This window comes from Pleurodeles waltl, chromosome 10 (assembly GCF_031143425.1).
Source record: "Pleurodeles waltl isolate 20211129_DDA chromosome 10, aPleWal1.hap1.20221129, whole genome shotgun sequence".
Lineage (NCBI taxonomy): Eukaryota > Metazoa > Chordata > Amphibia > Caudata > Salamandridae > Pleurodeles > Pleurodeles waltl.
The window spans coordinates 501,003,641-501,580,356 of NC_090449.1; the positions used below are offsets into that span (position 1 = coordinate 501,003,641).

At 45.4% G+C, this 576,716-nt stretch overlaps 2 protein-coding genes across 5 annotated transcripts; one reads left to right on the forward strand and one right to left on the reverse strand.

Moving 5' to 3' along the window:
* Positions 1 to 191,171: 191,171 nt before the first annotated feature.
* Positions 191,172 to 193,337, reverse strand: UBE3D (ubiquitin protein ligase E3D). Its single transcript, XM_069210881.1, has one exon. It carries the CDS (start codon positions 192,963 to 192,965, stop codon positions 191,778 to 191,780), a length of 1,188 nt encoding a protein of 395 aa, XP_069066982.1. The 5' UTR covers positions 192,966 to 193,337; the 3' UTR covers positions 191,172 to 191,777.
* On the forward strand, positions 193,337 to 417,901 carry ELP6 (elongator acetyltransferase complex subunit 6). Of its 4 annotated transcripts, none has more exons than XM_069210886.1 (8): positions 193,337 to 193,371; positions 220,172 to 220,236; positions 279,476 to 279,554; positions 281,205 to 281,275; positions 294,863 to 294,987; positions 364,371 to 364,560; positions 411,573 to 411,719; positions 417,505 to 417,901. In XM_069210886.1, the coding sequence occupies exons 2-8, from the start codon at positions 220,183 to 220,185 to the stop codon at positions 417,631 to 417,633; spliced, it is 795 nt and encodes a 264-aa protein (XP_069066987.1). In that variant the 5' UTR covers positions 193,337 to 193,371; positions 220,172 to 220,182; the 3' UTR covers positions 417,634 to 417,901. The 4 variants fall into 4 exon arrangements, with proteins under 4 accessions (XP_069066987.1, XP_069066985.1, XP_069066983.1 ...); XM_069210884.1 differs by lacking the exon at positions 193,337 to 193,371 and adding an exon at positions 193,405 to 193,470; XM_069210882.1 differs by lacking the exon at positions 193,337 to 193,371 and adding an exon at positions 193,505 to 193,662.
* Positions 417,902 to 576,716: the final 158,815 nt, after the last annotated feature.

A 576,716-nucleotide genomic window follows, 5' to 3' on the forward strand; every position in this document is an offset into this window, starting at 1 on the left:
GTATGTTCTGCATAATAAGGAAAATATGTACGAGTTGCAGGAGCTACTAACAACTAAACAGATTACAAAGGTTTACAATGTACATAACAGACGCCAATTGAAGTTAATAGTTCAAGTGCAGCAGTCACATGCTAGAAAGTTGTGCACTTTGGGGAAGAAAAAGGTGCACCTCAGCAAGATCCTTAAAACCAGAGATGGTGACGATCCATGACGAAGCAAGCTAGGACTTGCGCACTTGGGTAGAATCCTTTGTACAGAAAAATGAGGTGAGTATTGAAGCACCGTAGGACACCAAGAAGAAAGAGCAGGCAGAGTTCTTTGTATAATCCAGTGGGACAAAAAAAAAAACAGTATTCTAGCAACGTAGAAAATTGGGCAGCGGCATGTGTAAAGAAATGGCTCCCTGTTGCAGTTACCCCCCACTTTTTGCCTGATACTGATGCTGACTTGACTGAGAAGTGTGCTGGGACCCTGCTAACCAGGCCCCAGCACCAGTGTTCTTTCACCTAAAATGTACCATTGTCTCCACAATTGGCACAACCCTGGCACCCAGGTAAGTCCCTTGTAACTGGTACCCCTGGTACCAAGGGCCCTGATGCCAGGGAAGGTCTCTAAGGGCTGCAGCATATCTTATGCCACCCTGGGGACCCCTCACTCAGCACAGACACACTGCTTGCCAGCTTGTGTGTGCTAGTGGGGATAAAATGACTAAGTCGACATGGCACTCCCCTCAGGGTGCCATGCCAACCTCACACTGCCTGTGGCATAGGTAAGTCACCCCTCTAGTAGGCCTTACAGCCCTAAAGCAGGGTGCACTATACCACAGGTGAGGGCATAGGTGCATGAGCACTATGCCCCTACAGTGTCTAAGCAAAACCTTAGACATTGTAAGTACAGGGTAGCCATAAGAGAATATGGTCTGGGAGTCTGTCAAAAACGAACTCCACAGCTCCATAATGGCTACACTGAATACTGGAAAGTTTGGTACCAAACTTCTCAGAATAATAAACCCACACTGATGCCAGTGTTGGATTTATTAATAAATGCGCACAGAGGGCACTTAGAGATGCCCCCTGTATTTTACCCAATTGTTCAGTGCAGGACTGACTGGTCTCTGCCAGCCTGCTGCTGAGACACGAGTTTCTGACACCATGCGGTGAGAGCCTTTGTGCTCTCTGAGGACAGAAACAAAGCCTGCTCTGGGTGGAGGTGCTTCACACCTCCCCCCTGCAGGCACTGTAACACCTAGCAGTGAGCTTCAAAGGCTCAAGCTTCGTGTTACAATGCCCCAGGGCACTCCAGCTAGTGGAGATGCCCACCCCTTGGACACAGCCCCCACTTTTGGCGGCAAGTCCAGGAGGAGATAATGAGAAAAACAAGGAGGAGTCACTGGCCAGTCAGGACAGCCCCTAAGGTGTCCTGAGCTGAGGTGACTCTGACTTTTAGAAATCCTCCATCTTGTAGAAGGAGGATTCCCCCAATAGGGATAGGAATGTGACCCCCTCCCCTTGGGAGGAGGCACACAGAGGGTGTACCCACCCTCAGGGCTTGTAGCCATTGGCTACTAACCCCCCAGACCTAAACATGCCCTTAAATTTAGTATTTAAGGGCTTCCCTGAACCTAAGAATTTAGATTCCTGAAACTACAAGAAGAAGAGGACTGCTGAGCTGAAAAACCCCTGCAGAAGAAGAACAGAAGACACCAACTGCTTTGGCCCCAGTCCTACCGGCCTGTCTCTTGCCTTCCAAAGAAACCTGCTCCAGCGACGCTTTCCAAAGGACCAGCGACCTCTGAATCCTCAGAGGACTACCCTGCTTCAAGAAAGACAAGAAACTCCCGAGGACAGCGGCCCTGCTCCAAAAAGACTGCAACTTTGTTTCAAAGGAGCAGATTTAAAGACCCCTGCAACTCCCCGCAAGAAGCGTGAGACTTGCAACACTGCACCCGGCGACCCCGACTCGACTGGTGGAGAACCAACACCTCAGGGAGGACCCTCCGGCGACTCCAAGTCCGTGAGTAACCAAAGTTGTCCCCCCTGAGCCCCCTCAGCGACGCCTGCAGAGGGAATCCCCAGGCTCCCCCTGACCGCGACTGCCTGACTCTGAAATCCCGACGGCTGGAAAAGACCCTGCACCCGCAGCCCCCAGCACCTGAAGGAACGGAACTTCAGTGCAGGAGTGACCCCCAGGAGGCCCTCTCCCGTGCCCAGGTGGTGGCTAGCCCGAGGAGCCCCCCCCTTGCCTGCCTGCACCGCTGAAGAGATCCCTTGGTCTCTCATTGAAAACCATTGAAAACCCGACGCGTGTTTGCACACTGCACCCGGCCGCCCCCGTGCTGCTGAGGGTGTACTTTTTGTGCTGACTTGTGTCCCCCCCGGTGCCCTACAAAACCCCCCTGGTCTGCCCTCCGAAGACGCAGGTACTTACCCGCTGGCAGACCGGAACCGGGGCACCCCCTTCTCTCCATTGAAGCCTATGCGTTTTGGGCACCACTTCGACCTCTGCACCTGACCGGCCCTGAGCTGCTGGTGTGGCAACTTTGGGGTTGCTCTGAACCCCCAACGGTGGGCTACCTTGGACCAAAACCTGAAACTTGTAAGTGATTTACTTACCTGCTAAAACTAACAATAACTTACCTCCCCCAGGAACTGTGAAAATTGCACTGTGTCCACTTTTAAAACAGCTATTTGTGTTTTATGTGAAAAGTATATATGCTACTGTAATTATTCAAAGTTCCTAAAGTACTTACCTGCAATACCTTTCAAATGAGATATTACATGTAGAATTTGAACCTGTGGTTCTTAAAATAAACTAAGAAAATATATTTTTCTATAACAAAACCTATTGGCTGGATTTGTCTCTGAGTGTGTGTTCCTCATTTATTGCCTGTGTGTATGTACAACAAATGCTTAACACTACTCCTTTGATAAGCCTACTGCTCGACCACACTACCACAAAATAGAGAATTAGTATTATCTCTTTTTGCCACTATCTTACCTCTAAGGGGAACCCTTGGACTCTGTGCATACTATTCCTTACTTTGAAATAGTGCATACAGAGCCAACTTCCTACAGCATGGAAGTCTCATCAACATATGAGGATATTACTCATTGAAGTCTCTCAGTATTTATTTCTCAGTATAGTTTACCACTGTTTATTTTCGTTCTCTCTTAATGTCGAATGTTTGAGAAGAAAAGGGAAAAAGAGAAAAAAAATATATATGCACCTGTAATTGACAGGGAGAAAGCCCAGCAAAGGGTTAAATATAAATGACATTCAGTCTTAAAAATAAAAACATTTATCAGGAGTCAGCTGTGAGAGAGTCCGAGTTGTTAGGTTAGGTTACCATGGAGACACTCTACAGACTGGGTTGAATGTAAACAAACAGCCAGCCAGTCAACCGTGAAGAGATAATGAGGCCTGAATAAATATAGTCAGTGAAGCGTGAAGGGAAAGTTAAGCCTCCCAGAGAGCTGAAAGTCTAATCACCATGAACAAGCCAGTTAAAAAAATGCAGTCATCTGGCTGAAACCAATCTTTTGAAAAGCGCTCCTTCCACGGTTATGTTGAGCTTCAACTCTAATCCCATCCTCGTTGCCAGTGAAGGAAAGTGAGTCCGAGGCACAGGAAACACAGGATACTTGTTTATTGCTGCTAAGTAACAATATAATAAAGCTCAGCCATAACAAGGAGCCACCAACTACCGCTCTCGCTGCTCTCCACCCTCTGTCCTCAGCATTCCACGGCCACGTCAGGGTTGACATCACCCTGGAATGCAGAGGATCAGAATACCACAGGAGGGAATTAAAAAAAGAAAGGGAGAGTAGGGAATGAAGCAAAGCATAGAGCAAGGCTGTGGAGGTACTGGGAGGTGATAATGAGAAGGGAGGGAAAGGCTAATGGATGGGGAAAATGGAATGTGGCATGGTCAGTGAGGGGAGAGGAAGTGTTTGGGGGAGAAGGTATAAAGGAAAAGAATGGACTGGAAAAGAAGAGACTATGGTGGAAACATTTGGGTAGGGAAAAGAAAGAGTATGTAATGTTTGTGCACTCCAAGTAAAGGGACTGAGAGGAAAGATAAGGAGAACAAAGGGAATGGAAGAGAAGGGATGGTCAAGGTACTAGGGATATGGGAGTCATAAAGATTTGCAATAATGAGAGGAGCAGTTAAGAGGGGAAGATAGAATGGGTAAGAAAAGGTGGGTGCAAAGGGTCAGTGACGGGACAGAAAAGTAAAAGAGAGAGGAAGGTCGAAGGAATGCGATGCATAAAAGAAAATTCTAAAGACAAGAGAGGGAAAAGAAGGGGAGACAAGAACCATAACAATAGGGAAGGGATCGAATGGAAGGAATATCATGAAAGGGTAGAGAAGCAGAGGGAGTAATGAACGGGGGTTGAAGGTGGACTTACAAAGGGAAGTGAAGGTATAAGAGTGAGAAGCATTTGGGAGGGCAAGAATGGGGAGGAAAAGGAAACAAGGAATTAAATGTTAGGGAAGGGACTGAATTAAAATGAAGGTATGCAAGGTAATGGGGGAGGAGAGGAGATGAGAGGTAGGGAAGGGAGGATCCAGGGAAAGAATGGAGAGAGGAGAGGGGGAAGGCAAGGAGAAGGGAGGGGAAAATCAAGAAAGGAGAGGAGAGAGAAGGGAAAGGAAGGCAAGGAGAGGAATGGGGAGGAGCGGGTGAAAGAATAGAAAGAAGAGGGGAGGGAAGGGAAGGGAAGGCAAGGTAAGCGGAGGGGCAGGGGTAAAATGGGGAGAGGAGAGGAGAGGAAGAGATGAATGGCATCGATCGAAAAGCAGACAGGAGCAAATGAAAAGGGCGGATATGTTAAGAAAGGCAAACGGTGTGCTGAGGAAGGTGATAGATGGGGAAGAGAGGAGAAGAGAGGGAAAGGAAAAGAGAAAGGGAAAAGGAAATGGAGAGGAAAAGGGAAAGAGGAAAGGAAAAAGGGAGGGAAAGGAGGAAAGTTAAGGGAAAGAGGAAGGGAAAGGGAAAGAAGAAAGGGAAGAGAAAGGGAAAGAGAAAGAGAAAGGGAAAGGTAATGTTAATGTTGGGGATGGGAGAGAACTAGAGTGGAATCGTGGGGACGTAAGGGACAATGAATACAAGAAAGAAGAGGTAAGGATGATAGTTACGGAACCATAGGGTAAGGAAAGGTAGGGGGAAGGGATGGTAAAGGTAAAAATTAGAGAAGGGAAGAAAAAGAAAGGTAAGGGAATGTGGAAAGTTTAGCGAGAGGAAAAGAAGTGAATGGAATTGAGGTGAAGTGAATGGGAAAACGGAACAGATGGAAGTGCATTGGAAGAGAATGGGAGGTATTTAAAGGAAATAAGGGATTCATGGATAAAAGGGTGAAATGTAGGGAACAGAGTGAAAGTGGGGAAATTAAAGGAAATAATTTGATGGTGTAAGTAATGGAAAGGGAAGGAACGCAGAAGATGGGAGGGGAGTGCAGGGAAACAAAAGGAAAGAATTGAAGGGATTTTAGTTATGGTATGCTATGGAGTGTTCAGAGTGAATTTAAGTGGTGGAGAGAGAATGGTGGGGAAATGATAAGGAGGGGAAAGGAAATGGAATGGAAAGTATACATGAATAGAGGGAAGGTTAGGGAAATGGATTAGATGGATATGATCAAAGAAAAGCAACAAAAAAGAAGAGGTGCAAGGAAGCATAGGCATTGAACTGTAGAAGAATGGAGAGGAGGGGAAGTAAAAGAGGGGGGATGTGCTGTGCTTAATTTGTGCTTGTTGTTTCCGGTGCGGAGCACCAGCACTTATTTTTGAGGTCTGCCACTTATTTTTCTGCCTCAAGCATTTACTGCGAGCAAAAGACGCATAAGGGAAAGATGGAGGAAGAGAAAAACTAAAAACAGGGAAAAGCAGGAAGCTGCAAGAGTGATCTGAAAGGGCAGGGAGAGGCTGTAAATGGATTAATGAGGACCTAGATGGCTTCAGGATTACGCTATCCCAGTGTTCTGTGCTCATACATTTAATTGCAGCAGCCGCATGTTTAAGAGGAGAGCTTTGAGCACGGGCACATTTTTATTTACAAATTAAGCACTGTTGTGGGGAAGGTAGATAAAGATATAGAAGGGTAGAGAAAGGGCAATGGTGGGAAGAAGAACTAAGAATTAGAGTAGTTGTATTTTCAAGTCAGTTTTCAGTTTGATTTTTGGTTTGGCTTTCAGCACAGATTCCATTTGGTTTATTCACTCACCTATGTCCCCTTGTTCCCACCCACTGACTTGTTGCTTTTTTTGACCTGGTCAGCCCATTCTGTTTCTGTTCTCTCTGTGTCTGAAGCTCCAACCATCCCTAGTGATCCTCTTTGGTTAGGGTCCTTGTGTGTAATGCTGCAACTCCATTGTTACAAGCCTTATATGCCAAGGGCATAACACAATGGAGAACTTGCAATATACCTCCATGTTTTGCTTCACTAATGACCGAGCTGAAACACTCATGCACTGACAAAAATCTCTGGAATGTGCTTCTTAATCCAAAGAAGACATTTATTATTTCACTACGCAAAGTTCCTAAAAGGAAATTAGCATGCTGAAAGCACACGTTAAAAAATGGTCACAGCAATGAAATGAAAGAATCTACAAATGATTATCCACTGCAATATACACAGCAAATATGTATCTATATTATAACGCAAAGCAAATAATAAATGAAAAAATATGTATCACCATGAGAAAAGGGCATCACTGCTTCATCTCCCTCCTATTCAGCATCAGATCGCCAGATCCCAGAATCGATCGATGAGAGAGAGTTCAATTATCCTCATGGGAAGGATGGCAAACTACAGCGTCCTGGATGTGCCTGAGATCTGCAAACACTCTCTGTCCCCGGTCCATCTGGTCTTGGCCTCTTATACATTGAACAAATAAGAGAGGAAAAGACTAGAGCATCCCTCTCACTGCAGAAAGTTATTTATTCAAAAAATGAATAGGCCTGCTTTGAAAATAACACATCGGGACTTGGCCACAATCCCAAGGTGCCAATTCAAAACAAGACCGTCCCTGCCGCCTGAGTACATTCTTATCAGCCTAACCCCTTGGTGGGAAAAAACACGAAGAATAAAAACATGAGCACATTACCACATGGAAAACTACTTGCAGCTTTTAACGTGGCAGTGGCTTATGCTAAAAGAAAGTCAATAGGCAAAATGAAGTTGGTGGTCACTAATGTGACAGTGTAGTGCTAGGCTAAGTGCAACGTGGAGTCAGTGGTTAAAACTCACATATCATGACACTCCATGACATCATAGTTCAGTGAGAATGTAATACATGTATTTCCAGGTTAAGGGAAGGCAGAGCAAGGTTAGGAGAATATAAACTAACCTTATATTAACTAATTAATTCCAAAAAACAATCCAACCATAGTCCTGAAAGATGACCCAGGGTTTCCTGACATATTTCCTTAGATGCATAGTTTTTTCTTCCCTGCTGTAGTAGGTATCCCAAGTGCAGGCTCTGCTACAGATTTTACTAGAAATACTACATAAAAATAATAACCTGTATGAGTGAATAAGAGGATTAAATAAACTCTACATATTAAACACAAATTTTCTTTCTAAAGCCTACACAACATGCACTTGACAGAAAATGCTAATGTTTGCAAAGTCCTAACTTCTATAGCTCAGCTGAAATTGCTTAGTCTGACCTTAGTCATGGTCCTTCACATAACTTTTCGTGATGCAAACATCCTACGCTAATGAAGAAGTAATATTCCTGCTGAACCGCTTGATCCATAATGGAATTACTGCTTTGCTTAACTAATCTTAACTTTTGTTTCTTCATGAATTAGCTTCTAGTGTGAAGATGTGTAAGTGGAACTGAAGAGATGTATCTGTACCTAAAACATACATGACTGTTCTTTGTTTCAGAAACCCAGTGTGGATGGGAACTTAAGTAGATATTTCAGAGTTGTTAAAGTTTAGTTAAATGTATCTTGTGTTTAGAATGCTCTTTGTTAGAACCACATTGACGGAAACTGTCCCTGTCTCATGGAAATCTCACATTCTTATTGGATGGAAAAATAATTTTATCTGTACAATTGTTAATCTTTTGTAATGTTGTATAATGTCTAAACAGTGTCCCGGGGAAAGAGAAGTTTAGCAAGGAAATCTCACATTCTTATTGGATGGAAAAATAATGTTATCTGTACAATTGTTAATCTTTTGTAATGTTGTATAATGTATAAACAGTGTCCCAGGGAAAGAGAAGATTAGCAAGTAATGGAAGCAGATGATGCTCTCGTTCTCGCCCCTGCCACTCGCATTCTCATTTTGAACCAGAGATAGCCTTAGTGGCTAAACAGACTTTCAGACGCTTGACCCTTTCTGCTATTTTCTATTTTAATATTTTGGTAAATTTCTGGCTCAGACTATTCTCTGTTGCTGAGCTTTCTAGAACTGCTAAACAAGACAACTCTTCATGATGTATACAGCTAAATATACTTTTCTACTTAAGAAATGAGATTAGGGATCAAATGGGACACATCTCATGCTATGTTCTGTATTTGTACTTGTCTTGATAATAAATTATGAACTAATGATGAATAAAAATGTTAAATTGTAAACTAAACTCTCATTATTGATTCCAGAAATAAATATAATTGAGACTTGTAATAATTGAATGTCAGATGTGCAGCTTCATCCCTTCTCACTTGTCTCTAAGGTCTATCGCATCGAGGTACAGTAATTGGCAGAGATTGTGTATTGATGATTTATAGATCTCCACGCTCTCACAAAAAGTTGGTAGCAGAAGTAAGGTTAGATAATGAGAGAAAGAAGCTGCAATTATTAAAAATTGCCTAAGTTAGATAAAAGCCCCACTTACCCAGAACCTGTATTTGAAGACTGATGGAGTGCGGTTCCTGAAGTGGTTGCTGATTGCAGTTGAAGATTTGTGATTCTACAGGTGTGAGTATCAATACTGTTATGCTTTGAAATTGTGATGATTAATGTGGATTATGCATTTTGAATTGTATTGAAAACTGTTTCTTGATGTTTTGAAGTGCATTGTTGATATTATGTGTTTTTGTTGGAGAACATATAAAGATTATCCGGCTAATAAATAATCTAAGATGCCAGGATAGATATAGATAGGAATTTATAGATGTTTAGTATTCTTTTCTGCTGGGGGAAGTGTAAGTCACGAGACATCATTGACTACACAACAAAACAGGGATATAATAAATTGTTATGGTTGTACTAATATTGATCAGTGCTTGTGAAACACGATGTGCAAAGGTGAAACAACGTTGATTAGATGATTTTCTGCAGTTCAAGAAGTCATCACTGTGAGTGAAAACCTCTGGTCGATTGAGAAATTGGAAAGGTGTAAAAACCATTAAAATTCTGATTGTTGAATGGTTCTATCATGTTCTTTAAAAGAAGCAAAGACTGATGTTGTTTTATGTTGCAGCTTTGTGTTTTGCAAACAAATTGTAGAGGAGGGTGAGCTGCTGCAAGGAGAAAGTTATTGCGTCATATTGTGCGGCACTGGTATTGATTAGTTGGTGTAAGGCCACGTTCTGATTGGCGCAATCATTTTTTTATTGGATTATTGAAGTGCATTGTGATTTAGAGAAAGGTGGTTCTGAGATTTGATGTATACAGAACCATTTGAAATCTTGTAATTTTTTTTATAGCTCTTAGAGGTTTAATAAGAGGTGATAACTTACTATAAGTTCAATAAGGGAGGGCTCGGAAGCATATCCTGAGGGTACGTTCACATATATGATGACTCAGGAAGGGCTACATATATGTGTTTGGCTTCATCAAGATCACTGAAAAAGAAGGTTCATGGAGCTTTGCAAGATGGGGTACATTTAATTTGAGAATTATTGACAAATTACAAGAGAAACATTGTGACATGAAGCCACCTCCTAGACCTACACAATTTGAAGCACTTAGGGCCAGATGTATCAAAAAAGTGGTCTTCGGTTTCCTAAAAGCGAATCCTTACGATTCACTATTAGGAAATCGCAAACTGGGATGTACAACAGTGTGTTTAATGTGTTTAACACTGTTTGCAATTTCGAAATAGGTCGCAAGAGACCTGTCTAATTAATATTCATGAGGCAGGTCACAGTTTGTGATCCATTTGGGAAAAGCAGACTACCATGTTTGTGATTGCTTTTAAATAAAGCAATCTTTATTTTTTAAATGCAGCCCATTTTCCTTGAAAGAAAAAAGGATGCATTTAAAAAAGAAAATGACTATCATTCTCAAAGGGGAAGGGGTTTGCTGGGACCCCTTTCCCATTTGTGAATGGGTTACCACCAACTTGAAATTGGTGGTAACTGTGAATGTTTTGTGACGGCAATCACTGTCGCAAAACATTCCTACATGCCAGTGCGAAGCAGTATTAGGAAGGGATGCCCTAAAACACGCCCCTTCCTAATACCGTATTGCCAAAACAAAATGTGATTCGGGAAACAAGTTACTGAGTCACATTTTGCTTTGGTACATAGAAAGAAGCATTTTTCCAATCACAAATGGCCCAATCGGCCGTTTGAGACTGGAAAAATGCTTTGTACATATGACCCTTAGTGCTTGGGAGAAAATGGCTCAAAATAGAGAGAGAGAAAGATACCAAAAACGGACACAAAGAACAATGAGAAATTATGCAGATACACTTTGGGATGATCAACATGAAAGATCAAGAAAGAGTATAATAGATAAAAGATTATGGGGGTCATTATGATCCTGGCGGTCGGCGATAATGTGGCGGTAGTACCGCCAACAGGCTGGTGGTACTTATCCCCACATTATGACATTGGCGGGTTGGCTGAAGCCAACCTGCCAATGTACCACTCCGACTGCCATGGCGGTAGCAGCCGCCGGGCTGGAGATATCCATCTCCAGCCTGGCGGCCACCATTGTACCACCTGCATGATTATGACCCTGCCTACCGCCATGGTTTTCGTTGCATTTGTAACGCCTTGAAAACCATGATGGTCCGTCCTATCAGTGTCAGGGAATTCGATCCCTGTCACTGATAGGTGCCCCCCACTGCCCCCTACCTTTCCATAGACCCCCACACCTCCCCACCTCCCAAAACGCCCCCTCATCCCCCTACATCCACGCCCCCTTCACACAAACGCAGACATACACTCATTCACACTTACATACATGCATGCATACATCCATTCACACAAACACATGCGTACACATTTCCAAACATACACGCAGACGCATTACAATTTCAAACATACACGCACTCACACTTTCATACATGCACACATGCAATCAACACTCCCGCATTCACGCACACACATACATGCACACACCTCTATACACACACACAACACACCCCAGCCCCTCCCCTGTCGGAGACCCGACTTACCTGGATCCAGGGGGTCTTCCGGCAGGAGACAGGGCGCTGCTACCGCCAGCAGCACCTGCCAGCAGAATGCCGCCAGGCCGTATTATATGTCATAACATGGCTGGCGGCGGTCTACTGGCATGGCGCTGCTGGTGGTAGCAGCGCCACCTTACTCCATCCGCCAGGATGGCCACAGCCGGATTTCCGCCCTTCTTGTGGAAGAAATCCGGCTGTGGTCATAATTTAGCCGATGGCTGGCAGCCACGGCGACGGTCTTTTGTTGGCTGTCGCCGCAGCGGTAGGCGTTTTTTACCACCAATCTTATAATGAGGGTGTATGTCCTATAATAACAAATTAAAAGGGTGATCAATCAGAAAAATGTGAGAAACCTAAAAAGAAAAAGATTAACGGGGACAAAGAAATTAGAGATGAGACACATTCTGATACTGATACTGATTCGGGTGATGATATTTTAGATGAATTATTAGCCATACATTTCCCACCTTATGTGAGTCAGTATCAAATATTGGAGCCAGATTGACTAATAATGTGACAATAGCTATGGCTCCTGTAGATCCTAATGCTGCTCAGGTTATTGGTTCGATGCAACCAATACAGCCAGCAATTGCACAACTAGTATTGACACAGCTGATTATAGAACAGCCTGTTACTAAACAGCCTGTAACTCTGCAAGTGATCACAAGTGTTGTAGCAGAAGTGGGAACTGGCCAAACTATAATGCCTACAGATCTTACAGCTTCTGTGATAATGACTTCTGCACAGATTAATGGATTGATTACGGTACCAGCAGTACCTGCAAAGGTAGCCTTTACATCATCTACTGCAGTTCAAGAAGCTACTGGAGATACACTGGTAATGTGATGTACTCCAACAACTTAAAATTCACAGATTACTGTGTGGACACCACCAAAAAGAATACAAGCCTTGGGAGAGGGAAGGCGATTTGTTACCATAACACAGCAACTACAGGGAGAAACAAGTTTGATAGGAGAAGGGATTTTTCCTCCATAGTTTGTGGAAGCTGTAAGGAAGGGTGGAAAAGCAGAAGAAGTAGAAAAAATGAGTACTAGTACAGGTGCAGAAACACAAAAAGCATTAAACATCCCTAACTAAAAATTGAATTAGAGGAAATAATTAGAGGATGTTAGGATCTAGATTATGTAAATCAGTATCAAGAAAAAGATTTGATTTACTTATGTAAAGAAACCATGAGGAAAGCAGCAACTATTCACAACAGATTAACAGAATTGGCAAATAAATATGTAGTTGACATTTCAAAAAGTGTTACATTACAAAGACGTTTTAGGGTACATTTGGATGATGAATGAAGTGAAAACATGCTTTCTTTAGGAATGCAAATTCACGTCACTGAATTAATGAACTGCATACGCAAATGGAGTGTTTTTGATAAATTAGAAAGTAAATGGTCACAGAAACATGAAGAAAAAAAAACAGAGAGAAGTAGCTGAGAGAAAAAGATAACAAATGGCAGTCTGAGGAAAATAAGGGGACCACTGCTTTTCCTTTTTGAGGGAGGCACCAGGTGGAGGTTACTTTGGAGTAGAGATCTTTTCCAAAACTGAGAGAAAACCCAATGCAGTGGTACACACAAGTTGAGAAGTTTGTCAAGATTTTAAAGGTATTATGGATTTATTTGAATACGTCCTTTGTTGACATGTGGGCTGATGGTAAGATAGCTGTTCAATGGCCAGATGAAGAACCAGCTGAAGACCCTATTGCACAGGCTCCATCTCCTACGGTGATGACCAAGTGCAATGAGGTGATTACTTTTCTGGAAGGCAGAATTCCACCAAAGGATTTGGATTATATAATATTGAACCAAATACAGCAGGAAGTGAAGGAATCTGTCCATGATTATTATGAGAGATTGTTGAAGGCATTTCAGCAGCATACGGGTCAAACGCATCTTGACCCTACAGATATGGGATTCTTTATTTCACAGTTTGTGATGGGATTGAGACCTGTAATCAGTTAGCATGTATAGCAGAATCTGATTTGTTGGCAGACACAATCCTTATATGAAGTTCTGAAATATGCAAAGTATTGCAGTAATGAGCAGTAAATGAAGCAGCAACATCTAAAAGAGATGTTAATATTAGCGCAAACAAAGTTGGTGCAAAAAGGGTTTCAGAGTCAGTTGTTTACGGGAAATTGTGGTGCAGTACTAGGTGTTAATATTTCAAGTGTAATACAAGCAGCTGGACTTCAAAAAGTGATGCAATGCATTCAAGGAGGCATGGTTGTATCTCAAGGTAGAGCTCCGATTGATTCCATAACAGGAGTTGATGTCAAAACATTGAAGAAAATGACTCCATGCCATCTTTGTAACAGGATGGGGCATTGGAAGTGCAAGCGTAGACTTAATCCAGATAGATTGAACAATAATAAGATGCAAGGAGTGAATCAAATGCAAAATGTGAATGCGCAACAAATGCAAGTGCCAATGCAAAATCAGATGCAAATGATTCCAGTTTCTCATACACCTATGGTTCAGCAGAACATAGGTAATATGAAAATGAACCCTAATCAGTTGTCTAGAGTAAATCAAAATATAGTGCAAGTGCATTATCAAAATGCGATTCAACAGTTTCCCTTGTTTGAGGATGAGGATTTGGATTCAGGCACATCATAATGATGGTGCCTAACAGCGGAGGCAGATTGCAAATTTGGCACAAAATTGGAGGTAGATCAAAGTGGCCCATTTGTTGAAGGTGAGGTAAATGGCCACCAAATATCATTTCTTATTGACACAGGCACTACCCGTTCCACTGTGAGAACAGCAGAAGTCCCAGACTTGGGCCCTCATTCTGACCTTGGCGGGCGGCGGAGGCCGCCCGCCAAAGTCCCGCCGGCAGAATACCGCTGCGCGGTCGGAAGACTGCCGCGGTTATTCTGAGTTTCCCGCTGGGCTGGCGGGCGACCGCCAGAAGGCCGCCCGCCAGCCCAGCGGGAAACACCCTTCCATGAGGATGCCGGATCCGAATGGAGCCGGCGGAGTGGAAGGGGTGCGACGGGTGCAGTTGCACCCGTTGCGATTTTCAGTGTCTGCATGGCAGACACTGAAAATCTTTGTGGGGCCCTGTTACGGGGGCCCCTGCAGTGCCCATGCCACTGGCATGGGCACTGCAGGGGCCCCCAGGGGCCCCACGACACCCCATACCGCCATCCTCTTCCTGGCGGCCAAAACCGCCAGGAACAGGATGGCGGTATGGGGCTCGGAATCCCCATGGCGATGGAGGATTCCCCAGGGCAGCGGGAAACCGGCGGTGCACCGCCGGTTTTCCGTTTCTGACCGCGGCTGTACCGCCGCGGTCAGAATGCCCATGGGAGCATCGCCAGCCTGTTGGCGGTGCTCCCGCGGTCGTTGGCCCTGGCGGTTTTTACCACCAGGGTCAGAATGACCCCCTTAATCCTCTCGGGAAACAAGATTCAAATTGTAGGAGTTACAAATAGACAGATTACAAATAGAATTTTGGAAGAAGTTCCAGTAAAAATAGGTTCATTTGAAGAAAATCATAAATTGTTGTTTGGGATTCAAGCCCTGGAAGCCTTTTAGGAAGAGATTTTCTGTACAAGTTAAATTGCACTATCTATTGCACGCCTCATGGAGTTGAATTAGAGACTCACAATGAGGATGTTGATTTTAAAATAGGTCAACAAGAAACAGTAGGGATCTATCCAATGATGACAACAAAGGATTTACCTTCAGATTTCAAAGTGACAGTGAATCCAAAAGTGTGGGATTTCACTGGAAAAGAGACTGGACTATTCAAAGGAATGAACCAGTCAGAATAAATACTAAGCCGAATGCAACTTTTCCAAGAACAACACCTTATCAAAAGACTCCTGAAGTAATAGTGGGGATAATGTCAATCACTGAGGACATGATACAGAAGGGGATTCTAATAGAGATAATCGGCTGTCCATGCAGCTCATCGCATATGGCATTACGAAAGCCAAATGGCAAATTCAGGATAGTTCAAGATGATACTGTAATCCCATGTTGGCCCATGGCACCGAATCCTGCCACCATAATTTACCAAATTCCACGCACAGCTGAATGGTTTACAATAATTTATCTTTGCCAAGCTTTCTTCTCAATACCATTACATGAAGATAGCCAGGACTTCTTTTCCTTTGTGGTCCGAGAGAAAGTATTAGCATGGTGTCACATCCCACAAGGCTATATTGAGAGTCTGTTCATTTTCAACCAGATCTTGAAAAAGAACCTGGAAGCTTTGATAATGCCCTGCTATTCAGTCCTGGTTCAGCATATTCATGATCCACTTGTAGCACTAGGGTTCACTGACAAAATATCAAAACCCTAAATATCGCAATACACAAATATTGTGTCAAAAATATAGAGCACAAAATATTGTTTTCCCATACTTATAATTGGAAATACAAAATATCTAAAAACATATCGTTTGGCACTCACATAAAAAAATATATATGTTTTTAAATACATATAGATTAAAATAGAAACATTAAAAATATTTACATGTAACACTAATAGAATGTAAATTAAATCTTTTTTATAAATAGATTTAAATATATACTTATTTAAACAAACACACACACATATATGTATATGTGTATGTTTATCTACACATATTTGATGTACAACTATTATTAAAATAATATTTTTTATTTAGATTATAATTTAATATTTTGTAACTGTAATATAAAGTATATATATGTATATATATATATATATGTACACACACATAAAAAGTAAATATAAAAAATACATTTTACTAAAATTATAATATATATCACAAACATTACTAGTTAGAAAAATAATTTAAAATACACAGAAACAAAAGAATATAATTTTAAACAATATAAACAAAACTATACATTTCTAGGAATAATACATATAATATTCCCACTCCACTCTGTGCAACAGTAGGAAAAGTGTTGGACTCAGGAGGGATCTCACTCCAATAAGTACAACAGTAGGGAAAGCATTCGACTCAAGAGGGGTAAAATGTACCATTCCCATTCCAGTCTGTGCAATAGTAAAGAAAGTGTTGGACTCTAGAAGGGTAAGATTTACTATTCCTTCTCCAGTCAGTGCAACAGTAGGGAAAGTATTGGACTCAGGAGGGGTAAAATGTTTTATTCCAACTCCAGTCAGTGCAACAGTAAGGAAAGAGTTGGACTCAGGAGGGGTACAATTTACTATTCCCACTCCAGTCTGTGCAACAGTAGGGAAAGTATGTCACTTCAAACACATACCCTGATACAGGTATTATTTTCATAAAACTATAAAACTATTAACATAAAGTTAAAAGTATACATTACAAAAATTAAACAACTAAAATAATTACCAATTTTAAAACAATTAATTTAAGAAAAAAGTTATATCATAATTATTACAATCATTTTCCACAGTATAGTAGCACATTAAACATGTATCTAAATTTTAAAATTATAATAATTACACAATTTACATAATTATTTAGCAATTAATTAGAAATAAATATTTTATAATTAATCAATTATTATTTAATTAACTTCCTGCCCTATAACCCTACAAAGCCAACAACCAACACCTAAACTGTAAACAAAAAATTATAATTACATAATGTACATAGTTAATTAACAATTCATGAATCATTAATAAATAATTAATAATATATTATTTAATTAGCTTCCCACCCGGTACCCCTACAGACCCGACAACCTGCACCTAAAATATAACTTAAAATATTATTTGCACAATGTACATACTTATTAATCAAATAAATAATTAATATGAATTAAAAATATATACATTAATTATACTTAATTAACTTCCCTTCCCGTACCCCTACAATCTCACAACCCGCTACAGTACTGTAAATTACTATCTTACAATTACATTAAAAATATCAATAACTTAAAATTACAAACTATATTTAAAAACATTAACATCTATTATACAACCAATATAAAACATAGACAATGAAAATATTGTTAAACTCATAAAGAAAAAGGTCACAAGAGAGTGTCAAAGCAATTATGCAAATTAGTCCTCTTACAACACAGAAATATCAAGATATTTGTGTGAACGGTTGGCTACTGTAGAGAATGGATACTCAATTTGTCCTTGGGGGCAAATTATTTACTGAGATTGACACACAAAGCTGTACCAGATCCAATTCCATGGGATAACAAATGCATGAAAGCTTTCCTAGAGCTGAGAGAAAGTCTTTGTCATGCCCCAGCACTAGGAATGCCTGATTATACTAAATATTTCATTTTGTTTTGCAATGAGAAGGAGGGATGCACTCTCTCAGTGCTTACACATATACACAGAGATACGAAAAAGCTGATTGCATATTCTTCTGCTACCCTTGATCCTGTAGCCACAGCTTTGCCTGGATGCCTTAAAGTAGTAGCTGCATTAAGTCAGATTTTGGAGCGGTGTAAAAACATAGTGATGGGACATCCTTCAACTGTAATGACTGCTTACCAAATCTAAATCTCAGCACCTGACAAACATAAGTCTGACTAAATATGAACAGCAAATCAATGTTGCCAATAATATTGTGCTGAAAAGATGTCATATTTTAAATCTGAGTACTTTACTACCTCTTCCTGAAAATGATGGGTCAGAGGAGCTTGAGCATGATTCCCTTGATGTCACAGATACATGCACCAAGCCTAGGCCAGATATAAAAGATGAGCCATTGATAAGCCCTGAGTTTATTATATTTGTGGATGGCTCATGCTTGCAAACAAATGAAGAATCCCTGAGAGCAGACTATGTTGTCTGTACAATCCAAGAAATAATAGACGTTTCATGGGTTGAAGGAGTTTCCTTAGCACAAGTTGCAGAATTGATTGTTCTTACTGGAGCTTGCAGCTTGACAGCCCAGATGAGAGTGACTATATTTACAGATAGGCAGTACGGGTTTGGTGTGATCCATGATTTTGGACAATTATGGTCACAGAGAGGTTTCAAGACCTTGTCTGGTTCACCAATACAAAACAGAGACCACCTGAAAAGACTACTGGTAGCTCTGTAGCTCCCAACTGACATTTCTGTCATAAAAAGTGCAGCACACAGGAGTGACAATGATTGTGTTACAGTCAGCAACAGATATGCAGACAAAGTGGCACACTATTGTGCGATTGTTGCTTGTACATATAATGGAGCATTTACAAATGAATCTGAAGAGAAAAATGTATTTTTATGTTAATGAAAATTTCAGACACTTGGAATGAATTGAACATGTTGCAAGAAAGTGTGTCTGAAGCATAACAACAGGGATGGATCAGAGAAGGTTGTGGGTAAGATGGAAATTACATTTGGGTTTCAGTTGATAAAAGATCAGTTTTACCAGATAGTTTACTATCCCAAATGACAGGACATTTCTTATGGGCCAACACATCTAGGAAGGGATGCCATGGTAAGATCCTTTAAGCAGTACTGGTTTAATGCTAGAGTCACAGCACAAGCAGATAATTATGTCATTGATGTGTGACATGTCAACAGATGAATGTAGGCAAACTAACAGAAGTTACAGTGAGTCACACAGGGAGATAAGGTGGTCTGTTTAACCAGATGCAGATGGACTTTATCAAGATGCCATTTTGCAATGGGCTGAGATATGTCCTGGTCATAGTGTGCATGTTCTCAATATGGGTGGAAGCCTATCCAATGAGGGGAAATGATAGTCTCACTGTAGCAAAGTTACTGTTGAGTTAGCTAGTACCTAGGAATGCTATACCAGTTTATCTAGAGTCAGATCAAGGTACTCACTTTAATAGTGAGATTATAAAAATGTTGTGTGCAGCACTGCAGGTTGAACAGACGTTTACATTGCAGTTACCACCCTGAAGCCTCAGGCATTGTGGAACAAGCCAGTGACACAATTAAATCAACGCTGGCAAACGTTTGTGCATTTAAGTCACTGAAATGGCCTGATGCTTTACCCTTAGTGTTGCTGAGTCTGCGAAGTACACATGACAGAAAAATTGGTTTATTGCTGCATGAAATACTAATGGGCAGAGCAATGTGATTACCTTCTGTTCTTGTAAACATTCCAGATGACATGGTACTCAATTATTGCAAAGGATTGGCTGACGTGATGCGTTCTGTCTCTCGACAGATTGAAGCTGTCACTGTGGATCCACACCGAGAGCAATGCCATGATCTCAGTCCAGGAGACTGGATTTTAATTAAAAACATATAAGTCTTATTTAGCGCCACGTTGGAAAGGCCTCTTCCAAGTTATTCGGATCACAAATACAGCTGTTAAATGTGCGGGAGTTTCAAACTGGGTGCATGTATCACATCCCTAGAGAACAAGAGATCCTTATGAAGAAATAGTGTTCTATGAACCGAGAACACTAGTGAATATATTATCATAAGTTCTCCAAACTCAAATTCAGAGAAGAAACTTTTGTGATCAGAGAAAAGGGAGAAGAACCTCAGACAGGTGAAGAAGTCCAATTGTCTGACATGTCACAGAGTGGCATTGGAGCCCTTGGCATAGGAGAAGAAGAAACAAGAAATCAAGTTGAAGTGACAGTTAGACTGCCCACAGAGCAGCAATGTGATACCTGAGAAGGTACAAGTTCTGGATTAAGGACCAGAAATGAGGCTCATGATGCTAAATGGCCAAAAGCTTATATTCATAAGAAATTGAAATTGAGTGTGTCAGTTGAGTCCATACCACCGACAATCAAAGTAAAAGCAGAATCAAGTGGTATAAGCAACACAGAAGAAGAACAACATATGCTCAGAAGATCTAGAGTACCTTGTCAACGATACTGAGCACCTGAATGGTCATACTATGTGAGTCAAACCTTGAACATTCCAATTTCAGATTTACTTGACTGTAACAAAGAATTGCCCGAACCTCCTTGAGAGTAAAAAGGAAAAGAAATTAGACTAAAAGAAAAATACTGAGACTCAAAGAAGGAAAGTAAGACAAATCCCTTTTATGAACTTCACAATAAAATAAAAGACTAGTAAAAACTAAAAGAAGATACGAATACACAAATAACAACAAAGATTATGGCTGTGTGAAGATGGATATACCGGCATGGCACACGTGCGGATAAGCGGCCTTGTGGTTTTTTGCTTTTTTGTTGTTATTGCCAGTTCTATGCCCCCATTATCTTTTGTTTGCTAATAAGATGCAGTGTTCTTAGTCTAATTTCATTTCCACTACTTGAGAGACATGCTCTACCATGGCAGCGGTCCCCGTTTGCACCGGCACGACACACGCGCATATAAGCGGATGTGTGTTTTGCATATCATTATTACTGCCAGACTCGTTTCATTACTTTCCGCAACGGTCTACGCTTTCCTGTGCCGGCCGTATATTATTTATTTTATACAATTTCTACGTAACATTTTTCCATCTTAGAAGAGTACAAGAACCATGAGGTGCAACAAAGGTCGTTCGTACTGAAAGTATACCTAATATGTCTGTCGCTTGGAACTCTCTGATTCTAAAAATAAAAAGGGAAAAGAATTTGTGTTTGGTTCATCTCCATTTTTCCCTCTCTTATGGCCCGTTGTGGAATTGACAGTAGTTGAAGTACTGTCTATAATGGGGACTTACAAACCTATGCCTTTATTTATTTATAATTATAATTATAGTTTTTTGAATTTATTTAATCAGTCTTGACTCTGATATTTTAGTTTTCAGAGCCTAGCCCATAAAATTACATTTTATTTTATCTTCCTTCCTTCTGATGGCCTATTTTCCTTTCTACAGCTCAGACTCATCATGGTCTTCGGTTACTTTTCTTAATTCATGCCATGTTATCTCGTAAACATCATTGACCACTGGAGTTCAACAACGCAACTTGATACTTCCACAAGTTGGAGGTATGTCTACTTCTCTCTTTTGCATGTATATGTGTCTTCCTTTTTGGACACAATTTTTTCATTTACTATTATAACTGTACAAGGAACGTGGTTGAAAAAAAATCTTTTAACATGAAATATGAATCATGATTTCTTTTTCTTTCTTCTTGTCTCTTTTGATTTTATATTTTCACTGTTTTCTGCCTGCCAACACACATTTTCTTATATTGGCACTGGCACTTCTGTAGTTAATTCTATTTACACACCAGCTATTGGAATGTTTTCACTCTCACTGGGGCTATAAAAGAGTTATACTTTTATTTGTGGTCTAACAAAGTACACCATCAAGCTGCGGCATCGGGCCTCTCTCTTTATTCACAATATTTGTTTCTATCTCGGCTCACATTTGGCATTGTAGTATTTGATGATACCAGCAATACGTGTGCCTGATGTATTCTATCTGTATATGTTCACAGCCTTGAAAAAGTAAATTCTGACGAAACACGTGTCGGCTGTTGTTTTCCGAACATGAGAATTGTATTGGCCTTTTGACACCATGCCCACTTTGTCTCACTGGGTCAAGTGATGTGCTTCCCGAGACACCATTGAGGAATAAACTGAAAACTCTACATACCTGTGATGTGCCGTGGTTTTTCTTTGCTTTATACAAGAAGGTACAATTACCTAGGTCCGAGGGAGCAGTAGAAGAGTAGGGATAATATTTTTAGATGAAAACAGGATAGGGTTAAGGAAGACTATAAGAAGATTACTGTAAATAAAGTTTAAAGAAAACTAATTTGAAGCAGGAAGAACTTAATTATATATGATGAAAGACAATAACTCTGCTGTAAAACACCTTTGCTGGTAGTAAATCTGATTGTAGAAAAGCATGTGTACCGTGAATAGATAAAGATGCAAAATCGTTTTAGGGATTTTATTTACACTCTTAGTTATAGTAGGAGTAGCAATAGTATTAGTATACACTTTACACCTAAATCTATGATTTAATTCCTAAATGCAACATCTACACCAAGTATTAATTAACATTAGTTAAAAGCATCATTTGCAGATTACATAAATGAAGATTATACAACAAATATTTATTCTAGACTAATACAAGAATACACTAGAAAGATTATTGCAAAGGATTGTTACATTTGAGTACACATGCCGTCTTCAGCCGATGAACATGTTTCCTATGACCACATTCTACTTTCCTATGCTAGCTCATAGTTTATTTCTTAGTTTAGTGAAAAGACAAAGACATTTTGAATACTGTTATTCAAACTTTGAAATTGTTCTTTCAAAGGGTCCATTAACGAAGAACAAGAATTTGCATCCCCAAGCTAAAGCAATGGAGACTGCATGGCATTACCTTAGTCCATTTCTTCCTGTTAACATAGTTTAGGCTTATGAGAAGAACCCGACATACTTAATGAATCCATTATAGAAAGCATCTGTCTTAATGTTAGAAGAAAGGGATAAACAGTTTGCAAAAAGTGCATATAAAAAGGAGGAAGAATGTATGAAGGAAAGAAGATTAGTTTAGAAGAAAGTTGTCTGTTCCTAGACTGAAATTAGATAAGAGACACAAGGGAAAAGTATTGTTTTTAAGAGAGGAATCGGTGGTAGAAAGACACTAGTAGAAAATAGTAATTGTGATTATATGTTTTAATTGTCTTGAGGATCATGGCAGATATTACAACAGGATGGTCCAACTATACGTGGAGTTTATTTTATTTGTGGAGAGAATGCTTATTTTAGATTACCTGCTGATTGGGACGGTATTTGTTATTTAGGCTTACTTTTTCCAAAGATGTATCATATACAGAACTTAGATGCATTAACACCGATACTTGCACATTGGACGCATGTAGTGAAAATGAAGGAACAATTAGTGGGAGATATATTTGGAGCAATTATACTTTCTGTTGGAGTAGTACTGAATGATGAGAAAATCAGAAAGCTTTCAACAGTAGTAGATAGATTAGCCACTAGAACTTCTGGAGCTTTACTAGTAGAAAACATAGCACTTATAGCTATCAAATCTATGGTACTTCAAAACGGTTATCCTTTAGATATATTATTAGCAGAAAAGGGTGGAGTCTGCAAGATGCTGAAGATAGAGCATTGTTGTATGTATATACCCAACAAGAGTAATAGTATGCAAAGAATATTTCTGATCTGAAACTTGATCTAAAACCTTTAGGAATCACTATTATAGTACAAAGCTTTGCCAAAGACATTTCTACTATTGGTAATTGGTTAAAGGCAGTAGGAGGAGAATCCATAAGACTATTTTATTTCCTGTATTGATAGTAGTAGCAGTATACAAAGCGATAAAATGATCTTAATAAAGAAGAGAAATACAAATATGAACAAAAGAATGAAGAGAGATGTAGGGGGTCGTTATGAGTTCAGCGACCGGTTTTTACCATCTGCCGAACTTCCGACGGGGAGGTTGCCGCCACACAGGCTACCTCCCTGCCGGCCCCATTAAAAGTTTTCCATTAGGCTGGCCGGCGAAAACCTGATTGAGGCCCGTCTGGCTTAGGGAACAAAAGAAGGACTCTGCCCGCATGTCAACTAATATTTGCCTGTGACATAAGCAGGCATTGTGAATTGCACCCCAATTAACGTATGATAATTGTATGAAAAAATTCCAGCAGACCTTTCAAGCAGGATGTTACCTTCAAGCAGGATTTGATACTTCAATGCCAAATAGGATACTCACAGCCCCACCTGCACATTCATTCAGGTTGAAATGGGTTATCTCTATCCATTTATGTCTACCTATTGTTTGATCCTGTGAGCAAATTCACACCTCATTCATGCTTATTCAAATGCTAATAACTGGCTGGCAGAAGTGGGAGTTCAAAGTGCAGATTTAGCGTCCAGGGACTTCAGGCAAGGCAGAAGTGCCTTTTCTAAAAGTCCCCTTTCCAAAACATGTATTGCAAATCTGACTTAACCGGTGACTTGGGCTTGTAATAAATATTTCAGAAAGTTAAAAGATGAAATTTGGAGCTGTTTCCTAGCTGGAGATGACTTTTATTACACTTAATACCATATCCCTATGCTTTCCTAAGGAACAGCCAACCCTGCTACTATAAAGTATCTTTTAGGACTTTTCCCTTTAATGTCATGTTTAACGTTAATGTTACATGTCCTACTGTTAAATACCATGCACCCTGCCTTTAAGGCAATAAGGCCTACTTAGGGGGAACATATTTATATTTATATGGAAGGAAAGTTTAGGCCTGTCAAAAGGAGTTATTTTGATAGGTTGAATTTGCAGTTTTAAAACAGCACAGCCAGGCTACAATGGTAGGCCTGGAGACATGCTTTACAGTGCCGCTGCAGGGGTGGCAAAATAAGTGCTACAGTCCACTTGTAACATTTAATTTACAGGCCCTGGGCACACTTGGTACCATATACTAGGAACTTATGGGCTAAGTAAATAGACAGATTTTTACCATGCTGAATGAAGGACCACAAGCACGTTGCCGTTTGCTAGCAGTGGAAAAGTGCAGAGTTCTATAGCCTGCAAAAAGAGGATTCAGGAAAAAGGCAATAAAAATAATCTGGGGTGACCCTACTGAAAGGGAAAATTTCCAACATACCATTTGAATTTTAAGGGAAAGATGCAATGCCCCTGCATGATATGTTCATGCCAGAACCATGAGCGAATATAGGCTTCTACTAAGCAGATGGATGGCTGCAACAGACTGCTCCCTCCTGCTGACACTGGCACTGCGGACGCGGAGGTGGTTCACGAAGAAAATGAAGGACAGACCCCTTTGCGTATCTGACCTACCACTGGTGGGACTTCTGCAATTGCAGGGGGTTTCTTCACAACCCAGCAGTTGGAAAGCTGGAAGGGGGAGGAGATATGCATGGTGGGAGACTGCTACTCCAACAGGAAACTTAGGAGCCTTGACTCCCTTGCAGACAAGGGCAACCTGCTGTGCTCAAAGTTCTTTACCAATGGGGCCACTCGGATCACTGACAGAATATCAGAAACAAAAATAGTGTGTGGAAAGAATATTGTGTCAAAAATATCGAAGACCAAAATATTGAGAAGGTAAGATGTACTATTCTTAACTCCAAATCCATGTACCTTAACAATATATGTAATGCCAGGGTACATATATATAGATTTATAAATAGTAAAACTTTGCTTGCCCATAGAAACTTACCTTTGCTATATTTTTATCCTTGATATTCTTGACACAATATTTTGTCCACACAATATTTTTTCACAGATATTTTGTCTAAACACCAGTGCAGTCATGGAGGCAATGCACAATATGTGGAAAATGGGGTCGGCAGAACCCCAGACTCATGACACCTTGCAGATGCTCCTCACGTTTGGGGGGACAGGAGGCTTATCTCATGGATATATAAAACAATGCTCTCAAAGTCCCTGGCACCTATGAACAGAGCCCAAACTGCCTGGGAAGGGGACCTTGAGAAAGGTCTGATAGACAAAGAATGGAACACCTTGCTACAGTACACAGGCACAGTGTCTAGGAACACCTATCTTAAATACATGCAACTGAATTACTCAACGCTACTTGCCTAACCCCACACAGACTAAACATTACTAGGGACACAAAAGATAAGTCATGCCCGAGATGTGGGAGAGCAGGTGTCAACTTCATACACACAGTGTGGAGCAGCCCAATCATAGAGGGATTATGGGGCAGGATTACGCATGACCTGGGACATGCAACAGGACACACATATGTAGGAGAGCTACCCAGGTGCCTGCTAGGCGTTGGTCCCAAGCCATTGCCTCAAATGGGGCCCTAGATTCATAGATTGGGGCTCCTACTTGCCAAGAGGGTAATATCGCTACACTGGAAATCTGCAGGAACCCCCCCTACACACACACACACACACAGACACAGCAGATGGGGGACTACTCTTACTAAATGGGCTATGACTGAAGGCTCAGCACTGTGACAAGAAAAAGGCAAGGGACTCTGCCAATACCCTCTAGCAGTTGAGTGGGAACACATACTTGACAGCTGCAATGGGAGGGCAGGGGATACTGGGGGACCAAACTCCCCCAACAAGGACAGCACACTGTGACAGGAAACTTCACCACATACACCTGTGTGTGATAACACATCTTAAACACTTAGGACATTTGCACAGGATGGAAAGGGATAGGTGGGAGCATGACACATAGGATAACAGATAGTGGAACAGTGCAGTTCATTGTTAAGAGTTTTACATTTCTGAAATATTAACACCTTCACCACCATATTATAAATGTGCACATCAGTTATGGCTACGTAATTTATAGAATGCATTATACTATCACATACAAATGTTTAAATGTGACAGCAATATACATACACAATGCTACGAGAAAAGCAAATTGCTGCTAACTATTTAATTCAAAATTAATGGAAAAGGCAATAAAAATACTTGCAAAAGTATCAACCTGGTTACTTAGAGTTACTTTTGGTGATCAACTCTGACATGAAGCCAGTCAGGGGGACCAGCAAGTTCCACAGAAACTTTAAAGCCTCACAAAAAGCAGTCTTCAGTCCAGTGTCAGTGGTCTCTTTCCATTGATTTCTGTGGAGTGGTCCTGATGGAAGGGATAGAGGATATTGAAGGTGCTCACGGATGTTGAAGATGCTGTGTGGTCAATGGGGATCTTCCTGGGGCTACTCGTCGGTCCACGGGCTTGATGGGGTGATCCTAGCCACAGGGGCATTAACGTTCCTCAAGTCCTCTCAAGCTTAGCAGAAGTCAAGTCTCCATGGAGTAACAGTTGCCTGGTACAGCAGTTCCAGTGGTTCCCTCTTTTCGGCTGTAACTTGCCTTCTGGGTGGCCAAGCTGAACTTGACGGCTCTCTCTGGCCCAGCAGACTCAGGGGCAACTTTTGAGCATCAGGTCCTGGTCCCTTAGACTGCCTGGCACTTAGGAGTGTAGATCTGGGAATCGTGGATACTAACTCACCCCAGCAGTCTTTTTCAGCAGTTGTGGCCCAGTACTGTGAACAGTAGGTCAGTCAACTGACCCTTGGAGTCTTTTGCTTCAGCTGGGCTCAGGAATAGATTTCTCCATGAGCAGGAAAAGCAGGCACAGTTATTTTCCTTGCTAGCCACCATGTGCAGTCCATGTCCGAGCAGCCTCTCTTTGCCAGGTCCTTGGTACAGCAGGCCAGTCCTTCATAGGTCCTTTTCTCCAGTCTAATGAGAATGGAGGTCTGGGTGCCAGGGGTATCCTTTTTATGCCCAGAAAATGCCCTCAAGGGAGGTTGTGGTCACTAGTCAATGGGCTGGCTACCAGGTTCTCTCCCTTCTGATGACTACTTCCTGTGAAGTGTGGCATCTAGCTATCACAGAAGGCTCCAATCTGCCCACTTCAAACTTGGCAAAACCCCTTTCTAGGCGTGCCGAGCTCCCTAGCTCAGCCCAGAGGTGTGAGTTACAAGGGCGCTACACGCCACTTGAAAACTAGTTTGACAACTGGCTTTCCCTCCCTATCCCTAGTGCCAGCCTTTCTGCCTAAACAATAGAGACACCCTTCTCCCAAGTGTTTCCCATTTGCCTTTCAAATGCAGCTTCTTCTTTGAAAGCTCACCTTTTGGGCTAACACCCTTTTGACCTGCTCCCCTATACAAGCTTCTATTGCATCCTCTCCTAGGAGCAGGGCAGTAGAGAGGGAGGGGTGCAGAAGGTTGCCTGTGAGGACAGTCTTTGTGAGCAACCGTAAATGGGCAGTGGATACATTGGGCAGCTAGGCCTACCTTAGTGGTGGCAGATATAATAAAATGGGAGGACTGGGCATTGCCATTACGTTAAATGGTAAAGTCGAGTTAGCAGTTAAAAACTGCTCTACCAGCCTGCAGTGGCAGTCTGAGAGACATATTTTACCTTTTTTGTATTCATGGTGGCACAACTAGTGCTGAAGTCCACGAGAGGCCCTTCAACGTAGAGGCCCTAGGTACCCCTGGTACTATAAACTAGAGACTTATAAGTAAGTTGAGCTATGCCAATTGGGTGTAAGCCAATCAAACATATACCATTTCAAGGGTCAGAGCACATGCACTGAGTCCTGATTAGCAGAGCTTATTGCATTCCAGAGCCATTTCACGAGTGCCCACTAGTACAAATGGGAGAAAAGTGTGTTTGAAACAAGCAAAAAATCAGTTTCCTCACAACTACACTATGAGAACCCTAAGCAAGATTATCTGTAGTAACCCCCCAAGCATTCTAGACAAGGTTGCCAGCAGAAATTGCAGGTAAGCATTATCAGTTTCAAATGCCTCCACTTGACTAATGAAGTAACATTCAAATATTCACATGCATTCTGCGACAAGACATAACTACAGTAATAAGTCTATCCAGTTCAGCTATCTGTCAACTATCAACTTTAAATATGTTTTGGCATTTCAGCCTTTTATCTTTGTCATTGTAGGAAGCTGGCCCTTTATGTGGTATGTGTAAAGGGTCCAGGTGTTCCCAGGTGAGTGGACAGGGTTTGCAATGCAATCCCAAAGTGCTCTATTTAGGGGTAGTGTGGTCGAGCAGCCTTAGGCTTGACACAGAGGATTTCAAGACATCTAAAACTACACATAATAGTCAATAAATGAGACAGAACTCAAAAATGGGATCCACACAAATTTATGAAAATAGCAAGTATCTTTATATATGTTTAGGGAATAGAGAAAAATTGTTCAGGTAAGTACTTTTTAAAAGAAGGAATCCTTTTCACTTTAAAAAGTGGACACTACAATTTCTGAGTTCTGAAATGTTATCCTATGGGAGGAAAAACAAGTTCTGCATTCAGGTACTGTATGACGACTTACAGGGCCAGTCTCTGAGTCTTAAGGTAATTATTGGGCAAGGGTCAGGACCACACAAACAGCTCACTCCGGGCAGCACTAGGGTGGCCGGGGGCAGAGGTGTAGTATGACTTTGGGTGCCCAATATTTCAATGGAGATCGGTCTGCGGGAAAAAGGGCTGCAGGCTCTGGCTAGGAGGCCAGTCGAAGGTCAAGCATCTCGGGGACATACGATCATCTTTGGTCCTCTTCTCCATGGGTCAGGGGTGACGGGTCCAGAAGTGTCCTTTGGTGTTGGGTTTCGGTGTCCATGAGGGGTGAAACGACAATGGACTAGGACTCTGGGGAGCTGGAGAACCTTGTTGGCACTGGTGGTCGACTTCACCATGGATCGTAGACAGCTGTTGCAGTGGTGACTTCAGGCGTCAGGTTTTGGCAGTTCCAGAGACTTCAGAGTCCCTTCTTTGGAGGTTTTTAGATAACAGGCCCACTCTTCACAGGAGGTCTTTAGTCTTTATTGAAGGCAGGCAGTCCGTCCTGGTTTCTGCAGTCACAGCTGCAGCACAAGCCAACTTTGGTGCAGATTCTGACGAGGGATGCAGACAGACCGGCGGGGTTTGTACCAAGTCATCTCCTTCTTTCCTCTCCTTCTGGTTTTGCGGCTCTTCTGTGTCCTTGGTCTCCTCAGGCTGTCGGGATCTGCTTCTCTGGTGCCAGGGGCTCCCCTAAATGCTGAATTTAGGGGTGTTTGAGTGTGTGTGGGGTAGTAGCCAATGGGCCACTGACCTTTAGTGTCACTACGCCCCTATATGACCACTTCCTGGGGAAAGTGGGTGTCAGACACGCCACGTCCAGGGCGTCCCTGAGGAGTGAGCCCTTTAAGGTGGTGGAGCACATAGCCTTTAAAGCTGCATGCCACACCATGTACAACCGCTTGTCATCTGAGTTCCCTGCCCCTGCACTTACCTGTTGAATGCTGCGTACCACGTCCCCAATACTCTCCGAATTTCCGTATTGCCTTTGTGAAGACTTCTCTGTGTTCCTCTCTTCTGCTGCCACAGCATCAGGCTTGTCTTGGTTGCGGCGGTTGTTGGCTCTTTGGGGTTTCCTCACGTGTCCTTCAAAAAAGGGAAAAGTAGAATCAGACTCAAAAGACAGCAGTATCCACAACTGGGTAACGCACTACAGCGCCTAATTTTAACTGTGGTTATAAAAACAAATCCTTGTCTGAATCAGGCTGTGGAGATGTTTTGTTGGCTCTTCAGATTTCTTATCACAATATCTGCATAGACAAAAGCAATATGACCGCAATTAGAATCTGATAAATATCTTTACTTGGTCTATCAGCTGGGTCCTATGTTCTGGACATGTAAAGCACATTTATAGAACACTAATTAGTTTTATGGTCTCTACTATATGTATGAACTCTGAAGGAGTATACAAAGTTTATAAGTGGCAAATTGTTAACTTGAAGCTATCTGTATAATAAGAAACATTGAGAATTCTTACTTATCAAAATTATACTAAGAGTCTGAAGTAATACTCCTGATGAAATATACACTGATGTGCAATATTAATCAAGTATATATCAAACAGTGCTTATGACATATGCCAGAACCGTATGAACTCTTCCTAAGAAATATAGTATAAGCGTCATTTGGGTTACTGAGAATAGGTTAGTTCCCTCCTGATGAACATCTTAAAGATGTGTAATATCCTTTCCCTACATACATTAGTTACTTACGTTTTTCTCAGCCGTTGCATTTACCTTGTGAGTATTCTCTTCTAGATTCAGTAATCAGAGCCTGCATAGTCTTTCCACATATAAGGAGAAGGGGGAAGGGTAGTAGGCAAATCAATGATATACTTGTGCCTATATGATTTCTACTATGGAAATGTAGACAATACTGATGTTGGTATTTATTTTAAAGATGCTGATAAAGAGCCAGACAATTCTGAAGTAGCACGCGGCAACCTGGTGCTCATCAGAATTCGTCCCTTCATCTCAAAGAGAGCCAGGTCGACTCCTTATACTGGGAGTGGTTTAACTATTTGGGCGAAAAAATATTTTCGCTGTGTCCATTTCACTCCTGTGAACAGGTAGGAGTCTGAGAGTGGGCATAACCCTGTCCCAGGATTCCTAAGTATGCCATCAGCATCATGTCCACCTCACAGTAGCCCACCTTAGGGGTGGTACCAGCCTGGGGTTGCACTCCTACCTGACTAGCTAATTTTCCTGCCTGTCCAGGTACCAAATGGGCTCTGGACAGGGGGGTGGCTTCCTCTCCTGTGAGGGGTGCCAGATTTGCATTTCAAAGGTGACAGTCCTTTGAGGCTTGCCTCCTTAGGAAGGCTAGTCAGCAGGTCATTCTGTCTTCCCACACAGGCCTTTGTTCTTGACCTCCTAAGAACAGAAGGCTCTCACCCTAGGGGCCCAGAATGGTGCCTTGGGTGGCAGGCTGGTAGAAACTGGTCAGTGAGCACACCAGAGGCTTATAGAGCTTCAGGGGGCACTTCTAAGGTGCCCTCTGGGTGCATGTATTGGTAAATCCAACACTGGCATCAGCGTGGGTTCACCAATACAAAATGTTTGATACCAAGCATCCCTATCTTCAAATAGCTGGGGAACTTCTATTGACCAGTGTCCAGCACATGCATTTAAAAAGGTTTCCATGGTCACTTACTGTGTCTGAGAATTGACAAAGACATTGCAGGGGCATATCTGCTTGTGCATATATGCATCACATGTAATATAATGCACCCTGCCTTAGGGCTGTAAGGCTCACTAAAGAGGAGGCTTACATATATTGCATTCAGTGTTAGGGGACATAGCACACAGGCTGTGTGCCAAGTCTTGTTTTCACTTTTGTCTGCACCAAGACATGCAGCCTGCAATGGCAGCTTGTTATGTGCTTGGGGTGGGGTCCGTAAGGGTGTCACAATTCATGCTGCAGACCTTAGGGACCCTCTTTGGTACCCCTGGCCCTAGGTACCAGGGGTACCATTTACTAGGGACTTACAGAGGGTGCTAAAGGTTTTGCCAATTGGGGAAACAACTGTGCAGTTTTGGGAAAGAGATCTGGCACTGGTGGCATGGTTAGCAGGAACCCAGTGCACTTTCACTCAAAATTACATCAGGTACCAGGCAAAAAGTAGGGGGTAACCAATGTAAAAAAGAGTCTCTTTCCTACAGGTATCATATCAGTTTCTGCAAATACATATATTTTTCTAACAAATATTTTCCATTTTGGGCAAACAACCCAATTTTTCAGAAACAAACCGAATACAAAAAAAATATTTATTTACTTTAAAATATCAGGTTTTTTTTTAGGGAATACACAGTCCCCAAACATCAGCTTATCATTTTCATTGAGTATTCAGATGTACAAATGTCACAAATGACAGATTCTGCTTTGAATGCCCAGGTGTTACAATTATAAGCCAAGGATGCTCACAATAACAACAAGGGTGCCTGTATTATGCAAACAATGCCCATCATTATACAAGGGTGACCATTTTTCCTCAAGGTTGGCCACCATAAAGACCAGGAAGCCTACCATATATTAGTCATGACAACTATTATGTGAGAAGCAGTGCTCATTAGGTCAGGGATGGCTAAATGTAAGCCAGTCGTGCTCTTAATATGTTAATGGTGGCTGCCAGAATTCCATGACTAGCTCACAAATGTCCAAAATAAGCTAGGATGACAATTAGTATGCTAATGGCATTATTACACCATGAACTGGCACAATTTACCAGAGATAAAACCCTTATGATAAGGGCCAACATACACACTTAGTGGTCCTTGACATGAGGTGTGGCTTTCAGACGCAACACTCTTTATTAGGAATGGACAGGAATCAGACAGATAACACACATACATTAATGCATATGAGGCTCTTAATTTTCTCTGCACTGGATTAATAACCAGCTCGCCTCAGGTCTTTGGCTGATCATGCACCCAATGAACACATTTTCACTCTGACTCCTGCAGTCCCATGTTCCTGTAGCTCAGCAGTAGTTATCGCTTTGGCTACTGCTGCCACTTTTCTTTCCTGAGCCATTGTTCACTTACATGTTGCGACTGATAAAGCCGCAGGTACAACATGGCCAATCTCCTTGTGGCTTAGTTAGATTGCAAGTAGATACAGATGGTCATGTGTCAGACCCCACAGGCAGACACAGTGTGTGTTTGAGCGTTATGATGAAGCCCTGGCATTGTTTGCTAGCTGTCACCCTAAGGGCAGAGGTTCCCAATCCGTGCGCCGTGGCACCCTGGTGCGCCTCCAAAACTACCCAGGGGCGCCACGACGTAAATATTCCGAGTGTAATTTCTTTCGTTTTTCAAGCTGGCTTTCAAACATGTTTTGCTAAGCTGAAACTCCCTCTAGTACCACTAGATGGCAGTGCAACATGCAAAATAGCACAGGAATTGCTCCTATCTGTCAGAACAGTTAACACAAACTATGAGCAATGCAGAAATAAAAACAGAGGCATGTGTTGGACTTAAGTATGTTTACGGTGTCACTTTTAAGGAAATTGTGGTATTGTTTTAATAATATATTTTATTTAATCCTGAAGGGCACTGTTTTTAGTCTTGTTAATGTTAGTTGGTGGGAAGACTTTTTAATATCTTTTGTAGTGTAGGAAAAAGTTCTTATAACTATGATAGTATGCAACATGTTTAATGCATAAATGTGTTTTTACTTTTTTGATATGGTGTTATGTGGACCTCCATTGGAGTTTTGTACCATAATAAGAACTGAATTGACAGGGACTGTGACACACGACAGTAGTGAGAAGGAATCAGAGACTGCAGACAAATACTGAGGTCTGAGACAGGAGAGTGCAAAGACTCCATCAGACACTAGAAGAGACAGAAGCAGAGTTAAGATAATGGTGGCTGCTGGTACCTTTAGTAAAGTACTTTAGTAAAGTACTTGAAAGTTAAATATAGTAGTGCTGATTAGTGGAGCTGCATTATTATATATCAAAAGTGGCTCCTTGACAGCTAGAATGACTTGAAGGAGAGCTCCCTGTGCTGGAGGCAATTTTTAAGGAACAAAATAATAGTTTTAAAGAAAACCATTATGCAGACCACAGTGCTGAAGAGCGTTGTTTCTGTCTTAACCAATTAAATGTTTTTTTTATTAAAGAACTGTTATATTTTTTTTATTTCGCTACATCTATGATTATAATACCTTCATAGTTCCAACCAAGAATTTTTGAGGGAACAAAATGGAAGAACTCCAGAGGGCGGGCTTATAAGACCCCCACCCCTCTACCCCACTCCCTAAAACAAAAATAACACAGTGGGGAGCCGCAGCCAACTGCCAATAGGTCAAGGGAGCCACGGGTCAAAAAAGTTTGGGGACCACTGCCCTAAGGGTATTGAGAGGAGCGGTACAGCCTTCTGTAGTATGCACAGACTCTCAATTGCGGGAAATAATGTGTTTCAGAGGTCACTAAAAGGAGATTAAAGAAGAAATAACATGCAAGACTGAGAAACAAGATCACAAGGTCAACATTCAAAGTGACTCAGACGTTCAAGCTCAAGAAGACATGCATCTTGGTGTAGGTTACCAGACTCTACTTAGGAGTAAAATCGGGAAATAATCTGTTTAAGACAAACTCCCCTGGTTCTTTTTTGAAAGCTAGAAGGAGGCTAAGGTCCAGATTTCCCTAATCTTAGGGTCAATCCTTAGGTCACCTGAAACCTCGTCCACCTGCTCTACATTTCATTTTTGTGAGATAAACTTTAGCGTTTGAATGAGGAACCTTCAATCTCTTAGCAAACCATGACTCATTCGACTTCTATACATTTAGGACGTGTAGCTAGAATACCCCCACTTGCGAACTGCTATCGTATGTACAGGCTTTACCTTTAAGATCTGACTTAATCACATGATTTCAGTCACTTGGATCTAGTGTCAGTCAGTCAAAATTCTTTATCCGGCAGATTACCATAAAAGCACAGAATTCATTATACATAAGAAAAGAAAATATTTTAATACACAATTCATGAAAATGTAAAAACAGCGATAATAAAAGGCCTCACCTATATAGATTACAAACTTACTTCAGAATATTAAATTCCATATTCTCATCAAATGCCTAAAAGGGATACTGTTGTCATTGTCAGATTTCAATCTTATACACTTCCACCCTAGATTAATATACAACTGCTTCCACCAATTCGTAACGTTTTCTAATAGCAAAAGCTACTTTAAAAAAGTTTAAAATAGCATAACAAATATCAATGGATTTCAGTTGTTGTACATACATCAAAGCATCATTATGGGATGTAATTTATAATTTCTGTAAAAGTGGCAATAAAAATGTACGTCTGGGAGCAGAATAGAGTGGACAAAATAAAAGAAAGTGACATGTGCATTGTTTAGAAAAGGTGTCACTGGGACAATTCGGAAGCACTTTTTGCCAAGAACTTTGCTTTGGAAAAGCCACTCTAAAATGTATCATATTTAGTCTGAATAGAACAAGAAGGGAGTATTCAGAGTAACTCAGAGACCAAGTTAAATAAGGTTCCATTCGGGTCGTGGTTGAGATCTGGACATAGGAATCAAAGGTTTTCAATTGCAAGGCCTCCTGTAATCTCTTGTTCGAAATGTACTCAGAGTATCGAGTTTTTACCAGTTCTTTAGCATTCAGAGGTAACAATTCTGGGTGAGTATACATATTCTCCAGGCCTAAATTCCAAAAAGTGGTTTGTAGATATGAGAGCCACGGAATCCTGTGAAAGTTGGCCATTTGGATACAATAGAGTAAACAGTCCCGAACTTGGATCTAGTGATCCATTGCTGTTTGCCAACCATTTTTAGAACAAGTGTGGTTGGTCTCGGGAACATTAAGGGACATTGGGTTCCAACTGTGAAAATCTAGTGCTTTTGAGGTGCGTGTTAGGGCCACCATCATATTGGACCCCAAAAGGATTACCAAGTACTCCACTCCAGTCCTTGACATTAGTTTTGTGGGTTAGAAACACAAAACACAACAAAAGAGTCAAATAATTAGGAATAAAAACAACGGTCAGTAATTTATGTATGTTAAAGGAAAATTATTTTCTTACACACCAAGGCCAAGTACAACAATGATTGTAAAATCAAAGACTATAATGTTGAACAATGGTAATTAGTTACCGCCATTTTTTCTCCTGCTCATGCTAACTGCTCACCTGATGTACCCGTCTCTGTGGCAAGACAAGAAGTGCTGAGGCACATAAGGGGTAAATCTCCAAATTTTAGCAAGCTGAGCCGCTAATTTTCAAGCCTGCCTGTGAATGCACTCATGAGCTCACCTATGCACCTGGTTGTATTTCTGATGAATATTTAGTTATTTGATTGACTCTTTCAATGTCTGTGGAATATCTGCATCTTGCTTTCCCTCAGGGAACTTTTCCCATTGCTGGTGTAAGAGAATGCCATTGTTAGTCTGCTCTGTCAGTCACAGACTACTAATTTTAGCAATAAGGAATTCACAGACTCAGTAGAAAACGGTAGAATTAATTTTCTTACATAGTCTTGGTACGTTTGCCAAAAAGTGCAATGACTGGACCAAGATCAGCGGCTGCAGCTGGACATGTCCTCCATTCGACAACCCAAGCACCAGAGGTAAGATGAAGACTTCTCTGTACGGCAGCTGTAGCAGAAGATGACCTTGTCAGCCAAGTCTGGCAACCTCATGTGATTCTATTTTGAACTTTAAGCCTGTTATGTACTTATTGATTAAACACCCAGGGTCTGATTTAGATCTTGGCGATAACAGTCCCGCCTTTGTTTTTTCGATGGAAAACCCGTCCGCCTACTAGGCAGTCCGCCCGCCTGATTTAGATGTTGGCAGTCCCATAGCTGACAACCTGCCCGCATCCCGCCAACACCTCCAGAACTTCCTAACCATGGTGACAGCAACATAGGAGAAAGTGGCTGACGCCAGGATGAGCAGATTTGGATGCGCCTTCCCACCAAGCCAACTGTGGCAGTGCTACCTCCACATGTGAGTTGGTGGATTGAGGGGGGGGAATGAGGTAAAAACCTACTTTTTTCCAGAATCCACTTTCGTTTTTGACTGGACACGACTGGGCAAGACCTTCCGTCACTACTGCCAACCGACCACGGAGAAAACTCAACTCCCCCGTAGTAGACTCAAAGGTATGGAATCCGTATTGCCAGTCTACATTGTGTGGTCACTGCACATAAGTTTGGGACAACTGCAGTCATATAGAAGTCACAGTAGTTTTCTTAAATTACTGTGATATGTATATGTTGGGGACACAATTGGGTCGGACATGGGTGGAGACACACTGGTACAAGGCATATATCACACACATACACAGATGTCATTTTGGTATCAGTATTCATTGCCAAATGAACGCTGGTACCACAATAAGATAACATCCACACTTGTCAACTATGTCCATGCGTGCACATGGCAAGGGGGCCTGTACCTGTGATATTGTGCTTCCAGCTGTGTATGTGAGTCAGTACATGTATGTGTGTGTGTGTGTGATTGGATTGGCTGGTTGAGGTGGAGGGAGCTGGAGTGGGTGATGTGGTTGTGTCTGATTGTGTGCATATGGGTCTGATGTTGTTGTGCATGTTTAATTGTGTGGCGTTGAGTAACATTTAGGTGAGTTGTGTGGTGGTTGTTGTGATGTGTGTAGTTGTGCTGTTGTGTGAGTGTGTTTGTGTAGATGAGTGTGTAGTTGTGTTGATTGTTGTGGTTGTGTCGTGTGTGTGTAGTTTCAACAGTGAGTGTATGTTGTGTCATGGATGTATGGCAATGTGCGTTTCCGGTATGTGTTGTGTTGCGGTGAAATGACACTGGATGATAGTGTGTATGTGATGTGATGTGTTGTGCAGTGTGTAGTGCATAGTGCAGGGGGACACATATGGCTAAGGTACACTGTGTGTGCTTGACTTACCTCTCTTCCATAGTCACTGCTTTTGTACGATGTGCATAGGGTCCCAAGATGGCCTCCCTTCATTAGCAATTCTCCGCCAGTACACCACTTGCAGCACTGTGTCATCTAAATATGGTGGGCGGGAACCTCCCAGCCTGACGGCTAGAGAAACCACTCTGTCATAGCAGTCTGCAGCTCAGCCACAATACATCTAAATATGGGGGTCAGAAAACCGTCTACTTGACGACTTACTCGGGTTCGTCGCTGTGGCAGATTGGCAGTAATACTGTCAAGATCTAAATCAGGCCCTAAGTATTTTTTTATTATTTTAGTACTTTACTTGTGAAGGCCAAATCATCTAGGTATGAGATGATGCAAAAACAATAAACAGGAAGGGAAAGGTGGAGTCCAAGGTGCTAGGAGGTAAGGTTGTGAGTGATAATCCACAGTAAAAGAACAAGGAAATCATGACTGATGGTTGCTTAGGTCCCCAGAATAAACCCCATTTCATGAGTGCTGTTGAAATACGGACATTGTTCATCTGCCCATGACCTTCTGTGAAACTCCACTTGTCATGGCCAGAGGTGATCCAATTGCAAGGCAGTCAGTGGGCAAGCATGAGCGCACCTTCCATTCTACGTCCTTGATTTAAGCTGGTACAGTAAGCTCTCAGGTGTCAATTTTCCCTTATCCTAAAATACCATTCATTGGAATAGGCTGCTGTGTTAGGCAGCAGAATACCTAAACCTCTGTGCCTTGGACATGACTGTGGTGTGATAGGTAAACATAGGAGCAGAAGAATCCAAGCCAACTAAGAATCCATCTAGAAGGAATCTTATCCCTTTAAGGTAAGCCCAGTATGGTAAAACTATAGGGATGTTTCAGGTAAACTGGTCAAGAGCACTAAGGATGACAGGAGAAAGACATTTCCTGAAGAAAGTACCTATAATAGTGAACGTATAAATAACCTTATCAGAAAGCTGAAATAATCTAAAAATAAGACTTTCCCAGAACAATTGTTGACTTTCCTGAATTGGCACGAGAAAACCTTAAAACGCCAAACAACATCCCAGGTAAAGAGCCTTCAACACACTCCAGAAAATCGAGATACCAAATTAGTAAGAATGTTGGGATTCACTTTCTTTTCTTTGATTCTACTGTCCCTGTTTTATTCATTTGCCAAAATCACTAATGATACTGAAGATGATAGAGAAGAGGATCTTTTAGGCATCCTCAGTTTCCAATCCCAGCTGACGGAGTGAGGGGAACACCAGCGGGAGCAACAATTGTCAGTGCAGCACTGGCCAATCGCACAGCAGGCAGGTATACACCACAGATTGCGTAGCTAGTAAGGGCGCAGGCAAGTGAAGTGGGCACACCAGGGGGCAGTGCCATTAGGAGCGATGCAGCAAGTGTGCGAATTAGATGGGATACTGGCATTTTGACTCTCAATTTACTGCCATCAACGATCACAATCAGTAACTCTTGTTCAGAAATAGCTCCTCAGGCATCAGCTACACAGTTTGAAGGTTAAAAGAGGGAGTCTACACCCAAGCGCCGAGAAATGGGCTATGAACCTACAGTATATATCCAGACAAACCCCATACCCCAGTGACAATGATTGTGTTGATTCTTTCAGACACCCAGATTTCCTCTTACCTTTAAGACTGTTATTGGACCCAGGAGATGGGGTTTCGGTCACCATACATGTTCCTTCATCTTAATCGGATCCCCTGAATATCGCCCTACCATTCCTTAAGATAAGCATGAACACCAAGAAATTTAGAGAAGAGTTACACATCATCCTTGAATGTTGTCATCCTAACTGAGCTGATGTAAACCAATTGTTGAAAGTTATGCAAGGAGAAGTTTGAGACATGTTGAGACCCAGACCCCCTGACCACAGCAAACCTCCAGGGATGGCGGGTGATACACTGACAACCTCTAAGGACGCCTTGATGAGAGCCATGGTGGAGGTACATGTGTTGAAAAAAATATTTGTACATAAATTATTTGAAGAATATTTTTGACTATCATTCTGGTATTGTGAACTCTACCGAAAATGCACAAGAGATATTAGCTGCAGCCCTTGTTCAAGGGTTTTAACAGAAGGTTCAAGAACAATTAAGAACAATGGGGGTCATTCTGACCCCGGCGGGCGGCGGGAGCCGCCCGCCTGGAGGGAACCGCCAGAAGACCGTACCGCGGTCAAAAGACCGCAGCGGTCATTCTGGGTTTCCCACTGGGCTGGCGGGCGACCGCCAAAAGGCCGCCCGCCAGCCCAGTGGGAAACAGCCCTCCATGAGGATGCCGGCTCCGAATGGAGCCGGCGGAGTGGAGGCTGTGCGACGGGTGCAGTGGCACCCGTCGCGTATTTCAGTGTCTGCAATGCAGACACTGAAATACAAAGTGGGGCCCTCTTACGGGGGCCCCACGACACCCCTCACCGCCATCCTGTTCCTGGCGGGCGGAACCGCCAGGAACAGGATGGCGGTGAGGGGGTCGGAATCCCCCATGGCGGCGCAGCAAGCTGCGCCGCCATGGGGGATTCCCAGGGCAGCGGAAAACCGGCGGGAGACCGCCGGTTTTCCTGTTCTGACCGCGGCCGAACCGCCGCGGTCAGAATGCCCAAGGGAGCACCGCCAGCCTGTTGGCGGTGCTCCCGCGGTCCCCGGCCCTGGCGGTATTTACCGCCAGGGTCGGAATGACCCCCAATGTGTGGAGTTTGGCAAAACTAAAAAAATTCTGAATTGGTTTCAGTAGTTAATTACTGTGTGGCTGTTCAATAAACAATTATCGAAACCTAAAGTAGTATTTTTACAAATGGAGTCCTTCAAATAGACAATGGAGTGAGGGCAGGGACGGCACTGGATGTCAGGAATAAGAGAGTTATGTGAAGTTGGGCTTAGTTTTAAGGAAAGAACGCAGTAGAATCTGCATTTTATGACCTGTAAAGTTGTGGAAGACTGGTTGATGGAGGCTGGGACATCAGGATTACTAACAAGTGAATTTCAAGGGGAGTGACTTTAGTCATAAGTGGCTTTATCAGCAATCCACTTCCTTTGGGAAAGGGCCTGTCAACTTTCTGCGTTATATTGGCTCCTTCGCCCTCACTCTAATTTGGTCATCCTATTTGTAATCCTCACCGTTGTTTTGTTTACCTTTTTGATTCCTTGACCCTTTTTCCTGAACTCTGACATGCCTCTGAATTACAATTTGGTACTGGTTGCTGTGTTTATTCTCTCTCTTCCAGCCTGAATTCTAGACATATTTTCGACCCAGAGTTCCACCGTTGATGGTACCGATTTCACTGTAGCCCACCTTTTTGAAGCCTGTAAACATTATCACAAATACCTTATTTTATAAGACAATTTCTGTGTTCAGTAATCATAGTAAAATGTAGTTTGTTTTTCATATCTTCAGTGTACGCTTGTCACTCCCCTTTAAAAACGCCATATAGAATCTCCTGAAGTCCGAGAGATGTACGATTGACAAAACTGCAAAACTCCTGCTGTCTCTTCTTTCTCTCATCCTCATTCTCTATCCTCTTCAGCGTTAAGCACGGGTCTGCTTTGTTCTGGGCAGGATGCTAAATTGCCATCAGACTCTGTCAATCGAGACCTGTGAAACCTGACTGTTTGTCAGGCCTCTCTGTTCTCTTCAACATGAGTTCTGAACGCAGTCACTGCAGAGCATGGCACATGCCATTACAGATATTCAGGGGAATTACAGAAGGCTTGTGATGAACAAGCTGGTTTACTAAGTCTCCTGAATTAAAATTCTTCCACCCAGTGGTGGCTGGCTTGTAGTTACGGCTGGGGGGTGGGGTACAATGATAAAATATATATTTTTTAAAGTCACTTACCTGCGGGCGTCTTCCTTTCCTCATGGCGCTCTCTTCTCCTCTTGTCATGGCAGCTCCAACGCGGCCACGGGGACCAGGAAACAGCACTAACAAATCCTGACGCTGCTTTCATGCTGGTAACCAGCATGAAAGTAGCATCAGGATTGGTGGCAGCAGGCTCTCTCAGCACTCAGAAGAGCGCGGGAGGCCTGTGCTTTCTCTAACCCAACTGTCTTAAGACAGCTGGGTTAGGAATGTTCAAAGTGCGCATGTCTGGCTGGCCGTCGCAAGATGGCCGGCCAAAGGGACATGCCCACTTCAAACAAGTGTACAGCTCCCTGCTGCCACTCGGCAGCAACTGCCCCACCCCATCCTGACACTCAGTTCAGTACTGAAAATCAAAATGGTAATAAAGAAAGTTTATTACAATTTTATTTTTCAATTCTGGGACATTTCTGGGGGCATTTTTGGAGCGGGATGAAGCTCCTCTACTCACATGGAGGGGGGATACCACTGCTCTCACCTCTGGTAATTCCAGTAATCCAGCTCCCAGTTCTTCCAGTTCCCATTTTACCTAGAATCCACGCTGACTCTGGTGTTATCCCACTCCAGGACACCTAATCTGGCACCACTAGAAATATTCACAGGTGACCCCAAGCTGTATCAGTCTTTTTGGCTCAATGAAATCTACATTTCTTAAATTACAAGCTCAATTTTCCACTGATACTGCTAAGGTTGCTTTTATCATATCCTATTTGTCTAAGATGCTTTAACCTAGGTTAAACTCCTAACCTAATAAAAGTCCTTAGCTCCAACAATATGGAACCTTTCTTGATCACCTTTAGCAGTATTTAATTGGAGACACATTACACGAGCAAGGCAGTCTATCTTATTAACCCTTCGACACAGATCAAAGGATATGATCACCTGCATACGTCAGTTCACTCAATTATAGTCAGAGGCATCCTGCATGGTTGAGACTTCTGCCACTGATTTTTACCATGAACTTAAAGATGCTCTTTCATTGGTAGCCAAAAGACCAACTACATTGAATGCCTTAAATGATTCAGTGCTTCATATTGATCACCAGAAGAAGGAACAGAATACAGAAAGAAGCAGAAACGGACGTCAATGGGTTCCACTGGCTCAAGCAGATACTGTGCAAACTCGCTCCTCTGAAGAGCCTATGTAAAATGGAAACTGAACTATACCTTTGTCCTTCAAGGACAGAAAATGAGGCTTATATATCTACCATGCAAAAGAGGGATATTTTGTAAGTAAATGCCCCCAGTTGAAGGGAAACAAGCACACTCCACCTTAAGTGACAGACCAAGAATGGTCAATTCCAAATTACATGTGTCTGCTGAAAGTAGAGTTTATTTCTTGGTCGAAGTTATGATAGCTGCTTTGTTCTTTCTACTGGAGAATTGGGCATTACTAGACTCAGGAGCATAAGTCTATTTTATGGCCCTTCAAGTGTCTCATCTTCATGATAGTCTCACAAGAAGAAAATAAACCCTTGCATACATTAAAGACTTGGGTCCAGATGTACGAAAGGATTTAGCCTTTCTTAACAGACCGAATCACAATTTTGGTCCATTAAGAAACTCCTAAATGGCCTTTCAATATGTACTAAGGCATTTAGGATGAGATTTCTACCCAGTAGAAATTGCATTTTGCTATACCCTTAATAGAAAATCGCCAATAGGGATTTCTTAAGAACACATACAAAGCATTTCCTAAATGCTATTACCATCAACTCCAAGTCGATCTCAACCATGTGCAATTTTTAAAAATGCATTTTTTAAAAGTTGCATGTAGCGCGCATGCCCCTAGGGCATTTGTGCACATAACATGTGCACCACCTGTTTTTAGGGTGCATCAAGGGAGGCCTTTGGGCCATAGTCACTCTTGGTATTGCATATCCTAGTTTGTGATTACCTATTAGGAAATTGCAAATTAGGAAATGTAAAACCATTCATACCTATCATTTAGGCCCCTAGGAACGAATGGTTTAGCATTTCTTAAACAGTGATTTCCTAATAGTGATTCTTACATTGTAGGAATTGCTATTACGAAATCTCTATTTTGTACATTACATTTTGCATTTCCTAAATAGCGATTTCTTAGGAGTCACTATTTAGGAAATGCAAAATAAAAATTCTGTACATCTGGCCCTTAGGTGGCTACCAATGTAAGACATTGTGAAACTCTGCTTCAATTTGATTGATATTCCCAAATTTCGTATAATTTTTCGGGACCTCTTGGTTATGACAACACAACTGGACAATAGATTGGAAATTTTCAGAAGTAGGGCTCACTTCAGATTATTCAAAATTACACACTTTTTCAAACAACAGGAGACCACCATTACATCCCTCATAAGGATGTTTGATTTTGAAGAAAACCAAATACGGAAATAAAGTTTCAGAAGTGTGCACAGCTTTTTAGGATGTGTTTTGTGGGAAGGGTGTGGATTCCTTACCTCATCATAGGGAGTACGACCGTGCAACAGAACTGATCTCAAACACCATGACTTTGCATGCTCGGCTATATCCTTTGACCATAAAAGAAAACAAACATTTAAAGAAATATATTGTGGAAAACGTAGCTAAAGGCTTCAGTAGACATTCCACATTGCCTGTAGGTGGTCCTGTAATATTTGTCTCAAAATTCAATGGGAAGCAGTGACCATGTGTGGACCAATGAAAACTAAACATCATGACAGTAAAGAATTGCTTCCCTTCAGCATCTAATTAATGACATCTTCACAAACATTTTGATATCTTTGTCATTATCTATCTACATAGCATTCTATTTTTTTCTCAAGATCTGTAAAATGTACCAACAGCATGGACAAGAAGATTTGAGATGTCTACTAGCCCATTCCTTATATGGTAAGTTAAATATATAAATACTTGAAGTTCAGTCTGTGCATTTCCTGGGATTCATCCTTTCAGATAAATAAATCAGCATGGATCCTAAAAAGGTGGCTTCAGTAGTGAAATGGCCTAAACCACACAATGTAAAGAATATACAGACGTTCTTAACGTCTGCCAATTTTTTATCAACACTTAACCAAATCCTTCTTTACAGTGGCAACCCCTATTGTAAAAATGATCAGAAAAGGAACCCCATTGGCTCAGCAATAAGATCTGTCCATTTGAAATCCGCCTCCACTGCAGCTTCAATCTTAAAGCATGCTGATCAAAGCCTAACATTTATCAAAGAGAATAAAGCATCTTCATATTTCTTGGGAGCCATACTGTCATAAAGAGACAGGCTGACTAAAGCTGTACATCTTGTTGCTTTCTTGTCCAGGACCTTAATTGCTGCAGAACAGAATTACGCTTTATATGATAAGGAACTACTGGTAAGCAAAGAGGCCTTTGCTCACTGGTGACATTATTTAGATGGGACTTGACATCCAGGAACAGGATAGACTGATTATAGGAATGTAGGGTATTCAAGTCGATGAAATGCACCAAATCCTGGCATGCAAGGTGGGTATTATTTTTCTCAAGGTTTCAATTTCAAATCACATATGGACCAGGGTACATGCATGGAAAGACAGATGTTTTGTCATGCTATCTGGAATCTAATAGACTTCTCATAAATGCTGTCAGGCAAGGGAAGGGGAAACAGAAAACATAGAAGACTTACCTGAGATCTGCAGTGCTCTCTCCCAACATCTTCACCTACAATAGAAAAATAAACCACACTTTTACTTTTTCAGGAAACAATAGAAGAGGAAATAGACACAGAAGAAAGACAGAGAAATGTTAAGAAGGAAGAAGAGAAAGTGAGGGAGGATGAGGAACAAGACAGATGTGTGGACGCCGAAAGAGACGAAGAAAGGGAGACACAAAGAATGCCCAGGAGTGAAGCATGACAGAAGAGGGGAAGGTCATAGAAAGAAGGACTCTGCTACAGGGAGGCAACTGGCCGCAACACGGAATCGAGAGTGAGAGCCAGGAGAGATTGGCAAGCAGCTACACCACCGTACTCGAGAGCTCACCCGACTGCAGAGAGGCTTTGTGATATTACCCCCCACCCCCACACTCCAAGAGGAGAGTGGCTTTCCCAGGTGTGTGAACGGGCGTGCAGTTGGCAGAGGAAGGAAAAGAGGGCAAGGGCCAATAAACTGATATTAGACATGGGGTGCGTCAATACGGAGAACCTTTCTGTGTTTATTTTTCCCAGGGCGGTCAAAAGAAGTAGTACGCTTAAACACAACCAGTGTCTCCCGTAATTACATTTTCACTGCCTTCCAAATAGTGATATATTTATATTTTTTCTTCTTTTTCCTCTCCCTTTCTTCTGTTTATTTTTTCTTCTTTACTTTAAATTAGAGTTAAAGGCAGATCGCTCCTCTAGGGATCAACAACAATGGATTAAGGAAGATTCCAATAATCACACCATTTTAGCAGGATTATTCTTTCATGAAAGCAAACAGTTTGTCCTTCATCTGAATTACAACAATACTATTATCTTAGTCACACTCCCACTGGAGAGCATTCAAACTATAGGAAGACTTGCAATTTCATTTCGAGACATTTCTTGGTGGACACTGAAAACACAGATGTGAACAAATATGACAAACAATGTTTCACTTTTGCCTAAATGAAGTCCTCCCATCAGAAGCCTGCATGAACTTTAGTTCTCTTAACCACTCCTGAACCACCTGTGAAAAATATCTCTATGGATGTTTTTACAGAACTTCCCTCTTCAATAAACACATTTGTTGGTGTTATTTTTACTGTCTTGATGTAAGCCTCTGATGTTGCCCATGAGTTTGGCCTACTGTGGTTACAGAGGAATTCCTTAACTTTGCTAAGAGAAGGTTTTGCGTGATGTGTTGCAACTCCCAAGGGAGCAGTAGTCAAATGTGCTGCTCACCAATCCATGTAAGATTAGGTGTCTCATGGGAACGCTTTTGCTGATAATACTGATAAAATTGCTGTCTTCCAAGTCTGATGCTATTTTTTTATGTTTCAAACCACTTATTCCTCAGGTCCATTCTAAAACATATGGGGGGTCATTCTAACCCTGGCGGTAAAAACCGCCAGGGCGAATGACCGCGGTAGCACCGCCAACAGGCTGGCAGTGCACCGCTGGGCATTCTGACCGCGGCGGTTCAGCCGCGGCCAGAAACGGAAAGTCGGCGGTGTACCGCCGACTTTCCGCTGCCCTTGAGAATCCTCCATGGCGGCGGAGCGCGCTCCGCCGCCATGGGGATTCTGACACCCCCTACCGCCATCCTGTTCCTGGCGGGTCTCCCGCCAGGAACAGGATGGCGGTAGGGGGTGCCGAGGGGCCCCCGTAAGAGGGCCCCAAAAAGAATTTCAGTGTCTGCCTAGCAGACACTGAAATTCGCGACGGGTGCTACTGCACCCGTCGCACTCCAGCAACTCCGCCGGCTCCATTCGGAGCCGGCTTCATCGTTGCTGGGTCTTTCCCGCTGTGCTGGCGGGTGGCCTTTTGGCGGTCGCCCGCCAGCACAGCGGGAAAGCCAGAATGGCCGCCGCGGTCTTGTGACCGCGGTGCGGTCATTTGGCGGTAACCGCATGGCGGGCGGCGACCGCCCCCCGCCGCGGTTAGAATCACCGCCATGGTGTCTCTACAGGAGTGAGCACACTAGAACAAAAAGGCAATTTGTACTTGATGCAGGTGTCATTGATATTCTGAAGAATTATGGCCAGACAAGGATGGTAAAGTGGCTAGTCATAGGATATAGTTATCCAGTCTATCCCATATATATCATGGTATTGCATGTTTGTTGAGGAGCTATAATCATGATGCGTACTCTCACTGATTTGAACCATACTTTTTATCCAACGCTCAACAATATTGTCATTCCTGGCTGCCATGAAAGCCTATAATGTTAGTAAGAGTACCAAAACCACATTGTGCTGTCCATCCTGTTCAATGGGGTCCAATCATCTATGTACAATTAGATTTAGAACCTTACCCATGTGCCCAATCTGATGCAATCACTGTGGCCAAGAGACTGATTTGAGGCTCTGTTCTCAGGTTTGGTGTCCAGCTTAATATTGGAAGTAACAAATCAAACCAGTTTGTGTGATAAGTGATCCAGAAACTGTGCAAAGCTTTATACGTTTGCAACATTTCCACTGTGCCAATAATCCTGAGTCATCCGGGAGAGTTTACATTTTAATGGAATACTGAATATATATGAGATATGTGCTAGACTTAAGTAGCCTGAATATTTTACCTTTAGCCCTTATGTTGATTAGAGCCAATCCAAATCAAAACTAGCCCTAGGATACCCATGACATGGACACATAAAATAATCAAGACCCACCCACGATTCTCCCCTCCACTTTTCCAGTGTCTCCAGCTTTACTTGACATGCACCTGTCTGATAATGTCACCTTAGAACATTGCAAACAGCGTATTACTGTCTAAAAACAGCTTCTGTTCTCACGTACAAGCTGCTCTGCCTATCAGCCTGATTGAAGCCAGTCATGGTTTGAAGCCCAGCATCTGGGTTCCTGTGGTGGTCCCTCAATGAAATGCATCGCTTCCGCCCACGTGCTGGGTTCCATTCCGGATTATACTTATGAATGAAAGCATGAGAGTCTTAAATAGCACAAAATGGTTGCCCTATGGTTTCGTAGTGCAAACAGTGATAGAGAACAAGAAGGAGGCTTAGCAGAAAAGATGGGTCTTAAAAACCTTTCTAAATAGTTGATAGTTTTTTTGTTGACAAAGATCGAGAGGAAAAGCATTCCAGTGGGTCGACACCACAATAGAAAAAGCCCAACCTCAGTCTGATTTTTGCAAAATGAGGTCAAGTCAACAGAGGCACCAAGCTAGACACAAGAGAGACCATGGGACAGTATCTGGTTAACAACTTCTGGAGGAACAAATGGGGCCATGTTCATAAAAGGCTTTAAGACAAAAGCACAATACCTTAAATTTGTTTTTCAATTCACATTCATTGGAGAGTTCGTAAGGTTTGAGAGACCATTTCTAACTTTCTAAATTATGATCAAACTTTGCCACCACATTTTGGATCCCTTACAGTCTCACTATGGAAGAGGCAGGAAGGTCTAAATAACAGCCTTTGGACTAATCTGATCTAGAATAAATAGCTGCATTTACTATGAAAGCTCTCAAATGAGAAGGAAAATAACATTTTCTTAAGAATTCTCATTTGGACCTTTTCCATTGGTATGGGCACGCTTCCCAAAGCGGAGGGCTGAAGAGCCAGTGACCAAAGGGTGTACCACCTACACTTTAGGTTTATGAGCCACTGAGTCACAAGAAGTTTGCAATTCATCCATTAAGGACGCCAACATCCATCCTGTCGTTCCTTTTTGGGTCTAAGAGAATGGTTTGTTGAAGCTCAAAATAAGTAGTGTGTCATCACCATAAAAGACAACTATGATTTTGGGGGGCTTGTCCAAAATGGCATCTGGGCTAGTTGCATAACTGCAAGTACCATCCCCATGCCAAAATGGGGTCCTAAGGATGTCCACCCCCGGGGATATTCAGGTGGGTGCCACAGGCCAGGCAAGTGGAGAAGGTCACTGGGTAGTTTAGAGGTGGGGGCAGGGCTAAAGTGACAGTTTTAGGTTACTGTCTGTAGGAAAGTGCCACTGTTGGCGTGGTTACCCCCCCCCCACACACTTTTTGCCTAGTGTTGATGCCAATTTGATTGAAAGTGGGCTGGGACCCTTCTAACAAGGCCCCAGCCAGAGTGTTCTTTCCCTAAAACTGTACCTTTGTTCCCACAATTGGCACAACCCTGGCACACAGTTAAGTCCCTTGTAAAAGGTACCTATAGTACTAAGGGCCCTGTGGCCAGGGAAGGCTTCTAAGGGCTACAGCATGTATTATGCCACCCTAGAGGATTCCTCCCCAAGCACATACACACTGCCTTGCAGGTTGTGTGTGTTGGTGAGGAGAAAAAGACAAAGTCGAGATGGCACCCTAATGCCCACAAATCACTCCCTATGGCATAGGTAAGTCACTCCTCTAGCAGGTCTTACAGCCCCAAGGCAGAGTGCACTATTCCACAGGTGAGGGCATAGCTGCATGAGCAATATGCCCCTCCAGTGTCTAAGTCCATTCTTAGACATTGTAAGTGCAGTGCAGCCATATTGAGTATATGGGAGTTTGTCATTACGAACTCCACAGCTCCATAATAGCTTCACTGAATACTAGGAAGTTTGGTATGAAACTTCTCAGCAGAATAAACCTACACTGATGCCAGTGTGGGATTTATTGAAAAATGCACACAAAGGGCATCTTAGAGAGGCCCCCGGCATGTTAGCCAAACTGCCAGTGTAGGACTGCCTGGTCTGTGCCAGCCTGCCACTTTGAGGCAAGTTTCTGACCACATGGAGTGAGTGCCTTTGTGCACTCTGTTGCCAGAAACAAAGCCTGTCCTGGGTAGAGGTGCTTCACACCTCCCCCACTACAGGAACTGTAACACATGGCAGTGAGCCTCAAAGGCTCAAGCCTCGGATTACAGTGCCCCAGCTAGTGGAGATGCCCGCCCCCCGGACAAAGCCCTACTTTTGGCGGCAAGTCCGGCAGGAAAATTAGGGAAAACAGGGAGGAGTGACCACCTGTAGGAAGTTGCCTCTGTATGTACTATTTCAAAGTAAGAAATACCATGCACAGAGTCCAAGAGTTCCCCTTAGATGTAAGATAGTGGCAAAAAGAGATAATTCTAATGCTCTATTTTGTGGTAGTGTGGTCGACCAGTAGGCTTATCAGAGGGTAGTGTTAAGCATTTGTTGTATATACACAGGCAATTAATGAGGAACACACACTCAAAGACAATTCCAGGCCAATAGGTTTTCATATAGAAAAATATTTTTTCTTAGTTTATTTTAAGAACCACAGGTTCAAGATTTATAATCAATACTTTAAATGAAAGGTACTTCACTCAGGTATCATAGGAACTTTGAATCGGCAAAATAGCATATACAGTTTTGGCAAAAATGGCAATAAGCTATTTTAAAACTAGACACAGCGCAAATTTCAACAGTTCCTGGGGGAGGTAAATATTTGTTAGTTTTTCAGGTATGTAAACCACCTACAGGGTTCAAAGTTGGGTCCAAGGTAGTCCACCGTTGGGGGTTCAGGGCAACCCCAAAGTTACCACACCAGCAGCTCAGGGCCGGTCAGGTGCAGAGGTCAAAGTGGTGCCCAAAACACACAGGCTTCATTGGAGAAGGGGGTGCCCCGGTTCCAGTCTGCCAGCAGGTAGGTACCCGCGACTTCAGAGGGCAGACCAGGGGGGTTTTGTAGGGCATCAGTGGGGACACAAGTCAGCACAAAAAGTACACCCTCAGCGGCACGGGGGTGGCCGGGTGCAGAGTGCAAACAGGCGTTGGGTTTGCAATGGAGTTCAATGGGAGACCCAGGGGTCTCTTCAGCGAAGCAGGCATGCAAGGGGGTGCTCCTCGGGGTAGCCACCACCTGGGCAAGGGAGAGGGCCACCTGGGAGTCGCTTCTGCCCTGGAGGTCAGATCCTTCAGGTCCTGAGGGCTGCGGGTGCAGGGTCTTTACCAGGCGTCGGGTTCTTAGAAGCAGGCAGTCGCGGTCAGGGGTAAGCCTCTGGATTCCCTCTGCAGGCGTCGCTGGGGGGGCTCTGGGGGGTCAACTCTGGCTACTCACAGGGTCGTAATCGCCGGGGAGTCCTCCCTGTAGTGTTGTTTCTCCGCAGGTTGAGCCCGGGGCGTCGGGTGCAGAGTGGAAAGTCTCACGCTTCCGGCGGGAAACGTGTAGTCCTTTAAAGGTTGTTTCTTTGTTGCAAAGTTGTTTCTTCTTTGGAGCAGAACCACTGTCCTCAGGAGTTCTTGGACCTTTTAGATGCAGGGTAGTCCTCTGAGGCTTCAGAGGTCGCTGGACCCTGGGGGACGCGTCGCTGTTGCAGTTTTTCTCGAAGTGGGGAGACAGGCCGGTAGGGCTGGGGCCAAAGCAGTTGGTGTCTCCGTCTTCTCTGCAGGGCTTTCAGGTCAGCAGTCCTTCTTCGTCTTCAGGTTGCAGGAAAACTATCTTGCTAGGTTCTGGGGACCCCTAAATACTCAATTTAGGGGTGTGTTTAGGTCTGGGGGGTTAGTAGCCAATGGCTACTAGCCCTGAGGGTGGCTACACCCTCTTTGTGCTTCCTCCCTGAGGGGAGGGGGGCACATCCCTAATCCTATTGGGGGAATCCTCCATCTGCAAGATGGAGGATTTCTAAAAGTCAGAGTCACCTCAGCTCAGGACACCTTAGGGGTTGTCCTGACTGGCCAGTGACTCCTTGTTTTTCTCATTATCTCCTCTGGCCTTGCCGCCAAAAGTGGGGCGGTGGCCGGAGGGGGCGGGCATCTCCACTATCTGGAATACCCTGTGGCGCTGTAACAAAGGGGGTGAGCCTTTGAGGCTCACCGCCAGGTGTTACAGCTCCTGCAGGGGAAGGTGAGAAGCACCTCCACCCAGTACAGGCTTTGTTACTAGCCACAGAGTGACAAAGGCACTCTCCCCATGTGGCCAGCAACATGTCTGGTGTGTGGCAGGCTGGCAAAACTAGTCAGCCGACACTGGAAGTCGGGTATGTTTTCAGGGGGCATCTCTAAGAAGCCTTCTGGGGTGTATTTCACAATACAATGTACACTAGCATCAGGGTGCATTTATTGTGCTGAGAAGTTTGATACTAAACTTCCCAGTTTTCAGTGTAGCCATTATGGTGCTGTGGAGTTCGTGTATGACAGACTCCCAGACCATATACTCTTATGGCTACCCTGCACTTACAATGTCTAAGGTTTTGCTTAGACACTGTAGGGGCATTGTGCTCATGCATCTATGCCCTCACCTATGGTATAGTGCACCCTGCCTTAGGGCTGTAAGGCCTGCTAGAGGGGTGACTTATCTATGCCATAGGCAGTGTGAGGCTGGCATGGCACCCTGAGGGGAGTGCCATGTCGACTTAGTCATTTTCTCCCCACCAGCACACACAAGCTGGCAAGCAGTGTGTATGTGCTGAGCGAGGGGTCCCCAGGGTGGCATAAGACATGCTGCAGCCCTTAGAGACCTTCCCTGGCATCAGGGCCCTTGGTACCAGGGGTACCAGTTACAAGGGACTTACCTGGATGCCAGGGTGTGCCAATTGTGGAAACAAATGTATAGTTTTAGGGAAAGAACACTGGTGTTGGGGCCTGGTTAGCAGGCCTCAGCACACTTTCAAATCATAACTTGGCATCAGCAAAGGCAAAAAGTCAGGGGGTAACCATGCCAAGGAGGCATTTCCTTACACCCCCCCCCCCCCAAACGAAAGAGGATGAGACTAACCTTTCCCAAGAGAATCTTCATTTTCTATGTGGAAGAACCTGGAAAGGCCATCTGCATTGGCATGGGCAGTCCCAGGTCAGTGTTCCACTATAAAGTCCATTCCCCGTAGGGAGATGGACCACCTCAACAGTTTTGGATTTTCACCTTTCATTTGCATTAGCCATCTGAGAGATCTGTGGTCAGTTTGAACTACAAAGTGAGTACCAAAGAGGTATGGTCTCAGCTTCTTCAGGGACCAAACCACAGCAAAGGCCTCCCTCTCAATGGCACTCCAACGCTGCTCCCTGGGGAGTAAGCTCCTGCTAATGAACGCAACATGCTGGTCAAGGCCATCATCATTTTCTTGGGTCAGAACTGCCCCTATCCCATGTTCAGAGGCATCAGTCTGCACAATGAACTGCTTGGAGTAATCTGGAGCTTGTAGAACTGGTGCTGTGCACATAGCTTGTTTCAGGGTGTCAAAGGCCTGTTGGCATTCTACAGTCCAGTTTACCTTCTTGGGCATTTTCTTGGAGGTAAGTTCTGTGAGGGGTGTCACTATTGATCCATATCCCTTCACAAACCTCCTGTAGTAGCCAGTCAAGCCAAGGAATGCCCTGACTTGAGTCTGGGTTTTTGGAGCTACCCAGTCCAGAATAGTCTGGATCTTGGATTGGAGTGGCTGAACTTGGCCTCCACCTACAAGGTGTCCCAAGTAAACCACAGTTCCCTGCCCTATCTGGCATTTGGATGCCTTGATAGAGAGGCCTGCTGCTTGCAGGGCCTTCAAAATCTTCTTCAGGTGGACCAGGTGATCCTGCCAGCTGGAGCTAAAGACAGCAATATCATCAAGATAAGCTGCACTAAAGGACTCAAAGCCAGCAAGGACTTGATTCACCAACCTTTGGAAGGTGGCAGGGGCATTCTTTAAACCAAAGGGCATAACAGTAAACTGATAGTGCCCATCAGGTGTGGAGAATCCTGTCTTTTCTTTTGCTCCTGGTGCCATTTTGATTTGCCAGTACCCTTCTGTCAAGTCAAAGGTACTTAAGTATCTGGGAGCACCTAGTTTGTCAATCAATTCATCTGCCCTTGGAATGGGATGGGCATCTGTCTTGGTGACAGAATTAAGCCCTCTGTAGTCCACACAAAACCTCATCACTCTCTTTTCATCTTTGGTGTGAGGTTTGGGGACTAAGATCACTGGGCTAGCCCAGGGGCTGTCAGAGTGCTCAATGACTCCCAATTCCAGCATCTTGTGGACTTCCACTTTGATGCTTTCCTTAACTTGGTCAGACTGTCTGAAAATTTTGTTTTTGACAGGCATGCTGTCTCCTGTGTCCACATCATGGGTACACAGGTGTGTCTTACCAGGGGTTAGGGAAAAGAGCTCAGCAAACTGTTGTAAGACCTTCCTACAGTCAGATTGCTGTTGGTCAGAGAGGGTGTCTGAATAGATCATTCCATCTACTGAGCCATCTTTAGGGTCTGTGGAGAGGAGATCAGGGAGAGGTTCACTCTCAGCTTCCTGGTCCTCATCTGTTACCATCAACAGATTCACATCTGCCCTGTCATAAAAGAGTTTGAGGTGGTTCACATGGATCACCCTTTTGGGGGTCCTGCTAGTGCCTATGTCTACTAGGTAGGTGACCTGACTCTTTCTTTCTAGCCCTGGGTAAGGGCCACTCCATCTGTCCTGATGTGCCCTGGGAGCCACAGGCTCCAGAACCCAGACTTTCTGCCCTGGCTGAAACTCAACCATAGCAGCCTTTTGGTCATACCCCATCTTCTGGTGTTGTTGGTTGGCCTCAATGTTTTTGCTTTCCTTTTCCATGTACTCTGCCATCCTGGAACGTAGGCCTAGTACATAGTCCACTATGTTTTGTTTAGGCTCATGAAGAGGTCTCTACCAGCCTTATTTTACAAGAGCTAGTGGTCCCCTGACAGGGTGGCCAAACAGAAGTTCAAAGGGAGAAAACCCTACTCCCTTCTGAGGCACCTCTCTGTAGGCGAAAAGCAGACATGGCAAAAGGACATCCCATCTCCTTTTGAGCTTTCCAGGGAGCCCCATGATCATGCCTTTCAATGTCTTGTTAAATCTTTCTACAAGGCCATTGGTTTGTGGATGATATGGCGTGGTGAATTTGTAAGTCACCCCACACTCATTCCACATATGTTTCAGGTATGCTGACATGAAGTTGGTACCCCTGTCAGACACCACCTCCTTAGGGTACCTAGTGGCATGATCCACTACCACTAGGATATACTGGTTCCCTGAGGCTGTGGGAGGTTCAACTGGACCCACTATGTCCACACCCACTCTTTCAAAGGGGACCCCCACCACTGGAAGTGGAATGAGGGGGGCCTTTGAGTGTCCATCTGTCTTACCACTGGCTTGATAGGTGGCACAGGAGACACAAAACTCCTTTACCTTCTGGGACATGTTGGGCCAATAGAAATGGCTAACTAACCTTTCCCAAATCTTGGTTTGTCCCAAATGCCCAGCAAGTGGAATATCATGAGCTAAGGTTAGAATGAACTCCCTAAACTCCTGAGGCACTACCACTCTCCTAGTGGCACAAGGTTTGGGATCTCTTGCCTTAGTGTAGAGGAGTCCATCTTCCCAATAGACTCTATGTGTTCCAATGATTTTTCCAGTGGTCTCTTCAGCAGCTTGCTGCCTAAGGCCTTCAAGAGAGGGACAGGTTTCTTGCCCCTTACACAACTGTTCCCTTGTGGGTCCCCCTGCGCCTAAGAGTTCAACCTGATAAGGTTCCAACTCCATGTGCTCAGTTCCCTCAGAGGGAAGAACTTCTTCCTGGGAAGAGAGGTTCTCTTTCTCTTGTTGTGTTGAAACTGGTTCCCCAGTCTTCTTTCCTTTTCTCTTAGAGGGTTGGGCCCTTATTCCAGGCTCCAACACCACTTTTTCACCCTGAGCCTTGCACTGTGCCCTTGTCTTGACACACACCAGTTCAGGGATACCCAGCAGGGCTGCATGGGTTTTGAGTTCTACCTCAGTCCATGCTGAGGACTCCAGGTCATTTCCAAGCAAACAGTCTACAGGGATATTTGAGGAGACCACTACCTATTTCAGGCCATTGACCCCTCCCCACTCTAAAGTTACCATAGCCATGGGATGTACTTTAGTCTGATTGTTAGCGTTGGTGACTGGGTACGTTTGTCCAGCCAGGTATTGACCAGGGGAAACCAGTTTCTCTGTCACCATGGTGACACTGGCACCTGTATACCTCAGGCCTTCTAGACTAGTCCCATTAATTAAGAGTTGCTGCCTGTATTTTTGCATATAAGGGGGCCAGGCAGCCAGTGTGGCTAAGTCCACCCCACCCTCAGAGACTAATGTAGCTTCAGTGTGGACCCTGATTTACTCTGGGCACACTGTTGATCCCACCTGGAGACTGGCTATTCCAGTGCTAACTGGAGTAGAGTTTGAAGTGGAACCTTTCTTGGGACAGGCCTTGTCTCCAATTTGGTGTCCCTGCTGATTACAGCTACAACACCAGGCCTTCTTGGCATCAAAGTTTTTACCCTTGTACCCAAAATTGGATTGTGAAGAGGCTTTGGACCCTCCCTCCTGAGCAGGTTTTTAGGGCCCTGTAGAAGACTCTTTACTTTTTCCCTTGGATGTCTCAACACTCTTCCCCTGGGGAGTCTTTGTGACCCCTTTCTTTTGGTCACCCCCTGAGGAAGTCTTGGTCATCCTAGTCTTGACCCAATGGTCCACCTTCTTTCCCAATTATTGGGGAGAAATTGGTCCTAGGTCTACCAGATGCTGATGCAGTTTATCATTGAAACAGGTGTTCTTTCACAAATAAATTGTACAGCCCATCATAATCATTTACACCACTGCCATGAATCCAACCATCCAGTGTTCTGACTGAGAAGTCAACAAAATCAACCCAGGTCTGGCTCGAGGATTTTTGAGCCCCCTGAACCTAATCCTGTACTCCTCAGTTGAGAATCCAAAGCCCTCAATCAGGGTAGCCTTCATGAGGTCATAGAATTCTGCATCTTTTCCAGAGAGTGTGAGGAGTCTATCCCTACACTTTCCAGTGAACATTTCCCAAAGGAGAGCACCCCAGTGAGATCTGTTTACTTTTCTGGTTGCACAAGCCCCCTCAAAAGCTGTGAACCATTTTGTGATGTCATCACCATCTTCATATTTAGTTACAATTCCTTTAGGATTTTCAACATGTCAGGAGAATCTCTGACCCTATTTATGTTGCTGCCACCATTGATGGGACCTAAGCCCATTTCTTGTCTTTCCCTTTCTATGGCTAGGATCTGTCTTTCCAAAGCCAATCTTTTGGCCAACCTGGCTGGCAGGAGGTCATCTTCATTGAGGCTACCCTCAATGCTTGCAGAGCTGTTGGACTCTCCTGTAAGAGAAGCAACATCTCTGACTATCACTTCTGGAGTCAGGGTTGGAGAAACCCCGGGCTCCCTAACTAGGAGAGGGGGTGGGAGATTTCCCTCCTCATCACTAGCTTCCCCCTCTGTGAAGATATCATCAGAGGGGTTGTTTTTAGCAAACTCTGCCAAAAGCTCCTGGAGCTGTACTTTGGTAGGGTTTGAAACAGTCTTTATCTTTTTGATTTTGCAGAGAGACCTTAACTGTGACATCCTAAGATGCAGTTAAGGGGTGAGGTTGAGTTCCATCACTATCTCTTCTGCAGCAGACATTATGGGGGTCATTACAACCTTGGCGGATGGTGTTAAAGGTGCGGTAATACCGCAAACAGGCTGGCGGACAAAAAAAGGGAATTATGACCGTGGCGAAAACCGCCAACAAAGACAGCCACTTTAACACTCCACCCGCCACGGCGGTACAGACAAGCAGCGTGGCGGTCACCGCCAACAGACAGGCGGAAGACAATGTACCACTCATAGTATTATAACAGGCCAATTCGCCACCGATTCCGGGGCAGATTCACCGTGGATAAAAACATGGCGGAAACAGTTTCTGCAATGGGAAAACTCTCACCTGAACACATACCATGAGGAAGGAGGACACCATGGAGGCGGAATTACAAATCCTACCTGCCCTTCTCTTCCTACTCATCTACGAAGAACAGCGCCGACGGCGGCAAAGACAACGGTGAGTACTGCACCTACGACATAGGGGAGGCAAAAGTCAGGGACACACACACGCAACACCCCCACCCCGACCCTCACCCACTACAACACACACACCAATGCATTTACAAACATCACAGTAACAACCCCCAAGCCCCCCGGAAGAATGCAAAGACAAAACGAAATCAGTTAAAACATTGTAATGTATCAATATAGATGTGTCAATTATATACAGATATATATAAACTCATACAAAGGTATATACAGTCCGAGAAGTAGTGCAGATATGCACATCTCAATGTCCGTGCACCACTAGGCAAAAAATGCATGGGCGAGGCCCACACAAGATACCTGTCTACAAACGGAGAGAACACTGCAGGGGCATCAGAGAGAAAAACAACAGGCACCTCAGGGGGAAGGGAAGGGGGGGGGCACCTCAGCCGGATTACAGCACCACGCCAGATCCATGACGGGGCTCCATGCCCATTGATGTATCCTGGGGAGTGCGAAGCCACAGTCTCTCAAGTATCTCCAATGGGTGGGTTGCCCACTGTTCAATCCTGGGGAGTGCAAAGCCACAGTCTCTCAAGTCTCTACAGTGGGTGGGTTGCCCACTGTTACATCCTGGGGAGTGCAAAGCCACAGTCCTTCAAGTGGACAACAGTCTCCACTGGTTCTGGAGGGGGCTTGGTGCCCAGAGTGCTTCATCCTGCCAAGGAATGAGGTAGTGGATGCCTTTCTCCACTGGTTCTTGAGGGGGCTTGGTGCCCAGAGTGCTTCATCCTGTGAAGGACAGAGGTAGTGGATGGATCTCTCCACTGGTTCTGGAGGGGGAATGGTGCCCAGACTGGATTAGTCTCCCCGTGACAGTTCCTGTCCCGTCACAGTCCCAGCTGCACATGGGATAACGATGCTTGATGTGGCGGTCTTTTCCTTCTTCTGCGGTGCATGCCCTGTTCAGCGGTGCTTGCCCTGTTCAGCGGTGCATGCCCTGTTCAGCGGTGCTTTGCCATAGCGGTCTCTGGACTGTTCAGCGGTGCTTGCCCTGTTCAGCGGTGCATGCCCTGTTCAGCGGTGCTTTGCCATGGCGGTGTCTGGACTGTTCAGCGGTGCTTTGCCATGGCGGTCGCTGGACTGTTCAGCGGTGCTTGCCCTGTTCAGCGGTGCTTGCCCTGTTCAGCATTGCATGCCCTGTTCAGAGGTGCTTTGCCATGGCGGTGTCTGGACTGTTCAGCGGTGCTTTGCCATGGCGGACTCTGGACTGTTCAGCGGTGCTTTGCCATGGCGGTCTCTAGACTGGGCATTGGTGTGTGGCATGACGGTCCTTCATTGCCCAGGGGGGCTGTGGCTGGCGGGGCCCTCCTGGGCAAGGCCTATGGCGGTGGTCTCCTGACCAGTGACGATACTTGTGCCCTCCTGGGCAATGACTCTGGCGGTGGTCTCCTGACCAGTGACGATACTTGTGCCCTCCTGGGCAATGACTCTGGCGGTGGTCTCCTGACCAGTGACGTTACTTGGGCCCTCCTGGGCAATGACTCTGGCGGTGGTCTCCTGACCAGTGACGATACTTGTGCCCTCCTGGGCAATGACTCTGGCGGTGGTCTCCTGACCACTGACGATACTTGTGCCCTCCTGGGCAAAGACTCTGGCGGTGGTCTTCTGACCAGTGACGATACTTGTGCCCTCCTGGGCAATGACTCTGGCGGTGGTTTCCTGACCAGTGACGATACTTGTGCCCTCCTGGGCAATGACTCTGGCGGTGGTCTCCTGACCAGTGACGATGGTGCTGGCGGTGGACTGGCAGTGCCTTGGCTCCGTGTCACACTGCCTGCCCTGGTGGCCGGTGCACTCCACACACCTTGAACACGCACCACTGGTACTGGAGGCTTTTTGGCTGAGGCGCTACGACGGGACTGATGAATTGGAGGGGTGGGGGTGGGGGCAAAAAGGTCAACTTTGCAGAGGGACAGTTACTGACGAACACTGGGATGGGTAGCTGGAGGGGGTCTGGGAGTGGAGGAAGAGGAGGTGGTTGTAGGAGGTGTCACTTTAGGTGTTTTGGGTGCAGGTACTGGAGGCTGTCGTGAGGTGGATGGATGTTGGGTATGTGGGTGCCCGCGTTTGTGTACTTTGGGAGGGGGTGTCACAGATACACTAGGAGAGGACACAGGGGACGTGTAAATGGTAGTAGGGGTGGTGAGTGCAGGTGAGCGGGGTGTGGTGCTGGGTGTTCTGGTGCGAGTCCTAGTGCCTGTAGATGTAGTGCATGCAGGTGAGAGTGTAGACGACATTGGGAGGGAGGAGGGAGACGATGAGGAGGGGGACACAGTGGAGGCAGTGGATGTTGCTGTGTCTGTATGTGTGTGATGCTTGCGTGAGTGCCTGTGGGATGTGTGGTGCCTATGTTTGCCTGAGCTACTTTTGTGTGTTGAGGTGTGTGCATGCTTGTCCGATGGTGTGCTTGGGATGGGCTGGGGTACAGGGGATTGGGTCTGGGTGGAGGAAGTTGGAGGGGGGAGGCTAGACACAGGGACAATGGCTGCCATCAGTGCTGAGGCCAGAGATTGCAGGGTTCGCTGAAGGGCAGCCTGACCAGAATGAATGCCCTCCAGGAATGCATTACAGTGTTGCAACTCCCTTTCTACACCCTGGATGGCATTCACAATGGTAGACTGCCCAACAGTGAGGGACCTGAGGAGGTCAATGGCCTCCTCACTGAGAGCAGCAGGGGTGACTGGGGCAGGGCCTGAGGTGCCTGGGGCGAAGGTGATGCCCACCCTCCTGGGTGAGCGGGCACGGGCGAACGCTGAGGGGCTGCTGGGAGGGCGGTGCTGGTAGGGGAGGTGGCGGCTGTAGCTGTAGAAGTGGGGGGCACAGATGGTGCCGCCACCACAAGGGAGCTCCCATCGGCGGACGAGTCCGTGTTGCTGGTTGGTGATCCGGTGGCCGACGTGAAGCTCCCCTCGCCCTCCGTCCCACTGGTGCATTCTAAGTCCGTGGTGTGGCCCTCCATGGCTATGTGGGATGCAGCCCCCTCGTGCTCCGGTGCCACTGTACCCCCACCTGATGATGCTGATGCACAAAAGAACAGGGAGAGCACAAAAAGGGGTGGGGAAACAGAAGAAAGACAGGTTGAGTGCATGGCTTACCGCTACAGTTGGCGGACAATACAGACACAGCAGCCCCCTGCACTACGCCGTGCTCCTGGCTTCTACAGATGCAATTCCTGGGATCTGGCCTACATGGCTATGGTGGACATCTGCACACATGGATGCCACAGGGGCATGTATACCTGTACTTGGCACTCTACTGCAGTGGGGTGGAGTGCCACATGGCCTGCATTACGGAGGGGCCTAGCCAATGGAAGTCGCCCTGGCCTAGGGAAACCCACAGCCCTCCTCCCCCACCCAGACCCCTCAACTACGCGCAAAGTCCCCAGAATGATAGTGTACTCACCCCCTTGTGTCTGCTGTGATGCCCTCAAGCGCCCATCCAACTCAGGGTAGGCCACCGCCAGGATCCGGAACATCAGGGGGTCATGGTGCGACGGGCACCCTTCCCACGTTGGGAGGCTATCCCCAGCTGAGCCTCCGCCGTCTTCTTGCTCCAGCGGCGAATGTCCTCCCATCTTTTCCGGCAGTCGGTGCCCCGTCTCTGGTGGACCCCCAGGGTCCGGACTTCCTTGGCGATGGCACGCCAAATGTCCTTCTTCTGGTGGGCTCTGACCTACATGACATACACAAGGGAAGAGGAGAAGTCATTACCAACTGCATCGTCGATGTAAGTGTCCCCCCTCCCTACCCTTGCCATGTGGCACATGCATTCACATGCATTCATGTTCCCTGAACTCTGCCCCCTTCCCTCTTACAACCAGCCCTCTCCACCCAGGCATAGCCCATACAACGTGCTCCCAGTGTACTTACCTGTTGGTCTGGAGGACCGTAGAGTAGCGTGTACTGGGGGAGGACCCCGTCTACTAGTTTCTCCAACTCCTGATCAGTGAAGGCAGGGGCCCTTTCCCCAGACGCAGCAGTCATTGTCGCTTCCAGACCGAGGTCACAGCAGCACTTGCAGTGTAGGTCCTCTCCTGTCGAAGATCAGGTATCGAGTGATTGAAGTGATAGAAAATGGCGGTCACGTCTGCGGCGGTGACGTCCGCGGTGGTGCGTATCATCACCGCCGGCGCACTTCGTCATTGGCTCCTGGGACCCATAGGGTCCAATGTCAACCAATGCAGCATTGCGCCGGGGTCTACCACCGCCTACCGCGACGGGGTACAACGCCAGCGCAGTGACCTCACATTCCCATTTGTCCCAGTTTAGAGGTCAGGCAGCCGCCATTTCAGGGGCCCACATGGCTTCATTTACTTCTCCATCACACATAGCTAGGCCTACACTCAACACACATACAGGAATGGTTTTGTGTTTGGTGTAGTGTTCTGTGTATCTGTGGGTACATACCTGGAAATTTTTTGACTCTGTGGTCGCTGTTGTCCTTCCTAGGCACCGTCAGCTGGGACAATTGAGAAGATGGCGGAATCCTCCGATGTGCCGACCGCTGGTGGACCTGTTGACAATGGAGGAGCGACATTTAATCATCACCTACAGGTTTGACCGTGCCACAATCCAGGAACTATGTACCCAGTTGGAGCCTGACCTGATGTCACCAATCCGCCATCCCACTGGAATCCCCCCTGACGTTCAGGTGCTGTCAGTGCTCCATTTCCTTGCAAGTGGGTCTTTTCAGACAACAGTGGCCATGGCATCAGGGATGTCCCAGCCTATGTTTTCCAATGTGTTGTCCAGAGTGTTGGCTGCCCTGCTGAAACACGTAAGGAGATACATCATTTTCCCTGAGGTGGAGGATTTGGCTACAGTGAAAGGTGACTTCTATGCCCTTGGACATATCCCCAACATCATAGGTGCTATTGATGGGACCCATGTAGCTCTGGTCCCCTCCCACAGGAGTGAACAGGTGTACAGGAACCGGAAGAGTTATCATTCGATGAATGTACAGATGGTATGTTTGGCAGACCAGTACACCTCGCAGGTAAATGCTATGTTCCCTGGCTCTGTGCATGATGCCTACATCCTGCGGAATAGCAGCGTCCCTTATATGATGGGTCAACTCCAGAAGCACCGTGTGTGGCTATTAGGGGACTCTGGTTACCCCAACCTGTCATGGCTATTGACCCCAGTGAGGAATCCCAGGACCAGGGCAGAGGAACGCTACAATGAGGCCCATGGGCGGGCTAGGAGGGTGATCGAACGCACCTTCGGCATCCTGAAGGCCAGATTCAGGTGCCTCCATATGACAGGTGGTTCCCTATTCTACTCACCAAGGAAGGTGTGCCAGATCATCATCGCCTGCTCGATGTTTCACAATCTAGCTTTGCGACGCCAGGTGCCTTTTCTGCAGGAGGATGGTCCAGATGACGGTGTTGTGCCAGATTTGGAGCCTGTGGAGCCTGTGGAGCCTGTGGACAGTGATGAGGAGGAAGCTGAGGAAGAAGACAACGACAACAGGGAGTCAGTCATACAGCAATAATTCCAGTGACACACAGATGAGAACATTTTCATTTTTACCATTACATTCACTGTCACACGTCTTCCTCTATCCTGTGTGTAATTTCATAGCATTATTTGGTAACTGAGTTGTACCTTTCCATTACAGTTTCACAGGTGTGGTTACCAACGTGTGTTCTCTGCTTGCATCCTTCAAGGACGTGTGATGTGTGACATAGGTATGTTGGCTTTACAACTAGAAACGCATTTTGACACTGTCATTGATAATACATTTTACCAAATCACAGACTGACTCCAGATTGTTTTGTGGTTCAAGGGTGTTTATTGAAGTGCTCAAAAATGGAGGGGCGTTGTACTATGGTGATGGGGGACGGTGGAGGAATGTCCATGGCAGAGTCCAGTCCATTGGTCACACAGGTGCACTGCCCATATGGGCATAGGAAGTGGAGCTGGGGCAGTTAAAGTAGTGACAGGGTAACAAAGTGGGACAGTGGGAGGACAATCAGGGTGGTCCCATTTCCTGGCGGGGGTCTTGCCATCTTGCTCTGTCCTGTTCCTGGATCTCAGGGACCGCTTGCGGGGTGGTTCTCCGTCTGCAGGGGGTGGGGTGCTGGTGTGGTGGTCCTGTGGCGGGGCATCCTGTCCACTAGCGCCGGCGGAGGTGGTGGGAGGTTCATCGTCCATGCTAGTGTCAGGGGCCCCTTGGAGTGCCACGGTGTCCCTCAAGATCTGCTGTATGTCCTTCAGCACCCCTACGATGGTGCCCAGGGCGGAGCTGATGGTCCTGATCTCCTCCCTGAACCCCAAATACTGCTGCTCCTGCATGCGCTGGGTCTTCTGAAACTTGTCCAGGACCGTCGCCATCGTCTCCTGGGAGTGGTGGTATGCTCCCATTATGGAGGTTAGGGCCTCGTGGAGAGTGGGTTCCCTTGGCCTGTCCACCCCTTGTCGCACATCAGCCCTCCCAGTTCCCCTGTGTTCCTGTGCCTCCGTCCCCTGGACCGTGTGCCCACTACCACTGCCCCCAGGTCCCTGTTGTTGTTGGGGTGGTGGGTTATCCTGGGTTCCCTGTAGTGGTGGACACACTGCTGATTGACATGTCCTGGGTAGGGAGGTATGGGCCTGATGGGTGGGTGCTGTGCTGGTGTTTCCAGAGGGTGGAAGGTCAGTGTTGGGCTGTGCCTGTGCAAGGGGAATCGACTGTCCCGAAGCCCACAATGGTCCGGGCTGGTCATCAGGCTCCAGTAGGGCAGAGCTGCTATCGTCACTGTGGGCCTCTTCTGTGGGTGGAGTGGAGTTGTCTGGACCCTCCGGTGTGGTGACGGTCCATCGTGATCCTGCAGGGGCATAAGTGCATGATTATTGCATGTGTGTGTGTCATGGTGTGCAATGGGTGGGTGAGCGTGTACCCCAGTGCTAGCATTCCAGTGTGGGGGCTTGTATGATGATGGTTGGGGGGGTGTTATGGGTATGTGCTGTGGGCATGCTTTAGTGAGGGGTGACCATGCTTTGTTGTGTCATGCAGGGCTTGGTGTTGGGATGTGTGGTTTGTGTTATTAGTACATAAGTGAGGAGTTGGAGTGATAGGGGAGGGTGTGAGGGTGGGGGTGTGTGATAGCATGCAGGTAGGGTGGGGGATGTAATAGTTAAGATTTGACTTACCAGTGTCCATTCCTCCACCGACTCCTCTGAGGCCCTTTGGATGCATGATGGTCAAGACTTGCTCCTCCCATGTTGTTAGTTGTGGGGGAGGAGGTGGGGGTCCGCCCCTAGTCCGCTGAACCGCGATGTTGTGCCTGGAGACCGCTGAACGCACCTTCCCCCGTAGGTCGTTCCACCTCTTCCTGATGTCCTCCCGATTTCTTGGATGCTGTCCCACTGCGTTGACCCTGTCGACTATTCTGCGCCATAGCTCCATCTTCCTGGCTATGGATGTGTGCTGCACCTGTGAGCCAAATAGCTGTGGCTCTACCTGTAGGATTTCCTCCACCATGACCCTGAGCTCCTCCTCGGAAAACCGGGGGTGTCTTTGGCGTGACATAGGGTGGTGTAGGTGATGTGTGGGGTGGTGTATGTGTTGATGAGTGTGGTGATGTGTAGTGGTGTGTGGTGTTTTATGCGTGGATGTTGTGTGGGTGATGGTGATTGTGCCTCTGTGTGGTGATGTTGTCTATTCTGTCCTCTCTCTCTGGCCTTCGTCTCTATTTTTTGGTTGTAGGGGTTTGTGGGTGATGTGGGTGTGTGTTTTATATTGTGTTGGGTGTGTGGGAGTGGTGTGTGTATGTGTATCAGGTGTGTGTATTTTGAATTGTCCAATGTGGTGGTGTTATGGAGATGTGTGTGTATTTTGAGCGCGGCGGTGTGTACCGCCAATGGAATACCGCCACTGAAAGACCGCCGTGTGGATTCGTGGGTCGTAATAGCATGGGCGTGTTTCTGTTGCCGTGGAGGTGGAGGTTTTGTTTTTGCCAGTTTAACACTGACCTTTGGTGTGGCGGAGTTGTGTGGGTGTCTGAATTTCGGCGGATTCCGAAATGTGGGTCATAATAGCTGTGGCGGGATTCCTCGGTCGCGGCGGTGTATTGGCGGTCTTCTGCGCGGCGGTAAGCGCCTTTTACCGCCAATGTTGTAATGACCCCCTATGTTTCTAAAAGTTGGAATACTTTTTAAGAATCTAAAACGATCTCTAGAACTTAATTCAAACTTTTACAAAACTTTTAAACTCTAAAAGAAATGCTAACAGGGACTAACACAAGGCCCTAGCAGGACTTTTAAAAATTTAGAAAAATAGCTCAAATTTCAAAAATCATTTTCTAATGACAATTTTTGGAATTTAGTCGTGTGATCAGGTATTGGCTGAGTAGTCCAGCTAATGCAAAGTCTTGTACCCCACCGCTGATCCACCAATGTAGGAAGTTGGCTCTGTATGTACTATTTCAAAGTAAGAAATAGCATGCACAGAGTCCAAGGATTCCCCTTAGAGGTAAGATAGTGACAAAAAGAGATAATTCTAATGCTCTATTTAGTGGTAGTGTGGTCGAGCAGTAGGCTTGTCAGAGGGTAGTGTTAAGCATTTGTTGTACATACACAGGCAATAAATGAGGAACACACACTCAAAGACAACTCCAGGCCAATAGGTTTTTATATAGAAAAATATATTTTCTTAGTTTATTTTAAGAACCAAAGGTTCAAGATTTACAATCAATACTTTAAATGAAAGGTACTTCACTCAGGTATCATAGGAACTTTGAATCAGCAAAATAGCATATACAGTTTTGGCAAAAATGGCAATAAGCTATTTTAAAACTAGACAGTGCAAATTTCAACACTTCCTGGGCGAGGTAAGTATTTGTTAGTTTTGCAGGTAAGTAAACCACCTACAGGGTTCAAAGTTGGGTCCAAGGTAGCCCACCATTGGGGGTTCAGGGCAACCCCAAAGTTACCACACCAGCAGCTCAGGGCCGGTCAGGTGCAGAGGTCAAAGTGGTGCCCAAAACACATAGGCTTCAATGGAGAACGGGGTGCCCCGGTTCCAGTCTGCCAGCAGGTAGGTACCCGCAACTTCGGAGGGCAGACCAGGGGGGTTTTGTAGGGCACCGGGGGGAACACAAGTCAGCACAAAAAGTACACCCTCAGCGGCACGGGGCGGCCGGATGCAGAGTGCAAACAGGCATCGGGTTTGCAATAGGTTTCAATGGGAGACCCAGGGGTCTCTTCAGCGAAGTAGGCAGGCAAGGGGGGGGGGGGGTCCTCGGGGTAGCCACCACCTGGGCAAGGGAGAGGGCCGCCTGGGGGTCGCTTCTGCCCTGGAGGTCGGATCCTTCAGGTCCTGGGGGCTGCGGGTGCAGGGTCTTTACCAGGCGTCGGGTTCTTAGAAGCAGGCATTCGCGGTCAGGGGGGAGCCTCTGGATTCCCTCTGCAGGCGTCGCTGGGGGAGCTCAGGGGGGTCAACTCTGGCTACTCACAGGGTCGTAGTCGCCGGGGAGTCCTCCCGGTAGTGTTGTTTCTCTGCAGGTCGAGCCGGGGACGTCGGGTGCAGAGTGGAAAGTCTCACACTTCCGGCGGGAAACGTGTAGTCCTTTAAAAGTTGTTTCTTTGTTGCAAAGTTGTTTCTTCTTTGGAGCAGAGCCGCTGTCCTCAGGAGTTCTTGGTCCTTTTAGATGCAGGGTAGGCTTCAGAGGTCGATGGACCCTGGGGGACCCGTCGCTGTTGCAGTTTTTCTCAAAGTGGGGAGACAGGCCGGTAGGGCTGGGGCCAAAGCAGTTGGTGTCTCCGTCTTCTCTGCAGGGCTTTCAGGTCAGCAGTCCTTCTTCGTCTTCAGGTTGCAGGAAAACTATCTTGCTAGGTACTGGGGGCCCCTAAATACTCAATTTAGGGGTGTGTTTAGGTCTGGTGGGTTAGTAGCCAATAGTTACTAGCCCTGAGGGTGCATCCTCCCTGAGGGCAGGGGGGCACATCCCTAATCCTATTGGGGGAATCTGCAAGATGGAGGATTTCTAAAAGTCAGAGTCACCTCAGCTCAGGACACCTTAGGGGTTGTCCTGACTGGCCAGTGACTCCTCCTTGTTTTTCTCATTATCTCCTCCGGCCTTGGCGCCAAAAGTGGAGCCGTGGCCGGAGGGAGCAGGCATCCCCACTAGCTGGAATGCCCTGTGGCGCTGTAACAAAGGGGGTGAGCCTTTGAGGCTCACCGCCAGGTGTTACAGCTCCTGCAGGGGGAGGTGCAGGTGAAAAGCACCTCCACCCAGTACAGGCTTTGTTACTAGCCACAGAGTGACAAAGGCACTCTCCCCATGTGGCCAGCAACATGTCTGGTGTGTGGCAGGCTGGCAAAACTAGTCAGCCCACACTGGAAGTCGGGTATGTTTTCAGGGGGCATCTCTAAGATGCCCTCTGGGGTGTATTTCACAATACAATGTACACTGGCATCAGTGTGCATTTATTGTGCTGAGAAGTTTGATACCAAACTTCCCAGTTTTCAGTGTAGCCATTATGGTGCTGTGGAGTTCGTGTATGACAGACTCCCAGACCATATACTCTTATGGCTATCCTGCACTTACAATGTCTAAGGTTTTGCTTAGACACTGTAGGGGCGTAGTGCTCATGCATCTATGCCCTCACCTATGGTATAGTGCACCCTGCCTTAGGGCTGTAAGGCCTGCTAGAGGGGTGACTTATCTATGCCATAGGCAGTGTGAGGTTGGCATGACACCCTGAGGGGACTGCCATGTCAACTTAGTCATTTTCTCCCCACCAGCACACACAAGCTGACAAGTAGTGTGTCTGTGCTGAGTGAGGGGTCCCCAGGGTGGCATAAGACATGCTGAAGCCCTTAGAGACCTTCCCTGGCATCAGGGCCCTTGGTACCAGGGGTACCAGTTACAAGGGACTTACCTGGATGCCAGGGTGTGCCAATTGTGGAAACAAATGTACAGTTTTAGGGAAAGAACACTGGTGCTGGGGCCTGGTTAGCTGGCCTCAGCACACTTTCAAATCATAACTTGGCATCAGCAAAGGCAAAATGTCAGGGGGTAACCATGCCAAGGAGGCATTTCCTTACACCACCCCAGCCAGGACCATCACTAAGGTATGCCGAGCTGACATGACCCCCTCCCTACAGAATCCTCCATCTTGGTTTGGAGGACAGGGACCAATAGGAGTAGGTTTGTGCCCCCCTCCCCAAAGGGAGTGGGCACAAGGAGGGTGTAGTCACCCTCAGGGACAGTAGCCAATTGGTTACTGCCCTCTGACCCACTAAAACTCCCCTAAATCTAGGATTTAAGTGCCTCCCTGAACCCGCCTCACCAGATTCCTGGTGATCTACCTAGAAGAAGAAGAACTGCTAAGCAGAAACCCCCAGCAGAGAAGAAGAAAGATGAAAACTGCTTTGGCCCCAGCCCTTCCGGCCTGTCTCCTGCTTCAAAGAACCTGCAAAAGACCAGCGACATGTCCAGTGGGACCAGCGACCTCTGCCAACTCCAGAGGACTGCCCTGCGCACAAAAGGACCAAGAACTCCTGAGGACAGCGGATCTGTCTAAGAAAACCTACAACCAAGGACTTCCACCTCACTCCGGATGCATGAGTCTTGACCCCTGTGCACCCGATGTCCATGGCCCGTGTCCAGGTGATCCACCCAGCAAAAGAGGGTTCCCAGGCGATTGCGAGCAAGTGCCCACACTGGGTTGACTATCCCCCCACGACGACGCGCGCAGAGGGAATCCCGAGGACCCCCCTGACCATGAAGCTCCGGACGAAGATATCCAACGCCTAAAGACACACTGCACCCGCAGCCCCTAGGCCTTGGAGAACCCGACCCCGGTGCCTCTACATTCCGCAGGCGGCCCTTGTTTCTGTCTGACCAGTGGTGTAGCCCCTGAGTGACCCCCGGGGTCTCCTCATAGACCAGCATTGAAAACCCGATATCCTGTCTGCACCCTGTCTGCACCCTGCACCCAGCCGCACCTGTGCCGCGGAGGGTGTGTGTTTGGTGCCTACTTGTGACCTCTTCAGTTCTTTACTAATACCTTCTGGTCTGCCCTCTGAGTTTCGGGTACTTACGTGCAGGCAGGCCTAATTCCGAGTACCCCGTCTCCATAGAAGCCTACGTTAAATTTGCTCAACTTTGACTTCTGCACCCGACCGGCCCCGTGTTGCAGGTGGTGGGTGTTTGGGGATAACTTGAACCCCAACCAGTGGACTTCCTAAAACCCGGAGACTGAAACTGTAAGTGTTTTACTTACCTGTAAAACGATCTAACAATTCTTCCCCCATGAACCGTTTCTGAAAATTGTACTGTGTCAAGTTTTAAAACAGATTATTGGCAATATTTCAAAAACTGTATTAACTTCCTATTTCAAACAAAGTACTGTTGATACCTGTGTGAAATACGAAACCTTTAAGGTACTTACCTGCAACTTGAATCTTGTGGTTCTAAAAATAATTAAGAAAATATATTTTGGCTATACAAAAACCATGGTCTGTAGTTAAGTCATTGAGTATGTGCTTCTATTGTCTGTTTGTGCACAACAAATGCTTTGCACTACCCTCTGATAAGCTTAACTGCTCGACAACACTACCACAAAAGTGAGCATTATCTACTTTAGCCTCGGTTAAGCCTCTGGGGAACCCCTGGACTATGTGCACAATATATCTCCCTTTGATATAGTATATAGAGAGCCAGCTTCCTAAAATGTCCCATAGGGGAATCCCCTTCCTAGTACAGGTGGTCCTGAAGGTAGAAGCTGCCCAGTTGTGTGCCGGTGTTAGGACATGGTTTACAGTTCTACGCAGTTGGTTTAATTTGTTTGTTTAAAAGATCATGGCTGATAAAAGTAAAGCAGTGAGGGAGGCTTTGAAAGTTTTGTTCGATGGAGGGAGGGTGGACTTGCTACAACCCAATGTGCTCTTGCAAGCGTGGGTTGGCTTGACTCCTCCTAAACGCTTGGTGGCATAGCGCAGCGGTAATGGCGTGCTCTCCCCCTTGTTCTAACATTAAAGTGAGGGAAATACATGCTGAACAGGAGGCTGAGATAATTAGCAGTCGGAAGGAAGGTGCGAAAGTGATACCCCTGGCCTTCGAGGCCGAGCGGGAGCCTAAAAAGGGGCATGGCAGGGCTCGAGCATGCACATCCGGGGGCCAGAGGTCTGTGAGCATCAGGCGTCAGGTGGCTGAATCGGGCACTGTGAAGAAAACGGACCGCGACAGCCTCAGCTCCGCCTTGGCAGAGAGCAGAGGCAGGGCCTTGTAGGTAGGGGGCAGCAGTGTGCTCAAATGCAGAGTCAGACGCAAGCACACGTGATGTAAGGGTAGTGCAAATTGAGGGCAGACTACAGTTGTTCTCCGAGTACGCTGCACAAGTCTATAAGCTGCAGAAGTTTAGCGCAGCACAGCCAAACAGTGATTGTGGTGGCAAACAAAGTTTTGGCAGTTTAGATATACTGGGGCTTGGGCAGACTGATTTGCTTCCTCAATGTAATCCTCCTCCACGGGTGGGGAGTAATACATATGCAGCCAGAAAACCAGCAATATTCAAAGGCACAGTAGCAGATGCATACAGTGCAGTGGATGGGGGACAGGTTCAAATTAACCAGTGCAGGAGTTTGGAGGCACACCCAGTAAGGCCCATAGGGGCTGGCGCAGGTAGGTGGGTCTAGATTGATGACGGCCCAGGACCACCCATCCCACATGTTGGGGTAACTTGCTGGGCAACATGGGGACAATTCCACAGAAATCTAGGAGCTGTGATGAAAAGTGACTAGAGAGGTTGGGAGCGGCCTCTGTGACCCGGTATAAAGAGAAGGAGGGGTTTGAGGTGACCTTCCTGACAGTGAGGGATGGAGTTCATTCTTCAAAACCACCCACGGCTCTGAATATTGATTGGAGGAATTACAATGGGGTTTGGGGGATGTGGAGAGGGAGAGGCCTGGAATGAGTGGTAGAGGGAATGAACAGGAAATGGAATGCGAATTAGATTATGAGAAGGAAAAACTAGAAGAAGATGAAATTCCTCATTGGAAAGAAAGGGATGGGGGTCAACATAAGAGGTCGGGGAAGGGACAATTAATATCTCTTCTACTGGTGTCCTTTAACAGGAAAGAACTCTGAAGGTTATACCAGGTGGGAAAGGAGCCACATTTGCAGTAAGAAGGGGACAAGATCATGATGAGGCAAATAAAAATAAGCAGCATTTGCAACAGGTGAGCTACAGTGGTGGAAAGGTTGGGTTTTTGTGAATAGGGTACAGGCCGCAAGCGTTGATGTTGGGATTGGTGCTGTGGGAGTAGATAAAGGGGTTGGCACGGATCTTGAGTTGGGGTACAAGGAATGGGTCGAGGTGAAAAGTGGGGATGATGATGTCACACAGAGAACGCAAAAGAGTGCAACAGACAAAAATACATCAGGGGATGGTAAAGAGACGGATACCACACTAGAAAGTGATTTCTCAAAAGGTGACAGCAAAGTTGAGGGTGCAAAAGGGTACAGACAAAGCAGTGGTTTTCAGTAGGCTCCCTTATATGGGTGGATCCATGCCCTTGGGTGCTCATCTTTCTAGTAATATGGAAAGGTGAGTTTATTGATGTGTACAAATTACTGCATCTGGAATTGCAGGCAAAGGAGAGGTCTTGAAAAGAAGCTAGGGACCACCATAGACACATGGACCTCTTTGTCTTTTAAATACGCAAAAGTCTATTGCAAGAAATGTATTGATCTGTGGCCATATTTAAATACAAGGACACTATTAGGAAGGCCCACGCGGAGTTTGGAGGTTATACTTTGCTTCATTACGATGAAGAGTTTAGGGCCAGAATTGTTTTGAAACCAGGTAAACCTTGGGGAGAAGTGGATAGTGAGTTATGGGTACAATGGATGTATTCCCAGAGAACACCACCCACCTTGCATACAGCCAGTGGTCTAGCAGTACCTTACTGGCCTTTTCAGGGAAAGCCCACCCCAAGGGGGGGTGGGGAAGATGGAGCAAGGGACAGGTCAGTGCAGCGGGGCCTGCTGAAACTTTAACAGAGGGTTTTGAAACAGAGCCCTTTGTAAAAAAATATAAGAGCAAATGTTCTGGGTGCGTTGGGAAACCCTCAGGTCCTTCAGTGTTTTTGGGGAGCAGCAGCAAGGAAGGCCAGTTGTCCAGGGCCGAGGTCGGTGTTTCATCGGTTGTGGCAACAAAGGCTTCTACTCTGGTTAAGTTGGAAGCACTGGGGAAATGGCTGGCTTCCTGTCACCACAGGGAGGCAGCAGTAACATTACAGAGGGTGGGTCAAGCTAAGCTACCAAAAGAGGTGTCTGGAGGCCGAATGGCAGACTCCTTTAATGCTTGACCTTTACCTAATCCTATGGTTTCCCCTTTGGGGTAGTGCCTAAGAAAACGCCAGGTGAGTTTAGGCTTATTCACCATCTATGTTGGACTGAAGGTGCTTCTGTGAATGATTTCATTGCACAAGAAGATTCAGCGGTGATGGAGTGGAAGAAGAAGGGGACCAGCTGCCTAGGGACAGAGGAGGGCCACGAGTGACCTGCCGAGATTCCGGTGGGCCACGGCTGCAGAGGGGTCCCCCTGGCAAGTGGACTGCAGGACCCGGGGCCCTGGTGCCAGAGACGAGTGGCTGCTGAGAACTCTGGTGCGAGTGCCTGACCTGCAGCCTGGTGTTGGTCAGGCCCGGGGGCCGTGCAGAGTGGAGGAGATGTCCTGAGGCCACGTGAGCCTTATGTGCCTCACAGTTACACCTTCGGGCCGGTTGGTGGCGGGAGCTTGTGTGGGCCCGGTTCTGGGGATGGGGTGGTGGAATCACCTCCCCTGTACTGCTGACAACGTGGGAAGCACTGAAGTGGGCCCCAGGGGCTTCAGCAACGAGGTGAGAGTGGTGGGCGACAAGGAGCCCTCTCACCGCCCATAGCGCATGGCTCCGGGCCAGCCAGGGCCTCGGATCAGGCCTGGGCCTGGACTTGGGCCTGCGGGCGGCTGCCCCTGGATGGCGTACAGGGCTGTGGAGGTCTGAGGGGGCCCTGGAGGAGGTGCTGGGGAGGCAGGAGCGGACAACGCCCAGACATTCCCTTTCCGATTGGGAGCACCTTGCCAGATGCTGGAGCTGGCTGAGCCCGAGGCATATAGAGGGAGAGGGGGGAGACAGCAGGCGGGACTGGCCCAGCACGACGCGGGATACTACCACGCAGCAACCTAAGGACTATGGTGCATAGCCAGCAGAGTGCCCGGATGGGGGTTACACAGTGCATGGGTCGGCTCCCCACCGCGTTGTGGACGGCGCCGGCCTTGCAACGCCACACTGGCCTGCTTGAGCCAGGAACGCAGGTGACCCAAGTATAACTCAAGCTTATCCCTGATCACGAACCACACAATATTTCTGGTTCTCCATATACCTATTTGAGCCTACTGGAAGTGGGAAAGATGTCTGAGGTCTGGTGAAACACCCCACGGGCGAGAACATACAGCAGCCTCATTGCGCAGACGTTTACTTAACTGCAACGACTTGGATCACAACAGAGGGCAGCAGACTCGTGGGCCTCCTTTTCATATAGAGTGGGCTGCCGGCAGACGCAACGTGAATTGAAGCAAAAACTGGGCAACACCTGTTACTTCTCGAACAATGGTCACCTCGAAACATAAAAAGAAACAGTAAGTCCAAGAGATGCTGACTAGATCCACACCAGCGCAACACAAACCTACGGACAACAGCCCCCAACCATCGCTACAGGCCAACAATGAGGGAATAACTGATGGTGAGCTTGCCTCGGTCATGAGGAGCTTTCTCACATCCTTGTTTGAATCATTAAGGACAGATCTCCAGGACCTTAAGAAATACCTTTCCCAGAAAATATTCGATCTTCGCTCATATTTTACCTCGATTGGGGAACGGGTCTCGGGCCTGGAAAACAACGAGATAGCGAAAGACGAGGATGTTGAGCAAATACGTCACAGATTTTGTGACCATGGGAACAACAAGACCAGCTGCAGATGTTGTCCGCGGACCCTGAAAATCATTCTTGTCGCCACAACATCCGAGTCAGAGGTGCTCCTACTGGAGCCGAAGGAGAGGACATTAGAGAGTACATCACAGCCCTGTTCTGCTCAGTCCTGGGATGGGAGGACAACAAAGAGATCCTGTCAGATCGCGTACATAGAGCTGGTCGCCCGGGCGGAGATGGATCGAGTCCTCCAGACATCTTAGTGTGTGTCCACAATGTCCTGATTAAAGAAGAGATCCTCCGGTTGGCAAGAAGCAAGCAGCATATTCAGTTCAGAGGACATACGCTATATCTATTCCAGGACATATCCCTGCTTACACTGCAACTGCGCAGAGTATAAACCTATTAAAGACCACCTTCAATCTTGCAACGTCTCGTATGGCTGGGGACATCCATTCAAGCTTATATTTCGCTGGGAGGGCCATCTACCCCAATTGAAGACAGTCAAGGAGTCCCAACAGGTTCTGGAGATGGCACATGATCCCACAGACACTGAGACCCGGGCCTCTGGGAAGACCCCCCTGTGGGGTGGCTCCGATAGAAACGAGCGGCCCGGCAGTGAAAACACAATAGACCATCATTCAAGGAAAGAGCACAGGAATGACAGGCAGTCCTGGACAGTATTACTTCCGGAACCAGCAAATAGTTGGAGAGAGATGGTGTCTTAACAGCGGCTATGCCCTGTGCCTGACTTTGGGGTCGCTGGTCCGGTATGCTATGACAACTGGGCCTGAGGCGGTGGAGATGAGGACTCTGTTTCATGTTTGGTTTAGCACATGCAGTTGTCTTTTCCACTTCCCCCCTCCTCTCTACATAGAGCGTAGCTAAAATCTGGTGAGCTCCAACACCAGCACAATATTCAGCATCACACCCAATACACTCCTCTTCATAGCATACAGACAACATATGCCCTTTCTACCTACCAACCCACCTGACACTTACATTTCTGAGCCTCAACGTCCGAGGCCTCAACAACCCTGTAAAAGGGTTGGCGATACTCTCCCTACTTGAGCGCACTGAGAGCCATATTTGCTTACTACAGGAAACTCATCTCCTTTCTAAAGATGTCTTTCAAATGCTCTCTAAACTATTCCCTCAACAGGGAATTTTTCCCAGGGGAATTTCTCACTAGGATAACCGAGATAAAGCTTAGATACCTAGCATATAGAGTACGGGTAGGTACATTCTGCTTCACACTTGCCACAATCTACAAGCCAAATGCGAAACAGGAGGCATTCATAACGGAAGCCCTCATCCCCATACACCGGCCACCCCAACACAGAGCTTCTTATAGGGGTTGACTTTAACCTAGTTATGGACAACAACCTAGACTGGTCAGGCCACCGGTATGGCCAGAATGATACTTTTTCCCCAGCAGGGCTACAGTGGCTTAAGGACTGTGGACTGTCAGATACATAACGAGAGGTAAATCTGAACATTCAGGACTACATCTTCTACTCGGGGTCACCAAAAACGTATACCCTTATAGACTATTTCTTAGCTTCCTCAGCTTTTCGAGTCTGCATTAGGGACACAACAATAGAACCCAGATCACTATCAGATCATGCCCCAATTTCTCTAACAGCCCAATTTGATTTAACTCACTTTCGCTCTTCTAATTGGAGATTTTGCGATTCCATACTCCAGTCACATAGCTCGGTGGAGGCCCTACCGCGGTCTATTAACGACTACCTTAGCATCAATGATAATGAGTTCTCATCCCTTTCGTCCATTTGGGACGCCCTTAAAGCAGTGGTGTGGGGAGAGGTGATATCTATATCCGCCACAGAGAATAAAGCTCAAAGAGAGGTGCGGCTGCAGCTTCAGCAGAAAGTGGCGGAATGGGAGCAAATCCACAAATGCAGGGGGACCCCCAGAGTTTGGAGAGAGTTAGAAAAAACCCACCTCCAACTGAGGCATTTAGATTAAGACCGAGGGGAATGTGTCATTGTAAGACTAATGCATAAATACTATGAGGGGTACAACAGCTGTGGGAGGTTGTTAGCCCATAAATTGCGGGCACAAGCCCAAGCTGCTAATATTAAAATGGCGCGATCCTCCCTTATGAGAGAGGCACAAACAGATACCCAAATCGAGGCTACATTTTGTATATTCTACCAAACTCTCTCTGTGGTTGACACAACTATAACCACTGACCCCTCCTCCTTTTTCGATGGGTGTGACCTCACATCGCTCCCCCAGGCCGACATAGACTCCCTGGACAAACCAATTCAAGTAGATCAAGTTATCTCGGCTATATCCCGACTGAAATCCGGGAAGTCACCGTGCCCGGATGGCTTTACACCACTCTCCTATAAAACCTTTTGCCTAGATTAAGCACCGTTTCGCAAAAGACTATTCAACTTGTTCGCTGAGACTAACTCCCTTCCTGATAGTATGCTTGAGCAACCATAACTATGATCCCCAAGCAGGGGAAAGATCCAGAGGAGTGTGGGTCCTATCGGCCCATTTCGCTTCTTAACATAGGCACCAAACTGTTTACAGGCATTCTAGCATACCGCCTAAACCCTCTCATGCCCGGGCTGGTGGACCCAGATCAAGCAGGCTTTATTCCGCATAGGCAATGTGGAGACAATACAAAATGCCTCCTACATCTTATAGATAAGACACACAGATCGCAGCTGGAGGCGTTGCTGTTGTCCATTGACGCAGAGAAAGCATTCAGTAGAGTCCACTGGCCCTGCCTTCTCGAGGTACTGGTTTGCTAGTTCGTTTTGGCTTTGGCCCTAAATTAATGCGCTGGATAAAATACGACTATAGGGAGCCCAGGGCTCTCTCTCCGGGTGAACAGCATGTCCTTTCAGCCTTTTCTGGTTAGGTGAGGGACGAGCCAAGGAAGCCCCATCTGCCCACTTGCTTTCCCCCTCTGTATGGAACCCCTGGCCCATAGCATACGTATGAATCCCAACATAACCAGTATAAAATTTGGGGGTGACCATCACCTTATCATCCTATACGCAGACAATGTGATACTGGCCCTGTCTGACCTGCTGGTCTCACTACTGGCCTAGACTGCATCTTTGCTAGAGTTCGGGGCTATTTCAGGACTTCGAGTGACTATGCAAAAAATCTCAAATCCTGAACCTCACGGTCCCCCTGCCCATGAAGCAGAGCTTCGCTTCTGATTCCCCTTTCTTTGGTCTTCCTCCCACATCCAATACTTAGGCATTGAACTTGCTAGCGCCTCTTCACGAACTGCCCACAGAAACTATGCTTCCCTTTCTAAACTCTTGATGGCAGACCTAGAGGTGTGGAGCAGACATAAAATATCATGGCTTGGCCGGGCAGCAGCGATTAAAATGACAAACCTACCTCATATTTTATACATTTTTCAAATGATTCCTCTTCCCCCTCCCCAGCTAAGACACTAAAAACACTGCAGTCTGCAATCCCCAAATGTATATGGGGCAGAAGACCTCCGCGCTTATCAAGGCAGATCCTTTTTCTTCCTAAGAGAAAAGGGGGACTGGCAGTCTCATGCCTTGCAAAATACTTTCAGGCTGCCCAATTGCGCTTCAATTTGGAATGGACCCGCCCATGCACTGAAAAACAATGGTGCTTCATGGGCTAAGCTACCGTGGTGTCCCACATTTGGAAAGAACCCTGGCTAAAGGACTCTACTCTTCCCCCATCACTAGCATGTCATTACAGAACTGGGACACAGTTGCTATCAATGCTGGATTAACATCTTTCTGACCACCTTTGACACCAATATGCACCAACCCAGACTTCCCCCCTAGCATGAACCCAGATTTCTTTTGCAGATGGCATGCCGGAGGATGCAAGAGAATAGGTAGTTTATTTAACATAGATGGCATTATCCCTTTTGATCACCTAAAGGAAGATTATGGGCCAACGGAGGCAGACAGATTGACATACTTACAGGTTAGGCAATGGGTGCTCCAGCCCTCGGTCCGACCCCTCACTGCGAGACCTCTCACACCATTCGAAAAATGGGCAATACTCAAGCAGGACGACAAATGACTGATCTCTGAGATTTACACACACCTAATCACCAAGGCACAGGTGCCCAAAACCATGGGCAGCGAAGATGGGAGTCAGAGATAGGGAGAGAGCTATCAGACGCAGAATGGGGAAACATTAACTATACAGCCCACCACACCGCATACAGTGCAGCGGGCACGGAGACAGCTTACAAAATTGCCTCGTACTGGTATCATACCCCAGCGCGGATACATTCCTGGGACCACTCCAAACAGGCTACTTGCTGGAGAGGGTGTGGTAACGCAGGCACACAATTACACCTGCTATGGCTTTGCCCCAAGTTGCAACGATATTGGAGTGGCATTTTAGATTAAATAGACACGGCTTTCCAAATGGAGATCCCTAGACTACCAACATATACTGTACTCTGCCTTTCTAACCACTAACATCCCCTCTGCACTCCATGAAAGGTCGACAGATGGCTTTGGCCATCAATGCAGCTTATCAGACTATCTTATCACTTTGGGGCACAGACAGCCCCATATATCCTGGCTTCATAAACCCTGGTACCTGCTGGGGATGGAGAAGCTCTCACTTGCAGCGGAGCAACGGCCTGCAGACTTTACTACCCTGTGGGCGCCCTTCATTCAGATTCTGTCTTCTGAATTTAATGAAATCTCATGCCCCCAAACTTAAAAGTCTTATGTCTGCTAGGGTAGAGCGAAGGACTGGCGCCTCACGCCCAAAGCCACACTTCTCATCATTGGGCGGGTGAGGGGAATTTGAAACTCCTCCAATTAACACTTGGGGGAGTAGCCAGTAGGGGTGAGCCAGAATGGGTACGAATAGGGAAGGGGACCTGTTCTTGTTTGTGTTAATATACTGTGTCGTCATTTCTTTTACAGCTTTCATTGTGACTAATTACGCTGCTGGCCTCCAGGTTGTGGCATCAAAGCTGTGTTATACATTTCTTAAGTGCTACTACCGCTGCCGGCCTGAAAGGTTGTAGGCCTACAGCTCTGTTTCTTCTGTTCTAAAAATTGTAATAAATAGAATTGATCCATAAATCTCCCTTTCATTTGCTCCCAGTGCACCCATCTGATTTTTCTCTGTTAGGAATGTATTTTCAAGAACAATTTTATGTTGACAAAGTTCTTCTTATGGGTTGTGCTGTTTCATACAGGTTGTTTGAGCTATGCAGTTCCTTCTTGCAATGGTGTTTTATGGTGCACTCTGGTAACGAGGGAGTCACTCATTATTTAGATGACTTTCTCTTTGTAGGTAGGGCACGTATGGATACTTGTGCTGCCGCTTTACAGAGTTTTCAAGAAGTGACAGAGGATTTGGGTTGTCAGTGGCCCCTGAAAAAACAGAAGGTCCTAGCACAAAGCTTGTTTTCCTGGGGTTCGAGCTAGACACCGAAAAATGGAAGCGAGTTTGTCTGCTACTAAAGTTCAAGAGTTGGTCAGATTATTACGCCAGGCATTGACAGCAAGTAAGATGCAACTTAGGCAACTGCAGCAGCTGTTGGGCCATCCTAATTTTGCTTGTCTTGTGGTCAGGGCAGGAAGTGCTTTCTATCATAAATTAGGTTTTGTGATGGAAAGCGCATCTCTCCCCATAGGCCGACATAGACTCCCTGGACAAACCAATTCAAGTAGATCAAGTTATCTCGGCTATATCCCGACTGAAATCCGGGAAGTCACCGTGCCCGGATGGCTTTACACCACTCTCCTATAAAACCTTTTGCCTAGATTTAGCACCGTTTCTCAAAAGACTATTCAACTTGTTCGCTGAGACTAACTCCCTTCCTGATAGTATGCTTGAGCAACCATAACTGTGATCCCCAAGCAGGGGAAAGATCCAGAGGAGTGTGGGTCCTATCGGCCCATTTCGCTTCTTAACATAGGCACCAAACTGTTTACAGGCATTCTAGCATACCGCCTAAACCCTCTCATGCCCGGGCTGGTGGACCCAGATCAAGCAGGCTTTATTCCGCATAGGCAATGTGGAGACAATACAAAATGCCTCCTACATCTTATAGATAAGACACACAGATCGCAGCTGGAGGCGTTGCTGTTGTCCATTGACGCAGAGAAAGCATTCAGTAGAGTCCACTGGCCCTGCCTTCTCGAGGTACTGGTTTGCTAGTTCGTTTTGGCTTTGGCCCTAAATTAATGCGCTGGATAAAATACGACTATAGGGAGCCCAGGGCTCTCTCTCCGGGTGAACAGCATGTCCTTTCAGCCTTTTCTGGTTAGGTGAGGGACGAGCCAAGGAAGCCCCATCTGCCCACTTGCTTTCCCCCTCTGTATGGAACCCCTGGCCCATAGCATACGTATGAATCCCAACATAACCAGTATAAAATTTGGGGGTGACCATCACCTTATCATCCTATACGCAGACAATGTGATACTGGCCCTGTCTGACCTGCTGGTCTCACTACTGGCCTAGACTGCATCTTTGCTAGAGTTCGGGGCTATTTCAGGACTTCGAGTGACTATGCAAAAAATCTCAAATCCTGAACCTCACGGTCCCCCTGCCCATGAAGCAGAGCTTCGCTTCTGATTCCCCTTTCTTTGGTCTTCCTCCCACATCCAATACTTAGGCATTGAACTTGCTAGCGCCTCTTCACGAACTGCCCACAGAAACTATGCTTCCCTTTCTAAACTCTTGATGGCAGACCTAGAGGTGTGGAGCAGACATAAAATATCATGGCTTGGCCGGGCAGCAGCGATTAAAATGACAAACCTACCTCATATTTTATACATTTTTCAAATGATTCCTCTTCCCCCTCCCCAGCTAAGACACTAAAAACACTGCAGTCTGCAATCCCCAAATGTATATGGGGCAGAAGACCTCCGCGCTTATCAAGGCAGATCCTTTTTCTTCCTAAGAGAAAAGGGGGACTGGCAGTCTCATGCCTTGCAAAATACTTTCAGGCTGCCCAATTGCGCTTCAATTTGGAATGGACCCGCCCATGCACTGAAAAACAATGGTGCTTCATGGGCTAAGCTACCGTGGTGTCCCACATTTGGAAAGAACCCTGGCTAAAGGACTCTACTCTTCCCCCATCACTAGCATGTCATTACAGAACTGGGACACAGTTGCTATCAATGCTGGATTAACATCTTTCTGACCACCTTTGACACCAATATGCACCAACCCAGACTTCCCCCCTAGCATGAACCCAGATTTCTTTTGCAGATGGCATGCCGGAGGATGCAAGAGAATAGGTAGTTTATTTAACATAGATGGCATTATCCCTTTTGATCACCTAAAGGAAGATTATGGGCCAACGGAGGCAGACAGATTGACATACTTACAGGTTAGGCAATGGGTGCTCCAGCCCTCGGTCCGACCCCTCACTGCGAGACCTCTCACACCATTCGAAAAATGGGCAATACTCAAGCAGGACGACAAATGACTGATCTCTGAGATTTACACACACCTAATCACCAAGGCACAGGTGCCCAAAACCATGGGCAGCGAAGATGGGAGTCAGAGATAGGGAGAGAGCTATCAGACGCAGAATGGGGAAACATTAACTATACAGCCCACCACACCGCATACAGTGCAGCGGGCACGGAGACAGCTTACAAAATTGCCTCGTACTGGTATCATACCCCAGCGCGGATACATTCCTGGGACCACTCCAAACAGGCTACTTGCTGGAGAGGGTGTGGTAACGCAGGCACACAATTACACCTGCTATGGCTTTGCCCCAAGTTGCAACGATATTGGAGTGGCATTTTAGATTAAATAGACACGGCTTTCCAAATGGAGATCCCTAGACTACCAACATATACTGTACTCTGCCTTTCTAACCACTAACATCCCCTCTGCACTCCATGAAAGGTCGACAGATGGCTTTGGCCATCAATGCAGCTTATCAGACTATCTTATCACTTTGGGGCACAGACAGCCCCATATATCCTGGCTTCATAAACCCTGGTACCTGCTGGGGATGGAGAAGCTCTCACTTGCAGCGGAGCAACGGCCTGCAGACTTTACTACCCTGTGGGCGCCCTTCATTCAGATTCTGTCTTCTGAATTTAATGAAATCTCATGCCCCCAAACTTAAAAGTCTTATGTCTGCTAGGGTAGAGCGAAGGACTGGCGCCTCACGCCCAAAGCCACACTTCTCATCATTGGGCGGGTGAGGGGAATTTGAAACTCCTCCAATTAACACTTGGGGGAGTAGCCAGTAGGGGTGAGCCAGAATGGGTACGAATAGGGAAGGGGACCTGTTCTTGTTTGTGTTAATATACTGTGTCGTCATTTCTTTTACAGCTTTCATTGTGACTAATTACGCTGCTGGCCTCCAGGTTGTGGCATCAAAGCTGTGTTATACATTTCTTAAGTGCTACTACCGCTGCCGGCCTGAAAGGTTGTAGGCCTACAGCTCTGTTTCTTCTGTTCTAAAAATTGTAATAAATAGAATTGATCCATAAATCTCCCTTTCATTTGCTCCCAGTGCACCCATCTGATTTTTCTCTGTTAGGAATGTATTTTCAAGAACAATTTTATGTTGACAAAGTTCTTCTTATGGGTTGTGCTGTTTCATACAGGTTGTTTGAGCTATGCAGTTCCTTCTTGCAATGGTGTTTTATGGTGCACTCTGGTAACGAGGGAGTCACTCATTATTTAGATGACTTTCTCTTTGTAGGTAGGGCACGTATGGATACTTGTGCTGCCGCTTTACAGAGTTTTCAAGAAGTGACAGAGGATTTGGGTTGTCAGTGGCCCCTGAAAAAACAGAAGGTCCTAGCACAAAGCTTGTTTTCCTGGGGTTCGAGCTAGACACCGAAAAATGGAAGCGAGTTTGTCTGCTACTAAAGTTCAAGAGTTGGTCAGATTATTACGCCAGGCATTGACAGCAAGTAAGATGCAACTTAGGCAACTGCAGCAGCTGTTGGGCCATCCTAATTTTGCTTGTCTTGTGGTCAGGGCAGGAAGTGCTTTCTATCATAAATTAGGTTTTGTGATGGAAAGCGCATCTCTCCCCATAGGCCGACATAGACTCCCTGGACAAACCAATTCAAGTAGATCAAGTTATCTCGGCTATATCCCGACTGAAATCCGGGAAGTCACCGTGCCCGGATGGCTTTACACCACTCTCCTATAAAACCTTTTGCCTAGATTTAGCACCGTTTCTCAAAAGACTATTCAACTTGTTCGCTGAGACTAACTCCCTTCCTGATAGTATGCTTGAGCAACCATAACTGTGATCCCCAAGCAGGGGAAAGATCCAGAGGAGTGTGGGTCCTATCGGCCCATTTCGCTTCTTAACATAGGCACCAAACTGTTTACAGGCATTCTAGCATACCGCCTAAACCCTCTCATGCCCGGGCTGGTGGACCCAGATCAAGCAGGCTTTATTCCGCATAGGCAATGTGGAGACAATACAAAATGCCTCCTACATCTTATAGATAAGACACACAGATCGCAGCTGGAGGCGTTGCTGTTGTCCATTGACGCAGAGAAAGCATTCAGTAGAGTCCACTGGCCCTGCCTTCTCGAGGTACTGGTTTGCTAGTTCGTTTTGGCTTTGGCCCTAAATTAATGCGCTGGATAAAATACGACTATAGGGAGCCCAGGGCTCTCTCTCCGGGTGAACAGCATGTCCTTTCAGCCTTTTCTGGTTAGGTGAGGGACGAGCCAAGGAAGCCCCATCTGCCCACTTGCTTTCCCCCTCTGTATGGAACCCCTGGCCCATAGCATACGTATGAATCCCAACATAACCAGTATAAAATTTGGGGGTGACCATCACCTTATCATCCTATACGCAGACGATGTGATACTGGCCCTGTCTGACCTGCTGGTCTCACTACTGGCCTAGACTGCATCTTTGCTAGAGTTCTGGGCTATTTCAGGACTTCGAGTGACTATGCAAAAAATCTCAAATCCTGAACCTCACGGTCCCCCTGCCCATGAAGCCGAGCTTCGCTTCTGATTCCCCTTTCTTTGGTCTTCCTCCCACATCCAATACTTAGGCATTGAACTTGCTAGCGCCTCTTCACGAACTGCCCACAGAAACTATGCTTCCCTTTCTAAACTCTTGATGGCAGACCTAGAGGTGTGGAGCAGACATAAAATATCATGGCTTGGCCGGGCAGCAGCGATTAAAATGACAAACCTACCTCATATTTTATACATTTTTCAAATGATTCCTCTTCCCCCTCCCCAGCTAAGACACTAAAAACACTGCAGTCTGCAATCCCCAAATGTATATGGGGCAGAAGACCTCAGCGCTTATCAAGGCAGATCCTTTTTCTTCCTAAGAGAAAAGGGGGACTGGCAGTCTCATGCCTTGCAAAATACTTTCAGTCTGCCCAATTGCGCTTCAATTTGGAATGGACCCGCCCATGCACTGAAAAACAATGGTGCTTCATGGGCTAAGCTACCGTGGTGTCCCACATTTGGAAAGAACCCTGGCTAAAGGACTCTACTCTTCCCCCATCACTAGCATGTCATTACAGAACTGGGACACAGTTGCTATCAATGCTGGATTAACATCTTTCTGACCACCTTTGACACCAATATGCACCAACCCAGACTCCACCCCTGGCATGAACCCAGATTTCTTTTGCAGATGGCATGCCGGAGGATGCAAGAGAATAGGTAGTTTATTTAACATAGATGGCATTATCCCTTTTGATCACCTAAAGGAAGATTATGGGCCAACGGAGGCAGACAGATTGACATACTTACAGGTTAGGCAATGGGTGCTCCAGCCCTCGGTCCGACCCCTCACTGCGAGACCTCTCACACCATTCGAAAAATGGGCAATACTCAAGCAGGACGACAAATGACTGATCTCTGAGATTTACACACACACCTAATCACCAAGGCACAGGTGCCGAAAACCATGGGCAGCGAAGATGGGAGTCAGAGATAGGGAGAGAGCTATCAGACGCAGAATGGGGAAACATTAACTATACAGCCCACCACACCGCATACAGTGCAGCGGGCACGGAGACAGCTTACAAAATTGCCTCGTACTGGTATCATACCCCAGCGCGGATACATTCCTGGGACCACTCCAAACAGGCTACTTGCTGGAGAGGGTGTGGTAACGCAGGCACACAATTACACCTGCTATGGCTTTGCCCCAAGTTGCAACGATATTGGAGTGGCATTTTAGATTAAATAGACACGGCTTTCCAAATGGAGATCCCTAGACTACCAACATATACTGTACTCTGCCTTTCTAACCACTAACATCCCCTCTGCACTCCATGAAAGGTCGACAGATGGCTTTGGCCATCAATGCAGCTTATCAGACTATCTTATCACTTTGGGGCACAGACAGCCCCATATATCCTGGCTTCATAAACCCTGGTACCTGCTGGGGATGGAGAAGCTCTCACTTGCAGCGGAGCAACGGCCTGCAGACTTTACTACCCTGTGGGCGCCCTTCATTCAGATTCTGTCTTCTGAATTTAATGAAATCTCATGCCCCCAAACTTAAAAGTCTTATGTCTGCTAGGGTAGAGCGAAGGACTGGCGCCTCACGCCCAAAGCCACACTTCTCATCATTGGGCGGGTGAGGGGAATTTGAAACTCCTCCAATTAACACTTGGGGGAGTAGCCAGTAGGGGTGAGCCAGAATGGGTACGAATAGGGAAGGGGACCTGTTCTTGTTTGTGTTAATATACTGTGTCGTCATTTCTTTTACAGCTTTCATTGTGACTAATTACGCTGCTGGCCTCCAGGTTGTGGCATCAAAGCTGTGTTATACATTTCTTAAGTGCTACTACCGCTGCCGGCCTGAAAGGTTGTAGGCCTACAGCTCTGTTTCTTCTGTTCTAAAAATTGTAATAAATAGAATTGATCCATAAATCTCCCTTTCATTTGCTCCCAGTGCACCCATCTGATTTTTCTCTGTTAGGAATATATTTTCAAGAACAATTTTATGTTGACAAAGTTCTTCTTATGGGTTGTGCTGTTTCATACAGGTTGTTTGAGCTATGCAGTTCCTTCTTGCAATGGTGTTTTATGGTGCACTCTGGTAACGAGGGAGTCACTCATTATTTAGATGACTTTCTCTTTGTAGGTAGGGCACGTATGGATACTTGTGCTGCCGCTTTACAGAGTTTTCAAGAAGTGACAGAGGATTTGGGTTGTCAGTGGCCCCTGAAAAAACAGAAGGTCCTAGCACAAAGCTTGTTTTCCTGGGGTTCGAGCTAGACACCGAAAAATGGAAGCGAGTTTGTCTGCTACTAAAGTTCAAGAGTTGGTCAGATTATTACGCCAGGCATTGACAGCAAGTAAGATGCAACTTAGGCAACTGCAGCAGCTGTTGGGCCATCCTAATTTTGCTTGTCTTGTGGTCAGGGCAGGAAGTGCTTTCTATCATAAATTAGGCTTTGTGATGGAAAGCGCATCTCTCCCCATCATAGGGTGTGACTTTCCGCAGCCCTGAAAGTGGAACTTGAAGTGTGGTTGATCTTTTTCAGAGGTTTAAATGGGGTGTTCATGTGGACTATGGAGGGGGATTGCCAGTGGCAGGTGCAAATATTCTCAGATGCTGCAGGTTTTGAGGGGCTGATTTATGAGCCCCTGGTGCCTCCTTGTGCAACATTAGCGTCCTATTTTTTACACTAATGTGGCCCAACGAAGCCAAAATCTCTGCATCAAATTATCAAAGTGGCGCAATGCATGCATTGCGCCACTTTGAAACCCTTTGCACTACATTATGACCCTGCCAGGCATAATGTTTGGAAAGAGGGCATTCCCTCATTATGGGGTTTTGAAAAAATGGCACAACAAAAAAGAGGTTTCTTTGCGTCATTTTTTTCAACACTTTTAACGCCTGCTCAGAGCAGGCGTTAAGAGGTGGCACGCCATTGTTAACAATGGGCTTCAATGGGCTTTGCAGGATTAGCGTCAAAATTGTCCTAATCCTGCAAATCTCCGAACTACCCTATCTTAGATACGGCGCACACATGGTGACATTAGGGGGGTGCTAAGGGGCGCAAGTAAAGTGGCACTGCACTGGGTGCAGCGCCACTTTTCTTAAATCTGTCTCTGAAGGTTTTGGAGTTTTCTCGGATGGCAAATGGTGTGCCGAACAATGGCCACAACATGGGAAACCTTAAGGTAGGAGTATTGCATTCTTTGAGTTTTTCCCATTATTGGTGGCCTTGGCAGTGTGGGGGAAGCGACTAAAGAGCAAATCTGTGCTTTCCCATGTGGACAATAGAACAGTGGTGGACCTAGTAAATGGTGAAAAAGTGAGACATGAGGCTGTTAAAACTGTTACAGCACATCATGTTGGGATGCTTAATGCATAACATTGTGTTTCGAGCTCAGCATGTGCCAGTTAGGGATAATAACATTGTGAATGCTTTATCTCGTTCGCAGTGACAGAGATTCCGTGGTTTGGTACCCGGAGGGGATCTGCAGAAGACATTGACACCTCAGGAGGTTTGGGACCTGGCACAATGAGGATTTAGGACCTAGTAGAGAAGTCTATTGCTCCAAGTACCAGAGATGCATACAGATAGCATGGGCAGAGGTTTTGGGAAGTGGAACTCGTTTTAGGCCTCCTAGAGATAAAGCTGATAAATTGCGCAGCGATGTGGAAATAAGGTTCATCATGTCCAACACTGACAACAAAATATCAGCTACTACGATAGCAGAGAGGTTGGTGAGCATCAGTTTCTATCGCAAACTTTTTGGGGGATACGAACCGTCTGCAGGTGAGTTGGGGAAAATACTTTTGGCAGGTTGGGCATGGGAGTTCAAGAGTAAGGGCCAGATGTAGTAAGCTGTTTGCATGGTGCAAACTGCGAAAATCGCAGTTTGCTCCATGCAAAAAGCCTTCGGCGATGCACATTCACAATTTGCGAGTCGGTACCAACTCGCAAATTGTGAATGCGACTCGCAAATAGGAAGGGGTGTTCCCTTCCTATTTGCGACCCGCATCGCAATGCAGAATTGCTCTGTGACCGCGAATGCGGTCGCAAAGCAATTTGCAGTTACCACCAGTGTCACACTGGTGGTAACTCATTCGCAAAAGGGAAGGGGTCCCCATGGGACCCCTTCCCCTTTGTGAATGTTCCCCAAAAGGTTTTTTCAGAGCAGGCAGTGGTCCAATGGACCACTGCCTACTCTGAAAAAACGAAACCAAATGGTTTCGTTATTTTTTTTATTTTGCAACTCGTTTTCCTTTAAGGAAAACGGGCTGCAAATTTTTTTTAAAAACTGCTTTATTTAAAAAGCAGTCACAGACATGGAGGTCTTCTGACTTCAGCAGGCCACCATCCCTGTGAGTGCAGGGACTCCCTATGGGGTCGCAAAATGCGACCCACCTCATTAATATTTATGAGGTGGGTCTTTGCGATCCCATAACGAGTCGCAGACGGTGTCTGAGACACCGTTCTGCATCCACATTTGCGATTCGGAAATTGCGAGTCGCACAGACTCGCAATTTCCGAATCGCAAATGTGGAAGTTGCTACATCTGGCCCTAAATCTTTAGTGAGAGAGCCGATAACTATGGGTAAGTTGATTAAATTGGTGCAAAGTTTACATGAGAGTAGTTATTCCAGTTTTGAAAGTAAGGTTTTCCACCTTTGTATGATATGGTTATTCTTTCGGGCTTTCAGGATTTCAGAGCTTTTTGGGGGAAAAAGAGATGGAGAACTGGTGGTTGAGCATGTGCAGCTATCAGGTGTCTGAATCCTTTTACCTGTTCCAAGGCAGATCAAACAGGTAAGGGCAGCCCCATTCTGCTTCACAGGATAGGAGGTATTATATGCCCGGTAAAAGCGTGGCATCAATTCGGACAGGTTAGGGAGGCTCAAGGAGTTTTTGTTTTTCAGCACCAAGATGGATCCAAATTGATGGCAGGGCAGGTTCTGGCAGTTATGAGAAAAGTATTGCTGTATATGGGGGACATTCTAGGCCATTTTGTGACACATTCATTTTGAATTGGTGCAGCCTCAGAAGCTGCGAGATTGGGGTTTTCAATCAGGGAGGCAAGAATGTTGGGTATATGGTCTTCTAACTGCTGTCCGCACTACATTAGAAGCTTAGACAGGTTATAAGGAGAAGGCTAATATCCTAGGTTGTGTGGCGGGACCATTGATGGCGGCTTTCTAAGTTTGGATCGCAGGGCATTTCTTTGCGAAGTGGGCGGCTAAGCATGCAGAGAAGCATCCATGGGGGTAAAATTTGAGTTTCCGATTTGAGGATGTGCATTTGGAATGGTGGGGTTGGTAAGGAATGAAATGGGGGTAGCTACTTCCTTGTTTGTTGAATTTGATTGTAAACATGCCTTGCCTAAAGTTTTACTTTTACATCTTGGGGAAAATGATCTAGTTAAGGGATCAAGATTGGGGTATAATAAGCAGGTCATGCTCTTGTATGCACATAATTTGGACAGCTTTTGTTCCAAGGCAGGTGAGGAGGGGGGCACTGAAGTATGCAGCTGTAGAGAAGGCAAGAATGAAGGTAAATTGGGATATACTTAGATTTTGCAGGGCCAGAGGGTCGGGATGGGCAGAAAACCGGGACATTAAAAAAGATTACTTTTAATTTTTTCAGCAAGATGGGGTACATTTTTCATTCTTAGGGAATGATTTATACCTTTTAGAGATAAGAGACACCTTAACTTGCCTACTGCAGACAAAAGGATGATATTAATGTCTGTTTGGAGATGGTCTCACATTGGGAGTGCTTCATTGTACCCACCTTTTTTAATGCTTCTAGTTGACACAATAATGGCTGTTAGGCGACAGCCATGTCATTATTTGTCTCTCCATTTTCTGTTAGGACTATTTGGCGACAGTCCGCCCTGGTCAAGCATTTCAGTAATTGGATTGCGGAAGCCCATAATGAGGGCGAGGACAAGAAAAACACCTGTGCAAGTTATTTTCTTGGAGGCAGAAAAGAAAGCTCAATACAGGACGGAAGGGTTGGGAGCCTGGCTGGGTAGGCGGGGCTTAGGGAATGCAGGGTACAGATAGTTGGGTTGAGTTCTGGAGGGCAGAGTAGGAAGGAAGTTGATTAGGAGGAATGAGTGCATGAAGACTTTGGGGTACTGTTTTGTTTGGAAAAAAATGTTTAAGGTGGGGTTGTTAGGATTTTTCCATTGTATTAGTGAGGTCGAGGTATTGTAATTATTGTTAACTTAAATGAGTCTGCATACCTGTTCTAATAAAGTGGCCTTTTGTTCTTAAACTAGTCTGGTTATTGTGCCTTCCCGCCTGATGGTTTCCCGGGTGTGGCGTCCTAAGGATGTCCGCCCGCAGGGATATTTGGGCAGGTGGTACAGGCCAGGCAAGTGGGGAAGGTCAGAGGGTAGTTTACAGGTGGGCGGGGCTAAAGTGACAGTCTTAGGTAACTGTCCCTTAGGGCAATCCCCTTCCTAGTACAGGTGGTCCTGGAGGTAGGAGCTGTCCAGTTGTGTCCCCTTCCCTCCCTTCCTCAAATTAGAGGATTATTTAGGCTTAGCTTCTTGAGTTGGTTGGCAGACTTAATTGTCGCTTAGGACAGGTTGCTGAAAAGAAAGAAAAAGACAGGGCGGAAAAGTTGGGGGCCTGGCTGGGTAGGCAGGGCTCAGGGAATGCATGGGACAGATGGTTGGGGTGGAGTTCTGGAGGGCAGAGTAGGAAGGAAGGTGATTAAGAAGAATGAGTGTTTGATGACTTTGGGGTACTATTTAGTTTGGGGGAAAATGTTTAAGGGTGGGGTGGGTGTTAGGATTTTTCCGTTGTAATAGTGAGGCCGGGTTGTTGTAATTATTGTTAATTTAAATGAGTCTGCATACCTGTCCTAATAAAGCGGCCTTTTGCTCTTAAACTGGCCTGGTTATTGTGCCTTACCAACCAATGGGGTCAGGGGGGTGTCTGTCCCCGGGGATATTCAGGCAGGTGGTACAGCCCAAGCAATTGGGGAAGGTCATTGGGCAGTTCAGAGGTGGGGCAGGGTGTGGCTAAGGTGATAGTTTAAGGTTACTGCCCCATAGGGCAATCCCCTTCCCAGTAAAGGTGGTCCTGGAGGTCGGACCCTCTCCAGTTGTGTACCCCTCCCTCACTCCCTCAAATTAGAGGATTATTTAGGCTTAGCTTATTGGGTAGGTCGGTAGACTTAGTTTTCGCATACAACAGGTTGCTGGAAAAGAAGCTCAAGACAGGGCGGAAGGGTTGGGGGCCTGGCTGGGTAGGCAGGGCTTAGGGAATGCAGTGGACAGATGTTTGGGGTGGAGTTCTGGAGGGCACAGTAGAAAGAAAGGTGATTAGAAGGAATGAGTGTTTTTGGGGTACTGTTTTGTTTGGGGGAATATGTTTGAGGTTGGGTGTAGGATTTTTCTGTTCTATTAGTCAGTCCGAGGTTGTTGTAATTATTGTTAATTTAAATGAGTCTGCATACCTGTCCTAATAAAGCGACCTTTTGCTCTTAAACTGGTCTAGTATTGTGCCCTCCTGCCCGATAATCCTATGAAATGGCAGCCTGACTCCCCCGTCTTGAGCAGAAAGAACGGGGGGAGTGTACGTACAGGGAATGCTACCCAAAACATTCAAGGCAGGTTTAGTGGCCCACATTGTGGATGATACGAACATGGCCCTTTCATCACTGGAGGTCAGAAAAGGACAGGTGCACCCTACACCGGCATTGGGTGTGGCCCCTTGTAATACTAGTTGTATTTAACCATCTTGACCACTGGCTCCATTTTGTGCTTAGCTTATCTGTAAACACCGTCACATTAGTGGCGCAGGTATTTTTCAGTGCACAGCTTGTGCAAAGTGTTTTCTCTCTTTCTCACCAAGGACGGGAACATAACATGGAGGAGTGAGGGAGATAAGAATGTACAAGGCTGAGAATGTTTATGGTAAAGCAGGGAACAGCTCGGTCTTGGAAGTGCACCTTGGGATTTGGCCGGTCTCTAAAAGTACTCGTTCAACACTGACCTGGTATAGCTAGGTTTTGAACAACAACTTACCCGATGGGAGGGGGGTTTCTAGAATCTTCCTCATAAGGTTGTTGAAAGTATATAAGGGGGAGGGAGCTTGACGGCTGGGAAGACAGAGCTTATCTGAGGAGGGACGCCTTGCTCAGAAACAAATCCCATTGTGGGTAGTTCTCTTTTTCTGGTCGTCTGGGTTCCATTACCTGAAGCTGGCAAACAAAGGGGTGATGTCGATGTCAAGCCCTATGGTGATGCATTTTTAATTCTTAATTTTAGCTTTGCGCATGTGTGAATAAGTACTATATAAATATTTGAATCTGGCGCAATTGGATATTGATATAGGAGAAAGATGCCCAAGTAATTTTAAACATAAATCAACATTTTCCCTGCCTGTTAATTGCGATGCAATTAATGTTTTTGAAAAAGATATAATAAAAGAAATGAAAAGATTAAGATATGTGAAAAAGTCGAAGTATGATCATTTACAGTTAAGGCATAGGAAAGCGATTGAATCATTACAGAATGATAAAAACATCATAATAAAGAAATCTGATAAAGGTGGTAATGTTGTAATATTATCTAGAGAAAAGTATATTAAGGAGGGTTTGAGACAGTTGCAAGATAAGAACAATTATTCTATTTCAAGTAGAGATTAAATGAAGGATGTGAAGATGAAGATGTTTGAGAAATTGGATGAATGGAGAGATCAGGGACTCACTGAATGGGAGGAATATCAATTCCTCAAAGTCGAATATCTCAAGATAGCGGCAATTTATTTCCTACCAAAGGTGCATAAAAATGCTGACGATCCTCCGGGTAGGCCTATAGTATCATCAATAGTGAGTCTTTTTGAGAATATTTCAAAATATGTAGATTTTTTTCTATGTCCTTTTGTAGAAACATTACCATCATACAGCGCCAGGGGACTGCGATGGGCACTTACTTTGCTCCCAGCTATGCGGGTTTGTACCTGGGTTGGGGGGAGGAACAAGTGGTCAGAAACATCACTGTTTTGAAGACCAGGCAGTTCTCTGGGTGAGGTATTTAGATAACATTTTTTGTGTCTGGAAAGGGAGTAAGGAATCAGCTATGAAATTTATAACAATATTGAATGATAACTCTTTAAATGTGAAATTTAGTAGTGAAATACATCAGTTGGAGCTTATATTTTTGGATGTGAAAGTTAGTGTTATTCATAACAAGTTAAAGTGTGAGCTATTTAGAAAAGACACGGCTGGAAACAGCCTTCTTCATGCCACTAGTAATCACCCTAGGAATTTGATCCAATGTATTTCTTATGGGGAATTACTTAGGGCAAGGAGGAAATGCAGTTTGGATACTACTTTTGATAAAGAAGCATGTGGTATGATTAAAAGATTTAGAGAAAGAGGATATTCAGAGAGTAGTATTGAAATGGCATTGAAGAAGGTTAAACAAATGAAAATAGAAGATTTATTGGTTTCCAAACCTAAGACTGATAAGCAAGATGACACACAAATTAGATTTATTACAACGTATCATAACAAAACAGGAGAAATAAGAAAGATGTTTAACAAATATTGGCCAGTATTGAAAACAGATGAAAACTTAGCAAAGATGATTAAAGATTATCCTACATTTACCTTTAGGAGAAGTAGATCCCTAAAGGATATATTAAGTCAATGTTTGATACCAGCAATGGAAAAGAAAAATCCTGTTCAGGGTTTTTTCATTTGTGGTAAATGTAAAGCATGTAAGCATAGTGAAAATTGTAAAGAAATTAATTTTATAGGGAACGTAAAACCATTTAAAATCAAGAAACATGTAACATGCCATTTGGACTATTCCATATATGCTTTGAAATGCCCCTGCAATAAATTTTACATAGGGAGCACTATACACATGGCGAAGAAAAGAGTATTAGAACACATGAGAGCCCTTAAAAACGAGGATAAATCATGCCCAGTAGCCAGACATTTTAAAGAATATCATGGCAATAATGTGAATGAATAAAAATTTGTGGTATTGGATAAAATCATGTTGAATTCACGAGGAGGGACTAGAACATTGGACTTAAAGAAACTTGAATCCTGTTTAATTATTGACTGTAACACCATGGAACCGGAAGGACTAAATAAGGATGAGGAATTATCCGTACATTTGATGTATTGAATGATATAGGGGGTCATTCTGACCCTGGCGGCCCAACGAGCGCGGAAGCACCGCCAACAGGCTGGCGGTGCTTCCGGGGGCATTCTGACCGCGGCGGTAAAGCCGCAGTCAGAAAATGGAAGCCGGCGGTTTCCCGCCGGCTTCCCGCTGCCCCAGGGAATCCTCCACGGCGGCGCTGCAAGCAGCGCCGCCATGGGGATTCCGACCCCCTTCCCGCCAGCCTGGTTCTGGCGGTTTTCACTGGCGGGAGCGAGTGTCATGGGGCCCCTGGGGGCCCTTGCAGTGCCCATGCCACTGGCATGGGCAGTGCAGGGGCCCCCTAACAGGGCCCCACATAGATTTTCAGTGTCTGCGTGGCAGACACTGAAAATCGCGACGGGTGCAACTGCACCCGTCGCACCCCTTCCACTCCGCCGCCATTCGGAGCCGGCATCCTCGTGGAAGGGGGTTTCGCGCTGGGCGGGCGGGTGGCCTTCTGGCGGTCACCCGCCAGCCCAGCGGGAAACTCAGAATGACCGCCGCGGCGGTCTTCTGGCGGTTCCCGCCAGGCCGGCGGCATCCGCCGCCGGCGGGGGTCAGAATGACCCCCATAGTGTATTCATATTGTCAGGTAATTATGCACAATGTAGTAAAAATTGGATAAGTATTTTGAATTTTAAATGAGGTGTCTTTCACAATTTGGTTTTAATAATATGTGTTTATTTTTTTGTTATAGAGAAAAGAAGAAAAATATAAGCGGCCATTGGAAATGCAGATGAACTACTATATCACTTAGAAAACTTTGGTGGTGAATTGGAATATTGAATTTCATATAATTTTGTACGAATTGAGTTTGATCTCTCTAGAATATGAATTGAATAGGAGTTAAAGTAATTACAAGGTTTCTTGCTTTAGAGATGACACAATGTTTTCCATATAAATTCTTGAATTATAATTGCCCATTTGGGTAATTTAATTAGTATTAAGACGAGAAGGTAATGCTTAAATGATTTATTGAAATAATAGGCAAAATATTGATGCTTAACATGAAGTGAAATAATTTCATAAAAGTAGCAATGAGAATAGCATACCATTATGATGACAGGCAAGGTTTGGAAACATTTAGATAGGTTGTACATAAGTAAAAGCCTTGAATAGATATATAGTTCAAATGACTGATAAATAAATATAGTAAATGAAACAAATGTATTAAAAAGCAAAGGAAGGTAGAGTACAAGTGATAATTGATGTTTTGGAAAACGATATAGGAAGTATAAATAGTTTTGCTCAACTGTATGAAAACCATGTTTAAAGATGGCCGCCTTATTTTGAATAAGAGTTGTAGATCGTTTTCTATGTTATTGAGTTGGTGTAGGGAATATATAGAAATTAAAATATGGACTAAAAAATACTCGTGATCAAGGGCGCTTGGACTCCCGAAACACGTGTCATCAAGTGACAGAGGCGTTCTTTCCGAGAGGAGGAAATAATAGAGATTGATGTTTACGGCGTTTGCGGCGCCGTCTCTGTCTGCCGTGTAGGTCGCGGAATTTACGCAATCGTTTGGGGAATAATATATATATATATATATAATATAACGATAATTCTTGAGTTATGTGATCATCATTATTTCACTGCTGTGATTATTTCTAGAATTGCACGTGTTACTGCATTTGAAATAAAGCTCACATTATTTGTTCTGTGCACGACACTTGGGAAGCGCTTTATTAAATTTATTACTCAGACTAAGAGTGCTGCATTCTTTGCATTCCATTTACTTTGTCTTCCTCTCAGTCTGAAGTAGAGCAGAACACCCTTGCTGCACATAAACACCATTGCTTACAAGATGAGGGCCGTGGGGCATGGAAGCACTGTGCAACGCCCCAAGTAAAACCCCAGAAGGGGAGCCGAGCCCAGATTGAAAGGGTGAGCTGCTGGATGCTGCGGGGGATGAAGAACGAACAGTGGGCCAAAAGAGACAGCCCCACCTCTGCTGTCTCCCAGGGTATGAGATCTCAGGTGCCCTTTACTCTGCTGTCACAGGGACTGGCTTGGACACAGCTCTCTCACCAGGAAACAAAAAAGAGGCGCAGATGGGCGTGTGTCCGATGCCAACACTGGAACAAGGCCTTAACTGCATTCAACTCACTGCACCTCAGAGGAGATTGGCCGTACAGGGCGGGGTTCTGTTGGTGCCGTTACTAGGGGCATGGCGAAGTACAAAGAGGCTGGGGGGCCCAGAGCGAACCAACGTTGTCTACTAAGGGCAACTGTGGAGTGAGCAGCATCAAAGGTGTTGCTTAGCTGACACAGGTAATAGTGAAGACACAACTGGGGGACTAAGAGAGCACAGACACAAACCAATGATACCTCTGGATGGCCCAGGGTGCAGCAGGGAGGTGGCTGGCTTATAATAGGCCTTGCTGTTAGACATTATTGTGACAGGGCTGATCTACATCTCGCCATAGGGACCTGCTGGCGACCAACATGGAGTAAAGCAGAGGGTTGCTGGAATCCACGGAGGCAGGGTTGTGCACTGAACTAGGGAGACAGCTTGACCCGCAATAAAACAATACATTACGTGGCACTCAATCACAGGCTCAAAAGGCAACCAAAAGGAAAGAGTGGGCACTGATATGCCCCACTAATGCTCCCAGGTGGTCAGGGCAGCGGCAGGGAGTCAGTTGGCCCCCAAAAGGCCCTACTGTGAGGGGAGCTACTCTGAGGCCTCACACTTTGGCGAACAACAGATTACTGGCCCATAATGGTCAAACAGGGAGCTCAACTATTCAGGTGGGCCTCAACAGAAATGGTTGGTGCCCCACCCATAATAGAACACATGCTCTGAGACCACAGTGAGAAATTTGCAGAGCACTTCACATCAGTGCATAATCTTAAAACATCTCTAGAACCAAAGCTTGATGCCCTAATGATCGATGTTGGTATCCTGCAGGACAATCACGAAAAACTCAAAGATAGGGTGATCACTCATGAAACTATCCTGACATTTTTTAAATCGCATATGACCACTGCTCAGTCACAATTGAGGCCTTGCAGAAACAATTGGAAGCATTGAGATGCAGGGCAGATGACGTGAAAGGCCACTTAAGGGGGGAGGAGCAACATCAGAGTGGTGAGGCTGCAAGAAAAAATTGCAGGACCAAGTATGGGTCTATACCTGGAGCAGTGGCTGGCAAATACATGCCTCGGAGGCAATTCAATTGCTTTTTGGTTCTGTGGAACTCGCACACTGAGTACAGGGCAGGCCGTCTTCTCCTGGTGCGCCTTTGAGGCCAGTTGTGGCAAAACTATTTAACTATCAAGACAGAGACAGCATGTTGTAAATTATCAGGTCCATGGCAGGTGAAGAATAGCAATGTCACCATTTACCCTCACCACACAGCAGAGGTGCAAAGACCACTTGAGTCCCATTACTCAGTAAAGGCTTCGCCTCCTTAGCCTCAAATTTGGTTTATTTTCTCCAGCGAAACTCAAAGTGCGAGATGGAGGTAAAGCGCTATTCTTCTCCTCCCCAAAGGATGCACGGAGTTGGTTGGAGACCAAAGAAGAGAGCACTCCCCCAGACACTGGGGATGCAGAAGAGGGATGGAAGATGCAGAGGAGCAGGCGCTGAGCCGTACAAAAACTCCACAGCCATCTGTTTAAAGAACAATCAGCAAAGGAGAGGGCACTGGCCCAGCGGAAATGTCATAATAGGGGGCCAAGCATACCGCCAGCACTGGTGGTATATTGGCTTCCGCGGCTTCCCGGTCTTTTTACAAGACCGCCAGAGTCGTACTGAGGGCCTATGTGCTCTTGGGTTGGAGTGGCATGGGAGGGGAACACCAAAAGGGTAATGACTTTGGGAGCACGGCCATGCAGTTTGCTGATCATGTGGGGTGCCCCCCCCCCATAATTCAGAAGTACCATATCAGTTGCTAAACTATTTTATGTTTTGGATGTACATTACACTGTTATGTGCTAGCCACGGAGAGGGAGATTAAAATGTACACCTTGCCTAATGACTCAGGATAATAGGCACAGTGGAAATCTTGCAGACATATAAGGCTTTGCACAGTTCCTGGATCACTTATCACACAAACTGGTTTGCTTTGTTACTTACAATACTAAGCAGAACACCAAACTTGGAAACAAAGCCTCAAATCAGTCTCTTGGCTACAGTGATTTGCATGTTTAGTTTATTTGTTGTGTGCAAGCATCTTCCCTACACCTCTTATTCTATATAAGATTCTCATGTATTCATTCATAAATATAATCTGGAATGGAACCCAGCATGTGGGCGTAAGCGATGCATTTCATTGATGGACTGCCACATGGACCCAGATGCCAGGCTTCAAACCAGGACTGGCTTCAATCAAGCTGGTAGGCAGAGCAGCTTGTATGTGGGAACAGAAGCTGTTTATAGACAGTGAATAAGCTGTTTGCAATATTCTCGAGTGACAACATCAGACAGGTGCCTGTCAAGTAAAGCTGGAGACACTAGAAAAGTGGACGGGAGAATCGTAGCTTTGCCTTGATTATTTTATGCAGCCATGTCATGGGGCTCTAATCAACAAAAGGGCTAACGGTAAAGTATTCGGGCTATCTAAGTCGGGCACATATCTCACATATTCGTTTTTCGGTGTTCCATTAAAATGTACACTCTGCCCGACGACTCAGGATAATAGGCACAGTGGAAATGTTGCAGACATATATAGGCTTTACCAAGTTCCTGAATCACTTATCACACAAACTGCTTTGATTTGTTACGCCTAATTTTAAGCAGGACACCAAATTTGGGAACAAAACCTCAAATCAGTCTCTTGGTTACAGTGACTGCATGTTTGAGTTTATTTGTTAAATGCAAGCGTCCTCTCAACTAGTTGTGACGCTTTGGCGGATAATAATTTAGTCTCACCATGACTACATAGACATAGGATACTCACATGGAATGTGAGGGATATGGGCATATTCATGAAAAGATACAAGATCAAGGTGTATTTGAAAGACAGCATATACATTTTGCATGCCTCCAAGATATACATCTCACAGTGCGAAAACTCACGAAATTATAGATGGTACGCGGAGTTCATTGGAATGACATATTCTGGATACACCTGAGGGGTCCTCATATGGGTGGCCCCAAAGGTCCATTTATACAGTTATACATACCGATATACATACACAGTGAAGGAGTTTGGAATTGGAGGATATCCTGGCTGGCGCCCCATTGTCCCTAGTGGCAATACATGCACCCATTACAGGACAGTCTTCCTATTTTGCCTCCCTACCACCTGCCCTCTTACGCAGCACACTGACAGGAGTGGTGTGGAGATTTTAATTGTGTACCGGTTTTGATAAGGGGCAGAGCCATATACCCCGCTGACTGGTGCCAGTCTGCTTTAGCTCCCAGCACCTTTAACATTGGGCTTAGAATGTGCAGGTAAAAGAGATGTGGCATTGTTATACCCTAAGGAGAGAGAATATTCATACTACTCAGTGATGTGTGCACTACATATAAGCGTAGTGTACTGCACAACCAACCTAGCACATAGATTTACACATGCAGAATACCTTAGGTGCATGCTATCTGACCATAACCAATTGATAGTCACCCCCACCTGGGGGAGACCCCGCCAGAAAATCGCCAGAAAATCACCACATGGCAACTGACAATGTCAGCACTGATGGATGACATGATCCCCATGCAGATAGGAGAGGTGATTGGGCAATATTTCACAGAAAATGAGCCCTTAGGGTCCAATGAGATTGTGTAGTTGGATACATGTAAAGAAGTGTTACAGGGGGTGCGGCCAGCCATCATGGCTGTGTGGACGTGATCCACAGTGGCTCCGTCGCTTAACCTGCAGACAGTGGCGAATCCAAGGACATCAACCGGTTCTCGCACCAGATGAAAGACCAGGGGAAAGGACTGACATGCTAAACTTCCAGGCAAGTAAAATCACCCCGAGCGGCGTGGCAAAGTTTTAGTGGCCTGCCTCGAAATGGCGGCAAAAAAGGCCCGGAACCGCTCTGCACGCAGAGCAGGCTGCAGTTATATCTAAGTGCACCAAAAGACAGAAAAGTGTGCAGGTGGCAGCAAGAAACTAGAGCAGAGTGGGGCCGAAGTATCAGAGTCACTAACCTGTGAAGAGAGGTCCCGTCCTGCCAGCGACCTATACAGGGTGCATGAGGTGACACAGCGGCTGTAGCTAAAAGCAGAGGCCTGGGAGGTTCTGTGCGGAGCAGTTGCTAGTTAGAGACCGAGAAGGGACAGGCATGGAGGGCAGATGGCAGGGACAATGCGGGCCACAGATGAGCCAGACGGAGCTCCAAATAGTCAACCATCAGCTGCACGATATGCCTGACTTAGACATGGTGGCCGCTATGAACTGAAACAAATCATTCTAGAACCGGGGAACCATGGATTTACCTTACTGCCAATTAGATGGCCGCAGCTGATTGAAAATACCCGAGAGGGGCCCCTATGTAAAGAGAGAAATTAACACCTGAGATGGAAGGGATGAGACCCTAGTTCTTGCCAGAGAAAACGAGAGTCACTGTGATAGGTTTATCTCTTTTGCATGAGTGCTCCTAAACCGGAGATATAACATTCTATATGCCACCAAAGAAGAATCAAGGTAATTGATTGTCTAATTACTTCCCTACAACGACAGCAAGGGCGACTAATGCCAACTCTCCTACAGGCGCAAACATGGCTCTCACCAAAGAGGACCTCTTCCCCTCCCTACGTGATTTTAAGTCTGAACTGAGGGAAGAACTTAAATCCAATATAGCTGCCTCATTTCACTCATTTAAATCAGAGATTAACACTCGTTTGTCCTCCCTCCAAACAGATATTGACTCAGTTGGCCAGCGTGCAATGGATTTTGGAAACAAAATGCCAGGATATTCGACTACAGCCTCTGGAACAGGCTTCGGACCACCTACATTCGAAACTACAGATGGCCCTACTGAAGTGCGAAGACTTGGAAAATAGATCTCGGAGAGAGACAACATTCAACTTAAGGGCCTAGAGGAAGGAGTGGAGGGGCCAGATCGAGAGGCATTCATTGTTGGTTTGTTTTCGGATTTACGGGGACGGGAACAACAAGAGGTGTGGCTGGAGAGAGTGCACTGGGTGGGACCTCAGCTCCCTAGGAATAGTAAAAGACCACAGGACATATTTGCAAAACTGCACTCCTTTAAACTCAAGGAACGAATTCTCTGAGCTGCGCTAACAAAGGAAACAATAAGCTTTCAAGGAGCGACATGCTCCCTTTACAACGACATTGCACCAGCCACTTTAGTGCAACGTATGCAATTTAAACCGGTAACAGTGGCACTTCATAAAGACTGAGTCAAATATTGCTGGACATATCCCTTTGACATAGCTTTCGAGCTTCATAACAAGCAACACCATTGTACATCCTTTGAAGGGGCAGCTTCAGTGCTGGGACTTTCCAAAACAATGCTCCAAGAGGCGAGAGAATGTACTGCAGGATTACCATTGACTCAAGCAGCCAAAACATAAATGGGAGATTGGTGTGTTCAGAAGAGGAAACAGAGAGACAACAAAAGATGAACTGTTCTTGGAACTTCATGCTATTCGATTATGCTAAATACAACTGAGACTCTGTAAGCATGTATGAACTATACAAATGGCCACCATGGGTGGGATCTCACCACAGGGCGAGTGGCCGAGACACCACATATGAAGCTTCCTTCACATCATACACTCGGATATTACTGTATAACTGTGGGTTATAGCGGTGGCTATGTGCCAATACACCCATCTAGTTTCTCATATCAAAGGACTTGATAGTCCGTAAAGGGTTTATACCCCTAACTTCTGGTTGGTTTTTACTGTTATGTTTTATACAGTTAAATGGATGGCCGGAGATAGAGAGATGGGGTGATGGGAGGGATGGGAGGGGAGACGCTGAATGGTCAATAGCTGCTTGGAAAGGGACACATTTTGCATCCTTTCATCTTGTACTTTCATATGGTCTTTAATGCTTTAACTTGGAATGTAAAGGGCTTGAACTCCCCCGCAAAGTGACAACAGGTATGGAAGTATATCCTGGATAGGTGCCTAGATATTATAGCCCTCCAAGAAACCCACTTGAAGGGTAGCGAAGACCACAGGCTGTGACATAAGACATATTCCTTAACCTATAAATCATCACCCACTACTAAACACAATGGGGTAGTGCTCCTATTCCATAACTCCTTAAACTTTCAGGCTGCGGGCAGCAAATTTGATGAAGAAGGGCGGACATTGATGGTCAAGGGGAGATTGGAAGGCTGAATATGCACTATTGTAACGCTTTATGAACCAAACACAGGCCAGTCTGAGTTTCTCCTCTCTCTCCTATCGTTATTGGGGGGATTTGCAGAGAGGGACCTCATTATGATGGGTGACCTTAATATGGTCTGGGTTATCACTGTAGATAGTACTCACCAACATCGGACATATGCAGGTACATTCACAAAAAAACTAAACCGAGTCTCCGTCAGTTAGGCCTGTTGAATGCCTGGAGGGAATTTCACCCCACAATGCGGAATTACACATTCTTCTCTCACACACACAGAATATATTCGAGAATAGATCATGTCTTCATTAGCCAACAACTAAAACATTCTATACTGCAGGCTACCATTCACACCATAGCCATCTCGGATCATGGGCCAGCGGAGATATTGCTGGATTAGTGCCCATCGGCCCGAGGGCGCGCTGGTGGTATTTCCCAGTTATACTGACACAAGACCGTCTCTTTCGAGACAAGATCCGATAAGCGATTCGGGAATACTTTCAATGAATAATAATCAGGACACATCCCATTCTATAAATTGGGATGCATTCAAAGCAGTGACCCGGGGTAAATGTATATTGTTAATGTCTACTCTGCTCCAACAAAGGATCAAAGAACGCATAGCTTTGGAAGCAGAACTGACAAAAGCAGAAAGAGAACATAAATCCATGCCCTCTCTTGTTCTGCAGAGAAAGGTAACAGCCTTGAGAGGTAAACTTAGGACCATATACTCCAACAGTGCAGAATTGACACTTTTTCGCCTAAGGAAAACCACATACGAACAAAGTAATAGAATAGGTAAACACTTGGCGAGACAATTAAGGCTTAAACAGGAGAAAGCATATATCAGCCAAATTAGAGAGACCTTGGGAACAATTCACCACACTGAAAAGGAAAAGGTAGAAACGTTTAAACAGTTTTATAAAACACTTTATATTGCTAATAGCATGGATGCTGATGCCCAAGGGGCCTAAAGGAGACCATATCCCTACCTCAGGCCCCTTCAGCCTATCACAACACCGTAAATGGCCCTATAACCAGGAAGGAGGTACAAAACGCAATAAACACTCTTAAACTTCAAAAATCACCAGGTCATGACAGATTCATTGCACACTTCTATAAGACATTCAGGTTGGAGCTTGTCCCTCACCTGACGGACTTATATAATTATATTGCAGATTCCCAGACTGTGACTATGGGGGAGGCTCTAATTTCAATTCTCCCGAAAGCCAGGAAAGACCCACAACTCTGTGCCTCCTATAGGCCAATTGCCTTACTGAAAGTAGATGCTAAATTGTATACAAAAATACTGCCCAATAGACTTGAAGACCTTATGCCAGAATTAATACATCCAGATCAGTCCCGATTTATTAAAAGCAGACAGATCCATGATAATCTGAGATGGGTGATACATTTATTTGAGAAGGCTAATAAAAAAACTATACCAATGATTCTATTGGCACTGGATGCTGAAAAGGCCTTTCACCGAGTGGACTGGAGTTTTCTTTTCCAGACACTACGTAAGTTCGGATTTGATGAACGTTTTATTAATATGATCCTTTCTAATTACATTTCCCCGGGATCCAGACTGTTAGTAAATGGGATAGCTTCGGAACTCTTTAGACTCTCCTGCAGTACTAGACAGGGATGCCCCTTATCCCTTTTATTGTTTGCCCTAAGTATTGAGCCTTTTGCATCAAGGGTACAGGGACACTCCTTTATTTGCGGCCTCCCCTTTAGCTCAGTAAAGCATAAAATGTTTTTGTTTGCAGTTGATGTTCTCTTATCCCTCACTAATCCCACAACATCTCTCCAAGCCCTGCAAACTGAACTCCAACTGTTTGAATCAATGGCAGGGTTGCAAGGTTAACCTTAGTAAATCTTTCCTAGTCAATATAACTGTCCTTCGAATAGAAATGGAGGGCATAGCGGCGTCATCTCCTTTCCAAAGCGTGAAAAGAGAAATCACATATCTCGGTATAAAGATTACTCCCAAAATTGCAGAATGATATAAAGCAAATTTTCCCCCTTTACTAGGGCAACTAAAAGCAGATTTTAAGCGTTGAGCCCCAATATACTTGACATTAATAGGACGCATACATGCAGTCAAAATGATTGTACTACCACGCATCTTATACTTCTTCCAAGGACTCCCTATTGATTTAGAGAAGGGCTTTTTACCGGCCATACGCACCATGGGGACAAACTTCATCTGGCAGGGCCGTAGAGCCCGCCTGTCACACCGGCTACTGACATGCCCTTGAGAGGCTGGTGGACTGGCTCTACCAGACATTGCAAACTACTACAGAGCATCTCAACTAAGAGTTATCATAGAATGGTCCCTTGAAGCCTCTGAGAAACAATGGCTACACATGGACAGAGCAGTGGTGGGGAGGACAATTTAGGACGTTCTGTGGAAACCCAAAGGAAATCGCCCCAAAAACGCATTTATAAGCACTCCGACGGCTACCACGTTGAAAGTATGGGACAAAGTAACCAGCACAAATAGTTTAATGACTTTTGCATCACCTTATACACCTATCCACTACAATGAGGCCTTTCAGCCAGTACACACCAAGGTCCCTTCGATAAATGGCGGGACGGCAGATGCCTGATTATCTCTGATATGTTTCACGGTGAGGGTATCCTGAATTTTGAGAATTGTTGTCACAACTTTCACTTGCCTCCCAACGAGATTTATCACTATAACCAACTGAAACACTGGGTTCTTATCCCACCAATAAGTGAGGCTGCCACTAGGGAGCCACGTCCAATAGAACAATTTGTAAAATGAGCGGGGGCCACTCGAGGATCAATTTCCTTCCTCTACTCACTATTGCAATCCACCACGCGCACCCCCATGCCCCACTAGGTTACATTAGGGGAACACATCCTAGGTAAACCGAACACCGTGGGGCAATGGCAAATATTATGGACAGATATAACGAAGTGTAATCGATCAGTAGGCCTATGGCAGGCATGCTACAAAGTGCTTTATGATTGTTATTTATACCCTGCAAAACTGCGAAAAATCTTCCTGGATACTTCAGATCAATGTTGGAGGGGATGGGGTCTTTTAGGAGATTTCCAACACATATGGTGGGATTGCCCAACAATCTGGCTGTATTGGACGGAAATCCTAGCCCAAATCAAAGAAATCTTGGGATACCCAGTGCCATGTACTCCAGAACTGGTGCTTCTGGGCCTCCGCTCTCCAACCCTTAAACACCAAACAATCTTTGACTGCTCTATTATGTGGTTATTTTGGGGGGCAGCCAAAATGGTGCTGGCAGCAGCTTGGAAGAAATCAGAGGCCCCTTCTATATCTCAATGGCATATCCGCCTCTGGCAAGCTCTTACAATGGAACGCATCACAGATATAATGGAGAGGCTAGAAAAGGCTTTGATTTTATCTGGGGTCCACTTGTCCACTTCCTTTCACAAGGCTCGCTGCTCTTTTCATGCCCCACTCGCACACAAGCACTGCATCTTTTCTAAACATAAAATGCATTCTTCCTCCTAACACTATGATGTAAATATGACACTCACCTGCTGTTCCGCACGACGGGCCGCTCCTCGGCCCAGCCCGCTGCTGTGCCGCTCAATGACCATCCTTTATGTTTTGAAAGTTATATAGGTTTTTTTCTGTATTTATTTTTTAGTTTACCTGAGGCACTCCTGAGGAATGAGACAAGTACAAGAAATTGCATGTACGTTAAGGTGATACTAAACAAAATGATATACTAGCTGTGGCTGAGTTACGGATGTGAGTTGTAGATATGTGTCTGATTCTAATTTTATGAAACTGTATGGATTATTGGCTTTCCATATTGCTATTGGACCTATCTGTTTGATGAAGTAACAATTAAAACTGTGCCTTAAATGTTTTTTTCAATAAATACATGGTGACAAAAAAAATGAAGTGTTACGGGCGATGTGCATGAAAACAACATATGGGAAGGGAAAAAATGTTGCGAGACAAGGTACTGGGAATGGAGGGTCGAATAAAAGTTTTAGAAGACTCATGTGTGACACACCCAGACAGACAAACGGATTTGGTCCAATTAAGGAAAGACTATAGGGCAGCCTAGCACAGGCTGTCAAGTATAGATGAATGGGAATACCTTAAAATGGCAACATGAACTATGCTACAAAACTGGCAGCTTGCAGGCCTGGTTGCTAAGGGGCAGAGCTCTGCCCTCACACTCATAAAGACCATCTGTTCTGGAACAGGCCAGATAGGGAACTCCCAACAAGAAATCAATGCTGTCTTTGAATCATACTATAAAGATTTGTACAGAGGCACCACAAGGATGATACATGTGACTGCTCTGACATATTTAGAACAGATAGAGACCCCTGTCATTGACCTTCTGCAGAAGCTAAAACTAGAGTCTGCCTTAACTCCAGAAGAAATTAAATTGGCAATCATGCAGAACTGACATGTTTCTCATCGAGTTCCATGCTACACACAGTTGGCACCACAGTTGCTGAGTGTTTGGGATAGCTATGAGGAAGGGTGTGCTATCAGACTCAGTGAGAGAAGCCTTAATAGTGGTACTTCTGAAACGAGGATAGGACCCCCTACAGGTGGCATCTTATTGCCCATTAGCAATGTTAAATTAAGATTATAAGGTGCTGGGTAAAGTATTTGCTAACAGGCTATCCCTAGTAGTCGGCACACTTGTGCACCCAGGCAAGAACGGATTTATTCCAGGACTCAACACTTTCCTCAGCCTGTGCAGATTGTTCCGAAATATGAACTGGGAGCGACCCACGAAGACACATTGCTGGGTTGCCTCCTTAGATACTGAGAAGGTCTTTTACATACTGCGTGGTTGTACCATATGGCAGAGCTGTGTAGGTTAGGTATGGGCCCCGATTTTACACGGTGGGTGTCATTGTTATATGCCATGCCAGTGGCACAGGTGTGAACAGGAGAGGTTATATTGGACCCACTTCCAATCAGCAGGGGCACCAGGCAGGCATGCCCCCATCACCTATTTTATTTGTCCTGGCCATGGAGCCATTTGTATGCCTTCTGCAAAACAGTGTCGTGCAGTGGGGTATTGCGATACATGGACTCCAAGCACATTGTGTCACTATATGCTGACGGCACTTTAATTTATCATGGGACAGACCTGGAGATGCTGCCACAGGTAAATATTCTGCTCAACGGGTTTCGGCGGCTATCCAGGTTCTGGATTAATTTGGACAAATTGTGCTTATTCCCGCTGACCCCAGCGACCGAATCCAAAGAGGGGCCTTCCGTAATGTAGGAATTCAATGGAAACTAGATCAAATATTTGGGAGTCAGAATCTCTTTAAAGCGAGACTGATCTGACAGAAATGTAGGATGAGCGTGAACTCGATTAGTCGATCGCTCCCCCTTTGGACTCAGGTACCTTTGTCTCCGGTGGGAAGGGTTTCTATCTCGAAAATGCTGATACTACCTTGGCTTTGTTATTATTTCACCTTCATACTGATGGTCCTAAAGAAATTGTTCTTCAATGACCTGCATCAATTACTTACCATGCTGGTTTGGAGCAACAGTAGGCACCAAGTTCCACTTGATAAGTTATACTCCTCGCAGGAAGAGGGTGGCCTTGTAGCACCTAAGTTCAAGCTGTATTATGCTGCGTCACAATCGCAATGGCCGATTGCACTGGCTGGGCCAGGCGCCAACTGCAGAGCATGGGCGATATTGGAGGAACTAGAAGGGCTATCCCTCCTGCACTGGCAACTATGTCTACTCTACCTGGTGATGCAGGCAATATACTACTACGAGTGGCTGTTTGGTGCTGGAGATGGTTCCTTCAGGGGCGCAGTAGGATAACACCTTATGTCTCGAGTCTTCCCATGTAGGTAGTCCTGCAGTGTGCTTCAATTTGCACATTGTATCGGACAAGGGACCTGACGGAGGTCAGGGTACAGGTCTGGGAAGATCGAACTGTGGATGATACATTAAGAGCCTTCAAAGATTTGATGATTACATACGGCCTTGGGCCTGGGACATTTCTGCTATATAAAGCCCTGAAAAGAGTGATGTTGTCTACATGGGGAGTGGATCAGAATATGCCTTGCATGGTGGCACCACTAGAGGTGATACTGACTAATTGTGGAACTAAGAAGGTTACAGCGTGCATTCAGAATGCACTGTGGCAACATTGCACTAAAGGAACTTTGAGACTCAAGGAGTGGTGCGCAACGCTACACAGGGACATATTGGATAAGACGTGGGCCTATTGCTTACAATTCGTTAAACAGGTTTCAAGAAATGCAAGATTTAGATTTGTGCAAATGAATTACATACACCATACATATTTCACCCTGGAGAGAGTTGGGATGATGTATCTTGAGGCAAGGACCTCACACCGAAGACCTTATACCCATGGTGTGGTCCTGTCTGACGATATTTCAGTTCTGGTCACAGTTAGTACAATGCATATCCGAAGTGACCGCGTGCATCCTCCCTTTGGACCCCCTCCAATGCTTGCTGGATGTGAGACCTGTCAAGAAAAAGGCAAAGGGTCTTGCATGCTTTTAAAGCCTGGGCTTGATCCTGGCGAAAAGATGTCTAGCCATGAATTGAAAGTCTGAGGCGGTGCCGCCCCTGAACCGGTGCCAGACCAACATGGGTAAATGGGCTAGGGAGGAGTTTGCCGTTCACACATTTCTGTGGTCCAGGGTAGACGGGATGGACTACCTGGGGCTCTTGGACTCTTACCTGGACAAACTAGATCCTAAAACCGATGAATGACCCCTTGAACAGAGGACTTTGTTTTACACGAGCTTTGTGGTATGGGACTAAGGGAAAGGAAGAGACACTGGAAGCTGCTGAGGAGGGAGGGACACAGGAGGATATGATGACTGCTGAGGACTTATTTGGATGGAAGGTGACGGAGGTGGCTGTGTCCTGCTGTAGGGTCTGTACGAGAGGGGCGGTGACGGTGACACACATCACGGTTTAGGATAGTACTGTAGTTGAATTTACTGGGTTCTGTTTTTATTTTATTGGATACAGTAATAATGTACTGACCACCTACGGAATCCAGGGGGAGTGGGGGGGGGCGGGTTGTGTAAACATAGGGCCTCCTCATGTAACGCCATGCTCCTTCTTTGTCTGAATAGGATAACGGTGGATATCCGACATTCACCTGTAACAATGTGCGGTTGGCAATCTGTTGCTGTAGTAAACATGTTAATAAAGATATAAACAAAGAGACTACTATGATTTCAAAAGATTAGGCTTGTGGTCTAATGTAGATAGTAAAAAGGATGGGGGAAAACAAAGAGTCATGTGGCCTCCAACACCATGCTGGAAAAGATGAGGATTTGTGCTTCACTAACACCGCTGTCAAGTGATGATTTCACTTCGATCCATTTATCGCATTTTAAGCATTCTCCAGATCCAACAGGTGCCAAACCTGCTGACAAAGGAACTCCTGCCCCGTCGGCATACCACAGAGACACAAGTAAAACGGCAACCTCCTCCTACCGACAGTTAAGGTCTGTGACCGCTTCAGTAGGAAGCCTCCCAGTTGCCTGATTTATCTCTCGGTCTTGCCGGCCTCTTCGCAGCAAGCCTGTCCAATTGGTTCTTCGTGTGGTTGTTTCAGGTAGAGGGTGAAGGGGAAAATGGGACATAAGACGTCAGTCGCACAGAGCCTACTGCCCTCTCCAGAAACAATCAATCTACAAAGGCAAAATATTCTGGCAGGGGGACCAATATAGGCGAGACCTAAATATTTCCTTATGTTGGCTGTGTTTCCACGTGTCTGCTGGCTCAAAAGGGGGATGCCTATGATTCCAGTCCCCCTTGAATGGAAACAGCTGTGTGAGGGCTTACACCTGGGCTGGCACTGTAGTCCTGAACGTGATAACTACACCATTGGTCAGCAAAAGGCTGTAAGTGCTTAACAATTATAGCCCCGGACCGCACTGAATAACATAGGCAGACTGAGTAGCACTCCGAAGAAATTAAAATGAAATGTTTTTGCAGATAAAAAATGAAAAGTCACAATTATCCTCAAGTATATCTATGAAATGCCCGATGCATTTCGGACGAAGTGTCTGTTGGGGAAAATTCATCACAAACTGTACAGTTGTTTTTAAACATAAAACGTAGCTTCAATCAACATGAGGAAGAAACGTACTAATTTAATGAACTATGAGAACCTCTCATGGACAAGCCACTGTAAAGACTTCCTAAAAGGGTGATGATGGGATGGTGAAGTGAAGTTACAAACCCCACCAATAGCTGTATAATCCCATCTGCAAGCAAGACAACCATCAACACCGTAAACACCATGTTGAAATAAAGGGTGAGGACACAGGCCCTCATTCGGACCATGGCGGGCGGCGGGCGCCGCCCGCCAAGCGGTAACCGCCGAATGACCGCGGCGGCCATTCCAACTTTCCCGCTGGGCCGGCGGGCGCCCTCCAAAAGAGCGCCCGCTGGCCCAGCGGGAAAGCCCCTGCAACGAGGAAGCCGGCTCCGAATGGAGCCGGCGGAGTTGCAGGGGTGCGACGGGTGCAGTGGCACCCGTCGCGATTTTCACTGTCTGCTAGGCAGACAGTGAAAATCTTTGTGGGGCCCTGTTAGGGGGCCCCACGACACCCGTTCCCGCCAGCCTGGTTCTGGCGGTGAAAACAGCCAGAAACAGGCTGGCGGGAAGGGGGTCCTAATCCCCATGGCGGCGCTGCAAGCAGCGCCGCCATGGAGGATTCCCTAGGCCAGGGGAAAACCGTCGGGAAACCGCCGGTTCCCCTTTTCTGACCGCGGCTTTACCGCCGCAGTCAGAATGGCCCTGGAAGCACCGCCAGCCTGTTAGCGGTGCTTCCGTGGTCTTCGGCCCTGGCGGTTTGAAACCGCCAGGGTCAGAATGACCCCCACAGTGTTAGAAATCCCAGAAATTGATGTGAACCACGTTAAAAGCGCAATCAAGGTAAAAAAGCAGATCATGCGAACCCCAAAAAACGAAGTAGACAACAATTGAAAAATGTATACCCAAAGTAATCAACAAAGTTTAAAACTGAGCGGATAACATAAGGTGTGAGGGAGAGGGTTTTCTTTATCTCAGTCCTCAGGTACAGTCATTAAATAACCCTGCCACTGGTAATATGGAGCTTTGCTCGTCAACAAAGAGAAATGAAGAGCTACCATCTACTTGATCAGTAAATCATTAAAGACTTTAAATTCATTCAATAAAGAGAGTGAGTTAAGGGGTTTTATTTTCAGATCTTTTAGTATTTCACATATATTAATTAGGCATTAGCCTTTAAATCTCAGCAGTAAAAGTTAATATAATCCAGTCATCAATATTTAATTAGAAAACAGAACAAAATGTCTCAGTCAAAATAGTAATAATGCAACAAACGTGTTCCTTAAAGGAAACTCCCTTTGATAGGTAAAATTGATATTAGGAGGAAAAGAAAATGTCAGTTCAGAAACCCAATGAAGAGTTCTGTTAAAACAGAGAGGTCAATGCACAAGCATAATGCCATGCAAATCAGACTGGAAATTATTCACAGTCACAAATCAGCAGGCTTATAGAATTAGGCTAAATAATTTCTCATGTGGAGAAGTCTAGAAGTTCAGAGACGAGTATCCAGCCAGAAAGTCGGGGAAGGGATCCGCCCTACAAATTTAACGTTGCAACATTATTTTCTTTCATCTTCTTCTCCCACCAATAAAATATCAGCAAACTCCTGGGAATAAGCAAACTCCCCATTTTCTCAACAGAGTATAATAGACTTTTAGACATTTGACCTTAGAAAGTTACAACATTTCTTCTTGTGGTTCAAAAACTTCTTCCCATGAATCATTGCTTTCTGTAGCTTCACCTCCTTCTGGTGAGAACCTTACTTTTAGTAGTCTAATAACAAGTGTCTATTCACCAGCTAAGATTAGGCTTCTGAAGTTGCAACATCTGCAGCAAACAGAAGAAAACATAATTGACAAACACCTATTCAATGTGAAAAACAGATGTTTCTGTGTGAATGCATTATTTTCAGTGTAACATGGCATTGACAGGCTAACTTAATTCAGCACTTTATTTACGTGCAGGCCTATAATGTTATACAGTTCCTGCTAGGATAATAGGACTGCATATTTAGGACGGCAGACCTTCAGAATGTGGGAGACACAGTCTATCCACACCATCAGAAACTGTTGGCCCAATTTAGGCTAGCTCACAGTGCCTCATCTACACCCCAACCCTTCCAGGGGCAAAGGTGCTTATGGCAACTTGAACATGACACTCTGACTCCTCAAGGAAGCAGTGGAAACAGATCTCAGTCATTAGTTGTATTATTCATGCATGCCCAGGCAAGCCACAAGAGAGATACGAGATGAGTTTTTTCAACACATTTATTCAAACAATCGTAATCTTGCATAGAGAGAATGAGCCTTGATCATTAGGCATATGAAACAAAGCAAAGTTATTAGCATAATGAACATGGTAGAGATAATAAACAACCCAACCATGGTAAATGAGTTCTAGGAGTTCTAGAGCTTCTAGAGGTTCCTACCTAACCCTAAAACTATACTGAGAGGATAGCAGGTGTACCCTTCTGCCTGTCTGATCTATAGGATTAGCCTTGGCCCCATACCTGGAATGGTATCAGGAGTCAGCCTGCAGTGTGAATGGCAATCCTCTCAGGAAGCTGGTAGATTAAAGACAGGAGAGTTGCATGCCGAACACAGTGCTCGTCTCAGGATTGGCCCAGCTGGAATGCCCCTCTGCCCCTTCCGGATCAGTGCACCATTTACATAATAAAACCACACTGTGTTAGAAGCACAGGTCTGATGCAATGCAATGTCTAGATTTTAGAAGCTGTCTCCTGAATGGGCAACACAAGCACTAGGATATCAAGTATTCCTAACCTTGGAGAGAATTAACGAATTACATTTTGAAAGGCTAACTAAAACAGGCAATTTGTCCAATATATTCCTAGAAGAATATCATACAGGCAAAATGGAATGAAGTGTGTAAAATGCCATTGCTCTAAAGCGATGTGGCAAAAACGTGTGTAAAATGTGAAATATAAAAAGAAGCTAAGAAAACAGGGGAACCAGCTCAGGCCCAAGAGGTCCTCACAACAATAATATTTAAGCATGGTTACCACACGTTTTGCATTTAGCATATGTTTTATTTAAATGTAAGCTTGTGCACATTATTAATAAAGTGTTTTAACAGTGGATAAAGTGGCGGCAGCAAGTGCATATTACTACAATGTTTATATGAACAAGGAATTTGTGCCTGAAATTTGCTCACACTTCATGTGGAGTGTTTGGGGAACCCAGTTAGCATCCATAAATGCTATGTAGCTAACAGAACAAAAGAGTGTGTGCATTTCATAGATAACACCTGTGTCTTTTGTTCTTAAAACTGTGGTACAGTGAGTAACTAAGGCTGGACAAAAGAGTGTGTGTATTTTATAGATAACATCTGTGTCTCTTGTTTTTAAAACTGTGGTAGTGAGAAACTAAGGCTGTCACGTTAGAACAGGAAAAGTAATAGAAAACAACAACTAAAGAAATGGTGTAAAAAATCAAGAAGGTAGCACATAATACAGTTGTCTAGGCAAAGAATTGTCATGTTGCTCATGTTCCCGGAAAAATGTGTTGTAGTCTTGATGAACAGAAGTGTTTTCCAGAACATGTCATAACTTAACAGAACTGACTGTGGAAGATAAATTGGAATGGTCATAGCTAGTATATTCAACCCTACAAGGTAACTATAAGGCAACTGTTGGGTCTTGTCAAATCTTTAGTAAATCAATTAAGTATAAGGCTGGTATTACTCACCAAGAAAGCACAACAAATCAATATGAACATTGTGCCCTTTAGGTTGTATTGTATGAAGTCTTTGCACTCAAAAAAGTTCCAGCTGCAGTAATCTCTTTCTGGTATCCCTTTCTGGGTCACTGTCAACTTGTTTAAGAATCTGAAACTTAAGCTGTTAAATATTGTGTTTGTTTTTATTGAACTGTGTGACCACTATGGATTTCTCAGACAGATACTGCTCTTGTGTTCTGTAAGTGTAGTTGTATCTTCCTTTCAGTCAAGTCAAAGAAATCTTTATTTGGCCAAATGATTTTGACCATAAAAGAACATACTAAATGATACAATACGTTAAAAAAAAAAAATAATCTAAAAAACAATCTATCAGCAATACCCTAAAAAACAAACTGCATAACATTCAAAGACACTTAAGAAGCATAAAATAGTCTCTGATTAATAGCAGCAATGATAAAGTGCAAATTTCAATGGAAGAAAGAGACTGCAAAATTCTAAGCCCATCTTTGTGATAAGTAAACCGATTAGGTAATAAAATCAGTGTCAAGAGCTGCAGCCAAAATGATTCATATAAAGTGAAAAAGAATATAAAGGGCATAGTAGATGGAGCAGTTTTGGCATTACAAGGGCAACATGGAAGAGAAGAGGGCCTTGAGTCTACACTGGAAAAAGCCACGAGAAAGTGCACCAAATTGATTCTGGATTGTGTAAGATAAAATCTATATCGGGACCTGTAAACTGTTTTCAGCTACCTGGATTTTCCCCGCAGCTAAATGACCCCAAACTCCTACTCCGTACATGCCCAGAGCAAGACATTTGCTGTTATACAATTGGATCATCTCCCAAACCGGCTTTTTTCCCAGCCTTTTTGCAAACCTAAAGATGGCGTTAGCCATCGGCCCCATTTTTTGTGCCCTGTTTGCTAGGAGCCTGTCCCAGTGCCCATTTATATCTAAAAAAAATGCCTAAATAATTAAAAGTAGTGGCTTTTACTGTAGGTACTGTTCCATAAAAACATTTTTAGTTTGGTGTTTCTAGGACCACATTTCATAATAAAAGACTTCCCTTGATTTATTTTTAGCTTTAAACCAGACATAAAATCATTTAGCAATTTTTGTAACCCAACAGCTGTGTGCACTAAAAGAACCACGTTGTAGGAAGTTGGCTCTGTATATACTATCTCAAAGTGAGAGATAGTGTGCACAGAGTCCAAGGGTTCCCCTTAGAGGTTGATAATGGCAAAAGTAGATAATACTAATGCTCTATTTTGAGATAGTGTGGTTGAGAAGTAGGCTTATCAGAAGGCAGTGTTAAGCATATGTTGTACACACACAGGCAATAAATGAGAACACACACTCAAAGACTTAACTCCAGGCCAATAGGTTTTTATATAGAAACATATTATTTTCCTAATTTATTTTAGAACCATAAGATTCAGAATACAAGTAAGTACATAAATGGTAAGGTACTTGGCATAGGTAAATATGGAACTTTGAATTAAAACAGTAATGTACACAGTTTTGGCAAAAATGCCAATAAGCTATTTTAAAAGTGGACACTGCAAAAATCAACAGTTCCTGGGGGGAGATAAGTACAAGTTAGTTTAGCAGGTAAGTAAAGCACTTACAAGTTCAGTCTCCTGGGCATAGGAACCCCACTGTTGGGGCTTCAAGTAAACCCCAAACACCCAGCACCAGCAACACAGGGCCGGTCAGGTGCAGAGGTCAAAGTAGGGCCCAAATAACATAGGTGCCTATGGAGACCAGTGGTGCTCCGGTTCGAGTCTGCTAGCAGATAAGTTCCAGCGTCCTCAGGGAGCAGACCAGGTGGCGTTTGTAGAGCACGGGGGTCACAAACAGGCACACAAAATACACCCGCAGCGGCACAGGGGTGGCCGGGTGCAGTGTGCAAAGTAGGTGGCAGGTTTTAGATAGAAATCAATGGAGAGACCCAGAGGTCACTCTGGCGATGCAAGCAGGGCACAGGGGGGCTTCTCAGGCCCGCCACCGACTGGGCAAGGGTGAGGCCTTCCTACTGGTCACTGCTGCACCGGTGGTCGGTTCTTCACGGGCCTGGGGACTGCGGCTGCAGTGCTTCTTCCAGGCGTCGGATCTCTTCGTCCTGGCCAGTCGCACTCAGGGGGGTCCTCGGGATTCCCTCTGCAGGCGTCTGCAGGGGGGTGCAGAGAGGTTATCCCAGGGTGGACACATTGTCAGAGTCGCCTGGGGATCCTCTCTGGGTCATTGGTTTCTCTGGACACGGGCCAGGGGCATTGGGTGCAGAGTGGTGGTGGAGATTCCCTTTAAAGATGGTTTCCTCTTGCTTTGTTGGACAGGTCTGCTGTCCACAGGAGTTCTTTATCCTTTGTAGTTGCAGGGCAATCCTCTGAGTCACAGAGGTCACTGGGCCGGCAGGATGAGTGGGTTTTTCAGCTAGGCAGTCATTCTTCTTTGTAGGTCGTCAGGAATCCGAAATTCTGGGATCAGGGTTTCCCCTAAATACTGAATTTAGAGGTGTGTTAGGGTCCCAGGGCAGTAGCCAATGGCTACTGTCCTTGAGGGTGGCAACACCCTCCTTGTGCTCCCTCCCTTTGGGGAGGGGAGCACATCCCTATCTCTATTGGGCTAAATCCTCCAAAGCAAGATGGAGGATTTTCCAAGGATGGGGTCACTTCAGCTCTGGTCACCTTACGGGTGGACCTGGCTGAGGGGGTGACTCCTCCTTGTTTTTCTCATTATCTCCCCGAACTTGCCTCCAAAAGTGGGGGCTGTGTCTGGGGGGCAGGCATCTCCACTAATTGGAGTGCCCTGGGGCATTTGAGGCTCACTGCTAGGTGTTACAGTTCCTGCAGGGGGAGGTGTGAAGCACGTCCACCCAGTGCAGGCTTTGTTTCTGGCCTCAGAGAACACAAAGGCTTTCACCCCGGGGGGTCAGAAACTCGTCTCTCAGTGGCAGTCTGGCACAGACCAGTCAGCCCTGCAATGAAGGATTGGATAAAATACAGGGGGCATCTCTAAGATGCCCTCTGTGTGCATTTTGTGATAAATCCAACACTGGCATCAGTGTGGGTTTATTATTCTGCGAAGTATGATACTGAGAGAGCGTAGCTTATATAATCTATATTAATATGAAATGTTTATGAATCAACGTGTGATAATGCTGCATAGAAACTATAATGATAGTCATTTTTCTTAGACGTGCACTTGAATTATGACCACGGGGAGTGGCCACCAATGTATACGTAGACTAATAATAATGACCAAAATGTTTATATTATGTTTAAATAAGTTTATACTAATGTTTGCGTTATTGAATCTGTATTGAAATCCTCATAGGCTTTAAGTTAGCATGAGCCGAAGCTTAACTGCCCTGGCTCTCATATTAAATGCATTTTTCTATTTTTCAGTGTTCTGACTCACAAGGGGACATGACCCCGCTTGTTCTTTTCGTCAACTTGGAAGATGAATGTAACCATGCTAGATCCGTTCCCATCACTTTCTCTCGTTTACAGAATAAAATGTTAAAAGTAAATTGAAACAGTGTAAATTAATGTAATGTACAAAGTCATTCAAACCGGTGAAGACAATGGAACTGCTGACCAAAAGATGTGCAAAGAATTACAGAAGGATGAAATCATACCGGACGTACCACCTCTAAAGACATCAATTACGAAGACCAATCAAAGACTTGTAAAACAATATGGTGTGAAGAATTGGATTACCTAATGTGTATTTTGATAGGTTAAAGATAGTGGGGTATAACAAATGACCAATAGAATTTTGGGGGAATGTACAACTGAAAAGGGATAAAAACCCATGTCCCGGGGAGTCATGGGGAATTAGGTAGGGAATGCTATTGATTTTATCCAGAAACTCTGTCACTCTGTTTAGTGACTTGGCGGGTTACTTAAAACCACCCTCGCCTTTAGAATTGTCCACTTTACACTTTACCTCCTTATGAGGAAAGTGCCCTTTTGCCCCGTAGCTGAGTTCTGACTGTTGGCAATTTGACTGAAGTCCTGAGGACGAAGACTGAACCTGTGCGCTGACCTAAACTTTGGAGGGTAATTGTGACAATGCAATTGTGATTTGTCTGTTTGCTTTTCCTTTATAGGTACCAACTGCTGCTTTTGACAGAGACCTTAGCTAGATGTTTTCCAAATTGGTGTTCTAAATTGTTTTGCATGAAGCCCAACATGCGAATGCTAATCAGTGGTTAGGACAGGTGTTCACCAAACTGACGCAAATAGACAAACGACCGAGATTATGCTTTGTTGAACTGACGTGTTACTGATACTCTGCTAAATTGATCTATGTTCATGCTGTGTTATGTTCTGATGTTTGTGATTCTCGCTTTAATGAAAGCTTACCAAAGTTGCCATATCGTGACTATGCTATTATGTTTCTTGGTGTTGAGATTAACACATTTGCTATTAGACTGTAATTAATAGGGAATAAAACTCATAAAATTCTACTAAACAAGGTGTGGTTATTCATGGCTGAAAGGTCATGGTAGTGTCTTTGAATTGATTAGTGACTTTGACTAAAGTGAAATGCATTGTCGTGATAAATATTGATGATATTAGTGATGTATTGATTGATATATTGATTAGCTATCTCGTCCTAAGGTGTCTCTCAACTGGGTCAAAAGATTCATTGGCCTAAAATGAGTCCTGATGTGTAATAAAATATCATAAAGGGACGCGTTACCAGTTCTGGTAGCAGAGCGACGGTTTGGCCCTTTGGGGCCCTAGGACGGAGAATCATTGTTTAAATTGGTTTTCTGAGATAATGCAAATTGAAGGTATGATGTGTTTCTAAATTCACCATGACTTTCCCGGGACCTCGGAGCCTGCCTAAGTGAGTTGGGGATGTTCTCAGTGTCATAGCATGTATGGTGTAGGGTTTGCGCTTGCTCAGCTTATGCATTTTGCAGGTGATTTGTGAAGTTTGTGTTTATCTAGGCCAGGTAATGTTGTTTTAGTAGGAGTGGGCGTACTCCGCAGTATGAGAGTAGGGAAGTCGGCGTACTTCATATGAGTGTGGCGCTTTGTGCTAAAAATTATCCACGTGGTTGGTTGTTCATTTACGGACCCGTCGTGGTCCAAGACTCCGGAGTATATTGACAAGTGCGGGAGACACTTGGGTTTATGTTGTAATTTGTGCGGTTTAATAGGTCAATCGGGTGTGGTTGACAAGTTGAGTTTGAGTCAAATTGTATGTGTGAAACCTTCAATGGAGATTTGGCAAGTTCTAAAGTGCACTAGAAACGAACCATTGACAAGTCGAAAGTAGGATTTGCGGGTCGAATTCTGCTTGCGTATGCGGGAATTGAGAAGGAGAGAGTAGCGGCCGAGGCTTCAAGTGAAATCTCTGTAAAGTTCTGAAGCGAATGTAATATCCTTCCTGTAGTAAACCGGGAAATTTGTGTTGTTGTTAAAGGTGCTCGCAGTAATTTTGCATTAGTTATGTGTGAATTCTAGTGAGGGGTGGACGAGCCGCAAGATTTTGTCAGCTGCAGTGTGTGAGTGTGACGTCAGTGGTGCCGCGCTAAGATAGGTCAGTTATCGAGAGGGGTCGCGCACAGATTGGCTGCCGTCCGTGAGAGGCAATAGGTTGAGAAAGGTGGGTGAAGAGTATCCTGGGAATTAAAGTCACTTTTTGATTAAATACAAACAAAAGAAAAGACGCAAAAGATTAACTTTGTCAAAGCTTTTAAGAGTGCTCTGAAAGGAGACACATACATTATGGCGAGTGAAGGGGAGCCTACACCGCCTGAGGGAACTCCGGCTTACATAGTTATGGAGGAAAAAGGTGTCGCGCCTTGTTTATGGATGAAACAGTGGCGCAAATTGACAGAAAAAGAGGGATGTTTGGCGTTCCCAGAACATGGGATGTTCAATACGAGAGTTCTAGAAAATCTAAGGTGGATGTTAAGTGTACAGAAACCACCTCCGAGGCCAGCTCAGTATGAGGCTTTAGCGATTTGGGATTTAATGGCTCTTAAACAGAGACAAGATAAATTCCAAAGAAGAATAAAAAGGGCAGAAAAGATTTATGCGGAAGCTAGGTGGGATAATGAGAGCAAAATGTGGAGACTGGGAATAGTTGATGGATTAAAATTGTTCCCAGCTGTAACACAGGGAGATGAGATGCAGGGAAAGAAAGCCACCTGTAAAACAGACAAAGAGGGTCATTCTGACCCTGGCGGCCGGTGGCCGCCAGGGCCACCGACCACGGGAGCACCGCCGACAGGCTGGCGGTGCTCCAATGAGCATTCTGACCGCGGCGGTTCAGCCGCGGTCAGAAGCGGAAAGTCAGCGGTCTCCCGCTGACTTTCCGCTGCTCATTGGAATCCTCCATGGCTGCGGAGCGCGCTCCGCAGCCATGAGGATTCTGACCCCCCCTACCGCCATCCAGTTCATGGCGGGAAAGCCGCCATGAACAGGATGGCGGTAGGGGGGGTCGCGGGGCCCCTGGGGGCCCCTGCCGTGCCCATGCCAATGGCATGGCACGGCAGGGGCCCCCGTAAGAGGGCCCCAAAATGTATTTCACTGTCTGCCTTGCAGACAGTGAAATACGCGACGGGTGCAGTAGCACCCGTCGCACCTTCCCACTCCGCCGGCTCGATTACGAGCCGGCATCCTCGTGGGAAGGTCGTTTTCCCCTGGGCTGGCGGGCGGTTTAACTGGAACCGCCCGCCAGCCCAGGGGAAAACTCGTAATACCCGCCGTGGTCTTTTGACCGCGGCGCGGTAATTTGGAGGGCGGGATCCTGGCGGGCGGCCTCCGCCGCCCGCCAGGGTCATAATGAGGCCCAAAGACTCTAGTAAGCCTAAAGAAACTAAGAGATCTTGGGAAGAAGAAGATGATTTAGACGATGAAGAATTCCTGAATCAAATATTACATGATCGCCCGCCACCTTATGTGGTAAGCGACAATGTTCCAAGCACTAGCGCAGGTCCTGGGAACCAGACGCAATAGAAGGGAGTTACTGATACAGCACAGACTAGTGATACTGGTTCGATACAGAATGGTGTCAGTGTACCCACTGCGCCAGACATGCAGATACAGTTGCAACCTCCACCGCAGATACAGAGAATCTATCCAGACGTTCCGGTACTAGAGACTACTACAAACCTGATAGTGCCACCAGACCCGATATATACAAAATCGAGGTTAGTGCAGATTGAGCCAACTCCGCAATTGCTGCCCCAGCCACAGCCACAACTGATACCGGGATATAATCCAACAGCAGGACCTCCATTAATACCTGCCCCGGCTTCAGAAAATCAGACCTTTGGAGTCACTGCTCCACGAGGTTTGGGACCAGGTCAGACACCAGCTGCCATACCGTTGCCAATTACTGTTGGTCCACCTGTACCACTATATGCACAGGGTAAACATGAGACAAGTAATCAAGGAATGGGGACCCAGGAAATGATAGGAGGGGGATTCACAGGAACCCCTCGATCAATATCACCAAGATCACAAACAGCTGAACACCTCAGGTCTCTGTTAAGCCTTAGTCCGATTGGGGCTCCTATTGGGGCGATAAGACAAGTAGGGTCAAGTGTGTTAGCCCCTCAGACAATGAGTGTGGAAACATCACAGACTCCAATAATGCAAGCAGGAAATATCTTGTTGCAAGGTTTTTCTGTTCAGCAACTAAACGAGTGGCTAGGAAATAATAAACCTTCACAACTTGCTGCAATAACGGCAGAGAGGGATGATTACCTAAATTTTGTGAGACTGGGCATGGAAGCTGCTGAATTAGTGGACGGAACAATGGGAGTGAACAGATTAGAGTCATACACAGAAGCAGAATTGAGATATCTGTGCCCTAAGATCACTAAGGAAGTAGGCAAGGTATATCAGAAATTAGCGAACCTGGCAGACAAATACAATATTGATATTGAGAATACTAAACATTTGAAAAGAAGTTTCAGGTTAGACTTCGATTCAAAAGATTTCGAGCATGTGAGGTCTGCCGGAATGAAAGCGCATCTAAAGGAAATATTGCAAAGTGCGCAAATCTGGGGACCATTAGAAAAATGGGAAGGCAGATGGACTAAGAAAAGAGACAAGGAGAAAGGTGACAGCCCGGGTTCGAGTAAAACTAAAACTACACCAGATTCGGAATCAGTAAAGATACTACAGATGAGAGAAACAGTTGGTGGAGTTTTAATTCATGTACCGTGGTCCCGAGGAGAGGAGACATACTATCTTTTACTAATGATTATGCCAGGTTGAGGGAGAAACCGATCGAGTGGTAGCAACAAACAGATAGGTTTGTGAAGCTTGCGAAATGTCTCTGGGAAGACCTGAATACCTTGTTTGAGATTATTGTTCCGCCCGACTTATGGCTTGAGTGCAAGAGAGGGGTAGACTGGCCGACGCAGGAGCCGGCAAGGGATAAGGTGACCGGAGCACCCTCTGAGGAGGTGATGAAGTATTATCATAAAGTGATTGAGTTTTTGAAGCAGAAAGTGTCGCCGAAAGGGACTGATTGGCAGAAAATTGACCGGACCTCACAGGAGGTTAAGGAATCAATACATGCTTACTATGAGAGATTGTTAAAGGCATTTAAACATTACAGTGGTACGGAGACCATTGAACCGAAAGACATGAACCATCTCGTGTTCAGTTTTGTTGAAGGGTTGAGACCAGAGGTTAGCCAGATGATTAAGAATCATTTGATCTGTTGGCAAGCGAAGCCGATTGATGAGGTATTGCAGTATGCGAAATACAGGAGTGATGAGATTGAACTGAAGCAGAAAAAGTTGAAGGAATAAGTGATGGTGATGCAGATAAGGGCAGCGCAGGCAGGAATGTAGGGAAATGGAGTTCAACAGATGATACAGCAGCAACCGCAAGGGAATGGTGTGTTTCAGGCACAACCAAGAGGTCGAGGTTTTGTGAATCGCGGTCCGGACTTGAATACTGTTGTGGTTCAAAATGATGTTCAAGGGATGAAAAAGATGTCACCATGTCACGCGTGCGGGGGCATGGGGCATTGGAAGCGGGAATGCCCAAATGTGGTGCAGGATGGTGTCGTTCAACAAAGCACTAACGTCGAGGTCCAAAATTGAGAAATCAAAACCCGAATTTTCAAAATAACATGGTACAGATGCAAGGGTTACAGCCCATGCAGCAAATGCAAATGCTGCGTGTTCAGCCAGCGCAAATGCAGCCAGTACAACAGCAGGTTCCCATGGTACCTAGACAGCAAATGCAACTACCAGTGGCTCCAATGGGACAGCAACAGGTGATGCTTCCTCAGCAGGTCACAGGTCAGGTGATGAGCCAAAATAATACAGTACAGCAATTCCCATTGCGTGGTGAAGATGGAATGAATGAGGAATGGTCGGATGACAGTTCAGACAGTGAAGAGTGCAGGCTTGCAGCGTCCCTAGTGGTAGGTCAGAGGGGACCCTATGTAGAGGGAAAGGTGATGGGTCACAAGGTTTCATTCTTGGTTGATACCGGAGCTACACGCTCCACAGTCAGGAGTGCAGAAGTTCCGAAATTGCCACTTTATGGGCGTACCATAAGAGTGGTCAGAGTAGCAAATCAGTACTTGACAAATCCGATTACAGATCCAGTACAAGTTGAGATTGGCAACTTCCAGGGACTGCATAAGTTTGTAGTCTGCGATTCAAGTCCAGTATCCTACTGGGAAGGGACTTACTGTGCAAGACGAAATGTTCGATTACATGTTCCAATGATGGAATTGAGGTGCAGACAAACAGTGATGATGAAGGAGATGATGGTCAGTTCGCAGAGTTAGAGACAGGAACTACAAATGAAGATTACCCTTTGATTACATTGTTCCCGATGCTTACAGTGATTGACTTACCTGCCAAGTTACAGGGAACGGTGACAGAGAAAGTGTGGGATTTGACATTAAAAGAAGTGGGACTGATAAAAGGAGTGGAACCAGTTAAAGTACAAGTGAAGCCAAATGCAGTGTTTCCCCAGGTGCCACAATATCACATGGCACAAGATGTTCTTATCCAAGTGGCACAAATAATTGCGGACTTTGTAGAGCAAGGAGTCCTGAAGGAAGTATTGAGCAGCCCATGTAATTCACCGATAATGGGTCTGAAAAAGCCTTGTGGGAAGGTTCGAATTGTACAGGACTTGAGAAAAATAAACAAGATTGTGGTGAAGTGTTGCCCCATAGTGCCCAACCCAGCAGTGATTATGTTTCAGGTCCTGTGTGATGCTGAATGGTTCACCGTTGTAGACCTGTCACGAGCTTTCTTTTCAATACCTCTTCATGAGGACAGCCAGTTTTTATTCAGTTTCAAATTCCTGGACAAGGTGTACAGTTGGTGCAGAATTCCTCAAGGGTTTTCTGAATCACCGTCCATCTTCAATCAGATACTGAAAAAAGACTTAGAGTCCCTAGTACTGCCTTTCAGTTCAACTCTTGTACAGTACATTGACGATTTGCTGATTGCATCCAGGACAAAAGATGACTGTAAATATGACACAATTGCCTTACTGAATCATTTGGGAAAGAACGGACATAAAGTGTGCCAAAGAAACTGCAGTACTGTCAGAAAGAGGTGAAATACTTAGGACACTTGATTGAGAAAGGGTCCAGAAGAATATCAAAGGAAAGAGTGACTGCTATTTTGCAAATGAACCCTCCGACAACCAAGAGTGATGTCAGGATGTTTTTGGGAATGGTGGGCTACTGTCGCCAGTGGATACCCAACTTCTTGATTATCTCAAAACCATTGATAAAGTTGACAGGCAAAGAGATTAAGGATGAGCTGTATACCATAGCTTTATCCAAGGAAGAGCTTGAGTCATTCATGGAATTGAGAGAGTGCATGTGCAGAGCACCAGCTTTGGGTATGCCTGATTATACGAAGCCGTTTCTATTGTTTTGTCATGAACGTGATACTTGTTCTTTGTCTGTCTTGACACAGGTCCATGGAGGTGCATATCGCCCTGTAGCATATTTTTCAGCTACCTTGGACCCCGTTGCAGCAGCCTTACCAGGTTGTTTGCGTGCAGTTGCAGCAGTTGGTCAAAGCCTCACACAGTGTGAAGGCATAGTGATGGGACATCCCCTAACAGTAATGGTTCCGCATTCAGTTGAGATTTTGTTGACTCGAACCAAAACCCAGCACATGTCAAATGCCTGACTTAACAGATATGAGACAATTATATTGGGGTCACCTAATGTTTCACTGAAGCGATGTACTGTATTGAACCCGGCAACTCTACTTCCTGTTGAGAATACCGAGATTAATAATGAAGAGGAAGTGGAGCATGATTGTCTTGAGGTAACATAACTATGTACCAACCCCGACCTGATATTCAAGATACGCAGTTAAAAGAAAATGACTGCATTATGTTTGTTGATGGATCCTGCTTGAGAGACTCAGTTGGAATGCTGAGAGCCGGTTACGCTGTATGTACCATAGCTGGTATAATCGAAGCTTCCTGGCTTGAAAGAGTGTTTTCCGCACAAGTGGCAGAATTAATTGCCCTTACTAAGGCATGCCACGCAGCTGAAAATCTGAGGGTCACTATCTATACTGACAGCAGATACGGATTTGGAATTGTACATGATTTTGGCCAATTGTGGTCACAGAGAGGTTTCATGACCTCCTCTGGTTCCCCTGTGAAAAATGGTGAACAAATTAAGGATTTGTTACATGCGATTCAGTTACCTCTCAAACTTTCCGTGGTGAAATGCAATGCTCACGTTAAGTCACAAGACTTTGGGGGTCATTCTGACCCTGGCGGTCATCGACCGCCAGGGTCGACGACCACGGAAGCACCGCCAACAGGCTGGCGGTGCTTCCATTGCTATTCCGACCGCGGCTGTAAAGCCGCGGTCGCCCAGCCGGGTCCGGCGGTTTCCCGCCGGATTTCCCCCGGCTGGGAGAATCCTCCATGGCGGTGCTGCTTGCAGCGCCGCCATGGGGATTCCGACCCCCTTCCCGCCAGCCTGTTTCTGGCAGTTTTCACCGCCAGAAACAGGATGGCAGGAACGGGTGTCGTGGGGCCCCTGGGGGCCCCTGCACTGCCCATGCCACTGGCATGGGCAGTGCAGGGGCCCCCTAACAGGGCCCCAGCAGGATTTTCACTGTCTGCTTTGCAGACAGTGAAAATCGCGACGGGTGCAACTGCACCTGTCGCACCCCTGCAACTCCGCCGGTTCCATTCGGAGCCGGCTTCAATGTTGCAGGGCCTTTCCCGCTGGGCCGGCGGGCGCTCTTTTGGCGGTCGCCCGCCGGCCCATCGGGAAAGTCGAAATGGCCCCCGCGGTCTTTCGACGGGGGAAGGTTGGCGGGCGGCAACCGCCACCCGCCAAACTCAGAATGACCCCCTTTGTGTCCATGGGAAGCGGTTATGCAGATCAAGGCGCGAGGTTTTGCGCATTGAACTGTATATCGTTCAAGGATCAGTGGGAATTGTTACAGCAAACTGAAAATGACACATGCCTGAACCTTGCATTAAGGGTGATCGATACACTAGATGAGCTAAAGACACTACAGGGTCGTGCTAGCAAAGAGGAAAAACGCTCCTGGCAAAGAATGCAATGCGTACAAAGAGCCGACGACTTATGGGTTTCAGAGGAGGGGCCAAACAGTCTTCTGTCACAATTTGCAAGGCTCTACCATAGACAGGCACATCTTGGGAGAGTTGCAATGATCAGGTAATTCAAGATTGACTGGTTTAATCCCCAATTCAGACATGCCGCAGAGGTTACCTGTCACAGGTGCATCATCTGTCAACAGATGAATGCCGGAAAAGGGACTGTGGTAACTCTGAGCCACATAGGGAGAGCTGGTGGTCCATTTAGCAAGATGCAAATGGATTTCATTGAAATGCCTGTTTGTGGAGGATTGAAGTACGTGTTGGTGATTGTGTGTGTTTTCAGCCACTGGATTGAAGCTTACCCCACACGTAGAAATGACAGTCTTACAGTTGCAAAGCTGCTGCTTAGGGAACTAATATCCAGGTTCGGGTTCCCGGTCTCTATAGCATCAGATGGGGGCAAACACTTCGACAATGAGGTGATTAAGCTCTTGTGTGCCACATTAGACATTGAACAGAAGCTGCATTGTAGCTATCGTCCCGAAGCATCAGGATTAGTAGAGCAAATGAATGGTACCTTGAAATCGAGAATGGCGAAGATGTGCGCAGCTACCAATATGAAATGGCCAGATGAATTGCCCTTAGTGCTGATGTCGATGAGGAACACCCCTGATAAGAAGACAGGATTATCACCGCACGAGATCCTTATGGGTAGAGCTATGAGGCTGCCTGCAGTACCTGCAAATGCTCTTGTGAATATCACGGATGATATGGTGTTGGACTACTGCAAGGGTTTGGCTGATGTGATTCGCTCTTTTTCTCACCAGGTGGAAGCTAACACATTGCCACCGATCAGTGATCCAGGTCACACCCTGCAAGCCGGTGACTGGGTGGTTGTCAAGAAGCACGTGAGAAAGTCGTGTTTGGAGCCACGCTGGAAGGGGCCATATCAAGTAATATTGACAAAAACCACTGCTGTAAAATGTGCAGGCGTTCCAAACTGGGTACATGCCAGCCACACAAAGAAGGTAACGTGTCCAACTGATGAGGAACTTGAAGTTTCCGACTCAACAGTTCCAGAGAGAGAAGTCTCAGGGCCTGAAAATAGCCAAGAGAGAACTGAGACTGCACTGAGGACAGCCTTGTCCCTCAAACAGTAAAAGAGTTCGAGAGAGGTGACAGTGTGCCTATCTCAGTAGAGGCAGCAGGAGAACTAAATCAAGGAGAGGTTCTCTCAGAAGCAGACGGATATGGGTTAGAACTTGAACCCGTTACAGATCCAGAAGAAGAAGAAGGCGAAATGGTAGAAAGAGATCAAAGTACACCGGCATCCCCTGAGCCCGTTGCAGGTCCATCAAGAGAAAACACCATACTACAAGAGGAGGGTGCTGTTCAGCGTCCTGAAAGATCAAGCAGGAAGAAGACGCATAAAGGGGATAACTGTCCAGAGAAACAGACTGCAAAAGAAAGGAGCGTACCAGGTGAAACGATAACAGAAGAAACGGATACATCCCGAATAGAGGATCTGAGTGAAGGAGAATTACAAGGTGAACGCAGACTGAAAAGAAAAAGAATTGCAAATAGAAGGTACGCAGGTCCTGAGTGGGCATATGCAAAAACATCTGAATGGCAACAAGAATTCTTAGCGTTCTGTTTTGATCGAGAAGTACCGGGCCAATACTACGGTACCTGAAGTAACTCAAGGAAAAAGACTTTGTTAAAATCGGAAACTGAAAAACTAAAGAAAAGAGACTTATAAATTACCGGATGCGACACTGATAATCTGATTTGACTTTGAGAACCTGATTATGACAAGCTGCTAACCTGATTTGACAAAGGGGTCCTGGAGTGAGTGAAACGCTGTAAATATACGCAGAGAGAAAGAGACTTTGCATCAAGGAAGAAAAAAAAAAGAGAAAAGAAAAGAATTTTTATATCATCCTCAAGTTAATTGTTGTTTTGCTATCTGATTCTTTACAGACATGGCCTGTAATAGAGGTAGTAACAAGAAGGGTAAGGTGTGTGGTTGGTTGAGTCTTATATTAGGTATTGTGTGTGCAATAATAATTGTGGGAGTGATTGTGGGAATGCCGTGGTTGGATAAGAAAGTGACTAACAATGCTTCAAAACCTGAGACTGCAACACTAACACCGTGGGAAAAGTTTGAGCAGGATGCAAAACACTTGCATGAGGGAACTAACTCAAAGGGGGAACTTTCCACTACTGTATTCTATCGCTTGCTGAATGAGTACGTTGAGACCATGGATGCAAAAAACTGTTATGTGTGTACCAAGATTCCTTCATCAGTGCAAGAGGGGGTCACTTACCATAGCCTTCCACTAACCTACGGGATAAGTTTTATCTTGCTATTAACAAGATTCTATAATCAGGAGCATGTGCAATATTTGTATTCAAATCTGGATGTTGTGTTTTCTTTTGTGCCTGTGATTGAGTTTCTGAACAAGCTAGCTAAGGAGCATAGTATAAAATTAGTTAGAGGTTTCTTTGAAACAACGCTTACATTTGGAACAGCTTATGCACACCGCAACAATCTGACTTGCTTATTGACACCTGTAGAGAAAAGCTTTTTAGATCACATTGATGATAGACGCAAAGCATTAAAAGAAAGATTAGAAAAAGGATTAGAAAAACGCACATATGCCAATGATTATGCTTACACTGCAATAAAGACACAAGGCAAACTAGCTATAGATGCATTACATGTAGGAAGGCTTTGTATATATAGGCCGAAATCCGAGCAGGACACTTTATTTGTGGGAACGAGTGAATGCAGGCATGTGTTTTTGTTTCAGAGTAAATGGACATTCATGTTAAATGGACAGGATCCAGCGATCCCTGGGATCTATTACATCTGTGGACTTAATGCTTATTACCGTCTTCCTAAAGGATGGTATGGGACATGTTATTTGGGAATAGTTTTTCCAAAGATTTACCAGATTGATGACTTAAAGCAAATACCTAAAACGTCTGAATTACAACATGCTAGACAAAAACGAGAGACAGCGGCTGCTGTCGTCGGAGACATATTTGGAACAAGAATTCCTTCAGTAGGGGTTATCTTAAACTCCATAAAGATTCAAAAGTTGTCTACTATTGTGGATAACATGCTGACAAATTCTACAGAGGCTATACTCCTGATGGATACTGAACTTGCTGCAGAAAGAGCTATGACTCTTCAAAATCGGCTTGCTTTAGACATTCTTTTAGCAAAGAGTGGGGGAGTCTACAAGATGCTCAACGAGCGTCATTGTTGCTCATATATACCTGACAATAGTAAAAAGATTAGAGGTATGCTTACTAACTTAACTAAGGATAGTGTAGATTTGAAGGATTTGAAGGAACCTGGAATGTGGGAGAAATTTGGAAAGGGAATTGCCAGAGTAGGGAGCTGGTTTAGCAATATTTGGAATGGGGTACTTGCAAAAATATAAGGGGGTCTATTAATTGTTCGGGCCTGTTTATTAGGACTATGGGGGGCATGCAAAATTAATGATAAAATCAAAAGAGATTGGACAAAAAGAAACAAAAGGAATGAGGAAAGTGAAAGGGAGAAAATGTTTAATGAAATTTGGGAGAGTTCACACAAGGGACAAGATGTCGAAATGCGTATTATGCATAAAGTGAAAAATTAAGGTGAAAGGTTAAAGGGAAAGGTTTATGTGATGACGAACGTCATCAGAGGAGGGACTGAGAGAGCGTAGCTTATATAATCTATATTAACATGAAATGTTTATGAATCAACGTGTGATAATGCTGCATAGAAACTATAATGATAGTAATTTATCTTAGACGTGAACTTGAATTATGACCACGGGGAGTGGCCACCAATGTATACATAGACTAATAATAATGACCAAAATGTTTATATTATGTTTAAATAAGTTTATACTAATGTTTGCTTTATTGAATCTGTATTGAAATCCTCATAGGCCTTAAGTTAGCATGAGCCGAAGCTTAGCTGCCCTGGCTCTCATATTAAATGCATTTTTCTATTTTTCAGTGTGCTGACTCACAAGGGGACATGACCCCGCTTGTTCTTTTCTTCAACTTGAAAGATGAATGTAACCATGTTAGATCCATTCCCATCACTTTCTCTCGTTTACAGAATAAAATGTTAAAAGTAAATTGAAACAGTGTAGATTAATGTAATGTACAAGGTCATTCAAACCGGTGAAGACAATGGAACTGCTGACCAAAAGATGTGCAAAGAATTACAGAAGGATGAAATCATGCCGGACGTACCACCTCTGAAGACGTCAATTACGAAGACCAATCAAAGACTTGTAAAACAACATGGGGTGAAGAATTGGATTACCTAATGTGTATTTTGATAGGTTAAAGATAGTGGGGTATAACAAATGACCAATAGAATTTTGGGGGAATGTACAACGGAAAAGGGATAAAAACCCATGTCACGGGGAGTCATGGGGAATTAGGTAGGGAATGCTATTGATTTTATCCAGAAACTCTGTCACTCTGTTTAGTGACTTGTCGGGTTACTTAAAACCATCCTCGCCTTTAGAATTGTCCACTTTACCTCCTTATGAGGAAAGTGCCCTTTTGCCCTGACTGACGGCGATTTGACTGAAGTCCTGAGGACGAAGACTGAACCTGTGCGCTGACCTAAACTTTGGATGGTAATTATGACAATGTAATTGTGATTTGTCTGTTTGCTTTTAATTTATAGGTACCAACTGCTGCTTTTGACAGAGACCTTAGCTAGATGTTTTCCAAATTGGTGTTCTAAATTGTTTTGCATGAAGCCCAACATGCGAATGCTAATCAGTGGTTAGGACAGGTGTTCACCAAACTGACGCAAATAGACAAACAACCGAGATTATGCTTTGTTGAACTGACGTGTTACTGATACTCTGCTAAATTGATCTATGTTCACGCTGGGTTATGTTCTGATGTTTATGATTCTCGCTTTAATGAAAGCTTTCCAAAGTTGCCATATCGTGACTATGCTATTATGTTTCTTGGAGTTGAGATTAACGCATTTGCTATTAGACTGTAATTAATAGGGAATAAAACTCATAAAATGCTACTAAACAAGGTGTGGTTATTCATGGCTGAAAGGTCATGGTAGCGTCTTTGAATTGATTAATGACTTTGACTACAGTGAAATGCATTGTCGTGATAAATATTGATGATATTATTGATGTATTGATTGATATATTGATTAGCTATCTCGTCCTAAGGTGTCTCTCAACTGGGTCAAAAGATTCATTGGCCTAAAACGAGTCCTGATGTGTAATAAAATATCATAAAAGGACGCGTTACCAGTTCCAAACTTCCCAGTGTTCAGTGTAGCCAATATGGAACTGTGGAGTTCATTTTGACAAACTCCCAGACCATATACTTAATATGGCCACACTGCACTTACAATGTCTAAGAATGGACTTAGACACTGTAGGGGCATAGTACTCATGCAGCTATGCCCTCATCTGTTGTATAGTGCACCCTGCCTTAGGGCTCTAAGGCCTGGTAGAGGGGTGACTTACCTATGCCCCAGGCAGTGTTTTGTGGGCATGGCACCCTGTGGGGGATGCCATGTTGACTTTGCCTTTTCCTCCCCATCAACACACACAATCTGCAATGGCAGTGTGCATGTGTTCTGCGAGGGGTCCTTTAGGGTGGCACAACACATGCTGCAGCCCTTAGGGACCTTCCCTGGTCACAGGGCCCTTGGTACCACTGGTACCTTTTACAAGGGACTTAACTGTGTGTCAGAGGTGTGCCAATTGTGGGAACAATGGTACATTTTTAGTGAGTGAACACTGGTGCTGGGGCCTGGCTAGTAGGGTCCCAGCACACTCTCAGTCAAGTCAACATCAATATCAGGCAAAAACTGGAGGGTAACTGCAACAAGGAGCCATTTTCTTACACACGTCATCTGCATAAAGCAGTACGGGAACTGCGTGAGTACCTATCCGAGGAGCATCTTTTCCACAGATCTTTAGAGCCGTTTTTAGTGAGTTTATAAAACTAGAAAAAGAAAGGGGGCTAAAATGCAGCCCTGCCTAACTCCCTAGTCACACTTATTAGCTCAGTGCAATTGCCTGATCAAAAGCATTGCACCCCTATTACAGAGTCACGATGTTGGCTCCAAATCAAATTTAATAAAGGGGGCTCGCCACCGGCCTGGCTCGTCAGATCCCATAACATTTCCTTGTCCACAAGGTCAAAAATGCAGGAGAGGTCCATAAAGGCCATGTGCAAAATGCCTCTCCTGGCATTGAAATATTTAACTTTATTTAATTTAAGATTTAGGTCTTGCTCTACAGTGCCCAAATCAGGGCGAAAAACATATTGTACAGGACTGAAAAAAGAGTTTACCTCTGCCCAGGATTCCAATCTTCCCAGAATAATACGGCCTAGGATCTTTGTTGTTGAATCGATCAGTGAAATCAGTCGGTAGCCCTTTGGAGAGTTCCAATTGCCCTTTTTAAAAATGGGGACAGTTACGGATTCACTCCATAAGACCATCTTTGCTGCCGCCCTCAAAACATTAGTGAGAAAAGGGTTCCAAAAGTCTATGTCCATTTTGAACATATCACCCGGAACCCCGTCAGGGCCAGAGGCCTTCCGATTTTTAGCACTCACAATAGGTTCTGTAACTGATGGTAGACCTAAAAGCTCCTCTACCCAGGCATCATCTGGAGAAGGTAAAACGAGCTCTTTTCTTATACTGCCACTTTCCTCCAAAACATCAGGGTTAAAATTAAAATTTAGATGGTCCACCCATTCTTGAGCCGTGATGTAGCAGACCACCTCTGTTAACTGGTTGTCTGGAAAAAACAATGATTGACTATTTCCCAAAATAAACTAGCATCCTTCACTAAAGCTGCTTTTGAAAAATCCTCCCAGGTTCTCCGCCTGATGTCACCCTTTCTCTGCTGGAGGACATGTGTGTAGCTTAATTTGGGAGCTTTAACGCCAGGTAGAATTTGTTACTGCTTTTATAACTTTTAAAGCTGCCGTGTATTTGTGACTAAACCATGGGCAACCCTGCCTCTCTCTAAAGGGTTTGTTTAAAATGAGCCTACTCGATATGGCATTTGAGATTGTCCGTAAATCACCCAGGATTTGGATGAGATCATCAACACAGGAGAGACATTAAAAACACTCCTTGCGATGAGTGTGGACCAGAGTGGTAAAAAACATATTTTGTTCGACAGTACCCCACTTTAGACGCACCCCCCTGTTACTGTGTAGCTAATAGGGCAGGAGTTCTTGTTAGGGGGCCATACTTGCTACAATTTCAGACACAGGGGATTATGATAATTAAAAAGAAGTGAAAATACCTCATAGTCCTCTAGCAGCTGGACCAAATTCATTGATAGCAGCACAAAATCAATTGTGCTACCTTTCCCTTTGCCTATGAAAGTGGGTGGATTATCCTTTCTACTCCCATGATGATCAGAAGAAAACGTTAGATCAAAATGTAATCCATTTTTTTAAGGCATCACCATACTGTGGGTGTATAAAATGATTCAAGTTAATATCTTGTATATTAGTACAACCACATATCCTGTCCCCATCAAGATGGCATTTAGTGATATTAAATTCACATGCCCATATAATAAAAGTACGTACATTAGTTTTCTCTAGGTACTCAGAAATGTCCCTACTCATCTCGTCAATTATATGTGTAAGTTGAACAGTAAAAAAAAAAAATACATAGTAACCTGGTCTGGAAAGCGAATGGTTAGGGGCTGGCAACAAGGTCTTGAGGCAATGAAATGAACCTCCCAGAAGTTAACAGCACATGCCACAAATGTGGCCAGTTCCGCCGTCCCTCTACCAGCAACAGACGGGATGGCATTTGTACAGAAAGATTTAAAACCATTGATCGGAATGACTTTAGAAGCCATAGTCTCTTGGCAACAAACTGTATTGAACTTCTCGATCGCAAATAACCAATCCTCATTTCAGAGTTGATGTCTTCTCCCTGCTATATTCCAGGAAAGGGAACAAAAACCTTCATTGTTTTTAGAGTCAAGAGTGCTCGGAAGGCATTGGTTTCGACCTGGTCCAGTTTCAGGGTTAGGAATAATTGCCCTCTGAAAAATCCAATTTCCGTTCCTTGGGTGCAGTCAGTCCATTTCATCCAATCCTGACAGGGCCAGGTACCTGCTTCTCAAGGGTACAGGAGGACTTTGTGGAAGATTATTACGAGAAGACCTCAACCAGTTATGCGAGGAAACCGCCTGATCTAAATGTCTGTAAAAGTATCCAAGAGGAATTATTTTCACAGTGCTCAGTTTGGTCCTCCCAGCACTTGCTAGGGCGAGGATATCGTCAGTTATTTTAGGTCTACGAAAGTTTACAATTACTGTATCACCCGGGTAACCCCTTTGTAATGGCCCAATTCCACCCTCCCGCTGAATAAAAAGAATCTCTTTGGTCAGGTCCCGACCGCAGGGCACTGTACTCCTCGGCCAGCGTAAAACCTTATTTCTAAGTGACTAGGTGGTTTCAGGGAACTGGCGCACAATCTGGGGACATTGCCTAAAATACCGACGTACGGACCGGAGGCTGGGGGGAGACTGGTAACAGGTAACTCACCTGCCTTGACAGGAATTCCCTCGCTCCTTGTCCCAGTGACAGAAGCTGCAGAGATAGATGTACTGCGTCTTGGGCTGCAATTTGTACCAGACATGGTTGGACATTCGGCAAGGGTATTAAATCTGGGGTTTCTATACGTTTGTGTGTAGCCACACGCTGCTCGCAGGGTGTTATTTGGGGCTGAGGGGGTGGAAATCTGTGATAAAGGCAAAGCATGATTAGCCAAAGTCTGAAATGGCCCCTCCATTCTATAATTAGTTGCCCCTGATTAAACAATATTACTTAGAGAAGACTCTATGGCAACAAGGCAATCAAAGACAGGGCGCAACTTAGTGTCCAGAAGCTCAGGTAAAAGGGACTTCACACTGGCTCAAGAGGCAGAGGCTAATATTGTATCAGGTGGGCCTACTGATTTAGATTTATTCTGCTTGGTTTTTGGAACTTTTTTCCTACATTTTTGATAGCGGCCCTACAGTCATAGGGCTTAGGGGGACCAGGCTTGGAATAAGACCTGTGGTAAGACCCAACCTGTCAAAAAAATGTGATGTTGGCAAAGCCGTACTCTACAACATCGGAAGAATTAGACACATGGACCTGGGCTTCTACAACGAATCCTTCACTTCTTACAGGATCTGCCATACGGAGTTCATCCTGTAAATCAGCTGATAAGGAGAGGTGTTGCTTCGCTAACTTTATCTCGTTGGCCACAAGATTGACTGCTCTAACCAAAAAGCTGTCAATGGTCGTTCACAGGTGTTTTTGTTGGAGATCTAAGTTATTTGCCAGAGTTGCCTTCCTTTTTCCCCATGACTTTACCCAAAAAAGAAAAGAGAATAAACGGATAAAAGAAAAAAAACACTAAACAAAAGGGACAGTGTAAAATATAGGCCCTCATTATGACATTGGCGGTCCAGCTCCTCCACGCTGGTGGTGGTGGTAACACTGCCGACGGCGTGGCGGTGCTGGACCACCAGATTATGACCACAGTAGTGAACAGGCTGCAAAGCAGCCAGTTCACCACCTGAACCGCCAGGGCGGTCGACCGCCAACGGTGTTTGGAGCCTCCTTTCCGCCAGGGATTTCCTGCGCCAACCCTGCCAGGAAATCCCTGGCGGAGAGGATACTGGCAACAGTAATTTATATTCCTGTTGCCAGTATGTGACTCCCGCCAGCCACCCCCACACAGCCACTGTCCCCCTAAGCCCCTAGAGACCCTCCACCCCACCCCATCCAAGCATGCGCCCCACACATACACATGTAATCACGCATTCATGCACTCATACAGACACACACATACACTCACCCCCACCACCCCCGCATCCATTCACACACTCACAATCACACACATACACTCACATAAACACCACCCCCCACCAATCACACAAAAGCACACTCCCATGCATGCAAACACCACTCATTACCCACCTTCCCTATCGGACGGGCACTTACCTTTTCACAGTGGACATCAGGGAGGGGACGGGATCCTTGGGGCCTGCTCTGCCGGCACTGCCCCATCACCACAACACCGGCACGCCTATTACCAACTCGTAATAGGCGTGGCAGTGTTGTGATGTGGTGGCGGTGCAAGTGGAGCAGCCTCCACTACCCTGCCGACCGCCAGTATGGCTGCTGGCAGCTCTCCGCCCAAATTCTGTGGGAGAGCCGCCAGCAGTCATAATATGGCAGTCGGATGACCTCCATCCCTGGCGGTCTTCGTTATAGACCGCCAAAGTCATAATGAGGGCCATAGTCACAAAAGGGACCCAATAAATCTGTAAAAATGAAAATATTACCCACTGATCAGCCACAGATCCGTAAAAAATATTGGAGCAGGCTCAAGAGCAGAGGGATCAAGGACTGGAAACAAGAAAGCGGGCGCTGACCTGGTCTCTGTCAGGCTATGATGGGCTAAGAGGGGGCCAGTCTTGGCCTGGGCATGCACCTGGACGTGTCCCATTCAGGTCCTGCGCCGCCGGGTTTAGCAAGCTCTTTTATAGCGTGTTTCGTCCAGCAGGCCCCTCCTCAGTCCCAGAGCATGCTGAGTATGCTGGGGATACAGTTTTATCTAGTCTATAGATTTCTTATAATTGGTTCAATGTATCCTCTGTTCATAAATCTAGTAGTTTGATCTTTTATAGCTCCTTGGAGATTTTGTGGAGTCTGCATTCTTATCTTGATTTTAGTGCATTAGGAATAAGGCACATGTTGTTTAGGAGATTCTGAGTGAAAACTAGGGTAACGAAGAATGTTATTTTATGTGTTGTTTTCTGTAAATATTTGTTGAAATGGTATTGTCCTGTAAAACCACACGCATATCAAGGTATGGTACTTGATTTTCAGTAATGCAGTGAGTGAATTAATGTTCTGTGTATACATTAGTAAACCTCCAGTCCAGTCAGGATTCTTATAGACTTATTATTCTTCAAACAAAGCCATAAATACATTAGCATAGCTGGATGTTTCCAAATAACCAACTGAAGTGCCAATGATTTGTAGAAAATTTGTATTGCCATCTAAATTAACTGTGGTAAAACGTAAAACGAAGGAATTTTAAGATAAAGACTCTGTTAGCATTAATTTTAAACTATTGAGTAGTACCCAATCCACTGCTTCCAAATCCATTATGAGGGATTCCTATCTATTGTGCACAGGAACATATCTTCATGTTGTGGTAATGCTCGGACCCCAATTTGTTCAAAGCAATCACGGTATCCTCTAAATAGGATGGAGTTTGTTGTATCAATGGTTGCAAAAATGTGTTAATATATTTGCCAATTGGAAAATTAATCAAGTGGCAACCCGAAAAAAATGATTAAAATGGAAGATCATGTAGACACTAATGAACTCCATTTTCTCTGCATGGTCCAAGATCGTTTTCAAAATTCTTTGAAACACTGAAATATGAGCTTGATCAAGCACATACGTAGATTAGTCACTAATATGTTCATCTACCTTTCCTGGATGGTAAAAAGTAGCCGTAATGACCTAAGCCCCTCCTTTGTCAGCCTTTTGAATGTTTATGGCACTGTTATTTGCTAATGCATGAATGGCATCTCTAAGGATTTTTTTTGTCATATTGGATTTTTTGTGTTCTGAAATGTAAATTTCTTTAGATCTGCGTAAATCAGTATTTCAAAGTTATCCAGAGTTTTGTGAAATGTGGGTGCCAGTTGTGTGCTTTTGCATTTGAATTCTTTATATTCACTTGCAGGTTTCTCTACATCAAGATTGAACATTAAATAAATAGTTAACTGACAACCTTTGGAGTGCCCCGGGAACCAGATATTTGAATTAACTACACAGTTGACATCACTCTTGAGAATTTAACTGTGCATTTGCTTGCCTAATGAAGAGCTTTTACCACATGTTCTTCATGTGGCTTCTGATTAGTTTGTGACAAAGGAAATGTTAATATTTTCATGGGAAGTATGTGAGTGCAAAGTAACTATCACACATCAGCTGATCATATTCCTCATCTGAATTTCATCCAAGTAGAGATTACAAAAGTATTCTTCCTTGTCACATGCAGTTCACTCTAAGTGGTGTTTCTGAGCAAACTGAAAATACTGTATTTATGGCAACAGCGGTTTAGCAAACCAAGGTTCAGATTGCATGTTCCATAATATCTGTTCCAAAATCTAAGAATCATTAGAACATTGGAATGCTGGGGGCTCCATTGAAAACAATGGAGTGCTGCGGGCTTTTACTGGCCGGTAAAAGCCCGCAGCGCCAACATTCCAATGTTCGCTTTGTTCACAGCAACAGCTGTGAACAAAGCCTCACGGAGCCCGAGGGGATTTTAATCCCCCCAGGCTCCGTGAATTTTTTTTTTTTTAATAGAACATTCTGCCCTGTGTGGCAGAATGTTCTAATAGCCTTAGAACCCGCCGTAGCGGGCTCTACCGGCTATTAAAGTCCCTCTCCCTTGTTAAATGCCCTCGCCTTCGGCTCAGGCATTTAACGCGGGGAGCGGGCCTTTAATAGCCAGTAGAGCCCGCTACGGCGGGTTCTAAGGCTATAGTAGTTGTAAGGAAATGCCTCCTTGGCATGGTTACCCCCTAACTTTTTGCCTTTGCTGATACTAAGTTTTGATTGAAAGTGTGCTGGGACCCTGCTAACCAGGCCCCAGCACCAGTGTTCTTTCCCTAAACTGTACTTTTGTTTCCACAATTGGCACAACCCTGGCACTCAGATAAGTCCCTTGTAACTGGTACCCCTGGTTCCAAGGGCCCTGACGCCAGGGAAGGTCTCTAAGGGCTGCAGCATGTCTTATGCCACCCTAGGGACCCCTCACTCAGCACATGCACACTGCCTCACAGCTTGTGTGTGCTGGTGGGGACAAAATGACTAAGTCGACATGGCACTCCCCTCAGAGTGCCATGCCAACCTCACACTGCCTGTGGCATAGGTAAGTCACCCCTCTAGCAGGCCTTACAGCCATAAGGCAGGGTGCACTATACCACAGGTGAGGGCATATGTGCATGAGCACTATGCCCCTACAGTGTCAAAGCAAAACCTTAGACCTTGTAAGTGCAGGGTAGCCATAAGAGTATATGGTCTGGGAGTTTGTCAAACACGAACTCCACAGTTCCATAATGGCTACACTGAAATCTGGGAAGTTTGGTATCAAACTTCTCAGCAGAATAAATGCACACTGATGCCAGTGTGCAATTTATTGTAACATGCACATGGAGGGCATCTTAGAGATGCCCCCTGAATACCAATCCGACTACCAGTGTAGGCTGACCAGTTCCTGACAGCCTGCCACAAACCAGACAAGTTGCTGGCCACATGGGGAGAGTGCCTTTGTCACTCTGGCCAGGAACAAAGCCTGCACTGGGTAGAGGTGCTTCACACCTCCCCCTGCAGGAACTGTAACACCTGGCGGTGAGCCTCAAAGGCTCACCTCCTTTGTTACAGCGCCCCCGGGCGTCTCAGCTAGTGGAGATGCCCGCCCCTCCGGCCACTGCCCCCACTTTTGGCAGCAAGGATGGAGGAGATAATTAGGAAAACAAGGAGAAGTCACCCACCAGTCAGGACAGCCTCTAAGGTGCCCTGAGCTGAGGTGACCCCCTGCCTTTAGAAATCCTCCATCTTAGTTTTGGAGGATTCCCCCAATAGGATTAGGGATGTGCCCCTCTCCCCACCGGGAAGAGGCACAAAGAGGGTGTAGTCACCCTACAGGACAGTAGCCATTGGCTAATGCCCTCCCAGACCTAAACACACCTGATTCCTGCAGCCTGAAGAAAGAAGTACTGCTGACCTACAAGCCCTGCAGAGAAGACGGAAGACAACAACTGCTTTGGCCCCAACCCTTCCAGCCTGTCTCCTGACTCGAAAACCTGCAACCAGCGACGCATCCAATAGGGACCAGCGACCTCTGAAGCCTCAGAGGACTGCCCTGAATCCCAGGACCAAGAAACTCCTGTGAGCCGCGGCTCTGCTCAACCACAAGCAGCAAACTTGCAACTTTTCTACAACTTTAAAGACCTCACTCTTCCTGCAGGAAGCGTGAGACTTCACACTCTGCACCCTACGCCCCAGCCCGAGATCCAGAAGAACCAACACCACAGAGAGGGCTCCCAGGCGACTGCGACCCCGTGAGTAGCCAGAGACAACCCCCCTGGACCCTCACAGCGACGCATGAGAGAGAATCCAGAGGCTCCCCCTGACCCCGACTGCCTGTAACAAGGGACCCAACACCTGGACCAACCACTGCACCTGCAGCCCCCAGGACCAGAAGGAACCGAACCTCAGTGCAGGAGTGACCACCAGGCAACCCTCTGCCTAGCCCAGTCGGTGGCTGGCCCGAGAAGCCCCCCTGTGCCCTTCCTGCACCGTTAGAGTGACCCCCGGGTCGCTCCATTGTTTCCTATATAAAACCCAACGCCTGCTTTGCACACTGCACCCAGCCGCCCCTGTGCCGCTGAGGGTGTGTTTTGTGTGCCTACCTGTGTCCCCCCAGTACTCTACAAAACCCCCCTGGTCTGCTCCCGAGGACGCGGGTACTTACCTGCTGGCAGACTGAAACCGGAGCACCCCTGTTCTCCATAGGCACTTAGGTGTTTTGGGCACCTCTTTGACCTCTGCACCTGCCCGGCCCTGAGCTGCTGGTGTGGTAACTTTGGGGTTGCCTTGAACCCCCAACGGTGAGCTGCCTATGCCCAGGAACTGAGACTTGTAAGTGTTTTACTTACCTCACAATCTAACCATTACTTACCTCCCCCAGGAACTGTTGATTTTTGCACTGTGTCCACTTTTAAAAAAGCTTATTGCCATTTTAACAAAGACTGTATATGATATTGCTTTAATTCAAAGTTCCTAACTTACCTGTGTGGGGTACCTTGCATTTTATGTATTTACTTCAAATCTTGAACTTGTGGTTCTTAAAATAAATTAAGAAAATATATTTTTCTATATAAAAACCTATTGGCCTGGAGTAAGTCTTTGAGTGTGTGTTCCTCATGTATTGCCTGTGTGTGTACAACAAATGCTTAACACCACCCTCTGATAAGCCTACTGCTCGACCACACTGCCACAACATAAAGCATTAGAATTATCTAATTTTGCCACTATCTTACCTCTAAGCGTAACCCTTGGACTCTGTGGACACTATTTCTTACTTTGAGATAGTATATACAGAGCCAACTTCCTAAAGTAGTACATTTGGGATAACAATGTCCCTGCATGGTAAAGGGGCCTGTAGTGACCCGACCGCTTCTGAAACTAGTAACACAATTTTTGATAGATTAGTCAGCATGCTAACCCACTGTGTGTGTGCTGAAGCCTAGGCCTGCCTATGGTAATCCTAAAGTCCTGACCAAATCTGTGACTTTGAGCGGCCACACAGATCAACTTTATAGCCTTGGGACTACTGTTGATATTCTGGGTTGTTGACATGAAGCAGTGGTGGCAACATACTGATTTTCTGTGGATTTTTTTGTGTAAAAAAACCCAAACATTTTATTTACTTGCAAAGTTCCAAACATCTCATCACACATGGAACAACATCAGCATTAAAGGATTTCACGATGTGTGCAGGTACTTGCCTGAAAACTATGATATATAAGCAATAGGTAGTTGTTGAGGGAGGGTTCCCGCCAGTGAATTAGCATATCTATTGTGTGTATGAGAGTGGCCTCCTTGGGAGGGAAGGGGAGTTATGGGAGTAAAAAATATTCCCATGGCAAACTTGGTTCGGTAGGGGTATTCTACGGGGGGAGGGGATAGGAGGGCCTGCTAACCGGGTACTCGAGTATCTTCATCATATAGATGATTGTGGTAGATATGCACTCAGTTTAATGTCTACCAACTGTGTGGGGTGATAGTCGGATTGATGTGGAATGTCCTTTACCAACATCCTCCTGTGTTATGAAAGATATATCTAGCAGTTACAACCCAGGGAATTCAACAAGAGCAGTTCACCGATCAAGTATCATGGAGAGTGGGATGATTTTCTGTGGATTAATGATAGTGAATTGACCTTTCATCTGTTTCAGGAGGAGAGTAGCATACCAATCCTACTTGTGGAAAATTCCTCTTAGATGTGATACCCAGACCCTTGCGCTGACGTGTCAAGTGTGTGTTTGTATGATGTGGATCATAACAAGACTCTGTGATGCAGCCAGAATCTGATTGCAGTGGAACCACTGTTTCCATTTTGGGTAGTTCCTAGTTTCACATGGCACAGGCTAGAGGATGGGAGGCAGCTTCCATAGACAGTGGAAGTGTATTGCCTGAATTCCTGGAGCTCAAAGAAAGAGACCTAGTCACTGAAATGAAGGAGAAGCAGGGCAGTCCTACTTCAGTCCTTCTCCCAGGTCAATTGAGGAGAGGAGTCTTTATTCTCAGAAAATGCCACCAGAGCAGGATGTGGTTGGTAGCCAATGGGCTACCAAGTTCCCTCTCACCTGGGCACCACTTCCTGTGGAGTGCGGCAGCTGTGTATCCGAGGATGCACCATTCTGCCCACCCTCAAGATGGAGAGACCCTCTCTCTCATTGTGTGGATCTTACTCGCCTACCACTGGGGTGTGGCTGCCTCAGGGCTACTCGCCCCTGGGGAAACCAGTTTGGCAACAGGTTTCCCTTCTCTGCTCCATGTGCCACTGCCTAAACAATGAGGCAGCTGTCTACCCTAGAGTTACACATTTGCCCTTCAAAGGCAGCTTTCCCTTGGAAGTCTGCCTTTTGGGGCTAACATCGATATGGCTTCCTGCAGGAGGGAGGGAGGTAACACCTCTATGACCTGCAATCCCTCATTGTTCCTGTTCCTGTGGGTCATTGCCACATCTCTCCAGGAGGGCAGAAACCTGTCTTGTGGAACAGTCTTCGTGTGTGCCCAGGAAGGCACAGTCATTTTAAAGGCAACAAAGTTGCAGGTTTGTAAAAGCCTCCCACTTCAACAGGTTACATTAATTTCAACTTGAAATTCATGTTGAACTTAATGTTACGAGTTGTTTGATACCTTGGAGTAAAGACTTTGGTTGCACAATTCAGAAGTTAGCACAGTTGATGGGGTCAGCTTCTAATCTTGCACTCTCTAATCGGGCTACGAAGCATTTCATTTCTACAATAAAAATGGCAATCAGTGTGAATGAATGAGAGTGAATGTGAGCGAGTGAGTGAAAATTAGTATGACTGAGAGAATATGTGTGGATGTGCTTCAGAATATGGTGTTATGCTGATGAGTCGTCCGTTGATTCTAGCATACTGAAAGTAATTTAAAAATACTGGCATTCCAGTTTGGAGGCGTTTGTTTGAATATAGGGCACACACAGAGACATGCTGGTGATGCCATATTTGAAGAAGCTCTTCTTATGAAGACTCTAAGGCTTGTTTTGCAAATGTATGTGAAAATTGTGCTTTTAATGCACCCAGACCTCAATTTTTTACAAGTTCTCAGGGAAGAACACTCCAAAAGCCCCTCGGGGCTACGGCTCACAAGCGTTGCTCTTTTGCTACATTTCGGGGCACTTACAAGGTCATGTCAGCACCATATCATAGCTGTATCTAAAATAGACATTTCTCTGTTTTGTGTTGTTATATTAATCATGAAGTTATTATGGCACTTCAGCAATGTCCATTATTATAGTGTCATCAAGGTTAAGGTCGTGAGACATCCTTCTTTCGAAAATTCAGGTGTAGTAGGCCATATGATGTCATTTTCTGTGATTTAGTTTCCGTCCTACGGTGTGTGATGTCACTTCCGCTACCCCTCGCATTTTGGTGAATTTATGTCCATGGTTTTAGCAGATCAGGCAGAAAGAGGGGGCACATCTGAGAGTGTCCTAACAATGGATCAGCAGGTGACTATATAGGGAGAAATGTTACACCCAGATGAAAATGTAACCCTGTAAAGTAAAACTCTGCATGGGGCAAAAGGAATGCCAAATTGTAGGCTCCAGTGTCAGCAGGTGTCAAGGAAGCCTTGCGCGAGGCCCAAGGTATCATAGGGTGCGAAACATACAGAGAAAAGCTAAAATTGATCCACTGCACCCTGCTAGGCGTGCATGTTGGTTCCTCATTCACTCTGTGCCATGCACAGAGTGCATACACTTTTACCTGTAACTCCTGCTATTGGAAATGAACGGACCCGACGGACGGGGAGAAACTATAACTAGTGTGCTTATTTTCCAAAATGAGACAAGTAAAATGTTATTTCATTTCACAATAAATTACGCTGCAACCACTGTCAGTCCCACAATGCCCGGAAAGAACAGGCAGTGGGCCCTGTCTCAAATAGGGGACTCTTTGGGTGCTCATTTAGACCTCTAGGAGCAACATAGTGGAGTCTCAATCCTTGGATGCTCAACAGTGACCATGCATCGAGCTAACTGGCGTGGAAAAGTCGAAAGCGTAGGGAGACTATTTAAATACGGCAACAACACAGAGAAGCACGCCCTCTAGAGCCCTGCAAAGGGTATTCCATCCAAACACAGTGTTAATTTTGAAAGAAAAGCCACTGAGGAAACTTCCTCCAAAGCAGGGATGATGCGTTGGAGGAAATTCTGCTTGAAGACTCTCCACTGTGTATGAAGCTTCCTCCAGAAACGAAAGGACCTTCTGTCCCCACACACCCATAAAGGTCCTTAAGACTCCTCCCGGGTGATGTGCGGGGGCAGGGTAACAAAATACTTTCAGCCACACAGAGCCATTTAGTGGTGATCACGTCAGAAGCATAAAAGGAGCTTTCACGACAGTATCAGAAATTATACTGACATTATGTAATTACAAGGACACTTTCCCGAATCCGGGCCAGAGGGGCACCTTTGTAACTCCGGTTACACGCATTAGAGCGCTGGTATCATGGTTTGATGTAGGTAGATTTACTCTATTTCTGGAAACAGCAGGTTAACATTTGGTGGGGGGTGCTTGCGGGCTCATATATAGCCAGCTATCCAAGGCAGAGTAAGGTGGAGCAGCAAAACCCCACTTTGAGATATACAGAAAAACACAGTCACAGATCCTACATGTTTAAGCATATACCGAGGACCACAGAATATTGTGAACCAACTAAAGAGCTGTGGACAGACACGGAGGGTAGAGAGGAGCCTGATCTGCCACTGCAGCAGTGAGGAGAAGCCGTTGTTGAGTCAATACCTTAGGAGGGACTTAATGGTTAATGAGGTAGAGGAAAGGGATAGCCTCCATATCTGAAATATATGGTATCACCCGCGAAGTAGCGATGTCATGGTGACACGATGAAAGTTCTCCATTGTGACGTAGCCTTGGTATAAAAGTCTTGTCACCAGACAGCTGCAGCCCTGGACAAGAAGGACCCCAGCGAGAGAGGACCACTGCTGATGCAAGGACCCGGGCAAAAAAAGGATGAGTTCGGGGACAGGACAAGGGGGGCAAAGGTGAGTAAATAAACTAAACAAAATCAAACTGAAAGCCAAACTGTAAAAACCGACTTGAAACTGACTTAAAACTGAATTACGATCACCGACTGCCCTAAACCGTAATTCATTCACCCCACACACCACTCAGGATCCTCCTAATTCAGACATCCTCCTGTCATCACCATTTCATCAACAACTCCACCCTCTTCTGTTCCCTAACACTCATTCCCATCTTCGTCTCCAGTACCTTCCTATCACTTTCCACTTTCACCTTCATATCGCCTGGTCGCTGTGTCTTAGCCATCCCATCCTTGCCCCTTTCTTTCTCTACCCTTCTGTATGACTTTCATCTTCCTTACCTTTCTCCTACCTCTCTTCATACCCCTCCTCAGCATTCCTGTAGCATTCCCTCACTATACTTCCTTTTATCTTCTTTCCTTTTCTGACCTTTCCTCCCTTTCAAGTCTGTCCCATCCATTCTCCTAGCCGTTTTCTGTTCACATTCCACTCAATTTCCTTCCCTTCAATACCTTTTCCCCACACCTCTCTCCCCACCAATTCATATCTTTTCAGTTTAAATCCCATCCCTTCCTTTTGCTTCAATTTTAGCCCTCACGTCCCCTTCATGTTACTTCCCTTCCACTCACCTCTTCCCCTCCTTTCCATTTTCTTCCCTTCTCTAATCTTTCCTTTACTCTTCAATCTCCTTACATTTACTATCAGTCTGCCCCCCTAACCAACCTCACTTCTTCTACCCTTCAATCAGTCATTTATATCCCCTTCATTCCACTCTTCTTGACTCCCATTCCACACATTTTCATTCTCATACCATCTCCTTCTTTTCTGATCCCTCCTCTTTCCCTTTCGTTCCCCATCTTTCCACTTGCCTTTCTTACCTTAATTTTACCTCTCTTTTGCTTCCATCTGCTTCTGTACCCTTCCCTTTTGTGTCCATCTCTTAATTTCCCTGTTTCCCTTCCCTTGCCTTTCATTTCATTTCATTTCCTTTCTCACCTTCCAATCCCTTTTCACCCCTTGCTCTAAGTCCCTCTCTTTACCTTACTTCAATCAATTTCCCATCTCCTTTCATCCCCTTGCTCTACTTCCTACATTTCCTTTCCCTTTCACCTCTTCTCTTTCCCCCTACCCTTCCTTCTCCCAACTTCCCACCCCTTTCACCCCTTTCACCCCTTTCCTTTGACCCCTTCCTGTCATCTCTTCTATTTAATCTCTTCCCTCTTTTCCAGTTTTCCCTTCCGTTCCCTCAATTTGACTTACCTTTACTATAATTTACTTACTTCTCTTCCCTTCACTCTGCTTTCTTTTAATTACTCTTTCCTTTTCGCTTCCTCCGACCCTTCCCTTTCTTGTCTTCCCTTCCCTTTCCACTCTTTCTTTTCCTCACATCACCTGCCCCTTCCCGTTTCAGCTCTGTTTTTCCTTCACTTGCAGTTTCCACCCTCTACCCCCATTCACCCCTGTGTTCAGGTTCCCTCTCCTTCCCTTCCCTTCCCTTACTTCCTTCTCCTTCCCTTTCTCACCTTGCCACCCCATTTCATCCCCTTGCCTTGTTCCTTATACTTCCCTTTCATTCCTTCCCTTAACTTCCCTCCCTTTTTTATCCCCTTGTTCTGCTTCCCTATCCTTCCCTTTCATCCTTTCCCCACCTCCCCATCCCCCTTTATTCCCTTCATCCCTTCCCTTCCCTTCCCTTCCATCCCTTCACTTCCTTTTCATTTCACCCCTTTCCTTCATTTTTCTTTCATCCATCCTTTCACTCTAAATGTCTTTCATCCCTTCCTTTCCCCTTTATTCCCTTTCATTCTTTCCATTCCCTTTCATCCCTTCCATTTATTTCCCTTTCATCCCTTCCCTTCTTTTCCCTCACATCCTTTCCCTTTCTTTAACTCCCTTTCCTCTCCTTTCTTTAACTCCCCTCCCTTCCCTGCTCTTCACTTCGGCTTTCCTTTAATCATTTTCTTACCTTTTGTCACCTTCCAATCCTTTTTACCCCTTGCTCTACTTCCCTACATTCCTCTTCACCCCTTCCTTTCCCTTCCATTTTTTCCCTTTCCCACCTTCCCATGACCTCCCATCCCCTGGCTCTGCTTCGCTTCCTTCTCATCCCTTCCCTTTTACCACTTTCCTGTCCCCCTTCATCACCTTACTCTATTTCATACACTTCCCTTTCTCCTTTTTCTTTCCCTTTTACCACTACAATTTTGTCTCCCAACTTCCCATTGCATTTCATTCTTTTGCAGTTTTTCCCTTCCCTTTTATTCCTTCCTTTCTTTAATTTTTTATCACATACCAACTCTACCTTCCCGTCCCTTTATCCCCTTGGTATTTCTACCTAATTTTCCTTTTCTTTCACTCCCTTCAGCTTCCGTACCTTTCCATTTAATCCCTTCTTTTACATCTGTTTCCTTATCCCATTCCCTTCCCTTTTCATTACTTTCCTTTCTTTTCCTTTCTTCACAATACGTGCCCTATCCTTAATAAGCTCTGTTCTTCTTTCCCTTCCCCTTCCCTTCTTCCACCCCCTTTCATCTCCTTGGTTTGCTTCCCTATCTTTCCCTTTCATCCCTTCCCCACCTTCCTGTTCCCCATAATTCCCTTTCATCCCTTCTCATCCCCTGACTTTCTTCCCCTTTCATTTCTTCTTTTCTTTTCTCTTTCACCCCATCCCTTCCATTCCCTTTCATACCCTTTCATCCTTTCCCTTTATTTACATTCCACCCCTTACATCCCTTCCTTTTAACTTTTTTCCCTCCCTTGCCTTATGATCCCATCCATCCTAGCTTATCCCATCTTATCCTTTCCCTTTTCCCACATTCCCATCCCATGTTATCTCCTTGACCTGCTTCTCTACAGATCCCTTTCATCCCTCTCCTTTCCTTTAATCTCTTCCCTTTCTTACCATTTTCTCATCTAACCATCTTCTTTCACCCTGTTGCTCTACTTCCCTACCTTTCTCTTTCATTCCTTCCCTTCATTTCCCTTTCAAGCCTTTCCTCACACCTTCCCATGCCCATGCCCTCTTTGCTGTGCTTCTTTTTCATCCCTTCCCTTCACTTTCATCGCTGTCCTGTCTCTTTTCATCCACTTGATCTACTTCCTACCCTTCACTTTCTAGTTCATACCTTCCTTTTCATCCATTTCCCTCTTTTGATTTTATCCCTTCCCTTTACCACCTCCTGCTTCCTTTCATCCACATCCCATTCTTCCCACCACTTTCATCCCTCCCCTACCTTAAAGTCTCCTACCATCCCCTTGCTTTGCTTCCCTTCCCTTTCATGACTTCTCTTCTTTAGCCTCTCTTTTAATACAAATTAATTTCTTGTCCCCTTCACTCTGCTTCCTTTCTGTTACCCTCTCCCTCTTCCTTCCCTCATCCTTTCCCTTTTTTCTTCCCTTCACTTTCCTTGCTGTACCTTTCCCACCTTCCCATCCCTTTCTTTCCCTTTTGTCCCTTTTCTTACTCTTTTATCCCTTCCCATTTCTTACTGTCCTTCCCTTCCCTTTTCTTACCTTCCCTCTCTTCCCTCTATGTTCCTCCCTTGCCTTTCTTTACTCTGCAGTCCCTTTCGTCTATTTAATCCACTAGCCCTGCTTCCATATCCTTCCCTTTCCCTCTTCCCTTCCTTTCCCTTTCATCCCTTCCCTTCCTTTTCAAACCCACCCTTCCCTCTCAGCCCTTCCGTTTCCTTTCATCCTTTCCCTTTTATCCATTCTCCTTTCAACCCTTCCCAACCAATTTTATTGCCTTGCTCTGCTTCTCTACATTCCAATTCGTTCTTTCCACTCTGTCTCTCCACTTTCTTTTCTTTCCCCTCTCTTTCCCATCTTCCCTTCCCCTTTCGTTCCATTTTACTGCTTCCCAACCCTTCCCTTTATTCTCCTTTCTTTTATTCTCTTGCTCTGCTTCCCAACACTTCCCTTTCATCCATCCCCTTTCCATCCTTCCTGTACCATTTCATCCCTTGCTCTACATCCATTCCCTTTCATTCCTCCCTTCTCTCCATTTGCTTCCCCTTCAATATCATTTAATTCTATTTCCCCTTTATGCTGATTCAGTCCATTTCCCATTCCCTTTTCCTTCCCTCATTCCCAGCCCTTTTCTTTCTCACCTTCCTTTCACTTCACTTCTTCTCAACCCTATACTCTCTTTCCTTCCTATCTCTTTCTCACCTTTCATTCCCTTTCATCTTATCCCGTCTCTTCCCTTCCATCCTTTGCTTCTTTCATCCCTTCCCTTCCTGTCCATTTAATTCCTCCCTTCTCTTCCCTTCCTTGCCTTCCTTTCACTTCCTGCCCCTTTAATCCCCCCATGGTCTGCTTCCCTACCATTCACTTTCATCCCTTCCCTTCCTTTTTAGCCCTTCTCTTCCCTTTCAGCCCTTACCTTTCATCCATTCGCTCCCTTTCCATTTCATCCCTTCCCTTTCATCCCTTCCCTTTCATTCCTTCTCTTCCAGTTCCATATTATTGCCTTGCTGTGCTTCCCTACCCTTCCCATTCGTCCTTCTCCCCTCCCTTGGATCCCTTCATTTTCTTTCCCATTCATGTTTCTGTCTACTCTCACCCTTTCATCCATTAGCTCTACTTCCCTATCATTCCTTTTATCAAGTTCCTTTCATTGTCATCCCCTTGATCTGCCTCCCCACCATTCTCTTTCACCCCTTCCTGTTCCCACCTTCCCATACTGTTTCATCCTCTGGATCTGCATCCTTTTTTCTCCTTACCCATTCATCCCTTCCTTTCACTTTATCATCTTCTGGCCTCTTCGTTCCCTTGCTCTGCTTCAATACTGTTCCCTTTCTTTGCTTTCATCCATTTCCTTCCTTTCCCTTTTATCCCTTCCACTCAATTGCCTTGCTCTATTTCCCTGGACTTCCCATTCTTCCTTCCCCCTCTCTCCTCCCTTCCATTCCTTTCCTGTCTCTTTCCCATTTTCCCTTCCTGTTTCATCCCTTTGCTGTGCTCCCTTCTCTTTCAATCCTCTTTTTTATATCCTTCCATTTGATCTCTTCGTTTTCATATTCATCCCTTGCTCTGCTTTCCTACCCTTTCCTTTTGTCCTTCCTTTCCCTTTCCCACCTTTCCATCCCTTCTCAACCTCTTGCTTTGCTTCCCTATCCTTTTATTTCTTCTCCTCTCTTCCTATCCATCCCTTACCTTCCATTTCACACATTTCCACCCCCTTTAATTCCCTTACTCAGCTTCCACACCTTTTCCTTTCTTCCCTTTCATCCTTCCCTTCTTTCTCTCAGCCTTTTCATTTTTCTTTCCTCTTCATCCTGTTTCCTTTTTATTGCTTTCCTTTTACCTTACCTCATTCACTTCCCTTTCTTTTTTCCCTTAACACCCCTTCCTATTCTATACTCCTTTCACCTTCATCAATTCCCGTCCCTTCTCATCCCCTTGCTCTGCTTCCTTAGCCTTCCATGCATCTCTTCCCTTTCCCACCTTACCAATTCTTCTCATCCCTCCACTGCCTTAGCTTACCCTTTGACCCCTTCCCTTCCCCTCCTACATTCCCGCACCCCCCTTGTTGTGAGTTCCTCCTTATATCCATTCCCTTCTACTTCATCTCTTCCCTTCAAACTGTGTGTCTCCCCTTAAATTTCATTTCATTCCTTGCCTTCCCTTCACTGTACTTCATTTCTCTTACCGTTTCCTTTTTCCTTCCCTCAATCATTCCCTTCTTGTATCTTCCTATGCTTCCTTACCTTCATTTCCCTCTTTCCTGTCCACTTTCATTCTTTTTCATCCTTCCCTTCCCTTTTTCACCTTTGTTTCCCTTTGATCTCTTCCTGTCTCTTCCCTTTTGTTCCCTTTATACCTTAATACCTACATCCTCTTCGTTTCATTTCATTTTATTCCTTTCATTTGTTTCTCCTTTCTTCCCTTCCTTTTCTTTTCCTTCCCTTCATTTTCATCCCTTTCTATCCCCTTTATCCCTTCCCATCCCCTTTCATTCCCTTGTGCTACTTCCCTACCCATCCCTTTCATACCTTCCTTTGCGTTTTTTTATTTTTCCTCCCTTCCTTTGCCTTCCATCCTTTCCCTTCCATTTCCCACCTTCACGTCCGATTTCATCCCCTTGCTCTGTTTCTATTTAATTTCCTTTCATCCATTCTCTTCCCATTCACTCATTTCCTTCATTTTGATCCCTTCTCTTTTCTGCCTTCCCATCCCTTTTCATCTCCTTGCTATGCTTCCCCTCCCCTAACTTCCATTCATTCTCTTTTGTTCATTATTTTCCGTTTCCTACCTTTCCGTCCACTTTCATTGCCCTGCTCTAATTCCCTTTCTTTCCCTTTAACCACTTCCCTTTTATCTTTTTAGTTCCCTTTCACCCCTTTCCCTCCCTTCTTCCCTTCCCTTTAATTTGTTTGCTTCCCATTTAGTATCATGTAATTTCTTGTCTCATTCCTGCTTCCTTTCCTTTACTCTTTCCCTTTTTCCCTTTCTTTTTTCCTTCCCTACCCTCATTTCCATCCCTTCCCTTCTATTTCCTTTACTCCATTCACCTACAATTTCCCAATCACATTTTCTCCCTTGCATCACCTCCCCACATTTTCCTTGCCTTTTTTCCCCTAAATGTCCATACAGTTTTTCTTATGTTTTCCTTTCTATTCCAACACATCCTCTAACCTTCTCTAAATCTTCTTTTTCATTTCCTTTACATGTCTCCACCCTTGCTTTCCTTCTCATCTTCTCACACTTTCCCTTCCATTCTTGCACATTTCCTCTCCTGCAATCCACTCTCCTTCAATGTTTCTGTGTTTCATCCTTTATCCCCTTCTTTTGCCCTTGCGCTTCCCCTTCATTTCACATGTCCAGTCCCTTCCCCATCTTCCTCCCCCCTTTCTTTTTCTTTCACTTTCTTTTCTTCCGCCACCTCCTTTCCCATAATCTCCCACCCATTCTTCCTCCCTTTCCTTCCCTGGCTTCCATCCTCTTTCCTCTTAAACCTGCCATGTCCTCCCTATCTCCTATCCTCTTCAAATTCCCATTTCTTCTCATCTACTCTCACCTTCTCCAGCCTTTCCTTCCCTTCCCTACCCAATCATTTCGTCCATCTCTATCCTATTTTCCCATCATTACCTTAGTATTCCCTTTCCTTTCCTTCACTTCCATTTACCCCCTCTCCTCCCTTTCCTTTCCCTTCATTTTTTCCTTTCCCTTTCCTTTTTCTTCCAACCCTACCTTCCACTCCCCACCACTTTCCATCTCCCTTTCCTACTACCCCTCTCTTTTGACCTCACTGCCCTCTCCTCCATTTACATACTTTTCTTTTCTCCGATTCCCTTTCTTCCATGTTTCATACCATCTACCTGATTTACATCTTCTTTTTCATATCAGTCCCGTCTCTTCCATACACTTACCTTACCCTCCTACCACCCCTTCCCAATCTTTCCCTTTCTCTCTTTCTCCTCTATCCCTCCCTGCATTTGCCTTTCTCCCCTTTGTTTGCCTAGTGTTCCCACTCCTATTGGTTACGACATTACTGTCTTTACCTTTGCTTTTACTTCCCTTTCTTTTCTTTCCTTTCCCTTCCATTTCTTTACACTTCCATTCTCTTCTGTACCTTCCCATTTTCTCTCTCATTCTCTTCTGTATCCTCCCTTTTTCTCACTCTCATTCCATTCTGTGATTTACCATTCCCTTTTCCTATCCTTCCTGTCCACTCTTTTCTTTTCCTTGTCTGCCTTATGCCCTCCCTGTGCTTCCCTTCATTCCCTGAAACATTTGATCCCTCTGTCCCTTTCCTTTGCTATTGTCTCCCTTCCCTTTGTTGCTTGTCTTCTCTTCCCTGCCCTTCTCTTCCCCTCTCTAACTCCCCATTTAAATTATTCACCTTCCCTTCAATCACCTTCCCATCTAATTCTTACTACTCCCCTCTTTCTCCCATCTTCCCTTCCCTCCATCCTTTTCCTCCTTTCTCTCAGGCCTTCACAAGCCCTGCCTTCCTCATTACATTTCCCCGAAATTCCCATCCTGCTCCCATCCTTCCATTTGTCTTTATCTTTCTTTTCCAGTCCCTAACCTATTTTCTTATTGATTTCCCTCTTCTTTCTCCTGTTCTGCTGGCTTTCCCATTACTTTGCACAGTGTCTCCTCCCATTACATCCTCTCCCTGTTTCATTCTTCCTTTCCTTTCTTTTTTGTTTCCCTTCCAATTTTCCTTTTCCTTTCCTTCTCCTTTCCTCCAATCCTGAGCACTCACCTCTATCAGTGTTTCTCACCCATTTCACCCTTGCCCATTCTCTTTTCCTGTCCACTCTATGCCTATCTCCTTTCCTTAATTTTGCTACCATCCCTATACCACCCCTCCTTTCACTCCCACCCCCTTCCAGCTCTTTACCTCTAATCCTATAGGCAGTTCCCCCCATTACCTGTATTTCCCTTGCCTCCAGGCTCATCTTCTCATCTGTTTCTCTACCTTTTCACCACCCATTCTTCCTTGTCTCTTCAATACCTAGCCTCCTACACACCCCTATATTACCCCAAAGTTTTTTTCCTCTATTTCCCAAACATTCCTTTTTCATCCCTTCGCTATCTACTCCACTTTTTCACCCTTTTATTTCTCTTCCCTCACCGTTCCTCTTTTACCCTTTTATTCCCATCCCTTTGCTTCTCTACCCTTACTCTTTGCTCCCCTCTGTTCTTCAAACCTTCCCTCCATTAAGCTTCCAGACATTTCAACCTCACCATTCCTTTATGTACTTTACTTCCTTTCCTTTCATTTACCTTAGCAAATCCCTTTTCTGCTTTTTACTTCCATCTTCCTCTACCCACCCATTTCTCTATCATTCCTTTCTGTTATCAACTTCTTTTTCATCTCTTTCATGCCCTTCTTTTCCATTCCCTCCTCCGTTAATGCCTTTCCTCCCATCCCTTCCATTCTCCTTTATATCCCACCACTCTGCTTCCTTTTCGTTTTGCCCTTTCCATCTTTAATGTTATCCTTCCTAATTTTCTCATTAATTCCCCTCTCATTTCATCCTGCCCCCATACATTTTCTTGCATCCCTTCTCTTCTCCATCACCTCTCCTTTCCCATCTCTTTGCATCTTTCTTGTTCCATTCCCTAGGATTCACTTTTTTCTATTTTCTTTCCAGACTTTTTCTTCCAATTTCCTTTTCCCTTCACTTTCAGCCCCTGTCTTTCCACCTCCTTTTTGGTTTATTTTTCATTTCTGTTTTCTCTTTCCTAATCTATTTGCTTTTTAATTTGTTTCCTTCTTTTCCCTTCCCTACTGTTCATCGTCCTTACCTTTTCTCTCCGTTCCAAACCTCTCTCCCTCTCCAATACTCTCTCTTTCCAAATATTCCTCTTTCCCTTTCAATTCCCTTTTCCATTCCCCTCTTCTCTCCCTTCACTCTCCCTTCCTTCCTGTTCCCTATGCCCTTAACTTCTCATTTCCCTTTTTCTTAATCTCTTCATCAACCCTTCTCACTTTCCCTGTTTCAACCTACTTACTCTCCGTGCCTACTCACCCCTACCTATTTACCATTCCACTTCGTACTTCCCCATGTGACGTCTGGACACAACCAATTCTGACTTGGCTGAGTAATCTTTGGGAGTGAGACGTACATGCCAGAAGCTGATTCCTTACGCCAACTGAGCCCTATAACCACCTGAAAAGTAAATATAACCCCAGATGAGAACAGCGCTCAGTGAAAAGGGGAAGTGGAGAAAAAAATGCAAAAGATGGCGTCCTTAAGGACCCCTTCAAAGTGAATGCATCAGTTCTCGGTACTGCTGATTCCTTCAGTGTTCAAGTATTGTTGTGCGTCTACAAGACTAAAATATGTTGTTTAGAATCTGCCCTTCTAAGGCATAAACATAACCATACATGGAGTTTAAATTGCTTAGTGGATGTTATGTATGTTTTTAAGTAAAACCACCTATTGTCCCACTAGAATCTATCAGCAGGAGCCCGTAATAAGCAGTGCATATTCTACAGGAAATAAAGAACTACAGAATATAGATAAATTGAGTTCCTCTGATTCATTAACTAACAAGGACATTACTATAGTACCCAAGTTTACCTAATAAGATATAGGGATCATTATGAACATGGCGGTAAACACTGTTGTCCGCCGTGGCGACGGTGAACAGAAACCCGCCATATAAAGATGCCAAAAACAGAATCCCTCAAAATTTCTGCTACCACCAGCCACCGCCAGGGCCTTGTCGGCAGAAAGGCTGCACATCCCACCCCACCACCGCCAAGCGCACAAATCCCCACCCTCCAAATAATGATGCACAAATCACCGTGGCGGTTAGTGGATGCCGAACGACCATTGGCAGTACAGACTGCCACGGCCGGCAATGGCACTCAACAGCAAGAAAAGCACACATTGGCAAGTTTGAAACCCACACACCTGACACACATTCACAACACCATAAAACACGCACAGACACACCCCACAATCCTTTGCATCGCCAATAGGAGAAGCCAGACTTACAACACTACACGCAGGAACTGAACGGAACATCACACAACTCACACACCCAACCACACAACAGCACCCTCACCAATATCCACACAACACAGCATCCACAACACACACCATGGCACCCCTAAGCACCCATGCTTCACAGAAAGGGAACTAAGAACAATTGTGGATGAGATACTCAAGGTCGAGCCACAAATCTTCGGGGTACAGGTCCAGCACACACCCATCGCCAGGAAGATGGAGTCATGGCAGACAATAGTGAACAAGGTCAACGCAGTGGGAAACCATCGATGCACGAGGGACAACATCCGCAAGAGATGGAACGACCTGCGTGGGAAGGTGAGGTCCATGGCATCCAGGTACCACATTGGGGTACAGAAGACTGGGGGAGGACCCCACCTACACCCCCCGAATACACCGACTGGGAGGAAAAGGTACTGACCATCCTGCACCCTGAGGGCCTCACTGGACTCACTGGAGGAATGGACTCGGGTAAGTCATCTACAATTACCCCATATCCACCACACCTGTAATGCATGCATCAGCTCACCCCTTCAACTACCACCATGATCACACCCCACCCGGGCCTCAGTCACCACATCCAGGCACCTTGCATGCCCACAAACCCACCAACAGCCCCTCATCCCTCCCCCTGTGCACAGCCACCCACTCCTGCAAGGTATCACAATGGCACTACACCACCCACAATGCACAGCCACATCCCAGGCAAAATGCAATGGTAACCCCACAAACAGTCCCTGCATGGCCCAACATGGAAAAAACTACACAAAATAGGACAGAGCTATGCACCCTCATCCGAATTAGTAAATGCAACATACATGTCCATTCCCCCACACTGGCACCACCACCCATGCCACCCTGACGGAAAGGACAAGGAGTGCCAGTGCCCCACACGGAGACAGGCACCACTCAGGACACTGGAGAGGGAACTGTGGACACTGAGGAATACCCTGGTCCATCACACAGTCCTGGACTGTCACCCTCCAGCAGCCCCACCCAGTACACCACTTACACCCCTACCACCTAGCTACCAACATCTACACATGCCAAACAACCTCATACCAGTGTATCCAGGCCACAGACTGGTGGAACACAAGTACAGAGGCCACAGTCTCCACCTATCACCAGGCAGGAAGATGATGTCCCCAGTACAAGTGGTACAGCCAGACCTGTGCAGGGGACACAGGCACAGGGGGCTAGGCCCAGTGGGAGGGTATCAGTGGCCCAGGGGGAGGCCAAAGGATGGATGCTGCAGCCCAGGAGGTGATCTCAGAGATCCTGGGAGCATAATCACCATAACCAAGACAAGATGGGCCAGATCCTGGCCATGCTGGAGCAGAGTCAAAGGCTGCAGATAGCCCAACATCAAGAGACCATGGAGCAGTGGAAACAGCCGAATGCCACCATGGCCACTATTGCAGGGGTGCTGCAGCACCACAAACCAACCCAGCCTGAGACCCCCACAAACTAGGAAGCCCCTACCACTGACCACGGCACAGACCAGCCATCAACATCAGCAGCAGCAACTGGAATGGTGCCACTGTCAAAGGACAAAGGAGACCAGCACCCGTACCCGTACAGCTCAGCACCAGACACTCAAACAGTCCCTCAGACCCAGATATGGCACTGGAACACCTGCCAAGACCAAGGCACCCTCAAAGAAGTGACTTTGACACGAACTGTCTGTGCCACTGTGCAACTATCTTTACCGGCCAATAGCAACTCAACAACTTGCAAGGTACAGATGTACCTATACCCACTGCCACCAATCGCTGAGACCATGTAGCCAGTATGGACATCCACCATCAGCCCACTCCCTATCACTGTAAAGAGCACCAATGCATCCCTGACAACAATTAAAACACATGTACACCAATTTCTATGTCCACTGTCATTATGTTGCATCAATTGTAAGTGTGAATGCATTTGCCAGTTAAATTAAAAATCAGACCTTTATTGCAGGAATGGCACCCCACGCACAACATTGTGTGGAGTGAACAGAAATGTACACCATGTTGGTTATCATGTCACATGGCACCTGAAATTCATGTAACAGTGTCAATGACTACAGACACCACATCCCCATAGTGAATAAATCAGACTGACAGTATGCAGTGCAGACAACACCATCAGTGAACAGTACCTCATAATCACTGGAAGTATAGTTGGATCAGTTGGTTCCTCAAGTTAACATCTTCCCCCGCATGCAGCAGGCCACCACTATTCTACACACCTTCTCAGTGCCATAGCACAGGGATCCCCCAGAGAGATGAAGGCAACGGGATCTAGCCTTCAGGAGACCTATAGTGCGCCCTTTCACCATCCTAGTACGTCCATGGGCCTCATTGTAATTCCTCTCTGCATCTGTCCTAGGATTCCTCACTGGTGTCAGGAGCCAATGCATGTTGGGGTAGACAGAATCACCTGCAAAAGTGTGCAAAAAAGGACTGTAACAAACTACCATCAGTTGCAGACAAGATGGCTGCCAGCTATGTGCAGAAAAAGTGTCAAACATGCTCACCTATGAGCCATCCTCTGTCCCCTTGTAGTTGTTCCATCATGTGTGGCACACTGCTGTTCCTCAGGACAAATGAATCATGGGCTGATCCAGGGAACATGGCATTCACATGTGAAATGTACTGGTCTGCAGTACACACCAATTGTATGTTCATTGAGTGGAAGTTCTTCCTGTTTCTGTACACCTGTTCACTTTACTCTTGGGGGATGAGAGCTATGTGGGTGCCATCAATGGCACCTATCACATGGGGAATGTTGGCAAAGGCATAAAAGTCTGATTTGATGGCAGGGAGTTCAGCACTTTGGGGAAACTTCACATATGTCTGCAAGTGTTGTACAATTTCATCCAGGAATTTTGTCAGGATAAGGCAGAACATTGGCTGTGAGAACCCTGCACCCATGCCCACTGTCACCTGAAATGAGCCTGTGGCCAGGAAATGGAGTACAGAGAGCACTTGCACTTCAGTAGGGATGGCATGCTGATTCCGATTTGCCGGTCTCAGTACAGGATCCAGTAATGCACAAAGTTCATGGATAGTAGCACAAGTGAGTCTGTAATTGATAATGATGTGAAGTTCCACCATGGTCTCCAAATCAACAAGAGGTCTGTACACAGATGGGGCCCTCCCTCGCTACATGGATCTGTATCTAGGAGGAGTGGAGAACACATGTGAGGGACACACATTAATTTGCACAACCTGTTGTGTATACAACACTGCTGTCCAAATGTAGGTTACACATAAGCATTGTAGGAAGTACAGTTGCAGTGACATGTTTTAACTGATACGTCTGGACTGTTGTGGTCAGTAAATAGTGATTTGGGCATACAAATGAGTGCTGGGGTCCATAGGGCCTGCATGGGGCCCATGACCAGGAAATATCTGCGTAGTATTTGCAAAATGGCATCCCCCTGCCATCCAGATATGTAGCAGTGGAAGTGACCTCATACCGCTAACGGTTGTTGTAATGGCGTAAGGCGGTGTTCACCGCCGTGCACCCATTCATTGGTTAGCATGGTTGTCAATGGGGAATATGGGCCTGTCATAATCACCGCCGACGGTGACGGTGCACATCGCCACGGAGTGTACGCCATTTCGTCAGCCCTGGTTCACTTGACTACCGAATTCCGTGCATGCAAGTACTCCACTGAGTGTGCTGCTGTGTCCTGACTCTGGTTACCCAAATGGCACGAGTCACAGGGGAAAGGGCCCCGGCCTTCACCACGGAGGAGCTAGAGAAGCTGGTGGATGGAGTCCTACCCCTGAATGCCAAGTTATATGGGCGAACAGAGGTGCAGGTGAGTAGGCGGATGGGGTGCATGGATATGTGTGATGGTGGTGGATGCCTGTATGCACGTGTGCTCGATTTGTATCTGCAAAGGAGTTGAATGTTTGACAATCAGCGTGAGTGAGGTGGTGGCATGATGTTGTTAGGTGTTGGTCCCATAGGGGACGTATAGCCAGCGGTATCAAATGGGCATTGTCTGACCTCTGTGTTACCTTTCTGTGTGTCCCCTACAGGTCAGCGCCCATCAGAAGAGGGGGTTCTGGCAGGCCATCGCCAGGGAGGTGCAGACCCTGGGGATCTACAACCGGCGTAGCACCCACTGCAGGACGTGGTGGGAAGACCTGCAGCGCTGGGCCAGGAAGACTTGCGAGGCCCAGCTAGGGAAGTCCTCCTAACGAGGAAGGGGTGCCCGTCGGGCCCTGACCCCCCTAATACGCTGCATTCTGGCGGTGGAATATCCAGACTTGGATCGGTGCTTGACGGCTGCACAGCAGACACAAGGGGGTGAGTACCGAGACCATTTTCTGCCTCCTTGATGGATGCCTGAGGGTGCTGTAGTATGTATGCTGTCTAGTGGCAGGGACTCTGACTGGTGTCTTATAGCAATACGGCCCCCATGGGAAATTAGATGATTAGGGGCAGGTCTGCAGTTCCTCATGTCCTTCTGTAATGTGGGAGATGGTTGTATGCTAGGGTTGTGCCCACTAGTCAGGGGCATAGGCATGACTATAGCTGTAGGTGCTGCGTGTTTGTGTATTAGCTGGGTGGGAGTATGAGTGAACCAAATATGTACATCTATTCAGGTGTTAACATATTTCTCTCCTGTTTTGTCTCCCCACCCCTGTACTCTTGTGTTGTCTGTGTATATCAGTATCATATGGCGAGGGAGCAGTGGCACCGGTGAGTGGGGATGCAGCGGCCCACGTATCCAAGGAGGCAGAGTCTACCGACGCCAAGGGGACCAGTGGGTTGGAGGGCGAGGGGAGTACCACGGGGGAGGCAACTATCACTGGAGGTAGTGACTCTGGTACCTCCTCCGATGGGAGCTCCCTGGTGGGGGCAGACCCTAGTGGGCCCACCTAATCTTTGACATCTTCCGCCACCTCCCCATACCATCACCGCTTCCAAGTTGTTCCCTATCCAGTTGCCCGTACCCGCTCACTCAGAAAGGTGGGCCTCTCCTTCGCCCCAGGCACCTCATCCCCAGCCCCAGTCAGCCCTGCTGCCCTCACTGAGGAGGCTATTGACCTCCTGAGAACCATCTCTGTAGGGCAGACAACCATCGTGAATGCCATCCAGGGGTTAGCATCCCAGATGCAGCAGTGCAATGCATACCTGGAAGGCATTCACGGTGCCAGACATGACCTACACAGACTTTTCAGGCTCTGGCCTCCTCTTTGACGGCAGCCAGTGTCCCTGGTCTGTCCGTCCCCCCTCCAACCACCTCTACCCCTTCCAGGACCCCACTCCCTTCACCCATCCCAAGCACACATTCAGACAGCCATGCACACACCTCAACACACAAAAAACATACAGAGAAAAACAAGCACCACACTTCCCACCACAGGCATACACACAGCCAACATACAAAGGCACACATGACAACATCCACTTCCCCCAGTCTGTCCACCTCTCCTGAATCCCTGTCTGTCACCTCTACATGCACACTCATAAGCACTGCACCCTCATTCACTGTTGCTGGCCCCATTCTTGCAGTCACAACAACATTAGACTTCCTGTCATGCACCCCTGACACCACACCTGCACTCACCACAACAACTTTGAGTGACACTTGCAGCATACCCACCAAACTTTCAGACACCCAGACAACATCCATTTACACTGGCAGCCTGTCTTGTCACACTGTGTCCACCCCCACTCCTCCTAAGACACTCAGAGTTTCCCAGACACCCATCCAACACACATCCCCCACACCTCAGCATACTGTACAGGCACCTGCATCTACGTCACACACACCTACACCTGTTACAACCACTCCCTCTCCCTCCACTCCCACACCTTCCTCCATGTCCACCCCGACTGCCCCTAAAAATCTTTCCCTGTCCTGTGTTGACCTTTTCGAACCCACTGGCCCACCTTGTCTCGTCCCTAAACATGCCCACCTCCTTGCCCTGTCCACTCCTTCCACGTCCCAGTCCGCCCCTTTCCGGCCTTCCCATTCCCATGCCCCTTCCTCAGTGTGCAAGAAACCCCGTGCTGGCCCTGGTCCATCTGCCACCCCCAGTCCAAGCCTGCTCCCCCACCTTCCAAGGCTACACCAAAACCCCCTCCACCTCCCAAAAGTAAGCCCAAACTCCCCCCTCCCAGACGTAAGTCCCCACCCCCGACACCCCTTGCCCCTGTTCCCTGAGGGGCCTGGCTGCCGCATTGATGTCCCTTTATGGTGGAGTACCAATTGCACATGTGGGAGTCAAGCCATTTGGGCCCATCAGCCTTTTTGTGTTGGACTAGCCAATGGCCTCATTTGGACAATCTGCTATTACTACATCTGTAATAAAGTTTGTATGCCCAGTGTTGGTGTTGGCACACTCTGGATACGTGGTTCATCATTTCAGTGTGGGGGGGTGTTGTGCACATGTGTGTACTTTGGGCAGGTTGTCTTGGCCTTGTGTCGGGTAAGTACCTCTTGCTCAAGTGTGTATGGCCTGTGATGTTGTGAGGGGTTGTGGGTGCGTTGCGGGATGGGTGGAGTGGGTGGGTTAGCAATAGTGCAACCTTCAACAAACAAAGTATTTAGGTTGTTTTACATAATTGCAGGCACTGAGGAACTCTCGGGCAGCTTTTACACTGCTGTGCCCGAGAATCTAAACCACTTTTCCGTACCATCCATTTCATAATTAACATTTTCCATATTGCCTTAGCAAACCTTTCAATATTGTTTTTCCCTCTTATCTGATCCCTCACTTCTGCCCCTCAGCTTTCCTCTCTCTCAATTTTCCATTCTGTTGCCCAAAAGGGATGCAAAGAAACAAATATGGAAAGCATAGGACAGGGAAAGGATAACAGAGGTAATGCATAACTAATGGTACAGGAAGAAAAGGAACAGAAGGGAAAGAAGAGGAAGGGAAAAGAAAACGAAGGTCAAGGGAAGTGTAGAAAAGGACAGGGTAAATGCCTAAGGAGGTATTGAAAAGGGTGAAGATAAAGAGAGAAGTGTGATGGAAAGGGTCAGTGGGGGGGGAGGTGGAAAGGACAGGGCTGGTGAGGAAAGGTAAGAAACTAAAAGGGAAGTGCAAGTGGATGAAAGGAAGAGGAGTTGAGAGGAGGGGAGAGAAGGGACAATGCCGGAAGAGAAGATGAGATGATGTGGTGGAATATTACAGAAGACCTGGGAGGTAAGGGTAAGTAAGAGGATAGGGAAGGTTGGTGAGAGGAAGGGAAAAGCATTTAGAGGAACTGGAGAGGGGAATGAAAGTAGGAGAAGATGAAATATGTTATATATCTATTTGTATAGTGCAGCGGTGTTTGGGAAGTTTGTGGAAGCTTATGTAGTTGTTGAGGTATGTGGAGCTAATGTTATGTAAGGCTTTGTATGTCTGCTTGAGAAATTGAAGGGTGTGTGTTTGTGGATTGAGAGCTAGTGGAGCTCTTTGAGGTGCATGGTGATGTAAGTGAGGTGTGGGAGGTTGGGGATGAGCCTGGCCACAGTTTTGTATGGTCTGAAGTATTCTGGTCAGTTGACTGTTGATTCCAGCACAGTGTGTTGCTATAGTCCAGCTTGCTGGTGATGAGGGCTTGGGTAACCGTTTTGCGAGTGTTGGTGATGAACCCTTTTGGGGATGTTCTTCAGCATCTTGAGTGTATGGAAGAATGAGTTGGAGACTACATTCACTTCATTGATTATGGTGAGTTTGTTGCCAATGACTATTCTGATGTTTTTTGTGTGGTTTGCTGGGAGGAGAATAGGTCCAAATTTGGCAGGCCACCAGATTCAGTCCTAGGGCAGGCTGTCTTTGCCAAATATTAATACTTCCCTTTTGTCTTTGTTGAGCTTGAGGAAGTTGTATTTCATCCATCTGGCAACTTTGATCATGCATGTAGAGAAACTGAATCGGGTGGTTGGTATCTTGTTGGAGAGAATATGAGCTGGGTGTTGTTAGCATAGGATATGATGTTGATTCTGTGGGAGCGGATGGATCTGACAAGTGGAGAGGATTGGTAGTTCATAGATGAAAAGGAAAAGGAAAGGACAATGGAAAGGGAGAGGGAGAAAAGTAAGGAAATGGTAGAGAGGAGGAGAGAAAGGAGGAAGGAAAGATGAAATAGAAATGCAGAGAAACAGAAGAGATGAAATGATAAGGAGTGAAGGTGGGCTAGAGAAGAGGAGTGAAGAGGGAGGTGGGAAGGAGGGAGAGGTAATCAGTTGGCTGGATAGGAGTTTGAATGTAAATGTGAGAGGGAGAAGATGGAAGAGGAAACGGGGAGGGAGAGGAGGAGAAGAGAAAAGGGAAAGGGGAACATTTGGCAAGAGGCAGAAAGTGAAGCATACAGCATGGTAGATGGAAAGAGGTATTAGGAATGGTAAAGATGGAAGAGAAGGAAAGGGAAGGAAAGTTGGAAAGACCAGTAAAAGGAGTGAAAGATAGAAGGGTCTTAGAGCTGTGAAGGCTGGGAAGGGTTGGTTGAGGAAGTGAAGGGAAGGTGAGAATGGAACGAGGGAAGGGAGCAGCAAATAGAGCAAAAGGAAAGGTATAAATAAGAGGGGAGAGAAGGGACTGAGGACTGAAGGCAAGAAGAGGCAAGGTGGTCTGATAAGGAAGAAGAGGGAGGTCCTTTTAGGGCAACGAAGGGGAAATGGAAAATTAGTGAAAGGAACGAAAGGGAAGAGAATCTGGAAGGTTGGTGAGAAGAAATAAAGGAAGAGGAGGAAAAGAAATGGAAGGGAAGGTGAAATCAACACGAGAAGAGAAAGGGCAATGTAAAGGCAAGTAAAGGTAAGGACGTGAAGGGGAGAAGAAAGGAATAAGCAATGGGTGATGCAAGAGGGAAGGGGAGCTGCGGCGAAGGGTAAGAAAGCAGAAGCGAGGTGAGAAAGTGAAAGGAAAGACCAGAGGTAAAGCGTAGTGATGCTGCATGGAGTACCGGGGACTGATGGTGTCATAAAGACTTCCGTTAGGGTAACAAGATTACTGGATTTAGGCAGCAGCACCACCAAGCGCGGAGGAATGAGTCCGATCCTGTGACAGCTGTCGGCCTAACCCTTTCGGCCAGCTAGCAGCACCTCACCAGTACCCAAAAGTAAAGTGATTTGTGGCAGCACTTTGCATGACATCTAGATTTCTCAGGGAAACCCTTGGTGGAACAGCTCTTATCCCTTTCTCTCAGTCACATGTGTCTCACACATACAAAGACAAATGGAAGCAGGACTAGGTTTAATATGTTTTATTGAATCAACTGCATTCTAGGTAAAAAGGCATAACTTGCTATTATAAGGATAATAAAACACAATAAAGGCAAAGCAGTGACAAGAAAAGTGAAACTTTGGAAAACTCCCACCATACTGTTACAATGATGATTCAAGAATCCCTATCTACACTGCTGATATTCTACACAATAACATGGAAGTGTAAGCCCTAATCTGCCCATCAGCCCCCCCGGATGGAACTCATCTCTCATAATTGTGGTTGTAGGTAAAAGTAGGTCTGTTGGTCTACTGAGAGTCCCTACCCATGGAAGCAGAGAAGGTGTCAGACCTCAGCAGAAACTGCAAAGTCAGAGTGCAGCATACATCGGCAAGAGGCTGGAATTCCCCTCTATCATATGGGGGCAGTGAGATGTTTTTATAATACAACATCTGGTGTTCTGTGAAACTGCCCTGATGTGACAACACTTATGTTTCTGTGTATAGGAGTTGGGGACATGATGAACGCTTTCTGCCGGCAAGAACTTGTAACTTATCACATTCAGCCTTGAGCAAAGTACAGAGTGAAAGTATTGTGCAGTCAAATGAACAATCGAATTCTGCTGGAAAGAATGGCTGATAAAATAATAAAAACATCTCTGCGAAAATGAAGCTCTTGCTAAAATATTAGGAAAAATACAAATGCATGTATCAGGTTGAAAGGGCACATGCGGCAGGCCTAAGCTAAAATAACGTGTCTGTGTAACTATCAAAGTAACTCACGACAATGGTACTCCACACTGGATCGCTAGTGCAATCTCCGTTGATACTGGACCGATATTTTAAGAATTTGGAGTAATACATTTATTCTGCTGATTGGATATTAGATTTTTGATGATCGTAACTTCGAGATCTGTAGGACCATAGACATATATTGTTGATTTGATGCTAGCCCTGATTAAGTTTGCTGGTGTATTTGCAGCATAGATGAAACACATGTTGGCTCGAAAATGTCAAAGACTTCTGAAACATTACACAACAATAAAGGATTTTAGCGGAACCTTCAAAACAGAACGCTACATTGGATTATTTTGGGAGTGCTTGGAATTTTGCTTATGTTTTCAATTCGATTTTCAATTTGACGTTTACTTTGGCTTCCAGTTTTTCTTTCAGTAGAGTTTTCATTTACTTTATTCACTCACCTTTGTCCCCTTTTCCTTAACCCAGACCTTAGATCAGTCCATTCTGTTCCTGTTTTCTCCATGTCTGCAGCTCTGCCACAATGGTTCTTTCTGGCTGTGTCCTTGTGCCCAATGCTACAGCTCCCTGGTACAAGCCTTTTATCCCAAGGGCATGTCACAATAGGGAATTTTTTATATATCACATGACATCACTGCTCCATGGGTGATGCCATCTATTTACTTGCTAAAGGTAAGCAGCGGAAGATGTGGAGAATATCCTATTTCTTGACAGAATTAACTGTTAACTCCCTGAAACAGATTCAGTGATGAGCCTTAAAAGATGATTCTGTGCTACCTAACATATTGCCTCAAGAGAGCTCTCCTTTTCTCTCTGCGGCAGTGGCACCCTTGTAGTGACTAGCATGTAATGGAATGTAGTAGCAATGTGGAATCTAGAATGTAGTGATGTGGGGGATGAGAAGGGTGGAGGAGAATGTTATGAGTCATTCTTCTAGAGGTGCATTAAAGCACTTACAGCTCTATATATATATATATCCTGTACAAATAAAGAAGGAATTAAGTCATCTGATCGCTGTGAGGATTTACTACACTGTTTTGGTGACGAGCGAGGACTATGAACTTCGTGAGATATATCAGCAGGTGGTGAAATCCATTGATTTTTCACAAAAAAAGAGGACCTTGAAGAATTTCGTAGACCAGATTGTGAATTTTATTTTCTGTTTTGCATACGGTCTTGGGTGTTAATCCTGACATTGAATACTGAATACCTAAACTGAAGTCTGAAAACCGCAGGACTTACTTGGGCTTCATCTTTTAAATGGTCAGTGCGCACTCGCTGTCATTGCAGCTTTCCTCGCCTGCTGTGATGTTTTTGTAACGGCTGCTGTTGGTGGGTGCTGGTGTGTTTGCCGTGGAGCGCATTTCTTTGGATTTAAGCATGTAGATGCACGGCACTTTTTAAGCGTGTTTAGATGCTCAGCACGTTTCAAACAAGCCCCACCACTTATGAAAACAAGTTTTTTTTTTTGTTTTTTTTTGCCAGACTTGTTATTTGCGGCAGATATCTTGATGCACTCACAATCGCGTGTGGAAGTAAATACTGCCTTTACAATGTGGGTGTTTGTTTTTACTATAAATAAACAAGTTATTTTTATTATTTTTGTTGGATGGTGAGCACCTCAAGTGAGTACAGGAATATATACAGTGACACAATTGTTTGTTGTTTTTTTTTATACTGGAAGAACATGTCAACTAGTGGAGACCCACCTAGTGGTGGCTTGGCACAACTACATTTGAATTCACCAAAATAATTTTTAGCAATTCCAGGCGAGCCAGTGGTGCAGTGGAGTGAGTGGAAGGAATATTTCCAAAACTCTTTGGATACCCTGGAGGATCGCAAAGGTCCACTCACACCAGAAAGAAAAAAAAGGATTCTCATGTATTGCTTAGGACCAGAAGGCTTACGTATTTACAATCAACTACAAAAAGAAGATAGAGGAAGTGGAGATGGTGATGTTTTCACAAATGATATGCAAGATCTTTATGGACATTTTTCACCAGCTGTATACACTGCGGTTACACGTCATGTGTTTTTTCAAAGAAAGCAGGAAAAGCATGAGAACATTGATGGCTATGTTTCCTCCTTAAAGAAGTTAGTGAGATCATGTTGATTTGGAAATTTGCATGATGAATTAGTACGAGACCAGATAGTTATGTACACTAAAACCAAAGCTATACAAGAAAGGTTATGGGTTGAAGGGGAAGCAAATCTTAATGTCAATATTGCAATGGTAAAAAAAGCAGAATTATCAGATCGTTGCTCTAAAGCCACTTTAGCACAAGAAAAAAGTAATGTAGAAATGGTAAATAAGGTTTCAGCAGGAAGACAAAAGTATAAGCCTACTGGATGACGTGATGTTGATGTTATAAAAGGGAAAAAAAGGGAGACAACATAAGTCAAGTTAAAAGTTTTAATACCTTTAATGGAAGTTGTTATCGATGTGGTAGCATGTTTCATTCGGCGAGATTGAAAAGTGCCCAGCGAAAAATGCAAAGTGTATTGAGTGTGGCATAGTTGGACATTTTGCCAGTTTGTAAACAGAAGTTCAAGAAGAGTGGTGACAAGAAGGTTGCATGTGTAAAAGAACGTGATGAAGAGGAGTCATCAGGAGAGAGTGAGGAAGCCGATGAAAGGGTCAAATACAAAAGAAGTAGTAAAGTAGTGTTGAATATAGTTGAAGGAAAAGGTACTAAGCCATTGTGTTGGGTATCGTTTGGAGGAGTATCTTTACAAGTTGCTGCTGATTCAGGTTCTCCATTCACCAATATATCAGAAAATATATGACATAATTTGTTCATTAACAAGTTAGGAGAGCATCTAGAATCCCCAGATATTTCCTCAGAAAGTTATACTGGGGATAGAATAGATAAAGTAGGGTTCAGAGAACTAGTTTTTTAAATGTAAGGACAGGGAGGCAGTAGGTAAACTGTATGTGGCCAAAGATGGACCTTCTGTTTTAGGTTGGAAGGATCAAAAGTTGTTGAATTTAATTTTAGACCCCAATAGCACAGAACAAATCTTAGCTGCATGTGAGGAAGAAGATACTAAAGCGTGGGTTTTCCAAGAGTTTAGAGAATTTTTTAAGAAGGTATTGGGAGACTCAAAGATTTCACTCATAACATTCGGCTGAAGGAAGGCTGCCACACCAAAAATTCATAAGGCTAGGAATATTAATTTAATAGTAAGAGAGGAAGTCAAAAAAAGAATTAGAGAAGTTGCATAAACTTGATATAATTGAACCTGTGGAAGCGTCCAAATGGGTTTAACCTATAGTGGTAGCTCGGAAATCAAATGGAAAGGTTTGTTTATGTGTGGATTTGAGGTGGTTAAACAATAACATAATTGTGGATCAATTTCCAATACCTAGGATTGATGAGATGTTATCGTTAACTAGGCATGCTAAGTGGTTCTCAATATTAGACTTGTCCGCGGCTTACCACCAAGTAGTTCTAGAGTGTAGCAGTAGACATCTTACAACTTTTTGTACACCATTTGAAAGTTTCCAATTCAAGTGCATGCCATTTGGTTTAGCGTCAGCGGCAGCAGTATTTCAGAGACAGATGACATAACTATTTGGGCAAATACCTGAAGTAACTTTCTTTCAGTATGATATCTTAGTAATGGGAAAACACAGAAAACAACATGATGACATTTTAAGGAAAGTTTTATCCATTTTGGAAGGAAAAGGTTTAACAGCAGAAAGTAGTAAGTGTAAGTTTGCTCAGAAGAGTGTTACGTATTTAGGTCATGAAATTAACCAAGGAGGAATTCAACCTAAAAAGAAATTAATTGAAGTAATTGTAAATGCACCCTCTCCTAGATCGAAGGATGATTTAAGATCCTTTTTTGGTTTAGCAGAATTTTACTCAAAGTTTGTAGAAAATTTTTCCCACAAAACGTATGAAATTAGGTTATTATTGAAGAACAAAGCAAAGTTTGTATGGAGTGATACTTGTCAAAAAAGTTTTGAAGGTATAAAAGAGGCAATTGTAGAAGGCTCGACTTTGGCAGGGTTTTAACCCAGAGGCACAAGCAATCGTTACCACTGATGCAAGCAGTAAGGGACTGGGTGGAGTTTTAACGCAAAAGGGCAAAAATGGAAAGGAGTGTGTTGTTGCATTCGCTTCTCGGTTACTATCACCGAGTGAGGAGAAGTATCCTGTTATAGAAAGAGAGACATTGGCAGTTGTGTGGGCGCTGGAACATTTTTTTAAGTTTGTTTGGGGCAGGAAATGCATTGTAGATCTGATCATAAACCGCTTACTAAACTTTTGACGACGGAGGGTCTATCTAGAGCGTCTGCAAGAATTACAAGGTTGTCGATGAGATTGCAAGATTTCCTTTATGAAGTACAATATGTACCAGGAAAAAAAATATGACTGCAGATTTTCTTAGCAGAATGTCATTACCTTTGAAAGAACTAGATCAGGACCCCTGGAATGAGTGGTGTGTAGCTGGAATTTTCACGGATGTAGTTGGAACAAGTATACAAAAAGATGTATGGAAGAGTATGAGAAAGATGTAGTGTTGAAAGAAGTAAGAAACAAGACTGTGATTGGATGAGAAGAATGTGGAAAAGCAAAAAAAGAGGAATTGAAGGCATATTTGGAAGTAAGGGATGAACTGGGTGTTGAGGAAACTTTTGTATGTAGGAGTGGGAAAGTTATTCCTCCTTGTGGTGTTAGGCAAGGTTTGATAGCTATTGGCCATGAAGGACATTTAGGAATAACTTGTACAAAGAAAAGTATAAAGGTATTGTATTGGTGGCCTAAAGTTAATTTAGATGTTGAAAGATTTGTACGTAACTGTGTGGATTGTGAGGAGAGTGACAAGACTCAGAAAACATTAAATCCACCTGTGTCGTCATCAGGGTGTCCAGATGTACAGTGGAAGGAAGTTGCTTTGGATATAATGTCTCCCATTACATGGAAGGATGGTACATGCAAATGCATAGTAGTTCCTGTGGATATGTTTTCTAGATGGATAGAAATGGAAGTAGTTCAAAGGATCAATACTAATGTTGGGATTGAGTTCTTAGAGGACGTATTCATAAGAGAAGGGTTTCCAGCTATCATATTAACAGACAATGGTGTACAGTTTAAGTCAGAAGAGATGATGAATTTTGTGAAGTTGGCTGATATAGAGCAAATATTCACAGCATTGTATCATCCTAGAGGTAATGCTGTAGTGGAAAGAGTAAATAGAGTTATTAAAGGTATTGTACAAATAGCTAACAAAGGAAATAAGAATTGGGAATATGAACTGAAGAAAATGCTATGGTCATATAGATCAACACCTCATTAGTCTGTTGGGGAGAGTCCTTTTGGTTTAATGAGGGGTCGGATATCTTTTTCCAAATTAAATCCAGAATGGATGTGCAGGAGCAAGCAATTGATTTAGAACACAGAGGATGTATGGAAAATATTTTGAAGTCTCAGGAAAAGAATAAGGTATATTATGACAGCAGACATGGGGCCAGATGTATACTAGGGTTTTATCCATTTTGTGTCTATGGGAAAATGTGTTGTTACATATGACCCATGGTGCATCTAAAAGCTGGACAATAGGTGAGAGTAAAATCTGTCAGGAAAGTGGCCAAGGGTGAGAGCAGATTCAGTGAACCTGAAAAGATTAAAGCAGGCAGGAAAAATACAGTCGAATTGGAAGATGGGAATATATGTCACATGAGTCGTATTGCATTGGCTATGACGACATGTGAAAATATTGAGAGTATGGAGGATAATGTACAAAGAAAGGATATACAAAGATTCAAATATGACAAATATTGGTGGATTCATTTGGATCAGGAAAATGAAGAGAACTATAGAACAGATGTAGGAGAAGTTGTGTCACAATATGTGGAAGAAAGGTCTGATAATTTTGGTGATAGTTGTGATGCAAGCAGTAACAAGAAGAATGACAATGTAAAAACAATGGGTGACAAAAGGAGCAAAAGTGGGAAGAATGTTGAAAAAAACGAAAAGGCTGGAAAACTTTCTGTGTGAATGATAGGTTAATGCTTTCTGTTAAAGTTTTTTTTTTTCTTTCTTAGTTATTACAATGGGAGGAAGTGGGGGTTGAAGTAATTGTAGTAGTGTGTATTGTTAGTATTAATGTTTATATAGATTATATAGCTTTTTTAATGGTAGAAAAGGGGATGTGTAGTGACTAGCATGTAATGGAATGTAGTAGCAATGTGGAATCTAGAATGTAGAGATGTGGGGGGTGAGAAGGGTAGAGGAGAATGTTATGATTCATTCTTCTAGAGGCGCATAGGCAGTTACAGCTCTGTATATATATCCTGTACAAATAAAGAAGGAATTAAGTAATCTGATCGCTGTGAGGATTTGCTACAGCTCTCCAACTCTGCAGGCTCAGTCTTCATGTAATTAGGACCAAGACAGGGCCACGTGACATCAACTTGCAGGGTCTATGACACTGTCAGTGTCCTTTTCACAGAATCCTGCTGTTAAAGGATTGAGGTTTACTACTCATTATTGGAATTTACATTGCTCTGGGTCCTTGTTTAAAATAAGTGATATATTCAATCCAATTTTGCTTATCCTACCAATGTGCATTCTCAGAGCCCTCTCCCAATGTTTATAAGAAAGTATTCCCATTGGTCACTTCCACTGCTCTGTCTCTGACACGCTTCTCACTTTAGAAATAATGAGGAGGCCACTGGTTCCAGAACTCACTGACGATATAGATGAAAGTTCCCAATCTATGCTTAATTCATTTAGTACACACATGGGTCTTTGAGTTTCCTCCTCTCCCCAGACTGTAGTACAAACCATGCACCACAGTGGAAGTTGCCTCAAGTTGTTGATGCAGGATTGGGGACATAAGCTGTAAAAACTGGAAAAATCGTATAAGTTTTAGTCAAGACGTTTGCGAATCTCATCTGAAGATGGTACATCTCATAGCGCCAGGCTCCTCAGTGCTTAGGCACAACAGTGGATTAATCTGGGCACCGAGGGCATGAGCTCAGGAGGGATCTACTAGCTAGAATGGGAGTAATGGGGAGAACGGCATACAACTCACATAGTGAGAGAATTTTTTACCAGAATTGGCCTCAGTTTAGGGGCAAAACACAGGGAGGACACCTGGCTCAGTAGGGTGCCGGTGAGAAAGTTCTTCACTGGATGGTAGGTGGAAGCTTTTTTTTATCATTTCCTTTTATCTACTGGAATAAAGATGGATTTTGATGCGGATTCTGTTTTTTTGAAGGCTCTGAGAAAGGTCCTTGAACGACTGAGTAACAAAAAAAAGTGAGAGAAGGCTGAAGTACCTTGGGGTGTCAAGGATGCTGCATACTGCAACATGTAAGGTTTCATATGGTCGTATCTACACATGACTTCCTTTCCCCCATTTCTATCTCACTGACAAAAATGGGAAATTATGGGAGCTGTAGAATCTCTGACCATATCCTGTGGAACACTGGACTGCAAAAAGTGTGTGATGTAAGTGAGTGCAGGGTTTCTATAGGTTCCATGTCTGCGATGTGGAATAGTATTTCTGGGGAGAGACTGTGCAGCATTTATGAATATATTTAAGTGTTACTTTGCTGTTCTCCAACTGAAAAAATTGAACTCCCTTTCCACTGGTGTCGTAGGCCCACCACAATATTTTTGCATGACCAAGTACTCTATTTTAGAACATGGCTCTCAAAACAGTGAGGCCGAGCAGTCCGAAGCTTTATTCAGGGTCTTAAACCAGTGGTTCCCAACCTTTTCACTTCTGTGGACCCCCACTTTAACATTAATGGAACCCGGGGACTCCCACTGAATCATTATTGGAATCAGGGGACCCCCCCACTGAGTCTTACTGAACACTGGGGACCTAATCTGTTAACATTATTTATTTTCTAAGCAGTTGGGGACCCCCTGAGGAGGCTTTGCGGACCCCCATGGGTCCCCGGACAACAGGTGGGGAACCACTGATGTAGAGTAGACACTCAAAATACAGTTAAAAAGGGTGATATAAGCAATTAAGCCTTCCCATTAGTCAGTGATTCACTTTGTAACTTTAAAAGTACTTTATGGCACATAAAATTACATACTACACACAAAAAGATAATCTCAGAAAACCACAACTCTTTTTCTCCTTCCTAGCAAGAAATTGTAACCCAAATGCCTACACACTAAGTTCTAGATTTTCAAATAACCTTGGGTCTATGGACAGTGGTTTTCAATGGTGCTCATGAATGGATCTGAAGTCCTAGAATAGAGTTTGCACACCTAGAAGTCTAAAACACTTCTGACAAGCTCTGACTTTTAATTGATAAAGTGCATTGCCATTTCACTCCAGTCGCTACTAACCAGGGTGGACAGTGCAACTTAATTGAGGGAATGTGTACCTCTCCAACGGCTGGCAAGATGGTGCAGAGTTTATATGGCTTCACGCAAAAAAACATTCAGACCACAATCAATGCCCACCTCCCAAAAGGGTCGGAAAGCCCACACAAACTTGGGGATACTGATATGACACAATGGGGGACACATAGGTGCCTTGGGATAGGCACAATTCACAAGAATCCATAATGGTGAGGGAATAAAGGTTCCATTGTCAACCCCCCAGAAACCCTGCATGTTAGGTAATTTTACTAAGAAAACGCTATGCTACTGAAACTCCTGTTCCCAGTTGGATTTTCCCAGCACCGGGCAGAGCCCACAGATGCAGGGGTACATGGGTACATCCGACTGTGACAGCTGGAGATTATGGAGTAGTGTTTCAAATGTTGATATCTCTGCTGCCGCAAATTAATTTAAACATTGCTTACATCTCTAGAGTCACCACAACCTCGCTTGACTACCTTTCAGACTTCTCCAGGCCTGGAGGTGAAACTGAGTTTTTCTCGAGGTCTTGTTGAGGAAATTAGGGTTGCGCATATGTTTCCCTGTGGTACAGGTGGAGTGGAAAGCAACAATCCTTCCTCTGGGCCACCTGCGCTGCTGGTAGCTGAAGTGTTTTTTTGTGCTCAGCAGCTAAGTGGTCTCTTTTCCTGGGGTAGCATAAACCTCAGTGTATCTCCCAAGGTTCTGTGGCATCTGGTTGATGAACATCTTCTCCCATATATGTTGGGCGCGCCGCCTGCGCAGCGTCCTGACTGAGCGGTCCGGAGTTGAGCGCGTAACCTTTGCTGCGCGCTACACCAGGACGCTTGTTCGTCGTCCGTGTGTTTCCCCATTCTTACTCGCTCTTATCTGTATACATCCGTATAAACGTTTCTCGCTGCTTTTGTTGACTTCCTCCTGCCTTCCTCTTCCACCTTTTTCAAAGCGCTTGCCGTCCTTTGTCCTCCTGGATCGCGGTGGGTTCGTCCTCTGGTGTCGGCTGTGTCAGCTTCCAGTTCCTTCATTGTACTTCTCCTGATTTGTCTGTGACCTGTAAACCATAAAGGAACAGCTTACCAAAGTGGCAATCGCTTAAATATGGGTAACATTATTCCAGCATGTGATTAAGGATAAAAGAGACTTTTCTGGTCATTTTATGTTGATAGTAATAGTGAATTCAATCGTCTTTCTTTTTTCTCTCTTTTTAATCAAAAGGGAATAGAAACACTTTATTATTTGCACAGAGTCTGATGAACTAAAAAACAATTAACTATATGTGGAGTAAACAAATTACTGTTGTTGGATGAACTGATGAACCTTGATATTTATTGGAGATGAACTTGATATACAATTCTGAAAAGTATTTAAGATTATAGAACCAATGAACACTGACAATATCAAGACATGAACTTTGATTTAAAACTCTAAATGGTATTAAGTTGGATGAACTGTTGAACTCTGATAATACCAGGAGATGAACATTGATTTAAAAACTGTGAATGGTATTAATGCTGGATTATGAATTTATAAGGATTCAGCTGCTACGAATTTCAGAGTTTAGACACTAGGTAGGTTATAGATGTAATGATCCTTACGCATGTATGGTGTATGTTTCTTGTAAGAGTCCTAATGAATTAACATTTCTGAGTCCTGTTTTATAGATATAGTGAATGGTGAATTCAGCCAATAGGAAGCACCCATTAACTAAGGAGGAAGGGACATTATTAGGTATGCAGGAGTGGGTCATGTTATCAGAACAACTATATTTGTGAATGTTCTAGTTCTAAAGTTTTGTTATTTGTCCCCAAGAAGCTAACAAGACAACCCTGACGTCGTCAGGTGGAGGCTGGTCACTGCCTCAAACAAGCTTTGTCCCTTCGTCCCAGCAGGTCTGGCTTGGCCATCTTTATGGTCTGCTTGAGTCACAGGGAAGCAGGAAACTACATCATGCGCATTTCACTCCTGTGAAAAGGTAACGCCTGACAACGTAGGTTCTCTCTGTAGGGTGCAGCCCAGCAACTTCTCTTCATAACATGTAGGGAGCTTCTCCTGGCAAGGCAGTTCAGCAGTGCTTCCAGTAAGAATCTTAATTCATACATAGGCAGTCATTCTGACAGAGACCATGCGGTCACCGCCGAATGACCGCCCCGCGGTCAAAAGACTGCGGCGGCCATTCCAACTTTCCCGCTGGGCCGGCGGGCGCCCTCCAAAAGAGCACCCGCCGGCCCAGCGGGAAAGCCCCTGCAACAATGAAGCTGGCTCCGAATGGAGCCGGCGGAGTTGCAGGGGTGCGACGGGTGCAGTGGCACCCGTCGCGATTTTCACTGTCTGCTAAGCAGACAGTGAAAATCTTTGTGGGGCCCTGTTAGGGGGCCCCTGCACTGCCCATGCCAGTGGCATGGGCAGTGCAGGGGCCCCCAGGGGCCCCACGACACCCATTCCCGCCAGCCTGGTTCTGGCGGTGAAAACCGCCAGAAACAGGCTGGCGGGAAGGGGGTCGGAATCCCAATGGCGGCGCTGCAAGCAGCGCCGCCATGGAGGATTCCCTGGGCCAGGGGAAAACCGGCGGGAAACCGCCGGTTCCCCTTTTCTGACCGCGGCTTTACCGCCGCGGTCAGAATAGCCCAGGAAGCACCGCCAGCCTGTTGGCGGTGCTTCCGCTGCCCTCCGCCCTGGCGGTCAGAGACCGCCAGGGTTGGAATGAGGGCCTTAGTCCCTAGTCTGGTAGTTGGACAACAATCAGGCACTCTCTTATTGGAACTCAGTATGTCCTCAGGTATGCTGAAGCAAAACTCATTAGGGATCTTGAAACTATGTACTGTTCATTGTTTTAGCTGGGCAGTAATTGTCCCCAGATCTCTTGATTAGTTCAAACATTAAACATTTCGGGGGACCTCCAGTCAAATACTTCAGCAGCACTGCATGATAACCTCATGCCAAAGCTACAGACAGAAGGAACCCTTCTTAAGATGGTTCCAGCTAGTTCAATCGGATGTTTATTGGTGTCCAGATAGCAGGTTAAACTGTTGTGTATGTAGGGCAGACAGGAAAGTGTGAGAGGTGGCAGAGCTGCAAACACTCTGGCAGAGGCACTGCATGCAAACTACCAAGGAAGGAGTTTGACAGCCCCACCCTCAGGACACTGTAAGCCCTCCACCATTTCAGGGTGCATTGCACACAAAGGGAAGGCAAAAGTTTTCCTCCCACTCTTTAAGATAAACACACAGGCACCAAACTCATCCAGCACACTGTATATACACCTTCCACTCAAGTCCCACACAGCATATGCCTGTGTAGGGAATACTGGTAGGAACTTATAGACAGGAAGTCCTCTCGACAACTTCCGAAGTAGTCAGGTAAAAAGGCCTGTTCATTCCCTTCAAATAAAGCTGCCACCACAGTCAGCACCCCAAAGCATGGGGTATGATAGTAGTCACTCCCTTAAAGACTGGTTCACTTTGGCTGCCCATCTCAACTTCAGAGCACCATTTTAGGGTCTCAGTATTCTTAACAAGAGAATCCAAAAGTGATCATGCATGATTATCGGGCTTACTGTGGTAAATGAAAACATGACTACCAGGTGCTACTGATTTCCAATTCTGACAAGTGGAAACTTTTACCTTAGCTGTGTCTGTGTCACTCTATTCTTGGACATAAAACTGAGCACATAATATACCACCTTCACACTTAAACCTCAGGGTAGCTAAGCAAAGCATACTCAGGGAGGTGGTACTGGATAAAGACATAGAACTCAGCATAACATTTATTAACCCGCTGTCACATCAGTTCTTGGTCATAGGAAGAAAAGTATTTTATTCTACTCACAGAAAAGTCAGTACACATGAAAAGTAACAGTACTCCTGAAAATCAGTAAAGCAGGCAGTACAGTCAGTGTTGTGGTACAAGGAAGGCAATTAGGTTTCTATGCATAAGTGAGGGGGAACAAACCCTTTGCATTCTCCCATACAATGACACTGCATCATACTATTTTCCCTGCAAGGAAGTCTTTTTTACGTAATGTTTATGAGCTGTAAGTTACTGGCACTGTCTTCCTCGCTCTTATGCCTAGTACTGCGATCCCTGAAAAGTTCAAGTGCACATGATTGTACTTTAGCTGCCACAGGCAGGCGATGTGGGCAGCGTGCTTAGGATCAGAGAGGTCTTTCACTGTTGGTGGTATATGATATGTGCTCACCAGGACCTGCCCCACCCAAGGTATCTGTAGACACAGCTGTCAAGTTTTCAGACAGCTCATATGTGACATTTTTATGGTTTCTCTGTGCATATCAGTGTCATTCTACTGACAGAAGTGTGACACGTGTAGTATTTGGGTACCTCTCAGTGAGTTTTCTGCAACTGCATCCAGATGTATCGCACAACAATGAACATACACCAGATAGAAGTCAGGACTATCAGCGTTGCCAGTGCTTGTTAGCAGTATTAACCAAAGGAGTAATAATGTTCTTACCACCCACCGCTGCTCGGAAACTGTGTCACTGAACAGAAGGAACACATTTATACAAATTCTAACTTTCGTAGTCCACTTACTTTTCAAATGCAAAGCCTGACCACTGCCTGAACTACAGCTTCATGGCAGTTGGTTGATGCGAGTTCTCGTTTCGAGCTCAGTAACACCTGGAGGCTCAAGGTTGGTGAGGGCTTCTGACAGACAAGTTGGGCTCCCTGTAAGCTGTGGGTAGGCTGGTGAGCTCTGGAGACAAGAGGATCAGTCAAGGACATGGGGGAGCTCCAGGAGATACATCGTATGAGGAACTCTCAGGCTTCAGATGCAAACTTATTTTTAATGTTCATTACTGTCCAAAGTTCTCTGCTCCCGCCAGCTGTCTGCCGCTAGACCACTACCTGCCATCAGCAACAGAGTAATTTGCCATGGTGGCACAACATTTTGGGGAGTGCACTAGCAGTACAGGAAACAATGTGGCCATGCATCCTGCTGCCCTCCGAGGGTGCAGTGGGCCTAGCGGAAAAAAACAAGTTCACCTTAAAGGTGCTGGCTCCACGTGGCTGCTGGACTTGGAGCTTCAACATACATGCCAAAACTCCCGATTCAGGCGGGAGACTACCGATTTCAAGGCTAGTCTCCCACTTCCTGATTCCTGCATGCACAAACCAGATTCCTTGCAGGCTTCTGCGATAGAGACTTGTCTTGTGTACACACTGCCAGTAACCTGCTACTGCAGCCAGTGCACATTTTTTCCTACGCTCTCTCTGCCTGCCATAGCTTTCTCCTTGCTCCTGACAGGTAAAAAATAGAAGTATATTTGCATTTCTGATATCCGATCCTGCAGCACCACACTTGCAAGTCCTATACATGACACTAGGCGTGATTCAGGCCTCAACACAAGTCAATGGAAGAAATACATTCTAGCAATTCTTTTTTTAAACCCCCCCACTTTCCTCTTCTAAAATGTTGGCATGTATGCTTCAATGCTGTTTGTATACTTGTTGAGACAATGGCCATTACCGCTGGATGATCCAGCAGCCACACGTGTAGAGTCTGGGCGGGTTGTGAGAGAATGCAGAATTGCAGTGCACATACCAGGCGCTGCTTACAGGCTGCTTTTGCAGCACCTCATTATCATCCCTGCAGGGTCAGAGAGGTCTCAAAGCTTGAATACTGCCTTTTAGTGCAGTGACGAGGACACCAGCAGAAAAATGTCTTAGTCTAACCCTTGATGCATGGTACTTGGCAGGGCTGCGTAGTGATGCGGTTGCCATGTGCTACTTCATGTTCCATAGGTATCCCTTCTTAAACAAATGCAGAACACATGCTGGTGCATACCTTATGGAATTGGGGTGTGCGGGGGTAAGTAGTCCGCATTGGGGGATCACAGATGCACAGTGGTGCCAGTTCACCAAAATAATCAGGCCTGGTGATGAGAGACCAGTGGGCACACACAAGTTCTTAGAGGGAAAGGTAAATCTGGAAAGTCAAGTAAGCAATATGTCACAGCCAAATAAACCGTGGTCACATTTCAGTGACAGGTCATCAAGCCAGCCAAAGGGAATCAGTGTTTTCTCATACTGCTCATACTGCACAATGTAAGGGTCAGGGCCAAAAGAGTTTACCACAAAAAGGGTTTGAGGCAGTGGAGATGATGGTAGGTGCTTCCTCCTGCTCCACTCCCAAAGGTATTTATGCATCTAGGTTGATAAACTCAAAGACAGGCTTTCCTCTGTATGATGGAGTAAGGCAGCCCTTTCTTCCAGAAGGGATGGTACTCCCTTTTCCAGACAGTCCAACAGCGTTCCTTGCAGGAATCCTGACCAATGTCACTCCACAGCCTGGTAGGAAGCCAGAAATTAGCATATCAAGGCTCTTGAATGCCGCAGCTCCTCAATTTGTAATAGTGTGCCTCTCCTATATCAGTAAATGAGGGATCATGAAACACTGAACTGGCCAGAGAGACCAGGTCTTATCCAGAGTTGACCAATCAGCTCTTGTGTCCTGTTTGAACTTTAGGGGACTCGTCCAATCAAAATGTCCAATAAAGTGCTCAATTTGTTAAAAATGCAAGTTCCAGGGCTCAAGGTAGTTCACAGGAGGCCAATGCAGCTTGCACGCATTGTGAACCTAGCGAAATGCAAGTGCTATTGTTCCCTACTAGCCATCATCCTCCAGAAAATGCGATGTTGGATTATTCCATGTCACTGAAGTTGGAAAAATGGCCTGCATGAGGTATTATGTTTTTAATTTTTCTGCTCTGACCAAACATTCACAGGCATCACCATTATGTGGTGGACTGTCAGACATATAATTGACGGTGTTGAGAAATAAGTGCTGATGCTTAGCACCAGCAAACATTGGCACAAAGTGAGCACTGCTGCAACGCACCGAACAGGACCATAGACAACAGAAACCATCCCTAAGCTGGTTTCACCCAGTTCTTGTGCAGGAGTATGTGGTCCCAGACGGGAGGCAACATTTTTTGTGAGGCAGATTGAGGTGGGTGCTGGGGGGGCAGAACTGGGTGCGCACTGGCAAGGCCACTGCATGTCAAACTACAAGGAGGAATCTGACTCCTACTCACAGGCACACTAACTTGGGGGGAGATCTGGACAGCCTCACACAAGGCCTAACACCAGTTTTTGTTGTTGTACACCTGCAGGAAATCATAAATTGGTTCTCTACTGCTACATAGAATTCATAACCCACAAAGTTATGAGTGAAATACTCTGGTAAAGGGAGCTGGAAGAACCTTTTTAAAAGAGGTGCTGTAGGGCTCTCCCCTTTGAAGAGAAGTGAAACCAACTGTCCTTCTTCAGTACAATCCATACTATCACTACTGCTAGTATCACAAAGCACAGGTAGAGAGGGCATTTTCCGCTCTTTTAATGAGGAGTGCACCGTGGGTGCTCCGTCTACTTCAAAACTATGCTCTAGCATCTTACATCATGTAAAGGGCCCTCAGAAAGCAAACATCACAAACCAAATGAGTCTTTCATGGGAAAACAATTTCGGCTAGGGGTGAATGCTCTTCAGTAACATACAGGGGACATTTCTCTACTCATTCTATCAACGTGGAATGGTTATTGAGGAGAAGGTAGAAGACTGGCCTGTCATCATTGTCACAAATTCGGCCTCAATGATCATTTGTCTCTGCTTTCGAAAAAAGTTATTCCATTAAAAAATCAGAAGTAAAATATTATAGCGACGTTATGCATGGAAGGATGAGAACAACATACAGCGAAGCAAAAATACAAACATTTAAATACCTACCCTGGAAGGAAATCTTCAAAGGAACGATCTTAGTAATATCATAACTAACTAATCCGGACAGCAAAAGTGAAAGTAAGAAACATATAGTGGCACACATGAAATTACGTGAGCTAAATAGAGGGAAAGTGAGTGTACGCAGTACAGAAGACCAAAATACTGTTGGATTGACCAGGCTGTGGAATCTATATCCCAAATTCTAATTGAATACAATAGGCAGTCAGATTAAACACAGGATGCTAACATTACCGTAATCAGTTGTCCCCCAACTTGGATGTTTTTCTCTCAGATTAATATGTGGAGATAACAAAAGCAGTGAAGAAAATGTACTCAAAATGTGTTGATACAAATATAAATAAAAAAATGAGCCAAAAGTTTAGCATTCAAGAAGTAGGATGGCAGGGCCCCACAGACAAAAATAACTAACATACAATAAAAAGAATCAAAAAGTGGACTACGAATAGAGAAACTTCAATCATCAATATAGGAAGAGTACTGACGGGACAGTAAATCACGCCTGTCAGTGGTTAGAGTGTAAAAGTTCTATTAAAACTACCAATATTTTCATATCTATTTTCTGCCTATACCACTTAAACTGTTAAAGAGTAGCCTCTGCAGAAAAAACGACTATAGTGTAAATTGGATTATTACTATTTTGGGGTGGGTGACTACCTAACTCAAGGAATATACACAAACCTTACCAGGGTGGAGGGACATTCCAATCCCTTAAATTAACCTGAGCTCAATCCCCTTGTAGCTGTGGTACAGAGCAGACAGGATCTACTTAGGGTAATGTTTAAAGTATTTATGCAGAACCAAAACAGTAATAAAGTCAAAAGGCCAAACAATAAAAATTGCAAACCGAATTAGAAAAATAGAGTAAAATGCAATAAACAAAGTGACACCAAAATGACAAAAATCCAATAAGGGGAACCATGGATACAAGCTTTTAGTTTTAAGTAGAAAAATTGCTAAGAAACGCAATAGCTGCCTGTGATAGTTTATGGTGATGGTAAATCAGGACCTAGGCACAATTTGAGGATTACCTCGACAGAGCACAGGTCGAATACACCAATCAGGTTCATCCGGGTCAAAGATTGTAACTTCTGGCTTACTCTTTTAAGTACCAATCCGCCAGAAGAGTACACTCCTAACGTCCTCCTGACATCAAGGAGGCACATAAGGACTCAAGGGGAGACAGCATTTACAACCCTGTCTTTACAAAGAAATGCTTTTTCCACGTAGTGCCTTTACCACGCAGTGCCTTTCCACGCATTGCCTTTCCACGCAGTGCCTTTATTATGCATTGCCTTTACTAAACACACACATTATATATATATTCTATTTTCACAGAAAAAAACAAAGGTTAAAGTGACGTTATAGTTAGGTAAATATCTCAGTGACAACTTTTACATTTTGAACTCAACTCGTGTGCAGGGTAGGGTTCGATTTCGGGTCCCATGGAACCCATCCTCTGGGGTAAAATCATATATATTAAGGGGAGGGGGGTGTGCACCATCCTCATTCACCCTTAATAAAAAGGAGAGAGTGGCTGTGTGACCGCCATCTCCAAGCCTTAAAATTACCCTGGGACCCTATACCTGGGCCAAAAACAATTAGTCTGAGTAGGAGGGCATGCAGTCCTCCTCTCTGAGCCTTAATAGGGGACCACATCTCCTGAGGCCAAATACAATAAAAAAAGAGAAAGGAGGGCTGCATGGCCCCCTTCCCCTAGCCTTCTTGGGCCTTGGGGACTTCATCCCCCAGAGCCAAATCCAAGGGGAGGGGGTGTGAAATCCCCCATTCCCTGAGGCTTATTAGGCCCCAGGGACCCCTTAACCCAGGGCCAAACCAATACAGCAGTCCCTGAGCCTTCAAAGGCCTGAGAACCGCATTCACCAGGACAGTATTTTGTTTAAAAGGGGAGGGGGTTGCACACACCCTGAACCTTAGGTCCCAGGGACCCCATCCCCGAGGCCAAAGCCAATTAAAAAGGGGAGAGGCGTGCAGCCCTCTCCCCGAGCCTTTTTGGGCCTCGAGGACCCCATCCCTGTGACCAAATTTAATGAAGAAGGGGTGGGGTGTGTAGCCCCTCTACCCGCGTCTTTTATTAGGCCCCGGGGTCCCCACCACCCTAGGGCCAATTAATTAATAAAGGGAGTGGGCATGTGGCCCTCTCTCCCTGAGCTAATTAGCCCCTGTGTCACAATCTACCCTTTGCTTACTGCCTTTGTCAGCTGGAACTGAAGGGCGACCTCGATTCTTGCAGGTCTGGCTCGGGCCAAGGTAAGGGTGACCCTTTCCGGTAGCCACGGTGCTGCTGACAATCGTCAAAACAGTCTGCGCCCTCCAGAAGGAGTCCCAGAGGAAAAACCTGTAAGGGAAAAAACCTCTATGAAGGGACTACAAGCTGTGTCTATTTGCATAGGTTCCTCCTCAATAGCTCCTCTAGACTCAGGTTGCATCTCTTCAGACTGGTGAATGATGGTATGTGAGGTTCCTCAATGAGGTGGTCCACGACTCTTTCTCTTCACCATCCTACGTTCGTTAAGGCGATATTCTGTGGAGAGCGCTAAGTCCTTTAAACCCTTTAGGTCTTCCACTCTGGCAGAATGTACTGGTTTGTCCTTTATTTTATCCCGAAGACCCCTGCAAAAAAAGTAACAAGGGAACGTTCTACCCAAGTAGTTTCTGCTGCCAATTATCTGAAGCGTGTGATATATTGTAAGACATCCTGATTACCCTGCTGGATGTCACATAAGGCTTCCTCAGCGGAGGAATCTGGAATCATTTGTAGCTACCAAAGGCGTTGCCCAAGCTAAGGCCGGACCAGACAGGGAACTGATTAAATATCCTACTTTAGTCTTATTTTGCACAAATTGCGAAGGTCGAAAACGCAAAATAGACTGTCAGGGCATCAAGGAATTCACGTAATTTGTTGGGATCCCCTGAAAAGCAAGGTGTGTTAGCAGAAACGGTGGGGACGTCTGTTGTTCGGGAGACCAAGGCTTTTCGTAAAGCCGCATTTTCAGTTCATAACTGTTGCAGTTCCTGGGCTTGTTTTTGGATGGTCAGGAGTAATGACTGGTTTGTTTCTTCAGCAGCCATCGGAGTGTCCTCCATAATGCTTGACAAAAACTGGGTTTTAGGGCGCTGCAATCTGTCAGGATCTACCATTCTCTTACTGCCTTTGTCACCTGGAACTGAAGGGCGACTTCAATTCCTGCAGGTCCTGCTCTGGCCAGGGTAAGGGCGACCCTTTCCGGTAGCCACAGTGCTGCTGACAATGGTACATCAAAACAGTCTGTGCCCTCCATAAGGAGCCCCAGAGGAAAAACCCCTAAGGGAATAAACTTCTATGACAGGAACTCCCTGGAACAGAAGAAAAAGACACGTGAAAAAATATCAGACTTCCAAAGTCAAGAAAAAATAACTGGAAGAAAGCTGAAACAAATAAACCTCTATGACAGGAACCCCCTGGTACAGAAGAAAAAGACACGTGAAAAAATATCAGACTCCAAAGTCAAGACAAAATAACTGGAAGAAAGCTGGAACAAACAGGAACAAAAACTGGAATCAGAGAAAAAACAGCTGGAGCGTGATCACCACCAGAGGAAGTCTTGCAGAGCAAGAACAAGAATCTAACCCCTTAAATACCCCTGAGCAGGAAGTGACATGCAGCAAAAAGCAAGAACGCCATTTTAGATTGTGAAAAGACTATAGAACAAGGCAGAAGATGCCATATTAGAAAGGGAACCGGATGCATGCAGGGAAAAAAAGACAAGAAGAAAGGCATGCTGGGAGAAAGAGAATGTGGCCCCACTAGGAAAAAATAAGAAAAGAAAAGGAAAGAAAAACAAAGAAAAAGGAAGAAGAAAAGAGCCCTAGAACAGGGCACGAGGTAAGTGAGGGCTCGGGGGGCGCAGACACCTAGTGCCAAGACCCATGCCGCGCGCCGAATGTGGCAAGGCTTGACGCCCAACCCTGGGTTTCGGACCTCACCATAACGCGAGCCACAACTGAAAAAAGGGGCTGCGGTGAGCCCCGTGTCCGGAAAAATGGACCGCAGCTCTGACTGCGGTCCGAACTGAGTCCTCTGACTGGGCTGCGGGAGCCCGCGGCTTGACACCCCCGTAATCCCAACACCTAGGGCTCTGCCTTATTACAAAGTGGTGGGTGCTGCCCAAGCCTTTTCAGGTCCTGGGGACCCCGCCAAGCCCAAAGTTGGGAACAGCGGAGCGAGCCCCAGGGCCCCTCAGCCAGCTCCACCCATGCTGTGGGAGCCAGCATTGCTCCTGCCCTGTCAGAACAGTTATTTATGCTGTTCCCTCTGGGTGGGAGCAATCTATTATCAAGATCTCATATCTCAAGTCTCCTCCCAGCCGGCGGGATATTTTTAAAGCTCCAGCCTGCCGAAAAAGGCTCCGGAGTGGGGCTGCACACTCCCCTCCCCTTAAATATACACAGTCCATGAGATCAGGTCCCTGGGGCCCTATGTGAGCTGGGGAGGGGGGCCCTTACTGACACCCCCTTCCCTTATTTAAATTTGAAATTATAATTATAACATTCATTATTTATTTATTTTTTTTGGCCCTAGGGAGCGGTCTCTCTGGGTCCACTTGTGAAAGGTGACTCAAAACATAGAAATCTCCCTTTGCTTTGGCAAAATTCTCATTTTGTGGAAACTGTATGAAGCTTTTGAGGTGTCTCATCATTGAAGAACTTCTTCTAGCACACCACTGAAAGTTGTGCCATTCCACCAGATACCACAACAGTGTATTGGAATGATCCTGTGGCCACAAAATGGAGTACTGCTATTATTTTCACTATTGCTGTTATTGATGTGGGATTCCTATGGTGAGAAAATAGTGGCCAAAGCCTGGCGCCCCCCCAGGATCCCTTGAGGCCCCCCAGTCTGAAGATCCCTGATCTACAGGGATTAACTTTTCACTGCCATACTTCAGTGAGGCTACAGGAGTGTTGACCAGCTCTTTTTTCCTCTCATGGAACAGAGGGAACCAGGTAGATTATTTAAAGTCTAGCAGGCCTCTGTTGCAGAGGCAGTGATGTGGATGGTGTAGGATTATCAAACTGCAGGCCACTCAGGGAAGTGGGCCTTTACTCATCAGTGAGACCAGCTGCGATGATGAGGGCAGGAGCAAGTACCTTCCTCTCTGAAACCGGTGAATGCTTGAGGTGGGAGTAGGTGCAGCACCGAGGGCATCCGTGCAGGATGAAGCCCAAGGGTCAGGAAGCCTCACATTAGCCAATTAAGCTTCAACTGTTGGGACCACACTCAGTTCTCTTCCTGAGTGCATGGTAGGTGGCTTCTCCTCTTGGGCAGGAGAGGGTTGTAGGCTTCTTATTACAAGTTAGCACAGTAGCACCAGTGCATATTAAAAGGCAGGTTCAGCCAGAGTCAGTGCCATCTTCCATCAGGTTCCCCTCAAGAGATTTTATTTGGGGCACCTAACTTCACGATTCTGTGGGGGTGGATGGGTCTGATGATGAGTAGGTATGCACGTGGAACGATTTCAGCATGTGGAAGGCTGATTATTGATGTGACCTCATTGGTCTGATGTATCATATCAGGGAGAGCCTCACATTCCAAAATTATCTGCTCCAGTACGAATATGAGGACAACTTCAGATGCACCAGGATAGGGGCATATAACTATATAGGATTGATAGTGCCACAGCTTGAGTTGAACTTCATCACAGCCAGGGCTGAGGAATCAGGTTTAGTCCAGTACACTTTGTTGCCAGTGTTAAGTCACAGGCAGCAATGCAACAAGCATGATATAGACACGCACTATGGGTGGGGTAAGCAAAACAGGGCATGGGGTGGAAGTAACACAGAGGCGGTAAAGAGAAAAACAAATGGCAAAATAGCAATGTGGAGAAGGTAGAGAAGCTCATGGGTGAGAAAGCAACAGGGGAGGACAAGAGGGAGCGCAACATGTAGGGTGCCAGGGAGAAGCCAGTTGGTGACAGTGAGAGGAATAGAGTGCAGGGGAAGAGAAGTACACGAGGGAAACAGCTGGAAAACACATGCACTCTTGAGGAGTGCTTAACCGAAAAAGAAAAGGTAGTGCTCGAAAAGCAAGATGTGGAAGCATAGAAGCCAATAAAAATAGATGGTAAAGAGGCTATGCTACATTGGTGGGACAAACACAAGACTGACACACTGGAACATGAATAAGAAGCAGGCAAATGAAAGTGACAGGAGGGCCAACCAATGATAAGCATTGGATGGGCTTCAAGCTCCTCTATGTTGTTAGTAAGCCGACAATATGTATTTTGCAATCAGCTGGCTGTGCTATTAGGAGCAACGTAAAAAAAACTTTTATATTAAATTAAAAAGTACATTACCTTTTCTCTGTGTTTTATGTGTAAACTGATCCCTCAGGAACTTAAAAAATACTGCATTTATGTATGCACTGACAGCAAACCTCTCAAATTTCTAAAATGTGTATGAGAGAAATACTTAGCATGTTTAAGAACTTCACCAGAAGTGATTTCCACAAACGCTGACATAAATGACAACATAGGAACTGACCTTCGTTAAATACTCAAACAATCACTTTGGATGTAACAGTAATCTAAAGCACCAAAACTTCACTAAGGTAGAGAAGAAAGGCTGACAAAGGTTGTGGAACTGTAGTCTGACGTACCCTAGGCTCCTTCCATTAAATAAAGGAGCCTATTGAGCAGAGGTTCCTAGCCTGTAGTCCAGGGACCCTGGGGGTCTGCAAATGCTTAGAAAATTAAATAATATTAACAGATTAATAAAATGTGTATGAATCAAGTGTCTAAATGTACAACTGAAATGTTTAAAATGTACTGTAAATATCAAGGAATCTAAAATTAGAGGTTAAAAACTAAATTAGTATCCTCAGATTGATTTGTGGGAGCAGTGCAGGTGCATCAAACAGAATATAGTATGGACGGTGTGTATTGTTTTACAGTTCATATCAGTGTTTAGGCCGTGGTCCTCGGGTTCCAGCAATGATCCAATAGGGGGTCCCTGGAATCCAATAATGATTCAGTGGTGGTCCCCGGGTTCCAGTAATGATAAACTAAGGGTTCACAGAAGTTTTTTTTTTTTTTTTTTATAAAGTTCGAACTTAGCCCAAGGGCATTAGAGCAATGTGCACGAGAAACAGATTACATTATACAAAATCAGATTTTTTTTCAGGCACGGGGAGATTAAGTGATTTGCCTAGGATCACAGGATGATGAACCCGGTTCCCCAGTTTCTAAGTCAGCAGCCCTGGCCATTAGGCCACATCTCTTCCATCATGATCATGTTGATGTAAAATAAAATGACTTAGGCATTAAACATCAGTTAAAATGAATAATGGAGCCGTTTTAATCATAAAATTTTTATTTTTATTTTAATCATTCAAAGGCAACACAAAGTCAAATCCTAGAAAGAGGCATACAACTAAAGCCTTCCAATCGATAGGACGGAAAACAGGCTGCCCTCCTTTCAATAACATTATACAGTGGCCCAGCAATATCGTATAAGAGTCAGTTTCCTCCGAAAACACATACAACCTGTAGCTTATTTGCTACAGTTACCGGATGGCTCCCTGTCACAAGCCCAGTTGTTCATTGAACACACAAATGCATCCTGGGAAGTGCAGTCTCGATACACTTTTAGTTAACTGGGTGAACTTAACAACCATATGACTATGGTTTATAAAAGGATTGTTAAGAGGAGTTTGTAGAGAAACTGAGACATCTGATAGTTTACTTCAAAGGGCGTCTGCCTTTTACAGAGAATAAATGCCCTATTAAACCTTTATTAAAACATGCCACTGGGCCTCCTCACCACAGTTCTCTCATAACTTATATATGGTATGCAGCTCACAATTTATATTCTGACACTAGCTTTTATATTTGCTGTGGAAACAATATGGATGTTGGAAGTGATTAGGTGAAGAATGCATATTCAATGTTTTAGGATTCTTCACATCTTCAGGAAGGCCACCTGGAACGCATTCATGCAGCGTAGAGAGGCTGGCAAAGATCTATTGCTTGAAGACAACAGGAGCAGTAATTCCAAGCAGGTGTGTGATGGGAATGTTAGAGAGTGAACACCAGTATCATTTCTCCATGCCCTTACAAGCTCCTCGTTCCTGTTTTTGGTGCAGGCGTGGAAAAGGACCTTGAGAGCATTCCTGAGCATTAAAGAGCTAGAATTTGGCCTGGAACGGTCTTCAGGCAATCTAAAAATGTTGCCACTGACAACATGTCCGGCAGTCTCTACCAACAACGTGTCAGAATTTAAAAGCCACAGCAAGAGGTAGACCTTTCCATCGTGCCCTTCAAAGATGAACCTAAATGTGCTCCTGGCAGAGGAAAATTCTGCAAGTAGTTGAGCTGTGACACTCTCCACATAGCAAGACCTTGGCAGCATGGTGATGTCTTTGCAAGGTGGCTGGATCATTATTTCAGTGATATAATACTTCATAGTGTCAGGGGACAGCCTTTCTCCAAATGTGGCCTTACAGCGCTGACAAACGACTGCGGCATGTTCTTCTGAATTCTGTGGTGGAGAGTGGTTCTTCGAATTGGAGGAACAAATATGTGGCACTTCTTGCGACAATGCTTCATTCTTGCAGTTGACCAAAATGTAGGTGTCCCCGACAAAGCAGTCGTTATCTCGGGGTCGAAGGACTTTGTTTGCAAATGGATCGGCGTGGCAGCACCATTCTTCCACCAGGGTATTCCAGTTCTCAGAAGGTAAGGGAAGCACCCTGAGGAAATTCCTTTCTTTCATGATGACAGCACCGCAGGACTGGCAGTGGAAGACATAACTTTTTTCACCCTTGAGACTTTCTTTCAAAGTGGGAAGCAGTTTTGTGCTGCAGTAAGCTTGAACCTGTAGTCGCAAATGTAAGCCATCTCCAGGGATGTACTGCACTCCTCGACAAGAAGAAGGAATTATCCGGAGCCCAGATGGAAGACCGATCCGCACAGAATCTTCAGCAGTCTTCATCTCTAGGGATGCAGCAGTCATCGAAATGTCCAAAGGCAGACTCTCGCTTTCTGGTCTCCCTAAAATTAGGAGTGCAGTCTGCGCCCGCTTCTTAATTTCCATAAACACCGCCATTATCACGCATTCCGTGCTGCTGCAGTGGACATGAAGCGACATTCAAGAAACACAAACGAAGGACAAGGGGTTCACCGAAGTCAAAAGGATAAGAACCACTCTAGAGGTTTCCTGCACATGTTGTGGCGCTTCCTGAAGTTGCTACGGCTTCCCTAGGACCGGCGTGGCACAAAACAGAACTATGCATAGACGTGCATTTAAAGATCAGTATTTAGAATTTCCAAGCAGGAGTGCGCTTTTTGTCATCTCTATCTCCAAATGAGTGAATGAGTGAATCTTAATCCCAATTAATGAGACTTTAAACCACTTTATTAGCAAAAACTGTGTTTTCCGTCGTGCCGATAAATCTTTATTTAATGCAACCTGAGTCGATCATCTACCCACGCGTGCCATTTCTCTTGAGGGAGTAACGAAGACTACAAAGTACAAGAAAGCAGACTTTCCTACGGTCAGTGAGCGCAGCGGAAATATACGGCTCGTGGGAGGCAGGGTAATCATTTCCGGGTCGCACGGCTCTGCTTTCCGAGCTTCTTGTAGCGTCACTCGGGTAGGCGGTGCTTTTTTAAACCAGTCTAGTCTATGTGTTTTTTTACAGTCCCTTGGAAGTGTCTGTGTGCACAGAACAGCCCATCCCACTACCGGTCTACAGCTTTTCAGTTGGGTCCCACGCGTTCTTATGTTGTAGCCTGACATTGAGTTGAGTGGAGCCAGTTGGACTTATGAGCAGGGGAGGCGGGAGGTAAGACTCTGTGGGAAAACCTTCCACCAGACTTAGGCGGGGTGGCAGTGACACGCATGTGATCACACTGGAGAAATAATACACATAATTATGTACATGTGCAGCAGCAAGAGACCGAAAGCTCTGGTCTGCGGAGTGAAAATGTTCTGCACGGTTTTAACTAAAAACTGCTGCTGCACGTGCAGCACGCTGTATGTTTTATACAAAAAGAACACCTTAGTTTTATATTCAACTGTAAATTTGTGTACCAAGCAAACACGAACGAGTGTACGGCTCACAGTGTCCTCGTCTTTTTATTGTGAAAGGGTCTAAATAAAGTAGAAGTAAGTTCGGTCTGTTACGTGTTTGCCAATGTTATATATTGATGTATTTCAGGAACCTAGCTTAGTAAGCAATACGGTTGTACATTACATGTTCTGTCGGGAAACAATCTACAAGAATGTGTACTTCTAGTGGCGATTGCACAAATACATTTCACACACTGCATTTGGATTTTTTAGTCAATTAATTGCAGCATTACCATTTCCTTTTTATCGATGAGATTTGGATCTTCATTTGTAAGTGTGTTGGATTTCTTGGATCTCCATCATGGCAGAGACTTTCATTTAAGGGTTAGAAATATTGATAAAGATCCCATGATGTAAAAGTAGGGGTTCTGCCCAGAGGCTAAGAGGTTGCTCGCCTCAGGGGTTAACTCACGCTCATACTTAAAGGACTGTCATGAGGGAGATTGGTAATTTGCAGGAGGGCCTTTTTGTAGGCAAATTAGGCTGGTCCAAGAAAGCACGCTAGAAATGTTGTACATATTTTCTTTTAATATCACTAGTACCATGTAGAAAAGCCGCGCTCTGAAAGATGAACACCGAGTGTAATTTTTTCAATATTTTAACTTGCAGAGCTGTGTTATAAAATAAAAACACCTTCATAAATTCCATCTTGGATACAAGATGCACACATCTGGGTGCCCGAGCATTATGGTTGTGTTAGTATATGACATACATGGACCCTGTGAGATCCCTTAGTCGTAGGCAGTACTAGAATCTTATAATACATGGTAATCTGCAATGAAAAAGCTACGCACCAAAGATTTAAGTGCTTTATGGGAAAGGTGATGGTGTGACCCTGTATTATAAGAGATAAGGTACGGATACGGATAAGGTACGGATATTGCAAGTCACCACAGAGTTCCATTACCTTATAAAGGAACACTCAAGGACGCATGAAGAACTTCATTTAGAACAATGGGCCCTGTAACCCATTAAAATAGGGGAAAATACACTGGCAAACAGAGAGATTGCCGACAAGAGGTTAGTCAACAACGGCTTTGTACAGAGCCTGGTCCATAAATTGCCTTCTTGTCAGTTGTTTCTCCATATAACTTGTTTACATATTTAGAGCACCTGCATTGCACTGTTCAAACACGAACAATGCAAAGCATCTGAGTAGACATCATTTGTAACTTTAATGCCTCATCACATATATTGGCATAAAATATTATATTTAATTCTTTTGTACAAAATCTCATTGTAAACATATATGAAGGGGGTGCAGTACACAGTTTCATTCCTAAAATGTGCCTCAATTGCTGATAACAGGAATACTGTCTTTGAAGAAATAGCAATTTTTTTGTCTCCTTACATGCCTGACCAAAGTCCACTTTATAATTTCTCTTTCAGGTCATATTCTGCCTTCCGAAAATTTCCAGGTGATTTTGGAAGGTCAATATTACTGGCTAGAGTGCTGTTCCCATATGTTCACAAGGATATTTGTACAAAAAATTGTAATTTCATATTTTATGATTTTTTTTTAATTTGCAATACTAAACCTTTAAATGAACTGCACCCAGATGGCTTTGCACAGTTGCATTGCACAATGGTGATGTTTAAATATGATAAGCAAGATAGAGGGAATAAACAAATAATGAGTAGGTTACTTATGGATCAGTGTGTGCACAAATCCTTAGTTGATTGATCTCTGGTTGAGAATATCTGTGTTTGCCACTGTAAAGTACTGCCACTGTTGGGACATTGGAGTAACAGGCTCATGTGACATTTGCATTCAGAGGAGTGGGCATGTGTGGGCAGTGTTACGTGGAAATCTGATGAGCAGGAAAGCAAGACAATATGGGTAGCTGGCATTGGTTGGCAGTATGACACTAGCAACTAATCTGACATTGCTTTATAGCATGAGAAGCTGGGATTCCTAGGTAGTGTGAGAGACACATTGCAAAGGGCACTATAAGAAGATAAAAGGCAGTGTGAGGTGTGGACATTGGTGGGTATTAACAATGTTTGTCACTGGTGGGCAGTGTGAGGAGTTTCCACTAGTGGGCCGTAAGCTGCTACTGGTTGCTAGTGGGAGAGATTTCCACTGATAGGCAGTCTGGGGAACTAGGACTGGTTGACGGTGTGAGGAGCAAACGCTAGTGGGAAATAATAATAAACTGGGATTGGGGGACAATGTGAGGAGGGTGAACTAATGTGCACCAGTTGCCATTGGGAGGAGCTAATATTGTTGACTGTGTGAGGCCGAGGTTGCATTGCAGTACAAGGACCCACAGCTAGTTGGCATAGACTGAAGACACTGTTTTGCAAAGTTGATGTTGGATATTCTCATTGCCTTGTTTCCTGCCATTTCAAATTATGATGCAATAAGTGAGTAAAAGAAACACACATTCACTCATTTCTTAGTTTTCAATATTCCAATGTATACATCTTGTATCAGTCAATATATAAAAAATCACTTATGTGCCCCCTCACCCGTGTTTCTTTCACTTCTCTTTTTCTGCCTTTTGACCAAACTCATTGTAGATGTTCCATTTTTATTCATGCCATTCCATGCCTTAATTTACCCTAGTGGACAACTTGATTACGCCTAATAGACACTGTACATCTGACAGATCTTCAACTGGTTAATTTTCCTTCCAGCAAGTTCAGCGCTCAGAGTTGCGGTGAAAATTTCACTTTGTGAAAGCCCCAGCCAGATAGTGTACCACATGCCGCCAGAATCTCGTGAAGCCAGTCTCTCCCTCTCTCATTATTTTGCACACTGTTTTAGTTCATCTTTCCATACCTAGCAGCCACCCTATTTTGCATTATAATTGTTGGAAGGTATATTTTGAAGCCCTAGTGCATAAGCAAAAGCTGCTTTACCAGTAAGAGCATGCAGGAAGCTAATTTCCATGTTCTAGAAAGTAGCAGGTTGACTGCCTCTGGTGAACAACTTAGAAAAACTACATCTGAGCATCTACCTGTGTTTCCAGTCACTTTTCTTAATATTCTAAATATATCTTCCCAAAAGCGCATTTGGAAAGAATTGGACCATTTACCTCATTTCAAAACACCTTGTTTACAATGGAGACTAACATTAAAATGAAAACCAATTTTAGTTTACTTCTGCAGCTTTCTCCGTGTTGACCTGTATTCCTCTGTGTCTGTTCCAGGACCATGGCATCTTCATGAAAATAAATTTAATCTGTAATCCTGACATAATGTTGGCAATCTAGTTCTTTATTAGAAGTTTGTAACCATGCCTCAGTGGGTGGGGAAGGAAGCAAGACAGAGTACATCTTAACCATTACAGAACACTATCGCCTCCAAAAGCTCCACTTAATTTAGGCCCTAGAATAGCAAAAGCAAAAAAAAAGGTAGATAGACTGGAAGGACAAAAATCAAAGTAACCAGACACACCTCTCCGACTTCAAGGAAGCTGAGTTTGATTTTGAGCTTTTGCAATTACTTTAGGTTCAAATCATTTTTATTGAAGAAACCATTGCATTGTATTGTATTAAATAATTTGTACAGCTCTGAATACTCTGTGAGCTTCAGAAGAGCTTATCCATGCTGATAGCCCACTGCACCATGTGGGTTTGTGTTAGGAAGTGTGTTTTTCTTTGTTTAGCTTTGAGCCTATACTGGTACAAATGCTTATTGGTCTCGGTTCTATCTCAGAGACAGCGGTTGATTTAATTATTTAGGAAATAACCATGTTTCACCTAAATTCTGAACTTCAGTTGATCCTTGATGCTTCGAATCTTGCCTAGCAATGAGTTCCAGGGCTTTGTGGCTTGTACCAAGAAAGCAGCACCTCCTATGGCTTACTTATTGTAAGGGATTATGGTGATCCATGGTGCTTTCTTAGAGTGCAGTGTCCGGTTTTGTTTGTCTTGCTTAGATTTGATTTGTAGGTGTAGTGGTCCTTTTTCTTAGGAGGCTTTCTGAATATATTCAAAGTGCATTGAACATTAATCGTTCGGCTTCAGGTAGCTTGTTGAGAGTTTGCAGGACTAGTGTCAGAGTAAATAACTTTGGCAGTTGCTATATTAGAAGTGTTTGAGATCTGTGTGTAGATCCTGAAGGTAATGACATGGTAGTTGCTCTAGATTACTGAGGTGGTCAGTCACCGAGGCATGTTCCACAGAGGCAAATATGATGCTTAATGTATGAGAGAGAGTGAGTTTGCCCAGTTATGATTTGTCAGAGGTGGAAGGTCTCAAAATTGAATGTGATGGATATGGTTGATGTTAAATCCTTGTCAAAACGAGTGTTGAGGTCTGCTAGAATGGCAAGGTTCAAGTGGTTTAGTAGAGTCTTGGTCACTGCATCAAACTGAAATGCTATGTCAAAATCTCCTCAAACAATGCAGCAATGTGTAGAGACTTGAAGCCTCTTTGAACACATCCAAACCTGGATGACCACAAACTGCCTGATACTAAATCCCACAAAGATCAAATTTCTCATGTGTGCCAATAACTTCAAACATTCCCTGATTCAGGCTTGTCTCTCTAACCTAAACCTAATGAACTTTACAACCCTTCTGGCAGAACAGGCCGAATCCCTTGGATTGACCCTCTACTTGATCCTAACATTCAAAGAACGCATTGCCAAGAAGATCAATACAGCTTGGTTCAAACTCTTTCCTAAAAAAAAAAACAATTGAAACCTTTTCTCTAAGGAGAAGATTTCATAACAGTTCAAGCCCTAGTCCTCTCCCACCTAGATAAAGCTATCCCTTTGCTCATCAAGCTTTGCTGAAAGGCTCATCAAGGGGCTTCAGAAATACAAACACATCAGACTCACACTAAATGATCTACAGTGGCTCCTGGTGTACACTGGATCACCCTGAAGATTATCTGTGTCACTTACAAAGCCCTCTTTTCCAAGATCCCTGTCTACCTAGCGATCAAACTAGCAATATCTGAAGGTTAGCACCAGACGAGGCGCTCAAATATTGCCATGTTAGGGACGGGAAATTGCAGTAAGTGAAAACAAGCCTCCTAGGCCTCCTTGATCTGGAACAAATTTCCCTCCGATATCAGAGCAGCATCAACCCTCCTTCAACTGAGGGAGAAATTACAAACTCACCTCTTTGAGGATAACTACCACATACAGGCAGACTTCTTACCCTCCTGTAGCTCTACTGTCCTCTTTTAACCCCTTTCCAATGTATCCTCATTGCGACTTGTCCCGTGTACAGCACTTCTTTGCTAGCCTTTTAGGTATGTGCTTTGGAAATACCGAAAACACATACCAAACACACACCAAACACACATAGTAGATCGTCCTTAAACTTTCCATTGTTGGTCTATAGGTGAAGAGAAAGTAGCAAACTTAAGATGGTTTGAAATGGCATCTTACCAGGAAGAATTCAGTCGCTCATGGTGAAATGTTCAATATGGGATATTTATTAAGATTTTTTATGGATTACTGCTAACCCTCCACCAGTCTTGTTGATTCAGACAGTGGAATGGCTTCATGGCTTGTGGGTATGTAATCCTTGCTGAGCCTCATTTCTTTGATGAAAGTGAGATGCGGCTTCTGAAAGTAAGTCAAATATGTTGAAACGGTTCTTGTTTATGGGCCTCTCATTGAAGAGCAGGCAGTTTAGATGCTTGGTCTTTTTTGCTGTTGTTGTTGCATGGTGCTTCAGGGAAGTGAGGCCTGGTGTAGGAAAAGAAGGAGGGAAAGCCTGGGGGTATGTGTATGGGGGTTAATGGAGGGGGTGCTTTGGCAGTAGCCCGAGGAAGGATTCCAAGCCTGCTTGGGTGATAGATAACCTTGGTGTAGAAAGATTTGAGGGGGCATTGAGGATAGGAGGAGGAGGTCAGTGTGGTGCTCTAGTTGTGGCCTGATTTAGGATGGGAGGGCAGGCATGTAGGATAGAGAACCCCAGTGGACTGCAAGTGAACACAAATTTAATGTAACAGCTCAGTAGTCAAACGGTAATATGAGTAAATAGGATGAAACAACTCTGCACATCATTAGCAATGTCACTACCGGCAAGCGGCTCATGTAACTAACTTAAGGGCCATGAAACCTGTCTCTGGCGCGGTGAAGGAAGGGAACAGAGTCTATGATACACAAGCAGAGCACATATTAGCTGTCAATCAGGAATATTACCCACATCCATCAAGCATAAACCGTGACTCACAAACATTCTCTCTAGCTCTTCAAAAAAAGAGTGAAGATTAGACCATTCAGTAGCAACATCCACTCTGACCATTTGAAGAGTAATCTGTGGAGGCTGTTCCTGGCACTTTCAGCATTGCACCTGTCATGCAATAAACAAAAAAAAACATTGACTGTGTTTGTGAAAAACAAAAACGTCCCCTGACACTTCAACTTTTGTTTTGAAGTTCATTATAGCAAAGCCTCAGAACTGCTGGTGATGTGCTCCTTTTCAGGGTCGAGTGTACATGTGGTAGCGCATGCGCTCGCATGTGAGAAACTGCTGTGTTCAATAAAGGGCTTGGAGCCCACCTGTCGATCACCATTTGTTGGTTTGCGTGGCATTCTTCTTTACAGCATTGTAATTCATCAAAACATGCCTGATGTAATTTCCTTTCCTCTGTGTAAAGCACTAATTGATTTCAAATTAATTACTGCCGTCCGCTGCTCCCGACGTGATCGAGGTACTGTTTTGTTCTAACTTCTAGTGCCCCGCAAACAGAAGGCTTGCGACTAGCAAAAACGTGCCCAGCAGGACCAACAGAATTGCAAAGTTTTACTATTTAATGCTAAATTTATTTTATTTGAAGTCGTCTGGTTTCAGTTTCCACTTATGTTTTTATTTTTGCTTGTGGGCGCTGTTGTCAAAAGATGACAATTAACTTGTATGAAATATGTGAGACCTATTGCATTGCAAATGCGTGTTTCCTTTTTCACCCCTTATGGCTTTTGCCACTGTAAAGTTGTCTGACTCACATCAGCTGTGTCAAGGTTAGAGCACTAGCCTGCAGCTCTGGTCACTGCCTCTTGTTGCCTAGGTCTGGCAGTTATACTGACAGAGGTCCTTCCCCTAGGTCTCTGCTTCATAGGCTCCTTGGGGGAAGCCTTGTTCCTTTAACAACTTCAGTATGGAGGGTAGAATCACCCCCAGATACATTTTGCAAGACATTTTGTACAATTTTCAGCCTGTCTTTATCAGCTGGAAAAGGGCTCTCTAATCACATGCAGGGTGTCATCACTGCATTTTCAAGAAACTTAGAACTCCACTAATATAAGAAGCAACTGCTCACTATTCCATCCATTCATGTTTTCTTGGAACTGTCATTCATTTCTGACTCCAGAGAGAACACCTGCTGGTCAGGTTGGCCCAGTTCTGCTCAGTTTTTGTCATCAGATCTTACTCTCTATCAGCACCTCCCTGGAAGTCATTTTCGACTCTGTGGCTGAACCTCTGCAGAACCATGAGCAGGGCCATCAAGAAGGCCAAGCACCTGGGCCGGGTCTTGTGGATCTGACAACTCAGTCTTCACTATGGGCTCCCTTCACTGCAGATGTCTTTGCACAAGGAATTTACATTTCTCTTGTCCTTTTTTTGGTTTTCCTTTTGGAAGCCTGGCAACGTTTTGGAAGATGTACTTAGGACTGAAAACCGTAGCTCGAGGAGAATCCAGGTGAGGTCTAGACTCACTGCAGACCTATTTTGCTGCTGCTTCTGTGTTTCCCGGTCTGTTTTCAAGTTGGTAAAAACAGTTCTCATCACGTATAGATATGGTCCTACCATAGGTCTACGACAGTCACTCTCCCCATGTCTCATGCCCAGCCACAGCTACTTCATGCATCATAGTATCCTTCTGAGTGTCTACAACTGTGAAGAGTTTGCTTCTTTATAGCACAGCTGTCCTTTGCAGAGCAGGTGCCATTTTGCATGTCCCCGTGCATGCAGAGTGGTTCTATCAAACAAGATTTTCAGATCTAGTGCTGGTCTCTGTACCTTTGAGGTCTATAGATTAATGGGCAGGTCACATAGATTAATGGGCAGGCAGCTGCCATCCAGGTTATGATGTCTCTAGACCCTTTCATCTTTCCAGTGCCAGAGAAGGAGTCTTTCAGAACGTTTATAGGATGCTGTTTTGTGCCTCTATTGCAGATCTGCTATGGCGGCACACAAGCGTGTGTCCCTGCAATTGTTGTGGGATGCTTTCCTTACATATCTGCAAAGGGGGCACACAACCGTGTCCTCCAAACGTGAATGCCTCGCCAAACGATATTTGATTTTAACTTAAGTTTGACATCAGCCTGTCTTCTGATGAAGGGACATAAGCCCTAAAGGTATAGAGGCATAAATGTTAACACCAGTGATCATTCAGGGCAAATATTATAAATGAAGTGGAGAAATATATATCATTGGCCGATAAAGGAAATACTAAATAGGTGATTAAAGATTTTACAATTTTTTTATGTAAATTGTTGTCACACTCTGAAAACATTGGTAGAAGCATCTCTCCTGACAGGCGTGGGCACAGTGCTGGGAAAGAATCCAAAATATTCTACTACGTGACTAATTAACCTTCAGGAGAAAAGTTTAACTAATAGCACCGTTCAAACTTCTTAAAACCTTTCAGAGTGTACACCACAAGTGTACCTACATAGACCAGTTACATTTTAGAAAGTCAGCCAAAATTTCAGCTCCAGTTTTTGTGGGAACATCAGTAATGACATGCTGGGATTCGGATAAATGTAGCCAGGACCCCAGAGGCATTTTTGGGGGTTCATCATAAAAATATGTAAAATAACGTGCCTTTGAATTATTATAATTTGAAGACCAAGCGTAAACACACAAGGTGACTGAAATTAAATGTAATTTAAGGAATGGGAAAAAGCGTTGGTATTGTTTTACCAACGCTAGCACTAAAATGCACTTTTTAGGTAGAAGTGCATGTGATCGCGAAAACTGCCGCCACAGTCCAAGTAGGCCAATGGCTGAAGTAGCCAGAGCCAAGGCCTTATGCTGTATGCTGTGAATGGTGAAATCAGAATGTGAACAACAGTTGAACAGACCAGTGAATTGAGACGACTAGCCTACAGTCTCTGTATGTATGTATATAAGCATTTTTAGGAGTCTTTTTTTTTTTTATTGTTATTACTCTAGACTGGTTATTACATTCTGAACTTCAAACAGTCCTTTCACCAATCTCGGTGAAATGCTCAGTGAGCTTTCTAGAACAATAGCTTGTTCTAGAAAGCTGGAGTCATTAAACATTGTGCACATTTTATTCATACCCAAGTATGCTTAAATAATTCTTGATATTTTCCTATTTAAGATTTGGAATTGGTTAAAGTTTTAGGTTGAAAAATCTCTCATTGCCATTAACACATAATAAGTGCCATAAGCTGTATTGTCTACATATGATACCTCTAACCTGCTATCCTAATGTCAGTGTATTAAACCAATCAGTTACTCATACTTTGATCAGTACAGTTATTTACCATTCATAAATGTAATGCAAAGTAAGCAGTAATGTAGCCATAGTCTTTCATGTAGTGTTGGGTGTCCTACAGATGGAATATGCAATGCTCTCAAAATCCTTTAGCATCTGAGTTCCCTCATTTCTGCTAAATTATCTCAAAGTTGGTGCTTACGTTTTAGAGAAGACGTGTTCCTAAAAATTATGGGTTATTTTTTAATCCTCAGTGTATGCCAAATCTTAATACGTTAGTCTTGAATGTGTGACATTCAGGCAGATTATAATGACTATATATTTGGTCTCTCGAGGTAGCACATGAACTAATGAGAACTTTCACACCATGAACCGCACCCCCCCCCCCCATTTCACCACTGGGAACTGCCCCCACATTATACTACTTTGAGTGGTCGATTTGTGAACACTCAAAATTGTCTCCACCCCGTTTCATGACTTGTAGGAAAGTGCCACTTTTTGCGTAGGGTTGATGCCAACTTTGATTGAAAGTGTGCTGGGACCCTGCTAACCAAGCCCCAGCACTAGTGCTCTTTCCCTAAAACTGTACCTTTGTTTCCACAATTGGCACAGCCCTGGCACGGAGTTAAGTCTCTTGTAAAAGGTACCCATGGTACCAAGGGCCCTGTGGCCAGGGAAGGTCCCTAAGGGCTGCAGCATGTATTATGCCACCCCAGGGGACCCCTCACTCAGCACATGCACACTGCCTTGCAGCTTGTGTGTGCTGGTGGGGAGAAAAAGACAAAGTCGACATGGCACCCCTCTGAGGGTGCCATGCCCACAAACGACTGCCTGTGGCCTAGGTAAGTCACCCCTCTAGCAGGCCTTGCAGCCCTAAGGTGGGGTGCACTATACCACAGGTGAGGGCATAACAGCCTGAGCAATATGCCCCTACAGTGTCTAAGTCCATTTATAGACATTGTAAGTGCACCGTAGCCATATTGAGTATATGGTCTGGGAGTTTGTCATTACGAACTTCAGAGCACCATAATGGCTTCACTGAATAATGGGAAGTTTGGTATGAAACTTACTGATGTCAGTGTTGGATTTATTGAAAAATGCACACAGAGGGTATCTTGGAGATTCCCCCTGTATGTTAGCCAAACTGCTAGTGTAAGACTGACCAATCTGTGCCAGCCTGCCACATTCAGACAAGTTTCTGACCACATGGGGTGAGTGCCTTTGGTCACTCTGTGGTCAGAAACAAAGCTTGTCCTGGGTGGAGGTGCTTCACACCTCCCCCTGCAGGAACTGTAACACCTGGCAGTGAGCCTCAAAGGCTCAAGCCTTGTGTTACAGTGCCCCAGGGCACTCCAGCTGGTGGAGATGCCCCCCCCCCCAGACAAAGCCCTACTTTTTGCGGCAAGTCTGGTGGGAAAATTTGGCAAACAGGGAGGAGTGACCACCCCAGCCAGGACCACCCCTAAGGTATCCAGAGCTGAGGTGACCCCCCTCTCTGCAGAATCCTCCATCTTGATTTGGAGGACAGGGACCAATAGGGATAGAAATTGTGCCCCCCTCCAAGGAGGGTGTAGCCACCCCCAGGGAAAGTAGCCATTGGCTATTGCCCTCTGACCCCTAAAACACCACTAAATCAAGGATTTAAGAGCCTCCCTGAACCCAGCTCACCAGATTCTTGGCGACCTACAAGTTGAAGAAGGATTGCTAAGCTGAAACCTCCAGCAGAGAAGAAGGAAGACAACAACTGCTTTGGCCTCAGCCCTAGTGGTGTGTCTCCTGCTTCAAAGAACCTGCAAAAAGACCAGCAATGTGTCCAGAGGGCCCAGTGACCTCTGCCAACTCCGGAGGACTGCCCTGCACCCAAAAGGACCAAGAAATCCAGAGGACAGTGGCTCTATCTAAAGAAACCTACAACCAAGGACTCCCATCTCACTCTAGATGCGTGAGTCCTGACCCCTGTGCACCCGACACCCACGGCCCGTGTCCAGGTGGTCCAACCAGCAAGAGAGGGTCCCCAGGGGATTGTGAGCAAGTGCCCACCCTGGGTTGACCTGTCCACCCCTCCACGACGACACCTGCAGAGGGATCCCGAGGACCCTCCTGACGGCAAAGCCCCGGACGAAGACATCCGACGCCGAAGAACACACGCAGCCCCCAGGCCTTGGAGAAACCGACCCCCGGGGCCTCAACATTCGGCAGGCATCCCTCCTCCCTGTCCGACCAGTGGTGTCCCCGACACACACCCCTGGACCTCGCCTGCAGCCTTTGAGTGACCCCCGGGGTCTCCTCAAAGACCAGCATTACAAACCCGACGTCCTGTTTGCACCCTGCACCCGGCTGCCCTTGTGCCGCTGAGGGTGTGTGTTCAGTGCCTACTTGTGGCCCCTCCAGTGCTCTTATAATCTCCCCTGGTCTGCCCTCTGAGTCGCGGGTTCTTACCTGCTGGCTGACCTGATTCCGAGTACCCCCTGTCTCCATAAGAGCCCACGTTAAATTTGCTCAACTTTGACCTCGGCACCTGGCGGGCCCCGTGTTGCTGCTGGTGGGTGTTTGGGGTTAACTTGAACCCCAACCGGTGGACTTCCAAATCCCAGAGACTGAACCTGCAAAATGAACTAACATTTCTTCGCCCCAGGAATTGTTTCTGAAAATTAGTGTCCATTTTTAAAACATATTATTGACAATACTTCAAGAACTATTACTTAACTATTTCAAACAAATTAATGTTGATATCTTTGTGAAATACAAAACTTTTAAGGTACTTACATGCAACTTGAATCTCGTGGTTCTAAAAATAAATTAAGAAAAATATATTTTTACAATATAAAAACCTTGGTCTGGAGTTAAGTCATTGAGTGTGTGCTTCTTCAATTTTCTGTGTGTACAACAAATGCTTTGCTCTATCCTTTGATAAGCCTAACTGCTCGACCACACTACCACAAAAGAGAGCATTAGTATTGTCTACTTTGCCCCTGTTAACCCCTGGATTCTGTGCACACTATATCTCATTTTGATATAGTATATACAGAGCCAGCTTCCTACAAGACTTCCTTCCAGCAGTTGCGTAGTTGGTCATATTTCCACAAAATATGTATTATCGATCATGTGCTGCTGTAGCTTCTTCAGCACAAGCTCCGTTTCTTCCCGTTCGTGGCTTCTAAATGCAGGAAGTCATATCCCATCAAAATATTATCTTACTCACTGTTTCCTGCCATGTCTCCTGACCCTTGGTGTGCCTCATACACTTCCTACACTGTCTCAGTATTTTATCCCACTGTGTACATTTCAGGGATTTCCCTAGGTCCTCCTACCTCATGTCTTGGAAGTGAGTCTTCTTTTCCTTCCCTCTCCATCACAGTAGTTTGGAAATCATAGAAATCAAATGAGTTTCTCCTTTCTGTGGACAGCAGCAGTTTATCAAATGGCGCCAGAGCCTTAGTCACTTCTATTCTGCACACTAGGTACATAACCCAGTGCCATCAGATGCTTTCCTCTTCCAACATGGTCGATGGATTGCCTTTGCCTTTTTGTTGGGTGGTCAACTGAAAAAGGATCACCATGAAAACTAGTAATAACCATTTAAAAGCTACACTGGCCACTTATTCTCCAGTATTATTCCTGACATTAGGGCCTTATCCAATGTAAGTATTACCAAATAGGGATTTTTCCATTGTAGTGTGAGGATCAACGTATTCTAGATTTAGTTTCTTTTTCAAAATTGTTTCTAATTGGGATTCTCTGTGGTAGATACTGTTGGGATCCATTGGTCATTTTCCCATATGGAGGCATATGCTTTTTGTCTTCTGAAGTGCTTCACAGTGGAATATTTTTTTCTTCCCCCGGACTTGCAGCTGATTTTAAAGATTCTTCAGTTCCTCCTTTTAAACCTTTAGGGGTCGCTGAAATGTCTCACATAAAAGTGCTATTTTGTAATCTTCTAGACCATTGTGGATTTGTGGACTCTGAAGTGTTAACCTCATTATCGTTTGGGTGCTCCTGTTTAAATTGGGCAGCCCTTTAGCTCTTAATGCTCCTTGATTCCTTCATTTAATTTGAGAATTCAGATCTGGTATCGGGTAGACTTTCACCCACTTGTTCATTTCCAGAGAAGCATCTGCTTCATAAAGTGGATGTAAAAGGGACTCTGGGATCTGTCTCACTGATATCTGCTGGTTGATGTCTCTCTGTCACTTTTGGTTCGAAGAGTGGAAGCCTTCCACTAGGATATTAGGCAGGTTGTTTACATGGCCATCCTTTTGAGATGTCAATCAGTGAGAGCGCCATGTAGTTTACGCCCCCCCCCAAGGTGTATGTCCTAATGAGCAAAAGCACAAAAGGGTTCTCTGAACAGCAATTGAATCAGCTGAATCTTTATTCGGTTTAAAGCAGGTAAACCATAAAATATAATAAAATACAGAGCAACATCAATAACATCATAATGACATTAAAAATAATGAGAAAATAAACGTTCCAACACGTCGGACAGCACCTGCATGACAGTACATGGTCGCCACTGAATATTTCGAGCTGCAGTTACTGGTTGCACTTGGAGGATTTTCCTCAGACTGTCTTTGTTAGAATGCTGTTTCAGGATGAGGTATCCTAAAATAATTATTCACACTAGTTCAAAGCCGCTGCTTCCATTGGTTGCATGTTTTGGTGCGTATCAGCAGATCAAGCAACTTAGACAACTGCGATGTCCCATATTGGATGTACGTATGAAGAATTAGCTATAAAGGGCACATTACATCCTGGTTGCCCCCCATATGTTTAATCCTACTTTGTACCTCCTTCATATAAAATTCATAGTTTGTCATCTGGCAGTGGTACTGCCCTGTTGGTCACCATAGAAAGGTAGGATGTGCATAAGTTCTGTTGTGACCAAGATTGGAAAAAAGATTCTAAACCTGGCTTTGCATGGGCGGGCTGTATTGTCACTGCCTTGTCGATGCAGCTTGTATATTAAAGAACCAGGATTGGAAGTTATGAATACTACTGCTAAGCAGTATGACTGATATATGATCTCTGGTTTACATTTACTAGTGGTTTTAGCAGTTGTCCTGCAATTCAAATGTATTATGGTATATCCCTGGCTATTGGAGACCTGTAATGAAATTGATATCGTGCAAAACAGTACAAAATGGATAACCTTATATTATGAAGCTGTAGCATCATATGTATTATGTGGATGCCATATTCATAATTTGCTTAGGACAGGCACTAGTGACACTACTTCTCTTGGGCAATATTTTTATAATGGCTTTCCTGCCACTATTTTCCCTGAAACGTTTTTTCAAACAGTAGCTGGAGACCACACGAAATGAAATACAAAATGATTGCAAATTTGACCGAAATGTAGATTTTCCTAGTATATTATGACAAAGTCTTAATTTTATTAAAAACACGGAGGCGAGTATTGCTTCTCTAACTTGTTTAATTCCAATAGCAGCATAATCTCTCGGCAAGTTAACCATTCACTGCTGACATCTGCTGTGACCTGCAAGGCTTGTGACTGAACACCAGCTCCCTTCATCCTTCTAGAAGAACAATTAGTGAGAATTCATGACAGAAGGATAGGATTTTCTATATACAGTACAGTGCTTAAAGACAAAAGAACTTAAGTATGAATCACTTTTGAAAATAAGTTCATTGTGCTAAATTTGTATAATCAGAGAACCTTGGATTGTAAAGCATGGCCTATTTAGCTGCCTCTGTAATGGAAACTACACAGCAGACAAAGTGCACCTATCGTACAGAAGTTTGAACGTGACTGCTCTCGCCCTAGACAGAATGAGTCCCCACATTAAAAGTTTTCAATTTGGTTTAACTAGGTGCTACCAACATCACAAAAGATTTACTAACATTGATATTTAAATCAATCTCATCAATAAAGGCCACAGAGGCATCCAAAATGGCTAGCAGACCCTTTGCCATTAACACTGCATCATCTGCATAAAGCAAAACTGGAAGAGCTCCTATTGGCATGCTGTCAGCCCAGGCATCCACTAAAACCTGTTCAAGCTTATTAATATACAGGGTAAATAACGGGGCCAAGATGCAACCCTGCCCTACTCCTTTTTCAGTTTTAAAGTGACCCATACAGGTTAAGTCATTGGTGCACCTGCCGCGTAGGCTCTCATTATTCTAATGAGACTACTGGATTTTGAGTGGCAGAATCGCCCGCGGCGTGGGAGACGAAGTCTGACAGACTGCGGGTGACACCTGTTGCTCCAGTCCGGGTGTTGCTCCGGCTAACTAGCAGTGCCTCATCTCAAGGGCAGGGATGACTGGGCAGCCGAGCGCATGACATAATTGGTTTCTCAGGGAAGCCGTGGTCACTCAGGTCTCATCCGTTTCTCTCAGTTACCTTAGTCTCATATATAAATGACAAACGGAAGCAGTATATGTTTTAATAATGATTTGAATAAAACAACTGTATCTTAGATAGCAAAGTGTGAGCTGCAATAACCAGGATGACACAGCATAACAGTATTAAAATTGTGATGAGGAGAGTGAAGCATAGAAATAACGCTATCATACTGTCACTATGGTCAATAGACTAACTCCTACCTAGGCTATGATAGGGCACAGCATGTTAAGCTCCAATTCTGCCCTTCAGGTTCCCCTGGGAAGACATCATCCCTCCTACCTGAGCAAAGGCCTGCGGTCTATGTTCGCATCGGTTGCGAAGCATTCGGCAGCGAAGCATTCGACAATCAGCATACAGTCGTGGTTCTCTGGCTGGAATCTCCCTCTAACGTGTATGGGACAAGGAAATGTTTTTATAACAACACAGCTGATGTTCTGAGAAAATGTCCCTACGTAAGGATGTGTGTTTTCTACGAATGTTGGAGACTAAACTTCTACCACGTTCACTGGCAATATACCGTGCTGTAGCCTTGGAAGAAGCACAGAGTGAGACGGAATGTCTTGTTTGAGAACAGGGTCCTGGCTAGGCAAAAACAGTTATATAAACAGAAAATAAAACAAGACGGTAAAAGTGGCTATTGTAACAATAATAAAGTAAAGCCGAATAAAAGTTATCTAGGTTAGAGTGCACAGCGGCTTAGCCTAGTGTGTTAAAATAACGTGCATGAAGCTATAGCTAAAATGGCTACACAACACACCCAACTGTAACCATTGTATTACCACGGAGGTCCCTCAAGAAGTAGATCATGTCCTGATCTGCCGCAATTGTTAAAGTAATCCTCCATAGTTTATCACGGTTTACCTGGTCAAAGGCCTAGGTAAGGTCCATGAAGGCAAGATGGATGTAGCCCATACATGCCACTGTGTATTTTATCAAGACTATGCACAGATTCCGACACTGGTCATTTGCCGATCTACCAGGCCTTGATCCACACTGAAAATCAGATATTATGTTCAGCGGAATAATGATGGGGATTTACAGTTTCTATCTAGATTTTATGGAGGCTTTGTGTGACAAAGCCCCATTAAGAATTATCTTTGACATGGCAATCTTTCACTGACATAAAGCTTCAACCTCATTTCACCCCAGAAGGGTATAACTGGCTTATTATTGGCAGCTACTAAAAGAGTTAGTCATGGTAATGTTGCTGTTGCTTGTTTTAGTTGTCCTGGTTGGCCCCTAAGTATTTAGTATTTGTGGAAAGAAAATAAGGGCAGTAAGTGAATGGCCCACTCCTACATCATTCAACAGTATCCTTCGACTCTTGTATCATCTAAACGACTAAGATAAATCAGGCCAAAATCCAAGTAGATCTAGTGACCAAAGCCCATTTTGAACTCAAGCAAAGAAGAATTACACATGACTTCCAATGTCACAGTGAAAAATAGTAGTACAACAAGAGGGACAGGGAGATTAATGGTCCAATGTACAGCCTCCTAACTTGTGATACGTATACACATGAGTACACTGTTCCAGAAAAAAGGAAAAAGTAAGTCCACAAGGCACTCCTTTAACTAGAAGCAAATGCCGTCACACATCCAATCGATGTCATGCTTCATCATAGGGCTTGCTCCTCGTCAGAGTGGCGCTGCAATGTCTGACGGGCACCCTATAAAGGGGGCTCTTTGCCGGAGATCTTTTATCAATATTGTGTGCCGTGGTATAAGCTGTAGGGAAGAATTCCCACCTACAGGCAAGCAGACAATAGGAGAGCAGAGGAAAGGAATAAAATTGGCTCAAAACCCTACATGCAACCACACCTTATTGATCAGGGAGGGCCTTGGTCAAGATTAAAACTCGTATGGGAGTGAAAAAGAGATAATGCTCAATCACTCTCTCAACAACAATCGATTAGAGGTGAAGGAATTACCTTTACCCCCTACACTAGTTCAACATGTTTCGCGTCTAAGGGGTCCATACAGATCCAGTGGATCTTCAGCAGGGCCAAATAACAAGAAACAAAACACTTCTTCTCAATGATACAAAAAGACCACAGTGTGTCTAAGGCTGTAAGTCCAAAAGCTCTAGTCACTATCTCAAAAATCCTATACGATAATCTAAAAATTGTTTCAGGAATGCGTCCTCGGGGTAGGTCTCCGATTGTAGGATTGGCAGCATTAAAATATCACGCCAATTCTATGGTACGCAGTTTCCTATGGAGCCTGGTCCTTAATGTGGGATGGTCTCCCTCTATATATGACTAGTATAGGTTTTTTGAGCCCTATGATGAAGCATGACAGCCGATGGGATGTGTGAGGGCATTTGCTTCTAGTTAAAGGAGTGCCTTGTGGACTACTTTTTCCTTTTTTCTGGAACAGTGTACTCATGTATATAAATAGTGAAAAATAGTACACGTCTTTATTGTCTTTACAAGCACAGATTTGGAAATGGTGTTACAAAGCGTCTGTGCAGGCTACCCTGGCACATGTAGAACCACAGTACTAATATGTTAATCTTTCTGATGGCTTCAAATGCAATACTATAACAGGAAAGACAATAAGTCAGGTATTATCTTTATACAAGCAAAGGGTTTATCAATTTGCACAGCCAGCTCCTTCGATCCTTTCTGGCACCCAATATATCCCAGAGTCTTGTGTCCATATATTAACCCATTAGTGTACCTTATTGTAGGTCATTGTGGACCCCCCTTACTAAACTAGGCCTTAGCTCGAGTCCCCTTTATGGTGAATTGACTGTAATGTTCAAAAACAATATTGCTATACACATGACCTTTCGGATGACCTAGTTTATGATAAGGCTGTGCAATTAATATCTATATTTTCAGTCATCTTGCTAAAGGCGTTGCAGGTATTGCAACTCTTATCCACTGGTTATCATTCTTAATCCAATGGACCAAAGAAAAGAGTTAGGGCCTGGTTTAGATCTTGGCGGACGGGTACTCTGTCCAATGACGGGTATTATAATTTCCATTGGACATAATAGAATCGTAATACAGCAGGCGGGATATCCATCACATTTGTGAGAGAGTAACCCCATCCGCCAAGATCTAAATCAGGCCCTTGATCTTGCAGTAAAGTGATAGTTGTGTTACGTTACATAACAGGGATTTGTAAAACTTGATTAGTAAGTCACTTGAGGGGTATCCAGGCGGTGGAGCAGGTGTGAAGGTCGTCTGCAGGGTCTTAGTTGAAGAGCCAGGTCTTCCGCTTCTTACAGAATTCCAGAAGCGAGGAGGAGGCCCTTAGGTGTAGAGAGAGGTGGACAAGAGGGGTTGTTCCATGTTTTGGATGCAAGGTATGAGAAGGCTAGCCCTCCTGTACTGCTTCAATGGATGTGTAGTGTGTGTGCACGAGAGAGAGAGAGAGAGAGAGAGAGAGAGAGAGGCAGGCAGAGCGAAGGCATCTGGTCTGCTAGTGGAAGTGGAGGTGGGAGTTGAGGTATGCTGGTCCAGTGTTGTGCATTAGCTTGTATGCATGTTGCTTTGTGACACTCCACCAGGGTAAAGTGCACTTAAGTTTCCATCCATCCAGGCATGCTGTCATTCAGTTTTGGGATAAAAGCTGTGTTCTGCTTCTTTATCAACTCTTCATTAAATATCTGAGATTTTCTTCCCTGAGTACTCACTGATAACTCCTGTGCTAAAAAACATTATCAGCAAGAGCTCTTGATCCAAATTCTTATTTCTGAAAAATTGATTCCAATCAGAGTTCAGGCCTATATTAAGTGATAAATAATCTGCTGAATATCTTAGTCATTATTAGTTCAGCTGATGTAAAACAGTTAACCAATCATTGGGCGTTCATACCAATATCTATGAAATCTTAATCAAGAGATTTGAACACAATTTGGTATTAGAAGTACTAACTTAAATTGGATCACCTTTTTACTTTCAAATAGCTTACAGGAAGACTTAAAGAATTTCTTTATCAATCTAAAATTGTTCACCCATATTACTTGAATAGCCACAATTCCCCCTCTACCACCTAATGTTTATGTGAAAACCTTTCCCACTTTAAGGAAGTGATGAGAATTTCACACTGTACATTGATGACTCGGCTCATTTTCAAAGTAGTTGGAGGCCAGGGATCCCTTAATCAATTCTCTGCTTACTTTTTTTCTTTTCAGATGTTGCTAATAATATTGGCTATGGTTAGCCAAAGCTGTGTTATTAATTTTGTGCTAATTGTTTTTAGCGGAAACTAACTGAAGCCTTCAGGTTAACTGATCTTGACCTCCTGACCAATACACACACACTTTTCTCCAAAGACCAAAACTAGGGTAGATGTTTAATCGTATTATTTTCTGTATCTCATGGTCATCCACCTCTCAAAAAGAATCTCATACCAACACAATATTGTATTTTAGTTTTTACTGTACAGAGCCAATCTGGAATGTTAAATTTTCATTTCAAGAGTAGGATTTCGGACTGCAATCTCTTTTGACCTGCAATAAAAATGATCAGACGTGCTTCAATTTCTGGAAAAAACAACATGCCAGAATCTTATGTCTTGAACAGGCCATACTTCTCAGGCACCATGTGATCCCAATGAATTTCAGTCAATACGTACAAAATACACAAGGTGCTCAGCATTCTATACCTATTTGCTTATTAACCAATTCACTTTAGCCCCTAAGTTAATCAGTGGCTGCATATTCTGGTATTTTATCAATCACCCTAACTACATTTCTTTCCTAATTAACTTACCACAATTCATTATATTTTGTGCCATATTGAAAGACTAGGAAATCCTTTTCTAGTCTATCTAATGTGGGTGAGTAATGCCAGATAATACCCATGCATATGCTACATGTATGGAATACCATCCCATAATTGTTATTCTTGTTTATACCATTGTGTAAACTAGGCAAATTAATAATATTATCCTCTTATGCCACTGTTTTAGACAATCCACATTAACTAAATTATAGTAAGCTTTTCCTTTATTTTGTTTTTCTTGTTCTCATTTCCAGTGCTACTTGTATTTATGTTGAAATAAAGGTTCACTGAAGAAGGGAACCACCGGAAATGCATGAATGCAACGGACCAATTATTAAAATGGATTTGTAACTCTGAATATAGAATAAAATATAATTGGATTCATTACCAAAATACAAGGACCCAGCAGTGTTTTTTCAACCTTATGCGTGAAATAAATTAGTAATTAATTGCGGCACAAATGTGTAGAATGTTGTGTAGCAAGAGTTATATTTCATGATTTGTGCTTAACAATGATAATTATACTGGCTGAACAGGGAAACCCGATCATCAAAGACTTGATCGTCCCCAAACTTGCATTTGTGGATAGGCGTGACCTAGAAGAACCACTTACTGCCAAAGAGATACTAAAAGCCATCCAGGCGCTTCCAACCATGAAAACACCTAGGTCAAACGGTTTCTCATTGGAAATGTATACGCGGCACACATTGCAGCAGATCCCACTGATACTTGACATGTTTAATGAAGCTCTGACATCAGGGGAGCTCCCATGTGATTTATGAGGAATCACGATCTCAGTGATCCTGAAATTGCAGAAACAACCTGACTGGTGTGAATCATATAGGCCTATCTCCACTATCAGCATGGATTCCAAGACCCTAGCCAATATGCTGGTGAACTGACTGGTAAAGACAGTTAAGTTATTGATACACCCGGACCACAATGGTTTTATGCCCGGGTATAGCATTCACCACTGCCTTTGATGTTTGAATAATTCAAATGCATTGACAAGTGATACAACAGAGCGAAGAGCCTTTATATCAATTTCGAAAAGGCCTTTGATTCGGTCTGCTGGCAATTTATGTTTTGCTTACTGGAAAGCATGAACTTTGGCCCTCTCTGTCGCCATTATGTCAAAGTATTCTATTTCAAGCCATGAGTGCTGGGCCAAGTGAACCGGGAATTCCCCCAGTCAATAATATTGAATGAGGGACAGGCAAGTCTTCTCCCCTGTCTCCTCTTTTATTCACCCTCATCATTGAGCCACTTGCTGAATGGATTCGGCAAAATGTGCAGCTCAGTAGATTCTGGTGGCTTGATGGTCCTGAGGACCAAGTATTGGTATATGGTGATGATTTTCTAGTCTACATCAGCGTTCCTGATTCGTCGCTTCCTCTTCTCTCTATGCTTCATATCTTAGCAGATGTGTCTGGTGTTAACATAAACTGGCCTAAATCTACCTTCATTACCTCAACTGATGCACACTAAGGCGTAAAGGCCACCATTCTGCTGCATGGGCAACTCAACTCTTTATTTAGGGATGCACATTGCATTTACTAAACAATGGGTATGGGATCTTAATACACACCCTTAGTAACTCAGGGTACAGAGAGACATGTTCAATGGGAATGTATTTCACTTAATATAGCAGGCATGGGGGCACTGCTTAAGATGATATCCCTTCCAGACTCCTTTACACTTTTCAGAATTACCCATATGACCTACCACCTGCTTTCTTCCACACCCTACAATCAGCAGAGATGAAATTCCTGTGGACAGGAGGCCAGATATGTATCTGCTTCCTCACATGTGTACTCAAACGCTACGATGGGGGAATTGAAGATATAAGACTGTATACTGATAAATGATTGGCTTTTGCAGATTGAGACGTCCCCTCCAAAGAGGTAGAACTCCGTGCTTTTATGTACCACTTCTCACTTAACCTCCTTTATGGTTCCTGCACACTCACAACCCTCCCACCTGCAACTCAAACAACCTTATCTTGATGGCATCAGCCATTGCGGTGGATCAAAAAGCATGGGGTGCCAACTGCAGAAGCACCACTTTGGGCCAGAAAGTGTCTTCAGTACACAGCCACACTGGAGGGTTTCCGAGCATAGGATAGCATTGGTACATCAAATTAATGGATGTCTGGAAGGGTAACTCCAGGTACACATTCCAACATCTCAAGGATACATATACAATGCACAGGACGCAATGTTATCGTTCTCAACAATTGCGTAATGCACTGGAGGCCTCCCATGATTCCACACAAACCCTTCACTAATACAATCCCTTAGAAACACACCATACAGAGTCACAGATCAGCATGAAAAGCCACAGCGGAAAAAACAGTATTCAAATTCCGTGGCTGCCCGGAGAAACACCATAAGGCCTGTGGTGATAGGATGGCCTGTTCTGATGGCCCTATTCTGCAGGGTTAACAAATTCGACGTGAATTCATGTAATGTGTGTTTGTTGAAGAGTGCAACATTGTTCATTCGTTCGTTCTGACACTGTTATACATGTTTCAAAACTCAATAAAAAGTTACTGTAATCCCAGGTTTGGGGGATCTTTTCCTGATTGCCTGCTGACCTTACTAAATCACACTCAGTTCTTCGATTAATAGAAGAGTGCAGTCAGAAGCGTCATTATCTACCTTATTAAAATACACACGAAGGAATCTCCTGAGTTTCTGAATGTAATATTTTTTAACTAAATCCCACAACGCATTAATTCCATCACCTTTTGTGTGATCTGTGTTTTATATTCTCATTTTCAGTCATTGTACAATCTTCAGTATTGTCTTATCATTGTCTTTCTTTTGTTTTTTTGTACATTTCCTTCATGTTTGGCTTAGTTGACTAGCTTTTGTTTGGTACTACATATTGCACTAGCACACTGAAGATGCCTCGATCTACAAAACATCCAGTAAATTTGGCGCACATTGCAGCACATCATAAAATGAGATTTACACTTTATTTGTTACATCATTCGTTTGACAGGTTAACTCGAGTCTTATTTATCTTCATTCATAATCTTAAGCAATCAACCAGTGCATTAAATTAGTTTTGTTTGGTACAAAAACAATATGTAAATCATTTCTAGAGATTTTTTGCATGGGATCGACGTTGTTGGAATATTACTACTGTCCTCGTTGGTCTCCCTTTTGGTACAGACACTGTTCCTGTCTTTGGAAAAAATCCTCATCCACTCAACCTGTAGCTCCCAAAGGGATGTGCATTTAAAGCTCTTAGAGGGTAATCAAATGATAACCTATAGAGAACCACTTTTCTGTGTGATCTAATTCTTCAATAGGCATCACAATTTAATTGTATGGCGAAAACGTACCTGTGTGTGAGGGCACGACTACAGTTTTGGCAGTACTTTGCAGCTTATGACTTGGCATTTAGGATGGGTACGTATCCTTTTCTCATATGTCCGAATTGACAGAAACATCGATTAAGGTGGTATTCTGCTGCCCTTTATTATCAGCTGCACTTTTCTTTACTGCTATTGTACCAAGACTTTTTAACCTGGTTATGTGGTCTGATGTCATCTCGAGCCCCATAACTGTTAATTCTTGCATGAATGCAGGGTAGGAAGCACAAATAATTCTTGTGTGCAGTGAGGCTGTTGTGAGTTATCCACATGGACCAATTATAAAAAGACAAGCATTTAGGTCTTCGAGTCACCCCACGCACTAGTAAAGATAAAACATAAGATCCATTTTATGGAATTCTGTTGAAACAAGAAAGCATGTTTGCAAATGTCATCCATAAAAACAATGACCTACTCTCCCCAGCTCCAAACGTCTTCCGAGTGCTATATCTCACGGGAACTGTAAAAGCCAGACCCATTTAATCATTAGACTTGATTGTGGCCCTCAAAAAAAAGTCTCCTTCCAAAGTAGTGTGGGAATTCCAGGCAGGAAAGTGACACCTGTACTGTCATGCAGGTTGCTCATTGAGAGTGCCTGTCTTCTGCTGCTAACAGTGGTGCAAGTGAGGTGCTCACCCAGTTCAAACATTTTTTTGTTTAACAGTCATAAAATGCTTGTTTTGTTTTATCAAATGCTTGCTTTTGTCTCACTGGTTCAGGTTGGTATCTGCTGACGGAAATAATTAATAATATTAAATTGGTAAATTAAGGATGCGTTGTACTGTTTTCACAGAAGCTTGCTTCTCATAATGGTGCTTGCTGTCCATTGCTTCGTCAGTAGAACCTGAACAAACCAGAGTGTTTAAAACATTCAAATGTTCCCTGAGATGTTGCTGTGGTCACTGCAACCTTTCAAAAAGATCTACAATGATATGGAAGTAGCAAGGACTAGAAGCATGTTGCCAAATAGAGATGTGCCCAAATGGTACATTTAGGACATTTGAGGAATCCCTAAAGGCTTTTAGCGTGCAGCTGGGAAAATTCTTGAAGTATGCAAAGCTATCATATATAGCAAGGAAGTTATGCCAAGTGTTCCCAGAGGCGCCTAGGGTTCCAGATACATTAACAATATGATCAACCTTGCCATCAGGAGGAATGATGGATGGTATGCATATATACAGCATTGTGAAGCAGAACCACCCTCAATTAGGCGGCACGGGGAAGCAGTCTACCCTGAGTCTTTCTTTGATAGAAAAGGGATAAGGCTTGTCAGCAAAATAAACAAATATTGAGTAATACGAAATTCATGCAGGTTCACTGTAATTATATCCACGGAACATACTTTACACCAGTGAAATGATCTAGAATATGCCCAGAATGCCTCCCCATCTGTCGTAAATGCAAGGAAGGTAAAACTATCTTCCTTCACATAACATATTCATGCTCCCAACAGAGAAATTTTGGACTAAACCCCTAGCTATATTACTCCCAGAATCATGGGAAATATAAGAAATTAAACCCATACACTGTCTATTGAGCATAATTCCCAAGGCTAAGAAAGGTAAAAGGTGATAAATTTGCCTCACGGGGTGCTATATTAGCAAAACCATGGAATGAGGCTAAAGAAGCCACCTATGGATAGAATGGCAAGGAATGTGTTTGGGTGGGATGTAGCTGAGGAATGTCATTTGAAAGTAACAAGCAAAAGAGAAGCTCGCTGAAAAGTTAGCAAACTGGACTGTGATGGTTCAGAGATGATCCGGCTGTCCCCCCCCAGTTCCCATCACACCGAAATGGGATACCGCTCTGATGATACTGTCCATGAGGTTGTTCCTAATGTGGGGGCAGCAAAGTTTAACAGGGTACGACAATGCAGAAACTATACATCCTATATGTGGAAAACAGTATGCTTGACTGGTAACTACTAAGGATGCATGATGAAGCTACCTCACAAGGGTAGACTCTGTAATGTAATTTGTTTATTATTGTGGGGGGAAAAAAATTATGCCCAGAAATGGGATGGTGTATTATACTTTGTGCAAATTTTTTTCTTCTGACATAAGAGTTCTCTTTTGACTAGTGACGTTTTGGCGCAAACGTTATATCCTATTTAGTGCTCCTGATTTCATAACTCTACCTGCTATAGTGAAGTTCTGCTTTCATTAGGAACTGATTGCTATGCCTAAAGCAAGACATTGGTTGTAATGGAAAGATGCTTATGGATTGTCTTTTTTTTGTGTCTGTCTGAAAAAAATAAAGTTTAAAATAACGTACATATGTTCACATTTTATACAGTACATAACTCAATGTCTGTGTTTTTCAGCCTCTCAATTTTTATCTGCATCCTTTATACAGGGCTGACGAGGATGTTTGCAGAACTGAACCATATTCTGAACACATCGCTGGAACAACTGGAACAGGTAAGGCAGGAGACTTTTAGATTAGAACCTTCTGCCATCTATTGCAGGAGCAAAACCTCTACGTCAAACCCCTCCAGACCTGGCCACTGAAGCACAAGTAGGCCATTGGGAAGCTTTCAGGCAAACATAGTAGAAAAACTGAATCCCAAAGTAACTGCCCACTGATATCCAAACACAACCTACAATTATCGCATCTGGAGCCCTTGAGTCTGAGAGACTTCAATTTTAGGCAAGACAAAGAAACCCAAAAGAATAGATGAGTACAGAAAGAGCTTCAAACTAGATATAGATACAAATTAGAGGAACATCTGAGTTGGGGGCTCCAACCTGCTTTAGAAAAAAGTTGATTTGATAGGGGAGATGGTTGTGTGAGAGTCCATGAACATGCACTTTGTGGTGAAGACAAGAATGTACAGCTTCTAAAGAGACAGTGCTTCGTGCATCTTCCCTTGCCATGCTGACCTGCATTGCATAATATCCTGATGAGAACCAACAGTGTGGAGTGGTTTTCTAAGTAGTGAGCAGTGTCTTTAAAAATAGACATTGTTACCTGATCGTGGAGAGTGGTTGGTGCCTTGAATAGCATCATTTGCAACAGACACAAGCACAAGATGTTGGGAGAAGCATCTACAGCAAGTCACAGACCTATGTTCAGAAACTCACATGGCCAGTTGGTCTGGTAGGTAGTGTCTTCTGTGGTGAGCATAAGCATTGAATCTTGAAGAAGAGGCAGGGACATTGAATAATAATTATGATGGCTATTAATCGCTCAAAAATGTCTCTTGGTAGCCTGTGTGTGTAATTTACCTCGCTAGTCAGAACATGGGGATTTAGTACGCTGTGGTGTAGTGCAAAATGCATAAAAAAGAAAAGCTTCCTTTTTGGAGAGGCCATCAGACTGTTGGGTCCTTGAAAGGATCTACATTGTGTGGTATATGTTCCTGAGTTGTGAGTCATAGGGACCTGCCTATGGTCCTTAAGTGTGTGCTTAGTGCTGACATGGCTTTCAGTTGTGGATGTTGAATAACCCATGATAGGGGAAGGAAGGGCTGATGTAGGTGAAGAAAGACATAAAGATATGGTTCAGCTCCAAGGCTTAAATGATTAACTACCCAAGTGACATGCATGCATCAGCCTTAAGGAAGTGATCACTCATTAACACAAGCACAATCGGTACTACATGGAATACCAGTGCTCCTATTCATTTGTATGCACATAAGTTTTTAGGATTCAGCCTGAAATCTGAGAGTAGGTTGTTGCATTGAATGGAACTCCTGGAAGTTAACTTTGTGTAATATGCAGATGTTTCACGTATCATCTTTCAGGCCTTTTCTCCAGGCCCAGTGGCAGCCAGTGTCTATTGAGCATGTCATGGCTGAGGTACTATTGCACAATACATTGGATGCTAGGGTGCTCCTTTTCTGTGTCTTCGCTCCATGGAGTGGAGTTGTTGAGCAGTCGAGGCTTACTAATGGTGAATATGGTGTAGCTCTTAGATATTCTATGACTAAAGCTCCTATAACTTCGTTTTTACAGATTGTTAGACACAAACACAGTTAGAAAACAGTCTATCATTATTTTGTAGAGCTCTACCTTTAAAAGAGTGTCTTTACTTACAATACAAAAATGCAGAACAGTGAATATTAATATGACACTGGTTTCACTACTGCTGACGCCAAGGGGGGGCTACAAGTCCCAGTGCCACTCAGGGCTGTGGAGGAGGCCCCTACAACATCGTGCTAAACAAGCAGGAGGTGCCTTCTGGACCAGGGGGCAGACCGGAGCACTTTATAGTGCGCTGCTGACACCGCAGAGCGGGGCGTGCCCAGGTACGTGCCCGGGACAAGAGTGGGCCGATGGATGAGGCAGGGCTAAGCCCCTTCTTTTCACCTAAAGTTTATCTGGTTGCAGACTGTGATAAGGGCTCTGGAGGGATGAGTGTTTTTCAATTTTAACTTATCTTATTGTAGCCCGTCTATTGCAGTCTTTTCATTGTCTGCATCTAAGTGGCCCATGAAGTGATTGCTGCCTGTCAATGAAATCAAGAGACATTTGTTCTGTTCCTGGGCCTCTGCCCGCTGAAGATAGCGCTAAGTTGTGAGTAATAGATAAGCGGAAGTGCCCGTGCAGGGTCCTGTCACCAGTGTCATCCCCAAAAACTACATTGATTGGTAGGATGTTACAAAGGGCTAAAGGGGTAGTGGCCTCAGAAATTGAATTAACAGAAAGACAGCTTTCATTGATCATGATGTACACAGTTTTACAATAGGCACCCAGACTCCCTCTCATGGTAGCTTAGAGCTTTCTGCGGAGAGGTCCCCCCTGGAAGCAGCTCAGCCCGAAGTAGAAGGCCAGTGACAGGCCCCCGATAATGATTATTCCATGGTAAAGGGTCTAAGTGGGGAACCCAACTTAAAAACTACGAGGAAGCTCAAGCCCCCACGTATCCACAAGCCTACTAGAGGAGGCGGAGACGATCTTGTGCCATTATGCCCCGAGGATAAATGTGACCTGGAGCAAAACCTTGAGGAGGACTGTCCGTCGCTTGGGATAAGGGCACTGTTGAGGCATATCTTGGCCCAAGTCACATCTGTCTTATTCGCATAACTCTCGCTTTTTATAGATCGACTAGAAAGAGTGGAACACATGTTTAGGGATGCTCTATGCCTAGCTCCAACGAGGCCAAGGGGTGTAATGGAAAAAGGTAGTCAGACGGATTCTGACTCTCTTTCTGCCCTGATTGGGGTCACCATTACAAGCATTAGTGTGAGGGGATGTCACAGGGTACCCAGGTTAGCCACACGGAGCTGGCAGGCCAGAACCAGGGGAGTTTGATTACAATCCCTGCAATGAGAGAACCAGTGCCTAGAGGGAGCTTTCACAGAATCAGCTGTTGTTTTTAATCCAAAACCTCCCATCATTAATTTACCTCCAGCCGTCTGCCCATCTGTTGTGATCTTGTCGTGGGTCCCTGATAAAAAATGAACCACATACACAGGAGCTAGGCTCTTCTATAACTATTCTACCCTTGGGCTTTTTACAGACCCCCATTTTTTGGTAAACCTAAACGCCTTGTCCCTTGCGCCCTGAATTCATTCCCTATGTGCAGATACTTTAATATCCAGGATCCAAATGCTTCAATATATAGGGTACCCATAGCTAATAGATATGATGCTGTGGAGGGGATGGACTGACTCAGTGCTACCAGGCTGGCCTTGTTTTCTGGACTGACTGAGGGAAGTCATGAATTTTCTGTGGGAAGGAATTGGGAGCAGGTGCACTTTAGCTACTGTAGAAGCCAGATCGCCTCCTTTTTGGTTAGGCCCCACCATCAAGCCACTAATAAGTATGGTGGTACCTGCTTGACACCCGGTTTTGATTCAGCAAATAGATAGGCTTTGAGGGACGGTCTCATCGCAGAGTCTTTTATATGCATTCAGGAGTTTAATATTTTATGCAATACCATTGATGACAGGTGTGGAAAAGAAGTAGGGTCGCTGGTTAGTTCTGACTTTTTCAACTATTGCAATAGGAATTTCAAGTCAGGGGGGTCAAATCAGACAGCTGCGCAATAGAGATTGTCAGAAGATCTGGAGTGGGTAGTAGAAATAACAGGTTTGCCACAATTCTTAAATACAATTAAAGTAGTGTCATGGAACATTGCTGGCCTGAAGGGTAAATTGGATAGCATTGATTGGGGTTCTCTTATAGACCAATATGATAGTTGCTTATTTAAAAAAACAACAGCAGTTGGGGGTGGGGGGCAGGTATGCCCTCCCTCTGGGGGGTTATCCATATGGGATGTATGGTCAGGACAGTAGAGACCTACAATTAAGACATTTTATGTCTCTTGCTCACCTTTCCCTTCAATGTAGATCTCTATGTGGTCAAAGTTTATTTCAGACCAGTTAGTAGTGGTCAAGAGTCCCTTGTGGTGGAGCACCTATCTACCCTTCTGTCTACATTATCAGAGAATACCTTCAAGGTGGTGGGTGGCGATTGTAATTGCCATTTTGAGCTCCTTGAAGTCAACTATGACGAAGTGTTATGTAATGAAGATAGATTGTGGGCCATCCCAATGTTGTCCACACCTCCAGTCAAGAAATGGTCCCCCTTGGCACTCTAAATCAGTGTGCCTACTGTAAACCATTCTTTACGCGCTTGTAATGGATGTACATGATCAGACAGACAGGGGTCGCATATGTATAATTGAGAGGGACGGACATCCTTGATAGATTATATTCTTATTGATGTAACGCGATGGTCTTCAGTAGTAGATATGGAAGTACTTCTTCGACATGACAATGACCACAATGCTCTCTCCCTTAATTTAGTGCTCCCAACCACAAGGGCTACTGTTACAGAACCAGACCATTTGGATGGAAGGCTCAGTTTGGTCCCTAATAGGTGAATAATTAAATGGAGCATATTGGAGCAGACCCCTGATTCTAGTAAATCACTTAATGAGGTAGTTGGTACAACTCTAGCTGAATTGAGTGGGGTAATTTCCCTAGAGGGTAATTCCAGCCAATGGTCTGGAGTAGCCGAGATTCATCAAGCATTGGCCTGTGCACTTAAAGATCTGTTTTGTATAGAAGCTTGATCTTGGGGTATTAGGAACAAATATATGGTTTTGTAAACAGTGTAGACTAGCCAAAATTGCTGTATTAAAGGCCATAAAAACAAAAGATAGTGGTTTAATCTGAATCAAGTTGAATATAAAAATACCATTAACCTTGCTAAAAAACAAAGGGTGGGAGATAGCGAAATGGGAAACTCTAGTATGTGCTACTAAGAGCAATGGTTTTAAGGCATTCTGTTGAATAGTAGCAACAGGGAATCTTGAGATCAGTGTTTGCATGGAAAATAACATCCCTGTGGACATGTGGAAGGAGCATTTTCGATCCTTGTATGGGGGCGTCAACAGATCGGGGTGACACTGGGGATGGAAACACCATTGTGAGCAGGCCTAGTATAGAGTTCTCTCCTCATGACTTGAAGGAATATCCTGCAATCACTCTTGAGGAAGTTCTCAGGGCTATTAATAAGATTGCCCTTTGTAAGGCACCGGGCATTGATAAAGTACTAGGGGTTATCTACCGCTCAGCACCATATGTCTGGGGCCCATTTCTTTGGATTGTCTTTACCGCTATCATCGAGGGAATGCCTTCTCCTTCCACGTGGGCGGGACAGAGATTATCCCTATTTATGAAAAAAAAGGCTCCCCACTGATGCCTGTTAATTGTAGACTATAAGCCTGATAGATACGATGCAAAACATGTTCTCCAGAGTGATACTAGAAAGGCTTCATGACTGGATAAATGATAAGAAGGTCCTTAGCCCTTTTCAAGCAGGCTGTCTGCAACATACCTCTGCCATAGATCAAGTCTTTAGACTCCAGCTTCTATATCGGAAATCAGTGGTTTTAGAGAATGGTAGCCTTTATTTGATTTTTGTTGATATACGGGCAGCCTTAGACTTGGTACTCAGGGATATTTTATAGCGTGGTTTGGCAGATATGAGGCGTTCCTCCATACCTGTGCAAGATAATTCAAAGGCTCAATGAGGGAATCTATGCTCAGATACGTTGCAGCAAATAGGGGGAACTCTGTGAACCTTTTCCCATAAGAAAGTGTGTTAGACAAGCCTGAATGTTGGCATCAACATTATTTTTATTGTACATTAATGGTCTAGTTGATTTATTCAATAACATAAAAAATGATGCCCCTAATTTGGCTTAAGTTAAGGTGAGCTGATGTTCACTGACCACACCCTTCTTCTTTCAAAGACCCTGATGGGTATTGAAAGGGTTCTTGATAGTTTTAATGTTTTTTGCAAGGCGAGGGGCTTAAAAATAAATGTGCATAAAACGAAATTAATGGTTTTTAACCCTTCGTACTTCACCTGCCCCAATCCAGGTTTGAATGGGATACCGCTAGACAGGGTTTCAACTTTTGATTACTTAGGGATTATGCTTAGTGAACGTATGGACTGGTGGTTTCACACTGACAAGCAAAGACTTAGGCTGGTGCAATTCAATTGTGGGCTTTCCACGGTGTTTAGGGGGGGTCCCTTTTTAAGCTGATAAGTCCTGCCACTGAGATTTGCAAATCGCAAGCTCTGGAGGCAGTTATATATGGGGCCGAGCTTTGGGCCCACAAACCTCCAAGTAATATCATGCAGATAGAGAACACATTTATATGGCAACTGGTGAATCTCCCCTTCAGTACCCCATTGATCCCCCCTTAAACTAGATCTGGGTATTAGGCCATTTTTGGAGGAAACTGAACTCAGGCCTCTCTTTTTTTGGAAAAGAATATGAGCTACTCCTGAATTGATCTCCACTATAGTTTGGCTGTAGAGGAGATTTTAGGGTTATTGGGTGTGGGGAGACTGTCGTGGCTTCGCTACATTAGGGAAACCCTAAAAAGCATGAGAAAAGCTAACCTGTGGAATAATCCGCAGAGGCTTGCTAGGCTATTTCTAAACTGGATTTTACTAAATGTTACAAAGCATATAAATTGTCATCTCTTCTAACAAACTCTTCCCTAGGCTCTCTGACCCTAAGATTTTTAGGCCATAAGGATTTTTACAGATTCGAAGGTTTTCTGGGTGAAGTTCAACCTGCGCTAGCCAGGAAGCTCTTTCTCCAGTTCAGGCATGGTTCTCTTCCCCTGCGCACATTTACTAGCAATTGGAGTAGTAGGTGTATCGCCTTGGGTCAGGCTAGCCCCTCCTCTGGCTTAGAAGAGGAAACTGATGCTCTCGTTCTTTTTTTTTTTTTTTCTGCCCAGCCTACAAGAAACCTACTTCAAAATGAGTAGTAGGAATTTGGGAACATTGCATTGTATTGAAGCACTGAGAATCTTGAGATCTGATACTCACCAACCTATTGTCTTTGCAGTTTCTTGATATTTGTTCCTAATTTGGTGTATACAGAAAAGGTTTGTGGGATTGCGTCACTCCTTGTAGCTGGCTTATTTATTATCATTGCTGACCATTTGTAATGTCTCTTTTAGGATTGCTTTTTCTTGTTTTTAAAGATGCTTGTTGGGATTTCATTGTAAATAGGGGGTGTAACATGTTTTAGTTTTATGCTTGAAGTAAATTATCTGGGTGAAATGGCTAATGTGCATAATGTATATTTTTAATGTATTTTTATGGGTCCTTGAGCCGCAATAAAGTAATAAGACAAACTAAACTAATATGTGCTTGTACTTCTGCTGTAGAAACCCATATTCAATATAACGTTTAGAGTCTATGGACAATGTTACCCAGTGATCTAAGGACAGCAGTTCCTCACCATACTATGTAAATCTCAGTTCTTTAATATGGACAATACAACTCAGTGATTTTAGGACCCAAGGAGAATGCTACTAATGTATTAAGTACTGTGAATTGTTTTTTGTCCTAGTTTCTCAGTAACCCAGAGTCTAAAAGAAAAAGGGGGAGCCTGTGTCCCTGTTGGGCTGGGTTACATTGACAAGGGTCAAGGGGAGTAGGGATTCACCAACAGCTGCCTTGATGGTGGTGCACATCATCACCCCGCATGTGATGCTGATTTGGCCAGGTGCCAGGGCAACAGAGACCCAATGCATGAATATGACATGGTCATTCAGGTCAATGGAACATCTTGCCTCTGCCCTGATGATTACTGGGAAGTTATTATAACTCCTAGGGACAATAGAGCAAAGAAAGTGAAAGAAGAAGCCTGGTGCAAATCATCTCAGGTCTATCACTCTTGTGACTATGAATTATCAGTCACACCAAAGCAACTGGATGTCCCCTTTCACACAGACAATTAGGGAACATATGGCCCGAGCCACTGCTTGCTAGCATAGTCATCAGAGGCCTAAAGAAATGTGTTGCTCCAGTAGTTAGTACCAGAGAAGTGGTGGGCTGTGAATCTATCAGACCCTTTAGTGGAAATGGTAGGAGGGTGTAGCAGAGCTGAAGAGAATGAGGAGCCTGGGGGAATCTTGTGTAGAAAAGGAAGAAGTTGTTGATCCCAAATGGTATCAGTCGGAGCTGGAAATTGAAAATAAAAAACATTAATCAAAGGCAATAAGAAAGGTAAAACTAGTATGGGGCTAAATTAACTAAAGAGTAAACAAAACAAGGTGATGGACCAAAGTCAAGTGAGTATTACAAATAGTAACAGAATAACCAATACAGCTTTCCGAGATGCCAGGTTTCTGCCACTTTGCTTGAGCAATTAGTACTGACACTGCGGCAAATACTACAGCGAGTCCCTTTAGCCACCACCTCCCCTTTCCTAGTTTCTACAGGCCTTTCTACCGACACTGTGAAGTCCTCCCCAACATAATTATTCTGCCATGCACTACACCAGCTTGATGCCCTCCGTGAGTGAAGTGATCAGCTCCAACAATGAATGCTGTTTAATCATATTTTTGAGTATCTGTGTGGGTGGCATTATGCCGTGTGATGGTGTGTTTTGCTTCACTAATAACCGAGCTGAAACACTCATGCACTGACAAAAATCTCTGGAAGGTGCTTCTTAGTCCAAAGAAGACATTTATTATTTCTCTATGCAAGGTTCCTAAAAGGAGATTAGCATGCTGAAAGCACATGTTTAAAAATGGTCACAGCAATGAAATGAAAGAATGTACAAATGATTCTCCACTGCAATATACACAGCAAATATATGTATCTATATTATAATGCAAAGCAAATAATGAATTAAAAAATATGCATCACCTTGAGAAAATGGCATCACTGCTTTATCTCCCTCCTTTTCAGAATCAGATCGCCAGATCCCAGAATCGATCGAGGAGAGAGAGATCAATTATCCTCATGGGAAGGATGGCACACTGCAGCATCTTGGATGTGCCTGAGATCTGCAAACACTCTCTGTCCCCGGTCCATCTGGTCTCTGCCTCTTATACTTTGAACAAACAAGAAAGGAAAAGTCTAGAACTTCCCTTTCCCTGCAGAAATTTATTTATTCAAAAAATGCTGATTGCTTTAGTCCTGTTTTTAAAATAACACGTCAGGAAATGGCCACAATCCCAAGGTGCCAATCCAAAACAAGTATGTTCCCTGCCGTCTGAGTACATTCTTATCAGCCTACGTCCTTCGTGGGAAAAAATACGAAGAATAAAAACATGTGCACATTGTACAATGTGAAAAAGTACTTGCAGCTTTTAACGTAGCAGTGTCTAATGCTAAGATAAAGTCCATAGGCAAAATGAAGCTGGTGGTCACTAATGTGACAGTGTAGTGCTAGGCTAAGTGCACTGTGGAGTCAGTGGTCAAAATTCTCATATCATTACATGGTGACACCTCCGATTGCTCGTGCTCAGGTCAACTTTTTCTAATCGTTCTTCAAGCAGTTGTCACTTGCGCCTTAATATTTGTCCTTTTGATTAGGGGGGCACCTTTCCGTAATTGGTCAGTCTAGCACCACCTGCTCAGCCAACACCAGTAAAATGTGTAATTGGGTGTAAATTGTCCACAAAGTTAACAACCTACTAATTTATCGCCCAGCCAGTGACCCATTTGTGCTCAAATCCAAAGAGCTTACAAATAGGCTGCAGCTACCTGAAAACAAGTTTACCAAAGGAAAAAAGAAAACCTGGTTCACTTCTGTTACCATATTTTGTGATGTATGTTTATTATTGTCCCTCTTAAATTTCATTAGTTTTCTACGTACTCTAATATTCCTTCCCTGTCCAGTGCAGGGCAAGTGATTCTCACTGAAGTGCATGTAGGTGGATAACCACAAAAAGAGAAAGGGAATGTGTAAAATACAGACAGCAAGGTAGTACTAATGGCCTGTGCAGTTCATCTGCTGTTTCCAGTTTTCTACCAAAGTGAAGGCTACCATGGCCATTGGGATGTGTACTGACCACCGCACAGACAATGTGAGCAGAGATGGATAATCACTTGCAGATCGGGTACATGGACAGTACTACGTAGGCAGCCAAACCCGTTTTGAGCACCTCTTTGTTTTAGGCAGGCTCAGAATTGGATGTGTTTTGCAGCTCATAATCCAGTGAGGGGTGAATTTCTACAGTGAACCCAAAATATATTTTAGGATACTTGTGCTCTCAAACCGAGTGTATGTGGTGTAACAATTCAGTAGGTGTGCTACATTTCAAAAGATTAAAGTAGAGGGGAAGAATCTTTATGCACCAGCTTTAGTCAGCTATATAAAATACACTTTTCACAGTCTGAAGTCTGTCTGTTTTCAGGGTATCATAGGTTTAAAAGCAAACCTTCAAAGATGATGCCATAGAATAAACAAAATCAGTGACGAATATAATATATGCAATTCATTTTACATGCATAGTGCACCATTTGTGAGGCCATCTGGCCAGAAAGCTGGGGCATGGTTTTGCTACTTGATTATATTACATTTTCCATTAGCCAGTAACACTAATTTTTACTCCATTTTAAAAGTCTGCTTAGGGTCCCTAATTATATCACACTAAAGGACCGGGAAGGTAGTGGACAAAATCTCAGTAGGAAATGGAGGACTCATGATGTAGCTAAGTATTTTAGGCAAAGCAGAAATTCAACAAACAACCCTGAAACTTAGCACTTATCATTTTCCCAATTATTACAAATGAATCAAGAATTTGTGTAGGTCAGCTCAGTGAATGTTCTCAGTTTGATCGACTCTGCTTGTGAAAGAGGCTCTAATTATTATGGTAGTTTCCTTTGCATAAAAGCACATTGAAGTTGGGGGTCAGTTGATTTAGAAATTATATTGACAGCGTGGTAGAACAATTTTAAATGAATTATTAGTCAGTCTTGTATTTGACCATGGTTGTAATCAAACTTTATAGGTGCCATATCAAATACAGTTGGCCTTTAATTAGTCCCAAATGAAACTTGTGCAGGTTGAGGTTAAATAAACTTCCTTCATTATTGAAGCTCAAATGATGAAATAATTTTGTGCATACTTAAAAGCTACATTGGGAGCTTTAGCACTGCATTGAATAAATAGATATGCAAATTCAACTATTTCAAACTTTGCTCACTTATGTGGTTGTTAATGACTCTAAGTTACACAAATTTTGTTATATGGAATGAAATCCCTAGTTGCATACCATCTTTGGAATTTCCTTATTTTTGTTTACCTATAACCAACAAAATGTGAGTAATATTTCTGATGTGATAAAAAGCATGTTAGATCATTTAATGGGTTTTTCTAACACCTATTTTCTCTTCAAGTTAAAATTATTCTTCAGATTGAGTAATACAGTAAGACAAGTTAACTCCAAGAAGTTGCCTAAGAGCAATTCACTAAAGTTAGTGATAGGTAAGGCAGTCTAAATCTATAAGGTTTCCAAATATAATCATGCTATAAGTTAGACAAGGAGGAGGTAATAAATCCTCCCAATAGAAATTTTAACAAGGTTATGAATTCAAAGAACAAAAGGAAATGATGTAAACTCCTCAAATTAGATTTCATGTAATTGATCAGATGTAAATGAGATGTCCAAATCTTAGTTATACCAGATTTCAGAAACTATAAAACAGTGGTATCACAATTGTGTTAAAGCTTAAGGTCCCACTGAGGTAAGAGGTACAAGTCACACTATTAGGACTTTACCAAATGAATGAGATGCTACATCAGCTGTGAAAAAAAAAAAAAAGTAACAAATGTAATTCAAACTTTCAGAAATACTTAAGTACAGAGCCTGAAATATGTTGGATTAATGTACCATGCTCCTGTCAACTCTCACAAATGTCCTCTCAAGTGTGGTACACAGGAATCAAAAGGTAGTCATTAAGAAAATTCCAACTATTCTTGGTGAAGTAAATTGTGAATGTAGCAATCCATGCCATTGAAATGAAAGTGGAACAAATAACTTTGTGCAGAGCAAGGGATAAAGAGTTAATGAACCACAATGAAATAAGACGCATGGCAAGCTAAGCATTTTCTGTATGCTATTTCCTCAATATTGATGAATGTTGTTTGCTGTAAGACAATCTGAAATTCTGTTGTGAAAGCGAATACTGATATGAAAAGTGAAGGAAGGAGTCCTTTTAATGAAGCTAGTAGCCTGAGAGTGTGGAAGAAGGTCAGCAAAAATCTAGGGCATTAAAGTAACATAGATAATATCATTCAATTTAATATTTCTGGTCAAAGAAAGGAAATAAGATGACATTTCAGTCACAAAATACTGCAAGAGAAAGGACAATTGAAGAGTCAAATAACAACAAAGCTACATGAAAGATTTTTTATTTTATCCCATTCTCTAAGTCTAGCTGGTCTTAAGAAATTTTAAAACGTATCAGGTTGATTCCCTCCAGTAAGCCACATTACTCCAAAGAATAGTTTCCGGGTTTCATTTGTAGATCATGTTGACTATAATCACACATTTTGTACCTGTCTGAGACAGCTAACTTAAATTGCATGGATCTGCCCAAGTAAAACTGCATTGGATCTCTCACATAATACACAATGTTTAAGTGGCAGAATCTCAGGCTCAATTTTTTCGAAACTTTATAATTTATATATTGTCTAATTTATAATAGTACTGAAAAAAGTGCCAGATGTTTGAGTACTAATTTCATTTTAACCAGATACTGAAAAATCACATGACCAGACAAGGTGATTTATTCTGAAAAGAATGCATTGAAAATGTATAATTTAAATGTGTGTGCAGAAAGAAGTCAGTAAAAAAAAAAAAAAAAATAGAAAGTAGGATGTCCTGTACTCCAGTTCCAAACTCTTTGGGTGTGTTTGAACATTAACTTCTCCAGTATTGGAGTATCTTTCCTAGATTCACATGCTTGAATAATTCCCCGTTGTCAAAGAGGGAGTCCCACGGTACATAGAAAGCAGTAAATAAAATTTTACATTGAAGTTAATGCAAAAGACATTAACTTGAATAGCTTATCAGTGTTATTAAAAATGACCCAAGGTCCAGCCAGTCAGGCAACAGCACCCTTTAAAACCCTCACCACAGAGGCCCCAGTCTCTCAGATTCTCTACAGCACGTCTCCCTGAGCTCTGCTCAGTTTGCTATTTTCCTGAATACTGTTTACCTGTAGGACTGCGAATTCTACATTATGTCTATAGCCAAGAAAGATTTATTCCGACCCTGCAGCACCTCTGGAAAGCTAAGGCTCCACTGTGAAGACCCTCACAAGAACTGCATATAATGTCTTCATTCAGAACAGAAGTTGAAAGATTGTAAAATGTGTTGAACCTTTCCTCACAAAACCTTGAGAAACAGAGAGACTAGGCTCCTGCTATGGCTACAAAAAAATAAGTCCAAGGAATACCCCCTCTCTGATGATGATGACAGCAACACCTCACAGAGGTCTGTAGCATCAAAGAAGAGGAAAAGATCTGTGGAGAGTTTCTCTCCAAAACGAAGTAAGGGAGCCAAGAAAACTCATTCTGTGAGAGAAAAAGCAGAAGAAACTCCTTCCACTTCAAAGAAAGAGAAGGAGAAAGGTAATTCTATTCCTTCCACACCAGCTGCCAGTGCTATTAAAATAAAAAAAACATCCAGATCTCTGCCACCATCAACTTAGAAAATTTCAGTCTCGTCAACGAGGCCGTCAGCGAGTGCATCGTCGATGACAGCTTTGGTCACCACTGCTACCACAGCATCGGCAACGTTTATAGCACCGCCTTCACCCATGATAATAATGTAGTCGCCATTATCATCGACGATGATAACATTGATCATCATGAACCTGCTTTACTGTCGAAAATACTCCTGGGTAAGGAAGCGTTTATAAAATCTTCCTACATAGACCCATCGACGAAGAGAATCCACTCTTCAACATCAAGCGTGTCGAAGTCGGTAAGGAAATCGACTACATCAAAGACATTTAAATTGTCGAAGCTCGTATAATCGACGGCTCCATCGATGACCGCAACGTCATTGATGCCAGCTCCGTCAACGGCAGCTCCACTGACGACCACTCCGTCAAAGACAGCACCGTCAACGATAGTACCATTGACAGAAACACCATCGAAGACAAAACCGTTGACGACAGCACCGTCAATTACCCATTTATATCCAGCAGACACATCGCCAACGCCGTCGATGAAGATACAAACAATTCACTCAGCAAAACTGTCTTTCCTATCATTAACATTAATAGCTGTAAAGTGTAAATCTGCTCAAGAGACATTACTACCACACATACGTCACCCAGTAAAATATTGCTTGCACCTCTAGAAAATCTTCTTGATGAGGAGGAAGATCAAGAAGAATATGGGGATGAATATTCTTATGATGGTTTGTTTGCAGTGGCTTGTCATATTTACATATTAAATGCCAGGAAGACGATGAGGAAGACCAGCAGTATGAACATTTGTGTGTCCATGAATCATTTGGTGACCAACATGACGCAAGTTCACAACAACAAAAACCAACAGTGCAGATGCCAGTGTCACTGATTGCCAATTTGTAACATATGATGCAAGCTTACTAAAATCAATTCCCACCACCAGGATCAGCAACTCCACTACCAGGAACATCACTTCCACAACCACAGCTGTTTAGTCCTTCTACCAGGGATCAGTCATCAGGGTTCCAGATACTTGCAACACCTTTGCCATCTCCATCTTCACTGCCCGAAAATGACTCTCTTTCCTCGGACGAGGACCAGAAAGAAGGTGAGATCCAGGACACGCCGCACTCCCCAATGAATGGGACTACCACCAAACACACACACCATCCCCCTCTACTCTACCGCCTGTAGATTCTCCGCCACAGGACATAGGAGGGTTCCATACTGTTAAAACAAGCTGCCAATAGGTTCCAACTTCCCATTGCAACAAACCAGTCAGATTGCTTTCTTCACGACTTTAAAGAGGATACCAGAAAGTTAGTTTGTGTGATCCTATTGTAGATTTTATTTGGGAAGAGGGCCTTAAAGTTATGCAGATCCCCATCCTCAATACCAGCGGTACTTCCCAGATTGGATAAAAAGCACAAAGCACCAGAAAACTCACCAGCTTGTTTGATTGGTCAGCTCAAAACAGACTTTGTGATAACTCAAGCAGGTCCAGAAACCCATCCTCTCCACTTTCCGTGCCCCGGTATAAGGAAGGAAGGCACCTGGATACCATAGAAAAGAAGTTCTCCACAATGGTGGCTACAACGGTCAGAGCAGCAAACCCACTGGCGATCCTAGGACTATACGACTGCCAGATGTGGTTGGACATCTCCAAATATATTGATCTCCTTCCCGCGGATGCTAGATCTGAAGCATGGAAGCTCTTACAAGAGGGAGAGAAGATCTCCGCAGAGATCATAGATTGTGGCATAGATGTCTCGTCCACAGGCTTTCGACAGGTAGCCGGAGCTCCAGTACTAAGACACCAGGTATGGCTAAAAGCCACTTTGTTCTGCCCGGAAGTTCAGATGAGGGTACTAGACATGCCATACAATGGAGAACTCCTGTTTGGGAAGCATGTAGATGAGGCACTACAATTGATAAAGACAGAGACGGCCAGATCTTTGGATACACTACAATTCAGAAGGCTGCCCTTTTGAGGGGAAAGAGGTAGGGGGCTTTACTCGTATAGAGTCGAACTCCACCAATATAGGCAATACCAACCTTATCAAAGGCACTTTCGTACAGCCACCTAACAGCAACAACAACAACCCAAGAGACAACCACCATTGGCAGCCTACAGACATCCCACTAGACGAAAGTCTTCATATAGGAGCAAGGACACATCCAGAAAGCACTGACCTCCACCAGGTGCCAGCCACCACCCTCTGTTGCAATACTTAGATAGGGGGCAGAATTTCCAGCTCCTCCGACCAATGGTCCCAGATTACTTCAGACAGGTGAGTTCTCGATATTATCACCAGAGGACATACCCTGGAATTTCAACAAACCCCTCCACATGTATCACCATGATTACCCCCACCTGCTCACTTGAAGGAGCTCCGTTTACAGATCATCACAATGATGGACAAGGGAGCAATAGAGATAGTACGGAAGTCTCAAGGGGATCCGGTTTCTACTCTTGCTTCTTCCTCATTCGGAAAAAGACAGGAGACTGGCGCCCCATCTTAGATCTTCGGCAAATAAACAAATTCTTTAAAAAATAATCATTCCCTTTGGTCACTCTTCAGAATTCATTACACTTGCTCAATCAAAGGGATCACATGATGGCCTCAGATCTCCAAGGTGCCTATTTGTATACCCCTATTTGTATGAAAGTACCCTCTTTCTTGGCATGGTTACCCCCATTTTCTGTCTGTTGTCAGTGTGTTTACCCCCATTTTCTGCCTGTTGTCAGTGTGTTTGGCTGTGTCTACTGGGATCCTGCTAACCAGGACCCCAGTAGTTTTGCTCTCTCCTCTAAATTGCACATTTTTCTTCCCACAATTGGCATACTGGTCCCCCCATGTAAGTCCCTAGTATATGGTACCTAGGTACCCAGGGTATTGGGGTTCCAGCGGATCCCTATGGGCTGCACCAGTTCTTCTGCCACCCATAAGGAGCCCATGCAAAGGGTTCTGCAGGCCTGCCATTGCAGGCCTGGGTGAAATGGCTGCATGCACCCGTTTTCAATCCAGGCTCCCAGGGCACTCCGAGACAAATGGAGTGGTCCCCATACTATAGTGGAGAAGAAGGGTGAGGTAACCTATTTGGAGTCTCGGAAAGAGGACTGCAGGAACCTCCTAGGTCAGTTCTCTGAACTGTTTTCTCTGAAACCTGGTCAGACAACATGGTGTGAGCACACCATTGACACAGGGGACAGTTTGCCTGTTAAAAGTACAATTTGCAGGCAACCTGATCATGTTAGGGACTGCATCAAAGCAGAAGTGTAACACATGCTAGACCTAGGAGTGATTGAGCACTCTGACAGCCCCTGGGCTAGCCCAGTAGTACTGGTACCAAAACTCACTCCCAAATGGGAAAAGGGAGATGAGATCCTGTGATGATTACATAAGGCTCAACACATTCACAAAGACTGATGATCACCCTATTTCTAGGGCAGGTGAGCTCACAGATACACTGCCATCTGTCAATTATCTAAGCACCTTTGATTTGACTGCATGATACTGGCAGATCAAATTGTCAGAGGGTGCCAAACCAAAAACTGCATTCTCAACTATTGGAGGGCACTATCAATTTACTGTTATGCCCTTTGGTTTGAAGAATGCGCCTACCACTTTTCAGAGGCTGATGAATACAGTCCTCCAAGGTTTGGAAGCCTATAGGACAGCCTATCTCAATGACATAGATGTCTTTAGCTCCACCTGGCGTGACCACCTGGTCCACCTCTGGAATGTTTTGGGGGCTCTGAAAAAAGCAGGCCTCACTATCAATTCCTCTAAGTTCCACATAGGGCATGGGAAGGTTGTATATCTGGGCCACCTGGTAGGTAGAGACCAGATTCAACCATTGCAGGGGAAGATCCAGTCTGTTTTAAAGTGGGCTCCCCCTACCACACAGACCCAGGTGAGAGCCTTCCTAGGCCTCACTGGGTACTACAGGTGGTTCATCAAGAATTATGGCTCCATAGTAGCTCCTCTTAATGAACTCACATCAAAACATATGCCAAAAATACTCCAGATCCATTTTCCTGGACTTTGTGAGTGTGGGGACACCATTGTACGTGTGTACTGGACATAGGTCACTACCTATGTCCAGCTACATAATGGTAACTCCAAACCTGGGCATGTTTGGTCTCAAACATGTCAGAGTCATACCCCAATAGTGTTTCAAGTATTGGAGGTATGATTCCATGCACTCTGGGGGGTTCTTAGAGGACTCACAGCATTGCTACCACCAATCTAACAGGGTTTTCCGAGCAGGCCAGCTGCTGCCACCCCTCAGACAGATTCTGCCCTGCTGCTGCTTGATCTGATCAAGCCCAGGAAGGCAGAACAAAGGATTTCCTTTGGAGAAGGGAAATAACACCCTCTCCCTTTTGGAAAAAGGTGTTACTGGCTTGGGAGGGGTAGCCTCCCAAATCCACTAGTTTGCTTTGAAGGGCACATTTGGTGCTCTCCATACATAAACCAGTCCACATCGGTACAGGGACCCCCAGTCCCTGCTCTGGTGCGAAACTGGACAATGGAAAGGGAAATGACCACTTCCCTGTCCATCACCACCCCAGGGGTGGTGCCCAGAGCTCCTCCAGAGGGTCCCTGGGTTCTGCCATCTTGATTCCAAGGTTGGTAGGGAACTCTGGAAGATCTGAGTGGCCAGGCCAAGTGGGTCATGTGAGAGCCCCCTCCTGTAAGGTGCTTACATGGTTAGGTGACCAATCCTGCTTTCAGGGCTATTTAGGGTCTCTCTCTTGGGTCGGTCCTCCGATTCGGCTTGCAAGATTCCAGCAGGACTGCTCTGCAGCCTCTGCTTCAACTTCTGGCCTCTGGAACTGCGACTGGAACCTCCAGGACCCGACAAGCTGCCTCCAAGAAGAGAGAACTCTTCTGCAACATTGTTTCCAGGGCTCCTGCCAGCTTTGCAACATTTCCCTCGCCATGCAGCCTCAGAAGACTGCAACTCTTCCGCCTGTACAAAAAGAAGAAGGAATCTCCTTTGGAGTGAAGGTGTCACTCCCCTGCAACCGCAGGCACCTTCAGCAAACAACGACCATATGTGTGGATCTCCCCTCATCTTGAGCTGCATGGTTCCTGCATCACAGGCGGTGGTCCGGAGTAGACCTCTTGGTCCTCTCTGCCAGCTGTCCAACTTCGATGGAGGTAAGCCTTTGCCTTCCCACGAAGGACAGTACCCCGTGCACTGCCTCTCTTGCAGCTTCCAAGGCTTGTTTGCATCTCCGCCTAGGGATCTTCAGGCGATGTATAGCTCAAGGCCCCAGCACTCCGTTCTGCAAAGTCCAGCCTCCCGTATGGTTCTCTGGCAGCGTGGGATCCTCATTTGTAGTGCTGCGCGGGCCTCTTATACGACTCCTGTGTCCCCGTCCTATGGGACTCCTGTCGGTGCTGCCTCTGCTCCTGTGGACTCTCTGTGACGCTGAGGGTCCCCTGTGACTCCCCCTCCTGGGCTGAGTCCTCCTAGACCTTGCTGGTCCCCGGCAGCACCACTTTTCCACTAACCACGAGTTTGCCTTTGCCAAGGCTTGTTGGTAGAATTCCTGATCCGACACCTGTCTGCAATCTTCCTTCCAGCATGGGACATCATCTGCATCCATCAGGAACTCTCCTACGGCTCCAGGGCTGCAGTGCTAACCTGTTCTTCATTACCATCTACCAACTCCTGCAACTACAACTGGGTGGGTAGTATCTCTTACTCCTCCTGGACTTCACCGTGACTCTTGGACTTGGTCCCCGCTCTGCACAGGTCTTCTTTCTTCAGGAATCCTCCGCTAGTGTTCTTGCAGTCTTGTCTGGGTGTCTTTTTCTTCTTTTCCTCCATTTGGGTGGTTTGGGGGAAAAATCCAGTGATTTACTCCTGAATTCCTGGTCACTGGGTGTACTGTGTTACTTACCTCTGTGGTTTTCCAGTACTCCCAGCCCCCCTCTACAGATTTTACTTACCCAGGTGGGGGTACCTTGTTCTCATTCCATTTTTTAAGTATATGGTTTGGGCTCCCCACTAGGGTCACTATCGGTTATTGCTATTTGCACTGTTTTCTAACCTTTTCTATGCCTGTTTCTGGTTACTAGTTTATATATTTAGTGTATTACATCCTAATGGTGGGTTACCCTTCTAGTAGTTTGTGGTAATTTGTTATAAAAATAAAGTACCTTTATTTTTGTACAACTGAGTGTTATCTTTCATGTGTGTAAGTGTTGTGTGACTACAGTGGTATTGCATGAGCTTTGCATGTCTTCTAGATAAGCCTTGGGTGCTCATCCACAGCTACCTCTAGAGAACCTGGCTTCTAGACACTGCCTACACTACACTAATAGGGGATACCTGGACCTGCTATAAGGTGTAAGTACCTTAGGTACCCACCACACACCAGGCCAGCTTCCTACACTATTCACCCCAGCCACAGGAAATTCTTACGCTTCAGTTTAGACGGCACCCACTACCAATTCAAAGTGTTACCATTCGGTCTGAGATCAGCTCCTTTAATGTTCACCAGGGTCTTGGCTCCGATGGCAGCATATCTCAGAAGTTCAAGTGTATCCGTACTTGGACGATTGGCTCATGAAGGCGAACACATCAGGGCAATCAGCCAGGGACACAGCAACATGCCTATCTCTTTTCCAAACCTTAGGCCTCTCAGTCAATTATCAAAAGTCACACCTAACTCCTACAACCAGCATCATCTTTCAGGAACAAGCAAAAGCTTTCGCCTCTCAAGAGAGGCAAAAAAGATTTGAAATGTAGTGCCGCGCCTCGACAAAAGAAAGTCCACTTATGTCCAAATCTACAAATCTTTTCTGGGGATGCTCTCCTCTTGCATTCCGTTGATACCAAACTGCTGTCTCTACATGAGATCACTTCAAGAGCAGTTAGACAACCAGTGGGTGCAGATCAACTGATCTTTTGACGACATTGTTCAAATAACCCCACAAATAAAGCAGGTCATGAAATGGTGGTTGAAGACATCACACATCTCCGAGGCTCTCTCCTTCCTCAATCAAAGCCCGACACATGTAATGACCACAGACGTGTCCCTAGAGGGATGGGGCGCTCATCTCCATGACCTGACAGTGAGAGGGAAATGGACCACCCAGGAAGCAACACTCCACATCAACTTGTTAGAATTAAAAGCCATCTTTCTAGCGCTCAAGTCCTTCCTAATCAAGATCAAGATCAAGGACTCATTGGTTCTGATCCAAACCAACAACACCACAAACATGCACTCCAACAAGCAAGGAGGTACACACTGACCAGCGCTATCTCTCCAGGCGCAATCATCTTTTTCTTTGCTGGGGCAAGCCCAGTTTAGACCTCTTCACAACGAAGGAGAACAAGAAATGGCAGTACTGCGCAAGCTGACAACCGCAGAAAGGTTTGTAAGGGGAGTGCATTTTTAATCAACTGATCAGGAATCTATGCTTACGCTTCCCCCGATTCAACTGATCCCAAGAGCTCTAAAGAAAATTAAGATGGAACCTTGCCGGCTGTAATTTATAGCTCCCAAGTGGCTGAGTTTTGGTTCCCAGAGCTCCTACTCCTCTCTGAGCAGCTTCACATTCTTTTGGAACCAATACCGAACTTACTAATGATGAATTGAGACCAGGTCTGCCATTCCAACCCAACTTCTCTTTGGTTGTTATCCTGGCTCCTGAATTCAATTAATTTGCTGAGCTAAATATTCCAACCGATTGTCGAGAAGTGCTCGCTAATGCTAAAGCTCAGACTACAAATAAAACCTACAAACTCAAATGGAAACAATTCTGTAAATGGTGTAAGGATTCCAACATCCATCCTCTGACAACTGCTCCAGAACAGATACTTCCATAGCTTATTCACTTGCCAAAATCAGGAATTAACACTCATCCATCAAGGTACACCTGGCAGCCATTTCTAGATTGCACCGTACAGCGAATTCTCCATCTTTATGGTCCTCCAGAATAGTAAAACAATTCCTTAAGGGACTAGTCAGGTTGTTTCCTCCAGTAAAAATCCCTACTCCTCCCTGCCATCTCAATGTTGTACTATCGCAAATGATACAAGGCAGAGTTGATATACATTTCCTGGAAGACAGCGCTTCTCCTAGTGCTTACTTCAGCAAAAAGGGTCAGTGACATCCAGGCATTTACAATCACTCAGCTGTCATTCTCAGAACTAATCCTAAATGTATCTCTAAGGCTCCCTTGGACTTTCATCTGAGTGAACCAGTAATATTGAAAACTTTTTTCCCAAATCCTCATACTCCAGCAGAAAGAGCGCTACATTCCCTAGATATCAAGCAATGTCTCAAATTCTACATACAAAAGACTAACAGCTTTCGCAAAGCAGACAAATTGTTTGTAGGCTATGGACAGCTAAAAAAAAAAAAGGGATATCCTGTTACTAACCAAACTATAGCTCGGTGGACTGCTGCCGCCATACAGTTTTTTCATCAGCTAGCAGGAAAACCACTGGCAAACAAAGTCAAGGCCCACTCCACCAGAGCTATCTTCACCTCAGCTTGTTCGATGGCATGTCTAGCTGCAGGTACACATGCTATGCATATCGATTACGATATCTAGTGTTGGGCTCGGAGTGTTAGAAGTTGTTTTTCTTCGAAGAAGTCTTTTAGAGTCATGGGATCGAGTGACTCCTTCTCTCTGTTCCATTGCGAATGTTCAGTGACTCCATTGTTAGATTGTTTTCTTTCCGCTGTCGGGTACGGACGTGTTTCCTCCCACTCTGAGATTTCGATTCGGAAAACTTTAGAAAACCTTGCCTTTCATCGGTATTGTCTCAATCACGTTCTCCATCTAGCATCGAACCAGTAGTACCATCGGAAAAAAAACACTTGTTTGCCGTAGGAAGTAAGCTCTGTATATACTATTTGAAAGTAAGAAATAGTGTGTACAGAGTCCAAGGGTTCCCATTAGAGCTAAGATAGTGGCAAAATTAGATAATTCTAATGCTCTATTTTGTGGTAATGTGGTCGAGCAGCAGGCTTATCAGAGGGTAGTGTTAAGCATTTGTTGTACACACTCAGGCAATAAATGAGGAACACACACTCAGTGACTTACTCCAGGCCAATAGGTGTTTATATTGAAAAATATATTTTCATAGTTTATTTTAAGAACCACAGGTTCAAGATTTACATTAAACACTTTAAATGTAAGGTTCTTCACTTAGATACTTTAGGAACTTTGAATAAAAGCAATATCATATACAGTCTTTGAAAAAATGGCAATATGCTATTTTCAAAGTGGACACAGTGCAAAAATCAACAGTTCCTGGGGGAGCTAAGTAAAGGTTAGATTAGGAGGTAAGTAAAACACTTACAAGTCTCAGTTCTGGGGCATTGGCAGCCCACCTTTGGGGGTTCAGGGCAAACCCAAAGTTACCACACCAGCAGCTCAGGGCCGGTCAGTTGCAGAGGTCAAAGAGGTGCCCAAAGCACATAGGCGCCTATGGACAACAGGGGTGCTCCGGTTCCAGTCTGCCAGCAGGTAAGTACCTGCGTCCTCGGGGGCAGACCAGGGGGGTTTTATAGAGCACTTGGGGGGACACAAGTAGGCACACAAAATACACCCTCAGTGGCATAGGGGCGGCCAGGTGCAGTGTGCAAAGCAGGCGTCGGGTTTCAGGTAGGAAACAATGGAGGGACCCGGGGGTCACTCTAGCGGTGCAGGCAGGCACAGGGGGGGCTTCTCGGGTCAGCCACCACCTGGGCTAGGCAGAGGGTTGCCTGGGGGTCACTCCTGCTTCGAAGTTCATTTCCTTCTGGTCCTGGGGGCTGTGGGTGCAGTGGTTGGTCCAGACGTCAGGTCCCTTGTTATAGACAGTCGTGGTCAGAGGGAGCCTCTGGATTCTCTCTGCAGGCGTCGGTGTGAGGGCTCAGGGGGGGTCGTCTCTGGTTACTCATGGGCTCGCAGTCGCTGGGGAGCCCTCCCTGAGGTGTTTGTTCTCTGGATCTTGAGCCGTGGGCATCGGGTGCAGAGTGTGAACTCTCACGCTTCCGGCGGGAAACGTGCAGTCTTTGAAATTTGCTTCTTTGTTGCAAAGAAATAGCTGGTTTTGAACAGGACCGCTGTTCACAGGAGTTTTTTTAGTCCAGGGCAGTCCTCTGAGGCTTCAGAGGTCGCTGGTCCCTGTCGGATGCGTCACTAGAGCAGGTTTTCGAAGTTGGAGACAGGTTGGTAGGGCTGGGACCAAAGCAGTTGTCGTCTTCCTCCATCTCAGCAGGCTTGTAGGTCAGCAGTCCTTCTTGTTTCTTCAAGTTGCAGGAATCTGATTTCCTGGGATCTGGGGAGCCCCTAAATACTGAATTTAGGGGTGTGTTTAGGTCTGGGAGGGCAGTAGCCAATGGCTACTGTCCTTGAGGGTGGCTACACCCTCTTTGTGCCTCTTCCCTGTGGGGAGGGGGGCACATCCCTAATCCTATTGGGGGAATCCTCCAAACTCAAGGCAGGGGTCACCTCAGCTCAGGACACCTTAGGGGCTGTCCTGACTGGTATGTGATTCCTCCTTGTTTTCCTCATTATCTCCTCCAGCCTTGCCGCCAAATGTGGGGGCAGTGGCCGGAGGGGCGGGCATCTCCACTAGCTGGGATGCCCTGGGGCGCTGTAACAAAAGGGGTGAGCCTTTGAGGCTCACTGCCAGGTGTTACAGTTCCTGCAGGGGGTAGGTGAGAAGCACCTCCACCCAGTACAGGCTTTGTTCCTGGCCACAGAGTGACAAAGGCACTCTCCTCATGTGGCCAGCAACATGTCTGGTGTGTGGCAGGCTGGCAGAAACTGGTCAGCCTACACTAGAAGTCGGGTAGGTATTCAGGGGGCATCTCTAAGATGCCCTCTGGGTGTATGTTACAATAAATTGCACACTGGCATCACTGTGAATTTATTGTGCTGAGAAGTTTGATACCAAACTTCCCAGTTTTCAGTGTAGCCATTATGGAACTGTGGAGTTCGTGTTTGACAAACTCCCAGACCATATATACTCTTATGGCTATCCTAAACTTACAATATCTAAGGTTTTGCCCAGACACTGTAGGGGCATAGTGCTCATGCACATATGCCCTCACCTGTGGTATAGTGCACCCTGCCTTAGGGCTATAAGGCCTGCTAGAGGGGTGACTTACCTATGTCACAGGCAGTGTGAGGTTGGCATTGCACTCTGAGGGGAGTGCCATGTCGACTTAGTCATTTTCTCCCCACCAGCATACACAAGCTGTGAGGCAGTGTGCATGTGCTGAGTGAGGGGTCCCGAGGGTGGCATAAGACATGCTGCAGCCCTTAGAGACCTTCCCTGGCATCAGGGCCCTTGGTACCAGTTACAAGGGATGTACCTCATTACCAGGGTTGTGCCAATTGTGGAGACAAAGGTCCAGTTTAGGGAAAGAACACTGGTGCTGGGGCCTGGTTAGCAGGGTCCCAGCACACTTTCAAATCATAACTTAGCATCAGCAAAGGCAAAAAGTTAGGGGGTAACCATGCCAAGGAGGCATTTCCTTACATTCGCCCTTCGGGGGGCGCGCGCCCAATTCGGGCCGACCGCGTGGAGAGCCTGATGGATTGGACTCCATTCCGCTGCTGCCCTCGGTGCCACGCCATGTACCCATACACAGACCAGCATTTGGTTTACAACCTGTGTCCTTTTCCAGACCTTCGGGAGGAAAACTGTGAGGCCTGTCAATCGTTTCGATCGAAAAAGACTTAGAGACCGAAGAGCAAGAAGGCTGGAAATGGCTTCGAAGAGTAGTGCACATCTCAACGTCACCAAAGAGCAGCAGGCGCAAACAGCAGTCTCTATCCGAGACACAGAGTCTGAGCAGGAGTCCGAAGATGAAAGACCCATTACAGCCAGCCAGCATGTGAGTGCGTCTGCCCCTGCACCCCCACACAAGAAACATCATAAGGCCTTGGGTACACCACTGCTAGAAGGCCATGGTTCGGCCCGAAAAAAGCCTGTCTGTGACCGACCTTCGGGTTCGGCAACGAAAAAGGCCACACCTCCTACTACTTCGGAGTTGACAAAGACTATCAAGGGCTCCATTTCGGACTTCAGCAAAAAAAAAAACAATTTTCTGAGTCGAAAATTAGAAAGACAGTTTTGGAGACGAGACCTTCCACAACATTTTCAATACATACTGAAAAAGCATCAAACTTCGGAACCGAAAAAGACATGTTATACATAGGAGCAAGGACTTTCCCAAAAACTACGAGAAAGCCATAAAGCCTCTAAGGAAGAGTCAGACATTGAGCCCATTCTACAAGTTATGGATGAGAGGCAATCTAGGATACACATCCATAAATAGACGAAGATAATTATTACAGCACCTCCTCTAAAGACAAAGAGAAAGCTGGCATTCGAAGAAGAAATGGACACTGCACAGCCCCCAGCTAAAGTGCCAAAGCTGAAAGAGAAGCCAGTACCTCCCCAGTCTTCTTCTAATTTTCCACACCTATCTACCTCTCCTCACACCAGCCCTCCTCCAAAGCCTTCTCCAACACATTCTTTTGATTCACAAGAAGACATTGTAGATCCATGGGACCTTTATGATCCTGATCCCATCCCAGATAACGATCCTGATACCTACCCATCTAAACCATCTCGACCTGAAGATACTACAGTATACAATCAGGTCATAGCCAGGGCTGCACCTTACCATGGGGTAACAATGCACACAGAACCATGGAAGGAAGATTTTTTGTTTAACACGTTATCCTCAACACATTCTAGGTACCAATGCCTCCCAATGTTACCAGTCATGGTAAAACACACAGACCACCTTTTTAATGAGCCTGTGAAATCAAGAATAATCACACCTAGAATAGATAAGAAATATAAGCCTGCACCCTCTGACCCTGATTATATTACCCATCAGGTGCCTCCGGATTTAGTGGTGGTTAGTGCTGCACGAAAGAGGGCAAATAGCCTGTCTTCAGGAGATGCACCCCCTCCTGATAAAGAGAGCAGGAAATTTGATGCTGCAGGGAAAAGAGTTGCGTCCCAAGCAGAAAATCGATGGAGGACAGCTAATTCTCAGGCACTACTGGCCCGTTATGATAGAGCTCATTGGGATGAGATGCAGGATATCATACAGCATCTCCCAAAAGAACACCAAAAGCGGGCACAACAAGTAGTAGAGGAAGCGCAAGCTATCAGTAACAACCAGATAAGGTCTGATCTTGATGCGGCTACTACAGCTGCAAGGAGCATCAACACAGCAATTACCATTCGAAGACATGCATGGCTGCGCTCCTCTGGTTTTAAAACAGAAATCCAACAGGCTGTGTTAAACATGCCATTTAATAAGTAACATCTCTTTGGCCCAGAAGTGGACACTACAATAGAAAAATTGAGAAAAGACTCTGATACAGCAAAAGCAATCGGTGCTCTGTATACTACACCATATAGGGAGTCATTTCATAAGCCTCAGTTTCGAGGAGGTTTTAGACCACAATCCTCCGAGGCATCAACTTCACAAACAAAACCAACATATCATACCTAGTACCAGCGAGGTAGGTTTAGAGGAACATACAGAGGACAATAGTCTAGAAATAGAGGTAAATTCCAAACCTCTAAACAACCAACAACACAACCAAAACAGTGACTTAGTTCACTCCCTTCCACTCCACACATCTCCTGTGGGGGGGGGGGGGGGGGGGGGGGAGACTACAGCAGGTCCACGCATATTGGCAAAATATCACCACAGACAACTGGGTGTTATCAATTATCCGCAATGGCTATTGCCTAGAATTGATAAACACTCCTCCAAACATTCCACCAAGATACCACAAGTTATCCACAGAACATACAGTTCTGATACAACAGGAGGTTCAATCTCTTCTACTCAAACAAGCAATAGAATTAGTTCCAGAGTCTCAACTGGGAACAGGAGTATACTCACTATACTTTCCAATTCCCATAAAAGATGGCATCCTCAGGCCAATATTAGACCTCAGGCCCCTCAATTTTTACATCCTTTCAGAACATTTTCAAATGGTAACTCTCCAAGATGTTATCCCACTGCTACAAAAACAAGATTTTATGACCGCGCTAGACCTCAAAGATGCGTATTTCCACATACCCATCCACCCAGCTCACAGAAAATACTTCAGGTTTGTCATACAAGGAAAACACTACCAGTTCAAAGTGTTACCTTTCGGCATAACAACCTCTCCAAGGGTAGTCACAAAGTGCTTAGCAGTAGTAGCAGCATACATAAGAAGGCAACATATCCATGTCTTTCGAAAAGTAGACGGTTGGCTAATAAAATCAAGCAATCGTACACAATGCCAAAACCATACACATTACGTGATAGAAACTCTTCACACACTGGGGTTTTCTATAAACTACCAAAAGTCACACCTTCAACCAGCACAAGTACAACCGTATTTAGGTGATATCCTAAATACTCAACTAGCTCTAGCGTATCCAAATTCACAAAGGATACAAGCTTTTCAAAATATAATTTCACTTCTACAACCAAATTAACAATACACTGTAAGATTTGTCATAAAACTCTTAGGAATGATGACATCTTGCACAGCAGTAGTCCCACATGCAAGACTAAACATGAGGCCCTTACAACAGTGCCTTGCACAACAATGGTCACAGGCACACAGTCAACTTCAAGATCTAGTGTTGCTAGACTGCAAAACACATATGTCCCTTCAATGGTGGAATCGCAGCAATTTAATAAAGGGGCGGTCGTTTCAAGACCCTGTGCTTCAGACCATAATCACAACAGATGCATTAATGATTGGTTGGGGAGCTCACCTTAACAATCACAATATTCAAGGGCAATGGGCTGTCAAACAGAAACAGCTACACATAAACCATTTAGAATTATTAGCTGTGTTCCTTGCCCTAAAAGCATTTCAACCTCTTCTCAAACAGAAGAATTTTCTTATAAAGACAGACAGCATGACAACCCTGTATTATCTCAACAAACAGGGTGGGACACATTCATCTCAACTGTCCCTACTAACCCAAACAATTTGGAAATGGTCAATTCACAATCAAATTCACCTATTAGCACAGTACATTCCAGGGATAGACAATAAGTTGGCAGATGTCCTCAGCAGAAATCACCAACAAACGCACAAATGGGAGATTCACCCCCAAGTACTTCAAAAGTACTTTTAAAAGTGGGGAACACCAGACATAGATCTATTCGCAACAAGTTAAAATACAAAATGCCAAAACTTCGCATCCAGACACCCACATCCCTTATCCAAGGGCAATGCTCTTTGGATCAATTTGTCAGGGATATTTGCTTACGCTTTTCCCCCTCTCCCACTCCTTCCGTTTCTAGTCAACAAGTTGCGTCAAACTTCACTCAACATGATACTCATAGCACCAACATGGCCACGTCAGCCGTGGTACACAACACTACTAGACCTATCTGTAGTACCTCACTCCAAACTCCCACGCAGACCAGATTTGCTAACACAAAACAAAGGTCAAATCATACATCCAGACCCCAATGCTCTCAATCTAGCGATTTGGCTCCTGAAGTCATAAAATTTGGATTCTTAAAACTCCCATCAGAATGTATGGAAATCATTAAACAAGCACACAAACCTACTAATAGACAGTGCTACGCAAACAATTGGAAAAAAGGTGTCTACTATTGTCAATATAAAACCATAGATCTTCTTACAGCATCAATACAAGTATGTTACTTACTTCATTTACAAAAATAAAATTTAGTTTTTTCCTCCATAAAAATACACCTTACTGCAATATCTGCATATTTACAAACTATTCAACATTGTTCTTTATTTAGAGTTCCTGTTATTAAAGCTTTCATGGAAGAGTTAAAACGCATCATTCCACCAAGAACACCACCAGCTCCATCTTGGGATTTAAATATAGTACTTACAAGACTTATGGGACCACCTTTTGAACCCATGCCCTCTTGCCAAATTCAATTTCTAACATGGAAAGTTGCCTTCCTTGTGGCAATTACTTCTTTAAGAAGAGTAAGTGAAATACAAGCTTTCACTCTTGAAGAACCTTTTTTCCAAGTACACAAACACAGGGTTGTACTAAGAACAAATCCAACATTTCTACCAAAAGTAGTCTCACCTTTTCACATCAATCAAACAGTGGAATTGCCAGTCTTCTTTCCACAGCCAGATTATGAGGCACAAAGAGCTTTGCATACACTAGATCTCAAAAGAGTGCTAATGTATTACATAGACAGAACTAAACAGCTTAGGAAAACAAAACAACTTTTTGTAGCTTTCCAACAACCACATACAGGCATCTTATATCAAAACAGGGTTTAGCAAGATGGATTGTTAGATGTATACAGACATGTTGTATCAAAGCAAAACGACAACTATTAGTCACTCGTAAAGCACATTCTACAAGAAAGAACGGTGCAACAATCGCTTTTCTAGGAAACATACCAATGATTGATATAAGCAAAGCAGCTACACGGTCAACACCTCATACATTTACTAAATACTTCTGTGTTGATGTTTTCTCACAGCAACAAGCCACTGTAGGACAAGCTGTCCCAAGAACATTATTTCAAACAACTTCAACTCCTACAGGCTAGCCACCACTGTTTGGGGAGGACTAATTGCTTTGTAGTCTATGCATAGCATGTTTATCTGCAGCTACACATGCCATCAAACGGAAATTGTCACATACCCAGTGTACATCTGTTCGTGGCATGTTGTGCTGCAGATTCACATGCACCCTCTCTCCTCCCCAGAAGCCTGCGGTCGTTTAAGTTAACACATTTGTACATATGTATATACATTTACATTTGCATGGACATCTCTTTTATCTTATATACTTTATCACTCCTTTCTTCACCCTCTGCGGGAAAACAATCTAACAATGGAGTCGATGACCATGCGCAATGGAACCGAGAGGAGGAGTCACTCGATCCCGTAACTCTAAAAGACTTCTTTGAAGAAAAACAACTTGTAACACTCCGAGCCCGACACTCGATGTCGCAATCAATATGCATAGCATGTGAATCTGCAGCTACACATGCCACGAACAGATGTACACTGGGTAAGGGGTAAATGGCATTTTCTCTCTCTCTCTCTCTCTCTCTCTCTCTCTCTATATATATATATATATATATATATATATATATATATATGATATTTTTACTGCTAACTATTCTGATTCAAGCATGTGAATCTATGAAAGATACCCCAATACTGGAGAAGAAAATGAGTTACTTGCGTGTAACTGTGGTTCTCCAGTATTGGTATCTTTCATACATTCACATTCATCCTACCCTCCTCACCATAAGGGCTCACCTCATGCCTTGAGGAATACATCACTTGTGCTAGAAAATCTGAGAGACTGGATCCTCTGTGGTGAGGGTTCTTAAAGGTGCTGTCACCTGATTGGCTGGACTTTGGGTCATTTCTAATAACACTGATAAGCTATTCAAGTGAATGTCTTTTGCATTAACTTCAATGTAAAATTTTAATTTACTGCTTTCTATGTTCCGTGGGACTCCCACTTCGACGGCGTGGAATGATTCAAGGATGTGAATCTATGAAAGATGCCAATACTGGAAAATCACAGTTACTGGTAAGTAACTTATTTTCTTTTTATGTCTCTGCTGGTGCTGGTCAACAGAGGGAGTCTGCCCATCCTATCAACAGTATCAATTCTCAGCAGTGCTATTATCACCTTTATACAGCTGCTCAGCAATTGTGATATATTTCACCATGCTTTTTCCCTATCTCTTTAGACATGTTATATTCGTATATTATTTTCTTTTTCTCTCACATTCAGTCTTCACGTTATGAATTAATCCATTTCACAACTGTGTTAACACAGATATAATCAAGAAAGAGTCACTAAGATTAAACTGGGGGGGCAGCTGTAGCACTCAAGTGACCGTGGCGGCAGGAACACCACCCTTGTTATGACATACTGACACTATATAGCAAGACATGCAATAGAGATATGTGGCAGAGTGAGTTTCCGTATGATCAAAGAGAACAGCCGTAGAGACTGGGGAGCCGGAACAGCACACTCAGGTTAAAACCAAAAAGTCTCAAATTACTTGGACATGAATCTTTTGCTAAAGTCATGAATGGCAAATGTCAGTCCATTGACACGGAAATAGACACACTGTCCATATGGATAGACCAGCTAAAAGACAGAATGGACACCCAGGCTCATGGAATTGACGCAGCAGAACGCAGATTATCAGACCTAGAAGATTACATTAAGAATCATACTGGCAAAATATAACAGCAGGAAAAAGTTCTGGAACTAATTGGTGCTTAAAATGAAGTCCTGGAGGTGGGATCTAGGCCAAGCATTCTGAGAATCCAATGGGTGGTGGAGTCTATGGTTCTGAGAAAACCGGAGACTTTTATAGAACACATGCTCTCTGCACCTGTGGGCAGAGATAACTTTTCAGACGTTTTTGTTGTAGAAAGTGCACATTTGCCACTCCTGCACAGACCACTCCCAGGTGCCCCATCCAGTCCTTTGTTGCAAGACTCCTAAGGTACAGTAATCACGACCCCAAAAACTTTGCTTCAGGGTGTGGAAATCTCAATATTTGCTGATTTTACCCCCTTGACACAAGAAGCAAGAAACCCATTCTCACTAGTGGAGAAGATGCTATGGTAAAGGAAAGTGAAGTATGTAATGTTCTAGCCAGCAGAACTGAAGATCATTTAAAAGACTGTCCTTGAATTTCATATATCCCAATGTTGCTTTACAATTTGAGAAAGGGAAACATTCAAAGGTGCAAGACCACTAATGAACAAACCAGCAAGGGCTGGAATCACCATGCAGACCCACAGGCTAGTAGGCTCTACGTACTGAATGCTGGTAATGTCGGAATTAAGCAGTCACTATCAGCTGGCAGTGAGTAAGATACCCAAATACTGATTGATAAGACAGGTCCTCTTCTGGTTGGCAAGTCCGTAAATAATTAACTAAATGTTAGCGGATAACCAGTTATAGAACAAAGTACTTGCTAACTGGGCCTACTGAAGATAAATCATTTACCTTAATTTGCTTATTGTGTATGTTTTGGTTAAACAGAGACAAGTACATAATTGTGCAGAAGATGGTGAAAAACTGGAACATCAGCATTAAACTAGCCATCGTAAGTGCAGTTGACACTATATTGATGTGTTCAGGATCCTCTAGAGGATACCAATAAAGTGGGATTAGATCAGCCGGTATGACTGAAAAAGAGACTCTGCAGAAGTGAAGCATGATCACCTGTAATAAAAGAGGGTTGAACAATGCTAGAAAGGAAGACTGGTTATCACTTGCTGAAATAGAGACAATACAGGTGGCTCAAATGCGGGAAATCCTTCAGTCTTCTGGGAAACAGAGCTCTTTTGCAAGAGGATGGAGGAGTCATAAATATTTCTCCTGTAGTTCTTATTCCTGGAGAGTAGTGGTTCTAATTCACCCAAGTGTCCCTTTCAATTCAGATGAATGAATAGGGATGGCTAGTGTAGAACTACTCTGAGTACATGAATTTAGACAGAAACCTAGGCAAAATGGATCTTTGTAAATCATGCGTTTATCCTACAATAATGTCTTCAAGCACAATGCAGACCAATACATTTTACATTAGATTGGCCATTTGAGGTACAAATGTAGAAGAAAAATGAAGCATTACAATATTTTAACACAGTTTCAATCGCCTTTGTTTATTAAATTCACTGTTTTTATGTCAAGGAGAGATTCCCACTGTGGTTTGATGCACTTGCTGAAAACTGAGGCTGTTAAAATTGTTGCATTTTTCCTGCTTCTGTAGTGAACCTGAGCAAAGCGTCCACAAGTGGAATAATTGTTTACAATGCCCACTGCCCATCTGTCTTTTCAATATGCCAACTTCACAGTTTTCGAAGACTTTAACACTCCTGCGGGTGTCTCCAACTGCTCCCTGGTTTTCCCCTGCCCTAAGAGTAGAGAAAAGCCTACATAAAAAGCTTGAGCGCAGTTGGAGAAGGTTGTATGACCCTGAGGTAAAACAGTCTTATAAGGTGGCTCTCAAAACAATTCTGCAAATTGATGTGGCATTCCATGAGAGAGCATTTTATGATGCATATTGAGACTGCTGCCAATTCGTCTCGGGATGTTTTCAATTTTGTTAAGTCCTTTATCTCCTCTGGAATGGTGAAAAGCACCTTTCACCCTTCTCCTGCTCTCTGCACTAGATTCTCTGATTTCTTTGATGAAAAAAAATCCAAAAACCCTACTTCAATTTCCAGAGAAAAGCCGGTACAGTCGACGTATTGATGCCCCCCGCCAGTCATTTACCAGCTCACACTGAGTTTTGTGTAATATTGGAAGACGATTTGCTTGAGGAATTGCTGAAATGCCAATGAGTCTCTCCAGAGGACCCTTGCCCTCCCCAAGTTCTCAGACTGGTCGCACATGCTGTAAAACCCTTTCTCAACATGATCTTGAATGCCTCTCTGAAATCTGGTATCTTTCCTGCCCTCTAAAGAAACCTAAAGTGGACCCTAGCTTGCTCATCTACTTTAGGGCCATCTCACTGCTTCCTACTCCTGCAAAGATCCTGGAGAACTTGGTAAGTCGCCAGCTTTCATTCTTCATTGAAGCAAACTGTCTGTTTCACGATACTCAATCTGGTTTCCGTGCTGGATGCATCACGGAGACCTCCTCATTGGAAGTGTCGGAGTTGGTAAGAGAAACCTTGGATGGCAGTTCTTCTGCTATGATGGTATTGTTAGACACAGTGGTACACTCCACGTTGCTGAACAGGTTAAGCCTACTTGGTTTTCATGGCACTGTACTGCCCTGGATTTGATCGCTCTTGGGGGAGCACTCCCAGTGGGTTTTCCTCCACCCTTTCTTTTTTTCTCCCAAGCCCTTGGCCTGTGGGGTGCCTCAGGGCTCTGCACTCAGTCTGCTGCTTTTCAACCTCTACATGGCCCCTTTGGCCACCTTTGTTGAAACCTGGGGGGTGCAGGTAGTCTCCTATGCGGATGACATGCAAATGCTATTCTCATTCCGAGAACACTCAGACGCAGCCTTCCTCAAATTTACAGAGTGTTTAAAAAGCTTAGCCAACTGGATGCATTAAATCTTTTTTAAACTGAATATGGATAAAAAAGAGGTTCTCTATTTCAGCCAGATGTCCCCCCCATTGCAAACCCCTGGTGGCCCGGTGAACTGAATCCACCTCTGTTGCTGTACTCATGCACAAGAAACCTAGGGTTCATGTTTGATTCTTAACTTTCCTTCGCCACTCAGATCAGACAGATCTCTCCTGTTTGCTTTCTGAAGCTAAGATCGGTTAGGAAGCTGTTACTCCTGCTCCTGGATAACACTTGAAAAACTGTAATCTACATTCTTTTGACATCGCGTTTGGACTATGCCAACAGCCTTTATTTTGGGTTTTCCTGCTTTCCTGATTCATAGACTTGCAGATCATACAAAATGCAACTGTCAGGCTGATCATGCTGGTCTCCTTCCTCCACCATATCTTGCATAATTTAAAGCAGCTTCATTGGCTACCTGTTGCAAAAAGGATTAAGTTTAAAGCCCTCACATTGGCAGTCAGAGCTCTTGAGGGCAAAAACCCTTGCTACCTGAGAAATAGACTGGGCCAGTACCAACAGGAGAGATCTTTGAGATCTAATCACCTCCGTCTTGTGTATTCGCAGGTTTGCTACTGTCAATTAGGCGCTGGGTCATTCACCCTAGTCAGTCAGTACTGACGGCTAATCTTTGGAATACCTTGCCTATCAAACTCAGCTTGGCAGGGTCCAAACACTGCTTCAGGAAAGAACTAAAAAACGGACTCTTCAACCAAATTTCGATGATTGTCTGGCCTTGTTCTCAGTCTTTGTTTTTGAGCGCCGGGACACCTCAGCCGAAGCAGCCGAGCACTTTACAAATACAATTGATTGACACAATGAGGTTGCAAGATCCCAAAAGCATAGGTTCCAGGAAATTACATCAGACACAACATCCCAACATTTTCTTGCATACACTTTATTACCAAATCTTTTCAAATGTAAAACAATATTCCAAAAAAGTTACATTTTAATAGTTCTATAGTAATCCATTTCCAGCCTAGATAATAGTGAAAAGCTAATGTCGGAACATCAAAGAACCTTTCATACTTCAAAAGGATGGTCTGTCTTCTGTGTCCATAAATCTGTGGTACAGTGTTATCCTCGTGTTTATTGCCCTAATCTTTCACCAGGCGTTCCCCAAATTTTGTTCTGATTCACTAATGTTTTCACCCTCCATTTCATCATGATGCCATTATATTCATATTAGGCAAAATATCCAACCCCTCTACATTTTATTAAGCAGTCCGCCACTCTGTTTCCTTATTAGCAAAAACATTTTCAAATATTTTATAAATCATCATAATTCCATGGACTTTTATCCTGAAATGCCAGCATACGGGTACGTTTTACGCTAAATAATCTTTTATACGTATTAGAATCATCTGTCTTGTGTAATTGTTTAAAGATTCTCAGTCACATGTATATCCGTCTGGTAGCCATATATCCTTAGTTAAAACACATCTACTGTTGTTCTTCATTTGATCCCCACGGATATGTTAAAACCAGTTTTACTTTCCAACAACAATCTGCCTCAAGTATAAAATTTCCAAGATTCATATGTTTCCTTGCTGGTTGCATAACCTCCAAGACTACAAAGCGCATATTATGTAGGTTATGTTTTTACCTTTCAAAACTGTCTCGTCACAGTTGAGCTATCACATGTTCCAAAATAATTTCAAGACATTATTTTGCACATATAAGGATATGACATATAATCCCCTTAAAAAATGCATTATAATTGGCACAATTTAACCATGCAAAAGCCCTTTTTAACGGTGTGCAACAACCTTTATGGTTGATCCTTACAGGGCCATGAACTCATTTTTGTAATCAGTCAGTCAGACATTCTTTATTTTGGTTTAATTTAGACCATAAAAGACAACAAATAAATAAGCACATCATAAAAACATTATAAAATCTCAAGGATAAAAAAAAAAAACATGCAGTACATAATCAGAACAATTCATCAGTACAGGCCAATTTGCATAGTTACGCCTAATGCTCAGTGCACTTCTGATGTAATTCAAAACAGCAACATAATTCAAAAGAGCCTAGTTGTAAATATTTCAGTGCTAACTGGTGTTGCTTAATGTTTCATGGATTTCAAAATGGGACGTAAAAACCTTTTTAGTGGGCTTTCATAAAGTGTACAAAATAGCGTAAAGAACACCTTGCTTTGTGGGGTAATATCACAGGGCCATTTTGGTAGTGTTCTGAACCTAGACCACTGGACGGGGAAGACATACAAAAAATGAATAATACATCTAAACCTTGTCAAAACCTATGCTGGTGGTTACTAAATAAAATAAGGTAAGGCTCTAGGCCTCTGAATGTAATCAGATTTATGTTAGACCTGGCAGCTTTTTGGCGTATCTCCCCTGTCTTTTTACCTTCTGACCTCCTGGTTTTGGACTCCCCTTCTAAATTGTACTGGGGATTGATTTATCCCTAATTGGCATATTTGATTTACTGGTAAGTCCCTGGTAAAGTGCACCAGAGGTGCCAAGGGCCTATAAATCAAATGCCACTAGAGGGCCTGCAGCACTGGTTATGCCACCCACAGTAGTAGCCCTGTAAACATGTCTCAGACCTGCCACTGCATTGTCTGTGTGCGCAGTTTTAAACTGCCAATTCGACTTGACAAGTGTACCCACTTGCCAGGCCTAAACCGTCCCTTTTACTACATGTAAGGCACCCCTAAGGTAGGCCCTAGGTAGCCCCATGGAGAGGGTGCAGTGTATGTTTAAGGTAGGACATATACTAGCGTGTTTTATATGTCCTAACAGTGAAATACTGCCAAATTCGGTTTTCACTCTCATAGGTTAACATGGGGGCTGCCTTTAAATATCCTTAAATCGTAGATTCCCTTTGAGAGCAGATAAAATATGGAGTTTAGGATCTCTGAACTCACAATTTAAAAATACATCTTTTAGTGAAGTTGGTTTTTAAATTGTCTGTTTGAAAATGCCAATTTTGTTTTCTTGCTTATACCATTCTGTGACTGCCTTTTTGTGGATTGTCTGTCTGGGTCCGTTTGACAGTTGGGCTGTTTTGCACCTCTCTAGACAGTGACACAAAAGGGGGCGGGGTGTAGCCTGCATATCCTGATGAGCCATCTGAGCTAGAGAGGAGGGAGGAGTGGTCGTTCACACCTGAAAGGGCTGTGCCTGCCCTCACACAATGCAGTCTCCGACGCCCTGGTGTGCATCTGGGGCCTAGCCTGGACAAGGCAGGATCTTGCAAACACTTGAGACTTTGCTTTGAAGTTTCCCAACTTCAAAGGCAGAACTGGTTATAAGAAGAAGACCCAAAACCCCAGACTTTTAGAACCTTTCTGGAATCAAGAAGAACCTCTGCAAGGAGAAGAGCTGAAGGAAGAGTACTGTCCCTTTGCTGTGCTGCTTTGCTGGACTGGCCTGCAGTTGCTGCTTCTGCCTGAAAAGAGTGTAAAGGGTGAACTTTGCTGTGTGTCCTGCTTGAGAAAACTCTCCAAGGGCTTGGAGTAGAGCTTGCCTCCTATTGGAAGTCTCAGGGACACCAAAGACTTCAGTTTCCTTGACTTGCAGCACTAGGAACTCTGTGTTTTGTGCTGTTCAAGAGGAGAAACCACCGCGACGCACCAGCAGTGCCTCCGGCCTGCATCGTGACCTGCCGACACCTCACGGAGTCACATTGCCCCGCTTCGCAAGACGACCCTGGTCTCCCTGACGTCGTCATCAGACGACTTCACCGAGCCGCTGCTCGCACCGTGACCTGTGGGTCCGCACTCTGGCATCGCCTGCTCACACTGCAGCCTAGGCATCCCAGACGACGACGCTCCTGCTGACACCGGTACCGCTGCCTGCACAGTGGCCTGTGGACACCGCTCGTGAGGTACACGAAGCAGCATCCCGTCCCGCACAGCAGCCCCGGTCCACCGACGCCAGCACCATCGACTCCTGTGTCGTCACCAGGCATCCTGCCTGCACCGTGGCCTGTGGACACCCCCTTGTGAGGGTCACGAAGCACCGTCCCGTCCCGCACCCCTGGCTTGGGCCTACCGGCGACAGCGCTTCAGCAGCGACGCCACCGCTGCCTGCACCGTGACCTGTGGACACCGCACGTCGCACTGCCCTGCTTCACACCGCAGCCCTGGTCTCACCAACGCTGCCGGACGCCATCACCGAGCCGCTGCCTGCACCGTGACCTGTGGGCACAGTGCATCGCATCGTCCCGCTTCGCGCCACAGCCCCAACGCCATCCATGCGGGCGCACCTGACTTCATCAGCCTGGAGTTCGATCCGCAACGCGTGTGACTTCAAGGGCCCGACGACTGCTGCACAGACTCCGGAACCGACACCGCGACGTTACCGACGCTGCTCTCCGGAGCTCACCGCGAGGATCACGACGCCCTGCAAATCTAAGGTACTGTTTGTGGGTCTTCCTGACACCGTAGCTGGCCCGCAACGCCGCGGCCGGCCTGAACTGTTGGTTTTGTTGATCATGATGCTGTGATAGCTTTAAGGAACTGTATTTTTGAGTAAATCTTGCAGAATTCATATTTTTACCATCGTATTTGGTCTTGTTTTTTATAGATAAATATTGGCTATTTTTCTAAAACTGTGTCCGTTTGGAGTGTTTTCACTTATTACTGTGTGTTATGTGCAAATGCTTTACACATTGCTCCTGAGATAAGCCTGACTGCTTGTGCCAAGCTACCAAGGGGGTGAGCAGGGGTTATCTGACTGGTATCTCCCTTATCTTGATTAGAGTGAGGGTCCCTACTTGGACAGGGTTCAAACCAACTGCCAATTAGAGACCCCATTTCTAATAGAGTTGAATGTGCAATAACTGTTTGAATTTACAAGGCTTTATCTGCTTGTGTTTTTTAACAAACAACCATGAAAAAAGGCTCCTTGGATGTAACAGTAATAATTAAAGGATTGGAGTAATAATTTTTAATACCCAGTTGCTCAAACGTGCTTGATATAGTTCATCTACAAAATCTTAACTGCACCAATTCAGCGCTAGGCAGTCTTCCATTAGTAACCGAGACAGGGCAGCTTCTGGAGTGGACCAAATTGTAATCCATAAAATTAGAGGAGCAAATTAGTCCAGGCCAGCAAACTAATTTTGCGCAATTCCTCATCTCCGATATAGGAGGCTACACAGAGTTTGGGGTGGATAAGATACGATTTGCAGATCTGTTTTCTAAGATGTGTAAGAGTACTGCACTTACATGGCCCCAGTCCCACAGAAATGCATTTACTATTATATATTAAAAGCATTTTGGGTTCTAGTTTGGCGCCTAGCCTACACGCAAAATGAAATAGTGCTTCAATCATGCCCTGAAATTGTTGCGCTCTGACAGTAAGTAGATGAGCCCAGGTTAAAGAGCTATCAAAGGTAATGCACAGGTAATTGAAAGTGAGCACTCTGAGGATCTTAACCCATCCAACCATATGTGCCCTAGATTTAATCTTTCTTAGTCCCTTAAACATTGTAAAAGATTTAGAAAAAGTAACCCTTAAGACTAGCTTGAGCATAAATGATATAAAAGATTCCAAGAGTAATTGAAGCCCATTAGCCGTTTGTGCAAGAAGTTCAGCGTTGTCTACTTATAATAGACAGAGGACCGGGTGAGAGCTTATCTGGGGCATATCCTTTCCATTTTTAATCAAATGTTGGTCCAAACCATTTATGTTAAGGAGGGACAGAAGTGGCGCCAGAATACATCCTTGCCATACCCCTCTTTTGGAGTTTATTGGAGGGGTACATTCCCCATTTTGCCCATAATGTTTTTTTTATTGTAGTATTAGTATGCATCCAGTTTAGAAGATCCACAAGTGCCAGCTCCTCCCCCATGGAATTCAACCCCCATGAAATCCATCATGGCCCATAATTTGGAGCAGTTAACATTGTCAAAAGCACAGGAGAGGTTCATAAAATCCAAATGTAAGGCACCTCCCCTGTCTTTGACATATTTCTCAACAATAAATGAGAGATTGAGGGGCGTGGCCAAGATGGCAGCGTGAGCGGACGCGTTGGTCCGAGCTCCGCCGCCCGGGCCCTGGAATCGCTTTGCGGCCGCGGCAATTGCCGCCCCGTGGGGTCCCACCGTGACGCCTGGTGCGATGGGGCATCGGGGGCTCCGATAGAGCTGGAGGCCGGGACGGCAGTGTGTGCGGAGCCGTGCGCCCTTGATCGGCGCCTGCTGCTGGCGGGCGCGGACGGCCGCGGTCTGTGCCGCGTGGCGGACCTCGGGCCTGGTGGACTGCTGGCTGGACGCGGGGGCGCGGCGGCGCTCTTGGAGGGGGCTGTGCCTTCGCAGTGGGGCGGGCCCTAGACGAGGGCCCAGTGTTGAGCCGGGTGCCGGGGCCTTAGAGGTGACTGCGCCTACCGTGTTTGGCCTTTTGGGGAGGAGCCCCAGCGAGGACGGCGAGTGGACTGGAGCGCTCTGGTGCTGCCTGGCGCTGGTGCGGAGGACCCTGTGCTGGTGCAGTGGACCTGGGCCACCGTCAGTGGCTAGTTGAATGTGGGTTGAAGGACTTGTGGAGAAAGTTGCATCCTACTCTCCGGGATTACTCCTTTTTCTCGGCGGCAACCAAGACTTGTGCGCGGCTTGATCTTTTTCTGGCCTCGCAGGAATTCATGTCCCGGGTCAGGGAGGCCACGATTGAGCCCAGGGCCTTGACGGATCACGCTCCAATTACTGTAGAGGTTGCCGTGGGGGTGGGCCGGGTGGGTACTCTGAGCTGGCGCTTTAGGGATTCTTTGCTTCAGAGTGAGACAGTGGTGGAGTCGCTCCGGTGCACGATCACAGACTACCTTAGCTTTAACGTCGATGGAAGTACTCCTTTAGAGACGGTGTGGGAGGCTCTGAAGGCAGTAGTGCGGAGCGAGGTGATTGCACTGTCCATGAGAGATAATAAAGCAAGGAGAGAGATGAGGGAGGAGCTGGAGCAGAGGGTTGCTGTACTGGAGCGTTCCCATAAATCTACTGGCGCGCCTAGAATCTGGCGGGAATTAGAGAAGGTGAGGCAACAGCTGAAACGACTAGACTGGGATAGGGCAGAGTATGCGGTTGTGCGACTTAAGCATAAATTCTACATTGGGAGCAATAAGTGTGGAAAGATCTTGGCGCATCGGTTGCGAGCACAGCGGGCAGCGTCGGCGATAAAATTGATCCGTTCCCCTTCTGGAACTGAGGCGTGTGCGAGAGTGATCAGATTGCAGAGGCATTCGCAGAGTTCTACCGGGGGTTGTACGCGGCTGATGAGTGGGACGACGCAGCCCTGGATTCTTTATTAGAGGGCATAGCAATCACGCCTCTTGGCGAGAGGGAGGCGTCCCTGCTGGACCAACCGATAAGGTCGGAAGAGGTTATATCGGCAATTTCCCGACTAAAGGTTGGGAAGTCCCCTGGCCCTAATGGGTTTACGGCTCTATTCTATAAGACTTTCTGTCTGGAACTGGCCCCGCTTTTGGTGCAGCTTTTCAATTCTTTTCGGGCGTCGGGAGTCCTGGCGCCTAGTATGTTGGACGCTACCATTGCAGTTATTCATAAGCTGGGTAAAGACCCAGAGGAATGTGCTTCATATAGGCCGATTTAGCTTCTGAATATAGATGCCAAGCTGTTCACTGGCATTCTTACTTGTCACCTTAATCTTTATATGCCGGGTCTTATTGATCTGGATCAATCAGGTTTTATACCAAACCGACAATGTTGCGATAATACGAAACAACTCTGCACTTGTTAGATAAAATCGACCGATCCCGTAGGGAAGCGCTCTTCCTCTCTATTGATGCTGAGAAAGCGTTCAATAGGGTTCATTGGCCATTTCTCTTCAGGGTACTGAAGCGATTCGGACTGGGCCCCGGATTTAGGTCTTGGGTCTGATGCGTCTATCGGTCTCCCAGGGCGGCGGTTCGAGTTAATGGTGTGCTTTCCCTGCTGTTCCCGGTTAGGCGTGGGACTATACACAGATGCCCCCTTTCTCCCCTCTTGTTTGCACTATATATGGAACCCCTCTCGCAGCGGTTGCGGGACAGCCCCTTGGTTTCCGGTGTGAAATTTGGCAGAGACCACCATCTCATTACCCTGTATGCAGATGATGTGATCCTTACCCTTGCGGAGCCCGCAACTTCGCTGCCGGCGCTTATGGAGATAATTTCTGAGTTTGGACAGGTCTCGGGATTTTGGGTCAACATGCAGAAGTCTCAGGTTCTTAGTTTGTCGATAAGCCCGGATCATGAGGCAGACTTGAGAGCTAGATACCCCTTTCTTTGGTCATCCTCGCCCTCTCCTATCTAGGGGTTGAGTTAGGGACCCCTGCTGCAAAAACGGCGAGCTTGAATTATAGGAAATTAGTCCATGAAGTACAGCGGGACTTAGAGACGTGGGGGAGACATAAGCTGTCTTGGCTGGGCAGGGTGGCGGCGGTGAAGATGACAATCTTGCCGCGTATACTCTGTGTTTCAAGCACCTCCACTGGCCCCACCTCCGCGCACGATAGCCACTCTTCAATCGGTGATTCTGATATTTGTATGGGAGGGTTGGCCGGTGCGTCTTCCGCGACGGGTTTTATATCGCCCTAAGAGTGATGGTGGGCTGGCGATCCCTTGTCTTCTGCGGTATTTTCAGGCGACGCCGCTGCGTTTTCTTTTAGAGTGGAATCGTCCACTCACTGAGAAACATTGGTGCTTTATGCATCAGGCGGTGGCGGGCTCTCATATATGGAAGGAGCCTTGGCTTCGACGCCGACACAGGGCAAGTGGAATCGTCCACTCACTGAGAAACATTGGTGCTTTATGGATCAGGCGGTGGCGGGCTCTCATATATGGAAGGAGCCTTGGCTTCGACGCCGACACAGGGCAAGTGGACTTTATTCTTCCCCAATCACTGGAGCAACGTTACGCATATGGGACCCAGTGGCCTGCCGATTGGGGCTGACGTCTTTTCCGTCTCCGATGACCCCCATAGGCACAAATCCTGACTTTGAGTCTGAGCTCCGCCTGGAGGGTCTGAGATGCTGGTACAAGGCGGGTTGCAAGAGGGTTGGAAGCCTCTTTAATGAACAAGGGGTGTTGTCTTTTAATCAGATGAGGGAGGCGTACAGCTTGTCAGAGGCGGATAGGCTGATGTATTACTAGATACGGCACTGGGCTCTGCTGCCGGCTAACAGAGCATTGATGGATAGGCCTCTTACGCCATTCGAGAAATGGCTGTTGCTAAAGAAAGATGATAAAAGAGTCATTTCAGAACTTTATCGGCTCCTGCAGGGGGAAAAGCGCCCGCCTAAGTCTAGGGGACAGCTGAGATGGGAGAGGGAGCTGGAGAGGGAATTCTCGGATGAGGAGTGGGACAGTATATTTTACAGAATACATCACACAGCCTATAATGCATCAGGGAAGGAGACATCATATAAAGTGGCCTCTTACTGGTATTACACTCCGGCACGAATACACGCATGGGACCCTGCTAAGTATGGCCTTTGCTGGAGGGGGTGTGGGAATACGGGCACACTTGTGCATCTACTCTGGCATTGTCCGACGCTCCATCGTTATTGGGAGAGCATTTTAGATGAGAATGACATAGCGTTCCATACTAAGATCCCCAGATTCCCGTTGTACATCTTGCTGGGGCTGCCCAATCCCCTTACTTTTCCCCTGAGATCGTTAAGGGGGAGACAGATGGCCCTGGCACTTAACGCAGCGTTGCAGCTCATTCTAGCAGTGTGGGGTACAGATAGGGTTCTGACGTGTACTGTGTGGCTTCAGAAGCTTTGGTTCATTCTCGCCATGGAGAACCTCACCCTGGCCTCTCAGCAGCGGATGGAAGAACTGGGGGTATTATGGAAGCCATTCCTCCAAATCCTATCTGCAGAATTTACTGAGCTGACATGCCCGGCTTATTTGAGGATTTTGAGGCTGACCTGAACTTTGATCAGTGTGCTGTGTGGAGAGATATCTGGGGGGGCAGCGGCTGGGTGGGGGGGAGACGTAGAGGTGTGGAGAGACAGACGGTCGATATGGTCTTGGGAGGGGGAGCATTGCTGGTGTGTTTTCACTTTTATGTTTGCTTGGTTTCTTATATACGGGACTCGCAGATTGAAAGACTATTGGGCGTTCCCCACCTGCTCACTGGATCGCAAAGAAGAGGCTATTGGCGTGGTTCCTTTGAGCAAGGTTTAGAGGTTGACTAGAGGGGCTCCTGTCTGTAGATCGGGAGCTTTTGCTGCGGGATACATATAATCTACGGTACTGCGATGTGCTGTGTATTGTATTGTGTACGTTGTATGTTTATATGTTCAAAACAATAAACAGATTTGATCCATAAATGAGAGATTGAGGAATTGCTCCACCACAGGTATTACAGTGGAGCAGTGCCTCAATCACTTTCTCTCTCCGGGCAGAAGCTGATTTGGATCGGAGAAAGAATGTTATTAGATTCAGCCCAAGTCTCTAAGCGCGAAAGAAGAACCTGCCCTAATAGTTTGTAGGTTGAATCTAGCAAAGAAATGGGTCTACAACAACTTGCGTCGGTTTTCTCTCCTTTTTAAAAAAATAGGAACAATAACCACTTCCTTCCCTTGGTTTGCTAAAGTTAATCACTGCACAGTCTCTCATGTGATTTCCTGTGCAGTGCTTAACTTACTTAACTCTTTTGACTAGAAGGAACTCATTATGTAAATTATCCCTCCACCTAGAGTTTTTCATGAGCTAGTGGACCACTTTAGCTTTCAAGTCTGGTGCCTTTTCAGTCTTCCCAGTGGGTAAAACCAGCACATTCCTCAGAATCGGGACGTAAGGGGTAAATTCAGGGTAAATACAAATGAGTGAAAGGAGTGTGGGTACATGGGCCCTCCCCGCTTACTATGACATAGGCGAGTGAGGTTTGATCATTATTACTCTTGTCATCAAGAGTGGATTTTTGTTGCCTTCACCCACCACTGTCAGGTTAGGTTTAAAATGGGCTTTAGTGATTTGAGCATGTGCTCTTTCTAGATTACTGTTTGTAGATACTGTAGTGCCAAGATTTATCTGAACAGTGTACAAGACTGCACCTCCAGGGTTGAGTTTAGCTTCAATATTTCCCAAGCATCCCTGTATTTCTGCCCAGAATTTTTTTAATCAACTGACCAATTTTTTTTTTAAAAAGTGGTACAAAAATTACAAAGGGGAATACAACACGAAGAATGTCCCGAGGATACTAAGGGTGCTTGGCACCAGTCCCATCCATTACAGATGCAGGTACAGACCCATCACTTACATCTTGCGATGAAAGTCAGCCCTCAACAATAGGGCCCCCCAGTACTTTTGCCTGCTTTAGCATGCCTGTCTTTTCTTTTCCTCTTTGTAGGAGCACAGGTTAGCGATAGATGCACATGATTTTATGACTTCCACCTGGGAATCATTACTAATGCAGGGGTTTTGCATACCACAGGAATTCTTTCCAGTTGTGACAAAATCCCCACTGCCGGATAAAGGTTGATTTTCCAGTCCCCCACTTTGCCAGAGAGCAAATAAATTTGATGATAATGCCAGAGATCGCAGCTAGACCAAGTCAATTTCTGTGGTTTTTGCGCCCACTAGAGTTGTTAGATAATTAGTAATAGAAAGGGTACTTTGGTTAGAACCTTCTTCCGCATTGCAAATTTTTCTGTTCCCCATTTACAAATGCTTAGTATAAATATTTTTGTTTCAGCTCTTTTTTTAATGAAACACATATACAAGCTTAGGTGCACAAAGTAGCCAGTGAGTAGATGTCTACATGGTTGTCATTCAGGCAAATCTAAACACATCACAGAGGGCAAATCCCAATACAGGGAAGAACCATAGTCAACTGTTTCATCGCATTGCTTGACAGCAGAATAACAGGAAGTGGATTAAGACTTACATTGGTCAAGAACAATCAGATACATAGTAACCATCTGTGTGTCCTTCTTTGTCACTTGGTACACTCTCAGGAGCTAGGAAACGTTCACCCAACCCAACCCACACTTATATATCCTCCTGTAACGTCTCATCAGTTCTACTAGACATTATATGAATTTCCTCAGCTACAGACCACTCGGCAACATCCCCCTCCCAGTGGGCCAGCCAGGGCGCCCTTTGCCCTATCCATGTAATAGCCACTCGTCTTCTAAATGCTTAGTATAACTGACTTTCAGGGTAAAAGTAGGATAACCAATGGGGGCGGCCCAGCCTAACCTCTTCCTGGCATAGACGGGCCCGCTCTTGGCCTAGTGTTTTAAGCGTTGTTGTTAGCGTGCCCCTCCTCACACAAGGTATGCTGCGGGACAAAGCCCCACCCCAGCCAGTACCAAAGTCTGCCTGGGAGCCCACTCTGTAGGAGTAGCACTTTTAAGTGTTGGTGTTAGTGTCCCCTCCTGCTCCTTACACCATATTTCATATTTCAGATAGTAGGACCTTTCTCATGTGCTAATACTGTTTCTTGAGGAAATAAACCTTTCAAATCATCATCTTCTATTAATTAACATTTTTTAATACAGTAGATTTTATCTTTTATCTTTATTTAGAATATTTCCAGATATGTCAACCTGTATTCATTGGGAACATATTAATTCATTGCTTATTATTTATGTCAGGTACACATCTTTTGCTTAAATTCTGTAACCCGTCTAAATGATAAATGTAATTGGAGTTGGGTTGCAGCGGCATTGGTTCAGTCCTAACTTGAACATTCCTTTTAAGGAGAAAATTTAAAATAGCTACTGTAAGAAATGAAAAGGAGCAAGGATATAATTGTTTTTTATGCCTTATGTACTGGAATGTATTGGGTTCTAAGCTTGTTTTGAAAAAAATGCCACTGTCAGGAACCTTTCTAAAAGCAAGATATTTGCACTCAAGAATCAAGCGATATGGAGCTCATAAAAATAGAATTCTTATTTTCTTGGTAAATCCTGGCCAACTAGATGCAAGTTAAGGGCAGGCAGTCAAGCAGTTTGCCAGTTTCTAGCAATTGCACCTTCAAGTAAGTAAAAAAAAACTGCTGATTATGTACAGATTCTGGAGTTGAGGTTTCTGTAATCAAATGTATGTAGAAAATATTGTACGTATATATATATATATAAAATATATTGTTAGAAATGGGGTCTCTAGTTGGCAGAGTTATACATCCTTGTCCAAGTAGGGACCACAATCCTAGTCAGAGTAAGTCACACACAATCCAAATTATCCTTGCGCCCACCGTCTGGTACCTTGGCACTGAGAAGTCAGGCTTAACTTTGAAGGCAATGTGTAAAGTATTTGTGCAATAAATCATACAGTAACACAGTGAAAACACCACAAAAAGAAACCACACAGGTTTAGAAAAATAGAGAATATTTATCTGAATACAATACTGTTGAAACAATGAAAATTCAATGTACTGAAGCAAAGTTAGACTTTTTTAAAGATTAAATCCAACTAAAGCGCCTAGAAAACACAATATCTCCAACTGGGGCTATCACGGCGTCATTGAGGGAGACGTTCCCAACAATCTGACACCACCAGTGCCAGTCACAGAGTCACACGGACCCCCAGGTACAGTACCTTTTGAAAACAAAGAATAAGGACTTCGCACAGAGTCGGGAAGAGGCGTTGGTGCGGTGTCAGTCCCTTATGGCATCCGAGGAGAGAGGTGTCGGTTACGCGCTGTGAGGCAGGTGGAGGTGCGACATCGGCTCTGTCCGGTTGCAGGGGTAGATGATTCAGCGGTGTCCGCTATGCCTCAATTCCTTGTGACCTGGTGGGGCCACTGGTTCTAGTCCGTCAGGCCGTGATGTGTTGATTTTTCAGTGTCACGATGACCCTGAGTGACGTCAGCGGAGTCACGGCGACTTCAGACTTGTGTTGCAGGCCGAAGTCAGTGTGTGCAGCAAGGTCCACAGAGCGGGAGCAGGTTGGGGCTTCGCTGAAGTTGTTCCGAAGTCACTGAGGTCGGTGTACTAGCAAAAAGCTAGCAGTGGAGGTGTTTGTAGTCCTTGAGACCCCAGAACAGGAGGCAAGCTCAATCCAAGCCCTTGGAGAGCACTTTGAGGGAAGGCAGAGTCCTTTCAGCACAGTCAGAGGCCAGCAGGGCAAGAGCAGGGTAGTAGTCCTTTTCAGCAAACAAGTCCAAAGAGTCCTTTGGACAGCCAGGTAGGTCTTCTGACAAAGTTCAGGTGCAGGTCCAGAAGTGTCTGAGTCGGTGGGGTCAGGGACCCAGTTTATATACCCAAAAATGTGTTTGAAATGGGGGAGACTTCAAAGAGTGGTTTTGAAGTGCACAAGTTCCCCTTTCAGAACAGTCCTGTCTGCCAGGGTCCCAGTAGGGGGTTTGGCAGTCCATTGTGTGAGGGCAGGCCACTAGCCTTTGAAATGTAAGTGTCAGGCCCTCCACCCTTCGAGCCCAGGAAGGCCCATTCAATATGGAGATGAGTGCAGGTGTGACTGAGTGTCCTACGTTTGTGGTTACCTGGGTGAAATGCACAAGGGAGCTGTCAACCAGCCCACTCCAGATGTTGATTGAATACAGGCTGTAAGGCACAGATGGTTTTTAAGTGCAGACAAAATACTCACTTTCTAAAAGTGGCATTTCTAAAATAGTAATATAAAATCCAGACTCACCAATAAGCAGGATTTTCTATTACCATTCTGGCCATACTAAATATGATCTGGTTACCCCTTTCACATCAGAATCTACCACTCAAAACGTATATGAGGGCAGCCCTAAACGCTAGCCTATGAAAGGAGCAGGCCTTTTAGGAGTTTTTCACTACCAGGACATATAAAACACATATGTACATGTGTTGCCTTTTCCCTACATAGCACCCTGTCCTATGGGTTACATTGAGCATACCTTAGGGGCAACATATATGTAGAAAAAGGAGTGTTTAAGGCTGGGCAAGTGTTTTTAAATGCCAAGTCGAAATGGCAGTGATGCAATGGCAGGCCTGAGACATGGTTAAGGGACTACTTATGGGGGTGGCACAATCAGTGCTGGAGGCCCACTAGTAGCTTTTAATTTACAGGCACTGGGCACATGTAGTGCGCTTTACTAGGGACTTATAGGTAAATCAAATATGCCAATTGGGAGTGAACCAATGTTACCATGTTTAAGGGAGAGAGTATATGCACTTTAGCACTTTTTAGCAGTGATAAAGTGCACAGAGTCCTAAAACCAGCAAAAACAGTGTCAGAAAAGTGGAGGGAGGCAGGCACAAAGTTGGGGGATGACCACCCTAAGGCTGTCAGGCCTAAGATATATATATATATTTAATCTGACATTAAATGACAAGAACATTTTTTACAGTCACAAGTATCTTTCTAATGAAATTTGCTTCTATTCAGAGAGGATAATCAGATACATTTCACTGTGGATTTCAATACCAACATGATCCCGCTGGGAACAGACTCACTGCAGATTATGGTAGCTGACATCATATGGGGGATACCAAATGTAATAGCAGCTCTTTGGAGAAAGAAACAATACCTTGGTTTATTTTCAAGACCTGCTGGGGTTCAGTCTAAGGACTTTAATAGTTGTTTAGAGCTAGATATCATACTTCATGGGTTTTTTACTCATTTCAAACTTTTTCATATAATTTTTTGCTTAGGAAGGGATCACACGACGCAGATAGCCACTCTTGTCTTTACTTTGAACACCTTTTTTTGAATAATTAGTTGAGTGTTTTTCAAAATCTGAATAATGTTAAAATAATCACATTGCACACATAAGTATGTTTATAAATGATTAATTGGAAATTAAAAATTTTAATTGATTTCATTGGGGGTCGTTGGTTATTAAGAGATCAAAGGAACCAATATTGTTTTTCCTGACAAAGTCTCATCCTGAGTCTATTTGAATACCCTCTGTAAAAAAAGCTAGCTTGTGAGCGAATTCCCTTGTCAATAATAATATTGGCGGCTGGAACGAGGCAAATGCTTACTTTCATGTGTATAGACAAAAGAGAGTTAAATATGATTATAAAAAAGATGAATAATTTAAATATTGACATAGAAGCCAGGAAAAAACATATCAGTAAGGAAGGAATTCCAATATGTGGTCTGGACCTCCTAGCGAGAATGGAGTGAAACTTTTGTGCAGAGGTTAATGGAGGCAATTCAAGATAAAGATGGGAGAAGTTTCTGGAGTTCCATTAATGACATAATTGGATATGCTAAATCTCAGTATAAAAACAGTGCAAATAAATGATTAGCTAGTACTTCCAAAAAACATATATTGCACTATTGTAAACCTCATCGATCAAACTTCATCACTGATTATTGTTTATATCAGTCACCACCTTGACACAGCATTTGTCAGTGGTTTTTCACCTAGCAGTCCAGACCATCTTTTTGAATTCTTTCCTCATCAAACAATTTTTTCCCTGGTTTTCTATGGCAGTGTTTCCTTTGTTTATCTTTTTTATAATCCTAATTAACTGTCTTTTCCCATGTATGCAACTATTACTGACTCTACCTTTAATAATCCTTTCCAAGAAGCACCACTGGACCTCACCTTGTAGGTATCATCAGCAGTTGTCAATTTCACTAAAAGAATCGTGCATGCCCTTGATTCTATTGTCCACTCAGATCCTACCGCACACACCGCATAGCCTGTGAGCCATGGTATTCAGATGAGCTACATGTGGTAATGCGTCCTTGTAAAGCATTAGTACATCTCAGGAGTGCTTCTATGCAGTCATCGCCATACTGGAGTACAGAACTGCATTTTATTAGATCAACTAACCACTCTCACTTTACCATGAGGATAGACACAGCTAGTAGTTCATTTTGTGAATTTGTTTCCATAGTTAAGAGTTTTACGCTAACAGAAGTATAAAATGGCATCATAAAGCCATCTCTGGAGCTATGCTCAAACCTTTGTATGTTTTTTTTTCCTAAAAAGATTGCTATGATCCAAAAAGGTTTCAACTCTCAATACTTTCTCCAGACTCTCTTGACTCCTACATATAAGCACATACTGGCTGAGGTTTAGTAGAGTGTGAGCCCTTATCAGAAAACAATGTGACTACCATGAACGCAGATTCAGCTCGTGGTTCTTGTCCGCCCCACAACTTTATGCTTACCCCAGACTTGTAAGTCTGTCACTCACAACCTTATTAATTGCAGAGGTCCCTGACAGTTTATAAGATGCTCTTTTGCTACCTCTGCCAAAAAAGAAAAACAAAGTAGACCACCAGTATCTCACCAAGTGTCGACCGATCTGTCACTTCTACCTCAACCAACTAAACTGTTGAAGAAAGTAGTGAGCAGATAACTATTCCACTGTCTGGAAGCTAATTTCTCACTGGGTTTTTCTCAGTCTGGCTTCTGCCCTTATCACAGCTTAAAAACTTCTTTATTAACCACCACTGAATATTACATACACCCTGGTCCTGCTTGATCTTACAGCAGCTTTCAACACTGGGCCTCATTACGAGTTCAGCGGATGGTTTTGGCCATCCGCGGAACTTCCGACGGGTTGGTTACTTCTATAGTGGCTACTACCCCGCTGGACCCATTAATTTTTCCGCTAGTTCAGCGGGCAGAAACTTGAGTTTTCGCCCGCTGGCCTGGCAGGAAACACTCTAAGGCATTGTGTCTGGCTCATAATCGAGTCAATGGCAATGCTGTAGGATGCAGAGTGCACCAGCACCCTCGCAATATTCACTGTCTGCAAAGCAGGGTGCTGGCAATGAAATCGCTGGCGGAGAACGAGGACGTAATCCCCAGGAACAGCTAACTGTTTATACTTGATCCTCTGACCCTGTACCTTGGGATATGTTTGGTAAACAAGACGAGAAGTAAGAGTGAGGATCTTGGAGCACATGTTCAATATATGCAACAACAGAGAGGGTGCTCCCTTGGTCCAACATTGGAAATATTTTGGACCTAAAATAGAGGACTTGACATTCACAATCCTAGAAAAGATAAGGAAACCAGGAGGAATTGATGATAATAAAGTTAGGAAAAAACTTGAAATATATTGGATTCTTACATTGGACACCTGCAAAAATGGGCTGAATGAATATATTCCGTGGGAAAACATAATTGGTTAAAAATTTCCCTACCAAACTAGAGCAGTTGTGATTCATCATCTTGGTAATGATGACAAACTAGGTCGGAAGTATATATAAAATTTCAATTCGACCCTGGATCCCTCCAATATTGTTAGATGCTATCTTGTGGATCCCCCTTTTTTATATGCACCCTCATTTTGTCCACTATTGTGCCTATGTTGAATTCATAAACTCTGATTTTTGTCATAGGTCATCTGTAACTAATGGACATACTTCAGTGATGAATTGAATATTAGGACCCTTTAGCTGGTCCTTCTCATGTACTTTATTTGGCATAGTTGATTAGACATTTGTTTGCACCCCTGTGGCTCTAAACACCGCAGTCACATCATACCATAAGAGTTAATGTAAGTACGTATATGTAAGAAATTTCTTTATAAATAGATTTGTTTTTATCCTCTTGAGTGCCTTGGACGAGGTGACCTCGTCCAAGGCACGGGAACTGATGCTCCCCCCCTGTGCTCCCCACCCACCCCCATAAGGCAGGGATGGAAGGGGAATCCCTTCCGACCCCCCCGTGACATCAGCGCGCGAGCTGATTTGTCACAGGGCCTCCCTCATCGCGCTGGAAGCTATCGAAAGAGAAATGCTCAGGATTTCTCTTTCTATCACGTGGGGGAGGCCCGGAGAGGCTTCAATGGGAAGGAAATGTATTTCCTTCCCTTTGAAGTCTCTCACAGCGTTTCAAAAGCTGGATTGCTTGCAATCCGGCTTTTGAAACCCCACTAGACACCAGGGATTTTTATTTTTTGGGGGAAACTGGCATAAGGGAGCGACCCCTTGGGCAAGGGTCGCTCCCAATGGGGGGCATTTTTTTGGAAGGCCTTTTCGGCCCCCCCTGGGCCGATCTGCCCCCAGGGGGGGCAGAAACCTCTAGGCACCAGGGATATATATATTTTTTTTGTCTTTTTTTTTTTTTTTTTAGGTGGGGAGCGACCCCATAGGCAAGGGTTGCTCCCCTAGGGGGCAAATTATATTTAGGCCATTTCTGCCCCCCTTGGGGCAGATTGGCCTATTTTGATGAGGCCAATCTGCCCCAAGGGGGACAGAAACCACTAGACACCAGGGAGTTTTTTTATTTTTTACGTTAATTTCACGCAAGGGGAGCGACCCCTTAGGCAAGGGTCGCTCCCCTGGGGAGGGGGGGGGAATTATTTTAGGCCATTTCTGCCCCCTGGGGGGTAAATCAGCCTATTTTCATTAGGCTGATCTGCCCCCAAGGGGGGCAGAAACCACTAGGCACCGGGGATTTTTTTTGTTTTTTGTTTTACAGGTGGGGAGCGACGCCTTGGACAAGGGTCGCTTCCCTGGAGGGGAAAATTGTATTTAGGCCATTTCTGCCCCCTTTGGAGGCAGATCGGCCGATTTTTGCTATGCCAATCTGCCCACAAGGGGCGCAGAAACCACTAGGCACCAGGGATTTTTTTTTTTTGGTGCCAATGTCACGCAGGGGGAGCGACCCCGTAGGCAAGGGTCGCTCCCGGGGGAGGTTGGGGGGGGCAAATTTATTTTAGGCCATTTCTGCCCCCCTGGGGCCGGCTGAGCTAGAGGCCAAAATCCACAGGTAGGCACTTTGCAAAAAACACCTCTGTTTTCTGTGAAAAAATGTGATGTGTCCACGTTGTATTTTGGGCCATTTCTTTTCGTGGGCGCTAGGCCTACCCACACAAGTGAGGTATCATTTTTATCGGGAGACCTGGGGGAACGCTGGGTGGAAGGAAATTTGTGGCTCCTCTCAGATTCCAGAACTTTCTGTCACCGAAATGTGAGGAAAATGTGTTTTTTTAGCCACATTTTGAGGTTTGCAAAGGATTTTGGGTAACAGAACCTGGTCAGAGCCCCACAAGTCACCCCATCTTGGATTCCCCTAGGTCTCTAATTTTCAAAAATGCACAGGTTTGGTAGGTTTCCCTAGGTGCCGGCTGAGCTAGAGGCCAAAATCTACAGTTAGGCACTTAGCAAAAAACACCTTTGTTTTCTTTAAAAAAATGTGATGTGTCCACGTTGTGTTTTGGGGCATTTCTTGTCACGGGCGCTAGGCATACCCACACAAGTAAAGTATCATTTTTACCGGGAGACTTGGGGGAACGCTGGGTGGAAGGAAATTTGTGGCTCCTCTCAGATTCCAGAACTTTCTGTCACCAAAATGTGAGGAAAACGTGTTTTTTTTTTTTTTTTTTGCCAAATTTTGAGGTTTGCAAAGGATTCTGGGTAACTGACCCCGGTCAGAGCCCCACAAGTCACCCCATCTTGGATTCCCCTAGGTCTCTAGTTTTCAAAAATGCATAGGTTTGGTAGGTTTCCCTAGGTGCCGGCTGAGCTAGAGGCCACAATCTACAGGTAGGCACTTTGCAAAAAACACCTCTGTTGTCTTTCAAAAAATGTGATGTGTCCACGTTGTGTTTTGGGGAATTTCCTGTCACGGGCGCTAGGCATACCCACACAAGTGAGGTATAATTTTTACCGGGAGACTTGGGGGAACGCTGGGTGGAAGGAAATTTGTGGCTCCTCTCAGATTCCAGAACTTTCTGTCACCAAAATGTGAGGAAAATGTGTTTTTTTAGCCAAATTTTGAGGTTTGCAAAGGATTCTGGGTAACTGAACCTGGTCAGAGCCCCACAAGTCACCCCATCTTGGATTCCCGTAGGTCTCTAGTTTAAAAAAATGCACAGGTTTGGTAGGTTTCCCTAGGTGCCGGCTGAGCTAGAGGCCAAAATCTACAGGTAGGCACTTTGCAAAAAACACCTCTGTTTTCTTGAAAAAAAAAATGTGATGTGTCCACGTTGCGTTTTGGGGCGTTTCCTGTCGCGGGCGCTAGGCCTACCCACACAAGTGAGGTATCAATTTTATCTGGAGACTTGGGGGAACATAGATTAGCAAAACAAGTGTTATTGCCCCTTGTCTTCCTCTACATTTTTTCCTTCCAAATATAAGAGAGTGTGTAAAAAAGACATCTATTTGAGAAATGCCCTGTGATTCACATGCTAGTATGGTCACCCCAGAATTCAGAGATGTGCAAATAACCACTGCTCCTCAACACCTTATCTTGTGCCCATTTTGGAAATACAAAGGTTTTCTTGATAGGTATTTTTCACTCTTTATATTTCAGCAAATGAATTGCTGTATACCCGGTATAGAATGAAAACGCACAGCAGGGTGCAGCTCATTTATTGGCTCTGGGTACGTAGGGTTCTTGATGAACCTACAAGCCCTATATATCCCCGCAACCAGAGGAGTCCAGCAGACGTAACGGTATATTGCTTTCGAAAATCTGACATTGCAGGAAAAAGTTACAGAGTAAAACGTAGAGAACAATTGATGTTTTTTTCACCTCAATTTCAATATTTTTCTTTTTCAGTTGTTATTTTCTGTAGGAAACCCTTGTAGTATCTACACAAATGACCCCTTGCTGAATTCAGTATTTTGTCTACTTTTCAGAAATGTTTAGGTTTCTGGGATCCAGCATTGGTTTCACGCCCATTTCTGTCACTGACTGGAAGGAGGCTGAAAGCGCAAAAAATAGTAAAAATGGGGTATGTCCCAGTAAAATGCGAAAATTGTGTTGAAAAATTGGGTTTTCTGATTCAAGTCTGCCTGTTCCTGAAAGTTGGAAGATGGTGGTTTTAGCACCGCAAACCCTTTGTTGATGCCATTTTCAGGGGAAAAACCACAAGCCTTCTTCTGCAGCCCTTTTTTCGCATTTTGTTTAAAAAAACGAAATTTTTGCTGTATTTTGGCTAATTTCTTGGTCTCCTTCAGGGGAACCCACAAAGTCTGGGTACCTATAGAATCCCTAGGATGTTGGAAAAAAAGGACGCAAATTTGGCTTGGCTAGCTTATGTGGACAAAAAGTTATGAGGGCCTAAGTGCGAACTGCCCCAAATAGCCACAAAAAGGCCTGGCACAGGAGGGGGAAAAGGCCTGGCAGCGAAGGGGTTAAGAAAGCTGTGTGTGTTTGCATTCTTCTGTTTGGAGAGGCGTGGGTGTCACTTTTGGGGTGTTGATTTCATATTATATCCGTTTATCGGATTACATGCATGAGATTCGTTTCATGCGCCACAAGCCGATTCACTCCCTGTTAATATGGCGACTGTTTATCAAATGGATGTTGACACGGAGCCCCTTCTTTGAATACGCTTCGCGTAAACTCTCCCATGTGTGAAGTCACATGATCGGGAGACTATAAGGAATAGATAGATGCCGCCACGCGTACGAAGAAGATGCTGTAAACTGAAAAACGTGGGTCTGCGTATCCTGGCGTTTGGTGAGTTACTTTGGCGGCATCATCTATTTTGATGGCTGAATCTGTTATGAGGCCTACACTTGCAACAAATGTATGTTGCACACAGTGACCTAGAACATATTCTTTACTTTCTTCTCTTTTCAGAATAATCAAACTGATGCATGTGCCGAAGTGGTGGCCTTAAATTCTTACAACTGTTGACCTTAGAAGCTTTTTGCCCCGTAAGAACAGGCTAATAATGGAGGTAAAATTAATCTCCTAGAACTTTGACCCCTTGAGGCATTTTTACAATTAATATTATCACTGCCCTGATATCCGTGTCTATAGCCATTGTTTGGTTCTTCCTTATAGATAATTTAACCCCTGAAGTAGTAATGTGGACGTTATTGCGTACTACAAGGGGGCACTTACCACGCATTTGGAAGAGAGTGTATTCTACATCATAATGTTTATCTAAAGTGGCCTGCAGGTAAATATAGGGTTATATATATTTGATATAATTAGGTGGAATCAGTTTTTGTAACCCCATCAGGGTGTAATAACTCTAGGGTAACACATGATATGTATGGATGAATAAGACATTATGGGTGATCTTTAAGGCTTTAGTGCATGATATGGCATGCATGACTGACATAAGGCTATAATTTCCCCCCTCTCTCTATTGGTTTTCTTTGTTGTACACCACACTAATGGGTTTTTCCAACATTAGGTTTTGCATTTTGAAATTGTTTATTGTTATATGGTGGCTTTGTTATAGTTGCTTTTCATTGTATATATAACTGGTACTTAGTACATATCTAACACTTTGGACTCTGGATTCTGCGATTTCAAGGTGGTTTTTTATGTGTTCAATATATTAGATATCTTCATCCAAAGTGGCATATATCAAAGCATCAGCACTCTGTTCGACATATATGTCCTTCTGTTGGCGTTGGCATCCACTTTTGAATATAAATTTGGGAACGGCCCTGATGAAGGTGGCCTCCCTATGAGAGGATCCCCAAAACGCACGTAGGCCTGTGGTTCCTACTGTGTCCTTGGAGTATTATACAAGGATACTATGACATTGGATTTTACAGTTTACTGTATATGTATTTATAAATTGGTTCTGTATTACATCTATCAAAATATATATATTTAATGTTTGATTACACTTTTATATATTGTTGTATATATTGTGGTATGAATGCTTTGGTATTGTCTTTATTACAATGTTTTTGATATTGAACAATAAAATATTGATATAATCTTATGTCTTTATGTAATGAAATCTGTTGAAGTGAAGGCTATGAGTGTGATGCAGCCTTTCATTGGACATATAGCTTTTCAGCAATTGTTGACATACATTATAAGATGAATAATCGTATATATTATGATTTTCTGACATGTATCTATGTATTAAATGTAATATTAGAGTAGTTCAGTATTCTTTTTGCAGTCTCTGCCGCAAAGAAAGCCATCAGTTTTCCAACCTGATAGCCAACAACTGGAATGCCCCCCTGCTTCCCATCGCCAGTCTTCTAACTACCTGTAGTTAAAAAATAAAATTAAACCTTCTCTTGTGGCCTGTATTTTAAACTCCATGATGCCCGTGTGCAGGGAAACAGTCACGCTGTATAAATTAGTTAACATAACATATGGCTAGGTCCTATCATACCCATAAATCACACATGAATTCTGAAATATGTTTCTTTTTCTTTTGTTGTTGAGAAATGTTACATATAATTTATTAACCTGCTTGCAGTTCTGCTTCTTAAAGCACTCAGGGCAAAATTAGACCCTCCTTTAATTTTTGGTCTAATGATGTTGGAAAAGGCTGATGCTTGGTTTGCCAAAAGTGTAGTAGTGTGTCTGGAATCAGTATTTACTTTATCACCATCACTTTGATCAATGCAACTTCGATTCTTATGTGCTTTACAAGACCAAACACTTATCTTAAATGCTTTATGCATGAAATTCCTGTTGAAGTCATGGGCAGAGAATGGGACCATACTGAAGAACTTAATTTGGTCCAAACCCCCAAAGGCAAAAAGTAATCTTTGGGCCAGCCATCCCTATAAATTACTTGGTAGATTGAAATTAAGAAACTTGGGGCCATAAGACCAGTTATTACTTGTGTTGTAAAGTTATATTCAGTTTATTTTGGAATTATTTAATTAATTGCTAAGTATGATTTTTGATGGTTATTCAAGTCTGTTTTTTAAATGTTAAACAGATTTGTTAAATGTTTGTAATGCAATGTAATAAGGACAAGCACTGGGAGAGCTATCATTTTGTTACAAAAGAAAGAAATATGTTTTTCAATCTTAGAGGACAGGTTTTTCATATATCTTTACCTTGACTCTTGTTATTTTGTTTTATAGGGGAAATTTGCCTTAGTTCTGGATACAAAAACTGACGGCAGCTTTCTTGTCCATCATTTTCTGTCTTTCTATCTTAAAGGTATGTGATTTGTTTTTAATTATGCTCTTCCATTCCTCAAACCACTATACATTTCCATGAACAAGGTTGTTTTTCTAGAAGAGAAATGATCAATGTCTCTGACACCTAGGCTTTTTCTTCCTATATAGCAAAGAAATTTTTCTATTTTCCTGCATGGCCTCAAACAGGAACAATCGGTGACAGAAGCTGTTCCCTAAAAAGGAGCATGTCCACCACTACAGCCCTACGGCCCTCTTGTGGCTCAGTTATTTGACCAAGGACAAATCTGCTTGTGAATCCTTCACCAAAAAGGAGGCAGTGCTCCAACCTGCTCCGCCTACACCCTAAATTGCGCTATGGCTTCTCTCTCCTCTTGTGTGGCATTTTGATTTGCCACAAATTACATCCTACATCTCCTAATGATATTCCTTGGATGTGACATATCCTGCATCCAGTCTCTGAGCACTCCACTAGAGTTAAGCCAGTTTTAGTGTCTTTTAAGAGTGTACCTGTCAGAGGAATTTCCAGGGCAGCTACTTGGCTATTCCACGCACTTTCTGCATTCATTAAGCACTCAAAACTGCATCCCGAATGTATGTTTAATTTGATCAAGATGTTCTGGGGAAATCTTTTTGTATATTCCTTAAGCTGCCCTGTTGCATTTTCCTCATTCCTTTCTTTTGCTGTGGATTGTACCCACAGGTTGACAGTGAAAGAGAACCAGGATGTGGGAGCTGGATATAATTGCCTTGCAGATTACTTAGTTACTCTTCCACTGTTGACCATCACATATTATCAATACTCTCCTTCCACATCTCTACAAACAATATAATGGTTGACTTCTTTTTAAAATAAGGAAAATGGCGCAGGTTTGAACCTCCATGGGGGAAGTGTCTACATATGGTATGTTGTGTTGTGGTTTCCACTGGCTGATAATGGTGGTTAGAATTAGATGGTTTAGAAATACCATTGCTACTATATAGGCAACTTCTTCCTTACAATTAATGATTGCTGTTTGCTTCCAGTAATTCCAATGCAAATAGTTTAAGCAAAAAATTTGGATAAGTCGTAAAAACTATCTTCTAATTGAAAAGAGACAACAATTTTGATACAAATATTCAGTATTAAAAAGATTCTATTAGAGCACATTTGTAAGTTGCGATCCAGTTTTATATACATTTTCATGGACTCACAATGTCCTAAGACAGTTTCATGTTCTAATTGATCGCTTAATGGACTAAGGTTATAAAGTCCTCTTTAAAAATCGTTATGTCTGTTTGTTATTGTTATTCCTGAAAGAGCTGTCTTTGAAATGTATCTCACAGCTTTGAATCCAAGCAGACTTGATTCAAACTTTGAACTTTCAAAAGTCTGTGGAATTACAAATATTAAGTTGGATAATAACAGTAACATCTGGTATAACACAATAAGTAGCAGGATTTAAAGATGAATAAAATTAAGTTATTTTACCTGTTTTTTGTTATATTATCACTGTGTTCTGTTATAAACACACCAATTATAACGACATTTCAAAACACCACTTAAAAAATGATCTTCCTAGCTCTATTTTTAGCGTGCTATCAAGAACTCTATTTGTTTCAGTGATTGGGGTGTGTTTTTTGTAGTCCTCTTTAAACCAATTATTGAAGTGTTTTTAATATTTCTTTTCAGCTGGGTGTAAAGTGTGCTTTGTGGCTCTTGTCCAGTCTTTCAGCCACTATAACATTGTTGCCCAAAAGCTGGTAAGAACATGTCCATTGTTTCACATGTTTGTTAGTAATGATTAATCTTGTATTTAGTGCCAGCTGAGTGGAATCTCAAAACAGTATTAATATCCTATTGCTCTCTGAGTCTGCCAAGCGGGCTCGGAGACTTAGTTAAATTACACCTGCTAAATGCGAGGGAGGTACACTATATTTGGTGCCAACTAATAAGTACCTATCTTCAGATGGGAAGGATTTACAGGCTGTCCTCTTGCTGCCCACACCAGTGGCTTCCATTTCTGAGGTCACATAGGCCTTTGTGTATTGGTCTGTTCAACTGCTTTGACCAACATGCATTGTCCATCCTCCCCTGCCCAGTATGCATCCTTGTTGAACCATAGGAAAGAGAAATCTTCTTCGATGAGGAAGTCCGTGCGACCGTTTGAAGTCATCACGCCGTTCACCAATGCCGGGCTCTTCTTCATCTTCAGAGCAGATCCTGAAGCTACAAAAGATCCAGCCAGCATTCCCTGATTCTGCCAACAGACACCATGCAGATCAACGCTTTCTGTCTGGCCATGTTGGATAAATTTAGGATGCCAGAGGTATTATCTGGGCCATACCTCAAGGGTTGACTTGCTTCTTTAAGCCTGTCAACTCTTGCGGCTCCGACCCAGGACCTCCTGATTCCACGCTTCATGAGGCTCCAGCCTCAGTCTGTAGAAATAAAGTCATAAACCATGGTGTAATCTCCACGGAGTTGTTTGGAACACCTTCCTTAATGACAGATCAGACAATCCGGCTTGCTAAAGAGAAGGTCAGAGTTTTCCTTCGTTTCCTTCATAAGACCCAGAAATTTGCCCGCATGGAGTAATTGTTTGACCTGACTCAGATGCCATAACCATCTCTGGTCGTCTGCGTACCTTATCGGAAGGGGAAATCTCTTGCACTTCTGGGCCCCAGCAGAGGAGCACTGGTGTGTACATGTGTGTACTGGTCTGAATTTCTAATATTGTCCGTGTCCTCTGAGGAACCAACATTTAATATTTTGACAGAAATAATGCCAACAACTTTTTCTGTTGTGATTCTCTTATTTCCTTTTTACTACTATGACCTCTAGTGGGAATAGCTATTTTCGTTCCCAGCAGTCCAAAGACTAAGCGGGAGGTGCTATGGGCTTGCTCCAGGCGATCCAAAGTTTCTTATGCTCACACCTCACTGGAGAGCCTGGTTGTCCAGACTTCATCCTCCAAACTGAACCCCTGTGCCTTCCATTTGGCTTCTCTGAGAATCACTGTACGCCATGGGCCAGAATGATTTTGCTTCAGACAGTCTCAGTCTTTGCACTACAAACGGCCCATCCCAACTAAGGGCCAGATGTATCAAGGAGGCCTTTTGCGAGTCGGAAATAGCTATTTTTAAGAAATCGCTATTTCTGATTCGCAAAATGCAATGTATCACATTTGTGAATCGGTAATAGCGATTTCTTAAAAATCGCAAATGCTATTATCGAATCGCAAATTGTCGATACCAGCCCCATTCGCACCTATGGGCCTGTAGATCAATATCTGTGAATTTTTTGCATTTCTAAAATTGGAATTTCTTAACCAGAAATCGCAATTTTGGAAATGCAAAACCCCAGGGTGCTGGGGGCCTAAGGCCCCTTCTGCTGCATCCCAAAATAATTTTTTGCAACATGTAAGGTGCACACATGCCAAAAGGGCATGTGTGCTTTACATGTAAATTTTAAAAAATGCATTTTAAATGCATTTTTAAAATTTGCATATGGTTACCACCAAGTTTAACTTGGTGGTAAATAGCGATTCCTAAATGCCCAATTAGCATTTAGGAATTGCTACTTACATGTGCTTAGAAATCGCAAATAAGGAATCCTTATTTGCGATTTCTTATTTAGAGAGTCAATTTGCAACTCGCTAAACAGGGTCGCAATTTTAAGGAATCGCTATTTTAGCGATTCCTTAAAATTGCGTTCAGAATGCAAAAAGCTTTCATACATCTGGTCCTATGTTTTTTGTCCATGCTTTTTAGAAATTGTTCAAGTTGGTAGCTTACTGAAACACATGAAGAAGCTACTTTCTGATTTGGTCAGTCATGACATGACCCTTAAAGGCAGATTGTGCAGTGAGGCTTGGGTTCCGCAAATACTGTGCCGAGGTCCATGCCTGCCTCTTTGCGTTATACTAGCTTTTCGGGAGACATCCATGTCGCTCTGATGGACATTTCTTTCGATAGCAGCAGCTTTTTGGAGATAAAGATGACTTCTTTCTGGAATGCTTCAAGAATAGCTGGGCCAAATCTCGCTGTTGGACCTGGCCACACCATTAAAGTAGTTCTGTGAACATTACTGAACATTCTGGGGCTATTCAAGAAATCAGCAGTACCAATAGAGGCAACCTTCTCAACAGTTCGGACACCTTAGCAAATGTATCTCTCCTTTAATGGCAGGAGGGAATTTAAGGGTCACAATCATCATTAACAGCAGCATATACAGTCCCCTCTGTCTGCTGGATCCACTGTCTCAAAACCTCTCTGATTCCTCCCACCATTTTCTGGTGATGGATCTCTCTGTCAATTGGGAGAAAATAACAGAGGACTATTAGGTCATCAAGCTGATCTGCAAGTGCTACTCCCTACTGTAGGGTCAATTCATGGTCTTGCTGACAACCGTGGCTTTTGTGCCAAAATTGTGTCTTCACTAAGATGATTGGAAGTCTGTGTATTTTATACTTGGAGGACTGGCTGGTGAAGGCAGAGTCCCTGTTTTTGTTTAGGGAACACTAACTCTTATCTGTGTCTTAGACTTTACATCAATGTCCGAAAGTCCCACCTCACACCAGCCAAGAGGTTGTCCTTCATAGATGCTGTGCTAGACAAGAACCGCATGAAGACGTTTCCCCATTGTCAGAGGATGATGGATATTTGGGAGGAGAGTCTAATTTTTCTGACTCAATTGCATCTCCCAGTCCTACAGGTCTTAAGTCTTCTTGGCCTAGTGCATACTGTTGGTTCCATACTCCAGTCGGTGGATGAGGTTCTTCCAGTGGTGACTGCAATGGCAGTTGCTCTTTCATCAGGGAAGCCCCTTAGCATATGTGCAGATATTTCAGTCAGCCTACTTGGGCTTGCACTGGTAGATGAATGTCTCCAAACCTGAGGTGAATTGACTCTTCATCGGAGGATACCAGGGTCACGGATGCCTTGAAGGGCTGATGCCACCATCCGGACGAAATGGTCCATGTCACAGCAGCGACTGCATATAAATGTGCTGAAACTCTGAGCAGCTCTTCTTGCCATGAAGCCATTTCTCCCTTTCATTGCAGGGAGAGCCATTCAGATCTTGTCTGACTACACCACCCCTTTCTATTACACTAACAGGCATGTTGGTCTGGAGGTGTGAGCCCTGTGTTGGGAGGTGATTCACCTGTGGAAGTAGGCACAATGATGTAGAATGTTCCCGGTAGTGGCCATCTGGCTGCTTTCTTCAACTTGAGAGCAGACACTCTTAGAAGAAGATCACGAGTGAGAACCACAACACAAAGTAATAGAGGAGATCTTCTCTAGATTGGGGTTTCCATCTGTGGATCTCTCTGCAGTGACTCAGAACAGGACGTGTTCAGTTTTATGCCATAATCCTCCCTCTCAATGGCTCCCTCTGGGAAACCTTTATGTTCAGCTGGTCCCTGAACCTGCTTTACACATTTCCACAGATTCTGCTTTTTACCGATTCCTGCAGGAATATTGGACACAGCTTTTCCTGATCACGCCAGATTTAACAAAGAAGTCTAGCTGTTGCCACTCAGCTGCCTTTTCCTCTTTCTCTTCCTTGGAGGCTAGACCTTCTATTGTAGCATGAATATCAGGTCCTTCACCTCAGTCCCCAAGTGCTGCACTATAAGCATGTAGAATGAGCAGTGTCAGCAAGAGTTTCTTTGCCTCTTGATGAAGTTGTAGGCATCAGCTTAGCTGCAAGAAAGCCTACAAAAATCATTTATGCGGGTCACTGGAATAACTTTGTGTAGTTGGAGGAGTCAGAAAGCTTGGATCCCTTTAAATAATGCCTTTCTGGTGTCCTGCTTTTTGTCCTGTTTCTCCTGCAGCAGGGTCTGGTAGTGCCTAAAGTTGTGGGTTAGCAGGGTGCCCTGTCAACATTCATGTGGTTTACTTATCAGCTATGGTCTTCCTGAACCTGTCTGAACAAAACCACAGAAGGGTGCTGCTGCCTCAGAATTTCACCTTATAGGCCTGTAACAGTCTGTGCTTGATCAGACTACCTGAGCAAATGTACCAAAAGACACTCATTAGATGTTATGCAAATCTCTCAGAGGTTGAGTTTTTCTCCCTCGTTGGTCCAGTTTCCTATGCATCTGTACTAGAGTTAACACACTGAGGAACACAAAAATACCTTTTCCTACCCTACACTTGGAAAAGAAGCAAAGGAAACGAAGGATGGTGAAAAAGGCAATATCTGTAATCAAGCATGAGGTACAGCAGTTTGTGCTCCATTTTGGAGCTCCTCCCACTCGGCAACCAGGAGAAGGTGGGGCAGAGGGTATTGTACCAACATGATTGTTTTTTTTTTACATCTCTGGACAGCTCCTATTTCAGTCTTACATTCTCTTAGATAATTCATGCTCTTGAGAGATACCAATTTTTATGTCTGGCCAAGATAAGGACAGATGAATAGCGCTGTTCAGGGCAACTCTAGAGCTACTACATGATCTCAGAGATGACGGGCTTTGCCTTGTGAATTTTTGTTTAATCATAACTTCTGAACTACGTTTTCTAAGTTATTTTACTTTTTGCCTAATTTTGGAGACAAAATCCTAATTTTTTTGATTTTAGCTGTGTTGTTAGTTTTTATGCACACACATTTTATCTGCACATTGCCTTAGCTCATGCCAGCAACATTGAGCCAAGTTTTCTCTCACTGAAAACTTTATTTCTTTGCATTTAGTGTGCTGTGTGCAGACTAGGTGCTTGGATAAAGTTCACACCAAGACTTGCTTCTCTCCCCACCATAGCCTACTGGTACAATTCCTTCCACTAGACCTATGATGGCAGGACTTGGGCATACGTCTGCCGAACTAGGACATTTATTGACTATATCCTTCTTAATGCTAGGTAAAAACATGTTTTTGGGCTGTACAGGGACTATATGATAGTGACTTCTAGCGCTGATTCCTTACCTTTGAATTTCCTCAGGCCTCAGACTGGATCTGGAAGATTTTTTGTGAGTAGTACCCCTGCCAACTGGTAGATGGCATTGATCGACACTGCGCTGCGTCGCTAGCATCTTCTGTGCAGAAAGAGACGTCCACTTCTCCTATATAAGCCCCACCTCAGCACACTGATATCAGTTCTTTTCTTTCCGCGCCAGTTAGCTCTGATCTGGAGAAGAGCTACTCCTTTGTTGTTTTTTGACAGGAGTTTTTTTAACTTCTTTTTTGAGGAATTTTCCTCTTGGTGTGTCAAGGATGTTTTCGACATTTTAAACAGTGTGGCGCCTGTCACCACACCCCATCACTTACGGACCCACACCTCATGTGTCTGAGTTGTCTCGAGTGCGACCACGACTCTCAAGTTGTGCTCAGACTGCCGGGCCATGGCACCAAAGGGTTTGAGGGAGCGGTCCTTAAAGCTGCTAGCGGCCTGGCAGGCGACGCCACTTGATCCAGTTAGAGAGGAAGGTCACAGGACCACTCTGGAAGCCCCAATTCCTCTTTTCCCCACTCCAAGCCTTTGGGACACTCGGGCAAGAGGCACAAGAAGAACAAGAAGTCAAAGCATACTTTGACTTCTCCTCGTCCGTCAGTCGACCAAACAACAGACAATCGGTGTTCGAGGCACTGTTCTGCGGAGCTGTTGCCATGGCCGACTCCGCATCTCCCTGTTTTATCGGGAGTCTGAGGGGCCCCTGCTCAAATAAGGGCATGCACCACGTTTTTTAGCTGGCTGACCTTTCCGGCTTGCCTTTGGGTCCCGTGGATTTAGAGGGGGCCCCATCAGGTTCTGCTCCAGCACCTCCAACCCTGGTGGACCCAAGTGCATCTGATCATGGATCCAGACCAGTAACGGACGTGCCATTGCGACCTTCCCCGACTCAGATGTCCCAGTTCCCACGGGCAGTACCAGCCCCACTTGGATCCCTGAATCCGACACGGAGCAGGAATGGAGTCGGCCGACGCCAATTCTGGTGCCGACAGGACCCATTTGTCCTAAGTTGGTGCCTGAGAGTTATCGGGGAAGAATGGGAGGCTTTACTGGACCCTTTAGAATACCAGTTAAAAGGCTAGGAAAGCATGGACTGGTGTGAGGAACTGGGTGATGCCAGCAGATTGGGTACGTCTCCAGAGGCTGGCATGCTTTCTCCTCCTACTGTGGCTATGGAGGAGGGAGCAACATATGCTATGTTGGTGAAGAGGGCATCTGAGGTCTTGGACCTCGAGTTGCCCTTGGTGGCAGTCAAGACTAATATCTTGATGGAAGTGCTACATCCGGGAGCTTCCTCTTCCGAACCCTTGATCCCTTTCAATGAAGCACAAACAGATGTCCCACTGGGAACCTGTCCAAACCCAGCACTGGGGCTCCTGTGAATAGGGCAATTGCCTGCCACCACCGGTCCTGGGGATCCAAACTTCCTCATCCAAAACCCACCCCTGAGAGCTTGGTGGTCGAAGCCTCTACCTCCCATGGTGCGTTTCCTGCCGTACCTCCGAACAGGGAATCCAAGGTGCTGGATAACTTTGGGAAGAAGATGTTGCCTTCCACGAGCCTTGCATTGTGGTTATTGCACTGCCATTCCCGCACTTTGCGGGGCACAGTTGTGCAAGTGCTGCCACAGGTTCTGGAGGTGGCCCAGGCCATTCTCTCCTAAGCAGTCAAGGATGGGAGAGATGCAGCAAAGTTCATGATTTTCTGTGTTTTAGACACGACCGACTTGCTGGGCAGATCGGTTTCCATGACACTGGCGCTCAGACACCACTCCTGGCTGAGAACTTCTGGCTTTTCAGGGAATATCCAGGCTTCCCTCATGGACATGCCCTTTGATGGCAATCATCTCTTCGGAGATAAGGCAGTCTCCATGCTGGAACGCTTTTAGGACTCACAGGCTACTGCCAAGTCCTTGGGCGTCTCAGCTGCCCGCTTCATCTCCAGTCTGCCTTTCACTCCTTTTGTGGCTACAGAAAGAGTGTTCAACTGCGCCAATCCTATTCCAGCCACCGCCCCGCGCAAGCTCCAAGCCTATGCGTGGGCGCAGTTCATACCGACCTTATGGGTCAGGCAGTCAGAGGTCTGCTACAGCCACCACCGCCTTGGCAGGTACAGCCCCTAAGCCCGCCTAATCTTTCCTTAAAATATCATGGGCGTCCAGTTGGTTTCAGAATCAGCTATTATCCCCACCACTGGCTGTCCGTAACATCAGACAGGTGAATCTTAGAGATCATTCGGAGGGGCTACTCCCTCCTCTTCTAATCCCTCCCTCCCCGCCTACATCTAATGACCGGCTGATGGAGGATCATTTATCCTCACTCCTCAAGGATGGAGTGGCTCTCTTAGCCAAAGGAGCCATAGAGAGGGTTCCAGTGTCAGAAGTAGGCAGTGGTTGTTATTCTTGCTGCTTTCTGATCACCAGAAAGAACAAAGGTCTTCGCCCTATCTTAGATCTTCAAACCCTCAACCTCTTCCTCAAGAAGAAGTTCAAGATGCTCACATTGGCTCATATCTTGTCTCCCCTGGATCCAGGAGGATGGATGGTAGTGTTTTACTTGCAGGACGCTTTTTTTTTTCACATTCCCGGCCTGCCTTCCCACAAACATTAACTGTGGTTTACAGTAGGCCACAGGCACTTTCAGTTCACTGTTCTCCCCTGTAGCCTTACCAGCACCCCTCGGGTGTCAACCAAGATGACGGCGGTAGTGGCAGCTCATCTGCAGATATTAAGGGGTGCCAGTCTTCCCTATCTCGACGACTGGCGACAGGCTGTCGTCCCCTACCCCCACACTACAGTGGACCTCCTGCAATCGCTGGGGTTTACTAGCAACGTGCCAAAGTCACACCTGACTCCTCAGATGCTCCCTTTCATCTGAGCTGTTCTGGACACAGTGCTGTTTTGGGCTTATCTTCCTGAGCAGCGAGTCCAAGACGTTCGGCTATGATACTAATGTTTCCGCTTTTATCCTTAATTTCAGTGAGAATGACTCTGAGGCTGCTGAGCCTCATGCTAGTAACTCACAACAGATGGCAAATGCTGGCTCTGCAGTAGGAGCTGATGTTCCAGTGGGCGCAGCATCAGGGGAATCTCTCTGACATGGTCCGGATCTCTGAGGGAGCTGCAAAAGATCTGCAGTGGTTGCTAACAAACCACAGTTAGGCCCGAGACAGACCCCTCTCCCATCCCCAACCACATCTGATGGTAGTGACAGATGCGTTACTCCTGGGATGGGGTGGCCATCTGGGAGAGGTGGAGATCTGAGGACTCTGATCTCCGGCAGAATCCGGACTCCACATCAATTTGCTGGAGCTCCAAGCGATCCATCTGGCATTAAAAACCTTTCCACCCTCCATCAAGGGAAAGCTGCTTTGCATGGACAACACCTCTGCCATCTGTTACTGCAACAAAGAGGGTGGGGTGGTGTAGGAAGTTGGCTCTGTACGTACTATCTCAAAGTAAGAGATAGTGTGCACAGAGTCCAAGGGTTCCCCTTATAGGTAATATATTGGCAAAATTAGATAATTCTAATGCTCTATTTTGTGGTAGTGTGGTCGCGCAGTAGGCTTATCAGAGGGTAGTGTTAAGCATTTGTTGTACACACACAGGCAATAAATGAGGAACACACACTCAAAGACTTTACTCCAGGCCAATAGTTTTAATATAGAAAAATATATTTTCTTAATTTATTTTTAGAACCACAAGTTCAAGATTTGAAGTAAATACATAAAGTGCAAGGTACTTCACACAGGTAAGTTAGGAAATTTGAATTAAAGCAATATCATATACAGTTTTGATTAAAATGGCAATAAGCTATTTTAAAAGTAGACACTGCAAAAATCAACAGTTCCTGGGGGAGGTAAGTATTGGTTAGATTGTGAGGTAAGTAAAACACTTACGAGTCTCAGCTCCTGGGCATTGGCAGCCCACTGTTGGGGGTTCAAGGCAACCCCAAAGTTACCACACCAGCAGCTCGGGCCGGTCAGGTGCAGAGGTCAAAAAGGTGCCCAAAACACCTGGGCGCCTATGAGAACAGGGGTGCTCCGGTCTGCCAGCAGATAAGTACCCGTGTCCTCGGGGGGCAGACCAGGGTGTTTTTGTAGAGCACTGGGGGGACACAAGTAGGCACACAAAACACACCCTCAGCGGCACAGGGGCGGCCGGGTGCAGTGTGCAAAGCAGGTGTCAGGTTTGTGATACAAATGAATGGAGGGACCCAGGGGTCTCTCTAGCGGTGCAGGCAGGCACAGGGGGGCTTCTTGGGCCAGCCATCACCTGGGCTAGGCAGAGGGTCGCCTGGGTTTCGGTGCCTTCTGGTCCTGGGGGCTGCGGGTGCAGTGCTTGGTCCAGGTGTCAGGTCCCTTGTTACAGGCAGTCGCGGTCAGGGGGAGCCTCTGGATTCTCTCTGCATGCGTCGCTGTGGCGGTCCGGGGGGCAGTCTCTGGCTACTCACGGGGTCGCAGTCGCCGGGGAGTCCTCCCTGTGGTGTTTTTTCTTTGGATTTCGAGCCAGGGGCGCCGGGTGCAGAGTGTGAAGTCTCACGCTTCCGGTGGGAAGAGTGAAGTCTTTAAAGTTGTAGAAAAGTTGCAAGTTTGTTGCAGATTGTTGAGCAGAGCCGCTGCTCACAGGAGTTTCTTGGTCCTGGGGGTCAGGGCAGTCCTCTGAGGCTTCAGAGGTCGCTGGTCTCTGTTGGATGCGTCGCTGGTTGCAGGTTTTTGAGTCAGGAGACAGGCCGGTAGGGCTGGGGCCAAAGCAGTTGTCGTCCTCCGTCGTCTCTGCAGGCTTGTAGGTCAGCAGTCCTTCTTTGTTCAGGTTGCAGGAATCTGATTTCCTGGGTTCTGGGTCGCCCCTAAATACTGAATTTAGGGGTGTGTTTAGGTCATTAGGGCAGTAGCCAATGGCTAATGTCCTGGAGGGTAGCTACACACCCTCTTTGTGCCTCCTCCCTGAGGGGAGGGAGGCACATCCCTAATCCTATTGGGAGAACCCTCCAAAGCCAAGATGGAGGATTTCTAAGACAGCGGTCACCTCAGCTCAGGGCACCTTAGGGGCTGCCCTGACTGGTGGGTGACTCCTCCTTGTTTTTCTCATTATCTCCTCTGGACTTGCCGCCAAAAGTGGGGGCTGTGTCCAGAGGGGCAGGCATCTCCACTAGCTGGGATTCCCTGGGGTGCTGTAACAAAAGGCATGACCCTTTGAGGCTCACCGCCAGGTGTTACAGTTCCTGCAGGGGGAGGCAAGAAGCACCTCCACCCAGTGCAGGCTTTGTTCCTGTCCTCAGAGAGCACAAAGGCTCTCACCTCAGGGGGGAAGAAACTCATCTCAGTGGCAGGATGGCACAGACCAGTCAGTCCTGCACTGAAGGATTGGGTAAAATACAGGGGGCATCTGTGTGCATTTTGTAATAAATCCAACACTGGCATCAGTGTGGGTTTATTATTCTGAGAAGTTTGATACCAAACTTCCCAGTATTCAGTGTAACTATTATGGAACTGTGGAGCTCGTTTTTGACAAACTCCCAGACCATATAGTTAATATGACCACACTGTACTTACAATTTCTGAGAATGGACTTAGCCACTGTAGGGGCATATTGCTCATGCAGCTATGCCCTCATCTGTGGTATAGTGCACCCTGCCTTAGGGTTGTAAGGCCTGCTAGAGGAGTGGCTTACCTATCCCACAGGCAGTATTTTGTGTGTATGGCATCCCGAGGGGGATGCCGTGTCGACTTTGCCTTTTTCTCCCCACCAACACACACAGTCTGCTATGGCAGTGTGCATGTGTTAGGTGAGGGGTCCCTTAGGGTGGCACAACACATGCTGCAGCCCTTAGGGACCTTCCCTGGTCACAGGGCCCTTGGTAACACTGGTACCTTTTACAAGGGACTTATCTGTGTGCCAGGGATGTGCCAATTGTGGAACAGTGGTACATTTTTAAGTGAACGTACACTGGTGCTGGGGCCTGGTTAGCAGGGTCCCAGCACACCTCTCAGTCACGTCAGCATCAATATCAGGCAAAAAGTGGGGGGTAACTGCAACAGGGAGCCATTTTCCTACAGGTGGGGTCATGGACCATTTATGTAAAGGTACTGCGTCTCTGGGCATGGCTGGAACAGGTGGGCATTTCCCCAGTACTGCAACTCCTGGCTGGTTCTTTGAACTCCAGAGCAGATGAACTAAGCCATCGATACCTAGTTGGTCAGAGTGGCATCTACATCCGGAGGTGGAGCAAGGTCTCTTTCAGCAGTGGGGAGAGCCTTGGTTAGATCTTTTCGCCTCCGCAGAGAATGCGCAATGTCAGCAGTTTTGCGCACTGGAGTTTCCAAGACCGCTATCGCTCGGAGATGCCCATAACAGTTCTACCTAGAGTTCACCGGAAGATTAGCAGTGACCCAGCCCAAGTAATCCTTGTGGCTGCGGATTAGGCATGGAGAGGCTGCCCCTGCGGGAGGATCTTCTGTTGCAGCAGCAGAGGAGAGTTCTCACACCGGAACCTGCCGGCTCTTCACCTTCTTGCTTGGAGATTGAGCAGCTACAGTTCACAGCTTTCTACCTTCCTCCCGAAGTCTGTAATGTCATTCTGGCAGCTAGGCTTCCTTCCTCCAAGACGGTATACGCCTGCTGATGGGGAAAAAAAATTGTATTATATTGTACAGAGAAACCTATCGACCCACTTTCTCCCTCTCTGTCTGATGTTCTTCTTTGTATTCTTACCCTTGCCCAGCAGGGCTCTGCTTTGGGTAGCCTGAAGGTTTACTTTTCTGCTCTGTCTGCCTTCTTGCGGCTGTCTAACCAACCCTTTTTATTTACGTCCCTTTTTGTAAATAGGTTCCTCAAAGGTCTTGTATACATGTTTCTCCTTTCTCCTTTTATTATGCCTCAGTGGGACCTTAATTTGGTTCTTACATTCTTAATGTCTGTTTCTTCCGAGCCTCTACCCAAATGTCCCCTCCAGCTGCTCACGATCAAAACATAATTTCTCTTGGCAATAACTTTTGCCCGAAAGGCGAGTGAGCTTCAGACAAACTGGTGCTTAGCACTAGGGCCTCTTTCCTCCCAGAAGTGGTGACACCATTTCATGTGGGCCAATCTGTCACCTTGCCCACTTTGTGCGCGCCTCCACATCCCTCTAAAGAAGAGGAGTGACTCCACCGTCTGGACCCAAAAAGTGCATTGTGGTTCAAACTTGATCGCACAAAAGAGTTGCGGGTGGGCGACCAACTCTTCGCGGTGTATGTTGGTACAAAGAGAGGTTGGGCATGCAGAAGCGGACCATCTCTAGATGGGTTGTTCTTTGCAACAAAATCTTCTACACATTGGCCCCAAAGCATCTCCCTGAGGGCTTGCGGGCTCATTCCACCTGAACCAAAGCTGAGACTACTGTGTTAGCACGTGTTGTCCTAGTCCTGGACATCTGCCAAGCAGCAACATGGGCATCCCTGCACACATATACCAAATAATACTGCCTGGACAGTCAGGTCCGCAGGGACAGGTATTTTGCCCATTCGGTCCTGAATGACTTCCTAGTTTAAATGTGTCCTCTGTCCCAACATTGTTAGGGTATCTATTCAAATGTAAGGGATCTGCGGCTAGAAGTTTGCATCAGATGAACAAGTTACTTAGCTTCGGTTACACCTTGTCTGGTAGAGACCATATCTAGCTGCAGATTCCTTACTGACCCACTCATCTTACCCGCTCTGCTGACAGAGTTCTAGTGTTAGGGATGATCCCTTTCAGGGCCCTAGTTTGGACACACCAGTGTCAGTGCACTTCATGGCTCGACACTCCTGATGTGGAAAGTTGTGAAAAGTAACAAACGCCAGCTTGCCGAGGTGGTGCCTATATAGGTGATGCAGACGTCACTTCCGGTACTGACGCCGCCGCACGGAGCTGATCTTCGCCACCTACCAGAATGCAGGGGCACTGCACATAAAAAATCTTCCGGATCCAGTCTGAATCTGGGGATATTCAAAGGTAATGAATCTGCTGCTAGATATTGTCTCTACCAGATAAGAGGTTACCAAAGGTAAGTAACTTGTTCTTTTAGTTCTTCTGTTGAGCTTTTGTTTTTGCTTTATTTGCACAATTCCCTTTGATGTTATTGAAGTAAAGGATTTGTGTTTTATAGTGAGGTCACTGCTGTCAAGGCTTCTTCAGATTGGGTATAGGTGGATAACATGGAGAGCTAACGGCAATCAGCAAACAGGCGGATTAGATGAATCTCTCCAGAGTCGGTTGTTATGGACCTAACCGGTTTTGAATAGCTATCTGCTGTAAGGGTGTTTTTTGCTCGTGCTAAATAGCTGCAATTTTTTGATTTTAAAAGCTTAGTGATTGTAACATAAACATTGCTATAAATGTAATTGTGAGAATCACTTTTTTTGTAACCCAATCAGGGAGTCAGTTTAACAACTGCTAGAGAAAGGGGGCAGTTGGTGTTCCTTGAAGGCCTCAAGTCATCCTGGGATGTCCTGTTTGGGGAGAAGCAAGACTGTGGACAGTCCCCGCTTCAATTTTTGAGGTATGTGTCTATTTTACTGATAGAAGTAATAACGTCATCAATATTTACAAAGCCTCTAAGCTTGTAACTGATCTACTGGTACTCAGCAGATAAATGATTAATGTTATGAACCTTAACACAATGGAAGGCTTAAATCAACCTTCCTGGCCACTCAGAGTGAAGCCTGGGACCTACATGTAGAGCTAATCGGCATTCATCACCATGTGGTCAGCTATAAGGATACTGTAAGGAAATGCCTCCTTGGCATGGTTGCCCCCTGACTTTTTGCCTTTGCTGATGCTATGTTTACAATTGAAAGTGTGCTGAGGCCTGCTAACCAGGCCCCAGCACCAGTGTTCTTTCCCTAACCTGTACTTTTGTATCCACAATTGGCAGACCCTGGCATCCAGATAAGTCCCTTGTAACTGGTACTTCTAGTACCAAGGGCCCTGATGCCAAGGAAGGTCTCTAAGGGCTGCAGCATGTCTTATGCCACCCTGGAGACCTCTCACTCAGCACAGACACACTGCTTGCCAGCTTGTGTGTGCTAGTGAGGACAAAACGAGTAAGTCGACATGGCACTCCCCTCAGGGTGCCATGCCAGCCTCTCACTGCCTATGCAGTATAGGTAAGACACCCCTCTAGCAGGCCTTACAGCCCTAAGGCAGGGTGCACTATACCATAGGTGAGGGTACCAGTGCATGAGCATGGTACCCCTACAGTGTCTAAACAAAACCTTCGACATTGTAAGTGCAGGGTAGCCATAAGAGTATATGGTCTGGGAGTTTGTCAAACACGAACTCCACAGCACCATAATGGCTACACTGAAAACTGGGAAGTTTGGTATCAAACTTCTCAGCACAATAAATGCACACTGATGCCAGTGTACATTTTATTGTAAAATACACCACAGAGGGCACCTTAGAGGTGCCCCCTGAAACTTAACCGACTATCTGTGTAGGCTGACTAGTTTTAGCAGCCTGCCACAAACCGAGACATGTTGCTGGCCCCATGGGGAGAGTGCCTTTGTCACTCTGAGGCCAGTAACAAAGCCTGCACTGGGTGGAGATGCTAACACCTCCCCCAGGCAGGAATTGTCACACCTGGCGGTGAGCCTCAAAGGCTCACCTCCTTTGTGCCAACCCAGCAGGACACTCCAGCTAGTGGAGTTGCCCGCCCCCTCCGGCCAGGCCCCACTTTTGGCGGCAAGGCCGGAGAAGATAATGAGAAAAACAAGGAGGAGTCACTGGCCAGTCAGGACAGCCCCTAAGGTGTCCTGAGCTGAAGTGACTCTAACTTTTAGAAATCCTCCATCTTGCAGATGGAGGATTCCCCCAATAGGGTTAGGATTGTGACCCCCTCCCCTTGGGAGGAGGCACAAAGAGGGTGTACCCACCCTCAGGGCTAGTAGCCATTGGCTACTAACCCCCCAGACCTAAACACGCCCTTAAATTTAGTATTTAAGGGCTACCCTGAACCCTAGAAAATTAGATTCCTGCAACTACAAGAAGAAGGACTGCCTAGCTGAAAACCCCTGCAGCGGAAGACCAGAAGACGACAACTGCCTTGGCTCCAGAAACTCACCGGCCTGTCTCCTGCCTTCCAAAGATCCTGCTCCAGCGACGCCTTCCAAAGGGACCAGCGACCTCGACATCCTCTGAGGACTGCCCCTGCTTCGAAAAGACAAGAAACTCCCGAGGACAGCGGACCTGCTCCAAGAAAGGCTGCAACTTTGTTTCCAGCAGCCTTGAAAGAACCCTGCAAGCTCCCCGCAAGAAGCGTGAGACTTGCAACACTGCACCCGGCGACCCCGACTCGGCTGGTGGAAATCCGACACCTCAGGAGGGACCCCAGGACTACTCTGATACTGTGAGTACCAAAACCTGTCCCCCCTGAGCCCCCACAGCGCCGCCTGCAGAGGGAATCCCGAGGCTTCCCCTGACCGCGACTCTTTGAACCTAAAGTCACGACGCCGGGGAGAGACCCTGCACCCGCAGCCCCCAGGACCTGAAGGACCGGACTTTCACTGGAGAAGTGACCCCCAGGAGTCCCTCTCCCTTGCCCAAGTGGAGGTTTCCCCGAGGAATCCCCCCCTTGCCTGCCTGCAGCGCTGAAGAGATCCCGAGATCTCTCATAGACTAACATTGAAAACCCGACGCTTGTTTCTACACTGCACCCGGCCGCCCCCGCGCTGCTGAGGGTGAAATTTCTGTGTGGACTTGTGTCCCCCCCGGTGCCCTACAAAACCCCCCTGGTCTGCCCTCCGAAGACGCGGGTACTTACCTGCAAGCAGACCGGAACCGGGGCACCCCCTTCTCTCCATTCTAGCCTATGTGTTTTTGGGCACCACTTTGAACTCTGCACCTGACCGGCCCTGAGCTGCTGGTGTGGTGACTTTGGGGTTGCTCTGAACCCCCAACGGTGGGCTACCTTGGACCAAGAACTGAACCCTGTAAGTGTCTTACTTACCTGGTAAAACTAACAAAAACTTACCTCCCCTAGGAACTGTGAAAATTGCACTAAGTGTCCACTTTTAAAACAGCTATTTGTCAATAACTTGTAAAGTATACATGCAATTTTTATGATTTAAAGTTCCTAAAGTACTTACCTGCAATACCTTTCAAATGAGATATTACATGTAGAATTTGAACCTGTGGTTCTTAAAATAAACTAAGAAAAGATATTTTTCTATAACAAAACCTATTGGCTGGATTTGTCTCTGAGTGTGTGTACCTCATTTATTGTCCATGTGTATGTACAACAAATGCTTAACACTACTCCTTGGATAAGCCTACTGCTCGACCACACTACCACAAAATAGAGCATTAGTATTATCTCTTTTTGCCACTATCTTACCTCTAAGGGGAACCCTTGGACTCTGTGCATGCTATTCCTTACTTTGAAATAGCACATACAGAGCCAACTTCCTACATTGGTGGATCAGCGGTGGGGTACAAGACTTTGCATTTGCTGGACTACTCAGCCAATACCTGATCACACGACAAATTCCAAAATTGTCATTAGAAATTCATTTTTGCAATTTGAAATTTTTCTAAATTCTTAAAAGTCCTGCTAGGGCCTTGTGTGTTAAGTCCCTGTTTAGCATTGTCTTTTAGAGTTTAAAAGTTTGTTAAAAGTTTGAAATTAGATTCTAGAAACAGTTTTAGATTCTTTAAAAAGTATTCCAACTCTTAGCAGAATAATGTCTGATACAGAGATGCAGGTGGTGGAACTCGACACCACCCCTTACCTCCATCTTAAGATGAGGGAGCTAAGGTCTCTCTGTAATATCAAAAAAATAACCATTGGCTCCAGACCTACCAAAATTCAGCTCCAGGAGCTGTTGGCAGAGTTTGAAAAAGCCAACCCCTCTGATGATGACCTCACAGAGGAAGAAATTAGTGACTTGGAGGCCAATGTCCCTCCTCCAGTCCTAAATAGGGAGAACAGGACCCCTCAAGTCCTGTCTCCAACTGTGTTAGTCAGAAATAGTGAGTCCCTCACAGGAGGGTCCCACATTTCTGAAATCACTGAGGATGCTCTCAGTGAAGATGACCTCCTGTTAGCCAGGATGGCCAAAAGATTGGCTTTAGAGAGACAGCTCCTAGCCATAGAAAGGGAAAGACAAGAGATGGGCCTAGGACCCATCAATGGTGGCAGCAATATAAATAGGGTCAGAGATTCTCCTGACATGTTAAAAATCCCCAAAGGGATTGTGACAAAATTTGAAGATGGTGATGACATCACCAAGTGGTTCACAGCTTTTGAGAGGGCTTGTGTAACCAGAAAAGTGAACAGATCTCACTGGGGTGCTCTCCTTTGGGAAATGTTCACTGGAAAGTGTAGGGATAGACTCCTCACACTCTCTGGAAAAGATGCAGAATCTTATGACCTCATGAAGGGTACCCTGATTGAGGGCTTTGGATTCTCCACTGAGGAGTACAGGATTAGGTTCAGGGGGGCTCAAAAATCCTCGAGCCAGACCTGGGTTGACTTTGTTGACTACTCAGTGAAAACACTAGATGGTTGGATTCAAGGCAGTGGTGTAAGTAATTATGATGGGCTGTACAATTTATTTGTGAAAGAACACCTGTTAAGTAATTGTTTCAATGATAAACTGCATCAGCATCTGGTAGACCTAGGACCAATTTCTCCCCAAGAATTGGGAAAGAAGGCGGACCATTGGGTCAAGACAAGGGTGTCCAAGACTTCAACAGGGGGTGACCAAAAGAAAGGGGTCACAAAGACTCCCCAGGGGAAGGGTGATGAGACAACCAAAACTAAAAATAGTAAAGAGCCTTCTACAGGCCCCCAAAAACCTGCACAGGAGGGTGGGCCCAGAGCCTCTTCACAAAACAATGGGTACAAGGGTAAAAACTTTGATCCCAAAAAGGCCTGGTGTCATAGCTGTAAACAGCATGGACACCAAACTGGAGACAAGGCCTGTCCCAAGAAAGGTTCCACTCCAAACTCCCATCCAGGTAACACTGGTATGGCTAGTCTCCAAGTGGGATCAACAGTGTGCCCAGAGCAAATCAGGGTCCACACTGAAGCTATTCTAGTTTCTGAGGGTGGGGTGGATTTAGCCACACTAGCTGTCTGGCCGCCTAACATGCAAAAATACAGACAGCAACTCTTAATTAATGGGACTAGAATAGAGGGCCTGAGGGATACAGGTGCCAGTGTCACCATGGTGACAGAGAAACTGGTTTCCCCTGGCCAATACCTGACTGGAAAAACTTACACAGTCACCAACGCTGACAATCAGAGAAAAGTACATCCCATGGCAATGGTTACTTTAGAATGGGGAGGGGTCAATGGCCTGAAACAGGTGGTGGTCTCCTCAAATATCCCAGTGGACTGTCTGCTTGGAAATGACCTGGAGTCCTCAGCATGGGCTGAGGTAGAACTAAAAACCCATGCAGCAATGCTGGGTATCCCTGAACTGGTGTGTGTGAAAACAAGAGCACAGTGCAAGGCACAGGGTGAACAAGTAGAGCTGGAGTCTGGAAGAATGGCCCAGCCTACCAAGAGACCAGGAAAGTCAGTTGGGAAACCAACTACAACACAGCAAAAGAAAGGGAACCTCTCTTCTCAGGAAGAAGTTCTGCCCTCTGAGGGAACTGAGCCTTTGGAGCTTGAACCTTATCAGGTTGAGCTCTTAGGCCCAGGGGGACCCTCAAGGGAGGAGCTGTGTAAGGGACAAGAAACCTGTCCCTCTCTTGAAGGCCTTAGGCAGCAAGCTGCTGAAGAGTCCAAAGGCAAGAAAAATGGAACGCATAGGGTCTATTGGGAAGATGGACTCCTGTACACTGAGGCCAGAGACCCCAAACCTGGTGCCACTAGGAGAGTGGTCGTGCCTCAGCTGTTCAGGAAGTTCATCCTAACATTGGCCCATGACATTCCCCTTGCTGGACATTTGGGACAAACCAAGACGTGGGAGAGGTTAGTCAACCACTTCTACTGGCCCAATATGTCCAACATGGTTAAGGAGTTTTGCCTCTCCTGCCCCACCTGTCAAGCCAGTGGTAAGACAGGTGGGCATCCAAAGGCCCCCCTCATTCCACTTCCAGTGGTGGGGGTTCCCTTTGAAAGAGTGGGTGTGGACATAGTTGGTCCACTGGAACCTCCCACAGCCTCAGGAAATATGTATATCCTGGTAGTAGTGGATCATGCTACCAGGTATCCTGAAGCTATTCCCCTTAGGTCGACTACTGCCCCTGCAGTAGCCAAGGCCCTCATTGGTATCTTTACCAGAGTGGGTTTCCCTAAGGAGGTGGTGTCTGACAGAGGTACCAACTTCATGTCAGCATACCTAAAGCACATGTGGAATGAGTGTGGAGTGACTTATAAATTCACTACACCATACCATCCACAAACTAATGGCTTGGTTGAGAGATTCAACAAGACATTAAAAGGCATGATCATGGGGCTCCCAGAAAAGCTCAAAAGGAGATGGGATGTCCTCTTGCCATGTCTGCTTTTCGCTTACAGAGAGGTGCCACAGAAGGGAGTAGGATTCTCACCCTTTGAACTTCTGTTTGGTCATCCTGTAAGGGGACCACTTGCCCTTGTTAAAGAAGGCTGGGAGAGACCTCTCCATGAGCCTAAACAGGACATAGTGGACTATGTACTTGGCCTTCGCTCTAGAATGGCAGAGTACATGGAAAAGGCAACCAAAAACCTTGAGGCCAGCCAACAGCTCCAGAAGTTTTGGTATGACCAAAAGGCTGCACTGGTTGAGTTCCAACCAGGGCAGAAAGTCTGGGTTCTGGAGCCTGTGGCTCCCAGGGCACTCCAGGACAAATGGAGTGGCCCTTACCCAGTACTAGAAAGGAAGAGTCAGGTCACCTACCTGGTGGACCTGGGCACAAGCAGGAGCCCCAAGAGGGTGATCCATGTAAACCGCCTTAAGCTCTTCCACGACAGGGCTGATGTCAATCTGTTGATGGTAACAGATGAGGATCAGGAGGCAGAGAGTGAACCTCTCCCTGATCTTCTGTCATCAGACCCAAAAGATGGCACAGTAGACGGAGTGATCTACTCAGACACCCTCTCTGGCCAACAGCAAGCTGATTGTAGGAGAGTCCTACAACAGTTTCCTGAACTCTTCTCCTTAACCCCTGGTCAGACACACCTGTGTACCCATGATGTGGACACAGGAGACAGCATGCCTGTCAAGAACAAAATCTTTAGACAATCTGACCATGTTAAGGAAAGCATCAAGGTGGAAGTCCACAAGATGCTGGAATTGGGAGTAATTGAGCGCTCTGACAGCCCCTGGGCTAGCCCAGTGGTCTTAGTCCCCAAACCTCACACCAAAGATGGAAAGAAAGAGATGAGGTTTTGTGTGGACTACAGAGGGCTCAATTCTGTCACCAAGACAGATGCTCATCCAATTCCAAGAGCTGATGAGCTCATAGATAAATTAGGTGCTGCCAAATTCTTAAGTACCTTTGACTTGACAGCAGGGTACTGGCAAATAAAAATGGCACCTGGAGCAAAAGAGAAAACAGCATTCTCCACACCTGATGGGCATTATCAGTTTACTGTTATGCCCTTTGGTTTAAAGAATGCCCCTGCCACCTTCCAAAGGTTGGTGAATCAAGTCCTTGCTGGCTTGGAGTCCTTTAGCACAGCTTATCTTGATGATATTGCTGTCTTTAGCTCCACCTGGCAGGATCACCTGGTCCACCTGAAGAAGGTTTTGAAGGCTCTGCAATCTGCAGGCCTCTCTATCAAGGCATCCAAATGCCAGATAGGGCAGGGAACAGTGGTTTACTTGGGCCACCTTGTAGGTGGAGGCCAAGTTCAGCCACTCCAACCCAAGATCCAGACTATTCTGGACTGGGTAGCTCCAAAAACCCAGACTCAAGTCAGGGCATTCCTTGGCTTGACTGGGTATTACAGGAGGTTTGTGAAGGGATATGGATCCATTGTGACAGCCCTCACTGAACTCACCTCCAAGAAAATGCCCAAGAAAGTGAACTGGACTGTGGAATGCCAACAGGCCTTTGACACCCTGAAACAGGCAATGTGCTCAGCACCAGTTCTAAAAGCTCCAGATTATTCTAAGCAGTTCATTGTGCAGACTGATGCCTCTGAACATGGGATAGGGGCAGTTTTGTCCCAAACAAATGATGATGGCCTTGACCAGCCTGTTGCTTTCATTAGCAGGAGGTTACTCCCCAGGGAGCAGCGTTGGAGTGCCATTGAGAGGGAGGCCTTTGCTGTGGTTTGGTCCCTGAAGAAGCTGAGACCATACCTCTTTGGGACTCACTTCCTAGTTCAAACTGACCACAGACCTCTCAAATGGCTGATGCAAATGAAAGGTGAAAATCCTAAACTGTTGAGGTGGTCCATCTCCCTACAGGGAATGGACTTGATAGTGGAACACAGACCTGGGACTGCCCATGCCAATGCAGATGGCCTTTCCAGGTTCTTCCACTTAGAAAATGAAGACTCTCTTGGGAAAGGTTAGTTTCATCCTCTTTCGTTTGGGGGGGGGTTGTGTAAGGAAATGCCTCCTTGGCATGGTTGCCCCCTGACTTTTTGCCTTTGCCAGCCTCTCACTGCCTATGCAGTATAGGTAAGACACCCCTCTAGCAGGCCTTACAGCCCTAAGGCAGGGTGCACTATACCATAGGTGAGGGTACCAGTGCATGAGCATGGTACCCCTACAGTGTCTAAACAAAACCTTCGACATTGTAAGTGCAGGGTAGCCATAAGAGTATATGGTCTGGGAGTTTGTCAAACACGAACTCCACAGCACCATAATGGCTACACTGAAAACTGGGAAGTTTGGTATCAAACTTCTCAGCACAATAAATGCACACTGATGCCAGTGTACATTTTATTGTAAAATACACCACAGAGGGCACCTTAGAGGTGCCCCCTGAAACTTAACCGACTATCTGTGTAGGCTGACTAGTTTTAGCAGCCTGCCACAAACCGAGACATGTTGCTGGCCCCATGGGGAGAGTGCCTTTGTCACTCTGAGGCCAGTAACAAAGCCTGCACTGGGTGGAGATGCTAACACCTCCCCCAGGCAGGAATTGTCACACCTGGCGGTGAGCCTCAAAGGCTCACCTCCTTTGTGCCAACCCAGCAGGACACTCCAGCTAGTGGAGTTGCCCGCCCCCTCCGGCCAGGCCCCACTTTTGGCGGCAAGGCCGGAGAAGATAATGAGAAAAACAAGGAGGAGTCACTGGCCAGTCAGGACAGCCCCTAAGGTGTCCTGAGCTGAAGTGACTCTAACTTTTAGAAATCCTCCATCTTGCAGATGGAGGATTCCCCCAATAGGGTTAGGATTGTGACCCCCTCCCCTTGGGAGGAGGCACAAAGAGGGTGTACCCACCCTCAGGGCTAGTAGCCATTGGCTACTAACCCCCCAGACCTAAACACGCCCTTAAATTTAGTATTTAAGGGCTACCCTGAACCCTAGAAAATTAGATTCCTGCAACTACAAGAAGAAGGACTGCCTAGCTGAAAACCCCTGCAGCGGAAGACCAGAAGACGACAACTGCCTTGGCTCCAGAAACTCACCGGCCTGTCTCCTGCCTTCCAAAGATCCTGCTCCAGCGACGCCTTCCAAAGGGACCAGCGACCTCGACATCCTCTGAGGACTGCCCCTGCTTCGAAAAGACAAGAAACTCCCGAGGACAGCGGACCTGCTCCAAGAAAGGCTGCAACTTTGTTTCCAGCAGCCTTGAAAGAACCCTGCAAGCTCCCCGCAAGAAGCGTGAGACTTGCAACACTGCACCCGGCGACCCCGACTCGGCTGGTGGAAATCCGACACCTCAGGAGGGACCCCAGGACTACTCTGATACTGTGAGTACCAAAACCTGTCCCCCCTGAGCCCCCACAGCGCCGCCTGCAGAGGGAATCCCGAGGCTTCCCCTGACCGCGACTCTTTGAACCTAAAGTCCCGACGCCGGGGAGAGACCCTGCACCCGCAGCCCCCAGGACCTGAAGGACCGGACTTTCACTGGAGAAGTGACCCCCAGGAGTCCCTCTCCCTTGCCCAAGTGGAGGTTTCCCCGAGGAATCCCCCCCTTGCCTGCCTGCAGCGCTGAAGAGATCCCGAGATCTCTCATAGACTAACATTGAAAACCCGACGCTTGTTTCTACACTGCACCCGGCCGCCCCCGCGCTGCTGAGGGTGAAATTTCTGTGTGGACTTGTGTCCCCCCCGGTGCCCTACAAAACCCCCCTGGTCTGCCCTCCGAAGACGCGGGTACTTACCTGCAAGCAGACCGGAACCGGGGCACCCCCTTCTCTCCATTCTAGCCTATGTGTTTTTGGGCACCACTTTGAACTCTGCACCTGACCGGCCCTGAGCTGCTGGTGTGGTGACTTTGGGGTTGCTCTGAACCCCCAACGGTGGGCTACCTTGGACCAAGAACTGAACCCTGTAAGTGTCTTACTTACCTGGTAAAACTAACAAAAACTTACCTCCCCTAGGAACTGTGAAAATTGCACTAAGTGTCCACTTTTAAAACAGCTATTTGTCAATAACTTGTAAAGTATACATGCAATTTTTATGATTTAAAGTTCCTAAAGTACTTACCTGCAATACCTTTCAAATGAGATATTACATGTAGAATTTGAACCTGTGGTTCTTAAAATAAACTAAGAAAAGATATTTTTCTATAACAAAACCTATTGGCTGGATTTGTCTCTGAGTGTGTGTACCTCATTTATTGTCTATGTGTATGTACAACAAATGCTTAACACTACTCCTTGGATAAGCCTACTGCTCGACCACACTACCACAAAATAGAGCATTAGTATTATCTCTTTTTGCCACTATCTTACCTCTAAGGGGAACCCTTGGACTCTGTGCATGCTATTCCTTACTTTGAAATAGCACATACAGAGCCAACTTCCTACAGATACCTTCAGTGCATTGTGCTAAATCATTAGTGACATTGTTGTATTGTCTAATGATTATTAAGAGTAACAGATTCCATCCCTTGAAACTAGTATTAATAGTTTAATGGTGTCCCAGTTGAACTGAGGAAACAATTGAGAGTGCTTATTCTGAAGTAGAACCACTGGCCTGATAAAGATCAATGATACTTTAACTCCAAGGTGACTTGGTACTTCCAGAGAAGATTATTGAGATCCTTAGAGACCAGCCAGTCAGTGGCCCAGACATCACATGTGGCCCCATAAAGTGGGAGTGTTCATAATCCAAGGGCATTTGGTATGAAATCACTTACCATAAGAAATTCATAGTTTGGGATGGTTGCTGATCTGCAGAAAAATTACAAATACATTTTTGTCCAGGGAGGCGTTTTCCTGACATGATGTATCCTCTAGAGACTTCGCTTTTGTTTCTGGACATTTTTTTGATCTACCAAAGTGCTTTGAGGCTGTTGTAAATAGTGCTATGTCAGTAAAAGATAATAGGTGAGAAGAGGATATAAAACTGCCTAAAACTGGCACCTAATGTTTGCAAGCCCTGTCACCTTCTATCGTTTGGCCAATAGGATAAAACAGGAGGTTAAGGGGGATCTTGCACAGATCAGTCAGTGACTTGTTGAGTGCATGTTTGAATGCCAGCACATTGACTATCCTTCATCTTTTCTAAGAGAATTGAGTAAGTGGCAGTTCTGCTGTAATGGAAATGACTAATGATAGGAGTTAGGTTGATGTAGTTATCTTAAACTAGCTAGACGTCTTCCATCCAATATTAACATATGGATGGTTGTATCAGTGAAGAAAACCAAAGACGTAGACCTAGATCTAGGAAATGGAGAGCGTTTGATGAGAGATCAACAGAATAGCAAAATTAAAAAAAACTTAGAAGTAGGAGAAATGATCAACAAAAGAATGAAAGGATCAGGGACTAGAAATGGTCTGCCATAAAAAACATTTCAGAAGCTGACCGGTGTACATCCTGTGCTCTCTGTACCATTGAAATCGAGTCAAGTCTGGCATAGAAATTTTAATTGAACTGCTCCTATCAGGGAGAGGACCAAGACTGATTTGCATTTGACTGAACTTTGTCTAAAGCAGCGTAGCAGGCAAAACACGTAGTGAACTGTGAAAATGTAGATTGCATTACAGGCCACCTGCAATAGTGAGATTGTACTGAAAGGTAACAGCAATGAGCGAAATTAAACACTTGCCCACATAGAAGTAAATATCACAACTCACCATTAACAGATTCAGTTGCATCAGGACTCTCCTGTATCGGAACCTGGAGAAATGACAACAGACCTGACTGCAATAACAGTAATGATCTCAGTATTTTACTGCAGTAAGAAAAATTAAACAGATACTTGCCTTATTAAGAACAAGTATACTAGAAGTGATCTACAACAAATTATTGCAGGTGGGTTCTCAGTCTCCACATTGTGTAGCTGTTGGAGTTGGAAAGTAGCACGCTGGCTCTCTAAGCCTGGAGTGGGATGGTGTTCAATCAACACTGTGAACTTTTGGATGCCTTTTTCACCTAGACATCCCTACGGCGATGTAATCATTTAGTTAACCGTCTTCCAGAGAAGGATCCCCAAGGGCCATATTTTGCCCACCAGCACGCCCCCATACCTCCTGCTTTCCCCAACAACTTTTCTGTGGAGTAGGAATTAGGCCACACCGTATGGCAGACTTTAGCTCTTCAGCTCTACTTGTTATGCGTACCTCTATCTAAAATCTCCTTTCAGTGGATGTTTTACGGTTATTCCCTCCATCTTCCCCTTTTTCACTTTAATTTGCTGTCCTGCCCCTAAATTTACTAATATACCTAAAACATCTCCTGTCTATGTGCCTTTGCTCTCTCAATGTAGTTCCTGGTCTTATTTTTAGTTTTCCATACCTTTATGTCTACATGATGCTGCGATCCTTTTGAGCTCTGGGCCACTGACTGTGTTGTATTTCAACTTCTGCCACCCCTCCAGAGAAATATCTCTATATTTTCTTTGTTTGCCTGGCACACATAATGGAGCTTCTAACATAGAACCTCCCATTTCCTTCCATACCTTTTCTACGCCATTAACAAAAAAACTACATTTCTAACACTGCGTTTTTGTCTGCTTTCAATAATTATAGTCTTTCCTAAAGACGGTTCACTTTGTTTTTATTTGGAACTTAAACAGAGTGTGTGGTCTCTCGACCAAGGTGTCACTCACCCTAACTTAGGCTATATATAGCAGGGGCGTTTAGAACAAGGTTCAACGCTGTGTAAATGGCACTGGACTGAGTTGGTGGCTCCTCATAGGCTTCCTCCTGTAGGGAATAGAAGTGATCACTGCTCCTAGCTTCAGAAGCTAGAATTTTTAGGTCAGCATTTTCCATCTGTCATCAGCAGACGCTTCCCTTTAACATATTTATCACGAATGTCTCCGACTAAATAACTTTCTACCTTTCTATCCTAAGCTTGTGTATGTATTACATATGTAGATAACATTTCTGTTATATATCAATAACAAAATTCAGAGGGCCTCTGCCTCTTTGTCCATAGCTTGTACGCTTACTTTATTGCTGTCTGGATTTATTTCATAGCTACGGAAATTAGGTCACTGCCTGAGTTTGCTTTTTCTAGTCTTTGTCTTTTTCCCATTCGGCCTTAAAGTGTGTGGACACATTCTGTGTGTTACTTTGATGTGCAAAAGCAAAGCACAAGGCTTTGCAACATAGAAATAATTCGACCCTCCCTCACACATTATCAAGGATGCTGCTGCCCTCTCATACCAGGCTATGAGTTGAATGAAGGATGATGACAGCAGATCTTAACTTGAAGGGTTAGGATAACAGATCCTACTTTGGGGACCTGGCAATTTTACCTGTACCCACTAAGTGGACAAAGCCTGCCTCATCCCTGTTAAATTAATGAATAACACTATAGCTGGGATCCTTACCCTTTCTCCATGCTCCCATCCCGTAGCAATGGACATCGCAACAGCCATCTCCGCCAGCTAAGATTGCCAGGCAAAACAGTTAGCCCAAGCCCAGAGGTGCAGTCACCATCAAATTCAAAGATGCCATCAGCTGCATCACCTACATGGACACCCCCACCAGTGCCATGGAACACCTCATGTTCAAGATATGCATCACAGCCAAGTTCTTCCAAGGCGGAACCCTCATATGCAGACCCCCAGGACCGACACCAGTTTTGCCAGCGACATTTCAAACTTCTTCTCACCCCTCTTCATCAACACCAGCTCCTTCATCCTTCCCTGAGACCTTCATTTCAGCAACAACCCAGACTCTATGCCCCCTCTAGAAAACCTGACAAACCTTGGCCTCACCCAGCATGTTACCCAATTCACCCACACTTTCAGACACCTATAGGGCCTGATTTTTATACTCAATCAGCTACAGTTGACAAGCCAACAACTATGACCTTGGTATTTCAGCATACTCACCCTGCATCACCACAGACCTATCACTACCAGAACACATAGAAGATGAGTGGGCTTCCACTATCTGTGCACCAGACCAAGCACTCCAGCAGCTTGCCAAAAGCCATCTAGAATCTCAACAGCTAAATCACTGGATGGGGCCACCCGTGTCCCCTCAAGTGCAAACTAATGGCAAGAGCAGGACCACAGAACAGCTGGTACACAGAGCTACTCAGGCTGAAGAAACAGCAATGCAAGCAACTGGAGCGCAAATGGAGAACAAGTGAAGACACCACAGATAAGACATTTTCAAATCAGCTTTAAGACGCTACCATCAGCAGATATGGAACATCAAGCGCACTGCCTTTGCAGATTGCATCGATGAGAGCATTAACATCAGCAAGGAAATCTGCATAATCATCGAAGATTTCACTGTGCCTCCAGCCTCCTCCAACATTACCCCCTCAAAAAACTTGCAACAAGTTCTCAGAATATAGCCACTTTGACCTCAATCGGATCCAGTCACCATTGCAACTCAGCTTCCCATGGTAGATGAAGAATGAACCCTGACCCGAGGCACAGTCAAAATCGCTGCTACCAAGGACATCATCCATTTGGGGTCTCCCATTGACCCTTGCCCCCATCCGCTGACCTAGCCAAGCTTTCCAACTACAGACCAGAGTCCCTCCTATCATACCTGGCAAAAGTCTTAGAGAAACTAATCAACCAAATACCTCACTGACCAGCTGAGGAGCCATCAGATCCTTGACACCATGCAGTCCGGATTCAGGCCCAATAAAAGTACAGAAACAGCACTCATCACTGCCACAGATGACATGAGCATGATCATTCAAAGAGGAGACACGGTAGCACCCATTTTCCTGAACCTCTGCAGCATTTGATACTGTCTCTCACCACATCCTTGTCCATCGCCTGCACAAGATTGGGACCCAAGGACCTGTTCTCTGTTGTATCTGCTCTTTTTAATGGATAGATCACAAGCTGTCAACCTGGTACCTTACTCCTCTGAAGCCTGCAAAATCATCTGCAGAGTACCTCAAGGTTCAATGCTGAGGACACACAGCTAATACTCTCCCTCTCAGACAAGACCCCCAACACAAAAAAAAGGTTCACCCCTGCATGACTGAAGTTGCTAACAGGATAAAAGACAACTGCCCCAAGCTCAACTCTGACAAGACAGCAGTGATCTTCAGCAAGAACACCTCATCGTGCGACTCCAACAGCTGGCTGGCCAAACTCGGACCCACACAGCACCTCCTCCAGGAACCACCAACAGCAAACTGGACATGACAGCACAAGTCAATGACCTCACGTCATCCTGCTTCCAGACCATGAAGATACTGGGGAAGATCTTCAAATGGCTCCCGAGCAGCACTAGAAAAACTGCCACTCATGCATTGGTCACCAGCAAGTTGTACTACTGAAACACCCTTTATGCCCGAATTACCAAGACTGTCACTAGAATACAACAAACCATCCAGAACTCTTTATCCACACTCATTCTAAACCTCTCACACAGAACTCATATCACACCACGTCACAGCTCCATTGGCTCCCGATCCACAAATGCACTAATTTCAAACTCCTTACCCACATATTCAGGGCTCTACACAACTTAGGCCTTACCCACCGGAACAGAATCCTCTCCTTTCACCAACCACTCGACACCTCAGCTCCACAAGACTCCTACTTGTGTACATCCCATGCATACATGGAACCAGATCCGGAGGACAGGTATTCTCTTACATCACTCCTAAAGCGTGGAACTGCCTTTCACTCCACATTAGTCTCAGCTCTTGTTGCTCAGTGCCAGGATAGCTTCGCGGGTGATAGTGCACTGTACAAATACAGATAACATAACCTAGTGTGCTGACTTGTGTGTTGTAAATGGCATATATCGTCAAAGCTGTGTGCATAGGAGATTGTGAGCAGAGTGAATGGTGTTCTTGAGAGAACACACTGAGTATATGGATTGTCTTTGTCCTTCCCTGTGAGCATGACATCTTTCATGTGCATTATCCTATGGATTGTGTCCTGAAAGTCTTGTAGACTCGAGTGAGCTGGAGCTTTCCCTGTTCACGGATGCCTCTGTAGCTGAGCTCCTTTCCCAATCCAATTTCGGGCCAGGTGGTGTCTAGAAAACTGGGAATATGGCTAAGTGTGTCTAGTAGTGGTCAGAGGCTAATCAAAATACATTGACAAGTTGATACTGTAGTGCTGTTTAGAGACTGATCAAAGTATATTGACAAGTTGATACCAGCCTATCTTTCTGCCTTTCTAGAAAAGTTCACATGTATGGCCCTCATTCAGATTGTCAGGGTTCATATTTTAAGCACAACTAATGCATTGGTTTTAATGATACAGTATCGATATACAAAGATGTCCGGAATTAAATATTGTTAACAAAAATATTGCATTTCTATACACAACTAATAAAACTATAATTATCGAGAACACAAATATCACTGTTAAAAATATAATGTTTTATGAATACTGATAACAAAAACATTGGAACCAAAAGTATTGTTACCTACACATATAAATATTCGAAAATATTGCCTCACACAACATCAACTACATTAATATTACCAAAATAAGCATATTATCATTATTAAACATGAAAATAGTTATTTTGCATTGTAAACAAAACATTACAATAAACATAAAACGTGTATATGTTGTTTAAACAATAAAAAATAACATCACCCAAAAAAATATAAATCACACCAAATAAAAATGTAACTCAATATAGAACAACATGAGTTAGAAAAATATATTTACATAAACTACAAACATGTATACAACAATATATATGTGTGTGTGCGTGTGCTATTAATAAAATTAAAAATTAGCAACCACATGTTAAACATTTTAATTAAAACTTAAATTAGCTTTTACCAAAGGAGGACAAAACTGGAAAAAAAATTCAAGCCAAAGCAGAACTAACCAATAAACGTAAACTATAAACAAACATAACCAATAAAAGCACACAAACAATTAAACCAACAATATAAAAGGTAAACAACGTTTATCAACTTAATAGTCCAAAATCAACAAAAGCTGCAAGAAGAGGAAGCTCTGTTGGAGTATCTAACTAGAACCTGAAACCAGAACTATATATTTAGCGACAACTACCTATCAAAGTAAGTAAAACCTATATTTATACTGTAACGTACTTTTAATTAAAATTACAATTGTAAAATAACAAATAATTAACAAAGCACTCTGCCACTCCTTTCTCTTTACATGTACTTACTAAAAGAAATTACTGCAATATTGAGAAAGTGTTCAGCTATTGAAAAACAACAGTGGTCAAAAACCAGAATTAAGCCATAAAAAGTAGGTAAATGTAAATTATTATAAAACCAAAACTCACCCTAAAACTGAAAAAATAAAACCTAATGACCTCAAACTACAAAAAACTACCAACAGATAAACATTTAAAATATAACTGACGCTTATCTTTTCTACCACTGAAAAGAAAGCACCAGCACCACATTACATCACCCCCCTCGGAAATGCTGCACAGAAAGTTTGAAACATCTCAGAAGAATACACATGTAAGTAAAAATAAGAAAACAAGTTGCGTAATCTTATATGTGAATAACAAATGAATAAACATTTTACATTTGTAATTCTTTATGCAATTACATTATTTTCAGACATAATGACAGAGAGAGCAAGATGTAGCACATCACAGAAATGGCTAACAATTATTAAGTCACATGGGTTACACCTACAACCAAGAAAGTACATCGATGGGACCTGAGAATTGGAAATATGCTATATATTACTCTAATGCATGCTATGGGAAAGCCATTGCAAAAGATGATATTGTAATTACTGTAAGGAAAGTCAACCACATCCCAAATGTGACGGACATAGAAGAGAGAGGTATTGCAGGATATAGGGGAGGCAGGCATTACCTCCAGGAGCCCACAACAAAAATCCTAAAAGATATACTCCCTAAAGTCCCCGAACGCATCACAGAACAGCTACATATACCCACCTGAAAACGCTTAATTGCACAAAGTATAAAAAGCAACCAGTGACTTACCTTCTGCCCCTAAAAGATATCAATATAGAAAATACAAAGGACCATTGCAAAATAAAGACAAGATGGTTCTGTGGGACTCGCTTTAGTCATCTCATGAGGTAAAAATCCATGTCTGTATTGTAGATCACATACACAATTCACAATATTATTGTATTCATTACTTAATGGTGCTGACCAAGAATTTAAAAAAGTGCAGGTAACACAGTGCTTATAAGTGCAATAGTGTGGTAGTTAACATATAAAACATATATACAGTGTGGGTATGCATACATCAAATATATCAGTTCAGCCTAATTGCTGTTACAGAAAACAAACTATTCTTGGTGATTTCCACAAAACTGTCAATGTTTCAACCCGCAGGCCTACATATAGTGGGTCTCCTCTGGACCAAATCTCCGCCTGACCAGGCACCTAAGAAATAGAATAAATAAGAATGTCTATTAACCTCATGGGCTTATTCCTTTTATATGCTACCTAATAGTTATATGAAAAAACTCATACTCTCAATTGCAAAGGACTTGCTTATATGTCTGCTATATAAATATCAAAATTATTTTCTGTAATAAGATCAACAAAAACGCATCATCTATGTTGGATCTAGGTGTACCAATATACAGAGACACATAGTATGTGTAGCCACCATAACCAACTTGTGTGCAACTGAATAACCTGCCACAAGGAACGAACAAAGTGAGAAAAATGGCTCTCATATCTATATGATGCTGGAGAAACATCCATCATAACAAACCAACTGCATGCATGACACCAAATGCATCCTAACGCCCAGTCACTGTATCATGTGCATTGTAAGTCCAGAATCACCATATCATGTGTATCGGTGCAGCACAAGATGAAAAGCGTACTGTGGTGTGCTGCTATAAAACATCCCATCCCATCATGCTACATATCTTGGTCACAAGTGCCACAATGCGGCATAATTCCATGTAGAGCATCTCAATAGATGGGCAAGCATGCATGAAAAGAGGGGGCCCAAATTCAACCTCCACCCCAGAAGTGCTCCCCTTCACACTGGTTCCCAATAGAGTCTCAGCACTATCCGACACCAGTTACTTCTGAGGTATAGTGAGGATTCACAGTTTCTCCCCGTGCATCTAAATCGGGTAGGACTCGATGCACAGCGCAGTGGCTATAAAAGTGGAACAACGTAGATTGAGACACCAGATGCTTTTTCAAAGTTTATGTTCGCATGGGTCATGAAAAGGGAGCAACTAGACCATCAACCATGTTGCCCATATTTGGTAGAGATACCACATGCTAATTCAGTGCCCTTAAGAAAGTACATTGATGGAAACTGAGGATTGGAAATGTGCTAAATATTACTCTAATGCATGCTATGGGAAAGCCACTGCAAAAGATGGTATTGTAATTAATGTAAGGGATGCCAACCACCTCCCAATTGTTACAGACGTAGAAGTAAGAGAGATGTTTCGCAGGATATAAGAGAGGTAAGCATTACCTCCAGGAGCCCACAACAAAAATTCTAAAAGCTATACTCCATAAAGTCCTCGAATACATCACAAAACAACTACTACCTATACCCACCTGAAAGAGGTTAATTGCACAAACTAAAAAAAGCAACCTCCTGCCCCTAAAAGATATCAAGCTATTGAATTACCTTAATACTTAAAAATCATACATAATGAGGAACTCTTCCTGTTACATGACATCCTAAACAATGATAAACAAATCCTACATTTTCTACAGCAGATACCGTACAAAAACTAAGCCAATGTCAACCCTGGGTGACGGTTTAGACTTTCAAAATAATGTGCCCCAAACCATTCACTCAGATATACCGCATACATGGTGACTATCACAACTCAAATATTCCTTTTTTATATACCCTACAAATAAATTAATAAAGTAGCACTTACTAGAAAATCTTAAACCTCAATTAACATAAAACAAATACTACCACTCACAAAAAATAATTCTAGACCTTGAACAAGCCATGATTCAGATCATTTTAAAAGTTTACACACACACACAGCCATACATGGCTGTTACTACTATTACAGTCAACGCATATGGCGACATCTCCAACAATCTGCACTAAGGCCCTAAATATGAGTGTGGCGAGCCGACCGTTGGACCGCCACTAAGCTGACGGCCTTTCGACTGCCGTATGACGAGTTCCCAGCCGGGACGGCACCGACAGTGCAGCTGCATTGGCTTTGGCTCTCAGGAAGAGCCAAGGCCAGTGCCGCCGCACTGTTGGTGGCGGAAGCACATTCAGAATGCGCACTGTCTGACAAGGCAGACAGTGCGCATTCCGAGTGTGCTGACAGGGGGGGCCCCTGCACTGTCCACAACATGCTCAAGGGCAGTGCAGAGGCTCCTCTATGGTCGCGTTCCTGCCTTTGCACCAGCCTTTTCATGGCAGTGACATTGCCAATAAAAGGCAGGCAGAAAGGCAAGTCCCGATCAGCCCGGATGTGCAGACATTGGCACTGCCATGCTTGACCTTAACTTGCACCGCTGCCAACCCATCAGGGTCCACGATCCTGGCAGTTGTGCCGGTCTTCTGGCGGTTCGAATGCCAGCATTGTATTGTGGCAGTTGGACCGCCAAGATTGCCGTGGTTGGACCGCCACTGCAAGTACAGCCGTCTTGTAATTACTTGTAATTAGGCCTTAAGTGTAGAATATACTAGAGTCCGTTTTTCTTTGAAATAAAAAATGACAGCACAAGTCTGTGTCCTTTTCAAAGAGGTAGCTAACCACTACATTATAGAAAGTAATTTCTTCCTACAAACTGAGCACAAACTAAACCCTCTAATTGATTATTTTGAAGACACTTGGGTTTGCAGACTACATCACTTTGGACGAGGACACCAACCCAAATGACAGCATTTTGGCACAGGAAGCCAAAACAAACAATGCAGTTAAAAGAAAGCACAATGCCTTCCAAACCACACTAGGCAGAACCCAACCTACCCTCTATACATTTCTAGAAGCCCTACAAAAAATAGCAAAGCTACCAACCAACTACAAATAAAGTAATCTGTAACCCAAATTGCACCTAAAATCAGCAAATAAACCAAAACAATGTCCAACATGCTACAATTTAAAGTACAATTCTTTATAAACAACAAAGGAGTAAAATACTTTACTTAGAAATAATAGCCAAAAGCAAACTCCAAAAATGTATGGCATAATATTGACCAACATTACAAATCATTTTGAATATGAATAATAAACCTAATATTTTAATACATTAGGGAAAGCATTAAATAAAACTCAGATTTTAAATAAGACTAATGAAATATTATGTATATTATTTATATATAAAAAACCTAAACCTCACCAACCAGACACCTCAAACAACCAATTCAGTCCATTGTGAAAAATTTCAGCACATAAAATACATAATACAAAATAACAATCATATAAACTTACATTAATTATAATATATAACAGTTCCCACCCAAAATAAATAACTTAGAAATGACTTGCTTCTCTTAAATGTGGATCATCCTTTCTATCCATGTAATCAAAAAATATAATCTTCCAAAAACTGAAAAAATGATTTCCAAAAAGCTAACAAAAAACTGCAAAAATAAAACCAAACCAATATAGATCCATCAGGGCAATCCAAAGTATTTATGGACCATAAAAAATCTTTCAAAATGTTTAAAAAAAGAGATGCTCCTGGAAACACGAACAAAAAAAACCAATCAAAGTACAAAACAATGGTTTATTAAAAACACATCAGATTTCCTTTAATAAAAAGCAATATGCTAAATCGAAATGTCCTAAGGACACATTAAGAAGCCCTGCAAAGTAAAACAGAATACCCACTCGCAAAAAAACAGGACAATAAAAAATTACATTTGAATATATTTTATTAGCATTTTGTTATTTTACATTTGTGTGCTTGTTCATGATATAATCTTGTATTTATTACACGTCCTTTTAACAATTTGCTTTTGTGATATACATTACTTTTGGTTCATTGTTTATTGCTTTAATGCTGCTGACATGCTTACTTCTTGTTTTAATAAATTGTGCTCTTTTACATGTTATAATGCGTTCCTTGTTTCATTACACTATTGTTGTAGAACTAGTAACCGAACAATGAACTTAAGTCCCTTCTCAACTATAACTTGGGAGGGAAGAAGAGGAAGGGAAAGGGGAGAGACAAGGAGAAAAAAAAAAAAAGGGGGGGTGTAAAATCAAATGGGCGTTGGTATTGGAAGGAGTAACAAGAGGGAAAAGAGGAAGGGAGATAAAGACCACAAGAGGTCAACAGTATTTTGTTCCACTCTGAGTCAGACAGTTCCCGCCCAATCGTGTTCTCCCACCGACCTCTCAAAGACAGTAAAGGGTCTAAGGCTGCCTCAACTTGGGCCTGATATATTTTGGCGATCAGATGTGGTTCCTCCCCTGATGTCAACAGTAAGTGCAGGACCCCGTGGGCAGCGGGATCCGCATTTATTGTGTCCCAGTGAACTTTAAGAGTGTGCACTAGCTTCCCATAGAGCAAAAATTGACCCCGGGGAACACCCTCTTCCGTTAGTTCAGCAAATCCCCTCAGTACACCTTCCTTGAAGAGCCCGCCCACTGTTTCTATTCCAGCTGTCAACCAAGGGCTAAGCCCCACACTTCCCGGTCCCTTCCCCCCGGGTTCCAGGGCAAGCACCGACAGTGGTAAAGCTGGAGAGTATGGAGGGCCCACTCCCACCCTTTTCGTGCATCTTTTCCAGCATGCCATCGCAACTTTTATCATTATGTTATTCCCAGGGGGGGCTATTTTCCTGTTTGCCATGCATGCCGCAATCCATGCCGTGTCCGTCAATCCTTGGGCAGTACATAAATCCAGTTGGTCCCTACCCGCCAGCCAGCCGGATAGCCACTGTAGTTGGGATGCCAGGTAGTATGCCTCAAAGTCAGGGGCTCCCAGTCCTCCCATGCGGGGTGGCCTACAGATAGTCGTGAGTGTAGTTCGTCTACGTCCATCGTCCCATATCAGTTCTCTGAGCAATGCATTCAGGTCGCGGAACCATGTCTGGGGGATCAGCAGTGGCAAGTTGGCAAAATAGTAGAGAAGTCGGGGAAGCATGATCATCTTGGACAGTGCCACTCTGGCCATCACTGGCAATTTCAGAGAGCGCCAAAACCCACCGAGGACCGCAGGGATCGGAGCGCTTTGCCAAGGTTACCCTCTCTTAGGTCTCCCAGTTCGTGGAATATTTGAATCCCCAGGTACCTAAAGGTCCGTGGGGCCCATTTCAAGTCCATTGGGCATACTGCAGGGTGCCTGTAACCAGGCGTCAAGGGAAACACATATGTTTTGCTGCAGTTGAGACGTAATCCCGATACCTCACCGAAGTCCTCTAGGACCTCCAGGGCCAAAGGGAGACCGCTCGTTCTGTCTCTGAGATAGATCAGTATATCATCTGCATATAGCGAGATAATGTGCTCAGTTGGTCCCCATTCAATCCCCTTGCCTGCTCCTTCACCTCGTACCCAGGCCGCTAGGGGTTCTATCGCCAGGGCAAACAACAATGGGGATAGGGGGCACCCCTGTTGGGTTCCACGGTGCACCGGTATGCACTGGAGATTGTCCTACCCGTCTTTACCCTTGCTAGTGGGGACAAGTATAACAGGTCCACCCATCTAACCCAGCTCTCCCCCAGGCCCATTTTTAACATTGCCGCCCTCAGGTAGTCCCACCTGATTGAGTCGAAGGCCTTCTCAAAGTCCACCGCCAATAGGGTCCCAGCTCGTGGCTTCGATTCGTCGGGCATGTGTAAAATGGAGAAAATTAGTCTAAGATTCAGGGAGGTGCTGCGACCAGGAATTAAACCGTTCTGGTCATCATGTATCAGTGTGGGCATGTGGGGTAGCAGCCAATTGGCCATGATCTTGCTGAGGATCTTAAAGTCGCTATTTAGCATTGATAGCGGGCGGAAGTCAGCTACTGATGCCTCCCTGTTGGTTATTTTGGGGAGTGGCACTACCAGCGCCTCACGTAGTGTGCACGGTAGTTCTCCACTCTGTGCCGCCTCCGCATACATCTCCACCAATCTGGGGACTAGTAAGGATTTATACTTTTTATAAAAATCCATAGGAAGACCGTCCGTGCCAGTGGTCTTCCCAGGGGCCAGCTGTGCTATTGCATCGCTTATCTCTTCCGTAGTCACTGGCCCTCCTACATTGACCCTGTCCTCTAAGTTCAGCACCGGCAGGGGGATTCTGGTCAGGAAATTGTCAAGTGTTCCCGTCCCCAGGCTGGCAGGCTTCCTGTACAAGTGCGTGTAATAATCTCTAAATGCGTCATTAATGGAGCCTGGGCTGAGTCTGCGAGTTCCCCCTCTGTCCAATACGCTTGTGATAGGTTCTCTGTCCCCATTCGGGCATACCAGCCATGCCAAGAGTTTACCTGATCTCCCCTCTTCCGACTGTAGGGATGTCAGGTACCTTTGCATGCTATGGTACCTGAGCCGTTCTTCGACTTGGGGTGTTCTCTGCGTGCGCCGTCATACTCTTCATCTACTTTTGCTGCAGGGTCCTGTCTCAGTTCCCCCTCATGAATGACCTTCTCCAGAGTGTTTAGTTCCCTCTCTAGTGTGTGTCTTACCCCCACGGACTGCCCGAGACAGTAACCCCTCGTCACCACTTTGAGTGTCTCCCATTCTACGGCTCTGGAAGGGGTGGATCCCTTATTGGTTTCAATGTGTTCTGTTAGGTGGCATCGCAGCGCCTTCCTATATGCCTGGTCCTCGAGCGCCGCGGGGGTCATTCTCCATGATGGTATGGGGGGTCTGTCCTGTGATACCCTCAGTGTCAGCAATAGAGGATTATGGTCCGATATTGTACGGACAAGGTATTCAGAGTGGGTCACACCTCGAGCCAATCCCGCAGTGCAGACCATCCTATCGATTCTAGTGTGCACCTGGTGGAGGCCCGAGTAGTCCCTGACAGTCGGGTGCCGCATCCGCCAGACATCCACCAGTCCCCAGGTGCCTAGCCACTCAACTAGTCTTTGTGCTGTCTTAGTTGATGTTGCCCCTTGCAGTGGGGGGGTGGACCTGTCAATGTCTATGTCTAGTACTGCGTTAAAGTCTCCTCCTATTAGTACTTCCCCTGTGTGTTGGCGAATAAGGTGTCTAGATAGGCCCATCATAAATGAAGTTTGGTCCTGATTGGGGGCGTAGATGCAACTCAGAATCAACGGGAACCCATGTAATTTCCCCTCCAATATGACAAACCTTCCCTCTTTATCTATGTAGGAGGAATCAATCGTCAGGGGGACCCCCGTCCTAATCCAAATCAGAACGCCTCTTGCTTAAGCTGAATATTCTGTGGCAAACACCTGTCCCCTCCATCTCAGTCTTAGCTTTTCTCCCTCTCCTGGCGCCAGGTGGGTCTCTTGTAACCTGCACCCCCCTTCTCTTTAGGAAGGAAAGAATTCTATGTCTCTTGGCTGGAGTACCCATCCCCCTGACATTCCAGGTTATGATATTGTGGTCTGCCATCTTATTCTTAAAGCCTGTTGAATGTGAGCCTGGCGCGCCCGGGACCCTGATTGACCCCCCCGCAAGCTTGTACCTTCATTGTGGTCGATCCATTTCACACATATAGCCTATGTAACTCGTAACTGCAAACCCCAACTCCCCATCACCAGGGCACCTCCGGAACTGTAGGTTGCCCAGCAAATTGTGCAACAGTGCAACTTGTTCAAACACATCACTGCAAAACTCGCCAGCCAAATCAGACAGGCGAGAGTCAAGTCGGGGGGGGGCGGCCAGGTCCGGAGGGGCCACTCTTCCACTCAGTCCGTCTTGTCGCTCGGCGCCAGCGTAGGTCAAATCTATGCGAGTTCGTCAGCAGTTTGCGGGGTCACCCTCGGTGCGTAAGTCAAGCTTCCGGAGCCATCGGCAGAGGATACCATTGTGTCATCCGATTCTTCTTCAGAACCCTCCCGGGGGGATGTTTCTCCACCCACTCGGGCTGCTGCCTCCAGGGCCGCCTTCTTGCCCGTTTCCCTCTGTGTCCGCGTTGGCGTCAGTCGTGGGCGATCCCTGGGCCTCTTTCCCCTCTGGGCCCGGCAGGTCCCGTCCGTTCCATGGTTTTCGTGCATGGGCCACGCCGACTGTGACCCATGCCCCTCGAGCCATTCCCATGCTTCCTCTGGGGTTTGGAAGAACGTGGTCTTTCCCTCCGCGATCACTCGTAGTCTTGCTGGATAGGGCAGCGAGTACTGTATCCCCTCATCTCGCAGGGCTCTTTTAATCGCCAGGAATGAGGCACGCTTGTTCTGGACTTCCAAAGTGAAGTCAGGGAACAGTGTCACTTCCCCATTGGCTACTTTAAACGGGCCAGTTTCCCTGACTTTCTGTAGGAGGATGTCTCTGTCTCTATAATGCAGAAGTTTAGCAATTACAGCCTGCAGGCGTCTACCAGGAGCCAGCGGTCTAGACGGCACACGATGTGCTCGCTCCAGTGTGTAGAAGGGTGTCAGGCACCCCGGCACGACAACCGTGCTCAGCCATTTCTCCAGGAATTCCACCATGTTCGTCCCCTCGGGGAGGCCCACTACGCGCACATTGTTCCTCCTGTTTCTACCCTCTGCATCCTCAGCCCGTTGTTCAAGCTTTGCCACTCTGCCAGCTAAAGAGGTCACCTCTGCTGTCACGTCTTTTTGTTTCGGCACGACATCAGACAGTATTGTTTCCGTTTCTTTAACTCTGTCGGCTAATTTATGGTGATCAGCTCTCAGGAGGCCCACCTCTATCGCCACTTGATTGATGTTGCGTTGCAGTGTTGATTTGGTGTCCTCAATGGCTCCCAGTATCTTGTCTAGGGTGTCTTGAACTTTGACTTGTGACTGGTTCTGTAAGGTCGTCTCACTGTCCCCCGGTGGTGCCAGGGGGTCCATGGCTTTGTTCTTATGTCGGCCCTTGGGGGGCATCGGTCAGGCAGGGGGATGTGCCCCAGGGGTCCCGGCACGTGGTCCAAGCGCCTGTGCTGCCTGCTTCTGATTTGTCCACTCACTTAGGCCTCAGCTGTCTTAGCCACTGATCCCGGGTGTTCCAGGGCGAGCCCCAGGTGTTCCGCCGGCCGTTTCCAGCGCCCAGTCCCCGTGGGGGGGGGGGGTTACGTTAGCCAGTCATGAGCGACCGCCACCTGCTCCCGCCCTAGGCCATCCGTGCACTCTTCTCTTTCACGGGCCCCACTTTGTCGACCGGAGTCAAGCACACGCTACCACTGTAGCTCGATTATCTCCCCACTCGGCGCACTCACCCTCTCTTGGGTACCACTTCTATGTCCGTGGTGCTTCTTATGGTTGCGCCCGGTATCCCCAGTCAGGAGTCAATGTTGTCCTCGGGTCTCCAGTAGCTCCCTCGTTCTACCACGTCCGGTAGCCAGTCGCGATCTCTTGGCTAGGCGTGCTCCCCCCGAGGGGGACTACCGGGGGTCAATACTCCCCTCAGCGGTTCCTTGGGTGGCCTCCATAACGTCGCCTCGGGTCTTTCGTTTGCCGCTGGGGCCCCATTCCATATGACTGGGCCGGGTCCAAAGGGATCAGGGCCACGCCCGCTCTATCGGCCCGAGAGGCCAGAAATACTTATTGGTACTGGGACCAACCAGGGCCCACCGCATCCATCAGGCTCCCCAGGCACTTCAAAACGGTGGCAGCGCCGGGCGCTACCGCCGCCACATCCGGGCCGCCCACCCGGCCCCGAACGTGGCCCGCGTCTCTACTCGGGCCGTGGCGTCAATCGGGAGGAGGGGCCGCAGGCCTCCGCCCGCGCCGGGTGGCTATACGCAGTCAAAGACCCACGCCGGGGCTGCGGCCAAGGCTCAGCGGCTCCGCTCGTTCGTCCGGACTGCCGTGCCCGCACTCCGGTGAGGGACGGCCCGGGCTGGCGCGCCTATTAGACAGTTTACTATCGGCCCCTCCGGAGCCGGACGATTAAGCGTGCGCCATGTTCCAAGCCATGGCCACGTCCCGACAATCAAAAATTACATATACATTACACTTAATCATCAAAAATCAAGTAACCTAACACAGTGTAATATAACTTACAGATACATTACTAAAACACTGTACGGAAACCTAAACCAACACAGTAGTGAAAAACACTGCAATTACTACAGCAAAATGTACTGAAAACTCATAAACAACACTATAGCTAACCTCTAGAACTCCCCCCACCCTCAAAAGTATAAAAATAATTTTATAAGGACTTACCTGTTCTGACCAACAGCATCACTTTACCTGGATCCCAGAAAATAGAATGCAAATTAGACAAATAAAACTACAAAATAAAAGGTAGCAGTAAAAACTAATGGCTTCTAAATGAAACCAAAAATAAACTATCTCCCCATAGAAATGAATGTCAGTATAAGTTAAAAAATGTTTAAAAAATTGTATAAAAAAAAAAAAAAAAGATTAATGGTCTCATTATGAGTTTGGCAGTCCGTCGACCGCCATGGTGGTGGCGGCAGTCTGACCGCTGTCAGATTGACTGTCAAACCGCCGTATTACGAGTCATGCGGGCTTATGGAGCAAAGACCGCCACGGTCTCGTCGGCTCTGACAGGCAGCACAGACCGCCACGGTCACAAGGCAGCACAAATGGGCCGGCGGAGACAGTGTTTTCGCCGGACCCATTACAAGGTTGCACACCACCAATGTGACCGTGGTGGTCCAACCATCTAGTCCCAGAAGGCGGAAACCGAGACTATAAAGGGAGATACTCACCTGCAGGCAGCCTTACACATCCGCTGCAGCCATGGAGCCCATCACCAGGTCCTGCCACTGCTGATTATCCTCAAAGGAGACCAAAATCCACGCCACCGTGGGTGTAACTGACCATAAGTACACACACACACACCTATCTGTGTTGTCAACCGTTACAACAGATCGTTGCACCGTTGTCCACATGGTATAGGGCTCACACTGTAGGCACCAAGTACACGTCTTGTGTACACAGTCAGAATCATACATAAAGATGGACACATTCACAGGCACAATACGTCCCCTTTGGGCAGGTCACTCACACTGCACCGCAGCACTACATAATAACACACATCTGACCATCTCAGGCACAGGGACAGTGAAGGGTACACAACATTGTGTCACACAACACAAAAAACACACCAACATCACATATACGAATTCAGCTCACACACTTATATTGCACACATGCCATGGACTGTCGTCACATTCAACACACGTATGTACGGATGTGGCATGAAACACTCCCATTAAAAAGCCCTGCAATGGATACACACATAAACCACATTACAGCACAATGGAACGACAATGGCATTGACACGAGTCTGAGACATAAATGTCCCAAGCTCATTGTGCAAACCATACCTGCACAGTTGGGTTGGGGCCATCAGGAGCACTCAGGGAAGGAGGCTGCACTGGGACACATATCAGTTTGCACATGCCCCTCAAACAACATTTTCACAGGAAATGGACCTTCATGTATCTCAGGGACAAACAATACTAGACCCAAATGACATGCCTATCTGCACAATGTGGAAAGGCAAGTCAACAAAGCTAATACAACTCCAGCTGCATGGGACATACATCTACAGGAACTAGCTGCAAGGTACACACAGCTAAATGGACACTTGCACAGGCAAATGCAAACAAAGGTAGCACAACTGAACACACTCCATGTCTGCACAAACAAACCTCAAGCTGACACACATCACATGAATACATGATCCATGTCAGGGGGACAAGTCTAACACCATACATGCTCACATTGGACAAGGCAAGATGAAATACATACCATACCAAACAATACACAATGCCATGATACCACCATTGCATTTGCACACACATATCCATACAGTCAACAAGTGCCCTTGCCTTTCGAGACAACCGTACTGCCCACAAAGTCACATACTGCAAGCAACAGCAAAAGGAACAGCGAGCAGGCTGAAACACACACAACAGTAGACAGACAACACAAATTACTTAGGAATAACATAAGGGTAGAACAGGAATTGCAGAACAAAGGTGTACCCAATAAAACAACAACTGTTTGGGTTTATTTTACCCAAATAAATCAGAACAAAGGTCATTGGTCAGTCCATTTTACTGTCCATAATAGCACAGTATTGTGCCAAAACGTGGCTCGTAACTGCAGTGGAACCACCACAGGAAGGGGCATCAAGTGGGCAGGCAGGCGCTTCAGGAATCATCCTTGGGGGGGCATAGGGGATCAGGTTTGAGAAGAGGGGTGAGGGTTGGTCTTGGGTTTGGAGGGGTAGTCTGGGTTTTGGGAGTGGTGGCCTTGTTCTTGGGTGGGGGGGTGGGTGCTTGCAGGGGATGCCGTGGAGGTGGAAGGGAGGGGCTGGGAGATGGGTGGGTGCCTCTTCGGTTTGGGAAAGGGGGTGGAGGGAACAGGGGAAAGGTCAAGATTCAACATAAAAACTTTCTTAGGGACATAGGGACGGTCAGCAGAAGGGGGGTGGGATTTGGAGGGTGAAGGAGTGGTTGTCGTGCTTCTTGGAGGTATGCTTGTGTTTGGTGGGTGTGTGTTGGGTGAGTGAGTGAGTGTGTTTGTGTGTCTTAGGGGATGGGAGGTGGAGGTGCTGGGGGATGGAGTGCAAGTCCACCGAAACGCGCTTCGGCAGTTCTGGCTGTTCTGATGATCTACTAAGGCAGTAAGGATGATCCACCAATTGGCAGCAAGGAGGATTTACCAATTGACGAAGAAACATTTTTCATGAGAACTTTCATCTAAAGACTAACCGGATTTAGCTACAATAGCTAGAATTTATGTTCTTATTATGAGCATTGATCCTTGTGATATTAATCGCTATATCTGTGAAATGCACTTATTTAAAGCTCATCATTGGAGAGAATTTGAAAATTATTCATATATGGCTGTGATGTCTTAACTCGTCATTTATTTGATATTTAAATTTGAGATTTTTGAGATTTATCTGTTGTTTGAAAATATCACTGTGTATGTAATTGTTTGTCTTTCCGGTGTCTTGTTATTGTGTATATGTATGTTTTATGTGCAGTCAGTTGCTCATGGTCCTTGAGTCTTGATTTATATGTTTATCTGTGAAGGCCTTGTGTTTGAGAGCCTTTGAGTTGACAGGGGTTTATGATTTATTTTAGAAATTGTATAGTTTGAAATAATGATGTATACATACACACATATACTTGTGTTTGGATCAATACATTTTTTAATATTAGTCAGGCCTTTTTGAAAATAGGTTGTTTTATTGAATTAATAGGAGAGTATTGTACTTTTTACTTATTGTATATTTCCCTGAATCTCTCTCCCTATTCGCGTAGAGACCCTGTACCTTTCCTTGGAGTGTGGTGGGTGTGTCACTGACTGTTGTTGTGTGGTGCCTTTCGGTATGCTGGATGTGGTGTGTGTAATGCTGGGGGTGTTGGGAGGAGTCTGGGGAAGTGGTGACTTGTGTCTGTGGGTGGATGTTTGTGTGCATGCTGGTGTGTTTTGTGGTGCTTGTTTGTGTGTGCTCTTGTGTGTTGATGTGGATGCGTGCAGAGGGAGGTGGAGGGAGGTGAAGGTAGGTGGTGACTGGCTGCCATCAGTTTGGAGCCTGTAAAATCTCCAAGGGCCAGACATTGTAACATTAATGCCTTCTAGGAATGTATTGGTCTGTTGTACCTGACTTGCCAATCCCTGGATGGCATTCACAGTGGCTGTGTGACCCCCTGAGATACTTCTCAGGGGGGCAATAACCTCCTTACTGAGGGCAACAGGGGTAACAGGGGCTGAGGCGGAGATTCCTGCGGCAAAGCAGGCACCCACCCTCTTGGGTGAGTGAGCATGGCCAACTGGGTGCGAAGCAACAGGGAAGGGTGGTGATAGAACGGCAGTGGCAGCCAAAGATGGTTCAGAGGGATGCCCCGATAGGTCTGCCACCACTAGGGAGTGTCCACTGGAGAAAGAATGCTGATGCTGCAGATACAGAGAGAAATAGGGTCATCACATGTCCATGATCACACTTGAACAGCAGCTCTGACCAGAACAGATTAACAGTATATCAAGTAGGCCCCAGCAAAAAAGTCCATCTAAGTGGCCCATACATGTATCATACCATATGCATGCATGCCATCTAAACTATCAACAGTTTCCCGCAGGAAAATCAAGATCTCAAGACAACTACAAGTCCATGGCTGAAGTTACAATAACCATTCAACAAGTAGGAGACACCATCACCCTCAAACTTTTGCCCCATGTAGCAGACCCCAGTTACTTGTTGGCATACAATAGTAGGCCAATGCCAAATGCATTTTCACAGATCACACACAAGGTCATGCACACATTTATTTGTCACATACATAATGACCCTGCAATGAAAAATTAAGATACAATATCCTACCATGTTGATGACAAAAGTACACTAGCCTCGAGAACGGGACATTGAAATACCCATGTCACACTGGAAACATATTAACAATGCACACTTCACCAAGTGATATTTGTCCCAACAGGGTCATGGAGGTAGTATAAATGTTGCTCAGGTAAAGCCGCACCGATGAAGTGGAAGTGGACATTGTAGATATCATGTGCAATATGTAAGGGAGGGTTGTCCCCAAAATCAACAACATAATGAATCAGCAAGCCCCATGCCAATCACCACTAATGCCTGGCACACCTTACAATTAAATACTCTGAATGCATCAGTAGACTCAATTAGTCCTTTGGATGTTGGAGAAGCCCAGAGATTTGCAAGTACTTGTTGAAGCCACTCAAAATGTTGCCAAATTTGGAGCCACATCATTGTCTCCATTATGGCCATGCAAACCCAGATGTGTGTGTGTGTGTGTGTGGATAAATGGTTGTACCCACCCACATGTGATTCCAACAGGACTGCAAGTCATTCCATGATGCTGGCCAACAGGCAGGGCACAAACCTTACCCATTACACATGTGCAGTGCACGTTTCTACATGATGCCACATCAGGGTCAGAGATATTTACATTGTGACTCTAAACTCTTGGCCTACCTGTCATGCCCCTCATTGCCACTGCAGTTGTACATGCCAAATGACATGCTATGATGGGCAAGGGTATGTGTCAGCCAACAAACATTGATGACACACTCCTGTCTGTGGCACAACATGAAATTTACCCCCATTGTGAATGTACTATTCCACAAACAGTCTGCCATGCACATATATGTGAGGGAATGCAGACATCTTCCCATCAACATAGCTGGCCAATGCATGAAACAGCAACTTACAAATGTTTTCCAAAAGAGAAAGGGACACATGCTGACATGTAGGCGCAAGGAGTGTTGGCAAAAGTGATGGCACTTAGATCATGTCAATGGACATTCCCCACTTTCCAGCGGATAGGCCACTGGGAGGTCATGTCCGACTGGCCCCCTGACCATGTTGGAGGACATCCTCAGCTGGGCCTCTGCAATCTTCCAGGCCCAGCGTCTTAGGTCCTTCCAACTTTTGCTGCAGTGGGCGCTCCGCCAACTGTGGACCCCCAGGGCCCCCATCTTCTTGGCGATGGCTCTCCATAATCCCTTCTTTTCATTGGCATTGACCTGCATGGATGCAAAAGACCAATCAAGAGATCATGATCACAAGTTTCCTCACAGATGGTTGAGTGACATACTTGTCAGAAACATCAAGCTAGGACTTTCCTATTTGTCAATATTCCCCAAGTGTGACACATACAAACCAATAAGTACAGGGACATGACTACAGACATACAATTCTCCATCTGCAGACTAACACACTACCCTGCTCAGGGCCGTCAATGACTAAGCAAACTTACTGACATCATGTAGCCTATGCTATAGCAACCTGACTGTGATGTAAGCCACTATGAAACACCACATCACACCTATGTGGCTTCTGAAGGGTAAACACCTCAGGCATGAATGGACCAACACATCCCACTCTGAGAATGACTCTGCATACAGTCCCTACAGCCAGCTGCCAGAGTACAAACTCAAACATTACACATTGGGTAACCATGAAGGGACTGGCATGGTGGGTACTGAAAGTGTCTTCCCTGTCCATGTGTGGACATGTGCCATAACAAATGCAGACTCATGCCACTTCAGGGGGTGGTATTCTGTGGTATGTACCTGTACCACATAACAGTCCTTTGGATATATGTGTCCATCCTACAGAGATGCATTCAACAAACAAAGGCATATGTTATACCGTTTTGCCTATGTGATCAAGCTACTGAGTCACATATTATGACCTCCCTGGAATCAACACGCTGTCTGCACTGTGAGACTGTCATTCATGCAATAAGACTGCACAGAACAAGTATGCCCTGTCTAAAGGTGACAACAGGGCTGTGGGAGTAAGGGACCTGTCAAGAGTTAAAGCAAAGATTGACAATGATGCCAAGTGCACATATGGCTTAGATCAAGAACTTACCCCTCTACCCATTCCTAATCTAGTAAAAGGTATTAGGCATTCTGGGCAGGAGTTGCCACCAGAGCCTTATATTGGCCACATGACATGATCTGCTGGGGTACAGGGAGTGTGCACAATGCCACAGTTGCATAGCCTCAGTGACCTACCCCAGCCTAGAATAGTACCCATACTGGAAGATACATTTGACAGGCCCTGGTTATTTAAGACAAAGTGGATTTCTGCTGCCACTTATGGGGCTGGTGTTTGGAGCACCCCAAGATGTAGAGCCTTTGCTATGTGTTGAAAATGGCTTTGCACATTGCCTGTTGGCTATTCCTAAAAACACTGCTAATTTTGTTTCACATGATGAATTGGGTTTAACCTTAGTGGAGGATCAGATTAAAATTGTTCCTCTCTTACTTTGGGTTAAATGCTGGTTGAATCCCGAAGGGAAATTTACCAGGGATTGTATTAGGGACTGATTAGCCTTATTAGATATGGGGAATTTACCATGGCTTAAGCATGTGAAAACACGTCTGGTTGAGATTGGGCTTTCAGATATATATTCAGAACTAGAGCAAATGTGACAGGACGCCAAGGCATTGGTAAAAGAGCACTGTGGAACTCTTTACGACTTCAAGATTGCGGAACATTTTAAAACTGAAAACAGTGGAGTTGTATATTTCGCTTAAGACAACAGATCACATAGAGCCCTATTTGTCCTGGTTCACAAATGTATATAATCATACTTTGCTAGCATATGTTAGGTTGAATTTGATACACTTCAAAGTGGTGTTTTCCATGCTGGGTGGTTGGGTGCACGAGTTCCTGCCGTGCTACTGCAGTCATTCTACTAAACAAAACACAAGCCACTTTATTTTCTTTTGCCCTTTATATGACTCTACGAGAAAAGCCTTTTACGTTCCCTGCTTCAGAAAGACTGGTTTTAAAAATTACTGAGCAGCAATGAATTTTTTTGAAGATCCTTGCTTTGATGGAAATATATTGATCAGTCCTGAATTTTATTAGATCTACTCTCTGTATAAGGAACCGGTATGAGTCACTGTCTTTGTAAATGATGAGGGAAATTATTTTGACAGATGTTTTAAATGCTTGCCGTGGTTTTTAGTTATTGATTTGATTGTATGATGTGTTGTTGTTTTATTTGGGCTTTTATGGCAATGATTTTGCCGAATATAGACTTTTTGACTGAATGACAGTCCCTGGTCTCTGAGCAGACAGAACCTACATGACACTCCATTCCCATCACTTCCATGAATTACAATACATCATGTAGACAACAGCAAATTGGCATGTGGTGTGTGGCAACCGGAAGGGCAGAGTGATTCATGAAATGCCTTCCAAACAACAGTTTAGCAAGGGCAGATGTGTTAATGAATCTCTGCGGAAACATATACATTTCTCACATTACTCACAACTGACTCATACAACATGCATACTCTGCTCATGCTGTCGTGCACATACATGTTGTATGACATTTACAACAATCATGAGGAAAGACATGTCATCAGAGGGCAGATAAGTCTCCTCATCTAGTTATGTACATCCAACACAAGGAGGATCTAGGAACCCAAAAAACCCACACCACACAATGTGAGTGAACTTTACATTTGGTTCTGGCCACAAATGCCTGCACATTGTCCCTCCCATTGAATCCAAGCATACTGCAACATTAGGCACATGAGTAGTCAGCCTGGCACACATGGTCACATTCTATCCTGTGAGGAAGGAAAGGATGGGGAATTACAGAAAAAACTGTGCACATATAAGGTACTTACCTGCTCCTCTTGTGCACCATTGAGCTGTCCATACAGGGGTAAGACCTCGTCCACTAGCCTCTCCAGCTCCTCTGGAGAGAAGGCAGGGGCCCTTTCACCTGCAGGACATGGCATGATTGCTCCCAGAGGCAGTACACAACAGCTCAGGTAGTGGAGGTCTTGCTGGCAGCAGTGTTATGAGTCAAGCGAGTGAATCTGCAAAACATGGTGGTCACGTCAGCCACGTACGAGACCGTCATTGCCGGCGGACACAGCCATTCACCCACGACCGCCACTGGCAACAACGTTAACCTTTGGCTGTGTTCGCCACGGTTGCAACCGTCTACTGCCATGATGACTTCCGCCGGCGGTCGCAAGCAGATCCCAATTTTCAATGGAGTAGGTCAGGCAGCTGCCATTTTGGCAGCATGAAATACTGTTATGGACTATTTGCACTGCGTCACACCACAAACCTGATGTAAGCTCACATACATCCTCATGTTGTATTGTCAAGTAGGTCCTTTCTTGCAAACAACATTTTAGCATGTTGCAGGGCACAGATGGCATTAAACAGCAACGCATGGTGCACCCCAGCTGACAGTCGTTTTTGCACTTGGGTGTGGCAGTCACATTTCGAGGGGCAATTGTGTCCCACAAAATCCTAGTTTGGTCCAATACCATTTAGTGGACACGTGTGAAAATGTGGATAACTGGATCATGTTAGGCCTGTGATCAGGGACTATAGCACTGCCACCTGTCTGTATATTGTATTATGGGGTGTTGGAAAACTTTGGTGTGGTATGTGATAAGACTCAAGCTGGCAAAATCATCCACTTCTCTCCTTGCCTACTCTATGGAACAGTGTCTGGCAAGTTCCTTTCCTCCATGATCTGGGGGACTGTACCTTGGGATATGTACTATGAATCAGTATGAGATACACATTCTTATTTGTAGGAGTCCGGACATATGGACAGCTAATGTGCTTTACTCTGGAATTAAATGTATTTGTGTGACCAGACACTTGTGCTAACAGAGTGAATGTGTGGCTTAGGAAGAGGTCACTTGATGGCTGTGGTGGGTGTCTTGCCATCTGCACCTCCAGGATTCTTTCATGGATGTCCCCGCTTGAGGGGGTTGGTGGTTTGGGGGAGGGTTTGGTGGAATCTGCTGCTACAGAGGACGGGGTGTCTGGGTCTGGTGGTTCTCCTGGCAGGGCATCCCCTCCCTTGCACGATTAGCATGTCAAGATGGTGCTAGGTAGGCAGACACATCTCTGAGTTGAGCATGATCTGTATCTTGGTCGCTCCCAGGTGAATAAACTTAAATTGAGAGTTAGCAAACAAGCATATTTTGACAAGAGACCACTGGTCTGGTGTTTGGAGTAACAGTAAGAGGGCCAGCTGAGAGTTGCAGTCAGGTCACTCCCTATGCTCCCAAACCCTTGACATATGTTATCCTCCCAGGTGAGTGAACTTCAAATGGGATTTCACAAACAGGGATATATTGACAAGTGACCACTGGGCTTGTATTTGTAATTTCAGAAACAGAGCCTCCTGGACTTCCCATTCATGGCACTCCCTCTTCTTACCCCACTTGACAAATGCTGTTCTCCCATTTGGGTTACCTAAGGGAGGGTATTTGAGACGAGAACACTGGTCTGGTGGTTGGTGTGACAGAAACAGGCCTATTGTGAGCTGTAGTCAACCCAGTCCCTGTACTTCACACACTGGACAAATGGTATCCCCCCAGGTGAGTAAACTGCATTTTGGAGTTGACAAACAGGTGTATTTGGCCTGAGGTAAACTGGACTGGTGTTCTGAGTTCAGGGAACAATGACTCCTGGGAGTTGCAGTCATGTCAGTCCCTCTACTTCACACAGTATAAAAATGGTATCCCCCCCAGGTGAGTATGCCTCATTTGAGAGTTAACAAACAGGTGTATTTGGGAGGTGGTACACTGGTCTGGTGGTTGGAGTGACAGAAACAGGACCTATTGTGAGCTATAGTCAGCCCAGTCCCTGTACTTCATACACCGGGCAGACAGTATCCTCCCAAGTAAGTACACTTTATTTTGGGGTTGACAAACAAGTGTATTTGGGCATGAGTACACTGGTCAGGTGGTTGGAGTGACAGAAACGGGACCTATTGTAAGCTGTAGTCAGCACAGTCCTTGTACTACACACTCTCTGCTAATGGTATCCTCCCAGGTAAGTAGACTTCAATTCAGAGTTGACTGACAGGGCTATTTTGGTAAGTGACCACTGGACTTGTGTTTGTAGTCACAGAAACAGTGCCACCTGGCCTCGGCAATCATGTCACTCCCTCTGCTTCCCAACACTTGACAAATGTTAACCTCCCATGTGAGTGTAGAGCATTGGAGTGATTTTAGTCAGGTGTATTCGGGCCTGTGAAGCCTGTGCTGTTTTTTGGAGTTGCAGACCCAAGGCCTGCTGGTAATTGCTTACATGTCACTATCTGTGCTACACACACTGTGGAAATATCTCCCCCCCCTCCAGGTCAGTCCACTTCAATTGATCTTTGTAACTATAGAAGTCTAGTATTATGATACAACTGTGGTCATGTTTGTAATTACAGGAACAGTGCCAGCTGTGAGTTGTAGTCATGTATGTCCCTGTACTACACAAACTGTACAGATGTATTCTCCCCAGGTGAGTACACTTCAACTGTGATTTGCCAAAAGGTAGTCTATGGACAGGTGGACACTGGGTTGGTGAGTGGAGTGACATTAATTGAGGCAAAAAGGTGACTTACTTTCATGCATGACATGTCATTTTAGTGACCTTTTCAGTTTTGTGACTTACCAGACTCCACTCCCCCAGGTATTCCAGTCAAAGCCTCAGGATGCAGGATGGCCAAGACCTTCTCCTCCCATTGGTAGAAGCTGTAATGGGGCACTGGGAGAGCCACTGCCAGTCTTCTTAGCCTGCATCTGGTGCCTGGAGACCACGGAACGGACCTTGCCCCTGAGGTTATTCTGCCTCTTCCTGATGTCCTCCCTTGTGCGCCCTATGGAGCCAACAGATTTCATTCTGTCGAATATCCTCTCCCACAGTTCAGTTGAGAGGAGTATGCTGGACTTGTGCTCCAAACAATTGTGGCTCTACTCTTATGATTTAATCCACCATGACTCTAAAATCTTCATCTGTGAAATGGGGATTTTTAAGACGTGAAGGTGGTGAAATAAAAATTGGGGTGACAGTGGCTTGCTTAACAGGTGAGGTGCAATTAGGGGTGAATGTTCAAGTGTGTGTGCCGGTTGTTCTATGGGATGGAAAAAATAAATGGTTGTGTTTAATCTATGTTCTCTCAAGATATAGGTGCTCTGGCTTCACTGTGTTGCAGTGTAAATGCAAAGGATTTTGGTGTGTTAAGGGGTGTGTTTTATAGTGTCCTTTGCAGCTGTGCCCAGTGTTGTTTTCAGACACCTCCAATGTGCAGTTGTGTTTTGCTTAGCATACCACGTGCCGCTGTGTTCGGACCATTGGCTGACCGCCGTTGGAGGACCGTCACGGTGACTGTGTGCTTGTAATATGCTCTGTGGTTGATCGTGGGGAGGAAGGTCCGACTGCCTTTTTCCAGACCGTCACGCCATTGGCGGTCTGCCATTTTTGGTTGCCAGTCGACAGTCCTGCCTCTTCAACTCATTATAGGGCAGTATGGGAGATCACCAACATGATGGTCTTTTTAGGAACACTAACATGGTGGTCTGGCGATCGGAGAGCCAAACTCGTAATGAGGCCCTATACAAGTAAAACATGTTAAAAATGTTGTGAAAGTTTGTAAAAAGTAAATAAATTATAAAGTAGAAATGAATATATAAAGGTTTTTTTATAACTGTATATGTTAAAACGTAAAAATATTAAATACAAATTTAAATAACAAACAATTGAAAGACTGTTATGTGTCCTTAGTCTATAAAAATATGTAAATAATGTTATTTATTACAAATATACACCCAACCACTATGTTAATTATATTTATGAATTTCACCAATACTAATTATGTGATCTAAACTACTCTTTGTACATAGAAATACATTGTGACGAAGGAATTTAACAACTCAATAGTTACATTAAATATTCCCACTCCAAAGTAAACCATTTTGGAGAAAGTGTTGTACACTAAAGGAGTGACATTTACTATTCCAACTCCAATTTGAGGAAGTTGTTGGACACTAAAGCGGTGTCATATACTATTCACACTCCAATCTAAACCATTTGCGGAAGGTGTTAGACACTAAAGGTGTGACATTTACTGTTCCCACTCAGTCAGTCAGTCAAGTACTTTTATTGGGCTAAAAGCCATGAAGAAATAAAACATTAGCAAAAACACAAATATATGGAAGCAAATAACCAGTATAAAATCACAAAGAATTAATGTATACATGTTTCAAGATAGGAAGTGCAATTTTATAACATGTAAAATCTGGTAATTTTATATCAATCAAGTCAAAACTCAGTTTGGGCAAACCTATGAAGAATAAACACAGCAAAAACAGAGACTCTGGCCAAGGGTGCATAGTTAAAATGTTCAAGTTTCTCAGAAATTCTTAAAATTCTCCTCTCTTCTAATTCTAAGTGCTTGTCTGGAATAACTTATAACACTTGGACAACAATACTCCAAGTCTGAAAGCTGTAAGCGTTGCAGGTTTAAAGTATGTGATCTCAGACCATATGAGCGCAATAATGGACTGTAGGAAGCTGGCTCTTTACAGGGAGTGCAGAATTATTAGGCAAATGAGTATTTTGACCACATCATCCTCTTTATGCATGTTGTCTTACTCCAAGCTGTATAGGCTCAAAAGCCTACTACCAATTAAGCATATTAGGTGATGTGCATCTCTGTAATGAGAAGGGGTGTGGTCTAATGACATCAACACCCTATATCAGGTGTGCATAATTATTAAGCAACTTCCTTTCCTTTGGCAAAATGGGTCAAAAGAAGGACTTGACAGGCTCAGAAAAGTCAAAAATAGTGAGATATCTTGAAGAGGGATGCAGCACTCTTAAAATTGCAAAGCTTCTGAAGCGTGATCATCGAACAATCAAGCGTTTCATTCAAAATAGTCAACAGGGTCGCAAGAAGGGTGTGGAAAAACCAAGGCGCAAAATAACTGCCCATGAACTGAGAAAAGTCAAGCGTGCAGCTGCCACGATGCCACTTGCCACCAGTTTGGCCATATTTCAGAGCTGCAACATCACTGGAGTGCCCAAAAGCACAAGGTGTGCAATACTCCGAGACATGGCCAAGGTAAGAAAGGCTGAAAGACGACCACCACTGAACAAGACACACAAGCTGAAACGTCAAGACTGGGCCAATAAATATCTCAAGACTGATTTTTCTAAGGTTTTATGGACTGATGAAATGAGAGTGAGTCTTGATGGGCCAGATGGATGGGCCCGTGGCTGGATTGGTAAAGGGCAGAGAGCTCCAGTCCGACTCAGACGCCAGCAAGGTGGAGGTGGAGTACTGGTTTGGGCTGGTATCATCAAAGATGAGCTTGTGGGGCCTTTTCGGGTTGAGGATGGAGTCAAGCTCAACTCCCAGTCCTACTGCCAGTTCCTGGAAGACACCTTCTTCAAGCAGTGGTACAGGAAGAAGTCTGCATCCTTCAAGAAAAACATGATTTTCATGCAGGACAATGCTCCATCACACGCGTCCAAGTACTCCACAGCGTGGCTGGCAAGAAAGGGTATAAAAGAAGGAAATCTAATGACATGGCCTCCTTGTTCACCTGATCTGAACCCCATTGAGAACCTGTGGTCCATCATCAAATGTGAGATTTACAAGGAGGGAAAACAGTACACCTCTCTGAACAGTGTCTGGGAGGCTGTGGTTGCTGCTGCACGCAATGTTGATGGTGAACAGATCAAAACACTGACAGAATCCATGGATGGCAGGCTTTTGAGTGTCCTTGCAAAGAAAGGTGGCTATATTGGTCACTGATTTGTTTTTGTTTTGTTTTTGAATGTCAGAAATGTATATTTGTGAATGTTGAGATGTTATATTGGTTTCACTGGTAATAATAAATAATTGAAATGGGTATATATTTTTTTTTTTGTTAAGTTGCCTAATAATTATGCACAGTAATAGTCACCTGCACACACAGATATCCCCCTAACATAGCTAAAACTAAAAACAAACTAAAAACTACTTCCAAAAATATTCAGCTTTGATATTAATGAGTTTTTTGGGTTCATTGAGAACATGGTTGTTGTTCAATAATAAAATTAATCCTCAAAAATACAACTTGCCTAATAATTCTGCACTCCCTGTATATAGTAGACCAAAAGAGGTACACTGTGCAAAGAGTCCAAGCAATCTGCAGAGGTATCACAGAGGCACAAATGACATGTCAAAGACTGTTTTTGGGTAGTGTGGTCGAGCAGTTAGGCAAATCAGAGGGTAGTGCTAAGCATGTAAGACACACACTCATGCAGTAAATAAGACACACACTCAAAGAAATCAGACACCAATTTATAAAAATAACACATACTTTTATAAAAATTTTGATAGTAAGATCACTGGAATAAGGTGAGCACTATTCGAGTTATTAATTTTTACAGGTTTCAGTAGTTGACAGTGCAATTTTTGGAGCGGTAATGTTATCCTATGGGGTTAAAACATATACTGCATACTGGTACTTAGCAACGACTTGTAGGACCAATCTTCTGGAGTTAAGGTAAGTACAGGGCAAGGTCCAAATCAGCACTAACAGGTCACTTCGGGAGGCACTGAGGCATCCGGGTGCTTTTCAGCCTCGGGCGCCCAATGTTATCCCTTGGGGGGAATAGACACTGCATACAGGCACTCAGCAATGGCTTACAGGACTTTTCTTGTGGACTTGAGGTGAATACGGGGCAAGGACCGAGGCCACACCAACAGGTTACCTTGGGGAGCTCTGGTGCGTCTGGGTGCAGAGGTGTGTTACAGCGTTGGTTATGCCATTGAAGTCTATGGGAATCGGTCTTGCTACAAAGTCGCTGCAGGGATGGACTAGAAGGGCAGTCCAGGGGAACCCACAGGGAGGGTCGACCCTTGAGGTCCTTGGGCATGTGGCAACACCTGTTGGTCCACTCTTCCTTGGGCTGTAGGGCGCAGAGGCAGGGAGTTTTCTGGCATTGGGTCCAGCACTAGAGTTCCTTGTGGTTACGGAGGTTCTGCAAGCAGTCTGCAGATGGCGTGGTGAAGTCCTCAGTGGGTGAGCACAGGATGGGCTTCTCTTCCGAAGGGGCTGGGACCCACACTGACACTGTTGGCCCATTTCAACATGGACTAGGTTTTGGGTGCAGTGGTGATATCCAGGGTCAGGTTTTTGGCGGTTACGGGTCCTCCCAGCTCTTTCTTGGGTGCTTGTGGATGCAGAAGAGTAGTTCCTCCACTCCAAGGGAGTTCTTCTTGGCAATTTGCAGAGGACTTGCAGCTCTCTTAGTCTTCTTGGAGTCTGCAGCGGCAAGAAAGGTCAGTTGCTCCTCGAGGGTTAGGTGCAGCAGGCAGGCTGGCCAGGTTGGTGCTAAGTAAGTCATGCTCCTTGGTTCTCTGGTTCAGCAGGCGTCTCATACACTTCTCCTTTTGTGTCCAGCAAAGATCTGAAGATCTGGTTTCAGGGGGCCCCCTAAATAATCAATTTAGAGGGTGTGGTAGGTTTTTCAGGGGGCACCTCTAAGGTGCCCTCTGGGTGCATGTATTAATAAATCCATCACTGAAATCAGTGAGGGTTTATTAATACAAGATGCATGATACCAAACATCCCTAAGTTCAGAGAAGCCATCATGTAGTTGGGGAACTCATAGTGATCAGTGTCCAGCACATGTATTTGAAACGGCTTCCCTACACACTTACTATGTCTGAGAATCGACAAAGATATAGTAGGGGCATATTTGCACATCCATATATGCCCTCACTTGTAATAGAATACACCCTGCCTTAGGGCTGAAAGCTTACTGTAGGGGTGACTTACAGATATTACAAGCAGTGTTTTAGGGGACATGGCACACAAATGTGAGCCATATCATGTTTTCATTTTTGGGAGCACCTTGTGACGCAGCCAGCAATGGCAGTCTGCATAAAGTTTGTGCTGGGTCCCACAGAGTGGCACAAGTTGTGTTGCATCTCTAAGGGTCCCTCTCTAGTACCTGTGCCCTAGGTACCAGGGGTACCATTTACTAAGGACTTACAGAGGTGCTAAAGAGCCTTGTTACTTGGGGTTCAAGTGACCAGGTGTCTTGTTTTTGGGAAGGAACACCGGCAGTGGGGACTTGGTTAGCAGGAACCCAGTGCACCTCAGTCAAAGTGGCATCTAAAAAGACAAGCAAAAAGCAGGCCAGTGCTGCAACCAGAACCCAGCTCCCTACGTGGGCATAACAATTGCAGTCTGGGGGGGGGGGGGTGAATGAAAGCCACAGAGAAACATAAAATGCACAAGTGATTGCTTGGAGGCAAATTTTCAGATATCAATATATAAGGTAGGTATATCAACGCTTTTCCCTTTGAAATACACTGACTTTGCACTGGTTGACCTGATTAACTTGCATGGTATCTTGGTCAACCGACTAAGACCATATTTCCAGGTAGTGAGGAGGCGGATAGAAACTAGGGGAAGAGCATTGGGATGGTTCTCTAGTTCCTGCCGACAGGCTAAAATACAGTTATTGGGAGTACTAAAGGTAGGGAGTCGCCGAGAGATGAGAGCTACCAGGATTGCATACAAAACAGCACTGAAAAATGCCAAAAAAGAGTGGGAAACCAAACATTGCAATGCTCTGGTAGATGCTCTCCGTGAGAAGGATACAAAATTTGTTTGGAAATTAGTGGCAGGAAAAGGACATTCCCAAAATGTGGAGAGCTATCCAGCAATCCAGCCAGAAACCTGGGTGTCACATTTTGGAAATGTGTACAGAGTGGCTCAGACTAGCTACACCACTGTTCCTCCACCAACAGCAGAAGGGTCTTCTATTTCTTATACACCAATGTCTGGGGCAGCCATTTCATCTAATTTTGATTTGGACCTCTTCTCCCTAAAAGAAACAACTCTTGCTCTCCAAATATTGCACAAAGGAAGGGCTCCTGGGCTAGATGGTATCCCAGGTGACTTGTATTTGTCTTGACCCAGAACCTGGTCTTTATATCTAAATGCACTTAGTAACGAGATCTTGAGGGGTGGTGGGCTTCCTCTCACATGGCAAGGAGCATTTATAGTTCCTATCTTCAAAAAGGGGGTCAAGGGAACTACCAATTAATTACAGACCTATAAGTCTAATTGATGTGAGTCAAAAAGTATTTTGCAAACAGGTCCTGACCAGACTGCAGACATGGATAGAGGACTTTCAGATCCTCTCCAATTTTCAGGCAGGATTCAGGAAAGGAGTGAGTACAGTAGATCAGGCGTTCAGATTCAACCTCCTATGCTGGAAATACCTGATACTTAACAAGAGCCACTTGTATGTTGCCTTTATTGACCTGAACTCTGCCTTTGAAATGGTCCCACGTGATTTATTGTGGAATGTCCTGGAATCTTACAAACTTGATAACGAACTGCTGAGATTGATAAAGTATCTCCATGAGGGCACTTATGCTCAGGTATGCTGGTCTCAAGGTGGAGATCTGACAAAAACCATACCCGTCGATAGGGGGGTTAGACAGTGGTGTGTCTTGGCTCCCACACTGTTTAACCTCTACATCAACGGTGTTTAGATCAGCTGATGCATTGTAGCCATGATGCCCCGAAGCTAACAGGAGTCCCTGTCCCCATCTTAATGTTTGTGGATGATACTCTATTGATCTCAAGAACTCCAATGGGCCTCCAAAATTAACTTGATGCTTTTTCAAATGTCTCGGACAAAAGGGGCCTTGAAATAAATTCAACTAAGACCAAGTTTATGGCCTTCAATCCGCACAAGTAATTTAGGGGGAAAATGACCATAGCTGGACAAATGGTAGAGAGAGTTAGCCAATTTGATTACTTGGGGATTAGGCTAGCGGATGACCAATATTGGGTGGCACAGATTGGAAAGAGTTTGTCCGTTCTCCGGCAGAGGTCAGCAGTGATAGGGAGGAAAATTGCTAACATCTCGGAAGGGGAAATTTCACCTGCCATTACAGTATATAAGGCAGCGGCAGTGGCTGCTTCAATTTATGGTGCCGAGTTATGGGGCTACTGTAATTCTAGAAGTTTAACAACGGCAGAGAATCACTCTATGCGTAATTTTTTGCTGTTGCCGACGAGTACTCCTCTTATACCTCTCAGATTTGTTCTAGCTTTAAATGAGATTCACAATGAAATTGCCCTAAGACCGCTTATGTACTTGGTCCGTCTTTGGACATCTGAACATCTGTCCACTTATCAAGCAGCAGCAGCTGAACATTTAGTGGATGAGGGCGTGTTGAAAATTCCTTGGTTTAAATATATTAGGGACTTGAGCCAACTTATTAAAATGGAGGAGGTGTGGAGAGATCCTCATATTTTAACCAAGGAAGTGAAAGCACGTATAAAGCGATCCTACTGGGAGACCATTTTGGTGCAGACTTGACCAAAAAGACCCTAGGCAATAGGACACTACAGTTTTTAGATCATAAATGCAGTCCCAAATTTGAGGCCTACATGGATAACATAAACCCTGCCCACACCAAAAGCCTTTTTATTAAATTTAGGCTAGGGATTTTGCCACTCAAGACATTCACTGTAAGTTGGAATAAGGAGGACAACAATTTGAGCTTCTGCAATTTATGCCATGAGCAATTAGTCACTTGCTAATTTTATGTTCTTCTGCCCCAGATACTTGGTCCCAAGGAAGAAGTGGATTATTCCTCTGTGTAGATCAATGGGGATAAGGAAATATAATATATCCCTACGAATTCTGATAAGCGACACAAGTGATAAGGTAGTTTTGCAGTCGCAAGATATCTCCAAAGTGCATGGGCCATTAGAAGCAGAGGAATCCTTGCTGACTGATTGGCAAAACCAAAAGTACTGAAGACTGATGTAGATTATTAAGTGATATTAAGAAAGAAAGGCTCTTAGTTTTTTAAAGCTTGATGTTCATTCTGTATTGTTATTGTAATGGTGTGTTTTAACAGTTTATTTTAGAAGGAAATTGTCAAGACTTTTTAATGTATCATGTGGCACTCTTCTTTTCTATTCTTAATTAATTTATTGTATGATTGTGGTATGCTGTTTTATTGGATACTTTTATGGCTGTTAGCCGAAATAAAGTTATTTAACTGATTGCTTGGAGGCATTGTCGCAAGGGCAACAAAGTAAAATAGGGATCCAAGTGCCCTGCTGAGGATATACTACCAAATATTGTAAAGGGTGTAATCTAAATTGAGTGAAGTAAAATCTATGTTCGGGGTTCAGTATCCACAATAAATATAATTCTATCACTTTTATAAATTTAGGGCCTCATTACGAAGCTGGCGGTCCGATCGTTCCCCCACCAGGCCTGTGGTGAGAAGACCGCCTTGGACATGGAGGTCTTCTCGCCGGGTCTATTAGCACTCTCCCACTGCGCTGACACAGGAACCAAGGTTCCTGCCGGTCAGCCCAGTGGGCAAAGTGTGGCAGCATTGTTCCCAGCTCATAATAGAGCCGGCGGCAGTACTGCCACACGCAGGATATAACAGCACCCTTAAAATACGAAGCAGACAGTGCGCATTTCAAGGGCAATTTGGACCTCTGGGCAGGGGGACCCCTGCACTGCCCATGGCTCCCTGTTTCCCCCTGCACTTGTTTTCCGCCAGCCTTTTCATGGCGTGGAGACTGCCATGAAAAGGCTGGCGGAAAAACAAGGTTGAAATCAGCACAGTGGTGCTGAGTTCAGCGCCGCTGTGGCTGACTTCAGCCATGACCTCCGTCAGCACTTCAGGAACCATGTTCCTTCCAGTGACAGCGGTCCCCTGGCGGCTCCGCCCTCCAGGGTTGTAATGTGGCGGTCAGACCACCAAAATTGCGGCAGTCCGACCTCCACCACAAGGGTGGCAATATTAGAACCGCCAGCATTATAATGAGGCCCTTAATGTCTACATAACGACAAACTGAGCTCATAGATAAATACTTGGAAAGTCTGGCCTAATTTCTGTGTTGATAAAAAAAAGGGATTTCACCAAATTGTTTGAGTTGTTATCAATTTCTTTAGGTGAATAAAACAAATTTGGCAGACCATGTTCGGAGAGAGCATTCTTAAGAGAATCTAACCAGCGAATGGAGTCCATATGGTCTTGTCTTATACAATCTTCAAGGCCCAATCGGAAAAATGTTGTATGCTGTGAGTGCTGTATCTTCTGCCAGAAGAGATGCTTGCCTTATCTATGTCCTTCAAAAAAAGGTAGTCCACGTTTTCAGATGAACAATTAGGTTGGCAGGCTTTGGAGGTGCCAGCAATCTGCACAGGAATTTGTTCTCTATAATTTGTAAGCATCCCCAGGATGTATAACCCCAAAAGCCAGCCCTGTAAATCCCCCAGAGTAAAGCTTTTAAGTTTGTACAATGTAATTAGCTCCTTAATGGACTTATAGCCAAGTTTTCTTTTTAAATGTAAAGATTGCATCAAAGACCCCCGCAAATATACAGGCTCTCTTACTCAGGGGCATATCCCATCTCAAATCGCCTAGCAAAAAAAAAAACAAGATAGTTAGAATTCTGCACCTTGATAACTGTGAGTCCCTCTATGTTGTATGTACGTGTGCAAGTTTTTTTTTTTTTGGTCCACAGATTTATATACGATTTCTGATGATTAATTTTTCAATTCAGCTTTCTCATAAAATCATTAGAAGAGTCAAGAAGCAACCGCAACCCATTAGTATTGTGGCTGATTAAAACAGTGTCATCTGCGTAAAGTAAAACAGGAACTGGACGGCTCCCAACCATCGGGAGGTCCTTGCCTCTGGTCACCAGCTCCAACTCAAGAGCAGTTATATAAAAAAGAAATAAAAAGGTGGTTAAGATAGGATCTTGCCTCACAATTTTCCTAGAGTTAAAGTGCATTCACCATTTATACCAAAGCAAACCTAGGCAGTCGTACCCCAGTGCAGACGTTTCAAAAGATCGATCAGAGAAAGATCAATACCTGCTGGTCAAATACACTGGACAGGTCAGTGTAAGCCATGTGGAGGGGCCCTCCCCAGGCTGGAACATATTAACCAGATAACAAAAACAAATTCAGGGATTGCTGAACTGTGCCAACCCTCAGGCGAAACCCGTATTCCACTTCTCAGAAGAAATTATTTTCCACGGCCCAGTCTTCAATTGTTTTAAGGACTACCCTCCCTAAGATCTTTAAAGATGAGTCCAGAAGGGAGAAAGGTCGGTAACAGGTTGGTTGACTTCTATTCCTTTTTTAAAATATTGGGACAATGATGGACTCCTTCAAAGAATTTGAAATATCGCCTCTTACTACACCACAAAAAATTTGTTTGTTGGCAGGGGTGCCCAAAAGTGTAGGGTTCTGTCTAAAACATCTATGGGTACCCCGTCTAGTCCTGGCGCCTTTCCTGGGCGGGACTTTGATATATCTCTAGTTACAGCACACACTTCTATAGAATTGCTTAAAGTTAAAATATCAACAGAGAAGGGAATCATTGTGTCTGCTGGAGTTTGAGGTGGGTAGTCCTTTCCAAACATTTTTGAGAAATGACAAACCCACTCCTCAGCGAGAATAGGGCATTCTATTCTGGGCTGATTATTGTCTGTAAAAAAAAAAATCTAAAGGCCGGTTTATCACTTCCCAGAAAGCCCGGGAGTCCCTGAGTTGAGAAGTGGCTTGCAAATCTTCCCATGCCTGCCTCTTTACCTCTTGTTTCCTCTTGTCTAAAGTGAACTTATATATAAACCTAGCTTGTCTAACATCATCGGTATTGTGAGGTGACACTTTGGATACCATTTTTTAGTTGTTTCGAAACAGTGATAGAGGCAGGGTTCAACCATTTTTGGAGGTTGGTTCCCATTTGTTATTGCGTGGAAAACAGCATACTAGATGGTAGTTATCAAAGGCCTTCTAACCCTTCAAGAATCTCCCTAGACTTTGCCTCCTCAGATGTACAGCACATGACTTCACCTTACTTTGAGATAATTGAACTCGCAAATACCTTTTGTGTGATCTGGATTTTTCCCATTTAATACGAATGCTGTTGTTTTAAGTAGACTGAAGATCAGAGTAAAAGCTGGGATTTTGAGCTTTAAACAGAGGGCATTGTAAGATAAGTACAGGAGGATTATGATCACTAATGTTGGAAGGGAGACTATGTGAATCCCTTATATAAAAGGCTCTATATGGTGGCAACAGGATAAAATCTATTGTGGAGCCCTTATCTTTACCTGTATAGGTTGACTGAACAAAATCACCTTCTTTAAAGAAGTCTGAGCTAAAAAGTAAACTATGTTTAATTATGACCTGGTTCAATGCAACCCGGTTTGGGGTGTCAATAAAGTGTGTTAGATTTTCCCCATGCTAATTAGTAACCCCACAAAAGGTCACACCAGAGAGAGCAACTGCTTATGTTAAAGTCCCCCATACCAAAAATGGCTTCCCTTTCTGGGTGTCTCTCAAAATGATCTATAATAAATTGGTCCATATCATCTATTATGTCAATAGGGTGATTTGTGAAATCATTAAAATAAGAATGAGTTAGTAAAACATCAAAATAGGTATTTCCACTTCAATCTAAACCAATTTGGGGGAAGGTGTTGAACTCTAACCGGCAACATTTATTATTCTCACTCCAACCTAAACCACTTTGGGGACGGCGTTGGACATCAATAGGACACATGTATTACTCCTACTCCAATCTAATCCATTTTGAAGAAGGTGTTGGTCACATTTACTATTCCCACTCAAATCTAAATCATTTAGTAAAGGTGTTGATTTCTAAAAAGTTTATATACACAATTAGAACTCCTTATTCACGCATAATTTTTTATGTATAAAATAAAAAAAGTACTTAGAAATCACAATAACCCAAATTAAAAGCCTATATATTTAAAATGAAAGAAAATATAAAATAATGTTAATCATTATTTATAAAAAACATAAACATAAAAAATAATATATAATCCAAAGTTAAAAACAAATGAAGATATAAAAAAACAAATGTTTTGTAATTCTATAATAAATATAAATTATATTACATTTAAATGAATATATATTACAATATATATATACTCCCAACAGCAGATCTTGTTCCAATTATATAAATTATATAATTGTCATTATTAATTTGTTTAAAAAACATTTTAATAAACAAACCTATACCATATAAATGTACAAATAAATATTTTAAATAATTTAATTTAACACAATTTTGAATATATTTCACATAAAATTATTTAAAAAAAGAAATCTGAAACAACTTTTTTAACAATGACAGTATACATTTACATTTCAAAAAGTAAAAAAATAAATTTCTTATAAGAACATATGTAATAAAAGTACATTTAGAAATGTTTACATTATTCAATTTACATGTATTTTCTTAATTGTTGTTGAAAATTTCTATAATTAACATAATTATGTTAATATGTACAATACGATATCAAATTTTGTTTTAATCAATGTAATTAATCAAACCATTAAAATTAATTAGTACATATTTTATTAAAAAACAGTCTTTAAAAAAAATATGTTATTGATTTTGCAATATTCATTTAGATTTGATTAAGAAAATAAACATTATTTAAATTAAAATATTCAGTTTTTTTTAAATCTCCCCACATTTATTCCCTAAAAGCCCAAAATGTGTATGTAAAAAAATACATACATATTACTTTTACACATAATTCAACTGAAATGAAACATTTAAAAAAAAAAAATTAATATATTATCTGAGCGTTACACAAATAAAAAAAATTGCAAAACACAATACAATGAAACACACTACAATAAATCCATATAAAATAACACACTCAATATTGTACTCAACATTATTTTCTATAGTGATAATTTTTTACAACAATATAAACTAATCTTAAAATGATAGCCTTGCCTTTGATATTCTTGCCCATGATATTTTTGACGTAACCATATTCTTGACATGATGGTTTGGTAGCACAGTCTTTTTTTTAAAATATTTTGTTCAAGCACTTCGTGGTGTTCTTAAACAATATTTAGGATTTAATAGCCTGCACTTATATCAACTCCACCGTAACGATTGCCTAGATGCCATCTAGTTAAGTAGATGGACCGTTAGAATAGTAAATCCATACCCTATATTTTGACAGGATAATATAGTGGTTATTAGTACTCTTGGAGTCGATTTATGTGAAGGTACATATTACTGACCTCGCTATTCTGACATGCAGCTCAGATTGCCACCTCTTCCTGTGGAAAATACTGGCCAATTTTGTGAGTTGCAGGATTTTGGAAGGACTAGGAGTTAAGGCTTCAATAACAGGTCGTGTAAAATCCTCGGCATTTATTTTTAACGCAATTCAGTCTCTGTCTGTTTCAGAAAGCATTTAGGAATAGTCTAGACAGCATTAAATTCTTTTGACGTGTTTTCAGCTTGTGTTTGCTGCATTAAGTATATATATTTAAGAGGAAGATACTGAATTTTGATGTTTTTTTTTTCCTGTGTTGCCATAAAAATACTGGCCAGGCCAGTAAAATTCTGCTCAAGTGGCAACCCTACATGAAGTCATTTCAATGGCTCTGGTTTTCTAATGGTGCCTGAAAAGCAAGATTGATAATGACACCTTACAGCTCAGAGGTTCATTTCATCTAGACTTCATGGTTTTTTTGTGGAGCAGCCAAGTTTGTCATTAACGAAAACCTGCTGATTTCACATTGTGATAAACGAGGTCTCTGTATTGTACATGTATTGTTGCCTAAATCTGCCCTTAAAAAATAGCAAGTTGTACTATCTGATATGAGGAGAATAGTAGGCATATATCAGGATAATGCTCAAGTACTAACTGACTTAGGACTGCCTGGCAGGTAGTGAGCTGCCAAGAAGCCATAAAGGACCCTGCAGCCCAGGTGGCCAGACCTGACCCAATGTTTATCTGTGTGGCTAGATGTCAAGAACTTGAAAAAACGTATTCAAGGACTGTGAGAGTGGTGAGTCTGACTAATCCTGGCTTGTGGGCCACCGTATCTCACCATATAGGAGCCGTACCATCTCTTAATTTGAATCTTTTTTAATGCTGTAGCTCTGGCTATCCATTGAGCCTATTCAATGTAATTTGCTTTTAAAAAACAGTATCTGAGTTCGAACTCCTGTATGTCCTTCTGGAATTAGCTTGACCTTTCAACTCCTTACCAGTAGTAAATGACATGTCCACCGTGGATGCTGAACAAAAAACATTGATTGCCCCTAGTTTCACTGACGACCCCAGGACCAGAGAAGAGACCGCATGCTGTCCTTCCAATAAAGAGCCACTTCTTCTTTCTTCATGGTCATCAAATTCTTGCATAATAAATCCTTTGCCGATGACTCAATAATGTTTTTCTCAAAAACATATTCAATTGTTAACATCTCAGCTTCTGTTACCGGGTGCTGCTAGGTTACCCAACAAAGTCTGTTACCAAATTTATACTAACTTATAAACGCACACTAGAATTTAATAAAACTGTCCTACTGTTTCTAAATTTAGACGTTATAACAGTATTATTACACCAACAAAGATTTTGCCTTACTCTCTGTAGCTCAAGATTTCTTTTGACTTACAGAGCATGGTATTTAAATAAATGGATTTGGAGATACATCGACTGGTTGATCTGTTTGTTGGTGCAATGGAGTTAGTTTGTTATGCGAGGTTGGCAAAGAACGATAAAGTTTGTGGGAGCCACAAACCTATGTTCTATCTACATACTTACTCTGTTTAATAAAGAAAACAAGCAATAAATAAAAGAAATGTTAAATCCTGAAATATTTCTATTTCTGTCTCATATAACCACAGATTCACATGACATCTTAACACTATCTGCCTCATTATGAGGCTGGCAGTCCTAGGACCTCCAGCCTTGCGGTGGCGGTCGGACTGCCACAGCTGTGACGGTCCGTCCGCCACATAACAAGATTGGTGGGTAAACCCGCCTAAAGACTGCCATCCCTGCCAGGATCACAGATCCTGATGAGGTGACGGCGGTCGGGCTTGTAACCAGCCATGGCGGTGCTGAACTTGGCGTCGCCTGGCTGAGTACAACCCCACTTTCCATCAGCCTTTTCATGGCAGGGACCCCGGCATGAAAAGGCTGGCAGAAAGCCAGTGCTGGTGGCCACAGGGCAGCCCCTGCACCTCCCATGCCCATGGCATGGACAGTGAAGGGGCTTCCCCCCCCTGTCCAGCACCGTCAAAATGCACACCGTCTGCTTTGCAGACAGTGCGTATTCTGAGCGTGCTGGTCGGCCGTCTACTTGCTACGAGATAGCAATCGGCTCCTTTGAGGGAACTGAGTGCTATCTTGTAGCGCTGTTCCTGCTGACTGGCGGCAATACTCTAATAGAATATTCCCGCCAGTCAGGCCAGCAGGAACATTGTAATGAGGGTGGAGGGGTGCCACCACCATGGATGTGGCATCCTCTCTGTGAGTTTGGTGGTCCCATGGTGGGACTGCCAAACTCCTAATGACTGCAGAAATTGTCCAAACTGTTACCTGTCAGCAAACCACTCTGGCTGCATGCATTCTCCATTATGGAGAATGGATGCTTGTTGGTAAACCTATTATCCAGGTGTAAATATGACCAATAGAACAAATAGATTCACCTTTCACTTAAAGGACAGTTCATGAGGTAATTACATACATCTTCCTTCTGTTTCTGGTAAACTAATTGCACTGTTGTGTTGTGCTTCACGCAGTGCTTAAATTCCATGACAGTGATATGTGTCATGAACTCAGAAAAAATATGTGATTTGATGATTAAATAACCAAAAAAAGAGGAAGACTAACAACTTTTTAAACATTACTGTGAATACATAAAGACACCTAATGTAGTTCAAAGCAAGCTACCACTGATGTAAAGTTTTTATTTAATATTAAAAAACTTTACAGATGACTGTGTGTGTGTTCGTCCTTGCAGACTACAAGCAATGTTAGTTACTTTTTATATTTGTTAGTTTATTTTCTAGAGAAGCAGATATTAGAGAAAAAAAAGGCTATAGAGTAAAATAAAAGAAAAGTGTAATACAAATAGTTAACATGTATATACTTTTAATCAGTTGTAGAAGTCTGTTTTCTTCGCTTAGAGCAATGAATTGTGAGGACTGCAGGTGTCAAATGTGTACCCTTTTTGTGTAATCTTTAAAACCTCTCCCCTTCATTTAATCTTCTAAGCACTACAATAAGACGGTATCAAGTATATCCAATGATATCCTGCAGTACTTGATGCTTAAAAATATCATGGGACAACAGCAGGCCCTTATTATATCTTACCTGCAATCAAAGAACAGATCGACATGTGTTGTATGTGAGAATATTTAACACTAAGTTACTGGCACTGAGATCACTATAAGTCTTCATCATCTATAAACAGGGTTGCGGTAGTGTGCTTTTGAACCTCAGTGTCCTGGATGGTCAAAATGCAATGAAAGATGAGACTTGGATGTTTGCTGCACGCGTACCTTGCCGGGTTTTTTTAACCTTTGCGTTCAATGATACACAGTTCACAGGAAAATAACTGGTGTGTTGTTATTCCAATTGAAAATTCATCTGGAGGTGTCTGATGTTGCCATATTTTTAAATGTTGCAGATGGAGCTTTAAAAATATTATAAATATAATTGCAGAATCTGTAAATTAATTATAAATCCTCACTGCTGTAAAGAGAAATGAGTCCAAAATGAATAAGTTAAGTACCCCCAAATGTAATTCGATGATGAGACACTTAGCCCCTCATTACGAGTTTGGCAGTCTGACATGGAGACCTCCTTTGTGGGGGCCGCCAAAAGACCGCCATGTTGGTGGTCCTACAGACTGCCATATTAAGAGTTACACAGCCATGGCCATCAAAAGACAGCCAAAATCCTGACATCGCCAGGACTCTGGAGGGTGGGATAGAGGTGGTCAACCACCAGCCCCGCCAGCCCGTCAAATATCCGCTCAATCTATTACGAGCCACAAATCACAGTAGCAGTTCTTCCATGGCAAAAAAACAATGGCGGTGCCAACCACGGTGCTTGGCGGTCTCCACAGTAATACACAACACCACATTAGATAGTTTGAATTCCACACACCTGAGTTTGAATTCCACATACCTGACACACATCCAAACAACAGACACACCTACAAACTGCACTATAAAACACACCCCTTCACACCCTACAATCCTTTGCAACCAGAACGTCACACACAGCAAGATATTGGAAATAGAAAGTACAGACCATAGATTAGGCATCTCTCCACACTTCAAATACCACTCATCACACACCTGCACAACATACCCAACACACAAATTAGTACCCTACACATCAGATACCAACCATCACCCACTAACCACACAGCACCCACACCTCATTTCCCATTTTCATCACTATTCTGTGTTGTCCAGCACCACGATGTCCCCACAAAAAAATCCCTGTTTCACTGACGACGAGTTGAGGGTCATGGTGAAGAAAATCATCACAGTAGAGCCACACCTATTTGGATTCCAAATCCAGCAAGCTACTATTGCCTGGAAAATGGAGATGTGGCACAGAATAGTCGACAGGGTGAATTTGGTAGATGGAACGGCCTCAGAGGGAAGGTCTGTTACTTGGCCGCCAGGCACCAGCTGCTGGTTAGCAAAACTGGCGGTGGTCCCCCACCTCTTTCCCCACAGTTCACATCATGGGAGGAGAAGTTCTTGGCCATCCTTCATCCTGAGGGCTTGACAGGAATACCTGGGGGAGTGGAGTTGGGTAAGTCACAACACCTAAGTTTTTTTTGCATGCTGACTGATCACCTTTTGACAACTTAACTGCCAACCCACTCACTACATATGTCCAGATAGATTGGTTACTCCTAATTTGATGGTCAAGTCAGTTTCCACATTACATTGTGCAGCTGTATGTTGACTCATTACTGAACTGCTGCTAACTGGGAGGTAACATGAAAAATATAAAGCTACACAGCTGGTAAGATATGAGTCCATGAACAGACATACAATTGCCAAGATACTCTGACATCCTGTAGCAAGGTGTATGATATTTGGATTGTCTGTATTCCACATAGCTGTTCCCCAGATTTGAAAGCAGGTGTCACTGTCATATCAGGGGATCAAGCAAAGCCTTTCTATACATGGTTCAAAGCATATCTACCTGTCAAAGTTTTATACCACACGTTGCATTACAGTCTGTAACTGTCTGTTCCACTCCTGCTACAGGTCTACCTGCCATTGGGACCATGGAGAGGACACCTGAGACAGCTACTTCCCCCCTGGATGAAGCCCTCAGTTATCAAAACACCCCTGGGTGTATTGGCAATAAGGGTGCTTCTGTCCCATCTGGGATACTTGGTCAGTCCACAACTGCCAGCCTCCGCTTGCCCACATCGACTCTGCCCAGCCCTGTTGCATCTACATCCCAAGCAACCATTCACCCCAAACCTGTGTCCCAAGGTCAGTTATAACCATCTTGTGCCCCCCAGTACAGGTACTGAAGTCACAACTCTTAAACCCTGACCATGAAGAACCTGCCACCAGTGGCAGTGGGCAAACTGGGCCAGGACACCATCTCCCAAGTCTTGGGAGTTTACCAGCAGCCCCAAGGCGTGATGGGCCAAGTACTTGCCATAATTGGGTACATCAAGCAGCTGCAGAGGGACAACCACTAGGGAGTAATGCAGTAGTGGGAGCCCCTCACTTCCAACATGGTCTCCCTAACAGTGGCGATGAGAGACATCAACACCACCCTGAGCAGAGTCTGTCCACAACACTAAGCCCCTTCCATTGGCCATGTAACATCAGCCCCTTCTACATCTGTGGCAGTCGGTGGAATGGACGCTCTGCCAGGGGAAGGACATGCCTCAGACACCCTTGCCTCTGTGCTGAAGAGCCCCCCACAAACATGGAAGTCCGCCAAAACAACCAGGAGGTGCAGATGCCAAGACTTCAATCACTGCCAGGAAGTGATCCTCTAATGACTGGTTCTCCTTGTATGCAACTGATACACCCTGTTGACTCTTCTATGACCACTGACCATTATTCAAAGATGGTAAGACACTGGACTTGAGACTCCAAATGTTGTAGCAGCTACCCTGATGATGACAACCACCATGACTGCATGCACTTTTGCACTTTTTTGTTTTGATCCCAGTCATTTCATTTTCCTGTACACTTGTAAATAAACACAACTAAAACACAAAAAATGATTGAGTCACATGTCATCTATTTATAACAGTTAACAGTGAAATTTCTGGATTACACATGATATACTCGAATGTAGGAAGGGACAGGTCACATGTACTGTTGATTTTGGGTTCAGTGCATACCCAATGATACAGGTGGACAGTCATCAATCCCCAATCATTGCACTGTGCTGCACATAGTTAAGTACATCTACACAATTTAGTGCGTCAGTATAGTTGTTAGTAACTAATATCCCACAGACCACTGAAGTAAGGGACATGTCAGACTTTGTCTGTCCAAATAGGCAAACAGGTTGGTGCGCTATTTGTCAACAGCTAAACTCTGATCACGTACCCATACCATACCTACTAAATGAACATGGCCCATTGAGGTTGTCTGACCCTTCTCATGCCAGGGTATATGTGAGGGAAAAAAAGAAGGTATGTCCTTCACTCATTGTGCCACTTATAGGTTTCTAAACATATGTCTCATATCATAATGTAACATGACAAACGATACAGTAGGAACATGGTACACAGCACAGACCAATGTTAATGATGTCAGAAAGTGGAATCTCATTCCCTTCCATCAATTATGACATGGAAATATAAACGTATGATTCAGTGGGCCTCTGTTATATGGACATCCAACTATGCATTGTATTAAAAAGCATATAAACTAGCCAATTGCCAAGAGGGTGCTGACTCTGCCACTACAGATACCTCACTTTTATCTTATTACCATGACAACATGCCACTTCAATCTGTACATTAATACATGGTTAGTTAATGCCAGCATTCAAGACAATGCGGTATATCTGTTTCCGATCTTGTGACGCATCATGGATATAACTTTTACAACCATCTAAGGGCCTGAAAATGGTGACTGCCTGACCTGCTGTACTGGACAATAGGAAACGATCTGTGACTGCCGGCGGAAGTCGCCATGGCAATAGGAGGATACAACCGCGGTGGACATTGCCATTGGAACACATTGCTGTCTGTGGCGGTCTAAGGCCAATGGCAATGTCCGCCGGCGGTTACAGTCTTTTTTAATATGGCGGACATGACCACTGTCTCATACTTCATCACTCACTTGACTCCTGACACTTCTGCCAGCAAGACCTCCACAAACTGAGCTGCTGTGTACTACCTCTGGGACCAATCATGCCACGTCCTACAGATGATGGGGCCCATGCCTTCTCACCCGAGGAGCTGGAGAAGTTGTTGGAGGTCCTACCCCTGTATGAACTGCTCTATGGTGCACCAGAGGAGCAGGTAAGTTCACAGTGTACACATATGTTTCTGTAGCTCGCCTATACTTTTATATGCCAAGTAAAGACTGATGGGTAATGTTTCGGATTGTGTCCTTAACGTCCTTTGGGTGCTAAAGTTGTGCTACAATGGGTGACCTGGGCATGTACTAATATCTGGTGACAGAGGTAGAGTCCTGAGACATTGTGGGGAGTGTGTCATGTATGTTTCCTGAGTCACCTTGTGACTTTTATTTTAATTAAAGTCCTAATTTTATAACAAAAGACAGGAGGAACCAGAATTGTGTCCTAACACTGGTCAGACCCCTAACCAAAAAGTTGACACTTGAGAGCTGGCCTCCATCAACCAGAGAAAAGGAGGTGTGAAGGGGGGAAGAGGAGAAGCAATCCCATACTCTCACCTCCTCTCTGTTGTGTATTATTGTTTAATCAGTGGACTCTTATCTATTCAAATATCAGAAGCACAATCATGTTATGCATCCCCCAGACTAAGGATATGAGAATTATTTATATAGAAGACTAGAAAGGGTCCCCACATTCCCTGGCGTTTGTCTGAACCGTTACTGCAATCTAGGTCAGAAATTCTCTTTGCCGACCAAATCCAGTCTGTATGGGTAGGGGAGAATTTAGATATTCAATTGATACATATTTCTCTGCGGGCTATTAGCACCAGGTAAAAGTTAAGATGTGCCTGAAGCTTCTCCATTTTGTCATGTGAGCTCCTCCCAGACCCTTTTGCAGCCCAAACACGCTCATTGATAGGCTTACCTCTATTCGTCTGTTCATAATGGTTGAAATCGTCTTACCCACTTTTTGCCATAAAGTTTGAATTCCTGGACACTGCCACCAAAAATGTTGTCATCCGCATCTTCCAGGGCACACTTCAAGCAGTTACTCTTCCTATGGAGTCCAATTTTAGCTAACTTTCTGGGAGTCCAGTAGGCCCTATATACAGTAAACAGATGATTCCTCCTTAGGGGTGCAGATTTCACGACAGACCAAAGTGTGCTCATTGATATTTGCCAATGATGAGAGAGGTCAAGAGCCGGCAGATTTCCAAACATCTTCAGGTAGTGGTAGAGAAGCATCTTTGCTTGTATTAATGACCAGTACCATTTGGAAACTTCTTTCTTTAATTTCTGAGTGTCTATTATTGCTTTTTCCCAGTCCGTGACGAGCCCGACCTCAGGTTCTCCTTGTAGCCAACTTTTGATTTGTAGATATTTAAGCCTAGATAGCCTGGCATTTGTCACGTCTGATAGGGAATCCCACGAGATCGCAGAACCCCCCATGACCACTTGTCCCCATTGAGAGATTCCCACCTCTATTAATGGGGTTATCAGTGCATCCTGCAAACATATCAGTGTGCCGGGTGAATCCCAGATTGGAGCCATCTCGCTGTAGTACGGAATTCCTAATTTTCTTCTCACTAAAAACCATATCCTACAGGCCGTGTTAAGAACTATTAATCTTCCTTTTTTTGTAGGACCGTGGATGACCAAATTTATGAAGAAAATAAGAACCCTGCTCTCGAAAACCTTCTGTTAAAGCTCTCAATCGAGAGGATGTATATTCCTTAGACAATAGCAGTCTGATGTTTTTCAGTTGAAAAGCCCAATAATATAACTGAAAGTCTGGGAGTGCAATTCCCCCATCCAGCTTCTTTTTCCTCAATTTCTTCCAAGTAATTCTTGGATTTTTATGTGACCAAATAAAACTGATTATTTCCCCCTGCAGTTTCCGTAGCCAGTCAGCTTTAAAGAATAGGGGCAAAGCATTAAAGATAAAGGTAAATGTAGGCAGTAGCACCATTTTTATTAAGTTTGTTTTACCTACGACGGTGAGTTGTAAATGCGACCATTGCTGGAAAAGTCCCTTTGTTTCCCTCAAAAGATTTGAAAGGTTCACCTGAGCCGTCTCTGCCAAATTCCTGACCACCTTTACCCCTAGATATTGAATGTCCCCTTTCTCTAAAGGATTGTCCTGTGGGCCATTCCAGGTCATGCGCTCTGACTTCTCAGTATTGACTAAATAGACAAAGATTTTCCCAAAGCCTGTTATGATTTCTAGGACTGCTGGGAAAGAACTTTGAAAGTCCTGTGTATAAATCAGAAGATCATCTGCATATAGGGCTTCCTTCTTAATCCAGCTTTGATACTGAAAGGCTACTATTCTCTGATCTTGTCTAATTCTCCTAGCCAGCGGTTCGATATATAAGTTAAAGAGGAGCGGAGAGAGTGGACATCCCTGTTGTGTTCCTCGTTCAATTTGAAAGTGTGGCGAAAGATTACCATTAACAAGAATCCTGAACATGGGTGTTTTGTAAATTGCTTTAATAGCCTTAAGGAAATTGTCTTCTAGATTATTTTCCTTCATTACTGCCTGCAAAAAAGGCCATCTCACTCTATTGAACACCTTTGCGGCATCAATTGTCATTATGGCGAGGGGAGAGTTAGTAGTAGTTGCGATGTCAATTGCGGAAACCAAGTCATGGGTCAAATATCCTAAATACCTATCTCTCATAAAACCTTTCTGATTGCTATGTACCAGGCCACCGATCACTTTATCCAACCTCCTGGCGAGCACTTGTGTAAATAATTTGTAATCATTGTTAAGCAATGAGATAGGTCTATATGACTCATTTCTCCCAGCATCTTTCTGTGGTTTTAAAATTAGAGTTATAGTAGCTTTGTTTCATGAAGCCGGGACCGAGGAGGTCTTTATGAACACCGAGTTCATCAACTGATTTACAACTGGAATACGTTCTTCTTTCAGGACTGTATATATTTTGGCTGGTATACCATCTGGGCCCGGTGCCTACCTATTTTTTAATCCAGCAATAATGTTATTTACTTCCACTGTTTGGATTTGTTGATTGAGGATCTCATTCTTGTCTTGCTCTAGCCTTGGAAGAAAATCTTCCCTCATCCAGTTTTCAATTTCCTCCTCCGAGGCAGATATGTCTTCTCTGTAGAGCTCCGAAAAAAAGTTAACAAAGGCCCCTTCAATATCTCGATCTTCTAGATAACTATTACCAGACTCGTTGATCATTATTTCTTTAATAATATTTCTGGTGTTATCAGACCTGGTTTTCTAAGCTAGTAGCCTCCCACAACTCTTGCCATACTTAAAATGCGCTAGTTTACTGGTTTCCCATTTGCTCCTTACTATTGACTCCAGAAAAACCTCAAGTGAGTTTTTAACTTCCTGAATATGATTCTGTAGGTCCACTTATACTATTGGATCCTTAGGCATATCAATACGACCCTGTAATTTACAGAGCTTACCCTCCATGGTCTCTACTGTGGTTTTGGTCCTTTTTGCTCTAAAAGCTGCAAAGCTGATCAACTTCCCGTGGATTAAGGCCTTATATGTTTCACAAACCATACTTATCGAAGGCGAACCTTCATTAAGCTCAAAGAAGTCCTTTATGCCCCTTTTTAACAGTCTTATAATCTGTTCCTCACCCAAAAGTGACTTGTCAAGTGTCTATCTGGTATGCGCAGGAGAGCCAGTCAATGAAAACTCGACTTGTACCGCTGAGTAATCCGAAAGGTGACTTGGTTGGTGGGTGGCCCCTGGTAGCCCATTTCGAAGCCCTAAAGAAATCGATCCTAGAAGCATGTCCATATTTTTTATTTCAAAAGGTGAACTCCTTAGTCTGCCCCTCTCTAGTTTGCCAGCGGGCTATCAGCCCCACGTTCTTCATTATATTCTGTAGACAGTTTCTCATCTTGATTGTGCTGTCAGTCTGGAGGTGGACCTATCTAGGGTAGGATTTAGCAGAACATTAAAGTCTCCCCCAACTATTATCAGACTCCTAGTCTCTGACAACTGATTATAAAGTTCAATAAGTGGGCCTGGGTCATCCATGTTAGGACCATAATAAGAGACCAGAGTGTACTCGACCTCTTCTATTCGAATATTCGCAATCAACCACCTACCCCTAGAGTCTGCCTTTACATCAGTCAAGCAACCTTGAACCATGTTTTTTACAATAATTGCCACCCCTTTCACATTACAGGTTTGGTTTGCATAGGCAAACTGGGTAATCCATCTTTGCCCCTTGAGTATGTTCGCCCACTCCTCGTGTCTTAAATGTCTCTCTTGCAGGAAAATAATCTGATTGTCTGAAAGTTTTAAAAACTCTAAAATTCTCCTTCTCCTGCTACCTACCCTAAGTCCATTTACATTCCAGGTGAGAATTTTAAGCTTAGAGTCGACCCCATGCCCTCTTCATCCTATTCCTGTTTATAGTGTTTGCTTCCTGTCCTACAGAAAAATTGTGTTTAAAAATGAGGACTCTTTAAAAAAAAAAGGTCCAACCCCTCCCAAACCACAGCCTAAAGCCCCTCCCCCTCCAAAGCCCAAACCCTCCACCTCCCCACCACCCCCCTAGAATCTGTGAGGTGCCTGCCTGCCCCCTTAATGCCCCTACCTGTGGCGGTTACATGGCAGTCAGGAGTCAAGTTATGGCACCATTTTGTGCCTTTGGTGCAGTCATTTCACCCTAATGGAATGGCCAATGGCCTTGGACGTTCTTAATTTATTGACTTTAACAATATTAAAGCCAACCAGTTGTTTTTTTTTATTTTTTTTAAAACATTTTTATCTTGCATTTTTTTTCCTAGGTTTGAGTTGTTCCTGGTAGTGTGCCTGTATTTGTGTGTTTGTGCTTCATGTATTGTTAGACCAGTAAGTGAGGTTGTGCGCATTGCTTTAGTACCCCAGGTAAAGGGTGTGTGTTGTGTGATGAGTTATGTATATGTGGGCAAATATTTTGATGTCATGCTATTGTGTTTTGTTGATATGTGTTTGTTGTTGTTCTCTGTGGCTTTGTGTGTTTGTGTGTATTGTCCACAGCATAATGGATTCGATATGCTGTGTGTGTGTGTGTAATATGTGTTGATTGCTAGGTTGTACGATGGTGAAATTGTGTGTGTTCCATCACAGATGGTTGTTCCTTGTGTTGTATGTGTGTTGAGTCCCTGGCCAATGTTGGATGTAAGTTTGTGACGTGTTCATATTGGTGCGGTTGTAGTGTTGTTGTGACGTGTTATGTTGTACGGGAATGTGTGAGGCTGGGCCTGTACCGTGTTGTCATGCGTAACTGTGTGTTCTTGATGTGTGGTGTGTCTGTGCTGGCTGCTGTGTATGTGTGAGTGTCTTTGATGCAGTATGTGAGCTAGTGTGTACTGTCACTGTACTGTTACGTTTGTGGGTGTGCAGCCCTCGCACCCCCTGTTATGTAACTGTATAGTATTTGACAATTTACAAGTGTGACAGGTGAGTATCAAGGGCAACAGGTTTTCATGTTTATTTTTTCCTTGGGACAAGTTGGTCCAACCCTCTGCAGCACAAACACTTTGGCTGCCAGTGTACAGAGAGGTGAACTGTCTGCAGTTGACGTAATGTGTGTCCCTATGTTAACACAGTACAAACTTGTATTTATGTTTTATTAATTCAAAGCCTTCATTATTAGGGTGAGCACTGTAAATGTTTTAAGGTCACACTGCACTACTGACAGTGATGCCAGTTAAAAAAAAGAAAAAAGCGTGTACACGTTTGAAAAGTTTAACAATATGAGGCTAAGTGTAATGCTCCCAGAATGCTCTCTGATTAGATACAGATATTTGCAGAGCTTGTAAGCAAGACAGAGGATTTTTTGCTTTTAAAATAAAATGTTCAGAAAAAATTAAACTAGGCAAAAAAAAGTTTCCCCACTATGAAATTTTAGGTACTATTTCTTTGAAGCGTCATTTAGTAAAATGTGTTGACACATGCTAGTATTTCCCAAAAATATTCCTAATGGAAAATCAGTGTAACCATTTTAAACAAGATTATGGGAAGCATGAAAATAAACAAGTACTGGCAAAGCCAACTGATCCAACATTTTTTTGTGAGTCTTTTAGTTTCATGAATGTGTGTCTTGTTTGCATGCCTTTTATAACACTTTTATGTGGGAGATGCCAGGCCCTCACCATTGTAACAAACACTGGCAAAAAAAAAACGTTTTTGATCTCTAAAAGCACACGTTGCCACCAGTGGCATAACAAAGGACCCGCAGCCCCCTTCAGGGGGCCCTTCAGCACAGCACCTGCCCTGTGTGAGTCTGGAGAGGGGGGCCCTCCATGTTTTTTGCAAAGGGGCCACCTCCAGTTTCGTTACGCCACTGATTGCCACTCTAGTTCCTGACACTGAACAAAACTACTTTGTGTGCCAATATGCTCCTTGTGGAAGACCAGAATGCAATCATTCACAGTAAAGCCAGCCGATAGAGAGAGAAAGAGAAGGTTAATAAAAACCAAATGTCTTTGTTAATGCCAGACCAAATTAGGGACCCATTTCTTAAAGAATGCCACAAACGTGCACCCATGGTATATGTCTTTGAATTAGTGGCTTTCATGAATTCACAAGAAGTATACCAGGAAATCGTACCCGTATAAAGTATTTGTGAACTGTATTTTAGCATGGGCAGATATGCATGTGTAGATTTGCTCATGTGAAAATCTCTTGAACGTTTACAAGTTCACTTTCCCTGCAATCACTTTTTTCCCCAACCCTGGAAGAAGTTCTGCTTCTGCCATTGTCAGGAGTAAATTTCCAACCTTTCTTATTATGGGAAAAGATTAGAGAAAAGCTGGTGAAAATCCCTACAACATGCAAGTTAGTAGGTTTGCAGACTCAAAGACATTCCAGCCCTGGAACTATTGCTTACTGCATCCTCCAGCCCTAGTATGTAAATCTGCGGAAAGGTGGCAAAATAAGAAAATTGCTACAGTAGGGATTGAAATTGCAAGTATTCAAACCCTACTATGACAATTGCCCTGGCATAATCAGAGAGACTATTATCAGAGCTCTTACATAATGAGATTGCTGCCATAATTTGTCGCCGCACTACATGGCACCAAAGCGACAAGTAGATATTTTTACAAGACAAGTAGATTTAAGAAGCAGCCTGTCCCATGGACAAGTAGATATTTTAATAAATTCCACACCCCTGATTACATTGTCTTTCGGCAAGCAGGAGCACCGGGATGACATCTAGTTGTGGTTCCATGGTGGGTCCGAACGTGTATGGCTTCCGGGAGGCGAGTGTCTTCTTTTATACTATTCGTTTGAGCCTGGTGTTCTGTGGTGGTTCGACCACAGCGGTTATGTTGGCGGTGTGTAACCTCGTAATGATTCTGGCGGAAACATGGTCTCGGCTGGACTGTTTGTGCTGCCATTCGACTGTGGCAGTCTGTCCTGCCTGGCGATACCGGCAGTGTTTTGGCAGTCTTCTGTACGCACCACCACCAGTGTCATAATTTGGCTTCTCTGCCAGCCTGTTGGCGGTCGGACCTCCACCGCCAATATGGCGGTCACTGGACCTCCAAACTCCTAATGAGGCCCTTAAACAGTTGTGGAGCGCTGTTATCTCAGTTACAAACCACTGATTTCACTGTGTTAAGCATTTGAAAGTGTGGTACCATCTGCTTCTTCCACTTTTTGACGTGCACTAACTTAATTCAAATGCTTTGTGCTCTTCTATTACTTCTCCTCTTATAAAGCCTTCTCTTTGTCTTATACACATTCTTTGTCATTTATTCTGGATGTGAAATTGCACTGCATTAACGGAAAATGTTTGCTGAGACTAAAAGCATTAAATGGCAACCTAAGCCTGTTTGAGAGGATGACTTATTGCAGTAGTGCCCATGTTATTTGATAATTTGGGATTGTCCCCAATGAGTAAACACTATGGATTGTTCTGATATTTCTGTAAACCTGTAGGCTAAAATAATGTAAGAAAAAGTAAGACTTCTTTGTAAAATTGTACAATGATGTATGTCTGTGTAGAACATTTATTGAACAAGTGGGTGTGAAACTATCATTGCGCTTTTGCAGCTCAATGTTTGGATTCACCTACTCTTTAAATGTTCTGGTCCCAGATATTCACTTAATAATGTATAATATTTTACATTATGATATCATGTATAAAGAGAGATGTGCATTGTTGGAGCGTGCTAGAACGAAGTTGCTCACTTTGCTATGAGCTTGGTCAATGCTGATGTCCAGCTGGAGATCTGGGAAAGCTTGACTTATGCAAAGTGAGATGCTAAAAAGAAGTATTGTGTGCTTATTGGAAGTTTTTTTAGATGAAATAGGCTGATCTAGGATTTTTTTCTAATGTGTTTTTGCAAGTACTGCACTTAGAATATCTAATATAATTTAATAAAATGTATAGTTTTATTTTTTGTTTTATGAATAAGCCTGCTTGGTTTCTCTGTTTTTAAAAAAAAATTACATCAAAAATACAGTCCTTGGAAATATTAAAGTTAAGAGTTTGGGCTATACTTAAGCCTGTACGTAGTTTTAGCGTTATGCAGTTGCTATTTTTGTACTACTGTTTATTACTTTAAGGCCTGCAAGAGATATGTTAGCTTCTGTCTTAGTCAAATGTAATAAATTTGATGAGAAAGAAAATTTGATGTTTGGAATGCTCTGAATGAGGTTCTTTCTGAAATGTTAAAGAACAGCTCCTGATGCTAGGTTTGTGGAAATAATTAAATTTTAAGAGTCTTCACTGACTGACAGGGCAAGACAATTGACAGTTTCTGACATTGACAGTGGCTCATAAAACTTCTACCTGCAAAGACCAGGGCTTTCTTGGAAGACTTACTCTTTAATATATCCTATCTAAGCTACTAGTATGCTTTAGCTCCTACGTCTTGTTAGCTCGTTGGTTTGGAATTAGGTGTCTTTTCTTCTCTATTATAGAACTCCACTGCTACCATTCTCTGACTTGCCACTAGGAGTGTCTGCTTCAGGAGTTGCAGACAGGGTTCTCTGAAGTTAAAGGGGTGCACATTTCGTATAGCTGTATGGGGCATCCTGTCTGTACCTGGACCACATTCCTGTGATGGTCGTGCAATGTATGAATCCCAAAGTAATAATATAATATAATGTAACATCAAATCATTCAAAATACAAGGTAAACTGTTAATTACAAGAACGGTGTGAGCAGTTGTGTGCATGTGGACAGTGGTTGAGGATATGTGCACAACATACTTTAAATTGCGCCAAACGACTTGTTGCTGGAGTTGCAGGCCCCAATATGTGTAATATATCTGTAGGCTGTAAAATACATCCAATACATGTTCAAAGACTGCAACATTGATTTAAAGCCAACCATAAAATATATACGTCCTTTAAAAACATCCATTCCTTACTATGATTAAATGCCCAGTTTTAAAATTCTGTATGGAATTAACACTTTGAAAAGTACTAATGCTACTAATTTCCACATTCTGCGTTTAAGAGTGTTCCATAGCTTTGGGCATCATTCATGTTCTTATTCTTTTGAGTCAGGTTCCACACTTTCTTCCCTATTGGCCACCACAGAGATCTGGGGCTCCTTTAAGTTGCAAGGGATGAAGTGACCCGAAACCGTTGGTCTACTCTCACAATGATCTTACTTCAGTGCCATACTTGTATAACTCTGTCTGGCAGCTACTTTTAACTCAGCCCCTCCTTTATTCAAGCAGCAGCCCCCTTTATATTACACTTAAATTTAAAATGTCTTATTTGTTTCTCTGTGCTGTGGCACAAAGCACTTACCCTTCTGCCAACACTGTCTATACTGAAGCACACAGATTTAACCACATACAAGTAACTGTAGAACTGTAGGAGGCAAAAGCCACACCTACAATCTGTAGGATAATTTATTTTAAACATACTCTTTTTGTTCTCTCTTCTTTTTTTTTTTTTTTTCTTTTTTTTTTTTTTACTGCAGCGGTTCTGACCTTAAACACCTTTACAACTTTGTGCGGTCATCGCTGGCAACTTCCAGTGCCGAGGAGACTTGGAGGTGCCCAGTGTTGCTAGTGGATGACCTCAGCGTGCTACTTAGTCTGGGAGTGAAGGCTATTCAAGTGGTGGATTTCATACATTACTGCAAAACGACTATCTGCTCCCACTTAAAGGTACACTGGGAGTAATGGGGATGCATGCTTATTACTGCTGATCCAGCAGCTACTATAATGTGTTCACATTAGTAGTAGACATGTCCATCAGCTTTGGCCCTTTTCTGCACTTTTGTAAAAGGATTGTAGAGCACAAATATGTTCTACTGTTTTTGGTTGGAGAACACAAATTTTTGCTTCCATATGCCAGGTTGCATTGAACAATAAATGTGTTTTGAACTACTCAGAGCCTTTCTTGCTTTGAGAAATGAAACGAACCTTACTGAATAATACTGCTTTGGAGAGATGTATTTTATGTATATGTTACTTCCCTTTTTATATACAAAATTATTACCAGTAGTTAAAAAAACAACCAAATTCTTGTTGAGGGTGGGTGGATTTACTTAATTGAAATGGGCAACCTGAAAAAGATGGTGTTTTAATTGAGGGCAGAAACTATCAAGGGAGGGTAACAAATACCCTTAATTGTGGGCAAAAAATATCAATGCAGGGTAACAAATACTTGGATCCAAGTCCAAAAGTTAAGCACACCCAGGGGCAGAAACATGATTGTGCAGAGCATGGTGGTGGGGGTAGGAAGAAGAACAAAGTGAGACTTGAAAGAGAAAAAAGGAATGAGTGGAAAGAGCAGTAAGAGAGGATTACACCAAGAAGGAGGAGTTGAAAGTTGTTTACCTAGTTAGTGTTTTTTGATTGATCTTTATTACTTTCAATAAACTTTAATAGAATGCAGGATTATCTTGGGCATTACATTACTGTTACAGCATATTTGCACCTGTGTTAAAAAAGATAAACATATAAGATTAACCACATATGAATGCAGATATCGCAGAGAATAGTTTGTCATATATGGGTAAATCCAGACAGAACAGCCAAAACTAAAGTTGTAACAACAAGAAAACCCATCCCCTACCTCTTTATTCCATCCAGCTGCCAACTGCCTGAAACTCAGACCCCTAAGGCAGAGCTAACATTGTATGCTACCAACCATGAACTTGGGCCATCCGTCAGTGGGATGAACAGTTCCTCTTAATGCGTTTAGAGTCTATTTTCCAGGATATTTCGCATTGGAGAGGTTCACCATCTATTGTGGGTTGTCATCTGTATCGGGATTAATGGCCCACAGCAGTAGTTCTCAATCCAGTACCAGCATTGGTCTAAGTGCTCCCCCTATCTGGCGAGCACTTGCATCCTTCTTCACTGGGGCACATATATGTAAATCTGTTTTACATCTGTCTTGATCTGGAGGCAACGATGATCTCCAGTTCATGATTTATTTATTTATTTGCAAGGACCAACGCAAGGTCTGTGAATTTGCTATTTGATTTGCTGGCTTTGGCCAGTGGTATAAGCCCAAACGGGCACACTTTAGACACATTTAAATCACCTTTGCCAGCACCTTCCAAGATGCGTTTTATGTCTATAGCCTGAGAAGGACTGAGCACCTCACAAGACCACACCTTGTGGCCAGAGGCGACTCCTTCTACTTTACATCTGGAGTAGGCAAGTGCTGTGTTTGGATACATGACTTGCAGGTGTGCCAGAGTCAAGTATGTCTGATGAACATAGTTAAATTGTAGTAACTTCAACCGAGCACTTTAAGAAGCCTGGGTCACATGCTGCAGGGCACGAGCCCATTTCGGATTTAACTCCTCACCTTCTTGGACGCACGTTGAGTTTAGTAGAAGATGTAACAAACAGATAGATTTTAGAGGGCGAATAACGTTGCTCTTGACAGAGGAAGCAAAAATCTGAAAATTCCATCACACATCCAAACATAAAAACAGTTACATTTGAGCCAGATATACAAAACCATTTCGCGATCGCTAACCCTGTGATTCACAAAATCATTGGGTTTGTGATTGCAAAATGGTTTTTAGGTGATATTTAACCTATTTTGTCAGTAGGAAAAGCGTTCATGACATGCCCAATAGGTTTTGTGACCTACACCAAGTCACAGTTAGCAGGGCAGGTGATACAGGCATTCTCTCCTATTAGGGTTTCAGTTTGGCATGTATCAGTCATGTGCAAACACAATTTCAGTTACAAACCATTGATGAGTTACCAGATCATCAAAAGAGGTGCTAACTGATTAGCAAAGGGGAAGGTGAATGGTGTCGGGGGGTTCTTGATTGAGATCACTTCCTGCTCCGCCTGAAGTTTTCCAAAAGTAGTATTTTTTTTAAAGCAACAGTGCTTCCTTTAACGGACATGGGATACTTTCTTTCTTTTTCTTTTTGACAAAGCTTCCCATTTGGAATAGAGCGATGATGCTCAGCTGATCTTCCTTCTTTTGAAGCCAATAACAGGGGGTTGCTAACAGCGATCTGCAAAATGAATATCTATTAGGGAGGTTCTGTGACCCATACGACTAACATTTTGCAATGCACCGATTAGTACATAGGTCGCATTGCAAAATCTGTTGAAAAAAGTGCAACCACTTTTGCGACTTGGTGTCGTGGCACATTAGCCCATCAGTTCTTTTGAATTAGAAGTATTTAATATTGGTGAGAAATTGTGCATATTCGTGAGATCCACACCAGGTAAATTTACATACAATTAATGTGATCCAAACTCATTTACAGAGTCATTGTTTATCCTAAAAACTGGACACGGCTCTTGTCCATGCAAACGTTCATTGGACACCACTATCTCAACCCATGTAAAACATTTAATGATTATTAGTCTAAACAAAAAGTTTAGACTAATAATCTGAAAGAGGGCACTTGAATAATTAGGAGAGCTGGTAAGACTCACTTGCTCTAACTTTGGTATTGCTGCATAGTTTCTTATAGCTAACATCCTAAAGCACGCATACTTTTTACCATGCTATAACTCTAAAATTAAGTCAATTTAGAAAAGAAAACCCTTAACACAATTTACAAAATGCACCTTCAGTTCAGTTAATTGCACAGTTCCTAATCTGTAATTAATAGGTAACTGTGGAAAGAAATATTGGCAACAGAGAAAATAGAGAATTGAGCTCTCTAGGAATTCATGTATGTTTGTGGTGTTTCTACAGCATGCACCTATCCAAAAGGCAGCCAAGCACTGCACACGGTCAAAGTTCAGCAGAAAGTCAGTGAGTGGCAGGAGAGGTAGCTGCTTTGTGAATTGTTCCATTGTGATGTAGTGTTCTTTCAAGACATGCGTCTACAACTCTTCCCTAAATTGAAGCAATGTTGAATTGATCCTACTGGATATTGTGATGTTGTTCCATATCTTGGGATATACACTTCTTAGTCTACAGTTATGTAGTGCCCTGGCTGTGGGTGTGCCCAGAACCAACAGAGACAGTGACCTTGTCTGAAAGATGAGCAGAGATTGCTGGTCGTGATGGGTTTGTAAATAATGCAGCTGGTTTTGAAGATGTGTGGGCTAGCAGGGGGTGCCAATGGAGTTCTATTAGCATGGAGATTATGTGATCATATTTCTTCAGTTCCTGAATAAGAATTGCTTCGGTGTTTTAAATGCCATCGAGGGGTACCAGTGGGGGGCTATCGGGGCCATAGATGAGAACATTACCACCATCCAGATGTGATAGCATGGAGACTTGAGCAGCAGTTCTGAAGTCGCTTTCTGGAAGAAATGTTTTCACTTTCCTTAGAAGAGAGAGCTGGTACCAGGTGTTTGGGTTTTTTGCACTGTGTTCCTTGAAGGTAAGGTTAGTGTCCAGGGTAAATCCAAGTATCTTGACATTCAGTGAAAGTTTGATTCAAAGCTGGCAAGCGTCAGGTCATTGAGCCAGGTTTGTACTGTTAGTTGTTCTTGTCGAATAACAGAAATTCTGCCTCATGTGGGTTTAGCTTTGGAAAGGAGCTGAACATCCAGGTCTGAAAGATATGCATGCATGTTTTTTAGATGCTGGATGTCTGAAGCAGAGGAGACTTCCAGGTAGAAATGTGTATCCTTAGAATCCCACTGAACCTTGCTGTTATGTGTGAGAAAGGGGACCAAGCGGCTGCAAGTAGATGGTGAAGAGAACTCAAGGACTCCGCAAGTGATAGGGATTTTTTGAGACCTAGCGGTGCACATGTGAACAACCTTGTGTTAGTTGGAAAGGTAGGAGGAGAACCAGTGAATGACATTTTTGGTGAATCCCATTCAAGACTCCAGGGTGTGAATGAGAGTGAACTGCGTCAAAAGCAGCTGAGAGGTCTAGCAATGTCAGGAAGCAGGAATAATCTTCATCTGTGGTCAGGAAGGCATTGTCTTTGATATGTAAGGTAGCGGTCTCCATGCTGCAGTGTGATCCGAAGCTAGACTGTTAGTCGTACGGGAGATGGTTAGCAATAATGTGATCTTGGAGTTGAACATAGAATGTTTTTTTTGTGATCTTCCCGGTGAACGGTAGGTGAGTGATGGACTAGTAGTTGGTGAGATCATTAGGGTCTAGTGTATGTTTTTTTTTAGGACTGGGAGATTCTGGTCAGTCTTTATGCTTTCTGGGAAGATTCCATGAGTTGACAATGGTGAGAAAGGGTGGGAGAGCATCCCAGAGAGATGAACGGCGAGCATAAGACATCATCTTTATAAGAAGTGACTTTCAGGGAGCTGAGTATGTTGACAAGATCTACAAGAGAAAGGGCATTGAAGGATGGCTATTGCAGGATTATATGTTAGAGTGTGGGCATAAGAGATGAAGCAGGCGTGGTATTGTGAATGGGCTGTAGGATCTCCTGTATTTCTGCCACTGAAAAAGAGGTTAATGGTATTTCACTTTTCTGTAAAGTGAGCAGTAAGTGGGTATGGCAAGGGGTTGATGCAGTGCCTGCCTTGAAAATAATTTTGCTTCTGCTGTTGGTTTCATCGTTGGTGTTGGTATTATACCTTGCTTTACCTGATGTGTCTGTGTGTTCCACTGTGGGATTTCTATAGCACGAGATCCTTGAGAGTTCTGTTTTGCATCTATTTTCTTTCCAGTTTTCACATGGATCGTTTATTTTCAGTGAGGGCGTTTGAGTACTATGGTGCCGAAACCTTTGGCTTACACTTGTATATTTTAATTGAGTTGTGGATGTTCACATAGTTTTCCAAAAAAAGTGTTGCAGTTGTTAGAAAGGGTGTTGGAATTAGAGGTAGAGTTGATAGGATGAGAGATGAGTTCAAGCATTAGGTTGCCTATAGAGAAGTCTTTGAAAGATCTAAATTGTTGAGCTTCTCTTTTAGGTTGATCTTGATTTGTTGGTAGGACACTGAGCCGAGAGATAGGGATGGCGCAACAGTCGGTCCTGCCCAGGGGTATGGGTGGTATGTAATTGATGTCAGGAGCATGTTGGTTATGTGTGTATGCTGTACCACTTTGAGGATATTGATGAGGTTAAAGGTGATATCTCTTTTATTTATTTTTGTTTGTGTTGTCTGGGAGGTTGGAGTCACCCAAGAGAGGGCTGTAGGCAAGTGGGGTAGATGAGTTGGCAACGAAATCTGGGAACTCAATAATGAAGTCCTTGTTCTGCCCACACAGCCCGTAGATGAGATGGATGATTCCAGTCTGAGTTACTTACTTACCTAGACTGCAGGACTAGGAGGACTTGTGGATGAAAGCAAGGCCTCCTCCCTTCTTATGGGGGCAGTTCAAATGATGGATGCTGTAGCCAGTGAGACGATGGAAGTCGCGGATGTGGAGGTAAATCATGTTTCTGTGATGAAGAAGGTATCAAGCTTTCTATAAGTGATGAGGTCTGCAATGTCTGGTATGTGGAATGCTGCAGAGTGAGCTTTAATGAGCATGAGTTGGAATGTGTATTGTGCAGTTTGATGGTGTTTAGCAATTAGTGGGATATGTATGAGGTTGGGTCTATGTGTTGGATGATTGTTGTTTGAGCATTTGAGTCATCTAGGTCTGGGTGTGATGTGTGGTTTGGTAGTATAGAGTACTGGGTGAGACACATGATGATATCTTACCTTGTATGTTTTAGTAGAACACTGGTTCTGGCTCATGGTTCTCCCAGATCCTAACGGACTCAAAGAGCTCTCACCTTAGTCTTTGCCCTTAACCGGGGGCAGGCAGGTGCTTGCAATCCCTGAAGAGTCGATAGGAGTAGAGCGAAGACAGGAAGTCATATCACTTCCTCAGCAGATGGATGATGGGAAATAAAGTGTTCTTATTTGGTTTCTTCTTTTAAACATGCTTCTACCAGGGATATAGTGATGTCACTTCCTGTGAAAAGCAAATGATGGAAAATTGATGGTCTTCATTTGATAGAGACTTCTAGTTTTAGATTCCTTACCTTTGAATTTCCCCCAACCGTCAGACTGGGTCCAGAGAATATTCTGAGCAGTACTCCTTCACGCCATTACGTGGTGTTGATCAGCTCTGCATCAGTCATCGGCATTGTCTGCACCAGATATGATATTGCGGGTCCTATATAGATGCCATTCTGGCACGTTGACCTCAGTTCTTTTCTTTCCACGCCAGCTAGCAACAATCTGAAGAGAGCTACCCCTCAGTCACTTTTTGACTGACCTTTTCTCAACTTTGTCAAAGCTTTTCAAGTTTTCAGCTCATGGAGAGTCAAGGATGTCCTCAAAGAAGGCCAGGTTCAAGCCCTGCAGTTCCTGTCATCGGGTGATGTCTGTGACTGATCCACACCTTGTGTGTCTTGGTTCCTGAAGTGCAACCATGGCCCAAAGTTCTGCTCTGAGTGTCGGGCCATGCATCCAAAGGCTTTGAGGGAGTGGTCCCTGATGCTGATGGCGGCCCGACGCTCGACTACACGCAAGTCGAGGTCCTGGTCGAGAAGGTCTTGGGAGCGGTCGCGGAGTCCTCCATCATCATCGCCCACTTCAAGTCCTTTGGGTAGGGGCAATCAGGTAAGTCGAGGCACAAGAAGTAAAGCAAGACGTTGAAATGTTCTTCAACTTCTCCTTGTCCATCAGCCGCTGAGATGGGTTAGCATCTGCGCTGTTTGCCTCATTCCAAGGAACCTGTGCCTGGGCTGACTCTGCACCCCTAACCCCCCCATCCCCCACCCAGTTTCTAGGAGCCGAAGCAACCCCTGCCCAGGCCTGAGACTTTTATGAGCCCATGTGCCTTATTTTTGAGCAGCCCATACTGCTGGAAGGGGCCCCTTTGGGTTTCACGCCAGTGGCATCGACCCCAGCACTGAGGGTCACCCACGGATCCAGCCCTGGATTTGGACAAGTGTAGGTGGTACCACCCGACCTTCCCCAATGCCGGTCCCGATGCTCCCCAATTCTCATTGCAGACTCGGACAAGGAGCCAGATGGGAGTTGTACAACGCCTGCTCACACGCCAGCAGGAACCTTGCCTCCTATGTGGGATCCTGAGCCCCTTTCTGATGGGCTAGGTTAAGGTGAGGAATGGGAGGGGTCGATGGACCCTTTAGAATACCAGCTCCAAAACCCTATGATCTGGCGTTCAGATTTGAGTGAGGCCAGAGAACTGGATACTTCTCCAGATACTGGCATGCTTTCTCCTCATACCATGGCTGCGGATGAGGGAGCATCTTATTTAATGGTGGTCAGAAGAGCTGCCTTTGGTGGGAGTCAGGACTAACTTCCTGACATAGGTGCTTCAGCCTGGGGCTTCCTTCTCAGAACCCATGCTCCCCTTTATTAAAGCCCTTACGGATTTGTTACTTGGAACCTCATTCAAACCCAGCACATGGGCTCCTGTGAACAGGACAATTGCCTGCTACCATCGCCCTACTCATGTGGGACCCAAGCTTTCTGACGGAACACCCGACCCCTGAGAGCTTGGTCATCGAAGCCTCCACTTCCAGGGCGAGTTCCCCCCCACACTCCCAGATAGTGAATCCAAAAGGTTCCATCTGTACTCTCTCAGGCAGTTGCCGATGGGAGAGAAGCAGCAAAGTTCACTATCTGTTGTGGACTCAACACAACCAACTGGCAAGGCAGACCGGTTTCATCGACAGTGGCCCTAAGGCGCCATGCCTGGTTTAAGATGCCTTGCTATTCAGGGGATCGCCGGGCTACTTTGATGGACAAACCCTTTGATGGCACCCATTTCTTCGGAGAGGAGGCAGACATGGTGCTCAAGCACTTCAAAAGATTCTTGTACTACAGCCAGGTCCTTGGGCCTCGCGGCGGACCCTCGTTCCCCTCAGTCTGCCTTTTGTGGCGATTGAAGGGGCCTCCAACCACTCCCATTCTAAGTCAGCCAGCGTGCCGCACATGCTGCTCAGCCAAAGGCTTGGGATCTCCCAACCTCATGGATCAGGGAGCCAGCAGTCTGGCCACTTCACCCCCTCCACTCCTCTGCAGCAGCCTCAAAGCCTTCCTAGTCTGACTGCCCATCAGAGCCAGTCGGAGGCAGGATTCACCATGACCTGCTGCTCTGGCAATCCATCACGTCAGAGAGGTGGATTTTGCAGATAGTCTGAATGGGCTACTCCCTCCTCTTCAAGACTATTCCTCCATCCGTGCCACCGTCATACAATCGGAATGGCAGATCGCTTATTCCTTCTCTGCAAGGAAGTTATAGCCCTCTTGGCCAAGGGAGCTATAGAGAGGGATCCTGTGCCAAAGGTGGGTTATGGTTGTTATTCCCGCTACTTTTTGGTGCCCAAGATGGACAAGGACATCTGCTCTAACCTGGATCTTCGATCCCTCACTCACTTCCTCAAGAAGGAGAAGTTCAAAATTCTCACTCTGGCCCTGGTCCCTCACCAAGGACCCCGCCAGCGCCAAGACCAACCTACAAGAGGGTATGAAGGACGTCGCAGATTGGATGAGGCTCAGCCGCCTAAAGCTGAACTCTGAAAAAACGGAAGTCCTCATCCTCGGCAACACCCCGTCCGCCTGGGACGACTCCTGGTGGCCCACAGCCCTCGGCACCGCACCGACCCCCACAGACCACGCCCGCAACCTCGGCTTCATCTTGGACCCTCTTCTCACCATGACCAAGCAAGTCAACGCCGTGTCCTCCGCCTGCTTCCTCACCCTCCGCATGCTCCGCAAGATCTTCCGCTGGATCCCCGCCGACACCAGAAAAACCGTGACCCACGCCCTCGTCACGAGCCGCCTGGACTACGGCAACACCCTCTACGCCGGGACCACAGCCAAACTCCAAAATCGCCTGCAACGCATTCAAAACGCCTCGGCCCGCCTCATCCTCGACATACCCCGCAGCAGCCACATCTCCGCACACCTGAGACACCTGCATTGGCTCCCTGTCAGCAAAAGGATCACCTTCCGACTTCTCACCCACGCACACAAAGCCCTCTACGACAAGGGACCGGAATACCTCAACAGACGCCTCAGCTTCTACGTCCCCACCCGCCTCCTCCGCTCCTCTAGCCTCGCACTCGCTGCTGTCCCTCGCATCCGCCGCTCCACGGCGGGTGGGAGATCTTTCTCCTTCCTGGCGGCCAAGACCTGGAACTCCCTCCCCACCAGCCTCAGGACCACCCAGGACCACTCCGCTTTCCGGAGACTCCTAAAGACCTGGCTGTTCGAACAGCGATAACCCCCCCCTTTTTCCCCTAGCGCCTTGAGACCCGCACGGGTGAGTAGCGCGCTTTATAAATGTTAATGATTTGATTTGGTTTTATCTGCCCTGGACCCAGAAGACGAGATAGTAGCATTGGACTTGCAGGATGCTTACGTTCATATTCCTGTCCTGCCTGCCCACAGACGCTATTTGCAATTCACAATAGGTCACAAACACTTTCAGTTCACTGTGCTCGCCTTTGGCCTTATCAGCGCCCCTCGGGTGTTTACCAAGGTGATGGTGCTGGTCGCAGCTCATCTACACAGATCAGAGGTTTCAGTCTTCCTCTATCTCGTTTACTGGCTGTTGAAGGCGAGCTCGTCCCAGGCTGTGGTTTACGACCTCCAGCCTATGGCGGGCCTCCTACATTTGCTGGGGTTTACTGTAAACGTGTCAAAGTTACACCTGACTCGCTTTCACACAGTCCCTTTTATCAGAGTTGGTCTGGACACAGTGCAATTTCAGGCTTATCCTCCCGAACTGTGAGTCCAGAATATTCAGACTATAATACTGATGTTTCAGCCTCTATCCTGGATTTTGGTGAGAATGACTCTAAGGCTGCTGGGCCTCACTGCCTCCTGCATTCAGCTGGTGACACATACCAGATGGTATATGCGGGCCCTGCAGCGGGACCTGAAGTTCCAGTGAGCTCAGCATCAGGGGAATCTCTCTGACAAGGTCCAGATCTTGGAGGGAATTGCGCTAGATCTGCAGATGTGTCACTCCTGGGTTGGGGCAGCCATCTGGGAGAGGTGGATATTAGAGGCACCTGGTCTGAGGCGGACTCAGAACTCCACATCAACCTGTTGGACCACCATGCGATCTGGTTAGCATTGAAGGAATGTCTTCCCTCTTTCAAGGGGAAGATGGGGCAGGTATTTACGGACAACACCACCATGCAATAAGCAGGGTGGGGTGGGGTTGAGTTGTGGACCCCTTGTCAAGAGGCTCTGCGCCTCTGGACGTGACTGGAACAGCGGGGCATAATCCTGGTGGTTCAACATCTGGCGGGCTCTTTAAACACCAGAGCAGACAACCTCAGCCAACAATGTCTACCAGATCACAAATGATGTCTCCATCCGGAGGTGGCGCAAGGTCTGTTTCAGCAGTGGGGAGGGCCTTGGTTAGATCTGTTTGCCTCCGCAGAGAATGTGCGGTGTCAGCAGTTTTGCGCTTTGTAGTTTCCAAAGCAGCATTCGCTCGAAGATACTTTTTGTCTCAAGTGGAACTCAGGACTCCAGTACACCTTTTCGCTCATACTACTTCTGCCCAGAGTTTTCTAGAAGATCAAGAACAACCAGGCCCAAGTAATCCTTGTGGCTCTGGACTGGCCACAGAGAGTCTGGATCCCGAGCTGTTGAGCATGTCCTTCGATCCTTTGTTCAGACTGCCCTTTGAGGAGGATCTTCTGTCGCACCAGCAGGGGAGGGTTCTGAACCCGAACCTGACTACTTTCTGCCTTCTTGTGTGGATATTGAGCGGCAACATTTGACAGCTTTTCACTTTCCATCCAAAGTCTGTAGGGTAATATTGGCAGCCAGGCGTCCCTCCACCAAAACGGTATATGCCCTTTCTGCCCCTGTCTCTGAGGTCCTGTTTATCCTTTCTCTGGCACAGCAGGGCTCTGCTGTAGGCACTCTCAAAGGTTATTTGTCTACTATTTCTGTTTTTTGTGGGTGCCTGATCAGCCTTCTTTGTTTAAGTCTCCTATTCTACATAGGTTCCTTCAAGGTCTTACACACGTTTCCTCCATCCCCATTAATTATTCCCCGGTGGTATTTGAATTTGGATTTGACATTTTTGATGTGCCCTCCTTTCGAGCCTCTCCGTAACTGTCCTCTCAAGTTTTTCACTTTCAAAACAGTCTTTCTTGTGGCCATTACATCTCCTGTAGGGTGAGTGAGCTGCAGGCATTGCCATCTAAGGCCCCCTACATTTCCATCTATCCTGACAAAGTGGTGCTTCACACTAGAGCTTCTTTTCTACCAAAAGTGTTTACACCCTTTCATGTAGGCCAATTCATCACCTTGCCTAATTTTTTGCACACCCCCACATCCTTTAAAGGGAGTGGAGAGACTCCACTGCCGGACCCAAAATGAGCACAGGCATTCCACCTTGATCATACAAGCGAATTACAGGCGGAAGATAAACTCTTTGTCAATTATGTGGGTGCAAAGAAAAGTCAGGCGGTGCAGAAGCAGACAATCTGCAGACAGGTCTTACTTTGCACTAAGATCTGCGACACACTGGCCAAAAAGCAACCACCTGAAGGTTTGTGTGCTCATTCTTAACCGTGCTATAGCTGCGACCACTGCGTTAGCACATGGAGTTCCAGTTCTTGGCATCTGTCCAATCGCAACATGAGTTTCTCTTCACACATTTACCACACACTACTGCCTGGACAGTCAGGTCCACAGGGACAGTTACTTTGCCCATTCGATCCTGCAGTACTTTCTAGTATGATCTTGGTTCGATGACCCACCTCCAGGGATTGTATTGCTGGCTAGTTATTCAAAGGTAAAGAATCTGCAACTAGAAGTCTCTATCAGATGAAAAAGTTACTTTCTTTCGGACACATCTTATGTGGTAGAAACATATTCTAGTGGCAGTACCATTATGTAGCTGGACATAGGTAGTGACCTATGTCCAGTACATGTGTAAAATGGCGTCTCAGCAATCACACAGTCCATGGAAATGGCACTGGAGTTTGTGGGGGGCACCTCTGCTAGTGCAAGGGTGCCCTCACACACAGGTACTTGCACCCTGCCCTCTGGGCTCGGAGGGCCTGCCTTAGGGATGACTTATAATGACCTGGTGCAGTGAGCTATGGTGAAAGAGGGTGCATGCACCCTTTCACGCAGGCTGCAATGGCAGGCCTGCAAAACACTTTGCATGGGCTCCCCATGGGTGGCATAATACATGCTGCAGTCCATGGGGATCCCCTGGTACCCCAATGCCCTGGGTACCTGTGTACCACATACCAGGGACTTACATGGGGGCACCAGTATGCCAAATGTGGGGTAAAAATGGTACAAGTTACCAAGTTAGAAGGGAGAGAATAATCACTGTGGTCCTGGTTAGCAGGAACGCAGTGAACACAGTCAAACACACTTACAACAGGCAGAAAATGGGTGTAATCATGCCAAGAAAGAGGATACTTTCCTACAACATTGCACTGTGGGGTTTCATGCACCACTCGGGTAGATATTCATGAGGCCTTCTGCGCTTACTACACTGAGCTCCATAAAGCCTGACCCACTCCCCCAGCCATGGAGAAAGAGGTTTTCCTGAACAACATGTGACTTCTACATATTACTTTAACCACACATCAGTTGTTAGGAGCAACCCGAACCCCCCCCCCACCCCACCACACCCAACCAACCGTTTCAGGGGAAATATGTGCTGCCATAATGGAGATGGAGCACAACACAACGCCTGGCATTGATGGACTACTGGTTGAATTTTACTCTATCTTTCCCTCCCGTTTGATCTCAGTTCTAGAGAAACTATATAACACTTCATTAAAAGCCAGAGCATTACCCACAACCACCAAACATGCCCTAGTTGGGTCCCTGTGTAAACCTGGCCCGCACACCACAGGAGCTATCACCGTACAGGGCACTGTCCTTTTTTAACTACTGAACACAAAATTATTTGTAAAGTATTGGCCCACAGGTTGCTCCCCCTGCTTTCAGACCTGATCCAGGTGGATCAATGCAGATTTGTACCACGTCAGAGCACATCACTTTATGGTAAACACCTATAACAAATGATGGAGGCTGCACACAAAGACTTTCCAGATGCTAGCTGCATATTACTGGACCTTCAACCTGCTGTCGATTCCCTAGACAGGGATCGTATGTTCACAGTCCTGCAACTCTATAACATACCCCCTGATACTCCACCTAATATGGAGCTCTGGAAGACGGCTGGTTAGTCTTCGAAAATTACAACTGCTGACTGACCGTGGTGGCCTGGGAGTGCCTGACTTCAGAGCTTATTGCTATGCAGCCCAGTTACAGTGGCTCTCCCATTGAATGGCTGGGATACACCTACAAGAAATAGGTTACACACAATCCATGGGAAATGCTGGCCAACTACATAACCTATTGCTACTGTGAGTGACATGCCTCACTACACTTCCTTTACTACTCCGTAATGCCTTTATATACTGGAGAATTGCACTTGGTAACGCGCAACATCTTGCCTTATGCACCAAATGTTCCCCTTTGTGGTATACCGACTCCATTAGGCAGGCTCACATTGGCGCGATTAACACCCTGGGTGGAGACGGAAGTGACAATGTTAGGTGATCTATTTAAGGAAGGCTTGCTACTGTGCCATCAACTTTTCTCACAACTACACAACCTCCCTGAGGCCCTATTCATCACACATACCCACATACATTATATATGCACACACTGGACACCAACGGGCAATTCACGAAATGAAGTCTGGCGGACACTTAGTCAAATGGATATACATAGCACTAGGTTCCCACTTAGGGCCCAATGGGAAACAGACTTTATCTGAGCACTCCATGATAAAGAATGGAGCCTCCTGCTGACGTATCCTAGCTTAATACCTAACAACACTAGGTTCAGATTCATTCAATTTTCAGTGATTCACAGAGCTTACCTTACGCCCTCCAAATTACATAGACTTTTTCCAACACACACCTCCCACTGCCTGCGCTGCCGCATCATGTGTGGATCTACTATGCATGTTATGGGCATGCCCAGCACTATCACTTATTGGGGGGAAATCAGAGAAACCTTGGTGTCTCTTAACGGGACGACAGCATTAGGACGCAATAAAACATTGTATACTGGGACTATACCCTAGACCACAGTCATTACAAACGGAGGCCCGTTTTGTAGACCTTGCGCTCCTCCTAGCCAAAAGGCTGATTACTCATTGTTGGAAGTCCCCCATCGCCCCTCTTGTGACCGATTGACGTTAGGAGGTCTGGAAGTGGGGCTCTGCAGAAAGCTCCTTGCTGCAACGAGAAAAACTCTAAAAGATTACGGAAGCAACCCATAGCCACGGCGTGTTATACTATGTTGGAACTCTTTAAAGCGCAGTGTGAAGACAATGATGAATCCGAAATATGAGGAAAATGATTGATTTGGTTTGGGTCCCAAATTCCTTTTGATCTAGCTGCACTTGTCACAAAGTAAGCAATGAAAATATGTAGTATACAATTACTTGCCAGGTTTTTTTTCGGAGGTAACCCCCTTGTCTCCTTCTACTTGGTCAATACTTACATAATTGTATAACATTGCATGGTTTGGCAGACCAGTTTACTGGGGTTGGGGGGTAAGTTCTAGTTTTTCTTCCTTTTTTGTTTTTTTTTGTTGTAACTTATACTGTTGGAAAGCTGTATTGTCATATATGTCACCAAGATTAATTAACTCTGATCGACAGACAACATATATATAGATACAGCCATGCTAAGAAACGGAGTTACTAAGTCCTACATGGAACTAATTTGACAAGTCAGAGAAAAGAAAAGTAAAAATTGCCCACAATATGAAATGTCCCCATTTTTCTTGTTAACCTAATAAAATATGTTTAAAAACATTAATTCACCAGCCATTTTAGAATTAGGTCTGCCCATTTCAGTTTGATGTATCGGGTTTTAAAAAAACTCAACCCACAACATTTAAGTAAAGTATTCTGAACATTCACTCTCCAGTTTTAATAGTGCAGTATAAACAGATCTTACCAATTAGAAAGCACATACTTCTCTCTTAGACTACTAAGTATAAATCTTCATGTGCAGCACATTCAAGTAATAAGGCCCATTCGGCTAGACAGCTGTGTAATGCAGCATACGCTGTTGGTTGTGGGTATGAGAGGCATAAGAATCCAAAGTACTCTGAACACTCCAAAAGGAGAGGAAGCTTGGAACCCCATGCCTTGTGGTTTTCCCATGAAAATCTAATTAGCAGAAAGTCTCAAATGTTGAAGATATTCCAATAGTCGCTTTTAAATAAAGCCATAAAAAACAATATATCACTGTAACACTGGAATAAACAACGTTTTAGGAAACACTATTGCGAAAGGTAAGTCATAGGACAATTAGGGAAGAAGACTCACATAAGAGTGAGCGAGCTGTAACTCTTCAACTATACTAATTGAGAAGAGAAATAAAACTGTGGCTTCTAGTGAACTATATGTCCCATTGGCGTACTTAGAAGTATGGCACAAGCCTCAAAATGTGGTCACACCTTAGCATACTCTGACTTAATGCCCACGGCCCCTCACTTTTTCCCTCAGATGCATCTTCACCAAATATACTCCCAACATCAAACCCATATATTCAACTCAAATATTGTGTACTAAGTTCACCTCAGAAACAAGGTCTATAGAATGTAACGGACTTACATAAATAACCTCCTCGCCCTATAAAAGCTTCCCTCTATATGGGTCGTAGTAGCCTTGGTGTATCATTAGCCGGGACCAAGGTCTTATCTCACTGTGTACATGAGCACTTCCCTCCCCAAACAAAATACACAGCTGTACCTGCCACTAGTGCCAACCCTCCTTCGGCTGGTATATGCTGTGCAGAACCCAACTCCTGTGCCGGAGCATCTGTATCTGCGACTGGATGGGCTTTGTCCCTGGAACCTTTTGGTGACCTAGGCTGCTGCCTTGAGTATTTATCATCACTCTCTGTGTGAAAAAAAAATCTGTACCCGACCATGGACTCGGGTATTAACTTGTGGGTACATAGTTGTACTGCATTGTTCAGTAGACCTTCTATGTGTCACCTGCATGGAGTAAGAAAATGAAGTCACCATATCGTGAGCCTACCTCTACAGGCAGAAATGTGCCCCATCTCTTTACACTTCTGCTGAAGGTCCTCTGTTCTCCTCGTGACAGGCAGTAGAGCATCCTCTTCTTCCACGAAAGGCACTACAGAAGTGTTTTTCTTCATGTTCTTGCCCTGTTCCCGGTTTGCCGCAAACGGCAAGAGGCAGAGCCCTGTATGTAGCATAGATCTATCTCCTGGTTCACAGTCTTGTTCCGAAGTCGATATGAAGTAAAACAATAGATGTGTTGAGTTAAAAATTAAACACAGAACACAGGAAGATAAGGTCCAGCAGCTTTTAATGCATAATAGTAGGAATTCAAGCAAAATAATCAAAGACAATTGTATTTTTACCTGACCAGGGCTCACACTAGAAAATGGTAAGTTGGAGTAGTGCGCCAGAAAATGCAAATTTTTCCTGCCATCATTTTGTTCTAATACAATTCGGTGTGAGGAGGTCATGTGGCACCATTTCATTAGTTTCAGCGAAAACGTATTGAACATGCAGATGTTTGGAACGTTTCCTCTAAGGAGGCAACAGACTGCCTTGAAGAGAAGATAGTATTTATATCCACAAATACTAACTCTGTCCATCTCACAAAATCCCTGCTTCCCTTATTAAAATTACACTTTAAAATTGTTTTTAAAAAAAAAGAAAATTGGAATATATATCATTACGCATAATGGTTCCTGGTCGTACCATGGTCCAGCAAAGCTAACAACAAACACAATACTTTATAAGGCTTTTAACAGAAGGAAACAATGTTTCTAACTGGTACAATGTTAACACATACATAAACGTGTTTATGGTTGCACTTATTCCTATTCGTAAATATATTCAGTGTAATATAAGATAATAGAATAGGTTTTCGCTGTAGGGTCAATATCTATGCTTCTTTTAGCGATACTGGCTTGAATACAAGGCTACTAAAAGTATAAGGTTTCTTCAAGCTTCAAACATTCCTCTAGTCCGGGCAGTGGTGTAACAAAACATGTGGGGCCCCCTGCAAGATGTACTGTAGGGCCCCCACACTCACATTAGTGGGGGGCTGAGGGCATCCCTTCTACTATGGGTAAGCCTGGGGGGCACTCAGTTAGGGTAGGGTACATCTTTCTGGGATTTTCCACCCTTTTAATATTTTGAGAAGGCCAAACGGGTTCAATTGGAATGTAGCTTGTATTCAAACTTCCTTGCAGAAGCCTTCTGATTAATAGATAATGTCCAGCAAAACTTAGATCAGAGGAGGGGAGCTCTGATACAATTGCTTGAAGTAGCTGGTGTGCAGGAAGCAAAACATGTTTCCCTAGCCGACCACATTTCTGCAAAGTCCCTGGAGCTGGTTGTCATAGATAGCAGCATGCAGGTTGTCAAGTAAAGATAAGGTCAAACATCTTGAATGGAAAGCAATGGTTTGTGCTTGCACTCACTGCATCATCCACAGAGCAGTTTTGAGGGACTGCACAGATTTTCCAGGAAATGTTTGCTAGCTTACTTTCACTACAGAGGTAGAGAGAGGCAAACACATTTGAGAACTACTGAACTATAACTGTCTCTCTCCAAGCAACTGTCTCCCTCTATAGCTTGCCATGAGGGGACAGTACCCCATTTCTGTTATAGGTACGAGTAAAGTAGGGGTGTGCACCCCATGTAAAAGAAAAATATTTTAATACGACTAGTGGACTTGGAGACTGTTGAATCTGTTGATCTAAAAACACTTACCAGTACAAAGTTGAACAGGGCCAGTGTAGCACAGTTCCTCCAGCCATGCAAGGACTATTGTTCATATAAATAGCACATACAGTTACAGGAAACACTCAAAACCTCACATCAGTTACCTGGACTTCAATTGGTTAAAACCATCTAGAGTAAAGGAGTAGACATCAGTGGGCCAGACAGCCAAATTCTGTCTAAAAGTAATTTGATCTTGAACAACTATTACTATTTACTTACTGCCCGTTATGTCAACTGGCATATAGGGGAGCAACGAAGGACTTTCACTTCTGTGTATCTTGGCAAGGTTTCTCTACAGTGCCCCAGCTATGGTTCAGTTTTTTTTTCTTTCTGTTTCCACAGTTTGCCTTCAGGTGTTATTTGCTGTCCGCTCTTCTGTTTACCTTCTGGGGTCCATGAAGAGCTGTTATTGTTATGGAGTCATGTTCTCTTCTGATGATGTATTCTGTCCATCTTTATTTTCATAATCATGGTATCCATGCTGTCTTGCTTGCATCTGGTGACCAGTTCCTACTTGGATATGGTTTGCTGTAAGAAAATACACAAGAATCTTGGGGTGTGGCCGAGCCGTCGTTATTGGCGGACGCGAGCTGAAGAAGCTCCGTGTCCCACCCGGCTTATCTGACACCACAAGGGGGGTCTGGAGACCAGCGGCGCTCGGGCAGAGGAGGATCCGGCATCGGAGGGGCCCTGGGCTGAGTCGGGGCTGAGTGCCGACCCTCCGGACCGGCGCACAGACGATTTGAGCCAGGCCCACGTCGGGCTGCGGCCCGCCGCACCCGGCTGGGCCGCGGGATCGGATACGCCACGGAGCGCCGGGCGCGCGGCAGCAGGAGCCAGTCTGAGGGGGAATCCCCAAAGAATTGGTGCCCCATCAGGGGCAAAGAAGAAGCCTGTAAGCGCGACGGGTGCGTGGTTGGGGGTGCCGGCCTGCCGCTCCGGGCGCTTAGGCTTGGACGCGCAGGCAAGCGGGCCCAGCTTGGTTCGATGACTTGGCGTAGTACTGAATGGATCGGCGTTGGAGGAGACTGGGTGGCGCAGTAGACACCGGCCACAAAGGTAGCGGCGGGGAGTTGTCCCCCTTTGGTGCCTGGTGCTGAGGAGCCTGATTAATGCGGTAACTAACGGTGTGGAGCTGGCGGTGGACTCTGAGTGCCCATTTTGCTGCGGGACTGTCGAATTGGTTGCAGTGGACCCTCGGCCCAATAGTTCTGTGCCAGCTGCGTACATTGAAGGGCTCTGGACTGCTGAAACTGGTGGTGTGACGGCTGGTGAGAGAACGGACATTGGTTGGAACCTGCAGTGGCCTTGATCATGGCGGGGACGGGCCGCATTCGCTCTGGCACTGTAACTGGGAGGTCGCAAGACGCTGCGGCGCAAGACAGCCAGAAGTTGGATGCTGTGCTGGCTGCGGTGGAGCGCATTGGAGACTCGGAGCGGGCTCGCACATCATTGGAAGCTAAGATAGACAAGGTGGCCAGCGACCTTGTCCTCCTACACGCTGACCACCGCAAGCTGGTGGACAAAACAGGTACGATAGAGGCACGAGTGGATGAGCTGACGCCGGTGGCGTCCCACTGGGAGTCTGCGGTGGGGTATGCTTTGACACGTGAGGCGGAGCTGGAGCGTCAGGTGGAAGATAGGGAGGGGTGCACCAGGAGAAACAGCATACGGGTGGTTGGATTGCCAGAAGGTGCAGAAGGCCGAGACGCAGTGGTATACTCTGAGAACTGGCATCGGGGGCTGGTGCCGGTGGGCACACTAGCACCCTTTTTTCGGTGGAGCGGGCACACAGAGATATTATACTTAATATATACTTATTATACTTAAAACTGTGAGATCCTCCCTGCTGCCTCGAGTGGACGATGCGCAAATACTACTGTTCCCGGACTACACTCTGGCGGTACAAAAGGACCGGACCTCCTACATGCCCTTGAAGCGTAAACTCCGAGCTCTGGGCCTGGACTATTCTCTACTATTCCCCGCCAAACTCCGCATTGTGGCTGAGAATAAGTCGCACTTCTTAACCACGCCAGAAGCGGCATGGGAGTGGTTGGAGTTAACAGGCCGCACCTCGGGTCGTGCAGTGGAGCGAAACGTACCCGCATCGAAGAGCAGGCACAGTGTGGCAAGGCGTGGCCGCAGGGGTGGTGATGCACCCACAGAGGCCGCGACCCATGCTCCTGACATGGAACAGCTCATGCAGGAGCGGCGGGAGGTGATACACTCTGCTGCGGCCATTAGTGCCTCCCCGGCGGCGGCGGAATCAGAAACTGAAATTTCACAGCCTCCCAGTGACCGGCCTGCCACGCCGGATAGGCTCTCAGAGTTGGGCTTTACGGAGTGCCCGCCTGTAACGCTGGCCACTGCGGACAAACTTTTCTAGGCGCTACAGGAGTTGATCTGGCTGTCCAGGCAATGCTGTGACCATCTGTTTGGAGTATTGGGCTGCCTGAGCTACAGTGAGAATATATTGCTTAACATGTGCTGATAGTTGGCCCAGTTGCCGGGCATGGGACACTCTCCTGGGCAGGCCGGGCGAGCATTTGCTGGTATTGTAGCTGTCTCCAATTGCTGTTAATAACTGTAGCCCACCGCTGCCCCCCCCCCCCCTCTGTTATCAACTATAGCTGGGTTGACCGGCTTAAGAAGGGTTTGTTTCTTTGTGTGATTGGCCTATCCCACTCTCCTACTAACGTAGAATTGGAATGTGCGATTGTGATGTTGAAGGTTTAAGTTGTTGGGTTGGGCGGAGACCAGTTGTTCGGGTGCTGTTCGGGTGTTGGGAATCTGCTACTGCTAGCGCAGCGATACTCTTGAGGGCGGGATGGGTGGTGGGTGGGTGTGCTAGGCTCTCAGCATCATGAATCCATACACCGCGATCACTTGGAATGTGCGTGGCATACATACGCCTAAGCGCAGATTCTCAATATATTAATATCTTAAAAGGCACTCAGCACATCTAGCTTTCCTGCAGGAGACCCATCTGGCGCTCTCGGAGCTCCCTCACCTGCAGCGGGGCTGGAGAGGGCAACTATACGCAACAGGTCACTCCACTTATGCCAGGGGTGCCCTGATCTGGATTAGGGCAGGTGTCCCCTTTGTAGCAGAGGAGCAGATCATAGACTCTCAGGGAAGATTTTGCCCTGGTTCGGGGAGGCTTGCGGCCTGGGCCATAGTACTGGGCTCCATCTATGCCCCAAATGTAGATCAGGCTTCCTTTCTGCATGGTCTGTCCCAGCGCCTGGCGGTTGGAGTGACTACCCTTGGTTACTGGGGGAGGATTTTAACAGCATGCTAGACATTGACTTAGATTGTTCCTCCCCCCCATTGCCTACGTCCCCTGTTGTGTCAGCCGGCGTGGTTTAGTGACTTGGACGCAACACTGGCAACTGATAGATGTATGGTGGCAGCGGCATGCTGTGGACAGAGTTTACTCGTATTATTCTGTCCCGCACTCCCTGCATGTGCGTCTGGACTGGATGCTCTGCACGCGGAATCAGACCTCTGCGATCGTAGACATAGATTACCTGGGGCGTACGCACTCGGATCACAACCCGCAGCTTATGCGTCTGAGTTGGGATTCTTTTCCCCCAGCTGTCCCCACCTGGAAACTTAGGCCTGAGCACTTAGAGGATGCTGCTTTTAAGGCATCACTGGACACGGCGATCCCGGATTTTTTTTAGCATAATGATGGTACTGCCTCGACGGGCTTGCAGGGGTGGGATGCCTTTAAGGTCTTCATTTGAGGTCGCTGTCTGGGAACTCAGTGGAATTTGCGCCGCTCAATTGAACGTGACCTGACTCGGATAGAACGAGACTCGTTGCGCCCAGAGAGGGAGGCTGCTGGAAGCCCCGCAGTGGAGGCATTGTTGGCCGAGGCCCGTGCTGAACGGCTGTCCCTACTTGAACGGCTGCGCTGTCTGAATTATGCTGCACACTCAGCGAGAACGCATGCCTCGGCAGACAAGTCGGGCAGGCTACTGGCCTGGCTGGTCCGACGCGATTGTGAGAATGGCCCGGTTATAGAGGTTCGCTCGGAGGCTGGGGGTCTGTTGCATACGACTGGGGAAATACACTCTGCGTTTACACGGCATTACCAGGCGCTGTATGCCTCAAGAGCGCTTCCGGCTGAGCGGTCTTGTAGCGAGTTTCACTCTGGAGTGGAACTCCCATGTCTGAAAGAGGACCAGGGGAGGGAGCTGGAGGAGCCTCTTGCTCTTGATGAGATACAGACCAGTATTCGTGAGCTAGCGGCTGGCAAAACGCCGGGCCCAGACGGTCTACCGGCTGACTTTTACAAAGTTTTTACTTCAATTCTGGCACCAAAGTTACTCCGTGTTTATGAGGAGCCAGTTAAGAGGGGATGTTTGGCGACATCTCAGAGAGAGGCGCTGCTAGTGTCCCTTCCCAAGCCTGGTAAGGACCCAGTGGAGTTGGGCTCGTACCGGCCACTGGCGATGCTTAAAACCGACTATAAAATTCTGGCCAAAGCACTAGCAATGCGTCTTGTGCCGAAAACGCTGGACCTGATACATCTGGATCAGAACGGGTTTGTGTCGGCGAGGGATACGTCGCACAACATCAGGCAGCTGTTTCGCGTCATGCAATATGCGAGACGGGACTGGCCGCGGGCGGGATGTCTTGTCCTGGATTTGGAGAAGGCCTTTGATTCCCTAGAGTGGCCCTATCTGTTCAAGGTCTTACGGCGGTTTGGCGTTGGACCTCACTTCACTCGGATGATTACGTTGTTATATACTAAACCTCAGGTCCGGGTTAAGATGGGGGGCATAGTATCAGAACCAGTTAGTGTGTGCAGAGGTACGAGGCAGGGTTGCCCCTTTCCCCGTTGCTGTTTTCCCTCGCCATGGAGCCACTGGCAGCGGCCCTGCATGATAAGGGGGCTGGTTGGGGTATTACCCTTGGGGATGGCATACATGTGGCATCGTTGTATGTTGATGATTTTTTGTTGTATTTTAGGGATGTTGCGCGGATCCCCCCCAGAGGTTGGGACACTGTTGCAACGATTTGCTTCGTTGTCTGGCCTCTGGGTCAATTGGTCCAAATCATGCCTCTTCCCTTTTGACCCTACGCTTCCGAACCCAGAGGTTTGTCTCGCTGGGAATATTGTCCCATGGCAGCCGCACACATTCCAGTACCTGGGCATCCGTATTTATCACCGGGAGGCAGACCTAGTTGATGGCAACCTTAAAAGAGCAGTGTCTTCGATCAAATCCCAAATGGCTTTCTGGCAGACGGTGCTGCTGTCGGTGGCAGGCAGGATAGCGCTTTTAAAAATGATAGTCTTACCACGCCTATTATATTAATTTTCTAACCTTCCGCACTATATCCCCCCCAGCTTCTCTAGGAGTCTGGAATCGACGTTGAGGGAATTTATTTGGAATGGGGGCCGCTGCATAGTTGCGCTGAAAAAACTGTACTTGCTGCTGGAGAGAGGTGGCCTGGCGGTTCCTAATTTAGAGCACTACTACCTGGCCTCTCCGCTCCAATGGGTGTCCAAATGGCTGGTGGGCCTTCATCTTGCGGATACGGCGTCCACGCAGGGCTCTTGGTCCCTAACGCAGGTGTCGCACTTATTTCAAACACATGCACGCGTGGCATTGCCAGAACAATTATTTCTCAAGGTGGCATACAGCTGTTATCGTAGGTCCCTGCGCCTCACTGGGGTGGTGGTCCCATTTGCTCCAGCCTTGGCGCTGTTGGGTACCCCGTGTGGCCCTAAGATCACGTCGGGCTCCGAGTTGCACGCGTGGCATATGGCGGAGTTGTATACACTAGGTGACCTTTACAAGAATGGTAGGCTAATTCCGTTTTCTAGGCTTCAGGGGTCGGGGCTGCCAGCAGGGCAGTTTTTGTTATATAACTTGTTGTTGAGGGCTTTGATGTCCAGGTGGTGTGTTGTGTCAGTGGCCTCTCCCACGCACTTGCTGATACAGTACATACAGGTGATGGGGCAGGGGCGGCACCTGAATAAATGGTTTACTGATGCGCAGCACGCGCACACAGTCCTGCAATGCGATGCGCTGCGTACGGCCTGGGACGGGGATGCGGTCACTTCAGTCACAGATGCGCAGTGGAAGTCAGCCCTCTCTGGCCACACTAATATACCCCGCAACTCTAGATTTCGTTTGATCCAATTTTATATCATTCACAGGGCCTACCTCACTCCGGCCCGAGTGAACAGATATTTTGCTCATCAAGATGCAGCGTGTCCTCGTTGCTCTTATATAAATGCAGACATGATACATACGCTATGGTCCTGCCCATCCTTGTGTTGCTTCTGGAGGGCAGTGGTGGGCCGCCTATCAGAGTGCACGTCGCGACTGGTTCCGTTCACCTGGGAGGCGTGTGTGCTGGGCCTTTTTCCCAGACCCGAGCGGTATAGAGAACTGCGGTGCGATTCACGGACCTGGGCCTGATAACAGCTAAGCGCTTGATAACTCGTAGGTGGAAATCGACCAACCCACCATCTGAACAGGCCTGGAAATTTTCATTTGAGGTGTGGGCAGGAGCGGAGGGAGTGGCGTTGAAAAGAGAAGAAGCGCTGGGGCTGCGCAAATATCCGCTGTCGGATAGCTGGGAAGCGATGTTGTCATGCCTGCGGAGTATGAGTCGGGGCCCGGCTGCGGAGGAACCAGTTTAATTGTTGAGGTGGATGTGCGCCTGCTGAGGGAACGGAAATGTATGGTTGGGGGGCTGAGGTCTAGTTGCTTGGTTCGGTACCTAGCTTGGAGTCGGAGCTGGATGTTAACAGGGCACTGTGGATCTGCGGCCTGTATGTAATCCCGTCCTCCACTGATATGATTGGATGATGCAGAGAGGTTCCCATGCCGATTGTGACGCGCTTGAATTGTAAACTACTGACTGTATAAATAGTACTCCAGCGGTTGTTAATGTTTGCACTGTTATTTGTGATCTGTTTACCCTATATGCCTACCAGCAAGAAGCAAAAACGCTCAAACGTAGGTAGGAATGTGTTGCTCCTCCGTAATGGTTTGCAGAGATATGGAACTATCTGTTATCCTTTTAAGGATTTGCAAGCTTCCAGCTTCTAACATATGAACCCTCTTTCTGTGACTTATATGTCAGTTAATAATGAGCTGTGTGAGCTTGGGCAAACTATGGCTCAATATGTTGACTGAAGGTCTAGTTTTAAAGTGATCTGATACCTACCTTTTTCGGCTGTGCATATTCAAGTGAATTATAATTGCACAAAGCTGTTATCCTGATGCTGTTGAGAGTTCAATGTTATGATATGACAAAATAATAATAAACAGGTTTGTGAAAAAAAAAGAAAATACAAAAGAATCTTCTCAGGTGACTGTGTGAGAGCTGACAGTTTGGTGTTGTCACTTTTCGCACCAGTAAGCATTCTTGAGGTCCATCATGTCTGATAGTTCTGCCTAGGGAGGTGCACTGTTCAGTCATCGCTAGGTTCTCTTCTTCCACCTTGGTTGATGAACAGTTTGGGATGTTGAGTGCCATGACTTCTTAATTTCAATGCTGACATCACACATCCCTGTCTCACAGCGGTCTTGACTGTGAAGCTATACGCGCCATCTCCCTCCTTGCAAGTAAAATTATCAAAGAAGCTCTTAATGAGGAGTACTAACTGCTGATATATGCCATAAGCTCTCAAGCTTCACCAGAGGCTGTCTTGGTGGATACCATCACAGGCTTCAAATAGATGAAGTTGATGTATAGTTGTCTCTGCCACTCCATGCACTGCTTTTTGATGTGTAGAGTAAGAATCTGATCAACACACCCTCAGCCCTTGCGAACCCAGCCCATTATTGCCTTAACTGCTTTTCCATGTCATGAGAAATGCACTATATAATGATTCTTCGCCAGGGTTTTACTCGAGATTTGTAGAAGGGCGATTCCACTGTAGTTGATACAGTTGGTTAATGCTTCCTTCTTTGGAGTCTTGATGATGGGGCTTGGTGCTTCATTTCCCTCCGTTTCGATGTAAACAGTGTTTAAAGGATCTTAGCCAATGTTTCAGGGTCTGTATTGAACATTTCTGCATTCAGGTTGTCTTGGCCAGGAGCTTTTCCATCCTGAGAGATCCAACAGCAGTGACAACTTCTTCCTGTGGTGGGGCGGTGTTCACAGCCAAGTCTGTCTCTGCTTCTTGGGTGTCTGCTTCACTTGTTGGTACTGATCTGCTCAAGACTTATTTGAAGTACTTGGCCCACTGTGCTTCCTGGTCTTTCTCTCTTTAGAAGGCGGGGACCTGATATTCCACTGGTCCTCTAGGTTGGGGGTTGGACACAAGGCTAACAACCTTGTCCCATAAAATCATTTATTATGGAAACAGCATCAAGGACCACTATAAATCTTCTGAGCACAAGGGACTTCAAGAGTCTCCACATGAGAAATGTATGAGTGACAATAATCAAAGCTGTATGGAAACTACTGACAGAATAAAGGACGTTCTGAATACCAAATGCAAGGCCAGAATCATATTCTTAAATGTACAGACTATGTATGGTGCAGGAAAGATGGCTCAGGTAACATCTGAGGCACTACAACCTATGCAACCTGAAGGTCAGTGAAAGTAATTCGACCAGGCCTTGCTGAATGAAAACCAACACAGGGGAGATGATATTGTACTTGTGAAGGGACAGTAACCAACATCAAGAAGGAGTAGCCATCATCATGAGAAAGGAGACATCAAAATTCCTAATTGAGTAGAAGTCAGTTAACAGCAGACACATGACCACCAGGTTAAAAAGCAGACACATAAACAACAGTACTAACTAGTCCTACTCCGACAAATGATGCAGAGGAAACAATCAAGGACATATCCTACCAATAGATTAAAGCTGAGCTTGAAGCTGTGCCGAACCACAACCTGGAGATTGTGATGGGGACTTGAATGCTAAAGTGGAATTTGACAAGAACCATGACAGAGCCATGAGGAAGGAACAATAAACAACAATGGAGAGAGACTGTTGGAATTTTGTGCTGCAAATTTAGTCAAACAAGGTACTCCCTTCCCCCACTCTATTTGCAAACTAACGCGGTGCTCACCCAGTGGCAGAGACAGAAACCAGATAGACAACCTGATGATAAGCACCAGCTGGAGTCGCTCAGTGCAAGTTGTCGGACTGGGGAGGGGAAGCTCAGAAAAACAGAATGCAAAGCACAGGGCAACAGCACTTTGATGTGACAAAATTTCAGGACCCCAAGACTGAAAAGGCATTCATCTTACAAATCAAAAACAGGTTCCAACTCCTGGCAGACACGGAAGATCAGTCTGCGCTATCTGCAGACTTAGTCAACAGGAAACTAGATCATAACTCTTCAATATGTGAACAGCTCTTGAAACATGCCTGGGGAGCAAGCCAAAGAAGAGGAAAGAATGGATAAGACAAGACACATGGCATGCCATTGAAAACAGGTGGGAAGCAAAAACGAAACTCATGGAGGCCCAATCTGAGAGGCTGCAGGAGAAGTACAAGCAATAGTAGATAGGAACAGAGTAGTCAAAAGAATGACAAGAGCAGTCAAGTGGGCGTACACGGATAACCTTGCCAGCCAAGCAGAGAAGGCAGTCAGTAGAAGAGAACAGGGAAACGTCTTCAAGATCAATGGTAAGTCTTGTGCAACATGCAGCACCTCTATCTTGGACAGGCAAGACAGACTACTCACAACTATGACACATCCCCACAATTAGAGAGCATGATGAATCCAGTGTAAGCAGACCACTCGGAAGGCATCCAAATAGGCCTGATTTACATCTTAGAGGACATCACAAAAGATCTTTACAAGAACCTACTAGAAGTCACAGGGATAAGGTTCTGTAATTGCTAAATCCTTGTACTAGACGTCATGCATCAAGAGGGCTTCAGGAACTTATGCCACACCAGAGTCTCAAAAACAAGAGAAGAATGCAAGTGTACACAGATGAGCCAAAACGCTCATAGGTATCCAGAAAAAACAATGTTGAGAAAGATATGTATTCTAACAATTGGGAAAGACAGTTAACATTTGAATGAGGAGATAAAGGGCCTCATTACGAAGCTGGTGGTCGTAAGACCATCAACTGTAGACTGCTTAAAGAAAGAGTCCATTGGCTGCCTACTACCTGCGGTTCTAAGCTACAGACCCCTAAACATGTTTCAACAGAATTGTTCCACACACCTTTGAATGCCTTCATACCACAGCATGTTCGATACACCAGCCTAAAGGAATAGTAAAGGGTTAATATCCACAAATAACGAGTCCCCTAACATACTAGTCTCACTCGAGAGAAATTCAAACCTCGATCATATATTCAGCTTTCAAATCCCCCAACAATGTCATCCTAAAACCACAAAACATTCACGATGTCAGGCCATGTGGTCTGCCAGGTATGTGCACTGACGTGATAGCGCAACATTGCGAAACTTTGGTAGTACTCCACAATATGTCACTATGCTCTTTTCTTTTTCCTTTGTTTTTACTCGTCTTGGGAGCTCTAGGAACCACCCTGCCACAGCAGTCTTCAACTCAGCACACATCAAATTGTGGATATAGTAGAATAGGTCCCTACCTGTGGTTCCAAGGGTATTAATGAGGTTTGAGGATTGCATCTAAGCGTGGGATATTTGACACCCTTGATGTAGATTTTCTACAGTGGTTTTTGTTTGTTGTGTATTCACAGCAGAATTGTTTGAATACTCTTCACCCACTGCACATCTCTTCAAGGCTTCCATTTGTCATTATCATATATATATATATAAATATATGTTCGATGGCATCTGTCGCTGTAGATACACATGTTGTGCATAGCCCGCCATCTGGTGTTGGGTCGGAGTGTTACAAGTTGTTTTTCTTCGAAGAAGTCTTTCGAGTCACGGGACCGAGGGACTCCTCCTCTTTGTCTCCATTGCGCATGGGCGTCGACTCCATCTTCGATTGTTTTCTTTCCGCCATCGGGTTCGGACGTGTTCCTTTCGCTCCGGGTTTCGGAACGGAAAGTTAGCTAAATATCGGAAAAATTACGTCGGTATTGTTGCTTTCGGGATCGGCTTAGTTACAATCGACACCGAATCGAAGAGTGAAGAGCTCCGGTACCCTTCGGGGTAGTTTTCGATTCCCCTTCGGGGCCTGGTCGGCCCGACCGCGTGTAAAACAACGCTGATGGAACTGACCCCGTTCCGTTTCTGTCCTAAATGCCACAACAAATACCCGTATACAGACCAACATTTGGTCTGTAACCTGTGCCTGTCGCCTGAGCACAGTGAAGAGACTTGCGAGGCCTGTCGTACGTTCCGGTCCCGAAAAACACTCCGTGACCGTCGAGCCAGAAGACTGCAGATGGCGTCCACGCCGACAGCTCACCGAGAGTTCGAGGAACAAGAGGAAGAAGAAACCTTCTCGATCAATGATTCGGACTCCGAAGAATTCGACGACCAAAGAACTGTGAGTAAGACATCGAAGCCAGCACACAAAAAAGTGACAAGGCCCAGGGGACGCCACTGCCACCAGGCCATGGCTCGACCCATAAATTCGGTGTCCGACCATCGGCACAGAAAAAGGCCGAAATGGTGCCGAGATCGTCCGACTCCAGTCGAGACACCGGCACACAGCCTTCTCGGGACCGAGAAAGTGCTGTTGAAAAACATCGACAGCGAGAGATCGGAGCCGAAACTGCTCGACGCAGAGACAGCGGCACCGAGGAAGATCGACGCCGAGAGGGTTCGACTCCGAAAAAGAAGAAGGTCACTTCGGAGCCGAAAAAGAGTACAGACAGGGTTCGATGCAAAAACAACCCGCAACCGACCCACCTACCGGTTCCTATTCAGAGGAGCAATCACTGTCCTCTCAGATGCGAAAGCATAGATTTGAGGAAGAGTTGCAGTCCACTGAGGTGGACCACACTCAGAAACGTATTTTTATACAGGAAGGAACAGGGAAAATAAGCACCCTTCCCCCTATTAGGAGAAAAAGGAGACTGGAGTTTCAATCAGACCAAGCACCACAAACAAAAATGGTGAAAAAGGTAACTCCGCCACCCTCTCAAAAGGTAACTCCGCCACCCTCTCAAAAGGTAACTGCGCCACCCTCTCCTCCACCTGTAACTAACGTTTCACCGGCACAAACTCCATCACATTCCCCGGCTCACACCACCATGAGCCAAAGTGATCAGGACCAAGACGCTTGGGACTTATACAACGCCCCAGTGTCGGACAACAGTCCAGAGGCGTACCCTACAAAGCCCTCACCACCGGAAGATAGCACAGCATACTCACAAGTGGTGGCTAGAGCAGCAGAGTTCCACAACGTGTCCCTACACTCGGAACCAGTCGAGGATGACTTCTTATTCAACACCCTCTCCTCCACCCATAGCTCCTACCAAAGCCTGCCTATGCTCCCAGGAATGCTTCGGCACGCAAAGGAAATCTTTAAGGAGCCGGTCAAGAGTAGAGCAATAACACCAAGAGTGGAAAAGAAATATAAAGCACCTCCCACAGACCCTGTTTTCATCAGCTCACAGCTGCCACCAGATTCCGTCGTAGTAGGAGCAGCTCGCAAGAGAGCCAACTCCCACACATCTGGGGATGCACCGCCCCCAGATAAAGAGAGCCGCAAGTTCGATGCAGCCGGAAAGAGAGTCGCAGTACAAGCTGCAAACCAGTGGCGCATCGCTAACTCTCAAGCACTACTTGCGCGCTATGACAGAGCCCATTGGGACGAGATGCAACACCTCATTGAGCATCTACCCAAAGAGCTACAAAAGAGGGCGAAACAGGTGGTTGAGGAAGGACAGAACATATCTAATAATCAGATACGCTCCTCTATGGATGCAGCGGACACAGCTTCAAGAACAATTAACACATCTGTGACTATCAGAAGGCACGCATGGCTACGAACGTCTGGTTTTAAACCAGAGATTCAGCAGGCAGTGCTCAATATGCCATTCAATGAGAAACAACTGTTCGGACCAGAAGTGGACACGGCGATTGAAAAACTCAAAAAGGACACTGACACTGCTAAAGCCATGGGCGCACTCTACTCCCGGCAGAGCAGAGGCACTTACAGCACCTTCCGCAAAACATCCTTTCGAGGGGGGTTTCGGGGTCAAGCCACACAAGCCAGCACCTCACAGGCCACACCGTCCAGCTACCAGGGACAGTACCAAAGGGGAGGCTTTCGGGGCCAATACAGAGGACAATTCCCTAGGAATAGGGGAAAATTTCAAAGCCCCAAAACCCCTACAACCAAACAGTGACTCACATGTCACTCACCCCCTCCACACAACACCAGTGGGGGGAAGAATAGGTCAGTATTACCAAGCATGGGAGGAAATAACTACAGACACTTGGGTCTTAGCAATTATCCAACATGGTTATTGCATAGAATTTCTGCAAATCCCTCCAAACATACCACCAAAAGCACAGAATTTATCAAAACAACATTCAGACCTTCTGGAAATAGAAGTTCAAGCATTATTGCAAAAGAACGCAATAGAACTAGTACCAAAGACACAAATAAACACAGGAGTTTATTCCCTGTACTTCCTAATACCAAAAAAGGACAAAACACTGAGACCAATCCTAGACCTCAGAACACTAAACACCTACATCAAATCAGAACACTTTCACATGGTCACGCTACAAGAAGTGTTACCATTGCTAAAGCAACAGGACTACATGACAACCTTAGATCTCAAAGACGCGTATTTCCACATACCAATACATCCGTCGCACAGGAAATACCTAAGGTTCGTATTCAAGGGAATACATTACCAATTCAAAGTATTGCCCTTCGGTTTAACAACTGCACCAAGAGTCTTCACAAAGTGCCTAGCAGTAGTGGCTGCACACATCAGAAGGCAGCAAATACACGTATTCCCGTATCTAGACGACTGGCTAATCAAAACCGACTCACTGACAAGGTGCTCGCACCACACAGATCAAGTCATGCAAACCCTCTACAAACTCGGTTTCACCATCAACTATGCAAAATCACACATTCTGCCGTGCAAAGTACAACAATACCTAGGTGCCACAATAGATACAACAAAGGGAATAGCCACTCCAAGTCCACAAAGGGTTCAAAATTTCCAAAAGATTATACAACGCATGTATCCAACACAAAAAATACAAGCGAAGATGATATTACAACTACTAGGCATGATGTCCTCATGCATAGCCATTGTCCCACACGCAAGGTTGCACATGCGGCCCTTACAACAGTGCCTAGCATCACAATGGTCTCAAGCACAGGGTCAGCTTCTAGATCTGGTGTTGATAGACCGCCTAACATACCTCTCGCTTCTATGGTGGAACAACATAAATTTAAACAAAGGGCGGCCTTTCCAAGACCCAGTGCCACAATACGTGATAACAACAGATGCTTCCATGACAGGGTGGGGAGCACACCTCAATCACCACAGCATACAAGGACAATGGGACGTACATAAAAAAAAGCTGCATATAAATCACCTCGAACTACTAGCAGTTTTCCAAGCATTAAAAGCATTTCAACCACTCATAACTCACAAATACATTCTTGTCAAAACAGACAACATGACAACAATGTATTATCTAAACAAACGGGGGGGACACACTCGACACAGCTGTGCCTGCTGGCACAAAAAATATGGCAATGGGCAATTCACAACAACATTCGCCTAATAGCACAGTTTATTCCAGGGATCCAGAATCAACTTGCAGACAATCTCTCTCGAAATTACCAACAGGTCCACGAGTGGGAAATTCACCCCCAAATTCTAAACACTTACTTCAAACGTTGGGGAACACCTCAAATAGACTTATTTGCCACGAAGGAGAACGCAAAATGCCAAAACTTTGCATCCAGATACCCACACAGGCAGTCTCAAGGCAATGCCCTATGGATGAACTGGTGAGGGATATTTGCGTACGCTTTTCCCCCTCTCCCTCTCCTTCCATATCTAGTAAACAAATTGAGTCAAAACAAACTCAAACTCATACTGATAGCACCAACGTGGGCAAGGCAATCATGGTACACAACACTGCTAGACCTATCAGTAGTACCCCACGTCAAGTTGCCCAACTGGCCAGATCTGTTAACGCAACACAACCAACAGATCAGGCATCCAAACCCAGCATCGCTGAATCTAGCAATCTGGCTCCTGAAATTCTAGAATTCGGACACTTAAACCTCACACAAGAATGTATGGAAGTCATAAAGCAAGCCAGAAGACCATCCACTAGGCACTGCTATGCAAGCAAATGGAAAAGATTTGTTTGCTATTGCCATCATAATCAAATTCAACCATTACACGCATCTCCAAAAGATGTAGTGGGTTACCTACTACACTTACAAAAAACGAACCTGGCCTTCTCTTCCATTAAGATACACCTAGCAGCAATATCTGCATACCTGCAGATTACCCATTCAACTTCACTATTTAGGATACCTGTCATTAAAGCATTTATGGAAGGCCTCAAAAGAATTATACCACCAAGGACACCACCCGTTCCTTCATGGAACCTTAACATCGTCTTAACCAGACTCATGGGTCCACCCTTTGAACCTATGCACTCTTGCGAAATACAATTCCTAACCTGGAAAGTTGCATTCCTCATCGCCATCACATCTCTAAGAAGAGTAAGTGAAATTCAGGCGTTTACAATACAAGAACCTTTTATCCAACTACACAAACATAAAGTAGTCTTAAGGACCAATCCTAAATTTTTGCCAAAGGTTATTTCACCGTTCCACCTAAATCAAACGGTAGAGCTACCAGTGTTCTTCCCACAGCCAGATTCCATAGCTGAAAGGGCACTACATACATTAGACGTCAAAAGAGCACTAATGTACTACATCGACAGAACTAAAAACATCAGGAAAACTAAACAACTGTTTATTGCATTTCAAAAACCTCACGCAGGAAACCCAATCTCGAAACAGGGTATAGCCAGATGGATAGTTAAGTGCATCCAAATCTGCTACCTTAAAGCAAAAAGACAGCTGCCCATTACACCAAGGGCACACTCAACCAGAAAGAAAGGCGCTACCATGGCCTTCCTAGGGAATATTCCACTGCACGAAATATGTAAGGCAGCCACATGGTCTACGCCTCACACATTTACCAAGCACTACTGTGTAGACGTGCTATCAGCACAACAAGCCACAGTAGGTCAAGCCGTACTAAGAACCTTATTTCAAACTACTTCCATTCCTACAGGCTGAGCCACCGCTTTTGGGGAGATAACTGCTTACTAGTCTATGCACAACATGTGTATCTACAGCGACAGATGCCATCGAACTGAAAATGTCACTTACCCAGTGTACATCTGTTCGTGGCATCAGTCGCTGAAGATTCACATGTGCCCACCCACCTCCCCGGGAGCCTGTAGCCGTTTGGAAGTTAGCTTCAACTTTGTACATTTGTAAATATATTAAATCTTAGTTAGGTACATACTTATTCACTCCATTGCATGGGCACTATTACTAACAAACAACTTCTACCTCACCCTCTGCGGGGAAAACAATCGAAGATGGAGTCGACGCCCATGCGCAATGGAGACAAAGAGGAGGAGTCCCTCGGTCCCGTGACTCGAAAGACTTCTTCGAAGAAAAACAACTTGTAACACTCCGACCCAACACCAGATGGCGGGCTATGCACAACATGTGAATCTTCAGCGACTGATGCCACGAACAGATGTACACTGGGTAAGTGACATTTTCAATATGTTAACATTCACAACCAATTATGACAGCAGAAAAATATGCACACAGATTTTATACTTTGGAAATTGTTGTACATTTATCTATGCCTATCCTCCTACAAATTGAATTTTGTTGTGCAGATTCTATCATATGACTTAAGAGTGATTATATGTCTATGCCTCTCAGCAATTTCTCACCAATGCTCTATTAGTCCCAGTAATTTTGAACTTTGCAGTGGTTATGTAACTATACGCATGGATATTTTACCTCTCTTCTTTTTCCTTTGTGACTTAAGCTTTGTATATTGAGATTATAAGGTTTATGATTTGCCCTACATCCCCAGTACTTGTTCTGGGTTCCATCATCCTCAGATCACATCTTACTCTGTTGATGCTTACCTACTCATTCAAATACTCAACTGTCTTGTTCTTTCACCACAGAATTCCTCATCCCTTGTCGCTTCCTATGTTGCTAATGCTGTACTCCTCCAATTTTCCTTTTCTTATGCTCATTTTAAACGAACTGCCATGACCCCATTTCTACCTTTGCTATTTCCATTTCTAAAGTCTCTCTCTTGTGTGTAGTACAAATAATTTTGCTTAACATTATGGTCTATTTCCATATCCCTTACTTCATCAATCTACCATCTTGCCCCTCCGTATCTGTCCTTTATTCTACTTTTCTTTCAGGACTTTTAGGCAACACCTTAACATTTGCCTCTATTTTTCTACTCCTAAAAATGGACTCTGTTCTTAATCTAAATAGAAAGTACATGTGAATTGCTGTGCACACTGCCGCGTATTTGTGGTGGGTGGTCCAGTTTCAAACAGTTGACGTGGACCGTATTTGTGAGGTTGCAGTAGATAGGCATGGAGGGTTATCCAGTTGGGGTAAATGGATGGTTTGAACTTCCAAGGAGGACAAACAAGAGTTAGAAAAGAATAGGAAGCTACATAGGAAACTGAGTTAAGAGGTATTTTGTTGTAACTTCAACAGTTAGTATGGTTCACTGACATGAGAATGCCTGCTGTTGTTGAGAATGCTTGCTGCTCCAGCACCGTATAAATTAAAAAAAGAACCTTTCCGTTGGAAAGATCGGCATCCTCTGCTTGCAGAGATAGTCATTTGGCCCTCCGCTTCCCACCATCCTAGCATTACCTTACGTGTCCTCTCCAGCTATGGACCCTCAAAGATGCAGCACCTCAATGCCACTGTCTAACCAGATCCTAAATGTACTCTTGCTGTCCCTTATCATCAATATAGCTTAGGTTATTTGGAGAGGCCCTCGTCTCCAGCTGTTTGCTTTTCATCGGAACTTGAGAGGGCCATCTCTGTTTACTCATCTGCCATTTTGAGTGGTCAGGTGGAGGTCAGAAAAGCAGGCTGCCTGTGGATGGAAGGAGAATGATCATGCAGGTAACTGATAAGGCTTCAACTATGTGCTCAGTTTTGGAAAATTCGGCCTCATCAGCTGAAGATCTTGTCACAGGGTTTCCACACATTGCTGTGGAAGTGTGAGGTAGCGCTGTATCATTTGTATACTTCATGGTGCGAATACCATTGTCGTCACAAAGTGGCTTGAGCTGAAATGTCTGGGTAAACGGTGTAGCCACGTCTGTGGGCATGCCTATAACAAACCTCTGTGCACACGTCAGCTCTGACTACAAACACTGATGACAACATATAATAGATATTGTGGAGCTCCATATCTTTTGAAGAGGTGACTGATGTGTAAAGTGGTAATTGGCAGGGATGATGGGATTACATCAGTATTGTGTTTCGAGGGGTATTTGTTTTTTGGTTGGCACATAATTGTTCATCATAGTCCAGCCATACCCAGTACGCAATTTTCCAACGCTTGACCTTTGTCCTAACAATTTGAGCCTCCTGTGGATGTATTTTTGATGTTTTCTGTCCCCATTTTTCTCTTAAGGCAGGGTATCATATGCCGCAGCGTCCCAGCTCCAAGCCAAGCGTGCCGTAGTGCCCGTCATTGTTAGCAGCTTAGCCATTTACCCTCTTTGTTGCATGCTTGGATAACAGTCCTCTAGTTTGTGTCTGTGGTCTATGAACATTTATATATATATATAAGGTCACGTGCAATCACCTGGCTTGCAGGCAGAGTTCAAGGTACCAATCGTGAGGAGAGAAGGTGTAAATACACCGTGGGACTGCACACTTTCCATACTGGTGAAGTGACAATGCAGCCGCACTGAAATGTTCTCTCCGTTGTGGAGGTCACCCTTACTTAGCAATACATAATTGGTACGAGTAAGCAAGGGAAAAGTGAAAATACCTGGTCAAGGTTATCCCCAGGTATCTGATAACTTGTTCCAGCCAGATAATTCTGTGATTGTCCAATTATGTGGCTTCAAGTACCCATGAGCTAAGGATTCTCATTGTGCCCCTTTGTTAGGAAATACAAGCAGAGAGGATCAGCAATGTCACCTTTGTGGAAACGATATGCTATGCCGTAATCAAATATTCATGTCCCAGAAAGTCTGGTCAAACGTACATTACGGTGTGTACAACTGATTCCTTTCATGTATGTAGTGTGTATTCAGGCACGTATGTGCATTTCCATTTGTGATAATACTCTCCAATCAGTCACATGCTACACTAGCCCCATTCAGCTTCTGTATAATAATTTCTGACTGTAACGCGTGCATTTCTTATGTTGCTCCAGGAGGATGGATTGCCGTATACATGCATAATGTGTTCCTTTGCTTCAAACATAAATTGTACAGCAGTGAATTATCACTGATGGTGATAGTGCAAAACATGTTCTATGTGTTTTGGTAGCTGTAATACAATGTTCGGTGGCAAATGCACCAAACGCACCCTAGATGTATCCTGCATCCTGCATCCTGCATGTTGTGTACAAACGCTGCCTTGGTGACATGCTGCAGCACACAGTTGTTAAGGCACTGCATTACCATGCCACCGGTGTTGATACAGGCTTGCCATTTGGAAGATGCTTGCTGAAGTGCTACAGAAAGTGCCGTAAAAGTACCTTGACTTGGTCAGGGATGTCATGAGAGTGGACAGTTGGTAATTGTAGCTCACTCTACCAACACCTGACATGAGAGTGAATCTTAGCTCACAGTTTAGATAGGAATGGGACTGCATGGTGAAAAAGAAGGTACCCCTGCCGCGATTGCCTAACTGCATGTCAAACTGCTAACCTGAATTATTTTGACCCTGATCTTATGCTAACTTAGCTTGAGCGCAGAGGCATAGGCCTTTTCCTGCCCATGTGAGACCCAGGACTGTCCAATGGCCTAGAGGGGTGCACCAAGCATGCAATCAGAGTAAACCGTGGACTACTGCCCCTGTCCAAGTTGTATCATGTAAAGCCAGCAGTGGCTGCATACTCCGTTTTGTGATTTGACCAGACTTCTCTCTCTCTCTCTCATTGAGAGTGTGATCTCCTGACCCCTATCATGTAAAGTTCTATGTTATGTGAAAGCCAGAACCTTGTGAAACCCGGAACCTAGCGTTGACATACTGAGTGCACGCCGATAGTAGGTCTGTACAGTGAGTGCGTTTCATTCCTGTAGTTGTTGGACTCTACGTGTGAGTGAGCCCGAGTCCGAGTACTGAGGCTGGCAGAATCTACATTTGAAAGCACAGATTGTAGCATGGCGCAAGAAGGAGTGCGGTGACAGGTTCCCTGAACAGTAGACATGTATTGCCTGCATTCCTGTAGCTGGATGGTGACGATCCAAACACTAAATTGAGGAGGGCGGAGACCAGCGGTGCCTTTAGAAATTCCATGAAGACTTTGTTAGCAATGTGGTACTGAATAATTCTTCCTGAGCATTGCCTTTTAGTAGACGGTAGCGACGAGGGTGGGATTTCCGATTCTCTTTCAAGGTGAGGAAGTTTCTAGGCACAGCCTGCCCTTTTTGTGTGACTGATTACTACTTAGGAAAAGCTAATGACTGCAAAGTGCAGACATCCCACACTTCATTGTGCCCCTGTTGTGGGTGTTACAGCCTGCAGACAGCCCCAGTGCTACCTACTGTAAGAAGCATTACTTTACACAAAGGGTGTTTGAAGAGTTGCCTGGAAAAGAATGTTGAAAGAGAACCACTCCAAATGGGGTGTGACGTTTGAGACATTGAATCCTCATCCCCTTTCTAGAAAAGCACTCCCTTTTGTTCTAGTTCCATGTTCTTCATGACCAGGCTCTGCAGCCTACTTGGAGGCCTGATGTGTGACTATGGCTGGTGTCTGCGCGACCAGCAGTCTATCAGAGGTGAGGGGACATCACCTAATCTGCAGTTTCTGCAGGAGAAGCTAAGGATCTGACTGAAGGGTCTAGACGTCTGCTCTCCTGCTGAGAGAGGGGAGGCACATGCAGCACAGAGAATAGAAGCTGATGAACCTGGGAACATGATTCTGGAATGCCCCATGCTATGAAGGGGTCTCTCGGTTTTCAGCACAGTTATTGAGTAGCTGTAAATAAGACTGTTGCTGAGTGTGTCACTGAAGGAAATTGAGTCAAGGCTGAAGTGAGAAGCCCCAAACCAGCCCAGGGGTCTCAGTTGCCTCTAGACACCACAAAAAAGGCTGGACTATCCTGAGCTGAAGTGCCAGTCTACCATTGATATGGGAGGGCCGCTCCTAGAGTCTGATGCCACTGTAAAAGGCTGCCCCAGAACTAGTTCTGTGGAGATCACCCGCTCACTTCCGCCGCTGTGATGATGTAGAAGGGAAGTGTCTAATCAGTGAGAAGAGAAACGCCAGCCGCGTAGCTCGGATGGCCGACACTCGACAACAATCAGATTACTGCAGGGCTTAGTACGCGTGCCCAGTCTGTCGTGCCCGCTTGAATCTTTTTGGTACAAAAGTTGCTAAAGACAATGAACTGAGTTGCAGGCTTAACTCATGACAACTTGAGTGATCTGCGCTGGAGCATATTCCTTGCCTACCCACTAGTATAGTATACTGTAGTAGGTACGGTAATAGTCGTATCTCGACCACTGGAGGAGGTGAGACCGTTACTGGAGAAGGAAGGGAAAGTGTAGCTCCTCGCGACTAAAGCTCTGCTCATCACAACCCTGTATGTTGTATTCATTGGATTGTGTAGTAATTCATTCTGCTGTGAGATAATACGTGCTTTCTTTTTCATGAAGATAAGCACTTAGGTCTCCATCGACGCACCAATTTTTCGATGGAGTTCTTCATTTGGTTAGTGTTGCAATGAATGGACTCCCAGTGATTAAATGTTCATGAGCATAGAGTAAAAACATATTAAACGTTGGAGTATGAAAACGTAAGATTTAATACCGTTGGAGTGATGCTTTGTGTGATAAGAATTCAGTGAACACAGATCAAGAAATTGGTGTTATTAGAAAATTCATGTGTAATCGTTCATCGCTGACACTGACGTCGCTGTTTCAGTGCCGTTTTCTTGTTGGTAGTAAGAGAAGAGCTCTTTAAAACATTTCAATAAATGCGAAATGGTTTGAATTGAATGGGTGAATGTGGAATCATATAGTTTGAGATTCGTGTAGGGTGTGCTTCCCTTTCAGCACCGAAAGGTGGCAACGTTGGATTACTAAAGCGTAGAAAGAGGCCTCATATTGAAAATACATTAGATGAACGCTTAGATGTGGCTGCTGTGCTGTTTTAATATGAAAGCTAACATTTCAAACGTAATTACCCGTAATGCTCTACCGCTATAGCCTTATATAAATGTAGAAAGATATTAGCTTATATCAATATGCGAAAAATAGTTTTATAGTAAATTACTGTAGTTAGATTGTAACGTGTGAAAACGACAAGGAAATCAGTTGCCTCACTCGCAGAAAGCAATAAACGTCAAAGCAAATGGGGATTGTCTAATTATCATTTCATGTTCGGTTTATGCTACTATAGCCTTCAAGGATTTCCAAGCACATCTCCGCAAGCTAAAGGATCTGGAACTGCCAGTTTACACGCGGAAAAACCGTAGCCCGTAGCACGGATTTCTGCATTGAAGTCTTCATTCTATACGCTCCTATGTGGAATCAGCATCAACTAGTGCTCCACGCTAGTATTATATGCACATTACCTCACCAAGCCCCAGGTCTGTGCAGGTTACTCGAACCCTGGTGGTGTTCACAGGGCCCAGTGCAGACACCCAGTACCTTGCTTACAGTTTATCTCGGGCTTGGAGAACCTAAGGCACCCAGTCTGCACTCTTTAAACGGCCATTGTGGCTACCCTGGTAAACCCATCAAGCGTTGTGGGCTGGATGTGCTTTGAGAAAGGTTCCAGATCTACACAGGGATAAGGCACATCCTAGATTTACGTGTATTCAGCGATCTGGAAGGAGTCGAAGTCAAACCCAAGTATGTGACATCTTAAGCACAACTTTATGGTCTTGTAAGAGGCAGTTATAATCCAGCCCCCCCTGCATTCCGTCAATCATCTGTTGCTTTTGCTTTTGTCGCCCCAAGTGGGAAGGTATGCCCAGGCATGGGTCCTGTACTTACTATGCCACCAGATTCAAGCTAGCCTGGCTGATGAAGGGTGATACCCTGAAACTGGTCCCTGGATGCTTTTTTCTGGTCAGGGAGGACCTGGCCTGGCAGTTTGGGCTGGACTGTTCCCATGGGGAACAGGGTCAAGACTGATTTGCATATGGCTGTGTCCAAACTGGAATGGCATGGCAAGCAAAAAGACTGATGGATTAAACCCAGATCTGTGACTGGGGGTGAATGTTTGATTTGCTCTGCATTCCGTCCAGCATCTGTTGTTTTTGCTTCAGTCCTGAAGAAAGGCATCTGCCACCAGAGCCAGAGGGTCCGGATGCCAGCTGAAAAATTTCGGTATCTGAGGGTTGACGTGATGCAAAAAGATCCACATCGCAAGGACCCCACTCTCTGATTATCTGGAGAAAAATTATCGGATCTAGTTTCCAATTGTTGGAATCCCTCAGATATCTGGAGTTCCAGTCCACTATGGTATTCTAGGAACCCAGAAGATAATCAGATAATCCGCTAGGACAACCAGACGATGGCTGAGGCAATAATGCCATAATTCCTTGGCTATTTCTGCCAGGATCCTGGACTTCACCCCCCCCCCCCCCCCCCCCCAATTTGTTGACATTTCTGACTGCTGATATATTGTCCATCTTCAATAATATGCAACAGTCTGTCCTCTGAGGGGAGAGGCTCTTTATGGCAAATGAGCCCGCCAGAAGTGCCAAACAATTGATGTTGAGATTCCTTTCCGATCTTGACCATCGACCCCCTGTCACCAGAGAACCGCACCGAGCCCCCCAGCCCCACTGACTGGCATCCGATTCGATCACCATGTCTGGGTAAGAACTGAAAATGGCTCTGCCATTCCAAGCATCCATATAATTTAGCCACTAACAAATGTCCAACCTCACTTCGTCGGATAACGAAATCTGTTCTGAAAACTAAAACCTGTCAAGGAGACCAGATCCTCAGGGCTTGCGCATGTTCCCACCATGTCCACCTCTAGGCAGCTCCAAACTCCACTTAGTTATTATAGCACAGAGTTAAAGAATGGCCAAGTGGGGGAATGGGTTTTGGGTTGGGAACAGCAGGGAAGGAGACCTGTGGAAGCAAGAGTTAAACAACACAATTGCAAGATTAAGCGCAATGACTTTCAATAAGCTTTGTTTCAAATAATACTTATACTGAAAACATGAATAGCCTAAAGCTTCACTAAAACTAGGCCTCAGGAATCCAGGTACCTGGAAATCAAGAAAGGTTATGCAAAGTTTCATATCAACATTCCAGAATTAACATATCATATTTTGAACAATGAACGCTCTCCAAATAGTTCTTAGAATAATCACTGCATTACAAATAATCAAAGAGCACCTGGTTTTCTCTGAATGAATGAACTGTACTAGAATCATGAATAACACTGCTACTTCACACTCTGATTAAGAGTTCCAAGATTCAAATGTTCAGGAATTATTATGCACCTTAATCAAACTGCACATCAAGATTTCAATGTCTATAAATGATCGTACACTCTGCCAATCTGTATTTCAAAAGTTAAAAGGCCAGGAATGAATCGTGCACACTGTTGCTGATTCGAACATCTAGATTCAAATGCAATGCAACGATCGTGCACACTGTCGATCTATACTTCAAGAGTTAAATGCTAGAAATGAATCGCTCAAACTGTTGCAGATTCAAACATCAAGAATCAAAGGCCATGAAATGATCGCGCACACTGCCGATCTGAATGCCAAGAGTTAAATGCCAGGAATGAATCGCGCACATTGTTGCCGATTCGAACTTCACAATGCAAATGCCAGGAAATGATCGCGCACACTGCTGATCTGAATGCCAAGAATTAACTGCCAGGAATGAATCACGCACACTGTTGCTGATTCAAACTTTTACGATGCAAATGCCATGAAATGATCGCGCACACTGCCGATCTGAATGCCAAGAATTAAATGCCAGGAATGAATCGCGCACACTGTTGCTGATTCGAACATCACAATGCAATTGCCATGAAATGATCGCGCACACTGCCGACCTGAATGCCAAGAGCCAAATGCCAGGAATGAATCCCGCACACTGTTGCCGATTCGAACATCACGAATGCAATTGCCATGGAATGATCGCACACACTGTTGACCTGAATGCCAAGAGCCAAATGCCAGGAAAACAATCGCACACGCGGTTTTATGTTTAGGCCCAAAACTCGAATGTCACTGGAAACGGAGTTGGGGGCCTAACCCGACCTCCGCCTTACCGCCCTGCTTGAAGATCACCAAATAAATGAGGGCAGGCCTGGAAATGACTTGATAGGCCTCCGGGACAGGAGCTCAGGAAAATGCTGCTGCTCTGCACCAGGACCTCTGAATAGTGAGCACGTGGAGCTGGCTGGCTCCCTTTTATAGAGCCAAGCCCTGCCCACGAGCCACACCTAACCATGCTGCAGGAAAGGCTTCTAGAATGTCTTAGAATAAGGACCACACCCTGTAATCCTGCAAACAAACCTTGCAAATGAACAATGTATTACAAACAGCATTAATGACTTTTCAAGGTAAAAGCTCTACAATGCAAAAGGTTAACATACTGCATAGAAACACAATGCATGAAATATGCCCTTGCATAAGGACTGGGTTTTTGCATTTACGTCGCCCGTAGAGCGCGCACTGTGCTGATGTTGACAAAACCCTTCTGCAAATGTCGGATTTTGAGTCTCTGAAGAGCACGATAGTGAAGGGGAGCCGGGAAATGGACTGAATGTATGAGGCCAGAAGACCCAGTAACCTGGCAATTGTCCTCAACAACACAGTCGGGCTGACTAAAGCAGACCTCAATTCTCTCTTGATGCTGCAAATTTTCTGAGAGGGAAGAATAAGCTGTGATCAGACTGAATCTATCCTGAGGCCCAGGAAGACTGTCACCTGATACAGACTCATTAATGACTTCTGCACATTGATAAGGAAGCCCAGCTCCTGTAGGAGATGAATAGTCCACTCTAAATGAGTCAGGAGAGTCTGTGCATCTCGAGCCATCAATAATATGTTGTCCAAATATATGATCAAATGCACCCCTTTGGCTTGAAGTGACTCCACCACTGGTCTCTTTAGTTTGGTGAAGCACCAGGGGGCTGAGGACAGACTGAAAGGGAGAGCATTGAACTCCAGGCAGTGACCCCTCCACAAGGAATTGTAAATATCTCCTGTGTGGAGGAAAAATGGGAAAAGAGAGATAGGCGTCCTTGAGGTCCAGACGGACTATCCAGTCACCTTCTAATAGAATATCTCTCAACATGTGTATTCCTTCCATTTTGAAGTGACTGTACAATATCCAATAATTGAAATCTTTTAGGTTTAGAGCAAGGAGATGACCCCAACCTTTCTTGTGTACTAGGAAAATGGGACTGAGAAACCCGCACGGATGGGGGGAGGAAAAACGTACTGCCCCTTTGTCGAGAAGGGCTTGAACTTCTAAGTCTATAAAGGACTGATCTGCAAGGGAAGAAAATCTGAGGAGGGGGTTGCAATTGTTTCGTAGTACTGAGAAACTCCAACCTGAAGCCTAGTACTGTCTGAAGAACCCAAGGATCCCCAGAAATCTGTTTCCAATTGTCTAGGAATAATCCCACTCTGCCCCCCAGTAGAACCTGAGAGTGTGGTATAATGCGTACCGGAATATCCAGCATCTTGAATTGCTCCCTGTTGTACCCGATGAGACCCTCTACGGTATCTGGAACGCCCTCCTCTGGATCAGGCGTGGTAGAGGGTGGCCTCTGAAGGCTGCTCTCCATACCAACCTCCTCTTCCCCATGGATAGTAGTTCTGAGGACTTGAGAAAGATCCTCGGCCAGACATTCGCCCTCCGTAACGACCGGCCCTGAGAAAAAGACCTCTTTTGAAAACCTTTTTAAGGGACATCTAGGCTTTGTCGAGGGAGAAATAAGTAGAACAGAACTTAGCCAGTTCTTTGATGAAAGAAGCCCCAAAGAGCAATCAGTCGGCCGAAGGACCAGCCTCTGAGGTGGCTAAGTGGGTTTAGTTTAGGGTCAATACGCATAAGGATGGACTTCCTACGTTTGGGTGAAATTGCGCAGTTAGTATTGCCAAGTTGACATATGGCCCTTTGCGCCCAGCCAATTAAAATGTCGGTGTCCACCGGTGTCCCTGATTCCTTGGCGTGGAAAGCTAATTCCAGAATTTTCATCAAAGGACCCGACATGTCTAACAGTTTGTCCTGGCAGTTACGCCATGACCTGTCCAGGCCCTTTTTGGGGCCCCTGGCAAATTTTTTCATGAAGGTCACCATAGTGAGGTCAATTTCCAGTGTTTCTGCAACCTTGCTGTCTAGATCTGGTCTAGGACATTCCGCCCGATGGCGGGACCGAACCTTTTCATCAAAACTCTTGCGGATGTGGGACTGCACATACCTATCCACTTCCGGAGGAGGAATCCAATTGGATGCCCTGGGGTGGATAATTTCGGTGGGATCAAAATCAAGTACCTAGGGAGGGGAAACTTGTTTTTTAGATTTCTTGCTGGGACCAGGTGCATCAGAGTCATCAGAATCCTCAGAAGCGGTATCTCTGTCCAAAGAAGAAGGGGAAAAAACAGAGTCTATTTTTTATGCTATAATTATGCTCATTGGCTCTTTTGCAGCAAAGTTTTAAAAAAATTTCAGCATGGGCGTCCACAGACGTAGAATCCAATCCCTTTCCTGTGTTTTTGGATTTAGATTTAGACCCTTCGCCCTGAGTCTGGGGCTCCTGCATCCAACCCTGGGTGCGAGCATAGTTAAGGAGTTGCCCAGAAAAAGGTCCCAAAGCCCTAACTGGGGCATCGTTAAAAGATTGTTGGACCTTGCAATCAAGGGCTTCAACCATGTTCATCTCAAGCTGATTATCATTATCTTCAGGAAAATACCCCGATTCATTCTCATCCCATTGAGCAATTCTCCTGATATATATATATTTCTTTAGATATAGAAATGATAGGCAGGAGAGATCAATATAGGGGAGTGTAAAAACTCCTAGCAGGCTAAACAGGCCAATAAATGTGGAGGGAGCAGCCTGTGAAAAAACACTCTAGGCAAAGCCTCTTTTAATTTATTACATCCCGAGCTCCAAGAAGCAGGGTGTATTGGGAGTACACTAATGAAGAGAAGGGGCTTCACTGTAGTCGCGTCTCCGAAAAGCAAGACGATCTGCCAGAGGAAACACTCTGATATGGATTGGCTCGTAAAATGCGACGCAACGCAACAAAGGGAATAAAATAAACATAGAAAAAAGACTACGTGAAATAAGCATAGTCCACTCCCACTCCACCAAAATGTCTCGACTCAGCAGGGAAAGCTGATCGCCAAACAGAGCGCGAGAAGCTCTATGAATAGCAAATGTAAATGTGAGCTGAATCGCTTAGCCAAACAGAAGAAAAAACAACAATACAATGCATGCAACCAAAGGTATAATCAATTGAGTACTTATCTGTTGCGGAGCAGCAAAGAAAGAGGAAGTGACTTATGGGGTCATGGTTTATATGGACTGGGACCTTGAGATGTGATTGAAACATGTGATTTAATGTAAAGCATCGTGGGTATTGATGTTTTTTGTTTTAAGGTTATTTGATTGGCTGCTGTGTTGAGACAGTAAAAGAAAGAGAAAGCATAACCGGAGCCTCCGGTCCTGGCATAGAATTTTAGAGGAATCATCGGTGCTGGTGGTTTCTTCCATTTCCGCTTTGGATTTACTGCAGTGTTGTGCTTCCTCTGCGATCTTCCTTGTGGGAATGACTAATTCAAAACGGTTTCACAGGCCAACCTCTTCTTATCTGTTTGTTGTAGGGAAACATAGTGGCACTGGCCCATAGCATTGATGACTCTGATGATAATGAAAATGAACTTGTGGTCAGTTTCCTCCGCCACCAGAGCAGCCTGATGCTTGAGGCCGAAGGGCTGGTGACTGGCTTCTGCAAAGATGTGCATGGACAGGTGAGGACTAGGAGTCTACCTTTGTGTGCTTCAGACTTTTCTTTTGTTCTTTGGTAGTGTGTAAGACTGAAAGAGCATTCTGAAGTTTTACTGTGCCCCTGTGTTGTATGCAAATGTTTTCCCTGTAACTCAAACCGTGATTAAACACGTCCTTATTCTGTTTCATTTAATTTAGTGCTTATATACTACACAACTGTGTTGCCTATTGATCTAAAAACAATTACTTTGTAGATGTCTATGTATATGGATGTATCAGACAACAACTTGTGTACACATTACATCCACCTATGTTGTTTATTCAAATGACAATGTATATAATCATCATATTGAAGGACAATGTATACTCATAACAACTCTGCTTAGTTCGCAAGTATCAAAAATAGTGTACGCGGATGATATCAAGTTTATCAATTACAACAGGCCCACCCAAGCAACATATGTCATCGTGGGCAAATAAAATATAAAACTGCAAAAAATGGCAAAACTTCTTAATGTTCAAAGATTAGCCCATGGCAATTGGGCAAGCAGAAGAGACACAAAGACCAAGCAGATTACCAGTGAAGATAGCATGTGGCACAAATATACACCCTAGAGAACATATCTAAACCATAAATGTTCTATATAAGTTACTAATAATGAGCTGCATTTCAGGAAAACTTAGTCCCTAAGACCACAGAGAAACACCTGTTACTACACATCCATTACCACACATGCCTTTACCAGGCAACCCTTTACCACCCAGGTTAAGCACCATGCAGGTAAGTATTTCTACCTTTACCATGCAGTACTTCACAGTGCAGGTGTTTTTTTTAAAATAACATCATTTTTGATATTTTTAAAAAGTGGTATAGGTGCGGCTAGATGTAAAGAGTTTAATGGCATATATTTTGGGACCTACCATTTGCAGTCAAGATTTTCCGGTAGAGGGGACACTTGCAAGAACAGCTGTCACCTATTTTGGTCCCTGGAGACACCAGTATCCAGTGAGAATTGGTTAGTTTAGGGTTGCGCTTGACCACAGCTTCAACTGGTGATATACCTGTAACTATAAGGGCTAGAAAGATGGCTTAAACGATTCTGGCATGAAGAGGACCTCCTCCAGTCACTAGAGCCAGACCCCAGGCTGAAAGTGTGAAGAATTAATATATCCTAGTTCCTCTGGGACTGAAGAAATGGGGAGATGGGCACCCTTTGAGTTAGGGATGAGTATTTCCTCCTTTAACCTGCTCTCGGCACCAGCGAGACTGTGCAGACTTTTCCCAACTTATGCCCAGTCTGAAATGAAGATAACAATCCAGCAGTGTTTCCTCCTGTGGTCCTCTTGTCTTGTTTCTAATACACTGGTGTGCTGGCTTCAACAGTGTCCTGATGAAACTGGTAAACCAAGCACAGGCTGAGGGGCCCTGTACGTTTACTACTTGAGTGGCCAAGACAGGATGACTGAGCCAACCAGGTGATCTGTCACATTGAAATGTTTTTGTCCCTATATTACTGGAGAAGCACCTTTCTTGATGCACACATTGGTTCAAATGGACTTATCCTTTCACCAGTCCAGCTGTGAAATAAACTTCCCAAACACACAACATAACATTTTACATATGTGTCCCAGACATCAAGATGGCAAAATACCCCAGTTATGGAGCCCAGTGCGACTTTTACCGGAGTGCGTTACTAGGCAGTCTTTCCACAGGAATACAGGTAAAAAGAAATGTGCCACTGAATATATTTACAATGCTTTCACCTAGCCTCTGTGGAGCGGGCAGGTGGTGGCTGATCTCACTGGAATTGGGTATGCGTTAGGTACAGTTTTAGACACAAGGAGAGACAAGGAGGGTTTTAACTCCAATACTACCTCCCAAAATCAAAACCATGAACACAAAAAGTATGGGGGGGGGATGAGAGACGAGACCAGTTTGTGGTTGTACCAATATTGCTGTGATCCAGTCTACTCAGGAATGGATGTGAAAACCGTTAATTTGGGACCTATCTTAGGGGTTCCTCCTTACGGAATAGGTGGTCTCACACACATAATAGTGTCATGCTTCATTTGGCCACCTACCCCGACCCAGGTAGGACAGTGCCACCTCGGCGGACTCAGCCTTATGGTTAAATTAACCCAGAGGGAGTTCTTATATGATATTTTTTCTGGATAATACAGGGATCCAGTCGTTTAAGTAAAATTACCTAACAGATCACCAGTGTAAATCACACCTTTAATAGTGGTGTCTGCTGGTAAAATAAAAACAAGAAAGGATGGTTTTGAGTGTAAGGTCTCATTCCATCGCTACAATCCTAACGGCCAACATGTTTCTGCCCACACGCTAAGCCATAACTGGTTTGGGGCACTCTTCAGGGCCTGGTATCCCTTGTAAATGTAGTGTGAAGAGGAACCTATCCTATCCTAATAGTGAGAGGCTCATATGCAACACACTCAAGGCATACCTGAGTACTACTCAAATTTGGAGGTACCTATGTTAGAGGAAAAGAGGAACAGTGAGCATAAGACATAGTCATACCTTAGAGAAGCTCTGTAGATGGCATGCACTAGTGGCTATATATATATGTTTAGGTACCCCCAAGCCATCACAGCACAGTTGTGAAGTTTAGAAAAAACAAAATGACATGGAGTCTGTCCCATGGGCTCACGTGGTTGTCAAGCTCACTGGAAGAAAAGCATAGTGCTCCAGAAAAATGTGCAAGAACAGGGTGGTACAGCTTCCCAAAGTCAAGCTGAGAAATTTGGTCCCAATGAACGTGATGGACATTTTTCAAGTAACTTCCTTTCTCCTTCGGCGGATCTCCATTGATTATCATAAGCATGAATAATCTCAACCTGATACATATATAAACAACTTTCTTTTGCAAAGTTAATTTTAAAAATAAAAATATATATTTGGAACCCCTTTTAAGGCTATCTTTCCCATGGTTAGCTTATTTGTTTTTATTTATTTTTTAAAAGAAGAAAGTTGGGAAAAATGTCAACCGATTTAACCAAAGTTGCAAGAAACATTCTGTCCCAAACCTTTTTACAAGGAAAAGTGCGAGAACGAAAGGGCAATGTTGGTACATAGGCTGCAGCCTGCAGAGGTACAAAACTGACAGTTCGACATCAAGGCAGGACAATCCATAAGAATCCCATCGTAGCCTTTCAATGGCAGCTCCTCTAGTTCTTTTGTTTTTTTCTGGCTCTTGTTAACAAGGTCCTGAAGGGCTCAGTCTGGTCGTTCAGGCTGTAGTCTCTGGTAAAAACTTCCCCAAACCTTGGAAACGAGCTTCCACTTGACATTGAATAATTTTTGTGTGTATTCGGATCATCTTCTGACAATCTAAAATATCTTAATTTTTTATCCTTTTGACATTTCTGTGATAGAGAGGAAGCAGATGATCTCTGCATCCTATGCTTGCCCGATATTGATCGCTCAGAACACTGTCCCCACTGTTTAACATTTTCAACTAGAATTCTGAAGGTCAAGGAAAAGATCCAACTTCGTTGGCTGCAGCGGGCAGTTTTGTGAAGGAGGAGGCAGCGCACCCTCTGCCTCAGCTGTCATCAGTCTTTCTGAGGACTCCTTCAGAGAAAGATCCAGGAAGTGATGGCTGTTGGCATGGAACCTGTAGATCCTCGTAGTTCAGCTCCCAAGGATGTCAATTTCTGAGCTAGAATCTACCAGTAGGACCTTTCAGAAAAATCACAAGTGGGTCTTAAACAAAGCAGTGCTGAAAAACGCCATCTGCTATTGTGGCTTTGCACAGAAGACCTCTTCGACAGTAACAAAGAAATGCCCAAACATCATCTCCAAATACTGCTGGGTGGGTATAGGGTGAAATGCCATTTAGATTGACTGATTCAGCAGAGTTCGTACACTTTCCCACCATTATCTGTGAAACATTGGTCATCATGTAGTTGTTAGGGGTTTCAGATCCTGCCCCCAGCCATCCAAAATAAAGTTTGGGAGCTTAGTTCTTGAAGTCATACATTAAGGAAATGTAAACCTCCCTCAAGTGTCCATGCAATTTCTCAAGGACGAAAATGTTCATTCACCAAGGTTTTCTATGCCTTCAAATAGAAGAAATTCTGCATCTGGTGAAACATCTCTCGGCTCTGTGGAGCTTGATGGTGCACCATACGGAGTCCCTCCAGCTCCAGAAAACTCGGAAGCATGGAGCAGACCTGGCCTCTGGCTCTGCAGTTGGAGTGTAGGAGCAGGGCCAAAAAGCATGGTGCTTGCTAGGAGAAATCGAAGAATGCTTCAACTTCTTCTTCTTCTTCTTTTGCATTTTGGACTTACTCGACTTTGATGACAATAACTTGAAACAAGAGGACTATAGTCCATGGTATAAGCTCTGAGAACAGGCCTGAGCTCTCCCTTGGGATAGGCTTAGAGTACTCTCCTGCTGTGCCACCAGGAGCTTTATCGCCCACTCATGAATCGCCTTCAGATGCATAGACTTGAAGTCTTGGATGCCTTGGGGTCATGGCACAAACTCAGACACCATAGGAAAACCAAGTGTGGGTCAGACAATCATCTGGCTGTGACTTTCTTCACACTGTTTAAAGCCTGTGGGCTTGTTGGGAGACATGTTGCTAGCATACTGGGAGCTAATCTCCAAAAAGTGTTGACATAAAGTTGCGAAAAAGTGGTCATGACCAAGGTTGCTCTCTGGATCCGCGCTGTTGGTGCAGAAACAAAGGAACTAATGTAAGCGTATTGAGGTGATACTATATAGACGCCGCTCATGTCACTTCTGATGTGGATGTCGTTGACCCACAGCCACCCGTCGCCACATACTGGCGCAAAGAGATACAGCTTTACATTTTCCGTCTCCTGTCTGACACCTGGGGAATGTCCTTAAGTGGGGGGAATGTACGGTTAGACAGAGTCTCTACCAGAAAAAGTGTTACCAAAGTAAGTATCTTGTTCATTTGGAGAGCACCTTGCACTAAACACAGAAAGCTGTTGTATTACCTTGAATTAAAAACATGTTGTAAGAATGTATACTGGACTGGGGTGGTGAAATGGGAGCAGCGTGAACAAAACCTTTTTAACATGAGAATGGGGACACTATGGCCAGGTGAGCTGTTTTTTTAGTAAAAGATCCACTCAGCATACTCGCAATCAACCTTATAGACATTAACAAACCTAAATTTTAAAAAACGACTTGTTCTCTGATGCCAGGAGGCTTATATTGAATATTATTATATTACATATTGAAGCTTCGCACATCCCTCCAGAATACCCCTAAAACCATCATAGATGTTTTAATGGATTAGGATTTTTATTAATTTAGTAGAATCTGTCCTTCTGCCTCTTTGTTACCTAAGCGGAGAGACCCCCACCTACTTTCAAGAATGTAAGATCTCCTCATCTCTCCACAATTACAGTGAGATATGTACTGTAGTGGGTTTGTGACTGGAACTGCAATCTCGATAAGCCTTTATCGGTAATCAAAGAAAAAAGTAATGACTGGACTGAGTGAGAGAGGCTGAGATTTATTATATGAAACAAGACAGAGAAAGCATGTCACTATCACGGGCTAATATCAAAAGACAGTGGATAGTTTTCTTGTTAGTTGCATTAACCATGCCAGTGCACATTGCCTGCCTTTTGTGATACTTTGTGCCTCATAAATTCGCACATGAATAAAACATTAGAGGCCTCCTTAGGTTTCTGGCCTTCACCATAGAGCACATTCTTTGACCCTTTTGTCCTCGTTTAGCACCCTTAAGTTTCACGAAAAGAAATATAAATGTTATTTTTTAACTACTTTTCCCTGTCATTTACAGTTGAAGATCACCTGGAAAGGACCATGCCATGTTAAGGGAGAGAAGGATCAGTCTAAAGTCTACCAGTACAAAATACAGGATAAAAATGTCAGCTTCTTTGCACGAGGCCTGTCCTCTGCTGTGATCTGATAACAGAATCTGATTTCAGAATTATTGCTTTTTATCATGTTCCTCGTGGGACTATAGTTGCTGTGTTGCACTTTGTACCTGTTGCTGTACAATAAATCATATTATTGGCTCTTGTTGTGTCAAAGACAGACTTTTACAAAAGAGGATTAGGACGTAGAAAGGATGTTTGTAAACATTTTCTGCCACAGTTACTGAACATGCCTGGAAACGTAAAGATAGATTATTTGCTTTTCATTTACACTCATTAAAAACATTATTTAAACCCGAAGCTTAAGGCTCTAGTCGCCTCCTCACTTCTGCAGTCACTGTATGGTTGTGTTTTGATATGGTGGCTTAGAGGAATATTCTTCCCTGCTTCTCACAAGGGCCTCTGCAGTGTAAGCCACTTGCTTGGACAATTTTGCATTTTCAGCAAAATTAAATTAGCACCTGACCTATGGCATAGGTGCCTTGGATTAACAATAAAAAAATGTTGTACATTATGCTTTGTTCTCTGTGTACATATGGTCCGGGACTGCTGAGGAATAGATCTGTAATATTCCTGCAGCTGTAATCACATATCACTCAGGCCACAGGGATAATAAATGCAAAAACCCTCTACTCTTGGGTGCTAAGTGCACTTGGAGTGTGGACGCTTCTGAGAGTCCATTCACTAAAGAAACTAGTTACATGTCATGGAGCACCAATTCCACGCTCCCTGCTGGAACTTTCTTGAGCGGTCTTTCTGCTTTGGAGGTTGGCGCTGCGCTGGACTGAGTGGGATGGAAGGATTACTTTGGAGAACTCACCTTTGAGGGGCTGCTGCCACGGACAGGTATCCCACTGAGAGGGCTTTTGCAAATGGGATTTAACTAGAATCTCCATGTTGGGGGATGTTTAGCAGGGGTCCCGTGTAAGTTTCTGCAACTCCAGCACGCCTTAGAGTCCTGTGGAGGGGTCTCTCGAGGAGATTTGATTTCTGATTTCTGCCCCCAGGAGACCCAAACACCAATAAGGGGCTTGGGGAAAGGTGGGCTATCACACATTTATAAATACCTAGTTATTAATTTATTGGGCCTTCTTGATCTGTTAAAGGCTAAATGGGAAGCATGGGTGGGCCATTAGAAGACAGTAAGTGGAGAGAGGCATAAATTGCACCACAGGAGTTGACGATATCCTTTAGGCTCCAGCTGATTCAATTGAAATGTATAAATGTTACGTACATGTATCCCATTGTGGTTGTGGAGGGCTCACCAATGCTTGCCTCCTACGTGCACCAGTTGCACTGAGGTGAGTGTGGATTTATTTATATATGTTCTGGACCTACCCTGTAATTGTGAGGTACTTGGCTGCCGTTTTCCGTTCACTTACATGGATCCTGGTAATGCCAATTGATCTCTTTCCGCATATAGATCTCTTGGGTTTCCTTGAGGACGTGACAGGATCTAGGGAGTTTGTGCACCCTCATTGCCAAAAAGGATGTTGCCTGAGTCAAGACCTTAGCTAATCCGCCCACATTACTGGCCTGGCACAGGGAGATGGATTGGTGCGCAAATCTTAAGGAACCAATTTGTTTTGCAAGAGGATGCTCTCATAAAAGAAAATTTGGGGCAAATTATGGGCTCATAATGGACTGGAATAACCTGTCAAAGAATGTGTATTCTGTAACAATGTTGTACCTGAAAGCTTGCAGTGTTTGGTTTATCATTTTCTTATTAAAAGTCAATACATCCTTGAGTATAAAAAAAGAGTTACATGTCAAAGATAATAGCTAAACATATTTGGAGGCAAGTTTGCAGTTGTCAACTGTCAAAGTATAGAAGGAAATATATATACATTAATTTAGCTAGATGATAGTGTATTTTAGCATATGCAGTAGATTTTATTTTGATATAGTCTTAGCTAGAGTTTATGTTACGGGATATCTCATGTGTTCGATATCAAAGCCTCCCTCACATGAGCTACACAACATGCAGGTATCATTCTTTATCTTCAGGATGCAGAGATGTTACAGGCAGGCTACCCTTTATATTGGTATCTAGAGTGAAGTTAAAATTTAACCTCATGATTCGCAAAGATGAGGTAGCTACACACCATCCCGCAGCCCCCCCAAAATTTCAATTTTTAGATTAAAGTTGGTTAACAAACGTTCACTAAGGAGCGCTTACGTTGGAGCATTCTCTACTTTTCATAAAAAATGCTAAGTTCTTGTTACTTCATTTAAGTGTGATTCACATTCAGCTTTAACCCCTGCCTTGGCCCCAAACGGTACGCTATTTTTAACTTTTGTATTACTTTGGGTTACCTTTCTGTTGAAAAAGTCTAGTATTTTTATATTCTGCATTCCATGGTTCTTGGTAGCAGCTGTATGTTATTACAAACAGTTCGAGCTTAGCTGCCATGCCACCCTCATTTGTCCAACTATTCTGGTTAAAGATGGCACTTTAACCTCCAATTATGGAGGCAGAATACTGGATCTGTTCTCTGGAAGGGTTGACATGTTTAGCCTAGGGTGATGGGGAATCACTTGTACATGTGAAGGATCTGAGCGAAGGCTGAGCTGGTGGCGTGCAAGCTGCATGGGAAAACATTTCTGGAGGAGTGCCAGCAATTGTTGTTTTGAGTAATCATGGGACTGTTGCACGGAAATCAGAAGATTGTTGGCAGTTATGGAGTAGCTGGATTCAAACTAGACTTGTGGTGCAAATGGAAGCAAGTTTCACTCTTTGGTGTATCTGTAGACCTGTCCCCTTTGGAAGTATTCTTGCACGTGTCATGTAGAAAGGTGCGAGGCATCTCCATTCAGCAGGACTAGCCCGATGACCAGTTCTGTGTTTGCTTCCATATGCATGAGCCCTGCCATCCCTATGGAGCATGTAGTCTCTTGCCTGATGCCCCTGTTGAAGTTGCAATGACCACTTTTTGTTCAGTGGTTTCTGCGGTGGCCGTCCTGTCAGATCAAAGTCTCAGAAGATCCACTTGCCGGAAACAGTGTTATGTGCACTGTGAACAAGAAAATATCCCTGAGGGAGAGTGGATTCTCATTAGACAACAATTATTTTAAAGCAGATAGGTGTAGAGTGCATGGGATCTAAAGCTGTAGACTCTCCGAAATACAGCTTTGGAGAATTAAATGGGCTATGTTGGATGTCCATCGGAATCTTTATTTGACTATCCAGCCACAAAAGCTAATAAAAATTTCACAGCATGCAAAAATACATAAAACCAATAAAATGGTGTAGAATGAAAATAATTCAGAGACTAAAATTAATTCAAATACAAGATAATAGATAGTTCAAAGAATAAAATTCATCTGATTACAGTACAATAGATAAATTCCAAACAGAGGTCCGGATCTGAGATTGGAAGCGGATGGCAAGCGCAAGCCCAAGCCCATCAGCAAGCCACCCTTTTCTTCCTGAGCCTCCACATAAACAACAGACATCATGAAATAGCAAGTACAGTAGTTTGCCTTAGATCACTTCTTAAATTTCTCAGCGATGCTCTGTAATCCCCAAGTCCCAAGTTATGACATACCTAAAGGATCCACTTCCTATTGTACCCATGGTAAATCGGACAGAGGAGTACAAAATGTTCAATGGTTTCAACCACCTGGTGACAAACCAGACAAAACCCATCTTGATTCCCCAAGAGCACGCTTCCATTTTGCTGTAAGAGTGGAGTGGCAATGTCCCTTTATGAAATGTTATATAAAGAGTGTTAGCTAAAGGGGGCTCAATCTCATCCAAGAAGATTTCTAAGCTATAATCATCTTTGTGCTCCAGAAAGGATGCTGTAAGTTTGCCAACCCTGATAAGACTTAGAATCAAACCATCTGTATAGCACCAGAAAAAATCCTTTAACCTTACTTTCGGAACCCCACTGGCTTCCGAGGGAGTGGACCAAATGTTCTCATACTCAGTCTGGAGCAGTCGTGACCCAAGAAACTGAAGCCAGGGCATCTTTGATGCCCCAGGCTGCCCCAAAACATCTTCTAAACCCTCTTGGTATGGCAAAAGATCAGGAACCACCCAAAGCCTCCGCCATTATAATTTGAGATCCACTTTGTCAATAACAGATCTAAGAACGAAGTCAGTCCGTGAAGGAATAAGCAGGGTACTGGCAAGGAGATTAATAAGGTATTGTATAAAACAATTTTGTACAGTCTCCAGGGATCTGACGTCATTGTGGCCCCAGAGTTCCCCCCTCCATAAAGGTTTGCCCCAAGGGCGGAACACCTGGTCGATGGTACCAATGCCATCCCTGAAACTGGCTTGTAGTGGAGTCAGCACACCAACGTCCACTATCCAGTCATACAACCTGTCCAAAATAATCCAGCTAAACAATTTTTGGGAGCTATCAATAAGGCTGATGGGCCAGTAGTTAGAAAGTAAGGACCTTGAACCTTTCTGAAAGATGGAGATAATCTCTGTCCCTTCAATGTTGAGGCAGGGACAGAGATCCTCATCCAACCCTCCTTATGAACAAAATGTAATCCTATTTGGAAATATTAAAATCCGTATGCCGAGTCAGCCAATGACAGACTTTGTTTTTAACCTGTAGGGTTGATTCGTCCCCATGGTGGGTTGGAGGCAGTATTCCAGTCAGGATAGCTACATAAGGGCAGCAATCAGGGGGAAGATTCAAGCAGGACTGATTGGGGGGGTTGGGCCTGAGAGCCTCACCAATGTTTATATAGCCTACTCGCACAGGGCTTTCTAGTCGCCCCCGGGAGCCTCCTCCCTCACCAACCTCCATAAGGCGTGAAACACCTTTGGCTAGCATGGGCGAGGGCTGACCTTCATTGACTGTATCCCTATGTGGGATGATACAAGACTAGCAATAGGGACAGTGCTTGTGTTTAAGGGCCTGACATCCCTGGGGTTGGTTGGCTGGACAGGTGCGTGCTGTAGTTGTGAATTTTGCTGGATAAGATTAACTGGATGAGTGTCTTTTAAACACTGGATCTTATCCACCAAAGGAGTAACACAGGCAACCACCAAAGGTTTACATTTGTCAAGAATACAGTCCTAATCAATATTGATAGGATCACAGTTCCCTTCCTTGGCGTCAGAAAGAACCCTACCAGACTGCAACGGAGACGGGTATGCAATGTCAGTATGTCTATCAGTGTAACTATGGCTTGTTGAAACTTTGGGATGGCCCCCTTGTGTAGGTTTGCGTTTCCTTTTGGCAATTGGTTCGCTGTCACTGAGGTTCATTAAATTGGAATTACAAGGCAGGCAAGCAACGGGCGGAGGATGATGTTGCTCAGCCGCCACAGTACTCGGCGGGCCGCAATTACAAGGTGAGTTAATGTAATTGCTCCTGAATGCGCCTCTAACAAGCTCACAATGGGATTACTAGGGCCCGCTCCCAAGTCCAAAGATAAGCGCGTCTCAGCTAAGTCAATTTCTTTGGTGAATACACAAGTTGCAAGTTCCAGGAAAGAGTCAAGTGTTGTGCCTCCAGACGGCTTAGGAGTGGCGGTGTCTCAGTCCTCCAGTTCCATTTGCCTATAATTCCACCTAGCACTCTAAGGAAAGTTACATTGAGAAAACAAGCTCACCAAATCCAGAGGCCAAGAGGGGGTGGCTCAACCCAGCCTCTTCCAAGTTATGACAGGTGAAGACGGACCCACTCTTGGCCCGTCTTGGCCCGGACATGCGTCCTGCGCTGCATTAACAAGCAGGCATTTTTGTACCACCTGACCAGCGCTCAAAGGCTCCTCCCGCCCCCTCCTGGGCTCACAAGGGCTCTCTGGGGCTTGTGGTGTGTAGGAAAGTGCCACTGTTTGCATGGTTACCCCTACACACTTTCTGCCTAGTGTTGATGCCAACTTTGATTGAAAGTGTGCTGGGATCATACTAACCAGGCCCCAGTACCAGTGTTCTTTCCCAAAATCTGTACCTTTGTTTAAACAATCGGCACACCCTTGGCACACAGTTAAGTCCCTTATAAAAGGTACCCATGGTCCCAAGGGCCCTGTGGCCAGGGAAGGTCCCCAAGGGCTGCAGCATGTATTATGCCATCCTAGGGGACCCCTTCACCAAGCACATGTACACTGCCTTTGCAGCTTGTGTCTGCTGGTGGGGAAAAAAGGCAAAGTAGAGGGTGCCGTTTCCACAAACCATTGCCTGTGGCATTGGTAAGACACCGCTCTAACAGGCCTCACAGCCCTAAAGCAGGGTGCACTATACCACAGGTGAGGGCATAGCTCCATGAGCAATATGCCCTACAGTCTCTAAGTCCATTCTTAGACATTGTAAGTACAGTGTGGTCATATTAACTATATGGTCTGGGAGTTTGTCATTACGAACTCCACAGCTCCATAATGCCCCCCCCCCTCCCAGTGCTCCTCTAAACCCCCCAGATCCGCCCTCCGAAGAGGTACCCGGGTACTTACCTACCTGCAGATCTGAAACCGAGTGCCCCCAGTCTCCATAGGAGTCCTTGTTCATTTTGCCTACACTTTGACCTCTGCATCTGGCCAGCCCCGTGTTGCTGGTGGTGGGTGTTTGTGGTTAACTTGAACCCCACCTGTGGACTTCCTAACCCCCTGTATAGCTTCTCGGTTTCAAAGTACTGTTGATACATGTGTGAAATACGAATCTATTGATGTACTTACCTGCAACTTGAATCTTGTGGTTCTAAAAATAAATTAAGAAAATATATTTTTGCTACATAAAAAAACATTGGTCTGGAGTTAAGTCATTGAGTGTGTGCTTCTTTTACTGTCTGTATGTGTGCAACAAATGCTTTGCACTACCCTCTGATAAGCCTAACTGCTCGACCAAACTACCAAAAAAGAGAGCATTAGTATTATCTACTTTTGACTCTGTTAAGCCTCTAAGGAACCCCTGGACTCTGTGCACACTATATCTCATTTTGATATAGTATATACAGAGCCAGCTTCCTACATAATGTGCCCCTACAGCAGCGGTAACAGGTTGGGTGTTTTTGTAGCCCCCTACCAGCGCTCTGGGCTCCACCATTCTCTTCCTGGGCTCACAAGGGCACTCTGGTGCATGTAGTGTGCCCCTGCAGCAGCAGTCCTATGGCGCGTTGCTGGATGTGTCCTCCTCGGCTTGTGGATTAGTTGTAGTTAAAAGGACAGCCTCCGTACTTTAAAATTTCAAAATAACATTGTTAAAAGATTGTGCGATGCCTTTTCATCACCATAATGTTTTACGTAGACCCAAAGGAAGTAAAACAAGCAAACACAGATTTTCTTTTGTTTTTGTCTTGTGTACGCTGTACCGCAGGGATACTTAGTTTTACCTCTTTGTGCGCATTTGTGCAAGCAAACAGGTTCTACTAGATGTTTGCCAGCATGTAGGGTATCACTGCGCCCCCTAACTTTTTTAACAGTGTTATTTTCATTTTGTAGAATATAGCAAAAGAAAAGAGAAAAGAAGAGAGCATGGATACAGCGTTAGTCCCTTAAGAGGACTTCATTGTCTGAGCCTTGACTTGAGGAAAATCACATATTAGTGAACGCCTAACAACCTCACACTTTATCACTGGATTGCCCCCAGGAGCTGTGATCACTTCATATGTGTTGTGAATGGTAGCCACGTTCTGTGAAATTTGTAGACCCTGTTGTGGGCCATGGTGGATAGCTTCTCCTTTGCGAAAAAATGGCCGAGACCTTACTCCACCACTTGGTGAGAGTGGAAGTGTCCATTACGTCGACATCTGGGCAATTGAAAGTCGGGCCGCCATCAACAGGTGGGGATAAGTTTACCGAGGGGCGGAGTGAGAGAGAATACATTGTTGTCTCCTAGCAGGAGCATCAGTGGCTGCAGGGCCATGGTTACCTCGTGATGGATTTAATGTGGGAACGGGTCTTTCTCCAAGATGTCACAATATGTTTCTTCAAGCTATGTATTTTACTTTACCAAACTTAATTTTGCAGGCACAGACAGGTTAGTTATTGCATGAAACATATACAAGAGTAAAGCAAAAATAATTTAGGAAAGTCCGATCAGAGCACCAACCAATTCTTTATCTAGCGTTTCTAAATGGACAGGAAAAACTGTTCAATTGGTTATACATTGTATTAGTGAACAATTTTGTGATTTGAAATGGCAGCGTCCTTTGCCAGTTTCCCTGCCTTTATTTATATTCAGATACCAGTACATATGCCTCAGATGTCATTAACATCAACTAAACTTCATTAATGAAGGTATCTAGTCGTACCATATACCGAATAATATGATTCGATGCCTACATATTTTCCATAAATCTATATATTTTGACAGCAGTTGAAGACACCCAGATCTCTGTAGTTAAAATCACGCTGTTCACAGTGAGTGAATCCAAAGGCGAAATCACAATTTTCAAAGGATCAGCTTCCATCTCCCACAGTTTAAATCAGCTGTTACCGCACATTCCTTTCTTGCTCCTTGCAGTGCGAACATGGTGTGTGGTTCTCAGTTTTCACAGCCAGAACTGAGAATACCATGGAGAGTCCAGTTCACTCGGTGGCTGGCAGTGTCATTACCTTAGTGCTCCTGACAGTCCTCCTGAAAGCAACCCCGATGTACTTTGGCTATTTTTTAGAGTTCAGAGCAAGCCTGTTTTCGCTCTGCAAACAAAGGAATATTGCCTAATCTGGCTTTCGCTGAAATATTTTGCCCAGGGCTTCTCTGGAGATATGCACTGTCAGTACATGTGTTAAAATTCTGGCTTATGACCTTGGAGTAAAGCTGTACGTGTGCAACAAAAACAAAAAAACAAAAAAGTTGTAACTACACACATGGGCCAGAAACACTAAACACGAAGGCCTGGACTCGGGTACGCCCCTGAATACTTGGCCTGCAGGGAGGTCCGTCAGCTAAGTGTTAATAGTATCTTCTGGGCACAGTGAATGAGATAGTCAAGAAGAAGGCCTAGCTGGTTACCAAGGTAACAGAGCCACCTCCCCGTGCCATGTCGGGAATGACCATCTCCTTAAACGTTAAAGGGGTGGCCACGTTCAAATGCTACATACTTAATATGGAACCAGCATTGACAAAGACAATCTTTTTGGTTTGTTACCACACATGTAATAGGTAGAATATTGCCAGCGGCCATCAAGCTCCCCTCACGAAAGCGTACCTGGTAGGGCAAGGACTGCAGCAGTACAGGGTTCTTTCTGCCAGACAAATGTCAAATATGCCACTACGGATTCAACCTTTACTTTAAAAGCATTTGGAATGCCCCCTATCTGTTGTGATCAAGTCGGACTGGGACAAAAAAATAGGTCCAGGCGCCGAAATAAAAGAGGGCGTCAATTTTGAATTGGGTACAAAAAAGTGGGGCACGTTTTCAAATCATAGCAACTTTCTGTGAAATGTTGTCTGGGTAATCATTGAGTGGAGAGGGCACTGTACGCATTTGTACTTGTTGCAGGAAAGTTTCTGGTTATTTAGGGGAATGCAGCTAGAAAATTCATTATAGCCCCTCCCTATCAAAAAGCCATAAAGTGCTATTGCGCAGTCTGCACCAAGTTACTGGGATTCTGGCATCCATAAGACTCCTTATGCATTCCCTCAATCTTGCCCCATTTCCTCGGTGCTGGTCCAGTTGTCCACTTCTCCTGTCCCCCCCGCTTACAGCGCTTTCAGGCAACTTGCCCAAGGCTGGCAAAGAGCGATATATAGCTACCTTTTTCACATAACATGACAGTTCTGCTTCTAAATGTTTGCACTGGGTCATTTCTTGTTTGCAGGTTTTGAGATACCAAATGCTGCCTATATATGTTTCTCTCCACAAGGACTACAATAAAAGCAGTATACGGCCTCGCTGCCTAGGTTCGATCTTTAGGACTGGTTGCAGGAGTGCAAGAGAACCTTCGGTGTCTTAAGGCACCATTAACTCAAATAAGGAAATGTTCTGTTTTCCAGCTCATTCTTCTCAGTCGCCTCGTGCTGGCAGGTTCTATGATACAGAACCTCATTTAACTGAGACCTGAATTTAGTAAGTACTCAAAGAGTCAAGGTGGCAGAGAATCTGCCCTTTTGTATTCTTTTAAAGAAAGCATGATGCTCATACAGGGAGCAGTTCTGCTTTCAGCTATTTGGTCTCATTCTCTGCTGGTCTCTAGCTTGTGCAGTGCGAAATTCCTCCAGAAATAATCAATTTCTGAAGGCTGAAGCTATTCAGAGGATGCACAGAAATAGCTGAAAGCAGCCTCACTGCCCATTTTACGCCTTCTGGGCCTATGGTAGATATGTCCAAGAATCTGCTGTCTTTAAAAAATGCACTGTGTTCCGGTAAGATAGAGTTCCGCATCCAGCTCTTTGGTCTGAGTAACCACTTGTTTGCATCTTTTGAACTACAGAAAGCTATCTCAGCAAAGGTATTCTTGCATTAAATTCCACGTTTAGGACTATTGGGACTGGAGCTAATAATTACATTAACGGAGTATTGTCCCAGTGCCAATAGATCAGAAATCCCTTACACCACGACGTGTAAGTACATTTTGAACATCATTGATATGTATTTCTCATGCTTCCACATTCATTAGTAGTATTTGCAATCAACAGCAATTTACCCTCCTGCCCCCAAAAAACAATAACCAAACCATCAAGGAGATCATCTTGCTTCTTAGTGACATTAGTGAACAAAAGACCCATCACCGAAATCGGTGACTTAAAATAAATTATTTGCTTGTCAATCAGTCAAATAACTTTATTCAAATTGAGAGACACAATTCATAAAAGTGAGACCAAAGTGCATCAAATCAAATAAACACATCTCATTGCAATAAAAAAACAATCCGCAATCAAAGGTATAATAACAGTTCATCTCACTATTTCAGTCTTAAAACTCCAGGTAAACGCCAAGTTAAAAAATAACACACATGCTGGGTAGGTAAACAAATGTGCCTAATAATTTGTTTAAAATCTTTTTGTCCAAGACCCAAAGAGCCAATGAAAAGCAATGGCTTTCAATGATTTATTATTATGTACCGGTTATGCATCACTTGACGATGAAAATCTAAATGAATAGAAACTGGTTAGAGAATAAAGCTATGCTTTTTTAAATGTGCCCAGAAATCTGAGTTAAGGAATAGGTGTAATTTGTGCAATTCCGAATTTTGGATTTCCCATAATTTCATAGAATTGAGGTGTTTTTGCAAAAAGTGTTTTTGTTGACACCAACACCAGGAAGGCAATCATTTTGCAAAGATCAGTAGATAACAGCAAATGTCGGATCAACCTGCGTTCCGCACTTCCAGTAAACTGGTATGGTACTGCAACGTGTGAGCAGGCCTGTCTTAGGAGACAGAACGCTCACAAAACCACGACCATGTCATCTTGTCTGAGATGCTGAAAAAGTTTGACCTTTTCTAAATGGACTTGCTACAGTTTTCATGCCTGTTATTGAAATTTACTAACCCCAGGGATTTCTATGGTGGTTTGTTAACTTGGGTCCCTTCACTGTTTCTTATCAAAAATGCCCAGCTAACATGAAACTAGATGTCTAAAAAATCTACTTTTTTCATACTTATGTGACCGAAAACTCTGAAATATATGACCTACTGAAAGTGTCCCATACCAACTGTGCCCCACTAGTGTGGGTATGATTATGGTACATGTAAAGAAAGGCCGAAAAAGACAACTATGCCAGAGAAACTGAAACGGTGTGGGTTTTTGCAATGCAGAACGGCTGCAGTATTTGTGCCTGGGTTCGACAGGCACCAGAGCACTGGCTAACCACAGAACTTTATCCCTAGGGAAATTCATTGTGCTTTCGCTTCTGTTAGTTTCATCGGTTTTTCTTACCGGGAATGATCTGAACATGTGGAAATATTGTTAAAAATTTGATTTTCTTATAACTATATTCCAGCAAACTTCAGACTTTGTGGTGAGAGGGAGAAGTCCTACCATTCAGTGTTCCCATACTTCTCCCAATAAAATTGGTTTACTACACGTGAGTGGGGCTATTATGCCAGACAGGAAATGTCCCAAACCACAACCATGCCTAGGGTGACACACAGGGTTACAAATAGTGTTGAAATCCCAGGTGTGACTCCAGACAAGTTTGGAAATTAGAGACAAATGGGGATCCAGGGTGATGTGGCTTGCATAGATCCAGCCACTTTTCTCTTACAACAAATAGCCTACAAAAACATTAAACAATGGCTTAAAAACATAATTTCCTCACATTTGTCACAAAACTCTGCAATTTAAAGCCATTGGCAAATGCCCTACCATCCTCCGTTCCTACACTTTCTCCAATACAAATGGAGCCTCACATATGTGGGTGGGTCTTTTGCATGGGAGAGGAAAGGTGTGCAGGGCTTTGTGGGTAAGGAGACCTTCTGCAGTGCACCATCACACTTCTGTAGATTCTCCTGGGTCCGCCACTCATCAAAAAAGCCTGGAGATGATGGGCTGTCTTGTGTACCATGCAAATCTTGGGACAAAAAACCACAGACCTACAGCTTTTCAAATCTCATTGACAAACCATGTTTCCATATTAATTGTGAATTCAGTTTTTTTCTCGTCATATCTATTGTGCGAACACTCTAACATATGGTCTTTATAATAAAGAATGATGTGTGGGATGGGTCGATGGAGAATAAAAGTGGTCCAGACACTAGCCCACGGTAACAAGCTTCTTTAATGTCCCCTGTTATAGAAAACTTAATAATGCCTTGTAGTTAATGGGTCTCATCTTCCCTAGATTGGAGTTTGGTGTGACACTTACCTATAGGAGCTGAAATGCAGACGGTGGGCTTAGACCAAAGAGACTGGGAGGCACCCCTTGTTCCAGGAAGCCAGACTACCCTCTCTATTTGCATTTATTTCACTTGATGAAAATATAACCTTCTCATAACTGTTCTGCTATCAGCTAATTAGTCTCAGTGAAGTCTTGTTTACAGGCTATGCTATGCAAGACTGGCTTGAAGCATTTAATTCTTCACACATTAATAATTGATGAAGGGCTTGTTGTCTACCCTAAACCATTGGAATCTGTGGTAGGGGATCAGAAGTCTAGATTCGTTCAAAGAAAGCACCATCTTTTTTAAATGAATACCTATAAGATTCCAGCTAATTCACTGTGGTCACGATTGTCTCATGTTTGTAGGTGCTACAGTACAGGCTCCTGCCACTAAGGAATTATTTTTCTTCCTAGAATTCCCATTAGCAGATGAAGCTTTGCTCAGTGTCTACTTTTCGCTGTGTTGAGGCTACTGCAGTTTGGGAGTCAGAAAACCTTTCCCATTCCTTTCATCTGAAACAAGAGTGCACTAGCTGTAACACATAGTAACATTGTACTTTGACACATATTCCCTTAACATGTGGTCACAAACAAGTTGTCATCTTGTTGTCTTCAAGCTTAAGCTCAAATTTGCACCTTTCCTTCACAAGGGTAAGAGGGGCTACCATACCACAAAAATGTGTAATTGTTAGTTGTAATCCAATAGGAAGCCGACAGAATGGCACTAAAATCCATCTGAAAGCCTACTGAATCAGCATTCCTGCAACAAAGGACTTTTATGTGCAGCCATATTTATGGTATCTTCATTCTTCGTTTGGACACAAACATACGTGGCTGTGGCAAAAGAGGAGTCTGCCTCCCTCACTAAGTGATAGGGAAGGTGGCAGAAGTGTTAGGTCCCACCTTGTCCACAGTGGAGGCTAAAACAAGTGTACTTACTGAGGTCCTTAATCGAGGACAAACAAGACAAGAACCCCTTCCGCCTTTTAATGAGGCACACGCTGATGGGCACCTGGGTAAAGACAGGATATTACCCTCTAGTTACTTGGTAGGTGACAAAGTGTCATAGGCCCCCCTGGGGATCGATCCCTACGTATCCGGATTACCCCTTACAGCATCCCATTCCTGATGAGGCTGGTGTTGCACGCGTCCACAATTTGTGGCAACCCCAATGCGTTTCCGACCACCCCATTAGGCAAAGAGTCGAAACTCATGGAGACATCTGTCAGCTAAGCACTCAGCTCAGTCAATCTCAGGAGGAGATATTCACATGATTTGTGGGAGTGGCAGACATCTTGACAGCTGTCCCAGGTGAAATCCAGTCTATTCTGCAACAACTTACCCAAGACAGCTAGGACACAGTGAAGTACTCCATTTGCTTGGTCTTAAACACTGTTAATTTTCTGGGTTGGGCAGTTGGAACCTTGTGGTGCTTCTGCACCACACATTGATTCTCTTCATAGGCTTTTCTAACGTTGTCCAACAATCAGTAATCAACAACACCTTTGAAGGCTCTTGTCTTTTTGGGGCAAAGGCAGACTGCTTTGGAGAGATTTAAAGAAAACAAGTCTATGGCATGCTCTCTAGGCTTTCCGCCACCTGCAGCAGGTCCCTCAACAGCTCTGTTCCTTTCGATGCATTGACAGGGTACACCAGCAGAGGCAACACCAGATCATGTCTCAACACAAAACAGGGCTTTCAGTCCTTTCAGATTAGAGGCAGGAGGGCAGGACGACACCGTCCAGGGCCAAACATCTACCCAAACTCCAGTCCCCCCTCCCACAGATGCCACCAAACCTATAAGTCACCCTCACCCGGACACTGTTACCCAGCTGGAGGTCGCATCACCTTCCACCTCCCCAGATGGAGGAGCGTTAAATCTGACTAATGGGTTATGTCCTACCCTTGTCCCACCTCTGGAAATGCCACCTACACAGCAACACCTTCCGAATGACTACTTGTCAATACTCTAAAGAGAAGTTCAGGCTCTCTTGTCCAAGGGAGCTGTAGAGGGGTCGCCAGCAGCAAAGTTCCAGCCTCGCTGTTATTCCCATTACTTTCTATTGCTAAAAAAGGATGGAGGACTTCGGTCATTTCTCAATCTACACCCTTTGAGCTTCTTCTTCTAAAAGGACAAGTTCAAAATTCTTACCTTTGCAAAAGTTCTGCGTGACCTGGATCCAGAAGACTGGATTGTAGTCTTGGATTTGTAGGATTCCTATATTCCTATTCCAGTTCTTTCAGGTAGGCCAAGAGCACTTTCAGTTCTCCATGCTTCTCTTTGGCCTTACCAGTGCACCTTAGGTGTTCACGAAGGTTATGGTCCATCTGCTGAAGTTGAGCATACCAGTCTTCCCATACCTCGACAGCTGGCTACTGAAGGGAGGCTCACCTCAAACAGTTGTTAGCATGATGACCGACCTGCAAACATCATTGGTCTTTTCATCAACGTGCCAAAGTCACACCTGACTCCTTCACAATGGCTTCCCTTCATCAGAGCCATTTTAGACACAGTGCTCTTCTAAGCCTTCCCTCTGCCTCAAGAAGTCCAGGACATTCGGACTGTGATACCGATGTTTCACCCCTTAACCAGGGTCTCAGTGAGAGAAACTCTGTGACTTCTTGGCCTCCTGCATTGTACTTATTGACCAGGTCAGTGGGCTCTGGAGTGGGATCTGAAGTCTCAGTGGGCTTACCACTAAGGGAACCTATCAGAGTCCAGTGAGGTGTCGGAGGAGACTGAAAGAGCTGTAGTGGTGGCTGCTCAACCGCAGTTGGACCAACAGCAGACCTCTCTTCTGCCCCAGCCAGAGCTAACAGTTGTGATGGATGATTCAATTCTGGGCTGGGAGGCCACCTGTGAGAGGTGGAGATTGGTGGACTCTGGTCTCCGCTGAGACTCACCTCCACATCAACTTGGTAGTGGCCAGCAATTCTCTTAACACTAAAGATGTTCCTCCAAAGGATCAAGTAGGAACGTATACAAGTTCTCGCAGATAACACGAACGTCATGTGGTACTGCATCAAACCTGAGCGGTGTTGGGTCATGGGTCATGGGTCCTGTGCCAGGAGGCGCTACGTTACTGGTAATAGCTGAACGCTATGGGCATCTCCCTAGTCACCCAACACCTGGCTGGATCTTTAAACACCAGGGCGGATGAACTCAGTGTTCGATGGCATATGTTGCTGCAGATACACATGTTTGGCACAGTCCGCTGCCTGGTGTTGGGCTCGGAGTATTACAAGTTGTTTTTCTTCGAAGAAGTCTTTTTTGGTCACGGGACCGAAGGACTCCTCCCTCTTCGGCTCCATTGCGCATGGGCGTCGACTCCATCTTAGATTGTTTTTTTCCGCTGTCGGGTTCGGACGTATTCCTTTTCGCTCCGTGTTTCGGTTCGGAAAGTTAGTCAGAATCTCGGAAGAAAGCGTCGGTATTGTTCCGTTCGGTATCGGGATAGTTAGGTACATCGACACCGATCATCGGAAGACTTTGGGGTAGCTTCGATTCCCCCATCGGGGCCTGATCGGCCCGACCGCGTGCGACATCGAAGCCGATGGAACGGACCCCGTTCCGTTTCTGCCCAAAATGTCACAGTAAGTATCCTTATACAGATCAGCACTTGGTCTGTAACTTGTGCTTGTCCCCCGAGCACAAGGAGGATACCTGTGAGGCCTGTCGAGCCTTCCGGTCCAGAAAAACACTCCGGGACCGAAGAGCCAGGCGTCTACAAAAGGCGTCCACGCCGACAAAACAACGTTTCGACGACGAAGAGGAAACATTCTCGGTTCCGGACTCAGAATCCGGAGACTCCGACGTCGAACAACAGCAACAAACTGTGAGTAAGACGTCGAAAAGTAAAACCATCGAGAAAACGAAAGCCCAGGGGACGCCACTGCCAACAGGCCATGGCTCGACCCATAAAACAGGCGACCCGTCGAAGGCGCCGAAAAAGGGCACGCCCATAGCGAAGACACCCGACTCCGGTCGAGGGACCGCCATGGAGCAACCTTGGAGCCGAGATAGCGGCTCCGAGAGACAAAAACAAGATACCGGCACCGAAAAACATCGGCACCGAGACTCCATGCCGAAAGGAACAAAAATTCTGTCGGTGCCGAAGCCGAAAAAAGATTCTCTCTCGGCGCCGAAAATTTCCACACCTTCATCCTACACAGAGGAACAAGGAATAAGTGGCCAGATGCACAGATTTGGACAAGAGCTCCAAAGTGTAGAATCAGACTACACACAAAAGAGACTGTACATCCAGCAAGATACAGGGAAGATATCAACCCTTCCCCCAATAATGAGGAAAAGAAGGATCGGTCTCCTCAAGGATGACGCACAACCACAAGCCAAAGTGGTTAAAACAGTCACGCCTCCGCCCTCTCCACCACAACAGGCATCGCCGGCACGAACACCGCCACAAATGCACTCACCAGCGCAAACTACCATAAGTCAAGATAATCAGGATCAAGACGCTTGGGACCTATACGACACCCCAGTGCCGGACAATGATCCAGATTCATACCCCACAAAGCCGTCACCGCCAGAGGACAGTACCTCATACTCGCAACTGGTGGCTAGGGCTGCAGAATTCCACAATGTCCAACTGCATTCCGATCCTATAGAGGATGATTTTTTATTTAACACCCTCTCGGCTACACATAGCCAATATCAATGTCTCCCAATGCTACCAGGGATGTTACGGCACGCAAAACAAAGAAAGCAGAAAATTTGATGCGGCAGGAAAAAGAGTAGCATCACAGGCAGCCAACCAGTGGCGCATCGCAAATTCTCAAGCGCTGCTGGCCAGATATGACCGCGCACACTGGGATGAGATGCAACTTCTCGTAGACCATCTTCCCCAAGAATACCAAAAAAGGGCGCAGCAAATAGTTGAAGAGGGACAAACGATCTCAAACAATCAAATCCGCTCTTCACTGGACGCAGCCGATACTGCAGCGAGAACAGTCAACACTGCTGTCACCATAAGGAGACACGCTTGGCTCCGCACTTCAGGCTTCAAACCTGAAATCCAGCAGGCTATCCTTAATATGCCCTTCAAAGAAAAACAACTTTTTGGCCCTGAAGTGGACACAGCCATTGAAAAACTTAAAAAGGACACAGACACGGCCAAAGCCATGGGCGCACTCTACTCCCCGCAGAGCAGAGGCTCTTTTAGAAAAACTCCATTTAGAGGGGGGTTTCGTGGCCAACCCACAGACACCACCAGCCAACAAACAAGAACCACACCATATCAGGGTTCATTCCAAAAGGGAGGTTTCAGGGGATATAGAGGGGGTCAATTCCCAAGGAGTAGGGGAAGATTCCAGACTCCAAAAACACCTCCACCTAAACAGTGACTTTCAAGTCACGTGACCCCTTCACTCAACACCAGTGGGGGGAAGACTAAGCCAATTCTACCAATCTTGGCAACAGATTACAACAGACAATTGGGTATTAGCAATAATCCAACATGGCTATTGCATAGAATTCCACAAATTCCCACCAAACATCCCTCCCAAAACACGCAAAATGTCACCACAACATTTAGAACTTTTAGGACTAGAAGTTCAAGCACTACTGCAAAAGGATGCAATAGAGTTAGTACCAGTACAACAAAAAAACACAGGAGTTTACTCCCTGTACTTTCTAATTCCAAAAAAAGACAAAACATTAAGACCAATATTAGATCTCAGGACACTAAATACCTACATCATATCGGACCATTTTCACATGGTCACACTACAAGACATCATTCCACTGCTCAAACAGCAAGATTACATGACCACATTAGACCTAAAGGATGCGTACTTTCATATACCAATACACCCTTCTCACAGAAAGTACCTAAGGTTCGTATTCAAAGGAATACATTACCAATTCAAAGTGTTGCCATTCGGAATTACAACTGCACCAAGAGTGTTCACAAAATGTCTAGCAGTAGTAGCAGCACACATCAGGAGACAACAGATACATGTGTTCCCTTACCTAGACGATTGGCTAATCAAGACCAACACAGTAAAAAAATGCGCAAACGACACCACATATGTCATACAAACCCTTCACAAACTGGGATTTTCCATCAACTATACAAAATCACACCTAGAACCGTGTCAGACACAACAATATCTAGGAGCAACCATCAACACATCAAAGGGAATTGCCACTCCAAGTCCACAAAGAGTGCAGGCATTCCACAAGGTAATAAGTGCTATGTTTCCAAACCAAAAGATACAAGCAAAATTTGTGCTAAAACTTCTAGGCATGATGTCATCATGCAAAGCCATTGTCCCAAATGCAAGACTACACATGCGACCCTTACAACAGTGCCTAGCATCACAATGGTCACAGGCACAGGGTCAACTTCAAGATCTGGTGTTGGTAGACCGCCAAACATACCTCTCGCTTCTATGGTGGAACAGCAAAAATTTAAACAAAGGGTGGACATTTCAGGACCCAGTGCCTCAATACGTTATAACAACAGATGCTTCCATGACAGGGTGGGGAGCACACCTCAATCACCACAGCATTCAAGGACAATGGGATATACACCAAACAAAATTTCATATCAATTACCTAGAACTATTAGCAGTATTTCTAGCGTTAAAAGCCTTTCAACCCATAATAACACACAAATACATTCTTGTCAAAACAGACAACATGACAACAATGTATTATTTAAACAAACAAGGAGGAACACACTCAACACAATTGTGCCTCCTAACACCAAAAATATGGCAGTGGGCGATTCACAACAACATTCGCCTAATAGCACAATTTATTCCAGGAATACAAAACCAACTAGCAGACAACCTTTCGCGAAACCACCAACAAGTCCACGAATGGGAAATTCACCCCCAAGTTCTGAACAAGTACTTTCAAATTTGGGGAACACCCCAGATAGATTTGTTCGCAACAAAAGAAAACTCAAAATGCCAAAACTTCGCATCCAGGTACCCACACCGCGAATCACAAGGCAATGCTCTATGGATGAGTTGGTCAGGGATATTTGCATACGCTTTTCCCCCTCCCCCTCTCCCTCTCCTTCCATATCTAGTAAACAAGTTGAGTCAAAACCAACTCAAACTCATACTGATAGCACCCACATGGGCAAGACAACCTTGGTATACAACTCTACTAGACCTTTCACTAGTACCGCATGTCAAACTACCCAACAGACCAGATCTGTTAACACAACACAAACAACAGATCAGGCATCCAAACCCAGCATCATTGAATCTAGCAATTTGGCTCCTGAAATCCTGGAATTCGGACACTTAGACCTCACACAAGAATGCATGGAGGTCATAAAACAAGCTAGAAAATCTTCCACTAGACACTGCTATGCATCTAAGTGGAAAAGATTTGTTTACTACTGCCATACCAATCAAATACAACCATTACATGCCTCTACAAAGGACATAGTAGGATACTTACTACATTTGCAAAAAGCGAATCTCGCTTTTTCATCTATAAAAATACACCTCGCAGCAATATCTGCTTACCTACAAACTACTCATTCATCGTCTCTATTTAGAATACCAGTTATTAAAGCATTCATGGAAGGGCTAAAAAGAATTATACCACCAAGAACACCACTAGTTCCTTCATGGAACCTTAACATCGTCTTAACAAGACTCATGGGTCCACCTTTCGAACCCATGCATTCCTGTGAAATGCAATATCTAACCTGGAAAGTCGCATTTCTCATTGCAATCACATCCCTCAGAAGAGTAAGTGAAATACAGGCATTTACCATACAAGAACCATTTATTCAAATACACAAAAATAAAATAGTTCTAAGAACAAATCCAAAATTTCTGCCAAAAGTAATCTCACCATTCCATTTAAATCAAACAGTAGAATTGCCAGTGTTCTTCCCACAACCAAATTCCGTGGCTGAAAGGGCACTACATACATTAGACATCAAAAGAGCACTAATGTACTACATTGACAGAACAAAGCTAATCAGGAAAACAAAACAACTGTTCATAGCTTTTCAAAAACCACACATAGGAAATCCAATCTCTAAACAAGGCATTGCTAGATGGATAGTCAGATGTATTCAAACATGCTATCTTAAAGCCAAAAGAGAATTGCCTATTACACCAAAGGCACACTCAACCAGAAAGAAAGGTGCTACAATGGACTTTCTAGGAAACATTCCTATGAGCGAAATATGTAAGGCTGCAACCTGGTCTACGCCTCATACGTTTACTAAACACTACTGTGTAGACGTACTAAATGCACAACAAGCTACAGTGGGCCAAGCTGTACTAAGAACATTATTCCAAACTACTTCAACTCCTACAGGCTAAAGCACCGCTTTTAGGGGAGGTAACTGCTTTATAGTCTATGCCAAACATGTGTATCTGCAGCAACATATGCCATCGAACTGAAAATGTCACTTACCCAGTGTACATCTGTTCGTGGCATTAGTCGCTGCAGATTCACATGTACCCTCCCGCCTCCCCGGGAATCCTGTAGCCGTTTAGAAGTAGATCTTAAATCTTAAACATTTGTACATTTGTAAATAATTATTATAAACTCTTAACGTACATACATATTCACTCCATTGCATGGGCACTATTTATAGCAAACAACTCCATCCTCACCCTCTGCGGGGAAAACAATCTAAGATGGAGTCGACGCCCATGCGCAATGGAGCCGAAGAGGGAGGAGTCCTTCGGTCCCGTGACCAAAAAAGACTTCTTCGAAGAAAAACAACTTGTAATACTCCGAGCCCAACACCAGGCAGCGGACTGTGCCAAACATGTGAATCTGCAGCGACTAATGCCACGAACAGATGTACACTGGGTAAGTGACATTTTCATTCTGTTGCCTAGTGGCACATATGGCGGTTACATTCAGAAGGGGCACTGGGCACCAGCCAGCTGTGGGGATTCACAATTTGAGAGACTGTAGAGTGCCCAAACTATTGTGCATTCACGTTCTCTGGGCATTTCAGCCCTCTGAGACATTTTCTGCTCGAATTGGGGTTTGGGGCTTCTTGCTGTCTTTCTACCCCTACCCCTCTCCTGCCCAGGGAACTGAAAAAGATCAAGAAAGACTGGGCCCAACTCTTCCATCTGAGTGAGGAGAATGGGAAACCTGGAACTTTTGGCCATGAGCACGTCTTCCAATTTGGCTGCCCCTTTAGCTGGGATTAGTCTTGCACCTGAGTTTGCACAACCTACACCTCCTTGCATGGAGATTGAATTGCAACAGTTGATGGTTTTCAATTTTCTTCCTGAAGTGATTGATGTGATCCTGGCAGCCAGGCATTCCTCCCCCAAAAACTGTATATGCAAGATGCTGGAAGAAATTAATTGTCTGGTCTGTCTCCCCTGACATTCAACCTCTGCAAACTAAGCTATCTGACATCTTAATGTTTTGTCCTTCTCTAGCCCAGCAAGGCCTTGATATGGTAACAAAGTTATCTGTCGGCCTCCCTATGTTTGTCGGATCAGCCATCCTTGTTCAAATGACCTATTGTGATGCATTCTGTGAAGGGGCCGATTCACGTGTTCCAGCCAAACCCTTTGTCATGCTGCAGTGGGACTTTAATTCAGTTCCCACCTACGTGATGTGTACACTCTTTAACCCAATGCACAGCTGCTCTCTTTATATGCTGTCCATAAAAACAGTGTTTCTCATTGCTATAACATCTGTTCAGCGAGTAAGCGAATTCCAGACTTTGTGCAACAAACATATACATCCTTATTTCCGGACAAGTTGGTCCTCTAGACAAAAGAGCATGCCTGCCAAAGGTAGTCATTCCCTTCCACATAAGGCAATCCATTACCTTGCCATCTTTTTACGCTCCACCATACCCCTCTAAAGAGGAGGAACGGTTCCATCAAACTGACCAGGGACAATCAGCCGGATAATAAACTTTTTATGGGCTTCTCTGGAGCAAAAAAGAGGGAAGTGGACTGTTTTATGAATTAAGATCTGCTATGGGCTAGCAAAGAAGCAGTCCCCAGAAAGCTTTTGTGGTCATTCTAGCGAAGCAAAGGCTGTTCCCACTGCGCAGACGAGTGGTGTACCAGTCCTTGATATCTGTCAGGGTGCGACATGGGTATACCGCCACACGTTCATGATGCATTACTGCCTGGATAGACTAGTCTGATGGGGCAGGCATTTGGCCTAATCTGTCCTGCAGGATTTCCAGGTCTAAGCCATTACACAGACTCACCCCTGGGTAGGTACTTATTTGATGTATATACACATGATGATGAATCTACAGTTAGAAGTCTCTATCAGAAGAGCACGTTACTTACCTTTGGTAAATCTTTTCCTCATAGAAACTCTAACCACAAATTTCTCACAGACCCACCCTCCTCCCGATTCTGTTAAATGGTCTCACATAATATACCCCATTAATAAGATCCCGACCTAGAAATCTGCACACTGGTATATTATAATTCTATAAGCTTAGCTTCTGACAGCACAGAGAGAGATCAGAAAGAAACTGACATCAGAGTGCAGTGGTGGTGTGCATATAGTGGACGGGACATCACGTCCAAAGTGGGACGGTCCAGATGCAGAGTCGCACAATGCCACCTATGGACGTGTGAGGGGATTTTTATTAAAAATTCTCTGGATCCAGTTGGTCACTTGAGAACATTCACAAGGTGAGGAATCTATGTAAGATGAAGGCCCTGCCAGAAAAGGAGTTACCAAAGGTAAGTAACTTGTTTTTCTTGTAGCTTTCTCTGTGGGAAGTGATTAATTTCTGATGAACTGGTATATGTTTCTACTTTTTCTGTGGAGTGGACTTCATTCCTTTCTGACCAACTATTTTTTCCTGATCTCTATGGCTCCTTCCTCCAAGGGATAATCTTCAATTCTTTCCAAACCTTTGAAAATGAAGTCACGCTGTATACAGCTGAAAGGCCTCTACTTAAAGTTGCAAAGTCACTGTCTTTTGCCTCAAGATTTCCACATAATCATTTGGTCTACATATTGAACACATATAATAGTTGTTTTATTAGTTTTCTCCTCTTTATCAAAATTATTTATTTTTGCCTCAGTTTTTTGGTGGAAATACCTCAAATATGTTTATTTTGGCACGAAGATTTTGGCTGCTGAATCCTGCATGTGAATATCCTTAGGAAAAAGCGGAATTAGCAAGGATTCTGAGCTTGAATTATCAATTACCCTGGTAGGTTTCTCAATTACTAATGAGCTCTTATAGACCAATTTATAATGAGCCAGATTATCTTCACGAATGGAATTACCAATAGTACCCCCTTTATCAGTACCTCCAGGGATGATGGGACTACCAGTCCTTGATCCAGGTCATTCATAATGAGATCAGTAGATTGTTTTCTTCTGCTTCATCCAAGAGGATACCTTTCTAATAAACTGGTTGTTTTTGCTGCTTTCTCTGTGGTGTGATCAAGTCCTTTTGACTGGGATCTGCTTCTTTCTTTTCATAATTTAGATATTGTTTCTGACATTCATATTCCTTTTTACGTCTTACTCTTTGGTGAGGTCTTCAGTGCTCTCTGACTATTCCTTGTCACCTTTTTAGGGTGTGCGCTTCACGTTTTTCTGGAAGACTTCTTCCTGCAGGGTGTTTTCTGTAGCTCTATGGGCAAAGCCATTCTAAATGTCGTATGGTCTGCGTTGTAGACCTATTTACAATTTCTTTCTGTGTTTTTACAACTTCTTCAAGGCATTTTTCGTCTTATTTCACATGTTTCTTCCCCTCCTTTTCTTGTGTTTGAATTTTTTTCTCTCATAAAACTTGAAATTGCAATAACAAGGAGATCTGCCATATGCCTTTGTAATTGAAACTAAGGGTTAGTCAGAGTACACAGTACAGATATGTTTTACTAATAGAGCAAAACATTTATTTTGTGCCAATTATTTCTCTCAAATACACAGAAATATTTGAATTTCCTGAATTAACCTTACTTAACATTAGTTGGCCTGCCCAGATTGAATTGTGGGCCTCCAAAATCAACATTAAAATAGAAATACCACTAATAAGAAACTTGCCATTGGGTCGGTTTCAGCATATAAGTAAAACATGGATCTAACCAAAATGTGGTGGAAGTACATGACAAACCAGAAGTGACAACAGGAAGCAAAACCGTATCTTAATTGATTTGAATGGCTGCATGCTGGTAAGGGAGTATGTAATAAATAATCATATACTAGACCCTGGAACGTGGTGTACCCAGGATAATAACATATTGTGTGGATCTACACAAAAACTAGCACAAAATAAGCAAAGAATACAATTGAATTGAAAAAGCAAAATCCCTGCTACACGCAGCAAATAGGCCCTTGGTACTCCCATTCTGCCCTCAAAGCTACAATAAGGCGTCAAGAAATGGGGGCATAAAGGTTTTTATTTGAAGCAAGACATAAAAGATGCATAGTTTGACTCATCCATCAATGCTGTCCCCCTCAACCTGCTTTCCCCCACTTAAACCAAATTATTTTAGGGCTCTTTTTCTCCATTTCTAACCTTGGTGACGAGAAAAGGAAGAAAGGAGAAATCATGGTGCAAACATGAAACCTGCTCTTGTGCAATGACTGTAGAAACCATAGATATCGTGTAAATGTGTGCTTTTGGTGCTTTCTTCCATCCAAAAGCTTTTTGTCTTGCCCTTCCCTCCAGCTGCTGGGAGGGGTGCCATTCGCTGGAACAACACGGTCCAGCCGGACTCTTGCCCGTTGCTAAGTCTCCATCCTCACTAAGCCTGTTTCACTGACTTAACCTTCACTCTAACGGAGACCCTTGAGCTACCTAGTCCTTTCTTGAAGTACACCTGTAATAATCTGATGGGGATGCTCACGGGAGTAAGAAGGCTGCAGTTTATTATCATTTTTAATTTGTCTACTAGCATGTTGGTCATCAGTCATGCACAATGCAAAGCACAATAGACTGCATTCACAATAATCATGAATAGTTTGAGACTCTTGCTTGCACTGTAATCAATATATTTTCTCGATGCCCATGAAGTCAACATTCAGGGTGCTTAAGCTTAACTTGCTACCATTGCAACTGTCCTTCATCCAGCTCCCACTGAGCGTGGGCTGTAAGCATAGCTGGTTGGTAACCAATGCATGCAGTAAGGGATGACCACACCTCTTAGTCGTTCTTTTGACCTTGACATTAGCCTTGTTGGGCTTTCATGGCTCTTTCCGCCCTTGTGTTTTTTTTCAGCACCCATGACCACTGCAGGCCTCTTGCTTAAGAACATCCTGACAACTCAAGAGCCCCTGTGATATTCAATGTGAACATTTGGATCCTGACACCAGACAAGTGAACCCTATGGTCTGTGTAGAATTCTGGAATCTTGAAATTTATTAGCCCATTACTATGCAGTGCCACCCATGCTTTTGCAGAACTTACACAATGAGTTCAACTTCCTATGTGATTTTTTTTTTTACTGCTGTGTGCAATCCCCTCCTCTTAAATCTGGAGACTAGGTTGGACCATATGACCACTGTTGATCCCAATACCCTGGCCACTGCTATAAAGTCCCTTTTCATGTCAAGCAAAAACTGTCTTCTGCACAGAAACCTTAGATCATTGCCGGTAAGATGGACTACCATGATGTGAGGCCAACTGCCCTTCCTCGGGCCCAGCTGGCCCACCTCAACCCTGGTCTGCCAAACCATCTTGCATTGTGTTTTTTAAATCGACAGCACTTTGAACTTTGTCCTTTTGCCTGCCCAGCATTGACTCCTGATAATGTAAGAATGCCCTATGACTCAGCCCTACTGTTGTGGTTTTTGGTCTCTTCCCTGCAGTCCCATTGGCTCATTTGAACAGCACTGGCTTAAATCATTGGCTGTCCACGCCCTCTAGTGCCTTTTGCACTGCCCCTTTCATGGGCTTTTTTTGTGCCCTCGTTTGGAACTGTTGGGAGGAGGGATTGGAACAATTCTCGGGAAACGGGCTGGTCAAGCTCTTGACCTTTGTTATGGCTCAGCTCCTGTACCCACTTCGCAGCCTGGACCTTCCCTCTTCAAGCAAAGATCCAGAACCTCTGTAGATTAAATACAAGCTTTTACCACTATCTCCAAAGTTGGGAGAATGATTTATTTTGTAAATGTCATGGGGATGATGCAGCCCTTTGCGCCATGCAATTGCTGGTGCTAAATCGGTTTAGATTGTGATTACTCTGATAAATCTTTAGTACTGACTGAGGCTGGCATCACTACCAATACAGTTCAATAACATGAAGCACATTAGGCGTCACAACGATGACACAGAGAATTCGATTTTCAAACCACAAAGGTTTATTGAAAATTTGCATAGTTACAATTCAAAACATCAGGATTGATTGTAATTAAATACTCTACATGAATGCAGTAGTCAATATATTTCAAAACAATTGAAAATCATAAGTGTGAAGGTAAACTGTTATAAAGAAGTCTCAAATAAAGCAGAACAAATTCAGTTTTCCATGAAGGGAAATACCCTACCTGCTAAGCTGAGAAAGTTGGATAAAAGGCAGAATAATATGGGTCAGCATGAAAGCCTCTGAAGGCAGTTTCTGCTCACATGGAAATGCAACAGAGACTTTTCTCTAACAGTCGAGCAAAGCTTCTGCGGGCAAGGGAGAAAGACATCTGAGTATACGTCTGTATTACATTACATCATTCTTCTACATTTCGCTACATCTGCACATGATTCGCAAGAAGTGGACCAATCAGGTTTAAGGAACAGATAGGTAAAGTGTGCTCATCAGCTGTCCAACCATTAACACAATGGCAGCTTTCTAATGTCCTCCAGACTCCAGTTAAATACGTTCAGTTCGAAAGGTTCTCTGAAGGTACTCATTACCGCAAGCGACAAGAATTGTGTGAATAAACGTTCACATGAGTACGTAGAAAAAATGTTAGATCGTTCGATGTTGCTGGTACAGCTTTTTCTCCTGAAATGAAAAAAGAGAAGATACACAACAAGAAGAAACATGACAGTCTAACTTTGGCCATTATAATATGCGGCCTATGTTAACTATAGTCAGTTAAACGTGAGAAATGTACCGTAAATACATGTTCGATGGCATATGTTGCTGCAGATACACATGTTTGGCACAGTCCGCTGCCTGGTGTTGGGCTCGGAGTATTACAAGTTGTTTTTCTTCGAAGAAGTCTTTTTGGTCACGGGACCGAAGGACTCCTCCCTCTTTGGCTCCATTGCGCATGGGCGTCGACTCCATCTTAGATTGTTTTTTTTCCGCTGTCGGGTTCGGACGTATTCCTTTTCGCTCCGTGTTTCGGTTCGGAAAGTTAGTCAGAATCTCGGAAGAAAGCGTCGGTATTGTTCCGTTCGGTATCGGGATAGTTAGGTACATCGACACCGATCATCGGAAGACTTTGGGGCAGTTTCGATCCCCCATCGGGGCCTGGTCGGCCCGACCGCGTGCGACATCGAAGCCGATGGAACGGACCCCGTTTCGTTTCTGCCCAAAATGTCACAGTAAGTATCCTTATACAGATCAGCACTTGGTCTGTAACTTGTGCTTGTCCCCCGAGCACAAGGAGGATACCTGTGAAGCCTGTCGAGCCTTCCGGTCCAGAAAAACACTCCGGGACCGAAGAGCCAGGCGTCACCAAATGGCGTCCACGTCGACAAAACAACGTTTCGACGACGAAGAGGAAACATTCTCGGTTCCGGAATCAGAATCCGGAGACTCCGACGTCGAACAACAGCAACAAACTGTGAGTAAGACGTCGAAAAGTAAACCCATCGACAAACCAAAAGCCCAGGGGACGCCACTGCCAACAGGCCATGGCTCGACCCATAAATCAGGCGACCCGTCGAAGGGGCCGAAAAAGGGCACGCCCATAGCGAAGACACCCGACTCCGGTCGAGGGACCGCCATGGAGCAACCTCGGAGCCGAGAAAGCGGCTCCGAGAGACAAAAACAAGATACCGGCACCGAAAGACATCGGCACCGAGAATCCGTGCCGAAAGGAACAAAAATTCTGTCGGTGCCGAAACCGAAAAAACATTCTCTCTCGGCGCCGAAAAATACCACACCTTCATCCTACTCAGAGGAACAAGGACTAAGTGGCCAAATGCACAAATTTGGACAAGAGCTCCAAAGTGTAGAATCGGACTACACACAAAAGAGACTGTGCATCCAGCAAGATACAGGGAAGATATCAACCCTTCCCCCAATCATGAGGAAAAGAAAGATCGGACTTCCAAAGGATGACACACAACCACAAGCCAAAGTGGTTAAAAAAGTCACGCCTCCGCCCTCTCCTCCACAGGCATCGCCGGCACAAACACCGCCACAAATGCACTCACCAGCGCAAACTACCATAAGTCATGACGATCAGGATCAAGACGCTTGGGACCTGTATGACACCCCAGTGCCGGACAATGATCCCGAGTCATACCCCACAAAGCCGTCACCGCCAGAGGACAGTACCTCATACTCGCAACTGGTGGCTAGGGCTGCAGACTTCCACAATGTCCAACTGCATTCCGATCCTATAGAGGATGATTTCTTATTTAACACCCTCTCGGCTACACATAGCCAATATCAATGTCTCCCAATGCTACCAGGGATGTTACGGCACGCAAAACAAATTTTTGAGGAGCCCGTAAAATCAAGAGCCATCACCCCAAGGGTGGATAAGAAATACAAACCACCACCCACAGACCCAGTGTTTATTACTTCACAGTTACCACCCGACTCTGTGGTAGTAGGGGCAGCTCGCAAAAGAGCAAATTCACATACATCTGGCGACGCCCCACCTCCGGACAAAGAAAGCAGAAAATTTGACGCGGCAGGGAAAAGAGTGGCGTCACAGGCAGCCAACCAGTGGCGCATCGCAAATTCACAAGCGCTGCTGGCCAGATATGACCGCGCACACTGGGACGAGATGCAACTTCTCGTAGACCATCTTCCCCAGGAATACCAAAAAAGGGCGCAGCAAATAGTGGAAGAGGGACAAACGATCTCAAACAATCAAATCCGCTCTTCACTAGACGCAGCCGATACTGCAGCAAGAACAGTCAACACTGCTGTCACCATAAGGAGACACGCTTGGCTACGCACTTCAGGCTTCAAACCTGAAATCCAGCAGGCTGTCCTTAATATGCCCTTCAACGAGAAACAACTGTTTGGCTCGGAAGTGGATACAGCCATTGAAAAACTTAAAAAGGACACAGACACGGCCAAAGCCATGGGCGCACTCTACTCCCCGCAGAGCAGAGGCTCTTTCAGAAAAACTCCATTTAGAGGGGGGTTTCGTGGCCAACCCACAGACACCACCAGCCAACAATCAAGAACCACACCATATCAGGGTTCCTTCCAAAGGGGTGGTTTCAGGGGATATCGGGGGGGTCAATTCCCAAGGAGTAGGGGAAGATTCCAGACTCCAAAAACACCTCCACCTAAACAGTGACTTTCAAGTCACGCAACCCCTTCACTCAACACCAGTGGGGGGAAGACTAAGCCAATTCTACCAAGCTTGGCAACAGATTACAACAGACAATTGGGTATTAGCAATAATCCAACATGGCTATTGCATAGAATTCCACAACTTCCCACCAAACATCCCCCCCAAAACACGCAAAATGTCACAACATCATTTAGAACTTTTAGGACTAGAAGTTCAAGCACTACTGCAAAAGGATGCAATAGAATTAGTACCAGTACAACAAAAAAACACAGGAGTTTACTCCCTGTACTTTCTAATTCCAAAAAGAGACGAAACATTAAGACCAATATTAGATCTCAGGACACTAAATACCTACATCATATCGGACCATTTTCACATGGTCACACTACAAGACATCATTCCACTGCTCAAACAGCAAGATTACATGACCACATTAGACCTAAAGGATGCGTACTTTCATATACCAATACACCCTTCTCACAGAAAGTACCTACGGTTCGTATTCAAAGGAATACATTACCAATTCAAGGTGTTGCCATTCGGAATAACAACTGCACCAAGAGTGTTCACAAAATGTCTAGCAGTAGTAGCAGCACACATCAGGAGACAACAGATACATGTGTTCCCTTACCTAGACGACTGGCTAATCAAAACCAACACAGTAAAAAAATGCGCAAACGACACCACCTTTGTCATACAAACCCTTCACAAACTGGGGTTTTCCATCAACTACACAAAATCACACCTAGAACCGTGTCAAACACAACAATATCTAGGAGCAACCATCAACACATCAAAAGGAATTGCCACTCCAAGTCCACAAAGAGTGCAAGCATTCCACAAGCTAATAAGTGCTATGTTTCCAAACCAAAAGATACAAGCAAAACTTGTGCTAAAACTTCTAGGCATGATGTCATCATGCATAGCCATTGTCCCAAACGCAAGACTACACATGCGACCCTTACAACAGTGTCTAGCATCACAATGGTCACAGGCACAGGGTCAACTTCAAAATCTGGTGTTGGTAGACCGCCAAACATACCTCTCGCTTCTATGGTGGAACAGCAAAAATTTAAACAAAGGGCGGACATTTCAGGACCCAGTGCCTCAATACGTTATAACAACAGATGCTTCCATGACAGGGTGGGGAGCACACCTCAATCACCACAGCATTCAAGGACAATGGGATATACACGAAACAAAACTTCATATCAATTACCTAGAACTGTTGGCAGTATTTCTAGCGTTAAAAGCCTTCCAACCCATAATAACACACAAATACATTCTTGTCAAAACAGACAACATGACAACAATGTATTATCTAAACAAACAAGGAGGAACACACTCAACACAATTGTGCCTCCTAACACAAAAAATTTGGCAGTGGGCGATTCACAACAACATTCGCCTAATAGCACAATTTATTCCAGGAATACAAAACCAACTAGCAGACAACCTTTCGCGAGACCACCAACAAGTCCACGAATGGGAAATTCACCCCCAAGTTCTGAACAAGTACTTTCAAATTTGGGGAACACCCCAGATAGATTTGTTCGCAACAAGAGAAAACTCAAAATGCCAAAACTTCGCATCCAGGTACCCACACCGCGAATCACAAGGCAATGCTCTATGGATGAATTGGTCAGGGATATTTGCGTACGCTTTTCCCCCTCTCCCTCTCCTTCCATATCTAGTAAACAAGTTGAGTCAAAACCAACTCAAACTCATACTGATAGCACCCACATGGGCAAGACAACCTTGGTATACAACTCTACTAGACCTTTCACTAGTACCGCATGTCAAACTACCCAACAGGCCAGATCTGTTAACACAACACAAACAACAGATCAGACATCCAAACCCAGCATCATTGAATCTGGCAATTTGGCTCCTGAAATCCTAGAATTTGGACACTTGGACCTCACACAAGAATGCATGGAGGTCATAAAACAAGCTAGAAAACCTTCCACTAGACACTGCTATGCATCTAAGTGGAAAAGATTTGTTTACTACTGCCATGCCAATCAAATACAACCAGTACATGCCTCTACTAAAGACATAGTAGGATACTTACTACATTTGCAAAAAGCGAATCTCGCTTTTTCATCTATAAAAATACACCTCGCAGCTATATCTGCTTACCTACAAACTACTCATTCATCGTCTCTATTTAGAATACCAGTTATTAAAGCATTCATGGAAGGGCTAAAAAGAATTATACCACCAAGAACACCACCAGTTCCTTCATGGAACCTTAACATCGTCTTAACAAGACTCATGGGTCCCCCTTTCGAACCCATGCATTCCTGTGAAATGCAATATCTAACCTGGAAGGTCGCATTTCTCATTGCAATCACATCCCTCAGAAGAGTAAGTGAAATACAGGCATTTACCATACAAGAACCATTTATTCAAATACACAACAATAAAATAGTTCTAAGAACAAATCCTAAATTTCTGCCAAAAGTAATCTCACCATTCCATTTAAATCAAACAGTAGAATTGCCAGTGTTCTTCCCACAACCAAATTCTGTGGCTGAAAGGGCACTACATACATTGGACATCAAAAGAGCACTAATGTATTACATTGACAGAACAAAGCTAATCAGGAAAACAAAACAACTGTTCATAGCTTTTCAAAAACCACACATAGGAAATCCAATCTCTAAACAAGGCATTGCTAGATGGATAGTCAGGTGCATTCAAACATGCTATCTTAAAGCCAAAAGAGAATTGCCTATTACACCAAAGGCACACTCAACCAGAAAGAAAGGTGCTACAATGGCCTTTCTAGGAAACATTCCTATGAGCGAAATATGTAAGGCTGCAACCTGGTCTACGCCTCATACGTTTACTAAACACTACTGTGTAGACGTACTAAATGCACAACAAGCTACAGTGGGCCAAGCTGTACTAAGAACATTATTCCAAACTACTTCAACTCCTACAGGCTAAACCACCGCTTTTAGGGGAGGTAACTGCTTTACAGTCTATGCCAAACATGTGTATCTGCAGCAACATATGCCATCGAACTGAAAATGTCACTTACCCAGTGTACATCTGTTCGTGGCATTAGTCGCTGCAGATTCACATGTACCCTCCCACCTCCCCGGGAAGCCTGTAGCCGTTTAGAAGTAGATCATAAACCTTAAACATCTGAACATTTGTAAATAATTTTTAGAAACTCTTATCATACATACATATTCACTCCATTGCATGGGCACTATTTATACCAAACAACTCCATCCTCACCCTCTGCGGGGAAAACAATCTAAGATGGAGTCGACGCCCATGCGCAATGGAGCCAAAGAGGGAGGAGTCCTTCGGTCCCGTGACCAAAAAGACTTCTTCGAAGAAAAACAACTTGTAATACTCCGAGCCCAACACCAGGCAGCGGACTGTGCCAAACATGTGAATCTGCAGCGACTAATGCCACGAACAGATGTACACTGGGTAAGTGACATTTTCATTGTGTGCTACATGTTAATATCGTTGTGTGCAAGAACATGTAATTATGAAAAAATGTCAATCAAACATGAGCAGAATTACAGACATTCACCTCATGCGAGTGAATGCCAACATACGTGGTCACTTTAGAAACAAGCATTGATACCAAATTGTGTACCTTGTGGGAGCAGCAGGTAAACTATGCATGTTGTTAGCACCAGCTTTTTCAGTGCACTAAACATGTCTGCAAAATGTAAACAAATATGATCCGATTCAGTTTTTATGTGGGTTCATTACTTCCCACCTATTCACACATATGGTAAATCGAGTGCAAAAACACCAGTATGGGTTACCTTTGCACCTGCCAGTGTCCTGGCTGGTGGGTCTTGCAAGTAGAAAACAATGTTATTTCTATTTCGAATAAAAATGAGTGGGCAACTATAAACACACATTGACCGTCCTAACATACCACCAAATGATAATACTCAGATAGCTCCTACAGGGAAGAACCCTTACGCCCTCCTCAGTACCAAAGCCATATTGCGGCAAACGCTGTCAAACCAATATCAGTGTCACTCACCCCACAGAGGCACCATTCCAATAAATACAGCATTAACACACGACTGTTCATACTTACAGCTTTGCATTACAGTTACCTACCTAGACTGATGCATTGAGAACACTTTACTCTGGTTGAATATTGGCCCCATGTAATACATCAAAAATGAGTCTTTTGGCACACTCACCTATACATATGACTCCACAAAGATCTCCCCAGGATCCAACGCAGTTTACCCTCATACTAAGTGATGCAAACTAATCTAAACATTGAAAATGCTCTCTACTAACGTAACATGATCAGGCACCAACTAAACATCAGAAACGTTTATTGGCTTTCCTAGTCCTGCACTGTAGGGGGCACAGTTTCAAAATGTGCACAATGCCGTGGAAATAGCTGACAGCACTATACAGATGCAAGTACCGTAACGTTCGGTAAATGGGCACTTTACTGTTCAGGAAATGTGTTTACAAATGCATATTTTGTTATGGATTTAGGACTACCTGGAGTAATAAATATAATAATATTTAGAACATTGGAATGCTGGGGGCTCCATTGAAAACAATGGAGTGCTGCGGGCTTTTACTGGTAAAAGCCCGCAGCGCCAACATTCCAATGTTCGCTTTGTTCACAGCAACAGCTGTGAACAAAGCCTCACGGAGCCCGAGGGGATTTTAATCCCCTCGGGCTCCGTGAATTTTTTTTTTTTTAATAGAACATTCTGCCCTGAGTGGCAGAATGTTCTAATAGCCTTAGAACCCGCCGTAGCGGGCTCTACCAGCTATTAAAGTCCCTCTCCCTTGTTAAATGCCCTCGCCTTTGGCTCGGGCATTTAACGCGGGGAGCGGGCCTTTAATAGCCAGTAGAGCCCGCTACGGCGGGTTCTAAGGCTATAATAGCTTTTGGAAGTTAGATGTCATCAGCATTATTAGTGCCCTCTATCTCTCATTTGACTGAAGGATAGATGAAAGGAAATTGTCTGATACTAATAGCATTAAAATGTTTTTCCCAAAAAGCTTACTGTCAGTAACATACTTAGTAAAATGAGACTTTGACCATGCAGCAGTGCCCCTAAGAAAAAATACATAACTTGAGTTATACCTGAAATGTAGTTTTAGTAGTAGTAGTATGTCAGGCACAGCTGCATGCATATCTATGAGCACTTATCAAGTCATTCTATTTCTGTGTCGCTTGCGTGGAAAATTGTTTGATGGTTTTGCATCACCACAGCTCACATGATGTACTGATTATCTGTTTATCTGCTACAGGTATCTCAGTTTGGGGAATTGGGTACCATTTGACAATAAAACACCATTTTATATGTCATTCTCTGACTTTTGGGAGCAGCCAGAAAATTAAGTAACCTCCCTCTTGGAACCATCTCTCTTTTGACAATGAGCATCCCAGAACCTCCCTAAAAAGTTTTGAGGAGAGTTGTGGCTAACGTGGCCAAGATGGCATTCGCTGATTAGCTCGGCCCCACACCACACCCGGAACGCCTTACTCTGATGGATATTTTTACCTGCAGATTCCTCACCTGTAGAATAAATTCTTCACCTGTAGAATAACCCTAGGCGTCAGACTGGATCCAGAAACTTCAAAGTTCTCATGGCATGAGTAGAGGGTGCTGACTTGGTATTGACACTACAAGAGGTGTCAGATGACATAAATGAAGCCTTATAGCACCCACCCTAGCACAACTACATGCATTTTCTTTTTCCAGACCTTCTATGCCGATCCGGAGCTCGCTCTTTCAGGATGTAGTGGGTTTTCTCACATGAATTTTTTTTATATTCAGCAGTCTCAATGTCTCAGAAAAGAGATCAGGCTTAAAGCCTTGTATGTATAGTGTGGGACAGATATCCATAAATTACTTCCCACTGCATTTGCCACTGGTGCATGGGTTAGGACCATGACTCTTAGTCCTGTGAATCCTGCTGGAACTATGCCTTAGTCTCCAACCATCTCCTCCAACAACTTCAGACCATCCAGAACACCGCAGCCAGACGCATCCTAGACCTGCATACACAAACACTGCTAATTCAAGCTGCTCATGCATGCATACAAGGGACTGCACATCATAAGACAAACATTCTTTAACTGCCTCTTTCACTTCCACCAACCCGCCAGACTCCTATGCTTAGCCTCACTCTCCCTTGCACACACCCTTGTATCCACAGAAGCAGAACAGGCTACCTAGCCTTCTCTTACATCGCACCCAAAACATGGCATGTCCTCCCTCCACACATCAGGGCCTTCTCTTAGCTTCTTGAACTCCACAAGAGGCTGAAGACCTGGCTCTTCAACTAACCCCCAGCAGACAACCTATACACCTGCTCCAGCTCCTGCATACCCTTCGGGTGATAAGTCGCACTCTACAAATCCAAATAACATAACATTAAAGAGTGAAAGGCAAACCTTTTCATGTCCTAGACCAGGGAAAAAAAAGACAGTCACCATCACTCTAGCCCTTGCCCAAGATTGCCATTGTCACACTCCTAAGGCAGTTAGAAGAAGAAACATAGATAGCAAAAGAAACATTCTAAAGGTTAATCATTCTGACGCCCTCTGACTCCTGCAGTCCTCGGAGCCGGAACTGGTTGTCATGGAGCCTGTTGAGCCCACTTTGAGGGGCTTGTTCCAGTGACCCCATTGGCCACCTCGATCTAAACCTCAATCCCTCTTGGACCCTTTGGTGCCCAGCCTCTCCTTTTGGAGTTACTAGCACCAGCCTTCCCAGAGTTCCCGACTCCAGGCTCAGTATCTCCTAATCGAAGCCTAAACACTCAAGGCCTCTGCTTGTTTTGAACCAATGGCTTTATTTTTTGGTTGGAGTAACTCTGTAATGTTGGAGGAAAAGCTGATGTTGTATTGAGTTTAGATGTATATTTGATTTGTGATTAATTGTTTTGTCTACTAAGGAATAATATAGTAACCCATTAATGAATTTGGAGTAAATATAATGATGAATTTAGGAAAATAATCATCTTGATTATTAATTGAGTGTTTGGGCTTAGAAGAGTTGTGTTTTGGTTTCTATGATAAGGGGGTAGTCCTTTGTCCTATAAGTCCCACTTTCTGTTGTCTTTTCCTAATGCCATGTATTCCATCTTTGCTAGAGCATCAGCACCATCTAGTGAGCCTTTGGATCCCATGGCACCATATGACCTCTCTGTCTTCATGCCCTCGCCCTGACATTATTTGGCTCCATTCCACTTGGACTGGCACTGATTTTGGTTTGGCCTTCTTTTGATCAGCTCTTCGGTACACCATGATGCATTCACCTGCTATATGGTCTGCCCTCTTCCACCAACACTGCCACAACCTCCATCTCTGGAGCTAGTTCCCAAAGTTGCACCACAACAGAAGTAATGTAGAGAAGCACAGAGATTAACTGAGGAAGACAAATATAGAAGAAGGATCCACAACCTTTTCAAATCGAATGAAGATCCTTTAAATGTATATGCCTTAACCGATGAGGATGGCTATGGCCAGAGTCAAGATTATATGGGCCTATTGAATGCAAGTGGGCTGGACACATTCCCGGAGACAGAAATTAATTTACATCTGGGTGTATCACGCCAGAGGTGGTGTAATTTCACTCTATGGTGACAAGACCTTCTGAGGTACTGGAACTTCAAATTCCGACAGTGGAAGATAAGTCCAATGTCCTCAAAGAAGCACTCCTATTGACAGTCCCTACTGCAGAACCTTTCCTGCTTTCCTTCACCTAAAAGCCTGGTAGTACAGACATCACACTCTTCAGGACAATCGGTTGGAACCTTTCCAACTATCCCTTCGCACAGAGAATCCAAGAGCTTGGGACCCTTGGGGGGGAGACCTTTTCTGCAGGGAGCATGGCATTAAGGTCCCTGAATGCAACTTGCCTTCTAGAACACTACACCCATGCCCTGTGGGATGTGGCTCAGATGGTAATGCCTCACATACCAGAAGAGATACAGGTGCAATTTTGAGAGGTAGTCCAGGATGGCTAGAAGTTGTCAGACAACATAATTAAGTCAGGAATTGACACCGCAGACTTTGCGACCTGAGCTATGGGTACCTCTATCTCGATCCGCAGCCATGCTTGACTCCGTACATTGATCTTCTCCCCTTATGTCCAAGCTAACTTCATGGACCTCCCACTTGATGGGACACGCCTGTTTGAAAAATAAGGTGAATTTGGTGCTGGAGAGGATGAAGACCAGTAAAGCAAGAGTCTGCTCCTTGGGACTTCAATTACTTCCTTTTATGAGGGATTATCATCAATTTTGGCATTTTCGTGGGTTCTTGAGGGTTTCCTCTCCTCAGTACCAACCCTACTAAACCTAATCTCAACAACAGCAGAACCCACTGGTTAAACAGTATAGGGGCAGAGCCAAAGGATTGGCCAAAGGTGCACCCATCAAACCCCCTCCTCTTCCTCTTCCTAATTCTCTTCTGTACTGCCAGGCAAGAAGACTTAGGGCCTGGTTTAGAGTTTGGCAGTGGGGTTACTCCATCACAAACGTGACGAATATCCCATCTGCCATATTACACAGTCCATGGGCTATAATGGAATTGTAATACAACAGACGGGGTAACCATCACATTTGTGACAGAGTAACCCCCTTCGCCAAACTCTAAATCAGGCCCCTAGTTCACTTCCCCAAACCCACTTGGAGCCCACGGGAGGGTGGGTGTCCTCCTTTTTTCAGGCCTGGAAGGTCATTACTTCAGACCAGTGGGACCTACAAATAATAGAAAGAAGCTACACCCTTCCCTTCCTTCTGGCTCTACCTCTTGCATTTCTCCCTTTGGATTACTTTGCCATCCTGCTTTAAGAAGTGGTAGCACTCTGGAAAGGAGCTGTGGAGTTAGTGTCTGAGCAGGAAAAAGGTGAATGTTTCCCCCCTTACTTCCTTGTTCTCAAGAAGGACGGTGGTGTATGTCCTATCCTGGAACAAGGAAAAGTTCAGTATGCTAACCCTCACACAAGTGTTACTGCTATTGGAAGCTGGAGACTGGATAGTATCACTCGACCAGCAGGATGCGTACTTCCCTATCCTGATTCTGCGGTCACACCTAAAGCACTTAGGCTGTGCAGTGGGCTCTATGAACTACCAATTTGTGGTGCTCCCCTTTGGCCTAACATCACCACCTTTAGTCTTAGCGAAGATGATTGTGATGGTGGCTCCCTCATGCCTTTTCCCAGTTCAGAGGATTGCTGACATTCAAGATATGGTCCTATTCTTCCAACAAGGCATGAACATTCAAGTTCTGAGAATCCTGAGATTCCTGGGTCTGCTAACTTCCTGTAGTTCACTGGTCACGCATGTACATTGGCACTAGAAGGCCCTGCAGTGGTGCTTCTGCAGGCAGTGGCTACAGTGCAGGGGAGACCTGCTGGACTCCGTCATAATCTCCCTCAGCACTGCAGTGGAAGTGGTTTGGTGGGGGAATTGCGGGATGGCAACTGCTCCTCTTCTATTCCTGGCTACGGTAGTGACAGATGTTTTCAAACCCAGGATGCAGAGCTCGTTGGGAGGATCTGGAGATCAGAGACATCTGATCTCCAGAAGAACAGGTTGTACAAATAAACCTTTTCGAACTACTGGCAATTCCCCTGGTGCTTAAGGACTTCCTCCCCTCCATCCAAGGTCGATCCATCTAGATCTTGACACAAAACACAACAGCGATGTGATATGTCAGCAACTAGTGGAAGTATGATCTCACCTCCGTTGCCTGCAGGCTTTGAGACTGTGGTCTTGTGCCCACCATGAAGGGATTTGGTTGACTGCCAATCACGGACCAGGGTCTCTGAATGTCTGAGCTGACAGCCTGAGCTGGCATTATCTGTCTCATCATGAGTGGTGCTCTCCTGATGGAAGTAGTCCAGGCCACCGTCACCCAGTGGGGCACTCCTCAAGTGGACTGGTTCGCCTCCAAAGAAACTGCTCAATGCCAGCAGTTCTGTGCCCTCCAGGATCCTTTGAGGGGAGCCTTGGGGAAGTGGTTTAGTTGAGGTGGAACTTTCACCTGCACTACGCATTTCCCCTCATACCATTAAGTCCTCGGGTTCTGAAGAACATTCACCAAGACTTAGCCCAAGTCATTTTCCTCGCCTCAGATTTACTAAATAGACCTTCAGCACTTCTCCATATGTCCCCTGCTTAACCCCTTCGGTGCCAGGAACAAAACGGTTACGTCCTGGGCAGCACAGTTCGGGTGCCCAGGACGTAACAGTTACATCCTACACCAGGCCCGTGCAGGGAGTGCTAGCGCTCCCACAATGGGCCTAGGGGCAGGGATGGAAGGGGAATTGCTTCCCCCGCCACCCCTGCCCCCCTAACCCTCCAGTGATGTCTGATGACATCAGCGCATGATTACATGCTGACCTCATTAGAAGTCGTCTCCCATCGCACTGGAAGCTGAGGTTCCAGCACGACCGAGGAGAAACAGATTAGTTTCTTCTCGGGGCAGGGGAGGTCTGGGAGGCATGAAAAGGAAAGGACAGGCTTTTCCTTTCCTTTTCATGTCTCGCTGAGCTTTGCTGCACCCCGATTGCATAGCGATCGGGCTGCAGGAATGCCCACTAAACATCAGGGATTTTTGTTTTGTTTGTCTGATGTTATAAGTGGAGCGACCCCTTAGGCAAGGGTCGCTCCCCAGGGGGGGCAAAATATTTTTAGGCCATTTCTGCCCCCCTTGGGGGCACTTCAGCCTATATTAAGTAGGCCCATCTGCCCCAAAGAGGAGCAGAAAACCCTTGACACCAGGGATTATTTACTTTCTTTTTTTTTTTAACTGGAGGGGAGCGACCCCTTAGGCAAGGGTCGCTCCCCTGGGGCCTAAATTTATTTTAGTCCATTTCTGCCCCCCTTGGGGGCATATCGGCCTATTTTTATTAGGCCAATCTGCCCCCAAGGGGGGAATAAACCACTAGACACCAGGGATTTTTTTTTTGCGACAATTTCACAAAAGGGGAGCGACCCCTTAGGCAAGGGTCGCACCTCTGGGGGGCAAATTTATTTTAGGCCATTTCTGCCTACCCCTTGTGGGCAGATCGGCCTATTTTAATTAGGCCGATCTACCCCCAAGGTGTGGCAGAAACCACTAGGCACCAGGGATTTCTTTTTTTCTTTTTTCTTTTTTTTACATATGGGGAGCGACCCCTTAGGCAAGGGTCGCTCCCCTGGGGGGCAATTTTATTTTAGGCCATTATTGCCCACTGTGGGGGCAGATCGGCCTATTTTTCTTAAGCCAATCTGCCCTATGGGGGATGGCAGAAACCAGTAGACACCAGGCATTTTTTTGCACCAATTTCACACAAGGGGAGCGACCCCTTAGGCGAGGTTCGGGTCACTCCCCTGGGGGGCAAATTTATTTGAGACCATTTCTGCCCCCCTCGGGCACATTGGTCTATTTCTATTAGGCCGATCTGTCCCCGGTGGGGCAGAAACCACTAAGGCACCAGGGAATGGTGTATGTGTGTGTGTTTTGTTTGGGGGAGCAGCCCCGTGGGCAAGGGTCACTCCCCATGGGGGCACATTACTATTGCCCATTTCTGCCCCCCTTAGGGGCAGATCGGCCTATTTTTGTAGGGCCCATCTGCCCCCAAGAGGGGCAGAAAGCCCACCTGAGACCAGGGAAGATTTTTTTTTTTTTAAAGAGGGTAGGGGTATGGCCATACCCCACCCCAAATAAATGGGGACAAAGTTGTTCTGCCCACCGGTGGGCAGATGGGGCAATTACCCCTGATCCACTCCACAGGGGGGCAGAAAGCCTAATAGATGCCAGGGAATTTTAAAAAAAAAGAAATAGTGGGCTGGTGGCTACCAACCAGTATGGGCATGGTTATGCCCCCACCCCAACTGAAGGGGTAACAGTCTTTCAGCTCTCCCACTGCACACTAAAAGATCTTATCCCAAACGGGAAGCAATAGGAGATTTGATTATTTTGGGTTTTAGTGTTACATTTTGGCCATGAGAGCTTGGCTAACTCTCAAAATTGTCCCACTTGGAATGGTGAGGGCTGCACTTTTTGGGTTTTGGAATGCTACCATGTAGAAAAATCTGCGAGGCCTAGACACACCTGAAAACTAAACATCTGGGTGAGTCCAGGGTGGTGTGATTCACATGCACCCCGCACCATGTTCTTACCCACAATGCCCTGCAAACCTCCAACTTAGCTTGCAATCACATATTTTCCCCACATTTTTGTGATGGAACCTTCCGGAATCTGCAAGAATCCACAAAATTGCTACCACCCAGCATTGTTGCATCTATAATGATAAAAACTCTGCCCCACTTGTCAGCCTTAAGAGTTTTTTTTTCAAACTGCCCTTTGGACCCGCTTTGGTTCCCCCTCAATTTCAACATGTTTTTGGCTCTTCCATGTCACAGGCACTTAGCCCACCTACACAAGTGAGGTATAATTTTTATCAGGAGCTTGAGGAGAACGATGGGTGGTAGGAAATTTATGCCGGTGCAGTGATCCCACACAGAAATGTGGGAAAAATTAGATTTTTTAGCTAAATTTGAGGTTTGCTGGGGATTCTGGGTAAGAAAACACTGGGGGATCCATGCAAGTCAAACCTCCCTTGACTCCCTCGGGCATATAGTTTTCAGAAATGTCTGGATTTGGTAGGTTTCCCTAGATGGCCTGCTGAGCCCAGGACCAAATGCGCAGGTGCCCCCCCCCCCCCAAAAAAAAACAGGTAGTTTTGTATTTGATCATTTTGATGTGTCCACATAGGGTTTTGGGGCATTTCCTGTCGCGGGCACTAGGCCTACCCATAGAAGTGAGAGGTACCATTTTTATCAGGAGACCTGGGGGAATGCTGGGTAGAAGGAAGTTTCTGGCTCCCTTCAGATTCCAGAACTTTACAACACCGAAATGTGAGGAAAAAGTGTTTATTGCCAAAGTTTGAGGTTTGTAAAGGGTTGTGGGTAACAGAACCTGGTGAGAGTGCCACATATTACCACAACCCTGGGTTCCCCTAGGTGTCCATTTTTCAGAAATGTCCAGGTTTGCTAGGTTTTCCTAGGTTCCAGATGAGCTACGGGACAGTTTTCTTTGGGAAAATGTGATGTGTCCATGTTGTGTTTTGGGGGATTTCCTGTTGCGGGCACTAGGCCTACCCACACAAGTGAGGTACCATTTTTATTGAGAGACTTGGGGGAGTGATGGATGGAAGGAAATTTGTGGCTCCTTTCAGATTCCAGAACTTTCTATCACTGAAATGTGAGGAAAAAGTGTTTTCTTTTGCCAAATTTTGAGATTTGAAAAAGATTCTGGGTAACAGAACCTGGTGAGAGCGCCACAAGTTACCCCCCCCCCCCCTGGGTTCCCCTACGTGTCTAGTTTTCCAAAATGCACAAGTTTGGTAGGTTTTCCTAGGTGCCGGCTGAGCTAGAGACCAAAATCCACAGCTAGGACCTTTCCAAAAAACACATCAGTTGTCAATGTAAAAATTTGATGTGTCCATGTTGCGTTTTGGGGCATTTCCTGGCGCGAGCACAAGGCCTACCAATGCAAGTGGGGTACCATTTTTATTGTGAGATTTGGGGGAATGCTGGGTGGAAGGAAATTTCTGGCTCCTTTCAGATTCCAGAACTTTCTATCACCGAAATGTGAGGAAAAGGTGTTTTTGTTGCCACATTTTGAGGTTTGAAAAAGATTCTGGGTAACAGAACCTGGTGAGAGCGCCACAGGTTACCCCATCCTGGGTTCCCCTAGTTGTCTAGTTTTCAAAAATGCACAAGTTTGGTAGGTTTAGACCAAAGTCCACAGCTAGGACCTTTCCAAAAAACACGTTGTCAATGTAAAAATTTGATGTGTCCATGTTGCGTTTTGGGGCATTTCCTGGCGCGAGCACTAGGCCTACCAACACAAGTGGGGTACCATTTGTATCGCAAGACTTGGGGGAAGGCTGGGTGGAAGGAAATTTGTGGCTCCTCTCAGATTCCAGGACTTTCTATCACCAAAAGTGGAGGCAAAAAGTGTTTCTTTGCCAAATTTTGAGGTTTGCAAAGAATTCTGGGTTACAGAACCTGGTGAGAGTGCCGCAGGTCACCCCATCCTGGGTTCCCCTAGGTGTCTAGTTTAAAAAAATGCACAGGTTTGGTAGGCTTCTCTAGGTGCCGGCCGAGCTAGAGGCCAAAATCCACAGTTAGGCACTTTGCAAAAAACACGTCCGATTTCAATGTAAAAATGTAATGTGTCCATGTTGTATTTCCTGTTGCGGGCATTAGGCCTACCCACGCAAGTGAGGTACCATTTGTATCGGGAGACTTGGGGGAACACAGATTAGTAGAACAAGTGTTATTGCCCCTTGTCTTTCTCTACATTTTGTCCTTCCAAATGTAAGACAGTGTGTAAAAAAGACGACTATTTGAGAAATGCCCTGTAATCCACATGCTAACATGGGGACCCTGAATTTAGAGATGTGCAAATAACCACTGCTTCTCAACACCTTATCTTGTGCCTATTTTGGAAATACGAAGGTATACTTGATACCTATTTTTTACTCTTTATATGTTACCAAATGTGTTGCTGTAAACCCGGTATACAATAAAAAACCATTGCAAGGTGCAGCTCCTTTATTGGCTCTGGGGATATGGGTTCTTGATGAACCTACAAGCCCTATATGTCCCTGCAACCAGAAGAGTCCAGCAGATGGTATATTACTTTAAAAGATCTGCCATAGCTGGAAAAAGTTATAGAAGAAAACGTGGACAGAAATGGCTCTTTTTTTCCCTCAATTTCAATATTTTTTATTTAGCTGTTACTTTCAGTAGGAAAACCTTGAAGGATCTGCACAAATGACCCCTTGCTATATTCATAATGTTGTCTACTTTTCAGAAATGTTTAGCTGTCCGGGATCCAGCATTGGTTTCACACCCATTTCTGTCACTAACTGGAAGGTGGCTGAAGCACAAAAATGAGTAAAAATGGGGTATGTCCCAGTAAAATGCCAATATTGTGTTGAAAAATGTGATTTTTTGATTCAAGTCTGCCTGTTCCTGAAAGCTGGGAAGATGGTGATTTCAGCACCTCAAACCCTTTGTTGATGCCATTTTCAGGGAAAAAACCACAAGCTTTCTTCTGCAGCCCTTTTTTCCCATTTTTTTTGTTTTTAAACTACATTTTAGATGTATTTTGTCTAATTTCTTGGTCTCCTCCAGGGGAACCCACAAAGTCTGGGTACCTCTAGAATCCCTAGGATGTTGGGAAAAAAAGAACGTAAATTTGGCGTGGGTAGCTTATGGGGACAAAACGTTATGAGGGCCTAAGCGCTATCTGCCCCAAATAGCCAAAAAAAGGCCTGGCACCTGAGGAGGAAAAGGTCTTGCAGCAAAGGGGTTAAGCTTCCATTCAGACAGGACCTTTTCTCCCAGTTGGTGGGAATGGCCTGGCACTCCAATTGCTGAGGCCTCCTCTTTCATGCCTGAAGATTGAGCGGGGACATCTAAACTCCTTTCAGCTGCCACAAGAGTTGGTAGAAAACATATTGTCAGGGTGCAGCCTGTCCACCAAATACACTCGTTGTGGACAATTGAGTAACTTTGCTGTTTGGTGCACGGAAAACAACGTGGACCCCTTACAGGCCAAGTTGTCCCAGGTCTTGCAGTTTGTACTTTCCCTTGCCCAGTGGAGATGAGGTATTTGCCTGCATTGTAGGCGTTCCTTTGTCTTCCAGACCACCTTCCTTCTTCGAATCCCAATTGTGATGTGTTTTCTAAACGGGTTAACAAACCTTTATCCTCAAACTCCCTTTGGAGAGCCCCAGTGAGACTTTAACCTAGTTTCCACTTTTCAATTGTGGACTCCATTTTAGCCCCTGCATAGTTGTCCTTTAAGATCGTTAACTCTAAAGACAATGTTTCTAGTAGCAATTAACTCAGCCAGAAGAGTGAGTTGCAAGCTCTAATTTCTTTCCCACCCATCGCCACCTTTTATCCTGACAAACTGGTGTTGTGAAACAAGGCTGCTTTCGTGCCAAAAGTGGTGACTCACTTTCACTCAGCCAGTCCATCACCTTTCCTTCCTTTTACCCCCCTTCATCCCATGAAGGAGGGGACACTGTTTCACAGGTTGGATCCTAGGCAGGCAGCCCAGTACTACCTGGATCACACCAAGGACATATGAATGGATGTCCTGCTCTTCTTGGGCTACTGTAATACCAAAAAAGGCAAAGCATTGCAAAAAAGGACCTTGTCCAGGTGGAACATCCTCTGTATTACGAGGTGTTATGATTTGGCCAAGAAGTACCCTCCAGAACGGATCAGGGGTTAATTTGACATAATGCCTTAAAAAAAGGTGCATAGTGAAATTGAAGGACTACGGGACAGCATATGCTAAAATCACTGGATTTCCAATTGGTCAAAGGGCATCAAAAAAAGTATGGATATTGTGATCCTGAGTGTAATGGGTATGTGGTCAGTGAGCGTGGAGCCGGAATCAAAGACGTAGCTAAAAAGAACAATGTATTCTGGTTTTGATCTTTGACCATCAGATAACTACATATAAAATAATGCACACCTTAAAAAAAAAAAAAAAGCAAGTTTTAAAAGGCAGTGTGAAATACACTATTTTATGTTACAAAACTTCTGTTGGTTAATGTGATCACTGCAGATGTAAGTGTGTGGAGCCCTTAGAACTGAATTATGTTTGTGTCAGCAGGGACTAGTGACCTGTGTATTTTAGGGGCCTATTCAAGCCCCTAGCTTTTAGTGATACTCCAGTGGAGCTGTGCCCTGTCCTGTATTTACAAGGCGGTGTTAAACCACATTTTGTGGCTTATCGACACCTTGTAATTATTGGCCCCTCCGATGCAGTTTTCTGCAGTGGAGGGGTGTGCAATGGGTGTTGTGGTGGGCGTACCCACACAACACCGATTGCTTTTGACACTGCCCCAGATTTACAAGGAAACATAAATCTGAGGTAGTGCCAAAAACTGACGCCACCTCAGGAATTAAGTTAGCATGGCGCAATGAGGAGAAATAGTGTTGGGCAGCTCCTGCAATCTGCAGCACACATAGAAAGAGCAAACATCCATGAATGATTGTCTATGTGTAGGAAGGTGTCCCTTCCTGCACATAAAAAATCATTAAATAATGATGATTTGCTACCTCTACATGTGCTGCATTCTGCAGCACATTTAGAAGTAACAAATCGTCATTATTGATTGTTTATGTGCAGGAAGGGACACCTTCCTACACATAGACAATCATCCATGCAATGCAGGCACCCTTGCACTATGGTGCAAGGGTGCCTGCGTTGGCGCTAGGCATCTAAATTTAGCACTAGAAAAACACAAGTGTGTGCTGTATTTTTGTAAATACAACGCTTCCCTGCATTTCTGAAGTGACGCAGCACGGCACTGCCAATTCTGGCCACCGCTCCACTTCCTTGTAAATATGCCCGTTAGTGTTTGGAAGTCCCTGCCTGTCACAGAAAGCACTGTGAACGTGTAAGCATTATTTTAAATTTTCATTACACACAGTATAGGATAGGTTCCATAAAATGCGGTCATAAATTTAGGTTAAAATCAAAATAGTGCCCCATGCATCTGGAAAACCACTGCCGGAGGAAAATCTTTTGCCTACCTCTCAGCTAAGAGTTGGAACAACCTGCCCACACACCTCAGACAAAGCCCATAACTCACCATCTTCAGGAGGAACCTCAAGACATGGATCTTCGAATGAGGCCCAGACCCACCACTAGCGCCTTGAGACCCTCAAGGGTGAGTAGTTGCACTTTATAAAAACTGATTGACAGTTTAGAGTTTAGTAATATGGAGATTGCACCAAGTGCAAACAGTTTTACAACTATCCATTAAAAGCACACACTCCACAACTCAGCTTGGAAAACCCCTACAATATCTCTCAAAAAGAATAAATCTTCGTCTCCAGGAAGCTTAAACTGTTTCCATGAATTAATGCCATGTATACTGGCTCCCAAGCAGCCTTTACATGTACAGATTAACCACCTGCACAATCTATGGGGACAGATTTAAGAGCCCCTAGCGCCTCCTTGTGCCACATTACCATAATATATTTTTCACTAATGTGGCCCAACGAGGCCAATATTGCAGCGCCAAATTTACAAAGTGGCGCAATGCATGCATTGCATCACTTTGTAACCCTTTGTGCAACATTATGCCTTTGCCAGGCATAATGAATGCAAAGGGGGTGTTCCCCCTTTTAGGGGGGGGGGGGCTGAAAAACTGGTGCGAAGAAATCTAATTTCTTTGCATAATTCTTTTCGGAACTTTTAACACCTGCTCAGAGCAGGCGTTGAAAGGAGGCACACCATTATCCCTAATGGGCCTTAATGGTCTTTGCAGGATTAGCGTCAACATTTTTTACGCTAATTTTGCAAAGCTCCGATCTAGCATCAACATTTTTGACACTAGTTCCCTAACTGCTGCCATGGTGCACCTTATCTTAAATACGGCGCACACATTGTGGCATTAGGGAAGCGCTATGGGGCACAAGAAAAGTGGCACTACACTGGGTGCAGCTCCACTTTTCCTAAATCTGGCCCTATATTTCTTTTCAGGCTGCCGGTACCCTGCCCAGAAGGTTTATGTATCTGCCCCTCCCTCGGTATCACAGCACAGAAGATCTTCGACTTCAGTCGAGGCATTTAACCTGTAACTTAGGGCCAGATGTAGGAAACTCCCAAATTGCGACTTGCAATTTGCGAGTCCCTGCGACTCGCAAATTGCAAGTCGCAATTTGGGATGCAGAAAGGTGTCTCAGACACCTTCTGCGAGTCGCTATGGGGTCGCAAAGACCCACCTCATTAATATTAATGAGGTGGGTCGCAATTTGCGACCCCATAGCGCCTCAGGGCACTCACGGGGATGGAGGCCTGCTGGGAACAGCAGACCTCCATGTCCGTGACTGCTTTTCAATAAAGCAGTTTTTTTTTTTTTCCAAGTGCAGCCCGTTTTCCTTAAAGGAAAACGAGCTGCACTTAGAACAAAAAAAACGAAACCTTTTGTTTCGGATTTTTTCAGGGCAGGTAGTGGTCCCTTGGACCACTGCCTGCTCTGAAAAAATAATTTTGGGTCCAGTCACAAAGGGGAAGGGGTCCCATGAGGACCCCTTCCCGTTGGCGAGTGGGTTACCATCCACTTCAAGTGGATGATAACTGAGACTCCAGAATTGCATACCACTGCGACTCGCAAATAAGAAGGGAACACCCCTTCCTATTTGCGACTCGGAAATGCGTTTTGCGAGTCGGTTCCGACTCGCAAAATGCATTTCTACATAGCAAACACGCATTTGTGACTCGCAAACGGCGATTTTCGCCGTTTGCGAGTCGCAAACTGTTTGCTACATCTGGCCCATAGTTCTATTAGCCCAAAGGCTAAAATTACGTACAAATTACATCCGTTGAAATCTTCATCTCAGACATTCGTGTTAATTCACGGAGCCCAAGAAAAGTATATATAGGTGGTCACCCTGTGCCCGATGTGCACCATGCTGCCTAGCCTGACACTCCAGTGTCTGTGAAGAGAACTGTAGCATTCTGAGGGTTGGCGGTGCGCCCGAGAGCACACGCAAAGAGCCCTCCGCCTGTCCCTGTGATCTTGTCTGTAGGCCGGCTTGTTGTTAGCGCAGGCATCAATTTCCACAGCTGAGCTCTGTACCCAGCGGCAGCTCGACGGATGCTGACCTACTCCAGCCTTTCATTCTTAGCAGCATTCCCATTCATCTCCAATAAATGGTGAGCGCGTTCTGTTTTCAAAAGTCTAAAGTGGCCCAGTGAATTGTTCTCTTTAAAAAAAAAAAAAAAAACCACTTTTTGCTTTCTTAAGCAGTATGTGTTTTTTCTAACAAAAATGTCCTTTAACCAAACTACTACAGCTAAGGGAGTAGCCAGTATGTCAATACCCATACTTTGACCCAAAGTTCAGATGGTACCAAGCAAGTGAATCAATTGAGTATAAACCTCCCAAGAAGAGCTCTCTTCCATCCACTCATTTATCCATTCATCCTTTCACCCTTCCACTCACTGTTGATATGCACCATTTCACCTTTTCATTCTGTCATCCTTTAATTTTTTCTTCCATCATTCAGTCCTTCACCATTCCACCCACCCATTGGACATTTTAGCCATACATCCATCTATTCATTCACACATCCATCATCCTTGCATGCGTGTATCCATATATACACCCATCCACCCATATATCCATGATTGAACTTACCCATCCATCAACAAAGCCTTCGATCCATCACTTGATACTTTTGTCCATCCATTCACCCATCCTTGCATCCCTCATCTCTGCTTTCCGTTTACTTTGCCATCCACCCATCCGCTCAGATTTCTATCTACTTTACCTTTTCACCCACTAAACCATTCATCCATCCTCTCAAATGTCCATTTGCCCTGTCATCCTTTCAACCACCCACCCTCTGAGATTTCCATTTACTCTCCAGTACTTCCCTCCACACATCTACCCATCCTTTTACCCACTCATGCACCCATCAGTTTACCCACTAATCCATCCATCCTTTTGCCCATCCATCATTCACTCTCCCGTCCATCGTTTCTCCTACCCATCCTTTCACCCACTCATCCATACATCTTCTCTTACACCTATCCTTTTACCCACTCATGCATTCACTCACCTATCATTCTTTAAAATTTCTGTTAGCCCATCTTTATTTCACCTTTTCAGCATTAATTTGGAACAAGTTGCAGATAAAAGAGGCCCATAAAGAAGCCCATTCCCACTGTAGCTGCTAAACAGGAGTGTTCACTACACCTTTGACTGCAACTGCTATTTCAAGTACACCATTTATACTTATACTTTTACAATTGTGGCATTATGTTGTATAATTGATTTACTTTTGCCTAAAACTTCCATTATACATTTGTCATAGTAGGGCAAATTAAGTTTACCAGATTAGTCGATGTACCCAGGGACGCAGTGCTCACATCTGGATTTCTTTTACCATCCGAATGCACTGTGGTAGGTGCAGTCATCATTTCCACCAATTAAACAATGTGGACTAAGAAGTACATTTAAATGGTTTATAAAAGGAAATCCCCGACCCGGAGCACTGTGCCCTGAGTGACATGTAGTGGGGAAGAAGGCGGCCTCAGAGTTCAAGTAGGCTACCAGTCTCAGCTGCCCCAGTGCCAGTAACGACACAACACTACTTACCTCCCAGCTGTGTTTATCTGTTGCTTCTGCCCTCTCTGCCCCCCTTACTTCGCATTTCACGTTGGTTATTACTCTGACTGTCCTCGGTACCCCTCTTCTTACTCGTTCTCCGCCCCCTTTCTTTCTCCACTGCCGCAAGTCTCAAGGCCAGCGGCCTGTGTCCTAACTCTCTCCTTTTTTGATTACCCTGGTTAACAACTATTCAACACCTGTGTTTTAGATTCTGAATATCAGGGATTTCCGTGCTTCTATGCCGTAGGCCTCACCAAACAGAACCCTCTCCTCTGCACATGCATACATCTGCACATCTTCGAGGTGGCAATCAGGAATGCTTGGGGCAACAGTAGTGACAACAAGCAACTATGTAAATGCAATGAAGATAACAAGTTAGGTTGTGATAGGCAGGGAAGAGAACTTGGAGAGCTGCAGTACTGGTTATGGACCGCCAGGTTTATTCAGTGCATATGTGCAGTTGTGAGAAGCCAATCGATTCATTGCGTGTATGTAATTGACTAAGACTGTGTAGGTTAACTGCACAAACTAGGATGATGCTTTGTTGGTTCAGAGCATCGTCATCTTACACCGCATTTAAGCACTTTAAGAATTTTACAACTGCTTTAAAGTCCACTTTAGAATATTACATTGCACAAAAGAAAATGTCATTTTCATAATTGTTCTCATCACATGAAAATAATTGCTTTTTACCTTTACGATAAACTGTCACTGAAAGTGTCACACCTGAAATATTGAAATGTCACACATAGGCACACTTCAAACATTGAAATATCACACATAGGGAAACTGAAAAATTGGCTTCCAGGATATGGAGGTCAGGTTCAGCTCTTAGACCATCCTAAAAGTTACACGTATAAAAGAGGGCTAGGTCCTGAACTCTAACTGCAATTCCTTTCAAAGCTCTGCTGACGCAGAACAGCCCCTCAAAACGTAAATGCTCCATAAAACAATTTTATCACAATGGAATCCCTCCTACAGATCCCTTCCGTTCATGGCATAGCTGCTTTAGGCAAATCAAAGTGCTACTTTTTTATTTTTGGAAGCCATGCCTTAACATATGCCAACTTTCACTGATACCTCCTATTTGTTCATAACATAGCGGTCATCGCATTACATACCACTAATGGTATCATGCCCCTTGTCAATCAATCATATACTCTTATACAAAAAGTTTCTCTACATATCTTACAATACTTTGTAACCCTTGCATCTCATCTTGTGAAAATCTTCTCACCTCAGATGTAAATAAATCCCTCTCAAATTAGTCCTGAGATATCGTATGCAGAGATCCATCCAGGCCAATGGCAAATCAATCATATTTTGGTTCCACCTAATTGTCATTTTTAACGTTGTCCTTGCTGCCTAGCTTTCTGTTCTCCTACAAGGTACGAAACCCAATGCTTTATTTCACTCACCAACTGACGTCAATGAGGCTTCAAAATACATACATACTGATGTCGACACTATACAATTCTTACCTCCCAGTTTTCACTTTCAGTAACAATACTTTGAACTATCCCCCATACAGTTTATTTCACTACTTTATTTCAACCTTCTACAATGAAACCATAACCAACAAACCAAAAACCACATGGTTAATTCCACCTTCGATTAAGGTCTGTGTTACCTCCTCACAAACATAATCATCAGAAAACATCCTCCACCTTATTGCACAATGCTCATTTTATAGATATTTTCTACTTTACCATTACTATAAACAGGAAAGAGACAAATAAGTCTACAAATTACTGTATTAGCATTATTTTTCGCTAAACATATCCACCATGAGTTAATATTAAAACAACATCTGTATGTTGCATAATAGTAAGAAGGTGTGTAATTCAACTTATTTTCTCCCTGTATCCAAACCCATGTAATTCTCTTACACATTCAAAATCTCTATATGTTGATTTCAAACCCAAGAAACTCACCTGAGTGTCCGCCTTCCACAGACTTACATTATCATACCAGCAAAGAATTCCTCAACTATCCCACCGCCTTCATATATTCACAACAAACTGTCATTTCCTTTCCAAGTCTGCACCACAGATACTGATAATTCTCATACACTTTCAAAGTCTCTATATGTTGATTTCAAACCCAGAAACTCACCGGCATGGCCGTCTTTCACAGACTTCTGTCCTCAAACTAGCAAACAATTTCTCAACTTTCCCATCACCTTTATATAATCACAACAAATGTAATTTCCTTTCCATGTTGGTGCTACCGATAACTTCAAACCTACAAGTGTGTAATCATGAAAACCTGGCTGGGATTTCATGCATATTAATCTCCAGTGCATGGTACTCACTAGCTTCTCTCAATTGAAAGACATTGCTGACTCATCCCAATCAAGTGTGTATATAGCGTAGCCCTATTTAACCGATTTAGTTTCTCTTATTGAAAATTATAAGTCACCCTAAATCTGATCCAAAAGGATATATAGAAGCATTTAATTGTATTAATGTTAGTTTAGTCTCAGGATCATCTTGCTGATAGCAGCCACGCTACCACTTTCTCCATTCATACCATCTGTATTATAACATTGTGCTATCTACTTAACGTCATCTGATGTATGTGAAGTTCATACAATCTAAAACTTGCCATCTTATCTTATTAATGAATATATAACTCCACTTTTGTTACACATACAAATCTTTTTAATCATGAATAACAAAAGACCCCTGCTTCAAGCATCCTTCCGAAATATAACATACAAATGAATTCAATGCAAAAATAGATAATTCACTTTGATCAAATCATTAAACACTTTTGTGCATCATAGTGATACCATCCACAAACATTCAATTGCTACCAATGTTATCCTTAATTTGTTTTAACACTGCTAGTAAATTGTGCTATAGTTACAATGCAAAGGTGATCCACCTAAAACCTGTTTAGCTATACAAAATCAAATCACCATTCTTGATATATTTTGTGTTACACCCACACCTTACATTAATGGCTATGTTCATAGTAACCAAGCCTACATAAAGGAAAAAAACTAAAATGAATCAATTGCTAAACCTGCATGTACAGTCATGATAATTATTAGCTTAGTTTTATCATCCTATTTACTTCCTAATTCTAATAGGAATTACAATCATGGAACATTTCTGCCCTCCTGTTTTCATAAAGTGTTGTTGGTAATAAAAACATCCCAAAAATGGGATGAAATCATTTTCATCAAGAATATATATGTATCAAGAGAAAGGGGGACTACAGTGTGGTGTGAAATGCTTATCTATATTGAGACCGTGATCAACTGTCTGCGGAGTTTCTATCTACCAGGTCTCCCCATGCACAATTTATGAGTACTAGTTCCCCTCTATGGAGAACTTTTATATGATCAATGCCTATCTCAGATATTTAGATAAGTTCTCAAACCTATGTTTTGCATGAAAATGTTGACTCAGATATTTTTTGGCCGCTTTCCTTTTTGTATTTATCTATTCTTTTAATCTTTCTATCAGTGGACAGATAGTCAATCCTACATATTGCTTCTCACAAAGGCATACAGTCATGTAGACACAGAAAGTGAAAATAAAATTTATAAATGATATAATTAGAAACTGTCTACTTCTGTTGTAATTTAAAATCTCCTTGGTTTTATGAGCAATAAATTTGCAGCAAACACAATAATTGAATTTATAGCAGCTACAAGTTTTGCCCATTAACCAATTCCCAGATTTCATTTCCATAAATCCTACAGTATCACTCGGATTGAGAATAAGGTTTAATGTTTCTGCTCCCCTATACATCACCAATGGTATTCTTGTGATGTTTCTGCTAAAATCCTTATCCAATCTAAGCTTATTCCAATGTTTCCTTAAAATGTTATATATCCTATTTTCAGCACAGAATTTCGTAATAAATCTAGCATTTTGTTTGTCCATATTAACAATATTTCTCTTCTTATCTGTCAGTATTGATTGTCTTTGGCAGTTATGTACTCTTTTGGCTGATTCAACAGTTCCCTTATGCGGATAGCAGTACATTTATCAACCTCCCTGTTATTTTGCATTCTGCTTTCATATAGTCTTCTTCGTTGGCACAATTTCTCTTAAGTCTGATTATCTCACCTTATAGGATGTTCTTTTTTTGAGTTTATGGATATCCTATATTGAAATCGAGGATACTATTCCTGGCTGTTTTTTTCCTATATAATCTGGTTAAACGTTTCTCTCCCTCACACATATAGTTCAGAATTTTATACTGGTTCGATGATACTCCAGAGTCATTTCTACATTGAGATCATTTGTATTTAAATATCTTTGGTACTTTTTTTTAGTTCATCTTCTGAAACATTCCAGATAATCAATATGTCATTAATATATTTCAGACCCACAGAGCCACATAATTGTAGCCCTCATGCAGTGAGTCATTCCACACATGTTCCCTCTCATACCATCTCATGAAAAGATTGGCATAAGAGGGAACAAACCTGGCACTCATCGCTTTGCCACACATCTGATGATAATGTTCTCCTTGATACAAAAAATGATTGTTATATAGAATAAAATCAACAAATTCAATAATTATTTTACCATGCCTATAGAAGCTTGCAGATTTAGTTTAAAAAAAGACAGCTTAGTGCTTCCAAACAATTTATATGTTTAATGATAGTATAGAACCTTTTGACATTTACTGTCTCAAGCCAGAATTTGTTATCCCAAGGTATATCTTGTCAGTTCCTCAATAGAAGTTCCATATCCTTGATATGGGTTGAGAGACTATTGACCCAGGGGTGCCAAGAAAATATCTACATACTCTGATGTTCTTTCTGTACTCTACCGTATCCCTGATATTATGGGCCTGATGCACAAAAGTAAACTTACACTTTTGTGTAAGTTTACAGTTGTTTGCTATTCACAAAGGGATTTACAAGAAGTATCTTTAGGACTAAGGAGTCTCCACATACACAAATATACTTCACTCCTATATTTTTATGTGCAGAGACTCCACACTCGTAACAATAATATTCATAAATCCCTTTGTGAATAGCAAACAAATGTAAATTACACAAAAGAGTAAGTTTACCTTTGTGAATCAGGCCCTATGAGTCTAAAAGGTGGAATTTTAATACCTTTATATATTTTTGGCAAAAACATAGATGATAGGTATCACTTAGTCTTTGAGATCCAAATATCTGTACTCTGCAATTAACACTAGGTTACAGAAAATAGAAGTAATCAGTTAAAGTTGATATATGTTAAATCTGTAACTTCTCCTTGAAAGCAACTATCATAATGGTGAAACTATATGTGCCATAAAAACATTTCAATGTATTTCCAAATCCATGTTTTAATTCTGGATTTTATCCTAAACTTGCAAATGATTGTATCAAGTTCATGTGAAGGAAATAGTAAAAGTATAAGTATTGATTTTGATTTATTAATGTCTTTTTGATAAATGTGTAGGAGAAATGTCCTATAATTTCAATCAGTATTGTTGTTATTTGTTAACTATTGTGGAATGGATACTTCTTTTACAGCCCTGAAGAAGCAGTCACCTTACTGCAAAATATGTATTTGCTGTTGCTGTGCTGTACATGATGGATTTGTTCTTTAACAACTGTTGATTTTGCACTGTATGAATACAAATACCCCTGTAATTGCGTGCATAAAATTGTATGAGTACCCTGGCGCCCACCCAAGCCCTACTCCTCTCCAGGTGAGACCTCTCTGCCTACAACCCAACAGGCAGGGGTACGATCTCCTGAGCCTCCACTGCTTACATGGAGGAAAAGACTGCTGAGAGGAGGTGGCAAATGCTGAGGAGCCACTGAACAGCTGAGAGCTGGTTGCTCTTTGGGACACCACTGACTTCCATGCTCCCTCTCCAGAGGAAGGAAAGCACTTGTAAGTAGCCCAACCCACTGTCCCATTGCCACTAGGGAATCACCTGGAATAGTTATCACTGGTGGAGGGGTTGCACGTATCATGCCTGCCTTGACTGCCTCCCCCTGGAGTTGGCCCTAGGGACATTATACATGTCGCTGCCATGAGGAGGTAGCTGGGAATGTTGACTGTCTTTCCCCACTTACATTAGAGACACAAGGGGACGGGTCCACCCCAGTGGGTTCTGCTGGGGACTCCTAGGGGCTCGGGCCCTAATGCACTGCTGTTGCCTGCCACTGAGACGCCACCTGCCCTACCTGACCACAAATCAGCAGTTTTACAATGGAGAGATCCCAGTGCCATGGGGAGGATTTCATGAGTAGAACGAACCCTTGGAAAGATATACTTCCCTGACAGAGGACAACTTGGACGCTGTATAGGCCACCATTGGCTCCACATGCAATGCCCTGGAGAGTAAAATTTACTCCCTGGTAGTGGACCTAGGACTTCTGCAAGATAACCACCATAAAATGGCAAACCGACTAAAACTAGTGGAGTCTGATCTTGGGACACTGAGCCCCAAGTCCAAGGTGCACACATCTGACCTGCGATCACAGTCGGGGAGGGTTAAAATATTTGAGTCCCAGAATGAGGATCAGGAAGGCAGAGTCAGGTGGAACAATATCAGGGTGATTGGCCTACCAGAACCTATTGAGGGCCCTTCAGTGCTAGCCTACCTGGAGGACTGGTTACACAAAGTGGTCGCGCCTGAAGGCCTCTCCAATCATTACATTCTTGAAATGGCACACAGAGCCCCCATGAGGCCTCCTTCCCCGGAGGCATCCTCTAGACTAATGGTCGTCTGACTTCTGCACTATCGAGATCACAACTACATTTTCAGGCAGGTGAGAATAGCTAGGCCCCCCGTGTTGGACAACACACATGTATTCCTCTTCCCTGATTTTAGGGAGGCAGTGCAGTGACAAAGAACATCCTTCCTAATGAGGAACAGGAGGATGAGAGAGTTGGAAATCAAATATGCCCTGTTATTCATGACCAAGCTGCAGATCCACTTGGATGGGAAAGCCACCTTCTTAGCCATGCCAGAGGAGGCATGGCAGTGGTGGACTAATATGACTCCAGGGGCTGCTTGTGCACAGACCCCTTGGCTGTGGGGTTTCATGTGCGTTGGAATTCCCACCGCTCATGGTGCAGCAGAGTATGTCCCATGCAACTGCAACCCCTGGAAGGTGGTAGAGAAGCTGAGGTGGTGAAAGCAGCAGTGACGCTTATACGTGCTGGAGGTTGCTCTGAAGGACTCCACAGCTTGGTTGGTGACTCGCACTCGGCCGCTGGCAGCACCATTGGATATGACACTAGTCTCCAATTACAATGAATTATAAGTTAAACCGAGCCCTGTGGATGAAAGATTTCCTCGTCTGTTGTATGTTTCTTTTAAGGTTCATCAACTTTTCCTTCACAGGTTTTGGCTCCTTCTCAAATTCAGCATTTCACCAACATATATAGTGAGTGACTTTAGTAGCTTACTGTTCTGCCCTGGGCTTGGTCTACACGATGAATCAAAACTAAGGACTATCCATTCCCCTATGGTGTCACGAGGATCTGACAGCTGCAGGCTTCTGTAGCAACTCGGAGTTGTATTGTGAGTCAGACTGTTTGGACAAAGTACTACTGGATACTCGTCCTGGGTGGGTACAGTTGGAGACTGTTTGCATGGTTTTTAGTTGTTACCTCTTGCTCTTTTGGTCACCTGCAGGGGGATTGCTAAGTGTAGAACACTGGTTATCGGACAGGGCGGTGTGCGATGAACCATCTCGCTGGGTGAGTGAGACTATGCATAATGGATAGTACATGCTGCACCATTAGGCTACCTGCCTGGCATGTACAAGGCCTAAACTCCCTTAATAGGAGATACAAAGTCCAAGTCGATATCAGAATATGTAAGTTGCTGGTTGTCCTGTTACGGGAAACACACCTCGCTAAGGCAGAGGGGCTGGCACTACAAAAAGGTGGCGGGGATGGGCCTATTTTATGTGCTACTCTGCTTTTGCCCATGGACTGTTTATTTGGATCTTCCTGGGGGTGCCGTTATTGCCACAACTCGAGACAATCAACTCAGGGGGATGCTACACTGTACTTGGGGGTAAACTGGAGGGGAAAGATGTGCTGTTACTGAACCTATATGCTCCCAACACCGACAGCCAGCCTTCCTTAAATCCCTGCCAGCGCACTTCTCCACGCTGCTGCATTACCCATTAGTAGTTGAGGACGGGGGGACTTCAATTGCATAGCTGACATGATCTCACCCTACCTTGGCATATGACTTTGCAGAGGTTTATTGAGCAGCAGGGTGACCCATTCAGAGTACCTTGCCAAAACACACTCAAACTACATCCCATTCCTGCAGGCGTTCCGGTGAAAGGTCCCTAGGTCATGATTCCATCCTGGAAACTGAACACAGACTCCTTGGAAGACCATATATTTCAGTTCTACTTGCCAACAATGATCTGGGATTATTTCTGGGGGCAAAGGAGCTACTTCAATTGCATAGCTGACATGATCTCACCCTCCCTAGACATACTACTTTGCAGAGGTTTATTGAGCAGCAGGGTGACCCATTCGGAGTACCTTTCCAAAACACATTTCAACTATAACCATTCCTGCTGGAGCTCCAGTGAAAGATACCTAGGCCATCATTCCATCCTGGAAAATGAACACGGATTCCTAGGAAGACCCTATATTTCAGGACTCCCTGACAACAATGATCTGGGACTATTTCTCAGAGAACAAGGGGACCACCTCTTCCAAACTGACCGAGTGGAAGGTATTTACAGTGGTTGTCAGAGTCAATTGCATTGTGAGGACAGTAGGGATCCAAACACGATTGTTGACAGAGATTACCCATCAGAAAGAACTGCTTGACCTGCTTGATAGAGAGAGCCCCCATGACTCATCTAAGTGTCAGCAGCTACCAGCAGCAAAAGAGATGCTGCTACTGTTGTTAGAGAAACTGAAAGGCTATGGCTACAGACACTATATCACTAAAGTCCATAGTGAGCAGGACAAGACTGGCAATTGCTCGCTTGGCTTGCTAACCCCTCGCGGGACTGACAGCAACTCCTACCTATGTTTAACACTGCAGGAGATAGGGTGTATACTCAGGCTGAAGTCAACACAGAGTTTCGGGACTATTATGTCAGACTCTTTACGGCCCTGCCAGGCATCACATGCCTACGTTTTAAATGCTTGAACTGCTTGAGTGGAGAACGAGGTGGTAGCAGTACTTGGGAGAACATCCAGTGCAGGAGGTGTGTGGAGCCATTAAGTACCTGGCCCGGGGTAAAATCCCTGGGACATGAAGGCTTGCTCATTGAGTTCTGTTTTATGTATAGTAATATCCTGGCCCTGAGGTTATATAAGATCTATAGTAATGCACGGGAATTGGGATCTCTCTCCATTGCCATGTGAGAGTACCTATTAGTACCACTCATGAAATCAGGAAAAGAAGAGGACCTAAGGTCCTCAGATAGACCACTCCTGATCCTAAACGTGGATTATAAAATGCTCAGTAAAATATTGGCCACCAGACTGCTACCCATGTCCAGGACCACATACACCCTGATCAGTCTGGGTTAATCCCAACCTGCAGTACAGCTCGTAATATCAGGTAACTAATATGTCTTGCACTCCCCTCCCTTGACCTGTCCCAAAGTATTAGTGATGAAAGTAAACATGGAGAAAGCTTTTGATTCTCTCCGGTGGGAATACTTATACACTGTCATGACTAGCATTGGATTCAGCAGGTGCTACTTTACATGGACCAAACCTCTCTACACTAATCCAATTGCCCATGTGAAAACCGAGGGAGTCATCTTGGATGCTTGTGCCACTGGACGAGGCTGTAGACAGGGCTGGCCCTTGTCTCTGGTGCGCTTGCCATGGCAGTTGAGCCTCTTGCACTCACGCTCTGACAGGGCCGTTCATAAAGGGGCTATCAATAGAGAATACCACACTTTATGTCTCATTATATGCAGATGATTTGCTGCTCTACCTTGGTGGAGAATGCACTGATGTGGAGAGCGCTGTTGAAGCGCTCTCCAAGTTCAGCTTTGTATCAGGCCTAGGTGTGAACTAGAATAAATCTCATGTTTACCCTGTCCATGAACCCGAGTCTGGCACACTACCACCAGAAATAGGAGAGACATTACGCTGGAACCACACACCTTCCGTTATTTGGGTGTGCAGGTCTACCGATCAGGAACTTAACTACTAGAGGGTAACTTTCGTGTGACAATAGCTGCCCTATGCCTTCTGGCACACTTTACCATTATCAGTTTTGGGATGGGACATGCTGTTCTAGCCAAAATGGTGATGTTGCCTCCCCAGGCCCTAAACTAAAGCTATTATTTCCACATTTATTGATCTGACACTGGCTCCTCGCCAACTAGCAATCTCCTGTAAGGACGTCTGGGGCTCTGATCTGCTGCGCTGGGGTGCAGAAATATTAAAATGGGTAAATTGTGAAGAGACAGCCTTTCAGGGAGCTGTGACACAGCACTAGGGTCGACAGACACGGACAGGCTTGGCTCAACATAATGCAGGATTGACCCCAGATTGATATTAAAGGCAGGATCCTCTCTTCCCATTAGAGCAGGGAAGACAATGAGAACGAAATAGGATTCCCCCACCCCAAGGTCATAGTTAGCCCTTAACCCACCCACCTTCAGCGCTGACACCCCGATGGTCCAAAACTTACAACCACCTTCCTACCACACCTCCACGGCTTTAGTTACCCATGCTGCAGCACTTATTAACACTTTTGCCGTCACTCCAGCAGAACATACCAGGTTCAGATACATTTACATTTCTAAGCTCTTGATACATTGTTAAAGTATTATTTGCTTTGGATACAACTGCTTAGACCAGCAGGTGTCTACTTGCCCCGTTGACTGTGGCCACGTCTGCGTCCTCCTTGCTTATTAAACCTGTTATTGGAACAATCTCATATAAGTTGGTGGGGACAACGGCCATTGACGCTAATGTTTGAACTTTTTGTGTGCCTGATTCATGAAGGTAAACTTACACTTCAGTGTAAGTTTACGATTGTTTGCTATTCACAAAGGAATTTTATTAGCAATATCTTTATCACTGTGGAGTCTCTGCACATAAAAAGATAGGACAGTACTATCTTTTTATGTGTAGAGACTGCACAAGATGGGACTGTCCTACCTTTTTATGTGCGGAGACGCCACAGTTGTAAAGATACTACTCGTATAATATCTTTGTGAATAGCAAACAATCATAAACTTACACAAAAGTGTACATTTACCTTTGTGAGTCAGGCCCTTTTTGTCTCAACATCGCTGTGTTGGAAAGGGCGAATGGGAGTCGATGTCATTGATACCATTATTGTGGTTATCCTGTAAACAAATAAAAATTGTTTTTAAAAAAAACAACAGATGACACTGGTTAAGGCACTTATGTAGATTCATATTTATGCAGTGAATTAACAATTGTTAAGTCTTATATATGATAATTTAATTCATCAAACTCCTGCTTTTTCAACAGGAGGGAAAATGTAGTTCTATAGCATATAGTCAAGTAATTTCAGTATTGAATTCTTCATTGTCATATCCCTCATCATACTCAGTGGTACTGAGCTGGTAAGCAATGGCTTTATTATTGCAAACACGTTGGATGATAAACATACTCAATGGGATCAGAACATATAGAATTATTACAACAAGGATAACTGCAATAACGATTGTGAAAATTGTTATTCCCCAACATAGTTGACAACCAAGACCAAATGCCACTCAAGTTGAAATCAAAGACATCCTGAATTTCATGTAATTTTTTCACACTATCCCTAATGGTCCAATTACTTGGTTGTAATCTTCATTACTCTTAATCCTATTTGTCCCAGTCATTACTTCCATCAGGAAATGTGTCCATTTACAAGAAATAAGAAAGAAAGCAGGAGGTGCATCTATAACTCCACCCACTCTCAGCTGGGAACTATGGGCGTTATTACGACCTTGACGGAGGGATTTCCTCCATCACAAATGTGGCTGCTGTCCCGTCCGCCGTATTATGATTCCATTATATTCAATGGAGATCGTAATACGGTGGATGGGATATCTGTCACATTTGTGATGGAGGAACCCCTCCGACAGGTCGTAATAAGGCCCTATTTATACAATAACCTCAACATAGCACTTCCTGTGATTCAAAGCCCCATCAAAGGGCTGAACCATGGGTAGTAAAGACTGGCGAAGGTAGGACTAGGAGTAACGAAGATTACTGGGAAGTACTCTGGTCATTACCTCTATGCTCCATCATCCTCATCATACTCGTTACTTACATGATGTGCAACTTTGTGACTAGCCTCTCATATTGCTTGCTCTATATCATAGTTGAGAAACAGAAGTAAGAAGTATCTGTTCATTTCAGACATGTTGCAGCATTCCCACTGCTGCCGAAGAGGATGAACTTCAGGATATCTGATAGCATGGATGATGTAGCCAGGATAACAGACTCCAGTCACTCATGAAGCAGCCAGTAATAGGCTTTCTTCTTCAAAGTCGATGTTTGTGAAACACAAAGCCAGAGGGAGGACAGTATTCATAGGGGGCTGCATCATGAGGTATAGTCTCTATAACAATGCAACACACTGGGGGTGATTCTAACCCTGGCGGTCGGTGTTAAAGTGGCGGCCAACCCGCCAACAGGCTGGCGGTCCAAAAAATGGAATTCTGACCCTGGCGGGAACCGCCAACACAGCCCGCCAACTTAACACTCCGACCGCTGCGGCGGTACAGACAAACAGCGCGGCGGTCACCGCCAACAGGCAGGCGGCAGACAATGTACCGCCCACACTATCATAACTCACCAATCCGCCACCTTTTCCGGGGCGGGAGCACCGCCGATAAAAACACGGCGGAAACAGACTACGAACGGGAAAACGCTCACCAAAACACACTCCACGAGTACGGAGGACAGCATGGGACCCGAATTAAACATCCTACCTGCTCTCGTCTACCTTCTCATCTACCACGAGTACGAAGTCCGGCGCAGACGACAACGGTGAGTACTGCACCTACGACACACGGGAGGGGGAGGACGAAAGGTTACGGGCACACACATATGCGACCCCCCCCCCCCAATCATGTACTCACCAATGCAGAGCACCAAGTCACAGTGACACCACCCAAACACCCCTGAAAAATGCTAGGACATAATCATATTTGGAATAAATATTTATGTACCAAAAAGCTCCAGAAAATTAGCGTACAACCATGAAAGATATCCACAACAAAACAAATGACATACACATCAGTGTATAACTGAAGTATCAAGTCCTGCACATCCTACGAATTCAGCATGTCCGTGGGCCAAAGTCTTGAGAAACAAGGGCAAAGCCCACACAGGAGACCTGAGTCCTTTGGAGAGAACACTGCAGGGGCATCAGATGTAAAAACTACAGGCACCTCAGGGGGAAGGGAAGGGGGGGGCACCACAGCCACATGAGTCCACGACGCCAGATCCACGAGGAGCCACCATGCCCACTGTTCAATCCTGGGGAGTGCAAAGCCACAGTCTCTCAATGTCTCTACAGTGGGTGGGCTGCCCACTGGACCATCCTGGGGAGTGCAAAGCCACAGTCTCTCAATGTCTCTACAGTGGGTGGGCTGCCCACTGTGCCATCCTGGGGAGTGCAAAGCCACAGTCTCTCAAGTCTCTGCAGTGGGTGGATTGCCCACTGGACCATCCTGGGGAGTGCAAAGCCACAGTCCATCAGGTGGATGACAGTCTCCACTGGTCAAGGAGGAGGCATGGTGGGCACAATGAACCATCAACGGTGCTTGAGACGGCGGTGCCCTGTTCAGCGGTGCTTGAGACGGCGGGGCCCAGCGGAGCGGTGCTTGAGAGGAAGGGCCCAGCGGAGCGGTGCTTGAGAGGAAGGGCCCAGCGGAGCGGTGCTTGAGACGGCGGGGCCCAGCGGAGCGGTGCTTGACAGGAAGGGCCCAGCGGAGCGGTGCTTGAGACGGCGGGGCCCAGCGGAGCGGTGCTTGAGAGGAAGGGCCCAGCGGAGCGGTGCTTGAGAGGAAGGGCCCAGCGGAGCGGTGCTTGAGACGGCGGGGCCCAGTGGAGCGGTGCTTGACAGGAAGGGCCCAGCGGAGCGGTGCTTGAGACGGCGGGGCCCAGCGGAGCGGTGCTTGAGAGGAAGGGCCCAGCGGAGCGGTGCTTGAGAGGAAGGGCCCAGCGGAGCGGTGCTTGAGACGGCGGGGCCCAGCGGAGCGGTGCTTGACAGGAAGGGCCCAGCGGAGCGGTGCTTGAGACGGCGGGGCCCAGCGGAGCGGTGCTTGAGAGGAAGGGCCCAGCGGAGCGGTGCTTGAGATGGCGGGGCCCTGTTCAGCGGTACTCTTCTGCACCGCGGGCCCTATTCAGCGGTGCCTATCTCCACGGCGGGGCTCTGTTCAGCGGTGCTCTTCTGCCCCGCGGGCCCTGTTCAGCGGTGCCTATCTCCACGGCGGGGCCCTGTTCAGCGGTGCTCTTCTGCACCGCGGGCCCTGTTCAGCGGTGCCTATCTCCACGGCGGGGCCCTGTTCAGCGGTGCTCTTCTGCCCCGCGGGCCCTGTTCAGCGGTGCCTATCTCCACGGCGGGGCCCTGTTCAGCGGTGCTCTTCTGCACCGCGGGCCCTGTTCAGCGGTGCCTATCTCCACGGCGGGGCCCTGTTCAGCGGTGCTCTTCTGCACCGCGGGCCCTGTTCAGCGGTGCCTATCTCCACGGCGGGGCCCTGTTCAGCGGTGCTCTTCTGCACCGCGGGCCCTGTTCAGCGGTGCCTATCTCCACGGCGGGGCCCTGTTCAGCGGTGCTCTTCTGCCCCGCGGGCCCTGTTCAGCGGTGCCTATCTCCACGGCGGGGCCCTGTTCAGCGGTACTCTTCTGCCCCGCGGGCCCTGTTCAGCGGTGCCTATCTCCACGGCGGGGCCCTGTTCAGCGGTGCTCTTCTGCACCGCGGGCCCTGTTCAGCGGTGCCTATCTCCACGGCGGGGCCCTGTTCAGCGGTGCTCTTCTGCACCGCGGGCCCTGTTCAGCGGTGCCCATCCAGCAGGTCAAGGGAGCCAGACCTGGCCTGGACTCCCTGTTCAGTCGCCCTCGGACCGTGACGTTTCTGGACCCTTCGGGGACGGACTCCTGGCCTCCTTAGTGTCCTCCTTCCCAGCTGGGATGTGGCATGTGGGGTCCACCTTCTCCGCACTCCTGCTGCCCTTCCGCTCCTTTGATGGGGCTCTCGGGCCCTTGCCTCCCCCAGATGGTGTGGGTGGTGAAGTGGCCGCACATTGCTCCTTGGGGGCAGCCCTGTCGGTCCTCGCACGGCGGTCCTTGGTTTTGCGGGTCCTCTTGCCGGGGGGGGGGCTGGACGTGTCCTTGCTGCTGATCGATGTGTCACTGCTGCCAAAGGGTGGGCTCCAGAACCCAGGCACAACAGTGACACCCGAAGCTGGGCTGGTGGTGGCTGCGGTGCTCTTGGGACTCTTTGAAGATGGAGGGGGGAGGACATCGGGGGGAAAGAGGTTAAGGTTAGCCAGGAAAAGTTTTTTAGGGCCAAGGTAAAGGGTAGGAGAAGTGGAGATGGAAGTGGAGGTAGAGGAGGTGGTTGTAGGAGAGTCAGGTGTGCTGTCATTGGGTGAAGGTGCTGGTGCTGTAGGCTGTCGTGAGGTGGATGGCTGTTGGGTGGGTGGCTGCCTGCGTTTGTGTGTCTTGGAAGAGGGGGTGACAGACACAGTGGGAGAGGACACAGGGGACGTGTACATGGCAGTGGGGGTGGTGACTGCACGAGTGTGGACTGTACTGGAGGGTGAGGTGGTGATGGAAGCACTGGCTGATGTTGGGGTGCATGCAGGTGTGAGTGTAGACGTCACAGGGAGGGAGGAGGGAGACGAGGAGGAGGGGGACACAGGGGTGGCAGTGGCTGTTGGCATGTCTGCATCTGGGTGTTGCTCGGGTGAGTGTTTGCGGGATCTGTGGTGCTTGTGTTTGGATGAGCTGCTCTTGGGTGTTGAGGTGTGTGCAGGCTGGTCTGATGGTGTGGATGGGATAGGCTGAGGAACAGGAGACAGAGACAGGCTGGAGGCAGTCAGAAGAGGGAGGCTGGAAACAGGGACAATGGCTGCCGTCAGTGCTGAGGCCAGAGCAGTGAACGCTCGTTGATGGGCAGCCTGACCCGAATGAATGCCCTCCAGGTACTCATTGCTCTGTTGCACCTCCCTTTGCACACCCTGGATGGCATTCAGAAGGGTCGTCTGCCCAACAATGAGCGTCCTTACCAGGTCAATGAGCTCCGCACTGAGGGCAGCAGGGGCAACAGGGGCAGGGGCTGAGGTGCCTGGGGCGAAGGAGACGCGCGCCTTCCTGGGCGAACCGGCACGGAGCGAAGACTGAGGGGCTGCTGGGAGGGCGGGGCTGGTGCGCTGGGTGGCGGCTGTACCTGTAGAGGCGGGGGGCACGGATGTTGCCGCCACCCCTAGGGAGCTCCCATCCGAGGACGTGACGCTTTCGCTGCTCTCACCAGCGGTCCCAGTCGTGGTGCTCCCCTCGCCCTCCGGATCACTGGTGCCCTCGGTGTCTGTTCCTGGGCCCACCGGGGCCTTGTGTCCTGCAGCTCCCTCGTGCTCCGATGCCATATCTCCTCCGCCTGATGATGCTAATGCACACATGCACAAGAAGATGAAGAGAAAGGGTGGGGGGAGAGAAAAGAAGACCAGGTTGAGTGCATGCAATGTCAACACCGTTGGCGGAGAGGACAGACACAGGTGCCTAATGCACTAAGCCGCGCATTCGGGGTACACTACTCAGTACTACTGACTAAGACAACAGGCCAAGAGACGTCAAACGCACACATGGGAGATGCTGGACCTTCAATGGCTGTACTTGTCACCCTACAGAGGTGGGGGCCGGGGGCACAGGGCCATGCCTAAGGGAGAGGACTACACTACAGAAAGCGCCATGGCCTAATGTCACCCACAGCCCTCCTCCCCCACCCAGACGCCTCCACTGCGCAGAAAGATAGGAGAATGTGCTGATACTCACCCCCTTGTGTCTGCTGTGATGTCTTAAAGCGCCCATCCAATTCAGGGTAGGCCACCGCCAGGATCCAGGACATCAGGGGGGTCATGGTGCGACTGGCACCCCTCCTAGGTTGGGAGGCCATCCCCAGCAGTGTTTCTGCGGTCTTCCTTGTTCCGCGGCGGATGTCCTCCCACCTCTTGCGGCAGTGGGTGCCCCGTCTGTTGTGGACCCCCAAGGTCCGGACTTCCTTGACGATGGCACGCCAAATCTCGATCTTCTGATGGGCGCTGACCTATTAGACATGTACAGGGTGGAAAGGAGGAAATCATCAATGGCCTGCATGTTAGATGTAATTGGCCCCCCCCCACCCACTTTGCCATATGGCACATGCTCTCATCTGTCGGGCGTTGCACTCCTCATTCGCCCCCCACCCCACCAACTTACATCCACCCCAATCCACACAGGCATAGCCCATTCCATTAGCACCCGGGGTACTCACTTGTTGGTCTGGAGGACCGTAGAGTAGCGCATACTGGGGGAGGACCCCATCCACGAGCTTGTCCAATTCTTCAGACGTGAAGGCAGCGTCCCTTTCCCCAGTCACAGCAGCCATTGTATCTTCCAGACCGAGGTCACAGCAGCACTTGCAGTATAGGTCCTCTCCTGTGGATGATCAGGTCTCGAGTGATTAAGCAGATAGAAAATGGCGGTCACATCCGCGGCGGTGCGTACCGCGACCGCCGGCGCACTTCGTTATTGGCTCCTGAAACCCATAGGCTTCAATGTTAACCAATGCGGCTTTGCGCCGCGGTCTTCGACCGCCTACCGCCACGGTGTGCCCCGCCAGCGCAGTGACCTCACATCCCATTGTCCCACTTCACAGGTCAGGCAGCCGCCATTTCAAGGGCCCACATGGCTTAATTTTGACTGCGACACACAGGCCTAGGCCTTGCATTGCCACACATACACGCCTTTCAACCCATTGCCATTCTTTAACTGTGCAAGCTGTCTGTACGTACCTGTGGTTTGGCTGACTCTGTGCTCCATGTTGTCCTTCCTAGGCACCGTCCGCTGGGACTTGGGATGAGAAGGAGGAATCCTCGCGTGTACCGACCGCTGGTGGACCTGTCGACAATGGAAGAACGCCATATAATCCTTCGATACCGACTTGACCGTGCCACTATCCATGAACTGTGTGCCCAGCTGGAGCCAGCCCTGATGTCCCCCATCCGCCAACCCACAGGGATTCCCCCTCTGGTGCAGGTTTTGTCAGTCCTCCATTTTTTGGCCAGTGGGTCATTCCAGACCACAGTGGCCATGTCATCTGGAATGTCTCAGCCTATGTTTTCAAAGATTTTGAGCAGAGTGTTGTCTGCCCTGATGAAACTCATGCGGAGCTACATCATTTTCCCCGAGGAGGGTGACTTGCCCACAGTGAAGGGTGATTTCTATGCCCTTGGACATATCCCCAACATCATTGGTGCCATTGATGGGACCCATGTGGCTTTGGTACCCCCAAAAGACGATGAGCAGGTGTACCGAAACAGAAAGAATTATCATTCGATGAATGTCCAGGTGGTCTGTTTGGCTGACCAGTACATCTCCCATGTAAATGCCAAGTTCCCAGGGTCAGTGCATGACGCGTATGTGATGCGAAATAGCAGCATCCCCTATGTGATGGAGCAGCTACAGAGACAACGTGTGTGGCTAATAGGTGACTCTGGTTACCCCAACCTGCCGTGGCTACTGACCCCAGTAAGGAATCCCCGGACAAGGGCAGAGGAACGCTACAATGAGGCCCATGGGCGTACAAGGAGGGTGATTGAGCGAACCTTTGGCCTCCTGAAGGCCAGGTTTAGGTGCCTGCATATGACTGGTGGATCCCTAATGTACTCACCAAAGAAGGTGTGCCATATCATCGTGGCGTGCTGTATGCTTCACAACCTGGCTTTGCGACGCCAGGTGCCTTTCCTGCAGGAGGATGGTCCAGATGGTGGTGTTGTAGAAGCCGTGGAGCCTGTGGAGAGTGAAGAGGAGGAAGACTCTGAGGACGACACAGACAATAGGGACAGAGTGATACAACAGTATTTCCAGTAACACCCAGGTAAGAATCACCCACGCCATTTCACAATTGCTTCTAGCCTCCTGCATCTGTACTTTTTGTAGTTCCCCACAGATGTTTTTTATTAATTTATGCCTTTCCCTTCCCTTCTCAGTGCTGTCTGACTCAGTACCTGACTTCTGCTTGGTTCGCCCATGAAATACAGCGTATTGACATTGGTATGTTGTCATGACTAATTGACAGAACAGAAATTGAACAGTAATATGTTATCCCTTTGTTAATAATACAGCATGACTCAAAACAGGTTTGTGTGCAAAATGTGATTTATTTACAGTGCTAGATACCGGTACATGTGATTCTAAGGGTGATGGGTGGGGGTGGAGGAATATCCATGGCAGAGTCCAGTTCTCAGTCTCACAGGTGCATTGTTCTTTTGCCTGTGGAAGGATGGAGCATAGGCAGTTCATGGTTGGACAGGGTGGCAATGTGGGACAGTGGGAAGACTTGAGGGGGTATGTCCTGCTGGCGGGGGTCTTGACATCCTACTCTGTCTTTTTCTTTGGTCTCAGGCTCCTCTTACGGGGTGGTTGTTCTTCAGCAGGAGGTGGGGTTCTGGGGGGCTGTCGAGGTGTTGGGACCTCCTGTCCACTAGCGCCGGCGGAGGTGGTAGGCTGTTCCTGGTCCGGCCTAGTGACAGGGGCCCTGTGTGGTGCACCATGGTCCCGCAACGCGTCCTCTATCCTGTGGAGGGCCAGGACGATGGTCCCCATTGCGGTACCGATGATTCTCAGCTCCTCCCTGAAGCCCATGTAGCGTTCCTCCTGCTGTGCCTGGATCTCAGTGAACCTGGCCAGTACCGTCGCCATCGTTTCTTGGGAGTGGTGGTAGGCCCCCATGAGGGTGGTGAGGGCCTCTTGGAGAGTGGGTTCCCTGGGCCTCTCCTCCCCCCCCTGTCGCACAGCAGCCCTCCGAGCTGCCCGGTTTCCCCCCGCCTCTGTCCCCTGGCCGGTGTGCCCGCTCCCACTGCCCCCAGGTCCCTGTTGTTGTTGGGGTGTCGGGTTAGCCTGGGTGCCCTGTAGTGGCAGACACACCGCTGATTGAGCTGTCCTAGAGACAGAGGCATGGGCCCGCTGGGTGGGAGCTGTGCTGGTGTCGGCAGAGGGGGTCGGGTCTGGTGTGGCCTGTGTCTGGGTGAGGGGAACCGACTGCCCAGAGGTCCCCGATGGTCCGGGCTGGTCATCAGGTTCACTGTCGACAGAGCTGCTATCCTCAGTGTGGGCCTGTTCCGGTGGTGGGATGGACACTTCTGGACCCTCCTGGCTGGTGTGTTGTCGTTCGGGTCCTGCATGGGGTAAGAGAGTTTGGTTATTGTTTCTGTGTGTGCAATAGCATGCGTGTTGTGGGTGCCCTTGTCCCCCAGTGCAGGCATTCCCTGGAGGGAGGTGTTGTGAGGGTATTTAGTGGGGGGGAGGGGTTAGTGCAGTGGTCATGCTTAGGTGATGGGTGCCCATGGTTTGTGTTGGCATGCAGGAGTTGGTGTTGGGATGGGTGGGTTGTGCTGGTGAGACATTGTCAGGAAGGATGTGTGCTGGGGGGTTGGGGGTGAGGGTGGGGGTGTGGGTTGGCATGCTGGTGGGGTGTGGGGGATATAGTAGTTGAGATGGGACTTACCAGAGTCCATTCCTCCGGCTACTCCTGCGAGGCCCTGAGGATGCAGGATGGTCAAGACCTCTTGCTCCCACGATGTAAATTCGGGAGGGGTGGGTGGGGGTCCGCCGCCAGTCTTCTGGACCGCGATGTTGTGCCTGGAGACCATCGACCGGACCTTCCCCCGTAGGTCGTTCCATCTTTTGCGGATGTCCTCCCTATTCCTGGGATGCTGTCCCACCGCGTTGACCCTGTCCACGATCCGCTGCCATAGCTCCGCCTTCCTGGCTATACTGGTGTGCTGCACCTGCGAGCCGAAGAGTTGGGGTTCCACTCTTAGGATTTCCTCCACCATGACCCGGAGTTCTTGGTCCGAAAATCGTGGATGCCTTTGGGGTGCCATGGGGTGGTGTGGGTGAGGTGTGGGGTGGTGTATGTGATGAGGAGTGTGTTGGTGAGTGGTGCTTTGTGCTACTATGTGGTGTGTGTGATGGTGTAGTGTGCCTCAGTGTGTCTTGCTTTGGATTGTCTGCTGTGTCTCTCTCTCCTTCTCTCAGTAATTGGGGTCGCAGGGGTTTGTGGGTGATGTGGGTGTGTGTTTTATAGTTGGTTGATTGTGTGGGAGTGGTGTGTGTATGTGTATCAGGTGTGTGTTTTTCAAATTGGCCAATGTGGCTGTGTTTTGGTGATGTGTGTGTATTCTGACCGCGGCGGTGTGTAGCGCCAATGGAATACCGCGTTTGAATGACCGCCGTGTGGATTCGTGGGTCGTAATGGCATGGGCGTATTTCTGTTGGCGTGACGGTGGAGGTTTGGTCATCTCCAGTTTATCGCTGCCCGCCGATGTGGCGGGCTGCAGTGGAGGACGGATTTTTGGAGGTTTGGCCGTTGTGGGTCAGAATGACCGTGGCGGTTGACCGCGGCCGCGGCGGTGTTATGGCGGTCTTCTGACCGGCGGTAAGGGCATTTTACCGCCGAGGTCAGAATCACCCCCACTGTGTCTTATAAAGTCAATCCAGTTAGTGATTTCTTGATGTTCACAGAACAGCCCCCTCTCAGAAAAAGCAATATGAGTAAAGTCAGGTTTATTGCAACCAGTAGGATATTGTGTTCTACAAAGCCATGGAAAGACCCAGGGGAAGTGCCGGCACATTCTGTCAGTCTGTGCCCATGATAGAACAGATGAAGGTGAGTTTCACTTTTGCTGACGGGCATTTCGATCAAAGGTGCACCACTAAGAACATCAACAGGCAAGATCCAGCATGAAAAAAGATTGTTTGGAGGTATTTGTCACATAACAGCAAGTAGGAGTTGTTTTCATATACAGAGCAGTGGCTCCACTCAAGGACATGTACAGTAATGTTAGGTTCTTGATAAATCTCTATTTCACAACAGTCAAGTATCCTAAAAAGAGCAGAGACTGAGGGCAGCAGATAACAAGTTAGACCCACAGAGGGATCAAGTATCCAGGAGATGGCGTCTTACCTTGGGCGAAAGTGGTAACCATAAAGGGTGATGGATGCATCATTGCATAGCTGTGGAAAAGCAGACGAAGATGATGGGCACTGGAAGTCCAACCCAGTGGCAGACAGTAGGGAATCAACAGAACAGCTCAGGCAAGTGACCCCCTACTAGGGCTTTGGGCAGGTCCACTGATGGGACCCAGTGGGTAGGTATGTTGGGAAGGTGCAGCACGGTTGCACTGGGAGGAATAAACTCACACCAACAGCCCACAACACTTGATGGCTGTGGTGATGATGAGCAGTACCATGTAATGACCACACCAATGAGACTGTAGAGCAGACTTTCTCTGATGGATCCGGATGTAGACCTGTCTCTGAGCTGGAGGGAATGACGGACTTCAGTTGGACATCCAGGTAAGGCAGCTTGGATGTGCGAATAAAAGCTGTAGAGAGAAGGTATAAGCTTTCTGTAATACTCGGGCCACTGTAGTTATGCAGCAGGAGAGAGCTAAACTATGCAACAGGGTTAACAATTATGTGGCAAAAAAGTCAAATAATGCAGCATAAGGAGGCACATTTTCTAATAGTATTACTCCATTATTTTGTCATTTTTACACTTGTTAACACTGACTGGGCATAGGTTGCACCTCATGTGCACCAGTTTAACACCCAAACATAGCAATAAGCAACAGAAAGGTGACCAGTCAGATCCATAACTATGCAAAAAAGCTGCAGACACACAATTGCATACTTCCAGTGGCCCTGGCAATACTGGAGGACAGCATCATATTTAATAGTATGGCTAACTTATTAGTTGAGATGGCAGGATTTGAGGGTAAGACCATAGGGCATCCCATAGCTATCTCCTCAGGGCTCAGTCTGGGTTTCTGAGTTGGTATGGCCCTAGTGGAACACAGAGCTAAGGACAAGACATCATGCCATTTCAATCATGTTTCAAAACACATCCTCCCTATCTAAGTTCTTCAGTGTACGTGTATTCCTTTCCACTTTGCCTGCTGATTCGGTGACAGGCACAGTGGGAATGCAATTTTGTTTCTAAAGCTTTCCAATCTCCTGTACTACAGATGAAATGAAATGGATTCCTCATTGCTGAAGAGGTGACACAGGATTCCAAAACAGGGAAAGAAGTCAATGAAATAGCAATTGCTCTGGTGCAGGTATAATTTTCCACTCACCTTTAAAACATACATCACTAGTGCATACGTATATGAAGCACACTTAGGTATCTGAACAAATCCCAATTTGGAGTTGAACAAAAGAGTTCAAAGGAGGAGGGTTAGCAGCGGTGGTGGTTTTAATCCCTTTCCCAGCATTATGAGACTAACAAGTGGCACAAGAATGGCAATGATTTTGAGCTACACTGTCACAAATGGTGCATATTAGTAGGTTATGGTGCTACATATCATGCCATCACTTCTGACATGGGCAGCTTACTGATACATCCTTTCAAGTTTGAGAAATTGAAATTTTAGTATTAACAAATGCCCAAGCTATTTCTTCGCAATACTTTGTGTTCCCTTTTACGCTTCTGCTTGATCCGATACTGTTCCTCACTCTCGGAAGCATGTTTCTACAACAGAGTCAAGTCTTTTAAGAAGGACACAGGAAACAAATCTGTCTGTAGAACATACATAGCAGCATCATTTGGATTTTGGCAAAATTAGAGTTGAAAAACTTCTATAACATACAGGCCATTCTCAATGGTGGTATCGGCAAATGTCAAGAATCCCGCTGCACCCAGAGGAACCCAAAGCCACGTGTCACTTCAAACACATACTTTGTTGTTTTTTAATCCTTTTATTAGAGTTTAAAGATAAACAACAAGCAGTGCAAGCTTGCATCCAATATAACAGAAACCGTGGAGTGGAGCAAATGCAGCATTATTATCACAGAAGTCAATTTAAAATATAGGTACATTAATACCTCAAAATACTTTGGTCCTGTTAGACAGTGTCAGGTAGCTGGGAACCGTGAGGGAGAGTCTGGGTCACAGGGGTCTTTTCCCTATCCATCCTCAATTCTAGGTCATAGTACTTTATCCAGGGACCACAGATCTTCTAAAGTTTCCTTGAGCGCCCATTGATGTTTCTATGTGATCTTCTCAGCCGTCATATGCAGATCCATTCCAGTCTTCCATTCTCGAAGGAATGGGACTTTGGGGACCCTTAGTGTTCGGCTATATATCTCTTCACTATTACCAACCCCACGTTGCACTCAAACACACACTTTAAGTCAAGCTTTTTCTCAGCCAGGATATACTCTCAAGTGAATGTAACGAGATGAGAAACCTGGGCAGATTTTGCATTGGATAGGTGGCAGCTTTCAACAGTACAAAAGTGCATACAATATAACCTGCAGTCTACAGTTTCATCATTTCTGATGCATGAACCATCCTTAAAATACATTAATTCACAGTTTGGTGTGGGTGCATCAGTTAGATCAGCTCAGGGCTTCCTTACATGCTCAGTTACAACAAGACAATCAGGAGGTTCTCCCTCCTCTCTGGAAGGCATCAGATTGGCTGGGTTCGGAGTGGGGTAACTGAAAAAAGTGATAGGAGAGGTTGCCAACAACAATATTTCATATTGAGACAATCTTGTGGTGGGAAGGTGTTGTGTTTTGGTGGTAAAGAGAAAAGCAACAACATCATGGGGTCAAGCGTAATACAATATTTTGGGAGTCGTCAACAACATTGGGAGCAGATGCTACAGAACACAGACATGGAAGAAGACTAGCTGTGACCAGGTCTAAATCAGCAGACTAATAGGCTACCTGCATTCTTTGATCCCCATGATCTTGTGCTCCTGACAATGCAGAGTAAATTGTATAGCATAGTCAGGGAGCCCCAAAGTAGAGGCAGGGTTCAGAGCATGTTATCCTTCTACAAATGCATTTTCAGCTTCTTTAAATCACTGCATGGGTTCAGAGGTGACCTTCCTGACATAATATAATGGGGCTTTGCCAGTTTGGCAAAACCCAGGATCCATTGTCTACAGTTCACAATTGTACACAAGAAAGTTCGTACCCAGGAGACAATCATCGGACAAGGCAAGTTAGTAGGGTTTCAATTTGTTTGGATTACAAGTCACACTCTTTGGCTGAGATTTCATGGCCAAGATATTGTACTCGGGGAAGGCAGAGCTGCAGTTTCTCCTTTGAAATCTTATCCTCCTTAGCCAATTTGTTGAGGAGATATAGTGAGTCCACCTTGCAGTGATCTAAAGTAACAGATGCCAACGATAAATCATCAACATATTGCATCAAAGTAGAGCCCTTGCGAAACAACAAAGTGCACAAATGTTTCTTTAAAGCTTGGAAAAGATTGACAGGGATTCTGTAAATCTTTTGCATGAAAGTTGACTTGAGAAATGAGAACATGAAGAGGAACTGATCCACTTTGTGTATGGGGATGGAAAAGAAGGTTGAGATAAAAATGACCACAATAAACCACTGGGCGTTTGCGGGGATATACAAGAGAATGATAGCAGGGTTAGGACCACAAGGAGATATTAATTGCCCTAATATCTTTGACAAATCTGCACACATTAGTCCTTCGCACTTTTTTATATGGAGAATTAGGGTAACAAACAGTACCAAAGACTAACAATCATTTATCTAAACAAAACAAGACCAAAACGATAAAAATCCACAATACACAAGTCAAGTTATCAATTAAAAACCAAAACGAGGCTTCATGTAATTTTAAACACAACGCTAACGCTGTTAGCGTGGAAATGTACCTGGGTGCGTCAAAAATAACCCCACACGGGCGAGTGTGCGTCCAAAAGGGCTTGCGATGCATCGATATCACTCACGAGCAAGACCATGCGTTGTTTCTCCTTCATTCGAGTCGGCGTGCATCGTTTCTTCTCTCTGCAGGAAAGCGATGCGTCGATTCGAACCGCACTCTCGGGTGCAGGCAGGCCTTGCGTCCTTTTTACACGCCCAGTGATGTTTGCGTCAGAAATATTGCCGCACGATGATCCAAAAACCACGTAACACGGATTGCGAGCTCCCCAGCCTCTGCCAGCGATGCTGCGCGTCGTTTCTTCAGCCGCGTGCGTCGATCTTCTAGCCGCACAACAGACGAGCATCGATTACAGCCGCGAAGCCGGCGGCGCGTTGATTTTTCAGCTGCATCTCGGAGTTGTGTCGATCTTTTCCCCGCATGGCGGGCTGTGCATGGATTTCTCACTCTTGTCCTGCCAGCTTCTCTTTTCAGGGCCCCAGGAACTGGATGGGTACAACTTGGGAGAGTAGGAGTCCCAGCAGTGGCTCCAGTGATGGCAGAGAGAAGTCTTTGCTGTCCCTGAGACTTCAAACAACAGGAGGCAAGCTCTAAATCAAGCCCTTGGAGAGTTCTTCACAAGATGGAAGGCACACAAAGTCCAGTCTTTGTCCTCTAGCACAGGCAGAAGCAGCAACTGCAGGATAGCTCCACAAAGCACAGTCACAGGCAGGGCAGCTCTTCTTCCTCAGCTCTTCAGCTCTTCTCCAGGCAGAGGTTCCTATTGGTTTCCAGAAGTGTTCTAATGTCTGTGATTTTGGGTGCCCTTCTTGTACCCATTTTGCCCTTTGTATTAGGCTTACTTCAAAGGAAAGTTTCTCTTGTTTGTGAAATCCTGCCTTGGCCAGGCCAGGCCCCAGACACACACCAGGGGGTTGGAGACTGCATTGTGTGAGGACAGGCACAGCCCTTTCAGGTGTGAGTGACCACTCCTCCCCTCCCTCTTAGCACAGATGGCCCATCAGGAAATGCAGACTACACCCCAGCTCCCTTTGTGTCACTGTCTAGTGAGAGGTGCAACAAGCCCAACTGTCAACTGACCCAGACAGGGAATCCACAAACAGGCAGAGTCACAGAATTGGTTTAAGCAAGAAAATACCCACTTTCTAAAAGTGGCATTTTCAAACACACAATCTTAAAATCAACTTTACTAAAAGATGTATTTTTAAATTGTGAGCTCAGTGACACCAAACTCCACATGTCTATCCGCTCCCAAAGGGAATCTGCACTTTAATCATATTTAATGGTAGCGCCCTTGTTAACCTATGAGAGGGACAGGCCTTGCAACAGTGAAAAACGAATTTAGCAGTATTTCACTGTATGGACATATAAGACACATTACTATGGGGGTCATTCCGACCCCGGCGGTCAGCACCGCCAACAGGCTGGCGGTGCCCCGCAGGGCATTCTGACCGCGGCGGTTTGGCCGCGGTCAGAACAGGAAAACCGGCGGTCTCCTGCCGGTTTTCCGTTGCCCTGAGGAATCCCCCATGGCGGCGCAGCTTGCTGCGCCGCCATGGGGGATTCCGACCCCCTCACCACCATCCTGTTCCTGGCGGTTCCGACCGCCAGGAACAGGATGGCGGTGAGGGGTGTCGTGGGGCCCCTGGAGGCCCCTGCAGTGCCCATGCCAATGGCATGGGCACTGCAGGGGCCCCCGTAAGCGGGCCCCACATAGAATTTCAGTGTCTGCATTGCAGACACTGAAATTCGCGACGGGTGCAACTGCACCCGTCGCACCCTTCCCACTACGCCAGCTCCATTCGGAGCCGGCGTCCTCGTGGGAAGGGGTTTCCCGCTGGGCTGGCGGGCGGCCTTCTGGCGGTCGCCGCCAGCCCAGCGGGAAACACAGAATGGCCGCCGCGGTCGTTTGACCGCAGTGCGGTCATTCGGCGGTTCCCGCCAGGCGGGCGGCTCCCGCCGCCCGCCGGGGTCTGAATGACCCCCACTATGTCCTACCTTAACCATAGACTGCACCCTGCCCTTGGGGCTACCTAGGGCCTACCTTAGGGGTGCCTTACATGTAAGAAAAGGGAAGGTTTAGGCCTGGCAAGTGGGTACACTTGCCAATTAGAATTTACAGTTTAAAACTGCACACACAGACACTTTAGTGGCAGGTCTGAGACATGATTACAGAGCTACTTATGTGGGTGGCACAACCAGTGCTGCAGGCCCACTAGTAGCATTTGATTTACAGGCCCTGGGCACCTCCAGTGCACTTTACTAGGGACTTACTAGTAAATTAAATATGCCAATCATGAATGAATCAATTACATACACATTTTGTATAGGAGCACTTGCACTTTAGCACTAGTGGGCAGTGGTAAAATGCCCAGAGTAACAGAAACAGCAAAAACAGAGTCCAGCACCCACCAACAACCTGGGAAACAGAGGCAAAACGTTAAGGGAGACCACGCCAAAGATGAAAAGTCTAACACGTGTCCCCCCAGCTGAAAGTGGGGAGCAACTACCCAACCTCATGGGAGTTCTCATCACTAAGGCTGAAGAATCTGGACAGACCACCAGCATTGGCGTGTTCTGTACCAGGGCGGTGTTCCACCGTAAAGTCTATCCCCTGTAGGGAAATGGACGACCTCATTAGTTTTGGATTCTCACCCCTCATCTGCATTAACCATCTGAGGGGCCTGTGGTCGGTCTGAACCCAGAAGTGAGTCCCAAACAAGTAGGGCCTTAGCTTCTTCAGCGCCCAGACCACAGCAAATGATTCACGTTCTATGGCACTCCACCTGCGTTCCCAGGGAAGTAACCTCCTGCTAATGAAGGCTACTGGTTGATCTAGGCCCTCTTCATTAAGCTGTGAGAGTACTCCTCCAATACCATGCTCTGAGGCGTCTGTTTGCACAACAAACTCCTTTGAGTAGTCAGGTGCCATCAGCACAGGTGCTGTGCACATGGCAGCCTTCAGGGCATCAAAAGCGGTCTGGCAAGCTTCTGTCCAGATCACCTTCCTTGGTTGTTTCTTAGAGGTCAACTCAGTCAAGGGGGTCATATTGGTACCGTAACCCTTGACAAACCTCCTGTAATAGCCAGTGAGGCCTAAAAAGGCCCTCACCTCAGTCTGGGTCTTGGGAGGCTCCTAAGCCAGAATGGTGTCTATTTTTGGCTGTAGGGGTGCCACCTGGCCACTCCCCCCCTGGTGTCCCACGTACACCACAGAACCCTGCCCTATTTGGCACTTGCTTGCCTTAATAGTGAGGCCTGCCTTTTGCAGGGCCTCTAACACTCTCCAGAGGTGTTGCAGATGTTCCTCCCATGAGGAACTAAACACAGCAATGTCATCCAGGTAGGCGGCACTGAACTCATCCAGCCCAGCCAACACCTGGTTGACCAAACTCTGAAAGGTGGCAGGGGCATGCTTCATCCCAAATGGCATCACTTTAAATTGAAAGTGTCCATCTGGGGTAGAAAATGCTGACCTTCATTGGCCCCCTAAGTTAAGCCAATCTGCCAGTACCCAGACGTTAAGTCAAAAGTACTGAGGTACTTGGCAGCTCCCATCCGGTCAATGAGCTCATCAGCTCGGGGGATGGGATGTGCGTCAGTCTTGCTGACCGCATTGAGTCCCCGGTAGGCCACACAGAACCTGAGTTCTGGAGCGGCACCAGGTGCAGCAGCCTTTGGGACCAATACCACTGGGCTGTTCCAAGGACTTTTGGAATGCTCAATAACCCCTAGGGTTAACATTTTGGATACTTCATCCTTAATGATAGCCCTGACCCTGTCAGTCACCCTGTTAACCTTTTTGATTAATGGGTGTACTGTCACCAGTGTCCACATCCTGAGTGCACAAGTGTGTGACCCCTGGGATCAGGGAAAACAGAGAGGCAAACTGTCCCAAGACCTGGCAACAGCCCCTCTGCTGTGCCTCAGTCAGGGAGGGGGAGAGGATCACTCCCTCCACAGACCCATCTTTTTCTCCTGCAGACTGGAGGTCAGGAAGAGGCTCACTCTCTTCCTTTACCCCATCATCTGTTGCAAGGAGCATGGACAGTTCAGTCTGCTCAAAGTATGGCTTGAGGCGGTTGACATGCAGGACCCTAAAAGGGTTCCTTGGAGACTCCAAGTCCACCAGGTAGGTGACTTCACTCTTGCGCTCTACCACCTCAAATGGCCCAGTCCACTTATCCAGGAGCGCCCTAGGTTCCACAGTTGCCATCACCCATACTTTCTGACCAGGTAGAAAGTCAACTAGAGTGGCATTCCGGTCATACCACCATTTCTTATCTTCCTGGCTTGCTTCTAGGTTCTCCTGTGCGAGACTCCTGAAGCGGGCAGTCTGGTTTCTCAAAGCCAGCATGTAGTTAAATACATCCTGGGAGGGTTTACTACGAGCTTTCTCCAAAGCCTCCTTCACCAGCCTCAGGGGACCCCTCACAGGGTGGCCATAGATGAGCTCAAAGGGACTAAACCCAAGTCCCTTTTGAGGCACCTCCCTGTAAGTGAAAATGGGGCATGGCAAAAGGACATCCCACTTCCGCCTCAAGGGCTCTGACAGGCCCTGAATCATGCCTTTCAAAGTGCGGTTGAATCTCTCAACCAGACCATTACTTTGGGGGTGGTGAGGTGTGGTGAATTTGTAGGTCACCCCACACACCTTCCACAGAGACTTCATATACGTTGATATGAAGTTGGTACCCCCATCAGATACCACTTCCTTGGGGAACCCCATGCGGGTAAAAGCCCCATCAGTGCACGACCCACCACAGGGGAAGTGAGTGACCTAAGAGGAATAGCTTCTGGGTACCGGGTGGCATGGTCCACCAAGACCAGGATAAACCTGTTGCCCATGGATGTCTTGGGATCCAGAGGCCCCACAATGTCAATACCTACCCTCTCAAAGGGAGAACTAACAACAGGTAACGGTTGGAGGGGAGCCTTACATTTCCCCCCATTCTTGCCACTTGCCTGACAAGTTGGGCAAGACCTACAGTGTGCAGCAGAATGCTCGTTCATCTGGGCCAATGGAAGTGGGAGATAAGCCTTTTATAGGTCTTGTCCTGCCCCAGATGTCCTGCCAAAGGCACATCATGAGCCAACCCCAGTAGGAAGGACGTGAAGCACTGGGGTACCACCAGCATTCGAGCTGACCCAGGCTCAGGAACCTTAGGCTCACTATACAGGAGGCCATCCTCCCAATAGATCAAGTGAGTACCTGGCTCCTCGCCAGCCGCCTGGGCTGCAGCCTGCTGCCGCAGTCCCTCTAGAGTCGGGCAAGTTTTCTGTGCCTCACAGAATGCCTCCCTGGTGGGTCCCCCTTCCTGCTCCTACTGCGACAGCTCAGGGACCTCTCCCAGTTCAGCCACAAGTTCCCGTGTAGGCTCCAGGGCGTCACCCTCAGGCTCTGCCTCCTCCCAGACCGTGGGAACTTCTGGGGCCGGTTTCCCACACCCCCTGCCCTTCCTCTTCTTGGCGGTCCTCTGGGCCACTGTTTCAGGCTTGAGGGGCTCTTAACCACCCTGATGGGCTGCCATTGACAGGGACGATACGCATACCCACCCAGGCAGACCCAACATCTCCAAGTGAGACCTGTGTTCCACCTTCTTCCAAGGGGAATCCTCCAGGTCATTGCCTAGCAAACAATTTACAGGCATGGTTGGACTCACAGCTACCTTCAAGGAACCTGAGACCCCCCCTCCATTCAAAGGGAACCTGCGCCACTCTGCACAGGCGCTCTGAGTTGTCCACTGCAACTATTTGGTGAAGTACCCGGGGATCAATCTGCTCTTCAGACACCAGCTGACTCCTCACTGTAGTCATACTGGCACCTGTGTCTCTCAGAGCCTCCACCCTCTGTCCATTGATGGTCACCCACTGCCTGTACTTTTTAGTGTTCTCAGGCACAAAGGTTCTCTGGACCATCTTACTGTCCCCTAGTGAGACAAGGGTCATCTCAGCTGGCTCCCACCCACCTGGAACCAACTCCTCCCCAAGCTCTACACTAGCCAAACCCTGGGGCTGCTCACCAGTGGGTGCTGGTGTACTCTTGAGGCATATGGGGTCTCCTCCTCACATGACCCACTTGGTCACATGCATAACACTTATGTGGGGGTCCCCCTGCCACTGGCTTCCTGTAGGAGAACCATGGCTTCTTCTCACTGGGGGGTTGGGAATCTTTACCATGGGAATACGTTTGGGGCCCTTTAGAGAACCCCCCCTGTTTACCCTTACCCACCCTTCGGTGCTCTTGGCTGTCACCCAGGCCCTCAGCGCCTTTTGCAGCTCCTCCTTCTTGGATGAGCTCTTAATGGGACAGTCAAAACTTTTACAGAACTGCTTCGACTGAGCCTCTGTATAGCTCTCTAATTTCTCTAGGTCAAAAGCAGCTCCAACTGATGCATCTCCAGATTGGGACATGATGAAAAGTCAACAAAAGTGCAAAGTTCTAAAAGGCAGAAAACAAGTTCCCAATTAAGTTCAGAAGTTAATCAAAGATTACCACAAAAATGGATGTATGGAGAAATCCAAAAAGAGTAAAAGCAAAAATCACAAGACAAGTAGTATGTAGTCACGTAGTGGTCTGCACTGAAAACATTAGTGTACACTTAATTACGGTATGTCAAGTACAAATACAAGTCCAATCCCAACCGCTGATCACCAATGTTAGAAATGGGGTCTTTGGTTGGCAGTCAGGTTGCCCCCGGTCCAAGCAATGACCCTCACTCTAGTCAGGGTAAAAAAGAATCACCCTCAGCTAACCCCTGCTCACCCCCTTGGTAACTTGGCACGAGCAGGCAGGCTTAACTTCAGAGTGCTAGGTGAATAGTATTTGTACCAACATACACAGTAACTTAATGAAAACACTACAAAATGACAACACAGGTTTAGAAAAATAGGAAATACTTATCTAAACAAAACAAGACCAAAACTACAAAAATCCTCAATACACAAGTCAAGTTAGCAATTAAAAAACACAAAGAGTCTTCATTTAATTTTAAACACAACGCTAACTCTGTTAGCGTGGAAATGTACCTGGGTGCGTCAAAAATAACCCGCACGGGCGAGTGTGCATCCAAAAGGCTCGCGATGCATCGATATCACTCACAAGCGAGGCCGTGCATCGTTTCTTCTTCAGTCGAGTCAGCGTGCATCGTTTCTTCTCTCCGCAGGAGAGGGATGCGTCGATTCAAACCGCACTCTCGGGTCTGGGCAGGCCTTGCATTGTTTTTACACGCCAGCGATGTTTGCGGCAGAAATCTTGCTGCACGATGACTGTAAAACCATGCAGCGCGGGTTGCAATCTCCCCAGCCTCTGTCAGCGATGCTGCATGTTGTTTCTCCAGCCGCGTGTGTCGATCTTCCAGCTGCACAACAGGCGAGTGTCGATTTCAGCCGCGAAGCCAGCAGCGTGTCAATTTTTCAGCGGCGTCTCGGAGTTGCGTAGATCTTTTCCCCGCATGGCAGTCTGTGCGTGGATTTCTCACTCTTGTCCTGCCAGCTTCTCTTTTCAGGGCCCCAGGAACTGGATGAGCTCATCTTGGCAGAGTAGAAGTCTCAGCAGAGGCTCCGGGTGCTGGCAGAGAGAAGTCTTTCCTGTCCCTGAGACTTCAAACAACAGGAGGCAAGCTCTAAATCAAGCCCTTGGAGAGTTCTTCACAAGATGAAAGGCACACAAAGTCCAGTTTTTGTCCTCTAGCACAGGCAGAAGCAGCAACTGCAGCATAGCTCCACAAAACACAGTCACATGAAGGGCAGCTCTTTTTCCTCAGATCTTCAGCTCTTCTCCAGGCAGAGGTTCCTCTTGGTTTCCAGAAGTGTTCTAAAGTCTGTGGTTTTGGGTGCCCTTCTTATACTCATTTTGCCCTTTGAAGTAGGCTTAGTTCAAAGGGAAGTTTCTCTTGTTTGTGAAATCCTGCCTTGCCCAGGCCAGGCCCCAGACACACCAGAGGGTTGGAGACTGCATTGTGTGAGGGCAGGCACAGCCCTTTCAGGTGTGAGTGACCACTCCTCCCCTCCCTCCTAGCACATGTGGCCCATCAGGAAATGCAGACTACACCCCAGCTCCCTTTGTGTCACTGTCTAAGGAGAGGTGCAACCAGCCCAACTGTCAACTGACCCAGACAGGGAATCCACAAACAGGCAGAGTCATAGAAATGGTTTAAGCAAGAAAATACCCACTTTCTAAAAGTGGGATTTTCAAACACACAATCTTAAAATCAACTTTACTAAAAGATGTATTTTTAAATTGTGAGCTCAGAGACCCCAAATTCAACATGTCTATCCGCTCCCAAAGAGAATCTACACCTTAATCATATTTAAAGGTAGCCCCCATGTTAACCTATGAGAGGGACAGGCCTTGCAATAGTGAAAAACTAATTTAGCAGTATTTCACTGTCTGGACATATAAGAAACATTACTATATGTCACACCTTAACCATAGACTGCACCCTGCCCTTGGGGCCACCTAGGGCCTACCTTAGGGGTGTCTTACATGAAAGGAAAGGGAAGGTTTAGGCCTGGCAAGTGGGTACACTTGCCAAGTAGAATTTACAGTTTAAAACTGCACACACAGACACTGCAGTGGCAGGTATGAGACATGATTACAGAGCTACTTATGTGGGTGGCACAACCAGTGTTGCACGCCCACTAGTAGCATTTGATTTACAGGCCCTGGGCACCTCTAGTGCACTTTACTATGGACTTACTAGTAAATCAAATATGCCAATCATTGATGAACCAATTACATACACATTTTGTATAGGAGCACTTGCACTTTAGCACTGGTTAGCAGTGGTATAGTGCCCAGAGTAACAAAAACAGCAAAAACAGAATCCAGCACACATCAACAACCTGGGAAACAGAGGCAAAACGTTAAGGGAGACCACGCCAAGGATGAAAGGTCTAACACCGACCGTCATATTTAGAGGCAAACTCCAGCACCGCAGTACATGCATGGCGGTAAACCGTTGGCGGTTCGCACCGCAGCAGTACGAAAAGGCACCACCAAAAGTAGCCAACACCATTTTGACCAGTTTGAATATCCCACACCTGAAACTCATAAACACACCACGCACACCTACACACGCCACCATATAACACCCCCCCACACACACACCCACATTCCCTAGCGACAAATACAAGCAGACACACTCAACACAAAGCACAACCCAAATACAACAAAGATAATCACACAGCACACATTGTACAAATTACCACCACAGCCCACCAGCACCCACAGCCAAACACCCCCACATCACCACACACCCCACACTGTACCCGACATACACACCATATACCCTTCCCACAACATTTCATGCCAGAAGCACCCACGGTTCACAAACAATGAGTTGTGGGTCATGGTGGACGAGATCATCAGAGTAGAGCCATAGCTCATGGGAGTCCAGGTACAGTAAACAACGATATGCAGGAAAACTGAGATATGGCAGAGGATCGTCGACAGGGTCAACACAGTCGGCACCTACCCATGCACAAGGGAGCACATCAGGAAGAGGTGAAACAACCTCAGGGGGAAGGTCCGTGCCATGGCATCCAGGCATCAGTTAGCCATCAGCAAGGATGGCGGTGGGCCCCCATCTCCTCCCTTCAGTTGACATCCTAGGAGGAGAAGGTCCTGGACATCATGCAACCCGAGGGCCTGACTGGCATCAACGGAGGGCTCAACTCTGGTAAGTCAACAGTATCCCCCAAGCACCAACAAACCCTGCCATGCATGCCTCCGTACCACCCACCACCCTCCAACCTACTACAGCCTACCCCACTGCACCCGTCCAAAACACCCCTCGCCCCTCCTCTGCATGTCACACCACCCCACTTCCACCATCCCTACTCACTCGCTCCTAATGCACGGATGACAACCACAATGTGGAGAACCACAGCTCCCACAATCCTGCACAACCCACACAGCAGCACACCACAGACCTGCTGCACAGTGGAACATCTGCATGGACAACCTTACCACAGCCCACACCAACTGGCTGCCACAACTTCGACCCAACACATGGCAATGACAGCAATGCCAACCACCATCCACAACCCCCGTGTCACATGGAAACCATGCCACAAATCCCTACACCAAATCAATGTCTGCAGTGCAGCAGCTGTCATTGCCATCACTGGTAAGCAAGTCGAGCCACTGCATGCATCACAGCTGGGACATAACAACTATAGTTACACAACTAATCTCTATTGTTTCCATCCACAGGTACCCCTGCCACTGCCACCCTGCAGAGGATGCCAGGCTCAGACAGCCCTCCCCAGGATGAAGGCCCCACTGGATGTCTGGATGGAAACTACTTTCCTGGGCAATCTGGGGCCACTGGACAGTCCACCAACACCAGACTCACCCTGGACACACTAGACGCCCCTACCCATGTGGCAACAACACCACATCCAGCCCCTGAACCCCAAACCTTTGCCAGAGGGATCTCAGACTCAGAGGTGTGCCCCATAATACTGGGGCAAGAGTCAAGGGCACAAATTGCAGACAATAAAGGCCCTGCTGCTACTGGGAGTGGGCACACTGTGCCAGGGGCACAGGAACCAGGAGTAGTAGGAGGGGAACCGTGGTCCAGGGCTCAGGCAGCCACACCAGCTGACTGCCCAGGAGGCCCTCAACCAAGTCCTGGGTGTATACCAGCAGACCCAGGACACAGTGACCCATAGCCTCGTTACCGTGCAGGAGACCAAGAGGCTCCAGGAGGAATACCAACAGGAGGCCATGCAAATGTGGCAGGCCTACAATGCCACCAGGGCCTCCATAGCAGGGGTGCTCAAGGACCTGACCACCATCATGCCTGAGTTCACCACCCACCAGCAGGCCCCTTCCACTGGCCACATCCCAGTAGAGCCCTCCACGTCAGCAGCAGCCAGTGGTATGGAGGACCCGCCACAGGACCCGCAGGACTCCAGCACCCCTACCCCTGTAGCTGAGGAATCCCCATGCAAGTGAGGACGTCTAACTAGACATCCAGCCGGACATGTTGCCAAGACCACGACCACCCCCAAGAAGTGACCCTCTCCTGAACATTCTCCCTTGTGTGTGACTGAGACACCCTGTCCTCTGTCCACTCTCATGTCTCCGTTTTCCCATGGCAGGCATACTGGACCTGGACTATCCACAGCTGGCCTCACCACTCTGATGACCTCAGCTGCCATGACCCCACTCTTCACCCCTTGTACTTGTCCCTCCCAAATAAACACCATTGAGCACAGTTACTGCCTGCTTCTTTATTTGTTAGGAGTATGAATGGAACTGCCAATACAAGTGCAACTGGCAACCCATCGGCCAGCACATGCATGGGAGGGTGACAGAGGCGGGAGCAAAATGCATGGAGGTCGTTCGTGGAGCAGCCAGTGGCTGGAGATATGTGTCAAGGGGGGCAACATGTCAGGCAGGGACCAGAGTACACCACTAGAATTCCCCGTAAGTGGAGAAAGACAGGGACAACAATCACTGTAGGAGTCACAGATGCCAACTCAACACAAATGCACTGTAAGAACAGGTATCCAAGGCAGATATGGCACTCAAGTCCATAACCATATGGCCAGTACCAACAAACAAAAACAACACATACCAACCCAATGGTACAACCCTCACAGCACCCAGTGCCAGACCTGGCCCCATCCCGACTGCCACCAACAACAATGTAGCACGGCCACCCAATGTTGACTTCCAGGATAAATGCTGCACAGATGCAACAACACTGTGAGGCACACACATAGCACTTGAACTGGCAGCTCAGGGAACATTGTACATACACGTTGATGGCACTAGTCCACCAGCACAACAGTTGCTTGACTATAGGCCTGACCTGTACACTATGACTACCTAAGTCATGGGCACATGTGACACCCCCCCAACCCACCCAGAGGCAGAGCTGAAACTAATACCGACAGTGGCTACAGACAACAGGTGGTAGCAGGGACAAGGCAGACAGGACACATACCAGACAGTTGACACATACCTGCATCTCAGTCGAAGTACTGTTGAATCAGCTCTGCCCTGGAGTCAGCTGCATCCTCATCATCCTCCTCTTCAATACTCCCCAAGTCCCCTTCATCAGCCACTCGTACAACTACCCCCTCCTCTGCATCCAGCAATTGGATGTGACACCTCAGGGCCAGATTGTGCAGCATGCAGCAGGCCACAATGATCTGACACACCTTCTGTGGGTTGTAGAGCAGGGCACCTCTGGAGATATGCAGACACCGGAACCTGGCCTTCAGCAGGCCGAAGCACCTCTCAATGACCCCTCTGGTATGACTGTGGGCCTCATTGTAAAGGTCCTCTGCATCTGTAGTTGGATGCCTCACGGGTGTCAGGAGCCAGGGCAGGTTGGGATAGCCAGAGTCACCTGTGTGCACGTAGGTAAGAGGCATGTCAAGACCGGCAGTGGGCAGGAACACGAGAGTGCAGAGAGCTGAGGGGCACACATATGCAGGGGTACATACCGATGAGCCAGGCCCGGTCCCTCGTAAGTGGTGCCTTCATGTGTGGGACACTGCTGTTCCTCAGGATGAAGGACTCATGCACAGTGCCTGGGAACCTGGCCCTCACCTGGGAGATAGATTGGTCCAGGAGTCACACCACCTGCACGTTTACCGGATTAAAGTTTTTGTGGTTCCTATAGAACTGTTCACTCCTCCTGGGTGGCACCAGGACAATGTGGGTGCACATTGGGGGAACCGGATGTAGCTGCCCAGATGTTTGAGCAGGGCACATAGTACATCTCTCAGGACGTTGCTAAACATGGGCTGTGATATCCCTGCTGCCAGGCCTACTGTGACCTGGAAGGAGCCTGAGGCAAGGTAGTGGAGGACTGACAACACCTGCACTGTCGAAGGGATGGCATTGCAATGGCGAATAGCAGGTAACAGATCCGGCTCCAGCTGGGCCACCAGTTCCATGATGGTCTCATGGTTCGAGCGATAGGTCTGGATGATGTGACGCTCCTCCAGGGTGGCAACGTCGACTAGGGCCTGTACACTGGGGCATTCCTCATCCTCAACCTTACATCGTACCTGGGAACATGAGAGAGTGGGTATTATGTTGTGCACCATAGACTGTGTAGACGGTGTTGATGTGGACACAGGTCATCAAATGTCACCCATTATGCACTGACATTTCACCCACAACACACATGGGACATGTAAAATGGCAGCCACCTGTCCTGCATGCATGGGACAGGTGGAAGTGAGCTCATCCTGCTGGCATAACATGTCATGGCAGTAGGGGGTCACGACCGCCGTGCAACTCACCATTGGTTAACACTGTTGCCTTTTGGAGGCAGGAGCCAATGGTGATCGCTGCTGCGGGTGACAGTGATGTCCGTGGCGGCCGTGACTGCCATTTCATATGCTCATGCTCACTTGACTCTTGAACCTTGTGCATTGAAGACCTCCACTGCGTGTCCTGCTGTGTTCTGACTCTGGTAGCTAAGATGCCACGTCCTGCAGGAGACAGGGCCCCAGCCTTCACCCCAGAAGAGTTGGAACGGTTCGTGGACAGGGTCCTGTCCCTGTATGGACAGTTGTATGGGGCACCATAGCAGCAGGTGAGCCCAATGTCATTGTCCGGCATGTGAGTTGTGCGCATGGGGGCCTTGGTGGGTGGCAGTGTGTCTGGAGCATGGGCATGGGTGAAGGGCCTAAGGCTACGTTGGATGACGACGTGTGGGTGTGAAAGTGTGATGTGTGCTATCCACTGCTGTACCAGGGATGCCACTCTACATGACTGTCTCCTTCTGTCTGTGTCTCCCATGCAGGTCAGCGCCCATCAGAAGAAGGGGATTTGGCGTGCTATTGCCAAGCAAGTGCGGACCCTGGGGGTCCATGCCCGGCAGAGCACCAACTGCAGAAAGCGGTGGGAGGACCTGAGACGCTGGGCCCGGAAGACTGCAGAGGCCCAGCTGGGGACGTCCTCCCAACGAGGGAGGGGTGCCCGTCAGACCCTGACCTCCCCATTGGCCCGCATAATGGCGGTGGCCTACCCTGAGGTGGATGGGCACTTGAGGGCAGAACAGCAGCCACATGGGGGTAAATACACACTCACACTTGCTACATGTGTTGCCATTGTGGTTCTGGGTGGGCGCCATTGGGTACTGTGGCGTGGGTGTTTGGTGAAATGATGTCCACTATGGGTAGTGTCAATCTGGGCAGGATTGGCATCACAGGTGTCGGTAATGCTGTGCAGTCAGTGGTAGCGGGCATCTACCTCCAATGTTGAAACAGTGTGACCACCTACTAGATAGATGTGCTTGCCAGCTCATGGCAACAGGATGATTGGACCTGGGGTGTCAGGCCATTGTGATTAGTCCTTGACAAAAACTGTGCCAGGGGTGGATCCCGGGACCTCAATCAGTTGGCAGGCACTGCATGTGTAGTGGAGTAGTGCACCAAGTGGTCAGAGTGCTAATTGACAAAAGCTAAGTAAACCTGCCAACTAGCCATGCAGGATTCTGTTAGATGTGCAGTTCATCACATGCCTGTCTCAACATCCATGGGTAGTGGGCAGGTACTGGACAGGTGTGGCGGGTATGCCACTCCTCATGTAGATGTCTACATCAGTCAGACCATCAGCGGTTGACATGTGCATTGTTGTGGTTTCCCCCATGGTGTTCCTTAGTTGTAGGATGTTCAGGGGTGGGCATAGTGTATCATGGCATAGCATCAAATGCTGATGTACAACCCTGTGTTACTGTTGTGCTGGCATTGACCGATTGCACCCTGTCTCTCTCTCTCTCTCTCTCTCTCTCCCTTCCCTCCATGTTCTCCTCTCTTTGTGTGCATCAGCATAATCTGGCAAAGGAGAAGGGGCACCAGCGAGTGGGGAAGCTGCAGCCCACAGGACCCAGGAGGCTAACACCAGCGGAGCAGAGGGGACCAGTGAGACGGAAGGCGAGGGGAGTGCCACGGGGGAGACAGGATCTACCACACCATCTTCTGATTCCTCCTCCGATGGTGGCTCCCTGGCGGTGGCAGACCCATCTGGGACCACCCCAGCACCATCCCCCTTACCAGCACCGCCCTCCCTGTAGCTCTCCACCCAGTTGCCCGTGCCAGCTCACCCAAGAGGGTGGGCATCTCCTGCACCGCAGGCACCTCTACCCCTGCCCCAGTCAGACCTTCTGCCCTCAAAGAGGAGGCTATTGACCTCCTGAGGTCCATCTCTGTGGAGCAGACAACTATTGTGAATGCCATTCAGGGACTGGCATCCCAGATGCAACAGACCAATGCGTTCCTGGAAGGCATTCACAGTGCCTTGTCTGGCCTACAGAGATCGTTTCAGGCTCTGGCCTCCTCCATGACGGCAGCCAGTGTCCCTTCTTCTTCTGTCCCCCCTCCAGCTACCTGTTTCCATACCCACATCCCTCTTCCCTCACCCATCCAAGGCACACCTATTGACCCAAATACATCCACATCAACAGACACAGTATAAAAGGACAGACATAAGCACCACAAATGCCACCACCGCCATGCACACACTCAACAGACACATGCAGACATGACAACATCCACACTTTGCACCGACTTCCCCACCACCTCCCCCCTCACAGTCAGTACACCACTCACACCTGCAGTCAGCACCACATGAGTCACTGATCCTGCCACATGTACTCTCACTGCCACCGTCACCACATTCTCTGACCCCCATTCATGCACCCCATACACCACTAGCGCAAACACCATGACTGTCAACACACCCACCTGCAGCACATCCACACTACCTGCAGACACCACCCCAACATACACTCACACGTTCCCCCTGCCATCTCTCTGCATCTCCTCCCCACCTCCTCCCAGTACATCTAAACGCCTGTACTCACCCACCCAAAATTCCCCCAGCACACACATTTCATCCACCCACGCACCTGCACCCAAGGCACATCCACGTACACACCTCTCAACCATACCCACTCTCTCCAGTCTGAAACGTCCTTACCTTGACCGCCCTCGTGTCCCCAAAAAACATTTCCTCAGAGAGTTTTCCCTGTGCCCCACCACTGCCTCAGTCCCTGTTCCCTCGCAGCGCCCTGCTACCGTTCCGAGGCCCCTGCCTTCCGCCTCTCAGTCCACCACTGGCCCTCGCCATGTCCCTCCACCACCTGCCACTTCTGCACCTGTCACGTCCACTCCTTCTCCTGCCAAACCCAAGATCATGCCCGCTCCCTCCACTTCCAAAACCAAGCTCACTCCCTCCACTTCCAAGTCCAAGCCCACTCCCTCCAGTTCCAAGGGCAAGCCCAACCCCCCTCCCGGCTAGATCCCCATCCCCAAGGGTAGGCCCAAGGACAGCCCCTCCAAGCCCAGACCAAAGGACCCCCTCCAAGCCCAATTGACGCCCACCCCACTCCTGAGGTGCCTGCATACCCCATCAATGCCCCTGCCCTGTGGAGGCCTGCACTTTGCAGTCAGGAGTCAAGTTGGGGCATCACCTTGTGGATAGTGTACTCAGGGCACTGTGGGACTTTTGGACTGGCCGTTGGGCCTATGTGTTCATAGTTTTATACAAGATTTTAACATTTATAATATATAAGCGCCACAACACCGTTAGTGTCAATGGTACCTACCTAGTCCTGACTTTCCTTCCACATGTATGTGTGGTAGTTGTGGGTATTTGCGTGTATGGGTGTGTGTATGTGTTTGTGTGTGTTGGTACCAGTGTTTGTTTGCATGTGTGTGTGTGGGCATGGCTTCCCATGTCATGTGTGTGTACTAACGTCGTTCCCTCCAGTGTATGCTAGGTTGGTGTACTTACAGTTGGTATCTTAGTCGCCATTGCTGGTCTGGGAGTTGCATGGCCAGGTAGAGTCCTTCTTAGACTTTGTCAGGTTATTTCAGGACTGCACTTACTGTGATCTCTATGTGCAGACGGGACCAAATGCACTCTCGGTCTAGACTGCTACACTGTAGTGGTGGCTGCATCCTGTCTGGTTATTTGTGGAGTTCTGTCCGGTGCCCCACTGTCAGTCACTCACATAGCAGTGCTCAATTGCATGTTACCTGCTTGTGCTACATCTGCCGGCAGTCCCGCAGTTGCTGCTTTGTTTCCAAGTGCTTCTAAAGCTACACCGCTGGCCCCATTGGCTGACGTTGGTAAAACATCCAGCCAAATCCTCCCCCTTAGGGTCCTTACTGTCCTCTTATGGGTAAGAGATCTGGTGGAATAAGTAGAGAAGAAGCAGAGCAGTTGAAGTACAAGCCCTAACTCTGTCCCTAAGGTGGCTTATTTGATATTCCACTTTCTCCTGTGCCTGTTTCATACCACAGACTTGGGATTCATGTTTGTGTTTATTTGCCTCCTGATGACACTGTAACAAGAGTGGCCATTGTCTGACCTCTATTTTGTATTCAGGATCCTTTAACTTCCTATCCAAGGTAGCATGCTCAGGAAAGGATTTCTTCCAATCTTTGTTCCTGAATCCCACCCAATGTTTCAGAAATTTGCGTGTGGCTTTACTCTACTGGTGGTACATAGCAGGGGCATGAGTCACTTTAGATGGGAGTCCAATACGTTTTTTTTCTGACCTCATTAATGCTCCTTCTTTCTTACACCGTAAATGGGTAAGGATCTGTCAGCTTTGTGCCCTAGGTTCATCTCATGGAGGGTGTGTCTGCAACGGATCTTGAGGAGGTGTGGGTAAGGAGAGGTATGTACACTCTCACCCACAGACACCCTTGCATGCAGGGCCTGCTAGTGGGTGCAGAGCAAGATGCCCGTGAGATAAGATTGCTCTCATGGCTGGAATATTTTATACCATTTAAACACACCATATGCCACCAAAACGTGACACCCTCAGAGGGTAAAGTGATCGAAACGAGCACAGATCATGGTGAGCGCAAGAACGGCAGCCACGGAGCCTGTAAATCTGCTGGACGAAGCTCGTCCTGTTTTTGTGTCTCCACCTGCCTGGCCTGAACCACAGGAAGGAGCAAGGCCTGCTCGATTGGTGCTTAGCGGTTGCATTGGAAGAAGCCTTTGGTGGGCCAGGAGTGTGAGTGAGCGCGGAAAGCTGGAGTTAGGAGGTGAGGCTGCAGTGCCACTGTGTCAGAAAGAGACCCAGCTGCCCCTCTGGACTCAGCACGTTCACCTGACGTCTGCAGGCCAGAGATAGGCCATATTTCAGCTGTGAGTGGTGAATGGACGTGTGCACGGTGAATGTACAACCACAGCCCTGCTGATGTGAAGCACATTAGAAGTAAATAAAGAGCAACTTCGGACATCATACAAGTAAACATAATCCAGGAGATTACTGAGACTGTCTAGGCAACTGGGGGGAAAACTGATTGCCCCTGTCTTGGGTTGTGGTTTCAGACTGTCCATCAACGCTGATATGAGAGGAAGGGTGAGATACTGACTGATGGGGCAAGAACCGCAAGAGATGGCGGGTGGAAAGACCAATTGAGGTCCGCTAGAGTTTGAGGAAGACATAGGCCCAGATTTAAGAGCCTCTAGCGCCCCCTTGCGCCACATTAGTGTCATTTGTTTTACGCTTATGTGGCCTAACGAGGCCAAAATTGTTGCACCAGATTTACAAAGTGGTACAATGCATGCATTGCACCACTTTGCAACCCCTTGCCCCACATTATGCTTGTGCCAGGCATAATGTATGCAAGGGGACTGAAAAAAAGGCGCAAAGAAATCTAAAAGATTTATTTGTGCCATTTTTTTGTGCCATTTTTAGCGCCTGCAGAGAGCAGGCGTTAAAAGGAGGCACACCATTATTCATATTGGGCCTCAATGTGCTTTGCAGGATTAGAGTCAACATTTGTGATTGTAATTTTGCAAGGCACCAAACTAGCGTCAAAAAGGTTGACGCTAGTTCCCTAACTACCGCCATGGTGCGCTGTATGTTAAATAAGGCACACACATGGTGGCATTAGGGGGGCCCTTAGAGGCACAAGAAAAGTGGCGCTGCATTGAATGCAGCACTGCTTTTCTTAAATCTGCCACATAGTGTGACAAAAAGAGCCATAGGACGAGCCTCTTCTGAGGCCAGCCATTATTCCATTAATTGGGCAATGTTATCACGCCAACAGATAACCACTAAATTGCATTGCTCCCCATTGCAGACATTGCAAACAGGGCTTCAAGTGGGCCGGGTCCTGCCGATGTTCAGCATTGGCAGTTCTGTAAAGCAGGTGCTGAAAGGAGTCCCTATCAGGCTCTCCATCTTTGCACTCACCTTCAGGGTGAAAAAAATATCATAACTCTGAAGCAGTATGACCCTTCACTGCTTCTGATGTAACTTCAAAGAGACTCGTTATGGTTCTTTCACAATCTCATCATTTCCGAACTGAAGCATTTTCAATATTTTATACAAAGAATTCTTTATTGTTGCTTACTTCTCTTATGCAACTAATAACCATTGATAAAGCCAATAGTCCTGGCTTTTTGAAGGTTTAATGTTACTGGTTGTATTATATATCTGGATGCAATGACAGAAAGAAACATCAAAATACCAGTCGGGCAGCACACACTATGCGAAGCACAAATTTTTCTCATTACGTTTTTTAAGCCACTCCCTTAATTGCATCAGCCACGCCCCTTTGAGAGACCCTCTAGTTTTTAAATCGCACTTAAAGCTCTGCTTTCAAAGGTTGCCTGGGAGCGACTTGGCTCTGTGCTTCCTGTACAAAAACAGCCATGGGCAAAACTGAAGGGCAGCAATCCATACTGCTGCTCGGTGCCAGGAAATCAATGACAATTCAATGGTGTGATGCAGTGGGCAATACAAATAACGTCACAGAGAACAAAAGAGACAATGCCTGGGCATCTATCAACTCCAAAATGCACACCCTCACCTGTCAATTGGATGACCCCCAAGGAAAGCATGGATAAGCAACCCCCTATGATCGGCATGGCAGAGAGACGACTCTTTGAGTCTGAAGATGATGATGATTGAGTCTGAAAAGCACCAACCAGGGCACAAGTCCTAAAAAAAGAAGAGAGGGGACTAAGTAAGTTAGGCAGTATACATGTACAACACGTGTGTTGCATCACAGCACGTGACATCGCACGTGGCATCACAGGAAGTGACATCAGAGGAAGCGGCATCACAAGTCATAACTTTAATGCAAAATGCATCACAAGAAGTGACATCAGAAAGCAAGGAGGGAAAGCAAGTGTGTCTGCCTCCAGAAATCTGTATATTATTTGTACATGGTTGGATATAAGGGAATGCCCATGCACCACCCATGTAATGCCTACCCAATGCTCGGTAATGCAAGGCAGCACAATGCGCTGCCTTGCATTATTTTTTTTGTTCAAAGCCGCACAAAAGTTATCCTATGAGGCTGTTTCTTGATTGCATGTGTGCGGCAGAATGCAGCATACACAGTGCTTTAAATGGGCAGGTACTGTCTGCTATTGAGTACCTGCACTTTTTTAATTTGAAAGTGAGAGTACCTGCACTTTTCACCATTGCTACAATATATTTAATAGGAGAGTACCAGCACTTCTCAAGAGCAAACAGGTATACTGGAGGGCGAGTACCTGCACTTCCATAGTTCCATTTAAAGCACTTAGCATACATGCAAAGAGGAAATAACAAGGAGAAATAAAGATATTTAACCTTGTTATGCCAGCCTTGGATAGACTCACCAGTTTGGCGCAAATCTATGTTTGCAAGTTTTTATAAATATGGGTTTGCATCAAAAGACAGGGGTGGATGCACAGGAATGCCCAAGCACCACCCATGTAACACCCGCCTGGCGTGAAGTAACTCGAGGCAGGGCAATGTGCTGCCTTATGTTATTTTTTTTATTAAGAATGCCACTCAAAGGAGATTTGTGGAACACTGTAGATACCAAAATATAGTTTGCGTCAGAGTTGTGCCAGTTTCAACACAACAGTTTCAACACAAAATCTGGGACTCAACATATATTTATGTGTTAAAAACTCTGCCACGAAGAAGTTGGCAACAAAAAGAAACATGACAGTGGATCTGTTATGCTTAATTGGTTGCAAAGTCTGAATTTTAAAATACCTTAAGAGGTTAAGGCACCTGCTGCAGAGATTTGTGTGTGCCCAGTAAATCTGAGGACATAATAATAATAATAATGGTGAGATAACACTGATGGTTGACGTATTTACTGGAAAGATCTTTGTTTTGTATAGTACTGGTTTTGAATCAAAGTAGCAGACAGGGTTATTACATCTCCTGCAAAGCACATCATATAACATGCAGATAACACATTTTTTTATTTTAGGTACATAGGTAAGTGGGTTACTGCTTTTAACACAGTGATACTTTTGTTTCTTGCAATTGCATTTTATATAGCACAATGAGCTATGAGGAGGATATGTGATTCTTACACCTGGTAGCTGTCACTTTCTTATGTAACATATCCTGTACATTGATTAAAAAATTTGTATGATTTATTGCCAACATAATCTGTATGTCTTGTGTGAAGCACTCCGAAAACCTGCATTCGGATGAATAGCGCTATAAAAGAAATAAAGGATTGTGTTTTTTAAATTGTTTTTTACTTGGGCAGAGCAACATATCTGACATTCTTGCAGTGCATGCTTAGCTCTTATATACGGGGTCAGAACAAAGTCAAAATTGTAGGCATCTGTTAAGTACTAACAAGTTGTGTGCTTTTGTTTCTCTTCCACTGCTTTTACATTAGGTGTTAAGCTCCAGACAGCTCCCAGCCATGATACTCGAGCAAAAGGAGGCCAAATGCCCCCTTAAATTCTGCTTTGCTATGGGCCCAGCTGGAGCCTAGAATAAGAAAGGCACCCCGCTGCCTGCACGTTGTTACTCGGATAGAAAGTAAGTAGACAACATGCAGGCGCTGCTGAATGTGTCCTCGTGTTTGAAAATTACACCGGGACAACTCATCATATTTTACAGTGGGGCCCAACCTTTTGTGAGTGTCGACGTCATCCACCCTATGAAAATAGTGGGTGGACGCCGCCAACCCGCATTTACCCCCGACGTGTGCCCTGGCACCAATTGATGCTGCAGAAGTGCAATGTATCAAACTGAAAAACAAAGATCTTAAAGGGATGTTCAACAGAAGTAACCTCGAAATAGTTGGGGGCATATTTACAAGAAAGTCACGCATCATAGATGATGCGTTACTTTTCTTGTGTGCCCCTACCACCAGCTAACGACACCATGGAAGCACTGTATTTACAATACGGTGCACCATGGCGGTCATTAGCACAATAGCAGAAGAGTTTTTGACGTTATTGTGGAGCTTTGCTGCACTAGTGTCAAAAATGTTGACGCTAGTGCAGCAAAGTGCAAGGAAGCCCATAGGTTTCTAAGGGTGCAGCATTTTTTTTGCCTGCTTTGAACAGGTGTTAAAAATGACTCCAAAATTGGCGCAATTAAATCTTGTAAATTTCACTGCACCATTTTTGTGGGCCTCCTAGTGCCGAAACGCCCCCCCTTGCATACATTATGCTTGGCACAGGCATAATGTGGCACAATGGGTCGCAAAGTGGGGCAATGACAGCATTGCGTCACTTTGTAAATGTGGCACAGCAAAACTGCCTCCTTAACACCACATTAACTAAAAAGAAATGACGCTAATGTGGTGCAAGGAGGTGCTAGGGACTTGTAAATTTACCCCTTGGTTTGCTGTAAATCATGTCCGTGGGTAAAACTGAGGATGCTGTAAGCATGCTTGTAGATATCTTTGGCCGTGAAAACCTTTAGCGGGTGTCCGGGCTGAACCTCTGCAGTCTCCCTAGGTCAAAACCAGGTCAGGAAAGAGCACCAATAATGTGTTGCGCCAGCACCCGCAGCGGCCCTTTTCTCCGGCCGCGCGCAGTAATTAGAGTGCGGCAGGGCCAGAGACCCAGAATTGGGTCGCGGTCCAGGCTGCGCTCGGCGCGCGAGGTTAATCTTGATTAAAGGGTGTCTGGGCCACCCTCCATAGCACCACTCACCTGCCACACGCTTTGAGACCTTCCTCTGTATACATGCTTAGTTTTAAAGCATGCTTTCTCCTTCCCAGCATGCTGTGTACTTCCCTTCTTCCCTGCATGCATTTGTTCCTCTTACACAGGGGCATGTTTTCTATTTTTAGTTATGGCTTCTTCCCAAACCAAGATGGTGGTGTTACTTCTTCCTGTTTATCACTTCCTGTCTAGGGGTATATAAGGGGAACCTTTTCTTCTTCTCATTGCATTGCAACACTTCAGCGGTGGTGGTCACGCTCCGGCTGGTTTTCATTTGAGACACCAGTCGCTCTTGTTCTGTCTTCAGTCTTCCAGATTTCCAGGATCTTGAGTTCTAATCCTTGTGTCCTCCATCTGTTTCAGGGAGTTCCTGTTGGAGGTTTTTTCCCCCTTGGGGTTTTACCTCTGGGACTCCTTCTGGAGGGCACGGACTGTAATGGCTTACTATTGTCAACAGCACCGTGGCTACCGGAAGGGGTCGCCCCTACCTCGGCCAGAGCAGGACTTGCAGGAACCGGGGCCGCTCACCATCCCTCTCCAGTATCGACGGTAAGCCCAGGGTGAATCGTGACATAATGCTGCCTACCTGAAGTAGTTTTGAGAAATGTTGTTGGTGTACCTCCGGTAAGATTAATGTGGTGTGAGTGGGGGTAAAGAGGGAGGCGAATTAACAGCAAAGCAATGGTCATATTTCCCAAGTGTGATCACGTGCAGCAAAATTAGATCTATGAGAGAGCTTTACATAACAACTTCAAAACAGGTACAACATGCTACAGTGCTCCGGAAATGACACAGATACCACACACCCAGACTTAAATTATTGTCATAGAACGTAAGAGGGCGAAATAACCCCAGGAAAACCTGCCAAAAAATAGCACATGCAAACCACCATAACATACTTCTGCATCGGCTCTAACAGCAATATATCTAAAAATATAGGCACACATAGATACCTTCCAACATACCCAGCACATGCTAGAGGAGTAGCTATTCTGATTAAACCAGTGGTGGCTGGTGACATTTGAATATGGTGGGGCGTAAATGTTCAGGATGATTGCCTTGTGAGAGGAGAGCATAGTGTGAGAGCCTGACCATCATAAGGAGGGTTCAGGGTTGCCCCCGGGAAATTTTTTAAAAAATAGTAGGAGGATGGTGCATTTTCAAGTAATTTTGAGAACACGAGAATGTTAGTAAAGCAATTGTACAATTGTAGATATGATGTCATATAAAAATAATATAGCATCACTTTCCTTACCTTAAACACTGAGGTTGCATTGCGGTTTTGCAAGAGGAGCAAACACATAAATTATACATCAAAGGCAAGTTAATGCATACTATCCTTTGGAAGAATTAGAATCAGTCCTCCAAGCTAATGCGTTTCGGGTCTCTGCAATGATTCACTCAGAGGAAAAGGGGTATGACCTATGTAACTTGGGACATGGCTTAAACAACTAAACTACATTTGCCACCTGACTGGTATTTTGATTTCAGTCAGAAATTTCAGTTATTGCATCCAGATTTATAACCCAGCAACTTGACACACATATTAAACCAGACAGACTTTGTCAATGGTTGTTGGCTGTTTAAAGATACATGAGAAACAATGATTTTGTTATAAATAATATTGAAAAAGTTTCAATTCTGAAATTGTGAGCCTGTGAATTAAACTTTACTGAGGCCTGTGGGAGAGTGTGTTATTCATGCTCTCTATGCTCATTCTACATCAGACACATGCAACCCCTTTCTCTCCACATCTCATCCATCTGCTTATCTTATCATGAGCAGCCTCCTTTCACTGACTCCTAAATGCACTTCCTCACGTCTACTTCACTGCACAACCCCCAGAGAACTCACTGACTCATCTGTAAGCATTGTATTTTCATTTACTTTTTCTTTCTCAGTATTTTGGCAACGATGTACCTCTTTCACTCACAGTTGCACAGAATCGCAACAGCAACTGGAATTAGTGACCATTGCTCTGTGTTTTCAGCAGAGAGGCCAAAGAGTTGTGAGCTGAGTGTGATATAGATGTTGTGCATAGCACGCAATCAATAAAGAAAGACCAGGGCAGCAACACACAGGGATAGAAATGAAGCAGCAAAACTAAGGAAATCGATTTAATAGAAAAACGCATCAAGTCATGAAGGGCCGTCTCTGAAAAGCAAGCCATTCATCAACTCTATGGGATAGTAAGAATGGGAGAGCTCTTTTTTTCAAATAGCTGAGGGATCTGAAAGTAAATTGCAACATGCAACAGTTTTATCCCGCCCCCCCCCCTTAACTGCCATTTCATGTGCACTACAGCTTCCTATATTCTCCTCAGCTGTCCAATTACAAAATACGTCCAAACGCTAGTTCACATGCTTGACTCACTATAAATCATGTCCCCATCCTCAGAGAAGGGGCACTTCAAGTGATCTACGGATGCCCTACAGTAACATTTGGCAGCAAAGGTTTGTGCTCAACACCACAGCTCCCATACCCAAAGACTTGCCCTACAAATCAGAGGTCTAATTCCTCCTTTGCCTCTGATTAATATGTTTATCACTGAGGGAGAGTGTTTGAATGAATCATTCATTCAAGCAGCACTCATCGCCTTGATAGCGTAGCGCAGTGTGTCAGAAGCCTGTCCTGCCCAGCCACACCTCCTGCAGGGCAGTGTATGCTCGAGAATAATTCACACTGCCTAATGGCGTGTAGTAATAGCCAGAGACAGGTCGCAGTTTCACATTTCCCTAAAAACACAGCTGCTGATGGTAGCTGAATAAATGTAATGTCACATGGGGAGGCTTCGCATTAGAAAACATAAGTAAATTAGCAATATGCCACGTTAGTTTGTGCAACCGATAAAGTTACCTGAATAATTTACTAAAATCCTAAACTTGACTCGCATTCATCTCGTCATTTATGAATGAGTTAACCAGTCTGAAATGTCCACAGTGGATCTGCGTAAGCTCAACATTTCCACAACTTTCTCTGTCAATATTCTTAAGGTTATTATGAGGACAGCTTTCACGTTCGTGGGCCAAAATGACGTTTCCGTGGTCAAAGTGTTTCACTGACATAACATTTTGCTAAACATGAAAAGGGTATTTCGGAAACATTTTTTGAATTGTTTAAATCAGAGTTACCGTTTTCATGTGAAATTAAAAGTAGAATGTATAATAGTTCATCTGTTAATGCCACGATTGGCAACTTTTACAATCTGTAATTAGTAATGTTGGGGCCCAGCTTGAAAGGTATTTGGCCTCATTCTTTAGAGGTGGGTGCTCCTGCTTTGGGTGTGCTGCCTTCTGTGCTAGGAAAATAGATCACTTGGCTCCTGCTGCTGTTTTATTCAGAATTAACGGTTGTAGAACAGGCCTTACAACACTTCTGAAAAAGGTGCACATTCATTTTCTGTGAGTTTACTCCCCAGTCGCCTCCCCCAGCTCGTGTTTTGTTCCTTGGTGAATCAATACATTAAATCCTTCCACAGACAACTTCCAAGCCATTAATTACATCAAAGGCTTTGGAATTACGGGATATTGAGGGGCCGAGCAATATCTTAGACTTAAATCTAAGAGATTTTTTTCTAGAGCAGTGTTTCTGGCTCAGTTGTGTAACAAGAGTAACTCCTATTTGTTTAAGGGGTGTCCGAGTTCTGTTAAATAAAACCATTTACAAACCTCTTTCCCTTATGCAAATATGTGGCCCCAATGTTGGCAGGAAAACAACACTATTTCCGTTACCTGGCAAAACACTAACAGAGCACAGTAAATTGCACATGCCCAGGCAGGAGTGTCCCCCTGTTTGTTGTTCACAGGTGGCATTCCATTTCGACAGAGTTATGTCCTATAGCAACCACTCAAGAAAGCAACCCACCCAGAAATCACAATTTGTGTAGAGCCAGATCAGCTAGGGCGTATGGCACACCAGACACCCTTCTTCCGATAATTCCAGAGACTTCAAGAATCCCAATGAGGATATCCGTGGTTAATCCCCACAGTATTAGGAAAAACGTATTATTTAAAAACAAGACTCAATTAATACTGTGACATCTACCCTACAGACCTTGAGACGTCTTCTTGGTGAGAACTCCGGCTGCTTGCTAGGAGTTCCTCTTAATCGCTCAGTGTCTCTTAAAATGACCATTCATCCGGATCAGTCATCAATGCGATTTACCAAAAATAAAAAAACAATGCAATTCGCCAGTTCTCATATTTTCCAAAAGAAGAGCCAGTTTGAGCAGAGGAAGATTTTAGCCAATTGACACAAAACTCCTGTCAATCATGCCACCCACAGCATTTAATTTAATCTATATATGGAACTGTTTGACAATCTTGTGGCCGGCCTCGATGGTGCCATCCATCCAGTAGTCGTAAATCTGACATTTAGCTTTACTGTTAAGCAAAAATACGTGACACCCAGGCTTCCTAAACAGCATTTATCTATGAGTCATGCTGCCATTTTTACATCTCTATATCTAAATCAAAGCAAGGGGAAGGGAGTTTGTCATTTCCAGCTCGACCTCCAGCCCCACCCCCGGCAATCCCTGAGCCAATCTAGAAGCTGGTCCCTTGCTGGAAACAGCATGAGAGCAATGTGAGCATTGGTTCAGTCAGGGTCAACCAGCGCTCCTTTGGAGACTTGGAAGCTCTAACAGCTATCTCCCCCGTACTCCTACCATTACAGACAGGCTAGGGTTGAAATGAGTATGACAGGCTGGGCAAATCAAGGCACCTGTCCAACCTGCCATGCGCACATCACCCCAAGAAGGCCCAGCTGAATATGGTGTCACTCAGCCACTCAAGCTCCACTCACCACCCACGTCTGATTCCGCTCGCCTCCTTCACTCGCCTTAAAAACTGCAAACTTGGACCAGATCATACTGCACACTGCAGCTAATAAAACATGTAATTAATTGAAAATTAATACTTACTTTCAAATGGGCCTGGGAGCAACAAAACAAATAAGGGGCAACACCCCACGCCCTCATAAAGAAACTGCCCCTGGATTAAACGTGGAAAACATTTTAAGCAATTTTGCTTCCAAACATGGGGGGGTCAAGGGATATTAAATTGTCCTTTATTGCTACACAGTGACAAGAAACAAACATGTTTCTGCTTTCACCTTTCTCATTTAAGCATATCTGACAAATCCAGAAGGCAGCTATCTCATTGTACGCCGCATACTACATCGATGCATGTCACATTATTGAATACATATGGACCGACTCACAGTGACCCATAGATATTTGCAAATGCAATGACCAAGTGCATGTCACTCTAGCTGCAATCTATTGTCTGGGAAGGAGATCACAACATACCACTGAATACAACACTAGATAGCTCCATTGATCAGGCCAGACATAACCCAAAAACCAGGGAGATGTCACTTTCCTTAATGCAACAGTATGAGTGGCTAACATCTGGAGGCAAAGATCCCCTATAAGCAAAACATTTACTCACATATCCACGGTACATGGCACTCAAGCAAGACTATGGGCCGTATTACGACCTTGACGGAGGGGTTTCCTCCATCACAAAGGTGGCGGATATACCGTCCGCCGTATCACAATCCCATTATATTCAATGGAGATCGTAATATGGCGGACAAGATATCCGTCACATTTGTGATGGAGGAAACCCCTCTGTCAAGGTCATAACAAGGGCCCTATATTTTTTGTCTGGGTCCCCAAGACATAGTGGGCTGGATAGAATCAATAATACACCCCCTAACTTACTCAGAGCATACTCCTGTAGTCGTGACATTAAATATGCCCAGTGGAAGTGCGATGCACACCTTGTGTAGATTCTCATCCAACATGTTATTGGACAATGCATATAAGGAAGATATTCATAAAGTTTTAAGTAAATACTTTGAAGGTGATGTATAGTCAGTGGACACATATGCAGTACTGTGGAAGACATTCAAAGCCTTAGTCATGTGGAAATGTATAGCTAAATGGAGCGGCATACTCCAATCTATACACAACAGACTAAATGGACTTGAAAAACAGCTCAAATGGTGGAAGGCACATACACAAAGACCTGAGACATGAGGACCAGAAACCTCAAAGTCCTTCTGGACTTACATTCCAAAACTGAATAATTCCAAGATGAGGCCAGAAGGAGAGATGAAATTTCAGGGGAAATAAGCATCTACTGGGCGATATCACAAGACGGAATGCCATGGTCACACTTTAGTTACTCAGTCAAATTGGGTGGTTGCAGATATAGTCCAGATACATGCAGAAGAGGGACTGCCGGAATATCATCCATCGGAAATCTTGAAAACCTTAACTCACTTTTATTCCAAACTATATGCATCCAAAATCCCTACCCACACTGATGAAATTAATGCATTCTTGGATGAATGAGAAGACTAAAGATACAGGCATACTCCCTCCATCATTAAGAGAAGTGATATTAATAACTTTATTAATGACAGACAAGACCCCACAGCACTACGACTTATACCACCTAATCATATGTTCTGATGCACCCATCAGCTATTTGGGCAATTGATGCCATTGGGATAGGGAGAAGATAATCAGGGAAAATGTTGGCGGTTGCCCACTATAGCAACTCATTCATTATAAATGTATTCATAGAGTTTATCAGACGCTGAAAATTATGGCCCAGTTTGCCCTATCAGTAACCACTGAATGCATGAGATGCAGAACACCAGGTGTACAATTTCTCCACTTAACCTGGTTATGTCCAGGTATTTGTTATTGTTGGTGACTATATCTTTCAGCACTAAAAGAAATGTCTAGCATACACCTGGAGTCAACACTACTTACAGTGCTTCTAGGATATATCAAAGAAGTCCAAAAGTCATTCAGAAAGTATATTGCATTTGCCCGAATGGACAAATCTAGCATACACCTGGAGTCAACACTACTTACAGTGCTTCTAGGATATATCAAAGAAGTCCAAAAGTCATTCAGAAAGTATATTGCATTGGCCCGAATGGACAAATGCCGAGTGGCCATATGCTGGGGGATAGAGGTGGTTCCTTCATTGGGGAATTGGCTTAAAACTTATTGTAATGTGTTGCATACACTGAGGTGTATGTCACCTTGTTTTGACGCAAATCCACACCTAAAGACATATGGAAATCCCTCAGGGAGTGTTTGTTGGAAAAGAAGATTGATATGCCAGCCATTGTGGCGTATGTTACAGGAAGAGATTTTGTCAACGTAGTAATTAGTTTGGGTCACAGGGTTACTTTACTTGATTGTGATATGAAACTGCAATATGATTATTGCTCAATATTATCTCTAGGCCATTACCACTATAAGATATTAATTGTCACAAATGTGTCGTACTTAGCCAAAAATACAAATAAAGTTTAACGAAAAAGTACCCTTTCATTCAGTTGACCTTCGGTTGTGTGCCCAGTGGGTCTATCGAATAAGCTGGAACGGCTGGATCAAAGGGCCTTTTTCTCACACACATTCATCCTTCAAGAGTTATGCTTTGGGTCCTGGCACACCTGTCTATTTCTCAGTTTTTGAACTGTTTATAAAGTCTTCTTACTGCAAACCATGGATTTGCACACACATTGGCCCTCATTATAACATTGGCGGCAAAAGCCGCTTACCGCCGTGCAGAAGACCGCCAACACACCGCCGCAACAGCGGAATTCCGCCATGGTCATTATGACCCACTGCTAGGAATCCGCCAAAATTGAGACACCCACACAAGTCCGCCACACCAAAGGTCAGTGATAAACTGGCGAAAACAAAACCTCCACTGTCATGCCAACAGAAATACGCCCACACTATCACGACCCACGAATCCACGCAGCGGTCTTTCAACCGCGCTATTCCATTGGCGGTACACACCGCCGCGCTCAAAATACACACACTCTTACAAAACACAGCCACATTGGACAATTCGAAATACACACACCTGATACACATACACACACCACTCCCACACACCCATTACAATATAAAACACACACCCACATCACCCACAAACCCCTCCGACCAAAATAACGAAAGAAGGCCAGAGAGAGACATTACAAACTACTACCAAGCATCCACAGGCACACAATACCATCACCCACATAACTTCTAAGCACCTCACACAACGTACCACTAAATATCACCCCATTTATCACAACACACACCACCCACACATCACCCACACCACCCCATGGCACGGCAAAGACACCCCAGGTTCTCTGAGGAGGAGCTCAGGGTCATGGTGGAGGAAATCGTCCGGGTAGAGCCACAGCTATTCGGATCACAGGTGCCGCACACCTCCATAGCTAGGAAGATGGAGCTATGGTGAAGAATAGTGGACAGGGTCAACGCAGTGTGACAGCACCCAAGAAATAGGGATGACATCAGGAAGAGGTGGAACGACCTACAGGGGAAGGTGCGTTCCGTGGTATCAAGACACCACCTTGTGGTTCAGCGGACTGGCGGCGGACCCCCGCCTCCTCCCCCACAACTAACAACATGGGAGGAGCAGGTCATGGCGATTCTGCATCCTGAGGTCCTCGCAGGAGTAGATGGAGGAATGGACTCTGGTAAGTCAAATCTTTACTACTATATCCGCCACCCTACCTGCATGCCATCACATACCCCCACCCTCGCCCTCACCCCCATCACTCCAACTCCTCACAGGTGCCCCAATATCACAAACCACATATCCCAACACCAAGCCCTGCATGCAACAACAAAGCATGGACACCCATCACCAAAGCATGGCCACTGCACATACCCATACACACCCCTAAACCACCATCACACAAGGTCCCACACAGGAATGCAAGCACTGGGGTACACGGTCACTCACCCATTGAACACCATGGAACACACAGATGCAATAAACATCCTTTTATACCCCTTCAGAACCCCTACCCAACGTCACCGGACAGGAGGGTCCACACATGTCCACACCACCAACAGAAGAAGCCCACAGTGATGACAGCAGCTCTGTCCAACTGGATCTAGATGACCAGCCCGGCCCATCTGGGACCTCGGGACAGTCGGTTCCCCTCACACTGGCACAGGCCACCACAGAGCTTCCCCCCTCTGGAAACACATGCACAGCACCCACCCAGCGGGCCCATACCTCTGTCCCCAGGACACGTCAAGCAGCAGTGTGTCCACCACTACAGGGAACCCAGGCTAACCCACCACCCCAACAACAACAACAGGGACCTGGGGGCAGTGGCAGTGAGCACACGGTCCAGGGGACAGAGGCCCAGGAACACAGGGGAACTGGGAGGGCTGCTGTGCGACAGGGGGAGGACAGGCCCAGGGAACCCACTCTCCACGAGGCCCTCTCCAACATCATGGGAGCATACCATCATTCCCAGGAGACGATGGCAACGGTACTGGCCAAGTTTCAGGAGACCCAGCGGCTGCAGGAGGAACAGTATTTGGGCTTCAGGGAGAAACTCAGATCCATCAATTCCACCCTGGGCACCATCGTAGGGGTGCTGAAGGAAGTCCTAAACACCAGGAGGGACACTGTGGCACAACAAGGGGCCCCTGACACTAGCCTGGACGATGAACTGCCCACCACCTCCGCCGGCGCTAGTGGACAGGAGGCACCACCACAGGACAACCACACCAGCACCCCACCCCCTGCAGAGGGAGAACCACCCCGCAAATGGTCCCTGAGATCCAGGACAAAGACAGAGAACGATGCCAAGACCCCCGCCAAGAAATGAGACCACCCTGAATGTCATCCTTTTGTCCCACCTTGTCACCCTGTCCATCCTCAAACTGCCCCAGCTCCATTTCCCTTTGCCCCTTTGGACCATGCACCTGTGAGACTAATAGACTGGACTCTGCCATGGACATTCCTCCACCATCACCCCTCACAATTTTACAGCACCCTCCAATATTGAGCACTTAAATAAACACCCTTAAAGCACAAAACAATCTGGAGTCTGTCTGTGATTTCAATAGTGTATTAGCAATTACAGTGACAAAATGCTCTTTCAATTGTAATGTCAACATACCTATGTCACACAGCTCTAGTCCATGAGGAAACAAAGCAGATGTCACACAGTGGGAGCCACATCTGTGAAATCGTAAGGGAAAGTGACAACTCAGTGACCGTACACTGGGTGAAAATGACAGACAGTAGAGAGGTAGTAGTGTTAAAGTACATGTAGTAGGCAGGTTTGTATTCTTACCTGTGTCTCACTGGAAGTATTGCAGGATCACCGAGTTCCTGTTGTCGATGTCCTCTTCTTCTGTCTGCTTCTTTGTCTTCACTGTCCACAGGCTCCACAGCTGCCACAATTCCTCCATCTGGACCATTCTTCTGCAGAAAAGGCACCTGTCATCGCAAAGCTAAGTTGTGAAGCATACAGCAGGCCACGATGATCTGGCACACCTTCTTTGGTGAGTAGAATAGGGAACCACCTGTCATATGGAGGCACCTGAACCTGGCCTTCTGGAGACCGAAGGTCCGCTCTATAATCCTCCTAGTTCGCCAATGGCCTCAATGTAGCGTTCCTCTGCCCTTGTCCTGGGTTTCCTCACTGGGGTCAGTAGCCATGACAGGTTGGGGTAGCCAGAGTCACCTGCAAATGGCGAGGGACAACTCACTAACCCGTAGGGATATCCCCAGACCCAGACAACCATTCCCACTGACTTGCTTCCAGGTGCTCATCTAATAGCCACACACGGTGCCTCTGGAGTTGACCCATCACATAAGGGATGCTGCTTTTCCACAGGATGTAAGGGTCATTCACTGAGCCAGGGAATTTGGCATTCACATGGGAGATGTACTGGTCTGCCAAACACACCATCTGCACATTCATTGAATGATCACTCTTCTGGTTTCTGTACTTCTGTTCACTCCTGCGGGGGGGGGTACCAAAGCCACATGTGTCCCATCAATGGCACCTATGGTGTTGGGGATATCTCCCAGGGCATAGAAGTCACCTTTCACTGTAGGCAAATCCTCCACCTGAGGGAAAACAATGTAGCTCCGCATGTGTTTGAGCAGAGCAGACAACACTCTGGACAACACGTTGGAAAACATAGGCTGGGACATCCCTGATGCTATGGCCACTGTTGTTTGAAATGACCCACTTGCAAGGAAATGGAGTACTGACAGCACCTGCACTAGAGGCACGATCAAGCCTGTAGGTGATGATCACATGTCTCTCCTCCATTGTCGACAGGTCCACAAGAAGTCTGTACACCGGAGGATGTCGCCAATTCCTCACATGTCCCAGTGGACTGTGCTTATGAAGGACAACAGCGAGCACAGAGTCAAACAACTCAGAGGTACGTACACACAGCTTACACAGAACACGATTCATAATCTGAAATGTGCATGTATGGTTGTTTAGGCAAGGCCTCGGTATGTGTGACGCAGTTAAAAATTAAGCCATGTGGGCCCCTGAAATGGCAGCTGCCTGACCTGTAAAGTGGGACAATGTGATGTGAGGTAACTGCGCTGGCGTTGTACACCGTCGCGGTAGGCAGTCGAAGACCGCGGCGCAATTCTGCATTGGTTAACATTGGACCCTATGGGTCCCAGGAGCCAATTACGATGTACGCCAGCAGTGACGGTACGCACCGCCGCGGACGTGACCGCCATTTTCTATCTGTTCAATCACTCTATACCTGATCTTCGACAGGAGAGGACCTACACTGCAAGTGCTGCTGTGACCTCAGTCTGGAAGAGACAATGGCTCGTGCGTCTGGGAGAAAGGGCCCCTGCCTTCACATCGGAGGAGTTGGAGAAACTCGTGGATTGGGTCCTCCCCCAGTACACGCTACTCTACGGTCCACCAGACAAACAGGTAAGTACACTGGGAGCATGCTGTATGGGCTATGCCTGTGTGGAGTGGGGTAGATGAAAGATGGGGGGGGGGAGAATGAGCATGCATGAAACAACAGTGAGTGCATGTGCCACATGGCAAGGGTAGGGATGGGGGCCAATGACTGAGACGGTGCAGTTGGTAATAACTTTACTTTTTCCCCTGTACAATTAATGTAGGTCAGCACCCACCAGAAGAAGGACATCTGGCGTGCCGTCGCCAAGGACGTCCGGACCCTGGGGGTCTATCACAGACGGAGCACCCACTGCCGTAAGAGATGGGAGGACATTCGCCGCTGGAGCAAGAAGACGGCAGAGGCCCAGCTGGGGATGCCCTCCCAACGTGGGAGGGGTGCCCGTTGCACCATGACCCCCCTGATGTTCAGGATCCTGGCGGTGGGGTACCCGGAGTTGGATGGGCACTTGAGGGCATCACAGCAGCCACAAGCGGGTGAGTACACTCACATTCAGCTGATTCAGCATGCAGTGGAGGTGTCTGGGTGGGGGAGGTGGGCTGTGGGTTTCCCTTGGCAAAGGCGAGTATGCTAGTTAGGTCCCCTTCTTCTGGCAGACCCTGTGGCACCCCAACCCACCTGTGGACAGTGCCAGCTACACCTAGTCAGGCTCCTGTGACATCCATGTGTGCAGATGTCAGCCATAGCCTTGTAGGCCATGTCCCAGGGATTGAAGAGTGGACCCCAAGTGCTTGGCGTAGTGCAGGGGGCTTCTGTGCCTGTCGTTGCCGCCAACGGTAGTGGTAATGCATGCACTCAACATGTCTTTCTTCTGTCGTCCCCCCCCCCTTTTTGTGGTCTCCCTGTTCTTGTGTGCATTAGCATCATCAGGCGGAGGAGCAGTGGCACCGGAGCAGGAGGGAGCTGCATCCCACATGGCCCTGGAGGGCGACACTACGGAGTCTGAATTCACCAGTGGGACGGAGGGCGAGGGGAGCTCCACGGCAGGGACAGGAGCTGACACCAGTGATACGGACTCGTCCTCTGATGGGAGCTCCCTTGTGGTGGCGGCCACGTCTGTGCCCCCGCATCTACAGGTACAGCCGCCACCCCCCCTACCAGCACCGCCCTCCCAGCAGCCCCTCAGCCTTTGCCCCGTGCCCGCTCACCCAGGACGGTGGGCATCACCTTCGCCCCAGGCACCTCCGGCCCTGCCCCACTCACCCCTGCTGCCCTCAGTGGGGAGGCCACTGACCTCCTCAGGTCCCTCACTGTTGGGCAGTCTACCATTTTGAATGCCATCCAGGGTGTAGAGAGGCAGTTGCAACAAACCAATGCATTCCTGGAGGGCATTCATTCTGGTCAGGCAGCCCTTCAGCGAGCATTTCAGACCCTGGCCTCAGCACTGATGGCAGCCATTGTCCCTGTCTCTAGCCTCCCCCCTCCAACTTCCTCCACCCAGACCCAATGCCCTGTACCTCAGCCTACACCAAGCACACCATCAGACCAGCATGCACACACCTCAACACACAAAGGAAGCTCAGGCAAACATAAGCACCACACATCCCACAGGCACTCACACAACCATCACACACATGCAGACACACCAAAATCCACTGCCTCCACTGTGTCCCCCTCCTCCTCGTCTCCCTCCTCCCTCCCAGTCTTGTCTCCACTCACACCTGCATGCACTACATCTACAGCCACTACTTCCATCACCAGCAAACACACCACCACACCCCGCTCACGTGTAGTCACCACCCCCACTACCATACACACGTCCCCTGTGTCCTCTCCCAGTGTGTCTGTGACGCCACCTCCCAAGGTACACAAACGCAGGCATACACCCACCCAACAGCCATCCACCTCACGACAGCCTCCAGCGCATGCACCTTCACCCAAAGTCACCAAATGTACAACTCCTACAACCACAACCTCTTCCTCCTCTCCCAAACCCTCTGCAGCTACCCGTCCCAGGGTTCCCAAGAAACTTTTCCTGGCCACCCTTGACCTCTTTCCCTCACCTCCCCACCCCGTCAGTCTCCTAGGGCTCGACTCTGCAGGTCCCAACCTAGCATCTCAGCCACAACATCTCCGGGACCAGTGGTGCCAGTAGTCACCAGATTCTGGAGTGCACCAGGCAGCAGGGCAGCCAGTGCGGCAAGGAGCCACAGTACGGACAGTCCCCCACCTGTCAAGCATAAAAAGTTTGCCAGTGCCCGGCGGGAGAGGGGGAAGTCTCCAGCCACCAAAGCCGCTCCCAGGAGTACAGGTGGGAGTGTGGAGTCAGCTGCGACACCTTCCAAGGTGGGGAAGGGGCACAAGAAACCCAGCAAGTCTGGGAAGAGCAGCACGGTGGAGAAGACTGCCATCAGCCCCGCTGCCCAGGAGGCCATCGCCATCAGCCCCGCTGCCCAGGAGACACCGCCATCAGCCCCGCTGCCCAGGAGGCCACCGCCATCAGCCCCGCTGGGCCAGACAAGACCACCAGCACCAGCCAAGCTGGGCCAGACAGGACCGCCAGCAGCAGCCCCGCTGGGCCAGACAGGACCGCCAGTTCCAGCCCCGCTGGGCCAGACAGGACTGCCAGCACCATCAGGGCTGGCCAGGAGGCCACCGCCATCAGCCCCCCTGGGCCAGACAGGACCGCCAGCACCAGCCCTGCTGGCCAGGGGGCCACCGCCACCAGCCCCGCTGGCCAGGAGGCCACTGCCATCAGCCCCGCTGGGCCAGACAGGACCGCCAGCACCAGCCCCGCTGGACCAGACAGGACCGCCAGCACCAGCGCCGCTGGCCAGGATGCCACCACCATCAGCCCCACTGGGCCAGACAGGACCGCCAGCACCAGCCCCGCTGGGCCAGACAGGACAGCCAGCACCAGCCCCACTGGCCAGGGGGCCACCGCCATCAGCCCAGCTGGGCCAGACAGGACCGCCAGCAGCTGAGTCACTGCCAAGAACCCCGCCGCAACAAGCACCACTGAACAGGACAACGCCGCCACAAGCACCGCTGAACGGGACACCGCCGCTACAAGCACTGCTGAACAGGACACCGCCGCCACAAGCACCGCTGAACAGGACCCCTCCGCCACAAGCACTGCTGAACAGGACACCTCTGCCACAAGCACCGCTGAACAGGACACCGCCGCCACAAGCACCGCTGGCCCATGAGCGCCAAGGGCACTGACGCTACTGAGTCCGCCACAAGCAGGATGAAGCACTCTAGGCACAAAGCCCCCTCCAGAACCAGTGGAGAACAGCATCCACTCACACAGTCCTTGGCAGGATGAAGCACTCTGGGCACAAAGCCCCCTCCAGAACCAGTGGAGAGATACATCCACTACTTCTGTCCTTGGCAGGATGAAGCACTCTGGGCATAAAGCCTCCTCCAGAACCAGTGGAGAACAGCATCCACTCACACAGTCCTTGGCAGGATGAAGCACTCTGGGCACAAAGCCCCCTCCAGAACCAGTGGAGAAAGGCATCCACTCACACAGTCCTTGGCAGGATGAAGCACTCTGGGCACAAAGCCCCCTCCAGAACCAGTGGAGAACACCATCCACTCACACAGTCCTTGGCAGGATGAAGCACTCTGGGCACAAAGCCCCCTCCAGAACCAGTGGAGAGATACATCCACTACCTCTGTCCTTGGCAGGATGAAGCACTCTGGGCACAAAGCCTCTTCCAGAACCAGTGGAGAACAGCATCCACTCACACAGTCCTTGGCAGGATGAAGCACTCTGGGCACAAAGCCCCCTCCAGAACCAGTGGAGAAAGGCATCCACTCACACAGTCCTTGGCAGGATGAAGCACTCTGGGCACAAAGCCCCCTCCAGAACCAGTGGAGAAAGGCATCAACTACCTCAGTCCTTGGCAGAATGAAGCACTCTGGGCACAAAGCCCCCTCCAGAACCAGTGGAGAAAGGCATCCACTCACACAGTCCTTGGCAGGATGAAGCACTCTTGGCACAAAGCCCCCTCCAGAACCAGTGGAGAACAGCATCCACTCATACAGTCCTTGGCAGGATGAAGCACTCTGGGCACAAAGCCCCCTCCAGAACCAGTGGAGAGATACATCCACTACCTCTGTCCTTGGCAGGATGAAGCACTCTGGGCACAAAGCCTCCTCCAGAACCAGTGGAGAACAGCATCCACTCACACAGACCTTGGCAGGATGAAGCACTCTGGGCACAAAGCCCCCTCCAGAACCAGTGGAGAAAGGCATCCACTCACACAGTCCTTGGCAGGATGAAGCACTCTGGGCACAAAGCCCCCTCCAGAACCAGTGGAGAAAGGCATCAACTACCTCAGTCCTTGGCAGGATGAAGCACTCTGGGCACAAAGCCCCCTCCAGAACCAGTGGAGTATCACATCCACTACCTCAGTCCTTGGCAGGATGAAGCACTCTGGGCACAAAGCCCCCTCCAGAACCAGTGGAGAGATACATCCACTACCTCTGTCCTTGGCAGGATGAAGCACTCTGGACACAAAGCCCCCTCCAGAACCAGTGGAGACTGTTGTCCACTTGAGAGACTGTGGCTTTTCACTCCCCAGGATTGAACAGTGGGCAAACCACCCACTGTAGAGACTTGAGAGACTGTGGCTTTGCACTCCCCAGGATTGAACAGTGGGCAAACCACCCACTGTAGAGACTTGAGAGACTGTGGCTTTGCACTCCCCAGGATTGAACAGTGGGTATGGGGCCCCCTCGTGGATTTGGCATCGTGCACTCAACCAGCTGAGATGCCCCCCCTTTCCCGTCCCCATGAGGTGCCTGTTTTATTGCTATCTGATGCCCCTGCAGTGTTCTCTCCGTCATGTTCGGGTATTGAGTGTGGGCCTCGCCCATGCAGTGTGGGCCCAGTGTTCCACTGACTTCAATGGAGCAATACCTGGACTACTGTTCTTGGTGTATATATTTGTTTATAGTGTATATATTTTTTGCGTACTGGATTTTAATAGATTACAATGATTACACTCATTTTCTTTTGTCTTTGCATTCTTCCGGGGGGGCTTGGGGGGTGTAACTGTAATGTATCATGCTGTATTAGTGTGTGTGTTGTAGTGGGTGAGGGTGGAGGTGGGGGTGTTGCGTGTTGCGTGTGTGTTTCCCTGTTTTTTTCCCTCCCCCCTCCCCTGTGTCGTAGGTGCAGTACTCACCGTGGTCTTCGCCGCCGGCGTTCATGCTCCTGGTAGAGGAGCAAGAAGATAAGGGCAGGGAAAATGTGAAGCTCTGGTTCCATGGCGTCCTGGTTCCTCGTGGGGTGTGTAGAGGTGAGCGTTTTCCCTTCGAAGTCCTGTTTCCGCTGTGTTTTTGTTTGCGGTGAATCCGCCCCGGAAAAGGTGGCGGATTGGTAGGTTGTGATACTGTGGGCGGTACATTGTCTCCCACTTGTCTGTTGCCGGTGACCGCCGCGCTGTTTGTTTGTACCGCCGTGGCGGTCGGAGTGTTAAAGTGGCTGTCTTTGTTGGCGGTTTCCGCCACGGTCGTGATTCAATTTTATTTCCGTCGGCCCGTTGGCGGTCTTACCGCTGCTTTAACACCAACCGCCAGGGTTGTAATGCCCACCATAATCTTTATCTATGGACTTTTCACATTCCTAAATAACCAACCAGTCTAGATTCCTGCTGTGTCCTATCTAGATGACACCTTCAGTGTACTTTAACATACTATAAACAATACAAAGAGTACATGCAAAGCAAGAAATCAAAAAACTGAAAACACAGTTAGACTTCACCTACATTTAGTTCAACATGCTTACAATGTCTGGTCAAATTACCAAGTCCAATGCTGGGCTGTGCTCCACCCTACATTTCCCGGAGAAACCTCTCCCTATGTCTGGCATCAGGGGTCATTGTGTGGAGTCTCGGTCAGCACCTACCCTGCTCACTGAGTGTCAATGTTTCTTGGCACACAACGCACCAGCTTCTATCAAAGAAAACAGATACTCAGTGTAGTGCCTTAGAACTGTAAGAGCTAGAACCCAGGGACTAGGGGTGGTCTCATGAAGGAAATTATGTAATTGATCTCGGAGGTGTTAGGGTATGGTGTCTAATGAGTATTGAGAGTTCAGTTAAATGTTGTACACTGATGAGTAAAGACTTTAACTACAAGCTCCATGTGTGGTGTGTTCTTCTGGATGCTAATGGCTGTGGAGGACACAAAAACTGCCGACGAGTAGTGGATCTATGCCTGAAGAAACAGAAGTGCTCTCATTGAGTTTTTGCAAGAAATAGCAACTGCTCTTGCGTGCCATGTGCGCCCAAGTTGAAACGAAGAACCCTGCAATTGCTGTATGTGGATTGGAAACACCACTCTAGATCATATGAGATCTCGTGGAGAAGTTGAAGGCCCCGCAAGGGAGCAACATTGGAAAAGCCCACCAAGTCTTACTGTCCAGGTTGAGAACAAAATAGAAGGTGCTGCACCACAACACCAGCTGATGAAGGGGGATACCCTGAAACCGGTCCCAGGATGCTTGTTTCTGGTCCAGGGAAGACCTGGCCTGGCAGTTCAGGCTGGGCTGTTCCTATGGGGAACAGGGTCAAGACTGATTTGCATATGGCTGGGTCTAAAGTGGAATGGCATGGCAAGCAAAAAAAATTATGGATTAAACCCAGATCTGTGACTGGGGGTGAATGTTTGCTTTGTTCTGCATTCCGTTCATCATCTGTTGTTTTTGCATTTGTTGCCCCAAGTGGGAAGGGTATGCCCAGACGTGGGTCCCGTGCTTGCTATGCCACCAGATTCAAGCTAGCCTGGCTGATGAAGAGTGATACCCTGAAACCGGTCCCAGGATGCTTGTTTCTGATCCAGGGAAGACCTGGCCTGGCAGTTCGGGCTGGACTGTTCCCATGGGGAACAGGGTCAAGACTGATTTGCAAATGGCTGTGTCTAAACTGGAATGGCATGGCAAGCAAAAAAACGGATGGATTAAACTCAGATCTACGACTGGGGTGAATGTTTGATTTGTTCTGCATTCCGTCCATCATCTGTTGTTTTTGCATTTGTTGCCCCAAGTGGGAAGGGTATGCCCAGATGTGGGTCCTGTGCTTGCTATGCCACCAGATTCAAGCTAGCCTGGCTGATGAAGGGTGATACCCTGAAACCGGTCCCAGGATGCTTGTTTCTGGTCCAGTGAAGACCTGGCCTGGCAGTTTGGGCTGGACTGTTCCCATGGGGAACAGGGTCAAGACTAATTTGCAGATGGCTGGGTCTAAACTGGAATGGCATGGCAAGCAAAAAAACTGATGGATTAAAACCAGATCTGTGACTGGGGGTGAATGTTTGATTTGTTCTGCATTCCGTCCATCATCTGTTGTTTTTGCATTTGTTGCCCCAAGTGGGAAGGGTATGCCCAGACGTGGGTCCCGTGCTTGCTATGCCACCAGATTCAAGCTAGCCTGGCTGATGAAGAGTGATACCCTGAGACCGGTCCCAGGATGCTTGTTTCTGATCCAGGGAAGACCTGGTCTGGCAGTTCGGGCTGGACTGTTCCCATGGGGAACAGGGTCAAGACTGATTTGCAAATGGCTGGGTCTAAACTGGAATGGCATGGCAAACAAAAAAACTGATGGATTAAACCCAGATCTGTGACTGGGGTGAATGTTTGATTTGTTCTGCATTCCGTCCATCATCTGTTGTTTTTGCATTTGTTGCCCCAAGTGGGAAGGGTATGCCCAGATGTGGGTCCCGTGCTTGCTATGCCAGCAGATTCAAGCTAGCCTGGCTGATGAAGGGTGATACCCTGAAACCGGTCCCAGGATGCTTGTTTCTGGTCCAGGGAAGACCTGGCCTGGCAGTTTGGGCTGGACTGTTCCCATGGGGAACAGGGTCAAGACTGATTTGCAAATGGCTGGGTCTAAACTGGAATGGCATGGCAAGCAAAAAAACTGATGGATTAAACCCAGATCTGTGACTGGGGGTGAATGTTTAATTTGTTCTGCATTCCGTCCATCATCTGTTGTTTTTGCATTTGTTGCCCCAAGTGGGAAGGGTATGCCCAGATGTGGGTCCCGTGCTTGCTATGCCAGCAGATTCAAGCTAGCCTGGCTGATGAAGGGTGATACACTGAAACCGGTCCCAGGATGCTTGTTTCTGGTCCAGGGAAGACCTGGCCTGGCAGTTCGGGCTGGACTGTTCCCATGGGGAACAGGGTCAAGACTGATTTGCATATGGCTGGGTCTAAAGTGGAATGGCATGGCAAGCAAAAAAACTGATGGATTAAAACCAGATCTGTGACTGGGGGTGAATGTTTGATTTGTTCTGCATTCCGTTCATCATCTGTTGTTTTTGCATGTGTTGCCCCAAGTAGGAAGGGTATGCCCAGACGTGGGTCCCGTGCTTGCTATGCCACCAGATTCAAGCTAGCCTGGCTGGTGAAGGGTGATACTCTGAAACCGGTCCCAGGATGCTTGTTTCTGGTCCAGGGAAGACCTGGCCTGGCAGTTCGGGCTGGACTGTTCCCATGGGGAACAGGGTCAAGACTGATTTGCATATGGGTAGGTCTAAACTTGAATGGCATGGCAAGCAAAAAAACTGATGGATTAATCCCAGATCTGTGACTGGGGGTGAATGTTTGATTTGTTCTGCATTTCAGCCATCATCTGTTGTTTTTGCACCACAACACTGAGTCATCATCATCACAAACAGAGAAGTCTACTTCTTGGCTATTCCACCTCAGACTGGACAAGGTGATTCAAGAGTGAACTGTGCTTGACAATTTGTTGGTACCCGAAGAAGTTGCCGGGGATAGGGAAGTTAGTAGCTAGTGGCCTTCAGCACAACTCAAAAGATCTTCAAGATTGTGAAAAATTCCTGTAGCTGCAGAAAGAGGCATTTTTTAAACCTGCACCACCATACGAAACAGCCAAAAAACAGAAGATTGTGCCAGGTGGACCACGTGTATTGAGACTTTTGATGATTTCATAGATGCTCTGGAAGAAGTAGGTGATAAGAAAATTATGACACACTTAAACAATCTCGCTGGTGACGTGGTGAAAAAAGTGATAAAGAAACTCTCATAGACTGAGACAATGTCTTACCATCAAATCCAAGTAGCTTTAGGAGCCAAGTTCAATCTGATGCCAGACATCGACTATGAAAGGTAACTTTTCATTCAAGCGAGACAACAAATTGGTGAAACGGTGGGTGAGATTGTTGAAAAACTTGATGACCTCATCAAACATTGCAAATTTAGTGAACATAATGATGAAGAAGCCATGCACCTCAGATTGATTGATGGTTGTTTGTCAAACTCATTCAGAAGACGCATGTTGCGAGAAACACTCAGGCCCTCATTGCAAGTTTGGCGGGTTGTCTCCGCCGCCCGCCAAACTCGTCCCGCCACCTGCCCGCCAGTGCTGGCAGACCACTGCTGGCCCTATTACAGGTTAACCGCAGGGTCAGCGGGCAGAAACAGCGTTTCCTCCCGCTGGCACTGCGGTGATCAGGGCCTTCACATTGCAGCCAGCTCGTAATCGAGCCGGTGGCAATGTGGCTGTGCAGCGGTGCAGCAGCACCCATCACGCATTTCACTGCCTGTACTTTGGGCAGGGAATGCACAATGGGGCTGTTCATGGGGGGCCCTGCACTGCCCATGCTAAATGCATGGGCAGTGCAGAAGCCCCTAGGGGCCCAACACCCCCATTCCACCAGCCATTCCATGGCGGTGCAACCACCATGGAAAGGCTGGCGGTATGGGGACTCATAATCCCCAGGGCAGCGCTGCATGCTAGGATTATTCAGCCTGCGACACATACCTAAAGTTACAGTGATGATATACTGGTATTTGGTGCCACACAGAAGAAACATGATAAAGCCCTCAAAAAAGTGTGTTGATTACTAACAGATGCAGGCCTCACTTTAAATACCGAAAAGTAAAACATTTACAAAACAAAGCTCAAGTTCTTTGTACAAATATTTTTTGATGGGGTATGGCTCCTGGTCCTGTAAAGTACAAGCACTATAAGCCACACGTCCCCCACAAGATGTCATCATGGTATGGTCTTTCTTGGGCATGGCCAGCTATTGTTCAAGGTACATTTGTGACTTTGCCACAGTGAGTTCCCCTTTATGAGACCTGAAAAAATTAATTGTACAGTTCTGATTGTCTGCTGAATGTGACTGCAGTTTCAAAAATATAAAACATGCAATTGGAAATGCAACTGATATGGCTTACTTTGTTCCTAAATTGCATACAGAGATCACTGTTGATGTGAGCCCGGTGGAGTTGGGGGCAATCCTTGCTCAGTATAGTGGACATTCAAATGCTCTGAGACACATTGTGGCATATGCCAGTCGAAGTTTATCTGACACAGAATGTGCCTATTCCCAGCTGGAAAAGAAGAGTCTGGCGGTGGTATTGACCTGTGAACATTTTCATGTATTTGTATAGGGAAAACATTTCACAATCGACACTGACCACCAGGCACTACTCACCATTTTCAGCAATCCGAAAGCCAAGATGTCCCCTTGCATCAAGAGGTGGGGGCTGCACCTACAGGAGTACGACTATACAATTGTGCACAAACCAGGCAAGAATCAAAACCCTGTAGATTATTTCTCATGAGTACCCCTACAGCAGCACAGTTCAACGTCGAAAACTGCTGAAGAGTACATCAACTTCATTGTAAAGTGCCCTTAAAGACATTATTGCAGCTCACTCATGGAGTCAGAGAGTGCGACCTTTTAGTGACGATTCCAAATTAAAAAAATATCACAATGTTCAAGATGAATTGTCTGTCACCAAAGAAGGGATTGTGGGGTGGCGTGGGTTGGAACCGACAGCTAGATGGCTGCCCTTGGATGAGGTTCTGCTGGTTGGGGAAATTAATTGTATATTTTCCTGCTGTTTATGAAGCGGCCCGACATCTGTTGTGCGGCCTGGGGTGGGAGGAGCAGTTTGACACCTCGGGAGCTCGAGACAGAACCAAAGACACCATGGATTGCCAGGTGGGCCATTTGGAAGACTCAGCACGGCCCGCAAGAGAGCAGCGCAGACAGAACACACCCTTCCCACCTCCCCTCCCCCCTCCACACCGTGCCTGCGAAATCCTGCTGGGAGGAAGTGACCCGATCAAATCTTGGCTGACTCGCAAGCACAGGTGCATGGAGAACAAGCCTGCCGGGTGTCAGCGGAGATAAGGTACATCAAGCGGTCCTGAAGGTCGCAGCCTGTGGGGAGGCCTGGCCCCTGATGCACGGCGGTACAGCAATAACAAGGAGGTGAGCTGGCCGATTGGGACGCACCACCCTCCTTGGAGACACTGCAGGGGTGCCAGGGCCGAGGACAAAGTTAAAGTGCCCCCTCCCGCGTGAACTGGAGCACATTGGGTCGATATGTTATAATATCTGGTGTGCTATCTGACCGCCCTTTCCAGCTACTTTCAGTCTACGGCTCAAATGTGGCCAGTCTGGATTTCTTCACAGAGAATTGGTGCCTAGTTAGAATGTTGGGGCCTGGCACCCTTCAATGTTGTGCTGGACCCTGCAGTGTACCGCAGCAGTGACACGCAACCCCCATATCCAGCAACATTGCGTGCGCTGAGCTCAATTATTACAGGGAATGAGGTGGTATACTTATGGTGCATAAAGCCTGGGAATCTAAGGAAAGGTACATGTATTAGCATTTCACATAAGAGCAGGTCCTGTATAGATATGTGGGTTGCCTATAAGAAGCAGACACCTGTACACATACAGTGACACATTGCCCACGCACACTCTCTGATCACTCCCCTGTACTCTTGGAGATGAGAATTCCCAGTGGGGTGCAGCATATATTTACATGGCGACTGCCGGCGGGGGTGTTGCGCAATCAGGTTTTCCAAGCCGAGGTACTGGAGGCCATTGAAGATTATTTTACCCATAAAGAAGGCTATGTGCAGTCCCCAGGAGCCCTTTGGGAAGCATTTAAGGTGGTTATTAGGGGGGTCGGTCTGGCTAAATAGCACGGCATCCTACGCGCCCTGCGACAGGACTTAGCACGGCTAGAGCACCAACTCGCGGATCTTGAAAGGAATTATTATGCCAAGGGGTACACTATATTTCTGGCTGATGCCCAGGTTGAATGTAATCAATTTGATGAAGTGGCGCACCGAGAGGTCTGTTACTTGGGGAGTGCTGCGTGGGCTAGAAGATATGAGAAGGGAGACAGGGCCGGAAAAACGCTTGCTATTCTACTGTGAAGACCATGGGCAAGTGAGTACATAGTGGAGTTGGAGGACGAACAAGCGGGCCTACAGGTGGGGAGAGTGGCAGTGCAACAAACAATGAAGACTTTCTACGTCACTTTATACTCCTCTGCTCACTCGCTCTGTGAAGACCATATACTGAACACTTCGAAGCGCTCAGACTTCTATGGCTGGAAGATGCCCACAGACAATTCTTAGACTCCCCCTTCTCGGAGGAAAATATTATCCAGGTCATCCGGGGGCTGCCTGGGTATAAAGCACCCAGCCTGGATGGTCTAATGGTGGTATTCCATAAGGAGTATGTAGACCTATTGACACCACATCTCCTCAAGATGTATGCCGAGTCAATCGAGAGCGGCATATTGCCACCCTCACTATGCGAAGTGCTGATTGTAATTGTGCTCGAGCCTGGCAAGAACCCGGTTCAATGTGACTCCTACCGACCACTGTCATTAATTAATAAATATAGACAACAAAATCCTGCTAAAACTGATGGCGTCTGGACTGCTACATTTGCTGCCCACTATAGTCCTGCCGGACCAGTCTGGGTTTGGCAGATCAACTTTATATAATCTGTGGACCTACTTTGTGGTGGCACAATAGATGGACACCAAAAGCTGTGAGGCAGTGATATTCTTAGACACAACCAAAGCGTTTAATTCTTTAGAATTTTCTTACCTCTTCACGCTCCTGGCCTATCTGGGCCTCAGCTCCAGATTTATCTGGCTAATCAAATTGTTTTATACTGAGCCTTCAGCCAGGCTATGCATTAATGGCTCTGTCACTAAACCTTTTCCTTTTTCTAGGGGCACCCGAGAGGGTTGCCCCTTTCGCCACTTCTTTTTGAGGTGGCAATGGCACCATTGGCTGCGCGTCTTAGACAACACCACCACCACCTAGGACTTGCCTTCCGACCATGACAGATCTCAGTCTCGATGTATGGGGAAGATGTTACGCTCTATCTTTAGTATCCTCAGACTATTTTGGATCCCCTCACACGTGAGTTCATACGATTTGGAGAACTCTCAGGTATAAAAATTAATTGAGCTAAATCCATAGTGTTTCCATTGACAGATGCAACCACACACCTCTAAATTCCCCCTGTTCTGGACAACGGAACAAGTCCGCTGCTGGGGGATCAAGCTACATAAGTATTTAGGTGAACTGTGGGTAGCTAATTACGGGACAACGATTTCCTGGTTGAAGGATAAAGTAGACTGTTTGCCACTTTGCCACTATTGCTCACAGGCTGGATCGTCATAGCTAAGATGGTAGTCCTCCTCAAGTTTCTTGATCTGTTTATCGACCTTCCGATGCCGCTCACCCACTGCTTCAGGAAGAAGCTGCGCTCACTTCTGATTTCCCTAGTCTGGGAGGGGTGGTGCAGCTGTATGTATTGTGGGAATTGCTCACACTGCCCTTTGAGCAGGGCAGGCTTGCAGCGCCAGAGATGGTTCTACGTTACAGCTGTGCTCAGGCGCAGTTTGCACACTTCAGGGTTCACCCAATACAATACTTGCCTCACACCACCCCAGAACACAATTCATATGGCCTTGCCGACTGTCAAGAGCTCTATATTCTCCACTGTGATGACTGTGAACTACATTACATACTGTGGTATGCACGGTTTGGGCATGGCGTGAACGCTGTTGAAGGACGAATGCAAGTATTCTTTACGCACTTTCTATGTCTCTTCTAGATCAACCAATGCTACCCATGGCGTGTGATACAGGTACACGCTCAAGGCTTCCGAGGATGCAGCTGACTACCATGGGATCCGTGTATCCCCATGGTCAATTCATTACCCCATGTATGGTGCTGCATGAGGTTTTCCACACCCCATTATAAAGATTCACTTATTTCCACCTAAGTGCTGCTTTGAGCTCAGAATGAGGACTTCCCAGCCCCGCTGCCGCTCCTTCAGGCCCTGGAGATACTCCACTCCTCCCAGACACCACACCGACTGATCACTAGATTATACACTGTTATGCAGGCGACAGCACCCGCCACCTCCCCTGGTGCCCATGCGCTATGGGAATGCCATTTGGACACGCCTCTATCAGGTGGTAGTTGGCAATATTGTTATGCGCATATTCATGCACTCTCCCTAAATTATCACTTGCACCTTATTCATTTCAAGTTTTTGCATCAGGTTTACTATTCTATGACGAGCTTACATTGTATGGGAATCCGCCCTGATTTGCGCTGTCAGCGATGCTTCTCTGAAGAAGCAGATTTTCTGCACTCGGCTTCGGGATGCCCTGAAGTACAGTGCTACTGGCTAGAGGTGTTTGATGTGGAAGATTGTGGTGGGGAGCATAACCCCTCGTACCCTACTGATCCCCCTCTTGGGATATGTAAAGAACATCCTGAGTGGGGTGCAGAAGCTGTTAGGCATGCTGCTTCTATTAGCTAAACGCAGGATAGCAATGAGATCTGGTCGCAGGTGTTCTCCCCGTAAGTCTGACTGGCTGAAGGATGCTGCTTATTGCCAGGAACTCCAATTGTATTGGGATATGATGCCTGCTGGCTGGTGAACCCCAGATACCTGCCCCCACCCCCGTTAAGTTGCTTACAGACACAAGTGGCCGAAGTACCTACACCAGAAAGGGCACATACACCACAGTCTTTCTTAATGGCATGAGTGCAGCAGCAGCTGTGACTGCAGACGTGAGACAGATAATAAATACTGTATTTGTCTTTTTAGCTCTGAATGAACAAATGCCCCTTCCCTCCCCTTCCGTCCTTCCCCCTCCCCTGAGAGTTACTCCCCTCTTGTTACATTAAATCTGCGTTTTGCTCAAGTTGAACCATATTTGGGCGTAAGTGACAAGACACAGCATAAATGCTTGTATAGGTCGATACACTACTTGTAATTCAATTGCTGCATACACTATGGAATGGGAGCTGTCAAGGTGAAAAGTCCAACCTTTGTTTTGTGTAATGAATCTCTCTGTTCCTATGGTAATCCCAATAATCAAATAAAAAAAAAATAGAAGGGATTGTTCTAATAGGATCCCGGGTTGTCATACCTGCGAGTTTGAGACAGCAAGTTATTGAACTCATCCACTAATGCTATCATGGCATTGCGGCTACCAAGAGGGCATGGAAGGATCGTGTGTGGTTCCCTCACTTGGATGAGAAAGTGGAGAGGGAACTAAAGGAGTGTCATTTATGCAACTGCCTGACTCCCAAGATGACCAAGCATCACCTGACAATGTCCAATCTCCCTGCTCATGTGTGGGAAAGAACTGCTGTTGACTTCTTTGGGCCTCCTGCCAATGGACGACCACCTTGTGGTAATCACTGATGAGCATTCCCGGTTTTCTCTGGCAGAAGACACGTTATCCACAAGCTACAACAGTCATTGAGTGGCTAGATAACATCTTTGCAGTGTGGAGCATACTGGACTTTCTCAGGACTGACAATGTTCCACAGTTTAACAGCAAGGAGTTCAAGGAGTTTCTAGCCAGTCTTAACATCAAACATTAGAAAAGCACACATTTGTGGCCTCAAGCCAATAGTGTCATGGAATGATTTATGAGGACCCTCAAAAGGGGTGATTCAACGTGCATCGATAGAGGGAGTTGATCTGAGTCAGGCATTATGCCAAGCCCTTCGTGCTTATTGGTCAACAACTCATTCCACTACAGGTGAGAGACCTGCTACTCTGATGTTCGGGAGAGCCATGACACCCAAACTACCAAAGAGGACCCCTGAGTGAAACTTACATGATGTGGTTCATGCTAATGATGCTGTTCGGAAGCACAAGATGAAGATGTACACTGATCGATGTCATCAAACTCGAGAGATCGTGTTCGATGAAGGTGACTTGGTTCTCATCAATCAAAAACGAAAGTGAAAGACAGACCCTCCATTTGATGTTGAACCTTTAAAAGATGTGACACAAAAAGGACATATGATAATGGCGCATTGTCCTGGCAAATCCACCACAAGGGACTCTTCCCACTTCAGACATCTGTCTTGGCAAGCATCAGTCCCTACAGTTTCAGAGGAAACTGCCCCACCTGAAGACTCTGATCTGACATTAGACCCTGTACCCTGGGGGTCCAACCCAGGTACAGCTCAACTACCTCATACCACACGGTCTGGCCAAACTCTACGAGCACCTAGACGGTTCAACTTGGAAATGTTAGAACTGTACGAGCTAGTATCTGTGACTAGGAGCAGATGTATGATAGACATTATATAATCCATCTGGGAGGCGTTAGGGTGTGGTCTGTAATGGTTCTTAGGGTATTGAGAGTGCAGTTGAATGCTGTACGCTGGTGATTAAAGAAGTTAACTACGAGCACCATGTGTGGTGTGTTCTGCTACTGGGCTGGGGAGGATGTAGCACTCAGGATAGCCCAGAGAAGGCTAACACATGCTTAATGCAAAAATAGCCAGAAAGCATCAAATTAAACAAAGGCTTATTCCATAATCAACTGACCAGAGCTTCACCCCTTAGTAGGTTGGAGCATGTAATGCTAAATGCATACATTTTGATTCTACATTTATACACTTTTTTCAATGCAAGGAAATGGAAGCAAGAACATGGGACAGACCGAAAGCTACAGATAAGAATGCAAGAAGACATTAGAAAACTGTTACTCAAGTGAACGCAGGAGGATGCGATAAGAGATGCGGGGGCGGAGGAAGAGTTGAGGAAGAGTGGAGCATCGCAGCAGTGGCTATGGGCTGCAGGAGCTCCGGAGTATCCGTGAGCCGCGGAATCATCGCAGAGGCACTTGTCCCCCCTCAGAGTGCTAAGGGGAAAGAGAGAGCAGCAAGTGGCGGCGGAGAGAAGGACGATGTAAACCACGGCCGCAGTGGTGCCGTGAGGAAGATGCCGCAGGACGCAACAACGTGAGAAAGTCAGTCGCTCTCTTCTCTTCTCTCATTCTTGGAAAAGACTAGCGGCTGTGGAGAAAGCCGCGAGTCTTTACAGGAAGGACGTTTGTCCCCCCCCCCCCCATCCATCTCAACCCTTGGAATAGGGGGAACCTGGGAGTCCTGGGTGGGGAAAAGAAGGAGAGAAACCCAGCCCCATCCCCCCCCATCCTTCGTGCACACAAGGGAAGCTACCTGATCAGCAAAGGTGGAAGTATTCAGGAGCCAGCAGTGCAAAGTATCCAGGTTAGCAGGGCATGAGTGCCGGGAGTGTCGGGGCCCGAAGAGAGCTTGTTATTTCACTTTTAGATACTGTTGTTCATTACTGGGTCCATTCTTTTTCACTTCTCTGTACCTCTTTTCTTTTGGGCCTGGCTCTGCCTTCCCTCATTCGGCTCTACCTTGTTTTGCCCTTTCCATGCTGTGCCACAGCCTGTATGCAGTACTAGAGTATGGGCGCCTGAGGTTTGTGGACTGTTTTTGGACTGAGCTGTTTTTCACCCAGAGCGTGTAACAGGAAAAAACCGCATCCAGTACTACCCTAGGTCCCAGTGGATCACTAATTTTTGCAATAGAAAACTGGTCTGCCTGGAGTAAGGTCACAGGAATAAATAGAATAAAGTAGATAAGGGGTAAAAGGATTGGAATTAATTAAAAGGACTTCCAAACGAACAAGAAGGAGCAGGTCATTTCTTAGTCGCGCCTGTAAAAAAACCAAATCAAACCCCTTAAGAAACAAGGGCGTCCAGCATCTAAATGTAAAAAGTTTGAATTCTATTCTTCCATTCCTTCAAAAGAATCCTTGTGAGAAATCGGGAAATTCTCTCGGGTCCCACAATAATACCATTCAAGATCCCGCCCAAGGCCCCAAATTGGGTAATGATTTAAATTACATGATGAAGGAGGGCACTAGTGATAGGGTGAGTTCAGTAGTTGGTCCCGCTTCCCCCCTCTTGAGGAGGGTTCATCAAGCCGAAATTGAGGATTTTACTCTCCCCGATATTGACCCGGATGAAGTGCCCAGCTCCGAAATTGTACCTTCATCCATCCCAATAACGCCTGTGGATGCGCAATTTAAGATTGGTTCCCCTATGTTAAAACTCTTCAGTAGAACTCCCTCGGACCACTTCCTGTCGGTTATAAGGCCTTCAGAAATCCCGGATTCAGTCTATGCGGTGAACTTTCCCAATTGCCCATCAAATCAACATATAGGCGGTCATTATGACTTTGGCGGGCGGCGGAGGCCGCCCGCCAAAGTCCCGCCGTCAGAATACCGCTGCGCGGTCAGAAGACCGCCGCGGTTATTCTGAGTTTCCCGCTGGGCTGGCGGGCGACCGCCAGAAGGCCGCCCGCCAGGCCAGCGGGAAACCCCCTTCCATGAGGATGCCGGCTCCGAATGGAGCCGGCGGAGTGGAAGGGGTGCATTCACCCGTCGCGATTTTCAGTGTCTGCTTGGCAGACACTGAAATTCTTGGTGGGGCCCTGTTAGGGGGCCCCTGCAGTGCCCATGCCATTGGCATGGGCACTGCAGGGGCCCCCAGGGGCCCCGCGACAGCCGTTACCGCCAGCCAGGTTCTGGCGGTCAAAACCGCCAGAACCAGGCTGGCGGTAAGGGGGTTGGAATCCCCATGGCGGCGCTGCCTGCAGCGCCGCCATGGAGGATTCCTATGGGCAGCGGGAAACCGGCGGGACACCGCCGGTTTCCTGTTTCTGACCGCGGCTGTACCGCCGCGGTCAGAATGCCCATGGGAGCACCGCCAGCCTTTTGGCGGTGCTCCCGCGGTAGTTGGCCCTGGCGGTCCATGACCGCCAGGGTCAGAATGACCCCCATAGTCCTTTCTGAATCCTTCAAGTGTCTGGAAAGAATTCTCTCGTCTATTTTGGAACTTCTTGAAAAATCTATAAAAAACTCTGATCATACACAAGATATTCTCGTTTCCATTTTAAAGGTTCTATTGATAAAACAAAATGCGAGCCATCTCCCTGATGAGATGGTCAAGATAACTGCAAAGGAAAGATGTCAATGATTGGGATTAAACATAAATGGTACTTGTCTACAGTCCTCATCTGTTAGAGATTTGACGAACATAGACAATATGTCCATCCATTCCAGCAAAGGAACTCAAGCTGGCAAAACACAACTGGATAAAGCAGTTTTAACGCTAGTGAATCCACCTGCCCAAGAGAGTGAGGTATATTCTCTGGACAATCTTTTTACCAGCATGAGTTTAGTGTGTAATATTTTATCAGAGAATCAAGATGTCCAGAATAAGGAACCTGCTTTAAATCCCCATGCAGCTCCATTCCCAATTTTCCTTCTCAAAGATCACTCATCCACAAAGCTGATGGAATGAAATGAAATCGAGATGAAAAAGGCCAGTGAAGTAACTAAAATAAGAATGAAAAAGGCGAGGAAAAAAGGAACCGGCGAATCACTAAAAAGAAGGCAAGGAAGGTTAAGTTCGAGGAAAGAGAGCAGGAGAATGGTTTGGACGTGCCAGAACTGGCTTCGTCAATGGGGAACTTCCAGAGCAAGTCAGAGGAGGTGATTCCTGTCTCACAGCTAATACCTGATATGGGCACATCGCAAAATCCCCAACAGACACATTCTTTGGTACTCCCTACTGTCACATTTGATTCAATGGATGTAATCTGGTCTGACACCGCCCCATTAAGAGCTATGGCCACCTGTGCTAGAGGAGTTACTCAGAATGGGGGAGAAAAACTTAGAAGAGATAATGCCCCAATTGGCCACCTGGAGTCGCCAGACAGCTCGGAGTTTTTGACTATATTTGACTCTAACATAAGCTTAAATCGTTCCTTTCTACTGTGGTGCTTTTCAGAAATAAGGGAACTCAAATTAATTGAAAGTAGCGATATTGTGAGGGTCTTTCTTGACCACAGTATAGGGGGGTGTAAGGCAAAGGTATGGTTTTCTTCCAAAATTTTTCTGAATCTAATCCTGGACAACTGTGCCCAACTCCAGCGTAGGGGTATAGACGTTATCCCAGTATGCGATAAGCTGATGCTCCTACCCGGGCAGCACCTTACTCATGATCTGGACCCTACAAATAGTAAGGTGAATCAGGGAAGAAAATGTTCCTCTTCCCCTGGCAAAATTGTGCAAGTTTCACTAGTCCAGGGTGTAAGGGTAGTAAAGGTGTTGGAAGGTCCCATATATCAGGGTACTACCCCTAATCATGAAAACTGGAGTTGGTTGGCGGGGGCCCTGAACAGGTCTTAGGCGAAGGGCAAGCGGCTACAGACAAGTTACTAACACTGATTTTTCCTTGGTCTCCTGGAATGCTGCAGGATTGGGTAAACAGTTAGGAAAATTAAATGTAATTTGCTCATTGAAGGTCGATCTAATATGTATCCAAGAGACCTGGTGTTTAAATGATTTCTCATGCCTGGGTTATACAGTTTTAAGTTAAAAAGCACTCCCTTCAATAAAAGGGCGCACTAAAGGGGGCATGGCTATGCTTTTAAGCAATAGATATAATTGGGAATTTGATAGCCTCCCTGTGAATACATTTTTTTTCCAAATAGTATGAATATTTGTTCGTGGAGAAAGAGGTGGGAACTTCCCATTGATTATCGTAAATGCATATATCCCCCCTGGAAAGGAATTCAACACTATTCTTCAACAGTTGTTCAATCATGTCGCTGCTTTAGGTAATGCTGTGGACTTAATTATAATGGGGGATATAAATTGTAAAATCTCAAATTCCTCACGTCACATGTTTTGTGATCCAGACAGGGACAAAGCGCTAAATATTCCTCATATCCTATTTCCCTCTGGAATTAGGACAGACAAAAGAGGACTAATTTTATTGAAAGGTCTGAGGTCCTGTAGCAGTATTATATTGAATGGGTGTTTCTGTTCGGACTCTCCTGCAGTCAATACTCATAAGTCCCTTAAGAGTAAGTCTATTATAGATTATATCTGTGCCTCATATAACATTGCGCAAAGAGTAGAGGATATGGAAATAATAGATTCCCCGTATAGTGACCATAGGATTTTAAAACTTACCTTAAAAACGCAGCTAGGAGTAGCATATCCTTGGTCTATAAAAGGTGTAAACCTCAGAATAATGAGAAAAATAGGAGAACGTTTTGGTCGATACCTAAAATAACATTGGTAAAACCACTGTTGGAAAATATTGTGGGAAACATGGAGGTTTGGGGGAAGGATGCCCTAATATATTTTCCAAAATTAATGAGACACCTTATTACGTGTAGTAACTCTGAGCGTAATAGAACAAGAACTAAAAATATCCAGCTGCCCATTGTGAATCTGAACAGAGAAATTAATAAGTTAGTAAGAAGACAGCTCGAGTGTAAGACCAAGGAAATTAGCAAAAAAATATCATTACTTAAGAGAAGAAGATCGCGGCTGAAACTGGCAACCCGTAGGAAAGAAGTGGACGACAGGTGGGTCGCATTGAGGGAAGCAGCTGTAAAGAGAAACCCTAGTAAGTTCTGGGCTATTATCTCTGAGGGGTGCGGCAACTCTGTTCGCCCCACCGATAGCAGAGGAAAACTGGAAGCGGTACATCCAGGCCCTTTATGCTGAAAATGGGGTCATGGATCTTGGGAGAGAGGTGTCAGCCTTAAATGGAGGGGGAGAAATGGATATTGCGGGTCCTCCTACTATAACTGAATTAGAGGGGATTATAAATTCAATGCGTTCATCTGGTGCTATGGGCCCCGATGAGGTTCCAATTACTCTAATTAAAAGGGAGCCTTTACTCTGGGCAAGACTTCTTCATCCAGTATTGAGTGCCTGCTATGCACAAGGCAATATCCCAGAATCGTGGACGGGCAGTATCATACTCCCCGTATATAAAAAGCATCTTAATGCAATTAACTGACTGGGTTGAAGATAATGGTATTCTTCCATTGGAACAGGCTGGCTTCAGAAAGGCCCATAATACCCTAGATAATATCCTAATAATGCAAACAATAATTGATAAATACGTTGAGACTAGGGGGGGAATTCTGTATGCAGCATTCATTGATTACTCCACAGAATTTGACAGGGTGGACGGGAAAATCCTGTGTAGGAAACTTCAGGAAATAGGGGTCCCGCCTTGTCTCTTGCGATTGGTGATAGCCCTGTATTCTATGACCTGGTGTAAAATCCTTATGGGTGGAGAACAGGGACTGTCATTAAAATGTTTAACAAAAAACAGCCTGAAACGGGGTTGTTTATTGGCCCCACTGCTGTTTTCTCTATATATTTATGACCTCCCAAAAATCCTGAGAAGTTCCACCGGCTATGCCCCCGCGGTGGGCGGTTATCCAATCGCCTGCTTACTTTACGCGGATGACATAGTTGTGTTTGATCTCACCCCAAAGGGCCTAAATCAACGTTTGGCCGCCCTAAATTTTTTCTTGGTGAAACACTACTTGCGAATTAATACATCTAAGTCTCAGGTTGTTTGCTTCACGGGGAAAAAAAAAAAAGCAGAAGGAAAACATCTTTCTCCTGGGTTTTGGGTCAACATAAGTTGGAGCAGATAGACACATATCGGTTCTTGGGTAAAAAAAATTCTGGCACAATAAATGAACAAGATCATATTCGCAATAACATTAGTAAGGCTATCTCACACGCTCAAGGTTTGGCGGCTTTTTTTAATGCAAATGATAAACGCCATTTCGCGCACTTATTGTCAGCCTACCAGGTCAAGATTCCACCTTCTACATGCAATAGAATGTATTGATATAAATAAATGGGATTTCCTCGACAATACGGAAGGCAGGATCCTAAGACGCATAGCTTCTTGTAATAACTCAGCTCCAGAGGCAGCACTAAGGCTTGAATTTGGCATCAAGAATATCTATGTGCAAGGCCTTGCGGCCGTGATCAGAAGGGCACATTGCCGTATCCATAGCAAGGAATTTACTCTGAGAAACCTGTTTTTTAATGACATTTTTAATAATCTAAAAGAAAAATCCAGGTTTTTCAGAAATTACACCCATGCGCTTCCATCCTTGGAGCTGGACCAGGACCTTATTCCTTCAACATCTAATATAAGTCTAAAAATAAATCTTGAAGGAAGTAACATGGTCCATAGGCTTTACCATGGATCTTGATGCATGCCGCCCTAAAAAAGGTCTGGATAAATTAATTAAGTCGGTAGCTATGAAAGTGGTCCAACCTTACCTGTCGTGGAATCTTCCACATGGTGTGAGGCGATTCTTTTATACTGATCAGATTAGACAGAATACCTCTTAGGGATCTAATCTCGAAATGGGACAGCGCAACTAATTCTTGTGATTTGTGCCAAGGTGGGGTACAGAATATAAAACATATTCTATTTGTCTGCCCAGCTTTAGCCGCTCAGAGGAAATTATGGTTGAAACCCCTTTATTTGCGGTTAAATGTGAGATCTTATAAAGAGGCCCTAGATTTATGTTATAATCCTCCTAATGAGAGATTTTGTTATAGGATTTTTTAAATTTTTTCAAACTTTTTTGCAGATATATTGACCCTCCCTGATAAGATCACCTTCCGACCCCTGGCCCAGAAAGCAAAATATATATTGCCGGGACCGGAGGGACCTATGTGGTTAAGAGCATTCCTATGGATGAAGGAAGGGAGGGATAGGCCTTTAAATTTTGTTGCGCCAAGACCCTTGGACTTTTAAGAATTGGTGATGGTAGTGGTTAAATTTATAATAAATCTATGTTATTTTAGATTAAAATTTTCATTGATTCAAACTTTTAGTATTACGTGAAGCTTGTAGGAATGAATTGACAGCTTGTAATTTTATTCTCTTTTTAGAAAGTGTATTAATTTATTATGTATTTATATGGTTTGTATCATCATTCATGTGGATCTCTTTGGAGTTCCAAATCATGATAATAAAATAAATTTGAATTGAATTGAACGGCTGACTCTACAACTTTTTGCAATCCTTGCTTCATTGTGCCAACTTTAGAATGAGGCTATGCTTAGTAGGCCAATTAAGCTAAAATGCACAGTGTGCAACAGAGGACAAGAAAATAGGATAACAAAATAGCAGTTTGTTTACAATATGTCTAATTGTGCAGTAATGCTAAGGCTTTAGGGAGTTTCAAGCAGATGTGAGAATTAAATCCGAATTGAATATTAAACAATGTATTAGCATTTGTTAAGGCATATATGTAGATTCATGTTCATGTAGAGGTATTCACTAGAAAAAACAAAGGTTAAAGGTACGTTATAGTTAAGTGACAGTGTCAGTTAAAATCCTTGAAATTCACCAAAGGCTGTGCGCGGCGGGGGGATGTTTGTCTTTACATATGGTAATAAAATATTACTTTACGTTAAAAAAATCCCTAGCAATTCACTAAAAAAAACAAAGGTTAAAGTGATGTTATAGTATGGTGAAAAAATCTGTGACAATGTAACATTTCAAATACACAAATCCATTGAAATTTACCAGTTATAGTTATCTCTAGTAACTATAATTTTTGTCACAAAGTAATATAACTCGTGGCCTCGCCATGCACTGCTTAGGACCTCACATATTACATCACTCATGACATGTTCTATGACACCATGATAACACCAATGCACACCTGAAATGACATCACTGATGGCAATACTGCGCTTGGTGGGGGTGCAAGCTATAATTACTTTATGGCACATGTTATAGTTACTTGAGATACCTATAACTGGAGAATTTCAGTGGTTTTGTTAGCTTAAAATGATATGCTTTAACTGACATTTTCACCTAACTATAATGTCTCTTTTAACCTTTGTTTTTTCAGTGAATTTCTATGTTTATTTTAATGTAAATGTAAAGTAGGATGTCCATCATCATGCGAAGCGTGGGATTGAGCAAAAGGCCTGGTCCTGCACTTAACCCCCCTCTGGCACCCAAGCCCCTGTGTGGTTTTGGGTGCCAATCTCCCCCCAAGCCAACCCCCGGCAGCACATGGCCGTGGATCGTCCACAACGTGGGTTTGGCCAACTACTAGCATGTCCCCCTGAACCTTTGTTTTTTTCAGTGAAGAAAAAAAAAATATATATATAAAAATATATATATATATAATTCAGCAGTTATAGTTGTTAGAGTATGGCTAACTCAAGTAACTATAATTTGCACCCTAAGGTAACTATAACTTGGCCCCAGCCATGCACAGTTATCTCATCAATAATTTGATTGTAAATGTTGCAGTAATAATATCAGTGATGCCATAGAAGATGTCATCAATGATGTAATATGTGGAGTAATTAGCTGTGAATGGCCAAGTTGCAAGTTATAGTTCCCTTAGGGGGTGAGTTATAGTTACTTGAGATAACCATAACTATAACTGCTGAATTTCTATGGAAATTCAGAACCTAAGTATAACACCCCTGTAACCTTTGTTTTGCCAGTGAATTTCTATGGGTTTTTAGCACGCACAGACCTAAATATGAGCAGAGACCAACCCCCCCATATGTACCTAAACCCAAGCTGCGCACAACCTTTGGCCAAGCGCAGTATGAGGCTGAGTGGGTGTTTTTTTTTTCCCTCTGGAACCGCGGATCCACCAGTGGATTCGCGGATCCGTGGATGCACCCATGGAACTGCAAATCCGTGGATTGGACAAGAAAAATAATAATTGGGTAATTTTTGTCCACAAGGGATCCGTGACCCCTCTATCTTACCAATGGGGTCAGGGTATCTGTATCCTGACCTCTTATGTGTTTTTGCACTCTTCTTATCCCACCTAAGTAAATGCGACAAACATAATGGCAACTACAACTTTTCTGTCAGATTGTGACCAGCCAATATTTGGCCTTGTTTTTCCCCCAGATCCACGGGTACGGATCCGCAGAGGACCCACGTCCCTATAAGTCTATATTTTTTGGCTTAAATTACTCCAAAACTACTGAACAGATTTACACCAAACCACAAAAAGCATAATCTGCGGAACAGCATCTACCTTCCTGCCAAATTTGGTGTAATTCCATTCAGTTGTTTTGGCTGTAGGTGTGTCTAAAGGCCCTATGGAAAAATTAATGGGGAAAATGTGTTTTGAGACGCCCCATTTTTCTCGGGCCTCACTTGACAGATCACCCAGCAACTTTCAAGGCAGCAGCTGAACTGACCAAAGGATAAGTTTAGAAAAATTGTGAAGTTTTGTCAAGCTGCGCCAAAGTTATTGGCAAAACAAAAAAACACTCCATCTATGGAAACTAGGTCCTAAGGCTCCTAAATGGTGATGGTGCTCGGAAACTTCAATGGCAGCCGCCATCAAGTCAACAGAATCAAGACACCTTTTTTATAGCTAAAAGCTCCAGCACTCCAACAGTTCATGCTAGTGTATTTACTGAAATATAGAGTATACAGGACTGTGAAGCATTGTTGCTACATTTGTAGCCTTATTCATAACAATCGGGCACCGTTTTTCAAACACCATTTATAACACACCCATTGTAATACGTGCTCATAAACACAAACAGACTTAAAACCATTTCTCAGTTGGTAGTAACAAGCTTTGGACACCATGTCTACCAAGTATAAATCAATATTTCACAATTAAAGAAATAAATAGCGATTCATGATCAGAACTGAGAAATTAATAGTGTTCATATATATGATATATATATACCAAAAATGATTACCTCAGCAAATAATTAACCAAACTTTTTCTAAAATGTTCTCTCACATTGTTGCCCCAGTGGGCTAGTGTATTATGTCACACTACTTTTCGATAGCTTTTATTTAAGATAATTCTTACTGTCCTTTGTTAATTGATGTGTGTTCAATCAAACTTGTATATCCGCCACCTTCATATTGACCTCCATCTAAAAGAAAATTATTACAATTATTAAAATTATTAAAACTGTAACTCCCGATCCAATACAAACCTAGTTCATTTCTATTTCGTTAATCAAACTCTTTATCAATATTCAACCCATAGTGTTCCTTTATATCCAGTTCTATTATGTATCTTGATTCTAATCTTTGGAGGGCATTTTCTCTGTCATCTCCTCTTACATTATATGCCATAATCAATCACACTATACCCCAAACCCTTCTCATCACCATTATGATGCTGCCAGAAATGTCTTGCCACTGGATAGGTTTTAGCCCTTTTTGTATTTCCCTTTTGTGTCAGAGTATTCTTTTGAATATAGCTAGCTTCGTACTCCCTTTTTACCTCTTTGGACATGGGCAAGTCAACACGTACACTGCAACTTCTGTTTTATAATTGTACACCCGCTTTAGTGGCCTGGTCTTATTCGTGATGAGTTTAGTTATAGCTTGAATATTTTCCACATTCTTACAGGCTTTACATGCCTTACATTTAAACAATCCAGGCTTCAATGGTAACCATTGTATTTTCACATCCCCCATTTCACTTTTTACGACGTTATCCCTAGTAGATTTAGCTCTTTTAAAAGTGATCATTGGTCTTTTGGGTACTACTTGGCCTAATATTGGATCTTTCCTAAGTATATGCCAATACCTTTACGTGATATTCCGTATTGTTGAATGTTCCATATTGTAAGTGGTTGTAAGTCTATTCCCTTCTTCACTCTGCTTCAGCAGTTCTTATCTCTCAAACAGAATATCCTCCCTTCTTCTCTTTTGATTCTGTTAACCACTCTATTTGTTGTACAGTCCTTGCATCCTTTGGCCTTAAACCTGTGTTTAATTTCGGTACCAACCGTCTCAAAAAACACTTTCTGTCCAAACTCCTCCTTTCTCTTATTAATTTGCCAAAAGGAATACTTTGTATTAATGGGATGGGTTGATAACTATTGGCATGTAGCAAGCTATTTCCCTAGGTGGGCCTTCTGGTATTTATTTTACCCTCCTCTAAACTTACAGTGACATCTAGGAACTCTACTTTCTTTCTACTCATGGCTGCCGTATAAATCTCAGATTCAAAGTATTCTGATTAATGATCTCTAGAAATTGTTTAGCTTCTATTTCCATGCCTTGCCAAATTACAAAAGGTCATCTATAAACCTCAGCCATAAAATTATATGGCTTGACAAATTTTCCCTTTCAGGGCTATAAAGTACCTGCTCCTCCCTCTAACCCATATGCAAATTTGCTTAGCTGGGGGCGAAGGAGGTACCCATAGCTGTTCCCCATTGTTGTCAGACATTTTCATTATTATTGCATATAAATATATTCTCCATAAACAAAAGTCCATCACCCTTAAAATCATTTGTGTATGGTAGTCAAGTCTCAGGGGGTCTAAATCTTAAATAATGCCTAGTTGCTCTCATTCCTTGTTCATATAATATGCTTGTATATAATACGTTTACATCCATTGTTAAAACAGAAAGTCATTACTCCAAGGTATATAAAAATTATCTTTAGGAAATCCCCGGTATCCTGTATAGAAGATTGTAACCCATGTATGTGAGTTCTTAACAAATTGTCTACATATTTAGAGGTTTTCTCTAATACACTACCTTGTGATTCAATAAAAGGTCTATCTGGAGGTTTCCGTAAATCTTGGTGTATTTTAGGGATCATACACAAAGTGTTTAATTTAGGATGTTGTATGTTCAAAAACATGTATTCATCAACATTCAAAATACCACTGTCATACCATACCACTCTCTTAATTCAGTCTGATATGATTTTACAACTTGTAAATATTCTGTTGTGTTTTTTCACTCATAACAAAAAAAAGTTGAATAATTTCAGCTTTCTTATAAATTTAAACACATACATTCTGGTCTGGGTATAGTCAAAGGGTGTCGCAGGGCAACAGGAAAGTCCCAATGATAGTATTTGTTGCTCAGTTTTAGATACCTCAATGTCAGTTAGAGAAATTACTATATTTTTCCCCAACAATACTTTTTTTTGCTCGACCTGGTCTGTCCTGTCAAATCGTTGTCTACATCGTTTCTTGCTCTTGCGTCCCCCCTGTTTTGCCTCCTCCTTCTTTTCTGTGCCTCTCCTGTGGCCCTGACTTGATTTTTCGTCCAATCTTAAAAAGTGGAATTTATCCCGAAGTGAAGTTGAACGGTAATTCACTGTTGACGTTCCTTCCTCTACTTCTAGTTCCATTTCTAAGTTGACATCTGAGCACACATCTATTGTGGTATCCTATCTACCGCTATTGTTTCTGTTAATCTCTGTCATCTGACTGTATCAAATTTACAAGCAAAAGTATAAATTTGTCCCTTATCACAATCTACTTTATCCCTTTGATATTTCTGCGCTTTCTTTAAATGGATGTTTTCTTCCAATTTCCTCAATCTATCACCCATAACACTTTTAAATTTGGATATTATATCCTTATTTTCATACTTCTCATTGCCCTCATTAGGTTGTTTAATCTCATTCAACAGCTTCTTTCTGCCCAGCTTTGCATAGTTTATTAAGAACTCCCTCATATTTGTTGATGATTTAGCACTATTAATTGCCCATTCTGTCAACATTTCCAGATTTGGATTGTCATACTCTGCGTTAACACTATGCGTAGGCCCCTTGGTACTCTGCCTAATTACAAATACATCCTGAAAGAAGCACATTCCCTCCACTTTGAAAGCTTTCTTATTGATAACTTTTCCAATGTGTGCAGTTTTTTTGCAGGCTCAGCTTATCTATGCTGCCCAGAGTAGTCAATGGTTGATTAGATGACTTCATTTCAACAATGATCAATGTAGCTGCCTCTTTGGGTGCCTGTTCAGTCCCTGTTGCCAAAGTTACTTATTAATGTTTCTCCAATTATATTAGTAACTGGTTTCCGTTGGCGTCCCCAAAAATTTAGAATCCATGTCTCATAATTAAAGGAAACCCTTCTCCTCCCACTCAAAGAAAGTGAATTCACTTACCAAGGGAGCTTCCCCCGGCTCTGAGCATCCTCCAACTCCCAGTCCTTGATCTTCAGCAATAAATGAATCTAGGTGTGGGGGCTAGTCTGCCGAAAAAACAACTGCTTAGATTGAGGTTTTGACAACAGGCTCCCAAACAGAGATGGTGCTTCGACTCTTTGAGGGCCGCTGTCCTCCAGTCAACAGAATCAAAACCTTTATAAATAAAGGCTCCGGCATTCCAACAGTTGATGCTCTGTGTATTTATTGAAATACAGCGTATACAAGCATTTGATGTTTCTGCTACATTCATAGCCTTGTTCACAAGAAACAGGCGCTATTTTCCAAGCACAAGTTATATCATACCGCTCAGCCCCCTTTCCCTACAATAAACTGTTTTGTTTTGAAAAATGGGGCCTCCTCCAATAAGCCTTGGGAGGGTAGGTACCCCCTCCCAAAAATTAATATTTTGCACGTACCCCCCTGGCCCAGGTCCATCTTGGGAGCCATGCATCTTTTAAAATGTTGCCACATATTTGAAGATCTTCCAAGGAATGATGGCAAAATGTTTTTAAAAAAGGTTTTTGGCCCCAGGTGGGTTCCCTCTGGGACCCCATGACCAAGCTCAGTGGGTCAGGGTAGCCTGTTGGGTCCATGGATCCTCCGCAGCATGAAATATACAACGTTTTGAGCATTAATTGCTCAAAATCTACTGAACAGATCTACACCAAATCACAAAAAAGACTCTTTCTGGACCAAGATTTACCTTTCTGTCAAATTTCGTGTAAATCGGTTCAGCTGTGGGGCCAAAGTTCATATGGAAAAATTAATAGGGAAAAGGTGTTCTGTGACCCCCCCTCTTTTTTCTCCACCTCCACTTGAGAGATCTCTTCAAATCTTTCCATACACAAACTAATAAAAAAGTAGGACTATTTTGGAAAGTTTCTGGAGATTTGTCAAACGGCAGCAAAGTTATTAGCAACACAAAAAAAAACTTTCCTTTGGCAACAAGATCCTAACAATAGCTACCAAGTGGTATATATATATATATTACCCACTGGCAGATGCCAGTAGGTAGTTATAGGTATAGCTAGGTCTGCTTTTCCATAGAGTTCTTTGGTTTGCTAATAACTTTTGCCTCATTTGATGAATCTTGATGAAACTTACCAAGAAAAAAAAAGGGTTCTCAACCTCAGCTCTTTCTGGATAAGTTTGGGGTGACCAGCCAAGCAGGGGCCAAGAAAAAAGAGGGGTCCCAAAACATAAAATCCCCATGCATTTTCTATAGATTTCTTTAAACAAGACTGCAGCAAAAACTGCTGAATGGAATTACACCAAATTCTGCTGGAAGCTAACTATTGGTCTGTAGAGTGAAGTTTTGTGATATAAATCTGTTCAGTAGTTTTTCTGAACGTAAGGGTAAAAAATAATTGTATATTTGGATGTTTGGGCCCGCGAGAGTCCTGCAGGAGTCCCGTAAGAGTAGGAATTTAAAAATGGAGGCATGTGATTAGTCTTGAGGCCCGTTTTTTCTATGAGCCTTCAAGCTCTCGCAGGAGCAAGAGACTTCTGCATGTCTAATGAGTGCTCTGATTGGCTGTCTGTTGGAATGTTAGAAATGGAATGGCAGCCATTACTGTTTACTGTGAAAGTTTTGAGGAGTTATGGAAATGAAGTGAAAAAGCGAAATAAGCGGGCAGCTGAAAGTCATGCTGTTCTCCTAGATTTAGATAGGTGGTGTCTAAGGGATAACTACTATGAAGAAAATAAATGTATGTTGTTTTTAACTAATTCGTACAATCTTGCGGGACTCTCACTAGATAAGGAATAGTAAAAAGGAGTAGATGAGTTCTGAATACACTCCATTAGTAGGAATGCATATTGTGGGCATTGTATTGAGAGGAAGTGTGTAAGAAATAAGTACTGTACTAGATGGTTAATTCCTATTTTCCAAAAAAGTTACGATCTTGCAAGACTTTCGTGGGATTGTTAACAGTAGAAAAGAGTGTTGCGTAGGCTCTCATTATCCTAATGAGACTACTGGCTTTTGAGCAACAAGATCGTCCACGATGTGGGGGACTGAGTCTAGCACACAGTAGATGACGCTTGTCACTCCAAATCCAGGTTTTGCTCCGGCTAACTAGCAGTGCCTCATCTCTCCCAAATGGTAGAGACAATTGGGCAGCCGAGCGCATGACATCTTAATACTTCTCAGGGAAGTCTTGGTCACTCAGGTCACAACCGGTTCTCTCATACACAGTGCAGTCTCATATATAAATGACAAAAGGCAGTATAAGTTTTAAAGAATGGTTTAATAAAACGACTATTAAAATAGTGACGATGAGAGTGAAGCACAAGAATAAAGCTATCATAGTGTCACTAGGTTATCCTCTCTCTAAGTTATATTTTCGACCACAGCATCTTAAGCTCTAAGCCCACCTTTCAGGTTCCCACGGGAGGACATCGACCCTCATACCTGAGCAAAGGCCTGTAATCTGTATCAGCATCTGCAACTGGGCATTCAGCATACAGTTGTGGGTCCCTGGCTGGAATCTCCCTCTTGACGTGTACTAGGACTAGAAAGTGTTTTTATAACTAACACGTAGATGTTCTAAGAAAATGTCCCTACGTAAGGATGTGTATTTTCTACGAATGCTAAAGACTAAACTTCTACCACGTTTACCGGCAATGTACCAGACTGTAGCCTTGACTGAAGCACAGGGTGATCAAGAATGCATTATTTGAGAACACAGTGCTGAACTAAGCTAAACAGTGTGATAGAAGAAATTAAAACAAGACCGTAAAAACTGGTTATTGTAAAATAACAGTGCGAAGCTGAATAAAATATATCTAGGGCAAAGTGCACAGCGGCCTAGTATGTTAAAATAACGTGCATAAAGCTATATTTAAAATGGCTACACTACACCCTCCCCTTGTCGGTAGAAAGTGATTTAAGCCAAAGCTAAAATGCCCTAAGCTAAAATATATTTAAAACCCTACTTAATTTTGACAAGTCAAGAGGACACACAAGCATACTACTCAGCAATTGATGAGCATTCGGCCAAGAGCTGAATTCAAAGGAAAATGTCAATTTAGGACAGTTCCAAATCAAGCATCAGTCATGGAAAGCAGGAGGTCCTCCACTTCGGCAGATGACAAAACTGTTAAATCCGCGCCAAAAACCACTAAGGAGCAGGTGTGTTCCATAGCCCCAGCGTCAACCAAGGCGGCATCCCGTGCAGTGCCTATTAACGAGTTAATGGCAACTTCCTCCAGGAAGGGTAGCTCGTAATCAGCTTCTCTGAGCAAACGCAGCCGCAGTGTGCATGTCTGGTAATGAACCCTCAACGAGAACATCAACAGATCAGCATCAATCACTGAGGGGTGTTGCTGTGAATGACAAACTTTCAGTGCATGTTCAAAAGAGCACCAAAGGCACCGAAACACGAGCTGCACATAATCCAAAACGGGTCTGAATGACAGAGACCAGTCACACCATAAATGTTCCAGGAGTGTTGCTCCAAACTGCTGCATCATGCGTTCACGACACAGCTGCGCTGATGGGAGCGCCTTCATTTGTCCTTGTTGTGGCGGGACAGCCATTGCGGAAAAACAACAGCAACAGCAAAATGCCGGCTAATAAAGCCAAAGTTATTGGAAATCCCCCAAAAATTGAGTGAATAGCCAAAGGTATCAAACCGAATATAGAGGAAAAGATGTGAACAAAACCAATACCAACAGCTTTGAAAAAATGTGCTAATCCGGCCGTGCTGGACGCATTAAATATACGTCCCACAAGTTCACAAAAGTGTCTTGGAAAGCTCGTATTTAACAGGGACTGTTTTTCTGCTGACAACCTTGCCACTTGAAGTGCGTAGGTCTTGCGTGCAGATGTAAGGGCCACATGCTTCTGAAACAATAAAGCCTTCAGTCTACTTAACTTGTCAAAATTCACCTTGGAAGTAGCAATTTGAGGCCAGATATCAGCTACCTCCCTAAATTTAGTGGGGGGAAACAACACGTTCCCGCAGCATGTAATGACTTTAGAGACTGAAACAGTGTAAACTATTCCGGCCCGCATGCCACAACAGTCTTCACTATTGAGAAGGACGTTGCTGCCGTTTGAAAGCACCTGGAACGTGCGTTTAATCAAGGGGACTGGAACTCCCTTCAGATAGCAAGCCAAGTTCGCAACCGAGGCATTACACGCCCCATGCAAGGACAGCTGCTTACAAATCATCGAATGGGTGACTGAAGTCTCGCATTCACTACCGCTAAGAAAGACCTCTTTCATGCCATTGAGGGATTTGTACGAGAAGGGAAGCTCCCACACCTCATGGATGTAACTATCTCCCAACATTTCATATCTGCCTACCGGAACATGTTTCAAACAAGAAGTGAATTGTAATGTAGAAATAGGCAGATTAATAACCCTGTGTATCAACCACTCTGTTGAATGAATCTCGGCCACGGTAAAAGGCAGTATTTCTATCTTTTCAATGTTAAGCATGACATAAGTCGCCTCGTTTTTAGCCATTAGTTGTTGTTGATGCGTCAAATTAAAGGAAAAAAATATTTCCCTGGCACTGATGTGCTGCCACGGAACGCGACCCACCTTCAATGTCTGAAGTGTCCAACCCAACTGCATAATGGACCTGGTCTGACTGTCCATGATATAAAGAAGACATATCAGATCGTATAATGTCTATAGCAGAAGAAACAATGTTGTTAATTGTATATATCCGGTCGGACAAGGTGTGAATCCCATTATCCACAGCAGCCAATGCCTTTTTCAAATTTTCCTGATCTATCTGCCTTAACCGGGCTGCAGCCTCTTGTTGGGAAAGTTTCCATATTTCATTGTATACCTCATACAAGAAACGCTTCCTACGTGGTATATTTGGGCCTGACAAGAAATCTTGTAAGTCAGTGTTGTTAGACAGAAGACTGAGGTGTGTCTTAACCGCGTCTAGTGAGGATGATTTTAGCCACTGTTGGCACAATTTTCTTACACTATGGCCTTCATTACAACATTGGCTGTAAAAGCCGCTTACCGCCGCGCAGAAGACCGCCAACACACCACCGCGGCTGCGGAATTCCGCCACAGCCATTACGACACACAGCTCGGAAACCGCCAAAACTCAGACACCCACACAAGTCCGCCACATCAAAGGTCAGTGATAAACTGGCGAAAACAAAACAGACACCATCACGCCAACAGATATACGCCCACACTATCACGACCCACGAATCCACGCGGCGCTCTTTCAACCGCGGTATTCCATTGGCGGTACACACCGCCGCGCTCAAAATACACACACATATACAAAACACTACCACATTGGACAATTCCAAATACACACACCTGATACACATACAGCCACCACTCCCACACACCCAATACAATATAAAACACACACCAACATCACCCACAAACGCCTACGACCAAAATACCGAAAGAAGGCCAGAGAGAGACACTACAAACTACTACCAAGCATCCACAGGCACACAATACCATCACCCACATAACTTCCACGCACCTCATACAACACACCACTAAATCTCACCCCACTTATCACTACACACACCACCCCACACATCACCCACACCACCCCATAGCACAGCAAAGACACCCCAGGTTCTCTGAGGAGGAGCTAAGGGTCATGGTGGAGGAAATCGTCCGGGTAGAGCCACAGCTATTCGGATCACAGGTGCAGCACACCTCCATAGCTAGGAAGATGGAGCTATGGCGAAGAATAGTGGAAGGGGTTAACGCACTGGGACAGCACCCAAGAAATAGGGATGACATCAGGAAGAGGTGGAACGACCTATAGGGGAAGGTGAGTTCCGTGGTCTCAAGACACCACCTTGAGGTACAGAGGACTGGCGGCGGACCTCCACCTCCTCCCCCACAACTAACAACATGGGAGGAGCAAGTCTTGGCTATTCTGCATCCTGAGGTCCTCGCAGGAGTAGATGGAGGAATGGACTCTGGTAAGTCAAATCTTAACTATTACATCCCCCACCTACCTGCATGCCATCACATACCCCCACCCTCGCCCTCACCCCATCACTCCAACTCCTCACAAATGCCCCAATATCACAAACTACACATCCCAACACCAAGCCCTGCATGCAACAACAAAGCATGGACACCCATCACCAAAGCATGGCTACTGCACATACCCATACCCCCCCAAAACCACCATCACACAAGGTCCCACACAGGAATGCAAGCACTGGGGTACACAGTCACCCACCCAATGCACACCGTGGCACACACAGATGCAATAAACATCCTTTTATTCCCCTGCAGGACCCCTACCCAACGTCACCGGACAGGAGGGTCCACACATGTCCACACCACCAACAGAAGAGGCCCACAGTGATGACAGCAGCTCTGTCCAACTGGATCTAGATGACCAGCCCGGCCCATCTGGGACCTCGGGACAGTCAGCTCCCCTCACACAGTCACAGGCCACCACAGAGCTTCCCCCCTCTGGAAACACCAGCACAGCACCCACCCAGCGGGCCCATACCTCTGTCCCCAGGACACGTCAATCAACAGTGTGTCGACCACTACAGGGAACCCAGGCTAACCCACCACCCCAACAACAACAGGGACCTGGGGACAGAGGCCCAGGAACACAGGGGAACTGGGAGGGCTGCTGTGCGACAGGGGGAGGACAGGCCCAGGGAACCCACTCTCCACGAGGCCCTCTCCAACATCATGGGAGCATACCACCATTCCCAGGAGACGATGGCAACGGTACTGGCCAAGTTTCAGGAGACCCAGCGGCTGCAGGAGTAACAGTATTTGGGCTTCAGGGAGGAACTCAGATCCATCAATTCCACCCTGGACACCATCGTATGGGTGCTGAAGGAAGTCCTCAACACCAGGAGGGACACTGTGGCACAACAAGGGGCCCCTGACACTAGCCTGGACGATGAACTGCCCACCACCTCCGCCGGCACTAGTGGACAGGAGGCACCGCCACAGGACCACCACACCAGCACCCCACCCCCTGCAGAGGGAGAACCACCCCGCAAACGGTCCCTGAGATCCAGGGCAAAGACAGAGAACAATGCCAAGACCCCCGCCAAGAAATGAGACCGCCCTGATTGTCATCCTTCTGTCCCACCTTGTCACCCTGTCCATCCTCAAACTGCCCCAGCTCCACTTCCTATGCCCATTTGGGCAGTGCACCTGTGAGACTAATAGACTGGACTCTGCCATGGACATTCCTCCACCATCACCCCTCACCATTTTACAGCACCCTCCAATATTGAGCACTTAAATAAACACCCTAAAGCGCAAAACAATCTGGAGTCTGTCTGTGATTTCGAAATAGTGTATTAGCAATTACAGTGACAAAAAGCTCTTTCAATTGTAAGGTCAACATACCTATGTCACACAATCTAGTCCATGAGGAAACAAAGCAGATGTCACACAGTGGGACCCACATCTGTGAAATCGTAAGGGAAAGTGAAAACTCAGTGACCATACACTGGGTGAAAACGACAGACAGTAGAGAGGTAGTAGTGTCAAAGTACATGAAGTAGGCAGGTTTGTATTCTTACCTGTGTCTCACTGGAAGTATTGCAGGATCACAGAGTTCAGGTTGTCGATGTCTTCTTCTTCTGCTTCCTCGTCTTCACTGTCCACATTCTCCAGAGCTGCCACAACCCCTCCATCTGGACCATCCTCCTGCAGAAAAGGCACCTGTCGTCGCAAAGCTAAGTTGTGATGCATACAGCAGGCCACGATGATCTGGCACACCTTCTTTGGTGAGTAGAATAGGGAACCACCTGTCATATGGAGGCACCTGAACCTGGCCTTCAGGAGGCCGAAGGTCCGCTTTATGATCCTCCGAGTTCGCCCATGGGCCTCATTGTAGCATTCCTCTGCCCTTGTCCTGGGATTCCTCACTGGGGTCAGTACCTATGACAGGTTGGGGTAACCAGAGTCACCTGCAAATGGCGAGGGACAACTGTTAGACACACACTAACCTGTAGGGATATCCCCAGACCCACACAACCATTCCCACTGACTTGCTTCCAGGTGCTCACCTAATAGCCACACACGGTGCCTCTGGAGTTGCCCCATCACATAAGGGATGCTGCTATTCCTCAAAATGTAAGCGTCATGGACTGAGCCAGGGAATTTGGCATTAACATGGGAGATGTACTGGTCGGCCAAACACACCATCTGCACATTCATCGAATGATAACTCTTCCGGTTTCTGTACACCTGTTCGCTCCTGCGGGGGGGACCAAGGCCACATGTGTCCCATTAATGGCACCTATGATGTTGGGGATATGTCCCAGGGCATAGAAATCACCTTTCACAGTAGGCAAATCCTCCACCTGAGGGAAAGCAATGTAGCTCTGCATGTGTTTCAGCAGGGCAGACAACACTCTGGACAATACGTTGGAAAACATAGGCTGGGACATCCCTGATGCTATGGCCACTGTTGTTTGAAATGACCCACTTGCAAGGAAATGGAGTACTGACAGCACCTGCACTTGAGGGGGGATTCCTGTGGGATGGCGGATAGCTGACATCAGGTCTGGCTCCAACTGGGCACACAGTTCCAAGATTGTGGCACGATCAAGCCTGTAGGTGATGATCACATGTCTTTCCTCCATTGTCGACAGGTCCAACCGCAGTCTGTACTCCGGAGGATGCCGCCATCTCCTCACATGTCCCAGCAGACAGTGCCTATGAAGGACAACAGAGAGCATAGAGTCAACCAACTCAGAGGTACGTAGCCACAGCTTACACAGTACACGATTCATAATCCGAAATAAGCATGTATGAGTTTTGAGGCAAGGCCTAGGTATGTGTGATGCAGTAAAAAATTAAGCCATGTGGGCCCCTGAAATGGCGGCTGCCTGACCTGTAAAGTGGGACAATGGGATGTGAGGTAACTGCACTGGCGTTGTACACCGTCGCGGTAGGCGGTTGAAGACCGCGGCGCAATTCTGCATTGGTTAACATTGGACCCTATGGGTCCCAAGAGCCAATGATGATGTACGCCGGCGGTGACGGTACGCACCGCCGTGGACATGACCGCCATTTTCTATCTATTCAATCACTCGATACCTGATCTTCGACAGGAGAGGAACTACACTGCAAGTGCTGCTGTGACCTCAGTCTGGAAGAGACAATGGCTCGTGCGTCTGGGGAAAGGCCCCTGCCTTCACATCGGAGGAGTTGGATAAACTCGTGGATGGGGTCCTCCCTCAGTACAAGTTACTCTACGGTCCTCCAGACAAACAGGTAAGTACACTGGGAGTATGCTGTATGGGCTATGCCTGTGTGGAGTGGGGTGGATGAAAGATGGGGGGGGGAGATTGAGGCGTGCATGTAACGACGGTGAGTGCATGTGCCACATGGCAAGGGTAGGAATGGGGGCCAATGACTGTGACGGCGCAGTTGGTAATAACTTTTCTTTTTCCCCTGTACAAATCATGTAGGTCAGCGCCCACCAGAAGAAGGACATTTGGCGTGCCATTGCCAAGGACGTCCGGACCCTGGGGGTCAATTACAGACGGAGCACCCACTGCCGTAAGAGATGGGAGGACATTCGCCGATGGAGCAAGAAGATGGCGGAGGCCCAGCTGGGGATGGCCTCCCAACGTGGGAGGGGTGCCCGTCGCACCATGACCCCGCTGATGTTCAGGATCCTGGCGGTGGCGTACCCGGAGTTGGATGGGCGCTTGAGGGCATCACAGCTGCCACAAGGGGGTGAGTACACTCTCATTCAGCTGATTCAGCGTGCAGTGGAGGTGTCTGGGTGGGGGAGGTGGGCTGTGGGTTTCCCTAGGCCAGGGCGAGTGTGCTAGTTCGGTCCCCTTCTTCTGGCAGACCCTGTAGCACCCCACCCCACCTGTGTACAGTGCTAACTACACCTAGTCAGGCTCCAGTGACATCCATGTGTGCAGATGTCGGCCATAGCCTTGTAGGCCATGTCCCAGTGATTGAAGAGTGCGCGGCGTAGTGCAGAGAGCTTCTGTGTCTGTCGTGTCCGCCAATGGTAGCGGTAATGCATGCACTCAACATGTCTTTCTTCTGTCGTCGTCCCCTTTTTGTGGTCTCCCTGTTCTTCTGTGCATTAACATCATCAGGCGGAGGAGCAGTGGCACCGGAGCAGGAGGGAGCTACATCCCACATGACCCTGGAGGGCGAAACTACGGAGTCTGATTTCACCAGTGGGACGGAGGGCGAGGGGAGCTCCACGCCGGGGACAGGAGTTGAGACCAGTGATACGGACTCGTCCTCTGATGGGAGCTACCTTGTGGTGGCGGCCACATCTGTGCCCCCCGCATCTACAGGTACAGCCGCCACCCCCCCCTACCAGCACCGCCCTCCCAGCAGCCCCTCAGCCTTTGCCCCGTGCCCGCTCACCCAGGAGGGTGGGCATCACTTTCGTCCAAGGCACCTCAGGCCCTGCCCCAGTCACCCCTGCTGCCCTCAGTGAGGAGGCCATTGACCTCCTCAGGTCCCTCGCAGTTGGGCAGTCTACCATTTTGAATGCCATCCAGGGTGTAGAGAGGCAGTTGCAACAAACAAATGCATTCCTGGAGGGCATTCATTCTGGTCAGGCAGCCCTTCAGCGAGCTTTTCAGACTCTGGCCTCAGCACTGATGGCTGCTATTGTCCCTGTCTCCAGCCTCCCCCCTCCAACTACCTCCACCCAGACCCACACCCCTGTACCTCAGCCTATCCCAAGCACACCATCAGACCAGCATGCACACACGTCAATACACAAGGGAAGCTCTGGCAAACATAAGCACCACACATCCCACAGGCACTCACGCAAGCATCACACACATGCAGACACACCAACATCCACTGCCTCCACTGTGTCCCCCTCCTCCTCGTCTCCCTCCTCCCTCCCAGTCTCGTCTGCACTCACACCTGCATGCACTACATCTACAGCCACTACTTCCATCACCAGCACACACACCACCACACCCCGCTCACGTTCAGTCACCACCCTCACTACCATTCACACGTCCCCTGTGTCCTCTCCCAGTGTGTCTGTGATGCCACCTCCCAAGATACACAAACGCAGGCACACACCCACCCAACAGCCATCCACCTCACAACAGCCTCCAGCGCATGCACCTTCACCCAAAGTCACCAAATGTACACCTCCTACAACCACAACCTCTTCCTCCACTCCCAAACCCCCTCCAGCTACCCATCCCAGTGTTCCCAAGAAACTTTTCCTGTCCACTCTTGACCTCTTTCCCTCACCTCCCCCACCCCATCAGTCTCCTAGGGCCAGACTCTCCAGGTCCCAACCTAGCACCTCAGCCACTAAATCTCCGGGGCCAGTGGTGCCAGTAGTCACCGGATTCTGGAGTGCACCAGGCAGCAGGGCAGGCAGTGTGGCAAGGAGCCACAGCACGGACAGTCCCTCACCTGTCACGCATCAAAAGTTGGCCAGTGCCCGGCGGGAGAGGGGGAAGACTCCAGCTACCAAAGCTGCTCCCAGGGGTACAGGTAGAAGTGTGGATTCAGCTGCAACACCTTCCAAGGTGGGGAAGGGGCACAAGAAACTCAGCAAGTCTGGGAAAGGCAGCACGGCGGAGAAGACCGCCATCATCCGCGCTGCCCAGGAGGCCACCGCCATCATCCCCGCTGCCCAGGAGGCCAGCGCCATCAGCCCCGCTGCCCAGATGGCCGCCGCCATCATCCCCGCTGCCCAGGAGGCCACCACCATCAGCCCCGCTGGGCCAGACAGGACTGCCAGCACCAGCCCCGCTGGGCGAGAAAGGACCGCCAGCACCAGCCCCACTGGGCCAGAAAGGACCGCCAGCAGCTGAGTCGCTGGGCCAGACAGCACCGCCAGCAGCTGAGTCGCTGCCAAGGACCCCGCCGCAACAAGCACCGCTGAACAGGACACTGCCGCCACAAGCACTGCTGAACAGGACACTGCCGCAACAAGCACAGCTGAACAGGACACAGCTGCCACAAACACCGCTGGCCCATGAGCGCCAAGGGCACTGACGCTACTGTGTCTGCCACGAGCAGGATGAAGCACTCTGGGCACAAAGCCCCCTCCAGAACCAGTGGAGAAAGGCATCCACTACCTCTGTCCTTAGCAGGATGAAGCACTCTGGGCACAAAGCCCCCTCCAGAACCAGTGGAGAAAGGCATCCACTACCTCTGTCATTAGCAGGATGAAGCACTCTGGGCACAAAGCCCCCTCCAGAACCAGTGGAGTGATACATTCACTCACACAGTCCTTAGCAGGATGAAGCACTCTGGGCACAAAGCCCCTCCAGAAAAGGTGGATAAAGGCATCCACTACCTCTGTCCTTAGCAGGATGAACCTCTCTGGGCACAAAGCCCCCTCCAGAACCAGTGGAGAGATACATCCACTCACACAGTCCTTGGCAGGATGAAGCACTCTGGGCACAAAGCCCCCTCCAGAACCAGTGGAAAGATACATCCACTCACACAGTCCTTGGCAGGATGAAGCACTCTGGGCACAAAGCCCCCTCCAGAACCAGTGGAGACTGTTATCCACTTGAGAGACTGTGGCTTTGCACTCCCCAGGATTAAACAGTGGGCAGCCCACCCACTGTAGAGACTTGAGAGACTGTGGCATTGCACTCCCCAGGATTGAACAGTGGGCATCCCACCCATTGTAGAGACTTGAGAGACTGTGGCGTTGCACTCCCCAGGATTGAACAGTGGGCAACCCACCCACTGTAGAGACTTGAGAGACTGTGGCTTTGCACTCCCCAGGATTGAACAGTGGGCAAACCACCCACTGTAGAGACTTGAGAGACTGTGGCTTTGTACACCCCAGGATATGGAAGTGGGCAACCCACCCACTGTAGAGACTTGAGAGACTGTGGCTTTGCACTCCCCATGATTGAACAGTGGGCAACCCACCCACTGTAGAGACTTGAGAGACTGTGGCTTTGCACTCCCCAGGATTGAACAGGGGGCATGTGGCCCCCTCGTGGATTTGGCGTCGTGCACTCAACCGGCTGAGGTGCCCCCCCTTTCCCTTCCCCCTGAGGTGCCTGTTTTATTGCTATCTGATGCCCCTGCAATGTTCTCTCCGTCATGTTCGGGTACTGAGTGTGGGCCTCGCCCATGCCGTGTGGACCCAGTGTTCCACGGACTTCAATGGAGCAATACCTGGACTACTATTCTTGATGTATATATTTGTGAATAGTGTATATATATTTTTGCGTACTATATTTTAATATATTACAATGGTTACACTCATTTCCTTTTGTCTTTGCATTCTTCCGGGGGGTTTGGGGGGTGTAACTGTAATGTTTCATGCTGTATTAGTGTGTGTGTTGTAGTGGGTGAGGGTGGGGTGGGGGTGTTGCTTGTTGCGTGTGTGTCTGTGTCCCTGTTTTTTCCCTCCCACCTCCCCTGTGTCGTAGGTGCAGTACTCACCGAGGTGTTCGCCGCCGGCGTTCGTGCTCCTGGTAGAGGAGCAAGAAGATAAGGGCAGGGAGAATGTGCAGCTCTGGTTCCATGGCATCCTGGTTCCTCGTGGAGTGTGTAGAGGTGAGCGTTTTCCCTTCGAAGTCCAGTTTCCGCGTGTTTTTGTTCGCGGGGAATCCGCCCAGGAAAAGGTGGCGGATTGGTAGGTTGTGATACTGTGGGCGGTACATTGTCCTCTGTCTGTCTATTGGCGGTGACCCCCATGCTGTTTGTTTGTACCGCCGTGGCGGTCGGAGTGTTAAAATGGCTGTCTTTGTTGGCGGTTTCTGCCACAGTTGTAATTCACATTTGTTTTCCGCCGGCCTGTTGGCGGTCTTACCGCTGCTTTAACATCGACCACCAGGGTTGTAATGACCACCTATATGTTGTAATTATGTCAGCATGTTCTGGTGATATATAGCGAGGGTCTGACCTACTCGTTCGGAAACCCCCTGAGGAGGTGACAAAACGTTGATGACAACCGTTTGGATCTATCGGCCACAATAACCACCCGCCCGAACGTGTCAGTGAAGCATTAAACGTACCATTCTAGACCCACTCATTGAGTTAATTTATAGTTGTATACGTGTACTTTTGCCAGTTATTACATTTTGCAGGGGCAGGTATACTTGGCATGTTTAATTCTCTAATTGTTGCTAAGCCTAAACAAGTAGTTTGTTGTACTGTTTCATTTAAAAAGATCATTTGAACAGGGATGAGACATGCTCTAAACAATGTTTCTCTACTCTTAGTCTGCCAATTTTTTGTTCCCCAAACACTTTTCAAATCAACATATTTTGACCAATATTCATAACCTTCAATTGATAAGCTGGAAACAAAGGAGTCCGAATATATAAATTTCATGTTGGTCAATAACATATGTATATCCTTAGTAGGAGTTACCTTAAAATAATATGACGCAGCATTTTTTTGATGATGCCCAGAAAAATATGCAAACTTTTCAGTATAAGTTTTTGAACTCCCTTGCGGGGGAGTTGGGCAATGTTCCCATTGTGTGTAATTAAATATTGTTTTTGGACTGCTCGCTCTTTGTATGAAGTGGTGCCCATAATAATTATAGCAAAACATGTCACCATAATTTTCTTTAAACTGATAAACATCTTTGTTTTCATAGACAGTATAATATTGCAATTCTGTCATCATAGAATCATCTGTTTTCACATCCCAGTCATCAGATACAATGCCTGGTATAACTACATTGTTCATGGATAATTTTAACACATACGGTATTTGAATAATTTCAGTGGGACCATATATATCAAACATTACTTTGTCCCACACAATCTCATCAGGAATTGTCACTGCAGAAATGTTCACAAAAGACAAGTCTCTTCGAATCTTATGTGATGAAAAATGTGGTTTCAAAACCTCCTCCACCTGTTCAACCGCTGATCTCTCGGGAAGAAAATGACCATGTATTAACAAGAAAAAGGTAATGTCAAAACCAATCCAAAGCAGAAAGGCTAGGACAGTCAAGGAAAGCCATAGTTTCATGGAAAAATGAAATATGTTTCTTTAAGCCAATGTATTAGTTTACGTGCACCTGACAGGTCAGCTGTCGAAGAGGCAAACGTGTCTGATAGACCGTCGTTGTAGTCGGCAAAATAACCAGAGGCTGTTCGTGCAAATGGCCAACGGTGGAGTTGGTGTTTCCTGAGGTGGTACACTGTAGACAGCACCATCCGTCTGGCTTGTAGTCATAGTGACTTGATCAAATGTTTCTAAATTGCTTGTTGTTAGTGGAACTAATGCAAGATCATCATCCACCCTCCCCGAGCTCGGAGAGGTATCAGTGTTAGTATAAACAACTTGAAGCGGAACATCTTCTCCAGTAGTGAGAGGGATTCAGGAACTACTGGACGTTCCTCTTGGTCGGCTGTGTAGAATCGGCCACATATTGTAGTTTGACATTGTCAATGGAAACAAAGGGATTTTCTTTGGCACCTCGCAAAGGTGGTAGAATAACAGTTCTGGTACCGTGTATCCCCAACACAGGGACTGGTGCTCGATAAGAAGGGCCAAATTCTTTTTTCACTGCGACCTTGTCACACACAAGATCCCCAACCCTGGGAATCCAACCAGTAGGTGTTACTGGCACATCCTTAATTCCTTTGGAGGCAGCACTTTTAGAAGAGTTATCTTCACGGAACTGCTGTAATTCCTGTAAAACAGTGACACGATCATTTATGTCAAAAGGTGTTTCCGCTGCCTCCACACCAGGACCATCAAGATCCGGAACAAAAGTTTGTGTTCCGAACAGGCACTCATATGAAGTACGTCCCCCCAGGGACCTTCTAGGCAGGTTATTTAGTGCTCTCTGAACTCCATACAGGTGGGTTAGCCAACTACGACTCGTACCTAAGACTCTGACCGTTAAGGATTGCTTTAAATCGTGGTTTAATCGCTCCACAACACTATTTCCCTCGGAATGAAATGGAGATGAGTACTGGAGTTGGACCCCCAACGAAGCCATGGTGTCCCTGAATGCCCTTGAGGCAAAAGCAGGGCCCTGGTCCGAATGGAATGCCGCAACTGCATATGTACTGACAAAGACTCGCAAATCTTTAATAACAGTCCGAGCGTCAGCCGAGCATTGTGGCCACACCCACACAAATCTGGAGCAGGAATCAACAGCGACTAATATATATTTGTATGCACTATCAGGTGTTAATGGACCGCAATGGTCCAAGTACACACATTGTAATGGTCTATTTGAAATTAAGAGGGGTGTCTGCAGCGGGAGCTTAGCCGTGGAAACTTTAATTTGTTGACAGATGTCACAACAAAGGACATACTGCTTAGTCTCTTTATAGAGACCGGCCCACCAATAACGGGCCTGTAAGAGTGAAATTGTAGCCGCCACGCCAGCATGTGCAGATGCCACCCCTCATGCGCTGCTTTAATCAATTGAGGTCTTACATCTTTATTGGGGATGTCGCGTATGCCTATGCCTGGAATTTTAACCTCAGCGTTCAGCATACTTCCCATCAAGTATTGATATTTATTAGGAAATCCTTTAGGATATGGTGTGCCATCAACTGTAGCTTTTATGGCAGCCATAATATCTGTGTCTGGTTTAGAACTCGAACGAGTCACTGCAGCTACAGTGGCGACTGCCACTGCTGACTTTGCAGCTTCATCAGCCAAAGTATTTCCAGCAACGTGTATTCCAATGCGCTGGTGTCCAAGTGTATGCACAACATGGACTTTGGGTAGCGTCTCTTTTAGGTCTGCTACCTTCCCCCACAGGAGTCTGTGTTTTATGGTGTTGCCTTTTGAATCTCTGAACCCATTCAAACGCCAGTAATGCAGGTATTCATTAAAAGACTCGACGCAATAATATGAATCACAAACAATCAGTGTGAACTGTGTCGGATCCGTATGTTCTAGTGCCATCAATAGAGCTTTTAGCTCAGCCAATTCTGCTGTACAATCCCCTAAGGTCTGTGTATAGGTATGTTAGGGACAGAATTTCTCCCCCTCCATATAGCCGCTTATGACCGCGCATGCAGCAGAATATTGATGTTTAGTTCCAATCGCTGGTTGCGCAGAGCCATCGGTGTACATGACTACATGATATTGATCAATAGGCAAGGTGTCAGCGGGAACTGGATATTCTACTTCATATTGTAGAAATTCTTGAGTTTGTAACTTTGGGTCGAAAATGTAGTCTACATCAGTGGCTGTTAAAGACGTAGCCCATTGTATCCATCGTGGATGAAGTGCTTTTGCGTTCGGGAAGCTAGCTTTTGTAACAGCCTCCACGGCTGGAATAGGAGAAACGACAATAATGCGTTTTCCTTGGGCAAGAGGTCTTCTTTAATAACAGCCATCTGCACAGCATTGAGAATTTTCTCCGTGGGTGCAAAGCGTTGTTCAGCAGCTGAATACAAATGTGA

Bases quoted from the DNA above. Each gene is read 5' to 3' on its own strand.
- UBE3D (XM_069210881.1), bottom strand. From the start codon at position 192,965: ATGTCGCTTCATGTCCACTGCAGCAGCACGGAATGCGTGATAATGGCG.
- ELP6 (XM_069210886.1), top strand. From the start codon at position 220,183: ATGTTTGCAGAACTGAACCATATTCTGAACACATCGCTGGAACAACTG. The intron at 281,276-294,862 runs GTAAGAACATGT...TAACCCAATCAG, and splicing joins ACATTGTTGCCCAAAAGCTG to GGAGTCAGTTTAACAACTGC. The intron at 411,720-417,504 runs GTGAGGACTAGG...TGTCATTTACAG, and splicing joins GCAAAGATGTGCATGGACAG to TTGAAGATCACCTGGAAAGG.